Source organism: Homo sapiens, chromosome 11, assembly GCF_000001405.40.
Source record: "Homo sapiens chromosome 11, GRCh38.p14 Primary Assembly".
In the NCBI taxonomy this organism is placed as follows: domain Eukaryota; kingdom Metazoa; phylum Chordata; class Mammalia; order Primates; family Hominidae; genus Homo; species Homo sapiens.
The window spans coordinates 100,603,055-101,179,770 of record NC_000011.10 but is presented as its reverse complement, the minus strand read 5'-3'; the positions used below and the strand labels follow the sequence as shown (position 1 = coordinate 101,179,770).

Here is a 576,716-nt window from a genome sequence, read left to right as displayed (position 1 = left end):
ACAGCAGAGTTAATATACTAACTTAATAAAATGTGGTGTTCTGAAGTTGAACCCTGCTATAGTTCAAATGTCTCTTCCCTCTAAACTAATGTTGAAATTTGGTTGCAGTTGTGGCAGTGTTTGGAGATGAGACCTTTGCGAGGTGATGGGGTGTGAGGGCTCCACCCTCGGGGCAGGATTTGTGCCATTATAAAGTGTGAGTTTGGCCCCCTCCTTGCTCTCTTGTCCTTGTACCTTGTGCCATAGAAGGACACAGCAAGAAGGCCCTCATCAGACCAATGCCAGTGATTTTCCAACTTCCAGAACTGTGAGCCAATACATTTCTGTTAATTATAAATTATCCAGTTTCAGATATTCTCTTATAGTGGCACAAAAGGACTAAGACAAACCCCAATTTTCCTGAAACCAAAAACTTATTTATCATTTGATTGCTTCCACAGAATTGAAATATAATTTATCCTACTGTGAAAGTTTAACATGTGTTCATGGGATTATTGCTGTAATTTTCAGTGAATAATCTGTATTTTAAAATAATCAATCACCTAGGTCTAATGCCAAATGTTAGATAATACCAATAAAAATAAAAATGGCTATGAAATAACTTTCATGCTATAACACTCTTTACAAACTACAAATAAGTACAGCTCACCATAATTTACATGTAATTTATGAACAATATGACTCTGCAACACTCTATTAAAAACCAGAAATTATGTCTCTGAGCTTGGCTTATCTGGCTTAATAGCAACACAAGTAAGCATTAATTAAACATATTTACCAAGACAAAACTTGGGAAATCAAACAATATTTGCGATTTGAATTTAAAAACTCCTCTTCTTTGCATTTAACATATATAGGAAGAAGTCTTAAATCACCTTTTTAAACCTTAATCCTTTCTTGTACTTATCATATCCCACACTTAACCCAATCCCTAGAAGATGCCCCACAGTTAGCCAATCCCTAGAAGATGCCCCACAATTTTTCTTTTCCTGTGTTTTGGGTCATCCTGTTCCCTTTGCCCTATTTTCTATCTCTATCCATCTTTGCCAGTTAAGCATTATCTTGCCCTATATCAAATAAGATTTCATTATTCTTTCAAAATCTAAGTCAAACCCTACCACTTCCATGAAGTCTTCCCTTGACCCCATCAATCAAATAACAAATACCATATATTTACTGCCTCCAATGTGACAAGTGTTTTATGTATTTTATATATAATCCTTAAGTCAACCACACAAGATTGGATTTATTCTTAATTGTGGGTATACAGGCCCAGAGTCACACAAACCAACCAAACTAGTTTGCCAGGAACTGAAGTGGGGACTTTCAATGGTAAAAATGTACTGAGATGCTTCTCATGTTGGGCTTTCAGTGCTAAAACTGAGACTGAGTCGTTTCTCAGGATGTAGAACTTTCAGTGTTAAAACCAGACTGACCTGGGCAATCCAGGATCATTGTTCATCCTATTGACAGCTGGTAAGATGAGAGCTGGGATGCAAATCCAGGTCTATTTAACTTCAAAGCCCATGTTCTTTCTTCTACCACATTGCCTCCTTTAGGAATCTTCTTTTTAATTCCTGTGGTATCTTTTGCAAATTCTTTCATGACAATTGTTATATTTACCATTGCATCATAACTATCAATATATTTGTTATGTTGCTCTTGATAGACTCCCTTAAGAATGGGGCTTTGTCTGACTCACCTTTGAATCTCAGACAGCACCTAGCCTAGGATCCTGACTTGACCCCAGTAACCTCTGTGATCTCATCACCTACTTCTTTATCTTCCATTTATGTTCTATTATCTTCTATATTTCTTCTCATATTTCTTCTATTATCTTCTATATTATTATCTTGTATATTTTATGTTCTATTTAAAGCTACAACTCACTTCCCCTCCCCAGACTCCCAACCCACTTAGGCTTCCCTAATTTTCCTTTTTTACATACCACTATCACATTCTAACATTCATGTTATATAATTATTTATTATTACTGATTTATTACCTGCTTCTTCCTGGTATGATGTAAACTCCACAAGGGCAAAATATTTCTCTCTTTCGTTACTGATGTATTCCAAGAAGCTAGAACAGTGCCAGTAACAACTGGAACATTCCCAATAAATATTTGGCAAATAAATCAATGAATGAATAAATGAGGTTATTTTATTATATGCATAAATGCATACATGCATACTGTAACAAGAATGCTAGTGGCCAAGAATGTAGTTGTCAGAGTTGTAAATAATGCAAGAGACATATACAGATATGTCAGGATGTGGATTTCCTCTTAGTTGAAATTCAGTGTATCAGAGATGAGCTTTTCTTCTCTGCCTGTGAAGGACAGATGCTCCCATCCATTTCTGGAACAACACTGTTCAGTACAGTAGCCACCACCTATGAGGCACTCTAAATGTGAATTACATTCCAGCAGTTCTACTCTGAATTGAGATGTGACAAAGTATAAAATACACACCAGATCTCAAAGTCTTGGCATGACAAAATATCTTATTAGTATTTTTACATTTGTTACATATTTAAATGGTATTTTTGTATATATTCAGTTAGATAAATAATATAAAATGAACAAAATATTGGATTAAATTACAATTAATGTCAGCTGCTTCATTGTATGTTTTAAAATGTGGCTAATACAAACTTTAAAATTTTATGGGTCCAAAGGCAGAATTGCTTTAAAGAGTTCCATAACTCAAGATGCAAAGGCCATGAGAAGGACAAGGATAGCAGAACCTGGGATTGGCTGGCAGCAGAACAGACCAGACTTGGTTAGGCTAGGATCCAATCAACACAAAGTCTCATGAGGGGAAACCAGGTAATTTGCAAAGCTATAACCCTAGACAATGATGTGATGCATAGGCAGGTAAGTACTCAATATCAGAGAGGTCTGAAGTGGCAATAGACACAGATCCCAGCAGGCAGATGAATTCTTTCAGGGTGGAGCCTGATAGTATAGAATCAGTAGAGATCCAGGAAAGGAAGCAATCAGAATCAAAAGTCACTCAGGGCAACAGAAAAGACCCAATCTTAGGAAGACTTCAGCTCTGGAATTGAGGAGAATGAACCGAGTTCTAGGTAAGAGTGGAGGGCAAGACCTTAGTCATACAGGACATTAGTAAAGAACACAGTAAGTGCTCAGTTATTACCACTGCGGTATATGTACAGTGTGCAAAGTCCTGACAGCTGAGTCACTGAGCTGCTGATGGGGCAACTTTCATATTTCCCTATCCCTATGAAGAATATTGGTCCCAAAGTCATGAGTGAGCCAATGGCAATGATCGAGGAGTTGTGGGGCAGAATGCCCAACAGATACATTGGCTCCTGTCAACTAACTAGATGAAGAAAACCCTAGTAGTAAGACTTCAGGCAATCCTGGTTCTCCCACACCCTCAAAATTATGAACCTAATAACCTCCTCCTCAGTCACTGCCATGAACTGAGCTCTGAGAAGGCACAAATGTCCTCAGACCTACTTTATTCAAATGACAAACTATTTTCTAGTAAATTTGAAAATAGTTTTTCACTATATTCATTCTATAAAGACTGTTAAAGGGGGCTTAGCTACTAGAAATAGAACAATAACAAAACTGACACTTTTTCAAAGTGTTATTTTAATAAATGTTATTGTAAATTAGTATAGCCATTTTGGAAAAAAGTATAAAGGCTCTGTAATGGGAGGAGTTTTCCCTTATCCCCCTCACAGGGCATGTGATAGGGGTGGCTCATTTCTTCAGTGCCCCACTGCTCAGTCCTCTAGGGGAAGCATGCAGATGGGCAAGTCATGGGGCTCCAACACCACGGCAGTGTCTAGGATTGTTTACAGATCCCGAAGTCCCAGTGGGCATGTGTTAAACTGTGCTCTTTCTGCTGAGCTGTCTGCAGGCAGCTTGTGTTAATTAGCTCAATTAGACCCTCTGCCTTATTGCAAGGACAGAGGGCCTTCTGTATCCTGGGGTACTTGCCCTAGTATACCGGAAAAATTGGATTACACGTGAGCTTGGAGAATGAGTGCAATGTTTCATTGAGTGGTGGAAGTAGCTCTCAGGAGATGGGTGGGGAGCCAGAAAGGGGATGGAGTGGGAAGATGGTCTTCCCCTGGAGTCTGGCCGCGTAGTAACCGGGCTCTCCTCCAACCACCATTGGCTGAATTTCCTTCGGCGTCCACGTCATTCTGCCATCGATGGCCTGCTGACCTCTGTCAGTGTGTTTTTCTGCCAGTGTGTTCCTCTCAACATCCAGCTGCTTGTGGTATGTGCCTGCTAGGGTCTCGGGGTTTTTACAGGCACAGGATGGGGGGGCATGGCAGGCCAGAGTGGTCTTGGAAAGTGCAACACTTGGGCGTGAAAACAGGAGTGCCTGTCCTCACTTAGGTCTGTGGGTACAGGCCCAAGGGTGGAGCCCTCGCCAGGGACCCCACACCCTTCACCACCTAGCATTTCCCTGCCCCACTCCCATATCAGTTCCTCAAAAAAAAAAAAAGAAAGTCTAAAAATAGAATCACCATGTCATCCAGCACTCAATATCCAAGAACTGAAATCAGTATGTTGAAGAGATATCCACACTCCCGTGTTCATTGTAGGATTATTAACAATAGTCAAGATATGGGGGAAAAAACTACTATTTTTAACTGAGGCACTACCCTATGCCAGATTCACAGAAAATTTTATTTAGTCCCTTCAAAAATGCTACAAGGGAGATACCATTAATAGCTCCATTTTACCTCTGAGGAAGCTGAGGTTCATCATGTTTATATAATACCCATGGTCAAATCAGCCAGCAAGTTCTGAGGCCAGGATTCAGACTCAATCTACTTTGACTCAAGAGTCTAAACTCTTTCCTACTGTGCTATAAAGCAGAATTATAGGAGTATCATGGAATACAATAAACAATGAGACAAATCCATTACTTGCTGGGAAGTTAGAACAAGACCTGACCATGGAGGATGTAAACTGAGGAGCAGAATTGTAAGCCCAACCTGGGGAAAAAACAATAGCTATAAATCACAACTTTAACCAATATAAAACAATACTATCTCTACTTCCTTATCTCCCATTTAGCCCCTCCACCCCCACCAATCCAATGCCTGCCTTCATTAAGGACATCAATGCACCAATGACCAGGTTTTTTAATTCAAGGCCCTTTTTCAGTTCTCATCTTACCTGGCACATGATAGACTGATAGATACGTGTTGAGAAAAATCCATACATCTCATTCTATCAGGCCTCAGTTCACATATTCTCTGCCTAGAATAAGTCTTTTTCCCTCTTCCCTCCCTGGTTATCTGCTGCTCATTCTTTTAACGTAGCTTTCAACTTTTGATTTTTAACTTTAAATTTCCACTCAAGCTTTCAACTTAAACATCTTCTTCAGGGAGGCATTTCCTGACTATTCAAATCAGGTTGAGTCCTTCTTTTATATATTCTAATAAAAGTCTTGTGCTTTTCTAACTACATTTACCACTATAGGAATTAATTTCTATTTGGGTAATCATTTATTGTTTATATCAATTTCAACTCCACCCCTAAGACTATGAACCCTATATGGGTTTAGGTTTTGTTGTTGTTCGTTGTTAAGTGTTTTAACCACAAGGCCTGGCACTCAGTAGAGGCTTGATATCTATCTGATGAATGAATAAATAATGAATAAATAATTACATAAATAATAAGATGGGTCATTATAGGGTTTTCCTTTTTTACCTGTAGCTAAAAAGTATTATAAAACATGTTTAGCATCATAAAATTAATAATTTTATCAAGTGGAATAAAACCCATTAAAATCCAATTGGAATAAAACCCAAAGAGTCATAAGTATCATATCACAGAATCATACTCTTTGATCCAGAAGGCACAACTGGTCTACCCCCTCCATTTTCTTCATACATTCATTAACCCACTCAGCAAACATTTTCAGAGTCTACAGTAGTATAGAAATTAGGAGAATGCGCACTGAAGTCAAACTGCCTGAGTTTAAATATTGACTGCCACTTGTTAGGTGTGTAACTCAGTCTGTGTGCCTCAGTGTCCCACCATAGATTAGATATGATAGTATCTACATTATAGAGTTGTGCATGTAAAATGCTTAAACATTATCTGGTACATAGGAGCATATAAGAAACACTACCTATAATCTTTACTGCTGCTATTCATCAAGGTCTAGAGAATTTTACCTACCAAAATCTTCTAATAAATACATCTCTTTCCTCATATATGGACAAAATAAGCTTTATTTATATTAATGAGTCATTAATGGTAACTGTAAAGTTTATCAATATGTCTGTATTGTACATAATTTACTTATAAAATATATTATTTTCTGGGTAGGCATGTCAAGTAGAAGCTATTAAGCACATTTTAAATTAAAATTACATAATGTTAGACATACCTTTTCCACAAGCATACTGTAACCTTACTTTTCATATTCAACTACTCCCAAGCTGTGTGTCGTTTTTAGAACATAAAAGGAAGACAGAATATATTTAACCAAATGCATTAAAGAACCAGGAGCAGTTTCTGGTCAAGGATGTACAACCTGAATCTAATCATGAAAAAAAATCAGACAAACCCCAAATGAGAAATGTTCACTGATACATCCCAAGTGCCTAGAACGGTATGTACCCATCATGTAGTATACATTCATTAAGCATCTGTTGAATGAATGAATGATTAAATTCAACAAAAAGAAAATGAGAATTATTTTAAGGGAAAAAAAAGAAGCATAAGAAAAAAGCATGACGTGACTGAAATTTGGAAAACACAACCTCTTCTTCCTGGGCACCTAACTAGACCACATTTCCCAGGCTGCCCTGCAGTTAGGTGTGGCCTTCTAAGTTCTAAACAATGGAATGTGAGCACAAATGATAAGCACTATTTACAAGCCTAGGCATTAAAACCCCAAGCAAAAATTCTCCATTTTGTTTTCTCATCTGAAGGCTAAATACAGAGGCCTCAGAGACCTAGAGGATGGTGATGAGTAACAAGTTATAAGGAGCCTCTGCACCTGAAAGACCATGATGAATGCTGTCCACATCAGAAACACCACTACTGCACTTTGAGTGAGTGAGAAATGAACTTCTACTGTGGAAAGCCACTGAGATGTGGTGGTTTGTTTATGCCAACAGGTAACATTTTCCTGACAGTCTGAAGGTCACATACACCAAGGAGATTCTTCTTTGGTGGAACCTTATATATAAATATACAACAGAGAAGAATAAGATCCTATAAGAAAAACAAAAGACACGGTAACCTGAAGATAACAATGAATCATGTCTAAGACAGTTTGTTTAAAATAGGCAAGGAGAGATTCTTTAAGTAAAATGAATCCATTGAAATTGATTTAAGGTGATTAAAGGTTTATAATAAAATACATTAAGCGGAGCTAATCATGGTCAATTTGGCAAAACTTGTTTTCAAAGGTATATTTTCCAAGGAAAAGGACTGAAAATGGGGAGTCTAATGAATGAATCCCTAAATAAATTGTACCAGTGAATAGCTATAGACATTTTATTTAATTGAGGCTAATGTACTTTAAAATGTATTACATAGTCAACATACTTATTGAACTTTTCTGTATTGTGCAGGATTCTCATAATGCTTGTCTATACTAATTTTTCATGTATATAAATATGCACATATTATTAATGTTGAGAAACAGAATGTACCCATATTAGCAGCAAATTATAAGATGAATACAAAATACAATATCAGATTGATCAATTAAAATTAATTGCAAAATCTTCCAACTTCATTGCCAAGCCAATTATTTACAAAGACGCTGTTTGTTTATTTTTTGTAATACTAGCTCATTTTTAAATATGGCAATATCTGAGTTTAGAAGAAGTCATTATCTTCTCACCTTATCAATTATTATGAAAGTTCAATTTAATCAATACAAATCTTTAAAAATAGGAAACATAATAGTATTCCTCATTCTAAACTGCTACCTACATATAACAATTTCTACAGGCAGAAATAAAAGTCACTGAAAAAGAAAGAGGTCCAAGTGATTTAGATTTATTACTATGAAGGAGTCCTTGAAAGCCTACTTCCTTCTCTTGTTCTCTTCCTTTCCCTTTCCCATTCACTGCTTTTCAATGTGGTCTCTGCATTTTTGTTTTTCCATATTAAAACAGGTTTTATACTCTAGTCTCTCAGGCAGGCTCCTCCAATTGACTATTTCACTTTGAGTCTTCACTTTGAGTTATCATTCTACCCAAATACTTGTTGTTCATTCCAAAGTCTTGCACTTCATTGGTAAAGACGAAAACTAGTTTAAGGAAGAAATGGAAGGAATGAAGGTATATGGGGAAAAACTTGATTAACAGGTACTGCAGTTATTAAAGAGGTCTATATATACCTACTGTATAACCACAACGTTTAAAAATAAACAAACCATTAAAAAATAAAAATAAAAAAGTCTGACATCAGGGTACCAAGGAAAAATAATTTCTGAGGTTAAAGTCTTTAATGAATTCTGAAATAGCTCTGAATATAGCTCAACTTTGACTGTCTTTTTTCTGTGTATATGAGATGGTGATCATTACAACTGTTCATAAAGATTATGTTTAATTTTGAAATTCAAATTTAAAATGAAAATGCATAAAAGCTTATCAAGTCCAGGCCAATTAATTAGTTGGGACATATGCTATAAAGACAGAATATACTATTTCTAAAACATGGTAAATTAACCCAAATCCTGGCATGTTATACAAAAGTAAAAGTGAGGAGAAGATTTAGTATAATCTTTCATATTTGCATTATTTGTCTTATAATGGTGCAAAACAAGGTATGTTGAGGGAGTGACAAAGGAACAACTATTTGTGAGAATAATCTTGAACTAGCTTCCCTGATTGCCCAGGAAGATTGTCCTTCCTCTCTCTGCCATCACAGAGATGATCTTCCTGGATAATAAAGGATTTCTCTTCAGCCTCAGTTATACTAATCATTGTCCTCCTTTCCTAAATATTAATTTCAGTAGTCTACATAGTCCATTCAGAGAGAAAGGGAAGCAGAGTACATAATGTTAGAATACCTTTAAAAATGTTTAAATAGTTGATTTTTTCCTAGGTGCTAAATATTTTTTTAAAAATTTTCCGAGTCATACAAATATCCTCCATTATTTTCATACATGATTTATAATACCCACAGGTGAAAAACATCTACCCACAAATGGAAAGTTTTCCATATAAGGTTAAGCAACACACATAATTTAGATGGTGTTATTTTAGACTAGTATAAAATAATTCTTTTTGCTTTGTTTTGGCAGTAATTCATTTTTACTTCAAAATTTGATAGGAGAGGAAAACAGATGTCTAGTGAGATTGTACTTTATAAGGGAAAAAATAATTTAATATATGATGCTTAGGAAGGTACCAGAAGTCAAGTTCAAAAGGAAAGGAATAGCTCTCCTTTGGTTCCCCTCCTACATTTATCCTTTGTTTCTAGTGATCCCTAGCATACAGTTTTCTGCTAACAAATATGATCTCCAGGGAAGCTGCCTGAGAATCATGATATCTAAAGCTAAAAAAGATCATGCAGATTTTCTAGTCCAATTGTTTAATGCTTTAAGAGGCCAGGCAGAAAACTGAAGTGGAGTGTGTGTACCATAGCAGAGAGCGAAGGTCCCTCTTCAAATGTGTTCAAAACAAACAGAACGTGCTTTAGCACAATGTGAGAGTCTAACAAAACAAGGATACAGAGTGGATATCCATTTATATTCTCTGATTACAATTTTTAAACTCAGTGCTATTAAGCTTATATTTGTTAGCCTTTTATACTTTCAAGATTGTCTTTCTTTTTCTCCTGAGGCACTAAGAAGCTGGAACTTAATTCTACCTTATAACATACTGCATAATTATTGAGAACAGTGTTTTGTACTTGTCTTAAATTACTATTCCCTTCTCCATCCCACCCCAGCATCCAACAAAGTCCTGAACACATATCATGTCCAGTAAATGCATGAATTGAGCTTTAAGAGATGACTTCCTTGCCTCCTTTCTTCGACCTTAGCAAGAGATTTCATTCTTGATCAAAGCCCATTTCTCCACCAATGGTTTCAACTCCATCTTCTCCTCATATCCTCCAGGATCTTAGTCCTTCTTCCTCATACATTCTCATTCTCTTCCATTTCTACAAGCTCCTTCTCCTCACCCTATACACATTTCAAGTTTCTCTCCTCTAAGAAAAATAAAATCCTTCCTTGACCTTGTAGTTAGTTACTGCCATATCTCCTTCTCAATTAAAATTCTTCAAAAACTCATCTGTTTATCCTTCCTTTCTTCAGGAGTAGATGTGTACAACATGTACCCCAAAACTCTTCTGGCTTCTGTTACCCAGTTCCAAAGCCACATCCATATTTCTAGGTAATTAATATAGCAGCAATCCATTTCTTCAGACCAATTTTCTGTCTTAGTCTGTTCAGGTTGCTACAACAAAATACCTTAGACTGGGAGCTTATAAACAACAGAAATATTTTTCTGACAGTTATGGAAGCTAGAAAGTCCAAGATCAAGGCACCGGCCGACTCAGTGCCTGGTAAGAGCCCATTTCCTGATCCTGATGGTACCTTCTCAAATGGTGAAAGGACAATGCAGATCTCTGGGGCCTCTTTCATAAAGGCACTAATCCCATTCTTGAGGGCTCTGCCTCCATGACCTAATTACTTCCCAAAGGCCTCACTTTCTAATATCATCACATTGGTAATTAGGTTTCTTTTTCTCTTTTTTTGGTAATTCGGTTTCAACACATGAATTTTGGGGGTATACAAACATTCAGACCATTAGCAAAGGGGAAACATCCTCTCTGATCAGATAGCTGTGTTCCAAAAATGGTAGAATAAACATCTACTTTTCAGTTTGGAGGTTTTGTTTGTTAGTTTAATTATTTGTCTTCCTGGTGCTAAGCTCCAGACATGGGCATGGTCAGCTAAAGTGTGCATGTGCAGCAGACCAGGTAATTAAAGTCTCAAGTCTTTGGCCAGAGGACCAGAACAAGGAAGGTCGGGACCTGAAAACTACTATACCAAGGAGATCACAGAGAGAGAATAACTCATGAAAAAGACCCCGTAGAGTTGTTTATGAACTCTGGAGCTTACCCCTAAGCTTATATTTATGAATCAGACACTAAACAACATATCAAAGGCTACAAGAAGAGACCTATGGATTGGCCACCTCCCTAATCTCAGACTGGCCTCCTATAGGACAGATCTAAACAACACTGCAAAAACTTTATATGTGGAACTGACAAGAACCAGACATGACAACAGAAAATAGGTCAGTCATGACTTGTGTCTAAAATGAACCAGGTGGATTATCTACTAAACTAAAAATATCAAGATTTATACGTAATATGATATATATGATTTATATCATAATATTCAAAATGTTTAGGATATAATTCATATTTACTCCATGTTCAAAAATATAGGAAAATATCAATTTCCATAGGAAAATATAATTAACATATGCCAAAACCAAGATAGTACAGATGTTGGAATTATCAAAGACTTCAAAGCAGGTATTATAAAAATGTTAAAAGAAGTAAAGCCACACACTTTTGAAATGAACAGATGGTATAAACTATCAGCAAAGAAATATAAGATCCAGATTAAAATTTTAGAACTACAGCATACAATAACTCATTTTGAATGTATATATAAATTTGAATGAACTCAAAAGTAAAATAAAGATGACACAAGATATCATTGAATTTGAAAATAGATCAAAATAAATTATCCAAATTGAACAACAACAAAAAATTTAAATAAATTAATAGAGCCTGGAGACTTGTGAGAAAATAACAAAAGGTCTAATATTTATGTCAATGGAATATCTAAAGAAGAGAATAAAGAGTATGAAGCAGAAAAAAAATTAGAGTAAATAATGCCTGAAACCCTCGAAATTTAGTGAAAAATATAAACTTACATATTTAAAAGTATCAGAGAACACTAAATAGAATAAACCCACCCATAGAAATCAAAATCAAGAGACATAATCAAACTGCTGAAGACTAAAGACAAGAAAAAAAAATTGAAAGCAAGAAGAGATAAACAATGCACTAGCTATGATTCAAATAATTGTGAATTTCTCATCAGAAGCCATGGAGGCCTGAAGGAAATAGAACAGGTTTAAAGTGTTGAAAGAAAAGAACCAACAACCTAGAATTTTATATTTAGTGAAAACATCTTCAGAAATAAAGACAAATGAAATAAAGACATTCTCTGCAGGAAAAAAATAAAATAAGAGAATTCACACAAGCAGATGTGGTCTAAAAGAATTGCTGAAGGAAGTTCTTCAGAGAGAAGGGAAATGATGTGAGCAGGAAACCTTGAATGTAGGGAATGAAAGAAGAACAGAAATGGTAAATATCTGGTTAAATCTCCTCAAGTTCTTTATCCTCAAGCTCTTTAAAATACATTTGATGGTTGAAAACAAAATTGTTACATTTTTCTGATGGGATTTTTAATGTATGGATATATAGTACACAAGGCAACTACAAATTAAGGAGAGATGGTAAAGGACCTATATACTGGTAAGGTTTCTACATCTCACTTGAAGTGGTAAGATATTGATTCTAAGTAAACTGTCAAAGTTAAGTGATTTCATTTTAATTCCTAGAGCATCCATTTACAATGTTAGATTAAGGGACATAATCAAAAACATGCTAGGTTAACAAAACTGGAATGCTGAGAAGGTTCGAATGAGTAAAAAGAAGGCAGAAAAGAGAAATGGAATAAAAAATAGTTAACAATCAAATCAAATAACAAAATGATTGATGGAAACTCAAATATAAGTATAAATTCTCTAAAAACACCAATACAGAAAATTTCAGAATAAAACCAAAACCAAAAAATAAAAGACCAAAATATATGTTTTTTTACAAGAAACTCAGTTCAAATATAATGACATATGTATGTTAAAAGCAAAAAGACGGTGGTTCCAAAATGGAAGCATAGAAGCAAACTAGCTTCACTCTCTGCAATCTCTGAAAACAAAAAAACAAATACACCACACCAAACTTTCCATCAGAAATATCCCAGAATTTAAATATGAAAATGAGACACTTCACAGAGCAAAAGAGAGGTGAAAAAACTCTCAGAAGACTGTAAGAGAATTAGATATCCACATCCATGATACCTCTCCCCAATTCTGCCCAGCACTAAGCATGTGGAAAATTTCCCCCAAATTCACTATTTCTACACTGGAAAAAGTGAGCTCATGGTGAAACCTAGTTTCCCCACCATTGTGGGTTCCCTGGCAGGAGACCTGTCCCTGCCTTAACCCATGTGAAGCATTGCGAATGTATGAAGGGAGGTATAACCCTGAAGACAGGCAGAAACAAAGCAGGGAGGTGGAACTACCATCCCCAGTCCTGGAAACTGCTCTGTAACTTGGCCAAAGAAGACACCAAATCAGAGTGACTGTTCAGTATCACCATGCTGTACGGGGTTCTTCTAATAGGTCCCTTGGGCATGAACCCCTAACCAACCTTCCCATACCACACATCCCTTTTAGGATCACCCCTGTTGGCTTAAGGCACCACCTAGAGCCAAAAAGGAGGCAGCAACCTAGCAGTAAAGAAACTCTATACAAATATATCCAATACAAACCAAAACAAACCAGACAGAGAAGACTGGAATAAATAATCCTTCAATGCAAAGACATAGACATCTACAAGAAATAACAGCAAACAGGGAACCAAACTATGATCTCCCCAAATAGACAAATCAGGAAACCAGGAATTGACCCTAATGAGACAGCAATATTTGAGCTCTCCGGCCAAGAATTCGAGATAGTAGTTTTAAAGAAACTCAGTGATCTCCAAGCTACCACAGAAAAGCAATTCACAAATTTATTGAAGAAACTTAACAAAGAGGTTGAAATAATAATTTTAAGAAATCAAACACAAATCTTGGAACTGAGAAATACATTTTCTTAACTGAAAAATTCATTAGAGGCTATCGACAATAGAATGGATGAAACAGAGGAAAGACATCAGTGAGCTTGAAGACAGGCTATTTCAAAATACACAGAGGAGAAAAATGAAGAAAAAAGGCATTGAAGATCACCTATAAGATAGAAAATTACCTCAAAAGATCAAATCTAAGAATTATTAATGCTCGAGAGAGAGAGAGATGACCAACAAGGGGAAGAAAGTTTATTCAAAGAAGAAACAATAGAAAACGCCCTACAACATGAGAAAGATATAAATTTATCCAGGTAGAGAAAGGTCAGAGAATCCCAAGCAGATTTGACCCAAGTAAGACTACCCCAGAGTCAGCTGTAGTGGCTGACGCCTGTAATCCCAGCACCTTGGAAGGCCAAGATGGGAGGATTTCTTGAGGCCAGGAAATCAAGACCAGCCTGGGCAACATAGTGAGACCCAAGCTCTACAAAAAATTAAAAAAATAAAAATAGCTGGCCATGGTGGTATACACCTGTAGTCCCAGTTACTCAGAAGGCTGAGGCAGGAGGATTGCTTGAGCCCAGGAGGTTGAAGTCACAGTGAGCCACGATCATGCCACTGCACTACAGCCTGCGTGACAGAGCAAAACCTGGTCAAAAAAAAAAAAAAAACAAACACAAAAAAACTATCTCGCAAAGGTCAAGGACAAAGAACAAAGAGAGAGAAAAGAAGCTAATAATGAACAAAGACACTCCAATTTATCTGTTAACAGACTTCATTCAATGGAAACCATACAGGCCCAGAGGAAGCAGAAGGATATTTTCAAAGTGCTGAAAGAAAACAAAAATCTACTGCCATCCAAGAATATAGCAGCCAGCAAAGTTATCTTTCTAATATGAAGGAGAAATAAAGTCTTTCCTAGACAAAGGCTGAGCAAATTTACCACTACCAGACCTGTCTTACAAGAAATGATAAAGGGAGTTATTCAAATCTGAAAGAAAAAAAGAAACAGTAATATGCAATAAAAAAAAGCCACCATCAATGAAAACAACAAACATTTGAAGATATAAAATCCACTGGTAAAACTACACAGAAAAACCCAAAATAATACTGTAATTATGGTATAGAGTATACCCATAACTCTAGTATGAAACCCAAAAGACAAATCTATCAAAAACAGTAATAGCTATAGCAACTTGTTAAGAGATAGGTAATATAATAATATGTAAATTAAGACAACTAAAAGTTAAAATGTAGCAGAGATAAAGTTAAAATGTAAGGAGCTTTTTGTTGTTTTTCCTTTGTTTCTATTCATTTATTTATGATCAAAGATAAGCTGCCATCTCTTTAAAATAACTTGTTATATCTATAAGATGTTTTTCATAAGCCTCATGGTAACCACAATACAAAAACTGATAATAGATTCACTAAAAATAAAAAGCAGCCAGGCACGGTGGCTCATGCCTGTAATCTCAGCACTTTGGGAGGCCAAGGTAGGCGGATCGCGAGGTCAGGAGTTTGAGACCAGGCTCATCAACATGGTGAAACCTCATCTCTACTAAAAATACAAAAATTGGCTGGGCATGATGGCATGTGCCTGTAATCCCAGCTACTTGGGAGGCTGAGGCAGGAGAATCACTTGAACCCAGGAGGAGGAAGTTGCAGTGAGCCAAGATTGTGCCACTGCACTCCAGCCTGAGTGACAGAGCAAGACTCCGTCTCAAAAAAAAAATAAAAATAAATAAATAAAATAAAAAGCAACAAATTAAAACATACTACCAGAGAAAAATCCCTTAATCACAAAGAAAGGCAATAAGAAAGAAAGAAAGGAGTTACAAAACAACCAGAAAACAAACAACAAATTGGCAGTAGTAAGTCCTTATTTATCAATAAGAACACTGAATGTAAATTGACTCAATTAAAAGGCATACAGTGGCTGAATAGATAAAGAATCAAGAATCGGCTGGGCGCGGTGGCTCACGCCTGTAATCCCAGCACTTTGGGAGGCCGAGGCGGGCGGATCACAAGGTCAGGAGATCGAGACCATCTTGGCTAACACGGTGAAACCCCGTCTCTACTAAAAATACAAAAAATTAGCCGGGCGCGGTGGTGGGCGCCTGTAGTCCCAGCTACTGGGGAGGCTGAGGCAGGAGAATGGCGTGAACCTGGGAGGCGGAGCTTACAGTGAGCCGAGATTGCGCCACTGCAATCCGGCCTGGGCTAAACAGCGGGACTCTGTCTCAAAAAAAAAAAAAAAAAAAAAAAAAAAAAAAAAAAAAAGAATCAAGAAGCAACTATATACTGCCAATAAGAAACCCATTTCACTTATAGACTGAAAGTAAAGGGGTTGAAAAAGATATTCCATGCAGCTAGAAACCAAAAAAGAACAGGAGTAGCTGTACTTATTTCAGATAAAATAGACTACAAATCGGCCAGGCCCCATGGCTCACGCCTGTAATCCTAGCACTTTGGGAGGCTGAGACAGGTGGATCACAAGGTCAGGAGTTGAAAACCAGCATGGCCAAGATGGTGAAACCTCGTCTCTACTAAAAATACAAAAAAAAATTAGCTGGGTGTGGTGGCGGGCACCTGTAATCCCAGCTACTCGAGAGGCTGAGGCAGAGAATTGCTTGAACCCAGAAGGTGGGGGTTTCAGTGAGCTGAGACTGCACCACTGCACTCCAGCCTGGGCGACAGAGCGAGATTCCACCTTGAAAAAAAAAACAGACTACAAATCAAAGACTGTAAAAAGAGACAAAGAAAGTAATTATATAATGATAAAGGGGCCAAGTCAACAAATGGAAATAAAAATTATAAATATCTATGTACCCAACACCAGAGATCCCAAGCATATAAACCAAACATTGATAGATTAGAAGGGAGAGATTGACTGCAGTACAGTACTTGTAAGGAACATTAACACTCCACTCTCAGTATGCACAGATCATCCAAACAAAAAAAAAAAATCAGAGTTAAACTACACACTAGACCTAGTAGGTCTAACTGACATTTATAGAACATTTCACCCAACTGTTGCAGAATACAAATTCCTTTCATTAGAACATGAACATTCTCCAGATTAGACCATATCTTAGACTACAAAACAAGTCTCAAAGAGTTCAGAGAAGTAGAAATCACCTCAAGTATCACTTGTGACCACAATGAAATAAAACTAGAAATCAATAACCAAGCGAATCTCAGAAGCTTCATAAACACATGGAAATTCAACAACATGCTCTTGAACATATTAAGTCAATAAAAAAATTATGAAGGAAATTTTAAAATTTCTTAAAATAAATTAATATGGAAATACAACATAGTAAAATCTATGGAATACAGCATAAGCAGTACTAAGAGGAACGTTTATAGCAATACATACCTATATCAAAAACGTAGAAAGATTTCAGATAACCTAATGGTGCACCTCAAGGAAATCGAAAAGTAAGAATAAACCAAATCCAAAATGAGTAAAGGAAAGAAATAAGAATGATCAAAGCAAAAATAAATTGAGACTAAAAAAGTACAGAAGATCAATAAAATGAAAAATTGTTTTTTAAAAGATAAACAAAATCAACAAACTAAAAGCTAGACTAAGAAAAGCAAGAGACCCAAATCAACAAACTAAAATCAACAAACTAAATCAACAAACTAAAAAACAAACTAAAAGCTAGACTAAGAAAAACAAAAGACCCAAATAAGTAACATCAGAAATGAAAAAGGAGACAAAACAACTGAGATCTCATAAATATAATGAATCATTAGAAACTATTATGAATAATCATATACCAACAAGTTGGAAAAGCTAGAAGAAATGAATGAATTCTCAGATACATATAACCTATCAAGATTGAACCAGGAATAAAAAACTTTACTAAACCAATAATGAGCAATGAGATTGAAGCTGTGGTAAAAAGTCTCCCACCAAAGAAAAGCCCAGGACCTGATGGCTTCACTGCTACATTCTACCAAACATTTAAAGAACTAATACCAATACTATTCTGACTCTTCAAACAAATTGAAGAGGGTATACATCTAAAGTCAACCTGTGAGTCCAGCATCACCCTGATACCAAAACAAGGACAATGAAAAAAGAAAAATACTGACCAATATCACTGATTAACATAGGCAAAAATCCTCAACAAAATACTAGCGAACAGAATTCAATATCACAATAAAAAAATCATATACCATGATCAAGTGAAATTTATCCCAGGGATTCAAGGATGGTTCAACATATAGAAATCAATAAATGTAACACATCATATTAGACTGTTGCGGGGTGGGGGGAGTGGGGAGGGATAGCATTGGGAGATATACCTAATGCTAGATGACCAGTTAGTGGGTGCAGCGCACCAGCATGGCACATGTATACATATGTAACTAACCTGCTCATTGTGCACATGTACCCTAAAACTTAAAGTATAATAATAATAAATAAATTAAAAAAATACATCATATTAATAGAACCAAGAACAAAAACTAAATAATTATTTCAATAGATGCAAAAAATGTATTTGGTAAAATTCAACATCCTTTATAAAAATTCTCATCAAACTTGATATAGAAGGAACATAACTCAAAATAATAAAGACCATATATGTCAAACCCACAGCTAACATCATACTGAATAGGGAAAAATAAAAGGCTTTTCCCCTAAGATCAGAAAGAAGACAAGGATACTCACTTTCACAACTTTTATTCAATATAGCACTGGAAGTCCTGGCCAGAGTAATTGGAAAGAGAAAGGAATGAAGGGCATGTAAGTTGAAAAGGAAAAAGTCAAATTAGCCTTGTTCACAGAAGATATAATCCTATGTTTACAAATACCTAAAGAACCCACACTGAAACTGCTAGAACTGATAAATGAATTCAGTAAAGTTATAGGACATAAAATCAACATTAAAAAATCAGTAGCACTTATATATTCCAAAAGCAAACAATCTGAAAAACAATAAAGTAAGCAATCTTATTTACAATAGCTACAAATAATTAAAATACCTTGGTATCAATTTAACCAAAAAAGTGAACGATAAATACAAGAAAAGCTATAAAACATTCATGGAATAAATTGTAAACACATGAAAACATGGAAAAATATTCCATGCTCATGGATTAAAATAATTAATATGGTTAAAATGTCACTACTACCCAAGGCAATTTACAGATTCAATGCAACCCCTATCAAAACACCAATGACATTATTCACAGAAATGGAAAAAATAATCCTAAAATTTATATGGAACCACAAAAGGCCCAGAATACTTGAAGCAATCCCAAAAAAGAACAAAGCTGGATGCACCACATTACCTGACTTCAAAATTTATTGCAAAGCTGTAGTAACCAAATCAGCATGGTACTGGCATAAAAACAGACACATAGACAAATGGAACAGAATAGACAACCCAGATATAAATCTATGCACTTACAGTCAATTCATCTTGGACAAAGCTACCAAGAACATACAATGGGGAAAGGACAGTCTCTAACATAAATGATACTAGAAAAACTGGATAGCTATATGAAGAAGAAGAAAGCTAGACCCCTACCTCTCACCATATACAAAAATCTGATCAAAATGGATTAAAGATTTAAATCTAAAACCTCAGACTATGAAACTATTAGAAGAAAACATTGGAAAAATACTCCAGGACATTGGTCTAGGCAAAGATTTTGTAAGACCTCAAAAGCACAGATAACCAAAGTAAGAATAGACAAATAAGATTACATCAAGCCAAAAACTCCTGCACAGCAAAGGAAACAATCAACAAGTGAAGAGACAACCCACAGAATGGGAGAAAATATTTGCAGACTATCTATCCAACAAAGGATTAACAATCAGATTATGTAAGGAGCTCAAACAACTCAATAGGAAAAAAATCTAATAAAGTGATTTTAAAACGGGCAAAAGATATGAATAGACATTTCCCAAAAGAAGACATACAAATGGCAAACAAGTATATAAAAAGATGCTCAACATCACTAATCATCAGAGAAATGCATATCAAAACTACAATGAAATATCAACTTATCCCAGTTAAAATGGCATTTATCAAAAAGGCAATAATGAATGCTGGCAAGGAAGTGGGGAAAGAGGAACTCTTGTACATTGTTAGTGGAAATGTAAATTAGTACAGTCATTATGGAGAACAGTATGAAGGTTCCTCAAAAAATGAAAAATAGAATTGTCATATGATCCAGTAATTCCACTACTGTATATATAGCCAAAAGAAAAGAAACCAATATATGGGAAAGACATCTGCACTCCCATGGTTACTGCAGCACTACTCTAAATAGCTAAAATACAGAAGCAACCTAAGTGCCATCAATGGACAAAAGGATAAAGAAAATGTTGTACATATACACCAAGAAGTATTATTCAGCCATAAAAAAGAAACATTGCATGATCTCAGTCATATGTGGAAGCTAAGAGTGAATCTCATGAAAATAGAGAATAAATTGGTGGTTATAGAGGCAAGGAAAGGTAAGGGGGAGGGAGGAATGAAGAGAAGTTGATGAATGGTGTATTAGTCCATTCTCATGCTGCTAACAAAGACATACCTGAGACTGGGTAATTTATAAAAGAAAGAGGTTTAATTGACTCACAGTTCAGCTTGGCTGGGGAGGCTGCAGGAAAATTACAATCACGGTGGAAGGGGAAGCAAACACATCTTTCTTCACATGGCGGCAGGACAGAGAGGAACTGAGCAAAAGGAATAAAAGTTCATTATAAAACCATCAGATATCATGAGAACTCACTATCATAAGAAGAGCATGAGGGTAATTGTCTCCATGATTCAATTACCTCCCACTGGGTCCCTCCCATGACCCATGGGGATTATGAGAACTACAATTCAAGATGAGATTTGGGTGGGGACACAGCCAAACTATATCATTCTGCCCCTGGCCCCTCCTAAATGTCATGATTTCACATTTGAAAACACAATCGTGCCCTTCCAACAGTCCCCAAAGTCTTAACTCATTCCAGCATTAACTCAAAAGTCCAAGTCCAAAGTCTCATCTGAGACAAGTCCCTTCCACCTATGAGCCTGTAAAATCAAAAGCAAGTTAGTTACTTCCTAGATACAATGGGACCATTAAGTAAACACACCCATTCCAAATTGGAGAAACTGACCAAAAGAAAGGAGCTACAGGCCCCATGCAAGTCTGAAGTCCAATAGGGCAGTCATTAAACCTTAAAGTTCCAAAATGATCTCCTTTGACTCTATGTCTCACATCCAGTTCATGCTGATGCAAGAGGTGGACTCCCACAGATTTGGCAGCTCTGTCCCAGTGGCTTTCCAGAGTACAGCCCCTCTCCTGGCTGCTTTCATGGCTGGCATTGAGTGTCTATAGCTTTTCCAGGTGCACTGTTGGTGGAGCTACCATTCTGGGGTCTGGAGGATGGTGGCTGTCTTCTCACAGCTCCACCAGGCTGTGCTCCAGTGGGGGCTCTGTGTGGGGAGCCCCACTGGACCGTTCACCCTTTTAGCTTCCCATATTTGCCTTCCACACTACCCTAGCAGAGGTTCTCCATGAGGGCTCCACCCCTACAGCAAACTTGTGCCTGGACATCCAGGCATTTCCATACATCCTCTCAAATCTAGGCAGAGGTTCCCAAACCTCAATTCTTGACTTCTGTGCACTTGCATGCCCAACACCACATGTAAGCCGCCAAGGCTAGGGGCTTGTACCCTCTGAAGCAAAGGCCTGAGATGTACACTGGCCCACTTTAGCCACAGCTGGAGCTGAAGCAGTTGGGATTCAGGGCACCATGTCCTGAGGTGGCATAGAGCAGGGGGGCCCTGGGCCCAGCTCAAGAAACCATTGTTCCCTCCTAGGCTTCCAGGCCTGTGATGGGAGGGGCTGCTGTGAGGGTCTCTGACATGCCCTGGAGACATTTTCCCCATTGTCCTGGTGATTAAAATTTGGTTCCTCATTACTCATGCAAATTTCTGCAGCCAGCTTGAATTTCTCCTTAGAAAATGGGTTTTTCTTTTGTATTGCATCCTCAGGCTGCAAATTTTCCAAATGTTAATGCTCTGCTTCCCTTTTAAACATAAGTTATAATTCCAAACCATATCTTTGTGACTACATAAAAATGAATGCTTTTAACAGCAAACAAGTCACTTCTTGAACACTTTGTTGCTTAGAAATTTCTTCTGCTAGATACCCTAAATCAACTCTCTCAAGTTCAAAGTTCCACAGATCTCTAGGGCAGGGTAATATACTGCCAGTTTCTTTGCATAGCAAGAGTGACCTTTACTCCAGTACCCAACAAGTTCCTAATCTCCATCTGAGACCACCTCAGCCTGGACTTCATTGTCCATATCACTATCAGCATTTTGGTCAAAGCCATTTAACAAGTCTCTAGGAAGTTCCAAGCTTTTCACATCTTCCTGTCTTCTGAGCCCGCCAATTCTCTAGGAAATTCCAATCTTTCCCACATTTTCCTATCTTCCTCTGAGCCCTCCAAACTGTTTCAACCTATGCCTGTTACCAAGTTCCAAAGTTGCTTCCACAATTTTGGGTATCTTTACAGCAGCACCCCACTACCTGGTACCAATTTACTATATTAGTCCATTCTCATGCTGCTAATAAAGACATATCCAAAACTGGGTAATCTATAAGGGGAAAGAGGTTGAATTGACTCACAGTTCCACATGTCTGGGGAGGCCGCAGGAAACTTAAAATCATGGCAGAAGGGAAAGCAAACACGTCCTTCTGCACATGGCAGCAGGTGAGAGGTACCAAGTAAAAGGGGGAAAAGCCCCTTATAAAGCCACCAGATCTCATGAGAACTCACTATCATGAGAACAGCATGAAGGTATCTGCCTCTCTGATTCAATTACTTCAGTTACATAACATGTGAAGATTATGGGAAATACATTCAAGATGAGATTTTGGTGGGGACACAGCCAAATCATATCAAATGAGTACAAATATATGGTTTGATAGAATAAATAAGACCTAGTGTTTGATGGGTCAGCAGGGTAACTATAGTTTACAATAAGGTATTGCACAAATTCTTGTCTTCTAGTTATTTGTCATCTAACAGTATTGTAAACTATAAAATGGTTTTAGCATAAAGAAAAGAAAAATATTTAAGGTGATACATATATCAAGTATACTGATTTGATCACTGTAAATTATATGAATGTATTAAATTATTACATGTACTCCAAAACTAGGTACATCTATTCAGTTAAAAATAGCAAAAGGACAAAAAAAGATATACTACGCACTCACTAATGAAAAGAACCTTGAAATGGATATATTGATATTGTTCAAAGTAGGCTTCACAGCAAAGAAAATTACCAGAATAAGAAGAAAATTACATAATAATATAAGGGGCATTTGATCAAGAAAATACAATAATTCTGAATGTATATGCATCAAACAGTGTTTGCAAATACATGAAGCCAAAACTAATAGAACTGAGGAAAAATAGACAAATTCACAATACAGTTGGAGCCTTCAGAACTTCTCCCTCAGTAATAAATAGAAGTAGACAGAAAAATAGCAAGGATATAGATGAAGTGAACATCACCATCAACCAACTGAAATGCTATAGAGCCTCACACCCCCAAACAGCACAATACACATTCTTTTAAACCACAGATGGAACATTCACCAGCACAGACCATATTCTGAATCAGAAAACTTAAATTTATAAGAATTGAAAGCATGCAAAGTATGATCTGACAATAATGAAATCGACATAGAGAAATGCTAGGTTCTGAGGATGTGAAAAGATACAGTCTATATTCCCAAGAAACGTGGAGTCTAACTGGAGACACATTTAACCATTAAATTCTGTACTACATGCCATATGCTGTACACAAAATACAACACAACATGGAAAGTGCTCTGATACAACAATAAATTTCTCTGATTGCACTGGTAGTGTCCAGGTAGGTTTCACAGAGGAAGTAATATCTAATCTAGACTTTCAGTAAAAAAAAAAAAAAAAAAAAAAAAAAAGATACTTTTATTTAAAATGAGATACCAAAGGAATTGTGAAGATGTTTTGATTTTTAAGTTGAAATTACATATAAACACAGAAAACACACACAGTAATTTCAAATATAGACTAACTTCCAAATCTCTTCAAAGATAGTTGTCATAAAAGAGAATAATAACTGAAAACAAGAGATGACTTTGAAAGTCCTGGTAAATATTTTTGGCAAAAAAGCAGCTTGGAAGGCAGGCCTCCCAGTGAGAAAGAAAGAACAATTTTATTCATTCAGTATCAAAATAATAAATTGTGTATTCCAAAAAAAAAAGAAAGATGAAGAAATGCAAGTAATAATAAAGGGAGCTACAGACATCTCATTGTTTTTGCATTTAATACTAGAAAGACATGTATCATAATTGGAGTTGACCTAAGTGAGGTGGCATAAACTGCTTAAATTTAGTACTAAAATCAAGCACAAAATGAAATTAATTGGGTATCTCTAATAATATGATTAATGGTTATTCTGCTTCATGGTAATTAGCCAGAAATATTAGCCATATGTATGAAGATTTATAACATTTCTTTTACCAAATAAAAGTATTTCTAAATCCAGTTAATAAAAGGAAAGGGGAGAGTAACAGAGCAGAAAGTTTATTTATATCCCTCCTAAAAACTCCGTTTTCAAAGCAGGTCTTTCAATTCCTTATCAGTAAGTATCCATAGGCCTGGACTTCTAGGATCATCATCACCATCACCACCAACTGTTATTATTAGCAGTTACAATCTAATGAACACTCTATTAGCCTGTGTGATGGTTAACACTGAGTGTCAACTTGATGGGATTGAGGGGTGCAAAGTATTGATCCTGGGTGTGTCTATGAGGGTGTTGCCAAAGGAGATTAACATTTGAGTCAGTGGGCTGGAAAAGGCAGATCCACCCTTAATCTGGGTGGGCACCATCTAATCAGTTGCCAGTGCAGCCAGGATATAAAGCAGGCAAAAAAAAACAGGAAAAGACCTCAGCCTACCTACATCTTTCTCCCATGCTGGAAGCTTCCTGCCCTTCGGACTCCAAGTTCTTCAGCTTTGGGACTCAGACTGGCTTCCTTGCTCCTTAGCTTGCAGGCAGACTATTGTGGGACCTTGTATCATGTGAGTTAATACTATTTGGTAAACTCCCCTTTATATATATACCCATCCTATTAGTTCTGTCCCTCTAGAGAACCCTGACTAATACAGTCTGCATGGGATGACATAATAAAATACCAAAGACTGGGTAGCTTAAATGACAAGATTTATTTTGTCACTGTTCTGCAGGCTGGAAGTCTGAGGTCAAGGTGCCAGAGTTGGTTTCTGGTGAGGCCTCTCTTCCTGGCTTGCAGATGGCTGCCTTCTTAGTGTGCCCTCCCAGTCCTTCCTCTGGGTTCACATGTATGTAGAGGGGGGAAGAGAGCAAAAGAGAGAGAGAGAGAGAGAGAGAGAGAGAGAGAGAGAGAGAGAAATCTATCTTTTCTCTTTTTATAACGACAGCAGTCATATCAGATTAGGCTCCATCCTTATAACCTCAATCAATCTTACTGCCTCCTTAAAGGCCCTACCTCCATATATAGTCAAATTGGGGGTTAATGCTTCAACATATGAATTGGGTGGGGTAGCACACAATTCAGTCCATAATAAACACCTACCACATGCCACATATTATACCAACTTTAGTATCTCAATGTGCTCCTGCATCAACCTTACTAGATACTAAGTAATCCACTTTGAAAATCAGTAAACAGCCATACAAAGAATTTAAATAACTAGTCATATGACAAGTAAAATAGAGAAAATATTGTAAAATATGTTTCAACTTCCAGGAAAAACTTGGTGGCAACTAAGTTATGAATTATTCCACTTCTCCAAAAAGCCATAGGGAAATAAGAATAATCAGAAAAAAAATGCACATTCAATGGTCGACAAAGGCAGAACACAGAATAAATACCTCCAAGCTACAAATTTTGTGTAAATGCTGCCTGTAGCAAAATTGTTACCGACATCTTGCAGAAAACTGAAATGAGATATGATAAAACTCAAGGTGAAGGAGGGGACAATGGGAGAATAGTGTGACAACTATCACCACATAAACATACCCAGGAGAGGACTATACTCTGAATGGGAACTGCTATGAGCAAGGCTGGGGAGCACACTTGGAGGCAGGGAAAGAGAGCTCAGAAGTGACCCAGGGCTAGTAGATAATAACATAATTTTAAAAATCGTCTATATGTAAGGGAGATTTTCCAGAAGGCATGATCTCTTCCTTGGTGATACAGGTAGATTAGAACCTGAAGAAGTTTAGGTATGGCAGTAGAATCTCCTCTGAGCCAAGATAGATTCAAAAAGTAGTAGAGAAAATGAAATAAAACCTAGCTCTGTCACTGTAACAGAGGTGACAGCCTTTGAGTTATAGAGGTGCCAGGTTACCCTGGTCTTTCCCCTTTCCCCAACGTGAGATTCTTGTAAACAGCTGGTTCATAAATATAAAATTAAATCAAGTGTGAGAAACAAAAAGAATAATCACTGCATCTACACAACAATTTTGTATTTTAAAAATGGGAAAAGAGTTTATCAGGGGAAAGCAAATCAAAACCATAATAAAATACCAACTCACTATAGTTAGAATGGTGATTATCAAAAAGACAACAGAAAACAAGTGTTGTGGAAGAATAGAGAAGAAGGAACACATAGACACCATTGATGGGATTATAAATTAGTAGAGCTGCTATGAAAAACAGTATAGGGGCTCCTGAAAAAATTAAAAACAGAACTCCCATATGATTCAGCAAACCCACTTATTGGTATATATCCAAAGGAAATGAAACCAGCATATTGAAGAGATATCCACACTCTTGTGTTTATTGCAGCACTATCTGTAATAACCAAGATTTGTAATCAACCCAAGTGTCCAATAACACATGAATCGATAAAGAAAATGTGGCATATATACAGAATGGAATACTATTCAGCCATAATAAAGAATGAAATCCTGTAATTTGTGACAACACGGATGGACCTGGAGGACATTATGTTAAGAGAAATAAGTTAGACACAGAAAGATAAATACCACATAATCTCACTCATATGCAGAATTTTAAAAATTCATTGATATCACAGAAGCAGATAGTAGAATGTTCACCAGAAACTGGAGAGAGGAGGGGAAAGGGGAGGATGGGAAGAGGATACTCAATGGGTACAAAGTTACAATTAGATAAGAGAAATAAATCCTGGTGTTCTACTTCATGTTCTCACTCCTGAGTGGGAGTTGAACAATGAAAACTCATGGACACAGGGAGGGAAACAATGCACACCAGGGCCTGTCAGCGGGTGGGAGTCAGGTGGGGGTAGGGAGAGCATAAGGATAAATAGCTAATGTATGCTGGGCTTAAAACCTAGGTGATGCGTTGATAGGTGCAGCAAACCACCATGGTACAAGATTACCTATGTAACAAGCCTGCATGTTCTGCACATAGTATCACAGAACTTAAAATAAGAATTTTAAAAAAATTCTGGTATTCTATTGCACAGTAGGGTAATTATGGTAATATTAAGGTATTGTATATTACAAAATAGCTAGAAGAGAGGCTTTTGAATGGCCTCACCGCAAAGAAATGATAAATGCGTGAAGCAATGGATACGCGAAATACCCTGATTCAATCATTATACAATATATATATAGTAAAACATAAAATTATACCCATAAATATATACAATTGCATGTCAATAAATAAATAAATAAATATTGGAAATAACAAAATAGTTTTATTTTAAAAATCAGCAATGTTGACACTGATCATATGAAAATTGTAAACCACTAAGCTTTGGACAAATATTGAAGAAAGAAAACCACAAAGCAGAAATACAAAAACTCAGGGAAGAGATGGCCAGAAAACAGTGGCTTATGATAGAACAATAAGTGTAGATGAATCAAGAACTTGAAAAACTCAAGGATTAAAAATAGAAAAAAGGCCAAAAAAAAAATTTCAGAAATCAAGACTAAATTTGATGAAAAATAAATATGAAAAAGCCTTTGACAAAATTCAAACTCATTCCCAATGAAAAATTCAAGACAGTAAAAAGCTATAAACACTTAGTAATACATGTGTATCTGTATATATATGTACATATGTACATATATTACATATATGTACATATATTACTGTGTGTATATATTTTATACTGTGTCTGTGTATGTTCCCATTCAGAGAACATTCAGAGACAATAAGAAGCTATGAATACTTAGTGTGTGGGCATATATATATATATATATATATACACACACACACACACACACACATACACACACATGCACACACACATATATACATATTACATATAACTTATCATCAGCATATAACATTGTTACATATGTGTATATATACATATACATATATATATCTCTCACAATCCTAAAGCAGCATTGGACCCAATGAGGAAACACCACAGGAACTCCAATTAAGTTCAGAAATAAGGCAAGGATGATTATCTCTACTACTTAGCATAATACTAGACACATAAGTCACTGCATTTAGAAAAGATAGAAGAGGCATAAAAATTACAGAAGATGAAATAAAATCATCTTTATATGCAGATAATATGGTGGTATACTTGGAAAATCCTACTAACTCAATAGAATTCATCAAAGTAGTAGGTTATGAAATTAACACTCAAATATCAGTAGAATTAGTATACACAAATAGCCATGAGGAGATAAAAATAAAAAGAAAATTACACTTACATAGCAACAGAAAACATAAAACACTTAGAATAAACTTCAAATGTTCAAAGCTATACAAAGAAAACTATAAAACACTGGTTAAAAACACATATGTAGTCTTAACTTATGGAACAACATGTTAACAAATGGAAAGATGACGGGGTTTTCTAGATATACAATCATGTCATCTGCAAACAGGGACAATTTGACTTCCAGACCAAAATATCCTTAAGCTGATAAGCAACTTCAGCAAAGTCTCAGGATACAAAATCAATATGCAAAAATCACAAGCACTCTTATACACCAATAATAGACAAACAGACAGCCAAATCGTGAGTGAACTCCCATTCATAATTGCTTCAAAGAGAATAAAATACCTAGGAATCCAACTTACAAGGGATGTGAAGGATCTCTTCAAGGAGAACTACAAACCACTGCTCAACGAAATAAAAGAGGATACAAACAAATGGAAGAACATTCCATGCTCATGGGTAGGAAGAATTAATATCGTGAAAATGGCCATACTGCCCAAGGTAATTTATAGATTCAATGCCATCCCCATCAAGTTACCAATGACTTTCTTCACAGAATTGGAAAAAAACTACTTTCAAGTTCATATGGAACCAAAAAAGAGCCTGCATCGCCAAGTCAATCCTAAGCCAAAAGAACAAAGCTGGAGGCATCACGCTACCTGACTTCAAACTATACTACAAGGCTACAGTAACCAAAACAGCATGGTACTGGTACCAAAACAGAGATATAGATCAATGGAACAGAACAGAGCCCTCAGAAATAATGCTGCATATCTACAACCATCTGATCTTTGACAAACCTGACAAAAACAAGAAATGGGGAAAGGATTCCCTATTTAATAAATGGTGCTGGGAAAACTGGCTAGCCATATGTAGAATGCTGAAACTGGATCCCTTCCTTACATCTTACACAAAAGTTAATTCAAGATGTACTAAAGACTTACATGTTAGACTGAAAACCATAAAAACCCTAGAAGAAAACCTAGGCAATACCATTCAGGAAACAGGCATGGGCAAGGACTTCATGTCTTTGCCCAAACACCAAAAGCAATGGCAACAAAAGCCAAAATTGACAAATGGGATCTAATTAAACTAAAGAGCTTCTGCACAGCAAAAGAAACTACCATCAGAGTGAACAGGCAACCTACAGAATGGGAGAAAATTTCTGCAATCTACTCATCTGACAAAGGGCTAATATCCAGAATCTACAATGAACTCAAACAAATTTACAAGAAAAAAACAAACAACCCCATCAAAAAGTGGGCAAAAGATATGAACAGACACTTCTCAAAAGAAGACATTTATGCAGCCAACAAACACATGAAAAAATGCTCATCATCACTGGCCATCAGAGAAATACAAATCAAAACCACAATGAGATACCATCTCACACCAGTTAGAATGGCAATCATTAAAAAGTCAGGAAACAACAGGTGCTAGAGAGGATGTGGAGAAATAGGAACACTTTTACACTGTTGGTGGGACTGTCAACTAGTTCAACCATTGTGGAAGTCAGTGTGGCGATTCCTCAGGATCTAGAACTAGAAATACCATTTGACCCAGCCATCCCATTACTGGGTATATACCCAAAGGATTATAAATCATGCCGCTATAAAGACACATGCACATGTATGTTTATTGTGGCACTATTCACAATAGCAAAGACTTGGAACCAAGCCAAATGTCCAACAATGATAGACTGGATTAAGAAAATGTGGCATATATATACCATGGAATACTATGCAGCCATAAAAAATGATGAGTTCATGTCCTTTGTAGGGACATGGATGAAGCTGGAAACCATTATTCTCAGAAAACTATCGCAAGGACAAAAAACCAAACACTGCATGTTCTCACTCATAGGTGGGAATTGAACAATGAGAACACATGGACACGGGAAGGGGAACATCACACACCAGGGCCTGTTGTGGGGTGGGGGGAGGGATAGCATTAGGAGATATACCTAATGTTAAATGACGAGTTAATGGGTGCAGCACACCAACATGGCACATGTATACATATGTAACCTGCACGTTGTGCACATGTACCCTAAAACTTAAAGTATAATTAAAAAAAAAAAAAAGGAAAAGAATGGGGCATATGGAGTAATAAACTAGTCTAGGTACTGGACTAATGTAGGAAAAAACATGAAATCGGGCCTACAAAAAGACTTTGTTTCTCATTAAATTTCGTAATATAAGAAAAAAAACAAAACAAATGGAAAGACATATTTTGTTCTTGGTTAGAACTTATCAATATCATCAAGATTTCATTTCTTGCTAACTTAATTTGCCATGTATTTATTTTCATATAAATTAATATATAATTTTATTTATGAAGTATTCAATTCCAATAAAAATACCAACAATTTTTTTTATAGAGCGAGGTAAGTTCATACTAAAGCTCACATAAAAAATAGACAAGAAGAGATAGTGAGCAAAACCTAAAATAGAATAGTTTTGAAGATGTTCTAGCCCCATAAGATATTAAAACATATTATAAAACCTTTGTAATTAAAACAATGCGGACTACTATACGAATAGAAAGACCAATGGAACAGAATAGAGAGTACAAAAGTAAACCATATGACTTATGGAAAATCTAATATATGACAAAGACAGTATCTCAAATCACTGGGGGCAGAAATGGACTTTATATTTAAGGGTGTTGGGACAACTGAAAAGTCATTTGGAAAAGATAAACTTAAATCCATTCCTCATGCCATAAATAAGAATAAGCTCCAAACGAATTAAAGGTCTAAATGGTTTTAAATTTTGTGAATACTAGATAAAAAAACAGGGGTAAATTCCTTTATAAAGTTAGGGTAGCAAAAGACTTTGCAATTATATCTTAAATTCCAGGCTGGGCATAGTGGTTTACACCTACAATCTCAGTGCTTTCGAACGTCAAGGCAGGAGGATAGCTTGAGGCCAGGAGTTTGGGACCAGCCTGGGCAATATCGTGAAACCCCCATCTCTGCAAAAAAAAAAAAAAAAAAAAAGTTAGTAACAATTAACCAGGCATAGTGGCACCTATGTATAGTCCTAGCTACTCAGGAGGCTGAGCAGGGGGATCCCTTGAGCCTAGGAGTTTGAGGTTACAGTGAGCTACGATTGTGCCATTGCACAGAGTGAGGCCCTGTCTCTTAAAAAAAAATTCCAGATGTAATTTTTTAAATTAACAAACTGAACTACACAAAATTTTTAAAAAGTATTTTTCATGGCAAGAAATGACAAGAAATTGGGAATATAAATAATTTGCCAGAAAAAAATTTACAACATATATGACAAATAAATATATAAAATATAAATATTCTAAATATAAAAAGATTTTAATAATTGAAAGAAAAACTCCAAAAAATCATAAAATGGGCAAAAGAATAGGAAATTCATAATGATATAAAGACCACTTAAAATATGAAAATATGAGCACATAAAAGGATATCATATCTCATCTATCAGACTGGCAAAATGTCAAAAGCTAAAATTCACTTTGTTGATGAAACTGCAGGGAAACAAGCACTCTCTTGCATTGCTGGTAGGAGTGTAAAACAGTACAACTTCTATGGAGGAGAATTTGGTACTTAACAAAACCACACATTCATTTATCTTTCATACCTAGCAATCCTACCTCTTGAATTTACCTTGAACGTACATTTCCAAGAATATGAAAATACATATGCACGAGATAGTTCTTTCTTGTAAAATATTAGAAACTACTTAAATGTTCAAACATAAGATATTGTTTGAATAAACTATTGTTTATATGCAGACAACAGAGTACTATGTGGCTGTAAATATTAATGAAGAAGATCTCTCTGGCCTGATATAAAATTATTTCTGGAATATAGTAAATAAAAAGAGCTACCTTTTGTGTGAGAAATAAAAAGAAATAAAAAAGCAAACACATCTGAATGTGTAAACAAAAAGAAAAGGGGCATTAACTAGAAAAAAATGAAATTGGGAGTAAGTGAAGGGGACAGGAGAGGGCATCATAATTTACTGAGGATAACTTTTTGTGTAGTTATGACTTTTGGAAGTATGTTAATGTTCTACATCTTCTATAAAAATAAATCACCAAGGAGTTGAGAAACAAACTATTAAAATATCTAATACTTAGAGCAAATTGAAACAAATGTACACAACTCTATTAGAAATGAATAACATAATCATCCTGGAGAGAAATTTTTTTAAAACACAATATTTAACTATAGCGCTTCAGTCTGTGGGTAGGGATGAAGGGGAGAAGAGCAAACTAAATTGGAATTTTGTGTAGGTATTTTTATAGTGGTATGCATAAAATAATTAGGAGATTATTTTATGTATAAGAGAGTAAATACTTTGATGTTGCTGGGAATCAATGTTATCTTTCCCTATGGAAGAAGTGAGATACAAACAGAATGGGGAAAGGCAAGAACACCTCTATGGCAATCAACTGAATTTGAGAGTATCAGTAAGAACTCATGATTTCTTTCTTTTTTTTTTCGCGGGGGGGTGAGGGGAAAATAGAGTCTCTCACTCTGTCACCCAGCTGGAGTGCAGTGGCGAGGTCTCGGCTCACTGAAACCTCTGCCTCCCAGGCAGAGGTATGTATGTAATGTCTTCAGAAGGACACAAAATCACTAATACAGTACTCCAACCAGAGAGCTTAACTTGAATGTAATCATAAAGAAACAACAGACTAAACAAAAATGAGGATTAGTCTATTGTTTTAAAAGAACCGGCATATTTCGAAATGTCAAAGTCATGAAAAACTAAGAAAAGCTAAGGAGCTATTTTAGATTAAAGGAGATTAAAAAGACATGACAACTAAATGTAACACATGATCCTGAACTGGAGGGAAAAAAAATGCTATAAGGAATTTTATTTGATCAATTGAAAAAATTAGAAAAATGAGAGATTAATGTATTGTTTCAGTGTCAAGTTTCCTGAGGGTGATAACCATACTATGTTAATATAAGAAAATGTCCTTGTTCACACTGAAGTAGTTACGAGTAAAGCAGTATGATTTGTGCAACTTACTCCCAAATGGTCCAGAAAAAAATGTATTTCAATCTGTATCTGTAAATGATGAATAGATATTATATAATAGATTAGACAGATTAGATTTGATAGAGCAAACAGTAAAGTAAATTGGATAAGATGTTGGAAAATCTGGATGAAGGATATATGGGAGCTTTTGTACCCTTCTTGAAATTTTTCAGTAAGTTTGAAATTATTTCCAAATAAAAACATTAACAATGAGTACACAAGGACATAAAGTTGGAGAAAAAAGACTCTGGGGACTCCAAAATGTAGTGCAAGAGGATTGAAAAACTATCTATTGGGTACAATGTTCAATATGTGGGTGATGGGTACACTAGAAGCCCAATCCTTACCGCTATGCAATATACCTATGTAATGAATAAACACATGTGCCTCCCTGAATCTAAAAAAAAAAAGTTTTAAAAAATTAAATGAGAACAAATAAAATAGACACCCTGTGTAGTGGGTTGAATTATGTCTCCCTAAAAGATATGTTCAAATCCTAAGCTTTCATACCTGTGAATTTGACCTTATAAGGTCTTTGCAAATGTAATTAGTCAAGGATCTTGAGATGAAATCATACTGGATTAGGCTGAGCCCTATATCTAATGACTGGTACCCATATAAGAGAAGAGGACACAGAGAGACACACAGAGAAAAAGGCCATGTAAAAATGAAGGTAGAAATGGGATATATGCAGATAAAAGTCAAAGAATGCCAAGGATTTCTGAGAATCACTAGAAGCTACGAAGAAGCAAAAATGGATTCGTCCCTAGAACCTTCAGATAGAGCATGACCTTGCCAACACTTTGATTTTGAACTTCTAGTCTCTAGCACTATCGGAGAATATATTTCTGTTGTTTTAAGCCATCAAACTTGTGGTAATTTGTTACGTAAATTGTGGGAAATTGACACATAAGTAATTATAGGAAATAAACAGCAAAAAGAAGAAAAAAGAAACAGAAATAAAGAAAACTTTAAAAATAGAAAGAAAATAGACATATAACACAGGCGGAAGAGACCTAATAATTTCATAAATGTAGTCTCCAAAAAAGAAAATAACAATGGAAAACGATGAATATTTTAAGCTATCATTTAAAAAGGAAATACTTTCCTATAATAAAACAATTTAATCTACATATTGAAACAGCACATCAAAATCATATCACAATCTGATTCAGAAGAGTCAACAATAATATTTATCTTAGAAAGTCTATTAAACTTCAGTGATGAAGAAAGGCTCCTTAAGAAACTTGTAATGGAAAGAAAAACACAATGGCATGAGTCTTCTCCACATTCAGGAAACAGAGGAGCAACACCTACAAGATACACAACAAAAGAAAGTCCCCAGATTTCATACACAGTCAAGCACTTCTGCAAGTATAAAGACAGAAGACCAAGAACTTTGAACATGTAAGAACTTAGTGAGGATTTTTCACCTTTTGAAAAATACTAAAGAAACCACATTTGGTGATGAAATCTACAGCAGTTGGCATTAGATATTTTAACCAAAGAAAACCTAAAATTAAAACCAACATTGGAATAAGAATCACTGCATAGAATATTATAAGTGGAAAGAGAATGGGAAGAAATGTGAAAAATAGAAAATGCTCTATGATTGACCTGTTTGTATAAGTAGGAAAGGAAGAATATTAAGATAAAGCTGAGAACAAATAAATGTAGAAGCATATTAAAAAATACAATGGGAAGCACTAGTAAAGGTAACATGATTAAATTGATTTAAGGAAGAAAGAGGAGGAAGAAAAACATACAACCATCTTTAAGTGATACATTATTTGAATACTAAAATTAAAATTAAGTCATCTTTTTTTTTTTTTTTTAAATGGAGTCTCGCTCTGTCACCCAGGCTAGAGTGTAATGGCGCGACCTTGGCTCATTGCAACCTCCACCTCCTGGGTTCAAGGCATTCTCCTGCCTCAGCTTCCCAAGTAGCTGGGACTACAGGCATGTGCCACCATGCCTGGCTAATTTTTGTATTTTTAGTAGAAACAGGGTTTCACCATGTTGGCCAGGCTGGTCTCGAACTCCTGACCTCAAGTGATCCGCCCGCCTCGGCCTCCCAAAGTGCTGGGATTACAGGAATGAGCCACCATGCCTGGCCAAGTCTTCTTAATAACTAGTTTTCATCACCATTTCTTCATGTACACTAAGGTTAAGGCCTAAAGAAAACATCTGCGGTTATTTCTGTGATTACAGGAGTTTTAATTCTTAAAATTTTTTTATTATCAAAAACTTATTTCAAAGCCTATACCATGTCAAACTTTGTTTTTGTAATTACAGTTTTTACCAATAAACTGTTTCTCTCATTCTTTCACAAATAATGATCAAGACTTTAGGAAGAGAGACATATGGTGTAGAATGAAAATTGGCAGTCAACTGAAGATAACCATCTAGGAAACTAGAGTTGAAGACCACCTTAATGTGGAATAGCAACAAAAATGCATGAACCAGATTGAGAATTAGCAACATAGAAAGAGAATGTCAGAGAAAAGAAAGGGAAGTAGATTCTCCTGTGGCAATAAAATATAAATCACTATGCGAGCTTCAGACCCTTCCTTCTCTTTTATTCCTGTTTACTGGAATTGTTCTATACAGGTAGCTATTTAAGATGAGAACTACTACCATGTTTTATATTTTCTAAATTTAACTATGCTGTTATATTGTGCTTTCACAATAACTGGTATTGTAAAAAGATAATGGCTTTTGCTAAGCCAAAATTTTCTAATTTTCAATGAATTGAGTAGTTTTTAGTTTAAGTCAGAATAATGAAAAAATGAAGGCTTTTTGTAAGGAATGAGTTTGGCTGACAACTGAAAAAGGCCTGCAGCTCCAGAAATGGTCTGGTGATAGGGGGATTTTTTTTTTTTTGCACTTAATCGTGCATCTTATATTTTCCTTAACGTATGATTTTCCATTTGTATGTATACACTCCTTTTCTTTTTATTGGGAATCCAATGTCCTTCTCAATAGTAATAGTTCTTATATGTAGTATAACTGTAAAAGTAAGAGAAAGCCTTTTTTGTCTCACGTTATAGTTTTAAACTTAAAATTATCATTTTATTTTAAACTCGACTATAAAATTACTATTGATCTTGTTAACCTCATGAGAAAGTATTATTTCTGGTGTTTAAGCTTGTAAAGATACCACTATTTTACATAGCATTTGTTCCTTTTTTATCAAAATTATCATAACAGTATTATATTCCTTTCCTTCCTCCTAGACAAATTAGGGAATGAAAGATTTTTGTCTGCCTTTTTGAATAAACTGTAGGAAAAAGACAGAAAAGAAAAAAGATTGTTGGAAAAGCTGTCTTCCCTCTATTAATGAGTAAAGGTTTTTCTCTTTTCAAAAATTTTAAGTTATGATTTTGACTAAATGAATGACTTACGGTAACCTGGAATTCTATTTTATAATATCAAGTGTCTTAAATCTTTGATATTTTACAAACTTTCCAAAATCAAATTATAAAGTATGTGATTTTCTGACCTAATTAATTTTTTAGGTATTAGGTCACCTAAACTCCAAAAGTGACATTTGGCTTATTTGGTATAAAAATCATACAGAAAGCATTGTCAAATATGAAACGGTGTTTGGCTTTCTTTGGGTTGTATTTGTAAAAATGTGTTAGTGGTATGTGTTCCAAAATTATGAGAAACTCCTATAATTCTCATATGACTTAGTATGTTATTAATAATTACAATTGTTATGTAAAACTGTTGTATGCCACAGAAGTAATCAAAATTCCCAGTCAATTGTGGCTTTAATAGTGGCTGTACTAAAACTTTTTATCATACACAGATAATTGTTGTCTTGTTTTAATCCTCTTTAAAAGGTGGTTTATAATCAACTACAGGACTCTAACAGGTGTTCTTGAATGCAGGTTTCTAATAACTTTGGAGACTGTGTGACATTAGGATAGAGAAAAAAAACTTTCAGGAGTCAGGGAGAGCTGAAATGTCCCTGACTACCAAGCAGGACAGGAGTTAACTGTATGGAATGAAGTAACAGAAGACTGAATTAATTTATGTGACATTTTGCTTAAAATGTTGTTGATCCTTTGCTTTGTTTTTCAGAGTCAAGGAAGCTTTTTTTAAAAGCTATTTACAACTTTTAACACTTGAGTAAAGTATATTCCTGTGAACAAAATTTGGACCATACTTGTTTCTCTCTACCTGATTTCTCCATAATTTAGAAACTATTTGTAAGTATTATTGACTTATGGCAATATAGTTATTTCCATAAGTACAATAAATCTGTTTTCATTTGTAACAGGACACAGTTGGAGACAATGGTTATTTTACCAAGGCTTTGACTTGAATGTTATGCTTTTCTTTGAGAAATAAAACTTGACTTACAGAGCCAATAAAAGCCCCTTGGGAAAACTGGCTTCATACCTTGTCTACCCTGTCCCTGTGCAAGGTTCCTGAACTGTGGTAAGTAAAGAATGTCACTTTCTGACAGACCCAGGAGCCCCAAGTTATCTTTGGACCTCAAGAGGAGAGGAATTTACCCAACTCATAGGTAGTGGAGGGTACAAACCCACGGCTGAGCTCAGCTTTAAGAAAAGGTCTTATCTGAAATTCCTTATGGAAGAGAGTTCCATCAAAGCCAATTTTACAAGCCTTGTGAAAAATAATTATTCTTGCTGCACTTTATACAAATAAAGCATAATAAAGCAAATTCGACTACCATCATTTGTCTTTAGTAAAAATGGAAGACGAGAGAGAGAAAAAAATTATGTTTCAAGAACTATGGTATACTTATTATTATATTCTAGTCTTATCAGTTGTTTTTTTTTTTTTCCTGCAATTTAGGCTGACCTTGCTTATTACCATGAACCAGCCAGTGATCTCTGACTGCAGCTCAGGAAAAACAAGAAGGATGGGTAATGTATAAATATGAATCAATATCCTAATTCTGGGCACACATTAGAATCAGCTATCAACCCCATATCAGCTTGGTTCCACCAGTTGCCCAGTTCATGGAAAGCCTTCTTATTTAGTTTACTTGGGATAATTTCACTTATTTTGTTTTACTGTTGTGAAATATATTGCTGTTGTACTCTTTGTGTAGGAATGCAGGATAAGCTTACTGAATGTTTTCTTAAATTAAACACTTATTCATCTTCCAAAAGTCACCTTTTGTCAGAACTCAGAGTTATGAATGGCCTCTCCTCTCTACACTGAAATTCAAAAGACCCTAATACTTAGGCAGGAATATCATCGCCCCTATTCAGCATGAAGAAGTTACAGAAAGTGGATCTTTATACTTCTGCAACCCTTAGGATTAAGGGTTCTCTTATAAAAGAGAGGGGGGATATGTCAGAGGCATTTGAACCAGAGTGACTCTATCTTGAATAGGGACTGGGTAAAATAAGGCTGAGATCTACTGGGCTACATTTCCAGGCAGTTAGTCATTGTAAGTCACAGAAAGAGACAGGAGGTCAGCACAGATATAGTTCACAAAGACCTTGCTGATAAAACAGTTTGCAGTAAAGAAACTGGCCAAAACCCACCTAAACCAAGATGGTGACAAGAGTGACCTGTGGTCATCCTCTCTGCTCATTATTCACTAATTATAATGCATTAGCATGTTAAAAGACACTCCCACCAGTGCCATGACAGTTTACAGATGCCATGGCAACATCCAGAAGTTACCCTATATGGTCTAAAAAGGGGAGGAACCCTCAGCTCCAGGAATTACCCACCCCTTTTCTAGAAAACTCATGAATAATCCACCCCTTGTTTAGCATATAATCAAGAAATAACCATAAAAACAGGCAACCAGCAGCCCTTGGGGGCTGATCTGCCTATGGAATAGCTATTCTTTTATTCCTTTACTCTCTTAACAAACTTGCTTCACCTTAAAAAATATATATATGTTAAGATAAACAGCTGGTATTTATGACTCCTGCTTCAAAAGATTTGATTGTGGAATGTAGTAGAGGAATTACCTTCCAGTTCTTGACCTTCATACTCCTGCCCAGTATCATGATACCTTTCCTCTAAATTGCACAAAATGTATCATTCATATTAACCATATAAACTACAGATTATGGCAGATTTTTATCTATAGTACTTACATTTGCCAATCTTTCCTTATCCTAAAATATTCTATGTAAACTTTTTTTTTTTTTTTTTTTGAGATGGAGTCTTGCTCTGTCGCCCAGGCTGGAGTGCAGTGGCACGATCTCGGCCCACTGCAAGCTCCGTTTCCTGGGTTCGCGCCGTTCTCCTGCCTCAGCCTCCCGAGTAGCTGGGACTACAGGTGCCCGCCACCACACCCGGCTAATTTTTTGTACATTTAGTAGAGACGGGGTTTCACCGTGTTAGCCAGGATAGTCTGGATCTCCTGACCTCGTGATCCGCCCGCCTTGGCCTCCCAAAGTGCTGGGATTGCAGGTGTGAGCCACCGTGCCCAGCCTATAAACTTTTAATGGTAATATAAAAAAAATCCCTAAAAGCTATATTACATTAAAGAGAAAAAACTAGACAACAAAATTAAAAATTAAAAGTATTTCCAAACTGCAATACAAGCCAGGTCTAGTTAAGTGTATATAGTCCCATGGACACAAAAGTGTAACAAATGAAACTATGCGTAAACTCTGAACAACTATATGCTAAACTGTAGAACCAAAGAAATGAGAGCCATAGCCATCAGCAATTAGTGCATAAGGTTGAAGACTAATTCAAGGCATCTAAAGGGATATTTGGAGTAGATAGTTATTGTGAAATATCATGTAAAATAGAATTGCCAATATATATGTACATATGCATGTATAAAAAATAATCAGGATAAATATATGAAAAGATTACATTTATAAAAATAAGTGGGCTATTAAATTCATTCATACATTAGTGTGAATTTCTTTCTCAGTTTAGATTAAGTATCACTTAGGACTCTGAGGGAAATAAGATCTTGGTATAATGTCAGACACTATTTGTTGAATTCCCAACAGCCATCTCCCTACTCTTACTTCTTTCTAACTAAACCCCAGTTGTGTTCACATATTGATAGCAAAGGACGCAGAGCAGTGGACACAGCTGCAGGAGATGAACCATGGTTAGTCTAATCAAATTCTTGTTTGAGTAACTTGTTTAGTGGTGGACAGATGACTCAGTTCTAGCCAATATGTTTTGATAGGATGTCTATGGAGTGGGCTTCTGGGTAAGAATTTTTCCCCCTGATTTGAAAAAATAATGCCAAGAGAAATTTTCCTTATTCCTAATTCTGTATGAGGTTATGTGAGGCTCTGATGCCTGCAGCTTTAGTAGCCATCTTTGGATGCTGAGGTTAGCTCACTGAAAAGGCAGGGAGTCTGGGACTGTGAGACTATTACTGAGCCAATGATTAACCAACCCTACAACTACTTTCCTCCAGACTTCTTGTTATGAGGGATAATAAACATCTATTATATAACTCACTTTTTGTTGAGTATCCTGTTACTTCAGGCAAAATATATACTATCTGACATGGGTATAAAAATCAGGTATACTTTGCAGGTTATTCAGTACATCTGTGGAAGGGCCTTAGTAACCCAGTGGTTGTACTGGGGCAGTGAATTCAGAAACCGAGGGAGCACCAGGAAGGTCAGAGAAGTGACCTTTGTATACTCCTTCTCTTGTAGTATCCATCAAGTCCCAAGTTACACCTGCAATTAGCCCTATGTAAATATAGAAGAAATGCCTCAAGCTAGAACCACAGATATCAAATCCTATTTCTCAAACTTGTATAGACAATAAAAATTTCCAACTAACCAAGTCATAGGTCTGGGTGGCCCAATATGCCCTACTGAATGTGTTTGTATTTCTGGGTCCTCAGAGCAACTAAATGTTTCTACATTATTTCAAGAACCTTGTCAACTATCCAACACTTGGTACTGTAAAAAATAAAGAAACACAATATTTAAAATAAAAATCACACTAGATTTGATATCAGAAGCCCTAGTAGTGAGTTCTGGCTCTCCTAACAACTATCTCTAAGACAGCAAGCTTCAATTTCCTCATCTGCAAAATGGAGATAATAATACATATGTCGTGAAGTTTTATGAACATTATATATGACAGTGCAGAAACTGCAGTACAACTTGGAAAATAACATACAAAGCAAGCTGTTTAATGACATAGTATAGGCAGGTGTTTGTAAAAATGAATTAATGATTCCTTAGTTCTCTATAAAAACTGAAAAGTAAACGTGACAAAACTGAATCATCTTTTCAAGTTTAAGGAAGCTTCAGGACTTTCTTTGCATGCTATGCTCACTGTCATAGTGGAGAGCCAACACCAAAAAGCAGCTTGTGCCAAAATACATTTATCTGTGAAAACTATACCTATCATTGTATTCTTTTATTTTATTCTATTAATATGAAAATATACCATGTAGGCTGGGCACAGTGGCTCATACCTGTAATCCCAGCACTTTGAGAGGTCAAGGTGGGCGGATCACCTGAGCCTGACGTCAGGAGTTCAAGACCAGCCTGGCCAACATGGTGAAACCCCGTCTCTACTAAGAAAAAAAAAAATTAGCTGGGTATGGTGGCATGCGCCTGTAGTCCCAGCTACTCGGAAGGCTGAGGCACAAGAATCATTTGAACCTAGGAGGCGGAGGTTGCAGTAGGCTGAGATTGCACCACTGCACTCCAGTCTGGGCAACAGAGTGAGATTCCATCTCAAAAAAAGAAAGAAAATATATTATGTATACAGTGGAATTCATGATACCAAAATCAGATAAAGTCATTACAAGAAACGAAACCAACAGGCCAGTGTTCCTAATGAGTAGAAATTTTAAACTTCTAAACAAGCTTTTAACAAATCAAAATGCAATATATGAAAGTAATACATTATGATGAAGTGGGATTTAGCCAAAGAATACAAGGTTCATTTAACATTCAAAGCTCAAGTACTGTCATTCACCATATTAACCAATTAAAAAAGAAAAACTGTATGATTATCTCAATGGATGCTGAAATAACATTCGGCAAAAACCTACATTTACCCTTAATAAAATTTTCAGCAAACTCAGAATAGAAGGGAATTTCTTCAACCTGAGAAGGGGTATCTATGAAAAACCTGCAGCAAACATCATGTTTAATGTTAAAAGACTGAATGGTTTCTTCCTAAAATCAAAAAACTGGCAAGGATTCCCAACCTCATTACTCCAGCTAAAGATCAATTGTGTAAACACTAAGAATGCACAATATAGAAATTCAGTATAATTATAAAATGGTCTCCAAAATTCCTGCCCCCCGTTGTACAGTATTTGTATAATTGCCTCTCCTTGAATGTGGACTTGACTATCAATATGATCGGTGTCACTTCTGTGGATAATGTTACATTTACAGCAAAAGGAAATGTGAAGATGTAATTAAGATCCCAAATCAGGTCAGGTGAGGTGGCTCATGCCTGCATATCCCCGCACTTTGGGAAGCTGAGTGGGGAGGATCACTTGAACCCAGGAGTCTGGGAGCTGCCAGGGCAACACAGCAAGACTGACCCTATCTCCATAAAAAAAAATAAGAAATAAAAATTTGCCAAGCACAGTGGTACATGCCTATAGTCCTAGCTACTTGGGAGACTGAAGCAGGAAGATTGCTTGAGCCCAGGAGTTTGAGGTTGCAATGAGCTGAGATCATGCCACTGCACTCCATCCTGGGCAACAGAATGAGACTCTGCAAAAAAAAAAAAAAAAAAAAAAAAAAATCCCAGATCAGTTTTGATAATATGGGTATGGACATCATCTGGGAGGGTCTGACTTAATCAGGCAGAAACCCTTAAAAAGCATGAGTAAAATTGTTTCCTGCTGACCTCAAAGAAGATGAAAGTCACATGAGTTCTACAGCTGCCAGGAACTGAACACTGCCTGCCAGTCACCTGAATAAGTCTAGATGGGCACCCTAAGCCATAGATGACAACGCAGTGTTGGCTAATCCACTGATTGCAGCCATGTGAGCCCTAAGCAATGGATCCATCCAACCGATGCCCAGACTCCTGACCCATGGAAACTGTAAGATAATAACTGAGTGCTCTTTCAAGCTAGTAAGTTTGTGGTACTTCCTGACTCAGCAATGGAAAGCTAATATATACATCATCCAAAATACCAGCAAAAATATGAAATAATTGGAGAGAAATCTGACAAAAGATGTGAAAGACCTGTACACCGAAAGCTTGAAAACATTGCTGAGAGAAGGAGAGATATATTACCTGTATGGGTTGGAAGACTTAATTTTAGTGAGAAGCCAGTTCTCTCCAAATTCATCTATAATTTCAGCTCAATCCTAATCAACATTGCAGAAGGGTTTTTTTTGCAGATATTAACAAACTGTTTCTAACATTTACATGAAAATGCAAATGACCTAGACAAAACAATTTTGAAAAAGAAGAATAAAGTTGGAGCACTAGTACATTAAGTATCCGTGGGGGGAAGGGGGGCTCCACCCAGGAGGGAAGATGGTCTAGCCTTTAACTCTGTCCTACTGGGAAGGGAGCTAGGTGGCTGAGGGCTCTTCCATTTTGGCATTTCCATTTCTGGGGAGGGGGTTCAAAGTCACCAACACGCTGAGAGCTGTAGTTCAGAAACAGAAGTGGGGGGCCACTGTTACCACTCTGCTTAGAAACTTTATGGGTTGCCTCTCATGCAATCTGTAGCTTCAGAGCACACCTTCGATCCTGTCTCTTCCCTCAAACAGCTGTGGGCTGCCCCTCCTCACCCCCAGGGCTGGAAGGTTAGAGGAAGAATGCTATCATTTATACAGAGGGATTTAAAAAATAACAGCTTAAAAAATTACAGCTACATCAATCAAGAAAATGTATTGACATAAAAACTGTCCAATAATACAGTTAAATGGAATGGAGGGTACAGAAACAGATCTCCACATATTTGAATAACTAATTCTCAACAAAGGTGCAAAGGCAATTAGTGAAGGGGTATTCTTTTCAGCAAATGGCGCTGAAACAACTGGATATCCACATGCAAAAAAGTGAATTTTGATCTAGACCTTATACCATATTAAAAAGTAACTTTAAAATGTATCACAGATATAAATGTAAAACCTAAAACTATAAAGCCAAAAGAAAACATGACAGAAAACATTTATGACCTTGGGTTTAGCAAGGAATATTCAGTTATGACACCAAAAGCATAATTCATAAAAATGTAAATAAAGAGGCTTTATCAATATTAAAAACATCTGCTCTTCAAAAGATCCTGTTAAGAGAACTTAAAGACAAGCCACAGGCTAGAAAAAACTACTTTCAAATCCCATATATGACAATGGACTTCTAACAGAATTCATAAAGAACTCTGAAAATTCAACAATAACAAAACAATTCAATTTTTTAAAAAAAAGCAAACAAAAGATTTGAACAGACACAGACACACAGAAGAGGAATATATAAATATCACAAATAAGCACATGAAAACATGATCAACATCATTAGTCATTAATGAAATGCACATTGAAACCATAATGAGATACCACTATCTACTTGTTAGAATTGGTAAAATTAAAAATGCTGACTATATCAGTTGTTGTCCAGCTTTTGGAAGAATTAGAACTCTAATATACTGGGTGGAAATGTAAAATGATACAATCACTTTGGAAAATTGTTTGACGGTTAAATGTACATGTATTGTCTTGGTCCATTTGGGCTGCTATAACAAAATACCATGAACTAGGTAGCTTATAAACAGCAGAAACTTATTTCTCACAGTTCAGGAGGCTGGGAGTCCACAATAAAGGTGACAGATTCAATGTCTGGTGAAGACCTGCTTTGTAGCTCCTAGATGGCAACTTCTTATTGTGTACTCACATGGTAGAAGGGGCAGGGCAGTGCTCCATGACCTAATCACTCCCCAACACCTCCTCCTACTAAGACTATCACATTGGTGATTGGGTTTTGACACACAGATTTGGGGAGAACACAAACACTCATATCACAGCACCTACTAATTTATCCAGCCATTTCACTGCTAGGTATTTACCCAGAAAAAATGAAAACACATGTTCATACAAAGACTTGTACAACATTTTCATAGTAGCTCTATTTATAATACCAAAAAAATTGGAAACAACTCAGATATTTATCCACAGTTAAATGGATAAACAAACTATAGTATATAAATAAAAAGAATAAAAAGAATTAACTATTGATACATACTATAATTTAGCTGAATCTCAAAATAATTATGCTGAGTGAGAGAAACCAAATGAAAAAAAGATACACTATATTATATACAATTCTAAGAAATAAAACCTAATTTATTTGGCACCCAGATCTTCATTTCTATACCAGTTTCAAATAAAAAGTCTCAAACTTCCTTGGATAAATGGCTGATTCTACGACTGGGGCAGGAAATATACAAGATGAGTCTGATGAGTCTGTAGCATCTTGTAATACCAGAAAGTAGGAAAGTCCACACATACACACACATACACACAATACAGAGAGTGGGTCAAGGAGCACAAGAGTCAACTGAAAAAGCCCCCAGTGCCAAAAACTGGAAAAATTTGAGCAACAAAGTATTCATGAATCCATACAAAGAAAAGACTGAATAAAGAAGTAAATGGGGGAGAAGAAGCAAATCTTCCTCACAGAATTCCAAATAAATTATGTAGATACTCCACTCCAAAGGAGGGCTAGCATAACTCCCTACTCCCCCACACTTCCTTAAGTGACTCATAATGATTTCCTTCCAAAGAGTACAGAGTATGCAAAGAGGGAAAAAAGAGTAACTATGCAATGGAGAAACCTGACAAACACTACTTCAGCCAGGTGATGGAGAACAACATTAACAGTCATAAGTCATGTTGACAATATGTACCCTTCATATGATGTAATAAATACAGTACATTACCTCTTTGATTTCCACCCCGCCAAAACCCAAAACCCTAGTCTACTCATGAGGATACATCAAATCCCAATAGAAGGGCATCTTGCAATATACCTCACCAGTACTCCTAAGGACTGTCAAGGTCATCAAATACAAGGAAAATCTGAGAAACTCTCACAGCCAAGAGGAGCACAAGACATCATAACAATTAAATGTGGTGTCCTGGATGGAATCCTGGAAAGGAAAAAGGACATTAAGTGAAAATGAAGAAAATCTAAATAAACTATGAATATTAGTTAATAACAATTTATCAGTATTAGTTCATTAATTGTAACAAATGTACCCTATTAATTTAAAATGCTAACAGAGAAAATTGTACAAATGATATATGAGCATTCTCTATATTATCTGCTCAATTTTTCTGTAAATCCAAAATCGTTTCCCAAAAGTAAAATCTATTAATAAAACATCTAAAGCAAACAGACCTAAAAGGCATATGCAAATGTATAATTTAATGTTTAATAAATCAGATATAAATATTTTTAAAAACCTAATATTTGGTGACAGAAAGCAGATTAGTGGCTTGCCAGAAAGTGGTGATTAGTACTAGGGGAAGGGGATGGGACAGAACAGTATGAAGGGATTTAAAAAATGGCATGAGGAAACTTTTGGAGGCAAAGGGTATGTTTATCATTTTAGTTTCACAGGTCTAACAACAAATTATACAATTTAAATATATGCAGCTTATTATATGACAACTATATCTTGATAAAGTGGTTTTTTTCCCCAAACTATAGAAAAAATACTTCCACATTTAAATCCTCTTCTCCAAAAACAGTCTTCAGGAATATTTGAAGTTAGCCCCATCACACCTGAATTTAATCAGTGAATTTTGTTCATTCAAAGATTCATACATTTGGGAAGTTCCTGTGCCAAAAATGCTAATCACCCAGCATCAAAATTTATGGAATAATGGTGATTTAGGACATGCTGGACATCTTTATTGTTGTTTTCCCACTTCAAGATTTTCAATCTTTTGGAAACAACCTCCCCAGACATTCTGACAAGGGAATTATTATAACCAACCAAAATCAAGCCAAATATAGTTTGTCAGATTTAAAATGAGGCCAAGTGCCAATTTTACAGCAGCGACCGGAAAATCAAATTATATGGCATCTGACATTTAAAATCACACTCCTAAGAAGGCTGTCATTTGATGTCTTGGGTTTGGGTTACAGTACTTAACTTTATAATACTGGGTAACCTTGTGCCTCAGTTTTCCCAACTATGAAATTGGGATAACAGTACCTATTTTGTGAGACTGTTGAAGGATTACAGTTAACACAGGTAAAAGGCTTACAAGACTACCTGGCAATGCTGTCCTGATTTTACAAATTCTATACACTGTGTGGCATTAGCCATCAGGAAAATATAAATAAATCAGTGAGATACCACTTCACACACTTGGGGGGCTATAACAAAAAAGACAGATAAAAAATGTTGTCAAAGATGTGAAGAAACTAGGACCCTTATTCACTGCTGGTGGAAATGTAAGAAGTACAATCATTTGAACCATAGTCTGGCAGTTACTCCAAAGACCACACCTAGAGTTGCCATATGAACCAGCAATTCCACTCCTATGCATATATCCAGGAGAAAGGAAAATATACGCTGCACAAAAACTTGTACATGAATGTTCATTAGCAGGATTTTTCATGGTAGCCAAAAGGTGTAAACAACCCAAATGTCCAACAACTGATAGAGATGGATAAATAAAATGTGGTTTATCCATACAATGAAATATTATTTGTCAATAAAAAGGAGTGAAGGAGTGAAGTACTGATTCATGTGGAACATGGATGAACCTTGATCCAAAATAGCCAAATCACAGGTACAAAAAGCATATTAGTGGCTGCTGGGAGATTTAGGCGGAAATGTGGAATAACTGCTAGTGGGTATTGAGATTTTAGAGTCATACTCATGTTACAAAATTAATAGTGCTGATGGTTGCACAACTCTGAGTACATGAAAAATCAATGAACTGATACTTTGAGTGAGCTGTATGATACTGGAATTACACCTCAATAAAGCATGGTAACTGTTTTAAGATAGGCTGGAAAGAGAAAGCCTGAAAACAACAATAATGATATTAATAAATTAGTTTACTTCTCTAGTCTCATATACTTCTGTGCCCACACTTGCTCCTGTTCTATTCATAATGGTCCCCTTGCAGTTGCCATATTATATCCTGCCATTTGATGCCCGGTGAACATTCTATACCTGCTTCCCAGAATTCTCTTTACCTTTCCTCTATCTGCCTAACTTCCACATATCTAAAATTAATCAGAGTAAACTATTTACTAGAACAACCAACTCCAAATCCTAGTAACCTAACATGATAAAGGTTTGTTTCTCACTCATATAGCCCCTCCCCAGATGATCGAGGGGTCCAGGCTCCTTACCTCTAGTGGCTCCCCCACCTTCTGGAGTCTTCTGCATTCTTTATACATGGTTGAGATAAACTATGAGTCATTAGCACAGCTAGACCTTGAGGTCCTACAAGAAAATTTGCAAATCATTCACTCTGTTTTGAACAAGGTATATTTAAGATGATGTTAAAATACCCAATGGTCTTGGGTCAAATACAGTTTATGACTGTGTATCTAAAATATATATTGCAATATTCTTCCCTTTTTCTACTGACTTCATGAATTTAGCGGGGATCCATTTTATAAGCTCAAAGATAATTACTTTTCAGACTAAGAATATTTAGGGTAAAAAGTACTGTTCAACATCTCTACTGAGGATGTTATGATGTAGCACACTGTATAAGCTGGAGCTAAAGGAAACTTTCCTTAAAGTGCTATTTACTAAAAATTGGAACACATTCCTTAAGACAAATCGAAGTGTGGCACACAACATCCAAACTTCCATCATAGATACAGAGGTGTTACCATCTCCCACTCCCAAATTTCTTTGTCACGCTGAGGATACTCAAGAGGAGCAGGACATGTTGGTCGCAGCAGGAGAAACTTGAAAGCATTCACTTTTATGGAACTCATAAGGGAGAGAATCTCTTATTTAGTATCGTCCTTGATACATTTATTATTTTAAAAGATAATGTAGCCAAATGTCTTCCTCTGTGTTAAATCTTTACAAAACTGAAATCTTAAAATGGTGACAAAAATTCTACTTCTGATAGAATCTATTCATTTTTCCAATTAGATAGGGCATAATTCTTAATTTGCAAAACAAAACGTAATATGCTTATGAGGTTCCATCCCAAAGAACCTGCTATTGAGAGTAGCATTCAGAATAACGGGTGGAAATGCCAACTCCAGAGTTTCAGATCCTACCGGTAATTGGGGTAGGGAGGGGCTTTGGGCGGGGCCTCCCTAGAGGAGGAGGCGTTGTTAGAAAGCTGTCTGGCCAGTCCACAGCTGTCACTAATCGGGGTAAGCCTTGTTGTATTTGTGCGTGTGGGTGGCATTCTCAATGAGAACTAGCTTCACTTGTCATTTGAGTGAAATCTACAACCCGAGGCGGCTAGTGCTCCCGCACTACTGGGATCTGAGATCTTCGGAGATGACTGTCGCCCGCAGTACGGAGCCAGCAGAAGTCCGACCCTTCCTGGGAATGGGCTGTACCGAGAGGTCCGACTAGCCCCAGGGTTTTAGTGAGGGGGCAGTGGAACTCAGCGAGGGACTGAGAGCTTCACAGCATGCACGAGTTTGATGCCAGAGAAAAAGTCGGGAGATAAAGGAGCCGCGTGTCACTAAATTGCCGTCGCAGCCGCAGCCACTCAAGTGCCGGACTTGTGAGTACTCTGCGTCTCCAGTCCTCGGACAGAAGTTGGAGAACTCTCTTGGAGAACTCCCCGAGTTAGGAGACGAGATCTCCTAACAATTACTACTTTTTCTTGCGCTCCCCACTTGCCGCTCGCTGGGACAAACGACAGCCACAGTTCCCCTGACGACAGGATGGAGGCCAAGGGCAGGAGCTGACCAGCGCCGCCCTCCCCCGCCCCCGACCCAGGAGGTGGAGATCCCTCCGGTCCAGCCACATTCAACACCCACTTTCTCCTCCCTCTGCCCCTATATTCCCGAAACCCCCTCCTCCTTCCCTTTTCCCTCCTCCTGGAGACGGGGGAGGAGAAAAGGGGAGTCCAGTCGTCATGACTGAGCTGAAGGCAAAGGGTCCCCGGGCTCCCCACGTGGCGGGCGGCCCGCCCTCCCCCGAGGTCGGATCCCCACTGCTGTGTCGCCCAGCCGCAGGTCCGTTCCCGGGGAGCCAGACCTCGGACACCTTGCCTGAAGTTTCGGCCATACCTATCTCCCTGGACGGGCTACTCTTCCCTCGGCCCTGCCAGGGACAGGACCCCTCCGACGAAAAGACGCAGGACCAGCAGTCGCTGTCGGACGTGGAGGGCGCATATTCCAGAGCTGAAGCTACAAGGGGTGCTGGAGGCAGCAGTTCTAGTCCCCCAGAAAAGGACAGCGGACTGCTGGACAGTGTCTTGGACACTCTGTTGGCGCCCTCAGGTCCCGGGCAGAGCCAACCCAGCCCTCCCGCCTGCGAGGTCACCAGCTCTTGGTGCCTGTTTGGCCCCGAACTTCCCGAAGATCCACCGGCTGCCCCCGCCACCCAGCGGGTGTTGTCCCCGCTCATGAGCCGGTCCGGGTGCAAGGTTGGAGACAGCTCCGGGACGGCAGCTGCCCATAAAGTGCTGCCCCGGGGCCTGTCACCAGCCCGGCAGCTGCTGCTCCCGGCCTCTGAGAGCCCTCACTGGTCCGGGGCCCCAGTGAAGCCGTCTCCGCAGGCCGCTGCGGTGGAGGTTGAGGAGGAGGATGGCTCTGAGTCCGAGGAGTCTGCGGGTCCGCTTCTGAAGGGCAAACCTCGGGCTCTGGGTGGCGCGGCGGCTGGAGGAGGAGCCGCGGCTGTCCCGCCGGGGGCGGCAGCAGGAGGCGTCGCCCTGGTCCCCAAGGAAGATTCCCGCTTCTCAGCGCCCAGGGTCGCCCTGGTGGAGCAGGACGCGCCGATGGCGCCCGGGCGCTCCCCGCTGGCCACCACGGTGATGGATTTCATCCACGTGCCTATCCTGCCTCTCAATCACGCCTTATTGGCAGCCCGCACTCGGCAGCTGCTGGAAGACGAAAGTTACGACGGCGGGGCCGGGGCTGCCAGCGCCTTTGCCCCGCCGCGGAGTTCACCCTGTGCCTCGTCCACCCCGGTCGCTGTAGGCGACTTCCCCGACTGCGCGTACCCGCCCGACGCCGAGCCCAAGGACGACGCGTACCCTCTCTATAGCGACTTCCAGCCGCCCGCTCTAAAGATAAAGGAGGAGGAGGAAGGCGCGGAGGCCTCCGCGCGCTCCCCGCGTTCCTACCTTGTGGCCGGTGCCAACCCCGCAGCCTTCCCGGATTTCCCGTTGGGGCCACCGCCCCCGCTGCCGCCGCGAGCGACCCCATCCAGACCCGGGGAAGCGGCGGTGACGGCCGCACCCGCCAGTGCCTCAGTCTCGTCTGCGTCCTCCTCGGGGTCGACCCTGGAGTGCATCCTGTACAAAGCGGAGGGCGCGCCGCCCCAGCAGGGCCCGTTCGCGCCGCCGCCCTGCAAGGCGCCGGGCGCGAGCGGCTGCCTGCTCCCGCGGGACGGCCTGCCCTCCACCTCCGCCTCTGCCGCCGCCGCCGGGGCGGCCCCCGCGCTCTACCCTGCACTCGGCCTCAACGGGCTCCCGCAGCTCGGCTACCAGGCCGCCGTGCTCAAGGAGGGCCTGCCGCAGGTCTACCCGCCCTATCTCAACTACCTGAGGTGAGGGCCCGGGACGGGGCACGCCCAGCGCGTCCGGGAGTAGCGGTTCCGTTGGCGGCGGCGGCCGCCAACCCTCAGCCCCAGCCCCAGCGCACCGCTGCGCTCCCCGGGGCGGCCGGAGAGGGTGGGCAGCGGGACACAGCACAGGGGCAGTTGCCTCCCTTCTTCTTCCCTCCTCTCCTCACTCTTGGGGACACGAAGGTGGGCGCAGAATATACTATTTTTGGGGCGTGCCTCCCTGAAAGCTGTTTTTTTGTTTGTTTTTTAACTTTCCGAATCTTCCAGATTCCGAAGCAGAACCAACCCCGATTTAAAACGTGCAGCGTCACACTAGGTCCGCTGTAGCCCAGTGGGGCAGAAAGTGCGCGGCGAGTTGGGGGCTTTATGAAATGCTTCTTTCTTAGAAGAAGGACGTTTACCAGGAGTGCTTGTCTTGGAGAGGAGTTAAGGCACCGTTCCCCCGGGAGGGGTGGGACTTGAGAGGTGGCCGGCCAGAACCGAAAGCAGCACCATCTTAGGGATTTGAACACTTCAGTGGCTCAGTTTTCTTAAGAATCTCAAGATTAAAATTAAGTTCACGTGGGAAATGTTTAAACTGTGGATTTAAACGCCTGTCACTGCATTGCACCGTTTTCTTATTATTGCTTGCTATTCACTACAATTTTTTTTATATACAGGTTTAAAAAACACTACTTTGCATACTGAAGTAATGGAATGTAAAAAAAGAATGCTCTGTTTGGAATCTTATGTTGTGAATAGGCAAAACAGTGTCAGTGTATTGGACAATACTTTAAAATGACAAACATATACTTGCTTAAGTAAGCAATGATTACAGGGTTGTGTTTTAAAAACTCAAAACCAAAACATTGCAAAGTACCATCGAACTTTTAAAGCCAAACCATATTTGTTTTGACCCAGCATACAGACAGGAAGGACATAACATTTCATTTGTCAAAGACTAAATTGTTTCTATATAAAGAGTTTTGTAGAAAGATTTCCTTTTAACCGACTTTAACTTTCTAGGACATAATATTATACACTAATTATTGTTCTTTTATATTGGTGCTACTGATGAATGGCTAATCATTTGCAAGTATGGTGAATCCAGTTACGGATAGTCTATTACCAAGTTTAGTTTGCATGTCTTTCAAGTGTATATATACAGTTCTGTTTTTAAAATCTCCTTTCACCCTGTTAATACTGGTTTAAGAAACCTTTAGTATTAGATAGTGGTGCACTTAAAAATAAATGGAGTACTTTGTTTTGCATTTCAAGGCCGGATTCAGAAGCCAGCCAGAGCCCACAATACAGCTTCGAGTCATTACCTCAGAAGATTTGTTTAATCTGTGGGGATGAAGCATCAGGCTGTCATTATGGTGTCCTTACCTGTGGGAGCTGTAAGGTCTTCTTTAAGAGGGCAATGGAAGGTAGGCTCCTTTCCCCTGATCCTTTATTATTGGTTTAATTGTAAATGGAGACCATCTAATATTGTATAGATTTCAATTATTCCTTGTTTCTTATAAGAAATGGTGATATTTCCATATAATTTAAAATATATGATGACATTTTAACAATATGTTTTTATTTATGATACTCAAAATGGAATGTGGTTGGGTACTATAATTGCATACTCTTTGACTAACACTTTCAGTATTAGACATAAGTCATAAAAATCTTGAGGACAGTGCTACTATTGTTCCTTAACTGCTTAGCTTTGAGGAAACAGCTTTGTTCTAATAGTACTTTTATATATCTATTATGTAGGTATATGTGTATGCAGTACTTTAAAATTTTGATTAAAAGAAAAATGGTAGTTGACACATATGTACATGTATGCGTATACATATTTGTACATACACGAACATATATCACAACATGTATATGATGCAGTTTTCTACATGATACTGTCTTTTGACTACATGAATATTTATGTAATATTTACAAAGAAGTAATTCTAAACAAATTTTTGAATTCTCTTTTTGTTCAGTATATTTTTGTAAGTGTATAAGAGGACAGGATTAAACAGTTTAAAATAAAAAACCTGGACATCACAGTAACATAATTTCTAAAGAAGTATTTTGCTTTAAGTAAAACTTTCATGTTTTTAAACTCATTGAACTTACATGCTTAATGATTTCAGATTTACTTGCATAGTGTTTCAGATTTTAACTTTCAAAGAAAATATTTTTGAATTTCTTTCTACCTAAAGTCTAAGCAGCCAAACATCTTTACATTTGAAGATAAAAATACATTGAAAGATTTCATATTTTAATACCAGCAATAAATGTATTCTATAACTATGTAAAATGAAGCTTAGGATTCCCTCTGGAGTGCTGAGATCACACCTAGACAAGGAACCAAGGATCTGAATGTTGGCTTTTTGTTTCCTGTTCTGAGGATTTTTGTTTGTTTGTTTGTTTCAACAGCCCTCTCCTTACAAGCAGAAAAGCAGGTAGTAGGAAATTTCACTTTAAGGGAGCTTTCAAAGGAGTTCTTCATAACAAATATTTGCTTTGTATATTTTTAGAACATGATTTTTTCTCACAAAAGATGAATGTATTTTACTGATGTTGAACATATTCAGCTTTAGGGGGTTTGATTGCATTTTAAACTAATTGAGGCAGTGTTAAAAGTGGTACTTGAGAAAATAGGGCAACTGATAGTGGCTCTTACCCATTGACATTATTTATTTACAGTTACAGTTGGAAGTTCTTTGTGTGGAAAAGTCAGTTTTCCAATGGGTAATTGGAGTTACCATTTTTATCTGACTTTGGTTCTGGTTTCTTAAACATTGCCTTCTGCATTAATATGATTTCCTCTCTTCTTAAAGTCTCCTAAGGATAGTATAATTTTATAAGTGAATGACTCCCTTAGAATCCTCTTAAGCCCAATTTGTCCTACCCCAGCTCCTTCTTTTGAAAGATAAGCAAATCTCAAAGACATAAATATGAGTTTCCAAAGGTCACAAAACTAGTTAGTAGCTGATTGTTAGTAAACATAGGTTAAATATTTTTACATTGCAGCGCTTGTAAATCAGAGATGATATGCAAAAGTAGATATATAAACTGTTTGATTCACAGAAGTTATTTCATAAAGTGCATATATAGAACAAAGAGCACCCTAACTAAAATACAAATGCTTTCTCGTCATTTTGTTAGAATAGCATCCAAAACTGTAGACGAAGTCTTTCCAAATGTACTCTTAGAAAGCATTTGTTGGACTCCGGCTGTTGGCATGGTCCTATAGTCTTGAGTACTAGAAGTGAAGCACCTTTATTTAGCAGTAATTACAAAGAGTTACTTAAGATTGATGCAGATAAATCATTCATGAAACTAGAACAAGATTATGAACTACATTAGTAAGTTCCTTCATTCAGCAATTTATGCCAAAGATACACTTTCCCTGACTTCACTTTTCTCTGCCTTGAGATAAAATGAGGATAACAGTGGCTATTTCTTAGGGTTGCTATAAAGATTAAATGAGCTGATACTTGTAAAGTATGTAAAAGAAGGCCTGACATATTATCAGTTTCCATTGACATTTCTACTTTCAAGGAACTTGTAATATAGTTAGGGAGGTAACATATGCACATAAAACATCTAAATAAAGATTCTCAGTAAATGCCCAAGTAAGCAATTCTGTAATGTATATGAGATCTGTGTGGTTTGTGAGTTTTTGTATTTGGACAGAGCGAGGTGGTTATGGGTTGAAATATGTATATTCTTGAATGATGAAGAAGTCTACATGGAAGATATGAACATTTGATTAGTAAAGGACAAATAAGCTTTCTAGGCATTGAGGAGAGCTTTAAGTGTATACAGTCAAAGAAGAGTGAAGAAATTAAGATTACACTGACTAAGCATTGAATGTTCACATTAGGAAATTGAGAGAGTTAAAGTTTGAGAAACTAGATTGCTAGTGTTTGGGTGAATTTGGAGAATCGGTAATTTAAGGCAAGAGAATATAGAGAATGTTCTAGGAGTTTTCAGGAATGAGAAAGATAAGTAGAAGGACTTATATCAGGTTCAAAATCTTCAATAAAGCAATGCTGCGTGATGAGCTGGTTCAAGGTGGCGCTGTGTGTGGATGCCAATATGGCCAGAAGTTTAAAGTAAACAGGCAACAATATGGATACTAATGTTGCCAAGGATGAGAATGAAAATGATGGCATTATAAAATGCTTTCTCTGTGCCAGTGACTATTTCAGTGCTTTGCAGGTCTTAACTTATTTAGTTGTTATAATGTTGGTATTATTATTATTACTCCCACTTTACAAATGAGGAAACTAAGACCTGTAGATGTTAAGCTGTCTTAATACGCTTAGGAAATGGTAAAGTCAGGATTCAAATCCAGGTGGTATGAATCCAGAATCCCGGCCCTTGACCACTGTGCTTCCTTTCTCATAATAGGAAATGCAGTCAAAGAAAAACAATAGAGGGTTAGAAGAAAAGATGTGAGCCAAGTGATGAAACATCTAGGAAGGTAAAAGTGAATCCTAAAGGAGAATGCAAGAGCAGGGGTAATGAGAAGTGTGTGATATAAAAGGATGGATCATATTAACTTCACATTTAGGGCAGCAATAAGAAGACATAAGCAGGAGCCAACAGCCAGTTTCTTCACCTCCCTCCCATGTTAGGAGAGGGAGGTGATAAAGCCTATAAAGTCATTCTGGATGACTGGGTTTCCCTGGATATGAGACAGAAGAGAGAAGAGATAAAGAAATAAGATACCACTCAGGAAATGGGAGAAAGGAGTTGGGAAAAATGATTTCTTTTAAGCTAATTGAACTGTTTAGGATATAGTATTGGCCAAAAACCAGTTGGTTGGATAGCCCATTGCATTCCTTTACCAAGACTTGTAGGTTTGGAGTGAACCATGAAAGGACCAGGAATTGACTTAATGCCTTCCAAAGAGAGGAAGTAATCATGACCTGCCAGTCCTACAAATGCAGACTACTAACCTGGTATGATGAAGGAAAGGACTATTTCTCAATGGCTTATCTTTGCCAGTACACAGTAACCAGCCCAGTGCTAGGAATATACTAGGCATCCAGTAGATAACTGCTACATGATCCAGTCATCATAACTGATAACGCCACACTTTTATTTTTTGGATGCTTTACTCAGTGACAGCATTTGTTGTGAATACATTTGGTGTAATATCATTAAACACATGTTATAATACAATTGAAATGTATTACTTAGAAGACACTAAGCTAAGTAGGTATTGAAGGATTTTCAATTGTATTGCATATTATGCTCACTTTTTTTTTTTTTTTTTTGAGACGGAGTCTCGCTGTTGCCCATGCTGGAGTGCAGTGGTGTGATCTCGGCTCACTGCAAGCTCCGCCTCCCGGGTTCATGCCATTCTCCTGCCTTAGCCTCCCGAGTAGCTGGGACTACGGGTGCCCCCCACCACGCCTGGCTAATTTTTTGTATTTTTTAGTAGAGATGGGGTTTCACCATGGTCTCAATCTCCTAACCTCATGATCCGCCTGCCTCGGCCTCCCAAAGTGCTGGGATTACAGGCGTGAGCCACCACACCTGGCCTGTCCTCATTCTTTTATTCATATATTAATTGTTCATGAAGTAATTACCTTAATTACATTAGTTCATGTATTTATTGAGTACCTGCCATGCGCCAGGCACTATGTTAGGTACTGGTGAAACCACAGTAAAACGAGAGACCTTGCTGGCTGTTGACTAAAGTTTATAGTGTGGTGGTGGAGAGAGACATTTTACCTATTTGTGTACACATGACTAATTGCACATGTGGTAAGTGATTCGTTTATGCAATGTTTGGACAACTAGAGAATTGACCCCTCTGTCAGATAATGGGGAAAGTTTTTCAGACCTAGACATCACAATAAATAGACTGCAGAGGAAACTAGACAGAAATGAAATACTTTTATGAATAAAGTGTTTCTTTCAAAAGTTGGGTATACTTGGTGTCATAGGCTAGTAATGAAAACTGGTTTGGTAGCATAGTTCTCCTTGATACAGCATCAGAAAGAGAAAGATTGAACATCCAATTTTTCATCAGCAACTTCTGTGATTTATTTGTTCTATATTTAGAGCTCTGTAATGCTTTCTCCATCTTTTGTAGTGCACAGATCATCCAGCAATCTCTTCTACTATAATCTATTTGAATTTGAATAATATTTGGGCTCTGAGAAGATATTTTGCCAATAATCTTATTTATATTCATTTAATCTCCAATAGAGTCTGCTCTATAGCAGCTTTCACATTACCCTAAAAATAAATATGTAGTAATTCACTAGATTTTATTTCAAAACTCTATATCCAATTTCTTTTCAAGCTGAGGTCTCTCAGTTTACTATTTAGCATGGATAATGATAGACTGGTTTTAAGCACCACTTTACATTAGGGTTCATTGAAATCTCTACTGTACTGAAAAAGAAATGGTTAAAAAGATAGCATTTGGTGTCATCTGTTCATATTTGGTTATTTAGAGCTCCCAGATTTTTAATACTCTTTCAGAACATGTACTTTAATACCACTACAAGAGCCAGAGGAGAAGCAGTGGTATTAGCCATGCGTGCTAGTGCTAATAACTGCTCCTGTTCTGGCCACTGAATCATTGTACTTTAATTACTCAAGTAACACAAAAATCCATCTCCTTTAAAAAATGAAAATGTTATCAATAAGGCTTAAGTCCTCTTGATCAATACCTCTAATCTGTTCCCTTGCCTACCATCTTTCTATACCTCTACCTCAGTTTTTCCCATGTGTATGTGTGTGTGGAATATGTTCTCTGGGGTATGTTAATATATAAATGGTATTATATATCATAATTTATGCATCATGTTATTTTGATACAAAAATGACTTGAAGCTCTATTGTTCATATATGTAGTTCCAACTTGTTTTTTTAACCACTGCTTAATATTTCATAATATGAAAAATCATTATATTTAGGAATTACTAATTACACTATTACTTGAGTAAACCCTTTTTGTACATTTCTCCTTTGGTACATGTCTTGCTTCTCTTTCCAGAATATATTGAAGTATTTTGATACAGTTCTAAATGAACTAGATGATTAGCTTTCTACCTGCTGCTAAGATGATTTGATTCACTAATTTATTCACTTCAGATACATGTATTGATCCTACATTTAAAAGTTGCTTGTGCTGGGACTGAAGATGAAAATGTATGCAGACCCTGTCTTTGACATGCACAAAACCAAGAAGAAGAAAACAAAACAGAACAAACCTGTGGTACAACTAGTGAACATGAGAATACCTTGATACAAGTTATGCCAGAGCCGTGGCCAACACACCGTAGTATTCAGTTAGACACATGGAGAAGAATGGCAGTTTATTCTGCTAACATATCTTGATGTTGTGCAAGAGGCTTATTCATTTAATAGTCACTTAAGTCGCCTTCACTATAACCCAGGCACTGTTTTAACTGCTTCACTGGATTAGCTCAATTAATCCTTGTAAGAGTCCTTTGAGGTGGAGGTTCTGTTAGTATCTATATTTTACAGATGGGTGTAAAGAGAGGTTTCTACTATTCAGGAGGTCTGACTCTAACTTCTGTATCTTAAATTCCTGCTTCTGTGCTGTTTTCCTAGACTGTTTTGTATTTGAGCAAATATTAATTACTTTATACTTTTTCAGATAAATACATGGTCTCTTATAGGAGACTGGTTTTCAAATTGTGCTCCTTAACTCAGTCAAGTTCCTTCTTCTATTCAGAACAGCTCTGTATTTCTTTATTTGGTTTATATTTCCACTTGAGATTTTTATTGGGACAAAGGATTCTCAGCCAACCTTTTTTTAAAAAGCACTCCTTTATAACAGGAAACCCTTAGATCTCAATCAAGTATTTATTCGAGTGACTCCTAAGAAGTTTTTTGGCTCTATTTGCTGGTATCTTTTTGGCATTTGTGCAAAGACGAGATGACCATTTGTGATCAAGATTTAAAGTCCAACTGCTCACTCTTCTAACAGCATGGCCACATTATTAGCCGAAAATCACATCTGAGTTATAGAGCTTTTGCTTTTGTCAGAAAAAAAACAAAGTAACTCCAGGGAATCTTTTATCAGTCACTTCTTTAAAGGATTGATTGAAATAATTGACACTTAAGACAGACACTCAAAAATAGGCACACTAATCATTTACACAAGGGATTTCCAACCCCTAGGATGTGGACTGGTACCACAGCCAGTCCATGGTCCGGTGCGGGCCCATGGCCTGTTAGGAAGTGGGCCACAAAGCAGGAGGTGAGCAGTGGCCAAGCGAGAATTACAGACTGAGCTCCGCCTCCCTGTCACATCAGCAGCAGCCTTAGATTCTCATAAGAGTGAGAACCCTATTGTGAATTCTGCATGCAAGGGATCTAGGTTGCGCACTTCTTATGAGAATCTAATACCTGATGATCTGTGGTAGAACAATTTCATCCAGAAACCATCCCACACCATCCATGGAAAAATTGTATTCCACAAAACTGGTCCCTGATACCAAAAAGGTTGAGGACTGCTGGTTTACATCTTGGTTTTTAAACTCCATTGTCATTTAAGAACATCAGAAAGTCACATACTCTGTATATCTTCCCTATCTACCTAATTTGAGGAGAGGCCGATGAACACAATATCCTTCTTGTGGCTAGATGGCCCTCATATAATTAACTATATAATGCATACTTCATATAATCTATCATCAAGACATTTTTTTCTCCTCTGATGAGATATTATGCTTTTTAATAAGTGATATGTAAATAGCCTATTGGGTTTTCCTTTTTATTTTAACTCCTGCAAAACAAGTACATTTTAATGCTCAATTTTAAAAAATTAACAGGTTTTGAGCTTTATTTTTAACTGCTACTACAGCGTCTTGTGTTGTGTACTTTATATGACATTTTAAGGAATCATAACTTTTTTCTTAAAGCATAGTATTTACTAGTAATCATTATTTCTTTAGGAAAAAAATGCAAATACTTTTCATGCTATTTACTCTTCTATAACCAAGTGATTTATTTATGAGATAGAATACACATGTAGTGAGTATGGACCGTGAGCTCAAAACAGTGCTGTAGCATTTGTACGAAATATAAAAATTAAAGGGTAAAAATAATGGTTATCATTTATTGAGTGTTTACTAAATTCAGGTACTCTTCTAATGTCTCTTTGTTTACTAACTCATTTAACTCTTGCAACAAACCTATGAGACAGGTTCTATTTTTCTCATTTTACAGATAAGATTTGTTCAGTTAGTCAACAGTAGAGCAGAACTCCACTCCTGGAGTCAATGCCCTTAACTTCCACTGGATATTCCTTTGCAGGAAAAGATACAGTCTTTGATTTCAAGGAGCCTGCAGTGTGTGTGTGGAAGTGAGTGATTAACAGACAACACTGCAAATTTAGTGTTTGATTAAATTGTGTGTTGCAGACTTAGGGTGCTATAAGTGAACTAGAGAGGAAAGTACCAAGAGTTGTCATTACTGATTGCCTATATATAATAGAAACCATGCTAAATGCTTTATATTTAATATTTCTATTCTTCACAACAATCCTAAAAAGTAGAATTTACCATTTCCACTTCATATGTAAGCAAAGACTCAGAAGTTAGTTAACTTACCCCAATTAATAGTAGTACTGGCAGAGATGTGTCTGCAGTAGTTAGAAAAGGTAGTTTATTGAGCTAGTAAGATTTATTCAAAGCCTTTAAAAACAGAGACAGTAATTAAGAAACGTTTATTTTTGATAGTTTTTTTAATATAATAATATTGTGACTCCTGGCGTATTATACACAAGAAAAATTTCAGGTGGGTCAACAACTTAATTTTTTTTTTATTTGAAGAAAAGAAACCTAAAAGTATGGAAAGATGATGGAGGTATGTATTTATAGTCTTGGGATGGAAAACTTTCTAAATTTGATATAAAATCCAGAATTCAAAAACAAATTTGCTCCATTTGCTATGTAATCTCAAATTTCTTATATAAGGCAAAAAATTCATAAAGTCAAAGACAACAACAAATTAGGAAACTGTAACATATATGTAAATCAAAAGGAAATTATTACCCATATACAAAATATTCTTACAAATCAAGAAAAAGACAAACAGGAAGAAAAATGAACAAAAAATATTAAGACAGTTCACAAAGTACAGCCCACAGAAGTATGAAGAAGGCTCAACTCACTAATAAGCATTACTGATTAAAATAATAATGGGAATTTCAGCAATTTGAGTACTGGAATAATAATGAATAACAAATAATGACCATTGGAGAATCTGAAGATAGTTTGGTATTGTCAATTAAAATATGCGTTACTTTGGCCCAACAATTCTACTTCTAGAAACTCATCCTTACAGAACTCTAGAATACCTGTAGGTGGATGTTTATTGCAGTATTACATTATTTATAATACTGAGAAACTGAATACAGCCCAAATGTCTGTTAAAAAGAGATTAGCAAATTGTGGTATACCCTTGCAATGAAAAGAGTGAGTTAGCTGTCTATACTACAGATGTCAAGAAGTCTCTAAAATATTTGATTTTATGAAAAAGCAAGGAACAATATCATTCTGGGTAAAAAATTGTACCCATTTGATCTTGCTAGGTATAGAGAGCTATCTAAAAGAAAATAACTAAGTGCTTACTGTCAGGATGAGAGACTTCCAATTTCTGATGACATGTTTTGGTCTTTTTTTTTTTTTTTTTTTTTTTGAGGTGGAATCTAGCTCTGTCACCCAGCCTGGAGTGCAGTGGTTTGACCTCAGCTCACTGCAACCTGTGCCTCCCTGGTTCAAGTGATTCTCCTGCCTCAGCCTCCCGAATAGCTGGGATTACAGGTGCCCACCACCATGCCCAGCTAATTTTTTTATTTTTAGTAGAGACAGGGTTTCACCGTGTTGACCAGATTGGTCTCGAACTCCTGACCTCAGGTGATCCTCCCGCCTTGGCCTCCCAAAGTGTTGGGATTACAGGCATGAGCCACTGCACCCAGCTTCATTCTTTAAGCAAGTATTTACTGAAGGGGCTGCAATTACACACCAACTTGGTGCCTGACTTTCCTCCACACTGGCCCCGCCTAGTCTCAGCTAGCCTCTGCTGCCCTAATGGTGTCCAGTGACCATATGTGCCACTTTTCACCTTCAGGTACCCTAGAATGTTGAAAGAGACTAACAAAGAATGAAACTTGAAGAATATTGAAGCAAAAGCTTGAGGTTACTCTGTATCATGAATTAAGGAATCCTTCCTGACTAGATGGAGCCAAGAATGGACACAGGCCCACAATTCCTCACACACAATCTCAATATTCAAAAAGCACTGCAAACAAAAATTTTGTTGTAGTCACTTGTCAACAATACCTAACCTGACGTGAATTTGTTTGGCAGCAAAATCTGATCTGAAATCACATGAGGAAATCTTGTAGTCTATGTAAATATTCGTACATTTTGCTGCATAAATATAATGTTTTATTAAGTGTTGCTCTATTTTATCTTTCTAAAATACAAACAATTTTGAATTTTGAAACACAATTGGCCCAATACATTTCAGCTAAGAGATTTTGGACATGTACTCAGAAATGATTTATAGACTATGTTGAGAGTGGTGCCTGCTGGCTTTTTGCAATGTAGCAGCCCTGAAAATTTTTATAAACAATTCTTATCATTTATTCTTATCTTTTTTTTTTGAGAGGGAGTCCCCGCTCTGTAGCCCAGGCTGAAGTGCAGTGGCACAATCTCAGCTCACTGCACTCTGCCTCCTGGGTTCAAGCGATTCTCCTGCCTCAGCCTCCCGAGTAGCTGGGATTACAGGCATGTACCACCACACACACTAATTTTTGTAGTTTTAGTAGAGATGGGGTTTCACCATGTTGGCCAGGTTGCTCTTGAACTCCTGACCTGAAGTGATCCTCCCACCTTGGCATCCCAAAGTGCTGGGATTACAGGCGTGAGCAACAGCGCCCAGCCTATTCTTATCATTTTTAATAAATTCTTAGTACCATGCTGGGTTCTACAGGGAGCTATAAAAGATAAATAAGCCATATTACCTAACTTCATATAGTTTTCGTTCAATCATGGAGTTTATCCCATATTCAAGTATAATATAGGTAATATATAAATCAAATGTGTTTTTGATTTCAAGGGGAAAAAGATCATATTTAGCTAGGGAGACCAAAATGTGTTTTTATGGAAAGGATAGCATGCTAGATGGGCTGCTGAGAATGCATGAAATTTTTGATAGCAAGAATTGTAATGGCTTTTGTAAACAAAAACTACAGACTGAGCAGAAGGACAATTTGGCTAAAGCATGGAACATGGTCAGAATCCCTTACGATTATATATAAATTATTTGTGTTTTTTCTAGGATAATTCTTTTCATGAGGTTTTGAAAGAGATCAGTGACCCCTTATTCCCACCCCCAAAAAAGTTAGCTTACCACTGCTTTAAAGGAATGGTGAGGATTATTATAAAACAGAAGGTCAAGAAAATGTGGAATGCACAATGGGGTGTTTACAATTAATTGAGTAAAGAGTGAGAAGCCCCTAAATATTTTTTGGGCAGTGTAGTGGCATATTTTAATATTTAAGAAAATTAGTATATCAGCAGTATATTGGAAAGATTAATGTCAGAAAGGTAAGGGACAAGGAAAACAGTCTGGGGATGGTGCACTAAGGACCTGAGCCAGGGTTGTGGAGAGAGGAATGGGTTCAATGGGTAGATTGGAACCAATTGAGAAGGGTGATGAAAGCGACACAGAGAATTGTGGGGGTGGGGGACGTCACCTTCAGAAATAGGAAGTACATGATCATTTTACTCAGTAAAGGAGTGATGTTGAAAGTAGTATTTAGGAAGGATTATCCTAAAAGCACCATGCAGAATATATTTGTACAGAGATTAGATAGCTTGAAGTCAGAGAGAACAGCTAGGAAACTGGTAACACAGATTCTGAGAAGTAGTTTAATTTCAAATTGTTTGTATTATATTCTACATAATGTCCTCAGCAGGATATTGAAATAATATAATTTTTGTGCACAAAATAACTTATGAGAATTGAGATGTTCTGGTTTGTCACTTCATTTAGTCGTCTGCTTATTTATTAATTTATACCAAAAATAATGCCGTTTTGTGCCTGGATTTGTGTTAAATATTGAGACTCAAAAATGGATGAGCCAAGTTCATAACTTAGGAGAAAGGCACATAAACACGTTGCAGAAATGCAGTCTGGTAATATCTATGAGAGGTGTGAGCTGAGAATTGTGGAAGTATAGGACAGGAAGATCTAACCCTGGTGTTTAAATGCGGGGTATGGAAGGAGAAAGTCTGAATCCTGACTAAGTATTAGACTAAAAATATTAAATCTTAAAAATTATTGTAATTTCAAAGTTTGTGGCAACTTTTTTGTAATTAACAGTGGAGACCACAATGGTTTATCTTCTTTAAGCAGAGCACTTCAGTGAGTGTTTCTTTGTGCAAAGGCCCATCCAGAGGCCACTTTGGATGGGGGGGCGGATGAAAGTATGAAGAACTGAACCTCTCTATGTACTATTTTAATAGAAATTAGGGAATTGTAGGCTAGCAGCTGGGGCAAGGAGTAGGAAATAGAAAGGGCCTAACAACTGAGTAGGAAGCAAGGGCTCAAGGAGAGTAGATGCCTGTGAGAATTTCCCTATTGCAGGCAACAATCCATAAATCCCTAGGCTGGTAGTGCCTGATAGCAAACTTGGAATTGTTTACTATCTCATGTTTTAATTACCTCCAGCTACCTCCCAACCCTTAAGTAAATTTTTGCTGTTTACATTTTCCTTTATAAAAGGATATGCATTTCAGATTGCTGACCTTTCCTATGATGACAAGTGTCTCAGTAGTATGATACTTAGAAGATATATAGGCCGGGTGCAATGGCTCACGCCTGTAATCCCAGCACTCTGGAAGGCCGAGGTGGGCAGATCACGAGGTCAGGAGATCGTGACCATCCTGGCTAACACGGTGAAAGAAACCCCGTCTCTACTAAAAATACAAAAAAAAAAAATAGCCAGGCATGGTGGTGGGTGCCTGTAGTCCCAGCTACTCAGGAGGCTGAGGCAGGAGAATGGCATGAACCTAGGAGGTGGAGCTTACAGTGAGTGGAGATCACACCACTGCACTCCAGCCTGGGTGACAGAGCAAGACTCTGGGAAAAAAAAAAAGAAGATATTTAGCAGAAGGTACAGTTAATCTGCCCCTTCAAGTTAAAGATAATGTTCATGATAGAAAAAAGGAGGTAACTTCTGTTTGAAAGACACTGTTGTTTTGTAGATAGCATTTTGAAAACAAGTCTTTGGGGATGATTCCACTGTTATTTGATTTTGTTGTGAAGGTATTATAAGAGATCAAAATTTTATAGTTTCATACATAAACATTTTGAAATAAGATTTTCTAACTTGCTAAAAAATCTTCCAAAAAAATTCAGTTAGGTTCTGAACACATTTCATAATAGTGGCATTTATTGAACACATATGTCAGGAACTTGGCTAAATGTGTTATATTAAACACAAAGATTTTAAATCACTTGCACAGATAAATAGTAAATAAAATGGTAGAGCTGAGATTGGAACCCACAGAACCTTCTCTCTTATTTGTTAATATTACCTCTTATTCATTATCTAGTGTCTCTTTGTCCTAAGTATTTGTAATGAAAATTGATTGACATCAGGGAGAGTAGATACTTGCTAGCTGAATTTCTGGGGTAAAAGAAGCTTTTCATAACTGGTATGTGGAATTGAAAGTGAATATTATGACTAGATAATCTGCCCTGCAGACAGTCCCCTCATTCTCCATGGCTTCTGGGATGGCTGTCTTCCACCTTCTCTTCTCAGCCTGCCAGCACTCCCCTGTCCTCACTTTCAGCTAACAGCCTTGCTTCCTAATTTTCGGAAAAAAACTTTCTGAAATTGCTACCACCATCTGTATGGACAGAAGTGGCCTCTGAACTATAATCCCATTTTTCTGGGGTTACCAGAGCTCTGCAGTTCTCAAGTCCAGCCCTCTCTCCTTGACCACTAGATCCAGATTACTCCTGCTGACTCAAGGACAGGCTCTACCAATCCTCCCGCAACATTTAAATCATTTTTCCCCTTCTCTACTGGATAATTCCTGTCAGCCTACAACATGCTCTTCCTTTTCTCATCTTAAAATATAAACAAACTACTTTTGTTGATTTCACTTACTCTTCAGCCACCAATCATTTTTCTTCTTTTACAGCAAAACTCTTCTAACACATTTTCTTCTCCCATTCACTCTTAAACCTAACCCAATCAGTTGTTGACCTCTGTCACTCCACCAAAACTTCTCTTGTCAAGGTTACCATGTTACTAAATCTTATGGGCAATTGTCAGTCCCATGTTACTTGACTCATTGGTAGCATTTGACAATTGATCACTCCACCTTCCTGCAAATACTTTATTCGCTTGGTTTTCAAGACACGACCCTCTCTTGATTTTCCTCACTAGCTCCCCTTCAAACTGTTCTTCTCCTTTAGCTTTTAATATGAGAGGGTCCAGTGCTGAGTATTCTGAGTATTTGGTCCTCTTCCCTTCTGTTTATATACTTACTTCCTTGGTTATCTAATCCAGTCTCCAAACTGTGGATAAACCACCCAAAATCCAATCACTTCCAAATTTCTATCTCCAGCCCAGACCTTTCCCCTGAACTCCAGACTGAATATCTCAAACCAACACATCCCAAAGTTGGCTCCTGATCTACTTAGGGTTTTCTCTGGTAAGCCAGTGTTCTTTTGGTCCTCAAGCTATCTGCCTCAGAATCACCTGGGTACTGGTTTGAGATGATTTCTGCACCTCGCCCCAGGTAAGCCAAGTCAAAATATCTAAGAAAGGGACCCAGAAATGGCATTTCAGCTAGCTGTTTGGTTGTTTCTTAAAGTTCTGCTTGGCTCAGAGGGGAGCCAGATACAAAGCTGAGAGGTGAAATGGTTGGCTTTGTTTTTGAGAACATTAACTCTAGAAGCAATGGGGAATAGAGGCAGAAGGTCATGCCAGGGAGATCAGACCTAAGATTATTTAAAATACTCTTTGATCGAGATCTGGGGGCCTTCAGTCTTATGCTGAGAAAACACTACTTTTCATTCCCTAAAGCAGTGAACCTGAAATATAGAAGGCAGGCAGGCTGTGGCCCCTACCAAGAATGCTCCTTTCTCTAGGAAGAATTCTAAAAAATGTGAGAGGCTAGGGAGGGAGGTTGGAGACTTCCACTTTTTGTGTCCTTACTATATACCAGGCACTATAGTAGACACATTATATGTATTTGTTATAGGCATACCTTAGAGATATCGCAGGTTCTGTTCTAGACAACTACAATAAAGCAAATATTGCAATAAAGCAAGTCACACAAATTTTTTGCTTTCTGGTATCTAAAAAAGTTATGTTTACACTATACTGCAGTCTGTTAAGTGTGCAGTAGCTTTATGTCTAAATAAACAATGTACATACCCTGATTGAAAATACTTTATTGCTAAAATTGCTAATGATCACATGAGCCTTAAGGGAGTTGTAATGTTTTTGCTGGTAGAGGGTCTTGCCTTGATGTGAATGGTCATTGACTTATCGAGGTAGTGATTGCTGGAGGTTGGGGTGTCTGTGGCAATTTCTTTAAATAAGACAACAGTGAAGTTTACCATATCCATAGACTGTTCCTTTCACAAAAGATTACTCTGTAGTATGCAATGCTGTGTTTTACCCACAGTAGAGCTTCTTTGAAAATTGGAGTCACTTTTCTCAAAACCTGCTGCTGCACTATCACCTAAGTTTATATAATATCCTAAATCCTAAATCTTTTGTTGTCATTTCAACAATGCTCACAGCGTCTTCACCAGGAGCAGATTGAATCTCAAGAAACCGCTTTCTTTGCTCATCCATGAGACAAGACCCCTCATGTGTTCAAATTTTATGAGATTTTAGCAATTCAGTCACATCTTTGAACTCCACTTCTAATTCCAGTTCTTTTGCTATTCCTACCACATATGCAGTTACTTCCTCCATGAAGTCTTGAATCCCTCAAAGTCATCTATAAGGGTTTGAATCAACTTCTTCCAAACTGCTGTTAATGCTGATGCTTTGACTTTCTCCGATTAACCACAAATGTTCTTAATGACATCTAAAATGATGAACGCTTTCTAAAAGATTTTCAATGTACTTTGCCCAGATTCATCAGAGGAATTACAATCTATGGCAGCTGTAGCCTAATAAAATGAGTTTCTTAAGTCATAAGGCTTGAAAGTCAGAATTACTCAGTGATCCATGGGCTGCAGAATAGATGTTGTGTTAGCAGGCATGAATACATTAACCTTCTTGTACATTTCCATCAGAGCTCATGGGAATTTTTTTTTCTAAGCAGTAGGTCTCAACAGTGGGCTTAAAGTAGTTAGTGGACCATGCTGTAAATAGATGTGCTGTCACTCAGGCTTTGTTGTTCCATTTCTAGAACACAAGCAGAGTAGATTTAGCATAATTCTTAAGGGCCTTAGGAACTTCAGAATGATAAATGAGGATTGGCTTTAACTTCAAATGCCCAGCTTCATTAGCCCCTAACAAGAGAGTCAGCCTTTCCTTTGAAGCTTTGAAGCCAGGCATTGACTTCTCCTATCTAGCTCTGAAAGTTCTAAATGGCATCTTTTTCCAAGAGAAGACTGTTTTATCTACATTGAAAATCTGTTGTTTAGTGTAGCTACCTTCATCCATGGGCTTAGCTAGATCTTTTGGATAACTTGCTGCAGCTTCTACATCAGCACTTGCTGCTTCACCTTGTACTTTTGTGTTATGGGAATGGCTTCTTTCCTTTAACCTCATAATCCAGCTTCTGTTTTCAAACTTTTCTTTTACAGCTTTCATCCCTCTCTCACCCTTGATAGAATTGAAGAGAATTATGGCCTTGCTCTGGATTAGGTTTGGCTGAAGGGAATGTTGTGGCTGGCGTGATCCTCTATCCAGACCATTAAGCGTTTCTCCATATCAGCTATAAGGCTTTTTTTGTTTTGTTTTTTTGCTTTCTTATCATTCATGTGTTCACTGGAGTAGCACTTTTTAACTTCCTTCAAGAACATTTCCTTTGCATTTACAACTTGGCTAACTGGTGCAAGAGGCCTAGCTTTTGGCCTGTCTTGGCTTTTGACATTCCTCCCTCACGAAGCTTAATCTTTCTAGCTTTTAATTTAAGGTGACACATATGCAACCCTTCCTTTCACTTGAACATTTAGAGGCCATTGTAGGGTTGTTAATTGGCCTGATTTCAATATTGTTGTGACACAGGGAATAGGAAATCATGAAGAAAGAGACAAGGACAGAATGCCAATTGGTGGAGCAGTCTGAACACACACATTTATCAGTTAAGTTTATTGTCTTACATGGGCAAGGTTTGTGGCACCCAAAAACAATTACAGTAATAACATCAAAGATCTCTGATCATAGATCACCATAGCAGAGATGATAATGAAAAAGTTTGAAATATTTTGAGAATTACTAAAACGTGACAGAGACAGGAGGTGAACATGTGCTGTTGGAAAAATGATGCCCATAGTCTTGCTGGATGCAGGGCTGCCACAAACCCTGAATTTGTAAAACATACAATATTTGTGAAGTACAATTAAGCAAAGCGCAATAAGATACGATATGCTTGTATCTCCCTTAATTTTCAGCTAAGAGCTGTTTGAGAAGTTACTGCCATCTCCTTTTTTCAGATATAAGAATTAAAACAAGGAAGGAAGTTAACTTTCCTAAAGATACCTAGCCAGTTAGTAATGGAGCTGGTAACCAAACCCAGTTCTGGCAGACTCCAAAAATTAAACCGCTTTCACTAAAGCACACCACTGGGCACTGTGTTTGAAGCACGAGATGATATTAGCAACTGATTGAAGATTTATTGAAAAGACTTAAAACTCTTATTGTAGTCAAGTCGTTTAAAAATATTTTTTACTTTTAAAATTTATTATTATTTAGAGACAGGCTGGAGTGCAGTGGCATGATCATAGCTCACTGCAGCCTTGAACTCCTGGGCTGAAGTGATACTCCCACCTCAACCTCCAGATATTTTTTTAATAGACAAGGCTTTGCTTTGTTGCAGGCTGGTCTGGAACTCCTGGCCTCAAGCAATCCTCCCAAAGTGCTGGAGTTTCAGGCATAAACCACCTTGCCTAGGCTCATTTTTTTTTTTTTTTTTTTAGACGGAGTCTCATTCTGTCTCCCAGGAGTGTAATGGCACAATCTCTGCTCACTGCAACCTCTGCCTCCCAGGTTCAAGTGACTCTCCTGCCTCAGCCTCCAGAGTAGCTGGGATTACAGGTGCCCACCACCAAGCCCACCTAATTTTTTTATTTTTAGTAGAGACAGGGTTTCACTGTGTTGGCTAGGCTGGTCTCAAACTCCTGACCTTAAGTGATCTGCCTGCCTCAGCCTCCCAAAGTGCTGGGATTACAGGCGTGAGCCACTGCACCTGGCCAGTTCAAATCTTATATATTTTGGTGCCTAGACTTAAATAACATTTAGGAAAATGTTAATTAATTATCCATATAGTTCTACCTTTTTCTTTCTTTTTTTTTTTTTTTACAAAGCCAGTTTCAAGTAAGACTGGGGAGATTCTAGAAAGTTATAACAGAATCTTAAGTCACTTGATATGCCTAAACAGAATTTGAAGAAATAATGAAGTTGAACACATTGATAAACTTAGGATTTCTGTAATCAGGAAGAAAAAACTAAACTTCATAGATATGAGGGAAGGAATTAACCATTTGCATGTATGTAACTGTTATAATCCTACATCAGAGTAGCACAAGGACATGAACAACTTTGTTGACAAATAGTTTTGTAATTTTTTAATGTTTTTTATGTAGCTGTCTTAAACTCCTTTCTCAATAGTATGTGAGGTCAAATGATTGTGGTTTCTTTTTAAAATTTTGCATGTAATGTGTAGTTCCTTACATTCTCTAAATGCTTACTGTTTAGCTAACTATGTTATTATGGATGTCAATTATAACTAAGTACTTCATACAATTTCACGTTTTATAAGTTAGAAGATATGTGAATAATTAGGGCATTTGGAAGAGTTCCAGAGAGATTTTTTTATTTAGAAAGAGAGGAGCAGAACAGCTTCAGGAAAGATAGATGAAAAGCTGATTCATTCAATTTAAGATAGTTGAAGGGAAGAAAAAAGAACACATTATTTAGAATGATGACATGAAGAACTTAATTTCCTTTTTTTACTTATACTTTAAGTTCTGGGGTACATGTGCAGAACGTGCAGTTTTGTTACATAGATATACACGTGCCATGGTGGTTTGCTGCACCCGTCAACCCGTCACCTACATTAGGTATTTCTCCTAATGCTATCTCTCCCCTAGCCCCCCATCCCCTGACAGGCCCAGGTATGTAATGTTCCCCTCCCTAAGTCCATGTGTTCTCATTGCTCAACTCCCACTTATCAGTGAGACAATGCGGTGTTTGGTTTTCTGTTCTTGTGTTAGCTTGCTGATGATGGTTTCCAGCTTCATCCATGTCCCTGCGAAGAACATGAACTCATTCTTTTTTATGGCTGCATAGTATTCCATGGTGTATACGTGCCACATTTGCTTAATCCAGTCTGTCATTGATGGACATTTGGCTTGGTTCCAAGTCTTTGCTATTGTGAATAGTGCTTCAGTAAACATATGTGTGCCTGTGTCTTTATAGTAGAATGATTTATAATCCTCTGGGTTTATACCCAGTAATGGGATTGCTGGGTCAAATGGTAATTCTAGTTCTAGATCCTTGAGGAATTGCTGCACTGTCTTCCACAATGGTTGAACTAATTTACACTCCCACCAACAGTGTAAAAGCTTTCCTATTTCTCCACATCCTCTCCAGCATCTGTTGTTTCCTGACTTTTTAATGGTTGCCATTCCAACTGCCATGAGATGGTATCTTATTGTGATTTTGATTTGCATTTCTCTAATGACTAGTGATGATGAGCATTTTTTCATGTCTGTCGGCTGCATAAATGTCTTTTTTTGAGAAGTGTCTGCTCATATCCTTTGCCCAATTTATGAGGTTGTTTTTTCCTTGTAAATTTAAGTTCCTTCTAGATTCTGGATATTAGTCCTTTGTCAGATGGATAGATTGCAAAAATTTTCTTCCATTCTGTAGGTTGCCTGTTCCCTCTGATGATAGTTTCTTTTGCTGTGCAGAAGTTCTTTAGTTTAATTAGATCCCATTTGTCAATTTTGGCTTTTGTTGCCATTGCTTTTGGTGTTTTAGACATGAAGTCTCTGCCTACACCTATCTCCTGAATAGTGTTGCCTAGGTTTTCTTCTAGGATTTTTATGGTTTGCAGTCTTACATTTAAGTCTTTAATCCATCTTGAGTTAATTTTTGTATAAGGTGTTAGGAAGGGGTCCAGTTTCAGTTTTCTGCTTATGGCTAGCCAGTTTTCCCAACACCATTTATTAAACAGGGAATCCTTTCCCCATTGCTTGTTTGAGTCAAGTTTGTCAAAGATCAGATGGTTGTATATGTGTGGTGTTATTTCTGAGGTCTCTTTTCTGTCCATTGGTCTATATATCCGTTTTGGTACCAGTGCCATGCTGTTTTGGTTACTGCAGCCTTGTAGTATAGTTTGAAGTCAGGTAGTGTGATGCCTCCAGCTTTGTTCTTTTTGCTTAGGATTGTCTTGGCTATGTGGGCTCTTTTTTGGTTCCATATGAAGTTTAAAGTAGCTTTTTCCAATTCTGTGAAGAAAGTCAGTGGTAGCTTGATGGGGATAACATTGAATGTATAAATTACTTTGGGCAGTATGGCCATTTTCACTACATTGATTCTTCCTACCCATGAGCATGGAATGTTTTTCCATTTGTTTGTGTCCTCTCTGATTTTCTTGAGCAGTGGTTTGTAGTTCTCCTTGAAAAGGTCCCTAAAACTTCATTTCTAAAAAAAAAAAAAAAAAAGGAATATGCTACCAAATAGGATTCTTTAAATCAATTGTCTCCTCCTTCAGAAAACATCCAGAACCTGACCTCTTATCACCACCTCCACTGACCACTTTGGTTTAAGCCACTCTTATTCCCCTTCGGATGTATTGCAGTGGTCTCCTGACAGTCTCATTTCTATCCTTACCTTCCTAGATTCCAGAGGTTGAGAGTCTGCCCTCGACTTAGAAGCCATTGTGATACTGTTAAAATATAAGTCAGATCATGTTAGCCGTCTGCTCCAGTGTCTCCAGTGGTACCATATCTTTTAGAGAAAAATCAAATTTCTTACAGTGGCCTTCAAGGCCCTACAGCATCTGCACTCTGCTGCACTCTGATTGTACTATCTACTACTCTTCTCCCTGGCTTAGCCAGCTCTAGCCTTACTCACATCCTCAAACAATCCCTGTCATCTCTTAGCATCTTAGCAATTTCTTCTTTCCTCTCTAATTCCTTTCCCCAACACTCCCCACTTCTCCAACCCATTCCAGCTTCCAGCTTCCAGCTTCCATGAGTATCCTGAAACATAACAAACTTTGGTTACTGCCAGTGTCTCACTTAACACATTCCCCCACTACAGTGTTGTCAAGTTGTTTCATTTAACACCAGTAACATTTAATATCAGTAATAGCCAGATTCTATCTTAGGAAAAATATGCCTAAAATTTATTTGCTGAAAAAAAAAGAAAAGAAAAATTTGGATAATAATCTGCTTTGAGTTATTACAAACACAGCAGTATCTGAGAAGCAAGACTGAGTGTCATAAGGAAACAACCAGATTAAATAAAAGCATAGCTGGATGAGATAAGAAAATACTGCAGTGTGATCCAAAATGCAGTAACAGAGTTAAAATCCATATTGGTCGTCATAAAGAGCAGGAAATAACACCAATTATGTAGAGTTCACATTTAAGGAGTTACTTCGGAATGAAGAGAAATTGGTAAACTGGTGAAAATTACACACTATGATTTATTGTTTTTATTATGTACCAGTCATTGTGGTAACATTTCATCTAATTTAGCTCACTTAATCCATATAACAGCCTTATAAAATGTTTATCTCTATATTATATGTGGGAAAAACTAAGATTTTGATTAAACAATTTTATCATGCTGCAGAAAGTGACAGAACTGAATTTGAATGAAAGTCTATTTGACTCTAAAGCATATGGCCTTATCACTATGCTGTTGGACAACAGATACGATGAATAGAGAGCACATATGCAACCCATAAATATCCAGTGATTCTGAAGAAGAAACTAAAAAACAAGGCAGCAAAAGTATTAATTGATTATAGAAAATGACTCTTCCTTATGTATCTTTTTTACGAGATCATTTCTACATTGTGTCACCAGCACCTAGAACAATGTTGGCACATAGTAGATATTCAAGAAATATTTGTTTATTGAACTGTCATAATTACTGTTAAGCATTTATTCTGTGTCTGTTATGGTGCTATAGATTTTATATACATTATTTTACCCTCAAAGCAACTTTTAAACTGTTATTTTATAGATGAGGATAATGTAGTGCCAAGAAGTTAAATGATCTGCTCAAGGTTATATAGCTAATAATAGGTGGTAGAACACGTATAACAGAAGTAAGTTTAGCAGTTAAATAAAAATTTTACTTTTTAGATCAAAAGGACTCACTGCATCCCAGGTAAATGTAATTTTAAAAAGCTAAAACTTTGCAATATTGGTAATTTTTTAAAATTTTTCATGAGAAGGAAAAACACCCTATATGCATTTAAGTAGGATTAATAAAACTGGTTAACTACTAAGACATAAAAATTGGGTTGACATTAGATTTCCTCTTTGAGTACTAAATGCTGAGATTGGCAAAAATTCCATCAGGTTGAGTTGCTATTCTTGGGTGAAGATAACATATATTCTTATATATGTGAGAGGTCAGGAATATGCCCAGTCTTTACCGAAGTACTTGTTTGTCTGATGGTTGGACTAATTTGGGATTCCTGTAGTGTCCTGTAGTTCAGGGTGAAGTTTAGTAACATGCGGGGGTAAGAGACAGGAGGTGCTATTCTCTGCCCTGCTGCTCACCAGTGTGCTGTATCCCTCCTCAGGATCACCCTTAAGGTCTCAGATGCTCACACCTGGTGTTCAGTGCCCAGTGGTCTGTTCTCTAGCCAGTATATTCTGTGTCGTCTTAGATTCCAGTCCAAAGACTATTTAGATCTGCTCCATCCTTGGGAATTTCCACGCACTTTATTATTTCTTCTAGGGCAGGGGTCCCCAACCTAGAACAAGCCTACGATTTGTGGGTCATACCATACTGACTTTCACCATTTCACTCCTTGAACTATTGAACATACATTATCATTTCTCCTGCCATTTTACTCACCTGCTGCTCACCTCCTGCTGTGAATCAGGCCACACAGCAGGAGGTGAGCAGCAGGTGAGTGAGCATTACTGCCTGAGCTGCACCTCCCATCAGACCAGTGGTGGCATTAGATTCTCATAGCAGCGCAAACCCTATTGCAAACTGCGCGTGCCAGGGATCTAGGTTGTGCTCCTTATGAGAATCTAACTAATGCCTGATAATCTGAAGTGGAACAATTTCATCCTGAAATCACCGCTTCCCCCAACCCCCCCCACCCCTCACTGCCCCCAGTCCGTGGAAAATTCGTCTTTCATGAAACCTGTCCCTGGTGCAAAAAAGATTAGGGACTGCTGTTCTAGAGAAATTAAATGTTTTTATGTCTACTTTGTTACAAGGTTACATGAAATAAACCAGTTAAATGCTTAGTATATTGGTCTCTAATATACTCAATAAGATTTTCCTTCTCTCCTTCACCCCACACCTTTTTCCTTCACTTTTATCAAAAATCCTTGGATCTTCATGAAGATATTTTAAAACCTACTGATTTGTTATTGTCCAGCTGTCTTTCACACTCTGCTAGATAGTCACTCTTCATTCCACTTTACATGACCATCCCCTGACTTACTAACGTGAAAAACTGGTCTGAACCTTTGTCTCATTCTGCATGCATCTTCAGAATATGCTGGATTCCAGAAAACATACAAAAAACTTTAAGGAATAGTACAGCGAATATCTGTAATCAACAATTTGAAGGTAAGTTGCAGACATCATGACATTTCACCTCTTAAGGCTCCAAAATTCATGTCCTAAGGACAAGAACATCTTCCATTACAACCACAATATTATCACCCCAAAATTTTAACATTGATAAAACAATTCTAATATTCAGCTAGTATTAAAATTTCTTCAGTTTTTCCCAAAATGTTTTGTATAGAATGTTTTTTTATTCAGGATCCAGTCAGGAATTGTGTATTTTACTTGGTTAGCAACTCTGTTTAGTTTTCTTTAATCTAAAAAGATCTCCCACCTTTTTTTGTCTTTCAGGACATTGGCATTTTTTTGGGAGTCTAGGCCAGCCGTTTTGTAGAAAGTTCCATAATCTGGCTTTGTCTGATTTTTCCCCCACATAATTATATGCCAGTTAAACGTTTTGACAAGAATCCTACACAGGCCAACGGTTCTCAGACACTGATCTCATGACCCCCTTATGTGCTTAAAAATTGCTACAAGCCCAAAGAGCTTCTGTATACGTGAATTCTCTCTCTCAGTATTTACTGTGTTAGAAATTAAAACTCATAATGTTTTAAAACTTTTTATTAGCTCATTTAAAAAACAGCAAACCCATTAGATACTAATTTTTCAAACCAAAAAATTTAATGACAAGAATGACATTGTTTTACATTTTTATAAGTCATTTTAATGTCTATCTTAATAGAAGACAGCTGGATTCTCATATCTGGATCTACAGTCAATCTGTTCCAATATGTTGTTTTGGTGGAAGCATGGGAAGGAAATGTGGCCTCACACAGATATGTAGTTGGAAAATGGAGGAGTATTTTAATTGTCTTTTCAGACTTGACAAGTGGTGGCCATTTCATTAGGAATTGCAAAAGGATGATTCTCTATTTCTATTATCCCTTCTGATTTTATCAGCTATAAATATTTTTAATAGTTCTCTCTCTCTTCCAAGAGGCAATCTGGTAATCTTAAAATACACTTAATAATGGAAAGCCTAACAGATACTTATTATTTACTTTTAATTTTCAGTTTTCAAAGTTGTTAAGTTTGTGCCCTAGTAATCTCCAGTGGTTTCCAGTGAGTTCCTCTTGTTTCTTTCATTCTTTCTCTTCTTACATATCATTATGTACTCATGTTTTTTAAAATATATATTCAATGTGTTTTAATTACTTGAACCAGTTCTTTTTGATGTTCAAGTGGTTTTAATTTTGGTTGGTGTGAATTATCAGTGGTCAATGAAACACAATTTTATTAGCCCTCAGTAAAAGCAAATCATCTGTCACAGCAAAGCATCCCAGGCTCAACTTGCACATTTCCTGCCCTAGTCCTGGATCAGTCATTTCCCCAAGGAGCTCTGGTTCGTTTTAGATGAAAATTATATTACATGTGAAAATCTGAATTCCTGCTGGAGTTGTCTTTACTTTTGGGCATTTTCAGTGAAGAGACCTAGAAAATACCTCTTTTTGAAAAAGTAAGGGGATCATGAGTTTATACCATGATTTCTCAACCTCACACTATTGACCTATTGGGCCACATAATTGTTGCAGGGGGGGATGTCCTGTGCATTATGGGATGTTATTAGCCTTTTTGGCCTCTCTGCAATAATACCTACCCTCTAGTTGCATAAACCAAAATTGTCTCCAGATATTGTGAAATGTCCTGGTGAGGAAGGGAGCAAAATTGCCTCTAGTTGAGAATTACTGGTTTATGTTTGTATTTCTAGCAAAATCAAAATAATTACTAGTTGTTTTATCTGTATGTATTGTGTGTGTGTGTGTGTGTGTGTGTGTGTGGATTCAAAATACTAGTATCAGCATTATTACCTCTAACAACAAAACCTGCTTTGTAGACTAGTTCTTCCATCTCCTGCATAAAATCTTAGGCCAGTCCCAAAGATTTTAATCAGAAGAACAATCTCATTCCACTAACCGTATTAGTCTGTTCTCATGCTGCTGTGAAGAAATACCTAAGACTGGGTAATTTATAAAAGAAAGAGGTTTAATTGACTCACAGTTCCACATGGCTGGGAAGGCCTCAGGAAACTTACAATCATGGCCCAAGGGGAAGTAAACATGTCCTTCTTTACAAGGCAGCAGGAGAGAGAATGAGTGCCAGTAGGGGAAATGCTAGACTCTTATAAAACCATCAGATCTCATGAGAATTCACTGATTGATCACACTGCTCATGATGATCACGAGAAGAGCATGGGGGGAAACCACCCCCATGATTCAATTACCTCCCACTGAGTTCCTCCCACAACATGGGGGGATTATGGGATTACAATTCAAGATGAGGTTTGGGTGGTGACACAAAGCCAAACCATATCAGTAATCAAAATGCCCAGGGAAGCATTATGCCAAATTTACAAATCCTCTTCTAAGTTTAGATTTCTTCTTTGCCCCAATTCAGCACTCACTGCTTTGAGCTTGAAGCCTAAAGGGAAGAACAAATAAGATCTGCTTCTTCTCTGTTTATGCTGCCTACACTCACCCAATGACAGCTGATTTTGACCCTTCCAGGGCCAACGTGTGGGAAGAGAAGTTAGAGAGCACAGTTTTACACAACAAGTAGGAATTTTAGTGTCACTGGGGTTATCTGTGTTTGGTGGGTGATTACAGGCTGCTCTTCCTCTAGTGGGATACTTTGGTGAGATTCATGGAGATACTTTACTGAGAGCCTCTAACTGTAATCCTGTAATGCTGTAATGCAGTAGACACCTCTCTTCTCTCTGGACATGACCGTGACCCTCTGCTTCTGGACTTCCGCTGACTGACCCTACACAGATTCTGTTGGATCACAATACTCTCTAGGTTGTCCTCTTAGCTGGAGCCAGTTTTTAAAAGAAAGAAACTTTTATTGATAAATATTTTCAGAAAAGCACTCAAAGATGTAGAGCTTATCAGTAGGTAAATGAAACGATGTTATTATCACCCAGACCAAAAAATTTAAAGATCATTAGGTTCCCAGAAGCTCCATTTTGCCCCTTCCAATCATTCCCCAAAAGTAACCGCCATCCCAATTTCTAACATGATAGATTGGTTTGAACTATTTTAGAACTTTATATTAATGGAATCAGATAGTATTTTTCTATGTCTGCTTATTTTACACAACATTATACTTATGTAGTTCATCCACATTTTGCATGGAGCTAGACATTTATTCTCATTGCTGTATAATAATGCATTGAATAAATAAAACCATTTGTTTACACATTATGCTGTAGGTGATCATTTGGGTTGTTTTCAGATTGAGGCTATTATGAACACTGCTGCTATAAATATTCTTGTACAAATCTTTTATTTTTTGCATGTGGACACACCTGTCCCTACAGATAAGCTTTTCATTTGCCTCTCCAAGGACCCTGGCAATTTCACTGGTCCTGTACCAGTCTTTGTTCCTTGGCCCAGGTTCCTATACCATGTGATAGTGAAAATTCACCTCCCATTAAAGGCCAATATTTTATTTTGTTTATGTTGTTTTTGGCATAAATGATTTTTGTCCTCACCCTGAATTTTGGACAGATTCCTGGCTGCCTGGCATTTTCTGTGTAGTGTTTTCTAGCCCTGTTTTCATTGCTAAGGCAGTCTTTTAAGGTTCTACATTTTTATGCATATAGTTCAGCCCTGCCACTCTCTTCCATTGGGACTGAAGTAATATATCCCATCCTCTCATGGGCTTTAAACCCCATTTCTTATCTTTTAGGCATTTCTTATATCTGTATCTGAAACTTTTTTGGATCACTGCAGAGTCCAGTTAAGTTTGTTCCTCCAGCTTTCATTTCTTTTTTCTTTTCTGGCTTATAGAGATTTACCTACCTTTTTTTCCAGACTGAAATTAAGCAACATGCTTCTATTATATTTTATCCAGTATTTCTGTGTTTGTGGTAGAAAGATTGCCCTCATATGGACCAGCTCATGTTGCTTCAAGCCCGTGACTTGTGGGTCATACCATACTGACTTTCACTATTTCATTCCTTAAACTACTGAACATATATTATTTCCTGCCATTTGACTATGTATTTTCCCCTTCTTTTCAAAAATGCCATGAAAAATTGTGAACTCTCTCAGACCTAAGTGAACTATGTTCACTTGTGCTCATATTGAGAAGCAACACAAACAATATAGGTCTCTTATTTTACAGGTAAGTCCCTTTCTTGTTTCTAATAAAGATATTTTATTTCCTAATAAAGATATTTTATTTCCTTTAAAGTGGAATTTTGTCATCTAAAATTTTTGTAAGTCACTAGGCAAATAAAATGATCTAATCACATTTTGATAGTGCTTTTATTTTCACAGAGTATTTTTTATTAAGAGTAACACTTGGGGCTGGGCACGGTGGCTCACGCCTGTAATCTCAGCACTTCAGGAGGCCGAGGCAGGAGGATCACAAGGTCAGGAGATCGAGACCATCCTGGCTAACACGGTGAAACCCCATCTCTACTAAAAATACAAAAAATTAGCCAGACGTGGTGGTGGGCGCCTGTAGTTCCAGCTACTCGGGAGGCTGAGGCAGGGGAATGGCATGAATCCAAGAGGCAGAGCTTGCAGTGAGCTGAGATGGCTCCACCGCACTCCAGCCTGAGCGACGGAGCGAGACTCCGCTCAAAAAAAAAAAAAAAAAGAGTAACACTTGGAAATAATCTTGTTAGACTTCACATTTAATTATGGTCTATTACTATAAAAAGGTGAGAAATTACTGAATAAAAAGCATTCTGTAAGAAAAAAAGTTAAAAGGTGGTAAAAAATCAGAAGCAAGTGACTATTTACTATATATGACAATAAGTGACATATGTCTTATACTGTTGAGTATAACTATATTTACAAATATAAGCGAAACAATAGGTATAATTGTATATACACCTATCTAAAAAATATTTATCAAGCTGTATTTTACACAAGAGTTAAAAGTATCAAACTGAGTAGTTCCTACTCTTATAGAACCTAGTAGCTATAGACACAAAGTATACAATAGGAATACATTGAATGTGCAGTTGGTACACAGAAGAAATGTCTAAAGCCTTTATGAGAGCAGTCAGGTAAGACCAGATGAGGGGAGCAGTTAAGCCAAGGCTTGAAAGACGAGTGAGATTTTGTTAAGTTGATAAATTGGAAGGAAGGGAGGAAAGTCATAGAGGCATGAGAGAGTTTGGGGGTAATCCAAGGATGTTAGTACTCTGGAGCATAAAGAACATGGGAAAGAGTATGTGATTAGAAAGAAAAGACATAACAGTTTGAACTCACCCCCTGCTTTCCCCACCCTAAAATAGATCAGTTTTGCAAGGAGAAAGAAGCATAGTGCTCTATTAAGCTCCCCAGGTTTCAACAGGGGCAGATGATGCATATATTAAGGGAGAGAGCTAGATAGTGGCTCCTAGTGGGGTGAACTCCCCTATTTATCATTATGCCATGTAACCTGTTTGTGGTGGCTTATAGCTTATAAGTGTTCCTAAATGTCTTATAACTCCTGGTGGTGATAATGTAGGTAAACAGCAAAGATGGCAGCAAATGGAATGCTCTGAGTGGTTTAATATAGTGACGTGTTTTACACTTGTTGTAGAATCACAATGTTATGTTGGACTGAGGAGAAGAAATAATACGCAATTTGAGCCATCAACCTACGGTTTATGAGTGAGTGAGTGGATCTAGACAGGGATGTGTTTCTCAAAACCAGAATATAAACTGTGGGCTGTTGTCTGAAGAAAATGGTAGCAACTGATGTTATGTTAGATTTTCATCTTTTTCTAGATTTCCAGGAAAATGTTGTGACAGGGCTAATGCACTTGTGCCTGACCTTTCTTCACCTGCATATACAGCCAGGTACCTGAAGTAGCGAGTGGCTCCCACTGCATTCATTGCATTCTTGGTGGCTCTGAGTCCTGGCCATGCATTATGGTTCAGAGGCAATGCCTGGGCCCCATGCCAAATTCCCTTAGTCGGCTCTAGTTGGAACTGGCTGGCTACAACATTTCTTTAAGCCAAAACATTGCTTGAGAAGATAAACCTTTAACTGTACTCCCCATATTTTGTTTGCATGATAATGCATCTACTTTGCAGTTTTGATGGCTCATCACTTAATGTTAAAGATGATGAAAAGTTAGAGTGAATTGAGCTTCCAGATTTCTTTAAGCCATTCCAGCCTGTCACAGGCAGTCTACAATGATATGAGTCGTGCCAACCCCTCAAGGTCGTGACTTCATGCCAGTGCCCTTAATTATTAAAAATTATCCTTCCAACTCAAACTTTAAATATTGGACATCTAAGTCATTTTTTCTTCCAAACTTATAAGAATTGCATTCTGTTTGGTAACTATAATTTCCTTATTTATACTCATGTTTAAATTTATACTTATGTTTAAATTTATTTGGTACTTATCATCAGTCTCTTCATACCAGACTTCCTACCTCATACATTGTCTGCTATAACGTATCTGTTGTTGACTGGATTACATCTTTTGGAAGAGCATACTGGGGTCTTATTTCCCAATTTCATGCAAGTTTGAGAATATCTTTAAGTTGCCTTTAAAACTGAATAACTTGACTAGATATAGACTTCTTGGACCACATCTAGAAAAAATCTAACTATATTTGAGATTTAGATGTGTGATAATCATAATTATAATAGACATTTGTTAAGTACTTGCTATGTGCCAGACTATTCTAAGCTCTTACATGAGCTTGTGTATTCCTTAGATCCAATCCAAGGTACTAATGTTATCTTCATTTTAATTGCCAAATGTCATCTAGCTACTAAGTGATGAGATTGACATTCACACTTAAACAGTAACTTTCTATACTACCTCTCAAGATAATTAACCTAAAATGTTTTAACTGTGTGACCTTGAGCATGTTATTTAACTTCTAGATGCCTCAGTTAACTCTGTATAAAATGAGAATATTAATACCTCCAAAGGTTGCTTTGATGATGAAATGAGTTAATATATGTCAATAGCTCATAACAATGCCTGGCACATAGTAAGTGCTTAATAATTGTCTGTTGTTCTTTTATTATTTTTATTTGTGGATAGTAAGTTGCAGATCTGAGCTTTGAACAAGCAGTCTGGCCTCTGTAACTTTGCTCTTCGGTACTACAATGTAGTGTCAGCAATTAAGATGGCATTTTAATTTAGTGGGGGAAAACATGGATTAGTCAGTAAATAGTGTTGGGATATAGTAGATACTCAATACTTGTTGAATGAATGAGAGTTTTATAAAAGTATAAATACATTAACTTAAATATTAACAAATAGATATTAAATACCATTTAGATTTGTATAGACAGTTTGGAAATACTTTAGTCTGTTCCACTGCAATAAAAAAATACCTTAGACTGGGTAGTTTATAAATACAGAAATATTTTCTGATGGTTCTAAAGGCTGAGAAGTCCAAGATCAAGGTGGCACAGATTCCATGTCTGGTAAAAGCTTGCTGTCTTCTTCCAAGATGGCGCCCCTTGCTGCATCCTCACATGGCAGAAAGGATAAAAAGGACCAAATTCACTCCCTCAAGCCCTTTTAAAAGGGTACTGATTCCATCCATGGAGGCAGAGACCCCACCTCTTAATATTGTCACATTGGGGATTAAGTTTCAATATGAATTTTGAAGGGGACACAAACATTCAAACCATAGCAAGAAGGAAGCAAAAATGAGAATAGATGCATGATTATCAAATTGTAGGTTATTTTCTGTTTTGAATTTCCTTACGTTCTTATATAATTTCTCTAATAATACAATTCATGATATAATTTGTACAGATAACCACTTAGTTGTATTTTGTATATATTGAGTTTGAGGTACCTAGAAATATGACTGGAAGGTCAGAGCTCATATTGAGATTTTGGGACCATCAGAAGATAATGAGACAGACTACCCACAAAGTGTGTGCAGTGGCACACCACATATAAGGAATAAGCAAAGTAAGAGGAGTTGACAAAGGGAATTTAAAAGGAAGTGCTGGAAAGACAGGTCAAGAGTCAGAAAAGAGAGGCCCCAAAATATGAATCAATGGGACAGGTGGGGAAAGAAATTACCTGAAGCAAATGATTCAGGTCAGGAAAGCATTCACAGCATTTAGGAATGAAAAAATATTTGATGATGTTAAGCCATTTTATAAGAATAGTGAATATACAAGTCAAATTACCACATAGGAATAAAGGAAGTTAGGTAGAAACAGCAAATGTAGATGATGTTTTCGACAACTTTGAGGACCAAAAAAAGGGGAATGTATTCAGGGAGAATCTAGAGTGAGCTAGGGTTCCTTTTTTTGGTGCTGGAACTTTTTTGGATGGAAAAATAATGAGAGAGCAGGACATCACTGGACTGGAGAGACTAAAGACTTTAGGAGAGAAAGGAGGAAATTGATGGAGCAAGACTTGAAAGCAGATAGGAAGGAATTGTTTGAAGGACAAAAGCAAAAACCATTGGTAAGGAGGACTCTTTGAGACACTGAATAAGGAGATGATATCGTAGGCCATTTTAGAAATGTAAGTGAGACAGATCAGCAGCATGCCAGCTTCTGGTGTTTAGATCAGACCTTTTTCCTGCGTATTTATGACCAAGGAGCAGACAGTAGGACAGCCTCTCTTCAAACAATTACATCTGCGTGCTCTATTTCTCGAAGTCTGTTTTCTGTATAGAGAAAACCTTGGTGGGCGTGGTGGCTCATGCCTGTAATCCCAGCACTTTGGGAGGCCAAGGCGGGCAGATCACCTGAGGTTGGGAGTTCGAGACCAGCCTGACCAACATGCAGAAACCCTGTCTCTACTAAAAATACAAAATTACCCAGGCGTGGTGGTGCATGCCTGTAATTCCAGCTACTCAGAGGCTGAGGCAGGAAAGTTCCTTGAACCCAGGAGGTGGACGTTGTGGTGAGCCGAGACTGTGCCTTTGCTTTCCAGGCTGGGCAACAAGAGCGAAACTCCGTCTGAAAGAAAAAGAATAGAAAATCTTGCTATTTTCTGTTCTCTCTTCTTGTGAGATATCAGTATAGGGTAGAAATAGATGATCAACTGATAGACTGACTTACACACACCTTGCTCTCACAGTCACTCCTATAGCCTAAATATATAACTTGTGGTAAAAAAAAAAAAAATTAGAGTCAAATCAGAAAGTAGTATGCAGTACACTCTGCTAACCTCCTGTAGGACTGGCACTATGTGCACAAAAGTCAGCAAAGATATGAGGCTTCACAGTTACCCTTTATTAGGTGAAGGCTTAATTCCTGGGACTCTAAACAAGAGATGAACACTATGTGAGTGTACATGAACATAAGTTTATAGAGGCATGCATCTTTAAGAAAATATTTGTGCTTTTCCAGAAATGCATGAGGTCAGGAACCTTCTTGATATCAGCTGTCACATATATAGGCCTTTTGGCATTTTTGCCCTTTGCCGTTTAGGCTAATCCTTTCCCCTGCTTGATTAAGTACATGTTTTAGGTACCTCTGAGTTCCTTTACTACCAACTTTGGCCAGAAGACTCTGATTTTAATCTTAACTAATGTAAAATACTACAGGAAAATCCCATGATCTTTTAAAATTATGTGTCATGCTTCAGCAGTATAAGTAGGCTGAAGTAGGCTGATGATATTAAAAGACTCACAGTCTGTTTTAAAGAAATTTATTGGGAAAAAAAGAGAGTGTCAAAAATAGTAAATTAACGTTTACATGTTTAAGCTGAATTTTTTTATTTTTGTTAAATCTAAATAAATTAGATTGTTCCGTGCCTTATTAACATATTTGTGGTTTAAAAATCATTATTGAATATTAAATTCATGTGCCAGACCTTTTTAAAGGCATCCATAGTTTCCTCTACACAAAGTGACCCCAGGGTGATGTGCGATGTGTATTGTCTATACTTCTATAAAGTTTCTCCTCTTTATTGAGTACTTCTATCTGTTTTAAGTTCTTCCTTTATCATTATTTCTGTTCAAGGTATTTTCTAATGTGTAGTCAAAATAAGGCAGGTATTAAATTCAGTACAATAAGTGATCTTTTTTACATGCTCTTCCATTGATTCCTTAAAGAGAGAACCAGCTCTGGGATTTTTCCAATAGAACTAAGCATTTAGATTTTTTTTTAAAAGGTCTTTTCCAGAGGCCTCTTCAATTCTTTAGTCTGTATCTGTTTTCTTGAAGGCATCAATGTCAGAAAGAAAGGTTTTACTAGAGTTTGACCACCTGGTACAACTAATGCTTATCAGAAACGTGTAGCTAATCTTGAAATGACATCTAAAGGCAATCTGATACTGACACCATTAAGAAGATAAACAGAAATCTCTTGCAAAAGATTTTTAAAGGAGCCCTAGGATTGATTCTTCAGCTATGCTCACCTAATTTAGGCTCCTAAAGGCACAGGTAAAGTACTGAGCAGTTTTATAGCTTCACCAACATTCAGCTGTGCCAGGCAGGAAGCTGGCTGAGTCATGCACTTGCTGATGTGTATCTAGTCTCTATTTCAGTTGTCACTGCATAGAATTTCCAGTGAATCTTAGATATTGTAAATAATTTTGACTCATTTTGTTTTTTTAGGGCAGCACAACTACTTATGTGCTGGAAGAAATGACTGCATCGTTGATAAAATCCGCAGAAAAAACTGCCCAGCATGTCGCCTTAGAAAGTGCTGTCAGGCTGGCATGGTCCTTGGAGGTAATTCTGATGTTTTCATCAATAATATACTGTGTAATCTTTATACTATAAAACTGTGTGTCAGAAAATTGCAATTTCTTATTCATCTTTGTTTTTGTTTTTTCTGTCTTGATTATTGGCAGTGACTCTGCACATGTGAGTGTCTGAATGAAGCAACCAATACCATTCCATTAACTTTACAGTTTTCTAGCACATTGAGGTCTGTTAAGAGAAGAAAACTCAATTCATCTATATTGCCTATAAGTAGAGGTAATGGGCAATGTACTGACCTGTCATTAAGTAACATGTGTGGGAGTCTAGGCTTTGCTGCCCATCTCCTGTGTGACCACAGCTCTTCCTGGGCATCAGTCTACTTATCTGTAAAACGAGAGCATTAACATTCCTTTCAGCTCAAAAAATTGACTCTGCAAATTGGTCAGGTACATTGCTTACTAGCTTCTCCAAGTGATTGATTAAAGCAAGATTACTGTAACTGGGGTAGGAATCCATTTGATGAAGAGTTATATTAATAATTCCCTTTTCCCATATTTTTATTAGAATCTCTAAAACTTTCAGTAATATAGCACACATTTAAAAAATTAATGTCAGATAGTGACAGATAGTTTGAATGAAAACATAGCAGAGTGAGGGAGATCAAGCGAGCCACAGTTATGCAAGACACCCGTACTCCCTTGAATTTTTTCACTTAGCCACATCCTGCACAACACTGTCTGGGAATCGTAGCTTTTACATCTAGATATAACTTTTTAAAAACATAATAAAAATATTACATAATTGTTAAAGCTAAAAATGTTTTTTCAGTGCACTAACTATAAACAGCTTGTGTTCCATGGACGTTGTGTGTATTTTCCTTTGGGAAATGCTATATTTAGACCAATGCTTGTCAAGTTTAAAGCGTATACAACTGTCACCTCATTTGTTTTTGCAAATGTGCTGGACCAAAATTAATCACCCAGGTAACATACTGGGCACTTTACAGTAATTCATGTAATTAGATCACTTATAGAATTTTATAATTTCTTGATTAAAGATTTGTTTTCCTAAGTTAAGGGCAGTGATTAGGTTGACAGTAGTGCCTGGCTTAAGGAGGTGCTCAGTAACTTTCTATTAAATGAATAAAACCACAACCTCAGCAGATTAAAATTGTTTTTGAGTCCCACACCTCAATTACCACCTCTTTGTATTTCTGTTTCAACTCAGAAGTCTTAAGGAACCTCCTAAATTTTAGAAAATACAACTTTTTCACAAAATCACACATCTAGTCAATGTCGGAGCCAGAAGAAAGACCTGAAGGTATTCTGACCCTGGCGCAGCCATTGTTTTCTCCTTGGCATGCTTGCCTTAGAAAGTAGCAGAGCATCTAATGCTGACACTTAGATTCCATTAAGATCTTTAATCTTGAGTGTTTTCCCAATGACTTTAAAAGACTCTTCAATTTTATCAAAGAATGAAAATGGCGGAGTTCTGGATAGAACCTTCAGAATACTCCTGGGGATCAGCAATATAACCTAGAGAAATTTATGTTATCTTTTAATATTCTAGGGCTTTATTTATTTATTTTTGAGACAGAGTCTCACTCTGTCGCCCAGGCTGGAGTGCAATGGTGCAATCTTGGCTCACTGCAACCTCTGCCTCCCAGGTTCCAGCGATTCTCCTGCCACAACCTCCCAAGTAGCTGGTATCATAGGCACCCGCCATTACGCCCAGCTAATTTTTGTATTTTAGTAGAGATGGGGTTTCACCATGTTGGCCAGGCTGGTTTTGAACTCCTGACCTCAGGTGATCTGCCCACCTCGGCCTTCTAAAGTGCTGGGATTACAGGCGTGAGCCACTGCACCCGGCCTTTAGCATATTATTCAAGCATCTGTAATCCTTTATCTTCTCTAACCAAACTGCTTGTTACTTTAGCCTGTTATTCCTATGCTTCCCAAGCCATATTCTACGGGCTTCACAGCTATTGCTGCATTTTCATACCTTTTATATTACTTATTTGTTTAACTCTACTCCCTCCATCTCTCCCTCCTTTCCGTCCCTCCCTCCCTCCCTTCCTTCTTCTTTCCTTCCTCCCTCTTCTCCCTCAATCGCTTTCTAATTTGCACCCCATCCCTTTCTTTCAGTAACTGTATATCGAGCCCTTTCTAGTTACCAGATACTATTCTAAGTTCTGCGCATATAGCAGCAAAGAAAATGGACAAAATTCCTGCCCTCATAGATCTTACACTGTGGGAGGACGAGCAACAAATGTACATGTCAAATAATGATAAGTGCTGTGGAAAGATATTAAGCAGAGTTAGTGGGGATTATCAGGAAGCAGACTCACTACTAAACTCATTAGTCTAATATTTTTGTTTTGCTTAGCCTCTTCCTAAGCAATAATATCTCTGAAATAATGGATTTGATATGCCAGTTATAATTTTTCTAAAAGACATTAATATACATTCTTAACTATTTAAATATATATTCGATGTACCACCTAAAAACTGCTTGTATACCATAAATGATTATGTGTTAAACTCTGGGAAAGAGTGTATTAGACCATTTTTTTCCAGCTATCGCAGCTCTATTTATTTTTTCAGCTTTTATTTTAGCTTCAGTGGGTACATGTGCAGGTTTGTTACCTGGGTATATTGTGTGACACTAATGTTTGAGGTACAAATGATCCCATCACCTAGGTACTGAGGTACTGAGCATAGTACTCAATAGTTTTTCAACCCTTTCTTCTTCTTCCTTCCTCCTCTAGTAGTCCTCAGTTTCCATTGTTATGCTCATGAATACCCAATGTCTAGCTCCCACTTATAAGTGAGAACATGCAGTATTTGGTTTTTTGTTCCTGTGTTAATTTGCTTAGGGTCTTGGCCTACAGCTACATCCATGCTGCTGCAAAGGATGTGACTTCGTTCTTTTCATGGCTGCATAATATTCCATGGTGTATATATGCCACATTTTCTTTGTCCAATCCACTATTAATGGGTGCCTCAGTTAATTCCATGTCTTTGCTTTTGTGAGTAGTGCTGTGATGAACATGTGAGTGCATGTGTCTTTCTAGTAGAACAATTTATTTTCTTTTGGCTATATATCCAGTAATGGGATTGCTGGTCTAATGGTAGTTCTGTTTTAAGTTCTTTGAGGGCCGGGAGCGGTGGCTCATGCCTGTAATCCCAGCACTTTGGGAGGCCAACGCAGGTGGATCATGAGTTCAGGAGATGGAGACCATCCTGGCTAACACAGTGAAACCCCGTCTCTACTAAAAACACAAAAAAATTAGCCAGGCATGGTGGCAGGCGCCTGTAGTCCCACCTACTTGGGAGGCTGAGGCAGGAGAATGGCATGAACCTGGGAGGCGGAGCTTGCAGTGAGCTGAGTTCGCGCCACTGCACTCCAGCCTGGGCGACAGAGCGAGACTGTCTCAAAAGAAAAAAAAATGTCTTTTGAGAAGTGTTCAAACCAATTTCTACCGTGGCAGAACTAATTTACATTCCCACCAACAGTATATAAGTATTCCCTTTTTTCCACAGCCTCACCAGCATCTATTAGGTTTTGAGTTTTTTGAGTTTTCTTTTTTGAGACAGAGTCTCACTCTGTCACCCAGACTGGAGTGCTGTGGCACAATTATGGCTCACTGCAGCCTCAATCTCCTGGGCTCAAGTGATCTTCCTACCTCAGCATCCTGAGTAGCTGAGACTACAGGCACGCACCACCACACCTGGCAAACTTTTTATTTATTTTTTTTTTGTAACGATAAGGTCTCACTTTGTTACCCAGTCAGGTCTCAAACTTCTGGGCTCAAGTGATCCTCCCAAAGTGCTGGAATTACAGGTGTGAGCCACCATGCCTGGCATGAGTTTTTAATAATAGTCATTCTGATTGGTGTAAGATGGTATGTCATTGTCGCTTTGATTTGCATATCTTAATGATTAGTGATATGGAGCATTTTAAATGTTTGTTGGCTGCTTGTATGTCTCCTTTTGAGAAATGTCTGTTCAAGTCTTTTGCCCATTTTTTTGGTGAGATTTTTTTTTTTTGCTTGTTCAACTGTTTAAGTTCCTTATAGATTCTGGATATTAGACATTTGTTGGAGGCATAGTTTGTGAACATGTTCTCCTATTCTGTTGGTTGTCTGTTAACTCCATTGGTAGTTTATTTTGCTGTGCAGAAACTCTTTAGTTGAATTAGGTCTCACTTGTTAATTTTTGTTTTTGTTTCAATTGCTTTTGAGAACTTAGTTAGAAATTATTTCCCAAGGCTGATATCCAGAATCATATTTCCTAGATTTTCTTTTAGGATTCCTATGGTTTGAGGTGTTATATTTAAATCTTTAATCTACCTTGAGGTAATTTTTGTATATGGTGAAATGTAGGGGTCCAATTTCATTATTCTGCATGTGACTAGGTAGGTATCCCAGCACCATTTATTGAATAAGGAATCCTTTCTGCATTGCTTATTTTTGTCAACATTGTCAAAGATCAGATGGCTGTAGGTGTGCACCTTTATTTCTGGGTTCTATATTCTGTTCCATTGGTCTATGTGTCTGCTCTCGTGCCAGTATCATGCTGTTTTGGTTACTGTAGCCTTACAGTATAGTTTGGAATTGGGTAATGTGATGCCTCTGACTTTTCTTTTTGTTTAGGACTGCTGTAGTTATTTGGGCTCTTTTGATTTTATATAAATTTTAGAATAGCTTTTTCTAGTTCTGGAAAAAATGTCGTTGGTAGTTTGATAGGAATAACATTGAATCTGTAAATTGCTTTGGACAGTATGGCCATTTTAACAATACTGATTCTTCTAATCCATGAACATGGAATGTTTTTACATGTGTTAGTGTCATCTGTGATTTCTTTTAGCAATGTTATGTAGTTATCCATGTAGAAATCTTTCATCTGCTTAGTTATATGTATACCTAGGTATTTTGTGTGTGTGTGTGGCTATTTTAAATGGGATTACTTTCTTGATTTGGCTCTCACCTTGAATGCTATAGTTGTATAGAAATGGTACTAATTTTTACATGTTCATTTTGTGTCCTGAAACTTTACTGAAGTCATTTATCAGTTTTAGGAGCCTTTTGGTGGAGTCTTTAGGGTTTTCTAGTTATAAAATCATGTAATATGCAAGAGAGATAGTTTGACTTCTTTTTTTCATGTTTGAATGCCTTTTATTTCCTTCTCTTGCCTGACTGCTCTGGCTAGCACTTCCAGTGTTAACAGGAGTGGTGAGAGTGAGCATCCTTAACTTTTTCCAGATCTCAAGGAAAATTCTTCCAGCTTTTGCCCATTCAGTCTGATATTGGTTGTGAGTTTGTCATTTTGGTCTCTTATTGTTTTTAGGTATATTTCTTTGTTGCCTAGTTTCTTGAGGGTTTTTATCATGAAGTGGTATTGCATTTTATCGAAAGCTGTTTCTGTGTCTATTGAGATGATCATATGGTTTTATTTTTAATTCTTCTCATGTGGTAAATCATATTTATTGATTTGCATATATTGAGCTAACCTTCCATACCAGGAGTGAAGCCAACTTGATCGTGGTAAATTAACTTTGATGTTTGATTTGGTTTGCTAGTGTTTTGTTGAGAATTTTTGTGTCTGTGTTTATCAGAGATATTGTCCTATAGTTTTCCTTTCTCATGGTATCTCTTACAGGTTTTGGTATCAGGGTGATACTGGCTTCAGAAAACGAGTTAGGGAGGAGTCTTTCCTTCTCGATTTTTTGAAATAGTTTCAGTAGAATTGGTACCAGCTCTACTTTGTGCATCTGGTAGAATTTAGCTGTGAATCTCTCTGGCCAGGGCTTTCTTTTTGGTTGGTAAGTTTTTTATTACTAATTCCATTTGGAACCCAATATTGGTCTGTTCAGTGCTTTAGTTTTTTCCTGATTTAAACTTGGGACATTGTGTGTTTTCAGGAATTTATTCATTTCCTCTAGATATTGTAGTTTGTGTGTGTAGAGGTGTTCACAATAGTTATCTAAGGATCTTTCATATTTCTGTGGGATCAGTTGTGATGTCACCTTTGTCATTTCTGTTTGTGTTTATTTGGATCTTCTCTCTTTTTTTCTTTGTTAATGTAGCTAGCAGTCTATCAATCTTATTTATCCTTTAAAAAAATAACTTTTGGTTTTGTTGATTCTTTGTATAGATTTTTGGGTCTCAATTTCATTTGGTTCTGCTCTTTAGTTCGTCCTTTTCTTCTGCTAGCTTTAGGGATAGTTTGTTCTTGTTTTTTTTTTTTTTTTTTTTTTTTTAGTTCCTCTAGGTGTGATGTTAGGTCATTAATTTGAGATCTTTCTAACTTTTTGAGGTAGGCATTTAGAGCTGTAAACTCTCCTCTTAATATTGTTTTTGCTACATTCCAGAGATTTTGGTATGTTGTGTCTGTTTTCATTTATTTTAATTTTTTTTTATTTCTGCCTTGATTTTATTGTTTACTCAAAGTTATCCAGAGCAAACTTTTTAATTTCCATGTAATTGTGTGGTTTGTACAGATCTTCTTGATGTTGGTTTCTCTTTGTATTCCACTGTGACCTGACAGTATGACTGGCATGATTTTGACTTTTTAAAATGTACTGAGTCTTGGTTTATGGCCAAGGATGTGGTGAATCTTGGAGTATATGTTCTGTGTACAGATGAGAAGAATTTACGTTCTGTGGTTGATGGGTGGATTATTCTGTAGATGTTTATTAGATCCAATTGGACAAGCATTGAGTTTAAGTCCAGAATTTCTTTGTTAGTCTTCTGCCTTGATGATCTAATGCTATCAGTCCCCCACTATTGTTGTGTGGCTTTCTAGGTCCTTAGAAGTCCTTGTTTTATGAATCTGGGTGTGCCAGTGTTGAGGGCGTATGTATTTAGGATAGTTAAATCTTCTTATTGAACTCTTTATCGTTATGCCCTTATTTTTCCTTTTTTACTGTTGTTAAAGTCTGTTTTATCTAATCTAAGAATAGCAACCCCTGCTCTTTTTTGTTTTCTGTTTGCATGCTACATCTTTCTCCAACCCTTTACTTTGAGCCTATGGTTGTCATTACATGTGAGATGGGTTTCTTGAATACAGAAGATGGATGAGTCTGGTTTTCCTAGCTGGTTTGCCACTCTGTGACTTTTTTTTTTTTTTAGATGGAGTCTTACTCTGATGCCCAGGCTGGAGTGCAGTGGCGCAATCTCAGCTCACTGCAACCTCCACCTCCCAGGTTCAAGCAATTCTCCTGTCTCAGCCTCCGGAGTAGCTGGGATTATATGCACCTGCCACCACGGCTGGCTAATTTTTGTATTTTTAGTAGAGATGGGGTTTTACCTTGTTGGTCAGGCTGGTCTTGAACTCCTGGTCTCAGGTGATCCACCCGCCTCAGCCTCCCAAAGTTCTGGGATTACAGGTGTGAGCCACTGTGCCTGGACCCACTCTGTGACTTTTAAATGGGACATTGTATTAGTCCATTCTTGTGCTGCTATAAAGTACTACCTGAGACTGGGTAATTTATGAAGAAATGACATTTAAATGACTCATAGTTCTACAAGCTTAACAGGAAGCATAGCTAGGCAACGTCAGGAAACTTACAATCAAGGCAGAAGGTGAAGGGGAAGCAAGAATATCTTACCATGGCAGAGTAGGAGAGGTGGGTCAGGGGAGTGCCACACACTTTTAAATCATTATATCTTGGGAGAACCCACTCACTATCATGACAACAGCATGGGGGAAATTTGCCTCCATGATCCAATAACCTCCTACCAGGTTCCTCCCTCAACATTGGGAATTACAATTCAACGTGAGATTTGGATGGGGATACAGAGCCAAACCATATCATTCTGCCCCTGGCCCCTCCCAAAGCTTATGTCCTTCTCAGTTTTCAAAACACAATCATGCCTTCCCAACAGTCCCCCAAAGTCTTAACTCATTCCAGCATTAACCCAAAAGTCCAAGACCAAAGTCTCGTCTGAGACAAGGCAAGTCCCTTCCACCTATGATCTTGTAATATCAAAAACAAGTTAGTTACTTCCAAGATACAATAGGGGTATGGGCATTGGGTAAATACTCCCATTTTAAATGGGAGTAACTGGCCAAAACAAAGGAGATACAGGCCCCAAGCAAGTTCAAAACCCAGCAGGGCAGTCATTAAATATTAAAGCTCCAAAATAATCTCTTTTGTCTCCATGCCTCACATCCAGAGCATACTGATGCAAGGGATGGGCTCCCAAGGCCTTCAGCAGCTCCACCCTGTGGCTCTACAGGATACAGCCCCCACAGCTGCTTTTACAGGCTGGCATTGAATGCCTGCAGGTATTCCAGGCACACAATGCAAGCTGTTGATGGATCTACGATTCTGAGGTCTGGTTGATGGTGGTCCTCTTCTCACAGCTCCACTAGGCAGTGCCCCAGTGGGAACTCTGTGCAGGGGCTCCAACCCCACATTTCCCTTTCACACTGTCCTAGTAGAGGTTCTCCATGAGGTCTCTGCGCTTGAAGCAGACTTCTGCCTGGACATCCAGGCATTTCCATACATCCTCTGAAATCTAGGTGGAGGTTTCCAAACCTCAACTCTTGCCTTCTTCATACCCGCAGGCCCAATACCATGTGGAAGCCACCAGGGCTTTGGGTTTGCATCCTCTGAAGCCCTGGCCCAAGCTGTACCTTGGCCCCTTTTAGCAACAGCTGGAGCTGGAGCAGCTGGAATGCAGGGCACCATGTCCCAAGGCTGCACAGAGTAGCTAGGCCCTGGGCCTGGCCCTCAAAACCATTAATCCCTCTTAGGCTTCTGTGCCTGTGATGGGAGGGGCTGCTGTGAAGGTCTCTGAAATGCCCTGGAGACATTTTCCCCATTGTCTTGACTGTTAACATTTGACTCCTCTTTACTAATGCAAATTTCTGCAGCAGGCTTGAATTGCTCCCCAGGAAATGTTTTTTTGTCTCTCTCTTTTCTACCACATGGCCAGGCTACAAATATTCCAATATATTTTTTGCTTTGCTTCACTTTTAAATGTAAGTTCCAGGTTCAGATAATCTCTTTTTTCATGCATATGAGCATACATGTTTAGAAACAGCCAGGTCACATACATCTGGAATGCTTTGTTGCTTAGAAATTTTTTCCACCAGATACCCCAAATCATCTCTCTCAAGTTCAAAGCTTCACAGATCTCTAGGACAGGGGCAAAATGCCACCAGTCTTTTTGCTAAAGCATAGCAAGAGTGACCTTTACTCCAGTTCCCAATAAGTTCCTCACTCCATCTGAGACCACCTAAGCCTAGACTCATTGTCCATGTCACTATCAGCATTTTGGTCACAACCATTCAACAAGTCTCCAGGAAGTTCCAAACATTCCCATATCTTTCTGTCTTCTGAGCCCTGCAAACTGTTCCAACCTCTGCCCATTACTCAGTTCCAAAGTCACTCCCACATTTTCAGGTATCTTCTTAACTGTGCTCCACTCTCCCAGTACCAATTTTCTGTATTAGCTCATTCTCATACTGTTATAAAGAACTACCTGAGACTGGGTAATTTATGAAGAAAAGAACTTTAACTGACTCACAGTTCTGCAGGCTTAACAGGAAGCATAGCTAGGAGGTCTCAGGAAACTTACAATCATGGTGGAAGGCAAATGGGAAGCAAGCACGTCTTACCAGGGCAGAGCAGCAGAGAGAGAGAGAGAGAGTGAGAGGGGAAGTGCCACCACTTTTAAACCATCATATCTCCTGAGAGCTCACTCATTATCACAACAACAGTATGGGGGAAATGTGCCCCCATGATCCAATCACCTCCCATCAGGTCCCTCCCCAAACATTAAGAATTAAAATTCAACGTGAGATTTGGGTGAGGACACAGAACCAAACCATATCAGGCATTTAGACCATTTACGTTCAAGGTTAATTTTTATATGTGAGGTTTTGATCCCTTGTTTAGTTGTTAGCTGTTTGCTTTGTTGTTTCTATTGTGTTTTTGCTTTGTAGGGTGTGCAGGCTATGTGCTTAAGTGTGTTTATGTGGAAGCAGGTATGGTTCTTTTGCTTCCATGTTTAGAACTCCCATGTAAGGATCTCTTGTAAGGATGGTCTAGTGGTAACAAATTCCTTTAGCACTTGATTGCCTGGAAAAGATTTTATTTGTCCTGCACTTATGAAGCATAGTTTGGCAGGATGTGAAATTCTTGGTTGAAATTTCTTTTAAGAACGCTGAAAACAGGCCCCCAATCTCTCCTAGCTTGCAAACCTCTGCTGAGAAATCTGTTATTATCCTGATAGAGTTCCCTTTTTATGTGATCTGCACTTTTCTCTGGCTGCCTTTAAGATTTTTTCTGTAATATTGCCTTTGAACATTCTGGTGACTATATACCTTGGTGATTTTTTTTTTTTTGAGATGGAGCCTTACTGTGTCACACAGGCTGGAGTGCAGTGGTGAGATCTTGGCTCACTGCAACCTCCGCCCTCCAAGTTCCATGGATTCTCCTGCCTCAACCTCCCGAGTAGCTGGGATTACAGGTGCCTGCCACCGTGTCTGGCTAATTTTTTGTATTTTTAGTAGAGTCAGGGTTTCACCGTCTTGGCCAGGCTGGTCTTGAACTCCTCACCTCATGATCCACCTGCCTCAGCCTCCCAAAGTGCTGGGATTACAGACATGAGTCACCACGCCCAGCCAGTGATGTTCATGTTTGTGGTGTCTCACAGATGTTCTCTGGATTTCTAGCTCTCTAGCAAGATTAGGAAAGTTTTCTTGAATTATTCCCTCAACTATATTTTCCAGTTTGTTTTCTTTTTCTCCTACTTTCTGAGGAATGCCAATAATTCATAGGGTTTTTTTGCTTTATATAATCTTATATTTCTCAAAAACAGCTCATTTAAAATAATTTTTTTCTTTATTTTTATCAGATTGGGTTAGTTCACAAGACCAGCCTTCAAGCTTTAAAATTTTTTCTTCTGCTTGATCCAGTCTATTGATAACGAATTTCAAAATATAATTGAAGGCTTTAAGTGAGTTTTTCAATTCCAGAAGCTACTATTGATTTTTTTTAAGATGTTCATGTCTTTCTTAATTTCCTAGATTGCTTTAGAAGTTTATGTTGGTTTTCAACCTTGTCTTTGATTACAATGAACTTCCTTGCAATCCATGCTTTGAATTATTTATGTGTCATTTCTGAGTTTCCATCTTGGTTAGGGACCATTGCTGGAAAGCTAGTGCAATCCCTTAGTGATGTCACTGCAATCAGATTTTTCATTATGCCAGAATTCTTGCACTGGTTTCTTCTCATCTGGAGACATTGGCACTTCAAATTTTTGTACTTATTTTCATGTGGGTAGTAGTTTTTCTTTTTTTTTTCTTTCCCTATAATGGTATTATTATTATTATTTTAATAATTTTTTTTGTTTCCCTTTTACCCCTTTTCTAGGGCTTGTGCCTCTAAAGAATGCTGGGTAGGATCTTTTCACTTTGATTCTACAGCCCTATGTGCTTCTTTCAGCAGGTTTTATACTGGGCTCTGCAGGTCATCCCACAGGCCCATAGGCGGCACGTATAGGTAAGAGCTGGCTGTGACCAATGTGGCTGGATATATACTTGATCCTTGTTTCCGAGCAAAAGCTCTCCATTGTCTTAGGCAATAGGCTGATTCTGATTCATAGAATGCACAGTAGTTGGAACTCCCTGCTCAGCCCCAAGGAGAAGGGAACCACAAAGGGCAAGTTTGGACCGAGCAGGTCCACCTGCGTCCCCTGATGGCAAGCACAAGCACCAGTGCCAAGGAAGAATCCAGTGGGTGGCCACCAAGCACCCAGAGTTGTACACAGACCTGAAGCTTGGAAACCTCCTCAGCTGCAAATTCTCTGCATGGGAGGCATCCTAAGCTCCTGATTCAGGAGAGTGGGTGCTCCAGATGCCTGGAGATCTGCTTTGGCATGGAATAGAGAGGGGCCCCCTGCACCAAGATCTCTACACAGGAGGGGTAAATGACAATTATATATAGTGCTGCAGGAAACATGTGAATGCAGATAATATCTTCAATATACCAGTTTTCTTTCTTTTGGCTATATGCCCAACAGTAGGATTGCTGCATCACGTGGTAGTTCTGTTTTTAGTTTTAGGAACCTCCATACTGTTTTCCATAGTTACAGTACTAATTTAGATTACTACCAACAGTGTACGAGAATTTCTCTTTCTCCATATCCTCACCAGCATTTATTTTTTGTCTTTTTAGTAACAGCCATTTTAACTGGAGTGAGATAATATCTTATTGTGGTTTTATTTGCATTTCCCTGATGATTAGTGATGTTGAGCATTTTTTCATATATCTGTTGGCATTTGTATGTCTTCTTTCAAGAAATTTCTGTTCATTTTGCCTATTTTTAAATGGGATTACTTTTTTTTTTTGCTATTGAGCTGAGTTCCTTATATATTCTGATAATTAACTCCTTGTCAGATGAATAGTTTTCAAATATTTTCTCTCATTCTTTGTCTCTTCACATTGTTAACTATTTCCTTTGCTGTGCGGAAGCTTTTTAGCTTGATGAAATTCCATTTGTCAATTTTTGCCTTGATTGCCTATGCCTTGAGGTCTTACTACAAAAATATTTACCCAAAAGTCTTAAAGCAGTTCCCCAAAGTTTTCTTGTAGTAGTTTTGTAGTTTCAGATCTTACACTTAAGTCTTTAATCGATTTTGATTTTATTTTCGTATGTGGTGAGTGATAGTGATCTAGTTCTGTTTTCTGCATATAGGTAGCCAGTTTTCCCAGCAGCATTTATTGAAGAGATTGCCCTTTCCCCAATGTATATCCATGGCACCTTTGTCAAAAATGAGTTGACTGTTAATGCATGGCTTTATTTCTGGGTTCTCTATTCTGTTCCATTGGTCTTTGTGTCTGTTTTTATACCAATATCATGCTGTTATGGTTAAGAATTCTCATTTCTGACATAGAGACCATTTAAATAACAAAAGATAAAACATGAGAGAATATTAGAAAGCTTTTAAAAGATTTAATAAAATCTTACAGTAGAATAATAGAGGTAATAAATATGTTTTGACATGTCATGACATAGATTTTGTTAGGAGCAGTTTGTTCTTATCTGCTTCCGTGGCTATGTTTTGATTATAAAAATTATGTTTTGAGTTATTTGATTTCTTCGTTGCATATGATTCTTGTCTTTAATGAATCACTTCCCTACCTTGAACAGGTCACAGTGAACTTTTGCTTTAGTTCACTGCTGTACAGCACTGAGTGGGAAGATAGTTACACCCTTAAGGATGATAATATATCTTCTACTTTAGGTGTTCTGCTTCCATCTTCTTTCTTCTAGAAAACATTTTTGTTTAATGACTCACAAAAAAATATCTGAAATGAATACAGCTTTATATTTTGCAGTTGTAAAAATGCTAAACTAGTATAAGGTAATTAGCTCTTTCAAAAATAAGTCGCTTTCTACATAAAAGAATGATTAAATGAATAGTTATCTTCTTTGAAATTTTTTAAATCCACAGTTACAGGTTTTATGGGTTTTTCTTTTTTTCTATTATTTTCTTTTTTGGTAGCAAGCCTTATCTTCACATTTTAAAAGGTTGTGTTAGAAAGCCAGTTTCTCTCCTTCTCCCCCTACCTCCTCCTCCACCTAGATTCAACCACTTCTTATGGCAAAGAGAATAACTTTCTGGGCTAGAGAGTATGGGTTGTGTAGTAAAGATTTTTGTTGTTTTTTTGTTTTCTCCTCCTACACTTGACAGCCAACAAGGCTACAAGTCTTCTTTGGAAGAACTGCAAAATTCTTGAATTTAGGACACAGTGGTATCTTTTCTAGAAGTACAGAGTCCTGCTCTGTGCCTTTAATACCCTAAGAACAAAAATCATTTTTCCTCTTTAAGGCAAGATCTACTGTGGGTGATGGCTACCACCTACCTCTCTAGACCTCACAGAATCTTCTTCTTAATGGGCATCTCTTTTTCCACCCAAATCCTGGCCTTTGAATCAGCATCTCTCAGAGACAGCACCTCTCACATTGCTCCCCAAGTTCACTGCATTGGAGCCTGCAGCCAACTGATGTCCTTCTCATCAGTCTGGTTGTTTACCCTAAACACCATCTCACACATGCTAGCTGGGGATGGTCCTCAGACTATTCATTCTCATTTCTTTGCTTAAAATTTTTCTGTGTTTGTATGGGATGTCTTTTATGGTTTGCCAACTAGAACTTTTCAGTAGTATCTACAAGCATTTATTATTTTCTAGACTCAGTAAAAAGTTAGAATTGAGGGGTTCAAATATCTCCTCCATTGTAGTTGACTTTATTTGAATGATTAAGACATATACATTTAAAAAAATCAATTCTAGTATAGTTTTGGTTTTTGGAAAATACCTGATTTCACTTTATATTTCCTGTTGTCTAGCATCTTTGTTTTCTTTGAAGTATATACAAAGGCACACTGTGTTTTGATCTGGAAATTGGAGGTGAATCCTGAAAAATGGAAGGCAAGCACTATCAGTGCTATAAAGGATTGTTAAAGTGTAGTGCCAGTGGACTGATCCCAGCACTGCGCAGTGGTCATTATCATTTTGGTAATCTGAAGTAGAAGCATGCCTCTAGACATCCTTCCATAATTTTATATAGGTAGTGTAAGGATGACTGTCTATAAATTCACCTGAACTACAGAGAGACTTCTGATATAATAAAAGAAAAATACAGAGATTGTTCAGGATGGGAATACAAACACTAGGAAACTGGAAAAGCAAATTAAAACTTCTGAATTAATAGAAAAAGTTAAATAGGAAAGAGAAAATAAAGGGAAACTTGACCAAGGTAGCAAAGAAAGAAAATGGAAAAGAGGTAATTATGAGGCAGTATAAAACAAACTCTGTCGCAAAAAAAAAAAAAAAAAAAAAAAAAATTCCATTTGTAGTTTTAAAAAAATAGTAAAGATATAGAAAAATTAGTAGAAAATACAAAAATCTGTATTCTTCTTTTATCAGAATTAAATAATTATGCCTGCCCTATTTTACCAAATTATTTTATTAAAACATGCTAAAGAAGTTTATAAGCTTTTCTTCTCCCTGCTCCCATTCTCTATAGGATTTTTGCTGAGATATTTCAAAATTTTTATTTTTAGGTTATATTTAAGCTTTCACTTCTAATCTCTCTCAAAAACCTTTCATATCACTTGTCATAAAAATTTCTTCTCATAGTATCATCATCCAGATTCAGTCACATATACATCAAGAATAATTGTGCAATACTGTTTCCTAGACTCTTCATCTTATCTTTTCAATGCATGATATTTAAATAAGCCATACTTTTTAATGTTTTCAATTTTTTAATTTATATTTATTTATTTCAAATTTTTTATTATATTTTAAGTTCTGGGATACACGTGCAGAACGTGAAGGTTTGTTACATAGGTATACACGTGCCATGATGTTTTGCTGCACCCATCAACCCATCATCTACATTAGGTATTTCTTCTAATGTTATCCCTCCCTTAGCCCCCCACCCCCCGACAGATCCCTGTGTGTGACATTCCCCTCCCTGTGTCCATGTGTTCTCATTGTTCACCTCCCACTTATGAGAGAACATGCAGTGTTTGGTTTTCTGTTCTTGTGTTAGTTTGCTCTGAATGATGGTTTCCAGCTTCATCCATGTCCCTGCAAAGGACATGAACTCATCCCTTTTGATAGCTCAATGTTATTGCATGGTGTATATGTGCCACATTTTCTTTATCCAGTCTATCATTGATGGGCATTTGGGTTGGCTCCAAATCTTTACTATTGTGAATAGTGCTGCAGTAAACATACGTGTGCATGTGTCTTTATGGTACAATGATTTATAATCCTTTGGGTACATACCCAGTAACGGGATTGCTGGGTCAAATGGTATTTCTGGTTCTAGATCCTTGAGGAATCACCACACTGTCTTCTACAATGGTTGAACTAATTTACACTGCCACCAACAGCGTAAAAGCTTTCCTATTTCTCCACATCTTTTCCGGCATCTATTGTTTCCTGAGTTTTTAATGGTCATCATTCTAACTGGCATGAAATGGCATCTCATTGTGGTATTGATTTGCATTTCGACCAGTGATGATGAGCTTTTTTTTCATGTTTATTGCCCACATAAATGTCTTCTTTTGAGAAGTGTCTGTTCATATCCTTTGCCCACTTTTTGATGGGGTTGTTTTTTGTTTTTTTTTTTGTAAATTTGTTTAAATTCTTTGTAGCTTCTTGATAGTAGTCCTTTGTTAGATGGATAAATTGCAGAAATTTTCTCCCATTCTGTAGGTTGCCTGTTCACTCTGATGATAGTTTCTTTTGCTGTGCAGAAGGTCTTTAGTTTAATTAGATCCCATTTGTCAATTTTGTCTTTTGTTGCCATTGCTTTTGGTGTTTTAGTCATGAAGTCTTTGCCCATGCCTATGTCCTGAATGATATTGCCCAGGTTTTCCTCTAGGGTTTTTATGGTTTTCAGTCTTACATTTAAGTCTTTGATCTATCTTGAGTTAATTTTTGTATAAGGTGTAAGGAAGGGGTCCACTTTCAATTTTCTGTATATGGCTAGCCAGTTTCCCCAACACCATTTATTAAATAGGGAATCCTTTCCCCATTGCTTTTTTGGTCAGATTTGTCAAAGATCAGATGGTAGATGTGTGGCATTATTTCTGAGGCCTCTGTTCTGCTTCATTGGTCTATATATCTGTTTTGGTACCAGTACCATGCTGTTTTGGCTACTGTAGCCTTGTAGTATAGTTTGAAGTCAGCTAGCCTGATGCCTCCAGCTTTGTTCTTTTTGCTTAGGATTGTCTTGGTTATATGGGCTCTTTTTTGGTTCCATAGGAAATTTAAAGTAGTTTTTTCTAATTCTATGAAGAAAGTCAATGTTAGCTTGTTGGGGATAGCATTGAATCTATAAATTACTTTGGTCAGTATGGCCATTTTCATGATATTGATTCTTCTGATCCATGAGCATAGAGTGTTTTTCCATTTGTGTCCTCTCTGATTTCCTTGAGCGTTGATTTGTAGTTCTCCTTGAAGGGGTCCTTCACATTTCTCGTGACTTGTATTCCTAGCTATTTTACTCCTTTTGTAGCAATTGTGAATGGGAGTTCAGTCATGTTTGGGCTCTCTGTTTGTCTATTATTGGTGTATAGGAATGCCTGTGATTTTTGCACATTTATTTTGTATCCTGAGACTTCACTGAAGTTGCTTATCAGCTTAAGGAGATTTTGGGCTGAGATGATGGAGTTTTCTAAATATACAATCATGTCCTCTACAAAAAGACACAGTTTGACTTCCTCTCTTCCTATTTGAATACGCTTTATTTCTTTCTCTTGCCTGATTGCCCTGGCCAGAACTTCCACTACTATGTTTAATAGCAGTGGTGGGAAAGGACATCCCTGTCTTGTGCTGGTTTTCAAAGGGAATGCTTTCAGCTTTTGCCTATTCATTATGATATTCGCTGTGGGTTTGCCATAAATAGCTCTTATTATTTTGAGATACGGTCCATCAATACCTAGCTTATTGAGAGTTTTTAGCATGAAGGGGTGTTGAATTTTGTTAAAGGCCTTTTCTGCATCTATTGAGATAATCATGTGGTTTTTGTCATTGGTTCTGTTTATGTGATGGATTACGTTTATTAATGTGCGTATGTTGATCCAGGCTTTCATCTCAGGGATGAAACTGACCTGATCATGGTGGATAAGCTTTTTGATGTGCTGCTGGATTTGGATTGCCAGTATTTTATTGAGGATTTTTGCATCAATATTCATCAGGGATATTGGCCTGAAATTTTCTTTTTTGTTGTTTCTCTGCCGGGTTTTGGTGTCAGGATGATACCAAATAAAATGAGTTAGGGAGGATTCCCTCTTTTTCTATTGTTTGGAATAGTTTTAGAAAGAATGGTGCCAGCTCCTCCTTGTATCTCTGGTAGAATTCAGCTATGAATCTGTCTGGTCCTGGGGTTTTTTTGGTTGGTAGGCTATTAATTACTGCCTCAATTTCAGAACTTGTTATTGGTCTATTCAGGAATTCAACTTCTTCCTGGTTTCATCTTGGGAGGGTGTATGTGTCCAGGAATGTATGCATTTCTTCTAGATTTTCTAGTTTATTTTCATAGAGGTGTTTATAGTATTCTCTGATGGTAGTTTGTATTTCTGTGGGATCACTGGTGATATCCCCTTTATCATTTTTTATTGTGTCTACTTGATTCTTCTCTCCCTTCTTTATTAGTCTGGCTAGTGGTCTATCTACTTTGTTAATCTTTTCAAAAAACCAGCTCCTGGATTCATTGATTTTTTTTTTTTAAGGGTTTTTCATGTCTCTATCTCCTTCGGTTCTGCTCTGGTCTTAGTTATTTCTTGTCCTCTGCTAGCTTTTGAATTTGTTTGCTCTTGCTTCGCTAGTTCTTTTAATTGTGATATTAGCGTGTCAATTTTAGATCATTCCCACTTTCTCCTGTGGACATTTAGTGCTATAAATTTCCCTCTAAACAAACACTGCTTTAGCTGTGTCCCAGAGATTCTGGTATGTTGTGTCTTTGTTCTCATTGGTTTCAAATAACTTATTTATTTCTGCCTTAATTTCATTATTTATGCAGTAATCATTCAGGAGCAGGTTGTTCAGTTTCCATGTAGTTGTGCAGTTTTGAGTGAGTTTCTTAATCCTGAGTTCTAATTTGATTGCACTGTGGTCTGAGAAACTGTTTGTTATTATTTCCATTCTTTCACATTTGCTGAGGAGTGTTTTACTTCCAATTATGTGGTCAATTTTAGAATAAGTGCAATGTGGTGCTGAGAAGAAGGTATATTCTGTTGATTTGGGGTAGAGAGTTCTGTAGATGTCTCTTAGGTCCACTTGGTCCAGAGCCTGAGTTCAAGTCCTGGATATCCTTATTAATTTTCTGTCTTGTTGATCTGTCTAATATTGACAGTAGGGTGTTAAAAGTCTCCCCCATTAATGTGTGGGTGTCTAAGTCTCTTCATAGGCCTCTAAGAACTTGCTTTATGAATCTGAATGCTCCTGTATTGAGTACGTATTTTTAGGATAGTCAGCTCTTCTTGTTGCATTGATCCCTTTACCATTATGTAATGGCCTTCTTTGTCTTTTGATCTTTGTTGGTTTAAAGTCTGTTTTATCAGAGACTAGGATTGCAACCCCTGCCTTTTTTAGCTTTCCATTTGCTTGGTAAATATTCCTCCATCCCTTTATTTTGAGCATATTGTGTCTCTGCCTGTGAGATGGGTCTCCTGAATATAGCACACCAATGGGTCTTGACTCTTTATCCAGTTTGCTGGTCTGTGTCTTTTAATTGGGGCATTTAGCCCATTTACATTTAAGGGTAATAGTATTATGTGTGAATTTGATCCTGTCATTATGATGCTAGCTGGTTATTTTGCCCATTAGTTGATGCAGTTTCTTCCTAGCATCGATGGTCTTTACAATTTGGCATGTTTTTGCAGTGGCTGGTACCGGTTGTTCCTTTCCATGTTTAGTGCTTCCTTCAGGAGCTCTTGTAAGGCAGGCCTCGTGGTGACAAAATCTCTCAGCTTTTGCTTGTCTGTAAAGGAGTTTATTTCTCCTTTGCTTATGAAGCTTAGTTTGGCTGGATATGAAATTCTGGGTTGAAAATTCTTTTCTTTAGAAATGTTGAATATTGGCCTCCACTCTCTTCTGGCATGTAGGGTTTCAGCAGAGAGATCTGCTGTTAGTCTGATGGGCTTCCCTTTGTGGGTAACCCGACTTTCTCTTTGGCTGCCCTTAACGTTTTTTCCTTCATTTCAATCTTGGTGAATCTGACAGTTATGTGTCTTGGGGTTGCTCTTCTCGAGGAGTATCTTTGTGGTGTTCTCTGTATTTCCTGAATTTGAATGTTGGCCTGTCTTGCTAGGTTGGGGAAGTTCTCCTGGATACTATCCCGAAGAGTGTTTTCCAACTTGGTTCCATTCTCCCCGTCACTTTCAGGTACACCAATCAAACGTAAGTTTGGTCTTTTCACATAGTCCCATATTTCTTGGAGGCTTTGTTTGTTCCTTTTCATTCTTTATTCTCTAATCTTGTATTCATGCTTTATTTCATTCAGTTGATCTTCAATCTCTGATATCCTTTCTTCTGCTTGATAAATTTGGCTGCTGATATTTGTGTATGCTTCACACAGTTCTTGTGCTGTGTTTTTCAGCTCCATCAGGTCATTTATGTTCTTCTCTAAAATGGTTATTCTAGGTAGCAATTCCTCTAACCTTTTTTCAAGGTTCTTAGCTTCCTTGCATTGGGTTAGAACATGCTCCATTAACTCAGAGGAGTTTGTCATTACCCGCCTCCTGAAGCCTACTTCTGTCAATTTGTCAAACTCATTCTCCGTCCAGTTTTATTCCCTTGCTGGTGAGGAGTTGTGATCTTTTGGAGGAGAAGAGGCATTCTGATTTTTGGAATTTTCAGCCTTTTTGCACTGGTTTTTCCTCATCTTCATGGATTTATCTACCTTTGGTCTTTGATGTTGGTGACCTTCAGATGGGGTTTTTGTGTGGACATCCTTTTTGTTGATGTTGATGCTATTCCTTTCTGTTTGTTAGTTTTCCTTCTAACAGTCAGGCCCCTCTGCTGCAGGTCTGCTGGAGTTTGCTGGAGGTCCACTCCAGACCCTGTTTGCCTGGGTATCACTAGCGGACTCTGCAGTACAGCAAAGATTGCTGCCTGTTCCTTCCTCTGGAATCTTCATCCCAGCAGGGCACCCACCAGATTGCCAGCCAGAGCTCTCCTGTGTGAGGTGTCTGTCGACCCCTGCTGGGAGGTATCTCCCAGTCAGGAGGCACAGGGGTCAGGGACCCACTTGAGGAGGCAGTTTGTCCTTTAGCAGAGCTTGAGCACTGCGCTGGGAGATCCGCTGGTCTCTTCAGAGCCAGCAGGCAGGAACGTTTAAGTCTGCTGAAGCTGCGCCCACAGCCACCCCTTCCCCCAGGTTCTCTGTCCCAGGGAGATGGGAGTTTTATGTATAAGCCCCTGACTGGGGCTGCTGCCTTTCTTTCAGAGATGCCCTGCCCAGAGAGGAGTCTAGAGAGGCAGTCTGGCTACAGCAGCTTTGCCATGCTGCAGTGGGCTCTGCCCAGTTTGAAGTTCCAGGTGGTTTTGCTTACACTGTGAGGGGAAAACTGCCTACTCAAGCCTCAGTAATGGTGGACGCCCCTCCCACCACCATGCTCCAGCGTCCCAGGTCGACTTCACACTGCTGTGCTGGCAGCGAGAATTTCAAGCCAGTGAATCTCAACTTACTGGGCTCTGTGGGGATGGTATCTGCTGAGCTAGATCACTTGGCTCCCTGGCTTCAGCCCCCCTTCCAGGGGAGTGAATGGTTCTGTCTCACTGGCATTCCAGGTGCCACTGGGGTATGAAAAAAAACTCCTGCAGCTAGTTCATTGTCTGCCCAAATGGCTGCCCAGTTTTGTGCTTGAAACCCAGGGCCCTGGTGATTTAGGCACCCAAGGGAATCTCCTGGTCTGTGGGTTGCAAAGACCATGGGGAAAGCATAGTATCTGGGCCGGAACACATTGTTCCTTACAGCACAGTCACTCACGGCTTCCCTTGGCTAAGGGAGGGAGTTTCCCCACTCTTTGTACTTCCCGGGTAAGGCAATGCCCCACCCTGCTTCAGCTCGCTCTCCATGGGCTGTAGCTACTGTCTAGCCAGTCCCAATGAGATGAGGTGGGTACCTCAGTTGAAAATGCAGAAATCACCCACCTTCTGTGTTGATCGCGTTGGGAGCTACAGACCGGAGCTATTCCTATTCAGCCATCTTGCCAGCCAGCAACCACTCTACTTTTTTTTTTTTTAATTTAAGTTCTGGGATACATGTACAGAATATGCAGGTTTGTTACATAGATATACATGTGCCATGGTGGTTTGCTGCACCCAACAATCCATCATCTACATTAGATGTTTCTACTAGTGCTATCCCTCCCCTAGCTCCCCACCCCTCAACAGGCCCTGGTGTGTGATGTTCCTCTCCCTGTGTCCATGTGTTCTCATTGTTCACCTCCCACTTATGAGAGAATATGCAGTGTTTGGTTTTCTGTTCTTGTGTTAATTTACTAAGAATGGTTTCCAGCTTCATCCATGTCCCTGCAAAAGACATGAACTCATCCCTTTTGATGGCTGCATAGTATTCCATGGTGTATATGTGCCACATTTTCTTTATCCAGTCTCTCACTGATGAGGATTTGGGTTGGCTCCAAGTCTTTGCTATTGTGAATACTGCTGCAGTAAACATACATGTGCATGTGTCTTATGGTACAATGATTTATAATCCTTTGGGTATATACCCAGTAATGGGATTACTGGGTCAAATGGCATTTCTGGTTCTAGATCTTTGAGGAATCATCACACTGTCTTCTACAGTGGTTGAACTAATTTACACTCCCACCAACAGTGTAAAAGCTTTCCTATTTCTCCACATCCTCTCCAGCATCTGTTGTTTCCTGACTTTTTAATGATCGCCATTCTAACTGGTGTGAGATGGTATCTCATTGTGGTTTTGATTTGCATTTCTCTCATGACCAGTGAAGATGAGCTTTTTTCCATGTTTTTTGGCCACATAAATGTCTTCTTTTGAGAAGTGTCTATTCATACCCTTCACCCACTTTTTGATGTTTTTTTTTTCTTGTAAATTTGTTTAAGTTCCCTGTAGACTCTGGATATTAGCCCTTTGTCAGATGGATAAATTGCAGAGATTTTCTCCCATTCTATAGGTTGCCTGTTCACTCCGATGATAGTTTCTTTTGCTGTGCAGAAGGTCTTTAGTTTAATTAGATCCCATTTGTCAATTTTGTCTTTTGTTGCCATTGCTTTTGGTGTTTTAGTCATGAAGTCTTTGCCCATGCCTATGTCCTGAATGGTATTGCCTAGGTTTTCTTCCAAGGTTTTTATGGTTTTAGGTCTTATGTTTAAGTCTTTAGTCCATCTTGAGTTAATTTTTGTATTAGGTGTAGGGAAGGGGTCCACTTTCAGTTTTCTGCATATGGCTAGCCAGTTTCCCCAACACCATTTATTAAATAGGGAATCCTTTCCCCATTGTTTTTTTTGGTCAGGTTTGTCAAAGATCAGATGGTTGTAGATTTGTGACGTTACTTCTGAGGCCTCTGTTCTGTTCTATTGTTCTATATATCTGTTTGGGTACCAGTACCATGCTGTTTTAGTTACTGTAGAGTTGAAGTATAGTTTGAAGTCAGGTAGCATGATACCTCCAGCTTTGTTCTTTTGACTTAGGATGTCTTGGCTATACAGGCTCTTTTTTGGTTCCATATGAAATTTAAAGTAATTTTTTTCTAATTTTGTGAAGAAAGTCAATGTTAGCTTGATGGAGCTATTATTGGATCTATAAATTACTTTGGTCACTATGGCCATTTTCAAAATATACATTCTTCCTATCTATGAATATGGAATGTTTTTCCATTTGTTTGTGCCCTGATTTCCTTGAGCAGTGTTTTGTAGTTCTCCTTGAAGAGGCCCTTCACATCCCTTGTAAGTTGTATTCCTGGGCATTTAATTCTCTTTGTAGCAATTGTGAATGGGAGTTCACTCATGATTTGGCTCTCTGTTTGTCTATTATTGGTGTATAGGAATGACTGTGATTTTTGCACATTGATTTTGTATCCTAAGAATAAGCCATACTTTTTAATATATTTTATTCATAAAAAAATGCACATAAAGCAAATGACATATAGAAACAATATGATTAACATCCACCTCTGGACTCAGTTGGCTTAAGAAAATATGAATATTATCACTACACTTGAAATTGATTGCATATTTCTTCCTTATCACATTCCTCTTTATCTTTCTCCAGAAACCTCTATATCTTTAATTTGGAGTTGGTCATTTTCTTATATTATTCTGTAGGATTTTTTAATATCTATGTATTTCTCACTAATAGATTTTTTAGTTTTGAGATGTTTTTTTCTACTCCATAGAAATGCTATGTATATTTATGCAATTTGATCTTACTGCCTAATATTATATTTGTGTTTTTTATTTTGATTTGTATTATTCTGGTTTGTTTTTTCCTACACTGTATGATTTCATTGTATGAGTATCTCCCATTTATTTATTCTCATGTATTGACATGTACTTCCACTTGATATTTGCTGTGCTTTACCTACAGTTCAATTGTGAACATTATTTTACATGTATTCTGGTGGTTCATGTGTGAGAGTTTCTGTAGGTAACCTGCACACCTGGGCATGAAATTTCTGACTGTAATACATGCTCATGCTGGGCTTTACTAGATAATGCTAGATTGTTTTTAAAGTAGTAGTAGTTTACACTCCATGGCAGCTCTTCATTGTTTTGTGTGTTCCTGTATTCTGTGTCCTTGCCGTTTTAGGTAGATGATGTCTCATGTGGTCTTACTTTGCATTTCTCTGGTTAATAATGAGGTCAGTCATATTGTTGTATTTTGTCATCTATATATTTCTTCCTCTGTGAAATATCTGTTCATGCCTTTTCTTTCTGATTTATAGGAATTCTTTGTGTATTTTGGGTATATATGTTATAAATATCTATAGGATAGATAAAAACAAGCTATCTGATAAGGCGATATGCAGAAATATAAATTAGGTGAGGAAGCAAGCCATGCAAATATCCAAGGAAAAAATCATTTCATGCAGAGGAACTTGTCAGTGTAAGACCCCAAGGCAGAAACACACTTCAAGGGCAAGATGGGCATCAATATGGGTGGAGCATGAGGGAGAATAGAAGAGAGACCATCTATGCAAGGGTAAGTTGGGCCTTGTAGAGCTTGATATGAATTTTAACTTCATTCTAAGTAGGATCAGGAGTCACTGAAAATATCAAGCAAGAATGACATAGTCTGATTAAGTCTTTAAAGTTGTATAGAAAATAGTCTACAAAAAGTGAAAGCTGGGAAACCAGCCAGCATATGTTACAATAGTCCAACTGTGATTGTGGGGACATAAATTATGGTGCAAGCAGTGGAAACAGGTATTTGGATTTGGGTTATATTTTCATGGTTATCCACTAGGATTTGCTGATGTATTAGATATGAGGTGAGAAAATAAGTGAGGTATCAGTAATGACTCTAGAGTTTGGGGCTAGAGCAGCAGGTGTGTAAATGAAGTTACAAACCTAGAAGATGCATGTTTGGACCAATGCATCAAAGTTCTGCTCTAAACATATTAATTTGAGGGGTCTGTTAGAAATACAAGTGGAGATGCTGAGAATACAGTTGCATAGTTGAGTCTAGAGTTTCTTGGAAAAGCTGGGTCTAGGACTGTAAATTTGGTAATCATTAATGTCTAGATGATATTAGAGACATAGAACTAGATGCAGACACCTAGAAAGAGCATAGATATCTAAGAGAAGTCTGAGGACTGAGCTTGGTGTACTCAAAGATTTAGAAGTTGAGAAGATGAAAAAGAGCTAGACAGAGAGACTGAAAGAGTGACTACAAGAATGAAATATGTGGAAGCCAAATGAATAAGAGCGTTAAAAGAAGAAGGAAACGATCAATGTGTTAAGTACTTACCCGGGTTAAGACCAGGACTGAGAATTGGCCATTGTTTTTTGACATTTAGAAATCTTTGAAGGCCTTGCCAAGAATAATTTGGTTGGGATAAGGAGAGGAATGACCTGACTGGAGAAGGTTCAAGGGAGAATTGGAGGAGAGGAAATGAAGAGAGTGATATTTCTCCACGGAATACATTATGTGTGAGAGGGACTATTAGAGGATGCAGACAAGAGGGCAAATGATTTCAGAGAAAAGTCCCTGAGTGGGTGAGAAGGACTAAGATTTGGTATTGAAATGTCAGGAGTATGAATTGTAACAGGAGGGAAGGCAGAGTACAGGGGTAGCCATACTGTAGATTGGCCACAAAGAAAATATTCTCCAAATGGAGCTTCTTTCCCCCTAAGCCTCCCCCAAATCATTACCTCTGCTTCTGATTCAATCCCTCAAAACCTCATCCATCAGCTTGAATGAGAGACAACTATTCAGCCACCATGTCCATCCGCTTTCTTATCCCCCCTTGCTCACCCCCAGCGTCTCAGCCCAAATCTTCCCTCCTTCCAGCCAACAAAGCTCCCATGCCTGTCATCTCCTGATGTCAATGCAGCGGGCAGGGGAGTGGGGGACCACTGACCCCACATGCCTATTCTCTGCTTAGATTACCCAAAATACCAGGTGTCGTTATTTTTCAGAGGTGCAAAAATATAATACAAAGTCATTCTAAACTGTCACTGAATTCAGAGTACTTTTTGCCATTGTCTAGTCACTGAATTCAGAGTACTTTTTGCCATTGTCTTATTTTCTCAATCAACAAATGCTAAGAGTACAATTATATGAAGTTCTACAGATTTATTTGTTACTTGCATTACTTAGTAATGGTTCTTATGCATAAAGGTTAGGAATAACTTCTTTGAACAAATATCCTATATAAAAAAACAACAAAGTGGTTTTTAAAAATCACATTGCTGTTCACATTCCCTTTTTAGTACTCTCTTCTCATATTCTTTTTTAAGCTATGTTAGGTCAAAACAACTACTTTAATAACTTAGCAAATATCTATCAGGAGTCCACTGTGTAGTTAGCAGTTTATAAAGCTTCAGATCTACATTAGTGAGTGAAATGGACCTAGCCCCTATCCTTACAGGGCAGCAAGCCTGGTGGAGGAAGCTATGTTCTCTGAAGGCAACAAAAACAGTCATGCGTCATTTAAGAGTAGGGATACATTTTGAGAAATGTGTCATGAAGTAGTCAATTTCATCATTGAACATCATAGAATGCATTTACGCAGACTTAGATGGTATAGCCTACTACACACCTAGGCTGTTTGGTGTAGCCCATTGCTCCTGGGCTACAAACCGATACAGCATGTTACTCTGTTGAATTTTGTAGGCAACTGTAATGCAATGGTAAGTATTTGTGTACCTAAACATATCTAAAGATAGAGACAGTACAGTAAAAAATACTATCTTATGAAAACACTGTTGTATATGTGGTCTGTCATTGACTGAAACAATATTATGTAGTGCAAACCATACAGCAACAGATAATAAAGACAAGATATTCAGAGTGGGAGATGGAAAAGACAATAATGTATTCCTTCATTCATTTAGCAGACATGTATTGCCAAAAGACACTGGAAAAAATAAATAAAGGTGACAAACAGGTGGTGCCTTTGTTGAAGATTATAGTCATGGACAGGGAAACTTTAGCCCTCTTCTTAACATTATCTTCCCTTAGACACAAACACACACACACACAATTCCTGGCATATGCTATATACTCCATAACTGTTCCTTCCCTTCCCTTTGTGACTCATTCCTTCCCCCAGAAAGCTCATTTGATCTCTGCAAATAATTTTGAATCCCCTTTGTTTTTTAACCATGGCAATTGTTTTGTTTTCCCATCTCCTACAAGTTTTAGCTCAACTCGTTGGGGCTGTTTTTTTTTTTTTTTTTTTTTTTTTTTTTTTTTTTTTTTTGAGGTGGAGTTTCTCCCTTGTCACCTGGGCTGGAGTGCAATGGCATGATCTTGACTCACTGCAACCTCTGCCTCCTGGGTTCAAGTGATTTTCCTGCCTCAGCCTCTGGAGTAACTGGGATTACAGGTGCCCACCACCACACCCAGCTAATTTTTGTATTTTTAGTAGAGACGGGGTTTCACCATGTTGGCCAGGCTGGTCTCGAACTTCTGACCTCAGGTAATCTGCCCACCTCGGCCTCTCAAAGTGCTAGAACTACAGGCATGAGCTCACCATGCCTGGCCATTCCTTGGGGCTTTATAGAACAAGTATAATCCTTTTTCTTTATGACAATACCCTGAGTTCAGAAATCTCAGAGACAAATGTTTACAGAGACCAGGTAAATAAGTAGCTAGAGTGACAAGACTTAAGAAAAGAGACCATTGGCGTACCACCAGTTTGTGGAGGGAACTGGAAAAACTGGAATACACATGCCCCATCCAAAAGCAACCATTGCAACTAAACTTTAACAGATTGTTGCCACCTAAGTAATTCACGGATGGTCTCATAATTCTGGTCAGCATTGTCTGAGCCAAACAAAATGTATCTATGGGCATGATCAGATACTAGAGCCAGCAGATTGCAACCTCTGCTTAGATAATTGCAGGTATCAGCCTTCCCTTGGCTAAACAGCTACTTCATACTGATAAGTAGCCCTTGCCTGGCACAAAGCAGGTGGGGCTGAATCCAGCCTGATATCACATCACCACAACTTTCTCTAATTCTCCTCAAGGCGTCTGTGAACTACCAGCAGCCCAAATAAGCATCCTTTTCTCCTTCAATCATTTCTCATAAAGCAGATTCTACTCATCTCACCATCCATCTTTTTCCCCTAACATATCAGAATTCATCAAAGTAGAAACTCCAGAAATCATCCAGAAATACAAATGTGATCTGACCAGCACGGGTATAAACTTTCTCTTTCCTTAATTTAGAAAAAGGATTATTAATTTTGAGTCTTAGATCTCATAAAAGTAGAGCTGGATTGATTTTAAGGGATCAATGAACCTACTGAAATTGTATAAAAAGATTTTGTGGGGCTGGCAAACAAATGCTTTTCTTTTAACATATTCTTAAAAGAACAAAACCTCAAAGAAGATTTAACAACCACTATAGACTAAGTTTCAATTAATGTAGTCTGTAGCATTAGATTTTGGAAGGCTGTTCTATCAGAATATGGACCAATACTGAGCGTAGTCGCTACTAAAACTCTTTGTCTTTTTATTCATATCTTCTCCTAAAAAGCTCCATGACCCCTGCAGAATACTGGTATAATTACCCACACCTCACCCACCCAGTGATTGTTGATGTAACTAATTATTTAATCCAAGTCTGAGGCCTAAATTTTTTTTAATCAAGAGTTAGTTACATGTTTTAATTTATTTTTTGTAATTTTAATATCTAACACTTTTATTCTATTTCATTCGATTGATGCTAAAATGCATAATGCTATGATTCTAAGACTTAGGAAAAATAATACTATACTGGGATATGGAGTTTATATATATTTACATGAATTTCTTTTTTTTCTTCTCTGTAGGTCGAAAATTTAAAAAGTTCAATAAAGTCAGAGTTGTGAGAGCACTGGATGCTGTTGCTCTCCCACAGCCAGTGGGCGTTCCAAATGAAAGCCAAGCCCTAAGCCAGAGATTCACTTTTTCACCAGGTCAAGACATACAGTTGATTCCACCACTGATCAACCTGTTAATGAGCATTGAACCAGATGTGATCTATGCAGGACATGACAACACAAAACCTGACACCTCCAGTTCTTTGCTGACAAGTCTTAATCAACTAGGCGAGAGGCAACTTCTTTCAGTAGTCAAGTGGTCTAAATCATTGCCAGGTAATAATAATTTTTATATACAGCATGTAATAAAAAATATACTATGTTTGTTGTATTAGTACATTGTTAAATAAAACACTCTATGCAGTAAATTAACTACAATATAAAACAGTATGTGATAGTATGTGTTTGAGCAGTTCAAAATATTTGTCTAGGACCCTAATATGTGTTACAGAAATATAAAAAATTAGAGAACACACTGAGTCTTACTGATGAGTCAGAAATTGCATACATTAAACTTATGCTAATAAGAAATAGCTTAGGTTTATGTGTTCAACCACAGATATTAGAGTAGCTCAGAAATGATAAATGGACCATTTTTTATAAATGCCCTATTTATTCTAACCCTTAATTCAACCAACCTCATTTGGTTGAAAATAAAACTGAATGTATAAAGTCATATAACAAATCAAAGTAGTATTCAGAGTACAGTAAGGTGTCAAAAGTAAATTAAGAAAACAAAATTCCCTAACGTAAATTACTTTAAAAAATAATAGCACACAGAGAAAAGAATCTCTAGTCACTATTCCTCTAATTTATACCCAAAGAGAGTATATCGCCCAGCAACAGAGAGAACTTGGATTATATCATCACAGAAGAATTTCAGTCACTTTACTTATCAGCTATTTTTGCTCCCTCAGCACAGCTCTGTAGGAGCCAAGTACTTGAAAGAATAACAAGGATGAAATTCTCACTTGGTTAAATCTTAGACTGCAGAGCCAGGAGAATACATGTATAGCAATTGTTTGTGAAGGCATTACTCCTATAATTAGAAATAGAACTTTTTAAAAAACTACATTCTCTTCACATCAGTAATACCCTTATACTGCTATAGACAAATTATTTTTCTAATATCTGATCAAGAATTAAACATATTATGTCCTTTTAGTCCCCAAGTAAATTCAATGGCACTTTTAGAAAAAGAATTTCTTCCCAATTCTCCTTAATATAATTCTCAGTTATTATTCTACCTAAAAGGTTTGAAATACAATAGATGAATTGTTACTGAAAATTCAATTACATGAAACAGAAAGAAAAATAGATACCTGTTTGTTGAATCTTTCAAAAAATACATATTAAGAAAAGTTAATAGAATTCAGTATTCTAGTGGAGATGAAGTAATTTTATAGAAAAATCAAAATGCCCAGATTCTTACTGGCTTCAGTCTCACCAAAAGGCCTTAAACAGACAATAATTTTTTGAACATTCTAAATGTTTAAGATTTATCACATAGTGGTTATCAAACTTGACAGAGCTTTAATAAATAAAAATAACCCAATAGCATTGATGAACTTTTTCTGTTTAAAAATGAGTGTTTAAACATGTGTTTAATTTTTCTCCATTGTTCTATTATTTGGAAAATATGATTTCTTTGGTTTTTGTTGATATAGTTTATATTCCTTTTGTTTGCAATTTTGGAGGTTCTTTACTATTTAAAAAGATTCTAGCATCAGCTGGTAACGTTAGAAAATAACCAGTTATACTTGAAAAGATGACTTATTCACTTTGGATAAAAGCTAAGTGACCTTTTTAACCGGAAACCGTTATCTATCAGGACTTTTTGACCCCCACACAACCACAAAAAGGAATGAGAGAAAACTCTTACATTGAATTTGGTGGCAACTTTTTTAATGCTGCAAAATGTAATTTTTGTGTAGTAAATCAGAATAATGGCAACACTAGTATTACCCATACTGTTTCCATTAATTGCAAACAGGGAAACATTGAGATTATCAAAGTCTCTTGTGGCCTGTGGACTTTTAAAGCCATATTTTCATGGTCTGCATTTTGGGAATAGCACTATTGAATGAATTATGAAAATGGTCAGTGAGCTAGAGTGACTATTTGACCTCTGAGAAAGGACTTGGATGGACACATGTATAGAAAGTACTTTAGTATTATTAGCTACTTAAAACTGATTTCAATTGACTTGAAATAAGCTTACAGTTTTTATTCACTTATTCACTCAATAAATGTCTATTATGTACCTGCTGTGTTCAATATCTAATAATTATACAGTGGTTTAGAAAGAAAAGCCACAAGGCTGGGCTCATGGTGTGGATGCATTTTGGTACAGCACATGCTAGCATCTGGTCATCAGTTTTGCATGTAAAAGAAATTTATTTCGTTCATTCACTCATGTGTAATAAAACTAATAAGTCTGTGGAAGACAGACTTTTGTTAAGTGATCCTCACTAATTAGCCAGAATGTCAACTAACTTGCTTATTTACAGTGAGACACACACACACACACGCACACACACACAATATAAATATACATAATACTTATGTTGCTAGGAGAATATATTAACAGATCAGATCATTCTTTCACAATAGGAAACTGTATTTGGAAAGTCACATTAAGATCTGATGCAGAATGACCATCATAACAAAGGTGACAGCGTTTATGAAGACACCTAGGCATATATTTGCAGGTGCCCTAAGAATTCTTATTGCCTGGTAGGGCTTTCTCATTTCTTCTTTGTCTACACTCTTCCATTATCTTGGATCTGTTATAATAATGGTAGTTTATATTTCTTCAAAAATATTTCAGATATATCCTTTTGTTTCTTTTCTTTTTTTTCTTTTTTTTTTTTTTTTTTTGAGAGAGGGTCTCACTCTATTGCCCAGGCTGGACCACAGTGGCATGATCTTGGCTCATTGCAGCCTGGACCTCTTGGTCTCAAGTTATCCTACCACCTCAGCCTCCTGATGAGCTGGTAGCTGGGACTACAGGCATGCGCCACCTTGCTTGGCTAAATTTTTTTTATTTTTAGTTGAAATTGGGTTTAACTGTTTTACCCAGGCTGGTCTTGAACTCCTGGACTCAAGTGATCTGCCTGCCTCAGCCTCCCAAAGTGCTGGAATTACAAACATGACTCACCGCACCCCACCCCTTTTACTTTAATAGAGACTTGCAAGATGCTCTAGCCTTATGTCAGCACGTTTATAAACCATCTCTTAGGATACATTGCAAATGAGTGATTTTGCATGGGCTTTTATCTGTAGCCTTAGTGGGCAATATTTTCTTATTTGAAATGTAGAGCAACACGATATTTGAATTTTTTTAATGAACAAGACATATTCCCTCTATTAAGGAACTCTCAATCCAGTAGCAGAGAGAAGATACCCAAACAACTATAGTGTTATGTGAAAGTGATATAAGATACAGATATAATGAAAGTGGGGACAGAAGAACATTTTTGGCTTCAAGGACTAAAGAAGCCTTCAGAGACAAAAATGTCAGTTAAACTGCATCTTACAGGAGAAACAAGACTTTGATAAATCATGATAAGAGAAAGCATTCTAGATAGAAGGAACAGTATGGCTGAAATAAGAAAAGCATGAGATAGGTTTGCTGAATAATGCATTAAACCAGCATATTAATGGTTCTCAACCTTTTCAAGTGTGGGGGGTCCCTTAGTAACATCAAAAATTTTATAGTCTCCCCATAGGGTAGTAATTAAAGCTTTTAGTAGCTATGGATTGAGAAAACACATTTGTACATACAGTCCCTCGGACACTGCTACAGTAAGTACTGGCCTTCGGGAGATTTAATCACCCAAATGGTAAGAAACCATTGAAAAGAAATTTATTTTGAACTGAATAATGGAAAGTAAACTTAGAGGTGTAAGTTATAGGCTGATCAAGGAGGGTCTTAAAAATTACTGTAGATGTTAGAGTTTAAATTAAAAGTACTAATTCACAATTCGGTGTCACCTTTAAATTGTCCTCATCCTGTACATCAATACGTTGCAGTGAAATTGATGTGACAGAGGGGGTATGAGGGAAACACTTCCGTTGCATAAATTTTGTCTTGATATTTCAGTTAACTTAGTGAAAACTCCATTTAGGTCAATGCTTTGAATTTTTAAACCTTGCATTTTTTAGGACATACTTTATTCTTTGTGTCATTTCACCAGACTACTTGCAATTATCAGTATCAGAATATTAGAACAGTATTTTGCCTCATTTTTCTGCTTTTGAAGCGTGCCAAAACAACTTTTGAGTCAGTGAGTCATTGCATCTTGACAGAGGATTTTTTCTCTTCCTTCCCGAATCAGAAGACTAAATTAAATTATTGCTCTCCAGAAAAAAATGATGAGAGAGAAATGAGAGTAGCATACTGAGAGTAAAGGCCTTAATAAATGTGTTGATAAAGACTAAACCATGGTTTTTCTCACACCCTATTCCACTGAAATTATGATTGCCAGTGGCAACAAAAATTTTTACTTGTCAAATTAGATGAATATTTCCAGCCCTTAATGTGTTTCACCTACCTCTGGGACTATTGGCAAAGTAACTATTTCTTGCTAAGACTCTTGCTTAGGTATTTGTCACTTCCCTTCCAGGTAGATATGTTTCTCTCCCTATGTACATTTCCCGACTCCTGTGTGGATTTGTTCTTCCACCCACACTATAAATTTGTTTGTGTTCTGGGTTCTATCTTTTCCAGTCATTTCTCACTCTACACAGTCTGCATAAGCTCATTCATAGTCTTGTCTTCAACTACCACTATATTTCGATGACTCCTAAATACATAATATTAGCCAGACCCTCTACAAAACTACTGAACTTTCAACTGCTTATTACACAGCTCCACCCAGATGACTTCTAAGTCAGCATGACCCCCTAAACCTAAGGCCTTTTCCAGTATCTTGAAATGGCACCTCAGCAAGAATTTTTGGTATCATCCTTGGCTCAGTTTCTCCTTCACCCCTTACCCAATAAATTGTCAAATTCTATCAACTCCACTTATTAAATATATGATTCATTATACATGCTACTTCTGTTGCTACTTCCCTGACTTAGTTTGGTGCTGGTCTTTTTTTACTTGGATTCATGTTGCAGCCTCCTGACTGATTCTATTACCATCAATTTCACGTGGTGCCCAAATGATCCTCTATTCTACCCCCAGAATCATTTTTCTAAAACAATTTTAATCAATCATATTTTCCATTTCTTTTTCCAAATAGCATCCAAACTCCATGGCCTCAATATCCAAGGGCTTTCTGTGATCTGGCTCCTGAATTTGCAGTGTTAATCTCTCATCATTCCTCTTCACACGACTCTAAGATCTAGTTCCCTAAATGCTGTTTGCTCAAATTCTAGCCTTCTTCTCTTGCCCATATTATTTTTCCTACCTGGCAGCCCATCTCTTTTCCCACGTCTTCCTTTGACTGACCTGTAACTATCTTTCAGGATTCGCATTACTTGTCACTTGCTCTGGGAAGATTTCTCTGAGCCTTCCTAGACTGGGTGAGGAAACCCTGTACCCTCCCTTGTCTCCTTTGTGCTTGTCAACCATAACACTATGACTCTGAGTTACAATTGTGTTCTACTTTTCTATCTGTCTCACAAGCCTATAGTGTTAAAGGCAGAAACAGCATCTTTCTAACCTTGATCCTAATTGCAAGTATAATGCTTCCTCCCAAATAGATGGTTAAAGAATATTTATAGAAATTTAAATTACAGAATTGATTTGCAAAGAACTGTACTACCTTAGATTATTAGACATTAACTTCTTATTCAGCATAAATCATCAAACATACGTTGGTGATTATACTTAATCATATTGAAGCTTCTTTGTGCTTCTCAACATTGATACTTGTGTATGAAAGTTGTTGCTTTGTGTCAGAAGGTGCTGAGATATTTAATGCTCTGCCATTGTTGTAGATTATCTGTTTCAATTACATGACATTTTTTACAGAACCAAAACCTACATATTTTATCAAAACTCTGGGAGTAAGATTGGGGAACTTAGTAGTACTGTCATACAGGCCATCTTTTTTTTTTTTTTTTTTCTTGAGATAGGCTCTCACTCTGTCACCCAGGCTGGAGTGCAGTGGCATGATTGTAGCTCACGGCAGCTTAGAACTCCTGGGCTCAAGCCATCGTCCTGCTTCAGCCTCCCCAGTAACTTCAGCCTCCCCAGCACTACAGGTGTGCACCACCACACCTGGACAAGCTTTTTAAATTGGTTTGTAGAGACTGGGTCTTGGCTGGTCTCAAATTCCTGGCCTCAAGTGACTCTCCTGCCTCGCCTCCCAAAGCACTGGGACTACGGGCATGAGCCACCACACCCAGCCCCAGGCCATCTCTTCACTATATACTTTCTGTTAATTCTTTAAGCTAAATTTGGACAGCTGTAACAGGGCTTTTGTCAGAAATTATCAGGTCAAGTCACTTAAAAGGAAAAGTGTTTTTTTTTTTAACATTTGTTAAACACAATTAGTGATAATCCATCACTTCTCCATGTGAAGGTTTTTCATTTTGGTCATCTCAAATGTACTAAGTTTACCTGATCATTATCATCACTGGGAATTTAATCTCTGTGTTCCCATCTTTGTTTCAGCATAAAGTAATGAATGATATTACAGTTAATAAGGAAAAAAATAGCATTTCTATACTAGGCATGTTCAAGTCAATTTAACATTGTACATTTATCACAGATAAGCACTGTAAAAGGTGGAGTAAATAAAGGTTATTTTCTGAGTTCTATTCCATTCTGTCAAACAAACAGAAATATAGTTTCTGCTATAAATATTGGTAATTTTATAAATTTAAAGTTATTGTAATAAGATTTGCCTTTAATGTTGTCATAAAATAAAAGTAAGCCTGGATTTCTAGTCCCAGAATGCAAAAACAAAGAAAAAAGCAAAAAGACGAAAACAAAAACTAAGAGTAGGATAAAGTGAATGTAAACATGTAAATGTAGACAGGATCTGTTTTTGGATAAAGAACAATTTAATTCTTACATAATTTTGTAAAATGTTTAAATGTTTAAAACTACTCAAAGGTTAACATAAAACAAATGCCTGAAGTGAAAAATTACAGCATAGTTAAGTCAAATATTTAAATATTATAAAATACTTTTTTTAGAAAGTTATAAAGTTCACCAAGAAAGATATAGAGAATAATAAATGTATTTGTGGAGATTATTGTGAACACTTGGTTAATGTTTTAATACATCTGATTAATGAAAACGAACTTTCTATGAGCCTTTTTTTTTTTTTTTTTTTTTTTTTTTTTGAGATGGAGTCTCGCTGTGTCACCAGGCTGGAGTGCAGTGGCACGTTCTTGGCTCACTGCAACCTCAGCCTCCTGGGTTCAAACCATTCTCCTGCCTCATCCTCCCAAGTAGCTGATGAGACTACAGGCATACACCACCACACCTAGCTAATTTTTGTATTTTTAGTAGAGACAGGGTTTTACCATGCTGGCCAAGATGGTCTCAATCTCTTGACCTTGTGATCCACCCACCTCGGCCTCCCAAAGTGCTGGGATTACAGGCGTGAGCCACTGCGCCCAGCCCATTTTTTTGTATTATATGAAATATATAATTTGTTATATATAACAACACACATAAAATATATATTCTGGAAAATATATATTCCAGAACAAACACATAATTTATCTTTAAAATTTTTTCACCATTATTTTTTATACTTCAGTTCTATCTTATATGTTCTATAATATATAAAATGCCTCCTAACACTTTTTTTTATGGCATTGTGTTTTAGTATTAGAGACTTCCCATTAAACTGACTGGTGGATTTCATACTAGTATTACTCCAATGAGCAATTCTGTTGCATTGATAGACCAATAATAAATATCTCCATAGTGTTCTACAGTGTGCATAATTATCCCATTTGTCTCATAGCAACTCACTGAGTTAGTTATCATTGTGAATTGTGATTTTTACTTATGAAGAAATTTAGATTCAATGATAATAAGTGATGTTTCCAAAGTGGCTGTTAGTAAGTGGTAGAGCCAGGACTGGAACTTGGGTCTTCTGTCCTGAATGCCTTCCAATTTGTTGAGACAGATCAGCAATAGGGAGGTTTATATGTGCCTCCCTTTAGAAAGGCTTCCTTTTCAAAAATTAAGACAATTCATTGATCTCTTGTCAAATGATTCTAAATTTTATCACAAAATTACCCATTTTTATAGTCTCTTAAATATTTGACTTACAAGCAGCATTTATGTATTAGATTTATTGTATTGAGCTTTATAATTTTCTTAAAAAGTTATTATGTAGACCTATACTTGAAGACACGTTCAAGTCATATGCAAATTAAAAAATGATAAAACTTGCATACCAAAAATTTTTTTGGCTGCTTAGTTAGAGAGTCTTTCTGCACCTGAGTAAACCAGGATTCTTGGATGCCAGTATTAAAAATAAACTATGTTAATTATAAAACACACAAGCAACAACAAAAAACCCTGACTTTTAAAAACAAAAGAAAAAGAAAAAAAATAATTTACTGAGAGGACAACAGGGGTTCACTGAATAGAAGCTAGAGGACAAGCTTAGAATATGGGCAGAAGCCAAGGCACATCTGAAGGGCTAAAAAGCAAGCATCACAAATCCTCCCATTGGTTCTCATTATCTGGACACCACCAACATCAAGAATAAATAGTCATATCTTTCTCTTTGCTTTAGTATTTTCTGATTCAAATTCCTGTTAGTATATGTTCCATGGGCCAAACCTATGCCCCAAGCCCAAAGAAGGAGGAGGTTTACCCAGCTTTCTCCGTGGGAAAGTAGGAAGGTAAGGCATTTGCTCTCGCAAAAACTACAACCAATGGGGAACTCTGCCCACACAGAGAAAGGAAGGAGGGGAGGAAGGAAGGAGGGAAGGAAAGAAGGAAAGCAGGAAGGTATTAGGGAGCAGTGAGGGAGGAGGAGGAAAAAGAGGAAAGGAAGAAAGAGAGGGAAGGAAGAAAGGAGGGAGGGAGGAAGGGAGTGAGAGAAGAAAGGAGGGAGAAGGGGAAGAAAGAAAGGAGGGAAAAGGGGAGGGAAGAAAGGAGGAAGAAGGGGAGGGAAGAAAGGAGGGAGAAGGGGAGGGAAGAAAGGGAGAAGGGGAGGGAAGAAAGGGAGAAGGGGAGGGAAGAAAGGGAGAAGGGGAGGGAAGAAAGGAGGGAGAAGGGGAGGGAGGAAAGGTGGGAAGGAGAAAAGGTTAGACATTGAAGAGCATCCCTTCTCAGTAAAAGGTAAATGCTCACTATGGCATCTCTAATTATGAATATGCATTTGAGTTTTTGGTCTTATTGAGGCTAAGGAGTTCTAAGAAGAGAGTAGCAATTTTTCTACTATTCACATGAAGATGGGACGATCTGAAGTGTATGAAGAGAAGAGCCTTCTTTTTTGCTACCTACCTTGACATGATTAACATTGTCAGGAAATAACTTTCTTTTGCTCTTGATAGCTAATGAATTAAGTTTTGCTTTGGTTTTACTTTTGAAACAGATTATTTGTAAGAACATCAGTGGATTTTTAGAGAAAATAGATGTTTTTAAAACAGCTTTATAGAAAGTGGTTGATGTTCTCAGCAAAACATTGTCTCCATACCTTTAATTTTAAAAATTCTCCATTTTCATCATTTCAGTTATACTCAGATACAAATAACTTTCAAATTTATATTAATATTTTTAGCCCATATATCTCCCCATACTTCTAATTCATATGTGCAGCTGATACCAGGATGTTGACCCCTGAATCCTATCCAAAACTATTTTCTCCCTAGCAAGTTTCTTCTCCTTTATTTTATCTCAGCAATGCTGTTATCATCATCTACCCTTCAAGACAAATACTGAAAGATGTATTTGATTCCTTCTTCTTCCCATCTACCGGCAATCAGTTGACAAATGTCTTTTATTTTTCCCTTTAAATATTTTTCTGATGCACTCTCTCCTCTTAATTCCAATGTGTTGACTTGACTTACTTCAGGCTTTTATCATCTCTCACCTGGGCTTTGACAGTATCTCCCAACTGTCCTCCCTAACTCCAGACTTATTCCCTTGAATCCACCTACCACATAGCTAAGAATGATCCATCTACAATGCAAGGCTATGTCACTCCCATTGCTCCTTAATAGACTTGCAAGACCTTGGATGATCTGACCCAGCCTACATCTCTAAACACATCTTTGCTTCTCCCACCTTTAAGTTACTCATTGTTGAACTGGTGATCTTCCCTTGAGAATTGGGAAGACATGGAGAGACTTGTGATGATTAAGTCAAGATTCATTTGCCCTTTCCCTGCCATCCTTCTGCCACCAACACCATGGAACAGCCTAAAAGAGGATGAAAGACCAAAGCATTCACACCATACCCCCCAATACACACACACACACACACACACACACACACACACACACACACACACACACAGATTCTAAATCTCTTAAGCCACACGGAAGTTTAAAACAAGACTGGATTAAGTTTCAGAGAACGAAAGTGACCTGATGACTGTGGAATCTACCCGACATAGTTAAGGGTTGTTAAAAGAAAATTAGATATAACACAACTGAAAGCAGTGGTTTTACAAAGTAAGACCAGTTTATGTTTAAATCCCAAAGAACTGAGATTTAACGAACTGATTATATTCCATTCAGGCATTATCTCTCTTTTTTTCTAGAAAGTTTTTCCTGACCTCCCTCCCGATTGACTGATACACTCCCTTTTAACCTTCTCTACCCCAGCACTCATGTGCTTGTTTCTCCTGTTGAGTTGTGAGCTGCTTTTGAGGCTAGGATTGACTCTTACTCATCTTCATTTTTATACAGTGCCTGGCACCCAAATGGTTCTTATTAAATGGGTGTTGCATGAATGAGTGATGGATGATGGATTCACTTAGCAAAATCCCAGAAATGCTAAATCACAGTGACTAATTTCAAGTGACTTCCAAAGTTGCTGATATTTTAGGCTGTATTATTTATTAATGTTTTCTGATTTTCAGTGTAAAATATGTTGGGATTGAAAACATTTTATTACCCTACGCATACCTATTTTCAGATTTATATGTATTTTCAACATTTTTGAGATAATTCAGTCATTTTTATGGTCACTGTATTTTTAAATTTGTTTTGTAGGTTTTCGAAACTTACATATTGATGACCAGATAACTCTCATTCAGTATTCTTGGATGAGCTTAATGGTGTTTGGTCTAGGATGGAGATCCTACAAACACGTCAGTGGGCAGATGCTGTATTTTGCACCTGATCTAATACTAAATGAGTAAGTAGTAACTTTTGTTGTTTTTGTTATTTTAAGTGTACATGTAGGATAATTTTGAAAGTTATATTTCAATAGATGATCACATATTTAGTGTTCTTGATATGATGACATTACTGTCATTTTACGGTAATTTTATATTTGGAGCTTTTTCCTCTTGTTTCAAAATATAGTTATATCAAATCCAATTTTCTTACACATCAAGAATGTATCAAGAAATATATTTAAAGATAAACTTAAATGTTTCATTAATCAATTTAAAATTTCATAGCTTGGTACTAATGACAATAATAAATGAGAAATATTTTTGTTACTGACTTACATTCAAAAAGTAAAAACATCTTTCTTCATACATGACAAATTAGACTGCTAATTTATTTAAAAAATTGAAAGATAAATATTTCAATTTGCTTTATATTTAAATAATTTTAATTAATTTTCTACCTACAACCTTTAACTGAATAAGAATCTTTTCATGGTAATATTTATATTGTTCTAGTGGTAAATGCTGACTTAGAAGTATATAACTCACACTTATATAAGTCTTTACAGTTTTTAGATAATTTTCATGTTTCATTACATTTTATCCAACAATTCCTTGAGATAAGTAAGGAATCAGCATTCTTCATTGTACAGTTTAGAAAACTGAGTCTCAGGAGAATTATATAATCTGCCAAATAATTTGAATGACAGTGAGATTCCTTATCTCTTTTTAGCCAAAATCTAGTTTTCATTATTCTTGTTAGCTTCATTTGACTAATGTGGACATTATAAAACAACACAAGGTTGGGAAAATGCCTTAATTAAATTTTCTCAGCCTTCAGCACTTGTGTTTAACTTTGTCAATTAATTAATGCTTGCCAATGTCCTCTTTTACTCTTTTCTGTATCATTGTATATTTCCCTAGAAAAGTTTAAAATATGGTAAGCTTTGTGAACTGACTTCTCCTATTTAATTGCACACAAAATTATATAATTTTTCATAGAAAATAAATTGTAAGTAAATAAAACATTTCTGAGCATTCTTCAGCTTCACATTCTCAACTCCTACACCTCTGCTGTGTTTTCTTGGTTTAGGTATTTAAAGTGTGATAATAAAAGTGAGAAACAATGTTAATCTTGGTCACTGTGTATTTAATATAATTTTCTAGTTTTAAGATTTCTTAACCTCAAAAATTCAGTATTGTGAAAAGTTTAGAAGATGTTTAAAATTCCAAATATTGGGTTTGTTTATTAAAAGTAGTAGTCATTTTCAATAATATGTAAGGTAATTACCAAAACCATATTCCCTGATAAATTACCTAAACTGGCTGAGACACTATTTTTTTTCCTGTTGCTTTTTCTTTTGTGTATTGTGTGTGATGCAAGACAGCGGATGAAAGAATCATCATTCTATTCATTATGCCTTACCATGTGGCAGATCCCACAGGAGTTTGTCAAGCTTCAAGTTAGCCAAGAAGAGTTCCTCTGTATGAAAGTATTGTTACTTCTTAATACAAGTGAGTGAGTTCAAGTAACTTAATGCAAGATATCTAGTTTCTTAATTCATTAGAAAAGTTGCAAACAATATGATTATATAGTTATGTATGAGGTAGACGTCTTGGATTATAAGTATAAAGAAGAAATACCCAATATATTGTTATAGACATTAATAAAATTACTGGATTTTTTCATCTTTTACCTACCATATAATACTAAAATAGCCTCATCAATTTCTTTTTATTTTAGATAAAATGATTTAATTACTCTTTCATATTCACCTAATTCAGTAATATAAACTACAGTCATGTGCCACATAATAATATTTTGGTCAACAACAGACCACATATACAATGGTTCCCTAAGATGATAGTGGAGCTGAAAAATTATCATCGCCTAGTCCTGTTATAGCCACCATAACATCATAGCACAATGCACTAATCACATGTTCGTGGTGATACTAATGTAAACAAACCTACTGTGCTGCCAGTCATATAAAGTATAGCACATACAATTATGTACAGTACATAGTACTTGGTAAAGATAATAAAAAACTCTTACTGGTTTATGTATTTACTGTAGTATACTTTTCTATTGAGAGTCACTACTTCTACTTTTTTTAAGTTAACCGCAAAACAGCCTCAGGCAGGTCTGTCAGAGGGATTCCAGAAAAGGGCATACGTCACCCTGGGAGATGACAACTCCGTGTGTGTTACTGCCCCCTGAAGACCTTCCAGTGAGATAAGATGTTGGGGTGGATGACAGTGATATTGATGATTCTGACTCTGTGTAGGTCTAGGCTAATGTGTGTTTTGGGTATTAGTTTTTTTAAAAAAAGTTTAAGCAAAAAAGAAAATATTTAAAAATAGATAAAGTTTATAGAATAAAGATATAGAGAAAGAAAGCCAGGCACGGTGGCATGTGCCTGTAGTCCCCACTACTTGGGAGGCTGAGGTGAGAGGATCACTTGAGCCCAGGAGTTTTAAGTCCAGCCTAAGCAACATGTGAGAACTTGTCTCTAAAAAAAGAAAGAAAGAGAACTGTACCTTGTGTTTTTGTTTTTAACTAAATGTTATTACAAAAGAGTCAAAAAGTTAAAAAACTAGAGTTTATAAAGTAAAAAAGTTACGGTAAGGTAAAGCTAATTTATTATAAAAGAAATAAAAATATTTTTATAAATGTAGTGTAGCCTAAGTGTACAGTGTTTATAAAGGCTATCGTAGTGTATAGTAATGTCCTAGGCCTTCACATTCTGTCACCACTCACTCGCTGACTCACGCAGAGCAACTTCCAGTCCTGCAAGTTCCATTCATGTTAAGTCCCCTATGCAAGTGTCCCATTCGTATCTTTTATATTGGATTTTTACTATGCCTCTTCTGTGTTTAGATACAAAACACTTACCATTGTGTTACAGCTGCCTACAGTATTCAGTAATCACATGCTGTACAGGTTCATAGCCTAGGAATAAGGCCTAGGTGTATAGTAGTCTATACCATCTAGGTTTGTGTGAGTACACTCTGTGATAATCACACAGTGATGAAATCACATAAGGACACATTTCTCAGAATATATCCCCATCATTAAGTGATACACGACTGCAATTAATATTGGATAAGCACAAACCATACTCTCCTCTACCACCACTCTCACCCCATCCCCAAAGTATTTACTATATAAAATACATAATTTTGTTTAGAATTATTTTTATCAAGATAAATTGTTAAAACATGTAACTATAAAGATTAGCATCTTAATATAATAGTGGTTTCTTTATCACTGACACAGTCCAGTGAGTTAGCAAGAAACACCCAGGCTCCTTCTAGCCAGTGGCTTCACCCCTTCCTAGTGGCTTGCAAACCTCTATTGGACATGACTAGAAATGAGCACTGAGTGAGAGAGATTTTGAAGGCTAGATCTGAAACTATCATACATCACTTTCACCCACATTCCAAGGCACTTAAGCTGCAGGAAAAGCTGGGAAATACAGTCTAGCTATAGGCCCAGAAGAAAGAGGAAATTATGTTTTATAAAGCATTGCATTGATCACCAGAAGGACAGGCAAATATCCGTTCCACTTTTTCTTATATCCAAGGAACATACTTACCTCTGCCTCAGTGGATCCCCAAGGGTCTGGGTGGGCAAAGTTTTAAAAAAAAGAAAAAGCAGCTGCTTTGACCCTTGCATAGGCAGGATCAGCCCTCAAATGTACAAACTGATGCTTTTGTGATTCATTGTGATTTCTATGACAACCACAGGGAGCTAAGACCTCAGGCCGAGGGTGAGCCTAAGGTCTTTCTTGGCAACATCTTTACAGGGACTTCTTTCTAAGGTCCCAAATCTCAAATGGCTAGGGGGTGCAGATCAGGAGGGAAGGGCAGGAGAGATAAACCCTGAAATGGAAGGCTTCCTCATAGAATTTATGCAAAGACAGGGATGAATACATAACCATCTTGGGAACCCTATTTGGACAAGGAATTTCAAGGCTAATTTGGTGACAGAGCATCAATTGAACAAAGGATATTTACGTGGAACCGGCCCAGAGAGTCAACTGGAATACATTTAATAATACAGTAATTAGCTCCTGCCCTTCTTTGCATGAAGGAATGAATCCTATAGCACTTATGTCACAGATAGTCCTAGATCTTCCAAACTGGCTTATATCCTTAACATAATTCTCTATTTATGGATAGGCAACATTATGCTGGGGAATTAAACAACAATGGAATTAATCAACAGGGAGGCTTTGCTCATTGTTGTCACTTAGAAACTTAGGCGATCACTAGAGCAGTGGTAAGAAAAGGAAGTGAGATTCATACAACTTCCACTCACATACCATAGAGAGTAAGATTTTTAGCCATTTGCCACTTCACAAAAAGGAAGAAAAAGAAACTATTTAATGAATAGTACTTACGCTTTCCACAAATTCTAATCAAGATTCTAATGAGATTTGGGGAGAAGAGGGTGAACTTGACAAACCTACTGAAAATCCATCTTTAAAACTAGAAGAATAAATAGATAAGCATTATAAAAATATGCAGGGAATTAGAAAGCTGCTGTTAATTAATACAGCATGGGAGAAGAGATATACTGAACTTTTGGGCAAATCAGACAAGTATATATTAGAATATAAATAGTATAGTGGAAACCACAAATCAATGAGTCTGAAACAAATAAATGTTAAGAAAAATAGTTTTATATTTGGAAAAAAACTGTTTGGATATGTAGCTCAAATTATATCCTTGAATAACAGATAATTGAGTTAAATGTAAACACTCAAATAATTAAAAAACAAGCTAGAAGAAATAGAAATAATCTTCAATCTCAAATACCTTTTATAAAATAAATGCAAGGAGAAGATTGGCAAAGTAAAACTTTGATAATTTGGTAGTTATGAACTTAAACCTCTCATTTGCCATTAAATATGAAAATATAAATCTCCAGGAATAGACAGTAGGTTGAACAAACATTTTTACATTGTTCTCTCCAAAATTACACTAAAGGCCAGATGTAGTCGGTCACATTTCTAATCACACTTTGGGAGGGCAAGCTGGGCAGATGGCTTGAACCCAGGAGTTTGAGACCAGCCTAGGCAACTTGGAAAACCCCGTCTCTAAAAAAAAAAAAAAAAAAAAAAAAAAAAAAAAAAAAAAAAAAAATTAGCCAGGCGTAGTGGCAAGTGCCTGTAGTCCCAGGTAGCCGGGAAACTGAGGTGGGAGGATCACCTCAACCTAGGAAGTCGAGGCTGCAGTGAGCCATGATTGTGCCACTGTACTCCTGCCTGGGTGATTGAGTGAGACCATGTCTCAAAATAAAAATAAATAAATAAATAAATAAAAATAAATAAATTACACTAAAATCTTAGTAAAGGGATTTACTATGAAAAATTAAGAAAAAATGATTTTACATTCATGTTTACAGCTGAGGGAAATATAGGGATTGGTTGGTAACCTTAAAGAGAGCTGTGAAAGTTTGAAATGACTGCTATTTGAAGTAGTCCAGAAAATTAGTACAGCCTCTATGGAACACCATATGGAGATTTCTCAAAAAACTATAAATATAACTACCATTCTATCTAGCAATCCCACCACTGGATATCTACCCAAAGGAAAAGAAATCATTATGTCAAAAAGACACCTGCACTCTTGTTTATTACAGCAGTATTCACTATAGCAAAGATAGGAAATCAATCCAAGTGTGTATCAACAGATAATAGGATAAAGAAAATGTGATGTACTCACACATATACATACATACACACACACACACACACACACACACACACAAAATGGAATAGTATTCAGCAATCAAAAAGAATGAAAGTGTGTCTTTTGCAGCAACATGGATGGAACAGGAAGTCATTATCTTAAGTGAAACAATTCAGAGACAAAGTCAGATACCACATGTTCTCGCTTATAAGTGGGAGCTAAATAATGCATGTACATGGGCATAGAGTATAGAATAATTGACAGTGGTGCCTTAGAAGGCTGGAAAGGTAGGAGGGGGGTGAGACATTACCTAATGGATACAATGTGCATTATTGGGTGATGGTTATACCAAAAGCTCAGATTTCACCACTATGCAATATATTCATGTAACAAAACTGCACAGATGGTCATTAAATTTATACAAATTTAATAAAAAGAGGTTCTAGATATACATATAGATGTACATACTAGAGTTAAGTTTTCAATTGACAAAAATTTGCATAGATATACTGAATTGCCAGAATTACTCTTCAGAGTCTCCTTTATATACAAGATCTTGAAAACTCAAAACCAAAGAATTAACTTATTTGTTTTTCATAAGTTTGTATCTCTGGCCTTCTTTTCTAGGGGAAATGGAAACCAAGTTTTGATTGGGGTGCAGGGGATAAATACAGGCTTAAGAAATAGTAATTTTCCTCCCTGTTCCCTGAGATACAACAATATTGGAATTAGGCCAAGGCTGGGCATGGTGGCTCAAGCCCGTAATTCCAGCACTTTGGGAAGCTGAGGTGGGCGAATCACTTGAGGTGAGGAGTTCAAGACCAGCCTGGCCAATATAGTGAAACCCCATCTCTACCAAAAAGACAAAAATTAGTCGGACATGATGGCACACACTTGTAATCCTAGCTACTCAGGAGGCTGAGGCGGGAGAATTGCTTGAACATGGGAGGCGGAGGTTGCAGTGACCTGAGATTGTGCCACTGAACTCCAGCCTGGGCGACAGAGCAAGACCCTGTGTCAAAAAAAAAAAAAAAAAAAAAAAAGCAATTAGGCCAACTAACAATCTTGGAATGGCCTCTCAGTGTTCCAGTAAAAGAAAGAGTTGCAAGTCTGAGGTAGAAATGATTAAGCTTAATTAGGAAGGCATGTCAAAAGTTGATATAGGTTGAAAACTAGGTCTCCTGAGCCAAGCAACTAGCCAAGTTTCAAATACAAAGTAAGAGTTCTTGAAGGACTTTAAAAGTGCCATTCCAGTGAACACATGAATGATAAGCAAAACCGCCTTATTGCTGATATGGAGAAAGTTTTAGTGGTCTGAATAGAAGATCAAACCAGCCACAATATTCCCTTAAGCCTAAGCCTCATCCAGAGGAAGGCCCTGATTCTCCTCAATACTAGGAAGGCAAAGAGATGTAAGGAAGGAGCAGAAAAAAGTTTGAAGCTAGCAGAAGTTGGTTCATGAGATTTAAGAAGCCATTTCCATAACAAAGTATAAGGTGAAGCAGCAAGTGCTGATGCAGAAGCTGCAGCAAGTTACCCAGAAGATCTAGGTAAGATTATCGCTACTTATGAAAGTAGCTGTGCTAAAAAACAGGTTTTCAGGGTAGATAAAACAGCTTTCCACTGGAAGAAGATGTCATCTAGGACTTTCATAGCTACAGAGAACAAGTCAATGTCTGTCTTCAAAGCTTCAAATGACAGGTTGACTCTCTTGTTAGGGGCTAATGAAGCTGGTGACTTGAAGCTGAAGCTGGTGACTTGAAGCTGAAGCTAATGCTCATTTATCATTCTGAAGATCCTAAGGCCTTTAAGAATTACGCTCAATCTGTTCTGCCTGTGGTTTATGAATGGAACAACAAAGCTGGATGACAGCACATCTATTTATGGCATGGTTTACTGAATATTTTGACCCACTATTGAGACTTACTGCTCAGAAAAGAATACTACTTTCAAATATTATTGCTCATTGACAATGCACCTAGTCAGCCAAGAGCTCTTATGGATATATACAAGGAGATTAATGTTTTCATTTCTGCTAACACAACATTCATTCTGTAGTTCATAGATCAAAGAGTAATTTTCCACTTTCATGTCTTATTATTTAAGAAATATATTTTGTAAAGCTGTGGCTGCCATAGATAGTGTTTCCTCTGATGGATCTGGGTAAAGTAAATTGAAAACCTTCTAGAAAGGATTCACCTTTCTAGATGCCATTAAGAACATTCGTGATTCATGGGAGAAGGTGAAAATAGCAACATTAACAAGAGTTTGGAAGAAGTTTATTTCATCCCTCTTGCATGACTTTGAGGGTGTTCAAAACTTCAGTGGAGGAAATAACTACAGATATGTGAAAAGAGCAAGAGAACTAAAATTAGAAGTAAAGCCTGAAGACATGACTGAATTGAAGAGGTTTCGTGGTAAAACTTGAAAGATGAGGAGTTGTTTCTTATGGATGAGCAAAGAAAGTGGTTTCTTGAGTTGGAATCTACTTCTAGTGAAGATGCTATGAAGATTATTGAAGTGACAACAAAGGATTTCGGAGATTACATAAACTTAGTTGATAATGCAGCAGCAGGACTTAAGAGGATTGACTCCAATTATGAAAGAAGTTCTATTGTGGGTAAATTGCCATCAAACTGCTAGCATTGCATGCTACAGAAAAATTATTCACAAAAGAGTCAACTGATGCAGCAAACTTCATTGTTGCCTTATTTTGAGAAACTGTCATAGCCACCCCAACCTTCAGCAACCACCACCCTGGCCAATCAGCAGCCATCAACATTTAGACAACACCCTCCAACAGCAAAAAGATTTTGACTCAGGGAAGACTCAGATGATTGTTACCATTTTCTAGCAATAAAGTGTTTTTTAGTTAAGGTGTGTTCACTTTTTAAATAATGCTGTTGCACACTTAATACATTCTAGTATAGTGTAAATATAACTTCTACGTGGACTGGGAAACAAAAAGATGCATGTGATTCACTTTGTTGCAATATTTCCTTCATTGCCGTGGTCTGGAACCAAACCGGCTATATCTCCAAGATATGCCTGTGTAACAAAGTGGCTGGATATAAGATAAATATTTAAATATTAATACCTTTCTCCCATATCAGCAGGAAGGCATTAGAAAACTTAATGAAGCAATTTTTAAAATTACAACAAAAAGATAAATCATCTAGGAATAATCTTAATGGCAAATACTTGAGATTTATATAAAGAAGACAAAAGTTTACTAAGAGATCCAAGTATTCATTAAAAAGAAGGGAAAAAAAAGATCCAGATTACATGCAGCTGTAAACTAAGTCAAACCAAGTATTTAAGAAGCATGTAGAATAAGGCCAGGTTCTCTTTTGAGCAAATGCTAAGTTAAATGCACAATCCATTGATACAGGTCTAAAATAGGTCAGCTGAAGTGTTCTTTAATATACCTATTAATTCTTATGTTCTTCCAGTGAACTAGAAGTTTATATGTCCTGATATTGATAGTGATATCAATAACACTATCTCTTTCCTATATAAGGTGTTTTTTTTCTAGAGTCATGTATCAGAAGAAATCATTATATAGCTCAGAAATATATGTTATAAATTGTTAATGTCATCTTTTTATACACAACTGCCACTTTTAATTGTCTTCTTAACAGTTCCTTTGGAAGGGCTACGAAGTCAAACCCAGTTTGAGGAGATGAGGTCAAGCTACATTAGAGAGCTCATCAAGGCAATTGGTTTGAGGCAAAAAGGAGTTGTGTCGAGCTCACAGCGTTTCTATCAACTTACAAAACTTCTTGATAACTTGCATGATGTAAGTATTTGGTTGATTCCAGAATATCAATGATTATTCTCTGAATTTCTATAACTTTTTAAATGTTACATGTAAATTTTACTTTGTATGATTTTCTCAGATTAATACTTGTATGTTAAAAGTGTTTGGATCATGCTGCTCAGACTTTTTATTGTGTTTTTTTTTCATTTTCAATATAGACCACTCAAATATTCTTTTACAAGTATTTGTATAATGTGAGGGTAATTTAATAGCTGATAGAAATTATGGTACATTTCCTGAATATGTTCTAAAATATTTGTGCCTAAAATTATAAAAGATTTTATATATACAGTAAAAACAAAGGTATGTATGTGAAAAATAAGACTCATGCCATTTTCAGTGGAATTATAAATAACATTGCTGATGGGTGGGCAATCAGGCAATACATAGCAAAAGTTAAAATTTGCATGCTTTTCAAGTTTCTATTTTTTAGGATTTATCTTAAAGAAATAATTAGACAAATGTAATATACATGCAAGGATGTTCACCATAGCAGAGGGGGAAAAAAGAAAAGCAAACAAGAAATGCCCAACACCAGAGGTGGATTACTAAGACAAGATATCTGTGGTTTGTCAAGATATATGAAATACAAGCTTTTATTGCTACTATGTTCAGATCACATTAAAATGACAGTGAAGGCATAAAAAAGCTATCCACTCTCCAGGTCAACTTTTGAGGTCTTACTCCTGAATACGAACAGACAGCCAAGATTATGAGCTATTTGAGTAAAGCCTCTAAAATGAAAGGCAGAAAGCAAAATAAAAAGAAACTTGAAGGAAATAAACACCAGTGCAGAGAACAGAAGAAAACTTCTAACATCCTCAGAGAAATAAGAATGATACGGTATCCATGACATGAGAACAGAAAACATTTTTAAAACAGACATTTAGCAAGAAAATACTTTTGGATAATTAAATGAAGAAAGGCAGAAATTGAAAATTCAATGAAAGGGCTGAAATGGAAAGGAAAATCTGAGGAAAAATAAAAGATCAAAACATGGAAAATTAGAAAGAAGAGTTATAGTAAATTTAGTATTCAGGAGATTCTAGCCTCCAATTAATAGGAATGTCCAGAAGAAAAAATAGAGAAAATCAAGGAGAGAAATTTGTGTAAGAAATCGCAAAAGTTGCTGGAACTGAAACATACAAGTTTTCTAACAAAAAGGGTCCGGTGTAGAGGCACTGCACAATTGAACTAAGGTACATTATTGTAAAATTGTACCAGGCCAGAAATGAAGAGAATATTTTAAAGTATACCAGTGATGAAAGAAACAGGTCACATAGACGTTATCAGGATTCAGAATGATGTTGGACTTCTCTGCAGCAACACTGGAAGCCAGAAGACAGTGGAGCAGTGCCTTCAGAATTTGATGGAAAAGAAAATCTTCAAAGAATTTCATACCTAGCCAAACCATCAAACAAGTACAATGGCAGCATGAAAGTATTTTCCAACTTGCAAGGTCTCCTAGAGTTTACCTCAGATACAACTTTCTCAAGAACTGCTACAGGATGTCTTATAACAAAACATGGGATTAAGCCAAAGATCCACCCCAACAGAGATGCAAAGTGATGTCCCAGAACAATAACTGTGCAGAGCAGTAGTTAGTCTAGATGGGAGCAGTAATACAAAGGGTTCTAGGATACCAGCTCCAGGAAAAATAAATGGAACTGAGAGATTACCACTAAGTATGACTGTAATTGAGGTGATTTTTACAATTCTGTTGCAGAATTTGACTATGGCTTTGAGACAAATATAGAGAAAACAAAGCAAACAAGAACACGAGGTGATTCACTTTTGCAAAATAAAAATAAGTCGTAAGAATGGAGATGCAATCCAGCAGAAAACCATAAAAAAATCTTTATGATATAAATGCTGGATATTGACTTTAGCTAAAAATTGAGCCAAAAGCTCTCTCTGGGGAGAAGAGAACATGTATGTAGTTGAGGAAGAGAGTGTCTAGTATAAGAGAGCTTCATTTTCTTCATTTCCTATAGTAGAAACTAAAACTAACTTTAGTGGAAATATAGAAATATCAAAAGACACAGGCTACAAAAAGTTGAAGGTAGTTGTGTCTAGGGAGCTGGAATAGGGATGGGAAGAAGTCTATCAGGAAACTGCTAGGCTCTATTGATGCTGCTGCTGCTGCTGTTTTTGTTTTTATAATCATGTGGTACTACTTGACTTTCAACATTATACACATGAATTACTTTGATAAAAATTAAACGATGTTGGATTATTGGCATAGGAAGAACCAATATGTTGTTATATAAAACAGCTAGATTAGCAAATAGAATTTATGAAACATGTGTAATATTGTGTGTATGCTTGGGTATGTCTGTATACATGTATAAAAAGAAAAAAAAACTTGAGTAATACACCAAAATGTTCACACAGCTTATCCTGTAGAATTGTGAATAACTTTCATTTCTTTAAATAAATCTTTCCATAATATCAGAATGTTCTATCATGAGTATATAACATTTTACATATTATTCTAGAAAATGGTGGGAGTTATTTTCACTATGGTAAGAAAAAAACACCTTGAGAAGTATTTATATTATAAATAGTTAGAAAAATAAATTGCCATGTTTGAATAGCATATGAATTTATTATTTTTATTACATGTTTTCTACTCATTTGTTAAACCAACAGCTTGTCAAACAACTTCATCTGTACTGCTTGAATACATTTATCCAGTCCCGGGCACTGAGTGTTGAATTTCCAGAAATGATGTCTGAAGTTATTGCTGCACAATTACCCAAGATATTGGCAGGGATGGTGAAACCCCTTCTCTTTCATAAAAAGTGAATGTCATCTTTTTCTTTTAAAGAATTAAATTTTGTGGTATGTCTTTTTGTTTTGGTCAGGATTATGAGGTCTTGAGTTTTTATAATGTTCTTCTGAAAGCCTTACATTTATAACATCATAGTGTGTAAATTTAAAAGAAAAATTGTGAGGTTCTAATTATTTTCTTTTATAAAGTATAATTAGAATGTTTAACTGTTTTGTTTACCCATATTTTCTTGAAGAATTTACAAGATTGAAAAAGTACTAAAATTGTTAAAGTAAACTATCTTATCCATATTATTTCATACCATGTAGGTGAGGATTTTTAACTTTTGCATCTAACAAATCATCGACTTAAGAGAAAAAATCTTACATGTAATAACACAAAGCTATTATATGTTATTTCTAGGTAACTCCCTTTGTGTCAATTATATTTCCAAAAATGAACCTTTAAAATGGTATGCAAAATTTTGTCTATATATATTTGTGTGAGGAGGAAATTCATAACTTTCCTCAGATTTTCAAAAGTATTTTTAATGCAAAAAATGTAGAAAGAGTTTAAAACCACTAAAATAGATTGATGTTCTTCAAACTAGGCAAAACAACTCATATGTTAAGACCATTTTCCAGATTGGAAACACAAATCTCTTAGGAAGTTAATAAGTAGATTCATATCATTATGCAAATAGTATTGTGGGTTTTGTAGGTTTTTAAAATAACCTTTTTTGGGGAGAGAATTGTCCTCTAATGAGGTATTGCGAGTGGACATAAGAAATCAGAAGATTATGGCCTAACTGTACTCCTTACCAACTGTGGCATGCTGAAAGTTAGTCACTCTTACTGATTCTCAATTCTCTCACCTTTGAAAGTAGTAAAATATCTTTCCTGCCAATTGCTCCTTTGGGTCAGAGCTTATTAACATCTTTTCAAATCAAAGGAAAGAAGAAAGGGAGAGGAGGAGGAGGGAGGTATCAATTCACATACCTTTCTCCTCTTTATCCTCCACTATCATGAATTCATATTATGTTTCAGCCATGCAAATCTTTTTACCATGAAATTTCTTCCAGAATTTTCCCCCTTTGACACAAATTCCATGCATGTTTCAACCTTCGAGACTCAGCCAAATGTCATTTCTGTAAAATCTTCCCTGAGTCTTCCAAGCAGTAATTTGCCTTCTCCTAGAGTTTACCTGCCATTTTGTGCACATTTGAGTTACAGTAGCATGTTATTTTACAATTGTGACTCTCCTGGGAGTCTGGGAGCCATATAAAGTGGTCAATAGTGTTTGCTGACTGAGAGTTGAATGACATTTTCTCTCTGTCTTGGTATTACTGTAGATTTCGATCATTCTTTGGTTACATTTCTGCATATTTCTGTACCCATGACTTTATCACTTTCTTCTCCCATGCTTTATCTCCATCAATTATCTTCATTACTTTTAAATTTTCCACCTTTGCTTCCTACTTTGTGAGATCTCTCCCTTTACTGACTATAACATAGAAGAATAGAAGTGTATTTTATGTGTCTTAAGGACAATACTTTAGATTCCTTGTTCTAAGTTTTTAAACTGAATGAATGGAATATTATTTCTCTCCCTAAGCAAAATTCCACAAAACAATTATTTCTTATGTTTATGTAGCCTTAAATTGTTTTGTACTGTAAACCTCAGCATAAAAACTTTCTTCATTTCTAATTTCATTCAACAAATATTGATTGAATACCTGGTATTAGCACAAGAAAAATGTGCTAATAAGCCTTATGAGAATTTGGAGCTGAAGAAAGACATATAACTCAGGAAAGTTACAGTCCAGTAGTAGGTATAAATTACAGTGCCTGATAAATAGGCATTTTAATATTTGTACACTCAACGTATACTAGGTAGGTGCAAAACATTTACATATAATTTTACTGATACCCATGCAGCACAAAGGTACTAACTTTAAATATTAAATAACACCTTTATGTGTCAGTAATTCATTTGCATTAAATCTTATTGAAAAGGCTTTCAATATATTTTCCCCACAAATGTCATCCCAAGAAAAAAGTATTTTTAACATCTCCCAAATATAATAGTTACAGGAAATCTACCTCTGTGAGAGTGACACCTCTCAGAATGAACTGTGTGACACAAGAAAATGAATGTAGGTCTATCCAAAAAAAACCCCAAGAAACAAAAACAATATTATTAGCCCTTTATGCTTAAGTGATGGACTCAGGGAACAGTTGATGTTGTGATCATTTTATTATCTGATTCTTGTTACTTTGAATTAAACCAATATTTTGATGATATAAATCATTTCCACCAGCATATATTTAATTTCCATAATAACTTTAAAATTTTCTAATTTCACTCAACTATGAGGGAATAGAATGTGGTGGCCACAGGTTTGGCTTTTGTTAAAATGTTTGATATCTTCGATGTTGATCTCTGTCTGCAATGTAGATGTCTAAACACTAGGATTTAATATTTAAGGCTAAGCTTTAAAAATAAAGTACCTTTTTAAAAAGAATATGGCTTCACCAAATGGAAAATACCTAATTTCTAAATCTTTTTCTCTACAAAGTCCTATCTACTAATGTCTCCATTACTATTTAGTCATCATAACCATTATCTTCATTTTACATGTCGTGTTCTTTCTGGTAGCTCTAAAATGACACTAAATCATAAGAAGACAGGTTACATATCAGGAAATACTTGAAGGTTACTGAAATAGATTCTTGAGTTAATGAAAATATTTTCTGTAAAAAGGTTTGAAAAGCCATTTGAGTCTAAAGCATTATACCTCCATTATCAGTAGTTATGTGACAATTGTGTGTGTGTTTAATGTTTAAAGATGTGGCACTTTTTAATAAGGCAATGCTATGCTATTTTTTCCCATTTAACATTAAGATAATTTATTGCTATACAGATGATATGGAAATATGATGAACAATATTTTTTTTGCCAAAACTATGCCTTGTAAGTAGCCATGGAATGTCAACCTGTAACTTAAATTATCCACAGATAGTCATGTGTTTGATGATGGGCACTGTGGAGATAACTGACATAGGACTGTGCCCCCCTTCTCTGCCACTTACTAGCTGGATGAGATTAAGCAAGTCATTTAACTGCTCTGATTAAACCTGCCTTTCCCAAGTGCTTTGTAATGAATAGAAATGGAAACCAAAAAAAACGTATACAGGCCTTCAGAAATAGTAATTGCTACTATTTTGTTTTCATTAAGCCATAGTTCTGGCTATAATTTTATCAAACTCACCAGCTATATTCTACAGTGAAAGCAGGATTCTAGAAAGTCTCACTGTTTTATTTATGTCACCATGTGCTATGATATATTTGGTTGAATTCATTTGAAATTAGGGCTGGAAGTATTCAAGTAATTTCTTCTGCTGAAAAAATACAGTGTTTTGAGTTTAGGGCCTGTTTTATCAAAGTTCTAAAGAGCCTATCACTCTTCCATTGTAGACATTTTAAAATAATGACACTGATTTTAACATTTTTAAGTGTCTTTTTAGAACAGAGAGCCTGACTAGAACACAGCCCCTCCAAAAACCCATGCTCAAATTATTTTTACTATGGCAGCAATTCCACAAAAGGGAACAATGGGTTTAGAAATTACAATGAAGTCATCAACCCAAAAAACATCCCTATCCCTAAGAAGGTTATGATATAAAATGCCCACAAGAAATCTATGTCTGCTTTAATCTGTCTTTTATTGCTTTGGAAGGATGGCTATTACATTTTTAGTTTTTGCTGTGAATACCTGAGCAGTTTCTCTCATCCATACTTATCCTTCACACATCAGAAGTCAGGATAGAATATGAATCATTTTAAAAACTTTTACAACTCCAGAGCCATGTGCATAAGAAGCATTCAAAACTTGCCAAAACATACATTTTTTTTCAAATTTAAAGATACTCTATTTTTGTATTCAATAGCTCAACAACTGTGGTCCCCACTGATAAAGTGAAGTGGACAAGGAGACAAGTAATGGCATAAGTTTGTTTTTCCCAAAGTATGCCTGTTCAATAGCCATTGGATGTGGGAAATTTCTACATCTCTTAAAATTTTACAGAAAATACATAGCCAGATAGTCTAGCAAAAGTTCACCAAGTCCTAAATTGCTTATCCTTACTTCACTAAGTCATGAAATCATTTTAATGAAAAGAACATCACCTAGGTTTTGTGGTTTCTTTTTTTCTTATTCATGGCTGAGTGAAAACAACAATCTCTGTTTCTCCCTAGCATCTGTGGACTATTTAATGTACCATTATTCCACACTCTATGGTCCTTACTAAATACAAAATTGAACAAAAAGCAGTAAAACAACTGACTCTTCACCCATATTATAAAATATAATCCAAGCCAGATTAGTCAACATCCATAAGATGAATCCAAGCTGAACTGGGCCTAGATTATTGAGTTCAGGTTGGATCACATCCCTATTTATTAATAAACTTAGGAAAGAAGGCCTTACAGACCATCAGTTAGCTGGAGCTAATAGAACCTACACTTCTAAAGTTCGGCCTAGAATCAATGTGGCCTTAAAAGCTGAAAAGAAGCAGGAAAGAACAGTTTTCTTCAATAATTTGTCCACCCTGTCACTGGAGAAAATTTAAGAATTTGGGGGTGTTGGTAGTAAGTTAAACACAGCAGCTGTTCATGGCAGAAATTATTCAATACATACCTTCTCTGAATATCCTATAACCAAAGCAAAGAAAAACACCAAGGGGTTTGTTCTCCTCCTTGGAGTTGACCTCATTCCAAGGCAGAGCTCAGGTCACAGGCACAGGGGCTGCGCCCAAGCTTGTCCGCAGCCTTATGCAGCTGTGGAGTCTGGAAGACTGTTGCAGGACTGCTGGCCTAGTCCCAGAATGTCAGCCTCATTTTCGATTTACTGGCTCTTGTTGCTGTATGTCATGCTGACCTTATTGTTAAACACAGGTTTGTTTGCTTTTTTTCCACTCATGGAGACATGGGAGAGGCATTATTTTTAAGCTGGTTGAAAGCTTTAACCGATAAAGCATTTTTAGAGAAATGTGAATCAGGCAGCTAAGAAAGCATACTCTGTCCATTACGGTAAAGAAAATGCACAGATTATTAACTCTGCAGTGTGGCATTAGTGTCCTGGTCAATATTCGGATAGATATGAATAAAATATTTAAATGGTATTGTAAATAGTTTTCAGGACATATGCTATAGCTTATTTTTATTATCTTTTGAAATTGCTCTTAATACATCAAATCCTGATGTATTCAATTTATCAGATATAAATTATTCTAAATGAAGCCCAGTTAAATGTTTTTGTCTTGTCAGTTATATGTTAAGTTTCTGATCTCTTTGTCTATGACGTTTACTAATCTGCATTTTTACTGTTATGAATTATTTTAGACAGCAGTGGTTTCAAGCTTTTTGCCACTAAAAATACCTTTTATTTTCTCCTCCCCCAGAAAAGTCTATACCTTGAAGTATCTATCCACCAAACTGTACTTCTATTAAGAAATAGTTATTGTGTTTTCTTAATGTTTTGTTATTCAAAGACATATCAATGAAAGCTGCTGAGCAGCATGAATAACAATTATATCCACACAGATTTGATATATTTTGTGCAGCCTTAACTTGATAGTATAAAATGTCATTGCTTTTTAAATAATAGTTAGTCAATGGACTTCTATCATAGCTTTCCTAAACTAGGTTAAGATCCAGAGCTTTGGGGTCATAATATATTACATACAATTAAGTTATCTTTTTCTAAGGGCTTTAAAATTCATGAGAATAACCAAAAAAGGTATGTGGAGAGTTAATACAAACATACCATATTCTTGTTGAAACAGAGATGTGGCTCTGCTTGTTCTCCATAAGGTAGAAATACTTTCCAGAATTTGCCTAAACTAGTAAGCCCTGAATTTGCTATGATTAGGGATAGGAAGAGATTTTCACATGGCAGACTTTAGAATTCTTCACTTTAGCCAGTAAAGTATCTCCTTTTGATCTTAGTATTCTGTGTATTTTAACTTTTCTGAGTTGTGCATGTTTATAAGAAAAATCAGCACAAAGGGTTTAAGTTAAAGCCTTTTTACTGAAATTTGAAAGAAACAGAAGAAAATATCAAAGTTCTTTGTATTTTGAGAGGATTAAATATGATTTACAAAAGTTACATGGAGGGCTCTCTAAAACATTAAATTAATTATTTTTTGTTGAAAAGTCTTACTTTAGGCATCATTTTATTCCTCAGCAACTAGCTGTGAAGCCTTTACTGTGCTGTATGCCAGTCACTCTGCTAGATTGTGGAGATTACCAGTGTTCCCGTCTTCTCCGAGCTTAGAGTTGGATGGGGAATAAAGACAGGTAAACAGATAGCTACAATATTGTACTGTGAATGCTTATGCTGGAGGAAGTACAGGGAACTATTGGAGCACCTAAGAGGAGCACCTACCTTGAATTTAGGGGTTAGCAGAGGCATCCTGAAAAAAGTCAAAGCTAAGCCACAATCTATAAGCAGTTTAGGAATTAGCAGAACGTGCGTGGTGAGGAGATGCCAAAGGCAAGAAGAGAAGAGTATTCCAAACAGGAGGGATTCCAAAGAGAGAAGAGTATCCCAAACAACATTTGCACAAACCTGATGGGGAGAGAGAATGTGGGGTGGGGATGGATGATGAGACTGAAGAAGAAAGCCAGGTCTAGATAATCAGTGGCCTTGTACACCATGTTAAAGAGTGTAGACTTGATTCTGTTGTAAACAGGAAAGCAGCACAATTCATATGAATATTTTAGAAGACTCCCACTGGAATATGGAGAATAAAGTTGGAGATGACTAATCCTGGAAGCAGGGAGAACATTTTTGAGGAAGTTGCACTATTTTGGTGAAAATGATGATCATAAACATGAAGAATTGTAGGTGATCATGACCTCCTCTCTAATTTTCCAGAAGGGTTTTGGAAGATATAACATAGGAACATTGACAGGACTGACGAAAGGAGATGAAATACACCATATAAATTGTCAAACACAAGGCCAGATGTCTAATTATTTTGCTTATGTGTTGAAATTACAAATTTTTCATCAGGAAACCAAAAACTACAAAACTTAGTTTTCCCAAGTCCCAGAATTCTATCTGTCCAAACAATCTGTACCACTCCACCTATATCCCTACCTTTGCATGTCTGTCCAACCTCAAAGTCCAGGTCTATACACACGGGTAAGACTAGAGCAGTTCAAGTTTCAGAAAATGAGAAAGAGGAACTGAGTTGTGCTGAACCCATACAAAATAAACACATTCTTTGTATAGATTCTTGGAACCTCGAGAGGAATTCACCTAACTCATAGGTATTTGATGGTATGAATCCATGGCTGGGCTCGGCTTTTAAAAAGCCTTATCTGGGATTCCTTCTATGGAACCAAGTTCCATCAAAGCCCATTTAAAAGCCTACATTAAAAACAAAATTCTTGCTGCATTGTATACAAATAATGATGTCATGATCAAATAATCAGATGCCATTATCAAGTGGAATTACAAAATGGTATACCCACTCCAAAAAAAAAAAAAAAGCTAAATTCTCAGTAGAACATTGTGACTTCATGAGCCCTCCACAGCCTTGGAGCTGAGGAGGGAGCACTGGTGAGCAGTAGGTTGAAGAGAAAACTTGGCGCTTAATAATCTATCCATGTTTTTTCATCTAAAAGAGCCTTCTTTTTGGATTACCTTATTCAATTTCCATCAAGGAAATTGTTAGTTCCACTAACCAGACAGCAGCTGGGAAGGCAGAAGCTTACTGTATGTACATGGTAGCTGTGGGAAGGAGGTTTCTTTCTCCAGGTCCTCACTGGCCATACACCAGTCCCTTGTTAGTTATGCCTGGTCATAGACCCCCGTTGCTATCATCTCATATTTAAGTCTTTGGCTTGTGAATTTATCTATTCTTTCAGCTTCAGCACTGCAGAGTGCTGGGACTTTGCTAACTTCCATTTCTTGCTGGCTTAGCACATTCCTCATAGGCCCAGCTCTTTTCTCATCTGGCCCTGCTGTGGAGTCACCTTGCCCCTTCAGGAGAGCCATGGCTTACCACTGCCTGCTAAGCCTCCACTCAGCTGCCACCACACTAAATCCAAGCTTCTCTAAGATGTTGCAGACTTTACAGGCAAGCATAAAAGGCTTGATCTTCCTGGACTTCCCTTTACTTGTCTGAATCTCACCTCCTTCAACTTTCAGTCTCAGAATGTAGGCATTTGTCCTCTTTGCCCTACATCTTCCTTCTTCTGAATCATGAAAGCCTCTCACTTCCTCTTGCTATGTGCTGGAGGCTTCTGTCAGGTTTTAGAATGAGTTCTCATCTAGTCCTAGTAGCTTTTGATGCTTAAGTCCACCTTTTAAGGATACCTTTGAGATTTAGACCATGTTTTTCGCTTGAGAAAGCCCTAATCTCCAGACTTGCCTTTCTGTGGATTTCAAAGACCAACTGAGGAAGTCAAAAGCTGAATGTTGACTTTCTTTGAACATTTCCGCTATAACAATTCCAATTCTCCTCAGAGCAATATGCCTGCCTCCAACTGACCAGGAGAAAGGTCCAGTGCCAAAGAGAAAAACACAAAGATTAATTATTTCAGTTGAGCACATACTTTCAAAGTGGTTTGGGTATTCATATGAGGTTTTCTGTCAAGAGGGTGAGACTCTTCATCTATCCATGTGTGCCTGACAGTTCTCCTGGCACTGGCTGGTAACAGATGCAAAACTGTAAAAATTAAGTGATCATGTATTTTAACGATATCATCACATACTTATTTTCTATGTAATGTTTTAAATTTCCCCTAACATACTTTGACTGTTTTGCACATGGTAGATATTCACATTTTTTTGTGTTGAAGTTGATGCAATCTTCAAAGTTATCTACCCCGTTGCTTATTAGTAAAACTAGTGTTAATACTTGGCAAGAGATGCAGGGAATCTTTCTCATGACTCACGCCCTATTTAGTTATTAATGCTACTACCCTATTTTGAGTAAGTAGTAGGTCCCTAAGTACATTGTCCAGAGTTATACTTTTAAAGATATTTAGCCCCATATACTTCTTGAATCTAAAGTCATACACCTTGCTCCTCATTTCTGAGTGGGAAAGACATTTGAGAGTATGTTGACAATTGTTCTGAAGGTTTTTGCCAAGAAGGTGAAACTGTCCTTTCATCTGTGTATGCCTGGGGCTGGGTCCCTGGCAGTGATGGGGTGACAATGCAAAGCTGTAAAAACTAGGTGCTAGTGGGCACCTAATATCATCATCATATACTTATTTTCAAGCTAATATGCAAAATCCCATCTCTGTTTTTAAACTAAGTGTAGATTTCAGAGAAAATATTTTGTGGTTCACATAAGAAAACAGTCTACTCAGCTTGACAAGTGTTTTATGTTAAATTGGCTGGTGGTTTGAAATGAATCATCTTCACATAATGTTTTCTTTAAAAATATTGTGAATTTAACTCTAATTCTTGTTATTCTGTGTGATAATAAAGAATAAACTAATTTCTATATCTCTCTTTATTAATGAATTATAGCATCTAAAACCTCAATACAATTACATACAAGACACACACTAATCATCAGTAGTACATTCTTTACCAGTCATTTAAAATTTATAACCAACATTTCAATTTGTACAATACTGTATGTGGCATAAGGTGAGATATTTATATGGAAGATTTGGCATTATAGAGAAAATATCCTTGACTGGGTATGCATTTTAGCAAAGCAAAGAGTGATTCTCAGGCAATCAAGTTGAAACCAACTACACAGTGTTTCAATCAGAAAGACAAAATACAATCAACTGACATCTAGTGAGATTCAATAATATACTGTTTTGGCTATTCACATTGATTAAAAAGTTTGGTATTATACAAGAATTTTCATATGAAATTTAATGCATTTCACATTAAGGTGAATGATATTCTACTTGTAATAACAAAGTATTTCAGACTACATTGGTTTCATTACTAGGAATATAATTTAGTATAGCTCTAGAAATATACAAATATGCTCCTTTAGTAAATAAAATAAATGCCTAAATTCTATAAGGAACTGATGCAGGCAAACCCTAAAATGGGGGCTCAGCTTGGGAGGATTTTTGGCTTAATTCAGAAAAGAATTCAAGAGGGAACCCACAGTGAAAGAAGCCAAGTTTATTGGAGCAACAGCATCCAGCAAAATGGCTACTCCACAGGCAGAGTAGCCCTCGTGGGTTGCTGGCTAGCTATATGTATACCAACTCTTAATTATATGCTAAATATGAGGTCTGTTATTCACAGATTTTCTGGAAAAGCTGCAGGGAGTTCTTGGAACTATATAACTTAATTTCTGGGTGTTCCCATGGCATTTGTAAAGTGTCATGGTGCTGGTGCAGTGTCTCATAGCCTGCAGATGCATTATAATTTCTAGTCCTAGCTGATTTGGGCCAGTTTCTTAGCTACATCCTGTTTTTGATCAGCAGGGTCATGAAAACAAGTCCTGGTGATCTTTTACCTCAGAACCATGTTAGGTCTTGGAGACACAAAGATAAATGAGTGGAACAGGATTCTTGCTGTAAGTTTGAGTTGATACAATGCCACATATTATTGTTTGAAATGTCAAAATACTTGTTTCTTATTGAATCAACTAGATTTGGAATAGACTGGAAAATCTGGAAAGCTTTATTGGATCATTTTTCCTATCACTTAAACACTATTTTTTCCTGGTTAATACCATGTTTTCGGTTTTTAAAACATGCCACCATATTCAGATTTACAAATGTAAATACGGTTGAGAAACTTCGTATTTACCTATGAAACAACATGCTGTTTTTTATAAATACTTGATTCTGATGGTTGGTGGAGTTTTTCCAATCAAAGTTAACTAATGAATAAAGAGAAAATGTGGCAAGTGGCTGTGAATGTCAACGCACATGAGACTTTTCCCTTGTGTCACTATATGTCACTGTATGGAGTCACTATAACAAACTAAGAGTATAGCTCTCTCTACACTAATCATGAATAAATACTTAATATCAAAGATCAAGTTTTTTAAAGCTATATTTTAATGGCAGGAGGTTGTATTTACCTAATCAGATGAAGTTTAATCCCATCTTATAAATGATTGAATCCAAACAAGTAGAATAACTATAATATGCAGAGATCCATGACCAGTTATTTGTGAGCAATTTGGAATTCATAAAGCTTAAACAACTTAGGTACTCTATGAAAAAGCAAAGTATTTTTATGTCTGAATTATGTCAGCTACCCGTAATTATGCTGTGATATAAGAAAGCAGTATAGTAAGAATATATGCTCTGGAGCTACACCTTCTCAATCTCATTTCAGGCTGTACCACTTGCTAACTATGTGACCTTGCAACATACTTTCACTCTCTGCCTTAGTTTTCTTATCTGTAAAATGGATATAACAATAGTACTTGTTTCATAGGGTTGTTATAAGGATGAAATCAGTATAAGAAAAATAAACTTAGAGCAGTGTGTGACATAGCAAGCACTATTTTGGTGTTTCATCCAAATTAAGTGGCTTTTTCCTTAATACATAAATGATTAAAGGTACAAAAGATATTAAACTTTTTTTTTTTTTTTTTGAGATGGAGTCTTGCTCTGTCACCCAGGCTGGAGTGCAGTGGCACGATTTCGGCTCACTGCAACCTCCACTTCCCGGGCTCAAGCGATTCTCTTGCCTCAGCCTCCCAAGTAGCTGGGACTACAGGTGTACACCACCAGGCCCAGCTAATTTTTGTATTTTTAGTAGAGACAGGGTTTCACCATGTTGGCCAGGATGGTCTCAATCTCCTGACCTTGTGATCTGCCTGCCTTGGCCTCCCAAAGTTCTGGGATTACAGGTGTGAACCACTGCACCTGGCCTAAACTTTTATATTATATAAACTAGTAAAAATAATTTTTAATATTTTAGGTCATGGGAAATTCAGCAGCATAGTAATTATCAAAGTAGTAAATTTTTTCAGCAAAGGAGGTCAAGGATAGACTGTTACAAGTGAAAAAAATAGGATATTAATCAACAAAATTCTCAATCTGAATAGCCACAATTTTTCAGTTTCTGTACCTGAAATAGTTTCTGCATGGGACAGATTGGACTAACCAAATTTATCTCATTTTTATGACTCTAGCCTAACTACCCTCCCCATTAAATAATGTTTTTAAGTATATACAAAGGGAAAAAAACAACTTTTTGAATTATGAGATATACTGAATAAAACAATAATGAAAAAGCTATTTATAAAATAGTTAAGATTAGATTATAAATCTAAAGTTGTATTTTCTTGGCCCTAAAGGACTCCAATATTGTTTACATCTCAAATTATTGGCCGGGTGCGGTGGCTCACGCGTGTAATCCCAGCACTTTGGGAGGCCGAGGCGGGCAGATCACCTGAGGTCAGGAGTTCGAGACCAGCCTAGCCAACATGGTGAAACCCCATCTCTACTAAAAACACAAAAATCAGCTGGGAGTGGTGGTGGGTGCCTGTAGTCCCAGCTACTTGGGAGGCTGAGGCTGGAGAATCACCTGAATGCAGGAAGCAGAGGTTGTAGTGACCAGAGATCGCACCGCTGCACTCCAGCCTGGGTGACAAGTCAAAAAATAATAATAATATGAGAAGCACAAAGTAAGATCTTTACTTTGAGAAATATTGTTTTATGTAGTCCTTGTTTTGACACATGATGAACAGCTTGGAAATCTAAAATAATTCATTTTTTTTCAAATAAAATTTGACTCATGTGAATGAAATATGTTTTAAAAAGAATAAAATAAAATCCAACATTAATCACTTTTAACCTGTGTATATCATAATGTGGGTAGAATATTTATTGTTTTACATAGTGTATTTTATTTTTCTTTCCATGGCAGAAAACATTTGTCATTTTTTTTCATTGATATTTTCAAATTTTATAACATCTAAAACCAGGATGTATCCTGTAATACATGTTATCATACAATGCTATGTCCCAAGTAGGTCATATACAGTTATGTAAAAACTTTTCCTTAATACCTTGTGATAAGATTAGAAGACATCACTAGCATCAAAGTGTCTTACATTCAATTAAATACTATGTATGTATTCCTTCTTCATTAATAGAATTTCATTTTTCCTACTTCTTTTACCCTATGCTAATATCAATTCCTAATTATTAGAAACCAACAATCAATTTGAAATCAGTGTTGCTGGTTTTTTAGCTGTCACTGATTTGAGTACCTACTATGCACTAAGTCTTGTATTAGAGAACTTTACATACATTTTCCCTACCCATACAGCAATCTATACAAGCTAAACCTGAGTCACATTGTACAGAAGTTTAAGTAGAGGTTCAGAGCAGTCCACTAAACCTGAAAAATGCCAGGTGCAGTGGCTCATGCCTGTAATCCCAGCACTTTGGGAGGCCTAGGCAGAAGGATCACTTCAGGTTAGGAGTTCGAGACCAGCCTGGCCATCATGGCGAAACTCCATCTCTACTAAAAATACAAAAATTAGCCAGGCTTGGTGACGCACGCCTGTAATCGCAGCTACTTGGGAGGCTGAGGCACAAGAATCACTTGAACCTGGGAAGCAGAAGCTGCAGTGAGCTGACATCAGGCCACTGCACTACACTACAGCCTGGTCAACAGAGCAAAACTCCATCTCCCCCACAAAATTTTTTAAATTAAATAAACGAACCTGAAAAACATCGTTTGCACCATTTCTTTTTCCAAAACAAAAGAAGTTTCTGTCACAGAAAACTGGGGAGAGGGGAGTCAATGTTCTGGGAAAATCAACTATAAACAGCACTAATTTCCCAACAGCACAGCCTGTGCTAAGGAATTCATCAGAGATCAAAAGAAACTCAACTCCTCTCCTACTAAATTTGGGATTAAAAATTGCATTTAGATTTAAGTACTGGAAATATATTCTGAGACAACATTTTCTTGCAAGTAATTGACACGGTCTGTGCAGTTGGGGAAACTGTCTAGTGACAGAAGATAGCACTCTGGATTAAAGAGTTGACTGATAGCTCCTAGATCTACAGAAATTACTATAATACAGTGGTTTTTTTAAAAAAATACATACACATCTTAAAGAAAATATATCTTAAAATTTTATTCAGTGATATTAGGGAATGCTATATAAATTATGATAAATATATCATTCTTGAAAATCAAAAGTTCCTCCGATTTAACCTTTAACACTGAATCATTTGGAAAGGAATTTTTTTAAACACTTCTTTTTTTTAAATTATACTTCAAGTTCTGGGGTACACGTGCAGAACATGCAGGTTTGTTACATAGGTATACATGTTCCATGGTGGTTTGCTGCACCCATCAACCCGTCATCTACATTAGGTATTTCTCCTAATGCTATCCCTCCCCTAGCCCTCCGCCCTGGAATGTTTTTTTAATAGTTGGAACTCTGGGGATAAAATCATATTCTCAGTATTTTCATTATATTAAATAGTTCTGATATAATTGATGACTTAATGTTCTATTTCAAAGCTTCCTTATTTTATCTGAATGTTTTCATGTTTATGTAGCAGAAGGTTAAGATAAGTAACCATATAATACTTATATAAAGGTAATACAGATTTAGACACTAAGCATTTCTGTTGAAAATATTTAAAGTTGGGCCACATTTTAGACAAAGAGAAAACATGCAGGATATATCACATTTAAATTTTGAAGTTACGTCACATATATATATACATATATCATTTAATTTTTTTTTTTTTTTTTTGAGATGGAGTCTTGCTTGTTGCCCAGGCTGGAGTGCAGTGGCGCGATCTCGGCTCACTGCAAGCTCCGCCTCCCGGGTTCACGCCATTCTCCTGCCTCAGCCTCCCGAGTAGCTGGGACTACAGGCGCCCGCCACCACGCCCCCTGGCCAACTTTTTGTATTTTTAGTAGAGATGGGGTTTCACCGTGTTAGCCAGGATGGTCTCGATCTCCTGACCTCGTGATCCGCCCGCCTCGGCCTTCCAAAGTGCTGGGATTACAGGCGTGAGCCACCGCGCCCGGCCTCATTTAAATTTTAAATTCCTTAATTTGTTAAATCCATTTTAGCAGAATTGTACGGTAGAATTAGTTGTTTTTTTAAAATAAGATTTAAATTACACCAACTTGGATGATATAGAACAAGAGAAATATTTTTACTTGTCATATTTATTTTGATTTTTATAAATCTATACACATTTCCTAATGATCACAATGTTTGTAAGATGCAGTGTTCTTATTGAAACATTACTAAGTAATGAAAAATTAATCAAAGGAAAGAATAATTTTAAGATGGATCAATGTCAAGAAATAGTTTTTTGAAAAGTTTTAAGATTCACAAACCATTATTATGAATCTATTCAAGTTCTTAAATGATGTTATTAAAAAGTATGGATAGTAAGAAACATATCAACTAACTCCTCACTAAACTTGAGAAAATATAAAATAACTAAGGTAAAAATCCATAAATTACGCAACAAAATTGAAATTGAGGGGGGAAACTGCTATGCAATATTTATATTCATTTAACCAAATAATATATACATTTAGCTTTGACAAATTTTCAAGTTCTGGTACAAGTGTTTGTTTTGTTGATTTAAGAAAGGATAATTATCACTAAGAATTTCTAAAAAAAAAATAGAAAACAATAAAAACCTGGTTGATAACAGGTTATAGTATACTGGTAAAAATGGAGGTAATCAGTGAACAAGAACACAGATACCTGTGAACCTAAACAGAGATGGCCTATGTGCCAATTTCAGATACTTGTTAACAGCATGCAAATAAATACCTACAGTAAAACAAACTGCAGAACTTCACCCAGAGTTTTAAAAGATAGGTTTGTCACTGTTTTGAAAAGTAATCCACTGTGATTTTAGTAATCTATCTTTAATTCTGAGCCTCTGCATCATTATCTAACAAGCAGAGATAAATATTTTAATAAAGAGCTTTGCATTTAAATGCAATAGTGCCTATAAAATTCCTTCACAGACAAGAAAACCTTATACAAATATGACTTTTACTAAGAAATAGGTAAATACATTGCTAAACACCCTTAACAGATACAACACAACATTCTACAACATAGGTAGATGAAATTTATGAGTTTATAAATGAATAAATCTTGGGTCACCAAATATATGATTTTTCATAACCAAAATATACTAAGCTTACCAATATAGATACTTATTAGTTGAAAAGCCCAACAAACCTATATTCAAAAAAATTAGAATGCTGATCTGGTAAAGAAGTCATGGCACATGGGAGAAGGCGCTTTGTGTGGGAGTGCCTCTGGAGAATGGCATTTCAGGCCCACATGGACCTTCAACCTGTGTAGCTGAAGAGGTGGCTGTCAATGTAGACCCATGCCCCACAATGGGAGATAGATGAGGAGCTGCTTCTTAGAAAACATGTCAAAAAATGATTGTTTGCACATACCCTGAATTTTTATAATTTCCAACCTTCAAATAGAGAATGATATTCATAACTATTATGTAAGAGGTCTTCAGTTTTAAACTAATTTTGTGAAGAGAAAAATATTTTATATTCAAAGGTCATGCAAAATTTAAGAAAATCATCTTTACTGGTAGCTCAGTTAATAGAATGTTTTCTGAACAATAAATAAGCATATGTCATGAGGAAACTGACTTAAGTAGAGGTGATCCAGGGACAGGAAGGGATTATTGTTTGTTCCCAAGTTATCTGAATTGGCTATCTAAACTGGGCTGAATTCACTTTTGCTGTGTAACTACAAAGTGTGTTTCATTCAAGAAATCAAAAAATGCTGAACTTATATTCCAAGGCTATTCACACTTCACATCATTTTTATATTTTTAAAAACTTTCTTCATAATACTAAATTACATATATCATGTGGAGCTAATTTATTTAACAAGTTGTTATCCTAAGTTATTTCTACTTAAGTAGGACTTACAGTGAAATTATTCAGGGATAATAAATGGCTCTTCTTAACTCTGCATGTGTATATGCATGAGTGAAAGCAACCTAGAGAAAGATACAGTCAGGTCCCTTTTACAAAAGACAGAAAACATTACCTACCATGAAGGCTAAAATATAGGGAAAAGAGTTTGGAAGCTTGAAATGAAAAAATTTGTGTTCTAAGCTGTGTTCTGACACTTCCTATTGAGTTGGCATGAGTTACCTATAACCGTTCTGAACTTCATTTTACCTATCTGAAAAAATGGGGGTGTATGACATACATGTAATCTCAAAATTCAACATTTTTGGAAATTATAGTATTATTTACTTCATTTTCGATTATTTAACTATGCCTTATTCTTATACTGAAATCTGGGTAACGGTTTAACAGATTTTTATTTAATTTCGTTTTATAAATTCTTAGTAGTTATTGTATTTGTTTAACTTTATGCAATTTGAACCTGAATGTTTCCATTTAATTACTGGAAAATGCAAGAAACAAATAGTTCCTTTTTATTTTCTACACATCTATCAATAATCTGAAGAAATTTATGGTACTTAAAAAATTCCCCCAAATAATTTTATTCTAGTTTTGTCCATTTAATTATGAAATTGGATAGCCATAGTATATAGCACTAGTTTGATTTGTAATACTTTCAAACCTTATGCAGTTTTCCCTGAACTAAAACTTTTCATTTTTTCTATATTCTATTATCACTAAATTTTAACTACATTTTAAAAAGTAATTTTTGTTTTATCTGCAAAAACAATTTTCCTTTTGTCTATTTCCTCTCTATCCATTCCCTTTAATAAAATCTTGGTTCTGAAAAACAAGTCATGTTTTCCACTATATTTTTCTAAAATTTAATTTGACATTACTGTTCAAAATGTTAATTTGCTTTTTCTCAGCTATTTTCAGAAAAGCTCATTTTTTAAATGACTTAAAATAATAAGCAAATAGGCCAGTCACAGTGGCTCTTATCTGTAATCCAAGCACTTTGGAAAGCTGAGGAGGGTGGACCATTTGAGTCCAGAAGTTGGACACCAGTCTGGGCAATATATGGAGATCTCATCTCTATAAAAAAAATATGAAATTATTCAGGTGTGGTAGTCCCAGATTTTCAGGAGGATGAGGTGGGAGGATTACTTGATCCCGGGAGGTCAAGGCTGCAGCGAGCCATGGTCGCACAATTGCACTTCAATGCCGGTGACAGAGCAAGGTCCTGCCTCATCATCATCATCATAGTAATAACAATAATAAGCTTCACACCACACCCTAAGGATAAACTAAGTCAAACAGAAATATTTAAGTTTGTTTTATTGGTTAAAGCAGAATAGTAAAATCATTTTAATGATTTTAACATGTCAAGTTTAACAAAGTGCATGATAAATATAAAAATTAGTTGTTTAAAAATCATCTTCAAAATATGTATTTCAAATCAATAAGGTCCTCTATATTAATTTGAAAGTCACTATGTTTTGATCTGTTTTTAAATATTTTTCTGTATGGAACTTTTGAATGACATGTGAAGAACATGTACTGCTAAAGGATGTATAAATTAATTCATCTTGTAATAAACAGCAATCTTATTATTTAAAACATTAATGTTAAAATGCATTGCTAGCTCTGATATATTTATTTCCACATATCAAATTCATTATTTTTACCTATCCAAATACCACATTCTAGTATCTAAATTGGTAACTCTTATACCCAGATATGTGTTGCACTTAAAATATCTTATTGCTTATAAATATGTTTCTTCCTTTGCCTGGGTTTTTTTTGTTTGTTTGTTTGTTTGTGTTTTTTTTTTTTTGGATTCTCAATATACCGTTTAAGCTTAATTAAAACAAAAATATGGTCAAAGAGTCATAGGATGTTAGAGTTGCACAAGCCTCTAAAAATCATCTGGTCCATGGGTTCTTTATCCGTGGGGCAACAACTGGTTTTGAGGCAGTTTGAATCCCAACCCAGTCTATGCAGAATTTTAGTGTCTGTGTATGTACACATGCTTTCCATTGCTCTCATCAGCTTCTCAGAGGGGTCAGCAATGAAACACATGTTATGAAAGAAATCAATTCCATCACTTCATTTTACAAATAGAGAACTTGAGACTCAAGAGAATCTGTGACTCATCCAAGCTCACAGTGAGGTCCAGATGGGTCCAAGCACAGGAGCCTCTGCCCTGTGGAGTTAGGGTGCACCACACTCCCAGCATGTGGTTGTGTTCAACAATCTAGAAGCTCCCTGAGCCCCATACTTTAGGATGTGAGTGTGAGAGTTGGAGCAAGGTGCTGGTTCGTAGATTAAGGGGAAAAATCAGTTTTTCTTTCTGAACTTACGCCATTGTCAATACTTCACATCTGACACCAGATTCATGGAGTTTTTTCCCACAATTCTCCAATTCTCTGCAGACAACTGGGTGTCCTACGATGCAATCAATTCCAGTACTGTCTGGAGTTAGCACAGACCTCACTTGTTAAGGGCCCTGTCCCATAAGACTGCTCCCACTCCAGATGCCAATCGAAAGGGGGTGGGTTCCCAGCTTTTCCACAATTTCTATCTGACTTGGCTACAAATCAAAGGTTCCCACAACCCCACCCAGGTTCATTCCTTTGTAGAACAGCTCACAGAATTCGGAGTAACACTCATGTTTACTAGTTTAAGGTAAAGATATGATAAAGGATACAGATGAAGAGGTACATAGGGTGAGGTCCAGAAGGGTAGAAGTTCACGAGCTTCTGCCCTGTGGAGTTGGGGTGCACCACCCTCCCAGCTAGGGATGTGCTCAACAGTCCAGAAGCTTTGTGAACCCCATACATTAGGGATTTTTTTTTAAGGAGGCTTCATCACATAAACGTAATCCAATTATTAACTCCAGCTCCTCTCCCCTTTCCAGAGAATGAAATCTGAGACTCAAAGTTCCAAGTTTCTAATCACAGTTTGGTCATTCTGGTAACCAGCCCACATCTGGGGGTCCACCAAGAGTCACCTCATTAGAACAAAAAATGATCTTATTACCCAGGAAATTCTGAGGGATTTTGGAGCTCTGTGCCAAGAACCAGGCCAAACACCAAATATTAGAACAAAAGATGCTCCTAGAACCTCTATTAGGAAATCCCAAGAGTTTTAGGAGTTTAGGAGTTTTAGACTTAGGAACTGAAGGCAGAGACCAATATGTATATTTCCTATCATTTCACAAGATTGACCTCAGAATGTTATTGATCTGTAGAGCTCCCAACATAAGTGGGTTTTCAGCTAACACCCACTTGTGGCTTCCCCATAATTTGGTCTTCATAAAGTTAAAAGTGAATTTAATCTCCCATTTCAGTCAGCATCACAGTATTATTACACCATAACTATAATGTAATTAGAATTTATTATTCATATTTTATCCCTTAAAATATATATTTATGGAAAAATTGAAATGCATTTCTCATAATTCTGCAGATAAATCGAGTTATTTCAGAGCACAATAAATTTCTGACCATCCTTTTTTCTCAGTCAAAAGAAATGATAGAAGTTGTCATTTCTGCTCCACTGATCATGGTGCTTGACCTATTCACTAGTAAATATTGTGTAACCTTTTACTTTCTTATTATCTGGAGTTAGAGGTGATATAAAATAAATACAAAAGTCAGAATAAAGTTTAATAAAGATTTATCAATTTCCTAACATTATATCTCATCTATGTCTGTCATTCATTTTTGTCATTCACTATTTTTGAAAAAAACTTAGTACAAAAAATATAGAATGAATAGAAATATAATATAAAATGAATAGACAAATGATTTCTATAAGATACATTCTGCTTCGAAATGCTCCAAAACATAGTTAGTAGGATTGGAAACAGAATTAAACAACTTTGTCTTCTAAAAGTGACCATTATTTTTTAAAAATCCAATCATCAAAATAGAAACATATTTTAAAGAATGATGACCTAAATTGGCTTTAAATGATTAGAGAGAATGGAATAGAAAATATTTCTTCTGAGCAAACAAGGACCGGAAATAACGACAGAAAGAAATGTCCCTCAGTGTTCCCTAAAGAGTAACCAATATATATTGAGCTCCTATTATGTGCCATTCAGGAACTTGTAGGATTATCTAAGTAAAAAACTGAAAAACAGAGCTCATACTCAATTAAATCATGGACTTGTTAGAGATGAAGAATATTACACATATGAGCAGAATTCAGGGAAATTTAAGCCATAATATAAATACATCTTAAATCATAGGCTTCAATTCTAGTGTTAGAGTTCAGAGAAGGGAGAAGGTGGTATAGACCAAAGGAATGAAGTCTGGAGCTGATAGAGGTTTGGGTTGGATAGTTTGACCAAATATAAAATAGCAAGTCAAAGTTACAGCATGAAACTCCTCAGAGTTGCAAATTTTCTTCAAAGTCTTTGGAGAACAAGGGCAATGAAAAAGCCAACTAAAAATAGAAAAAGTGCCTACATGTGTAGTTGAGAAATTTATATTATAAAAACCACAGCAAATTGGATTGAGCAAAAAAAAGAAGAGACATAGACATTTATCTTAAGTAGGACAACTACCATGTTTTGGCAGTGTCATTAAAAAGATATTATGTAAATAATAAAAATGGGAAAGAGTATTGAATAAGGTAATCTTAAAACTTGAAAAAATAAACATGTAATATCATATTAAAATGCCACAGTAAATAAAGCTTGTCTCTGGCATCATCATATAGAAATTATTTCATTTCTAATTCTTTCTCAAAACACTATTGCTGCTATTATGACTTATTTTGATGTTTCTTTTCCAAATAAAAACCTCAGCAGCCAAGGAACTCAAAATAAAGTAAAGCAACACACTTCATGAGGGCAGCCTACCCAAAGAGAAAGAAAGTGGGGGTTGGTGGGGGGTAGAGAGAGAAAAAGGTTTCAGTCTCTTAGCAGATTATGGTCCTTTTTAAGGTCATATTTAATTCAGTGCCAGGAACAGCAATTGTAAGAAAAATGTTGCAAATAAACTTCTCAGTTATATTAACAAGGATTACAGCTTCTTTTAAAACTCCTCTGTTTTCTAGCTCTGAAGGTCAATGAACATTCCCATGAATCTTTGTATGTTTGTACCAAAAGTGCGCTGTGAACTTAGGCAAAGGAGGTAACTCTGGCTTAGCTGGGCTTTTTAGGTTGATACTACAAATACAATTGAAACCTAGCCAGTTTCACACTATTGCAAAGCATTAAAAAAATACATTTGTAAGTGGCATCCAAAGACTCAGGAGTGATTCCAGAGAGAGTTGTGAAAGTGGACATTTATCTTTTGCAACGCTAACTGCTCTTAGTTCTCTGCCATCCTTCCTTAGGACATCTTCACATCTGTAGAGTCCCAATGAACTCAGTCTGCACCAGGCTGTACTAGCCTCCCCCAGCTCAGGCTACCTACTACACACTTGTGCCTTTCCACACTCACTCCCTGCAAACACACTCTCAGCGAACTGCCTCATTAGAAAGTAGCTGATCAATCAATACTCCAAAGAGTAAATAGAGTATGCCTCCCTGTGACATTTACCTGTTAAAGGAAAATATGTCTCATTCAAAGTGAATGTTGCTATTGCTGTTATCAGGCACACGTCTCTTAGGGAGAAGTTTTGGGGCAGTGTCGTCTTAAAATTTAGATTAATAGAAGTGCTTTTTTTGAAAGGATTGTATTTTTGTAGGTGATGATGACTACAGCTAGAAATTGAGAGCAATGAAAGTCTAATGTCTCTCCAATTACAGCTATGAGAGAAGATGTAAATATTTTCTAATGAAACTCAGTATTCACATATCAACGCATTTAGATTTACAAGTGGGCCCTGATAATACTTCCACATAAATCTGCATTTATTCCTTAGAGGTCTCTTTGAGATCTGGAGAAATAAATGATGCAGTAAATATGTTAGCCAGTCCACAATTTGTGTTTACTGTTAGAAGTCTCCAAACATCTTACAAATAACAGTCTTTAGGGTGGGAAAGAGCTAGAGACCATTCCTCTGCCCTTTGATTAAAGAACTTAAAACATATGCCCTTAGTACATTTCAAAGGGGACCTAAGGTGAACCTTTTCTTTTACCCTTGAGAGGTTTGTGGGTGTAATAAGTTGGGTTTTGAAGAGCCCACATGTAGTTCAGAGTGAATCAGTACACAGCTCAGAATTCCATGACGCTGGCCAAAATCCACCATCTATACTATCCCTGGAGATTTTTATGAGCTCTTTTTTTTTTCTTCTTCTTAAAGATCAGAAAGAGGTGCCTCAATTAGAAAGATGCTTCTACAAAAGTACCTGAATTCAGGTAACCCTTACATTCTGCTACATAAAAGTTTTAGCATATGTTAATTGCTCATGTGACCAGCCAATTTACAAATAAGACATACTAAACTGGTTATAATTTCTAAGTTTAAGACAGGTAAAGAGAAATAAGAACAATGTAATCAATGATAAAAATCTCCCGTGTTTCTCAGGATACTTAACCCATCTACACTTTACCTTTGGTACTTAATGTACCCTTCTTTGTTTTTCTATTTACTTTTTAAGTCTATTTCATTCTTCAAGGTGTGAATCAAGTTTCTCCTTGCCCATAATAATTTTCCTAATCTTCTTAATAAGAATTTATCTCACTTTCCTAGGAAGACTCTTTTTACCATGGCAACCACAGAAAGTTGACACAAAAGTTGAAGGAGCACTAGTGGCATTGCCGAGAGCTACAGGGGCCAACACTCCTTAGTTGGTTCTGTTTCTCCTGAACGACATATACTATGTTAAAATAGCTCATGAACTATCTGTAAACTTAAGCTCTAGGAAAAGTTGTAGTAATAAGATTCTTAGTTTTGTTACCGGGAAGGAGTCCCAATCTAGACCCCAAGAAAGGTTTCTTAGATCTCACGTAAGAAATAATTCAGGGTGAGTTCAGAGTAAAGTGAAAGCAAGTTTATTAAAAAAGCAAAGGAATAAAGAATGGCTACTCCATAGGCAGAGCAGCCCTGCAGGCTGCTTGTTGCCCATTTTTATGGCTATTTCTTGATTATATGCTAAACAAGGGGTGTGTTATTCATGAGTTTTCTGGGAAAAGGGTGGGTAATTCCCAGAACTAAGGATTCCTCCCCTTTTTGACCATATAGGGTAACTTCCTGACATTGCCATGGCATCTGTAAACTGTCATAGACCTGGTGGGAGTGTCTTTTAGCATGAATGTATTATAATTAGTGTATAATGAGCAGTAAGGACAACCAGAGGTCACTTTCCTGGCCATCTTGGTTTTGGTGATTTTTGGTCTGCTTCTTTACTGCAACCTGTTTTATCAGCAAGGTATTTGTGACCTCTATCTTGTGCCCACCTCCTACCTCATCCTGTGGCTTAGAATGCCTAATTTCCTGGGAATGCAGCCCAATAGGTCTCAGCCTTATTTTACCCAGCCCCTATTCAAGATGGAGTCACTCTGGTTCAAATGGCTCTAACAGTTTGAGTAAGAATTTAAGGAAATTGTAATCCAATATTTTCAGATGTTTCTTCCCACCTCATACTTATCAGTTAATGTTATATTTCCTATAGGATTACTGTTACATGTATAACAAGGCTCAGATACTTTTGAGGCTTTATACATCAGAAATAAAAACAAAATAGGTATTAAGTCTTACAATGAAATAGAAAGTGTAATCCAGCTTAGGTCCCTAAATCATGTCTATGGACTCTTACACTATTAACTTAGAATGCCTTTTTCACTTTTTTCAAACTACAGCTGAACTATTAATAATTCCTTGTAAACTTAAATTTACAAGAAAAAAACAATCCCATCAAAAAAGTGGGTGAAGGATATGAACAGACACTTCTCAAAAGAAGACATTTAGGCAGCAAACAAACATATGAAAAAAAAAGCTCATCATCACTGGTCATTAGAGAAATGCAAATCAAAACCACAATGAGATACATTCTCATGCCAGTCAGAATGGCGATTATTAAAAAGTTAGAAAACAACAGATGCTGGTGAGGCTGTGGAGAAATAGGAACGCTTTTACACTGTTGGTTGGAGTGTAAATTAGTTCAACCATTGTGGAAAACAGTGTGGCGGTTCCTCAAGGATCTAGAACCAGAAACACCATTTGACCCAGCAATGCCATTACTGGGTATATACCCAAAAGATTGTAAATCATGCTACTATAAAGACACATGCACACATATGTTTATTTCTGCACTATTTACAATAGCAAAGACTTGGAACCAACCCAAATGTCCATCAATGAGAGACTGGATAAAGAAAATGTGGTACATATACACCATGGAATACTATGCAGCCATAAAAAAGGATGAGTTCATGTCCTTTGCAGGGACATGGATGAAACTGGAAGCCATCATTCTCAGCAAACTAACACAGGAACAGAAAACCAAACACCACATGTTCTCACTCATAAGTGGGAGTTGAACAATGAGAACACATGGACACAGTGAGGGTGACATCACACACCAGGGCCTGTTGGGAGTGGAAGCAAGAGGAGGGAGAACATTAGGACAAACACCTAATGCATAAGGGGCTTAAGACCTAGATGACAGGTTGATAGGTGCAGCATACCACCATGGCACATGTATACCAATGTCACAAACCTGCATGTTCTGCACATGTATCCCAGAAGTTAAAGTAAAATACAAAATAATAATAATTCCATGTATTTGTAATGATCTCCAGCATTTGAAAATATTCTACATAGACCATTTCATATGCATTATCTCATCTGGAAAAGCATCCCTGATAGAAAATAGGCATTTATTACCACTGCATTTTTGAGGAGGAGAAAATGAAGCTCAGAGGTATTACATTCGTCAAAGGGTAACTGGCTGAGCTAGGGAAGGAAACGTGGTCTCAGCCACTCCCCTGGCCCATTTCCCCCCCTCTCTTTAGCCCTACATTTGCTTGTTGGATTAGTCTTGACTCTTCCTCTTTAGGTCAGTTTGGAAAACAATAATTATCTGAACTGTTCTGGAGACACTGGCTGCCAGTTAGGCTGCCTATTACAGAACGTTAATGGCTATTGTTTCATATAATTTTTAAAAATACATAAAAACCTTTGAAGAAGTATATCTAATAGTGTTTTCTTTGCCCATTAAAGTTTTGAAATCTGATATTTGAAGCCATTTATTCATCATTGCTATTCTATGCAGCACTGCTACCAATATCTCATTTAGTGGTTTTTAATCCTGCACCTGAGAATGTACAGCTATTGAGCTTATATTTTTTAGCCAAATCACTTGATACAACCAAGAGACTTAGCATACTATTCATGTAGTTCCAGTATCATAATGAACATGAAAATTATCAAGTCTTGGTACAAACTCTATCCCTTACCTAGGGCTAAAAGAAGAAGCAACGAGAAGCTATAACTTCCCAATAGAGTTTTACTAGTTCTGAAAAATAAATAAAGGGCTTTTAAGAATTTGTACTTTTTCGTTATTGCAGTTCCTTACATTGTTTCTACACCTGTAACATTTGGACAACATCTATTTTTCAGGGGTCAGATAGGGAACAAATAATACTATCAGCTGCTATTGACTCAGGACTATTTCATGTAATACTAATTATCTATGAGATATCATATTATATCCGCATGTTACAGATTAGAAAACTGACATTTAAAACAATCCAGATTTTAATCCAGAAAGCACAATTCTGAGTTTAACCACTACTCTATATGCCCCTGTAAAATAATCTAATGCCATATGGCAAAACTCTCAATTCAGGGTGACTCTTAGAAAATGAAAAATATTCAAGCAGGAGAAGTCCATGGAAAGGTAAAGCCATAAAGTTCTTTATAGATACAGAAAATATAATAAAGGTTTTTTCTGTTATTTCTATTCTTTTCTTTTTTAGTTGCAGCCTTTCTCCTATTGTTGTTGTATGAGGAAAAAGACAAGCGGCTTATACACAGACCTTCTTGAGTCAAAAGGCTCCCAGAAATCTACCACCTGAAATGAAATTACCAAAGGAGAACAACTGGCATAGGGTCTAGGACAGTCAGAACCTAATAGGGCTGATTCCTCCTCTTTGCGGTAGCTGCTTTCTAGCCCATAACTGCTCTAATCCTACTCCAAAACAAGCAGTTCCGGACCATGACGAATTTGGACTCAGAGGTTGATGCTAATAGATTTAGTTGATGTTTCAAGAAGCATTTGCCAAGTTCCACCTCAGCATAAGGATGTGGCCTCTCTGCTACAACAAAGCAGCAGCGGAGAAAACTCTCACGGCCCATGGATGATGCTCCAAAACTAAAAACAGAGATTACAGTCAAAGGGTTCTGTTAATAAGATTTAGATGAAGTGAATTTCACATTGATACCAGCAGATCCTAAATCTGAGGATCTCAGACTAAGCACTCGATAAAAAATTCAAGTTTTGTTTCTAATGCCCAAATGAGTCTATTTTAGAAGACCTCTTTTAAATATTCAGGTTCTTGGCCATTTCCCGGTCACATCCATTCTTCCCTTCTCCACACATGAAGCCAATATTTCCCCTGCTCACTCATTGTTCCAACAAAATAATGCAACTTCCTCTCAACACCTTTAAATTCTGCTGAGCGCTCCTGGTTGTTTAGCAGCTGTCTGTGTTCAAGACTCTGCCAGGAAGAAAGTTTGTGGATTTGTATGATTTTTTTTAATGGATTCTGTTTACTTCTGTGGTAAATGAGGCAGATATATTGATGACAAGGGCCTCAGATATTTGTAACAGTTTCCTCATTCAAGAGGACCCATTCCTCAGCCAAACGAAACAAAAAGGAAAACACAAAAAAAGAAAAATTAATCACTATCACCACTCCCCATAAAATTCACTGGAACCCAAAGATCATAAACTGGTAGTCCACTGGCTACATCCAGAATCATGTTGGATCCAACAAGTCTTTTAACATTCTGAAATATTTGCTGACATTTTTAAAGCAAGGGAGACACATGAACACCCAGATTTCTATCATCTCTTTAAAAATGGGAAAATCTAAGCCTAGATTTTTGTATGACAACAATCAGTTGGAGCTTAATAGGTCTGTGCCTTTTCAGGTCTAGCACTGCACAACTCATCACGGCTTCACTTGGCCCTCTTCACACATTTGTATTACCTGACTAACCCAGTAGGCATTCCAAGTGTGGGACCCCTGCTGACTCACGTTGCCTTGGCTACAACGCTGTCTGATGCTTCTATCTTTCAACTCATCAATTTTGCTGGGAAGTAAAGTTGTGGGAAAATAAGTGCATTGTTTTATAAAAAGCTTTATAACAAACAGATAGATATTTATCTCTATTTTCTGACGGGGAAACCGAGGCTTGCAGGTGTGAGACCTGGTTAGGTCTGTGGCTAAAAACTGTTAGATATTTATCTCTATTTTCTGATGGGGAGACTGAGGCTTGCAGCCTTGAGACCTAGTTAGCTCTATGGCTTAACCAGGATTCCAATCCAAGTCAGGTTTCCTGACTCTTAAGACCAGCCCTGTTTGCATTAAACTCTAATTCCTATTGACCAGTGAAGCAATAAGAACAAAATGTCCACAGGAATAAGCACCTATCCTGGAATACAATTCATATTCAGAAATTCATAAATTGAAATGTTATATAAAGATAATGAGAAATGTATGCCTTCCCTGATAAGAAATGAATCCAGGCTTTACACAACTGCAGAGAGCAACAGTGGACTGGGAGCTGGGAGGAAGGATTCCAGACCCAACTGTGACATTCACTGGTGTTGTGACTTGAAAAGGTCTCTTGTTCATTTGGAGCCTCCATGTGTGTTTGACATTTTATAACAGTCTCTGGCTCCGTGGCTGCATCTCCTGTTTAGGGGCCTCCTGCAGGGCCCTTCATCTCTGTCACTGTTTCCCCTAAGTGTTCTCTTTCTTCTTCCTCGTTCTTACTGTCCCCCAAGTCTACTTTTTCTTAATTCAGTGTTTTCCTTTGACTTTCCACCCACAGTCCCATCTTGTCCATCTGAAGCAGACTAGCCTTCTGCAAAGTATTTGTAGATAGGTACAGAGAAAGCATTTATTACATAGAATGCACTGTATCTAGATGAACTGTGTTGCTATAGGCCATTTGCTATAATGAATAGCTTTTTAAACAGATATATTCTCATGGAATTATGAACAAAACTATCACACAACATATTAAGATTAAACATTTTTTAAATCTGTGATTTCAAACAGTGAACATATAAATGGGGTGCAACACGACCCAGTGGAGGTCTAAAATGTGTACATTTATAAATCATATACTAATGAGTCACATCTCACAAACATAGTTTTATATCAGAGTTCTGGTTCCTTGAAAGACAGGTGAAATTAGCAGTACTCAGTCACCACATATGTTAAGTGTGGCATTTCTCTGATGATTGATATTTTTTGGTTCTGCAAACGGTTTGGTTTAATAAAGTGAGGAGGAAGCAAGGTATTTCATTTGGCTAACTATAAAAGAAACACTATTACAGAACTTAACCAAACAAGGGTTCTTCCTCACAAAACAAGCAATTTGGAGTTAGCCAGTCCAGATTCTGTGATGATATCAATGTTCCAAGATCCTTCTTGCTTTCATTTTGTGGCCACAGAATGGTACCTCTACCCTCAGCTTTTCATCCCTTTTACAGGCAGGAATAATAAAAGGGAAGTCACAAAAAATGGGTGGGGTAGCACTTATTACAAGAAAACAAAACTTTCCCAGTAACTTCCCTTTTAGGACTTTCACTTACATCTCACTAGCAGGAACTGTATCAGATTGGCCCCATATTGCAAAGGAGGCTATCTGAGAAATAAAGGGCAAATAGTTGCCCTAAACAAAATCTAAGTTTCCTTTAAGGAAGGAGGGAGGATGAGATTTTGAGTAGGCAATTTATATAGAGCTCCTGCCCTGGATAGAGCTCCTTCCCTGGGCCCATAGTATGTGGCTGTGTGGAACTCACAGTCTAGTAGAACACAAATAGATCATGAATAGATGCAAACCAGGTATTCTACACTTCAGTGGAATGACAGTGCAGGGGGCTATGCAGACTCTTGAAGGGGAGAAGATTCAGGGTCCAGTTCCTGAATTTAACACCCACTGAAGTCATGTATACTCACCAAAAGGACACAGTTCCTCCTTACCTGTGAGATTATACTTGCTAGCAACTAACTCCCCCAGGCTAAGCCACCAATCACACCTACTTCCAAGCAATCCCCTTGACAGCTATCTTGGCTTTATGTAAAGCTCTCAGGAAAGCCCCTCGGTTTATGGCCCTTGCATCCCTTTTTGTAGACATCCCTGCTTCCAAGAGCATGATTTACGTAAATCAAATGTACTACAGAAAACAGGGATTGTAAATATAATAGAAGTTTCTTTTTCATATAACAAGCAGATGGTCTAGAAGTATGGCAGTTCTGCTCCATGAAATCATTCAGGGAACCAGACTTCTAGTTTGTTGCTTTAGCAAATCTACAGAATGCACCTGTCTTTGTGGTATGAAATCATTCATCTTCCAAGCAGCAGGATGGAGCATACTTGTATTCTATCTCCAACAACCAAAAAGGAAGTTTGTACATGTTTATTCTCTTAACTCATTTGTTGGAACTTATTCACATGGCCCCATTTAACACCAAAGGAGACTAAGAAATGTAACCATTATTCTGAGCTGCTATGTCTCCAGCTAAAAATCAAAGTTTCTATTACTGAGAGAGAAAAAGAAAACATTGAGAACACCATCAAATAACCAATTCTCTACCACACCCAGCTACAGAGCAGAAGAGCTTAGGAACTTCCAATGCTGTGGCCCCCCACAATTACTGTTTCAGTTATTTGTTGCTATGTAACAAACCATGCTAAAATTTGGTGGCTTAAAACAACTTATTTATTTTTTATTTGAGACGGAGTTTTGTTCTTGTTGCCCAGGCTCGAGCGCAATGGCGCTATCTCAGCTCACTGCAACCTCCACCTCCCAGGTTCAAATGATTCTCCTGCCTCAGCCTCACGAGTAGCTGGGATTACAGGTGCACGCCACCATGCCCAGCTAATTTTTTCTTTGTATTTTTAGTAGAGACGGTTTTTCACCATGTTGGCCATAATTTTATGTGTTAGGAATTTGAGAAGGCTCAGCTAAGCAGTTCTGTCCCATGTGAGTTGTATGGAGTCATGCCTTCAGCTGACTTCTGGGCTGGATTGGAAGATTCAAGATGGTGTCATTCACATGTCTGACACTTTGGTGCTCTACCATGTGGCCTCTCTCCTTCCCTTGCATGGCTTCTCATTATTGATTAGACCAGTCTAAGCATCTTTACAGCATGCAGAATGGCTTCTCCAAACTTCAAAACTCTTAAAGACTAGGACAAGAGCTAACGCATTTTCACTACATTCTGTTAGTCAAGAATGACTAAGGCAAGTCATAATGCCAACCTGGATTCAGGAGGAGGGTTAATTGCTCCAATTCTTCATGGGTGGAGAGGCATACACATACAGGGAGAAAAGGAATTGATAGTGAATACTGTCTGCCACTTCTTGAAGACTGCCTACCACACTTACCAGGCTTAATCTAGAATTTTTATTCTTTCTGCCTCTCCTACTCCTACCCACAATTGTAACAGGCAAAGTAGAGGCAAGTTGATCTGCAGGCATTCTCCACTATGTTCATTATTCAAGTTTCATAATTACTAAGAAAATTCAACTCAAAGCTTCCATTTTAAGAGGCATTTTGTTAAGGTAATATTGCTCTCTTAAACAGACTTCATAGTTATGTATTTATTTTTAACATACATTAGGAAAAAATAGCCAGCATATCAAAACCATATTTTATAAATATTGCTATGACAAAACTAAAAATGAGTAGCAGTCCTAGATTTTAGTTGACTGTTTTAAGCAAATAGTATAAAGGTTGTATCTGGACATAGCAAAAATTGTATAGGTGATACATAACACCTGAAATTGCGAAACATTGGTTTAGTGAAAAGAGTATGGAAGTTGCCTTAAAATTACCTGAGTGCAAAATCCCAGCTCTACCACATACTAGCCATGTGACCTTAGGTAATCATTAAACAGCTACAAGTCTTCATGGCCATACCTTAATGAGATGATTATATTTCCTATCTTGCAAGACTTGGAGAAAGACTTTAAAAGTGAACATATATGAATTTTAACTTGTAAAATTAAAACACTACATAAATTTAGGGGTTTCTACATAAAATAAAAAATATTTACCTACTGTGTCTTAGTCTTGGGCAGGAAGAAAATGGAACTACCTACTTGGAGAAATAAGCACATCAAACTTCCGCAAGGTATCACATCCCCTGGGGACATGATGTATCTCTCAGCAGCCAGAGGCTAGTGTGGTCTGCTTGTCTGTCCTAACCCATTCAGGAAAGCCACAATTGCTGCAGCAATAAAAATAAGGGAGGAGGTGTTCAAAACCAGTTGGAGAAGAAAGAGTTATCTTGACCAGCTGGGATAATCTTTGTTTCAATTTTACCATCAGTTTGGTACTATCATTGTTTAATCAATGGGATTTGCCTCTCGTTTCCTCAAAAAACACATACACACAAACACACACACACACTCATTCATCTTCTCTTTGCTGATCCTAGTTCTATCTCTTCCTTCAAGACTCAGCTAAAATCCCACCACTTGAGAATAAAAAACAGGTAATTATATTGAATATATTTTTTAAATGTTTAATTGGACTGAATTTATTGAAAGCATCTAAATCAAATTGTCTTTGAGAAAGCAAGACAGAGACTTAAGGTTTGAACTTAAACATAGCTCTGGAAATTAAGAATACTGCATCTTTTGTATACTTGTTGCTTATAAACTGTTTAAACTATAAAATACTGGCTGGGCAGAGGGGCTCATCCCCATAAGCCCAGCACTGTGGGAGGCTGAGGTGGGAAAATTGCTTGAGCCCAAGAGTTCAAGACCATCCCAGGCAACATTGTGAGATCCCATGTCTACTAAAAGTTTAAATGGTGGTGTGCGCCTGTAGTCCCAGCTACTCAGAAGGCTGAAGTGAGTGGATAGCTTGAGCCAAGGAGGTTGAGGTGGTAGTGAGCCATGATTGTACCCCTGAACTCCAACCTGGGCAACAAAGTGAGACCTTATTTCAAAACCAAAACAAAACAAACAAAAAATATATATATATGTTGCATATATATATGTAAAAATACATATATGTGTTACACATTTTTGAATTTATGTCTTTATACTAGTGCTTATATTTTTGTAATACACGTTCCCCAAAATTGGATTAATGCGGTCCAGTATTCCAATTATGAGCATTTTTAATTTATTAAATTTTGTTAAATATTTTAGATCAAAATGTTGAAGTAATTTACACATAATTCACATTTCCCTGCCACCTCCACAGAACTAGATGTCATCACTATAGTCCTGGTAATCATCCAGGTGAAAAATGGTATTGTCATTTTAATTTGCATTTTCATTAGTGAACCTAAAATCTGTTTGAATGTTATGTATATTTCCTGTCCTTTAAATGGATCCTCGGTGTCTCTTGGCTTTATTTTCATTATGTTATTTTTCCTGTTAATTTAAAAGAGTGTTTTGTATATTAAGGATATCATCTCGGTCTCTTATAAGTGTTAACAAATACTTTTTTCCATTCTAAAACATATCTCTCCTTTATGACATAATTTTTTATATTAACTTTACAATTTTTATGTCATTGTCTTTTTTAATTTTTAGTTTCTTGCTTAAGACTCTCTCCTTTATACAAATGAACTCTTAATACTTCTTCTAATTCTGTTATTTTAATAGTAAAGATTTTTTAAATTCTATTTTTGCATAATGGGGTCTAATTTTGTGTTCATGTTTATTGCCAATTATTAAATTAACTAAAGTTTATTAAAATTAAATTAAATGTATTATTTATTAAATAAAATTTAATTAAATGTGGTATTAAAATCTAATTACATAAACTAAATGTATTTATTAAAAAGTAATTTAATAAACTTTGGTTAATAATTGGCAATAAATGTAAAAGAACACAAAATTAGACCCCGTTCATACTTTATGCAAAAACAATTTAATTTTGAATTATTAAATTTCATTGTTACATTTTTTCTGCATATAGTTGAATATGCTTTCTTTTCTAACTAAATTTTTGTTTAATGCCAATACTGTACTGTTTTAATTTCTGTAATTTTAAATTATATTAATAATCATACAGTACAAGTATTGCCATTACTCTTCTTCCTCAAAAATGGTCTTGATCCATTTCCAACACGTTCGTCTTTCTTTTTTTTTTTTTAAAACGAAGTCTTGCTCTGTTACCCAAACTGGAGTGTGGTGGCGCAATCTCAGCTCACTGCAACCTCCGCCTCCTGGGTTGAAGCGATTCTCCTGCCTTAGCCACTGGAGTAGCTGGGATTACAGGCGCCCACCACTACGCCCGGCTAATTTTTTTGTATTTTTAGAAGAGGCAGGGTTTCACCATGTTGGCCAGGCTGATTGTGAATTCCTGACCTCAAGTGATCCGCCTGCCTCGGTCTCCCAAAGTGCTGGGATTACAGGTGTAAGCCTGGCCTGTTGATACGTTCTTATTAACTAAAGTCCATACTTTCTTTGAATGTTTTTAGTTTTTATCAAATGTCCTTTTTCTGCATCCGGATCCCATCTAGAATACCACATTACATTTAGTTGTCACGTCTCCTTAGGCTCCTCTTGGCTGTTCTTTTTGAGGAGTGCTGGTTAGGTACTTTATATAGAATGTCCCTCAGTTGGGATTTGTCTGATATTTTTCTCATAATTAGACTGGGGTTTTATCTTGGGAGGAAGTAAAGTATCATTTTCACCAGAACATATGAAGGGTATATCGTATCATTATGACTTTCTTGATATTGACGTTGATCACCTGGCTGAGGTGGTATATGTCAGATTTCTCCATGGTGGTACTCTTTCTACCTCCAATTCCATCTTTTCACGTTTCCATGTTTTACACAATTCCATTTTTTAAAATGTTTATTTTAAAATTATATTGATAATTTCCTTATTTTAAGTTTTTGAGGTTTGTTGAGGAAGAAGTGGGTCATAATTCTACTTTGCTGTTTCTGCTGAACAGTAGCATGGTGTTATGCAGATAAAAAGAAGTATATAAAAATTTTTAAAATTTTACCTATACACCCTACTAAATTTTCTTATCAATTCCAGTAGGCTGTTTTGTTTGTTTTCAGTAGACTGTGTTGGCTTCCTAGGTACATAATCATACCTTCTTAAAATAAAGATAATTTTATCTATTTTTAGGGAAGACACATACCAATTATTTCATTTTCTTATCTTACCACATTTGTAAAAACTTTCTAGTCTTGATTAATAGCGAAGATAGCTAGTAATCTTGTCTGATTTCTAATTTAACAGAAAAAGGCTCTGATATTTTGATGATTTGAAATAACAGTCTTTGCATGTGTGTCATTTACCAATTTATTGCCTTCAGTTCCAAAGACATCCTTTTTTGTCCACTTCATGACACTGGAGCTGGACCCTGAAAACATTTCTCCTTTGCCAGCTGGTGTGACATTACACATTTTGGTCGATAGAGGGTAGAGAAGGGACGAGATCAGATATACTTGGCCCAGTGGCACTCACCTAAGCAGTCCTGGCAAACCAGCTGTCACCCTGTAATTTTCCCGACACAAATGGTCAGCCCCAACTCATACCCTCTAGGAAGTTTTAGGCAACCAGTATGCTGTGTATCTTGTGGTAGTTGTGCCCTCTCCAATAAGGTGTGTATGTCGGCCCTCAAGGGGTTCATTAAGTTACTAGTCCCCTGGTCCTTTCCCTTTGCCCTAGGATAGCATCTGCTTTCTGCATTGCTATTTCTGTGTTCCTTAGAATTCTCTGTTAAGGGCTGAGCACAGCGGCTCACACCTGTAATCCCAACACTTCAGGAGGCTGAGGTGGGCAGATCACCTGAGGTCAGGGATTCAAGGCCAGCCCGGCCAACATGGTGAAGCCCTGTCTCTACTGAAAATACAAAAATTAGCCGGGTGTGGTGGCATGCACCTGTAGTCACAGCTATTTGGGAGGCTGAGGCAGGAGAACTGCTTGAACCCGGGAGGCAGAGGTTGCAGTGAGCCGAGATCATGCTACTGCAACTCTGCCTGGGCAACAGACTGAGACTCTGTCTCAAAAAATATATACATATATATATGTGTGTGTATATATGTAAATATATGTATATAAATTCTGTTAAGCTCTTTAGTAGTTGATCACCTTTTACTAGTTAATAAACCTTTATATTAATTTTAACCTGTTCTAATTACTGGTGTGATTTCTGTCTTCCAGCTGGACAGTGACTGATGCACCATGTTTAAGTATTTAAGGATGACCTCCTTACTCCTATTTTACTTAGAGTTATTTTAGCACTGGCCACCAATCAAACAAAAGCCCGAGAAGCAGGTACAATAGACAGAATAATGGCCTCCTAAAGATGTTCACCACCTAATCCCTGGAGTCTGTGACTATATTACCTTACATGGCAAAAGGTATAAAGCAGATAGGATTAAAGATCCTGAGATGGAAAGATTATATTTGACCATCCAAATGAACCCTATATAATCACAAGGGGTCTTTATAAGAGCCAGAAAGGTGTATGAGAGTAGGAGGTGTGATGACAAAGCAGAGGGTAGAGTGATTCAAGAAAGGCCATGAGCCAAGGAACGCAGGTGGCCCCCAGAAGCAGGGACAAGGCAAGGAAACACATTCACTCCTTAGAGCTTCCAGAAGGAAGGCAACCCCACCCGCACTTTGATTTTAAGACTTTGATCTCCAGAACTTTAAGTTCATAAATCCGTATTGTTTTAAGCTATTACGTTTATAGCAACTTGTTACACCAGCATCAGGAATTAATACAGATTTTCGGTACCTGGAAGTGAAGTTCTGCTGCGACAAATACCTAAAAGTGTGAATGTTGCTTTGGAATTGGACAGTGGGCACAGAGTGGAAAAATTTTAAGGAACACAAGAAAAAGGCTTATATAAACTTGATCAGCCTGTTAATCGAAATATGGATGTTAAAGGTTCTGCTGCCAAGGGTTCTGAAAGAGGTGGGGGGCACGTTAGAGAAAATGTATGTTGTTGTAGAGAATACCTCAATCTTCATTAACATAATGTTAGTAGAATTATAAACATTAAAGTGCTGCTGGTGAGGGCTCAGGAGGAAATGAGGAACTTGCTCCTGGAAACTAGAGGAAAGGGAATTCTCATTATATAGTGGCAGAAAACTTGGCAGAATTGTGTCACGCCGTTAATTGGACAGCAGAACTTGTAAGCAATGAGCTTGAATATTTGTCTGAGATTTCCTAGCAAAGTGTTCAAAGTGCACCCTCATTTCTTTTGGCTACTTATAGTAAAATGCGAAAGAAAGGAATAGATGGAGAGAAGCAGATAAAGTGACAGAGGCAGGGGTCATGATCAGACGGAGGTCTGAAGATGCTATGCTGCTGGCTTGGCGATGGAGGAAGCGGCGGTCGTCACAGAACATGGGCAGCCTCTAGAAGCTGAAAAAGGCAAAGAAACAGATACTCTTCCAGAATCTTGAAAAGAATACAGCCCTCAGATATCTGTGAGGTACTGAGGAAAGATCAGCAACGCAGGCACTGGGGAAGTATCGAAGCTGAAAGCAGCAGCTGAGAGTAAGTGGTGTAAGTGAGTGGCTGGAATCGGTTGGTAAACTTGGTGATGTGGACTGACCCGGCCTGAGCCATTCCTCTTTCTGGTAGCTCTGCAGAGCACTAGCAGCGATGCTTAGAGATTCATTGCTTAATTCCTCCCATAGAATCAAGGGTTTTTTACCTGGGTTCTGAGGATGGACTTTAGGCGAGGGGTCTGTAAAATGCAAAAAGAAATAAGCATCTTGATTTTAGTCCCATGAAACTAATTTCAAGCTTCTGGACTCCGCAACTGTAAGATACCAAACCTGTGTTGTTTGCAGCTACTGTTTGTGGTGATTTTTTACAGCAGTAATAGAAAACTAATACACTTGGCAAATACCATCTCATGGAATTCCCGTAATAACCTTCTGAGGAAGGTACCATGTTTATATTCAATTTACACAAGGGGAATTAGGCACAGAGGTTAAGTAACTTGCCCAAGGTCACATGGCTAGTAAGTGGCAGAGCTGGGATATGAACCCAGAGCCTCTAATTCTAGAGCTTGCATCCTTAAATGAGGCACTTTAGAAACCTACCCAGGAGGGGGGTCTGCAGCAGGTAAGACTTACCTCGAGTAGCAGGAAAGGCTGGGCAAAGCTTGGCAGCTTAACTTACTCTACAATCCCATAGCTTTGTGTCGTGCAATACCCAACATTCCTTGGCTAGAGCGAAGACAGGCCTGCCCCTGAAGTCCTTGAAAGGCCCAGGATGGAGGAGAGGATGATGGGGCCCTCTTGATGTGCAATAGCCAGAAAAAATCCTTTCTGGCAGATGGATTTCTTGGGTTCACAAAGCAGAAGAAAAACAATCTGCTCGGCCTCTAGGCCACAACCCCGACCCAGAGAGTGGTCTGAGAAGTAGGGTATAAATACTCTGCAATCCCACGGGCTCTCCCAGCACAAATTTCCACATGATAAGTATTGTGGTCTCATTGGGTACTCCCTCATCACAAGAATAGGCACCATCTGTAGGCTAGCCTGAACTTCTAAGCTGAGTCCGCCGAGCCTCATTGCTTTCTCAGCCAGATATTGGAAGGATTAAGTTGTCCCCAAGTTAAACTCCACTCCCACTTTCCACAGAGTGGATACTTGCTTCTGAAAGACATTCCGGCCACAGCCTCTAGCCACTCTGTATGCAGCAGCCATTTAGTACTTCTTAGTGTGGCGAGCAGGTGGGTCAAACGTGGAGTTGCTTTTTGAGAACTGATCAAAACTGTGGAACCTTCTCTGGAAAGAAATATGCATATAGAGACTCAAAGCACCTAGTATTTAATGCAGGGAATTCACAGACCTCCCTAAAGTCCGTCTTTGGAACCCAAGTTAAAACCCCTGATTTTATGAAAGGAATTAAGCAATTAATCTCTAAGCATTGCTGCCTGTGCTCTCCAGAGCTACTAAAAAGAGGAATAGCTCTGGCCAGGTCAGCCCACATCACCAAACTTACTAATTCTAACCACTCACTGTGCCCCCTTCCTTTTCTTCAGCTGCCTTTCTCAGCTGTGATAACTTCTTCACTGCATGCATTACTGATCCTTCCTTAGCACACTTATAGACATCTGAGCCACATTTGAATCCCCTAAATTAACCATTCAGAACAGTGGCCATGTCATGTCACCTTGACCTTTGAAATGAGTCATTTTCTTGTACTGGCTTTGTTCATTTCTTGGGTCAGTGCAACATTGCCTCCTCAGCCTTCCTACAGTGCCCAAAACACACTCACCCTCACACCCATCCCCCATCCAGTGTTCTTAAAGGTAAATCTGATGGCATCATTCTCCCCTCTAAACTCTCCCCGCCTTCTCAGACTGGCCCTCATGCTACCAGTGTGCTCATTTTTACCTCATCCTACCTGCCACACTCACAGGCCAACATGCTTGAGCAAGCAGCCAAACCCCTGGCCACTCAGAATTAATTTAATCCATCAGAAACTCTGTTGAAGTCTCTGGGCCTTTGCTGCCTTCGTTTTCTGTTGGTGTTCTGTCCTTCAGGGTCTAGTTAGGATGGTTCCTTTTGTGTGTGAAGCCTTCTCTAATCCTCTCTTTCTTTCCTCTCTAAACTTGGGTTACTGTGTGCCCCTTTTATACTTTGTGCCTCTATCATACTTACCTCATTTGTACTGTGAGTTTAAAAAAAATTACTGATACATAGATGTACATATTTTCAGGGTACATGTGATATTTTGACATATTCATATAATGTGTAATGATCAAATCAGGGGAAACATTTATTAATATTTTTTATGCTGGGAAGAGTCTCTTCTAGCTGGGATGATTCTCTTCTAGCTATTTGAAAAATAAAATAGGTTATTGTTAACTGTAGTCATCCTAAAAGAGGTTAATAGGTACAAAAATACATGTACTGTGGTCTTTAACTTACATATCTGTCTCCCTCATTGAGCTATGGACTTTTCAGGAAGAAAAACCATGTCTAATTCTTTTAAGTTATTAACAACCAGAACAGTGTTTGGCACTATGTTGGTTGAAAGAGTAAATGCAGCTCATCCCAACTCTTCCTTCACCCACTCTATCGCCTCCCTCTCCCCAACCCCTCTAGTAGCCTCTTCCCTTGTGTAATGTGGAATCCCACCTGTCTTGGGGTGGGATTGCTCCTTTTGGCTTTGGGGTCTTACTCCTTTTGGCCTTTCACTTCTGCCAAAATTTGGTTGGCTGATAACACCATCCACCCAGGTAAAATCATCCACACTTCTTTCTTTGTATCCTCTTATCTTTTCCATCATTTCTGCTATTTCCCAGGTTCAGAATAGTGCCCTATCTCAGGCTCTTAAACACCCAATGCTTAATCTTTTTAGCATTTTATAGTATTATATTTTATTGATCTGTACGTTACCCCAATAAACCATGGATCTCTTGAAAAGAGGAAATATATCTAAGTTTCTCAGGATCTCCAATGACTTGAATAGGTCCTGCACAATAATTTTCATGCGTTCAGATGCCTACTGAATTTTTCTACTCTGTGAAATTTTGACAAGCGGTCATCTAGACCCACTCAAACACTGCCTGTGATTGAAAGCTGTTTCCTGAGTTCCGTTTGTGGAAGACTTGGCAATATAATTATGTTTTTGAACCTAAATCTCAATTGTTGTGACTTCTCCCAGTGATCTTTGGCTTTTGGAGTAGTTGGACATATCTTGCCCTCAAACATCTCAAAATTGCCCTCAGGTAGCCCCAAAGAACTCGTTCATAGTTCTGCTAAACCTGTGCTTCTTAAACCTCATCGTTTATAGATATCATCTGGGGAGCTTGTTAACATGCAGATTCTGATTCAGAAGTTCTGAGATTCTGCAACTAAACAGCTTTTAAGAGGTCGAAAGGTCACTCGTTGAGTAATGACGCTCAGGTCTAACACTTATTCACACGATAAGGCGCTCACCATCTTCATCTTTCTTCTGGAGAAGGTCGAGTTTGCCAAATACCTCTTTCAAGTCTGGTAGCCAAAGCTTACCATACTCCACTTGGTGTAGTAAAGAGGTGGTTCAATGAAAAGAGTACTGGGTTTCAAGCCAGAATATCTGGGTTTGAGTCTAACCTCTACCATATACCAATGATATGATAATGAATAAGCCAGATAAATTCACCTGTCAGAGCCTTAGTTTTCTTTCCTGGAAAAATAAAAAGAGCAGAGGAGACATCCAGTGACGGTATCTGGTAGTTGGGAGGACTGGAGTTTGCTGTGACACAGTGCATGGGAAACACTTGATTAATGGCTATGTATCATATACACTGGAGCCATTATTTAATTTCTTTCAACGAAGCTTAAAAATTTCACTTGTTCTGTTAGCATTTGCATCAGAAAGCTGCACACTCAAACCCCTAAGTCTTTAAAAATAATTGTTATCCAGTAACACCTACTAGTTGCAAGGCACCGGGCTAGACCTTTCATACCTGTTTTCTGAAATTTTTATATATCTCCTCCTCGCAAAAAAGTTCTTCATTATAACAGCCAAGGTGAGCTGGGTCTTACTTAACCTTTTGCCTTCCTGTTCTGTGTGTACCCTCCAGGAAAGTTATCCTTTCTCGAAGGATATCCTTTCCAGATAAACTTTTCAAAGATCAAACCCTATGAGAAGCTGCCCTCCCCACACATCCACAAATTGGTAGCAGATTACAGAGGAGATAAGAGCTCACCATTCTGCTGAAACTATGTTAATGTGGTCTTCAGCTTCCTAATTAGCACAATGAGAGGCTTGGACTGAATTATTTGGTAACCTTGCTCTGAAAAGCTCTAAGCGTTCCATGGAGATGCCAGAAGCTGTGGACCTGGCCGGGCACGGTGGCTCACGCCTGTAATCCCAGCACTTTGGGAGGCTGAGGTGGGCGGATCACTTAAGGTCAGGAATTCAAGACCAGCCTGGCCAACATGATGAAACCCCATCTCTACTAAAAATACAAAAATTAGCTGGGTGTGGTGGTGCACACCTGTAAGGGGGTGCTGAGGCATGAGAATCGCTTGAAGCCAGGAGGGGGAGGTTGTAGTGAGCCGAGACTGTGCCACTGCACTCCAGCCTGGGTGACAGAGCGAGACTGTCTCAGAAAAAAAAAAAAAAAAGAAAAAGAAAAAAAAAGCAGCTGTGGACCTGCATGGGTGAAGTGCAGGCCATTCTTCAGCACACATGTAGGCACTGAGGCTAGCAGCTTGACTCATATTTTTAACTGGTTCCAAGTAAGATTTATTCGAAGAAAATGATTCTGTTCCAGTTGCTCCAAAAATACTTTTGAAAGCTATTTGAATTGGGTAATTGCACCCATTCTTTGAAAAAAAAAAAAAAAAGGTCTGTAAATAGGTGATGTGATGAATATAAACATCTATGAGGGTTAGAAATACGTATTTTTGTTTTCCTCCCTCTAGCACAGGCTGATCCAGAGAATGCTTTTCAGCAGACTGGCTCCTGGCATTTGGAAAGGTAGAATATTCCAGATAACTTATTTCTGTCAACAAATGGAGTCTAGCTAAATGCTATGCTTGGCTCATTTGCCCCAAATACCCAGAAACAGCATTTGCAAGCATGTCAACCAGTATTTTGGGGATTTGCATTCCCCAGGGTATCTTATTCGAAAAACTTTCTAATGTTCTTATCTATAACTCATGTTCTTATCTATAGCTCCCCCCCTTTTTCCCCTAATAGCAAGAACTGTCATGTTGGAAACTTGAAAAGAATTTTGTCTTCTCAGTTTTGGGCTATACACAATTTCAAAGTTAACAACACAACTTATTTGGCTCAAAAACTTCAACTGCAAGTTTAATATAGCTTAATTTTCCAAATTTGGAATATTTTTAATGGTTTAGAAAATTGAATTCTTCAACATCACCCCCAAATTATACAGCTCAATCAAGTGTTGCTAGGTCTGGTAATGACAGAAGAAAATCTGTTTAACCTCTGCCCTTAAGACCTGTTCATGTGTGTAAAGGTTTGTTTACACCATTAACATATAAATGGCTCCAGAGTAGATTCATATATTCATGGATGTTGAAGAATGATTTCACTGTTCCTGGGAGAATTGACAGACATAAAAACACAAGCCCACAACCGTATTCTTTAAATTATTAAAGGGTTTACAATGTTTGTTCCTTTGCTAATGAATTTGTTCATTTAATGAAAGGGGCTTACTCTACTGTATTCATGTATGCCCAACTCTGTTCTAAAGCCTGAGATTGACTGATGAATAGGAGATGTATCTTGCACACACAGATCAAAATTTAATGGGGAACAAGTGAAAATGTTTAATTCTTGAAAAAGTCACTTAAATTCCCAAAATGATATAAGTATCCCCAGCTCATGTACTATTTTTTGAGTAGTTTTTGTTACCTTGTTTTTTAAACTATTAACTAAAGTTTAGACCTTATTTGGACACCACCAGCTTATCTTTTATTTATTTATTTATTTATTTATTTATTCATTTATTTATTTTGAGATGGAATTTCACTCGTTTTTGCCCAGGCTGGAGTGCAATGGCACAATCTCGGCTCACTGCAACCTCTGCCTCCATGGTTCAAGAGATTCTCCTGCCTCAGCCTCCTGAGTAACTGGGTTACAGGCATGCACCACCACGCCCGGCTAATTTTGTATTTTTAGTAGAGACGGGGTTTCACCATGTTGGCCAGGCTGGTCTTGAACTCCTGACCTCAGGTGATCCACCCGCCTCGGCCTCCCAAAGTGCTGGGATTACAGGCGCGAGGCACCACGCCCGCTATTATTTTCTCCTTTCTGTTCCAGGATCCAGTCCAGGGTTCCACATTACATTTAGTTGCCCTGTCTCCTAAGTCTCCTCTGATCTGTGACATTTGCTCAGTATTTACCTATTTTTCATGAGCTCAACAGTCTTGAGGAGTACTGGGCTGAGATCTTTTCTGTAGAATGTCCTCAGTCTGGGCTTGTCTGATGTTTTTCTAATGGTTACACTGGAATTATGGGTTTGGGGAAAGAATACCACAGAGGTGAATTGCTCTTCACATCACATATTATGGGGTGTAAGTCAACCACATGATATCACTGATATTAAGTTTTACCACTTGGTTAAGACAGTGGCTACTAGGTTTCTTTTCTATAAAGTTATGACGGTTTTCTATACTCTAAATTTTGGAAATGAGTTACTAAGTCTAGCTCACCTTTAAGCAGGAGAGGATTAAATTCTACCTGCTAGAGGGAAGGGTAACTATAACTCCAATTATGATTTGGAATATTTTTGTAAAGATTTGTCTCTTCTCCCTCATTTTTTTACACAAGTGAAATTTATTGTCATTGATATCCATGTGGATTCATGGATATTCATTTTATACTTTGTTTTATAAGCCAATCATTCAATACTGCATTATTTTGTTGCTCAAATCATTCCGGCTTTGGCCACTGGAAGTTAATTCATTTTTAATTCTAAAATATCAGTTATAGGGGATTCCAGGCCAACAGTCTTAACCAACATTCTTAAACAGTAGCTCATCTAGAATAATCTGTAATATCTAACCTAATAGTCCTTTCCTGCTTAACTATACTGGAGTTAACATTAATCCTTATATCTGAACAGGTGTTGTGTCATGAATTTATCTCTTTTCCTCTGATATCGATGAAAACTACAACCTATGTGAGCAAGCCAGGTTGTCCAATGGTCAACCTGTGAGGCTTAGCTTTGGCAAGGTGATTTGCTGCACTCTAATAATCTATGGAGCAATGCAAAAGAAATACACGATTATCTTTTTTTTTGATGCAGCGAAGCAAAGTTTTACCTAGAAGTCAAGTCATGACCAAGAGGTTCATAAGACTAATAAAAATGGACAGGAGGTATTTGTACGCTGATATTTCTTCCATAGTACACTTGGAAACTTTTATAAACATATATATTTTCAGGTAAGCCTGTATGCTTGTTATATTTAGTATTTTGCATATGGCCCATTTCCCTCTCCCCTCGGTGGATACCTGCATTATTAATAGGTTATCAACATTAACATTTTCCAAAGCTTGCAGAATACCAATTTGTGAGGAGAAGGTCACCAAATTCTGCTATGATTTAGCCATACCAAAGTGATCACTCACAGTACCAGAAACTTTGTTTTTTCTCTACATGAAGCCAAGACAATTGCCCTCCAACACAGTGGGTCTTCAAGTACAAAGACTAAATTAAAATCTGCTTACAAAGTTTATTTTTAAAGTAATTTAAAACACAGTGTAACCATACATTAAAAATATTGTGGCAATTTAGATTAGGAATAAACATGAGGTTATTTACATGTTGGCATATGTATGTGTGTATATATACACAAAGTGCAGATAAATACAGAACACTACAAAATAAACAAAAAATTCAATGATAATTTATGGACAATCACTTTTATATTTATTACTTAATTTGTCATGTTAATGACTGCAAAGAAGCTCCTAGTACTGAAATATAATATCTTAACATCCGACTTTTATATAAACTACAGTACCTCAAATTTTAACAGTATATAAATAGGGTTCTGAATTAAAAACCCAGGTGTCTTCCCTGCCAAATTCCCTATTTGTTAAGGTTTCAGCTCAGAAATCAAGAAGGACTCTGAAAATCCCAACCTTTGATATGTGGTGGTATATTGGATTTTAAGCATCAATCATGTGCAGACAGTGTTCTTAGACCAGTTCCTGTGGGGATCGTTCTCTGCAAAAAGGAGGCAGTTGAGGGTACACGGGCAGATATAAAGCCTCAAAAATGCTGCCATATAGAGATTAAAAGTGTGCATTTTATATATATATATGTATATGCTGCCATATAGAGATTAAAGGTGTGCATTTTTATATAAAATGCATCTTTATATAAAATGCACATTTTTAATTTATAAGACTGAGTAAATTCAAGGCAAAATTGAGTTGTTGTCAACTCTGGATGCAAAAACACCATGGGAAACACTCATGAAAGATGGCAGATGGTCCAAAGGGGAGAAAGGGGTTATCCTACTGAGGAGGTTTTGACACCTTCAGCCCCTGCCTCCTCCAACACTTAAGTTTCCCAAATAGCCGTGTACACAGGCATCTTGAATGGTGGAGAATATTTATGATGGCAGTAAATGAAAATGGTCTCTGGTTTTTGGGACTCTTCAGTAAGCACACAGACTCCATTTCTCCATAGAGCACCAAGAAAAATCCACACTGAACTTGGCATCTCTCTCATGAGTGCCAAGGGGAAAAGGAATGATGGGCTGGGCCCCCTAAACCACAGACACCTTGTAATCATTGGTCTAGGACATGCAGATCAATTTTCTGCCAATGGCTTACTGTGAATGTTGTCAACATTCTTATGTAAGATTCTTTATTTAAAACAGTGAGGGCAGCTGCCCTCAAAAAATAAAAAATCCAATTTATTGATTTGATCCTCTAAAAGTCCACATCATTCATAAACCTGCATTTTCCCAACGTTATTACCAAGTGGAACTGGCACATTTTGAAGCAGGGGGATAACGGTGACAATGAGGGATACAGTGAATGTGTTCAGGAAATTGAGACCAGTTGATGAATACTCGATATTACATCTGCGAATCAACAGGAGACAGGCAGGACACAGAATGTTCAGAAAACTATCTTTGTTTCTTAAAAGTGTCTTGATTTTGGAAGGTAACAAAAAAGGGTAGGAGGCAAAGTTAAATAGCAATGTGTACCCTAAGGGGAAACCTTTAGTCAAGGGGAAAGTAACTTCTGGACAATAGTCAAGCCTGTGTTCTTTTTCGTGACCTGACCAGGAGATGTGATTTCCGGGTCCTACGCAGTGATGTGAGGTCATGCTAACAGCTGTGAGTTACAAATGTATCATAAAAGCAAAGAACAAAATCTGTTCCCTAAATTGGTCTGCCTCTGACTTTAGTCAAAGTATAAGTCTAGTTGGGGTTCTAAATGCTAAAGAAGGCATCCTGAATACATGATTTAAGGTATCACTACAATTTGAAATTGCTTGAGGCAAAGCTCTGAGGGACTCTTCTAAACTGAAACCACATGAATGATACCCTTTTCAACACAGACCAGAAGAACGGTGCTAGGAGTGAGAAGGTGAGCAGGGTACACTGGATGATAGTGAGAAATCTGTTTGCCTCACAACATAGTGAATTTTTATGAAGGATGCCACATTATATAAAGCTAATTATCATCGAATAATAATAAAAGTCATATGTATCTTTATTTTTCCTACTTGGAAACCTAGATAATTTGGGGTTTTAATACATTTTTTTTCCTTCACTATCTCTGAAAAGAGTCAGCAGACAAATCATTGTTGAGAAACCTGGTTGTGTTCATGCAAGTTACAAAGCACAGGGAACCCATGCAACAAGCAAAACCACTCACATCAAACAAGGAGAAACCCACTTCCTCATACTTCGTGAATGTTACAGGAATACACAGATGATTTTACTGTTCAGACATTTACACATAACACAACAGAAAAATCCTTCAGTTGACTAGTTTCCATAAACTTGGTAGCATTACGGCAAAACAAGAGAGTCATCTGTGAAACACACAAATGTTTTGTACTGAGGGATATTTTCACATAACTCAGGAGATAAGGAACTTAAATTTAGACCCCCTCAATCTCATCATCATACTGATTATACCGTAAGCAGTTATTAGGGTGCAGAGGTTGCGTGTTTTGAAGATATGGATGTGGCAATTCTAATGTATCTTCACATTGTTCCTGAAAAGCTAAGGTTTTGTTATTGAACTACTATTAAAAGTTGAATGTGATCCTCTTTCAATGTCTGGCATTGCCTTCCTGTGGAATTAACATTCTGTGTGATTTAGAGTACATGTCCTGACTTTCTCAGTGCTCATAAATACCTTATCTGTAGGAAACTTACTTTAAGGGAAAAGCAGCTTTAGCCCGTCTCCAGTATATGGCCATGACTTGCTTACATTGTAATCCATTATGAAGGAAAAAGAGCCATCCTCACAAATCTAGAAGATTAAAAGTTCAAGCACAAGCACAACTTGAATCAGTGCTTCTGTAGCTTGTTTCAGCAAAGGGACCATAGCCAGTACTGTGGCTGCAACATATGCCTTGCCATCAGATACAATAGTTAGGCTTCCTATCCACATCCTATGCAGTAAAAAAGCTTTAAATCTGAATGGAACATCTGCAGAATTAGCTTACAGACAACTCAGAAGCAGGAACACTTTGGTCCGTGTTCAAATAAAATGAAGGTTGAGATTCTTTATGCAGCAGCAGGAGAAGTAGGATTCTGAATCTCTCTTTGGAGTCAAGTTGGTCTTTGAAAGAAAACCAATTTGCTTTTAAGAGATTCTAGTCTAGCAGGATACCAGATGATGGCAAGTGTGCTTAAACCAAGGGTGCTGTATAGACTAAGGGACTGGTACACTGGAAAACTACCTTCTGTTCCAGCAGAGGGCAATTAGGGTGTCAGCAATGCTGTTATTACTACTAAGGTCACCAAGGACCTCGACCAAGAAGATCCAGCAACACACCTTATTACAGTGCACAGAGGTCAACAGTAAGAGATAAAAGAAAAAGATACTCTTTTATCAAACGTTTACATTACATTGCTAATTTTTATTACATAATATTTTTCATTCTTTTGATTCACTGATATTTATTCCTGATTCTGACTCTGCCTACCGTTATTCTCTCTACTTGTTAATTCTAATCTTATTCTTTTTATTTGTAAAAGCCTAACTTTTCTGAGGCATAGTTGTGTGTGTGTATGTGTATTTAACCTATTAATTCTAGAAACATTAATTTAAAGTAGAAGAGATAGAGATTACAGATAATAATGGCATGTAAAGAGTTTTTTACAGTTAATACCTGAGAGTCTGCACAGTGGGGAACTCTGAAGTAATATGCAAGATGTCAAGAACAAGCAGTTCAGGACTGTGGCACTCAAAGGGCAGGTAACCAGCTTTTCAGGATCTTGAGAAGAAAGGCTCTTTGCCACATACAGATATTACATTTATAGAAATAATATATTAGAATTATTGAAATAGAAATATAGAATTAATGGTTCGTGCATGACCAGATGCTGATATATATAAGTGGACAGTAAATACCTATTACTATGCTCTACAAATTCACTGAAATTGCTAATAAAGACTGTAAACTAAAAGGCATAAAAGAAAATCATGTACAGATTTTATTTCTGCTGAAGATCACAAAACAATTTCAACCTCTGTGGTTCAAAATAATTTAAGGATCTTGTACCTTTGTGTTTATTTTCTGTTTCAACTAAGGATAGACTTCAGAAGGCATAGCTTCCCTTGTAACGTTTTTAAACATCTTTTTCATTTGTAGAAGAACATTTCAAAAGCCCAAATTAAATTATCATTAAAATACTTTGACACTTTACAATCTTCCAAGTGGAATTTAAGTTGTATGCCTTGATACTGTAGTTTTACAGTTTCCCCATCATTGGTAAATATTCTTCTATGATGCCACTATAATGCTACTGGTAGAAAATATGTGCATATAATTTATCAGTATATTTTCATGTAAAATTTTATAAAAATCTCAAAGTTATGAAGATAGTTTTACACACCCTCTAAACTAGGTGTCAGCAAACTATAACCCATAAGCCAAATTCAACCCACCACAAAAATATTTGCTATCAGGCCTTTACAGAAAAAGTTTGCTGAAGGTGTCTGGAATTCTGGACAGATTGTTTACAGTGGAATCAGTGTATGACTTAATTTTGCTTCCTTTATAGATATCATATACATTATTGCTTTTGAATATTATCATCTACTTGGAAAACAAATAAAGTTATATTAAAACAAAGACTTACATCCTTGAAATGTTTAGGACCAGCAAAACAATCATATATAAAAGCAGTATATTTCTAAGAAAAAAAAAACAATAAATGAACAATTTAAATTACATTTTTAAGTAACAATTTCAGAGATCCTCAGAGAATGCCAGGCAGTAAAGGACAGATCTCAAAATCCATATAGCAGATTTCTGGTTTCCAAATTTCTGGGATACAGTATTTAACACAGTATTTGAAACTCTACAATTGCTACGGAAGCGACATTGTGGAGAGTTACATATTATCCAAAAACACATTTTTCACAAGTAAGATATTTTAAAATAAGAAACCAACCAAAAAAGAATGGCCAACAATTTAAATCTTTTTTTCCATTAATAAGGAGCTACATAGTCTGCTGGTGAAGAACTTGATAGAAATTGACTGTTTTCACTTAGTGGGCTGATCCCCGTGTATCTGTGTCAGATAAAATCATAGCATTTATTCGTTACCATGGATACCATGAAGATACTGCCATCCACTAAATAGTATTAGAGGAAGACAACATAATTTTCTGGAACTAGTCCTGTTTTGCCTTCATAAGTTGCCTTTAACCATCCTGGTTCCACTGATGGGTACACTGGCAAAATAAATAAATAAATAGCACTCAGTCAACATTAGTGTCAAATAATTATATAAACAGATGGGTTAAACACCCACATCGGATTGTCAGTCCTCAGTATCTGTGGGGGATTAGTTCCAGGACCCCTTGTGGATACCAGAAACTGTGCATGCTCATGTCCCTGATATAAAATGATGTAATATTTGCATATACCCTAGGGACATCCCCCTGTATGCTTTAAATCATTTCTAGATTATTTGTAATTCCTTTTACAATGTAAATACTATGTAAATAGTTGTTATACTATATATTTTTAAAATTTGTATTATTATTTATCTATTTATTTTCCAACCTTTTTGATCCATGGTTGGTTAAAGTGTGCATGCAAAAATTCTGGAATGTAGAGGGTCCAACTATACACTCAACTCAAACGTCCAAACAAAACAATGTCACAGCCCTCTAAAGTTGGAATGTCCTTTGCATTCACATAGTCAAATAAAACAATCTCTCTGTCTCACACACATGTACAAACAGGTACATACACACAAATGCCTGCAGGAGAGGAATGAATCCAGAGGGAATTTTAAAATGTTTTATTTATTTATAGACAGAGTCTTGCTGTGTTGCCAGGCTGGAGTGCAGTGGTGCCATCTCAGCTCACTGCAACCTCCGCCTCCCTGGTTCAAGCCATTCTCCTGCCTCAGCCTCCAGAGTAGCTAGGACTACAGGTGCACACCACCATGCCCGGGTAATTTTTGTATTTTTAGTAGAGACAGGGTTTCACCATGTTGGCCAAGATGGTCTCAATCTCTTGACCTCATGATCCGCCCGCCTTGGCCTCCCAAAGTGCTGGGATTACAGGCATGAGTCACCGCGCCTGGCCTATTTATTTATTTATTTATTTATTTATTTATTTATTTATTTTGTGGGTTGGGCTGGGCTTACCCTCCTAAGCAGCTGGGACTACAGATGCATGCCACCCAGAGGGATTTGATGTGTTCATGCATGCCCGTTATGAGAGGCAGGACATGGGATAAAATCTGAGGCTTCTGGCTTCTACTTTAGACTCATACCACCATACTATTCCTTCATCCTCCCCATGATGACAAACTTAGGCAGAGGGAATTGACATACTTACCATTAGAAAATATTGCTCCTTGTGGGAAGGAAAGCTCATGACTGTGCTCTGCTTTACAGGAGTACATGGCTTTGGCTTGGCTGAAAGAGCAAGACAACTTGTCAAAACCTCAACACTCAACCTAAGGACATCTATATTTAAAACTCTTCTTCAAGAATGCTATTAATTTTTACTTGTAATTGGAACATAATGTACATAAAGTGCATATATGAGTGTACATCGGTGCTTTTTGCACTGAACACAATCATATTACCAGATCAAGAAATCAAGGATTACTAGCACACTAGAAACCTTTCTTGTGTTTCTAGGCAATGCTCTCCAGGGTAATCCCTGGCTTATAACAATATAGGTTGGTTTTAGAGACTGCTATTATTTAACTGTTTAATAAGTTGCTAAATAGGCTGTTTTTACAGCTATGTAGGAACGAAGGTTCCTAGGTACCCCAAAGCTTTTTTTTCCCCCACTTTCATGTTCAGACTATCTGAGGTGAGATCCAAAAATTGAAAGGCTTAAAGAATATGCTAAGTAAGTTGATTGGGCGTGATATAGGAAAAATAATAGGATAAGTTGATGATAAATGGCAACCAACTATAGCTTCACCATCAAGAAGATGATGGGGACAGGTGGAGGCTTTGCAAACCAGGGTACACCCATCCTTAACAAGAGAAGCCAACCACTCAGCTCCCAACCTCTGTCACTATATGCAAATTCATGCTCAGCATACCAGATACTCTTTTTTTTTTTCAAGTGAAGTCAGAATTTAGGAGTTACATATGAGATATGATCCAAAAATATTTGAGCCAACACTAAAAAGGCAAAATCTGAGGCTGCTAATCAAGGCACCAGGCAGGTCTCCTTTAATCTGCAACATTCAATAACCTGGGTAAGACTTGCAACTGATCCCAACTCCAAGTACTTATCATCTCTTCCACAACCAGAGTCCAAGACAATAGCATTTCCAACCTGGTTGGCTAAATGGCTTCCTGGCTTCCTAGAACCTCTATTCCCTTACAATCCATTATCTATAGAGCAGCCAGAGGGCAGCTTTAAAATGCCCATCAGATCACATTACTTCCCTGACAACCCTTCAACTGGCTTCCTACTCTGGCCCACAAACTATATGCAGTCAGGTGCCGGGTGGTCTCCCCTGCCTCTTTGTGTCCCTGCCTCTGCTCTCCTACTCTACTCCAGTCACAATGGCCCTCTTTCTTTCCTTCAAACATGCCAAATTCATTCCCACCTCAGGCCAGCTATGTCCATGTCCTGAGATGTTTTCCTCTTGATCTTCACATGGCCATGTACTTCAGGTTCATCTTAAATTTCAAGAACTTTGCTGAAGGTCAGGCCTTCTCTGAAATAGCTGCCCAGGGAACTATCATATCTTCCTGCTTCAAGTCTGCATGGTGTTAGTATCTGGTATTTTGTTATTATTGCTGATATTTTTATCTTCTCCCCTAGACACAATAAAATCTCCACGAACGATGTCTGATGCTTAGTAGTATAACTCAGGAAATGTTAGCTAAATGAATGAGTGAGAAAAAGGAAAGATGTTCTGGGTTCATTTTCTACATGATGAGTCTTTTTAAAGATTCAGGGCACCTTATCTATCCTCCTTGGGGTCCCAGCACTATACCTGCAAAGCAGCGTCAGCAGCATTTGCATCCACAGCTCTCCCAAAGCAGCAGCATTACATTATAATTTCATTTCCCTGTTGGAGCTCAACCCTGGATCTTAACCCTACACTTCCAGAATGAGGTCCAGCCATTTAAACTGGGGTTCCCAAAGACTATCTGAAGATTGGAAGGTGTAGAGAGGAAAATTCTGGACCTGCCTCCAGTCTTTTCATCAGAGGTGAGCCTCAGGCTGTACTTTCAGAAAGCTTGCTAGCGGGGCAGATTTGGGAATGACCCTCAGCCCACACAGCACAACGTCCCAGTGAAACATGGTCTAAGGAAGAACTGAGGAAGTAGAGGCACTCAGAGAAGGACAGGACTTTAAAGAACTGTGTGTGTGCACATGAACACATGCACGTGGGTATGTTGGTTGCATAGAGGTTGGAAGTGAGAACATTATCAGGTTCTGAAGACTTCTAAGAATCAGACTATGGTAGTCTCAAATAGAATATAAACTTTTTCCCTATAAATCTTCTAGCCAACTATAACCATTTGATTTGATCAGGATATTACTGAGGACTTCAGAACCATTTTCCTAAAAAAAAGGAAATATTTTTCCAAAAAATCACATTTTCTAATAGCAACAGCTTCCTCCAGTAAACAATAAGTCATATTTCTTTGAACCATTAAGACAAATTATAAAGAGATCGATAAGGAAACAATCTCCGAAGTTGTAGAAGTGATTACAATATTCTTTACAATGACCTAATTTTCAAAACTACACTTTAAAATGTACCCCAAATCTTGTAATTAATATTTTAGACATATATGTTCTCCTTACTTGTATTTATAGTATTTTATGGGACTGGTTGAGGGAGGGGAAAAGCATACAGAATAATTATATCGCTAAATAAATAAAGACATACATATTGTTAAATGTGTCAAAATCACACAGCACAAAATACTACCTGTCATGACTTTTCAATTATCTGTGCACTGACTAGACGGAATTTTCTTCTGCCGAGATCTGTAACTGCAGGTGTTAACTCTGCAGAGAGCTTTGATGATTTAATGTAGACTCTGTAACAGTGAAGTTTCCTCAGGTGCTAACGCTTCCTCTTTTACTGTCTTGGTGTATTGAAGAGGATGTGAAAATAACACTGTCACCTATTGTATCTCTCTTCAGAAGATTCTAATCTCTCTTTGAAAAAGATTTTGAAAATCCTGCCTCTTACTGCTTGGGAGAGTGAGGTAATGGCACAGTTCTGAAAGCCATTTCTTCCCTTATCATTGGAAAAATAATCTGCCCACCAGCCTCATTCCTCATTCTAAATGCCGTCTAATGCATTTAATGAGGAAACTTAACAAAAGTTTGATTGGGTCAGTGTGCAAAATTTGCCAGTGCTTATCTTAAACATAAGAGAAATTTTAAAAATTCATCAAAATTGATACAATGTCTTCAGGAGGCCTTTTGAACAATGAGAAATACACACATTTTGTATGCTATTGACGGTTTCACTTCTGAAGGGAATAGGAGTGCACGGAGGTAGAAAGATACTAAAGCAATACTATATATAAAAGTGGAAATTTTTAAAAATCACAACAATCTTAAGTATTCATCAGTAGAGAACTTAAAAATAAATTAGAGCACACCAATCTAATGAAGTATTAGGCAGCAACTATAGATAATGCTATTGAAGAACTCATGTAATGAAACAATGTTAATGCGTAAGACAAAAAGTTTACAAATTTGTTCTTGGCAAGAACCCTAAATTGCCCATGACAGTTTACCAATAAGCACTGCATTTGTTCCTTTGGCACTAATTGGAGATTTTTTTTTCTTTCTTTTGCTTTTTTTTTTTTTAGACAGGGTCTCACTGGGTTGCTCAGGCTGGAATGCAATAGTGCAATCATGGCTCACTGCAGTCTCGACTTCCGGAGCTCAGGTGATCTTCCCATCTTAGCTTCCCAGGTAGCTGGGACTATTAGGTGCACACCACCGTGCCAATTAATGTTTTATATTTTTTGCAGACACAGGGTTTCAAATTCCTGGGCTCAGGCGGTCCACTCGCCTTGGCCTCCCAAAGTGCTGGGATTACAGGAGTGTGCCACCATGCCCAGCCTAGTTGCAGATTTCTTAAAATTAATTACATGTTCTTTTCAAAGATTTTTTTCCAACAAACACTGGCTGTTTCCAGCTTGAATATCTAAGTAATACTGAATGCCTCAATGCTAAAAACTTCCACCTGAGCCTGTAGAGTTAAAGCTGCTTGTGTCAAAGACATATATATTGCAATTCCATTGAAAAAGAAGTGAAAAAGTGAGTAACAAAGTATTTTTTAGGTTAAAAATGTGCATTTTATTTACTCATTCAACAATTTTATTGAGCATCTATTGTGTGTTGGGCACTATGATAGCAACAATACAGTGAACTCCCCTACCATCCCCGCATCCCTGCCCATGTGTCCTTTTCTGTGTGTTTATCACAGAGGAGTAGTTTTCAAAAGGTGGTCAAGGGAACCTGTGGAGGGGAGATAGAGGGGCAGGCAGAAGCCTAAGATATCATTGCTCTGAAGCTAATGGAATGTATATGACAATTCATTTATTTTGTATTATGTTGGGTATTAAAGATATCTGAAAAAATGTAAAACAGTTCAACTCTTTAGGAAAATATCATTTTTCATTAACATTATGTTATTTGTGCTAATATGTAATAGGCTTATTCTTATTTTCAATAAATACATATTTTAAAATGTTATGTTTGAATTTCCAATACAGTAAATATCAATAAATATAATCCATAAAAACAGAAGCCCTTTGGGGATCCTTAAAGATCTTTTAAGTTTATAAAGGTGTTGTGAGATCAAGAAGTTTGAGAAACCACTGCCACGGATGAGATTAGAAGGCTGTGCACCAAATTTTAACAGTTTTCTTCAGGTGATGAAATTATAAGTGGTTTTAACTTACTTCTTCATTAATTTTCACATTTTCTAAAGGAAAATCATTAAATTATTATTTTAAACATCACAAATTTTTTTGCTTATGGGTGTTATGGTGATTTCTGCATCTTATGTGTGTCTTACATATGTAACTGTGTTCTAAACCAGTGATTTATAGCCTTTTAAAAACTCAAACTCACTGGGCAAGGTAACTTTGTTGAGCTTTTTGTCCTTTGTAATTCTAAGCAAAATATTTGTCTTTTAAAATTTGATAATAGAAACATTTGATTGTTTACAATGAACCAGACACTCAATTCTCAATTTATGCTCTTAATTCTCAATTCAGCCTTCAAAACATATTTGTATAGCTTGCCTGTTTATACTACTTTAAAGTGGATCTCTGCTCTGAGTATAACTGAGACCCAGGTGAAGGTTTTAAGGATACTATTTTCCACATGCCTTTATAATGGTAAGACACAGCCTAGCTACATTTGGCTTTTAAAGGGATTTTATAGGTTAAGGAAAACAATTGTAAATAACCAATGTCTGCTTAGGGCTGTGCCGGGCACTATGACATTTTTCTCTATTCCAAAGGTTCTCAAACTTTCATGTACATAAGAATCACTTGGGGAGGGTGACAAAAATGCAGCTTCCCGAGGCCTCAGTCTTGGACATTGTGGTTTATAAGGTCTATGGCAAAACCCTGGAATCTTCATTTTAACAAGTCTTGCAGCATGGTCCCTCCCATTCCAGTGAACTTGCTTTCTTACAGATCTCCAATGATGTCTTAGGAGTTAAAACCAGTGTCCTCTCCTGATCTCCTAAACCATTTTTTGCAGCTTCTACCACTGTTGGTCATGCCTTCTCATCCTGTCCATTCTTCTCTGTCTGAACGTTAAATAAAACCATTCCCCAAAGACCAATGCTTGGCCATTTGTTCTTTTTCATTTAGTAAGCCTCCTTGCTAGGTACCTTCACCTTCACCTATACAGAGTAATTGCTATGTAGAAGTTTCTTAAATGGCATCAAACTCCATGCTGTCTCCTGGTTCCAGCTGCACCTTTCTAACTGCCTCTCATTGGCCCTCACAGCCTCCTCAAACCCTATGGCCAAAATTTTCCCTTCCTCCTACATATGCACAAGCTAAGATCAGAAGCTAAACCACCATTCTTTCCAACACTGTCTCAGAGACTTGGAAACTTCTTTTCCTGTCTCTGATTCCCAATATCAAAACAGCTGCCCAATCCTGATCCTATTCATAAAAATCTCCTTATAGCTTTTCATCCCTTTGCTACTCTCCTGATTAAGGCCTTTTAAATCTCACCAGTTCCATCCTAAATGGTTGACTGTTCTCTCCCCTTCACAACCTGCTGGAAAATGATCTGTTCTGGTGCATCATAGATTAGATCACCCCTGTGTTCAATGACCTGCAGTGCCTGCAGCAATGCTGGGGGGGTTACTTTTCCGTGGCTCAAGGCCATCCACTAAAATCTCCCAACTGGTCTCTTTCCAAAATATGGCTAGTCTTCCTACTGCCTCTACTGGTTCTATCTCTTTCAAGGTCTAATTCAAGGGTAACCTTGAGCTCCTTAGGAAAAAAACAAAAATGAGACAGGCATTGTAGAAGGTCAGGGAAATTCCCTCAACTTCTATGAGTCATTCAGTTTTATTTAAGAGTACAAAAGAATATCAGGTAACTGTTAAGAGTTAGTGTTTAAATACCACTAATATATTAATCAGAGGCTTGAGTGTCTTAGGCAAGCAGTTTCAACAATAATTATGATAATAGTTATTAATGTAGAAACCATCTACAGAGCACCTGTCATGTTCAAACACAGTATTGTGTACATTCCCAACAATGTGGCAAGCTGAGAATTATGATCTTCATTGTATGGATAAAGAAAACAGATTCCCCAACATTGGTAACTCTGAGGTTACACGAACTAGAAAGTGGTGACCTAAAAATTTGAACTAGGGTCTGTCTGACCTAAAGTTCATTCATGTTCCCCTGTGCCTCAGTGAAAAGTTGTCACACAAATCACAAGTGTTGTGAACTGACAGACTGTAACTCTGAAGGTAGAGCTGAGTGAGCTCTAAGTTTATGCTGATCCCCACTAAAAGTTGATTTAGAGTATTCAGAATGCAAAAACATATTAAAGAAGTATGAGTTGGCTGGGTGCAGTGGCTCATGCCTGTAATCCCAGCACTTTGGGAGGCTGAGGCGGGTGGATCACCTGAGGTCAGGAGTTCAAGACCAGCCTGGCCAACCTGGTGAAACCCTGTCTCTACTAAAATTACAAAAATTAGCTGCACATGGTGGCACACACCTGTAATCCCAGCTACTCGGGAGGCTGAGGCAGGAGAATCACTTGAACCTGGGAGGCAGAGGCTGCAGTGAGCCAAGATCGCACCACTGCACTCCAGCCTGGTGACAGAGCGAGGCTCTTTCTCAAAAAAAAAAAAAAAAAAAAAAAAAAAAAAGAAGAAGAAAAAGAAGTATGATTTGACTGTTGAACATCTGAGTGTATTTTTATTATATGATAGCTTTCTGATTTACTTCATCCATAGCTTGTTTTCTTAAAGCTCTACGGGGATTACCTCTTTGATTATGATTACCTGAGTTTTTACTTAACAGGCTGACTTTTTAGAGCTTCCTAATAAAAGGGCTCCATCTAGTGAGCAATTCAACTACGTAGCATGGCAGAAGAAGTAGCAAGGTTAAATCCCTTACACTAAAGCCTAAAAATCAAGACAATCTCAGAGAAATGATGTTTGCTGTGACATGCATGGGGCTTAGTTTTCACCATGCTTCGGTCAAAAGGAAGATAAAGACACTGCTGACAGAGGTAAGGTTCACATGCTCTTGGCTCAGCTATTTAAATGCTAGGCACTGACCATTATTCTAGGAAGATACCAAAGTGGCTCTACTCTCTGCAGTTAAAAAAACCTAATACATGAGGGCCCTTACTGGGCTTTGAACAAAACCAAAGAGAGTTTGAAGGTTATTGTTATTGTTATTCTTAATAACTATCACATGCCCAGTACTGTCTAGGTACTTTATAAATGTTTGCTGAAAAAGTCCATATACTTTTACAGGTTGATAAAAATTATTTGGTTAAATAACTTTTAGAGGAACTATACAACAACTATACAACAGTATCTGTGATTCCTTTCCTTCACAGCCTCAATTAGCCAGACATTGGATGCTCAAAAATGTGTTCGTACATCTAAAGGAAAAATCAAGGTTTGTTATTCAAGTTCTCACATTTATATGCTCTTTCAACAATAGGCATTGAGTGTCTCCTACCTGTACTAGCAGCTGATAGTAAAAAAAAAAAATAATGAAAAGCCTCTGACTTTATGAAATTCCATTATTCAAATTAAAAACCGAAGCCCACTGTAGATCAAGAATAAATTTGAAAGCAAGAAGAGTAAAGTAGGAACTTTAGAAGCAAGCACATTAGTAGAAGCAAGATGTAACAACTCATATCCTTTTAATAATGGAATGGAATGTAAAATCTGAGAACCCCTAATGAAATTATGTACTCTAAAAACAGAGTCGCTTTGGGCAATTAACTCTACAACATCTCTGAGATCCTTAAGGATAACCATATTTTTCCATGGATATTCATGATGATTCCTCCAGAAAAAGTTATATAACTTTTAAAAATCAAGAACATGCTTTTGAAAAGTGGTCCCAAAATGACTGTCATCAAAGATGTATAAAGGATTATAGCAATTTTTATCTTCTAGGAAATGTGTTTGTTTAGAGCCCTTCTACTGTGAAGATTTCAGCAAATGAGACATCACTATAACAATGTGAGATGATATATGCTGTTTACAGACATGACTTCCTGTGAAGGGCCAGTGGACTTAAATTTGACCATCTGCATAATGGAGAGGCGGAGCTGTCACAGAGAGTGTCATGTCAATACAAAGCAACAATGTCACCACTTTTTTTTAGATGCATTTAAGGGTTTGGAGAACTTACCGCCCAGAAGAAACTGGTTTAGGTGAACCAACATTTTCAAACAGTTGAGCTTTTGCTGCCACTCTGAAAAATGATTTAAAATGCAAGTTTCATGAAGTCAATCACATTCAGTTCTGCTCAAAGTGAAATTCATGATTGCCAGTTAAACAAGACAAAAAATGGTTGAGAACCATTGCCAAAATTAGAAGGGAATTTTAATTGTTTTAACCTTTAATGTCAATGAGATTTTTAGATCTAACCTCCAGCTTACAGAGTACCAGGCTGTAATTAACCAATAGCTACTTCCTCTGGGGATCTTACTATCCTCATCCTTTTTATCTCAGAAAACCATGGGAGCAGTAAAAGGAACATTTTCTCTCTACTCTGCTCCCAGCAGCACGGCTATTGACTCCTGTGGAGCCACGAGTGAAGATGCAAAGAATCAAATCAACATGACAAAAGAACTGTTGTTCATTCTTTTAGCTAAGAAAACACTAATTATAATACTATTGATGTATTTTTTTAATATGTGAACATATGTCTGTAAAGTGAAAAGGGCAAACTCTGAAAATATGGCCAATAAACAAATCTGTAGATTTACATCTTGTTTCAAATCATGGAGGGCAAGGCAGAGAGGATATGTTCTAATTGAACAGGTAAGACTATCAGGTATGACTAAAAAGAATTGAAAGAGTTTCTATATTTACTGGAAGACTCTATAAAATTCCTTGATGTTCTAAGCTAGATTTTTAAAAAATCTATCTTATTTCTTTAATTGACAAACTCTTCTCCCAGAGCCAAGCCATTTGATTATCTCAAAGATCATTTTACACCTAATATAGAACACACACTTTAATCATTTGAATTTCTACTTTATGGGTACAATCACAAAAGAGAAACTCTTCTCTTTCCTCCACCAAGAATGGAGTTTATATTCTCTCATCTTCCCTAATACATTGGCTTAACATTTCTTTCCCTTAATGGGCAGAACTACACACAGTGGGGAGTAGACACACTGACAAATATATTTGCCTATACCACTGTAACTGGATTTCTAACCAAAAGAGATAAGGTACATTGAACATGCTCTGCAACCAAAAGGTTCCTGTCAGAGAAAAGGATGAACTAATGAATTTATGACACAGTTCCTATAGAAACAGGCTTAGTAAAATGTCTTACTGGACTTTTAATGAATAATTAAAATGTCAGGAAGAATGCCATCATATTAAAAATGGAGAAGGTAAAACAGAAGGAGCACAGAATTGTAGTCAGAGAACCCTAGGTTGGAAACGGTAGAAAAGCATCAGTTCTCGTCATCTCTAAAATGTGGTTTATACTACCCATTTCCAAAGGACACTGCAGACCTTAAAAGAGATAACTCATGTAAAGACATCCAGTAATGGCTCAGAGAGCATTAGGAAATTCTCAGCAAATGTCAGGAAAACAAAATGAAAGGGAGAGAAACTTTTTATCTCTCTTTTTTGCTTACTTGTTTAGCCAGGTTTCCATTGTTCTTCTTCACCCACTTTCTACTCATGTCTATGTACCCTTCTCCTACCAGCCTTTACAGTTCTGCATCATTTCCTTTGATGAGAAGTACCCACTTTTGCCTTGCATATTCCTCATTCTCTACTAGCTTGTTTAAATCAGTGAGGACTCAGGTATGCGGGCGTAGGATGGAAGTGAGAAAGAAGCTGCTTTAAAACAGTGAGGAGAGCAGGGACCTGGCTTATAGTCAATGCGTGGCAGTCTCTTCAGCGGAGAGATGGATGTTTAGCTTTTAATGGGAACACTTTTAGTTCCAAAGCTTATAACTACTGTATTATACATCAGTTTTCATTTCCTCAAATTAAGTCATAGCTCTGCTTCAAAGGAAAGTGCTTGAAGTGCTGCCCTGTGAGAGAGATTCTGTCCATATCCGAAGACTTCCACATCACTCATAGAAAAGAATAGAGTCTTACAGAAGTGGACTGTACCCACTCTACAGATAAAGTATTCCCAATGTATTCAACTTGTGGGATTCCCAAGAGTTCTTCTGAAACACTCAACTCCTCTCTGTATCCCTGGGAGACACAGCAAATATACAAACGCTCACTTACACTGAGCCAGGCCGCTGATAGCCATTGCTTGAGGCAGTGTCTAGTCTTAATCTCCTGCACATTTTCGGAGGCAGGTCTGGGTTTGGTGAAGCTTTGGGTGTCTCCTTGGAACCTACAGAAGTTAAGCTTTGAATAGATCCACTGTAGCTCTTGTTTCCTAAAAAGAAAGCCCAAGAAAATAGGCAAGGTGCTATTAGACAACATAATAGCAATAACACGTACATGTGCATAACAAAAGGAAGCATTTTTCTCTGAGCCCAAATGGGAAGGTACAGAATGTTCTTTGAGTACAGCAACCCATCACTTGGGGAGATCAAAATCTACAATAATTACAAAGACATCACTTCACAGACATGGAAAGATTCAGGAAAAATGTCACAGTGCCTAGGTTGTAAAATCCAAGCACAGGAAAAAAGTAGATAAGCATCATTAGTTTCTCCACCATTAACTTTATCCCTGCTTAACCATGCTGAATAATCCAGCACAAGTGACACTGAGACAATGACATCTTGCACAAGTTCCACTCTGCCTTACCTTCAGCTGCAGAGATGGATCTGAGAGAAGAAGCAGAAGCTCTTTTCAGTCCTGAAAGCCCATAAGGCTCTTTCTTGACTAGGTCTATGGGTGGGGAAACGTCTCCTGGGCTAGTGACTGAAGCAACACTCTGGCAGTCTGATTCTGCATCTGTCTTGGTTGCATCTTCTCTGGAACTTGATTCAGGACTAGTTGTCCACAGACCAAGGCTTTTCTGTCCATTGGAAGATGATGGGGTTGCAATCCAAGGAATCCCTCCAGATTTCTCCCTGGGCTGGCAGGAAGCTGACTTTGTAGTGCTATTTTGTTCAGAGGAATGAGAAGAGAGTGACTCAATGCTCCCCATAGGTGTGCTGTCTGGGCTGCTGCTATAGGAGTCACCTAAGGAGTAGGAGGGAGAGAGATGAAAGCAACTGTAACTATCTATTGATAACAGCATCACCAAAACCCTTCTGTTCTCCAACTTACCATGTGTTCTGCGGCCACCTGACCCCATTAAAGTGGTAGGCCCCTACCTAGTACGGAGAACTGTCCTCAGTACTGGAGAAAGGCTTTAAAATATGCATTTGAACTTGCCAAACGTATTTTTCAATGCTATTTTAGGAAGTTTATGTATGTACCTATGAACTACCTGCCTTTAGATAATAACTTTACTTCTTGAAGCATAAGTGGGTTGACTTGAATTCCCACAAAATTTGTTTATGAAACAGGATTCAGAAGTAAGAGAAATAAGATTCCTTCATGATATTACAAGGAATCAATGAAAGGGGGTATAGTAAAAACATATTTCTGCTTTCTTTTACTTTTCTGATCATAGGTGATTGATTCCAAGTTACAAAGTACTCAGCCTTCTTTCATTCAAAGGCACCATTAAATGTCAGTAGTAAATTACAAGTACCTCAATTTTCAAAGGCTTTTTTCCTTTCCTGCTAAGAATATAGAAATGTAAGAAACTGGCTATTTTGCTGGTTTTATTTCCTAATGTTCCTAAAAGCAAGTTATAAGAAAAATCAGATAAAGCATAATAATGCATTCACATATATCTAAATTAAAAATTAGTAAACTATTTTTTTAAATTTTTCTGGGTACATAATAGGTATGCATATTTGTGGAGAACATAGGATATTTTGATACAGGTGTGCAACTTGAAATAAGCACATCATGGTAATGGAGTATCCGTCTCCTCAGGCAGTTGTCCTTTGAGTTACAAACAATCCAATTACATTCTTTTAGTTATTTTAAAATATATAATTGACTATTTTCTATTAAATATTGACTGTGAGCAAAAAATTGGGGTGGGGGGTATAAAATAAAATGAGAACAGCCACAGTTTAATGTGTGCCATGGTGTCAAGATGCCACCCACATCACCTTAGGGCTTGGCTCAGAATTGTAAGTTGATGATAATGTGTGTTGTTTCTTTTTATCTTTTCTCTTTCAGACACTGATACCCAAGAGATAATGCTTTAAGAACATAATGTGAAAGGAAGGAAGAAAATGACAGCTTCAGTCAGACTTTGTCTTGCTTTCTTCTTTACCACTTTGACAATAGGACAGAACCTGCTACAAAGGAGCACCCAATGTACTTAATCACAGTTGCAGAAAAAAGGGCCTTGAGCCCTTTTTTCTTTTTTTCCTTTTTGTATCAATAATGAATTTGCTTACCCAAGCAACTGTACAACTATTGACAGAGAATATACAAATGATAAAAGAGGAGGTGTTGGGGAAAGAGCATCAGTGAGAACATCTTCTATTTCTACCTAATTACCAATACAGTGAAATACATCTGAACCAAAGAATGAAGAAAGCATCTCCCTAAGGCCGGGTGCACTTACTATCAGGTTCGGCCAGGCATGGAGTATACCTCCCTCTGGGCTTCCTAGACCCTGTAGAGAGGCAGATTGCTCGTGTCCTTCGGGATCCAGATCGAGACTGAGGCTGAGGAAGAGGAATGCTTGGGTCTGGAGCAGTATGAAAAATCTACGTATAAGAAAAATGGACCAAGGTCAATAAAAGGGTGATATTGCCACTTTCATTATAAAATAAGCTTTGAACCATATGCTACTTAATCAGCTGCAAAATATAAGTATCCTAGAGCAATTGTAACTTTTCCATTTATCTGGAGTATTCTTTCACGGGGTTTTCTTTTTTATTCTCTCCCATTTCCCAAAAGTAAAATCTAGAAGATCTTTCAATAACTTTAAGAAACCTTCCAAATATGAACAAGACATATTGATGGTTTTTATTGTAATACTCTCTTTCCACCTTCATACTCTGAAAAAACATAACCTGAGAAGAGCTGAGGCTCACTCTATATCATTTCTCCCACTGAATGGCTCCTTGCTTCTCAGGAGAAGATGCTGCCATGCTGTTGGCTCTGAGCTGCCAAGGAGTGTGGCTAGCTGCAGGTTAAGGTATGTGCAGAGCTACAGGACACAGCCATGTGCTCTTGCATTGTGAGAGAGCTTGTGCCCTTAGATAGACACTAAGGGCATGCTTCTGTGGGTGCTGGGAAGGGACCCAGGGGAGGAGAAGGCCTTAATCATTCTCTCACAAGGACCAGATCAGAGATAAAAGGATTACAAATTGTTAGACCTTAAATGGTTCAATTTGCTTAATACTCCAACTAATTCAGCTTTCAAAATTTCCCATTTTCATAGTTATTCTAAGATCTCACTTTTTTCAAGAAATCCTTCTTAGGGACTAGATATAGAGAAGACTTCAAGACTGTTGCCTATATTTTTTTCTTTTGTTTAGTTAGAACATTACCTCTATATAATTAAGAGTTTGATTTCAAAGGGATACAAAGAGAAGGTTAAAATAGAACCAACCACAAAGTGATTTTAAAATGTTCTCTGCACAGGAGCAATAAACTTACCATACAATGTAAAGAAGAAAACCTTTTGAAGTCTATTATGTAGAAGGAAAGAAAACCACCTAACTGAAGGATTTTGAGAAGCACTTAAAAACAACAAGGAAAGAAAACTGAAGTCCCCATTAAGAAGTAATTTATACAAAACTCATGAGCTCACAGATCAAATGCAAAATTCCTTTATAAAACCAAGATATAAAACTTGACACTTCCACATGAAAATTCCGCCTACCTTTTCATAGTGCTCTATCAGAATTTCTACCACAATATTCTGAAATTTAATATTCATCATAGCAGCCACAGTTTCTTCCTGTGCTCTCATTAGAGTTGGGCCAAATATGACACCAAGATTTGAGACAGTCATGAGATTTTGTTGGCTGTGTAGTGATACTCTGCAAATAAAAAGCAACAAAAATATCTTAAGTTATATGTTTCAAAATTATGAAATAGTCTCTTCTATCAAATTTGTGGTGCAAAAAATGTAAAATATGCCATTATAGGGAAATTGTCCTACTTTTAGCCACTTCCAATTGGCATTTGGAGTATGGCCTAAAAAGATGTAAACAGATAACATTAACTCACGTAAAACATAATTACAGGCAAAACAAAATCTATTAAAGAAAAAAACCCCTAATTTCCTAAATCAAGTACAATTACCCTAGAAAGATGATCAGCTGTTTGGTATTTTCAATGCTACTATATTTCTTTTGGAACAAACAGTTAAGAATAGACTGGTGGCAATTATATTCAGAGTCACCAAACATATTATTGAGAATCTATTGCCAGGAATTTTCCTACATATTATTGTATTTAGTCTTCCCAGTAAGTCAGATATTCCTATCGTACAAATTTTAAAAACCTCAGAGGCTCCTAAAGAAACGTGTATTTTGAGGTCACAACAAATTCAGGACAGAGGTGGCTGTTTCAATTCAGGTCTCCTGACTGCAAGTCAGTGGGTTCCTTGAGCTCCTGGGATAGATCATTGGCCAACATGTTTCTTTTCTTTCTCTTTCCTCTTTCCATCCATCCATCCATCCATCCATCCATCCAAAACTTCCCTGAGTACCTCCCTAGTATTGGGTGCTGTGCTAGGCAAACAGTGAGACAAGGAGATGTGGTAGCATCATTGCTGGCTTGACAATCAAATCAAAAACCTCTGATATCACTGACCTGAGTGAAGTAATCCTAGCAACTCTCAAGAACGACTTTGACTAGTTCACTAATCTATTCTGGAAATTAGATACATTCTTTAGAGGATACCTCATTTGTTTGACTTATCTTTTAGTTTAACCACTCACTTTTCTATCTTACTCCAAGTCAGGTTATTAGTATAACACAAGATTATGTTTATGTCGGACTGACCATGCGTCACAAACTGCATTCTACAACCAAAAGTAAGATTTTATGGGAAATCCAGGATTTTAGACTATCCATGCAACTCCTGTCACAAAACAGGAAGAGAAAGCTGCCACGCTGACTGACGTTTTCCTTATGCCGTAGAGAGCACTAGCTAAGAAAGCATTTACTTCAAGTAAGAAGAGTTTCATTCCAAGTTTCCTTTTAATATAATCAAATACTATATATTAATTGCTTAATATGTATTAGAAAATCTACTCAGGAAAGTAGTATGTAAATGTAGTAAGCCTATCTAGATTCAGAGCTTGGATCCATCTCTTGGAAGTTGGGTAAGCTCATTTATGTTATTTAATATCTCTAGGTTTCGGTTTCCTTATCTGTAAATTATATATATAACAACCCATGTTAGGTTGTTGTGAGAACTAAATAAAATAATAAATTGTATATGATCTCAAGATAATATTATCCCTGAAATTAAATTAGCTTTAGGCACTCTTGCTAAAATGTCATGGTTCCCATAATGTAAATAAAGTGGAATATAGTTAATATTAAGCTCATTAGGAGTAAACTTGGGAATCTCAAAAACTTGGTTTTGAAAGGTGGGTTAATGACTACATTGCACAGAAGATGGATTATTTTAATGACTGATTTTCTTTTTATTGAATTTTCTTTCTGCTGGGCTACTCAATAGATACAGACTCCCACCACTCACCATTTCAGCAGGTTCTACTACTTATTTCCCCAATTCATGTAGGGAGCTGATACTCAACTGCTGTCTCCTGGAACATCTCTCTTTCTTTTATTAAAAGAGGAAATGTATATCAGGATCTGTCAACTTGTATTGTTTCAAATCTAGGAGTTTACAAATAAAGAAACCAACATTATATACTTAAGAGTTCTACTTATGGAAATGGTAGAACATAAGGAGCCCCATGGATCCAATAAACAGAGAAAAAATCATAAAGGATAAAAATTATTATTTAAAACCATAACCAAAAACAGTTAAAGTCTCTATAAAAAAAACTTAAAGAATAAAGAAATATTTGTTCAAGCAAATCTACTAATTATCAGTAAGAAAAGCCGAGAGTCTGTGGCTTTTGAGGTACAACTGGCTCCCTCTTTCTTCCACCCTCAGCTCAATATGACTAAAACTTCACTCTGGGCAAATGTGGCCAAGAAGACAGGGCTCCCTCTCTTCTCAGCCCCAAGTCAAGTGATGCAGTATCTCATGGGGTTGGCAGGCTGTGAGCATATCTCAGGCCCTCTATCTCTGGGTTGCAGAGGCTGAATTCCCAGCGAATGCAACTCAAAAGGCACTCACTGGGAATTCAGCCTCTGAAACCCAGAGAATTCTTTGCCTCCAACTAGCCAGACATCTAGGGTGGATGGCTTTACCTGAGGTGCAGCAGGCCAAGAATATTGGTGCCAAAATCTCCCTCGTTTCAGGACTACCTCCCTCAGCCAGTGCCAAGAGCAATGGGTCAAAGATTTTACCCAGAGGGGGTAGAGTCCATAAGAACAGAAAACTCTGACTCTCTCGCTAAATCATAAGAAATAACTAGGGAAAGAGACAGAAAGAGCCTTTTTAGCATCATAACAAATCTCAAAGACTGTTTGTTTTTTTTTTAAGTGACCTGGCAAGGAGCTGGAATTTAACTGGATATGCTCCAGGGTGTTGTCAAAAACAACAGAGCAATCTACTAGCAGTTAGTGAAAACTAACAAGCTGGATGTGATACCAAATGAAGCAGACATATTTATAGATCACCTAAGGAAATAAACAGAACTCTCCTGAAACTATTGTTATCCCTGGGTGACTGTGGTCATGTCCCAGGCTGCATTCTCTGAAGAGATAATAGAAGAGGCTTCACACAGAGGGGGAAATAGACTTCATTAAAATAGTTCACTAAAGATACTGAATTAGTCTGGGCACGGTGACCCAAACCTGTAATCCCACCACTTTTGGAGGCCAAGGCGGGTGGATCACCTGAGGATCAGGAGTTCAAGACCAGCCCAACCAACATGGTGAAACTTCATCCCTACCGAAAATACAAAATTAGCCGGGTGTGGTGGTGAGTGCCTGTAATTCCAGCTACCTGGGAGGCTGAGGCAGGAGAATCACTTGAACCCGAGAGGCAGAGGTTGCAGTGAGCCGAGATTGTACCACTGCACTCCAGCCTGGGTGACAGAGTGAGACTCTGTCTCAACAAAAAAAAAAGACACTAAACAAACAAGCAAACAACAATAAAAGCTAGAGAGAATCAGTACTAGTATCAGTATTCGTTGCTACAAAACAGTAGCTAAAATGCCATGTCTTCAACCAAAAAGTATGACAATGCAAAGAAACAGCAAAGTGTGACTCATACACCAGGCAAAAAGTAGATAATAAAAACTGCCTGTGAGCAGACCCAAACATCAGATTTAAACAGAAAAAGACTTCAAAGAAGTCACAAATATATCCAAAGTCCTCAAGAAAACCATGTCTAAAGATAAAGGAAAGTACAGAGGTGTGGTGGCAATGTTTCATCAAATAGAGAATGTGAATAATGAGAGAGAGGTTATTTTAAAAATAAGAACCAAATGTAAATTGAAGTTGAAAAGCACAATAGCTGAAATGAAAAGTATCAATAGAGACTATGCAATCTGAGGAATGGAGAGAAAGAAAAAAATAAAGAAAGATAGATCATCAGAAAAAAATCTGTGACATTAAGCACACTCATAAATGCATAATGGGAGTACCAGTAGCAGATGAAAGAGAGAAGTAGAAAAAAATACTCAAAGATATAGTGGCTGAAAATTTTCCAAATTTAATTTAAAACATTAATCTATATATCCAAGAAGCTCAACAAACTCCAAGTAGAATAATTGCAAAGATATCCACAGCAAGACACATCACAGTAAAAGTGCTGAAGCCAAAGACAAAAAGAAAATTCTGAAAGCATCAAGAGAAAAAGTCTTACTGGGGTCTACAAGGAACCCCAATAAGCTTATTTCTCAATAGAAACAATAAAGGCTAGAAGGCAGAGGGATGGCATATTCAAAATGCTTAAAGAAAAAAAAAGTCTGCCAACTAAGAATCTTCTATCCAGCAAAACTAACCTGCAAAAAGGAAGGTGAAATAAAGGCATTTTCAGGAAAACAAAAATTGAGAGAACTTATTGCTAGCAGATCTGCATCACAATAAATACTAAAAGATGTTCTTCAGGCTGAAGGCAAGTGACCTTAGACTGTAATTCAAATGCACATGTAAAAACAAACAAACACACACAAAAAAACAAAAAAACACCCAGTGTAGGTAATTATGTAATTAAAAGAGTAGAAATATATATTTCTTCTCCTTCCTTTTCTTGATTTTAAAATGCAATTTTAATAATATGTATGTATTAATAATTATATTGTTGGGCCTATAACATTTAAAAATGTGATATATTTGACAGTAACAGCCCAAATGAAAAGCATAAAGCAAAGCTGTACTGGAGTAAGAAAATAATACCAGATGGTAACTCAAATTCACAGGAACAAATGAAAAGGTTAAAAAATGGTAAGTAAGAAGGTTAATAAATGTATCAAACTCTATAAATGTACTTACTCCTTTTCCCTCAACTTCATTAAGAAGCATTAAATTACATAAATAATTATAACAATGGATTGTTGGGATATAACATATATAGATATAACATGTTTATTAATGATAGCACAAAAAGGAGAAAGAGGAAACAGAATTATGTAAAAATAATGTTTCTATGCTCACATGAATTAAGTTAAGTACATTCTGATAAGATGTATATGATAAGCCCTAGAAAATCTATTAGGACAAGAAAGCAGTAAAATTGGAACTGAATAGCAAAGACAACATGAAACATATAGAAAACAAAAAGAAAAATGGTAGATATAGGTCCAACCACATCAATAATAACATTAAATGTGAATGGATTAAACAATATAATCAAGTCAGAGATTATCAAAGTGAATTAAAAAACAGTAAGATCCAACTATATGCTTTCTACAGTAGATATACATTAGACTCAGAAATACAAACAGGTTGAAAGTAAAAGGATAGAAGATGTATCATGCAAACAGTAACCAAATGAAAGCCAGAAGAACTGTACCAATATCATACAAAATAGATTTTAAAACAAAGAAATGCTATTAGAGATAAAGATAAAATATAATGACAAAAGGATCAATCTGGCCAGGTGTGGTGGCTCATGCCTGTAATCCCAGTACTTTGGGATGTTGAGGCGGGTGCATCACGAGGTCAAGAGAGCGAGACCATCCTGGCCAACGTGGTGAAACCCCGTCTCTACTAAAAATGCAAAATTTAGCTAAAATTAGCTGGGCGTGGTGTCACATGCCTCTAGTACCAGCTACTCAGGAGGCTGAGGCAGGAGAATCACTTGAACCCAGGAGATGGAGGTTGCAGTAGGCCCAGATCGCGCCACTGCACTCCAGCCTGGCGACAGAGCGAGACTCTGTCTCAAAAAAAAGAAAAGGGTCAGTCTAACAGGAATATATAACAATTATAAACATATATATATAGCTAATAACAGAGTACCCAAATACATGAAGCAAAGTCATGTGCTCCTAAGTGGGCTTTCCAAACAGAGAACCAAGAGTTTTGTTTAGTTTCACATTTGTACTGAGTAAGGATTATTGGTCACCTGAATATTATTGAATTAAAAACATCGATTGGCAAATTTAATACCACTAGCAAATATCCATGTGTAAAATCAAAAGGTTTTCGTTTAGGAGAAATCAACTTTCACTTTTTCCTTTATATTCAAAAGAAATTCCATAATAATTTTCTAAAATGTTATATCTCCTAATGAATACATAAGTCCACCCACAATATATATTTTTTGTAATTTAATAACACTTTTAAATATTTAAATTTAGTTGAGAATCAAAGAAAACACCACAGATAGCAAACAAAAGGACTCTTAGGAAGAAAGCAATGATTTATACTGTTACTCAGAGTTAATTAATGGAAATTTGGAATCAGTCTTTAGTCTTTGGAATCCCAATCTAGGTAGACTGTCCTAATTTTTTTTCAGCCATGAAAGGTTGCCAGGGATCAAGAGTGTTATTAGCTGTTTGCTGTTTTTATAAGTAAATTTGTGGTGATCTGAATGCACATTCGGTGAGCAGGGCTTGACCTTTTGTAAGTTCAGAAAGAAGCCAGGAATGCTGGGGAAGGATGAGCAAAGTAAGTTATATTTCAAATGTATATGGCTCAAATAAGCATAAATTGGGTTATTACTAATTATGAACAATGAAGGATTAATCATTTTATTGTAAACCATGGTACTCATTAAAATGGGAAATATCCCTATTAAATACTAAATAATGCTACAGGAAATTCTTAAGTAAGTTTAAAACTGGATTTAGACATTTGTTTCCAGCACCATAGCAAACTCACTTCGGGCTTAAATATGTGTTTGTCTCTCTCTCTGTAGCTTTCAAATTATAGAAAGATAGATAGTAGATAGATATAATATTTATAATGATTAATTTTACATGTCAACTTGGCTAGGCTATGATACCCAGATATTTGGTTGAAGATTATCCTAGATGTTTCTATTAAGGTATTTTGTTCAGATGACATCATCATTTAAATGAGTAGTCTTTAAGTAGAGTAGATTACCCTCCAAAATGTAGGTGGGCCTCATCCAATCAGTTGAAGATCTTAAAAGAAAAAAAACTGAGTTCCCAGAGTAAGAAGGAATTCTGTCTCAAGATTGCCTTTGGATTCAAGCTTCAACATCAACTCTTCCCTGCCAGCCTGCCCTGCAGATTTCAGACTTATTAGCTTCCATAATCAAGTGAACCAATTCCTTAAAATCAACCAATCTCTATCTCTTTATATATATATTAAATATATGTACACACACACTATTGCTTTTGTTTCTGCAGATAGCTCTGGCTAATACAGTATTTATCTACAAAGAGAGATGGTAAATATATGAATAAACTAGCAGCAAAGTTAGAAAAATCTCCAGAGATCAAGTGAAATCATGAATACATGGAGGGAATCTAACAGTTAAGTGTTAGTTTGACCTAGGGGAACCTGTTGACTTTAGTAGTATAGAGCACTGGTCTTCAAACTCATTGCTTATAATGCACCTAAAAGAATTGGGAGGAAAAAAAACTATATACTCCTTCATTTTTAAGTTGACACATCTAATTGTTTCATCATTAGTTTAACAATTGCAAAGGATATAATTATTTGCATAATTATATGCAAATAAACATATACAGGTACACACACTTACATAGAAATATCTTAAAAACAAACTGCCATACTATTTTTTAAGCAAATTCAATGGACTCTAATTATAATACCAATGTTATAACATCATCACACACTTTAAAAAGACATGAACAAACTTAACAATGAACAATAAGTTAAATGAACAATGTAAGTTAGAGAATTACTTGACCAGATGCTTTATTAAGATGTCCAGCATCTCTCTGTTTTTCTCCGGCAATTTGTGCACCAATGCATGTACAGCCTCCACCCTGTAGTTTTGATCATCAGATTCTGTTACATAAAAAAGATTGCAAATGCTCAAGTTTTAATTCCATTCAATTGGGTATGTAAACATTAGTAATCTAATCACAATTACCACTCCTACCCCTCATGCCTCATAGGCATTGCTTCATGTAGTACTGTCATTATCATTCCCTATGGCTTGCAGAAGTTGAGTAACTTGCCCATGGTCATGAAGTTAGGAAGTAGAGAAGCCAAAGAAGCCCAGTTCTACTGATTCCACACAGATGCTCTTAGCCACTGAACTGTATACTTTGATACAGCCAAAACTCATCACCTGCTTGGGTTTTACTACCTGAAGACAGAATCAAACCTTTAGAAATGTGAATGATCACAGCAATTGCTATAGACTGCCTAATGTGCCAGTCATTAGAGTACGTATTAGCCCATTGATATGGTTTGGCTGTGTCCCCACCCAAATCTCATCTTGAATTGTAGTTCCCATAATCCCCAAGTGTTGTGGGAGGGACCCAGTGGGAGGTGAGGTAATGGAATCATTGGGCGGTTACCCTATGCTGTTCTCTTGATAGTGAGTGAGTTCTCACAAGATCTGATGGTTTTATACGGGGCTTTTCCCCCTTTCCTCAGCACTTCTCTCTCCTGCTGCCATGTGAGGAGGCACCTTCCACCATGATTGTAAGTTTCCCGAGTCCTTCCCAGCCCTGCGGAACTGTGAGTCAATTAAACCTCTTTTTCTTATAAATTACTGAGTCTTGGATATTTCTTCATAGCAGTGTGGCAATACACCCACAGAGAGCTCCTAGAGATTCAACCCAGTGTGACCAGATGAAGCCCCAGATTCCTCTCCTTATCTTACAAATATAAAGACAATACAGAAGGGCTGTTCTGAAATGTTAGCATTATTACATAAACACAAGCCCAACAGATTTTTAGCCCATAATGACAACGGTAAATGTAAAATGTAAGAACTCATTTATGGCAAGTGTCGTCTGCCAAGTCAAAGCTAAGATGTTGACATGTCTGCTGGAGAAATGTCTAACATTTCAGAACAAGAAAGCTTCACTTAACATTCTCTTACTGCAGCAAATAAATTCTGGGATGATTGCCCACTATACCAAATTCTTTCTCCAGAAAGTACCTTGACTCATAGGATTCACATTATGGGACTACCATTTCATCTGGGCGCAGTTATTTAGACATGGAGTGAGGAAAGAGCCTGGCTCAGGCTAAACATGAGGTCTAACCTAGCAATTGGAATGGAGACATCAAAAATCTGATCTTTCCGCATATGTGAAAAGGCAGATAATGTAAAATCAGGGCTGAAGTGACCAAATCTACTCCAAGAAAATCTGACTGGGAAGGAAAGTGAGAATGATAGAAATACAGTAGAGAACAAAGATGAGAGATCCTCCAGAAAGAGTGAGTAGAGAAATGTCAAATCCCAACTTGGCAGTTCCTGGTTGCAGGCTCATGGAAACCCTGACCTCTGTTCTGCCAAGGAATTCACTGAAATATCTCTTAGGATCTGAATAACTTCCCCTTTATACTGAGCTGGACTTTTGCTGCTTGAAACCAAATAACCTAATTTTCTTAACTTCACATCTAGTAAATATGGCTATGTTAGGTCCAGACAAAAGATGAGTTCTTATATATAAGATATATAAGATATTTTAAATATCATAGTCATGAATATTATTATAATAATATAATCATCATTTGCCACAGAAGCAAATGGAGAAAAAACTTGTGACCAAAAGCTTGACTAAAACAATAAGCTCATTGAGCCATTTTAGCCAAGTAGCTCAAATTTCTTTTGTTATAAAGCAAAATTTCTGTAAGAAAGGGTTCTGGGTTAAGAGTAAAAAGAACAAAAAACAGGCTTGCAGCCCTGATTTTGCCATGAATTTATTAGGGTCATTGTACATGTTACTTGCCCACTTTGTGTCCTGATTTCCTAGTTCATAGAATGAGAGGTCAGATTATATATTTTTTCTGGTCCTGTATGTCTTACAAAGATTTCTATGAAGAGGAGGTAGAGTGGAGAGCTTCAAGAGAAAACTAAATAGTGTAGATTTATATGAGATCATGTGGTTAGTCATAAATGCTGGATTGAAAACCGAGGTCATTCAACTTTATCTGACACTTTTATCAGCACACATTTCCTGTGACATTACAATGTGTGCAAATAAACTAAAGCAACTAATTTATTTCTTGGATTGTGAAAAATAATCTGGTTGTAGTCACACCTCATACATCTTAACAATGAAATGCCAGCTCTTAATTGTTACAGGTTGTTGTGATGGGCTCAGATGGTACCTGGCACTTCAGTCTCAATGGTTTACAAATACACGTTACTAACTTCTCAGATAACATATGTCAACTCTTCCTGCTAATATTTTAAATTGATCTATCTATTCATATCATATGACGGCAATCACAGATCTAAACAAATGACATAAATGTGATCATTGCAAATAAAATATGAGGGAGAGGGGATTGATGGAAGCACCTGCTGTCTGCCAAAAATATTTGACTCATCTCCAGATTGAGGAATACAGCACATGAGCATGTGCAGGGACATAATCGTCTGTACGTATTTAGAGTCCTGCTTAGTTGCTCTTAAAAGAAACTGGTATTTGTCATTCAAATAAAATGAAATTAGAATAATAATTCCTCATGGTTCTTTATAATCACCACACTTACCCAATGAGGTCTCACTAAGTGTCAAAATATTTCAGTTAATTCTGCAATTTCTTATTGGCTTCTAAAACACATTATAAATTACTAAATATCAGATTAACAACTTTTTTCTTTTTTTTAATTTGAGATGGAGTTTCGCTCTTGTTGCCCAGGCTGGAGTGCAATGGCGCGATCTCGACTCACCATAACCTCCGCCTCCTGGGTTCAAGTGATCCTCCTGCCTCAGCTTCCCGAGCAGCTGGGATTACAGGCATGTGCCACCATGCCCAGCTAATTTTGTATTTTTAGTAGAGACAGGGTTTCTCCATGTTGGTCAGGCTGGTCTCGAACTCCCGACCTCAGGTGATCCGCCAGCCTTGGCCTCCCAAAGTGCTGGAATTACAGGTTTGAGCCACCGCACCCGGCCCAGATTAACAACTTTTTAAGCAATACTTGAAAAAAATCTTCACTAGCTGATACTAGTAATATATGCCTAAGTATGGCAGCATAAAACTACATCAATTATAATGTGTATATGATGCAAGTATACTTACTAACAGCAATGATAAAATCTTTGTGCAACTTGTAAGTCATCAGTGGTTCTGCAAGGCACCTACAACAGAGAAAGGAAACACATGTTAGAATAGTAGAATCTTTTATTCTCCCCTAAACGTTAAGTGTTTCTTTAAGAATTAGGTGACTGTTATTCATCAATTAAAAATAAAATAACACATAAATAAGTAAATAAAAGAATTGGGTGATTTGGCAGTATGATAAAGTTCCAGTAGTGGGGCCACAGAGAGACCTGAAACGCAGACCTCGAAGACACCAATGTACTTCTTTCCATGACTGTATTAAGAGGGGAGACTGGGAGTCTCCCAATATCAGAATTACCTTACCAGAGGAACAAATATGGGAACAATAGTTAAAAAACAAAACAAAAACAACACAACTTTCCATTCCAATTTGTTATTTAAAAAAGTACATAAAAATCCCATATACATATGGGACAACAAATACTAATTCAGTACTCAAAATATTATATAGCCTTTTAAATTATTATTGAAAAAATCAAGTACAAGTTCCAGAACACTAAATGTAAATGTTACCATGTCATGCTATTTCACCTTATGTAAGGGAACTGAGCTACTGAGTGAAGCTTCTGGACACAGGCTCCAAGAAATCACGTGGTTACTACTCAAGGGGTGAGTCAGAGATTACATCCAGAGTACCAGGAGTTAAACCCTCCTCACCTGAGGTAGTTTTTCAGCCCACTTGTTATCGTCTTATTGTCCCACAGTTCAATATCAATATCAATATCAGGAGGGGATTTAGGAGCTGGAAAGAATAAAACAAGGTGTTTAAATTGTGCAGTTCAAAATATTTCTTATGCAATTATGAAAAATGGGCACAAACGTAAGTAGGTCAAAAGAGAGAGGTATTCATTTCTTAGAATGCCAAGAGTTAACATTAGTACTGTTGTTTGCGTGAATTGATAAAAAGCTGACACTAAACCTCAAAGATATATCTTATGAAATAAGTCTCCCAAATGAAATTATTGCTAATTGTTAACATGACAGAGCACTTACCATGTGCCTAGCATGCTTCTAAGTGCTTTACGGAGATTAACATAGTCAATCCTCACAACTCTTAAGAGGCAGGTACCATTATTATCCCTATTTTTATAAATGAGGAGGCTGAGACACAAAGACGTTAAGCAAATTACTCAAGGTCACAAAACCTGTAAGTGGCTGAGCTAGGATTCCAAATGACTCCAGCTAGCATCCATGCATCTTATTGTATCTCTAGCTTACCAAAGGACACTTGGGGAAAAAAAATACAGTATTATAAAAATGCCCCCTCAAATTCTCATCGTTCATCTATTATAAATGAACATTAAAAACTGAATACATATATGAACTTTAAATATTATTTGAAAATATTCAAAGACAAGCACTAGTCAAAGAAGTCCATACTTTAGATTACCTATAAGAACACAAAAATTATGTAAGTTGCTTCATCCAAAACTTACAAAATGTGGTATTCATGAGTTTTTGAACTTTGGAGTTCACTCCTCCTATTCGGTAGAGTCCTAAAATGGTGATACCTAATAGGAAGGAAAATCACAAGAAAACGGCTTGAGATACAGCTTGGCAAGTACAGAATGTTAAAAACTCAGACATATGCCTAACAAAATTTGAAAGCTACTTATCCAATTTCACAGTCTAACTTTAGCAAAGCTATCCTGGAAATACCCATCAGACTTCTATTTCTCAGAGCAGACACTGAACAGTGATTTGAAAGTCTTTGAAGATCTTCAAAGTAGCAAAGTGTAGCTGCCTATTCACCATTATTTGAATATAAAAAAGCAATGGAGATGGGAAGGGATGATCGATATTACTCATATTCTATTTCTTCAGAGTCATGGAGTCCTCCTGCATGTTGAAAAGTCCTATGGCATTTATATCTTCATTTTAGAGATGAGGAAACAGATTCAGAGAATTCAAGGAAACTACTTCTCAGAATGTTGAAGTGGCAGCACTTAAAATTTAAATATAAGTTTATGGAACTCCAAAACCCAATATGAATTTTGCTTTAGCCAAATTTTCCTAGAAGTGAGTTTAAAGTTTAACTGGAGTGGACTTCAAGACAGAGGTCATGATTAAAACGAAGAAAGGTACCAAAACTGTGGCAGTGACAAATCAGTAAAAGAAAGACTATAAGGAAGGAAGGGAGTGAAGACAAGCTCCTTAAGAATCTTACCTCCTTAATGCTTGGAAAAAAAAAAATCAAAGAGGTGCTTGCAGTAATAAATAATGCAGGGCTTCTCAATAAGAAGTATAGTGAGGCTGTATTAGAAAAAAATCTAAAAAAGAAGTATGCCTAAAGCATGATTTTTAGTAAACTGAAGCTCAAGGTATAGCTATTTGTATACCGATACATACATTTATATTACTCTTAAAATTAATCCATGTTAATGACCAAATACATCTTCAATGATTTATCTACTCTGAGAGTTTTCCATGTAAGAATGAGACACATGACAGGGATGCTGTACCAATCAGGCAACACTGACCTCTTGTTTCCACAGCTTGAATGCATTTTCTCACAAAGTTGAACCCTGCTTCATTCAAATACACTGAAAATAAGAGAGAAATCGCATTAGGTGTTTACGCTGAACTCACATTCCCCCTTCAGTTGGCTCTGTTCACTGGGCCTTTATGACTCAACAGTAGAGAGGTTTTTTCTGAGTCTTCCAAATATTTTGGTTAGAGGCTGACTTTTTATTTTGGGGTAGAAGTAGAGGAGGGAACTTCACCCTCACAGCTATTGTATCAACCTGCTAAGATCCTTCACAGAAAGTATATTACAATGATCTCATCCACTTTTCCTAAAAATAGCATTACTCCTTTACTACGTGTTTTCTTTCAGATGATAGGAGCAAATGCAGTAAGAATAAATCCTTATTATGTATTGAAACTTGTATTATAAAGCCTTTCACATATCCTTTCCCGCGATTCTCAAAACATTATGAGGTAAAGAAAAGGCTCTGCAGTCTTAAGATGATTCCCTGGGTTGCTGAAAACCTCCACTGCTCTCAGTTTTAAGCTCTAGAGTCAGGATTCAAACTCGGGTCTGATTCTACGCTCCATGTTCTATTTTTCATTTTGCTACCATATTTAAAATAATTCAAAACATGCATTGTCAGTCACTAAACATCCCCAAAAGGTCCTAGGATTATGAAATTGCAATTTATTTTCATTGTTTTTTGGCTAGATTTTCTTTGGATCAATTCTAATTTTTTTAAAGGGTTTTGGGGCGAGGTCAAATTAAATTACTTATTTAAAGAGAAAGCATTTATTTAAAAAATACCAACTAACACCCAGAGGAGAAACTGAAAATTTTTTGAACTATGATACAAATTTTCATCACGTGGTAGTGACATGATTTTTAAAATATTCTCAAATAATAAATGAGGAGAATTCAAACCAATACAAATTTAAAACTAACTTCCATTTAAAGACAGTAGATTAAACACATTCTTGTAACTCAAAATAGATCCCCAGACAAAAAAATATATATCAAAAAAATTATGATAAAAATCAAGAAAGGGTAACAGCAACAAACTAAAAACTGAAAAAAATTCTAGGCACAGCAAGCCAATGGAACTGAATTGATTGACAGAAAGGCGTGAAAAATCTGTGCCTAACAATGGAACTAGAGGTACTACTATGAAGAGGTATTTATTATGTGTTGTTAGGTGACAAAAGTAATCGACAGGACAATAAGGCCTATTTTCTCAAAATGTAAAAATTTGAGGGTATGTATGACTGTTTCTATTTTCCTAAGAAAAAACTCCACAAATATATATGCAAACTACTGGTAAGGAGAAAGAGGGCAAAAGTTAGAAATTGTCATTTTTAATTCACTAGGCATTTTGGGATTATTTGACATTTTGAAAAATATATATATATGTGTGTATATATATGTGTGTGTGTGTATGTGTTTAGTACTCTAAAAAGAACTTCAAAACTCTAGAAATAAAAATGTCAAAACTAAAATAAGTATTGCCATCAATGGGAAGTGGCTCATTTATTTCTTTGTCCCCAGTGTCCTAGGTCAAAAGAACAGAACTCAGTGAATACTTTCAGTGAACTCAACACACAAAAATGAATGGCCATGGCATCTCATCAGAGTGCAGCTAATGACCTACCTACATGAGAGTGAAGCTTTTCTTGGACACCAAAGAGAGATTGCTTGCTTCCAATAACCCCAAAATGCCCAGCATAACACTAAGCATTCAGACATTTTAAAATACTTTTTGAATATAGGAGACAGGTAAGATGGAAAAGTGAGGAATCATTTAATTTTCAGTTTTAAGGACAACAACAAAAACTGAGACAAAAAAAAGTAACCCTAGGTAAAAGCAAGACACTAGCATTTTTATATCAACTAAAACTGCAAGTTCCTGACATTTAAAATGTTTGGTACTAGAGGTCACATTGTTCTATTTTTCACTAAAAAGATATATTAAGAGAAAAAGACAACCATTTAAAAAAATTTCAATAGAACTTCCTTTCAACAAAAAGGAATGAAGATAGTAGTGACATAAAACAGAATTTCTCTCTTAAGTATTCATTTTGAGAAAAATAAGTAATAACCAGGCTGTACCTCAAAGTATACTGGGATATTTGGCAGCAATATTCCAGTCTTTTCTAATAAACTGATATCACAAGCTCATCATGTAGAATGACATCTTACTGAGAGTCAGTCTAACTGCAGCGTTACTCTACGGATGCTGCCGTTCTGACATATTCCATGGATCCTGTACTTAGCTCCCGTCATGTGAGTAAATACAACATTATCAACCAATTCAGAGATGTGGAAGAATATACTGTGTTGGCAAAAATAACCATGAATTTTTGTTTCCTTTGACCATCCTTTGCTTTGACTGAAAGAGTAGTTTCATGGTGCAGAGTTAGTGCACAGCTTTGTTTAAAGCCAGGAAAACCTAAGGCCAATTCTCAGCTCTAGTATCACTGCTGTATGTCTGAGGTAGGGGAAATGTGCCTATTATTTTATAAACAAGTTCCTTCATTTATAAAATGAGGGAAGTAACAATACCTAAGTTAAACAGTTGTAGTAAGATGAAGACAAACGGAAGAGTGCCTAACAATGGAACAAGACGAATTCAATGCTAGGTTTTTTTTTCCTATCTGCTCCTGTCTACACATCACTGCTATATGAAGGAAAACATAAGAAGAAATTATAAAAGAAGCCAGTCATTAGTTCTAATTAGATGAGAGGGGCAGTAGTTACTCTTCCACTTATTAGCTCTGTTACTAGGCATGGTTTTGATCTCTGTGCCTCAGTTTCCTCTCCTACAAAATAAAGATAATAGTATCTTCTTCATAGCACTGTTTAAAGATGAAGTAAGTTAACATTTGCAAAGCTCCTAGAATAGTGTATGCTTAGAATATAGTAAGTGCTTTAGAGTATTGGCTCTTATCATTATCATTATTATTGACTAGAGAAGAATGCAAATCTCTACATATGTAAATTTCATGAATAAGGCATCCTTCCTGCAGGGCTAAAATCACTGGGGCTTGAGGGACTGTCAGCCACAAGTGTTGTTTTTTGAACAGGCATATATCACTTTGTCACTTATTTTTAAAATATTCATGGATAGAGCAATGATCTGTTTCTTCAAACAGACATAGATCAGGCATAAACCAGGCAGGCCCTGTGAACCTAGTCACTGAAAAAATAGTAAGTTGGATATTAAGAAATGTCCCTATGTGCTCATTATACTCCAATAAATACAATGAAAAAACATATCCTCTCACTAGAGCTAAACAGACTATAGCAGACTGAAATTACTGTTTACCCATTATCTGTTGTCCCTCCCTGCAAGAAGATTATATTTCTCAGCACCCTTGAAGCCAGGCTTGGTCATGTGATACACATTAACAATGAAATATGAACAGAAGTGACATGTGTCTTTACCCAGCAGCCACTAAGAGCCAGTATGTGGCTTGCAATTTTCTTTTTCCTTTGTCACAGGATCAGCAATGATACAAAGGGAGGCTTCTCTATCAACTCAAGTTCCAGAGTGAAAACAATGTTGAGAGTCACTGCTGACCTATATGGACATGTACTATAAAGAAGAAATGAACCTATATTGTCATCAGCCTCTGAGACTTGAGGATCATCTATTACTAAGCATAACCTGGCCAGTTCTGATTTAGTTGTGTATAACTTAATTCACTGTGGCAAAACTCACTGAAATAAAGGCAATCCCACACAATGAACTTTTCCTCCCTTAACTGGAATATGATGTCCCTTTTGACTACTGACTTATCAATTCACATAACAAAGGCAGCAAAGAGCAGCAGTGGCAGTGCCTGTTGATGGTTGCTTTGCAAACAACCATCAACTATAGACAGCGCCTTCACTTGAGCACCCAGCAATTTCTTCTGAGGTCTGAGAAGAGGACAAGATGGCTAAAATAGTTTGTCTTCCAATGACTGTGGATGAAGTAGTCACAAGGATTGTCATTTCTGAGGGAAGTCAGTGGCAAACACATTCTGTAATGGAAAATGACCAGTTTTCCAAAGCCAAGTAGGGGTTACTATACTTAATGCATCAGTGCTCATGAGAATTCAACTAAAACGTGTCCTCTTAACATCCAAAAACAAAACAAAAAACAAAAAATCAAAAACACCCGGGAACTCTTTCATGTTCAAATGTCGATGGAAAGGGTTATTACTAAATCAAATTGCACCATTAAAAAGGCTGATAATTAATGATAATTCTCCTTCAGTGGAGGACAAGGTACTTCTGGGGCAACAGCAAGGAGAGGAGGATAAGTATCCTACACAGGAGAAATAACGATTGCTGATTTGGGCTCAATGCTTGGCCCAGAGCAGGCAGCCAATACATGCTTATTGATTGATGGCTTGCTAGTTACTGGTTTGTACCAGGATTGCTCAAGTACCTTCTCTGATGGTTTCTATTAGGGTTAGAGTTGATTAGCTTACATAAGCTACATTTGTGAACACTTTCCCAGTCCCAAGCCCTACCCCAGCCCTGTATCTCCTCCATTGTAGAGAGAAGCAGAGGGATACCCAGAATACAACTACTACCAAATTCTGTAATATGAGAATTAGAATTCTATAACATTAATGATACTTGGCCTTCATGGGTGAGGGTAGAAGCAGAAGACAGACTAACTTAATCAACTTAATATATTCAATCAAAAGTTAAGCCTAAACCTTTTTTTTTCCCCCTCTGTAAACTGTTCAGGGATAAAGCTTTTATTAAAACCTTAAAAAAATTTCCATAAGGCAGTTTAGCAGCACAAAAGCTATTAATCTCAACAGAATTCAAACAGCCATGAGGAAAGGAAAAAGAATAGTCTTCCACAGAGCTAACAAAGCAAAAGTCCTTACACCTTCAATTTCCTAGCAATTCAAAACCTAGTATGTCCTTACAGATGTAATCTACTTGACCTTACAGTACATTCTCAGGGTTGACAAAACAAAGCAACATTTGTCTTTAATTTTTAATTCACTTTGCTGATCTCCTGTTTCAGATTAAAAGGTCCCTTATCACAGATAACTAATATCATGCTGTATGTTAACTGAAATAAATAAAAAATAAATTAGTACATTTATCAGTGTTCATGATACCTACTGGACCTTTTCTCTGCTCCTTAAGGATGGGCAGTTAACTCTCCATAGCCCTGGCCCAAATTCTTCTTTCATTCTGCTCTGCCCATGAAGAGCACTTGAGCTATGACATCTTCTTGGGCCTCTGTGATAAAAACAAAACTGTAACTGATCAAAGATCAGGGGATTATATGGCAAAGAAGGAGGATGATAACCTAGGGACATCTGAGAACTTCCAGAACCAAACTATCTAAACCACAATATGAAGCTCAAGAACACTCATAACAGATGGTAACTGCATAGAATGAGAAGAAGAAAAAGCTTATTGCTGTGGAGAATAGATACACGGGTACACTTGAGGAAAGCCACTTAAACACACAAGCAGAAATTTAGAGCTGTTGGGAAATTTCAAGACTATCTTCTGTTCCAATCCCTTCAATTTTGTATAAGGACTGAATGTTAGGTGACTTTGTCATTACACACATAAATATTGACTTTTATTAGCGGAAAGTCAATGGAAAAGAACTTCCTTTTTCTTACTCGCAGTACCTGGAGTAGAGTAGGTGCACAATGGAATATTTTTGAACTGACTGCATGAGAGAATGAGATCTAAGTGCCTTTTCTTTCACAGTGCTCACCTTCTCCAGACCCAGGGTTGAAGGACCAGCTCAGAAGCCATCACACAAAACTCATATTTGAATGGGGACAAGGCTCAGGGCACCAATTGAGAATGTCAGAGAAAGAAAGCCTAGAAGAAATGTTAACTGCTTTTGCCTCTGTAAATGACTGTTCCAAGATGGAGGTCTTGGGGCAGGAAAGGTATGTCATAAAATGTAATTTGTTCCTTTGAAAGATGTATTCAAATGGCAGAACTACAGAAAACATATGGGTGAGCTACTTTTTACCAAATGTCCCCAGTGTCATGGCTTGAGGACTAGTTTAGTGCTAATCTTAATTGAATGGCATCTGTTTAATACTGATGATAGATATTACTACTACAAAAATAAATTCATTCCCAAAGTCTTACAATTTCATGGATATTGCAGCATATTTTACAACCAGAAAAGTATTTGTAAATTCAATACCCTGTCATTGACCAATATTTTATTTTCTTATTTGATGTTTTTTCATAAAGGTGATTCAAGCTTTCCTTTTCAAGTCTCATTTATGGCATCCATACTTTGAAAATGGTAAATTAAGAGTAACTATTAATACAAGGTAGGAAGACTTTTGCATGTTAGTCTCACAAAGAGTAGCATGAAACTACAGTCACAGCATAGTTTTATTCTTCATTCTATGGCATTTGTTCTCTGTAAATTCATACTATGGCCCTATTTTAGAACATTAGATATTTCTCACACTGTTGCTTGTAGGATTTTCAGTGAAGGCACAGATGTTATGATTGCTTCTAAATGGCTGGCATTCAAACAAACGTTTACCTAAGTTATATATTTTACCATCCTAAACTTCATTGTCTTCAGCAGTTCAAAAACACAAATACATATTATGCAAAACTGAGTTTCCAAAGGACAACAAGAGTATTTTAGAATAAGTGGAAGCCATCTGAATTATGGAGGATATAAATGAGTACTCTTCGAAGTGGCCGGTGAGTTAGGGCTGGTACTGGTTTCCAATACCAGTTACAGGAGAAGTTACATACTGAAATTGATGCAATGCTACCTTTAGGGGAGTCAAATATCAACTAAAAAGAAATACAAGATCTCAAGAACAGGATGATGTACAAAAAAATGGTTAGAGCGCCTGACAAAAAGAAAGATATAAACTGATTTAAGCACTTAACACAATGAGCTCACATGACTTATTCAAGACCTAACAGGTATAAGAATTTCACAATCACTGAAACACAAATTTACCCGAGGAGTTCGACAGGAGTTTGATACCAACATGGCCAACATGGTGAGGCCCCATCTCTACTAAAAACACAAAAATCAGCTGGGCACTGGGCGTGGTGGCATGTGCCTGTAATCCCAGCTACTTGGGAGGCTGAGGTAGGAGAATTGCTTGAACCCAGGAGGCGGAGGTTACAGTGAGCTGAGATCTTGCCACTGCACTTGAGCCTGGGCAACAGTGTGAGACTCCATCTCAAAAAAAAAAAGCCTGACTTAGGTGAATTAGTAATACCACAATGTCCACCCCAGAGGTGCTGGCAGCTAAATTCTGGAAAGTGAGTCCAATCCTGTGCCTTTGAGCCAGGGTTTCTTTCATTGGTAGCACCTGCCATAGTCTTGACTTTTCAACAGGGTAGTGATTCTGTTTGGGTGAGCAAATTTGAATCCCCATGTGTGTGACAGCTAAAAATAAGTGTATTTTTCAATAAGTTTAGTTTATGCAAAAGTAGTAAGACCTTTTGAAATCACTATGCAATTGAGTGTATTTATTTAGAAGGTTTACAATACTTAATTTCAACATAATACTTAATCTGCATTTATAAAGTGATTTATTAGATTAAAAAAGTTGCTAGGTGTTGAAAAGATTATATTTGTCAGGATCACAAATCAGTCTAATTAGGGTGACTTTGAGAGAATAAAATTCACTATTTTGTCATCAGTTGATATGTCTTAAGGAAACTTTACTAATTAAATGTACAAATGGGAGAATTCTGTCAGATTTATGAAAACAAAATAAAGTGAAAACGACTTAGTTTTAAAAGTTAGTGCAATTACAAATAAGATCTGTATACTGATTAAAAACAGGCTTCAAGTAAAAATATGGCTTAAAATAAATCAAATATTAAAAATAAAACTTAAAAATAAAGCTTAAGATTCATAACTTTAAGCACTAAAGTAGAAGCTTGTAATATTTCTTCTGTAACCAAAAATCTTCCCTTGGGTAATAAAAGCCTACTGGTACTAATGAGAAAAATAAGAGCACATCTGTGCTCAGCACATGTCTCAGGAAAGGCCTGTATTGACTACTATGGAGAAGAGACGGGTTCTGTCACAAGGAGCTCAGAGTACTGGGTAGGAAACTAATATACCATACAAAAAGCCAGAGTGTGAGACATGATATAAACACACACACTCTAGCACTGCTATTTTTCTGAAACGCACACCATTTTATAATTATAATTGAAGGCACAGTGATGTTTCTGGTGGCTGACACTGCAGGATACCTATTTCCAGAAGAATGATTCTGTACTGCATGAAGATGCAGACTCCCTCTCCATCATAAGTACATTAGTTTTGGTGGTACATTTAATTAAGCATCAGTATATTCTGATCAACTTGACTATGCCACCATTCAGAAGCCCTACTCAACACTGTATATAGGTGCAATTGTCTTCCATGAAGGATTTGTCCTTGGGTAATTTGAATTTGAAAGGACTAACCTTATAGTGCATATCAACAATCAAACTAATGTTAGAAAACACATTTCACACTCTTCTCAAATGCAATTTATACAAAAGATTATTTTTTAGGTAATTATTTAGAATGAACATTCAGTACATACAAAACTCTCACCATTTGGTTAATGTATCTGTGATTAGATAAAAGTTGGCAATAAAGGATTTTATACTAATCACTTTCCTTGATTCCAATAAGGAAGTAAATGTGAGAATAAAAACTGGAAATAGTTTTTTAAAATATTATTTAAAAATAATTTTTAAATTATGTTATTTAATTATTGAAACATCTTTTATATCATGCATTTTCTTTTGATAATTTCTGAAGTTAATCACTAGAAAGCATTTAATTCAGATAAAATAATAGGTTTTTAATACATTCAATATTTATAACTTTCAAATGAGTGCTTTCCTAGTTTATATTTATTCCATTCTAACTCATATTTCCACAGCAATCTAAATGTCAGGGTTGGCCAGGCACAGTGGCTCATGCCTGTAATCCCAGCACTTTGGGAGACCAAGGTGGGAAGGTTAATTGAGGCCAATAGTTAGAGACCAGGCTGGACAACAAAATGAGACCTCATCTCTATTAAAAAATAAAAATAAAATAAATAAGAAAAGTAAATGTCAGGGTTATTGAGTTTGTTTGAAAAATAAATTTAGAAGCCATAAGACAAAATCCATTGCATTACATAAAACTTGGAATTGCTTTCAAAGTTATATACATAACCCTAGAAACAAATACACAAATTAATTTTAAATATCAAGTAAAATGACTATGTAAAGCACTTATGAAAATACCCTAAACTAACCACAGATAAAAGATAGCAAGAAGTTGGCAGGTAATTAAAGAGGATTCAGAACATGATGAAAAACATATAAACTGTGTTTATAAAGAATGGCTACAAACTAATGATTTACTAATAATACAGTAAAAACATCTTTTCCAACATATACCATGTGTAATGACAAGGTCCTTATATTTTACATTCTTAGCCACTATCCACTAAAACCAGCAAGAAGTGTTTATGTCTGCAGTCTTATACCTGTAAGAAAACTGGAGCAGAGAAAATAAGACAAAGAAGCTCTCCACTGTGTTATATATTTATATTGATATAGATAAATAAATACAGTATTTATATATAATTATATATGATTTAGCTTGATTATAATTATATATTTATTAATATATAATATATTTAATATATAATAAAAATATAATATAATTATATATTATATATTTTATATAAATAATTGAGCTAAATATCAACTTTCTCAAATCTCTATCAGAGATAAACCAAGGCATGTAAATAAGTAAACACCAAAGAAATAAAAATTAACTTTTGTTACTGTAACATCAGAAGTTTGTGGTTTTAACATGAGAAACATTTTAAATAAAAATTTCAAAGTTGCTGTACCATGAGATCAATGGTGTTATACTATTTCCCCAGAATACTTACAATCACCTAATGCTTTTGTGTTAAAAATAACTTCATGATAAAATTTTAAATAACTATTAAAATGACTTACTTTCTTCTTTCTTGCTTATAATGGCAGGCAGAGTATAAATCTAAAAAACAAAGGATGTCCATTAGTTACTTCCAGTTAATGACCCAGCACAAAAGATTAGCAAGGTGATATCTGTACACTAATAGATGAAAAGAGTGTCTTGATTTCAAGGTCCTACAACTGCTGTGTCCACAGCACCACCTGTGTACCATCAACCAACTTCCTTCCTGTGGTTCACCCACCCTCACTTCCCACTCCTTTTCCATCCGTGGCTGTGCTGCCCTGGACAAGGTTCTACCTCCATCTCATTTAAGCATCTTATTCTCTGCCCCAGTATGATGCATAATGAGCCTTTCTCAGGAAGTATCTCATAATGGATTTCCGGAATTGCTCCTTCTTCCAATTTCCTGCTTAGCCTGTTCTCAATGTACACAATCCTAACTTGTACATTGTTGGGCTAACAAACTATTCCCTAAATTTGCTCTAAGTCAGGGCTTCTCAACTATTTCTGGTAAAGAGTGAATTTTCTTTTAAATCTATTATTCACATTTGTGTAAAATATAATAAAATTGAAATAGAAAATAACAAAAAAATCAATGCAGAGTTCCAATTTTTAAATTAAATTTAACAGGCTTAAAATAACCCAAGTGGCTACAGGATTTTCTAAAGGCTGAATCACAATTTCTGTACTGATCTTACTGTGGACTGGTAACACAGTTTGAGGGAGGGTCTCAAAGTCTGAGGACCACACTTTGTTTGGCACTATTGCTGTACAGGTTCTTTGCCATCTAAAGAATGGTTCTCAAGTAACAGGATGGCGACTCTTATTTCCTCTGTGTGTTCACCCTCTACTGATCTAGTAACAGTGTTCTTTAAGAAAACAGACAGTGATGAATGATTCAGCCTCCTTTTTACGTAAGCCTTCCTATTTTTTGTAAGTAGACTATCATACAATTTCAAAATAACTATTAAAAATGGGGATATGTATGGAAGTGAAAATGTCAAGCCACAGGCAGTTTTATTAAGTTATACTTTTTAAAAATGGTCTTGATTAGAGAATCAGTTCTTACCCTGAACCTTGTTCATCACTCTAATCACATGCCTAGCACAGGCCTTGCAAAGACTGGGCATGCGATCATTATTAACTGAATAAGCTAACCTAATGGGTGGAGCCAAGGTGATGAGTGTAAGTAATTTTTTAAGAAGTAATTTTAGGGTTTTAAATTAGTCCCAAAAGTCCCCTTATAAAATAAGTCAGAAAGGTAGAGTTATGGGCCATGAGTGAGACTAGGAAACCATAAAAGTCTCTACTCCCCTGATTTCCTTTTTTAATATTTTCAATTATACTACAGGCAAAACATTGTATACTATGAAAAGAATTTCCATACATTATAATTATTAGGACAATAAAACCTAAATTATAGAATGTGTCATAGTCTTACCGGTTCCTTCCCATCCATGGCTTCAAGCCAGAGTTTCCTATTAGCTTCTGAGAAGGCCTGTAACGTGATGATCCCATGCCTATTTAAAAACAAATATTTTCTATATTTACACATTTACTACTTTTTAAATTCTCAGTTAACTAAAAAGATAAAATTTGAAGAAAAAAAGTTAAGAGAAAAGAGAAATGAAGACAGAGGAGAAAAACATAGGAATTTTTCTAAAAAAGAAAAAGACTGAAGTATAATACTTTCAGAAAAATCACTAGGCATGCAAAAAATGTTTTTAATTCTAATGATCACAGGTGATAAAATCATTAAGTGTTTTTGGTACAGGACAGTCTGAAGGAGACTAGTTTCAAACTATTTCCCTTGAAATGATCAAAAAGGATGAAAAAGTTACATTCTTCAAAGCCATCTATGAATTCCACAATATGAGAACTTGACCCTGATGTGGTACAGTCTAGTCACTAAAAACAATTACAATTAATATGGAACAATGTGGAAAGCCTCATATCATAACTAGGTAACAGGTAAAAAGACACTAAAACCAAAGCATTTCTCTGTACCATGATGACAATATTGAAATGAATTCATTTAAAAATAATTCTCTCCCATGCAGTCATTCTGAAATAGTTACTTGAGGATATACTTCAAGAAAGAAACAAAGACTAGGGAGAGGAAGGGAGAAAACTAGCATATGGAGGAAAAGATATAAAATATTAGAAACAAAGGAATTAACTTAGTTAAACAGAAAATTGAGGGATCTGTGAAGAACATTCAGATGGAAATTTTATTATAAATATTTTATAATTAAAAACCTGGAATGACAAATAATAACATACATCTCTTCTGCAAACAAGAACACAGATCATGAGAATCTTGAATATATATCAAGATAATCTGATGTTGGAGAATTTAAGCCAGTGTAGTAATACCAAAAATAAAATATTGAAAATCAGTATTTGTTGGATATTTACTATGTGACAGGCACTGTGTTATGTTTCCTTAATTCTCTCATTTAATCCTGAAAACAATTCTTTGAGGTGGGTACTTATTATCCTTAATTTAAAGATGAAAAAACCTAAGTACAGAGTTTAATAAAGTGCTCCAAGGTTATATAACCGGAATGTGTTAAGACAAAGCATTAACATGTTGGTATTTGTCTACATAGAAAATCCAGAAATATCTACACAAAACTATTAAAACTAATAAATAGTTCAGCAAATAGGTCAGATAAGAGAATTATATATAAATAAACTAACAGCCTCTTTATGCAGTAGTCTTAACCATTTAGGAAAACAAAATTCAACTCATAAAGAAGAATCCTATTCAAAACAACAATAAAAAGAAGGTACTCAAAAGTAAATTTGAAAAAAGATATGTAAAATATTCAAAAAGAGGTTAATTCCACACCCATTGAAGACTTTACTGCAACTTCAGTCAAAATCCCAAAAGATATTTTGAGAAACAAGGAGAAACTTAGTAAGTGGATCTTAAAAATCATAAGAACACAGAGCAAAAGAGTCAACACAGTTTACAGCAGCCTAGGAATACAGTCATTGCCCTACTAGATACAGGCAAACCTTGATGTATTTCTCTTTGCTTGATTGAGCTTTGCAGATACTGCATTTTTAACAAATTGATGGTTTGTTTGTGTCAACCCTGTGTTCTGCATGTCTATCAGCACCATTTTTCCAAGAGCGTTTGCTCACATCGTGTCTCTGTATCACATTTTGGTGATTCTTGCAATATTTGGAATTTTTCATTGTTATTATATCTATCATGTGATGTATGAACAGTGATCTTTGATATTACTATTGTCATTATTTTGGGGTGCCATTAACCATGTCCACATAAGATGGCAAACAGTCAATAAAAGTTGTGTGTGCCACTGCTCCACTGACTGGCCATTTCCCCATCTCTTTCCCTCCCCTTAGCTTCCCTATTCCCTGAGATACAACAATATTAAAATTAGTCCAATCAATAATCTCACAATGACCTCTAAGTGTTCAAGGGAAAGGAAGATTCACATGTCTCTCATGTTAAATCAAAAGCTATAAATGACCAAACTTAGTGAGAAAGACATGTTGAAACCCAAGATAGCCTAAAAACTAGGTCTCTTGTGCCAATCAGTTAGCCAAGCTGTGAATGCAAAGGAAAAATTATTAAAGGAAATTAAAAGTGCCACTCCAGTGAATACACAAACGCTAGGAATCAAAACAACCTTACTACTGACATGGGGAAAGTTCTAGTGGTGTGTATAGAAGATCAAACCAGCCATAACATTCTCTTAAGCCAATGCCTTTTCCACAGCAAGGCCCTGACTGTCTTCAATTTTATGAAGGCTGAGAGAGGTGAGTAAGCTGCAGAAAAAAAGTATGAACCTAGCAGAAGTTGGTTCATGATGTTTGAGGAAAGAAGCCATTTGCATAATATAAAAGTATAAGATGAAGCAGTAAGAGTTGATGTAGAAGCTGCAGCAAGTTATACAGAAGATCTAGCTACAATCATGGATGAAGGTGGCTACAGTAAACAACAGATTTTCAATGTAGATGAAATAGCCTTCTGTTGGAAGATGCCCTCATTTAAGACTTCCACAAATAGAAAGAAGTCACTATCTGGCCTCAAAGCTTCAAATAGGCTGACTCTTGTTAGAGGTTAATGTAACTGGTGACTTAAAGTCAGAGCCAATGTTCATATATCATTCTGCAAATCCTAGGGTTCTTAAAAATTATGCTAAATCTACTCTACCTGTGCTCTACAAATGGAACAATAAAGGCTGAATGACAGCACATCTGTTTACAGTAAGGTTTACTGAATATTTTAAGCCACTGTTGAGACCTTCTGATTAAAGAGGTTTATTTCTAAATATTACTGCCCATTGACAATGCAACTAGTCACCCAAGAGTTCTGATAGAGATTTAAATGGAGAATAATATATTCATGCCTGCTGACACAACATATATTATGTAGCACATGGATCAAGGAATAAGAGGAATAAGTTAGACTTCTGAGTCTTATTATTTAAGAAACACATTTCATTAGGCTTTCACGGCCATAAGTAGTGATTCCTCTAATGGATCTGGGTAAAGTACACTGAAAACCTTCTAGAAAGGATTCATCACTTTAGATGTCATTAAGAACATTTGTCCCTCGTGGGAGGAAGCCAAAATATCCACATTAACAGCAGTTTGAAAGAATTGATTCCAACTCTCAGGGATGAGTTGGAGGGGTTCAAGACTTCAGTGGAGGAAGTTACTGCAGATGTAGTGAAAATAGCAAAAAAGCTAGAATTAGAAGTGGAGCCTTCTAGAAAATGTGACTTTATTGCTGCAATCTCATAATAAAACTTGAAAGGACTAGTTGCTTCTTATGGATGGGCAAAGAAAGTGGTTTACTGAGATGGAATCTTCTCCGGGTGAAGATGCTATAAACGTTTTTGAATGACAACAACGGATTTAGAATATCATATAAACTTAGCTGACAGTGCAGTAGGGCAGGGTTTGAAAGGACTGACTCCAATTTTGAAAGACGCCCTACTGAGTAAAATGCTATCAAACAGCATTGCATGGTACAGAGAAATCTTTGTTGAAATGAAGATTCAATTGATGTGGCAAACTTTATTGCTGTCTCATTTTAAGAAAATGGCCACAGCCACCCCATCCTTCAGTAACCACCATGCTGATCAGTTAGCAGCTACCAACATCGAGGCAAGATCCTTCACCAGCAAAAAAATTACTACTCACTAAAGACTCAGATGACCATTCACATTACTTAAAATATTTTAAGGGATGTATATTTTTTACACATAATGCTATTGCACACTTAATGGACTGCAGTGTAGCATAAACATAACTTTTATATGCACCGAGAAACTCAGAAATTTCTGTGACTCAGTTTATTATGATATTCGCTTTATTACAGTGGTTTGGAACCTAACCTGCAATATCTCTGAGGTATGCCTGTAGCTATAGGCTGTAGTTTATGAGCATATATAGAAAGTCATCATATACAAAGGGTATACATGGATACACACAATAAGCTAGTGTATTTAGAATATTGTGGCACTAATGCAGGAGAAGAAAGATAGATCATGGATTACAGAGCAGAGAGCAAGAAGCATACCCATTCTTATTGTAAACTTAAATTATACACTTAGATTCACGACATTTATATCTCTTCCAATACTTTGGGCTAAGAATACCCGGAACAGTGCTTTGCACACAGGAGGCATCCTGGAGGCATTAAACTTAGTTGGCTGAAAGAAGCTTATAGTATTCCCACCTGCATCTTATTCCTTAGAAGCAAGGCCACCAAGCTTCCAAAGCCCACCAAAAGGCTGATCCTGGAGCCATGAAATATGCCATTGGATTCCTTCATGATGATGGGGACCATGAGGCCACTACATGCACTTTCTCCTAATACAGTCATTTATATTGATTTTTCAGATTCTGCTTTGAGTGATGCTACTGTTTTCTAGCATCATGGATCTGATTTGCTTTTTCGAAAGCATCATGTAATAACAACATGAAAGAAAGAGATAAACATGTATACTGTTTTTTAAAAGACTAAAAAACACTTGAATGCTGTTTCATGTTTATATTTAAATACAGAAAGAGACACCGTTTAGCTTATGAAAAAAATAAAGTGAAAAGAACAGCTCAAACCTTTCAACTACTTCTATGTCAAAGCAGAATCGTTTGTCAATTGAATCTGTCTTTCGTCGGATACAAGATTTTAATTTAAACATTTCCGGTGAGCTAGTAACAAGGCCATTCTGAAACAAGAAGAGTACCACAGTATTAACATGCTGACAAGTGAATTGAAATATATTAAATATGTGAGCTCAAGTTGCCACATTAAAATGTTTAACAGTATAGGTTATGTATAAAGGTCACAATCATACCCTGTCTTTTTTTATTCCTGATGTTAGCTGTCCGATCATAATACATAAAACCATTTAATTAATGGCATATGCATGTTTTATTTAAAAGAATTATGTAACATGCCTGTCCAGTAACCTTCAACATATTTACTTACAATGTTAAATTATACTATAATGTACAATCCCTCAATTCTTAGATTTAGAAAACGTATGAAGTTACACAGTCACTTAACATCACAATTGGATATACAGAGTGCTTGTTAGGATACATTTGGTGCTCTTAATCAAAACTCCCTGGATTGCAAAGAGATTAGTATCATATGTGTGTCTTTGTATTAGAGCCTTAAATGATAACTAGCTCAGGTTTACAAGAGAGCTACGGAAATAATATAGTTCCAGTATATACATGATATAATAGTATTGCTACCATGTATATCAGGTTGGTGCAAAAGTAATTATGGTTTTCCCATTAAAAGTAATGGGAAAAAAAGCAATTACTTTTGCACCAACCTAATACAATGTGATTGTTTTGCTGGTAACCCACTGCTACACCGCTACTAAAACTGACTCTCTGGACAAGATCCAACATAGGCCACATTCATAGGAATTCTCTTTTGTCACTGAGATGCCAGTCTATGTTAAGGGGAACATTTACAGAATGTATGGTTAATTCTATCTTTGGCTACAAATGTCATCAATTGATTAATAGAACTTTGGCTTGGTCTACTTACATTATTAACTCACTGTCACATAAGTTGGATTTACAGTAGTAACTATTAGAGTAGAAACTAGGTGTGTTATGGCACTTAGTAACTTCCCAGGATGGTAGCAACTAAGGTTTCTTTTTCTCTGGTTATGTTCTCCTTTATTTTATGTCTTTCAGTTTGAATTATTAGACTCTGATGAATGCCCAAGTACAATAAGTTTCAACTGACATATTTGAGTATGTGTCTAAGTTAGATCAACATTTACCTCTGCCATGATCTATGCCACTAATTGGGCGAGGCACTTACTTTATACTAACTTTATTTCCTAATCTGTTAAAATAAGGCTGGACTAATTATCTCTAGTGTAACTCCCAGCTTCAGCGTGCTCAGATTGTGACCTAATTAATTCAAAAGTTCAATCATTTGCCATATTCATACTTTAACTCACAAGAAGATTATATGCCACAGACAATAAAGCTCTCTGCAGCATTTCCTCAAACAAAGTACATTGTATTCTATACTGTTCACTAGCCATGTGAGACCTTCAGTGACCAATTTACTTTTCGGGTAAATGAGCATCTATTGGGTTCTTCTGAGAAAGCTTGTTAGCCAGCATTTTGGTTAACAGTATGCAGTGCAGAAGGGGACAAGGCATGCAGGGGCAAATGTAGCCTCCCTCAGAGGCCACTCAGGGGAAAGATACAGAATCCTTGAGCCTGTTCCAGCCACTGACAGTCCCTTCCTGGGCTGCTAGCCAACCAACAGCATAGACAAATAACTCTGCTGCCGGAAATGTGAGATGACACCTCTGTAATCTACTGAAGGATCCCTACATTTAACTCGACTGCTTATAAATATGCCATGGCCAAGTTAAAGGAAGACCCTGGCTACTCTTTTCAAGTCATTCACGTCACAAAAATGAGAGAAAACCTTTGACCTTCTATTTTTTTGTAAATGTGTACATGTTAACTAGAGAAACAAATGTGATTTTTTTGTTTTAATTCCATTACTTAAATAATGAACAGTTTAAAAAACAAACAGAAAACAAAACTAACTCACCATTTTCCCACTGGATTTCATTTCTGAAACACTCATTGTAAATGTTTTACTTCCCTTATCATATGTACAATAATGTTTAATCCATGTAAAACCAAGCGGTCCTAATGTAAGGAAACAAAAAAATTTCAGATTTTGTTAATAAATGATTTGTATCAAAGTTTGCACATTCTCCAGTGCTATGATATACAACCGATTATCTCTCCTATACCATGCTAGTTTGTAACATTTACTGTGCATGAGAAAGAACAGAGGGACAGCGGTATAGGGTAGAGTGTCTTAGAATCAGACAACGTGGCTCTGCTTGCAGCTCTGACACCGACTTTGTAAAACTTGTGAGTTACTTTGGATCTGAACTTCAGTTATCCCACCTGAAAAAGTGGTATACTTGTACTCCATAGAGGTAGGAAGAATGAGGAATGAGTCCGAGTTGTTTAAAATGGTGTCCTTACTTCTACCTGTATACTTTACTCTCATAACTGTCAGAAATATAGTGTTAAAAATTTAGCCAGGCCATTTCACTCCTTTGTTCAGAACCCTCTAGTGCCTTCCCATCTTACCCCCGATAAAAATCAAAGAGCCTATTATCCACAAGGTTCCAAGTGAGTGGCCTCCCACATTCTTTTCTCCATCTCACATCCCACTGCTTTCTGCCTTGTGCACTCAGCTCCAGCTACACTGCCCGCCTTGCTGGTCTTTGAACACAATGGAGGCATTCCTACCCAAGGGCATTTGTAGTTGCTGTTTCCCAGGCCTGGACTACTTTTCCTTTAGATACCTGCATGACTTGCACTGTTACCTCCCTTCAGGCCTTTTCCTAAATGTCACTTTCATAATATGGCCTTTCCTGGAGAGATACCTAAGATCTAAACACCCTCACCTTAATACTTATCTCTCTTTCTTGCTTTCATTTCTTCTTAGCGGTTATCACTGTCTGAAATATGATTTGTTTTACTAATTTAAGCCATTTATTGTGTGTCTCTGCCACAAGATTTTATGAATCTATGTGAGCAGGAACATGTGATGTTCAACTGACTAGAATATGAGTTCTTAATCCTTACAACAGAGCCAGACAGATAGTTGTCAGTCAATATTGACAAATGAATAATGAATAAAGGAATGAATCACGCATCTAAGACTTCACTAAGTTCTAAGACTCTACTGACCTTAGAGTTATTTCCTCTTACTCCTAATCTGGAAAAAACAAGTTCAAATTACTCTTTAAAATGAAAATAATTTCCACTATTTATATGAGAAGAAACTTGTATGTGTAATGTTCACTTTCTTTTCCCCCAAAAATACCATGTAACCCTTTCCCATAGCACCCATGTTATTGTCCAGTATTCTCCTTAGGGAATTTATCAGGGCGTAGAATGCATTGGTAGTTCAATGTTTCCATGACCAAGGTGGAAGACCTTCAGTTTTCCCATAGGGAAGCCAAGTATCCTGCACCCAAACACCATAGTGGACTGAGTGGATCGAAAATGGAGCTTGTTTTCTACATATGAATAGCATCTCCATCCAGGGACCCATCTTGCTTAACATCTGAATTTTTCTAGCAGCTACTATGCACATGTTTTTGCTGGCTTCATTTCAGAACCATGTTTAAAAGAAAGAAATTGAAATTTAAAAAAGTACCTCTTGAGAAAAGTGTTTCATGAGCCATTTAATTTTTTTCTTTAATAATAATGCCCTCGGTATCGAGTTTAATACTTAAGCCACTCCAGATTTTAAAATTACAGGGTGCAGTCATATACTTTATAATCACAAAAGATTATTACAATTAACTGCAATTCCATTTGGGGACCATTTCACACTATAATACTTAATAATACTTGTTGATAATTCTGTTACATGTGATGTAAAATACCTAAAGACTTACGAGCTAATTAGTGGAAAGTGACTGGATAGAAATTCTCGTATGTAGTGACTTCATTATGTAGGTAGCAATATATGAAGCAATATTAGCTATAATTTTAAAATATAGCTGCTGCAATGCTCTGACATTTTAAACCAAAGACCCTTTTTCCCGCCTCCATCTGAAGTTCAGGACCTCCTGCATTTAATCCTCGAGTTTGCTGCAAACACATGCTGCTTTCTTTAAAGTTGACTGGCACTAGGCCAGGGCAGATGTTCTTAGACAAGCAATTCTACAGTTCCCAAAAATGTCTGGGAAAATAAAAATAGATTACAGCTCTAAAGTTGCAAAATAAAAGATGTTTAATTATTTTACCCAGTAATCATTTAAGGTTGCTGAGATGAATATTTGCAGTGCGGAAGGGGAATTAACATTCATCGAATACCTACTAAGTGCCCATATTTTATCTAAGAACCTTTTATATCAGACATTATAAAGAACATTTTAAGAAAACTGAGCCTGTGACCTACAGATGGCAATACTTTCATCAATAGGGCATGTGACTGAAGTTGTTCTTTTTAGAGAAATGATATTTTCAAGCTATTTTAGAATTAAATGAGATAAATATAAATTACAAAGAATAGTAAGAACCCAATAGTAAGCATAGTATTATTCTTATTGACACTACCGAGAATAGAGACATTTTACATATGACATCTCTAATTCTTGCAATATCATTATGACATGGGTTTAAATCCCTCTCTTTTATAAATAAGGCAAGACTGAGCTCAGAAAACTATTGGCACAAGTCACAGGTCAGCACAGGCATGGAATCCCAATATAGCTCTAACTCTGGAACCCCTGGCTCTTCCGGTTACACTGAAGTCTAGCAGAATGTGATTTAATGCATGCCTCGAGGTGGGTAACATAAACACCACATGCTCAGGTAGAGTGGAACTCTGTGTCCAAACAATGAGCTAAGCCTACCCCATCACATCCATCTCCATTTATCACACAATTTATGGCTTTGATATTTATTTATTTGATATTGATCACTGGCTGCTAATTGTATAAGTGTGTCTTACATTTTCAACTACAGAATAAAAATCTTGAAGCCAAATATTTATCTCATTTTTGTCCCCCACAGAACTTATCCACCCAGTGATAGCAAGTGCACAATCGATACATCTTAGTAAACTGGTTAGATTGTTTTAATTGTAAACGCTTTCAAAGATCCCAAGTTAGAAGGGGCTTTGGATATTTGCTCCTCATATAAAATAATTCCAAAAGCATATAAATATATTCCTTTTTCTTTATATCCCTTGGCAAAGGGAATAGGAGAAGATGATAGGTGGGAACAGACAGGAGGAAGGGATTATAATGAGGCAAGAAAGAACTTCTGAAGGTGATAAATATGTTCATTATGTTGTAGTGTGGTGATGGCTTCACAGGTGAATGAATGTGGCAAAATTTATCAAACTGTATGTTTTAAGCAGGTGCAATTAATTTATGCCAATTAGACCCAATAAAGCTATAAAAATAATGCAGCAGATGCAGATCAAATCAAGATGGAAATTGTCTTGGGGGAGGAAAAATATCAACAAAGAGAGTGCTAATAAGGAGAAATGAACTGTGAGACCCTCCAATTCAGACACTGCTAAGGGTCCATCAAAACAAGGACACAACCAAAGAAGCATTTTAGAAGGATCTGCGGGAAGCACTGTAGAAGACGCATTAGATGATGGGCAAGCCTGGAGGTAAAGGGTGAACAGTTAGGAGGTCACTGCAAGGGTCTCACCTGGGCGAAGGCAGTTGAGATGGAGAGAAGGTATGGAATCAAAGGATATCAAGAAGACAGAATAGACAGGTTTGTCCCAAGGCTACAGAGAAACACTGGTACTAAGGATGGATTGCCTTGACTTATGTAGCCTAGGAGAGTGAGGGGTGCCATTAAGAGAGATTAAAAAAAAAAAAATCAGAGAAGAGGTCAGTACCACAAAGGGCTTTATCATCAGTCTAGAATGACCCAGAGAAGTTAAGCATCTTAGAACAAAAGATACCATCATCAGGTAAGCGCATAAAACACTGCGCTTAGTCCATCCATGTAACCCCCAAATTATTGAAGGGCCTATGCTTATAGACTGACCCAAATGTCCAACAGCTTGACAATAGGTAGGCAAACCATGGTTCCAACCAGTGGGTGCACTCACTACCAAGTAGGACCGAATATGATATATTTGAAGATTATGTACAAAATAATATTGCAAGCTAATCTAAATCTTTCCTGTTTAGAATAAAATATTGTGTGCCCACAAAGATTTCAGCAAGTGTGTAACACCTAGAAAAGTATTCAAGAAATAAAACATAATCAGACCATAATGAATAAAAAATCCAAGGATGGTACCTCCTCTACCACTTTCACGTTTACTGCCCTCACTGGCAACAAATTCTTCCAGTTGGACAAATATTTTATTGGTAGAAAATGTGAGCTCCTCTCAATGTACTGTCACATGAAGGCTCTCAAACCTGTACAAAATCATTTAAATACTCAAAAATTTCCTTAGAGTCCTTTCCAGGCTTGTGTAAAAAACATAACAATAAAAAAAAAATAAAAATTTCCTTAGAGTCCTAAGTGAAATCTATATACCCTACTGACAAGCCAAGGGATTGGTAATTTTTCATGAACTGGGGGGAGGGTAAAAGCTACTTATTATGCGCTAACTATAGAGTACCCAGGCAGATCACTAGTTTTATCATGTTTAGATATGAAAACAGTAGACTGGCCAAGGTAGGTAGTTATGAGAGAGAAACATTCTAAAACCCAGATCTCTTGAGCCAGTGTTCCTCTATCATCAAGTCCATGCAGTAATAAATGTTTGCAGAGTCTGCTGGATCAAATCAAATTTGTGTGTGTCCTGCTCTCCAACAAATGAGCATCACTTAATCATGTTGCACATACAGTATATCAAAAGCCTTTCACATTGGTCCACGATGGGCTGGAAACTCACACACAACTGTTTCTTCACCAAAAACAGCACGAGAATGATGCCTTAGGGCATATCCGGTTTGAAAGCGTGAATGTAGTCAAAATAGTCCAACTAATTCCACTTAATGACAAGTAACATGCACAAAAAACTCCAGTTATACAAGTCCGAATGGCTTTTTAATATTTTTGTGAGAAAAATGTCCTTAGTGTGAGGCAATTATAATAGTGCTCTATTGGCTTTGGTACTTATTTCCGAACCTCAGGAAGTAAAGAGCGCCAATTTGACATTACCATGATTACCAATTATATGCCTGAAAACTGACAGGGCACAAAATTAAATAAAATAATGCTGCCAGAGGGTAAAACTATTATCACAGTCACCAGGATGATTCATGTCAGTAAAGGCTTTGGCTTGCAATTTTCCATGAAACTTTAAGTTGAGATTAAGTATCACAATTAAATGCTAAAACTGAACGCATGTTATGGTATGAGTGAAGACTGTAAGTCCCAAGTTCAACAATATGCCAACTTAGATATCCTGATGGCAAAATGCGGAAAAACGTCCTCACTTTGGTTGTGGTGGGGGGAAAGTAGATATAAAGCTATAAGAAATTTCAGTCCTCCTACTTGAAGGAAATACTACTAACCAAGTCACATCTCATGATCGTGGCTAAGTCATAAGAGACGTGAAATTATGTCTTTGTGACTCACGTTTCTCCTGGACATACAGATAGCCTTCCATCGTCCACTGGCTGGGTGGTCTGTAGTCCTGGTTAGCAGATTTCATCCTTTGCATCAACCGCTCTACCTCTTGTCGAGTACTTTCAAAATTATTCCTTGTCTTAAGTAAACAGAAACAATAATTTCAGTCATTATTTTCTACCAAGTTTCAGCAACATCCAGACTAATATTTTGTTTTGCTTTTATTTATTTTTGAGACAGAGTATCACTCTGTCAACCAGGTGCAATTATGGCTCACTGCAGCCTTGACCTCCAGGGCACAAGTGATCCTCCTGCCTCAGTCCCCACAAGCAGCTGGGACTGTAGGCACACACCACCACACTGGCTAATTTTTTGTAGAGATGGGGTCTTACATGTTTCCCAGGCTGGTCTCAAATTCCCGGGCTCAAGCAATTTGTTCACCTCCCAAAGTGCTGGGATTACAGGTGTGAGCCACCTGACCGGCCCAGAAAAATGTTTCAAAACTGCAAATTGCACAAAGATGACCTTGATTCTTCTGGCAGTATTCACCACATCTATGTCTTTGTGATGTTGGGTCCCAAGGTCTGAGTTGAACTGATTTAGTGAAAACTTGTCTGAATGACCTTCTGCATGTTTCTCTTTGAATCTCTCTCTCTCTCTCTCTGTGTGTGTGTGTGTGTGTGTGACCTTCTTCCTATTTTCACACTCTAACATTATTACTTAGGGGGTAAACTATGGCAATTAAAAAAATATAGGATGCACTACATAAAATTTGAATTCCCTAAATACCTAAGGTAAAAAACAGATACATAGGGACTTAGTTTCTTTTGAGGGAAAAAAACAAAATAAATTCATATACTTTTGATACATGTGGCATAGAACAAGTCAAGAAAAGAAGTTTGTTACCACAGTTCCAAAGGCTATTTTTGAAGAAACATCACGTAGCTTGGTTTACTAGCAAAGGTATTATTAAGAGGTGAGTGTATAAATTAACTCATAAAAATCAATAGGTTTCCAAGTTCTAACTTCTTCTGTTGCAAGAAATAGATTACTCACTTTAAATCAAGTTTATTTAAGCTATAGGAAGAATCAGACTTTTCTCTATGAATACCTCTTTTGCATTACCTCACAAATATGTTTCTGAAGATACAATAATCACTACCACCTAAATCTAAGGAGTTTATTCCCCATTTTAAAAAAAAAAAAATCTCAAAATTAGGAAAATTTTCTTGTCACTTTCACTATTTTTGTCTTTCAAACATAAGGGTCTAATTTTTTTTTCTCCAATTCCTTACTTCTCTCCTGTTCCTGAATCCTAGGAATCTTAATGTAATTTTATTTAATGTGGAAGTAAATCATAAAAATACGTCAGCTTTTATAATTTTCGCTTTTAATAGTAACTGTAAAAGCCTAAATACATTCCATATGGAAAAACAATAGAATGAATTAAAGGTGAAATTGATTCTGCTAGAAAATCTAAGTCAAATAAAAGCTAAAACTCAAAACACAAGGGAATAAATCCCCTTACATATTTCTTATGGGACATTCTAACTCTGTAGTTTTATTTACTGGACATTTCCACAACAGCAAGAACCAGATAAGCAGAAAAACATACACTTTGTAGAAAATTAAGTGAAGGTTTTCCAAATGATTTGGGCTATATAGTACTTGGCAGTCAGGGTTTCAGTTATAGTAAAACCTCAACAATTAAGACATCATTATTTGTCAGGTTTGATAATGTGAAATAGGTTGGCTCAACTTTTGGGTGTGTTTTTATTTCAATGCAAGTGTTGCTCAGCATTTGAACATCAGAATTTGTATAGCTATGCAATCAGAGACTAAAAGGATTCATTAGACAACTTTACAAAATAAATTCTGATAGAAATAGGTGGCCTGTATGGAAATAATTCTCACTTTTAAAAAATTTTTTATTTTGTATTTATTTTTTCTTATTTTTTTTTCAGGTTAGACGGGTAATATGCTGAGATTGTAACAAGGTTCAGAGGGTGGCATGTCTCACACACATGCGTGAACACCCAAACATCATGCCCATGAACTACAAAAGGATCTCTCACTTATGTTTTAAAGCAGTTATTTTGAATGCCTCGAAACCACATTCAAACCTGTTATTTGAAAATAATAAACAGCACATATTTTATATTCAATTTCAGAGAAAGATGAGATCTTTGTTATTAAAGTACAATCCTTCATTTCACAAATAAAGAAATTTTGCTGTCTTAAAAAAGAGACTTCTCAGGCTAGGCACGGTGGGTCACACCTGTAATCCCAGCACTTGGGAGGCCGTGGCGGGTGGATCACCTGAGGTCGGGAGTTCGAGACCAGCCTGACCAACATGGTGAAACCCCGTCTCTACTAAAAATACAAAATTAGCCAGGTGTAGTGGTGCATGCCTGTAATCCCAGCTATTTGGGAAGCTGAGGCAGGAGAATTGCTTGAACCCAGGAGGTGGAGGTTGCGGTGAGCCGAGATCATGCCATTGCACTCCAGCCTGGGTGACGAGCGAAGCTCCATCTTTAAAAAAAAAAAGACTTCTCTAAGGTCTTATTTCCTTATTTCCAGTATTTTCTTTTCTAGTTTTCTTGAGGTATAATTGACAAATAAAAATTGTATAGTTAACATGTACAATGTTATGTTTTAATACATGTATACATTATGAAATTACCACAATCAAGTTAATTAATATATCAATCACCACAGTTACCATCTGTGTATGCTGAGAACATTTAAGACCTAAACTCTCAATAAATTTCAAGTATTCAATACAGTGTTATTACCTAGAGCCACCATACTGCAAATTAGCTCTCCAAACTTACTCATCCTGCATCACCCAGTAAATTAACAAGAACACTGGATGAAGGCAAAAGTTAATAAACTTTCAGGTGTCTCCAACTGGGTAATATTTATTTTTATAAAATTTGCTAGTATAAATTTTTCTAACTAAGATTAGGGTTTTGTGGGTTGTATTTTCCACTAGCAGCTAGAAAAAAATTGTAATTAGTTGCCCTGTGAAATCAGATTTGCAGATTTGCTGAGAGACAGTAAGAACAGGTATACTCTTACATTCTGCAAGTTGAACTGCAGCTGTTGCTTATACGGTGCAAATTCCTGGGCAAGTTCATATCCCTCATGGTAAAAAGTAAATAAGCCCTGAAGAAATGACAAAAGCTGCAAAGATAAAGAGATAAAGAAACCATGAAAATGTGTTTTAATGATCATTTAATGATATAAAATAGGGAGAAAATTATATTTCATTATAATTCCTCAAACTAATACATTTTCAATGGCTTTGGCAAGGCAGGCAATAGATTTACGATTATAAAACAGAAACCACAAAAGGATTTTTATTTCCTTTTTGGTAGACAGTAATTTAACTTTTGAGGCTGATCAAGGACATTTGTCATGTTAACTATTCTGCTATTCAAATGCATTGAAGAAATATCCAGAAGAGACCACTAAGATAACGACTAAAGTATAATAGCATAGATCCCACCCTGGAAGAACTTCTAATCAAAACAAGGGGATAAAAGATGTGCAACGTAAGGAAGACCAAACCAGTAAATCACAGATAAGAAGTACCCAAGGGAAGGAATGAGAATTTGGCCAGATGAAATTAAGAAAAAGTATCACAAGGTGGCAGTACTGATTTGAGTATTGAATAGACAACATTTTAGCAAAGGAATGGAAAGAACATAAAACAGGGAAGTGGTGAGCAAAATCATTGAACTAGATAACACAGGTTTTTCATTTCAGAGAAAGTGAAATCTTTACAAAGTCATAATTTCTATGATCTTAACCTTCTAATCTCAAATTCATATGTGTATTTATGTTTTTATCCATAAATTAAGACAGGCTCTCCATGGAATTACAGGACACAGGTTATATGGAACGTTATATTGGAAAAAAAATTTAAGCATTTTCATTTCATTCACAGGGATTTTATTTCACAGACTTGTCTCCTAACCTAATCTTTCCCACAACCTCTTCCTGCAATAAAGTTAGAAAACATTTTTGAAAAGTCACTCATAATGTATCTGTAACTTATTATTTTAAATTAAGGAAGAAACACAATTTGAAACCATTTTCTCATGTAAATAACACGCAGCCACCTTCTCTGTCTGGGTAGGTAGGGAGGATTCAGCTAAGCATCAACTGGTTACATGTGCTATGATTTCCAACAGATAAACACTGGTTCTATCTGAAAACAATGACCTCATGCTTTTCTTCCTACAAACAAGTCAAGTTAATACAAAGTCATATTCATTTCAGAAAACATTTTCAAACCATTTTTGTTGTTATATTTTAAGGACCTTTCTTCTCTTGTTCAAACAGTCCTGATATTATACCAAAATGTAGCATTTGCCCTTTTATAATTATTTTACACTGTCAGTTTTACATCAACTAATACTTATTATCAAACCTAAATATTCAAGATTATCTTAAAATGATGCTATATTTGTCAAATTATCCAATAAAATATATAGTCTACCTGAATGCATATACTATGGCACAAACAAAACTGCAGCTTAAATTGGATCAAAAATACCTTTAATAAAGGTTTGCATGTTTAGATTTAGAGCCTTTCAGAGAGAAAAGAAAACATTTTTGAAATATATAAAACAGTAGTCTTCTGAACATCCAACTAACAGATTATGAAGTTGCTAAGGAAGTATTGTTTCATGTTTTACCATTTATAATTAATCCACAATTAAACTGTCTCATTACAAACTGGATGCTATACAAAGCAGGTGCTACTTTGAAATCATCATCAGTATAAAAGTTAATTAAACTTGTAAAGAAGATTTTAAGAATATCTGTGATAAATCTTTCTATAAAACAACGAATCCCCTGAGATCCAACTTTTCTAATATTCTTGGTTTCTAGAACATGGAAAAAAGACAAAACACACTGATATTTTCAGAAGCATGAAGTAAACCATTCAGAACTACACCTAGAACATTGCTAAAACTTCTAACAAATGGTCAATTATGATTCTTCAGCCACATAAGTTTCCAGTACATTCAAATTGCTATGCCATGGCTTGATGCTCCAGTCCTAAAGTACTAATACTAATCTGAAAACATGAAATCCAAAGCACTCCAAAATGCAAAATTTTTAGAGCACTGTCACGATACCACAAGTGAAAAAATTCCGCACCTGATACTTTTGCTTTCTGGTGGTTCAATATATACAAACTGTGCTTCATGCACAAAATTATTAAGAATATTGTATAAAATAAAATTATCTTCAAGCTATGTGTATGAGGTGTATAGGAAACATAATGACTTTCATGTTTAGACTTGGATCCAATTCCCAAGGTATCTCATTATGTCTACGCAAATATCCCAAAATATGAAAAAAATCGGAAACACTTCTAGTCCTAAGCATTTTGGATAAGGAATGTCAATGTGTATTCTATTTCAAAAGATTAGACATCTGGAGAAGATGCTGGGTGCGCTTCATGGAACTACCTGTGAGACACTCCCTCATGTGAAGGGCCACTTCATGCTTGCAGATTCACTGAACCACATGTGGGTCGTCCTAACCAAAACTCTTACGGACGTATTTTGACACAGATTTTGGTAAACCAATATTTCCCACTAAACTCTGCTTTTAAATTCTTAATCATGTTCTAAAAAATAAGATCCTGGTACCTTCATCTTATTCATATTATTCTATATCCTCAGCATTTTATATGCAGCCAACTTCAGTCAAGAGGAAAATAAACCCATTGGCAGCTTCTAGCAGAATTCAGATTCACTTAGTAGCAGACAAATACCTTTTAATCTCACAACGCATGCTGAGCACCCACTAGGAAATGTACAATCCTATGGAAGGCACATAAGAATTATATACAAAAAAATCATACACCTTTTCCTTTTTATTCCACATCTTTGGAAGCAGCATTTGGGTTTATTGAAGATTGCATTATGAAATACCTGCCTCTAGATGGCAGCAAAGTTAAACGTTTTTATCGGTTTGAACATATACTTGTTCATTTCATCCTCTACAAAATTCCAAGATGTGAAATGAAAGGAACTGAACAGGACAGCCTGAAAAGCTTTAAGAATTGCACTTCCCACATATCATTTTCTTTGGTGAATCTGCCTGAATGGCTGGGATGTGAGGGAAAAACTATGGTTTCAGTTTACCCTAAAGTAAATTTGACCTTTAAAATAATAACAGTAACCGTAATAACAACTACAAACTTCTAGATAGACGGAATAGGTTTGAATACTAAGAAAGTTCCTTTTATCACTGACGAAATCTCATATAGCACTTTATTATTCCCAAGGGTATAGAACCAAATTACTTGTCGCTCCAATAACCCAACCAGTTGGAAAAACTGATACCATACTTAACAGATAAATAATCTTTTAAAATAACCCCATTACAAGACAGAAAAGGAACAAATATTCAAAATTAAAAACTCGTGCTTCATGTACACTGTCATGAAAATTGAAAGAAAACTCACAGAATGGGAGAATATATTTACAAAAATCATTTATCCCATAAGGGGCTTGTATGCAGAATATATAAACAACTCATAATTAAATAATAAAAAGACAAATAACCTAGTTTAAAAATAGGCAAAGAAATTGAATAGGCATTTCTTGAAAGAAAATATATGAATGGTCAAAAAGCATTTGAAAGATTCTTATTAGTCATCAGAGAAATCGAAATCAAAACCACAGTGAAATCTAAGTTCAGCTCTCTAGGATAGCTAGACTCAAAAAGTGAGATAATAGCAAGTGTGTGTGAGGGACATGGAGAAACTGTATCCCTCATATATCACTGGTGGGAGTGTCAAGGGGTGCAGATATTTTGGTAGTTCGTCAGATGGTGAAACATACAGTTACCACATGACTCAGTAATTCCTCAAGAGAGAGAAAAACATGTATCTACACAAAAATTTGTACATGAACGTTTATAATAGGGGTCCCCAATCCCTGGGCTGCAGGCCAGTAAAGGTCATTTGTGGCCGGTTAGGAACCCAACTGCATGGCAGGAGGTGAGACCTGGGTGAGCTCTGCCTCCTATCAGATCAGTGCTGGCATTAGATTCTCATAGGAGAGTGAGGCCTATTGTGAACTGTGCCTGCGAGGGATCTAGGTTGCCTGCTCCTTATGAGAATCTAACTAATGCCTGATGATCTGAAGTGGAACAGGTTCATCCTGAAACCCTTCCCTCCTCACCAATTTTTTCATGGAAAAATAGTCTTCCATAAAACTGGTCTCTGGTGCCAAAAAGGTTGGGGACCGCTGGTTTATAACATTATTCATAATAGTGAAAAGGTACCTATCAACTAATATTTGGATAAGCAAAATGTGGTCTATCCATACAATAAAATGTTATTTGGCCCTAAAGGGAAATGAAGTATTGATGCATGCTTTCAGATGGATGAACCTCGAAAACCGCATCTGAGTAAAAGAAGTCAATCACCAAAGGGGCCACGTATTACACAATTTCATTTGTATGAAAGGCCCAGAGTAGGCAAATTAATAGAGACAGAAAATAATTAGTGGTGTTTCAGTATTAATGGTTGTGGGGTATACTGGGAATGATACCTAAAGGATGTGATGTTTATTTTTAAGGTGATGAAAATGCTTTAAATTTTTTTGTGGTGATCGTTGCACAGATCTGTGAATATACTAAAGTTCCATTGAATTGTATAGTTTAAATGAGTTGTCTGTATGGTATGTGAATTGTATCTTTATGACTTTTTTTTTTCTTTTTTGAGACAAGGTCTCACCCTTTCACCCAGGCTGGAGGATAGTGGCATGATTAGAGTTCACTGCAGTTTTGACTTCCCAGGCTCAAGTGATCCTCCCACCTCAGCCCCCAAGTAGCTAAGACTACAGGCGCATGACACCATGCCCAACTAATTTTTGTAGAGGTGGGGTTTTGCCATGTTGCAAAGACTGGTTTTGAACTCCTGGGCTCAAACAATCCTCCCGCCTCGGCCTCTCAACTTGCTGGGATTACAGGTGTGAGCAACCATGCCTGGCCTGAAGTTGTTTTTAAAAAATAAAAATAAATACTTCCCAAACACAAAGCACCATAAGGCACTATAAGAAATCAAAATGTTATATAGTTCCATCCTTCATATTTGGCCATCTAAACTTCTAAGAAGATTAGAAAAGTAGGGCAAAGTCAAGGCATCAATTTTCACACTGTAAAAGTGTCAGGCCTGTGAGTTAAATCTGTAGTCTTTGCAATTCCCTGCCTGGAGGAAACTTAGAGATAAACATCTTAAAGGATACCTTCAAAATGACTACAGATTGCTTTAAGTCTAATGCATAGATGTGCAAAGGAGTTCATGGCATGAAAACGAAAGCATATATAAATCGAATCAAATAAATAATGAGAAACTTGAAGATAAAAAGAGAGCCAAGAATGGAAAGTGGCCAGTCAATGCTGGCCTGGAAAAGACTACTTTTAAAATGGGAGGACAGAAGCACAAATGAATGAATGGACAATTACGTGCACTGATTAATAAAACAAAGCCGTGGCCATGCATCGCCTCAGCACTGAAAAGCGTCATTGGAATTCCTGAAAAGATGGATTTGTAAGCATTCAAGAGGATGGAATTCAGATGAAGAGGCCTGAGGTACACTTTCCTGGTAAAGGAACAGAGGCATTGACAATAGCCAGCTTATCTTTACAGCTCAATTGTAATAGAGAAAGTACTGTCACCAGCAAGCTGATAAAGCCCAGCAGAAGCTACATGATTGATTTCTACCAAACACATAGGATGCAGTTTTCTTACTTTTACAAAATTCTGTTCACTAAGTTCTATCACAAATTTCTAATTTTCAATAACAATACCCTGAACTTTAGATTTATCCAAGGACCATTACAGATTTTATTTTTACTTAAAAGTTTTGTTGTTAAATTTTTAAAGAATGAATGCCCTTAGATTTTAAACAGGATAGAAATTTAACCTTTAGTCCTACAGAGTTTCGAAAAACAATGATGCTAACCTTATTTTTTTCACTTTTACTAAATTAAAGCTAACTGATTACGTTGAAAAAGAAAAACACATCAAAATGTTAAACTTTCAAAAGCTGCTCATCTATATACTAGCTGATGGACTTTTAAAAAAGACTTAGCCAGTAGCATTTCAATCTCAAAATTATTTAAGCTTTTTAAATTTAGAGACTCTGAAAAGTATTTTATAGTATACGTCTTGATAATAACAAGCTATAACATGTTAGCAAATTAGGCAAATTTTCTTCAGCGAAAAAATTTAAATTGAATTTAGCAGTCCAAGGGAAGAGCATCAAAAGCACTATATTTTAGCTTATATATGATGATTTATTTTCATTTTCTGCATTAACTTTAAACATTAATACAGAAAGACTATAATGGACTCTAAAAGGAATACTGTAACATGAAAATGCTATTACAAAACTTACTCTAGGTGTATATTTAGAAGGCTAAAATTAAAATGTGTTTTTAAAAAAGCCACACAGGGCTTTAAAGCCACAACTAACAAAGGGATTCATAAATGTTGTTTTCATATCTAGCAATCATAGTACAGGTGAGGTACACACTGGCTGGTGCCTTATTGACGCTAATGAAGTACCAGGTACAAGAGCTTTGTGCATTACCTGTGTTGGTTGATCCTCACCGTGATCCTGGGAACTACACATTATTTTTGTCTTCAACATACAGATAAAAACCTGAGGCAGAGCATTTGTAAAGTGTGCCATATTTGCACAGCTGTAAGATGTGGAGCCAAATTCCATCTTATTCCAACTCGTTAAGCTATTATACTTTCTGTCTCTGCTTACCAAAGGTAAACCTCTTATTTTCTTCTAATTTTAAGGAATTAATATAACTACACTATATAATTTTCTAATCGTCCATTTTATTTGGCCAGAGCAAATATTATCAGGAAGGATTAATCTCTGTAGTTAAGTGTCCACTGAGGAAGTGGTACTATGCCATGACTTCAGATTTGGGTTCTGAGTTCCTATCTGCCACTTTAGGTTTGTGGCCTTAGGCAACCAACAATCTTTCTGTAACTTAGCTTCTTCATCTAACAACTACTTCATAATAATGCTGTTATGGATTTACGTGAGCTAACACAGAGAAAACACATAGCACATAGTAGTTGCTCACAAAACATCAGTCCAACTAAGTAGGCTCAAAGGACATAAATCAACACACACACAAGTTTACAGCTGAATGAATCATAAGGCAGATGAGTCATAACAAGATTCCGTTTTCTAAGCCACAAACCTTTATGTACCATGAAATTCTTCTGAGACCCCTGGGCTCCTCCACAACTCTTATTTAAGCTGTTTGTGTTCAGAGTACTTCTAGAACTGCTTCTTCTAATCCATAAACATTCTCATAACTTCGGGCAGCTCTGAGCAGTAGGTGAATATTATAACCAAGAGTCAGGAGATGTTTCTCCCTCCCTGATCTCTTTCCCCCATCATAGACCTACACTTGCGTACCTTGTTGACACATCTGAAAGGATGAGCCCACTGTTCAAGAGACACATAATATGAGCCACAAATGCAAGCCAATGTGTAATTTACTAGTAAATATATTTAATTTTTATTTATTTTTTTGAGACAGAGTCTCACTCTGCCACCTAGGCCGGAGAGCAGTGCCATGATTTTGTATCACTGCAACCTCTGCCTCCAGGGTTCAAGTGATTCTCGTGCCTCAGCCTCCCCAGTAGCTGGGATTACAGGCACCCACCACCACGCCTGGCTAATTTTTGTATTTTTAGTAGAGATGAGGTTTCACCATGTTGGCCAAGCTGGTCTTGAACTCCTGGTCTCAAGTGATTTGCCTGCCTCAGCCTCCCAAAGTGCTGGGATTACAGGCGTGAGCTACTGTGCCCGGCTAGTAAACATATTTTAAATACTTTAAAAAAACAGTGAAATAAATTTGAATAATTTATTTTAATACAATATATCCAAAATAGCATTTCAACCTGTAATCAGAGGTATTAATGAGCTATTGCCCATTTTTTCATACTAAGATTCTGCAGGCTGCTGTTGATTTTATATTTACAGCACATCCTAACTTAGACTAGCTGTGGGTAATTGCTACCATACAGAATGGTGGGTCTAGAAATCAACAGTGAGCTATAATCCCTTTCTATATAAAATATAATAAACTGGAAAAAAGATGGCTTATAGAGAACTGAGTTTAAAAAGCTGATTTCAGGCCAGGTGTGGTGGCTCACGCCTGTAATCCCAGCACTTTGAGAGGCCAAAACAGGTGGATCACCTGAGGTCAGGAGTTCGAGAACAGCCTGGCCAACATGGTGAAACCCTGTCTCTACTAAAAATATAAAAATTAGCCAGGTGTGGTGGTGCACACCTGTAATTTCAGCTACTCGCTCAGGAGGCTGAGGCAGGAGAATCACTTAAACCTGGCAGGTGGAGGTTGCAGTGAGCTGAGATTATGCCACTGCACTCCAGCCTGGGCAACAGGGCGACACTCCATCTCAAAAACACCAAACACAAACAAAAAAATTGATTTCAGGTATGCTTTTAAAACAATAACACGTAGCTTATTTATAAATAATACATGAATGTCCCCTTTTAGTTCATGTGTCAGACCTAGTTTTTCTTTAGAATAATGACAGTGTAGGATTATTTATTTATTTATTTCCTTATTTATTTATTGAGACAGAGTGTTACTCTGTTGCCCAGGCTGGAGTCCAGCGGCGCGATTTCGGATCACTGCAACCTCCATCTCCCAGGTTCAAACAATTCTCGTGCCTCAGCTTCCCGAGTAGCTTAGATGACAGGCACACACCCCCATGCCCAGCTAATTTTTGTATTTTTAGTAGAGACGGGGTTTCACCATATAGGTCAGGCTGGTCTCGAACTCCTGACCTCAAGCGATCCACCCGCCTCGGCCTCCCAAAGTGCTGGGATTACAGGCATGAGCCACTGTGCCCAGCCAGAATATTTATTCTTAATAGCACATGAATACTGTATAGAAGTTTTATGACAAGCAGTAAGATCTTGATATTGATTAAAACAATGTAAAATAATCTAAAAAATACCATCATAAGGTAAGAATATTATTTCATGAATCACTATCCCCTGTTCATATTTTCTTTTGGATATCTTACAATCTGTAGAAGATAGATCCCATCCCCAGGCCATTTGCTTTACTCTAATGCTTATTTGTTAAAATAATCTGGGCTAAAACTAGAATAGACTACTAGATTTCTGCAACATGCAACAGCAATGCAAACAAGAATTGGATTTCTAAAGAATAAAACCGGCAAAAACATTAAAGTGTTTTCATGTCTTTTTATGTTTATAGCTCCTGGGAGCTTTGGTTTACTACTTTTCTCCTCCAAATTAATTTGTAAATGCATAACCTAAAGATTGACATACATACTCATGCTTCATTGATCCCATTTCTATTCTCATTGTTCAAATGGATATTAAGTACAACTCCATGGATGAGACTCTGAGGCTAGAAATGAGGATGAGACCAAACTGACAGTACTATTTGGTTTGGCCAGATGCTCTACTAGGAAAAACACAGCAGCTGGGAAAATATTTTGGAAGAAGAACAAATATAACATCAATTTTGACTGTGGTGTCATAAGAAAGGCATGCATGACAGAAGACTTAACAGGACATCATAGCTTCGGATAAGGTAAAAGGAAGAAAACACATTTCAATTGAAAGGTGGCTTCTACTTCTCTACTGTATTTTTACAGGAATTCATAAATTCTTGTCATTCCTTCTGCCACCTGTGAACGAACATTTTTTTACAATCTCCTCTGTATACATCTGATGTCATCTTACAGAATGTTCTAGTTCACTATTCCCAGATAGGATGGGCTATAAAAGAGACTTAGGGAAACAAGTGACTCCCATATCATCTTCCAAGAGGAATAAAGGGATACAGATGTGAAAGGATTATTCCAGGTGTGAGAAGAAACAACAGCACAGCAGATCAGCACAGTGTCTGAAGGAAATGGGAAGATACAAGGAAGGAATATGCAGAAAAACTGTCAGAATTAATGGAGTCTCAGATGGTTTGGTGTCAAGAAGAGCTGAAATTCAAAAATCCCAAGGTGCAGGCCCTAGGGAAGTAGTTTGCTAGCAAGAAGCGAGGCTTCAAAAACCATGGTGGGATTCTGGGGTGGGACTTAGTCAATGGGAAGGTGAACAGGAACCATAAGTAGTGGTCATCTTCCTAGAATAGGAAATGTTAGGCTGGCTAGTTGTCCATGAGCCCCAGATGAGCTTCAGAACATTCTCTAGGTCATATAAAGTTTAATCAGATCCTTAAAGGGTCCACTATATAAGAGGATAATGCTAGGGGATTTAAGGATTAAGCTGTTTGGTAAACAGAACTTGAACTTCAGTTTGTTATTCTAAATAAAACGTAAAAGTTAAATCCCTGAGCCTGAGTGGTGGTCTTCAGTTCCTTAATCTTTCTAGCTGGAAGCTGGTCTTGCAAATGTGCCTACTGCCTAGTTTACAGGAGAGAGTCAGTAGGCTCCAAATAAAGGAAGAGGTCCTGGAAGCCAGGTTGGGCCTGATAACAGTCCCCAACCTCTGCTCTGTCTCAGTTTTCCATTATCTTTAGGGGATAGCTGGTGGATTTCCATTAGAAAATGATTTATGTGAAATGTATTTTATAATGTTGCCTTCCTTTCCCTCTCCTTATCATATCCACTAATATAGAAACAGAGTATTTTATTTTTTATTATGAATGGATTTTTTAAAGGACTTACATAGGAAGAAAAGAATGGCTTAGATTAGATATTTGATTACTTACACATTTATTAACCCTATCCTCTGATCTCATGGGAATTGAAGAATGCAGACAACAGATCACCTGACTCTAGAGCAAACCTTTATTCATCATACATGTCACTTTGTCAAGATGCCTATTTAGGCAATATTGGAACACATTAGGGTATCACTTGAAAAAAATGCTAAAAAATGAAATAAGCTTATAAAGACCAGCCACCTGTTCTTTTCTGTAACGCGGTTTACATTAGGAAATCCATTACATTTTACACTGACTTAGGAAAATAAATGACTTCATAGGAAAGTCAAGCAGATCCGAGCCCTGTGAGGAAGGGGAGCACAGAACAAAGGGGAAAACAGAGCCGTTGGTTTTCCCTCTCCGTCTAAACATTTGCTAAATGGGTCACTGTACTGGTGAAGTGTATTCATTCATCTATAGATAATGCACATCCTCTTTTTAAAAAATTTCTTTAATTAATACACTTTATTTTTGGAGCAGTTTTAGGTTTGCCAAAAAATGAGTGGAAAGAATGAAGTTCCCTTATGCCCTCTCAGCTCACCTGTCCCCCACCACCTCTGCACCCCCCTCCCGCCAACAGCTTCCTCTCTTATTAGCATCTTGCATTTCTGTGGTACATTTGTTATAGTCGATGAAACAATGCTAATACATTAATATTAACTGAATCCATAGTATACATTAGGGCTCAGTTTTTGTGCTACACATTCTATGGGTTTTGACAAACATATAACGGTATTCTCACCCATCACTACTCTATTGTACAAAAGAATTTCACTGTCCTACAAGTTCCCTGTGCTCCACTTTTTCATCCCTTCCCACTCCCCTTTTATTTTTATCAATCATAATTTTCAAGAAAAATTATATATTATAGAAAAAACAGTGTACTTTTTTTCCATAGATTGTTTTGAGCCCACCATTTATACAAAAATCTGAAACTTACCGGTTCAACAAATTCAAACTTCTTTTTTTCTTGGACCTCTTGAATTTTAAAGACATATTCTAATGATGCTTCATAGAAGTTCTGATGTTCTCGGTCAATTTGTGTATCTGCCTAAAGAGAAAAACCAGAGGGTGATTACTGATGGTTCTACATAGAGAGGGACTCAATTCCTGCTCTGGTATCTTTATTAAAAAGTAACTCCTACAAAAAGTTTAACACAGCACTTATTATAGTCCTTGCCTACAGGAGCTTATAGTGTATGGGGCAGGAGCTACACTCACACACACAGACACATACACACACGGAGTAAGTACACAATACCCATTGCAGTAAAAAAAAAAAAAAAAAAAAAAAAAAAATATATATATATATATATATATATATATATATGTATATATATATTACAAGAGGGGTATATAAATGTAAATGAAAAATCACTGGATCATAGAAAGATGGATAAAATTCAAAATTATGGGACAAAATGGTGGTATTTGAGTTGAATCTTAAGACAAACAACTGACTGCATTGCCAAAAATATAAAAAAAGCAGGGGCCGTTTTCCTGAAAAAGTAGAGGCACGAAGGAGACAGATTTGACTGCAGTATGAACACACGGAGAAGAAGAGGGAGAAGTGAGGATAGCATCATACTATAAAGTATCTTGGATGCTGCATAACAAATTAGGATTTTAATGGTGGGAGAAGCATCTAAGAATATTAAGCAGGAGAGCCACCTCATTAGGTAAGATCTTAGGTAATACTGGTAGCAGAGTCAAACAAATAAACAGACAAATAAAAATTCAATGGCTCTAAACTGATGAATCATGCTTTGTCAATGCCATGCACTTTTATTATATCTGATTGCAGTAAGGTTCTATTGACAAAGTATGAGAGAGTATTACTGAGGTGATTTAATTTTCTTTTAGACAATGCCTCTCTCTTCCCTCTTCTCTGCCTATTGCCCTCAGATGCACTCTTTAAAAAGTGACTTTAGCTTAGCAGAGAGACATGACTTACTTTTCTTGCCCACCTCTACCTTCCTTGTCGCCAGTTGGGTATTACAAAAGCAGATGGAAAGAAGGGGCTTTCTGGAGTACTAAGTATCCGTTGACACCAATTTGGGGATAGAAAACTTGAAGCCATTTATAATGGTGGTTTCACAAACAAAATTTTTGAAAAAAAAAGATTTTATTGGTAAGACTTCCAGTTAACAGACTCTATTAGTAATTAAGTTTTGGAAGAGTAAAAAATTATACATGTACTTTCAACTATGCAGGGAGTAGGTGCACCTAACCCCCATGTTGTTCAAGAATCAGCTGTAATTATCTATACTTATCATGCATTTAATTAGGTAATTACAAATAATCCAATATTACCAGCAACTCACTAGAGACGTTTAAAGTTGAGTATTCTAAATTTTTAAGCTAATAAATGTGAAGAAAGTATAAATCAGGTAGGAGATTTGAACCCAAAACTTTTCAGCTCCCAGACATCATTTATGAAAGATAGAGGTGCAAAAAAGAACATCAGTATTCCACACAAATCATGTTTCTTTTCTTCTTACCATCGCTTATTGGAACACACTATATACATAAGAATTAATTAATTTAGTAATGAGGGATAGGTGTTAATAAATGTTTAACAACTGGCTGTCTTGGGAGAAAAGCCTGATTTGCAGTATTTGTGGTTTCTGTGGTACAAATATCACCAAAATGGGCAGTTTCAAAACACAAACTCAACATCACAGAATGTGGAAGCTGGAAAGAGACGCAGGAAAAGGGCTCTCTGGAGTGAGTCTTAGCACACTACTGGGTGAAAGGGCTGCAAGAATATTTTCAGTTTTAGGGACACTATTCTATTCCACAAGTTATTTTGAAAATTTTATTTACTTTAAAAGATAATGTCAGGCTGGATATGGTGGCTCACATCTGTAATCCCAGCACTTTGAGAGGCCAACGTGGGAGGACTGCTTGAGCTCAGGAGTTCAAGACCAGCCTGGGCAATCTAGTGAGATGCTGTCTCCATTTTTTTTAAAAAAGAAAAAATACATAACATCACTGATTGTGTTGCCTAGCACATGGGAACAAACTAGAATGTTGAGCCCTTTAGAGTCTAAAATGTTTTTTTTTCTAGTCAATGGAACTATGCAGAAAAGATTTAGCACAGCAGGCCTGACTGCTGTGTTTTGAAAGGTTTGCTTACAAGGTTGGCCCTTGGCTGGTGTCTGGGAATGTTAGTTTAGGGAGGGTTCACATCACTCTAACTGCTAAGAGGTGGCTTACTGCACCTAAACTGTTTGTACAAACAATACGGTTTATGCAAATATCTCCTTTCCCTCTGGGAGTTTGGAATTTGGGTACGTGCCAGGAAGCGAGTGCTATGTGACCAGCCTCCAATAAGTCTCTAGACAACAAGTCTCTAATGAACTTCCTTGGTGGACAACATTTCACATGCCACAGCTCCTTGCAGGGGGGAATTGAGCATGCTCTGAGTGTCTCCACTGGGAGAGCACTCTTAGAAGGTTGCACCTGGTTTCCCCCAGAATTTGTCCCCTGTACCCTTTTTTATTTCCTTTTACTGTAATAAATCATAGCCACGAGTATGACTATATGCTGAGTCCTGTGAGTTCTCCAAGCAAATTACCAAAGCTGGGGGTGGTCTTGGGTACCCCAACACAAAAGTATTAAGTCATTTCTTCAGAAATGTATTTGCCATGCACAGTCTCATCCCACTTGCCCCCCTCCAAAAAGGGGAATGAGAAGCAAAGAAAGGATGAAAGAGAAATGACTCTTGCTGCTTGCCACTTATAGGTGTTTTCATAGCCTCCAATGCGGACTACTGAAATTTGATACACCAAAGCTGCTGTGAAACGTCATCCAGAGCATACAGTATTAAGGAATATGACAGTTTAATTTCTTTACAGTACAAGATATAGAAAGACATTCTTTTAGTTAAAATAGATCTCTTTAGTATTTAAGCTCACCATATGACTCACTAGCAAACACTTGCTTATAAATCCACTAGCAACTGGTACTATATATTTTGTACTGGATAAGTAGAGTAACACTAGGATTCATCAATCGAAATGAGATAATTTTAAAACTGAAAGAGAGCACTAGTAATAATTAGGCCAGAACAACAGGTGTAAACTTGTTTACCTGGCAAAAAGGGACCTAAAGAAACCAGATTAATTTAATAAGAAAACCATATGGTTCTGCAGATAGCTTATTGTAATGCTATCTCAATTCAAAAGACAGGGAAAGGCATCAGGTGATATTTGTTGGATATTTTCCCAAGGAGAAAAGATTTAAGCTTGATTTTGAAGAATGAGGAACAGATAAAATGAGAAGAGTTTGAGTGATGTGATAGAGTCAGGAAAAGAGAAGCTATGCTTAGGTAGGACAAAAGGTTTGTGACTAAAGGTTTTGTTTGGAGGAGACAGAAATGAGAGTTAAGGCAGAAAAAAATAAAATGAGTGTAGATTTCATCATATAGGCAGTGCAAAAACTTAAGAAGGAGGCTGACAAGAAACAAGCAACATTCAAGATTAACATGAAGACAGTGCAGCATATAGTAATTAAGTGGTAGCCTAAGTACATGTGAATATAAAAAGATCTCTTATCTGATAATGGTGAAGGTGTCTGGTGCACCCCAGCAAGAAAGAGAAGCTGAATGATGTGGGTGTGAGAAGCAAGGAAAAAGCCAAAGATAAATTTGATACAAAAAAATACTACTACTAGGCTGGGCGGAGCTCATGCCTATAATCCCAGCAATTTGGGAGGCCAAGATGGGAGGATCACTTGAGGTCAGGAGTTCAAGACCAGCCTGGCCAACATAGTGAAACCCTGTCTCCACTAAAAATACAAAAATTTGCTGGGCATGGTAATGCACACCTGTAGTCCCAGCTACTCGGGAGGCTGAGGCACAAGAATTGCTTGGACCCAAGAGGTGGAGGTTGCAGTGAGCCAAGATCATGCCTCCACATTCCAGCCTGGGCAACAGAGTGAGACTTGGTCTCAAAAAACAAATAAATAAATCATAATCATAATCATAATACTAGCATTAACAGATAATTTAAAAATGAGAGGTAGGAGCAAATTTGGGAAAAGAGGGTGAGGTGCAAGATTTCACATATCACTAGGAATTGGTCAATCTAAAGTCTTAGCAACCAGACAGAGGACATTGCAAAGACAGTCCGGCACAACAAAATCATCCCTTGAGAGATGTTCATCCAGATGTTATAAACAATGTGAAAGTAGAAGAGGTTTCAGGGACAGAAACTGAAGGATAAGAATAGAGATATTAAGAACTATGCCTAAGGACTTTACTTCATTTAGGAAGTGCCTCAAGAGGAACCTACTGAAAGAATAGTTAGTGATAGGTGGAAAACCAACACCTGGGTGTCTAAAGGGAATCTATTTTCCCCTTTACTTTTTTCTTAATTATAAATGTAAAAATATTCATTATTGTAAGCTTATTTATTATTTGTTACTATGACAGAGAAATGTGAAGATAGTAAGAATTGCAATCCCACTGTTTAATATTTTGATGTGTAACACACACACACACACACACACACACACACACACACAAACTTATTTTAAAACAAACCTGTATAATACTGTATATTCTGGTTTACAATCTGCTTTTTTCCTGCTTATTTGTATGAATATTTCTCAATGTCTTTAAATAATTCTCCAAATAAAACTTTTAACATATCACACTCCATTTTTGATCAAACTACATTTGTGTATTTACCCCAATTATTCTTTGTGACATTTCAGATGTTTCTAAATTTCTGCACTTATGAATCTTGGATCAATATTTAAACTATATTTACACAATTTTTGTGCTCATCTCTGATAATTTCTTTGGGGTAAATTCTTACCAAGAGAAATCGTCTCAACTACCTAGCATGTTTCAGGTTTGTTGAAATACAATGTCAAATTTACCTTAAGAATGATTAAATCTTATGCTCCCACCAGGAGAACAAAAGTGTGCCCAATTTCCTATACCTTCACTAACAATAGATATTATCTTGATCAAATTGAAAATGACATGTTGTTATTTGCGTTTTCAAATACATGTGACACTGAAACTAACCACTTTTATTATAGTTTATATTTCCTCCTTAGTCAATGCCTGTTTGCCTTCTTAGCCCATTTTTTCCATTGAAGTGTTTACCTTTCTGACACTGATTTTCCAATGCTTCTTGTATATAAGAGATGATAGCCCCATGTCATATGTTGTTTAAATTCCCTAATGGTTTGACATTTAATTTGGTTTAATGTCTTTCAAAACAGATTACTTATTTTTATGCATTCAGGTCTTTCTACATTTCCTTTATGCTTAGAAAAGAATTATTTATTCACATAACAAATATTACTCCTTTCTATCCACTATAAAGCCTATAATCTTGACAAGTTTGCTTCTGATTCTCCAACTGTTTACTCCAATGGCCTAGTTGACGGCCTTGGGATTTTGTTAATAAAAGATGACCCTTCAATTCAGTCCTGGAAATGGGCAGCCACTTATTTTTCATGAACAAAATGAATAAGGAGTCAGCTGTGCAGGTAGGAAGGCACAGAGGAGCCTTTTTGAGAACAAGTTAATAAGCTTGGTGCTGACAGAAGGACCAGAGCTGTTCTAGAAAGGAGCAGATGACTTTTAATGCCATGTCACAGAATTAAATATGTTTATGACAGCATCTCCCTACAACAGGTCTGATTCCTAGAGGGGCGAAGGGAGGGGGGAACCCAAGCTACATTTTGCCTTGTCTACATTATATACCCTGGGAAGCTACTTTAACAAAATTTGTTAGTTGTGTTGTGTTCTAAGATGTATCTCCTGGAAAAGAAGTGTGTGTGTACTTGTGGAGTGAGGTGGGGGAGAGGATGTTACTATGCTATTATCTTCTCCAGCCTCCACTTAAACATGGAACCAGAATGAATATTCTATTATACCATAGCCTAAGCTACTAGCGAGGCAAGTAATGAATATTGAGCTAAGTTGTCAGGAAAAATTGAGGTATATTCTCTAGAGCTCTTTAAAATTAGGATAATGTTATCATTTCCTTAAGGTGGTTTAAGCAATATCCTTTCAAAGGATGACTTCCGATATTTATTGGAGCCTGAAGTTCTTTAGGGCCTCTAAGACCACCCATAATTTTCCTGTAGTCAATTTGTAAAAAGGCACCTGGCCATAGCCCTGGGCATGGTAGATGATGATGTACTGGTGATAATTAGATGAGTGTCTCTCTACATAACTACATCCACATCCATACCATAACTCCATTCACTCTTAGGTTTATTCTAGTGCAATGTATTAAGACATTTGGTCTTAATATCACTTAAGACATTTTGGTACATGTAAACATAGTATTAAATTACAACAAGCAGTACCAAATACAGTAAGGTTAAATATGTCCAAGAAATTTCAAATAGAAATCTAGTTTTTCTTAATGGCAGATTGTCTTCCATCAGTTTAGCATCAAAATCTTTCCATAAGCACATAATTATATATTAAATTATACTATTTTTAATAGCATGTGTTAATAACAGAAAGCACACTGATGAAGCCATATATAAATATTAAGCACAACAAAACTTCCCAATGTTAAACATCTTTAAATAAAGAAATTTGATACTGTCGATGAGAACATATGCCTGTTGGAAAAAAAAGGCATCAGATGCCAAAATTACACTCCTATTTCTTTTTGAGGCTGTAGGAACTTTGTAACACTCTGAGTTGTCAAGCATGCCTTCTGGTTGAACTCAGAGGTAGGAGAAATAAGAAAAGGAATAAAGAGAGCTGAGGACCAGGATGAATTTGAAAAGCAGTTCAGGAAGGGAGGAGGTTTTCCTAGCAGAAGGATCAGGAGAGAGGCTCTGGACTACAACAACTATAAGTGAAGAGAGAGGAGGAGGAGACTAAAGGAGACCTCACGGTTCCCGATCACTTTTTAGACAGCAGTGTTGAGCTGCGGGTGAGCTACCCAGCAACTCCCTACTAATGGTGTTCACTTCAGAGTACACCAGGAGGCGGAGGAGAGATGAGCGCTGCTTCACATTTGTTGTTGTTGTTGTTGTTGTTGTTGTTCTCAAGGTGACAATGGCAAGGGAGTCTGTTTGTTTATTTATTTATTTTTTTTGGACACACTTTGTCACTGAAATTGGAACTACATTATTCCTTAGTAAAAGAAGTGGCTTTGATTTTATGAATTATAGTTAAAACACTACCAATGGGAAGAATAAAATATATTTCAGACAGATGGAAGAAACAAACTGCTTAGATGTGTAGATGTGAGCAAAATATTTATTCATTTGTTCTTAAAGAATTTCATATAAAATAATTGAGATTTTAAAACATGTAGCGGTGGGGCACAGTGGTTCATGCCTGTGATCCCAGCACTTTGAGAGGCTAAGGCAGGCAGATCGCTTAAGGTGAAGAGTTCAAGACCAGCCTGACTAACATGGTGAAACCCCGTCTCCATTAAAAATACAAAAATTAGCTGGGCTTGGTGGCACATGCCTGTAATCTCAGCTACTCAGAAGGCTGCAGCACAAGAATTGCTTGAACCCAGGAGGCAGAGGTTGCAGTGAGCTGAGAGTGCACCACTGCACTCCAGCCTGGGCGACACAGCCAAACTCCATCTCAAAAATAAAATAAAATAAAATAAAATGTGTAGCTGTGTATCTATCTTTCCCACAACGCTGAAGCAAGGCCTTAAAATCAATGTCAGAGATATTTTAACTTTAAGCTGAAGGCCATAACATGAATTTAATAGGTCCTGTCCCTTTAAAAATGCTCAAAAAGAATAAAAGTGAAAGATCTTGTTTCAACCTTTCTCATTGTTGAAAGAAATATTGATCCTTCACTTGGAACAGTTATAATGTGTTTAAAGTATCGCCCATAGTAAGTGCTCAATTAATTTAGCCATTGCTATCATAATTATTTTATTAAATAGTAGCAGATTTTGAGATAGTTTTACCTTTGGAAATTTTGACTTTATATGACTTAATGCCTTTTCCATTATTTCAGTTGGAAAAGCTTACCTCTTGTAAATGAGACTCCTTTTTCTTTGCGGACAAATTTAAATGCTTTTCAAGGATAGAGTAATATTTTTCACTCTCTTTGTCAAACTTCTTCTTTCCATCCTAAAGGAGAGCAATAACAACAAAAAATATTTAACTCAGAGCACCCAGAAAACCCCGACTTTCACCATTCCCATCAAAGTCCCATGTAATTATTTAATAAAGACAGTGAGTCCCAACTATGTGTAAAACCTTAATTTAGTAAAAATAGGAAGATGTAAGTGAAACAAGCCATTTCAGTATGTACTCTGCTCTCAAAAAAGCTTTCCATCTTGCGGTGAGAAATCCATGTATAAACAAACAGGGCAAGTCACATCTCCTTTGGAGTAAATGGAACTGTAGTATGGGTAGGGGCCAGGCTGGCTACAGTAGAGTCCCACCAAGAGCTCTATAATTGACTCTTAACAATAGATTCTGATCCAGTGGGTCTGAGATGTGACCAAGAGAAAAATGTCTTTTTTAGGCTTTTTGTTGATTCAGATGAGTCAATATATAATGTCTAAAGAACCCACTCACATGGAATCTTTTCACAGAATCATATTATTTCTTAGCCACAAAAGACACCTGAAATATCAAACAACTCATTCTTGACATGGAGGAGAAGATTTTTAAATGCTGGTAGCTTCAAATAATTAAATAAGAAAATTTGAAGTCGAATAAATTGAAAGGATTAACAACCTCTGTACCATAAACTCTGAACATAACTCTTAATAGCCGACCTTTGTTCCTGATATGTTGGAGTTTTGGGGAACAACTGGGAGGGGGAATAGCTGAGAAGGGAGTAACTTTACCTTTTATCTTATGGCATGCCTCCATAGAAATGCAAATGGAATGAAATATTGAAGGGAAGAGGACATTCCTGGGCATATAATCTTCTACTACTATAAATGTTGTATCCACCAGATATGTCTTTTCCATTTATAAGTCCATATGAAACAAATACTAAGTAACTACAATCATAAATTTCATTGGCCAAAGAAGTACTACTCCTTCCTTTTATTTCAGTGTCTCTGAAACTGCAACCTCTGGATCACCTGAACTAGGTGTTTATAAGCATGTTCAGACTGCAGATTCCTATTTTTCTCCTTCCAGAGATTCTGGAACTGATTTTTTTTAACAAGTTCATTATGTGTTTATAACACATAATGCTTTGCTTCATTACTTGCATAAATACCTAGAAAAGGTTACTTAAAAATAATCAATGAATAGATGCACAGACGGATGGGTGGTGGAAGGGAAAGAAGGAGAGAGGGAAGTATTAGATTAGTGCAGAAGTAATTGCAGTTTTTGAACCTAATTGAAGAGAAGGAAAATCTTCTAGCTTAAGGGATTTTTCCTGCTATTCTGAGGTTGTCAAATCCAGGTTTATCTATCTAGGAAATGTAATTTTGATCCATTGGCACTCTTAAGTTTCTTCTCAGTTATACTTCCAAGAATCTATCATAATCTTTTTCCATGTGTGGAATTTTAGGAAGTGAGCTGGTAAAATTGAGCTGAAAAGGGAGAGTAAGTCAGGTTCTGCTTTAAGAGTTCACATCACTTTTAGACCATGTAAGAAGTACTGAGATGCTTGTACATTAAAATATTACCATCTATAAATGGGGGGAAGGGAATAAATCAAACTATTCAAATAATTCTTATTACCTAAGGAGAAAATGTGGTCCTACCAAGATAAACACAACTGGAAAATGAGTAGGATTCCACCACAAAAGGTGTGTTAAGAAACTCACATTACAAAACATGAAATAGCTGACCCAAAGGAAAAGAGAGGCCCAAGGTTCAGGATAGAGAGGCTAGTCCTCTCCACTCACTGTTGGAGTAGATACCCAGGTGAATTTCTCATCTTTTGCTTGGTGGATGTTACTCTTTAATCTGGCACTTTATGTCCACAACTTACCTGCAACATACCTTTCTAAAGGTCTCTCTCACTACCTCTTTTTCAGCTCCCTATCCATGATCCTTTTTTCTTTTCTCTCTCTAGGTCATTCCCTCTGACATAAATGCTCATTTCTTCCAATTTCCACACATTCAAATTATATCTACTTTTAGCATCCAGCTCAAATAAATGCCATTCATAATTCCCTTCTTTCAACTCTCTCCTTTTTGAATGCTCATATAGTTATATATATGGGTCTCTACTAGGGTTCATGTTCTACTTACAGCAGAGATTTTATGTATACACCCCCATCTACCTTAAAATGGAATACCTAATGAATACTCAATAAATATTTAATAAGTAAATTCTTCTTCTTATAATAGTGGCCACCACAGACCCTCACAGACATTCTATTTGTTCAACAAACTGTTATCCATGGTACAAGGGACAAATCTGTACAAACAGTCCTAACTCAAATCCACTAAGTGAGCAACCAGCCGGGTTACAGTATAGTACAGAAAACTGACTCCCTTTCATCTTAAAATAGATGCTTAAAATTTCTCACTTTTCATAGAAGAGGAAGAAACTGGTTTCAGGAGGAGAGTGCACAGCTGTGGTGACAACACTTGTATCTTTGTTTTCAGTTTGTGTAGGGTGACATTTTTGGAAATGTTAATTTGGAGCCAATACATCAGCATTTCTGGCAATACAAAAATCATTCTGAGAACCACTTCCTGGACTCTTATTCAAACCAGGCCCCTTCACACCACCAGGCCAGAAAAAAAGATCTCAAGGGTTCCAATGATGTAGGTAACAAAAGCACACTCAGTTTAAGCATAAAATTAAAGAGCTGAGATAAAAGACTAGGCCACATGAGGGACAACTATAATCTAGGGAAGCATGCTCTAGAAAACAAAAAGCACTTTTCCTTGCAACTCACATCTCCTCCAAAAGCCATGATTTACTGCTCATGTAAGCCAAGTCTTATTTGGACTTAGTAATGTAACCCCATATAGCTACCTCTTGTCTCTTGTGTTACTTGTTGTGGACATGAAACTAAGAATTTTCTCTGAAATAAGCGCTGCTTAAGGAAGGGGAAAATAACCCATGAATTGTTCCTAAATGCTGTTCATGATCACTGTTTTCTTATTGATATGGCATTATTTTAAAAAAATAGAGACTTCATACTGTAATGGGATGTTTTCTGTCAGTCCACAGTATGTGCATTTCAATTAAGTAATCATTTAAAATAAAATCACAATAAAATAATAATCTCGATGGAAAAAAGATGAGAAGTGAGGTAGAAGGGGATGTCCTAGAAGATAAATGACCCTATATAAAGCATAGTACTGTTTTTAGTATCATAGTTGCTGCCGTTACTTACTATATGTCTATGCAGATAAAGATGGAGAGACAGAGAGAGGAGACACAGAGACAGAAGGCAACTACTGTCTAAATAAATAAAATATATCCTCAAAAACGGTGAATTAGTTCTCAGACCCAATTCTAGCTGGTGAAAAGTAAGCTACATTTGGGTCTGCAATCAGTTGGCTTTCTAATCTACACTGCATTTATTCTGGGTATAGTGCTCACGTTATTACTTACCAACAATAACCATGGTCATGCCACATGTCCATTTTATACACTCAAATGAGGAATGGAAGGAAACTACTGTAACACAAACTCCAAGCGTCAACTTTGCTCTTAAAATTATGGTTTGTATTAATTTTAAAAGTGTCAAATATTTATAAGACTGTAGGCATATCACAAAGATAAAAATATATTAAAATACACACTCTTACAACCAACTGATCTTTGAAAAAGTTGACAAAAATATATAATAGGGAAAGGACACCCTATTCAATAAATGATGCTGGAAAATTGGACAGCCATATGCAGAAGCATGAAACTGGACCCCAATCTTTTCTCTCACCATATACAAAAATTAACTCAAGATGGGTTAAAGACTTCAAGGTAAGATCTGAAACTATAAAAATCCTAGAAGGCTGGATGCCGGTGGCTCATGCCTGTAATCCCAGCACTTTGGGAGATGGATCGTCCGAGGTCAGGAGTTCGAGACCAGCATGGCCAACATGATGAAACCCTGCCTTTAATAAAAACACAAAAATTAGCTGGGCATGGCGACGGGCATTTGTAATCCAGCTATTCGGGAGGCTGAGGCAGGAGAATCGCTTGAACCCTGGAGCAGAGGTTGCAGTGAGCCAAGATCGCGCCACTGCACTCCAGCCTGGGCAACAAGAGTGAAACTCTGTCTCAAAAAGAAAAAAAAAAAAAAACAAGAAAAGTCCTAGAGAAAAACCTAGGAAAAACTCTGGCCTATGGAAAGAATGTACGACTAAAACCTCAAAAGCAAATGCAACACAAACAAAAAATAGAACTTAATTAAACTAAAAAGCTTCTGAACAGCAAAAGAAATAATCAACAAGTAAAAAGACTACCTACAGAATGGGAGAAAGTATTTGCAAACAATCCATCCAACAAAGGGCTAATATCCATAACCTACAAGGAATTCAATCAACCTCACAATAAAAAGACAAATAACCCTATTAAAAAGTAGGCAGAGGATATGAATAGATACTTCTCAAGAGAAGACACACAAGCAGCTAACAAACATACAAAAAAATGCTCAATGTCTCTAATCATCAGAGAAATGCAAATTAAAACCACAATGAGATACCATCTCACATCAGTCAGAATGGCTGGTCAGAAAACCACAGATGCTGGCGAGACTGCAGAGAAAAGGGAATGATTATACCCTGCTGGTGGAAATATAAATTATTTCTATGGAAAACAGTATGAAGGTTTTGCAAAGAACTAAGAATAGAGCTACCGTTTTACCTAGCAATCCCAGTACAAGATGGGATTACCCAAAGGGAAAGAAATCATTAGATCAAAAAGTTACCTGCACTCATATGTTTATCACAGCAGCATTCACAATAGCAAACTCATGGAATCAACCTAAGTGTCCATCAATGGATAACTGGATTTTATAAATGTGATATATATACACCATGGAATACTTACTACTCAGCCATAAAGAAGAATGAAATCATGTCTCTTACAGCAACATAGATGGAACTGGGGGCCATTATCCTAAGAAAAATGACTCAGAAACAGCCAAAAACTGTATGTTCTAACTTATAAGTCAGAGCTAAAAAATGGGTACACATGAATATACAGAGTGGAGTAATAGACACTGGAGACTCCAAACAGTGGGAGGCAGGTGAAGGATGAAACATTACCTGTTGGGTACAATGAACACTATTCAGGTGATGGGTACACTAAAACCCCGGAATACACACTATTGTTTTAAAAGAGGCCAACTCAATGTCTTCCACTGATGACAAGCAAGTACCAAAGATGAAGAACAAACTTTACCACACTTAATCATAAATAGAAATAAATTATGGAAATGTTATCTAACCCCATTTTTCTACAAAAGACTACTAGAAAGCTTTGTTTAAATACTTAAATTAGAAATCTTCATTTTAATATTACTAGAAGTTTTTAAAAATAAGTGAATATTTCTACATTTCTTTGTAGTAAAAGAACCTATCATTAATATTGATTCATGATATTTTCAACAGTCTCAGTATTATTAATTGCCACATAGGATATTGTGAAATTTCCCAAGCAACTATTTTTGTTATCATGTTAGCATAGCCATTACCTAAATAAGCACTACTTTGAGAAATCCTTCAACTTAAGTAATAGTAAAAACCAATAGCTAAGTTTCTATTCCAAAAACATGAGGAATTCTTATAAATTATCATGGTGCTAGGCTCTGAAAATACATAAGAGGATTAGAGATAGCCCCAACTACCACCCCTAATTAGACTTCTTCTTCCTCTGATGGTGGGATGTACTCCTTGCCTAGAGTGGCAGCCCACAGCAGCATCACCACCTCTGATTCCCAGAAGGGCCAGTTGCTAGCACAGTCCATCCCACGTTGTTTAGGCATTACCTGGAGCCCAAGGGATCTTGGCATCCAGAAGCTCAATTTGGTGAAAATATTGGTGTGGCTTGCACAGCAGTGTCTCTCCTGTGGGTGATTCCACCCAACAACTCCTAATCTCTCCAACCCATTCTCCACCAACTCCCCCATCTGCAAGCAGCTGAAATCCAGACATCCCAAAATGGCTTCTTTCTGGAGGGTTGTACCATTATAATTCACCATATCTCTTGCTTTCCCAATTACATCATTGCCACCACCACCAGGTAATCAAACTCACAGGAACCAAAGGATTCACATTCGCATTTACAAGGAACTCCTACAAACTGGACAGAAAGAAGCAAACAGATAACGCATGTCAAGGATATGAAGGGATAATACACAAAAGAGGAAACCCGAAGTGTAACATGCATATGAAGAGTTGTTCAAACTCATTCATTATTGGAGACAAACAAATTAAATCCATGAGATATTACATTATATCAGTTGGATGCTCTAAGAGTTAGAAAGTTGAATGATGCCATGTGCTAAGAGCATGTGGAGACACAGGAACCCTTAGGTACTACTGATGGGATTGTAGAGGGGTGAAGTCTTTTTAGAGGGAAACATTGCACTACTAAGGGACATATATGTGTGTCCTAAGAACCAACTTCTGGGTGTATCTCTCAATGAGATGCTAACAGAAATGTCCACAGCAAACATGAATGAGCATATTCATTAAGTTGTTACCTGTGGAAACAGAAAAGGAGATGGGGTATTTGTTAGAGGGTACATAAAATGTATTAGATGTGTACTATGGAGTGCTACACGGAATTTAGAGAGAAATAATAAGTGTTGATGGATCTCAAAACACAGTTCTGGGTAGAAAAATTTAAAACAAATAGATACATAAAACAACATAATTTACAGAAATTAAATGTAAATAAGGAAGAGGGCTATTAAAAACAGAAAACAGAGTTTTAAAACATAAAGAAGGATATCAGAAGCCCATCTGACTAATAGAACTGCTGAATGAGAGATAATAAAATCAAGAGAATTGCCAAAAAAAAAATTTCAGGAATATTTCCAGAATGAATTTTTTTTTAAAGTTTCCACATTAAAATGGCCCAATATGTACACTGTACAATGAATGAGAAAATAAACAAAAGGCATGTCATCATAAAATGTTTAAAAAACATGGATAAAATGAAAACCTAAAAGCAACCCATAAGAAAATGGAGCTTACATAAAAATCATCAGAAATCAGAACAATAATGGATCTTCAACAGCGTAAAAGAAGCAATAAACCAAAATCCATAGCCTTCAAATTTCTGAGGACTAATTCATTCAAACCTAGCTTTCTATTTCTAGTTAAATTATCAATCCAGGTTGAGGGTAAAATAAAAATATTTACAAATGTGTAAGGCCTCAAAAATTCTACTGCTTCTGTACCATTTCTCAGGAGAATACTGAGGGGTGTGCTCTGCTCACATAAGGGAATAAATCAAGGAAGTTAGGCAAAAGATCTGAAAAAACAGGAATTTTTTCAGTTTTAAGAGTCACAGGGAACTCCCAAAATCATGGTAATATGATCTTCCAGAAAATTAGATGGACAAGTAAGCCTTTGAACTTTAAAGCAACCAGCTAAGATGAGAGTTACAGGAGAAATGTCTCTAAACAAATGGAATGGAGAAGGTATTATCTGGTATGTTTAAACATATTAAGACTATCGCCCTGGCCAGAGTGCCATGGCAACATCTTGGCTCACTGCAGCTTCCGCCTCCGAAGTCAAACGATTCCCGTGCCTCGGCCTCCCGAGTAGCTGGAAACACAGTCATGCGCCACCATTCCTGGCTAATTTTGGTTATCTTTAGTAGAGACGGGGTTTTGCTACGTTGGCCAGGCTGGTCTCAAATTCCTGGCCTCAAGTGAACCACCCGCCTCGACCTCCCAAAGTGGTAGGATTACAGGTGTGAGCCACTGTGTCCGGTCCAAGATTTGTTTTGTAATTATATCCTTGTACTTGGAAACAGAATATTAAGCAAAATTTGAAAGTAAGGCAATTACTGATGCCAAGAAACAAAAAATTAGGCAAAAAAAGTAATCATAGAATCTGATATGGTTCACCTATGAACCATAATTATATTGTTATGTGGACAATGAGCGTTGATCTTTTAAAAAATGTAATCAAATGATATATATTTGGAAGGTAGCAGGAAGGGAAATATGTTTGAAGTAGTAGTGGTTGTGCTACTGTAAGGATGCTAAATATTCATTTTCCATAGGTGGAAGTTAATTATTAAAGACATACATAGTTTTCAATAATCTAATCATATGTGAAGGCATATAAATTAAGCCAGCTCCTTGCTCCATCTCTGTTCCAAAGTTCTGATCCCTGAAGGCAAATACTTGTAAATTTTTAAGCTATTGATTCCCATTTGTCTCCACTTTTCTAAATAATATATTCACTTTCCTTTTTCAATCTTAGGCATTGTTAAATTCTTCAATAATTGATTTCTGTTTTAAAAGTGAGAAGGAGAAAAATGGAGATGGGATAGCAAGAGAGGAGGAGAAACACAAAAGTTGAAAAATTGGTAAGAATGAACAAAAATTAGAATGGAGAGAAGAGAAAGTTTCCTAAGGGTATGCTGACACCTGGCTCACAAGTAGATTTTTATTAATTCATTCATTAACTTGAGCTTTTAGTAAATACCCATTTTGTGACTGGTACTGATGCTCAGTGCTGACCAAGACTGGGAGAACAATTAACAGTGGTTGTAAAGTAGTTTGCATACCAGAACTCCACATAAAATTCTACAAGGTAAGAATAATAAATCCTCATTTTATGAGCATGAAAACATTATCAGAGAAGAGAGAAGTAATCTGACCAAGGTCACAGAGCTTATGACAGGCACAGCAGATAATTAAAATTAAATCTATCTGGTTCCCAGTTCCATGTTCCTTGCAAAGTAAAATGCAACCTAAGGAAGCAAAAGATTAAAACCATAGCACTTCACTTCCTCCAAAAAAAAGGTGGGGAGGTCAGGTGGGAGTTGAAGGAGAAAAAGGACAAAAGAAAGGAGAGGGAAGAAAGAAAGAAAAGTGAACAAAGAAAGAGATTAAGGAAAGAGGGGATGAGAGTCCGGGCATGGTGGCTCATGCCTATAATCCCAGCACTTTGGGAGGCCGAGGCGGGTGGATCATCTGAGGTCAGGAGTTCGAGACCAGCCTGGTCAACATGGCAAAACCCCGTCTCTACTAAAAATACAAAAATTAGCTGGGCGTGGTAGCATGCGCCTGTAATCCCAGCTACTTGGGATGCTGAGACAGGAGAATCGCTTGAATCTGAGAGGCAGAGGAGGTTGCAGTGAGCAGAGATCACACCACTGTACTTCAGCCTGGGCGACAGAGCAAGACTCCATCTCAAAAAAAAAAAAAAGAGAGAGGAAAAATAGGAAGTAGAGGGGGTGTTCGATATTTGTAATGCCACTTTAAACCTTGTGAGAGAAAGCAAATGATGTTGAAAGCATATGACAGCATCTGAGATGGTTAATACTGAGAGTCAACTTGATTAGATTGAAGGATACAAAGTATTAATCCTGGGTCTGTCTGTGTGGGTATTGCCAAAAGAGATGAACATTTGAGTCAGTGGGCTGGGGAAGGCAGATCCACCCTTAAACTGGTGGGCACAGTCTAATCAGCTCCCAGTGAATATAAAGCAGGCAGAAAAATGTGAAAAGGAGAGACAGGCCTAGTCTCCCAGCCTACATCTTTCTCCCATGCTGGATGCTTCCTGCCCTCGAACATCGGATTCCAAGTTCTTCAGTTTCGGGACTCAGGCTGGCTCTCCTTGCTCCTCAGCTTACAGACAGCCTATTGTGGGACCTTGTGATCGTGTAAGTTAAAACTTAATAAACTTTCCTTTACATACATATATATATATATATATATATATATATATATATATATATATATATTTTGAGGGACATGTATATATATACATTCTGTCCCTCTAAGAGAACCCTGACTAATACAGCATCCAAGTGTCAATCTCCCCTTGGAGCTGTGGGAAGACAAGGAATACTGGCATTAGGAGGCAGACAGTGTGTGGAGTGGCTAGAAGCTGATGGCTCTGACATCAAGTTAGGGACAAAACTAGGGTTACATAATTCTGCATACCAGACAGGATATTTGGAAAATCACCCTGGGTGAATTTGAAGATTTCCTAATTAAAGTTACTGAAGCTTTTTTCCATGCCAAGCATTTGGATTTCTCTGCTCTTCCGGGATGACAAAGAACCTGGATGAACAAATATGAACTGATAAAATACTAGGCATAACATAGACTACTTAGACAACTTATAACAAGTACTGGATCTGACTAAAAATAACAGATGTATTTTTTTTCTTATTCCTAAGGTAAAAGCAATAGCAGTAGAAATTAAATTTTTATATTATATTACATATAATACTGCTTTAGTTCAAATTTTCAGGAAAACTGCCTGAGGCAAAGCTTGCCTGCTAAAGCTTGGTGTGTGTGTGTGTGTGTGTGTGTGTGTGTGTGTGTGTGCGCATCTTGGACAGCAAGATTGAGGAATAAAGAGATGTGAGACAAGGAAGGAAGGTAAATACAAGTGGCCTCAGCTGACCTGGCCACAGCAGCGTGAGGAGCCAGCCAGCTGCTCTACCTCTATGGCACATCTCCATTCATGCTGTCCAAAACCAACACACCTCGGGGCCGTTCATTGGGTAAGCAAGCAAGAAGCAAGATTTATCTTCCACGTCATTCCCATAATTGATCAAAATTCACCCCATGGAACAAGAACTCTCCTGTCTTTCAGTGTCACCTGGTCCCTCTGGCAGTCATGGGAGAGGACAGAGCCCAGAGGTGACAGTGCAGTACTCCATCCATTGTCTAGACGTGATGGAAGGAGCCAATGTGCCCTGAAGCCTCTGCACCATACATCCTGCGGTTCCCACTGCAGCAGGAGTCTGCACTGGAACCAGGCCTTGAGCACATGAAAGGGACAAGGGGTGATACTCCCAGATCTGAGTATCAGGATACTCAGATACTCCTGAGCAAGACCAAAGAGCCCTGAAGGACATAACCTGGGCTCACTACCAATATACATAGTCCTAAGATGTATATAAAAGTTAACATCTTTATTGAGTATGTTATCTCTGTGATTTTATGATAAGAAAAACAAAACATTTTCAAGGGCTTTGCAGACTCATTCACAATCTTATTCTCTTGATCTAATTTTGTATATTTTCCTATCAATAAGGATTTCTGGAAGATTAGGCTTACAGATAGGAAAAAAAATCAACATATTACCATGACTCCCATCTTAAAGAATGGAAAAATGAGGTTCATGGGAATTAATTATAGGCCACTCAGTTAGCAAGAGGATGGAGTCTAGACTAAAACACAACACCTTTCTCAAAATCAGCATTAAACAGCACAACTGCTTAGTTTTAACATTTAAAGGAAAAATGACTGCCCCATTCTTCAACGGGTTAAAGTGTTTTGGTCATTGTTATAGAATAAGCCACATGAGCCAATTCCAGGAACTGCCTTTGACTGAATATCTGCTTATGGAATCCCCTTTTCTGCTAGTTTTATTAAAAAAGAAAAAAGAGGGTCTGTTCCAAGATGGCCAAATAGGAATAGCTCTGGTCTGCAGCTCCCACAGGGATGGACGCAGAAGATGGGTGATTTCTGCACTGAGGTACCTGGTTCATCTCATTGGGACTGATTGGATGGTGGGTGCCGCCCACAGAGGGCGAGCCAAAGCAGGGCAGGGCATTGCCTCACCTGGGAAGCTCAAGGGGCCAGGGGATTTCCCTTTCCTAGCCAAGGAAAGCTGTGACAGACTGTACCTGGAAAAACGGGACACTTCCACCCAAATACTGTGTTTTTCCCAAGGTCTTAGCAACCAGCAGACAAGGAGATTCTCTCCCGTGCCTGGCTCAGGGGGTCCCATGCCCACGGAGCCTTGCTCACTGCTGGCACAGCACTCTGAGATCAAACAGTGAGGTGGCAGCCTGGCTGGGGGAGGGGCATCCACCATTGCTGAGGCTTGAATAGGTAAACAAAGTGGCCGGCAAGCTCGAACAGGGCAGAGCCCACTGCAGATCACCAAGGTCTACTGCCTCCATAGACTCCACATCTATGGGCAGGGCATAGCTGAACAAAAGGTAGCAGACAACTTCTGCAGACTTCAGTGTCCCTATCTGACAATGGTGAAGAGAGCAGTGGTTCTCCCAGCACAGCGTTTGAGCTCTGAGAACAGACAGACTGCCTCCTCAAGTGGGTCTCTGACCCCCATGTAGCCTAATTGGGAGACACCTTCCAGGAGGGGCTGACAGTCACCTCATATAGGCATGTGCCCCTCTGGAACGAAGCTTGCAGAGGAAGGATCAGGCAGCAATATTTGCTGTTGTGCGATATTTGCTGTTCTGCTGCCTCCGCTGGTGATACCCAGGCAAACAGGGTCTGGAGTGGACCTCCAGCAAACTCCAACAGACTTGCAGCTGAGGGACTTGACTGTTAGAAGGAAAACTAACAAATAGAAAGGAATAGCATCAACATCAACAAAAAGGATGTCCACACCAAAAACCCATCTGTAGGTCACCAACATCAAAGACCAAAGGCAGATAAAACCACAGAGATGGGGAAAAATCAGAGCAGAAAAGCTGAAAATTCTAAAAACCAGACCACCTCTTCTCTTCCAAAAGATCGCAGCTCCTCGTCAGCAATGGAACAAAGCTGGACAGAGAATGATTTTGACGAGTTGACAGAAGTAGGTTTCAGAAGGTCGGTAATAACGAACTTCTCTGAGCTAAAGGAACATGTTCAAACCCTTGAAAAAGGGTTAGACAAATGGCTAACTAGAATAAACAGTGTAGAGAAGACCTTAAATGACCTGATGGAGCTGAAAACCATGGCAAGAGAACTTCATGATGCATACACAAGTTTCAACAGCCGATTCGACCAAGTGGAAGAAAGGGTATCAGCAACTGAAGATCAAATTAATGAAATAAAGTGAGAAGGCAAGTTTAGGGAAAAAAGAATGAAAAGAAATGAACAAAGCCTCCAAGAAATATGGGACCATGTGAAAAGACCAAATCTATGTTTGATTGGTATACCTTAAAGTGATGGGGAGAATGGAACCAAGCTGGAAAACACTCTTCAGGATATTATCCCAGAAGAACTTCCCCAACCTAGCAAGGCAGGGCCACATTCAAATTCAGGAAATACAGAGAACACCACAAAGATACTCCTCAAGAAGAGCAACCCCAAAACACATAATTGTCAGATTCACCAAGGTTGAAATGAAGGAAAAAATGTTAAGCACAGCCAGAGAGAAAGGTCAGGTTACCCACTAAGGGAAGCCCATCAGATTAGCAGGAGAACTCTTGGCAGAAACTCTACAAGCTAGAAGAGAGTGGGGGCCAATACTCAACATTCTTAAAGAAAAGAATTTTCAACCCAGAATTTCATATCCAGCCAAACTAAATTTCATAAGTGAAGGAGAAAGAAAATCCTTTACAAACAAGCAAATGCCAAGAGATTTTGTCACCACCAGGCCTGCCTTACAAGAGGTCCTGAAGGTAGCACTAAACATGGAAAGAAACGACCAGTACGAGCCACTCCAAAAACATGCCAAATTGAAAAGACCATCGATGCTATGAAGAAACTACATCAATCAATGGGCAAAATAACCAGCTAACATCATAATGACAGGATCAAATTCACATATAACAATATTAACATTGAATGTGAATGGGCTAAAGGCCCCAATTAAAGACACAGACTGGCAAATTGGATAAAGAGTCAAGACCTATCAGTGTGCTGTATTCAGGAGACCCATCCCACATGTAAAGACATACACTGGCTCAAAACAAAGGGATGGAGGAAGATCTACAAAGCAAATAGAGAGCAAAAAAAAACAAAAAAAAAAACAAAACACAAAACAAAACAAAAAAAACAAAACAAACAAACAAACAAACAAAAAGCAGGGACTACAATCCTAGTCTCTGATAAAACAGACTTTAAACCAACAAGATCAAAAGAGACAAAGAAGTCCATTACATAATGGTAAAGGGATCAATTCAACAAGAAGAGTTAACTATCCTAAATATATATCCACCCAACACAGGAGCACCCAGATTCATAAAGCAAGTCCTTAAAGACCTACAAAGAGACTTAGACTCCCACACAAAAATAATGGGAGATTTTAACACCCCACTGTCAATATTAGACAGAACAAGGAGACAGAAGGTTAACAAAGACATCCAGGAATTGAACTCAGCTCTGCACCAAGCAGACCCAATAGACATCTCCAGAACTCTCCACCCCAAATCAACAGAATATTCGTTCTTCTCAGCACCAGATTGCACTTATTCTAAAATTGACCACATAGTTGGAAGTAAAGCACTCCTCAGCAAATGTAAAAGAACAGAAATCACAACAAACTGTCTCTCAGACCACAGTGCAATTGAATTAGAACTCAGGATTAAGAAACTCACTCAAAACTGCACAACTACGTGGAAACAGAACAACCTGCTCCTGAATGACTACTGGGTAAATAACGAAATGAAGGCAGAAATAAAGATGTTCTTTGAAACCAATGAGAACAAAGACACAATGTACCAGAATCCTTGGGACACATTTAAAGCAGTGTGTAGAGGGAAATTTATAGCACTAAATGCCCACAAGACAAAGCAGGAAAGATCAAAAATCGACACCCTAACATCACAATTAAAAGAACTAGAGAAGGAAGAGCAAACACATTCAAAAGCTAGCAGAACCAAGAAATAACTAAGATCAGAGCAGAAATGAAGGAGATGGAGACATGAAAAACCCTTCAAAAAAATCAGTGAATCCAGGAGCTGGTTTTTTGAAAAGATCAACAAAATTGATAGACCACTAGCAAGACTAATAAAGAAGAAAGGAGAGAAGAATCAAATAGATGCAATAAAAAATGATAAAGAGGATATCACCACCGACCTCACAGAAATACAAACTACCACCAGAGAATACTATAAACACCTCTACACAAATAAACTAGAAAATCAAAAAGAAATGGATAAATTCCTCAACACATGCACCCTCCCAAGAATAAACCAGGAAGAAGATGAATCTCTGAATAGACCAATAACAGGCTCTGAAATTGAAGCAATAATTAATAGCCTACCAACCAAAAACAGTCCAGGACCAGATAGATTCATAGCCGAATTCTAACAGAGGTACAAAGGGGAGCTGGTACCATTCTTTCTGAAATTATTCCAATCAATAGAAAAAGAGGGAATCTTCCCCAATTCATTTTATGAGGCCACCATCATCCTGATACCAAAGCCTGGCAGAGACACAACAAAAAAAGAGAATTTTAGACCAATGTCCCTGATGAACATCGACGTAAAAATCCTCAATAAAATACTGGCAAACTGAATCCAGCAGCACATCAAAAAGCTTATCCACCACGATCAAGTTGGCTTCATCCCTGGGATGCAAGGCTGGTTCAACATACAAAAACCAGTAAACGTAATCCATCACATAAACAGAACCAAACACAAAAACCCCATGATTATCTCCATAGATGCAGAAAAGGCCTTTGACAAAATTCAGCAGCCCTTCATACTGAAAACTCTCAATAAACTAGGTATTGATGGGATGTATCTCAAAATAATAAGTGCTATTTATGACAAACCCACAGCCAATATCATACTGAATGGGCAAAAACTGGAAACATTCCCTTTGAAAACCAGCACAGGACAAGGATGCCCTCTCTCACCACTCCTATTCAACATAGTGTTGGAAGTTCTGGCCGGGGCAATCAGGCAAGAGAAAGAAATAAAGAGTATTCAATCAGGAAAAGAGGAAGTCAAATTGTCCCTGTTTGCAGATGACATGACTGTATACTTAGAAAACCCCATCGTCTCAGCCTCAAATCTCCTTAAGCTGATAAGCAACTTCAGCAAAGTCTCAGGATACATAATCAATGTGCAAAAATCACAAGCATTCCTATACACCAATTACAGACAAACAGAGAGCCAAATCATGAGTGAACTCCCATTCACAATTGCTTCAAAGAGAATAAAATACCTAGGAATCCAACTTACAAGGGATGTGAAGGACCTCTTCAAGGAGAACTACAAACCACTGCTCAAGGAAATAAAAGAGGACACAAACAAATGGAAGAACATTCCATGCTCATGGATAGGAAGAATCAATATCGTGAAAATGGCCATACTGCCCAAGGTAATTTATAGATTCAATGCCATCCCCATCAAGCTACCAATGACTTCCTTCACAGAATTGGAAAAAACTACTTTAAAGTTCATATGGAACCAAGAAAGAGACAGCATTGCCAAGTCAATCCTAAGCAAAAAGAACAAAGCTGGAGGCATCATGCTACCTGACTTCCAACTATACTACAACGTTATAGTAACCAAAATAGCATGGTACTGGTACCAGTACAGATATACAGACCAATGGAACAGAACAGAGACCTCAGAAATAACACCACACATCTACAACCATCTGATCTTTGACAAACCTGACAAAAACAAGAAATGGGGAAAGGATTCCCTATTTAACAAATGGTGCTGGGAAAACTGGCTAGATATATGTAGAAAGCTGAAACTGGATCCTTTCCTTACACCTTATACAAAAATTAATTCAAGATGGATTAAAGACTTAAATGTTAGACCTAAAACCATAAAATCCCTAGAAGAAAACCTAGGCAATACCATTCAGGACATAGGCATGGGCAAGGACTTCATGACTAAAACACCAAAAGCAATGGCAACAAAAGCCAAAATAGACAAATGGCATCTAATTAAACTAAAGAGCTTCTGCACAGCAAAAGAAACTACCATCAGAGTGAACAGGCAACCTACAGAATGAAAGAAAATTTTTGCAATCTACCCATCTGACAAAGGACTAATATCTAGAATCTGCAAATAATTCAATTAAATTTACAAGAAAAAAACAAAGAACCTCATCAAAAAGTGGGCAAAGGATATGAACAGACACTTCTCAAAAGAAGACATTTATGCAGCCAACAGACACATGAAAAAATGCTCATCATCACTAGTCATCAGAGAAATGCAAATCAAAAGCACAATGAGATATCACCTCATACCAGTTAGAATGGCAATCATTTAAAGTCAGGAAACAACAGATCCTGGACAGGATGTGGAGAAATAGGAAAGCTTTTACACTGTTGGTGGGAAGCATTAGTTCAACCATTGTGGAAGACAGTGTGACGATTCCTCAAGGATCTAGAACTAGAAATACCATTTGACCCAGCCATCCCATTACTGGGTATATACCCAAAGGATTATAAATCATGCTACTATAAAGACACATGCACATGTATATTTATTGTGGCACTATTCACAATAGAAAAGACTTGGAACCAACCCAAATGTCCATCAATGATAGACTGGATTAAGAAAATGTGGCACACATACACCATGGAATACTATGCAGCCATAAAAAAGGATGAGTTCATGTCCTTTGCAGGAACATGGATGAAGCTGGAAACCATCATTCTGAGCAAACTATCACAAGGACAGAAAACCAAACACCGCATGTTCTCACTCATAGGTGGGAACTGAACAATGAGAACACTTGGACACAGGGCAGGGTACATCACACACCAGGGCCTTTCAGGGAGTGTGGGGGCCTGGTGGAAGGATAGCATTAGGGGAAATACCTAATGTAAATGACGAGTTGATGGGTGCAGCAAACCAACATGGCACATGTATACCTATGTAACAATCCTACACGTTGTGCACATGTACCCTAGAACTTGAAGTATAATAAAAAATAAAATAAAAGAAAAAAGAACACCCATTTGACAGAGCTCCATCCTTTTTCACTGTAATAGAACCCTGTAATAGGCACACGGCTGCTAAGAATAGAGAATAAAATTCCCTGTCTCCTAGCAATGAGATGTGTGCATGTGACTAAGTTTCCATCAGAAAATCTGGGCAGAAACATTTAGGGGAAGTTCCCAGATGCCTTCCTCAAATACACCTGGCACTCCTTCTCCTTCAGCATTTCTTCCCTCCAGCTGGAAGAACATGGTCTGAACTTGTACTGCAGAATGACCTCAGCTGGCTTCCTCTGACCCTCCTCCCTTGATCTTTGATCTTAGGATTAAAAAAAAAAAAAAAAAAAAGTTGCTCTTTTATAAGAATAGTTCTGGGAAAAAAATTATTATTGCAGATATTTCTTTTCTAAGGCCCAATTTCCATAATCAGATTGTAGGACTCCCCAGGATAAAGACATGGGAGAGAGAGAAATACAGACAGAGACAATGATTTTGACTGGTTTACCAGTCCAAAATGTTAATAGTGCTGAGGTTGGGAAATCTTAGACTAAGCTGTGAGCTAACACGTTTTACTTCCCACACAAAAAGGACTGGTGAATGAATGAATGAATGAATGAATGATGTTTAGCCAATTCTGTAAACACTGTCAACAGTCCTAACTGTCCTCTCCGTTTTACCACTGGTTATATTACACTGCACACTTCACCACTCTAGGGCCTTGGCCTCCTCTCTATCATGTAAGAAAGCACGATGAAATGATTTCAGCTTAAACATTCTGGAATTGAGTGGAGTATAGGTAAGAATTTGGTTACTTAAAGCACAAACAGTTATTTTTATGGTGGTCCTGTATATAAACTGTTCCTAGGCACATCTCCCATGAGGAACACTTCACAGGGATGGCCACAGGTGTTGCGGCCCTGTGTGTTGGCAAATGACCCCAGATGCATATAAGGTCATCGACCGGTAGGAATATCAACAGTTAGAAAGGTGGGAATTGTAGAAAATATCTACTACTGCCCTTTCAACAGCTATCTTAGCACTGCTTTGTCCTTTTTAGTTTGGGGTTGTAGATTTCAACAGTAAAATTCCATTATCAAAATTTCACATTAAGTGAGGAGAGCAATGAAAGGCTATAAGGAAGGAAAGAAGAAGCAAATGGTGCTGGCATTGAAAGCTGTCTGCTTGTGAAGCAAACATGATAACCAGCATTATGGAAATCATCATAAAAATTGTCAGCTTGGTAGTTAAAAGAGAAGGCTGGGTGGTAGTGCTGCCACTTAGCTACTTTCAAGTCACATGGCTTAGTCCACAAACTTAATGAATCTCAATTTTCAGTCACAAAAATATACCTTTTCTTTTCATTTTACTTTACTGCACAGTTTCAGCACTCTGTGAATGCTGACATTTTGTTATCCTTCAGTATTGCTTTATAATCAAGAAGTCCCTCTGTCACATCACATAAACGTGACCAGAACACTTGCAAAAATGCAGAAAAATGCAGTCTGTAAGTCAAGTCACTATCTTGTCTCTTGTGAAATTACCCAGGTCACCACTCACACAGCTCATGAAAGTCTAGACTATGTTTACAACTATGCCAAGTCCGTGAGTGAGGGCTGGGCATACCTTACACCATTAAACTCAAATATCCCAAAGAACTATTTGGCAGAATACATTCTGATATTTCTTTAAAATGTAGAAGTATAGCTGACTGAAAATTTTCCATTACTTTATTTTCACTGGAATACAACCTGTCTAAAATTCAAAATCCTCACTCTTAAACAATGCTTCATCTTTTCTTATATTTGCAAAGGATTGCAAAGAAAAAATAAAATAGCCATTGGTGGGTAAAATGTGAGATTGATTCTCAGGCATGGGGTGATTCATTATTTCTCAAGAATTACTTAATTAATGTTTTTAATAATGAACTCATTGCAGTTTTGAGACTTAAAAGCTAAATTGTGAAAATAACTGATAAACTAGAGAAAACCTAAAATAAATATTTCTATCAATTCTGTTTACTGCTTGACTTGAGAAATAGGGTTCTTCTTTATGAAGGAATTTATCAATTAGAATTAGGAAAATTCCTAAAAGCTTAGTTCTGTGGTTACCAAAAATTCAAAATTAATTATTACTAATAATTTATCATTCTTTCTTCCAACTCTTAATACACCGATTGATACATATTAAGTTTTAGGTATTATAATTTATATAGATTTTTAAAAATCTTCAAATGCAATTCAGTTTTATGTTGAAGAAATTTTCCTTTCAGTTGAACTGAATAAGGTGACAATCTGTCCCGTTTGCCAATTATTTGTGATTTTAAGTTTCGCCTCACCTTCAGTCTTATTTATGGCTTTTCAGCTATTCATTGTTGCCAAAATAAATACAAAGAAAAATTTTATCCTAACTTAATCAATTTTATTACTAACAATACTTGAAAAATAATTAGAAAGTTCATTTTAATGCAAAGGCTAAGAAGAAGCATTATCTATTTGTTCTTTCCTATACTTCAAATATTTTCTCTCCATATCATGAGGTCCAACATCAACCTACAACAAACTGGAAACATTTAATGAAATTAACTTACAATAACATAATGCTGAAATTTAAAACACTGAGACTCAAAAAAGCCCAAATTCAATTTCAAAAAGAAACACACACACACACACACACACACACACACCCCTAAATGTTTCTCTGAGTAAGGATGCTGTCATTTCTCATAAAATGATCCCTCAACTCTCCATGGAAATGACAGTATTCAAATACTTCTGACATTCTGATGAATACATGATGAGCACTGAAAGGGAAATCCAAGGTGAAGGAAATAACTTACAAGTTCTTTTAGTTGTTATAAAATCGAAGTGTGTCACATGGTGACCACCTGTTCTCCATCTCCAGTGAGGATACAACAGAAGAAAATGGACTGAAGCTGAGATATTTAGGTTAATCAGAGAGAAGAATTTTTCAACTCTTTAGTATATCGGGTTATACTTGTAGTCATGAGGTAATAACAATTAATGAATGTGACCAAGTGAGCCAAGGGTCTTCTTCCTGAGAGCTCAGTCATGCTGTACATGGAAAACCAGAAAGAAAATGTGCTTTTATTTTAAGGGCAGGCAGCACTCAATAGCTAATGTATTTGGAAATTATGGTTACTGACTAGAAACCTGATATTTTCTTTAAGAGTTTTCTAGAAGCATCTATAATGTCATCTTCACGAATGCCACTATCTTCATTTGGCTCTAGACAGATATCATATGTAATCAGTTCCATTTGTATTTATAAGAATGGTTTCTTTATACCAAACTCTCTAAACACAGACCTAACCCACCAGATTTTACAGCATGAATTAAAGATAAGACCAGAGTGTCACTTTTTAGAAACTGACTTAGTCTAACACAATGGATTTTTTAGTAAATACAATATTCAAGAAGAAGACTGCTATTGATTATAATTTGATCCCATCAAGAGCTACCAAAGCATCTGGACTTCAGAACAACAGACTTCTCTATATTTCAAAATGACTGCAATAATTTAGGGCTTTAAAATAGCTAAACTATTTTAATTAACACCCACCTGATCTTCCTCAAGGTCTTGTTCCTTCTCCCTATTCATTATCCATATTTTAGTTAGAATAATTAATTTAAAATACAGTTTTTACTATTACATTTCTTAGTATAAACAGTTTCCAAAGCCACAGAATGAAATTCAAACCTCTTGGCAAGGCAAGCAAGGCTTTCCGTAAATGTAGCAGTTCCATGTCTTTTTCGTCTCATCTCCAACACTTGGAACTTCATATTTTATGCTCTACTAATACCAATGTGCTTGAAGTTCTTCTCACATACCATTACAATCTTTTGCCTACTATGCCTATGCTCTTTGCTTAGACAGCCCTCCTTTCCCCTGCTAGCTCTCACTCATCTAGCAATACCTGCCTCAAGTATCATCTTTCCAGAGACTGGACTTCCACATTAGATCAAGTGCCCTTTATGTCCACAAGGCACTTCATACCTACGTGTACCTCTAACTCGGCATTTACTATGGCACAGACATAAACTATCTGTCTCTATTGCACCCTTCAATAGTTGATGCTTTTGGCTGGGCGTGGTGGCTCACACCTGTAATCCCAGCACTTAGGGAGGCCAAGGTGGGTGGATCACCTGAGGTCAGGAGTTTGAGGCCAGTTTGGCTAACATGGTGAAACCCTATCTCTACTAAAAATACAAAAATTAGCTGGGTGTGGTGGTGTGCACCTGTAATCCCAGCTACTCAGGAGGCTGAGGCAGGAGAATTGCTTGAACCCAGGAGGCAGAGGTTGCAGCAAGCCAAGATTGCACCATTGCACTCCAGCCTGGGTGGCAAAAGCAAGACTCCATCTCAAAAAAAAAAAAAAAAAAAAGTCGATGCTTTTAAGTTATTTCCTATGACTTACTCATCTCTGAACCTATAAGGATATTAAAAAAAAATGTCTACCTGGCATGCAGACGGGTAATAAATGTTTTTAGACTGAACACTTTGAAGACTATATGAAAACAGGAGCAACCGAAGAGGGAGGAGGGACAAGGACAGAAAGACATTAGGAGCTTGCTACGGGCCACACAAACTTTTGTTCCTGTGAACAAAACAAGAGTCTTCTGACTCTTCTGTGAATAAAAACCCTATGAAACATATGTTTGAAACCCAGACAAAGCCATGTTTTTGGCAATGCTTCCCTTTTTCAAGGTTGCGTCTGTCTCACATGCCTCAGAAAAACCATCTACTCAGTTGGTCCAGAAAATAAACAAAAAGCCAGGAATTACATGTGGATAAGGAAAGGCATCTCTGACTCATCTGCCTCAAGATGCTGAGTGCAACTCATTATGAAAACCAACAGCCCCCTTGGAGAGAACCTCACAGGCGTGAAATGCCTGTGAAACAGGGGCAGCTTCCCAAGACTTGGAGTTCTCTCAAAACACACAGAACCCTCCCCCATGGCACTCTAAACACGATACTATTTTAGCTAGTATCCTTGATAATAACAGAATAGCCCATTCTTCAGCCATAAGGACTATGTGAGAATAAAACCTACCTAAAATTAATTAACTATTAGTCCCTGCCACAGGCACAGACTACAGGTTACTTCAAGCAGCATTTTAACCAATCTTTTATTTTGAAAACATTAATCTGCCTTATAATTTAAGAAAATAAATACTGTTGGAAATAGTAAGTTATATCTATTCGATATAATGTGACAGATTATGAGTACAGCCTTTAATGACAGTCAAGCAGTCTGATTCCAAATCCTGATTTCACCACTTACTATCTTTGGGGTCCTTAAGAGGTTATTTCTCAGATTTCCTCATATGTACAATACGAATATGAATGGTACTTAATGAAGCGCTTAACAGGATGGAATGAGGTAACTTCTTGTAAATTACTTAGTACATTTCTTAAAACATAAATACTCAATCCTCATGGAACTTGTAGGATAATACAGAAAGCCATCAAAAAAACAATGAAACCATGAAAGGAAACAAATGCAACAGAACTTTTGAAAGATCACTGCAGCCTGGAACAGTTTGAGGGAGTCAAACTTCAACCATCAGGAGCTGGCTGAGAGAGCTGAATACGTTTTAGACCATGGAGGGACATCTCGAGAGGCAGAAACGTGGACCTTCAAAAGATGTGGCTGCCTAAGGAAAACCTGCCCACAGATTCCTCAAAATGGCTGTCATCTGGATGCCTGCTCTGTTCCTTAGTTCCTCTAAGCCTCAGCTAGTGATCTTCCCTTAGATTTTGTGCCTTATTTTTGTGTATTTGTTCTTTAATATTCCATTCCTTTCCTGACTTCACTTCCGACAGAGAACACCAACCCTGCCTATTGCCTACTGTGGCAAAGTCCAAAAGACTGGCCTTGGTTACCTGATAACATGACCCAGATCCAAGAAGCTGAACTCTAAAGAATGGTCCAGCTTGGGACCCACCTTGGGAAGGTGAACAAGGTGGGTCAAGAGTTAAGTTAAGGATATAAGAAAACCAGCACGAGCCCATGAGTGAACAAGGAGCACTGCCAAAAGTAGAAAGAGACTGAAGATAACACAGAAACTCTGTCAGTTATTAGTCTGCCTCTCATCTTCCAGAGAAAAAGAGTTTCCTGTCTTTAAATACCTATAGGTTAATAGAAACAAAGGACTAGGTTAAATCAGAAAACCAGGGTGTCCAACAGATCACTTATTAAATGTGCTAAGATGGGAAAACTCATTTAACCTCGTTGTCTTAGTCTGTTTGTGTGGCTATAACAGAGTACCACAGATTAGGTAATTTATAAAGAACAGAAGTTTATTTATTACAGTTCTGGGAAGTGAGAAGTCCAAGATGAAGGCAGTAGGAGGTTTGGTATCCTGGGAGGACTGCTTCAAGGTGGCACCTTGATGCTGCCTCCTCACTCCTCCTCTGTGTCCTCATATGACGGAAGGTATAAAAGGGCAAAAAGAAAGGACTCTCTCAATTAAGCCCTTTCATTATGGCATTAATCCATTCATGAGGATGGTGCCCTCATAACCCAGATGCCTCTCAAAAGGCCCCACCTGTCAACATTACTGCATTGGAGATTGAGAATTTGGGGAGACACATTCAGACCATAGCACTCTTTAATCTTCATTTATTTCTGTTGTAAGAGCAAGATTATAATCATCTTGTCCAGCACAATCACTTTAGTGATTCACTAAATATTTACTGAACACTTATTTTGTCGACACGCTGAGTGTGCTACTTAAAACATGACTTATGTTCCAAGGATGTTAAGTTTAAGTAGAGGAGAGGATATAACACATAAATATCTACAATGTGAAGTACAGAGTACAATAGTTAATGCCACAAGAATTTCAACAAGATGCTTTGGAACTCCGAGGAGAGAAAAGCTTCTACTGTAGTGATATTGAAACTGCACTAGGAAACAAATGAGAAAATACACAAAGAAGCATTACACCCAACAGATTCTAACACAATATGACAAGGTGACAATGGAACCACATCAGTGCCACTGTGCCCATCACCACCATTACTTTACCAGGGCCCTTCCACCTGTCCTGGAGAAGTTGCTCTTGTTCCTTCTACAGCATTACATGTTCTTCAAGAACCATATTAAATCCCTCTTCCTCTAAAAAGAGTATTAGAATCAATTATTTTATTATCTTAAAAGGTAAATTATCTGGAACAAGTTATTATTTTAAGCCTTTTTTAATAATAAAAATGGGAAATTGGTTTCCTTTGAATAACAACATCGTTTGACACGTCATAAAATGAATGGCAATTTACTTTTTTCCATATGTACTTAGAAAATTTTAGTTAACTGGCCAAAGAATATTAGGAATATACACATAAACATATATAACCCCCAGCCCACATACACATCCCCATATCCCCCACTTTGTTTTAGGTCAACTAATCCATTCTTCCCCATGCAACACTTTACAAATCCCATTTTTCTCCAAAATGAAACTCTGAATTCTCATTTTGGCACTTTACAAGAAATGAAACTATCACTCATTGACAAGTAGTGGAAGTTTTTACAGGGCCTGGGGATACACGTCAAGCTAAATTATGGAAAAGCTTTTTTTTTTTAAAAGGAAAGGCTGTTTTTCATAATAGTCAAAGACATTAAGCTGTCATTGATGTTTGGGGCGTTCTGCTCCACAATCAACTGTACCTTCTTATGTGAAATACTTACATATCTGCCTGTATGTAGCCTTCCACCATGAAGAAGTTTCTGCTACTCTGAAAACAGCCTTTTAAATAATGAAACAATTTTTAAATAAAGTACAGGGCTTGAGCAGGTAACAAAGAGCATTCTTAGAAACCTCCTTGCTGCCAGATGGGTTCTCCAGAAGCGGGATTGGATAGAGGTAGAGATGGGACTGTGATGCAGGGAGGAAAAGCCCAGGCTCACTCAGTGGGGATCTCTGGAGCTAGCACTGCCTGTGAGAATTGCCTCCTAGTGAGCTTAAATGGCTGGGCCTTTCTGCTCCTGCCCCTATCAACCACTAGATTTGGGCTGCCTGAATTATGGCCTGCCTCAGGAGGGATGTGCCCTTGGGAAGGCAGCTTTCTGCAACTGAGGAGCCCAGGAGGAGCTGACAGCTGCAGACTGTCTGTATCCATCCTTGTGAGTGGCAGGAGTTAAAAGGTCATCCTGAAGGGAAACTTGGGTCAGACATCTCTGTGTCCATCATTTAACGTCACACAGTTACACTGCATGATAGCTCACATCTTGGTCAGATGAATGCTTCAAATGAAATAGTTACGATTACCATGTAAGTACTTCAAGGATTTTTAACCTAGAAAGACTCAGAGAAATTACTTAACTTCACTTCAAAAAGTAGAAATAAAGATGAAAGTATTTGATTCAAGTAGTTTAGATAAGGGTTATGAGAGGGATCTGCAAATCTCAGAGGAGAGATCATGGAGAATGGCATTAGACCTCATTGGTTAGTTGTACATGAACCAGCCACAGGAGGGGAAGCTATAGAGAACCAGGGCTCAATTTCCACTGACCCCGGACTGAACAGTTCAAGAGCAAGGATGATCTCACTCATCAATGCCATCTCCAGTACTCAGCACGGTACTGGGTCCATAGTAGAGATGACAGAATGCTCAGTAAAGAACTTAATGCTTAGTATTTTCTGAGTACTGGAAATGCATTGAACATAAAGTCCAAACCTAATTTAATGTTCCTCCTATTATATTTTATTTCTTCTCAAAGAAGTTAAAGGACTATTGGAATCTTACCAATATTTACTGTACCATCCTGAGTACTGACATGCATTGATAAGTGAGATTATTGCATGTCAGTACTCAGCACAGTATCATGTCCATGGTAGGGATGACAAAATGCTTACAAACACAGCTTTGTATTAGTTCTTCATAATTTCTAGTGTTTTTCTTTTAAACTATCCAATTTAGTGAAGCACAGAAAGAGACCTCCTTCATTTTAAATCAAGGAGGGTCAACATAAAGTCTAAACCTAATTCAGTGTTCTTCCCACTATATTTGATTTCTTCTCAAAGAAGTTAAATGGCTATTGGAATCTTGCAAACATTTACAGTCTTATTGTTAATTTGGCCTTAATTGGGTCAGCTAGTAGAGAGATGCACTGATGAACAGTCATTTCTTAAGATTAACTTGCACATGCAATACATCAATTATTGCAATAATATGTAACCTCCAAACAGGAATGGGGCATCGCTGTGCTAAGTAAAATTAGTCCAGATACAAAAGCTAATTCTTTGTGATGATTATACAAATTAGAAGTAATAAAGAGCTATTTCTAAATCTTGTGATAATTTCAAACAAAGAGATAGCAAAAGGGAAGATCTTTCTAAATAACTAATAATTTACAAAATTAAGCAATCAGAGAACCCTACAGTTTGAAGAAAACTAAGAGGAGGTCATTTAGTCCAACTCTATAAAGAAATGTATTGTTTCCCACAGATGGTTAATTAGCCCCTTCAGGAATTTTTTTTCATACACTTATTCAAGGAAGTCTGTTCCCTGTATGACAGCTACACGTTTAGATTCAAACAAATCGATGAAATGCTTGTTTTTAAAAATGCAAGCTGTGAGATAATAACTAACAATTAGATAATACTTCAGATTTCACAAAACATTTTACAGTAGAAATTTCATTTGAATCCTTTGAAATCTAAAGAGATAGCTATGAACTGCATCCTCTGATGTTGACTTGCCCAAGGTTATCCAATCATAAAGTCCTAAAGACTTAAAATAAAAAATGTAGACCATAGGCTTCTCAGGGTCTGAGCACATCCAAGAGATAGCACCCATTGAAAAGAGGTAAATAAAGCTCAACTTGCCTTCTTGGCTGCAAACCTACCTCATCAAGAATTGCTTAGGACACAATGCAATTACGGGGAAACAGTACACCTCTTTTCCCACAGCACTTAGTTCTTTTTGTGAAAATCTGAAGAGGATTTACATTATGTAATTCAACCTCTGTCTACCTTAACTTATAATTTCATTTTGGTCATCTTATTTTGAAATATTTTATTATTAATTCTTGCAGTTGCATTCATATATATGCAATAAAATTATAAAAATTTGGTCTGAAGTTAACTTGGGAGTTATAGCTTCCAGACAATGATCCATTTCTTTTGTTTCTTACAATTAGCCAACATATGTATAGTATTTGATAAATCAATGACAAACATGATAAATAAATTTTCAAAAATATAATTTTGCAAAATCTCTTTATGAATTAGACTTTAGAATCCATTTCAAATTTATACAGACACATAGTCAAAAGCAAATAATTGGTTTTTAAAGTGAAAGAAATTATAAAAGGCATCCGATACCCCAGTGGAAAAAAATGGGATTTAAACTGATTCCATGATAAATGGAATTTGACTCTTTGCTTTGCACAATTTTTAAGGCAGTAAGGGAAGTGCTATATAAATAACCTAAAGAAATTGTTGACAGGGAAGATTCTTTAAGATTCAACAGAAGAAAATCAACTCAGTATAACCTAACCAATACACTTAGTTCCCTAAACTTTCTGGCTCTAATTGAGATACCCAATCGAAGCGGCCCAATATTTTAACTGTTTAACTCAATTTGTCCCACACCCTGTCAGGCATAAAGGGAAAGTGGCTGCTAAACTGTTTACTTTCCTCAAACTAGTGCCACAGGGAACAGCAGAGGAGTAAGGGCTTTGGGGTCAGATCGGAATATACATGCCAACTCCGCTAAATACTATCTCCCCAATCTGTGACCAAATTAGGCCATTTTTGGATGTTGCCAGTTCTAATCTGGCAACTGGGTATATGCCACATGCTCACTGGGGAAGAAAAGGTGTTCTGAGGTTAGTCTCCCCCTGCAGCCACATCTCAGGCATACGGTCAGGAGGGAGCAGGCAGGGAGAATGGGCTGGATTTAAATCTGCAAGGACCCTCACCCAAATGATTCTCAATTCAAATGTTTCCTATTTTCACTGCCATTGACCACCCAGGCTCTCTATCTACTTCTGCAGATACCCTGGAGGAGAATACCTAAGAAGAATGTGAAAATATTCTGAAATACGAATGATAAATTTCATTACGGTAAAATCATAAAGAAATAAAAGAATTGACAAGGGAGTAGACAGCAGGGTAGTGGGACGGGGTTGGGGGGACACGGAGGCAGGAGACAGCAGCTGAACTAAATATCAGGAAATGTGCCACGAAGCTCTGCTTTGCGTCAACAATGATATTTTCATGTTGGTGACTTCATCATTACATGATTTGATTTTGACTCTTATTTATCATTTTGTACCAATTTGCTAGCTAGTGAATGAGTCCTTTTGATGTCTTTTGAGTTTACTAGATTTACAGTATTGTTTATTAAAATAAATTCCTAGTTACTAAGTGTTCGCCCCCAGTTAATAAATACAACAGAGTAAAAGAAAGAATGCTACACCAAGACCTCAGATTGAATTTTGGAACAGTTAAGAATTGAAAGACTGACGTGGCTTATTCTAAACCAACAGCAAGAACAACAACAACAACAAAAATACTTTATTGCTTTTAAAATAGTTTTATTTTTAAATTGCTGTGGTTGCTACCCATTTTGCTGAAACAGTAACTTGAGCAACTCAGTGACTAGAAAAAAATCAGCTGACAGCAATCCCAGACTGATAGTTTTTTTGTTATGAAACTACACAGAGAAATAATGAGGATCCAATGGGAAGACCACATACATTGCCATAATCACATAGTACAAATGAAAAGAATGAGTGGGGGAAAATCCACTGTGTGCGGTCTTATTCTAATTATGCCTAAGGTAGCATGACTCATAAAATGAATTTTAAGGATGAACACCATGCACAGACTGTTGTCCTAATTATTAAATTCTAGCATTGAATTGCTCAGCATTGTCCAGACATGATAAACTGTCCTGGATACCAACTTCTAAAAATACACTACAGTCTGAGAACCACATTCACCTCTGGAGCTATTCTAGCATCCAACAAAGAACCAGGGAACCCCTCTACTTTCCTTCTTGTGGACCCAAAGCACTAAATCTGTCCCTATTTCTGGTATATTTCATTTGCAGTCTTCTCTATAAAGTTCTCCAAAAAAGGCTTCTAAACCCTTTAGTTTTCAGAATTTTACAATTAATAAGACAACAGATATTTTATATAACAATATCAACATTTTTACTGTGTTAAGGTCAGGGATGGTGGCTCACACCTGTAATCCCAGCAATTTGGGAGGCCAAGGCAGGTGGATCACTGGAGGTCAAGAGATCACGATCAGCCTGGCCAAAATGGTGAAGCCCCATCTCTACTAAAAATACAAAAATTAGCCGGGCATGGTGGCGGGCACCTGTAATCCCAGCTACTTGGGAGGCTGAGGCAGGAGAATTGCTTGAACTCAGGAGGCAGAGAATGCAGTGAGCCAAGATCACACACCACTGCACTCCAGCCTGGGCAACAAGAGCAAGACTCTGTCTCAAAAAATAAAAAACAAAACAAACAGAAACAAAACCACATTTATACTGTGTTGCTGTGTGCCAGGCACTAGGGATATCAAAAATGAATAAATAATCTGTCCTTCAATAGCTCAGTTGAAAGATGAACACTGGCATGTACAAAGATAAATTACAACCCAGCTTGAGGCTGTGTGTTGAAAGAGATGAGGGTTCAATGACTGTAAAAGTCCACAGAGAAAGAATCCAGGATAAGCAGCAGTCTGGTGATTCCAATCCAAAAGATCATTTTGAAATTGAAACAAAAAACAATACAAAAGATAAATGAAACCAAAAGCTGATTCTTTGAAAAGATAAATAAAATTGATAGAACATTAGCAAGATTAAGACGAGAGAAAATCCAAATAAGGTCAATTAGAAATGAAATGGGAGCTATTTTGACAGACATGACAGAAATACAAAAGATCATTCAAGGCTACTATGAACACCTTCACATGTATAAACTAGAAAACCTAGAGGAGATGGATAAATTCCTGGAAAGATACAACTCTCCTAGCTTAAATCAGGAAGAACTAGATACCCTAAACAGACAGATACCCTGAAGAGAACAAGCAGCAAGATTGAAATGGTAATTATTACCAACAAAAAAAAGTCCAGGACCAGACAGATTCACAGTTGAATTCGATCAGGCATTCAAAGAAGGATTGGTACCAATCCTATTGACACTATTCCACAAGAGAGAGAAAGAGGGAATCCTTAAATCATTCTATGAGGCCAGTACCACCCTAATACCAAAACCAGGAAAGGAAAAAACCAAAAGAGAAAACTACAGACCAATATCCCTGAAGAATATAGATACGAAAATTGTTAAAAAAAAAAAAAATACTGGCTAACCGAATCCAACAACATATCAAAAAGCTAACCCACCATGATGATGTGGGTTTCATACCAGTGATACAGGGATGGTTTAACATTCACAAGTCAATAAATGTGATACACCACATAAAAAGAATTAAAAACAAAAATTACATGATTATCTAAATAGACACAGAAAAACCATTCAACAAAATCCAGCACCCCTTTATGATTAAAACTCTCAGCAAAATTGGCATACAAGGGACATAGCTCAACGTAATAAAAGCCATCTATGACAAACCCACAGCCACCATAATACTGAACAGGAGAAAAGTTGAAAGCATTCCTTCTGAGAACTGGAGCAAGACAAGGATGCCCACTGTCACCACTCCTCTTCAACATAGTGCCGGAAGTCCTAGCCAGAGCAATCAGACAAGAGAAAGAAGTAAAGGGCATCCAAATTAGTAAAGAGGAGGTCAAACAGTCACTGCTTGCTGATGATATGACTGTATACCTAGAAAATCAGACTCCTCCAAAAAGCTCCTGGAGCTGATAAAAGAATTCAGCAAATTAATGTACACAAATCAGTAGCTCTCCTACATACCAACAGCGACCAAGCTGAAAATCAAATCAAGAACTCAACTCCTTTTACAATAGCTGGAAGGAAAAACAAACAAACAAACAAACAAACAAACAAAAACTAACAAAACAACTTAGGAATACACCTAACCAAGATGGTAAAACACCTTTACAAGGAAAACTACAACACTGCTGAAAGAAATCATAGACAACACAAACAAATAGAAACACATTCCATGCTCACGGATGGGTAGAATCAATATTGTGAAAGTGACCATAGTGCCAAAAGCAATCCACAAATTCAATGCAATTCCCATCAAAATGACACCATCATTCTTCACATAACTAGAAAAAACAATCCAAAAATTCATATGGAACCAAAAAAGAGCCCACATAGCCAAACCAAGACTAAGCAAAAAGAACAAATCTGGAGGCATCAATTAACTGATTTCAAACTATACTGTAAGGCCATAGTCACCAAAACAGCACGGTACTGGTATAAAAATAGGCACATAGACCAATGGAAAAGAATAGGGAACCCAGAAATAAACCCAAATACTTGCAGCCAACTCATCTTTGATAAAGTAAACAAAAACATAAAGCAGGGAAAGGATGTCCTATTCAAGAAATGATGCTGGGGTAATTAGCAAGCCACATGTAAGAGAATGAAACTGGATCTCACCTTATGTAAAGATCAACTCAAGATGGAAGAAGGACTTAAATCTAGGACCTGAATCTATAAAAATTCTAGAAGATAACATCAGAAAAACTCTTCTAGAGATTGGCTTAGGCAAGGATTTCATGACCAAGAACCCAAAAGCAAATACAAAGAAACAAAGATAAATAGCTGGGACTTAATTAAACTAAAGAGCTTTTCCATGGCAAAAGGAACAGTTAGCACAGTAAACAGACAACCCACAGGGTGGCAGAAAATCTTCACAATCTATACAAAGGACTAATGCCCAGAATCTACAATGAAGTCAAACAAATTAGCAAGAAAAAAAAAATCCTATCAAAAAGTGGGCTAAGGACATGAATAAAAAATTCTCAAAAGAAGGTATACAAATGGCCAACAAACATATGAAAAAATGCTCTACATCACTAATGATCCAGGAAATGCAAATCAAAACCACAGTGTGATATCACTTTGCTCCTGCAAGAATGGACACAATCAAAAAATCAAAAAATAATAGATGTTGGCATGGATGCAGTGAAAAGGGATCACTTCTACACTGCTGGTGGGATGTAAACTAGTGCAACCACTATGGAAAACAGTATGGAGATTCCTTAAACAACTAAAAGAAGAACTACCATTTGATCCAGCAATCCCACTACTGGGTATCTAGCCAGAGGAAAATAAGTCACTATATGAAAAAGATACTTACACACACGTTTGTAGTAGCACAAATTGCAATTGCAAAAAGGCGGAACCAACCCAAATGCCCATCAATCAGTGAGTAGATAAAGAAACGGTGGTATATATATACAATGGAATACTACTCAGCCATAAAAAGGAATGAATAGCATTCGCAGCAACCTGAATGAGACTGGAGACTATTATTCTAAGTGAAGTAACTCAGGAATGGAAAATCAAACACTGTATATTCTCACTTATAATTGGGAGCTAAGCTATGAGGATGCAAAGGCGTAAGAATGACACAGTGGACTTTGGGGACTTAGGGGGAAAGGGTGGGAATGGGGTGAGGGATAAAAGACTACAAATTGGATACAGTGTATACTGCTTGGGTGATGGATGCACCAAAATCTCACCAATCACCACTAAAGAACTTACTCATGTAACCAAACACCACCTGTTCACTAATAACCTATGGAAATAAAAAAATTAAAAGAAAAACATTTATACTGTGTTGCTCTGTGCCAGGCACTAGGGATATCAAAAATGAATAAATAATCTGTCCTTCAGTAGCTCAGTTGCAAGATGAACATTGGCATATGAATAGCAAAATTATAAACCAGCTTGAGGCTGTGTGTTGAAAGGGATGAGGGTTCAATGACTTTAAAAACCCACAAAGAATCCAGGATAAGCAGCAGTCTGGTGATCTGAACCCAAAAGATTTTCATTTTTAACTTTACTCCTTTTGCCAAACGACCCTCTCACCTGAAAACCATAATGAAGACAGAGAAGAAATGATCAAAGAGGAAAACTACAAGAGACCCAAGGGAAATATACAGCGGAGAAGCTGAAGAGAGGAGGCAGTGGTGATTAGGGACAGTGAAGAAAGGTAAGAACAGGGTAGATGAGGCAGGGAGGTCGCAGCTCACAGGGTATAGGCATGGCAGGCAAAGTCTATGTTGTAAATAATGGATGTGGGTGTCGGAAGAGGAACCAGAAAAAAAGAAATGACAACATCCAATTTTGCCACCTTCTGTCCCAAGAGAAACCCACAGTGACACTGATGAGTACTATCTTTAGCCAACAGACAACAAACAAACAAAACCCACCAAATAAAGAATGAATGTCCTTCCCTGAAGGGTTTTACAGTTAGAATCTAGCTAGAGAAGATGGGTGGTACAGGTGGAGAAGTTCATATGTGCAAGGAACTGATTGACAGTTAAGCACAGACGGGGTGACAGATTATTTAACCATTCTGTTATCTTTCTAGTCACTCAGTACTTCAAAAACCAAGGATAACCCCCCAAATAGAGAGGACCACATTACTCTCATCAGAGATGTGGATACCAAAAAAGTGATACAGAGCAGTGCTTCTAAAACTTGTATTATGCATTTGAATCAACTAGGAGTCTTGTTAAAATGCAGATACTGATTTGACAAGCTTGAAGTGGGACCAAAGATTCTGCATTTCTAATAAGATCCTAGTTGATGCTGCTGGCCCCAGACCATATTTTTTTGAGGCATTATTAATTTTTTTATTAAAATATTATCTACCTCAAACTAAACCACACTAAATATTTGTTCATGTCTTCTTTCCTTGAAAAAAAAAAAATTGTTCATGTCTCCTTTCCTTGCCTAAGCTAATCTCTAGAAGAGTTTTTCTGATGTTATCTTCTAGAATTTTTATATACTATATACATATATATATATGTAACTCCCCAAAGAATAAGCTTGTTTCCTTGTGTTTTAAGCAAGTCCATGGAGGCATCTTTCATTAGATGCCAGGAAGCAGTGTTGTAATGGGTGCAGATAGGATTTCAAGCAGAACATGTGCAAGATAAAATGAAAACATAATATAATTTGGCGGGGAGAGGATGCTCTTGCCACTGACTTACTCATTTCTCCTCCTCTTCCCTTTGCTCATTTTCTAATCTCCGCATGTCCCCTGGGATGAGAGCTACTTTTATGACCTCAAATGAGAGAATGTGGTATTTTAGTTTAAGTTAGAAAGAAAGCACTTACTTTAGGAAACCACTTTCCTTTCCCTCACCCACAAACAAATGAAATTAGATTTTTAAAGCAGGTCCCTGGGAGAAAACAATTGCTGAGGAATCTTTCTAAGCATTAGTAATTGGACCACAGTTTGATTGGTAAGGGTACAGAGGACCTATTCCCTCCTACTACCGCATGGAGAATGGGTGACTCGGCAGAGAGGACCAGCCAAATCGTATCAATATAACCCAAAAGGAAACAGTTGAAAGTGAGGCCTAGGAAAAGCTGGAAATAGAAATAGAAGGAATAGGCCGGGCATGGTGGCTCACACCTGTAATCCCAGCTACTCGGGAGGCTGAGGCAGGAGAATCACTTGAAACAGGGAGGCGGAGGTTGCGGTGAGCTGAGATTGTGCCATTGCACTCCAGCCTGGGCAACAAAAGTGAAACTCCATCTCAAAAAAAGAAAAAAAGAAATAGAAGGAATAGGAAATTGGCATTTATTACCATTTTTGTGCCAGGCATTCCCATATTCATATGTTAAATCTCACAACACTTGAGGATAGGTAACACCTCTTTTTTTTTTTTTTTTTTTTTCTGGGACAGAGTCTCGCTGCGTCACCCAGGCTGGAGTGCAGTGGTATGATCTCGGCTCACTGCAATCTCCGCCTCCCGAGTTCAAGTGATTCTCCTGCTTCAGCCTCTCGAGTAGCTGGGATTACAGGCATGTGCCACCACGTCTGGCTAATTTTTGTATTTTTACTGGAGACGGGGTTTCACTGCATTGGCCAGATTGGTCTCGAACTCCTGACCTCGTGATCTGCCTGCCTCAGCCTCCCAAAGTGCTGGGATTACAGGCGTGAGCCACCGCGCCCACCCTGGTAACACCTCTTAACTGTCACAACAGTTAAGGAGCTGTCCTGAAGTCATCAAGTTCACACACAGCAGAGCCAGGATTCAAACCAAGTTCTCCTTGACTTAAACCCTGTGTTTTTTCCTCTGAAACAACTGAATCTCTGGAAAGCCAGACTCAAGATACAGACAAATCTGAGGTAGGAATTTTACAGAAGACATGAGAAACCATAGTCTTTCATTTACAAGCATGAAATGCTACTGGTCATTAAAGAAAATGCAATTAACAGAATCTATCCTGAAAGTGTAATATACAGAGTAAACTTACATGAGCAAAGAAGTATAGTAAAGCACACATGGCCACATAAATTTGCTTCCCGTAGGAGTCTTGTATTTCAAGGCATAAATTAAACTCCAAATTCCCCAGAGGCTAAGTAAGGTAAGCAACATAAGAGACAAGAAAAGATATACTGGGAATATTTTAAGTGTCACTGCATCTGAGCTTTAGTTTTCAAAATGGAACTCTATTGTTTCTGATTTGATTTACTTCCTAGAACATCAAGAAAAACTGAACAAATACTATTTAATACTCCAATTCTAACAGATTTTTAAAAATACAAGAATTTGGCTTTAAGAGACAATACATCTCACAATGAGCTCACCAGTATTACCAGCTGGGACCAGTTAACCACATTTACCAAATAAGGCAAGTTTTTTCAATGCCTGAAATCTTTCTACAGTGAGCTCACTTCACTTCTCACTGGGTTTCTACAGTAATTGTAGAGGTCATCTCTCCAACTCAGAGTCTGTAAATCACCAGGCTCTTGATGCAAACGTGGGTTGCATGGTCTCTGGAGAGCATTAAATTTGGCTTCAGATTATTACTGGCTGTATATAGAAGAGAAAGACGTAAAATCAACTCTAAATACAGAACAGTAAGAAGCTGTATTAAGTGAAACCTATTAATAAAGTCAGTGAGCTGTTTACTATGATGAATATAAATGGTAGAGCTTACCAGATTTCTCTCAATATATGTGTTCAGTTGCAAATATATTGCTTGCTCTAGGGCTGAGTCTACACAAACATACCCACAGATTTCAATAATGTTGGCTAACAAATGAGTTCACTTATCTGCACAATCCCAAGGAAACAAAATAATTTTTTCTTTTTAATTGGCTGATTTTGTATAAAGTAAAAGCAGTGCATACAGACAAATCCGTGATGAGATTCACCACATTCTTACTTAAAATAACAAATGTTGTTGGGAGGATGGTTGTCCACCATATTTAGCAGTTCTGAAAACTAAATAAAAGCATCTGATTGTAAAGTGTTTTTACCTGACCTTCTCTTAAATATTTAAATACGTCCAACTACAGAAGCAAAAAGGATTCTTTATTTTTCTCTTCTATATTGCTTGTGTGCTAAGCTATAGCCCTAAACTAAGAACGTATATATTTTCTTCAAAGGTAAAAGGTTTCCATGAAAATAAAAATACTTGAAATAAAAATTTGTGGTGTCTGTGTTAAGAATATTATTTTCAGCCACAAATTTGTTCAAGGTCAAATTCAAGTTCATCTTGCTGTAAATTCTGTGGTTTTCCAACATAGGAAGCCAAATTATCAAACACATGTTATTAAGTTTGTGCTACCAGAGAAGGTATTTTGCAAAGGTAAGGACTGAAATTTGTTTCAGGTCTTAGTCCAGTGAGTGGTGAGCAAATTTTTTTTATAAGGAATCAAAGAGTTAAGCATTTTATATTTTGTGGGCCACATGCTCTCCTACACAACCACCCAACTGTGCTCTTGTAACAAGATAACAACCACAGAGAACACATAAACAGGTAAGAGACACTATATTCCAATAAAACTTTATTTATGGACACTGAAATCTGAATTCTACAGTTTCCGCTTGTCAAAAAATGTTACTCTTTATTTACCCTCTTTATGCTACTCTTTAATTACCCTCAGCTGGCCCTGTCCAGTCACCCCCCGCCACCCTGGACGTGGCCATGTCCCTCTGCCACACCCCAGGCCCTGTGACGGGCCACTGAGAAGAGCCCACTGTGGGATGGGGTTGACCTCTGTTGCCTGCCTGGGTATCTGGGCCTGGCCACCAACCGTGTTCTTCATGTGTTGATTTTATTTGACCCCTGGAATGGTGGGTCTCATCCTTCCCGTCTCGGCCGAGAGTGGCTGAGGGCTGCCTCACTGCAAACCCTCCCCCCAGTGTCAGTGATGGTCATCCTTGTCTCAGAATGACCAGGGTCCAGCCAATGTCTGACCAAGGTCAAGGGGCAGGTGCAGGAGTGGCAGGGATGGCTCCGAAGCCAGAAATGCCTTAAATTGCAACGTCCTTTCCCCATCCCCACCCCTAGCCCCAGCCCTAGCCCAATCCTCCTAGGAACAGGACCTGATAAAGCGGATGGTGGGAGGCTGGGCACCGGGTTACTAACTCCAGTACGTTCCTGTGTTGATCACTGTGAAATAAAGTCTGAAAACTTTAAAAGCAAAAAATAAATAAAAAATAAAATAAATAAAAAATCAAAGTGTAACAAAAAATAAAAAATAAAAATGTAACAACCATTCATAGTTCATGAGCCACACACACACACACACACACACACACACACACACACACACACACAGAGAGAGAGAGAGAGAGAGAGAGAGAGAGAGAGACAGTGGATTAGATTTAGTCAGCAGTTTGCCAACCCTTGCCTTAAAACATAGAAATTAACATTTGCAAATCAGGATGGAAACAAAAATCACCCTTAACTGCAGGGTAGAAAACTCATCCTGAGGTAAAAGAGAACAGAGTCATCTGAGTCCTGAGATACGTGCTTTGAGCTGGTAAGTAAGAACTGTTAAAGACAGCACAGAAGACACTGGATTCACTTTCTCCTGTGCCACACTTCTTTTGGGGACTGGATAATAACAGTGGAATTCACAGATGGGGCAATAAGCCTATCCTACCCAAAGGGAAGGAAAGGAATACATTTTAAAAAGGAAAGATACGGTAGACTGGAGAACTAATCTGGCACAAAAATAAACACATTACAATTCCAGAAGCTGCAGAATCAAGGCAGAGAATGAAAAAGGCAAAAGGTGGTGCCCCAAGGAAACAGGAGGACCAACAAAGAGGCTCATCTGTGAACTCCATGGAAAATACGGGGGCTCCAGAAGTCTGCCCTTCACTTGATGGTATTCAGTGGGAGCTTACAGTCAAAGACCTTTGCGATCTGACACAGGCCCGAGGTGTCCACACCTGCTCTCCTGCTGGTATTGTGTTGTAGTTTCCAAGCCTTGAATGTCTGGCAGGTAACAGACATTGACAGTAAACAAAATTTATCACTGCTATGGTCTGGATGTAGTTCGTTACCACCAAAACTCATGCTGAGGTTTAATTACCAGTGTAGCAGTCCTGGGAATCAGGGCCTAGTGGGAGGTGTTTGGGTATCTCAAGAATAGATTAGTGCTGTCTATTGGGACTAGGTGAGCTCTCACTGTCATGGGAATAGATTACTTCCCACAATAGCAGGTTGTTATAAGGTAAGACTCCTTCTCCTGTTTGGTCCCTTTTTTGCACAGACGTCCAGCTCTGAACATCCGTATGTATGACACAGCACAAAAGCCCTTGGGAGAAGCCAGTGCCATGCACCTGAACATCCAAACCTGCAGGACCATGAACCTCTTTTCTTTGTAAATTACTCCAACTCAGGTATTCTGCAACACAAGACAAAGACAACTATGAACATTCTAATGTAAATAATTATTAATTATTGGCTGGTGGGTGGTTTCTCAGCACCAGCCTTTCACATTGCTCATAAGCTGTCTTCTTGAAATGCAGAGTCAAGACTGGACTGCCCTCATGAATATAGTATGTGGTTGAGGGGCATGTGCCTTAGAGTTAAACTGCCTGCGTTCAATCCCTGCTCTGGTAGTTACTATCTGTCTAATCTTAGGCAAATTACATTGCCCTTTCTGTGGCTCAGTTTACTCATTAGTAAAAAGAGGCTGAAAATAATAGGCCCTACCTCATGGATTTGTTGTAAAGATTAAATAAGTAAATATATGTGAGTCATCTAGAAGACTGCCTGACAGATGTTATTAATACCAATTATATATATCCTGATCTTCATTATTATTAAACAAAAAACTGGATGTGACACAAAACTCTCCATTATTCTACCCCAGCTGGCTATTTCATGCCTCATTTCTCACTAATTCTGCCTTCATCCTCCATTTACATACACATGCTAAACACTGGCCTGGTATTTACTCATACCGTGGGTTATATAACACACTGGTAGGTTATACAATGAGTTTCATGGGTTAGAATCAGCATTTTTTTAAATGAACTAAATTAGAGTAAAATGCAATAGAAAATACCACAATACATCCCTTGTAGAAACAGAAGTATGTTAGCACATATACTTGCTAAATTGTGATGTAAAATGTATTTCTTAATGCGGTTCATTCTCCAAAAAGAAAGAAAAAAAGGCTAAATGTAGCAGCTGCAATCATACCCGTATATATCAAGCTTCTAAGCCACATCACAAATTTCAAATTTTTATACCACTATGTCACTTCCTTTCCCTGTCTTCTCTTTTGCCAGGGATGCCATTTTCCCCTGTGCTGACTGGAGAATTTCCACCAGTCTTTATATTGCACCTGCTGGATGGTAGAACTATACAGGGATCTTTGTCAGCCTCCCCTGGTTAGCCAGAGTGAGTTGTTCCTCCCACTGTGCTTGAAAAATATGATGGGCATACTTCAGGTACATCAGTGATGCCTTTCAATTATAATTATTTATTTCTCTGGAGTTTCTTCTGCTACAATGTGTGGTCTGTGAGGGCAAGCATCATATATTAGTTTTGCATCCCCCAATGCTGAGGAATGTGCTTGTTACGAAACAGATCAACACCATTGAATCGAATGTTTTTGTATCAGTGACAACATGAGACAGATGATGGCATGCTAATCAACTTTCTCCTGACTCAAGACTGGGAAAGGAGAATGAGGTAGAAGGGCAGATCCTGTCCATATATTAAAATCATCAAATCTACATGCTAAAAAAAATCTCATTAATCTCAGCACTTTGGGAGGCTGAGGCGGACAAATCACCTGACGTCAGGAGTTCCAGACCAGCCTGGCCAACATGGTGAAACCCCGTCTCTACTAAAAACACAAAAACCAGCCAGGCTTGGTGCAGACCTATAATACCAGCTACTTGGGAAGCTGAGGCAGGAGGATTGCTTGAACCTGGGAGGCAGAGGTTGCAGTGAACTGAGATAGCACCACTGCACTCCAGCCTAGGTGACAGAGCGAGATTCTATCTCAAAACAAACAACAACAACAACAACAAAAACTCATTAATTTGGAAGAAAAAAAACTAAAACATAGTAAAAAGTCTCACCAAAAAGTCTACTAGGCAAGGAAAGGATCAAAAAGCTGTTCCTTAAGGGGCTGCTGAGATTTTATTTTCATCTGAATAAATAATATGACATGAACAATAAGAAGATAAATAATTTTACTGATCAATATAAATACACTATTTTTAAAAATGCTATAGTATCCAGATACTCTTTGGGGGCTTCATATTCAATTTTGATTGCTAAATTACAACAAGAACACTGAAAAATAGGAGCCGTCTATAGAGAACAAGAGTTAGGTAAATAGGAACAATGTTATATTAAGAATAAATGAACCAGGCTGGGTGCAGTGGCTCACGCCTGTTATCCCAGCACTTGGGGAGGCTGAGGTGGGCGGATCACCCGAGGTCAGGAGTTCGAGACCAGCCTGACCAACATGGAGAAACCTCATCTCTACTAAAAATACAAAATTAGCTGGGTGTGATGGCACATGCCTGTAATCCCAGCTACTCAGGCGGCTGAAGCAGGAGAGTTGCTTGAACCTGGTAGGCAGAGGTTGCGGTGAGCCAAGATCGTGCCATTGCACTCCAGCCTGGGCAACAAGAGTGAAACTCCATCTAAAAAAAAGAACAAATGAACCTAACAGTGATGTTCAGCAAATGCTGACACTTCCTGGTAGATTCTAATCCTGGCAGCTTTGACAAACGTGTGCTCAATACATTTTGTTCATAGAATAAACATGAAAATTGTATGTATTTCTGATGTAACAAAAAGTTTTAGTTAATTTTTATACTGGAAACAGGCTTTTTTTCTTTTTTCTTTTTTTTTTTTTTTTAAGAAACAGTCTCCCTCCGTCACCCAGGCTGGAGTGCAGTGGCGCAATCTCGGCTCACTGCAACCTCCACCTCCTAGGTTCAAGAGATTCTCCTACCTCAGTCTCCTGAGTAGCTGGGATTATAGGCATGCCCCACGATGCCTGGCTAATTTTTGTATTTTTAGTAGAGATGGGGGTTTCACCAGTTGGCCAGGCTGGTCTCGAACTCCTGACCTCAAGTGATCCACCCGCCTGTGCCTCCCAAAGGGTTAGGATTATAGGTACGAGCCACTGTGCCTGGCTGGTTTTAGTTAATTTTTATACTGGAAACAGGCTGAGGTTTATAATTTAATTTTTAAATCTATAGACAGTTCTAAATGTTTGCCTCACTGATTCATAGTCTTTAGAGGGTTTCCAATTACTTCCATGTATATTATAAAGTTTTAATACTAATTTAATACATATAGAATGTTGGTGACAGCAGTAGGAACAACCCAATAAAACACTTAAAATTCAAATGCTGGTACAATTTATTTACAACAGTACCAAAGAATAGATTATAAGGTGTACAAAAGTATTCTATTACAATTCTTTGGAAAATCCTTTTTTTTTTTTTTTTAAACCTTCTTTCTTGGATCACTCTGATAATAAACTCTGATATCTGTGTTTTCTCAACAACCAATCAACAATTACAGAATAAAATTAAACATAGAATGGCTTAACTCACTGACAGTTGCCATTTTATCAAAGTTTTGTGGTTAACATCAAATGATGAGCACTACAAATCTACCGATTCCAAATGCTTGAAACATACTCCTGTTTGTATCTGTAACTTTGAACTCTAAAACATAAGTGTGAAATACAGTGTTTCCAATTTTATTGAGTACTTGTTTGTGTTTTCCAAGGAAGTCAATATCACGTTTCCTAAGTACTTTAGAATATTTCTCACCATTTAAGTTTGAAAAGCAGAAATAACATATAGCTTCTAAACCATTTCAAGGACTACTGGAAACCCAATGACCCTGAACAAAGAACCTATAAGTAAAAATAGTAATGCGTATAGCAATGTCAGGGCCAAACTAGGTATCATGAAATACATTTAGAATAAATTCTCTGTAGCAAATTCTTCTGCAGCAGGGCAGCCAGGGAAATGCGGTAGAGGAAAGAATGTATCTACAGATAAAAGCACGAACTCTTAAACCAAGAACACCACCTTGTTATGCAGAGAAGATACAAAGTTCACAGGGAAATTGTGTCCTATGGAGACGTTTCAAGCAGAGCTTAACTCCTCACTATTGGCCCTACTGAAAGCAAGAGACCTAGAAAACTTTCTTCAGTCAATTGAGATTTCTCCCTCCTCCAGATTTACTAAAAGTAACTGGATCTATTACAGAGAAGACTTCATTGCTAGAAAACAGGCTGGACTCTCATTCAAGAGGGTTGATCACTGAAAAATGAAAATAATCTTATTGTATAGCAAGATTTCAGTCTCAAGATCTTTCACATAGATGTCAAGAATGACATAAATGAGGCTCCACTGTATTGCACAGTCAATAACTATTTATGTATGGCACTTGTAAATAGTATTAACTTAAAAAAAATGCATACTTGACCTAAAAATGTAGTAAGAAGATCTTTTGGAAAAATACAATTTTGAGGGAAGCTTCAAACATTTCTTAAGTATTGGTCTTTAGGCATCAAAATAAGGAATCATTAGGAGGGTAAAATAGTGAAATCTTATCTACAATGTAAGTACCATCAAATTATAAGAGATTATTTTCCTATCTAAGCACATAGGAACCACTTAAAGCTATGATCATCTATACATGGATGGAGGTATGCATACATTTAATATATAGTGATATACATGTATTGATTTGAATTAAAAAACTTTCCAATAGAATGGCTTCTTGATTATGTTCCTATCTACAATTCTAACTCTATGGGATTCTCCTGCCTCAGTCTCCTGAGTAGCTGCTCAGCATTTGCATTGACTGGCATGGAAACATGGAATGCAGAGATAACTACTGACTAACAGTTTCTAGGAAATGTCATTTGGTTTGTTTCTCCATTGGTGTTAATGGAGTCAGGGCTGATACCTCACAAGGACGTTGTAAAGATAGAGAAAACACACTATGAACTACAAAGAAAAAAAAAAAAAGAGGAAAGATTTACATTCCTTTAAAGGATGCAGGGATAGTATAGTGCCCAGATTATTGAATTAAGTATTAAAAGACTTGGATTCAAATTTCACCTACAGTATATATTCACCTCTTGGTGGCTGGCAATGCCCCTTCATCTTTCTGTCTGAAAAATGATGATACCTTCTACTTTATAAGAGTGCTATATCTAATAGTGTTCCATAAGTTGTATAGTGTTATTAGTTATAAGTAATGTTCATCTAGATGCCTTCTTGCTAGGTACCCCTGTGAACCCCACTTTATCAATATTCAAAAACCAACACAGATTTGTTGTTGTTGTCTCCGTGCTGATTTTTGAATATTGATAAAGTGTGACCATGAAACAAAATAAGGCAAACTAATCTACATGCATGATTACTTCATCATTTTTACAATGATACTTTAGTTACACTGACAGAAAGTATATAATAGCAATAATTATGAATAATTATAAAATAAAAACAATTAACATTTTAGTACTTACTATGTGGAAGAAACTATGCTAAACAAATTATGTGAAATGTCTAAGCTATTTCAATCCTATGAAGGTAGTTTTATTATTTTCTCCATTTTTCATATGGGGAAATTAAAGCTTAGATAAGGCAACTAGAATGCCCAAGTTTATACTTGCAGTAAGTGCCAGGGTTTGATTTCAAGTTAAGATAACAATATAGAACTTGCTGCTAATATTATAAGACACTATCTCACTGTCCAAATGAGCTCATCAGTATTCCTTAAGAAGCATTTTTAAGAAGAAGAGGAATATCTTCTGTGCACCAAATGTGCTATTAAAGAACTGTATGTTTTATCTCATTTCTGTTTAAAATCTGACTCTACTCCTTACTAGTTAGATTACCTTGGTCCATTTGATTAACTTCTTTGCACTTCAGTTTCTTTACCTATAAAATGAGTTTAACGGTTATTTAATAGGCTGGTTGTGAGGATTAAGTAAGTTTACAAGTAAAGTGCTTAAGGCAACATCTGGTTAACTAAAATAAAGGATCAAGTACTATTATTGTTAAAAAAGATGATCAAATAAAGTGAATAATTCTGCAACCTTATATACATCAGTGCCACTAACAGAAGTTATAACAAAGGGAACTACAAGTAAAGTCATGCCTCATTTATTACTCTGTTTTACTGTACATTAGATATTGCATTTTTTTACAAATTGAAGGTTTGAGGCACCCACGTGTCTGGAAAGGTTATTAGTGCCATTTTTTTAAACAATGCTCACTTTATGTCTCTGTGTCACAACTTTCTAACTCTCATAATATTTCAAAGTTTCTGATTATTATTATATTTGTCATGGTGATCTGCAATCAGTGATCTTTGACACCACTATTGTGATTGTTCTGGGGCTCCATGGTCTCACACCTATATAAAACAGTGAATTTAATTGATAAATACTGCATGTGTTCTGCCTGCTTTGCTAACTGGCCATTCTCTGTCTTTCTCTCTCTCTCTCTTCCAGCTTCCCTCTTCCCCGACACACAATTAGGCCAATTAGTAACCGTACAATGGCTTCCAAGTATTCAACTGAAAGGAAAAGTCATATGTCTACCATTTCAAATCAAAAGCTAGAAATCATTAAGCTTAGTGAGGAAGGTATGTTGAAAGCTGACAGAGGCTAAGAGCTAATCCTCTTGTGCCAGTCAACCAAGCTGTGAATACAAAAGTTCTTGAGGGAAATCAAAAGTGCTACTCCAGTGAACACACAAATGGTAAGAAATCAAAACAGACTTTATTGCAAATATGAAGAAAGTTTTAGGGGTCTAGATAGAAGATCAACCACAATATTCCCTTAAGCCAAAGCCTTATCCAGAGCACGGTCCTAACTCGCTTCAATTCCATGAAGGCTGAGAGAAATAAGGAAATTGCAGAAGAAATGTTTGAAGCTAGCAGAGGTTGGTTCATGGGGAAGAAAAGTAGCCACATCCTAACATATACGTCTCAGGTGAAGCAGCAAATGCTGATGTAGAGGCTGCTGCAAGTTATCCAGAAGATATAGCTAAAATCATAGATGAAGGTGGCTACACCAAACAACAGATTGTCAATGTAGACAAAACAGCCTTCTCTTAGAAGAAGATGCCATCCAGGACTTTCATAGCTAGAGAAGAGAAGTCAATGTTTGGCTTCAAAGCGTCAAAGGACAGGTTGAGTCTCTTGTTAGGGGCTAATGCAGCTGGTGACTTTAAGTTGAAGCCAATGCTAATTTACCATTCCAGAAATCTTAGACCCCTTAAGATGTATGTGGAATCTACTCTGCCTGTGCTCTAGAAAGGTTACAACAAAGCCTGAATGATAGCACATCTTTTTACATTGTAGTTTACTGAATATTTTAAGTGCCCTCTTGAGATCTTTTGCTAAGGAAAAAAGGTTCCTTAAAATATAGTACTACTCATTGCCAATTTACCTGATCACCCTGATGGATATGTACAAGTAGATTAATGTTCTCTCATGCCTGCTAACATAAAATCTGTTCTGCAGCCCAGGGATCAAGAAGTAATTTTGACTTTCAAGTCTTATGATTAAAAAAAGGCATTTCATAACTGATATGGTTTGGCTCTGTGTTCCCACCCAAATCTCATGTCAAACTGTAATTCCCACTGTTGGAGGAGGGGCCTGCTGGAAGGTGACTGGATCATGGGGGCAGATTTCCCCCTTGCTAGTCTCATGAGAGTGAGCTCTCATGGGATCTGGTTGTTTGAAAGTGTGCAGCACTTCCCCTTTTGTTCTCTCTCTTCCTCCTGCTCTGCAATGTGAAGAAGGTGATAGCTTCCCCTTCCCCCATGATTGTAAGTTTCCTGAGGCCTCCACAACCATGTTTCCTGTACATGGCTGTGAGTCAATTAAACCTCTTTTCTTCATAAATTACCCAGTCTCAGGTAGTTACTCATAGCAGTGGGAGAATAGACTAATACAATAAGGCTATCATTGTCATAGACAGTGATTTCTCTGATAGATCTAGGCAAGGTAAATTGAAAACCTTCTGGAAAGGATTCAACATTCTAGAAGCCATTGACAACGTTTATGATTCATGGAAGAAGCTGATTCTAAGCCTTATGGATTACTTGGTGGGGTTTGAAGACGTCAGTGGAGGAACTTCCTGCAAATGTGGTGGAAACAGGAAGAGAGCTAGAATTAGAAGTGGAGCCTGAAGACAAGACTGAATTGCTGCAATCTCATGTCAAACTTAAAGGATGAGGAGTTGCTTCTTACGGATGAGCAAAGAAACTAGTTTCTTGAGATAGAATCTATTCCTTGTGAATACTGTTGAAATGACAACAAAGGATTTGGAATATTCCATATACTTACGTGATAAGGCAGAAGCAGTGTTTGAGGGAATTGACTACAATTTTAAAAGATGTTTTCTTATAGGTAAAATGCTATCAAAAAGCAATATCGCACACTCCAGAAAATACTTTCATGAAAGAAAGAGTCAACCTATGAGGCAAACTTCACTGTAGTCTTCTTTTCAGAAACCGCCACAGCCACCCCAGCCTTCAGCAACCACCACCCTTATCAGTCAGCTGCTATCAACATCGAGGCAAGATCCTTCACCAGAAAAATGAATGCAACTCACTAAAGGCTCAGATAATTGTTAGCCTATTTTAGTAATAAAATATTTTTAATAAGGTATGTACATTGATTTGTTGACATAACACTATTATTGCACACTTAAGAGGCTACTGTATAGTATGAATATAACTTTTACATGCTCTAAGAAATAAAAAATATGTGTGACTCATTGGGATATTTGTTTTAGGCCAGTGGTCTGGAACTGAACCTACAAAATCTATCTCCAAGGAAGCTACGTATATACAGATCTTTTACCTCCTTGGTTAACTTTGCTCCTAATTTTATTATTGCTATTATAAAGGGGATTGTTTTCTCAATTTTCATTTTGGATAATTTATTATTAGTATTATACTGGAAAGCTGCTTGTTTTCATTGATTTTGTATCCTGCAGCTTTGCTCAAGTTGACTGAGGCATTTGTAATACTTCTTAAATTCTCTAAGCCATTTTTATTTTGAGACAAGTTAGACTGCAGTCACTTTTCACATGACAGAAATCTAAGACTGAAACAGGAATTGTGACAACTATATATAGATTTTTTTGGATATTACATGCTTAATTAACTGCATGTATAAGGAATGTTTAAAAATAATAAACGAATGTTCAGAGACAGAAGCAAACTCTACTATGGACAGAACAAAGGGACCAGAATTATCAGTTTCCATTACAGTCTTCAACATGAAAACAATATAAAGAAATCAAGCTCTATTATAAAATGACTAGCAATATATTGTTGATTTCTATATACATACCACAGAAGAATGTTCATATGATTTTTATTAACGTCTTATTAAAAATAAAAACCAATGTCTCACAAAACATTTCTCATAGAAATAAAAATTTAACTTTTATGGGCAGTATTTCCCAAGTCTGTTATCTCTAATGAAACAAGTTACCATTAAGTGCCTACTGTGTACTGGGGACCCTGGACATCAAGGGGTATTTCAAAAATAAGGGAAACGTATTAACTATGCTTGGTTCAAGGGGTAAGTTTGGGCATATTTGAAACATTTTGATAACGAAGATATTTCACACTAAACCATTTATTTGTTAAAGGTAAAGAAAATGAAGTATTTCACAACAGAGTTGCTCTAGGGAGTAGAAAGGCTTCTGGTCTGAGGAACTGAGTTCTGATCTTCACTGGGCCACGTCTCTTCCCAGTTTGTTTCTGTATAATACACATCTATATGTGGAAGATGAGCCTTTGGCCTCCTTAGCGCAAGTTCCATCACTAAACATATGCAATGCTCTGGTGTGTATGTATGTTTATAAACATACATTTGTTTATCCACAGTGTATTATCTTTGATTAGAAACTCAGACATAGGCCAGGTGCGGTGGCTCACGACTGTAATCCCAGCACTTTGGGAGGCTGAGGCGGGCGGATCACTTGAGGTCAGGAGCTTGAGACCAGCCTGGCCAGTGTGAAATCTTTTCTCTACGAAAAATACAAAAATTAGCCAGGCATGGTGGCGGGCGCCTGTAGTCCCAGCTACTTGGGAGGCTGAAGCAGGAGAATCACATGAAGCCGGGAGGTGGAGGTTGCAGTGAGCCGAGATTGCGCTACTGCACTCCAGCCTGGGTGACAGAGTGAGACTCCGTCTCAAAAAAAAAAAAAAATCCTCAGACATAGAGCTCTATCTATACTTCAGAGTCAGCCGGTCTATGTAGCAACAGGCATATAAAGTGCAGAGAGGACTTAAAATTGATTCTCTCTGAGAACAAGGAGGTTTCCAACACGGTCATGGAAATGGAAATAGAGCTGTCAATTTATTCAAAAAGCATCCAAAAAAACAATTGTGATTCATCTCACTCTATATTATTTGGTTGATGCAAAAGTAATTGCAGTTTTTGCCATTACTTTTGCATAATGCTAATACGACGATTACAGATATATTCCTATAGTGGAAATTCATAGAGTTGACATCAAGTGTTCTGAATACCTGCTTTCCACTAGTATTCTAGAATTTAAACCAGCAGTGTGTCAGGAGAAACCAAACATTCAGTCTAAGCCTCTGACACATGTAATATGTCTGGCCTGTAACACAATTTCATTCTGAATATACCATCTTACTAAGAAACTTTAAATAAATACTTCCTTGACAACTGTTTATAGATAATTCTTCTAATCTCCAAGTATCTGAAACAGCAGAACCCATTTCCTTCTGTCCTTCAGTTCAACAACCCCATTACTAATCTTTTCTAATGCCTCTCACAGATGAACAATGCTTCTTTCCCACAACTGTAACTTACCAAGAGCCTCACTTTCACAGCAAAGTATCAGGTGTCTCAAAGTGCCATAGAATACACTACAAAGGAAATGTTTGTGGTCCATGGATCTTATCCACTGCAGTTAAGTAGTATCATCTGGTTGTTAGGCAAGGGCCACTTTGACTCAGCATTTTCCACTCTGCTTTGCCTGTGTGGACCAAGCTGAAGAGGTCGCTGACTGCAGTGGAAGATTCTACCTTTAATCAACGGCCCTCCCTTCCAGCTGGCTAATCAGCCCAAACATGCTTGTGGGAAATCTCCAAGGCAAAGGCTGAAAAGCAGCAGAGTGTCACTTGTAGAATTAACTTTATGCACCACATGAGAAAATACCTAAGTAAACAGGAAGTAAAGTAATAGAAAAAAAATAAGTACTTTCAAGTATGTTTATTTCACAATGCCAAAAGAAAATTGATCTATACATATATTTCAGAAGAACATGCCTTTTTTTTGTTGTTGTGTGTGTGTGTGTGTGTGTGTTTTGTGTTTTTTTTTTTTTTTTGAGACGGAGTTTCGCTCTTGTTACCCAGGCTGCAGTGAAATGGCGTGATCCTGGCTCACTGCAACCTCTGCCTCCTAGGTTCAAGCAATTCTCCTGCCTCAGCCTCCCGAGTAGCTGGGATTACAGGCATGCACCACCCCGCCTGGCTAATTTTGTATTTTTTTTAGTAGAGGATGCGGTTTCTCCATGTTGGTCAGAAGGCTGGTCTCGAACTCCCGAACTCAGGTGATCCACCTGCCTCAGCCTCCGAAAGTGCTAGGATTACCGGCATGAGCCACCACACCCAGCCGAACATGCTTGTTTTTAATTCACTATTCACTTTACTAAGCAAGAACTACTTGGCAGCTTAGAAACAATTTAGTACTAAATGCATCAGACAGATAAAATACACAGAATCACCACCACCAAAAAACTAAATGCAATAATATTAATGCTCAAGACCGGCTTCATTTCATCACAAATTTAACCTTCCAGTGAGCAGGCAAAGGCATAGTATACTGTCGGGTGTTCTCAGTTGATCTGTTCTGCAATTGAGATGTTTACAAAACAAAATAAAATGTTATTAAGACTCCTGCCACTGCAACTGTAAGATAACTTGAACCTCCAAATAAGAAAAAGATTTCCCAAACAGATGAAACTTACTCTTTTTGGGGGCTAGAAAACTTGGAATATGTGTACTAGGGAAAGAATTTTTCACAATGCTCTAATTCAATTTTTTATAAAAACACCATTGATGAAGTGAAAGCTTGTTAAGTCAAGGCTCTGAAATAAAATGGCTTCATCTGGGGAACATGTTGACTCTTTCAGATCAGCTCTGTGATTTGGTGCAAGTCACCCCATCATTTTCCTCATTTGTAAGCAGGTATAACACTAGTACCCACACCTCACAGTTTGCTGTGACTATTTAATTAGGTCACAGATTTTCACTGAAAGTCCCCGCCAATAAAAATTAGCTATTATTAATTTTGAAAAGACTCTCCTTGTGCTAGGATACCATGTTCTTGTCATTTCTTCTTTCTTTTGTTCCTTCCTTCTCAGCCTCCTTTCCTAACTTTCTTTCCCCAAACATCAAGTGTTGAGAGAGTTCTTTGGTTATAAACATCCTGGGTCCTCTTCCCGTCTCACTCTATTCTTTCTCAAAGGGATCTAATCTACTCCCATGATTTTAATAAGCACCTAGAAGATAGAATTCCCAAATGTTTGTTTCTAATTCAGATCCGAATACACACCTGCTAACTCAACATCACATGGATGTCTCAGAGGAGCCTAAATTTCACTCATCATGACTAAAAACTCAACTTACCATCATTGTCATCCAACATAAATGTGGCCTATATCAGTAGGTGGTTCAACAACCACCCAGTTATGCAACCTGAAATCCAGAGGGACATTCCCGAAACCTTCTCCTACTAACTTTCCAGTATGTAACCCACTTCTTACTGTTGTCATTTCACCTCTAAAATAGCTTTCATACATCTCCTTGTCCCCAGTTACTTTCACCCTCCTTATCTAAAGCCACTAACTGCCAGCCCCAAAACTGGTTTGCCCAGGTAGTCTGGCCTCCTATCCATGCATGATATGCATCTAGAATGACATTTAAAATACAAATATGATATCACTCTCCCACTTACGTTTCTATTGCTTATCACTGCCCTTAGGCTAGGGAGTAAAATACTGTGAGTCATTTATAAAGCTGCACACGTGGCCTCTACCTCCAGGGTCCACTGTGCTCCAAACATACTGGACTTTCTTCCACTAAAATGCCAGGCTCTTCCCTCCCCGACCAAGAAAACCTTCATTCATTCCCATATTCCATTCCCTTTTCTGGAATATTTGTAAGTTTTTTTCCCTTCCCACCATTGTGTCCCCTTTTTCTTCCTCATGACGTAGGTCTCTACCTAACACTTCTTGCAGAAGACATTTGTTGATTTCCTGGACAAGTTCAGATCCATTAATGATGCCCTTGTGAAGCACTTTTGCATCGCAATCCCCAATACACTTGTAATTACTTCTATGTCTGTTTTTCATGAAAGATAATAGGGACATACACACAGGAATCATCTCTGACTTGTTTACAGCTACATCCGTTCATCTTATCAAACACCATGCATGTCACGTGTGAGCCAACCATGAGACTGATAAATATTTGCTGAATTAATTAACATAAAAATGGTTCTGATTTTAGTCCTTCACTCGAAAATTGCTCACAATTGGTGGAGAAATGCACATAAAATTCTAATCAAGGCAAACTGTGTTAACTTCTTATGGGGAATATGTGTAAAGGCTATTCAATCCTAAGAAAAGGAAACCAAATAGGTTCTGGAAGGGGAACATCTGCATGAGAAAGGCCTATATAAGGAAGGGTTGTTTCTGGTGCTGGGATATGAAGTCTGGCAAGACTTCAAAAAGTAAAGGGTAAGAAGTATTCCAGAGAGAGGGAAAAGTTTGGGCAAAGACATGATTAGTGTCAGGTATATACAGAGCCGGGTGAACAGAAAACTGTGCCTGCTGGTGGGTAGCAAAGTTCAAAATTCCAAGTTGTGGAAAGCTTTCATTATCAAAATTAAACTGTCAAGCAGAACCACAGAAGGTTTCATCATTGGAAGAATGACATAATTGGAGATGGTGAAAATTTGTTAATATGTTAGAAGGAGGGTGTGGAGATCAATTAGTAGGCTATTTCAAATATTTCAGACAGACGTAAAGAGGAAAGGAGTAGAAATAATTCTGCATTAGAATGGACAGCACTGCTCAAATGGGGAAGGGATACGACATTGACTAAAAGGAAAACTCAAACAGGGTAAGAATGAGGGAAGGATGGGAGATGATTAGTTCTATTTTAGAAACCTTAAGTTTTATATGCTCCCATGATGTTGCACAAGTGGTTAAAATATGGCTCTAAGAATGAGGATACAGGCAAATTTCAGATGATGAGAATCAGAAAAAATTTAATTGGTCCATAGTCAATTAAACATTAACAAAAAGGGTTTGTGACAAACATTTCTAAATTTTTTCAGAAACACATATTTTTATTTATAAAAAATACAAAGAATATTAAAAGTTCTCATATAATCACTGCTTGAATTTTCAATGTGCCCTGTGCCTAATTTTTATTTTATTTAGGAACAGAGCTCCTCATAATTTCACCGTGTCTTCAAAATCATTAATTTCCTATAATTTTTGGGAAAGGAAGAACTCATTTATAACATGCTTCTTATCTACTCAGTAGAATAATAACATCTTTTATGTCTAAAAGAAGTCCAGTCTTTGTTAAGTCTCTATGCAAAAAGTTTTAAATGATGTACAAAATCTTTTAAAAGGTCATTCTAATTTCAAAAATGTTAACATCTGAAATTATGTCATCTTTAATTATCAGGAGAATAACTGAAGAATAATAAAATGTAACACTTACTTTTGCTGCACCTATCTGTTCTTTTCGAAATTTCTCAAGTGGTGCAATTAATACATCGTTAGCGTTTTGGATCTGAAATAAAAAATGCACATATATTAAATCTTGCATAATTTCATGCCAACAACATTGAAAAAATGGCTACTTTATCCAATGTATCAAATAGACTGTTTTTGTTTTTGTTTGCATCTATAAAAACAACTTACATGTTATATACAGTTCTTCTACTATATAATTAAGCTGTTTTCGCATATTATTTCCCTTGATCCTAACAACAATGTGAAAAATACGAAAATAAGTACTTGTTGTGGTGAAATCTTAGTTTGAATACTTAAATTTCTTCTTCTAAGACTTAACTAAGAAATAGCACATTGGGTATTAAATTTACAAATACCTATAATTACACTGGTTTAATGTAGCCAGTTCAAGCATCATTTTAAAATTAAACTATATAAAAGCTCTTCCATTTTTCCATTAGAATGGTAGAATTCTACAGCTGCAAAATTAGGCTTATTTTTCCCCCTATTTAGTTAGATTCCTCAAAATGAGGAATTGAGGTTTGCCTGAACATTCTCATAATGTTTCCAACCTGACTAAAATAGTATTTGATTCCATTTCAATAAAAACATATTTTAGCCCCAAATTCCACATTGAGATTTACTTAAACTTTAAAACAAATAAATCTTTTAATATTGATCTGTAAGACTACTACAATGGGAGTGCAAGATATGAAGACAAGCAACTGAATGAAGCAGACAGAAATTTCTAAGGATACCATTATTCTGGAGGGGAATGTTGATTTAAAAAACAGCCTTTAGAAAGCATTAAAATAAAGAGGAGGCCCAGTTTACAAAATTTGTAATTTGTTCTACCACTATGACAACTGAACATAATCTATTACATGAATAGCAAATGCCAGGATAAAGAGAGAAAAACTCTTATTTTTAAAATATATTATCCTACTTTAAAATAGGTTAAAAGGTATACAAGTGTTCCATGTACTATTTTTCTAACCTTTTTGTAAGTTTGAAATTATATCAAAATATGTGCATTTCAATAAAAGTGTCACTTTCCTTATTTTCATCAAACTGGTTTATCTCTAGTCAAGTTTAATTTCTTAAAGTCCATAATACACAAATGCACACAGATAATATACAAAAATAAAAACTAGAGTGTTGACACCACCATCCATGATCCTGTTAATCCTCGATTTGCAGAAAAATGAGAATGACAGATCTTGAAAAGAAGACCAAAATCCTATGCTGTGAAAGCATAGAAAGTGGACTAATACTCAAAAAATCTTGTCTCAGACAATGAGGGCCAACTGGAGATACCACTGGCATCCATCACCTAATCCCCATTTCTGAGCTCAGACAGACATACCTCCAGATAGACTGTGCAGGCGTCCTACTGCGCAGAGATTATTGGAAATAGTAGTAAAATAGCTCACTTTTAATTCTCTCTCTAAAACCTCTATGCCCTCATTAAAACCCTAATTACATAAACACACACACACACACACACACACACACACACACACACCCCTATCCAGATTGTACAGATGCGACACATAGCTGACTTCACCTTTAAAGTTAAGTTTGCATAAGGGGAAAGACAGTATCATAAGTACTTTAGTGTAACTTGGAGTAATAGCAACAATAAAGCCTACTATTTATTGAATGTTTACTTTATGCTGGAAATTGCAATAAGTCCTTCACAAGCATGAGCTAATGTATTTAAAGCCAGCTAAATGGCTGGGAGAGAAATTCAAATCTGAAGTGATAAGGAACGAGGACGGGTTTCTGTAGTATTGACAGATGCATAGCAGGAATTCCAGAGACAGTTCTATGGAAGACACAAAGGGACTCAATGACAAATTGCGTAGAGGGAGAAAGAGAGAGGAATCAATGGAAAAACTAAGGTTTTGGCCTCAGCCACTGGAACTTTAGTAACGTATCAGAATTGGGGCAAATGAGGTAGGGAGTATGCATGGTAGAAAAAGAACAAAGGCAATGATTAATTTCACTTTGGTCCAGTTACATCTGATGTCATGGAAAGACTCAAAGAAATATTATGTCAGAAATCCCATCTCACATTGGCAGAACTAATAAATATGAATGGATGTTTTTTATTGGGAAGGAAAGGATTGTGAAAGGGAGTAGATGGGCTGATGTCATATCCTAAGACCTTGGCACTCACATTCACATCCAATGGTTTACATCTACCCCTTCTCTCACTGTTACATACATATGACCTCAGAATAAAGCAAAAGCCAGATGATATAACAAAACAGAATAATTAACAGCCACCCTGTGGCCTAAGTATAATTTCCTATCTCTATTTCTTCCACATTTCTTGGGTTATTTTTCCTTTGTTTTGGGATTTGCTTTAATTTTTTTTTCTTCTTCTCCCGTTCTATTAATGTTAAACCGAAGGAAGAAATAAATAAGTGGCAAAGGTATTAAACAGAAAAAAAAGAAGGGTGTGAAAACATCCAACACTGTGATAAAGAAGAACAGAAATGATTTCTTGAGTGTTTCTAATGCGTCAAATACTACATTAAGGTCTTCACAATATAGAGATCAAAGTCAATATTTTATGGGTAATGAAGTCAAACATATAAAAAATGATCTGGAATGTATTAAAAACATGAATGTTGAAGACAGATTCAGCTTCATTTGAATCTAAGTGCCAAAACTGACAACACACAGTGTTTCATCCCTGTACTTCTTAAGGTTTTTATAAAAAATTAAAAGCAAAATAAATTATTTTGAAAAAAATCACTAGCATAGATTTGGCACATGGAAGGCTCTCAAAAAATGTTAACTTCCTCAAAGAATTAATTGAATGTCTACTCTGTATTCATAACTGTCCTAAGCAGTCTTATAGTTTCCCCCAAATGATTTAAAATGTAGTTATTCAAAGCTAGAAATTGAAATCCAGATTAATAACAGAACTTATCCAGAGGCCTAGCAGTAGTAGATAACCCTACATTTTTCCATAAACCATTATAACAAATGCCTGGCTCTACCTCTGAAAAATGTTATCACTTTTGTGTGCAGTCAGTGGCTGCTGTTCACAATATGTAAATTTAAATTCAAGAGATCAAAATGGAAAATGCCAGCACTCAAAGGGCACTAAGTGGATTTACAAACCAATTTGGCTGCTTGTGAGCCTCATCTTTATACATTCCCCCTGGGAATACATGACTTTTATCCCTACACAGTGGTCACTCATATGGATTAAACTCTCCAATTCTAAAGCAATCCAAGTGTGAAGTCAAGAAGGTGTTAAAATTTTGGTAGGATTAAAAGAGTTACTGTTGCTACTGCATAAGAAAGGAAAATGTCATATAAAGGGTAGGAAACCCTTATTTAAAATGTGAATTAGAGTACAACGATGGTGACAAACCTTGCAAAGTTAAAAAATAAATGTAGAGAAATGCAATTTTTGCTCATATGGAACTCTTTCATCCGGATTCACAAAACAGGCTTGATGAAATTCCTTCCAAAAGGGTAATACTTGGGGGAAAAATCAAGTCAGAGTTCAGGAGATTCAGGATCCCACAGTATCTGTGGAATGTGCAACTTTGCATGACTTTACTAAGATGCTTTAGAAAAAATACAAAATCAATTTTAAGACTCTCCCTAAATATTGATAAGATAAATTATTGAAGATACCTTATTATGGTAATTAAGAAACAATTAACTTATAATTACTAGCCATTACCTAAACCTTGGCTTTGAACAACTTATTTTTATAGATATTGGTTTACATTTAAAGTAAAAAACAATTACTGGTGATTTCACTTATTTTCAGTAGAAGAAAAGCAAATCTGATATTTGGTAATACTTTACAATATAGCATTTACCATGCATTTTACTGTGGGTAGGTTATTTAAGTCAGGCAATTAAGTTTCCTGTCACTTTCTTTTGCTATTTCAAGTGGTTCTAATAAATAGCCACAAGGGGGTGCACATAAATCATTCAAAAGTAATGGCTAGAAACGCTTTTATGTGGTTTGAAGAATGATTCTCCAAATATGTTTGGATTTCCTTTTTTTCCCCCACATAATCATGAATTATAATTTTCTATGGATCATGCATTTTCAAGTGCTATCTGATAGGAATTTTCAGTGCTTGCTTTTCACTGCTGATAATCTTGCCACACTTATTCATTAAAAAAAGTAGCAATGGAATAAAATAAATCTGAAAGGTATGTCTCTTAACAATTTTATTTTTACACTACTTCCCTTTCCAGGTTTTGATTAAAATCCAGTGATGTTGGTGCCAGTCACAGCTCATCACTAATTAATGACTATATGTCCCATTATCTTGCAACTCATTAGCTAACACATCCGAATGTCAGAAAAATTACAATTCCTTACCTCTCATTTTCAAAGCAATAAAACACTCAGTTTTGATGCAAAGATTTAGTTATATATTCTCAAGTACTATTTAAAGCAATACTTCTGATATTCTAAAGTACTATTTAAAGCAATTGCTTAAGGCTATAATACGCTACACTATTTACAACAAAAAACATAAATGGTACAGTTCATTGCAAAAATAATTTCCTGTTGAGATGTCAATATAAACAATCAATACAAAGTGGAAAGACCACAAAGGTAGGTAATAATAAGTGAAATGATCATAATCGATGCAGAAGCTATCTACACCGTCTTCGACGTAAAAGAATGGGTTATTTTCCCATTCATATTTGCAACTGAATCACATCACAGCTGAAAATCACATCACAGTTCTAATTTGTGATTGATTACAAGCAAGCATCTCTTCTCTGCCTTGTCCCAAACTGTATCTAGTTCTTCCTTCCTCAATAGCTTCTTAGAAAGAAGTTCTGGCAAGGGGTGGGGAACTGGGGTGCTAGCCTGGGGTTCACTCCCTGGTACTGGCCAATTTAACTCTCTATAGCTACATAATATAGACATTCTTCTCTAGGTCAGCAAATCCACAGCACCACTAAACTAGATCTCAATGGCCAAAACTCACACGAGGTATAGAGGATGGATACACGAGCACGTCTTGCATTAATAAGTAATCAGAAGTCAAGGACTGAATACATTTTACTTCATACACTTTAATGTGAGCAAACGACTGAAAAAAACATATTGTCATCTAAAAACAAATGCTATGTAAGGCTATCTGGATACTAGTCATTCAATTAATTCTGACTTGAACATCACTTGCTGCTTCAGCATTTGAATGTTTTGGATCTACTTAGTGACAGAGTTCCACTATGAATCCCACCCCATTGGACCTCATCAGTTAGATCTAACTCTTACTTGAATTTAATATAACTTTCATCTTTCTCCATTTTTACCAGCAATAATACTTTTCCTATGGAAATATATTGGGAAAATTAATTTAAGTTTCTGGAGAATTGTGCTATATGAATAGCCTCTTCTTTTTCAGAAGATAAGCAGAAGCAATACACTCTCAGGAGAATACTCCCATTTATTTTTAATTAATTGGCCTAACCATGACAACTATGCAATCTTGATCGAGTTACTCAAACTAAGTTTTCTTTTCTATATAATAAAGATGATAATATGTCCTTATCTCATGACCTGCTTATAAAGCTTAAATTTTTTACTTTATGTCTAATGATCATAAAAACTTATTAATAAAGCATTAATTGCCCATTAAATTCTTTCTTTTGAGTAGGCCAATTGCAGTGCTCTAGATTTTTTTTTTTCAATGAATTAGGAAGCTGCTATTGGAGTTTTAGTATAAGAGTGAAATCTCACTAGCACATACTTGATGTCAAAGCTTATTAACTGTAGAAGAGCAGTTAATAGGGGTAAAATGGCAAGCAATCCTCTCTACTTCTAGAGTTTATAACTACTGCTGAATGTATAAATCAAATTAAAGTTTGCTATTTTTTAAATAAAACCATCTATACTCATAAGGTGGAGGAATGGAAAACCATTCAACCAAGAAGGAATTGACCATTTTCACAGAATCTAGCAGAGGAAGTGGGAGAGGAGAGTAGATTGTAAAATTTCATATAATCCACTGTGATGTAATTAACATCATAACTCTAGGTGGTAACAAATGAAACTATTTGTGTACTAAGTTATTTGAACCACAAAGGTAGGTTATTTATTGTATCCTTCTTCTTGTTCTGAAACTACTTTTGTTTTATTCCTTTCTACCCAGCAATCTCTAATGGGGGATTAAAGTAAGAACACTTTTTAAACATTTAAGCATTGTGGAAACATTTTCAAATACCAGACTTAACCATAGCATATTGCCTCCCCACTTATCTACTTATCACCAGCCTGATTACTGCTTTTTCATTTATAACCCTTTAATATTGGAGGCTAAAAACAGTCAGAAAACAAAGTCAAACTTCTTTTCAACTATAAATATCAAGATATGTGAAAGGTCAAATTAGGATTGACATCTTAAAAGCTGCTTAAAATAATTACTCCAAATGACCTGCATATACATTCACTTTTAAAAAAATACTTTTTTGATTTTGACCAAAATGTATGCATTTAAGAAAGCAATTTTATAGAATTTTTTAAAAGACTATATTAACTCAAAGGTCACACAGGGAAGATATTTAAATTATGTCATTCAGAACCTGTATTCTCAGAGAGAGATTTAAGAAATGTTGCACCCTGAAGTTGTTTCATTCCAACAGGTTAAATACTCGCTCCTGCATTTGACTAGGTAAAAATGTTCTTCGGGGATACTGGTAAGGTTACTTCAGCCAGTCCTCTACCTTTGCACATTCTAAGGAAACACCAGGGTCTGCTGAACTTTGTACCTCTGGTGGCACAATTAGACCACTCCAGTGATGTTCCTATGTTTGTTAGTACTATAGAAGATGGCCAAAAATATTCCTGTAACACAGTTGCCCCATTTATGTCAATATCCTCATGTTCATGAAAATACACCTCCTCCCATTCTCCCACCTCAAAAATCAGAGACACTGTACATCCCAAGCTGAGCTAATTAGGGCCTCAAAAATATTTCTTTTTACATGTTCTAACCCCTAACTTAGAGTGGGGGAAAGTGGCTTTGTGTATGGGAGCAAGGGGAGGGAGCTTCAGCAAAGTGATAATTTATATCACTCCCTTCCTCCCGCTTAATGCTATTTCTTCTGGCTAATTTTGCTCTATTCTTCTTGGTATTCCCTACTAAGTATCTTTGGGTTGAAAAAATAAAATCATTCATCTGTTATAAATTATTCATTCGTGAATTTAAGCAAACTTCTGATAGCCTTTGCAAGTTTAAAAGCAAATAAAATGCATTAAATAAATTCCCAGTCATATTTTATAGCAATTGCATTTTAGTAGCTGAACGTTAATATAATTTAATCATAATTGTTCAGTATTTAGATAATAGCAGATTGCTAAAAGTTTAAGAAAAATGGAAGATATCCCAATATATATGCAATTTCTTAAATTACTTATTGTAGTTGTGCATTAATGGGGGAGAATGGGAATAAAGAGGAGGACAGGAGAGAAGAGGGAAAGAAGGAAGGAACTATGCAGGATACAGATGTACATAAATAAAGCAGAGAATGATCTAACTAATACAGGGAGAAATTAAGGAAAATTAGGTCTGGGGCCAGCAGTGTGTTAAAGCAGGCTCATAGTGGCTCACAGAACCTTTGTGCTCATCTCTTCCCAACCTGCACTGGGTAAGTGACCTTGTGTTGAAATCAGCCAAGGTGGGAGGATTTACTCAGTGAAGATCAGCAAGCACTACCAATCAGATTTCTCACACATACATAGGCACATGTATGCATGCATGTGCATACAACATGCACCTGAGTGCCAGTGGTTAACTTTTTACCAACATACCACTGCCTGGAGCCAAATACGTAATTACGCATTGCTTAACAATGGGCATGTGTTCTGAGAAATGGATCGTTAGGCGATTTTGTCATCGTGCAAACATTGTATACATGGAATGCCTTCTGAAGAACATGCCTGAGACTGTTTTATGGTTAACTTCATTATAAGTAGAAGTATACACTCTAAAATAATGATCAAAAGTATAGTAATACATAAACCAATAACAAAGGTGTTCATTATCATGATCAAGTGCTACGTATTACACACAATTCTATGTGCCATACTTCCACAGATGGGCAGCACAGATTTGTTTGCACTGGCATCACCAGAAACACGTAATGTATTGCACTATGATGTTAAGGCAGCTATGATGTCATTAGGCGATAGGAATTGTTTAGCTCCATTATAATCTTATGGGATCAATATCATGTATGTGACTCATTGCTGACTGAAATGTTATGAATACATGACTAAATATAAATGGCATGCACCATGAATGCTGTTGCTCTTGTTAGCAAATAATGTTTATAGCTAACATTTTGTGATCATTCATTCAGTGTTCAGGTTCATCCCTAGAATCTTTCACAGTCTAGCACCATAGAAAGCTACTATCTCCTGGCCAGGCGCAGTGGCTCACACCTGTAATCCCAGCACTTTCGGAGGCCGAGGTGGGTGGATCACCTGAGGTCAGGAGTTTAAGACCAGCCTGGCCAACATGGTAAAACCCCGTCTCTACTAACAATATGAAAATTAGCCAGGCATGGTGGCACACGTCTGTAATCCAAGCTACTTGGGAGACTGAGGCATAAGAATCATTTGAACCTGGGTGGCGGAGGTTGCTGTGAGCTGAGATCCTGCCACTGCACTCAAGCCTGAGTGACAGAGCGAGACTCCATCTCAAAAAAAAAAAAAAAAAAAAAAAAAAGAAAGCTACTATCTCCCAGATAGACTTGTGAAGCTAAAACTGTCACCAGTGCTAGAGTAGAAGTTTGTGCCAATGTTGTTAGGGAAACTCAGAAACCAGAAAGCCTTACATGTGTAAAATTAAGTTTAAGTATAAAGAAGTACAAATGAATTTAATCTTTTCAATATTGGAAAAGACATATTTAATTGGAAATGTTATAGGTTAACAGATACATGTTTAAAAGACATGCTTTAATAACTAGATAAAAGAGATCTTGTATAGTTAGCACTCTTTACCACTATTTGTTGTTTAATATAGGTGTTTTTTGAATAAATACATAACACATAACAGCCACATTATGACCACAACACGGTATATATGGTCAACAAGACTGCATATACTACAGAGGTCCCATAAGATTATAATGGAGCTGAAGAATTCCTGTCACCTAGTGATGTCATAGCTGTTGTGACATTGCAGTACAACACATTACCTTTTCTGTGTTTAATATGTTTAGATACACAGATGCTTACCATTGTGTTACAATCACCTACAGTATTCAGTACAGTGATATCCTGTATAGATCTGTAGCCTAGGAGCCTTAAGTTACAGTGGAACCACGTAGCCTACGTATTATTTTCATATTTTCTAATTTCTATATCTTCAAAAGTAGTTATTTTCCCTATTAAAATCTTTTTTGAAAAGTGATACGCACTGTCTATTGCATCCCCAAACACGGTTTCAGTATTGTGCTGATGCCATGTTTATGTGTGTGATAAAAAGTCAACTTCAGTAGAATAATGATGATTGTTCTTGGCTTATGAAATGCTTACTTGAAATAATATAATGATGAGGTAAGGATCAGCACGGCTACAGTAAGGTTAAGAAGAGATCATTAAAGGAGGAGCATTTCTCATACATAATTCTACCCAATTAAAGTTTGAGAAATGAGAAAAAAGGAATATTCCTTCAGAAACGTAAGCATCATAATATTACCTTTTCCTAGTTCACTTTCCCTGGAACAACACTTACTTGGGATGTTTATGTCACATGCTATCTCGATATAAATAAACACAGGAAACATGGTAATTGGAACTTGTACAGCTAAGAAAAAACAGCACCAGAAGCTAATACACACACACAGTATATCTTTACTATAAACTAGCCCCTTAGTGTCTGTTTGGATGTGAACATTTTAAGGATCTCTGAGAATTAGGGGGAAGAGAAAATAATCTTTTTAAATAAATAATTCCTTGATTGAATAAGCCAGCAAATTTAATCACAGTGTTGTTAAAAATAAAACCAAAAAAAAAATTAACTGAAAGAGAAAACTTTAGAGCTTTAACACAGAATACAAAGTCCATGAATACCCAAAAGTTATCTACGTCCTACAATTTAGCAAACAAGAGATATGATTTATTTTGCAAAGATTTTCTTTCAAACTTTCCCAGGCGTTTGAGCACAGGCTCTTAGTCATAGCTAAGAATTACTTCCCAAATAAGTTCCATATGTTATAACTCTCGGCCCTGGTCTTTTCCAAATCCAGATCTGGTCATAAACTATGGGCCAGTTTTCCACACTGTACAGCTGTCAAAAGCCTTTCTTACCCAAGGAAGTAAAGAGCCTCTTTCAGCCCTTAATGTGAGGTCTTACATCATGTGAAGAATGAGTGATATGTCAATACTAGACAAATTCTCTTTAAAACATATGACAAACAACATTAAAAAAATTACACTTTTCCTTATCTGTGAAAAGCATGTTCCAACAGAAAATACAATCATTTAATAAATCATTAACATCTGACCTCTTTTGGTCTTACCCTTAGGCCATGGCTTGAATTACTTTCAGTTCATAGAATTGGCTATGAGGCTGTTTAAGATTCTTCTCCAGAAAATGAAGCTTAAAAACTACTTTTCTTCCAGACAGCTTGAGACATTTGAGACATTCACACTCTCCTGCACTTATCACGATGCGTACAATCAGATAATAAGGTAAAGCAGAAAGGCTATGCCATGTGCCACCTGAATCATCCTATATAATTATGAAAAACTGCTCGCTTCTCTTTCTTTTGCCTCCTAAAAAATTAAGAGATATCTACTATATTTAGTGGGAAAGAAAAGTTACATTTTGGGAGGCCAAGGTGGGCAGATCACTTGAGGCCAGGAGTTCAAGATCAGCCTGGCCATCATGGTAAAACCCTGTCTCTACTAAAAATAAAAATAAAATAGCCAGGTGTGGTGGTGCACACCTGTAATCCCAGCTACTCGGGAGCCTGAGGCAGGAGAATCACTTGAACCTGGGAGACGGAGGTTGCAGTGAGCCGAGATTGTGCCACTGCACTCCAGCCTGGGTGACAGTACAAGACTCCACCTCAGGAAAAAAAAAAAAGAAAGAAAGAAAAAGAAAAGTTAGCTCCTTAGATGTCCAGTTTACATGAGCAGGAAGATGGTTGCTGGTTGTAAAACTCTCCTTATCTCCATGTTAACCCGGTCCCCAAACACAGAATCCTAACAACAAAACATAATGTCGATAATCACATCCGGTTTGTAACTTTCTGCTTTCAGTAGTGTCCTAACACATTCAAGTATATTAATAGTTAAGGAATATTTTAATTAATCTAAATTACTAATCTGAAAATGTTGGAGGGAAAAATGCACGTTCTCGGATAATTCAGGAATACAGTAAAATTGGAATGTATGTTACAACCATCAAAATTAAAATAGCTTTGCATACTAACATAAAGATACAAAGCTAATGACATAGTGTACCTTACCCCAAAGCTTCCCAATTCCCACTTCATATGTCATCATGAGAGCACCTAGGTGTTATCTTAACAGCCTTTTGACTCAGGTGACCTTTCAAGAATTCTTTTGCAGAGTAAAAGGAGCAAAGACAGACTCAACCAACTTAATCTTACATTTCAAGATAAGAAAACACTCTACACTCCATCCATGGGTCGACTAATGCATTTTCAAGCTTCAAATATCAGGTGAAGTGAACGCTTAATAATGCTTTCTCCAACCCAGATGTTTCTGCCAAGCTTCTTATCTATAAACTGTCCCACTCCCACGGACACCTCAAAAACACACCCTCAATGCAGGTCCCAGGCTTCTCTACTCCACTGATTTATCTCCTCTCAGTGAATGGCACTATATTCAGCCAACTGTCCAGTCACCCTAGACCAAGGCCTCTCCTTCATCTTCTGTGCCCAGTCCAGGGTCTCCCCGCCGCCTTAGCTTGTCTCCAGTCACATCTCTCCAGGTTAAATTAGCAATTACACAGCTCTCAGCCCTGTGTTTCACGACCCACCTATATTTAACGTTCCACACAGCTGCCAGAATGTTCTCTTTAAATGGACAGTATTTCACTCCCCAGCGTTTATCATCTCTCCACAACCTTCAATAGAGAAGGACTTCCTTTAGCCCAGTATCCAAGGGTCCTTAAAGAAAAGGCATCTCCTTACCTCCTAAAAACCTTTTTTGCTGCCATTCCCACGTGAGAAAGCCTTGATTTCTACCATGCGCATGGCAGATGCATTTGACAGTCCTAACTTAAGCACACCTTGAGAATGAGCCTGTATGGCAGATACCCTGAATGTGTGTTCAGAGTTCCAAACTAAGGAATTGAGAGTGGCCAACTGGAGATTCATTACTTATCTATGTGGAACATCTGAACCCTCAGCCCATCCAGTGGAACACAGGCCATTCAGGGGATCGAGGCCTTTGCCTTGGGTTAAATAAAAATTGCCAGGTGGAGGTTGTTAGTGGGAGGGTGTTAAGTGAAAATACTATGTAACCTGCATGCTTTTTACAAGTGGGTTGGTGGTTCTTCTGTTCCATCCCACTGTCACTGGACCACTCCGTATGTAAGTTTCCCACTAATAAAGCCCTGTGTTTTGTGTGCTGGCTCTGGGTCTCTTCTTCAGCTGCTTGAACCTGGTGCCATCCTATTGAAGTTAACAGGGGTCTGGCATGCCACCATGTAACACGACTTATAAATTCTAGCTCCCCCTGGACCTCTTCAATCCTTCTCTCTGTTCCACTTGTTCCCTATCTGAACACCTCTTACTCATTTTTTAAACCTCAGCCAAGTTTTACCTCCTTGCTGAGCCTTCCCTAATATTCCTAGGCTAAGTCTCGAGGCCCTTCTTCAAACTCCCACAGGATATTGATCATATGACTATCACAGCAGATACCAGTACTCTGCAGACCACAGTGTGCACAGTGTGTCTTCCCATCCAGATTATGAGTATTTTTGAGAAAATGCTTACGTCTCCAGCTTTTATTTTTGTATCCCCCAAAGATGAGAGCAGTATCTGAGGCATATAGTTACTAGCCAACAAATATTTATTGATATAAGCTTATTGGTTGGAAGTGGGGGTAGGGTAGGAGGTGGAGAAAGAATATGGAAGACAGGAAGTTAGAGAGTGGAAAATGCCAAAATCAAACTTAAATGATAAAGATGGACAATGTCAGACTTTACATTCCTACAAACTAAACATCATTTTCCTATTCATATATCAGTTTCAGTCTCAAACAATGCTCTATCCATGCATACACTAGCTGAGTGTGAGGTGTTCTGACGAACCATTGAGGAAGAAAAATCAGAAATGCATGGATTCAGTATGAAGATACCCTTTGTCTCTTTTGGAGAAAGAGAAGATTTTAATAGATAGCAAATGAAGACCACCTTCTACTTAAGCATGCCAAGTTTCAGGTCTTTATCACATACAAAAACAAAAGGTTAATTACCTCATTAACTTTTTACTTCTACTTCTAAAAGGTGAATGGATGAGATTAACTTCTGGAACTTTGTTTCTTTGTAAACTCTAGTTACCATTTTGGAAATGAATCTTGAAGAAGCACTGGGGATACAGCAGGGAGAATAGGCATGCTAAATGCTATTTGGCAAAATAACCTATCCCTAGCCATTTATTAGAAATAAATAAGCAATGGCCTGCTGTCTTATCACTGGATGAGGCCTTGTTAGCCTCCGCCAAAAACTCAATTAGGCTGATAAACAATCTTGGAAGAATGAAGGGTCAAAAACACAGCTTCTTGTCATCTTTGAGCTTACTAACCAGGGAACATATTATCTACATTACTAAGGTACAAAATTACATTACTGAATTACAATGAGGACAACTGGGCAAAAAGGTGAAAACGAGGGCAAGACTATGTAATGCTGTGAAGTGGATAAAATCTGTTTTCAAAAGCTTCTATCTCTTCAGCTACCCCTAGGTAGGTTTTCTTCAGCCTTTATTCAAGTGTGTTTATTTTATCTCTGAGTAGGCTTTGTCTGGCCTTTATTCTAGTTTGTTTACCATCACCGCCTCCTCTCACTAAGGACTATGCTTCCAGGAAACCTAAGTTTTATTTTTTAGTTTTTTTTTATTTTCATAGGTTATTGGAAAACAGGTGGCATTTGGTTACATTAGTAAGTTCTTTAGTGGTGACTGGTGAGATTTTGGTGCATCCATCACCCAAGCAGTATACACTGTATCCAGTTTGTAGTCTTTTACCCCTCACCCCCTTCCCACCCTTTCCCTCTGAGTCCCCAAAGTCCATTGTATCATTCTCATGCCTTCGCATCCTCATAGCTTAGCTCCCAATTATGAGTGAGATTATATGATGTTTGATTTTCCATTCCTGGGTTACTTCACTTAGAATAATAGTCTCCAATCTCATCCAGATTGCTGCCAATGCCATTCACTTCTTTTTATGGCTGAGTAGTATTCCACTGTATGTATATGTGTGTGTATACATATATATACATATGATATGTATACATGTGTGTGTGTGTATATATATATATATATCACAGTTTCTTTATCCACTTGTTGATTGATAGGAATTTGGGTTGTATCCACGTTTTTGCAATTGCTAATTGTGCTGCTATGAACATGTGTGTGCAAGTATCTTTTTCATATAATGACTTCATTTCCTCTGAGTAGATACCCAGTAGTGGGATTGCTGGATCAAATGATAGTTCTATTTTAGTTCTTTAAGGAATATCCACTCTGTTTTCCACAGTGGTTATACTAGTTTACATCCCCACCAGCAGTGTAGAAGTGTTCCCTGTTCACTGCATCCAAATCAACATCTACTATTTTTTGAATTTTTGATTATGGCCATTCTTGCAGAAGGTGATATCGTACTGTGGTTTTGATTTGCATTTCCCTGATCATTAGTGATGTTGAGATTTTTTCATATGTTTCTTAGCCACTTGTCTATCTCCTTTTAGAATTGTCTATTCCTGTCCTTATCCCACTTTTTGATAGGATTTTTTTTTTCTTGTTGATTTGTTTGAGTTCATTGTACCTTCTGGGTATTAGTCCTTTGTCAGATGTATAGATTGTAAAGATTTTCCTCCCATCCTGTGGGTTGTCTGTTCACTCTGTTGACTGTTCCTTTTGTTGTGCAAAAGCTTTTTAGTTTAATTAAGTCCCAGCTATTTATCTTTGTTTCTATTGTATTTGCTTTTGGGCTCTTGGTCATGAAATCCTTGCCTAAGACAATCTCTAAAAGGATTCTTACAATATTCTAGAATTTTTATTATAGATTCAGGTCTTAGATTTAAGTCCTAGATACATCTTGAGTTGATTTTTGCATAAGGTGAGAGATGAGGATCCAGTTTCATTCTCCTAGATGTGGCTTGCCAATTATCCCAGCACCATTTGTTCAATGGGGTGTCCTTTCCCCACTTTTTGTTTTTGTTTGCTTTGTCAAAGATCAGTTGGCTGTAAGTATTTGGCTCTATTTCTGGGTTCTCTTTTCTGTTCCATTGGTCTATGTGCCAATTTTTATACCAGTACCATGCTATTTTGGTGACTATGGCCTTATTGTATAGTTTGAAATCAGGTAATGCAATGCCTCCAGATTTGTTATTTTTGCTTAGTCTTGCTTTGGCTATGCAGGCTATTTTTTTGGTTCCATATGAATTTTAGGATTTTTTTTATAGTTCTGTGAAGAATGATGGTGATATTTTGATGGGAATTGCACTGAATTTGTAGATTGCTTTTGGCAGTATGGTCTTTTTCACAACATTGATTCTATCCATCCATGAGCATGGGACGTGTTTCCATTTGTTTGTGTTGTCTATGACTTCTTTCAGCAGTTTTTGCAGTTTTCCTTGTAAAGGTGTTTCACCTCCTTGGTTAGATATATTCCTAAGCATTTTTTTTTCCTGCTATTGTAAAAGGGATTGAGTTCTTGATTTGATGCTCAGCTTGGTCACTGTTGGAATACAGGAGAGCTACTGATTTGTGTACATTAATCTTTTATCTGGAAACTTTGCTGAATTCTTTTATCAGTTCTAGGAGTTTTTTGGAGGAGTCTTTAGGGTTTTCTAGGTATACAATCATATCATCAGCAAACAGTGGCAGTTTGATTTCTTCTTTACCTATTTGGATGCCCTTCATTTCTTTCTCTTGAATGATTGCTCTGGCTAGGACTTCCAGTACTATACTGAAGAGAAGTGGTAAGAGTGAGCATCCTTGTCTTGGTAGAATGACTGGTAGAAATAAGCAAGAATCCATCTGTTCCTGGACTTTTTTTTTGTTGGTAATTTTTTTATTACCATTTCAACCTCACTCCTTGTTATTGGTCTGTTTAGGGTATCTAACTTTTCCTGATTTAAGCTAGGAGTGTTGTATCTTTCCAGGTATTTATCCATTTCCTCTAGTTTTCTAGTTTATGCATGTAAAGGTGTTCATAGTAGCCCTGGATGATCTTTTTGTATTTCCGTGGTGTCAGTTGTAATATCTCCCATTTTGTTTCTATTTGAGCTTCTTTGGATTTTCTCTCTTCTTTTCTTGGTTAATCTTGCTAATGGTCTATCCATTTTATTTAACTTTTCAAAGAACCAGCTTTTTGTTTCATTTATCTTTTGTATTTCTTTTTGTTTCAATTTCATTTAGTTCTGCTCTGATCTTGGTTATTTTCTTCTGCTGGGTTTGGGTTTGGTTTTTTTCTTGTTTCTCTAGTTCCTTGAGGTGTGATCTTAGATTGTCTGTTTGTGGTCTTTCAGACATTTTGATGCAGGCATTTAGGGCTATAAACTTTCCTCTTAGCGCCGTCTTTGCTGTATCCAAGAGGTTTTAATAGGTTGTGTCACTATTGTTGTTCAGTTCAAACAATTTTTTAATTTCTATTTTGATTTCATTGTTGACCCAATGGTTATTTAGGAGCAGGCTATTTAATTTCCATTTATTTGCATGGTTTTGAAGGGTTTCCAGGGAACCTAAGTTTTAAATATTTCCATTCATTACCACACTGTTTGGCCTACCAAGAAAACCTTATGATTTCTACGCCTTCTTTCATGAAGACTTTGCTCCATGCTTCCTAACAACTAGTAATTCTGATAATTTACACTGATTTACTGACAGGTGCTAATATGCTTCTTGGGCCCTGGAAGCTAATTGTCCGAGAAAATGTAAGACAGAATAATAATCCAATATTGGGACTTTCAGTGTCATGGATGGTTTAATGAGAGAAGTAATTGGACTGGTGAAAAAATAGTTGCTGCTATATCTATTTGCATTGCAAAACTTGAATAGGTTCTCATTTGAACTAATGACAACTTTATTGTAGGTCAAGTTCATATCTAGATAACATGGTAATAATGCTTCCCTTCTCAGTTTATGCATGTAGACGATGGTGAATGTAGGAGCTATATTTAAGTGTATGCTCAGTGAAGGTAACTGTCCAACCAGAAGCAAGACACAGACTATTTTTTGTCATAACCTTTCGGGTGAGAACTTAAAATTGTTCACAAATGAAGTTCTTGTAAACTGAAGCTGGATGTTTTTGGCTTAGTTTGCAATACTTCAATCTTTAGCCACTAGGCCATAATTCATTAATGCCTGTAACTCAATCATTTTCAAGCAAATACTTACAGTGTAATACAAATCTCTCCTGGAGCTTGTTTACATAGTTCAGGAAGACAGACAAGTAAGCCAAAAATAAACAAGATAATATCAGATAATGACAGGAGCCACAAAGAAAACAAAACAAGATGATGTGGCAAAAAATGACGGCAGTAGGGGGCACTGAATTAAACTGGATAGGCAAAGCCTCAGTGAGGAGATACCTTGGAACTCCAGCATTACTTACAAGAACTCCTCAACCGCCTCCAACCCCTACTCAAAGATCTGGAAGAAGGCTTTCAGGCAGAGAGAAGAGCAAGTGCCAATGCCGTAAGACATATTGATGAAATGAAAAGAAGGCTAGCATGATGAAAGCCTAGTGAAGGCAATGGAAAATAGAGATGAAGACTGGGTACAGAGCACCGAAGGTCTTGAGAACCATGGTATGAAATTTAGATTTAATTCTCTGCTGACTACCACAGAAATGCAGAATGTGATTATAACAATAAAGGATGAAAATTATATTCTAACTCAACTGATTCCACATTTTGTACTACATGCCATTGCTATTCATAAAAGTGTTATACTTCTGAGGTTTTTAAAGCCACTGTCACTGCAAAGAAGAGTGAAATCCACTGAGAGTTGAGGGGAAGTTCTGCCCCTAAATTGAACTCAACTCCTGAACAAACCAAAAAGTAACAGCAAAAAAAAAAATCTGGAAAAACCCCTTTGGTATTAACTGTCAATAACTCAACAAGTAAATCCAAATATTTGCAGCTTTTATCTATGATTCTACACTGACAAGAGCTAACAAGGTTAAAGCAACTTCTTTCCAGGGTGAAAGAAAGGATTTTTGTACTTGAATTAACCTGAGTTGTGCCTCACATTTATCACATTTCATGTCATCTAATTATAAAGTAAATGCCTCGTTACACAAAAGTGTACGTATCAAGAGACCGTATTTCATGGCACACCTATCAAATGAATCTGTTCTTCACATGTCAAAGTTATACTACACTGAAAATAATCTAGAACTAAGGGGGAGCATTGAGAATTATCATAGCTAATATCCTTTCTAGGAGTAAGGAGACTGAAGCCCAAAGAAGATAAAATTTACAATTGTTTAATAGCAGACTCAGCACTAACATAGTGTCTTTTACCTAGCTGACCTGAAGTAAAATGATGTTTTTCTTCACTCGATGATAACCTATCAACAATTTAATACAAATTTGGGAACAACTTTAGACACTTCTATATATTATTAAGAAACAATTAGGCGCTTCATCAGAAATGGATAGCATTACATGAATTATACCATAAAAATATTGGAATGCTAAAAGCAGAAGGCTTCAATTACCTTGCTTTAAAATAAATCCATCTCCTTTTTTCTTTTAACCCTTCTAAGTGTCAGCATCTGTGATTTTGCTGTGCTGGGGGATCTTGGTCATATGTACCCTTTTTGATATGCTCTAAGATCAAATTACATGGTCAAAAAACGTAAAGGAAATTAACATTAAATACTAAGTGTTCATATTATTCACATTCTAAAGTTAGATAATTCAGATTTACATATTTTACTCATTGAATATCAAGCCCCTTATATCCTTAACACTCAAAAGTGATAGATCTTGAACAATCTGTTGAGTCACCTCTGAGAGGAAATGCTGAAGGGACAGAGGAACATTTCCAAACTTAATCTCCTCTTTGGAAATCCCTGCAATAGAAAATCACCATTACTGACAAAAGTGTCGCAGCGACCTTGGGTGTCCCAAGGCAAAGAACTAAGGGAGAGCTGCTTTGTGACGTTACTTTGTAGGGGACGCATCATTTGCAGGAAATGTAGAAACATTTAGCTGTTTTAAAAGAATATGGAGGGCATGTTTGATACAAATATTCAATACATTCTTTCAAGAGTTCTTTCCTTTTTCAAGCATTACACTACTTTCTTTATAAGCCCTAGATATGATTTAATTTGAAGACTAGTTCATATTTTTACTTTTGATCCAATTCTAGTCTCATAAAATAAAAATTCAGGTCTCTCTGGGTCACACCACACATCTAAAAGTTGACAGTATGGTCTGGCACTACAGTCTCCTTCTAGGAGAAGTTTGGGAAATCATTCTAACCCCTAGTTAGCTCCATGTATCTTAAGAATCACCAATTATTTGAAAGCTTGGAGGTTCTAGGAGGGGAGTGCAGCTACTCATATACCCTTGACCGAGACTGGTCCTCCTTTATCGGGGATGGTCGTCCTCTTCGACTGAGAATGCAGCTTTGGGAGGGACGTGCATGGAGCAGTGAGGATGGAACGGGACACCAGCCTAGCCAGCCAGATCAGCCAAATCAACCCTGGTAATCAATGGGGTGACAGATGTCACAGCCAGATCATCCTCACATCTAACAACCACCAATTATTTGACATAAAACTTAACACACTGCCTAATCAGTCACTCTTTACTGCAGTGGTATCCAACTCTGCCCTTGGGCAATGGTGCTTTTACTCTACTCCATCTCCGGACTTATTCCACATATCCTCATGTTACTCCTTTCCATTTTCTTCATAGCAGATCCTGTCAAGAGCGTTTCCATTTAGCTGGTGTGTGGAAGTTATAGTATGTTTTAACTAGAGAATGTTAACTCCAACACTACCATGGTGATAGCCATTCACACTCACCTTTATTGGCTACAGAGAAAGTTCAGGTCATTATTTTTTATTTAAAAAAATAAAGGACATTGTCTTCCATTAATCACTGATCTAAAAGATCATAAAATCTTCATGAGACAGATTTAGGATTTGCAGATACTGCTATATCTTAGGAACACAAATATCATTAAGAATGGCTGGCCAAGAGTTGTCAAGTCACTCTCCATTTAATTCAGTAAGAACTAAGTAAGCCTTAATATCTAGAAAGGTGGTAAGCAGGAAGGGATGCGAGGCTGCCATGTTATAGCTGTGTTCTGTAGATGATATGCAGTATATATACTAGAGCACATAATACATAGAAGTAGTATATAATACACGGATGGCCCTTGTCCTAAAAAAAAAAAGTTATAATTTCATTGGGACACTAGGAAAACTAAGAGAAATAGTTTCAATGGTGGAAGTTAGTGCAAGGCTAAATAATAGAAAAAGGTTGGGAAATGAAGTGCCTTCCTAAGAATTAAGCTAGGCTATCAACTAACACAACTATATTTTTGCCCCTGTCAATGACTGACGACTCAACAACTGATCCTCAACGAAGCATTATATGCCCTATAAACAGATTAAATGTAGATTTTTTTAAACACTATGATTTTTTTTTTCTTGGTGTTTTTGTTTTATTTTGTTTTGTTTTTGAGATACGGTCTTGCTCTGTTACCCAGGCCAAAGTATCGTAGCACAATCATGGCTCACTGTAACCTTGACCTCCTGGGCTCAAGTGATCCTCCCATGTGGCTGGGACCACAGGCACACACCACCATGCCTGGCTAATTTTTTTGATTTTTTGTAGAGGCAAGGTCTCACCATTACCCAGGCTAGTTTTGAATTACTGGGCTCATCCGATTCTCCTGCCTCAGCCTCCCAAAGTGCTGGTATTACAAGCATGAGCCACCAAGCCCAGCCTACACTATCATATTATAATTAAGATATCTTTAGCTTGATGAGCATAAGTTTGAAAAAAGGAATGTCTATATACATTGTCTTTACTCACAAAGGACTTACTAATTTCAAAGAGAGAAAAGGTAAGGCCATAGTGGGAAAACTTGGCAGACACCGCTTTAATCAAGTGATCAAAGTTTACACCAACAGTAATGAGAAAAAGCAACACCAGGTGCCTTAATTCCTGCGCAAAATGCAGGAATTTACTCAGAAGGAAGCATCACACAAACCCAAATTGAGGAAATTTCTACAAAATAACTAGCCCAAACTTTTCAAACACGTCAATGCAATGGGAAACAAACAAACAAAAACAAACAGACAGACAGACTCAGGAACTGAGGCAGGCAGTTAGCGAGGGAATGGGGCTCAATTATTTTTAGGCAGCTAAGAACAACACAAACAGAGCCAAACAGGTTAGCACAGGACCTGTCTCCTAGTAAAATAAAATAAAATAAAATAAAAACCTGTTAGACTGCACCAATGAAAACAAATTGCAGACATCCCGCTAGGTGAATATAAAAATATAACAAAAACAGCCACAACTAATTAAATCCAAGATGGCCAAAAACTTAACTGACTGCTGACCCTTGGCTGCATTATGCCCCTATTATCATAAAATTTCCATGGAAAAAACCTCCCATTCTCATCGTGCACCTGATACAATGACAGTTCCAAATTAAGCATATTTACTAAAAAAAAAAAAAAAAAAAAAAAAAAAAAAAGGATGACACCTAGATTCTGGGAACTGCCTGTGAATTTCCGGGAAAACCTCTCCCCTTGTTATAAAATATTCCATGCCTTCATTATGCTTATCCATATAGTATGCAAGCCCTGACCACCTTGCAGGCAGCCCATTCTTTTGAGCATGCCTGCACTCATTCCTTGTGTATTTGCTTTCACTCCACAATAAAACTTTTATACTTACACTGTGATCTCATTTCCAAATTCTTTTGTGTGACAAAGACAAAACCTAAACTAGCCTTACGGACAACAAAACCATTCCAGATTTTGATGTCCAAAGCCAAGAAAAAAATATGTATATATAAAGGACAAAATTGTGACAATTAGCAAAACTTGAAAAAAAGATTCTGTGGTAACAGTAGTCTACCTGTGTTAAACTTCCTAATTTGGATAACTGCACTGTAGGTATATAAGTGAATATCTGTGTCTTAGAAAATACACACTTAAACATTTAGGGTTGAAAAAAAGCATGGTGGTTGAAACAGTCTCAAGACAAAGAGTCGTAAAGCAAATTTGGCAAAATGGTGAAGAATATAGGAAAGTTCTTTCTATTCTTGAAATTTTTCTATAAATGAAAATTATTTCAAAAGAAAATGTAAATATTTTAGCAACTACTAATGAAAATATGAGAAATTTACAATCTTGAACCTGATACAATGAAGTCGACATAAGAATTATTTCTATGCTTCCAAAACCAAAAATATTTTGCTGGAACTAGTCAGTTATTCATGACATGATTTACCTCCAGAGACTAGAAAGCAGAAAGTAATCAATAACATTCAAAATTGGTTGTAAAAAAAGGACAGGTTGAAAATAATAATGAGGTGTTCAAGTCCCAGACATTATATATGCTTACTGTTTTTTTAATGCATGTATATTTTGAGGTCTTTCATTTAGTTAACCAAAAAAAAAAAAAAGAAAACAACAACAAAAAAAAAACAAAAAACCTTACACATCTCAAATTAGGTTTTACATTTAAAAGAGAAACCTAACCACTCTTCAGCAAACAACAAAAGCTTGGATACATGAACAATTTTACAGTCATCATTTTATAACAGAATTTATCTAATTTTGAATTATTAGGAAAAGCAGAGGGAACAATGAAACATAGATTCCTACTGATTCAAACTTGGTATTTTCCAACTACACTTCATATTTCTCCTATAACTCAGAGTTCTTCCAATGCCATAAATATTGCATGGTCAATTTCAGACCTAGAAATTGACATTTCATCTAGCAAAAGGGCTGATTGTTCATGATGGAAAATTTTGTGTTCCACCTTTAAAAGCTCTGCATAACATAAAATTCTAATCTTCCTTCAGGAACCAGTAACAGTTTAAACCACCCCTTTACACTACCTTGGTTAACAGAAAATTCCATTCACATAGAAGACTAAGAACTGATCTGTGAACATTTTAGGAAAAGGTTTTTCATTATGAAATCAGAAGATTAAACTCTACTAATAACTAACTGCATAATCTTGGCCAAGTCAATAAAACTGTCTGAGGCTCAGTTTCTTCATCTGTAAGAGGATGAGATTTGACTGACTTCTCATGAGTCATTTCCAAAGCTCTAATGACTTGAAACTCTTTATTAAGTGTGAACTTACCTGCTATTTTTGTCTTGATTTTGAAAAATGACCCAAAAATCTCAAGAGATTTCCTTGTTCGGCTGGCTTCATTATCACATTAACTAGATAATTACAGGAGTAGAGTGAGTTGGAATTCCATGGTTAATCATGTGATAAGAAATATTCAAACACACTGGTGAAATTCAAAGTCAGATTTATTCCTGGCAAATACTGGCTTAAACCAGGGAAGAAGATAATTTCTGGAAAGAACAATTACCAATTGTATAAGGGGGGATCCAATGGAATATATATATACATATATACCATATTACTTATAACCAAATGAAGACTAAATAATTAGGATGAAAAAAAGTGTATGGCAATAGGAATATCATTAAGATGAAAATGATCTAAAGTGTACCCCTTCTGGAATATTGCCTCTTAAGATATAAATAATATAGTTACGATGTGATAACCACTGCTACCCTGAGTTTCCCAACAAACACCTTTGGTGTGTCTGAGAATCTAAGTTAATCAGTTCAAAACTTCTATGAAATGAGCTTGGCCACAAAGAAACAGTGATGTTTAGAAAAGTTACAATGCTAGGCAGTATTTAAGAATGAGTACCACCAAACAACACGACAAAACTCATATATAAATATGTTAAGGTACAAAGTCAAGGACACCTTAGGACTTTAAGTTTTATAGTCAGAAACCTTTAGGGTTAAATTAGGAGATTACGACGTGCATGTATAACTGTAAAGATAATGTATATACAGAATATAAAATGCTGGAAAATCATTTAAATTCCTTTGGAACTCAATGATTAATGTAATGCTGGAGGTCTCTTGAAAGACAGCAACCTTGAGTAACATACCACAGAAGAGGAGGAACCTCGTAAGTTAAGTTCCATCCCTTTTATATCCAAAGGCCTTGAGGATGGGGCTTTCCAGCAAAACAGTATAAAATATGTAGATAGAAAGATGAACCTCGACACTATTTGACACATTTCAGAGTTTATAGGAAAATGTGCAATCTAATGTAAAACATTATTTCACTCAGATGAAGTGTTTTACTTATGAAACAGGGTGAATAAAATCATCAACATACATTTATAAATTTTTAGAAAATTAAAAATTCAATGTTTTTAGACAGGAAGACCCACTCCAGAATCAAAAATAAGCACTTCTGTATATGGATCCAACATTAAAAAAACAAAGAAAAAAAAAAAAAAAGGACTCAGAAGTTCCCTGTCCAAAGCAGAAGGGGGCCCCATAATGGATTATGGCCTCATTCCTCAAGTCATCCTCCTCCATCCCTCTGTTCATACCTTGGTCATAGCATTTATAGCCTCTATTCTTTTTTTGGCTACAGTTCGTCTGGATTCCTGCCCACTTCTTTAAGCTACTACTAGTGCCCCCAATACTAATGGGTGTCTATTCATGCTATGAGCTCAAACTTCTGATGCCCACTATTACCTTTGCCTTTAGGATTTAAGTCCTACTATGTCTCTCGAATTCTGCTGTCTGCATTAATTGGCTTGACTTGAGTACCCAATGAGAACTTGTGTCCTCCCAGGTATGATGTCTGTAGCTGTCTCACTGTACAAACTAAAGCTACACCCTAGCCCAGACACCAGGAACTTGCCCTGCACTTGACCTCTATAAGTCTAATTTACACTGCATGGATCAAAAGGACATAGGTAGACTAAGTTTTGATCCATATAAAGGAAAATATTCTACTAATCAGAAATGACCCATAAAAGAAATGCTATGAGTATAGAAGCATAATACAGTAGCTATATGAATTGACTCTGGAATTGATAGCCCTGGGTTCAAACACAAATCCACTATCATATATCTGACTGAGCTTGTAATTTAACCTCTCTAAGTGTAAATCTTGTCAGCCACAGAATGGGGATACTAATCATCTTAAGAATGTATTTCATATAACTGTAATGACTGGACAGCTGTAAATAGGTTTACATATGTGAAGTGCTAACAACAGTGCCTACCATATAGAAATCAATATGGTCACTAATCTGGTCAACCATTAGAAATTGGATGACATTTTATTTTCCAAACCTAAGATTTTAGTATGATCCCTTGAAACAGTCATATGCAAGAAACTATCACAACCTCCTAATGATATTTAAAAATTTTTATTTTTTAAAAGTATCTACCTACCTAGTTTTAAAACATGTCTGCAAACTCATTAACACTTCTCTCATCAAGAGGTACAGCCCAATTTCCCTCCTGTTGAATATGGGCCAGCCAGAGTGAGTCACTTCTAACATATATGAAACAATGGTAGTGTACTATGTGGGTGCAGGGGCTAGGTCAAAGAAAGCAATACGAGGCGATAAGTCAGGCTCTTCCTAACTCTCTTTCACTTGGGACAGAAGTTTTGGAAGTCATATTACATGTAAGAAATCTGGCTACCCTGAAGGACCATGCTGGAGAGATCACATGCAGTAAGAAATGCTCAAAGAACCATATATCATCCTTCTATTGTTTGAGTCTTTCCAGCATTAATTGGGAGACATGTGGATGAGCCTTGAGATGACTGCAACCCAGCCTTCAAGCCACTCCAGCTGACACACACTGAAACAATGACAAGCTGTCCCATCTGAGCCCTGCCCAAACTGCAGATTCATGAGTAAATACATGGTGTCATTTCAAGCCACTAATATTTGGATTGGTTTGTTATACAGCATTGGAAAACCAGAATACTATCTTATGTATTTCTTCTTAAAATACTGGATAGCACATTTAAAAGATACTTAGTAGAATGAACAAAGTAGCATTCTCTAATAAAGTATCAAAACTCCTTAAAGCTGAGAAACTTTTAGGCAACAAATTGGTCCTATTTATTTCAACCAAAATGTACAAACCTCAATTTCCATTCTGGAGAATAACTTTACTTTCAATGCTGAATTTCAGAGAAGAGCCAAGACATCAGGAGTCAAAATGACCTTTGGTAAAAATGGCAGATATTCAGATAACTTGGGATGTGGCAATATGAAAAAATGCAGAGTTAGACTTCTGTCAGAAGCCTGTATTTACAGGATACAAAACCCACATTCTAGTCGCCTGTGATGCCAAGCAGCATAGTTCCCTTCTGGTCTCTTTGCCACTGAAAAAGGAATCCAGCTTGCTGTTCAGCATACCCATTCAAAATCCTTCCATGTCACATTTCAGAGCCAATTACTTGGATTCAGGTTCAGCCTTTTTGTAGTAAAAGGAATTTATTTTCCAATAAATTGGCTTCCTTCCAATTCATATCCTGTACTATGCAGTGCCCAAGAGGGTGCCACATCTGGTCAAGCAAAGTGTGTCAAGATAGCAGTAACTTAGGAGGGAGAGGGAACTTAACTAATAATATAATCAATATCCTGTGAAAAATAATAAACTGAAGAGTTTAGCTTCAATGTTCTGTAAGTTTGTCTGACATTTTGGTAAACACACTCTTAACTGAGCTTTCCAGTCAAAAAAGAATTCCTGACCTTCATATGTGACAAAATCCTGAAATACTTTGTTCATACATCGTGTTAGGAAGACTTTTAGATTTGTGTATAAGTTAGGAAGCTTTTGATCTCAAGGAGTAGAAAATCCTATTTGAATTGTTTTAAATAAAACAAATACATCAGTTTATATAACTGGAGAAACAAGGGTAAGAGAAGCTTCAGGTCTGGCTAATCCAGAAACTTAGAGAGATCATCAGAGATCCAGATTCTTTGCATGTCTCTGCTCTGCTGCCTAGAATATCAGCTACATCCCGTGGCTTGCTGTAGGACAGCAGTCAGGAAACTATGCCCATCCTCGTTCAGTTCTGCAGAGTAAAGAAAAAGCCTATCCCCACACAATAAGCCTGAATCCTTGTCATCTGCCCAATATGTCAGCTAAAGTCATGTGCCTAACTGGGATGCCATTGCTCAACAGCCTGGCGTGGGCTCACAAAGCCATCTCTGGCAAGAGAGGCCAGATTATCTGATAGACATAGAGCCACTGAGCCAATCATCCAGCACACACGTGCTGCACAAGGGGAAACAGACCCAGTGGATTCAAGAGACCAACCTGCCAGTCCACAAAAATTCGTTATTTACTAAAGTCCTATTTGATCAATTAGAAAAAAATGAATTCCTCCATTTCCAAGTGGATTTTGTTCTGAAGTTCCTGTCCCTCACCTTGCCCCGTTAGCTTTTATCTTGAAGTATGAATAGGGCATAGGAGGCATAGAATGCATTTTCCCAGTGAAGAAATATATTTGCCATGTGCCCAAATTAACTCTTGGTATATTTAAACCATTTATAGTGGAAGTATTTAAGCTGGGAATGCACTTTTCCCTCCTTTCCCAGTAAACCAGAAAAAGTAGAAACCTATCTACAGACCACCATGCCCTGGCAGAGGCAAGGAATTCCCCACAAGCAACCCCCAGCAAGAGCAGCAAAAATACTAAGAATAAAATCTTCTACAGTAGCAGTAGCTTGGATGGCAGGAATGTGAGCTTCCCTATACAAAGGCCATCTGTGCTTACAGAACACTGGTGAGTCACTAACATAAACGTGTTTCATCGGATATTTTCTTGACTCCTCTCAAAAAAGAACACCCTATTAACTAATTTTTTTAGTACAATGTTATAATATCCTAACGATGTGGATGACTCCTTTTAAGTCAGTTCCGTGTTTTTCTTAGTAAAATTTTACTTTTATTCATTCTCTTGAACAGTTTTGTTCCCTTCAGGAACTCAGAAATACCCAGTATAATGAAAACCTTGTTTAATAACCTAATGATGATGTTTATGAGGATACTGATGACAGTAAACTGAGCTACCCTTTACAAGGTCCACTCCTCTGTATAATCATCACAACAGCTGGCTGGAGTAGGTGTTACTGGCCCCCGTTCACACACATGGAAATTCAGGCTCCAGGCACTTTGGTAATATGCCCAAGCTCACGTGATTAGAACATAGTGGAAACAGGATTCCAGCACAGCAGATATGAATCCAAAAATCCAAGCACAGAAAATTTCAACTAATATAACTTGCAAATACTTGATTAAATTGAGTCAAATTATCTTACTTTTTTTTCAACTTTGACCCCTTCCCATCTTTCCCTCACCCCGTACATTACTCACGGTATTTTAAGAAGGGAAGAAAAATTATATCCCAAGAAAAATGTTGCCCTCTGCCTTCTTCTCTCTGGCTCTGAAATAGTAACCGTGGTGCCCACCAAGGTTTCTCAAAGCAGGCTATTGACCTTGCCCGAGCTGACAAATTGTTCACCTGTACTCCATCTCCCAACAATGCCAGATGACGGCTCACTCTATGATATTATTATTATAGTTGGCACTAAACCAAATAGATAATTGATTCATTCTCTGTTCACCAAAAGCTGAAATCCTACCCCAGCAACAATCTGACAAGAATATTGGCATCACAGATGAGTTGAGACGTTATTTTCTAGATCAGGGCTTCTCAGACTTTAATGCACACAAGAAACACCTGAGGATCTTGTGACACTGCAGCTTCTTGTTCAGTAGGTCCGCAGCAAGCCTGACATCATGCATATCTAACAAGCACTCAGGCGAGGCTGACGCTGCGGCTCCACAGTCTACACTCAGAAGCAATCATTCTGTTCTCAGCAGAACTCACTAAGAACAAGAAGGAAAGCGCGTGCTCTCCATATTACAGCAGCCACCAAACCACTCAAATTACAGTCACAGGTTGCCAATATGAATCTTAAGTAGCATGGTATCCTTTTCCAAACTGCTACTATGAAATTGGTATTTTTACTTACTGAGGCAATTTGTTGCTGCCTCACAGATAGTGTCTTCCAAAGAGCATTCAGTATAAGTCTCGTCAAGCTTGGGAAATATATTCCTCCTGGTGAGACACACGCATGTGTAATATTGAAAATTGAGATATATTCTAGTATAAAAATAAAAGTTACTAAACCAAGGAGTTTTCAAAGTAATCTGACCATGGAAGAAGATTTTAACTTCTGAGCCCTTACTAACATCCTATTAATATTGCTTTTATTGTTATTCTACTGTCCTACAGAACACATATTTGAAAGATACAAACACACCTTTGGAGAATCCAAAGTATGTAGCTTTGATCAGAATTTTGTCCTTGCTAATGCTGCAAAAGTATGAACTCTAGGACTTAGTCTTATCATCACAAAGTAATTGTAAACATCTTAAATGAATGGATGAATTTTGTTAAAAATAAACTTCAGAGTAAAGAACTAGCCGATTTTGCTCATGTGATTTATAATCAAGGAATACCTGGGTAATTAGAAGATTTTAGAAACAATTTATAATAATCACCAATCAGACAACAAGGGGGAAAATAACATACAACCGTAAACAGATAAAGGAATCATTAACCATTGGAAAATGCCAAAATTGAAGTTTATTATATGCATGCACAATATGAAAAAGGGTAATTTCTATCACTGAACAATATGGCAGTCACTGGCCACCCTAGGGGGCAGAGGAGGAGTCACTGAGGAGGAGCTGTCTGTATCATAGTAAAGTGGGTAATGCCTTTGAAGCTAAGAAGATTCTTTGCATGCCCTGGTCAGCACTACTAGAGCTGCCAGTGTGTCCAGTTAAAATACATCTCCAACCCAGTTTGTAACTATGACTGGTCCTGTGATAGCAGAATTAACCTGGTGAGGTTCTTGAAAGTCTTGAAAGTCTTTTTTTTTTTTTTGAAGACAGGGTCTTGCTCTCTCACCCAGGCTGGAGTGCAGTGGCATGATCCTAGCTCGCTGCAGCCTCAAACACCTGTGCTCAAGTGATCCTCCCGCCTTGGCCTCCCAAAGTGCTGTGATTACAGGCGGAAGCCACCATGCTTTTTTTCCCCAAGCCACCATTCTTCCTGCCTGAAACATGAACCTGATGCCAGAAAGTGCCAACTGCCACAAAGCTATGCTTGTGGTGTGACAAGCATGAGGATAAGGGCCACAGACTAAGGATGGCAGGAAAGGAGAGCAAAGGAGCCTGCACTCCTGGAGGCATCACCTTGGCTGCCTATTTCCAGATTCCTCTTTGCATAAGGCCCATAAACTCATTAATGATTTAAGCCACTATTGTGTTTTGTATTACTTGCAGCCAAACGTGCAAAATTACTTTGCTTGCTGTAATATTCACTAGTTGTGCATCCTGGGCATGTGGCAACTGTTGGGCCTCACTTTACACATCTACAAAATGGTAAGGTAGGCCGAGCATGGTGGCTTCCGCCTGTAATCACAGCACTTTGGGAGGCCAAGGCGGGAGGATCACTTGAGCACAGGTGTTTGAGGCTGCAGCGAGCTAGGATCATGCCACTGCACTCCAGCCTGGGTGAGAGAGCAAGACCCTGTCTCCAAAAAAAAAAAAAAGACAAACAGAAAAGCAGTATCTTTCAACAATTAATAGTAGGTAGGCCCTTTCCCCCTTAAAGTCATGTATGTTGAATCTGAGAGTTCTGCAGGTCTGTCTAGGCAGCTCTGATACCCTGATGCATGCCTATTTATAATGGTTCCTCATACCTTGCTCAGGTTGAAACCACCACCAGGGGTCCACACATATTTGAGCATATCTGGTGAACTGCATTACTATTTCACAGAAGCCTAGTCAGAGACAATGAGGTAGTTTCCTTGAACAAACAAGCTCAGTCATCAGAGAACAGGGGTGAGCACAGCATGTATAGCAGCAATTTGTCAAATCTGTCCCTGGATCAGCTCTGAGGGCTTGAAATAAAGAAAGCTCTAAGCAAAACCACAAGAGTTCTTCCCCTGAACTTTGCAAAACACTAAGGATTTTTTTTTTTAAACTGGGGAAAATCCTTCTAAAGGGTGTAACACAAAAGGAAGAAAAGTATTACCCTCATGCTTTGCCACTGACTACAAATCAGCACTTAGCGGCAAGTGAGACCACTTGGAGGACTGATAGTGTCAAACAAAGCAAGGCATTCTCAACAGCAGGACCCCTGGAATGTTAAGAGCCATGACTTTTACTTCCCATTTTTCACCTGCTCAGTGATAGGCAGCAGTCCTTCACCTGCTCTCAGGGATGAGACTGTGGGCAGACCCTGTGGCTTTTCTGAACACTTAGGAAATAAAAAGCCTCTAAATCTCTTACCCCCACTCCCATGTGGTGAAGGAGAGAACCTATGTTTTGTAAAGGGTAGATTCTAGTTGACTTTTTCTCTTCCACACATCTCCTTTTCTATTACTAACCACTTCCAAGATCACTGTGGGGCATAGTGAAGGAAAGTTCTTGCTTGATACTTAAAGATTCCTTTTCTCTGGCCAAGGAGATGGGCTAGAGCCAGCTCTCTCTTGTGAATATTATTTTCACAGGTTATTTGAGACTTACTTCCTTAGTAGGCCTCCACAACTATGACTTTGCCAATGTGGGCAGTGCCTCTCCTGTGGCCAGCCACACCTTACCCCTCAGCTTCTATACCCCATGGTATTCCCCACAGCCTCATACTGATGAGGTTTCCCATCCTACTGGCATTACCCTTGTAGAAAATGACCCCAGGTAAACATTTCCACTGTGGGTTCACCAACAGGCCCTTGGGATCCATGCACCTTTGGGTTAGGAATGCAGCCACCTGCTGCAAGTTGTGCTGTCTTTTCCACATGCCACAGGCCACATCAGCTTCACAAAGTATGAGTTGCATACCAGACTACCATGACCCCACAACTAGGGGAAAATCACATGGTGTTTTCCAAGTGATTCCATTGAAGGTCCCATCACTCTATGTAAAGATGTAAGGCTTGGCCGGACGTTGTGGCTCATGCCTGTAATCCCAGCATTTTGAGAGGCTAAGATGGGTGAATCACTTGAGGTCAGGAGTTTGAGACCAGCCTGGCCAACATTGTGAAACCCCATCTCTACTAAAAATACAAAAATTAGTTGGGCGTGGTGGCAGCCCATGTAATCCCAGCTACTCGGGAGGCCGAGGCAGAAGAATCACTTGATTCTAGGAGGCGGAAGTTGCAGTGAGCTGCGGTAACGCCACTGCAGTCTAGCCTGGGCAATGAGACTCAGTCTCAAAAAAAAAAAAAAAAAAAAAAAAGGATGTAAGGCTCACAACAAAATTCACCCAAAAAACCCTTCTCACAAAATTCTTTCCCCGTTGCCACCCTCCTCTTTTTTTAAAATCCATGTTAAAGAATTGTGTAATTAACTTTTGCAAATATCCTTTGAAAATCTCTAGCTTGATCTGGTAACTCCCTTCTGTATAGAAAACCAACGGCAAAATATTTTTCCCAGCTGAGCAGCAGAAAGAATTACATACCCCAGAGAGACAGGGGTGACATGAGCAGGAAGGATTTCTTAGGGAGGGTGAGACAGTCCCTGAGGAGTCCCCAAATTTACAAGGTGGGAACAGGAAATTTGGGGGTTTAGAGATCTTGTAATCTTAAAATTGGTGAAGTAAGCAAGTAAAACTTCAACTATTACTGTTAATATAACTACATTGATACTCAGGAGCTGGTAAGGTCTAGATAAATTCACTTTACCTAAATGTAATGATAATAAATTCTAAATTATGGTACATGAGAGAAGAACACAAATTACCCAAAGTTACATCTGTATAGTCTTGAAATGTATTAAATGATTCAGTGTAATTATCAAGTAACTTTATAATGATATTGTCCCTAAGATAATATTAAGGCTACTTTGGATATCCATAGTATAAACCTCTGAAAACATGTAGAAGCATCCTGAGTTGCAGGGATAGTCAGTCTAGGATTTAAAAATCAAACTACAGAAAGTCCACAAAATGGATAACATATACGTTCAATAGCCATCTCATTCATGTGTTTCCCCAAAAGGAAATTATAGGACGTATTCCACACCAAGCCACAGAAATATTTTCTTAAAATTCTTTGTCCAGAAATTATTAAAACCCTGGAATAAGGGTTAGGTGGAATCCTTCAATATAACACTTTCAAGGAGAAGTGAGGGGAGGTGTGGGGAAAGGAAGGAAAGAGAGAGAGAGAGAAAAAAAACAGCATTTTACCAGCTAGAATAAATAATAACTCGTCTACCCACTTGGACTCAGGAACCCTGGACATAAGCTTCTGAGGAACCGATCAAAAACTCTACTGAAGTACAACATCTGACAGCCACGGGAACTCAGCCACTGCATGGTTTTCCTCATCCCATTATGTACAGAGCTTTCTAGCAATGCTGAGCATTTCCAAGCAAATAAATAAACACAAAAGACTACATTTCAAAAACAGCTGCCTAAATTGGAGTCATAAAACACATGCACACTGAATGTGGGTACATGCCCACACAAGCTGGACTTGTAAAGACTGCAGCAAAAGAATGAAAAACAGAAGAAGAAACCTGGGAGTGACACTTTGAAGCAGATTTAAGGAGCATGCTGCGTAAAATATACACTACAGAGTCATCTCATCCATGCAGAAAACTGCACATACAGCCAACACGGTACTGGAGGAAGCTCCCATTCATGTTTTCTTTACTCCAAGACAACACAAGCCAGATGCCAATATCCAAATATTCTTCACGTACAAATTAAGCATTAAATGAATGGTAAAAGTGCTTATTCTGGTATAATAAAAATCGTGTTGTTTTTATTTGAATGGCTGATATAAACAAAACACTTTATTTAATGCCATTAAAGGTTTCAGAGCTAACATTTTCCTAAAACTAAATGCAGCATTTTCAATTGTCCTATGAAGTTATGTTGAACTGTTTATATTATTAAATCGGTATGCCCTCTTCTCATAAAAAATGTTACAGAAGTAACACCCAACTGAATCAGGAACAAGGCATAGTATGAGAAATAAACATAGAACATAATATAAGGACAATATAATAATTTGAAGCCTGAAAGCATCTACATTACTTAATTATTAAACAAGAATGGGTAGTCTATGCCAGTTGATTAAGTAAAGGTATTTCTAATTTCTAGGAGCTACTCATTGTTAATTTTATCAATGAAAATGATGCTGTAAAATTTTTCTAACAAGCACTTCCATTGCCATTACTATTTCAGAGTTACAATGTTATTCCTTGTGATGAATGCACCATACTCCCAATGTTGTTAACCATCCTCCTTTGTCTATTAATTTGTTTATAAAAACATTCACTCATAACAATTATTCAGCCCAGCTGTGCTATGTGCTAAGGCTTCTGAGACAAGTAACACAGCTTCAAGGAGCCTACAGCTTAGAATGGGAAAGAAACCAGTAAGGAATGATTATAAAATCAGGCAAAATGTGTGGTAATAGAGGTAAGGTTATTCAAAACTTGGATGTCAAACTGCTTTCACAGACATAAGTTTATACACAAATCATGGAGTAGGGAGGGAAATGATTATAACCCCAAAATTCAGAGCATGGACTCCAAGATTAAATCTGTCATCTATGATGATATATAGTTGATTAGGAGAAGAGTCTCCGCTAGAGCCCTACATTTTTCACTACACTATGCTGAATTTCCCAGCTCATGAAGATTTTGACAAAAAGTCATCATCATATATCATATATACAACTAGTTATTGAATTCATGTGCTTCCTAGATCCGTATTCGGGACTCCAGTGTAGAAGCTAGTGCAATAACCTGTATGTACTGATCCTGTGAAATTTTAATGACTTTCTGTTCTTTCTTTCTCATTTCTCAACTCTCTCTCTTAACCTTTCCTGTCATCCCTTTCTAGTTGAAAGGACTTCAGTCATTAGTAGTCTATGACTGAAAAACAGTGAGGGCAGCCTTAAAGCAAGCATCATTAAACTTTAACTTAAAAACAAGGCCAAGAGCAGACCACACAATCTATGTAAGCATGTGCAGAAAAGATGTGGCCACCAAGCTATTGAATACTAACTCTATGCTACCCTGGGAACCTTCTCACAAACATTCCTACAGTTTCACTTCCAGAGGCTACTACCCACATGCTGCCGGTGGGTGGGGGATATGCAAGTGCATTCAGATATACTTAATCTGCAAAAGCACAAACACTGTCTTAATTATAATCTAATAATTCTAATAAACTCATGGTTAAATTCATGGCCAAATAATGCCCTTACTTTTTTCAGCAATGCTCTACTTGATTGAAAATCTTTGTTTTAGAATTTTACTTTTGAAATCTGTCAGAATAGCACATTCTTTTCAAATATCCTCAATAATGACATAACCTTTAAATATAGGTGTGGTTTTGGGGGTAAAAATGATTTTTATTAGAGGCAATGCCTTGTTTTCACTGATGATATCATCATAAGAGCTTCTCAGAGGAGGTCATTATTTATAAGGACAAATAAATAATTGTTTATATTTGATAACCTAATATTCTCTGACAGTCTTGATAATTCCACGAGTTTAGAGTTAACAAAACAGAGGCTTTTTCCAGTTAGAAAACTATCTCAGATTTTGCTGGTTGTTGCTTAGTTCAAGGGCCTGCAGGGAACTCCAAAGAAAATATTCCCTCTAGTAATACTTGGATTAAATTGGTGATTTGGATGTTTTGGCCAATTAAGACACTAGGGAATTACCAGCCTCAACCAGACACAGCCTCTGTAATATAAAACTGAACCATATGTGGTCTTAGTTTCTCAATCACATAAATTTGATGGAGGGAAGCCAACTAAAGAAGAAAATCTATGTCACATGATTTCTACCCTAACTCTAGTTGCTGAAAAAGCTCTGAAATAACCCTTTCCAGAGGCAGTGCTGGAGCAAGAGGTGATCCACCATCCTGAGGAAAAGAAGGTGGATTAAAACAGGCAATCCTGCAAGTTGTCTTCCAGGGCACGATCTTTCACAAAGCAGACCAAATTAAATGAAGCAAATGGTGCTCCTAGACCTAAAAGGAATATGTTGATTCCCAGTTCTTTCTTCTTCAAAAAGATTTCAGTGCGAACCTACCAATTGTCTGGGCTTCTCAAGTTTCATTTCTAAATTTAATTTGACCTAGTAATGTTTGCTGGGAAGAAAAATAGAACTTTGAGACAGCAGAATACAGGGTGGAGATCAGCCAGACTGAAAAAGTGGGAAAATTGGAGATTCTAGTCATGGCTGTTACTCCCACCAGCTGTGTGCCTGTCACCTGTCTGGGTGGCAGGCTCCTCTGTCACATGAGAGTACCAGCAAACACTCCACTTCTGAAATCATCCTTAACCTTCTCACTTTTGGCTAACAAAGCAAATTCCCAGTATCTGCATTATGGGCTGCTATATATGGATAAATATGTTCATTCTTGGGGGTTAGTTCCTGTTGCCACTAAATTATCTAAAGATGTCTCCCACCCTTTGGTCATAAGTAATTACCTTTGTGAACTGCAAAACTTTCCACTCTGTGGGAAAAAAGGGTAACAATCAAACTGCATACACTGTAGAACAGGACCACACAGTCCACACAGGCATGGAGCAAAGCATTCTATAATGATAGAATATCACTGCTCTCAAAGCATCTGGAAGTCTTTCAGATTAAATCACTGTAGTCTACAAACAGTGTAGAAATAATTCAATCATCCCCACCATGGCTGAGGAAATTGAAGGATGAACAGTTTTCAGAAGGAAATTTGAAAGCAAGATCCAATTTACCAATATTTTCTACAAGAAAAGCAATAGAGTTGTAGAAAATAACAGTGAAACAAACAGTAATCCATTTTATGTATTATTATTATAGAAAGAGACCAGAACTTGATATACCCACCTGCCACCCACTACCCACCCCTATAATCCACCACTGATTCAATAGAAACTCATTTGGACACTAATGATAGAAAAATTTTTTTTTAACGTTGAAAAATAGTCATCCATGAGAAATTCTTAAGTTAGTCTAAAGATACACTCTAAAATTTGTAAATGAATTTACAACAAATTAAGGTTATGCTTTGAGAAAATTCCAAATTTTATTCTGGAACGAAAATATTAAAAATATTTGTATTTTAGACAAGTACTGAAATGTCTACCCTTAATACAAAAGGTGTCAAATGCCACCCTATAGAGATCTTGACCCTACCTAGGTCTTATGGAAGGATTCCCTTAGAGTCACATGGTGAAATGTCACAATATTTTACCCGTACATTTATCTGGACCACAGGATGGTCATTGGATATTCACCATCAGCAGCAGTATTCTACCTAGATGAAGAAATCGAAAGAAACGTACAATTCTTGCTCTGGAAATGATTTAAATCTCCAGTCATTAGCAACAAGCCCATCATTTGCCACTGAAGAAATGTGGTTCGGATTAATGTAAAATAAGAATGAATACACAAACACATTGCTTAAGGTGTTTCAGTTGTCATAATAAAGTATAGCTTCAAACTGCATTGGAAGGAAAAGAAATATAAACACAGTATACGACAAAGCAGAAAAGATAGTGAAGAGAATAACTAAATCAAGTTAAAAGGTGGCAATAAGAGGAAGGAAAGATGTCTGCTGCTTTCTTGGTTTTCTTTTTCTTTTACTTTTTCCTTTTCCTTTTTTTTTTTTTGTGGTGGGAGTAGGGTAGGCTAAGGGGAGGAAAGGAGGAAGATAGCTTGCCCAGGCATACAAGGGATGTTTCACAGCCACATTTTACTCCTACTGATAGAACAATGGGATGATTCTTTCGTCATTTTGAATAGGCTGCCAATATCAGGCTCCTCAGGCTGCCCCCAATAGCATACTTAAAACTCGATGATCTGGAAACTCAACTCACTTCCTTCTAAAGAAGGCAGAGGGCATTTCCAAACTATATAACAAAGAAGCCTCACTCTAGCCACACTTTCCTATTTCCTCAGCTCTGACCCACCTCAAGTCTTTGGCTGAGAATGCTCCTCCCACCTGAAAGGGCCCTAGAATTTACTTGCTTTTTCCAAACCAGAATTCTATCCAGTCCTGGTAACAAAGGTTTGAGGTAACAAAGGCTTGTTACTTCAGTCCATACTCATCTCTCTCCATCTCCTTTTATACTTACAGGGAGCTCATCACAATTCAACCAGGCCATGTTTTTGAAATGCTTCAGGTTTATAATAGGCTTTTCTATTTAACTAGATTGTAAGCCTTCCTCCAAGGCTAAGTCAGATACCTTTTCTTACATCTCCCCAGACAGCCGGACAGCTGGAAAGGGAAGCACTAAAAAAGAAAACAAAAACAAACAAACAAACAAACAAAAAAAGATGACCCACAGTTAATTTAAAAAAAAAAAAGTTTTATCTTAAAACATTTCCGGTCGTTGCATTTGTCACAATGTTATTACTAGAAATCATAAAATGAACCTTATTTTTCCATTGTTTTGAACAGCTGCATTCATATTTAAAGACTGAAAGTGTAACTAACAATACATTAGACAAAACAAACTAAGCCTCTATAGTTACTGAAAAAAGTCAAACTGTGGTCCAAATCCCAAGTATCTGTTTATATAGAGAGGTATAAATACACAGACAAACAGGGTCCCAGTATACTATTATAGAGCATGGAGCGATTAAAATAATATGAAATTACTACTCTGCAATATCATAAATTTGACTTAGCATAAACTGATCTATTAGCTATAATAAGCCTCACTTAACCATGTTCTCCATCTTTTTAAAGCATGACTGGAGTTAAAGTTTCTTTAATCTTTTTAAAGTCTCTTTAAGTCTGTCCAGGGAAATCTGAAGAGATGCCTTCTTTTTCTCTCAGTAGCTTTCCAAATGGTAGCAAAGAACATTCAGGAGTCCCTCTACTGATGAGAACAATGTTCTGCAACTGACATCATTTGGCAAATAGGCAAATATGGCCATGGTAGCCTCCAAAAACCCTAAGAACATTATATGGTGACTTCAGACTTCATTGACTTCTGGCTTACTGGTAACTACCCCCACTTCAGAACTACCCAATAATCTCAATGGTAGTCTTCAAACAGAAGTACAAGTGGTGTCATGAAACAGAGAAAAAGAGACAGCTATGAAACTAGAGAAAGGAAGATACAATCACACTCCATTAGTAATTAGCAGGAGTTGCCTGGGAACCACCGAAATAATATGAAACCCAAGCCTTTATTATGCTTTACCTTTTCATATTTACTGCCTCCGAGCCCTGTGGCATACTAACAGGCTGAGATCCTGCACCAAAAATTATCAAATGAAAATTTGAGAAATCATAGAAATTTCCAAAAATTAATATGCAAAATGAAATGGGAAATGCCAATGATGAAAAAGAAATACTGTGCCACTAAACTCAAAATGAATATTCTTAAATCAAGAATTCCTAAATATCAGGGAGGAAAAACAAGTGCCTCACAAGCCATTCATGTTCTAATCTTGAGCCCTTTCATTATTCTATATTTGGATACAGATTTGGAAAGCTCCCTAATAATTTGATTTTATTTAACATATAATTATGTGGCTCTTATCTGGCAGGCAGTGTTCTAAGAGCTTTAAAAATATTAGCTTAGTTAAGCATCATACTAACCTTAAATCGGTGCTATTATTATCCTCCTATCACTAATGGGGAAACAAATGAAATGTTAAGTGATCAAACAGTTCATGAGAGGCAGATGCAAGATGCACAAATTTCATATTCTGTGCTCTTAATCACTATGGTACCTCTCCTAAAACATTGCAAGCTAAACTCAGCAAATTTCCTACTATCTGCAATCCATCATTCCCTTCACATGCACTGGCATTCACTTGGTAACCTATAAACCTCATCCTCCTCTCCCATCTCCTCAGCCCTGTACCCCAAACCATAAGTTATTATCCCTGCCATTTCTATTTTCACTCACTACTCTCACCACTTGTTTACATCTCCTTCTCTCCATCTCCACTAGAGGAGTTATCATTTAGGACCCATGAGTTCTTCTCAGCATTAATACAATAGCCTTCTGACTAACCTCACTTGCCTGTGGACTCCTCCGATGAGCCGTTCTAAATACTAACAATAAAACTGATCCGTTCTGTATACCTTTATTCATCCAGGTCCACTGCTATGTTTGGTGAATGCAAAAATGAATCAAAGTCCTGCTGTTTAGGGAGTGACAATCCAGTCTCCCTAGCTCTGATCATGTAACCCCAAAAATACTCATTAAAGTTCTGATGCTTGCTGAATTATGTCCAGCTCCTTAGCCTGGTTTCTAAGGTCTTTATTATATGAAATTTTTTCTTCTGCTCCTCTACATAACCCATTTTTTCCCTACTAAAGCCATCCATGTTTTTGCATCTCCCTACATTTGCTTATGTCTTCTTTCCTATGAGAATGCCATCTCTACCTCTACATAATCTGGCTGAAATCTTACCCAACTGTCAAGGCTAAGTTTTCTCAGATATCACCAGATGACAGCTTCCCATAGACAAAACAAACAAACAAACAAACAAACAAACAAAAACAGAGAAAAAATACACCGTACCACTTCGAATCAGATAGAAGGTACCAGTATGCCTTTCACTGCCCTGTTTACAAACAAGCTCTGATTGATATAAAAAGATGTAAGCTGTCCTTTTGGATAAATATATTCTCCAATATTCACTCCAGGAACAGTCAGCTCAGCTGAACAGTCCTTTCTCCCTGGCATTTCCTTCTCTCCTCTCCTTTTCCCCTCTATCTGCTGTCATTGGCATATATCATTTCAGAGCTGATAGCAGAGGCTATATCCTCCACTAAGTCTTTCCAAATTCCTCCAGCTAGAAGTAACTCCTCCCTCCTCTGAACTTGGGTAACAGTCTGCCTGTGTGCCTCTTCTAGCACCCATCACATCCTACATCACTGACGTTATGTACATGCATCTCCGTCAATAACTCAGCATCTGAAGAATGGACCCTTGTCTTACACATTTGTCAATCGTATCTATCATGGCACAGAGGCTACCAGATGGTAAGGATAATGGGTGAATAATGGGTCAGTGGATGATTGCATTTATACATGCTGGTCCAGGCAAAGAAGCTAACAAAATTAAAAAAGGTGAACAAGATAACTTTGGAGGAAGCAGGATGGAAGGACCAGGGGGACACACAATAATGGGTAGATCAGCAGGCATTGCTAGCCTCTTTCAGGCAACATAATTCCTTTCCCTTGCTTTACCATGCTAGATCTGGCCTCAGACTATTGGAGCCAATATGAATGGTTTGCAATTTACAAAACTACTGTTTCACAAAAGCAATCAGTGGAAATAAAAGTCCTTGACTTGCCAAGCTAAAACTCTGATAACATTGTGACAGACTGTTACCATCTTGGTTTGTGTAACTATCAGTATCATCACCAACACTTCACGCAATGCCCTGTGGATTTTTGGGGTATGGAGATAGCTGAGTAATCTTCTGTGAGGTTAAAAGTTGCACTTCTGAATGCCTGTTAGACTTTCAGTTCTGCCACCTATAGGCATTAATGGGTAGGCCTCAATTCTTTCATCTATAAAATTGGAATAATAACAGTCATCTTGTGCAGTGGCTCTGAGGATTAAATGAGAGCATTCATGTAAGAAGCTTAGAGTAATGTCTGGCTTATACGGAGATGTTAAGCAACATTAATTATTATACAAATGTGTAAAATGTATTTGAGTTTACGAAACTTATACTCAAATTGGAGAAGATTATACTTGCACAAATACTTCATCTGAATTCAATTCAACATTTCCTGAGCTTCAACTTACACATAAAGAGACAAGGTTGGGCACAAAAAAGAATAAAGATAAGAAGCTCCCCTATCTTTAGAGATCTTCAGTCTAATAGATAAGACTAATAAGTACCCCCAACTAATTATAAGTCAGATAATGTTAAGGGATACCTATTAGATACACTAGAAAGGCACCCCAGTAAATACACCACTCCAGTGGTTCTCAAATGGAGATATCTGGCAATGTCTGCAGACGTGTTGGGTTGTCACAACTAGGGAGAAGGCAACATTATTGGTCTGCTACTGGCATTTAGTGGGTAGAGTACAGGGATGCCGCTAAATATCCTACAACACATGAAATAGTCCTGTGGAATAGGAAAGCACCCTGCTCAAAATGTCAACAGTGCTGGGTGGAGAAACCCCCTGTCCTCTGACTGGAAATGAATTGTATTCCGGAGTGTCAGTCTTCAGGTCCCCACCTACAGCCTGATTCACTTCTGGTGAGACAGGCTTCCTGAGACTTTAGCTGTCTGGAACTCTGCCAGTGGCTTCTAATGGTTATTTCTCTTATAGGCTTATCCTCCTTTTGATCCAAGTCTATCTTTCCACTTGTCACCACATTGCTAATCAGGCCATGAGCAGACCCCACAAAGCTGCCTAGATTCCTAGCTTTACCATTCTCCAATGTGGCTTGTCTCATCCTCATCCAAGCTCCAGTTACAACAACACCAAGAAGTTTGCCATGGAAATGTCAGGCTATTCTCATTTTTATCGCCTGCTTTTTGGGGGCTGGCAGCAAAACCTCTTAAAACATTGCCTGAAAAGAATAAAAGGCAAAGGAAATTATTGTTAACTAACTGTTGCCAATTAAAATAATGAAACTTTGAATGACTAAATTATCCAATGTATAAACATACTTTATATTAGTCTGTTTACACAATGATCATCATTCTTAATCATTTAGCATCTTAAAATGCACAGTAAAAAATGTTTGATGTTTTGACAATATCTGCCCTATCACAAAGCATGCTCTTGCATCAGTGTCTTGAAATAGTTGATGCTTCCTATTACTTTAAAATATTCACTCTCTGTTAACCGTGTGAATTCATGGATATAGAGCACATATCTCCACCCACCCCAACCATGTCTAAGAGCAAAATTAAACCCCAAAGTTGTCATACCCATTAGGATGGCTACTATCAAAAAAAAACAAAAAAACAAGTGTTAGTGAGGATGCAGAGAAACTGGAATACTTGTGCTCTGTTAGTGGGATTGTAAAACAGTGCAGCCATTATAGAAAACAGGATGGCAGTCCCTCAAAAAATTAAAAATAGAATTACCATATGATCCAACAATACTACTTTCTGGACTGTATCCAAAAGAATTGAAACCAGGGTCTCAAAGACATATTTGTATGTCCATACTCAAAGCAGCATTATTCACAATAGTTAAAAGGTGGAAGCAATCCAAGTGTCCCTCCATGGATAAATAGATGAACAAAATATAATGTATACATACAATGGAATATTATTCAGCCTTGAAAAGGAAGGAAATTCTGACGCATGCTACAACATGAATGAATCTTGAGGACATTATGTGAACTGAAAAAAGCTAGTCACAAAAAGACAAATACTATATAATTCCACTTGCACATAGTATCTAGAATAGTCAAACTCCTAGGAACAGAAAGTAGAAGGGTGATTGCCAGGGGCTGTGGGGAGGGGGAGATAGGGAACTGTTGTGTAATGGTATAGAGTTTCAATTTTGCAAGATGACAAGTTCTAGAGATTGGTAGCATAATAACGTGAATATACTTAATACTACTCCACTGTTCACTTAAAACTGGTTAAGATGGTACATTATATGGAATGTGTATTTTACTACAACTACAGAAAAACAAAGTTGTTAATATTTAATGTCACTTCTAGGTATTCTCTAATTGGACTCATTAACTCAAAATTCTTTGCACATCTAAGAAGAAACATATCTGCACATCTATCTGGGAACTAGGCTCAGAGCAACAAACATAGCTTAGATTTAGTGCATTTTTCAAGGGAAAATAAATGTTGTAAGTTATACAGAATAGAGCATCAGTGATTAACATGGCCAAAATTCCATGCATGTAGACTCTATTTCTCTTTCACACAATTTGCCTTAAAAAGGGTGATTTTTGAAGGCAATCCAGCCTACATAAATGACTATCAACATGGAAATGATTGGGTAAATTATGATACACGCACATAATGAAAGAGTAGATGTATAACAGTGCAAGGATGTCTATGAAACAAAGGCTAATGGAAAAGGAACCTGCAATATAATACCCTTCATACATCCCATGTTGCTGTTCTAAGCACTTGGTACCAGCAGTGTTAAATAATTTTGGGTCCTGCTGAAAGAGGTTATACAATTTAATGGAGACAAACTAAAACACAAACATGTATATGGTCACAGATAGTAAGTTCCATAAAGAAAAAGTACTGGACACCATAAGAGGGAGCACTTGTTTTAGAGGGCCCAAGGGAAGTGTCCACCATGAGGCCAACTCACATCTTATGTAAACTGAGGCCTGAAGAATGAACAAGATTAAGTCAAGTGACGAATGGAAGAAGAAACACCGTATGTGAAGGCTCCTACATATCTGTACATACTAAGTGATATGGTTTGGATCTGTGTCCCCACCCAAATCTTATGTTCAACTGTAATCCCCAGTGTTGGAAGTGAGGCCTAGTGAGAAGGGACTGGATCATGAAGGTGGATCCTTCAAGAATAGCTTAGCACTATCTCTTTGGTGCTGTTCTTGTGGTAGAGTTCTCATGAGATATGATTGTTTTAAAAAGTTTGTAGCCCCTCCCCTATCTCTCTCTCCCTCCAGTTTGTGCCATGTAAGATGTTCCTACTTCCACTTCCGCCATGACTGTAAGTTTCCTGAGGACTCCCCAGAAGCAGAAGTTGCTATGCTTCCTGTACAGCCTGCAGAACTGTGAGCCAATTAAACCTCTTATCTTTATAAATTACCCAGTCTCATGTATTTCTTTATACCAATGTGAGAACGGCCTAATATTAGAAATGGATATAATCATTATTATGCCCAAAGAGTTAGATTTCAAAGCCTGTTAGTGAGAGCCCTTTGTTCTGCTATTTTCTTTTCTTTTCTTTTTTTTTTTTTTTTTGAGACGGAGTCTTGCTCTGTCGCCAGGTTGGAGTGCAGTGGTGTGATCTCGATCTTGGCTCACTGCAACCTCTGCCTCCCAGATTCAAGTGATTCTCCTGCCTCAGCCTCCCAAGTAGCTGGGACTACAGGTGCACGCCACCATACCCAGCTAATATTTTTTTTTTTAAGAGACGGAGTCTCGCACTGATGCCCAGGCTGGAGTGCAGTGGTGCGACCTCTGCTCACTGTAACCTCTGCCTCCCTGGTTCAAGCAATTCTCCTGCCTCAGCCTCCTGAGTAGCTGGGATTACAGGCATCTGCCACCATGCCCAGCTAATTTTTTTGTATTTTTAGTACAGACAGGATTTCACTATGTTGGCCAGTATGGTCTTGATCTCGATCTCATGCTCCACCTGCTTCGCCCTCCCAAAGTGCTGGGATTACAGGTGTTAGCCACTGCACCCGGCCTGTTCTGCTATTTTCATTCCTCCTACCTATCAAAAGACAAAGTGACTTACATGTTGCCGCCAGTCTTATTAAAAAGGGTTGGTGAAAAAGTATTTGTATTTTAGTTTTTTCTCTCAAGAATAGAAAATATAGCAATATATACCTATTAGAGGGATTCAGAGAAAGCAAGTGGATTGTTTGAGTTAACACACTGTGGAAGTCTTATTAAGTCTACTTACAAGAGCAAAAAATTTCTGAGACTGGCCAGATATAACTATTGTTAACCACATGGCGGACCCTGGAGAGTCAAAGGAGCTCATCACCTAATTCACTCTCACTCTCTGCATAATCTCATTCAATGACAAAAGTGAATTTAAATACCATCTATACATTGGTGATTTCCAAATTTCTTTTTCCAGCTCTGATCTCTCCCCTGGTTTCCACTCAACACTGCATTTGGCTAATATTTAACATGTCCAAAAGAAAATGCTTGATAACACTCACCACACCTGTTACCCCCTACAGTCCCTCCATCTCAGAATCTCATCAGGCTTAAAACCTTAAATGAGTAGTTTTCAACTGGTTGACTTTGACCCCTGAGGGACAAAATGTCTGGAGACACTGGTTGTCACAATTTAAGGGGAAGTAGAGTACCTCAAGAGCATAGAGGTGTGGGATATTGCTAAACATCCTACAATGCACAGGACAGACCCCCATAACAAAAACATATCTGTTCCAAAATATCAACAGTGCTGAGGTGGAGAAATCCTACCAATGACACATCATTGCCGCCTCCCTTTCTCTTGCAATCTACATTTGATCAATGAGCAAATCCTCTTAGTATCACCTGCAAAATAAACCTAGCATCTGAACACTTCTACCACTTCCACTACTTTCATCCTGGTGCAAATTATCATTGTCTTTTAAGTAATGAAATAACGAAAACAGCCTCCTAAGGGGAGCTCAGCACACAGTCTTGTCCTCTACAGTCTGCATAACAATTAGGGTAGTCCTTTAAATTCCTAAATCAGTTCATGTCACACTTCTGCTGAAAGACCCTTCTACAGAGCAAAAGTCTAATTCCTTACAAGGCCTAAAGAGTCCTACATATTCTTCATAATCCCCCCGCCCAATCAACCACACTTTATCTCTTCCCACTTTCCCATTTGTTCCTGTGCTTTAGCCATATTTGCCTATGCTCCTCCTCAAACAGTCCGAGCACTTTCCAGCCTCAGGACCTTTGTACTTGCTGCTGTAAAGCTGTCTGGGCAACCTGAAAAGCATTTTCCCAAGAGAGTTGTAAGACTGACTTCTTTCTTTGTCAGGTCTCTGCTTAAATGACATTTACTCACTGAGGCCTTCCTTGATTTCCTGACATTAAAAACTCACCTACAGCCCCCTCTGCTACCTATCCTAGTTTATCTCCCTTTTTCCAGAGTATATATCACCATCTGATAATACATTTTGACTTTCTTCTTTGTTATGTCTGTTTCTGCCAACTGGAAGGCAGAAGCTCTTTTTGACCAGAGTTGTATTCTCAGCTCTGGAGCAATATCCAGCCCAGAGAAAGAGATTAATAAATATTTGTTGAAAATAAATTATTGCTATCCTTTCCAACTACTTCTGGGTATAAAATCCCATAAATTTCGTCTGTTTTGTAAATAAAAATGAAACTATGCTATGGTCCACCATCCGCTTTGCTATAAAGTTTTCCAAATCCTACAGTTTACAGCTTGTGTCTTTAAGCAAAAGATATAAGCAGAACCTGGCTGAACCTATTATTAATGTGTTCACTATATGAAGGCTCATTCATTCATAAGAAACTGAAGAGAGGGACAGGCACGGTGGCTCATATCTGTAATCCTAGCACTTTGGGAGGCCTAGGTGGGAGGATTATTTGAGCCCAGGAGTTTAACACCAGCCTGGGCAACATGGGGAGAGACCCCATCTCTATGAAAAGCAATAAAAATATAACATTAAAAAATTGTTTTAAAAAAGAAATTGAAAAGAAATCAGTTTTTGGCAGCAGTTTTTAAGTGTAAGCTCCATAAATGAGGTAGTGAACTCAGGGCTAATCATTGACACTGTTCAGCAAAGTATACAGTCACAGAAGACAATCAAATCAAGACATCCGGGCTGGGCTCAGTGGCTCATGCCTATAATCCCAGCACTTTGGGAGGCCGAGGCAGGCGGATCACTTGAGGTCAGGAGTTTGAAACTAGCCTGGCTAACATGATGAAACCCCATCTCTATTAAAAATATGGAACTTAACCAGGCGTGGTGGTGCACTCCTATAATCCTAGCTACTCAGGAGGCTAAGGCAGAAGAATCACTTGAGCCCGGGGGAGTTGAAGTGAGCCGAGATCACACCACTGCACTCCAGTCTGGGTAACAGAGCAAGACTCCATCTCCAAAGAAAAAAAAAAAAAAGAAAGTCAAGACATTCGAGGCAGAAGCAACATAGATCACCTACTCCATGAATTCCCAAACTCTAGTCATTCACATTCTACTTCCGTGATTTTGGCCATGGCCATGTCCTACATTTTTCCTTATAAATGGATTTACTTCTTTTACTAAGCATCCTACAAAGCAACAATTTTCATTAAATCCAGAGTTGTTCTGTATCCAATACACATTGAAATAAATATGGAACTACTAACATTTAAAATGTTTATTCTGGCCAGGCATGGTAGCTCGCGCCTATCATCCTAGCACTTTGGGAGGCTGAGGTGGGCGGATCACCTGAGGTCAGGACTTTGAGACCAGCCTGGCCAACATGGTCAAACCCCATCTCTACTTAAAATACAAAAATTAGCTGGGCGTGGTGGCGCATGCCTGTAATGCCAGCTACTGAAGAGGCTGAGGCAGGAGAATCACTTGAACCCAGGAGGCGGAAGTTGCGGTGAGCCAAGGTTGCACCACTGCACTCCAGCCGGGGTAACACAGTGAGACTCTGTCCCTCCCCACCAAAATAAATAAAATAAATAAATAAATAAAATGTTCATTTTATTGCTGGTGGTTTTCATTTTACACTTTGGGAAATGCTGAACACTCCTCATTTATAAAAAAAGAAAACAAAGTCTCAAGGAGCTTAAAACTTTACTAGATGTCAATAATTAATTAGGACCTAGACTTTCCCAGTTTGTGTTCTGGTTTCCTGCTGATCCTGAAAACACATGTTATTTTATTTGCATCACTTACATAGTATTCTGTTACCTGTGGTAATAGAAATAATTCTGTAGGTAAAATGTAAAGTGAATAGAATTAAAAGTCTCAGATGGGAGGGGATATTTTATTTTCCCTCAATAGAAATAAAGCAACTACTACGTAGCACAGTTTTTTTTCCACCAAGGCAGTTAGATATGGTTATGCAAATGAAGAGTACATCATTTTTCATTTTTCAAATAGCAGTGTATCTGCTGTTGAAAATATGTGAAAGATACAAAGGTTTGGCAGAAGTTTGGAATGTAAAAAAGGTAAGGTTTTCATACGGTGGCCACATTTTCCAAATGAAAAAAGGAAATACACTAGCTTCAGGACCAGCCGGTGGTTAACCACTACACTAGTAAAAACAAGTTAACCAAATTGCTATCAGTTGAATTATTACAGTAAATTATCTTGTCTAGTATAGTCAGGGGAAAAAAGAATGTTGGTTAAAACCATTCTTTTGAACTGACTCATTGATTGGTTTTCTGTTTATTTAGTTCCCCTTTACTATCTTTATATTTTTTTTTAATTTTACACATGTAAGTCCTGCACATCCTTTGTTTAGTTATCCTTGAGTCTCTTATTTTTTTGCCACTTTTTAAAGGTTCTGTTCAGAAATATAATTAATTTACATCTATTAACCTAGCTAACCTCTCTTATTTATCTCTAATAATTTATAGATTATTTGCAATTTTCTATGTGGAAAATCATATCATAATATGACAATTTTGTTTCTTTCATTTTAAGTCTTAGATTTTTATGCCTCTGGCTTCTCTTTTTTTTTTGGAGACAGAGTCTTGCTCTGTCACCCAGGCTCGAGTGCAGTGGCACAATTTTGGCTCACTGCAACTTCCGCCTCCTGGGCTCAAGTGATCTTCCCACCTCAGCCTCCCAAGTAGCTGTGATACCATGCCCAGCTAATTTTTGTATTTTTTGCAGAAACAGGGTTTCACTATGTTGCTCAGGCTGGTCTCAAACTTCTGGGCTCATGCGATCCACCCACCTTGGCCTCCCAAAATGCTGGGATTACAGGAGTAACACAGCACACCCAGCCTGCCTCTGGTTTCATATTACTGAACAGACTAGAGGCCCTCCAAAACAATTTTGAATTTAAACAGTAATAGTGTACATCTTTGTGTGACTCCTAATTTTTAAGTAAATGTTTCTAATGTTTGAGTGAATTAACATGTTTCTAAGTCTTGTAAAATTTCATACACAACTATCATAGTATTCTGTTCAAATGACAATGTTAACCGGAAATTTCTCAAGGTCATTGCCATATTACAATAGACAAGAGTTGGAGTGATTGCCTAACTCATAATAATTCCTTTGTTTCTGAAAATAGCTCTATATTCAAAGGAAAGTCTATGCAACATATTCTGTCCCTTTAACCTTGGGTAATTGGTCAAGCGTCTTTAAGTGACCTTAGCTGGGCCAATCAGAGCCTCTCCTACCTTTCTTTTTTTCTTTTTCTTTCTTCTTCATCTTGTCTTAAAATGAAAAACTAGACAATCCTATCTAGAAACAATTTCTGTGAGTTTTAGTACAATGCTTATGACTCACCATGTGGAAGAAGCCAGCTAACAGAATGAGGCCGATAAGCAAATGAGAGGCAAAGATAAAAAACCTCTTAGAGGCCTTAGAGTTTGTGATTCTGGCTGTTTCTTAATCCCACAAGCAATGTGGGCCCTCTCACAGATAAATGAGATGCCCCAATGTCTTTCCAACCAATTTCCTGTTTGACTTGCAAATGAGTATCCTGGGTGACACACAGATAAATCACAGGATGAAGTAACATAGCATCTTGATAAGAACCCCTAAGAGTTAGGCTTTTCAAATTATGAATCCTGATTCCAGGAAAAAGGGAACATTTATGAATAATTTGTTATTTTTAATTACTATTATAACAAGTAAAATGTAATGAACTATTTACTATAATTTTATGAGGTATTACATTGGGAGAAATTGTCAGTAAAGAATACACCCGATTTCTAGTTATTTTTTATAGTTAAGAGTGAATTTGGCCGGGCGCGGTGGCTCACGCCTGTAATCCCAGCACTTTGGGAGGCCGAGGCGGGTGGATCATGAGGTCAGGAGATCGAGACCATCCTGGCTAACAAGGTGAAACCCCGTCTCTACTAAAAATACAAAAAATTAGCCGGGCGCGGTGGCGGGCGCCTGTAGTCCCAGCTACTCGGGAGGCTGAGGCAGGAGAATGGCGTGAACCCGGGAAGCGGAGCTTGCAGTGAGCCGAGATTGCGCCACTGCAGTCCGCAGTCCGGCCTGGGCGACAGAGCGAGACTCCGTCTCAAAAAAAAAAAAAAAAAAAAAGAGTGAATTTATAATTATCCCAAAAAAAGTTTAATTTTAAAAAGCTTTTGTTGCCCTTTCTCTTGAAATTACATGTATCAAATTATCAAGTTAAATTTGCATTTTCTTCTGTAGTGCATAAATATACTCTATGGTTTAATCAGAAGCAAAGACAAAAAGCATTGTGCTAACCAAAAAATGTTCCCTTATTTCTGAATATCTGGTTGGTCTGTCAGCTGATATTTCCCATTCATCCATAGCTTTGTTACCATTATTTAAAATTTCCCTTCAGGATATCTTTTATAGGTATTTTGCTAGTCTACCTCATGCCTATTTAGGTTTATTTTTCTGTCCTTTAAAATTGAGTGCCTCACCCAGATGTTAAACTTTTAAGGGACAGTTACACACTAACTTTATATACATTTACCTTTTATATTATCAAAGTATCTTTGTGCTTCCCAAGTATCAAAGAAGAACATCAAAACATGGTTTATGAATGGAATAAAGACTAGCACTTCCCCAACTGTACCAATGGAAAGTGATGGCCAACAGCAGAGAGTAAATGTATTTCCAAAAGTGCAAAGATAAAAATGGAAAGATTTCAATATGATGTGCAATTACAAGACTCCAAAGTAAAACGTATAAAACTAGGATAAATGCCAAAGGCAGGAAAATGAAAGAACTAGAGATGCGAGGAAAGAGATCAGAAGTGCAGGTGTTGTGTGGCAGCTCATATCCCATGTCTTCCCAGAGAAGACATGGGATAGAACAGAACAATGAGCTGCAAGCCCCAACTCCTGGAACTGGGTCCTATATGTAAAGTGTGGTCACTTACTGGAGGTCGACATCACACTGAGTAACTCATTTACAGGCTGTGCTGTTTCAGATTGTTGTAAGGATCAAATAACATGTATATAAAAAGGCCGGACCCGGTGGCTCACGCCTGTAATCCTAGCACTTTGGGAGACCGAGGCGGGTGGATTTCCTGAGGTCAGGAGTTCGAGACCAACCTTGCCAACGTGGTGAAAGCCTATCTCTACTAAAAATACAAAAATTGGCCAGACATGTTGATGCATGCCTGTAATCTCAGCTACTCAGGAGGCTGAGGCAGGAGAATCTCTTGAACCTGGGGGGCGGAAGTTGCAGTGAGCCGAGATCGTGCCATTGCACTCCAGCCTGGGCAACAAGAGCAAAAGTCTGTCTCAAAAGAAAAAAAAAAAAGAAAATGTATATAAAAGCTCTTTGCACAATTAAAAAATACAAATGAGGGGCCAGGAATGGTGCCTCATGCCTGTAATCCCCAGACTTTGAGAGGCCAAGGCAGGTCAATCACCTGAGGTCAGGAGTTCGAGACCAGCCTGGCCAACACGGTGAAACCCCGTCTCTATTAAAAATACAAAAATTAGCCAGGCGTGGTGGCGGGCAGCTATAATGGCAGCTACTTGGGAGGTCAAGGCACAAGAATCACTTGAGCTCGGAAGGCAGAGGTTGCAGTGAGCCAAGACGGTGCCAACGCACTCCAGCCTGGGCAACAAAGTGAGACTTGTCCCAAAAATAAATAAATAAATAAATAAATAAACAAACAAACAAACAAATAAAAAATTTAAAAATGAATTTTATGATTATTAGCACTAAAATATAAAAGCCACTATTATTGCAGTTATGATAAACTGTATATGATCTACCACCTCTCACTCTTACCTTAATATTTCACCAGAAAACTGGAAATCAGGAGATGGAAAGCATCCACAATTCAGTAAATGTGAAAATCAGAACTTTATGCATGTAGGACACTGAGATGATTTATTATTATTTTTTTTAATTTCAGGTGAAATCACTGTAGAAGAATGTTGCTATGGAGGCCAACATACCTAAAATTTGTTTCTAATTAAAGTTAACCTAAGACATACCAGAAACATAATCCGTTTTCATACATGTGGAATTTTGGCATACTGTGCCTCATTTATCTGAGACAATAAAAGAAACTGTATTACTTCACAGATAATCGCACTTAAGCATATAACAGCACCAAAGCCAGAAACTTAAGATTAATCAGTATCACCTATCGAGGGCATATCCGCAAAGCAAAGATGTACGGCAAAAATAATAAATAAAGGGAAATCTTTCATCAAGAGAAATGGGGATACGTAATTCTTTCGATATTTAAAATATTCTACTACTTCATAAATTCTGGGTTCAAGAATGGGGGAAAGACTTAAATAGGTTTATCAGATTCACTGAACATTTTTAGATCTTACATGTCAAAAATTTAATGTGGGAACTGTCAAAGGATTGATGGATAAAGTTTTCATAGAAATATATGACTAAGTATTATCAGAGGCATTTGAACCACAGCAAGTCCATCTTGAATAGGGGTGGAGTAAAATAAGGCTGAGACTTAACTGGGCTACTTTCCCAGGAGGTTGGGGATTCTTAGTCACAGGATGAGGAGTGAAGGTTGGCACAAGATGCTGGTCATAAAGACCTTGCTGATAAAACAGGATGCAGTAAAGAAACCAGCCAAAACCCACCAATACCAAGATGGCATCAAAAGGGACCTCTGGTCATCCTCATTGTTCATTATACATTAATTATAATGCATTAGCATGCTAAAAGGCACTCCCACCAGCACCATGACAGTTTATAAATGCTATGGCAATGTCAGGAAGTTACCCTACATGGTCTAAAAAGGGAAGGGACCTTCAGTTCCAGGAACTGTCCACCCCTTTCCCAGAAAACTCCTGAATACTCCACCCCTTGTTTAGCATATAATCAAGAAGTAACTATAAGTATAGTCAGTTGAACAGCCCATGCCACTGCTCTGCCTATGAAGTAGCCATTCTTTTGTTTCTTTACACCTATAATAACTTTCATTTTACAGACTCGCCCCAAATTCTGTCTTGCACAAGGTCCAAGAACCCTCTCTTGGGATTTGGATCGGGATCCCTTTTCAGTAACAATATGATGAACTTATTGAAAATTAAGATAATTTCAAAACTTATGACTATCTTCTTCCCTTCTTCCCTAATTTTTGTAAGATATTGAAGTAATACATCTAAAGTACTTATTAGCACATCTTACATATGATATCAACAATATATGTTAGTTATTGTTATTAATGGAATCTGTAATTGAAATAGAGTCTTAATTTGTGACACTGTGATTTATATGAAGGCTCCAGATCCCCACAGCATGGGTTCAAACCCTTGCGGTACCACGTATTAGTTATGTGCCTTTGAGTTTCCTCTTCTTTGAAATGGCTATATTAATAGCATACACTTTGAAATGGGTATATTAATAGCATACACTTCTGAAGACTGCTGTTCATATTAAATTAGTTGAAACACATGAAGCAACTGCAGCAGTGCCTTGCACCTTGGAATGCTCAGTGTCAGTTGCTATCATCATCTAAAGCAGTGCTGCCCCATAGAAATATAATGCAAGGCACATAACAACAAACACATTTCAGGTGTTCAACAGACACATATTCCTGATGTCTAATGTACTGACCACCACTAATAGATTCTTCACATCTTTTGAGGCTCACACGAAAGCTCAAAATCAAATGACGTTACCGACACACTTTTTTCTTTCTTAAATATCTAGGCCAGGTACGGTGGCTCACGCCTGTAATCCCAGCACTTTTGGAGGCCAAGGCGGGTGGATCACGAGGTCAGGAGTTTGAGACCAGCCTGGCCAACATAGTGAAACCCCATCTCTAATAAAAATACAAAAAATTAGCTGGGCATGGTGACAGGCGCCTGTAATCCCAGCTACTCGGGAGGCTGAGGTTGCATTGAGCCTAGATCCTGCCATTGCACTCCAGCCCAGGTGGCAGTGCGAGACTCTGACTAAAAAAAAAAAAAAAATTTAAAAATTAAAAAATATACATCTAAAACTATTCTGATTTTACTCCCATTAATCTTTATTAACTTTATGTTTTAAAACAAAAGTGAAAGAAAAACAGAGGCCTTAATAGTCTTATAAAGAAAATATTATTTAAATTTTAATGAAGGTTATAAATTTTTCTTCTAAGTCCTCCTATAATTTTTTTTTGTCCCAAAATAATACCCAGACAGCTAGTTCATTTCAGGGAAGTACTTTTATTACTCAAGGATAAAAAGACAGGCTGGGCACAGTGGCTCATGCCTGCAATCCTAGTACTTTGAGAGGCCGAGGTGAAATCATTACTTGAGGTCAGGTGTTCAATACCAGCCTATGCAATATGGTGAGACCCACAATCTCTGAAAAATAAAAATAAAAAGATAAAAACTTGAGAATTAGCTGCCCATGGTGGCATGTGCCTATAGTCCTAGCTACCCAGGAGGCTGAGGCAGGAGGATCACTTGAGCCTAAGAATCCAAGGCTACAGTGACGAGCCCAGGTGACAGAGTGAGATTCTGTCTCTAAAAAAATATACAGTTCTGGAAAACCTAAAGCAAAATTTGTAACTTACACAGGTCAAAGGCAAATGTGAAATGTTGTGGGCAATGATAGTTCTCATGTTCATCAAAATGAAAAATAAAAGAAATAAGTTCACTGGTATAAATTCTTTAAGATAAACCCTAGATAAAATATTTTGAAGTTGAAGCTTCCCCCACTGGTGACAAAGATATAGCCAAGAAAAAAAATCTACATTGCTAAACACATAAGAAATCATTTGTCAAGGTCAGGGACTATACTAGAAAGTGAGGGGCCCAGGGGTCAGACAATGATTGGAGGGTAAAGGAGGAGCATAAAGTGGACCAGATAATTTGGACCTTCTGTCCTAAGGAATGCTGCAGCCACTGGGTCCACCACCTATGTCTGTTATGGTCCCACATCTCTACTACATGCAAGTGAAGAAACGGGGCTTTGACCAAGCCATCCAAAAAGCTTCCTCTCAGTTCTCCTATTGATCTAATGTCTCCCTAGGAGGACATTAGACTCTACCTTGATTCTACCACATCTGATCAAACTGTGGACTCGATGAACCTCAGAGCTCTATCCTCCCACCCTTTCTCTTCTGTCTCATACTCTTAGCCTGGGTGATCTCACCCATTCCTATAGCTTTAAATGCCTCACACATGTTGACAACTCCTAAATTTATATCTCCAGCCCCAGCTCCTCCCCTGAATGCTAGACCCATATATCTAGTTACTCCCCAAACAAGCCTACTTAGATATACAGTACGCATCTAAATCTATCCAATTTTTTTTTTTTTAGTAGAGATTGGATCTCACTATGTTGCCCATGCTGGTCTCTAACTCCTGGCCTCAAAGCCATCCTCCTGCCTTGGCCTCCCAAAGTGCTGAGATTACAGGCATCTTCATAAACAGCAACATCCCCCACCAGCTCCATTATTTTTCTTTTTAGCATTTATCACCACCAGACATAATTTGTTTAATGTTTGTTTCTTCCCCTTAGAATGCAAGCTTCATGAGCGCAGGTATTTCTGTTATAATGTTAGAACTCAAGGGGACTAAACTAAGGCTATATGGAAAGGGCAGGAGGCCAGGGGAGATATGTGGGATGAAGCCTGTGTGACAAGAGGGAGCCAATCATGACAGGATATGGATGAGGATGTTCAAGGCAGAGGAAAGGACAAAGCTGTAAGTTCAAAAGAAGCCTGTAGTGACACACAAAGAGGAATAGAAAGAAACCCATAGGGCTGGAGAACAGGCAAGAGGGAGTGTATTAAGAAGGGCCAGGCCAGGCTCAGTGGCTCACGCCTGTAATCCCGGCACTTTGGGAGACCGAGGCGGGTGGATCACTTGAGGCCAAGAGTTTGAGACTCGCCAACAGGGTGAAACCTCATCTCTACTAAAAAAACAAAAATACAAAAATTAGCCAGGTGTAGTGGCGTGCGCCTGTAGTCCTAGCTACTCAGGAGGCTGAGGCACGAAAATCACTTTAACCTGGGAGGTGGAGGCTGCAGTGAGTCAAGATCGCACCACTGCACTCCAGCCTGGGAGACAGAGTGAGACTCTGCCTCAAAAAAAAAAAAAAAAAAGAAAGAAAGGAGAAATGGAGGTGGATGAAGTTCCAGGGATTTAAGGGGAGGCACTATCACCTCCAGTGGCATGGAGGCGAGAGTCAACTTCACTATTTCAATACAAACAACAAAGAAGAGGTTACCTAGATCTCTTCTAGAAGGCCAAAACTTAGCATTTCATCCTTTTCCAGGGAGTTCTCTTGTTATGTTAACATTGGTTCAAATTAATTTTGAACAGCCTAAGACGAAATGGTGGCATTTAAAGCCAAGTTAGCTGTGATCTAAAGAAAAAGACTGGTTTCTATGGTGGTACAGAAACTGAGAAGACGTTACCACAAAGTTTACATGGTTTAGAAGCCCCTCTCTGTATTAGAGGTAGTCTGAGTCTGACCACAAAGACACCTAATCAATGACACCTTCTAACCCAAATCATTTAAGTGCTGCATTTTATGTGGAAAAATTCTAGCATTTCCAATAAAGACGCACTTTTTAAAAAGCATATATCAATAATCGATACCAGATCCTCACCTTTTAAGTAATAAACATTTTATTAAGGTCAGTACAAAGAGCTTTTAGATTATTTCTTATATTTGTGCCATTAAAATGCTGATCTCTGCCTAGCCACATGATGGCAGGTGTCAATCCACACTGTGGAAAATCCTGCATTATGGAAGGTGTGTGAGATGTATGAGACAGAATAAACTATACCCTCCTCAAAAGGTTCTGAAACATACTTTCCATTATTTTCTCAGGTGCTTTTTTGTTGCATTAAAACTATGCATTTTAGTTGGCTTTAGCAGAAATGTAAAAAAACAAACAAACAAAAACAACAAAACAAAACAAAAAAAATCCTCAATATTTAAAGTTAGAAGGAGACAAGAGGAAGTTCCATTTCTAAAACCCATGTTTCTTTGGGCTCTTTTCTGCAAATAGTCATTAAACTACCAAGATGACATATTCATCTTCCTAAATATGGTAAATCTTCCTCATGCTGAGATTACAGGTATGAGCAACTGCATCCAGTCGATATTTTTGTTTACTCACTGTTTCAACATACTGAAGACTTTGGTCAAACCTAACAAATATATATATAATACTCATGATTTATCAATAAAAAAATCTGAACTAGTGGTTTTATAATTAATTATATAGTCCCTTTACAATTTCCTGGTACACTAAAAATATTCTTCTCCCCAAATAAAGCACTAATTTTTTAAATACAAGTTCTTTGACACATCTTTGTACAAAATCTCTCACCATCTATACATACAGGTTGAGCATCCCAAATCTGAAAATCTAAAATCCGGAATGTCCCAAAATCCAAAACTTTTTGAGTACAGACATAATGTTCAAAGGAAATGCTCTCTGGAGCACTTCCAATATGAAATTTTCAAATTTGGGATGCTTAGCCAGTAAGTATAATGCAAATATTCCAAATTTTTTAAAATCTGAAATCTAAAACATTTTTGGTCCCAAGCATTTTGGATAAGGGATATTAAACCTATACTATCATTGTTTTAATAACATCATATGACTGAAGTGTTAACTTATGTGACTGAAGTGTTAACTTATCACTGCAATGTTTAGATTTGTGTGATCAGCGCTTATTTTGTATATAATCTGTGGAAATGCATTCCATTAGACTTGTATCTATAGTTTTTTTCATTACATTGCACATTCTTTATTTCAGACCCTTTCTGAAACAACAGGTAAAGCAATCAAAACCCACAGTATGATTTCACGAAAGCAGAATTTCTTCCCTGCCCCAAAAACAGAAACATGGCCAAAAGAAGAAATGAAATGAAGATCTTTGAAACACTAAGAAATGGGTGGTCGGATCTTCCTTCATCTCCATGGCTTATAAGATACTCTAACACATTCTTGAGCCATTTCCTCTCCTTGGTCGCTGTCCTTGACTCTGTCATCATATTGGATGATGTCAAGATCCTGTCCATAAAACATCCAAATCTCTGAGCTCAGCTTTCTGGATTCCTAAGGCCTGTCTCCCAGCTCAGCTACATCCTAATCTCATCACTATCCAGACCAGCTCCAAAACCAAGCTCAGCACATTTCACAACTTCCCTGTCTTCCAACTCCCCTCTGTTCCCAGTGAACCTTCAACATCACTAAGTAGTTATGCTTGCCATCTCTGCTTTCTAAGGCTATCAATAACCTCCTGCCTCGATTATTGCTACACTTAACCAATACCCATTTTCATATTATACAAATCCATGTCTCCTTAATCCAGCACCATTGTCTTCTGAGCCAACCATCAACTTGAATCTGATCCCCCAACTGTGCTTACTGTTTACAGTTCAGTATTGGGTATTCCTAGAAAAATCCACAAAAACATAGTAACTAGTCTATCCTTAACAGACTTATGATGGCTAACTTCAATTTCTCTTCATTGCTGACCATAGTCCCCTTACTTCTCTTTTGAATAACTTACCCCCTTGGCTGTTCTAAACCATTTCTACAAACTCCTGGGCACATTAAATAACCACTCCTTCATAACACTATTCTCCACTTGTCCAATCAACCATTTTACCATTTCACATTTCTACTACGTTTTTATCAACCCTCTTTCTTTTCTTCCACCTTAAAGGAAGAGCTTTTCCTCTGATGCCTACAAAGTCTCTTCAGTGCTATGAGAACATTCCTTTGGATCTCTTTCCTCCCAAAAACTACAACACATTTTCTTCTATTCTTTAAACCGTCATATTTTCTAGAATTATAACTATGGTACTTAGTTTATTGCTTTCCTGAACTATTTACACAAGATCTGAATCACAGCCTCGCCAACCCAGAACTATTTCTCTTGGCTCCATTACTCTTCTAATTCTTAATTTTCACATCTCTCTAACCTCTCTTTCCCATTTCTGTCATCAGAGGCTCTTGTTGAACACAAGTGCACATACTACCCAATTCTCCCTGTGGAAGTTAGACTTCTTTGATACAGTTCACATAGGTAGAGTAAGGATCACATATAAAGCACGTAAAACAGCATACTATTTAGGCTTCAAAACTCAGATCAAAGTCACCTTCACAGAAAACCTTTCTTTGCCCCACCAGAAAACGTCAGTCTCCCATAAAAGTATACACATTTCTAGTAGTACAGGTCACACTGCATGGCTGTCTCTCTGGCACTGGGACTAGACCCATGTAGGCTAATGTTTCCTAAATGAATGTGGTCATCCCACCACCAGCCAGAACATTTCTTCCCCACCTCATCTCTTTCTCACATGGCTACCAAAGTAATATCACCTGAATCGTACTTTAATTCTCTCATTCTTCTCTCCAAAAACTTCTGGGAATTCTCCCATTGCCTATAACAAACACAAAAACTTCTAGGTGTAGCCCTGTAACCCTGCATATGACCACAACTATTAATTAACCTTCTACTAATCCCTTCTAAGAACTATCTGCCTTATTCCACAACTTATACAGAACTGTCTCCCACTTTGGGGCCTCTGTCCAAGTTCATTTCTACAACTGCCACGACCTACTTGTGTGATCCTTCCCCAGCTCAGGAAATGTACCCTCTGAGTCAAGGGCACCTTAATAACACCCACCTTCCTCAAATGGCTTTCTCTTATCAGTTCAGAAAAATAATACCATACTGTGTCACAGTCCCAGAGGATTCAGTCCACACCTGAGTATTATATCAACCAGGCATACCTCAGAGATATTGTGGGTTCAGTTCCAAGTTACTGCAATAAAGTGAATATCACATTAAATATAAATAAAATATATAAAGTACATAAGTTCAATATATGAATATGTGTAAATATAAATAAAGCAAGTCACATGAATTTTTGATGCCAGTGCAAATAAGTTATATTTATGTAATATTGTAGTCTACTGAGTGTGCAATAGTGTTTTGTCTAAAAAAATGGTGTACATACCTTAATTTAAAAGTATTTCCTGCCTGAAAAATGCTAACAATCGTCTGAGCCTTCAGCAAGTCATAATCTTTTTGATGGTGGAGGCTCCTGTCTTGATGCTGATGACTGTTAACTGATCAGGGTGGTGGTTGCTGAAGGCCGGAGTGGCTGTGGTAATTTCTTAAGACAACAATGAAGTCTGTAGCATTGATTGAATCTTCCTTTCACAGAAAATTTCTCTGTAGCATGAATTACAGTTTGATAGCATTTTACCCATGGTAGAACTTCTTTCAAAATTGAAGTCTATCTTGTCAACCCTGCTACTGCATTCTCAACTAAGTTTATGTAGTCTTCTAAATCCTTTGTTGTTATTTCAACAATATTCACAGTATCTTCACCAAGAGTAGATCTGATCTCAAGAAACCATGTATTTTGCTTATCCATAGGAAGCAATTCCTTATCTATTTAAGTCTCATCATGAGATTGCAGCAATTCAGTCACATCTTCAGGCTCCACTTCTAATTCTAGTTCTCTTAAATCTTCCATCACATCTATAGTTATTTACTCCACTGAGTCTTGAACCTCTCCAAGTCATCCATGAGGGCTGGAATCAACTTCTTCCAAACTTCAGTTGATATTTTAACCTCTTTGTGAGCAGGAATCACTAGAATCAACTTCTAGTGATAAATCCTTTCCAGAAAGTTTTCAATTGACTTTGATGAGCTCCATCAGAGGAATCAAAATCTATGGCAGCTATAGCCTTGAAAAAATGTATTTCTTAAATCATAAGACTTGAAAGTCAAAATTACTCCTTGATCCATGGGCTGCAGAATGAATGTTGTGTTAACAGACATGAAAACACTAATTTCCTTGCACATCTCCATCATAGCTCTTGGGTGACCAGGTATATTGTCAATGAGCAGTAATATTTTTAATGCTATCTTTTTTTTTTTTTCCTGAACATTAGGTCTCAACAGTGGACTTAAAATACTCAGTAAACCATGCTGTAAACTGATGTGCTCTCATCCAGGCTCCATGTTCTATAACTAGAGCCCAGACAGGGTAGATTTAGCATAATTCTTAAGGGCCCTAGGATTTCTGGAATGGTAAATGAGCACTGGCTTCAACTTAAAATCACCAGCTACATTAGTACCTAACATGAGAGTCAGCCCATCCTTTGAAGCCAGACACTGACTACTTTTCTTTTATTGCTGTGAAAGTCCTAGATGGCAACTTCTTCCAAGGGAAGGCTGTTTTGTCTACATTGAAATTCTGTTGTTTAGTATAGCCACCTTCATCTACGATCTCAGCCAGATCTTTTGGATAACTTGCTGCAGCTTCTATATCAGCACTTGGCTGCTTCATCTTGCATTTTTATGTTATAGTGATGGCTTCTTTCCTTAAACCTTATGAACCAACCACTACTAGCTCCAAACTCTTCTTCTGCAGCTTTCCTCACCTCTTTCAGCATTCATAGAATTGAAAAGAGTTGGGCTGGATGCAGTGGCTCACGCCTGTAATCCCAGCATTTTGGGAGGCCAAGGCAGGCTGATCACGAGGTCAGGAGTTCAAGACCAGCCTGACCAACATGGTGAAATCCCATCTCTACTAAAAATACAATAATTAGCCAGGTGGGTGGGGTGCACCTACAATCCCAGCTACTCAGGAGGCTGAGGCAGGAGAATCGCTTGAACCCAGGAGGCAGAGGTTGCAGTGAGCAAAGATCGCGCCACTGCACTCCAGCCTGGACGACAGAGTGAGACTCTGTCTGAAAAAAAAAAAAAAAAAAAGAATTAAAAAGAGTTAGGGACTTGTTCTCAATGGGCTTGGCTTAAGGAAATGTGGCTAGTTTGATCTTCTATCCAGACCACTAAAATTTTCTCCATATTAGTAATAGTGCTGTTTTGTTTTCTTATCATTTGTGGGTTTAATAGACTAGTACTTTTAATTTCCTCCAAGAACTTTCCTTTGCACTCACCACTTTGCTAACTATTTGTTTCAAGAGGCCTAGCTTTAAGCCTGCATCAGGTTTTGACATGCCTTCTTCACTAAACTTAAATCAGTTCTACCTTTTGGCTTAAAAAAGTGAGAGACACATGACACTTCCTTTCACTTGAACACTTAGAGGCCACTGTAAGGTTTTTAGTTGGCCTAATTTCAATATATTCATGTTTCAGGCAATAGAGAGATCTGAGGACAGGAAGAGAGATGGGTGAATGGCTGGCTGGTACAGCAGTCAGAACACACTCACCATTTATTATGTTCACAGTCTTATTTGGGTAGGGTCTGTGGAGTCCCAAAAAAGTCCTAATAGTAACCCTAACATTCACGCATCACAGGTCACCACAACAGATATAACACTAATGAAAAAATTTGAAACATTGAGAGAATTACCAAAACGTGACACAGAGACAGAAAGTACACACATGCTGTTAGAAAAATGGTGCCAACAGACTTGCTCAATGCAGGTTACCAAAACCCTTAATTTGAAAACAAAAACAAAACAAACGAAAAACAAAAACCACACATTATCTGCAAAATGTGGTATAGTAAAGCACAAAGAAATGAAGTATGGCTGTATATGTGTATATAATCCCCCAAGTGGACAGTGAGGTCAGTTAAATCAGAGATAATGTCTTAGATAAGTCTGTAACCCTCACTGTAACTGACTATCAGCATCGTTATCACCATCAAAATGTATTTACTATGTGCCAGGTGCTGCTACAGATGCTTTCCAACAATCCTGTGGGATATATACTACTATTTTTCCCATATTACAGATGAGGACATTGCATCATAAACAGAGAACATCACAGATATTTGAAAACATTGGGCATAAAATCATATTTTTGAATGGATAAGTGTTTCACCAATAACTATGCTCTAATACCTTTGCATATATTCATCCATCAATCTAGAATGTTTTCCCTGTCCTTCCCAGCCTAGCAAAATTCTCCCAACCTTCAGGGTTCAACTCAAGCGTTACCTTTTAACACTACCCTGGCAAGTTCCTCCTTCCATGAATTGTCTCAAACATTTGAAACATGTTTGTATTATAACACTGAGGTTGTTATAACCTCTAAATGTTTGCTGAATTAGAATGGGTTTCTTAATGGCAGTCTGATCAATATTTTTAATCCTTAGAACAGTAAATGGCAAGCAAAATAAAGCTAACCTACATATGCCAAGCATATAATTAGAAAAAAATGGTATATCTTATCAGCAATATATGATAATTATAGTCACAAATCTTTTCAAAAATACATGTAAAAATTAGTAGACGTGTCAAATCATAAGGCCTTGTATAAAGTTCTCTAGTTCAGGAAGTCCATTCTTTCTCTTTAATATGTTGAAACAAAGCAATATTCTTAAGAAATACAGAACAGACTTACCAGTCTTCGCCTTTCTTCTTCTACTGCAATGAGTAGTCTTGCAAATTCTTTTAGTGACTGAGCTGTTTGGAAAGATAAAAAAATGCAAAGAATTAATATTTTCATAGCTAATATCTAATTACTCAAGAAGAAACATTACAAGAAAGCTGGTTATTAATTTGTATATAGTATATTCTGTATACTATTAATTTGAATATACTATATTCTGTGATTTTATGTTTGTATAACCATAAAACAATATACAATAGGATCCTAATCACTAACAGCTATGGATCAGAGAGGTATGTACAAATTAAAGCTTAGCAAGTACCAACAATATCTTTTCTTCAAAGACATTGGAAGAAATATAGCTTATATATTTAATATGTAAAATGTACACATATATTGATAAACATAGCATTGAAATCATTTGTAAGCAGTGACCTACAAATAACCAAACATTTTTAAGTCTGTAAGGAGCAACAAATCTACTATTTCGTGTACTTAGTAGCAGCCAGTAATGCAAAATTTTCCACTGACTTCTAGAAGCTGAAGGGTCACAGATAATTGAAAACAGCTTCCATATACTGAAGGGATCAACTTTACTTCTACATCCAAGGTATGTTAGATCTTTGCTGTTCAATTCAGCGTTAACATCAGCATCTTGGGAGTTTGTTAGAAATGCAGACTCTCAGGCCCCACCCCAGAATCTGCATTTTAACAAGATCCTCTGGTAATCTGTTTCTGTATTAAAGTTGAGAGGCCTGCTTTAGAAAACTATCTGTACCTATATTGCTTTACTTTTAGTAGGAATTGAACAAGAAGAACAATTTAAATTGAAATGGGAAAGATCAAGTACTCAGAAACATTGTGGGAGCAAATAAAAACTAAGCAAATAAATTAAAGGGATGTTATAGTAGCATATTCTTTAAAAATGCATAGGTCCAAATGGCAATTATGGAAGAGTAATTCACCCATATCAATTTTTCAAACCTAATGCTTAAAATGAATAATTAACCAAAGTTAGAATGTTTGGGTCACAAAAATGGTAACACAAATAAACCTCTTCTATGTCTTTTTTTTTTTTTTTTTTTTTTTTTTTTTTTTTTTTTGAGACAGGGTCTAGCTCTGTTGTTCGGATTGGAGAGCAGTGGTGAAATCACTGCAGCCTCGATCTCCCAGGCTCAAGCAATCTTCCCACCTCAGCCTCCCAAGTACCTAAGACTACAGGCGTGTACCACACCTGGCTAATTTTGTTTATTTATTTACTTATTTATTTTGTAGAGACAGGGTCTCACTATGTTGCCCAGATGGTCTCAAACTCTTGGACTCAAGTGATCCTCCTGCCTCAGCCTCCCAAAGTGCTGGGATTACAGGCATGAGCCATTGCACCGGGCCATACAGCCTTATTTGTTAGATTCCTACTCACTTCCTTTCCCCATCTTAATACCGGAAACATCCTGTGAGACCAGAAGTTTAGTAATTCTGGCATAAAGCCAACAACAAAGACAAGTAAGTGAGAAAAACAAATCAAAAGAACTCATCAAAAGAACTCATTAAGGAAGATAAAAAATATTTTCCATTTAAGAATTAAAAATTCCAACTTAAAATATTTTCTCTTTTCAGAATTACTAGGCTTATACTAGCCAAACTGGTGTGAAATATTAAACCCTATGATTATTTCATATTGGATTTTATTCAGAGTTACCAAAACAGAAATCAATGGATTACCTGGGAGACTCAGGATAATCTAATAAACACATTAATGGTCTTTTCTTTAAAGTTTGGATAAAAGAGATCTCTTCAGAAATATTGGTATTAATGTTATAATACATTCCCATTTTGACAACAGTTAGTTGAACAAAAAATTATTATATAAATAGAAAGAATATTTTAACTGGAGTGTATAACAGCATATTATATTTTTGTGCTTTCTTTTGGTTAAAGTATTCCATCATTCTGGTAGGTATCTACTGCCACTGAAGCTGTTGGTTGGTGAGTTTGAAGAAGTCAACAAAACTCTGGATGCTGGAAGGCAATGATAACAGGTCTACAGAGAAAGAAGTCAAGAGGTAGGTCAGTTTGGGTTGCCTGAGTGTAACAATAAGTATGTTTTTTAAAAAAAGAAAATTCTGGCTGGGCGCGGTGGCTCACGCCTGTAATCCCAGCACTTTGGGAGGCTGAGGAGTGCAGGTCACGAGGTCAGGAGATGGAGACCATCCTGGCTAACACGATGAAACCCCACCTCTACTAAAAATACAAAAAAAATTAGCAGGGCGTGGTGGCGGGCACCTGTAGTCCCAGCTACTCAGGAGGCTGAGGCAGGAGAACGGCGTGAACCCGGAAGGCAGAGCTTGCAGTAAGCCGAGATCGTGCCACTGCACTCCAGCCTAGGTGACAGAGAGAGACTCGGTCTCAAAAAAAAAAAAAAAAAAGAAAATTCCAAGTCAATTGTTAATTCCTGGGAAAACAACATTATACAAATAACACAATCACAATAAACTAAGTAGCTGACTTGTAACTAATATGTACAAAGTCACTACAATATAACATGAAAAACTTATTTTGCCAAAGTTGTTTTAACTATCGAGAGAACAGGAGAAAGGCATGTGTAAAACAGTATGAAGTAAAGACATGTATGAAAACAGTATGAAGCCAAATGATAAATATCTAAAACTGAAAAACAAATTCTAAAAATAGCAGGACAATCACGGTCTTGAAAAAATTACAAGAAATGACTAAAAGTTCAACATAGTCTTTCTGAGAAATTAAAGTAAGTAGTGGGGACTGGCAAGATAGGAGATTGCTAGTTTTCATTAATCCTAACAAAATCTATAACTTTTTCAACATATAATGAAGAATAAAACATGCTACAAATGCTTTATTTTCATACTAGTCTAAATGCTAGGAGGACATAGATCCTTTATTTATTAAATTTCCCAAAGGGCTAAATAAATACCTAGTACATAGAAGCCTGTCAACAGCTATTTTGGAATAAATGAAAATATAACAATATTAGATTGGCAGGAGCACACTAGAACTTCCCATTTGGTCAAGCCAGGAAATGATCACTGGCTCATACAGCCTCAGGGTGTATTTCACTGGCTCCTGGGTATTGCCTCTGAGAACAGCTGAAGTCCACAGGCTTCCCCTAAGGTACCTCCTACCTCAAGAGCAAATCGTGAAGTTGTCTTAAATCAGATTTTGGTTACAAGTAAGAAAACAAGCTCTCATTTTGCTATTCTACTTTTTTGTTTAAAAATTTATGATACTGTTTTCTATTTTACTTGAATGGTTTTCTGGTCTGTTTCCCATATGAACACTATTTATAGATTTAGTAAGATAATAGTTGATTATAATGGCAATGTCTGAGAAGAAAAATTTTAACATGCAAAAGCAATTGCATGTCTGGTTCTCCACAACAAAAACTCCTCTCCCTCCAGGAGTTTTCTGAGACTGGCCCCAATCTGACAACAAATTTTCTTCCCTCTTTTTTTTTTTGTTGATTTTTCAGGGAAAGGACTTCAAAAAATTACGACTGGGTGTCTTTAAATTTTGTAGTCTCAGTTCCAGAAAAGGACATATTTCTTGGTACAATGAAGACACTCATGTTTGTCATTTGTTCTATTAAAAAAAAAAGTTGAGGACATTAAATATTCATTTTATGAGTTAGTAACAGTGGCCTAACTTTTTAAGCCCATATCTGAAATTTTCCTCTAAATCCTTTCATTTATAATAATATCAAAGTATTGTGTTAATAGTTTTCTAGGCTTAACATAACACAGATCTTTCTGTGCTTTCTTAAACAGGAATTTACAATACCATAGAGCAGGTACAAGAATGTAAGGTATTATCATGTAAATTGCATTTTAAGAGAACAGGCTGATGGGGATCTCCAGTCACTTCCCTGCCTGGCCCATCCACAAAGTCTAACAGAAACCTCTGACACAAGCCAGGCAGATCCAAACTGCCTAGTGTGCCCCAGCAGCTCCCTAGACATGAGAGGCCAGGGTTAGAACTTCTGGTACACAGGACCCAAAAATGCCCTAAGAGACCATGAAAACTGTGGAGTCTATTCTACACCAGACTTTGGACAAAAAGCATACACAAAATAACTACCCCCAGCACCCATCACTGTGCTTTATACAGAATAGTTATTGAGTTTGTGTGAATGTTTGAGCCACTTATTCTCAGACTTTCCTTAAGCAAAATCTGGAAGTTACATGCACATTTCTAATACTCAATTATCAGCAATAATTTGTAATACCTCGTATTTTATTTATCAATATTATTATTTACATGAATAACAACTACTTTATTATCTGGTTTTGGGGATCCAGACTAACATGTAACACAACAGCTGGTCCTAAAATTACAGATTTTAACCATAACAATATTTTTTATGACAAGAACTTGGTTTAGTCAGAGATATATTCCAAAACCAATACTTAATACACAGTAGACTGAAAATAGATGACCATTGAATGCATTTGGGAGTTTAACAATACATTTCCACAATCTATTTGCTCTACAAGGAGAAACATACCAACTCTTATTCTAGGATTCATGAAATATTATGAAAAGATAGGCCGGACACTTTGGGAAATTATGTTAGCTATCTAAATTCCTGCCACCTGCATGAAACTTTCCTGACTATATTCAGTAGTAATCTCTCTCCCTTCCTGTCCAACTGGAGCATGAGATTACTAAAGAACAATCAAAATATAGTTTCATATATAAATTTTAACTTTCTAACAAATTATTGAGTTTAAGAACATTACCATTGGTTTCCTTTTATCTCTACAACATAATATTGGAAAAACACTTTCAGAACAAAAAAAAAAACTATTACTGAAGTCTATTTATGACAGGTGCTGAGAGTATAAACGTTCACAAACATAATAGTTGAATCATACCTAGACAGTGAGGAAGTATGATGACAGCTTCTATATTTGCCAATATCATAAATTCTGAAACATTCCTAAACTGTCTAAAATACCTATTTTGTAGATTAATCTTTTTAGCACGCTTAAATTCACACTACTATTTTTGCCTGGAAGACCTGTTTAATGTCTAAAAGTAGAATGAGAGAAAATGTTAAAAATTGCTGTGTTCATTGTTGACATAACTCCACTATCTTAAATACTAGGTAATATACCATCAAATGTTTCAACAATTGATCAGTTTGGGCTTTACATATTTTAAAACTACGATGAGAATTGGGAAAGCATGTCTCTCTTGCATCCAATTAACATTTATATCATAATCAGACAATGCTGTGTTAAAAATTTCTTCCAGAAGTCTTTCCTTAAACTTAAATAACGTAAAACACACACCCCAAAAAAAGTACAGATCATAAATTCAGTGACATATACAATAATGTCAACAGCATGCTATATCACTTTATTAGACTGCCCAAATCCCTTATGACCTTCTGTAAGGGAGATGGCTGCACTTTAGTCAGGAATAGGCCAAGGCGGCCTTCCAGTGCAGCATGACTCAGCAGATTTGGAGCACAGGCACACAACTCTGTACGTTATGTAACCATGCAAGACGCATTAGGTGATCACTCACGTGAGCACATGCTTGGTTTGGAGCCACTACTGTCTGTAAAAGGTATAATTACCCTGCTAATGCTCACGCCAAGACTCATGCCCATGGCTTGACTGCACCCATGGCTTGCTTGCACCCACAGCTCACTCATGCCCAGAGAGAGAGTAAAGCCATATCAAAACTGTCTACGATCTTGCAAGCATTTTTTCCAGCTACCTGCCACTCATCCACCCACTCCCCTCGGTCCTCAGCTTAGGCTGGAACCTGACACTTGGCATAACACCCTCAGATATGCTACAATGGAGAACTGCGTCAGCAGTAAGAATTTAGATGTTGTTATATCTCTAGGAAAACTTAAAAATCTATAGAAGTCTATAAAAGCCAGATTGAACCAATGCAATTACATTTTATAAGTCCAGATGATGCCCCAACAATAACCTTACTTTTCCATTTGGATGACAGTGTAGGCTCTGTAAAGCCCTTTCTTAGTATCCTTCTTAACTGACATTTCATACAGAGTAGGAAACAAGTAGTAAAACATTACCACTTAAATCGGATATAAGCCAGAGCAGATGACTTGGTCATATGCTTCTAGACCTGGCCACACCAAGAAAAATAAGAGCAGGATAAACATACATAGCCAAGTGATACCCAGCATTATACTACAAAAGCATGCAATAATCTAAGGACCATCACATCAGTAGTTTATGCTTGGAACTTCCACTGAGAGAGTCTTAATTTTTTGAACACTTAAAAAATCAAAGGTAGCATACTGACTGCTGTATCCAATGGTAAATTTTAAGAACAATTTAATCCATAACCAAAATAAGAAGCACAATCAGTTTGTGGTATACCTAAACAATAAATACCATGTCAGCAAAACAGGGTGAGTTTTATTAAAAGTGACACCAACTCTCCCACCAGATACTTGGTGTCTTTGGTAGCAATTAATACCCTCACTGATAGGCCATCCACTCTGCAATATTGGTTTTATCTGCAACCACAAATTCTAGTTATTATTTTCTAGGAGCCACAACATCAAATAAGATTTTTCCACTCCATTTCTGGCTTCAAGCTCCACGGATGCTCACTTGCAAAGTCAATAAATTGCTTCCTATTAAATAAATCAACAGAAAAAAAAGTCACAGCCCTACTGACGAATACTGGCATGTCACTGTAAATACGACCTAGTACTTGGAGGCATACATCCTTCTGATACTTCACAGCCCCTTGTAATCTAAAGGCTCACATGAAAAACACATGGAAATTTAGTTATCATTGAGGTATCTAAGTCTGGTTCTCCACAATGTCCTCCTTGTGGTCAGATTTTGCTTTTTAATTGCCAAACACAAATCAAAAACAGAGTCATCTTGAGAACACGCTCTGAAATCTTGCATTTAAATTATTTAATTATATCCTATCGCCAAGGAATCCCAATGAAGCCATGCAATCAGATGAGTTAAGTTTAGGCAAATATGAGACATACCAAGTTGGAGGAGCTTACTAGACATTATTTGAGTAATTACAAAGTTGTTTAATATCATAGCATAGTTCCTAATTAAGTATTAGGAAATAAGAAATGCACAGTCCACAAAAGAAAATGATAATAAAACTAGACTTTTATCAAGTTGAGAAGATACTCTGCATAGGGTTAGGGGCATCTCTGCCTCAGCACTTATCTATCTTGTCTATATTACAAGCACCTATGATGAATTTGGTCCTTCCAGCAATCAAACACCAATCCAGACTCTTCACAAGGCACATGTAAAGAATTCCTACTTTGGAATCCATTGGCTTACCATTGAGGGATTTCTTTATGCTTTCCCTTGTTCCTGTTTATCCTTTAACCATACTACCCAGACTCTTGGCAGGGGTTATGACCCATAGTCTAGCCTCCTTTTAAATTCTCACTCAGCCCCTGTTCCCAGTGCCTCCCTCCACGCCTGGGTTCTTGATATTGCACAGGTACCCAGGCACCAATCTGTGCTATACTTTAATCTTGTCTATCAATGTGGATCCCAACATTGCCTGCCAAACCACATTTGGGCTGAGATTCAGAACTTGTGACCAAGTCTTTAATCTTTCGCTCTCTTCTGGTCTCACTGAATACTCTCATTTCTCTTATCCTCACCAGCATAACAACTTATGTTAGTCTGTTTTCACACTGCTATAAAGAACTACATGAGACTGGGTAATTTATAAACAAAAGAGGTTTAACTGATTCACACTCCTACATGGCTGGGGAGGACTCAGGAAACTTACAATCGTGGCGAAAGATAAATGGGAAGTAGGCATGTCTTACATGGTGGCAGGAGATAGAGTGCACATAGGGGAAACTGCCACTTTTTTTTTTTTTTGAGACGGAGTCTCACTCTGTTCCCCAGGCTGGAGTACAGTGGTGCGATCTCGGCTCACTGCAAGCTCTGCCTCCCAGGTTCATGCCATTCTCTTGCCTCAGCCTCCTGAGTAGCTGGGACTACAGGCGCCCACCACCATGCCCGCCTAATTTTTTTGTATTTTTAGTAGAGACAGGGTTTCACGGTGTTAGTCAGGATGGTCTCGATCTCCTGACCTCGTGATCCACCCGCCTCGGCCTCCCAAAATGCTGGGATTACGGGTGTGAGCCACCACACCCAGCGAAACTGCCACTTTTAAACCAACAGACTTCATGAGAACTCCCTCACCAACACAAGAACAGCATGAGGAAAACTGCCCCCATGATCCAATCACCTTTCTTGACACAGGGGAATTATAATTCCAGATGAGATTTGGGTGAGGACACAGAGCCAAACCATATCACAGCTAGACTCAAAACAAAGAAACCTTCTGTAAGCCAGGGACTTGCCCCATAAGAGAAAGTGGCTGCTACTACTGCTCCAGATTGTTAGCATTAACTATGAAAATTAGTCATAATTATGATGACTCCAGGGTGAAAGTCACAGTAGATTACGGAAATAATTCTAAACTATATATCTAATAGTTTTTCCTTAGGATACTCTCCCAGAACTAGCTTAAAACAACTTAGTAATACCTACTCTGCAGCTGCCAAACTATAAGGTAGTTTGAGAGTTCAGGTATATATACTCATATATGTATACTAGGCTTATATATATATGGTAAGTGTATATATTTCACAAAAGGCCAAATTTTGGCAAATAGATACATGCAAATGCAAAAAGGACAACATTTCATTTTCACACAATTTCAAAACTTAATTTCTGCTGCCTTTTCCCTAGACTTCTTCCCACTATCTTATTACTTCAAATGAATTTTATCTGAATTCTTCAGAAAACTTTACTGAGATTTTTGTCAATGCAATAAGTGTTGTGCCTAATGAAGTCATCAAGTCACATATTTTGTTTTCTTTGCAAGCACATTTAGTGTGCTCATGAAAATGAGGACCTGTGCAATTCTGATGTTCCCTTGTTTTGTTTTGTTTTAATGTTTATTCTGTTTCCCAAAGTCAAAACCACCCCCAATTCAGAAACCATTTTCCCAAATTTGAGTATTCTCACATTTGGGAGCTCCTCTACCAAGAGGCAGTGACATTACATATACTATCTCATTTAATGTCCACATCATAATATGAGGTGCTGAAGTAGGTGTTATCCTGATTTCACAGAGGGAAAAAAGGACAATCCATCAGCTAGAACTTGCCCTACAATCCCAGAGCTAGTAGGTAGAGAAGCAGGTATTTGATTTTGATTGTTTGATTCCAAAGTCTGTTCTCTCCCAACAAACCATTATTGTCAAAGGGAAAAAATTAAAAAGTAGTGCCAGCCTGTATCCTGCTACATTACAGGAGGAAAAGAACAGGCTTATCATCTTTAAAGGCAAACAGTTCCAGAGCTGTTTATGCTCAAAGAGTAATCGAGTGCCAAGTATCCTGACTGAAGGGGAATAATCAGTAATTTGCTGCTGACAAGCAACCACTTACACCTCGCACTGCCCCCATGTTTCCTGCCATCAGGAACTGACCTCCCAGCACTCCTTCACATTCCACAGGCTGAAGCATCCCATTCATGCTCTTCTGCACCCAAGCTCCTGCCACCACCCACCCTAGTGAAGCCTCAACATCCACTTCCTTGCCCAGTGCTCTTTTCCACAACCTCTTAACCTCCAGTGACCTCTTCTCTGTAATTCACACACCCACAAGGACACTAAAAGTTCAAGCTATCTAACCCCTTTGCTTTTGCTTTTTGGCAATCCTTTTATTCAACTCTAGTTCACTCCTAATCTTATTTCCCACAGTGGTTATCTAAAAAGAATTCTCGTCTTTCTACCAAGAACCCAGCCCCAGGCTTCCCCTCACTCTTACCAGATGGCCCGGCCTCCTGATTCTGTGAGAGAAGTTCAAGACTCTCTGATCAGCACTGTCTTTATTCATTCTCTTCAACTTGTCTCCTGTCTCAGAAAAGGGGCCCTCGTCCTCTCAAAAGCTAACAACTCCACAGTAAGCCTCTAATCTCATTTCTCTCTCTTCTCCCTCTCTCTCTTTCCCTCTCTGTTATTTTCATCATCACTCCTCCCTCTTCACAATGCTGTTTTCTCCTTCCTCTTGGTCTGCAAACTAGCTCCAAGCAAGGGCCCTACTATCCTAATGAGGTCCAAGGAACAGAAAAACATGGGCTGTGGAAAGGAGGAGGAGATTTACCTGATACGGTGCTAGCACTGTGCAAAGCTCTTCAATGCTCACAACATCCCATCAGAAAGTCACATGTAAAATCCTCAAATCTACTGCCATTCTCTGCATTTTTCAGATAGGAAAACTGAAGTATACAGATTAAATAACATGCAAGGTCATAGAACTAATGACTTGTAGCACTAAATTTTGAATCCAAATTAGCTGATCTGAAATTTATACACTTTTTCACTACTGTAGGTATAACCCCACAGCACCATCCATTCATCCTAAATTTAACACATCAAATTACCTACAGGAAATTTAATACTAAGGATTTTTTTTTTTTGAATCTCAAGTTTAACACATGTCAAAACTAAGTTCATAATTCTCTTCCATCCCAGATGCCCTGGCACATAAGAATACATAAATGTGCTGGTAACACCATTCTCCTAGTAGCATGAGTGAGGAATAATCTTCAGTCCTTCCTTCCATATATCCAATCACCAAATGCTGCTGATTCCTCTCCTCTACCCTTCTTACATACCCATATAAGGATCTTACTTCATCTCTGCTGTCATATTACATTAGTTTCCCAGCTTCTGTGGCTCTAACTCATTTTATGTAGGGACACTAGAATAAAACTCCTAGAGGGCACCTTTGATCATGTCATTATCCAATTCAAAATCCTTAAATGGATTTTTAAAAGGGTCCAAACTCCAAACTGCAAATAATTTGAGGCCCCCATGATGTGGCCATAAGGTACGTGCCTATGTAACTTAGTCCAAGATGCTACTATTTCTAATCTCAAACTTTGCACTTAGAAACTACTATACATTCCTGTAGTTTTCCCATTTCTGTGTTTTTCTTTTACCTATATTTTCTGTCTGCATCATACCTAACCATTAGGACCCAGTTCAAATAACCTCCTCTATTTAGGCATCTTCTGATGTCCCCAGCTGGAAATCCCTTCTCTGGCTCTGATACTCTCACAGCATTTTGTCCTTACTGTACCTAAAGCACTGGGCACATTCTCCTTAGCATTATACTGATTAGATCATAAGTTATTTTTTGACCCCCCTTCTATTTTGTAAGTATAACAAGAATACAAGATGATTTGATTCATGTTTGCATGAACCAGGAGGTTCTTTGCACTCAGAAGACACTCATTATTGGTAGAGAAGTTTAGGGAATCCAAAGTCCACATCAGCATGAACTAAGTAAGTCACACCTTGTATATCATTTTGATTTGAAAGCTGTTTTCTTTTTCATCCCTGGGAAATTTGCACAGCATTGGCACTGGCTCATGAAAATCATCTCTTATTCTAAAGACAGACACTTAAAACAAAATTTATTATCAGGCTGTGAAGGACAAAGTGGCAAGAAATGACCAGGTTTCCCTACAAACAAGTGGCCCTTACAGCTTTCGTGGCTGTACTGGCATGACACTGGGAATCAGGGATCTGGCCATTCAAAAGGCACACTGCAGGAATAGACTAAAACAGTACCACCCTCCCACTGTGCCTTCTTCTGCATATACCACAAGTCTACTGTTGATTTTTTGTTTTGTTTTGTTTTGAGACAGAGTCTCACTCTGTTGCCCAGGCTAGAGTGCAGTGGTGTGATCTCAGCTCACTGCAGCCTCCGCCTTCTGGGCTAAGGTGATCCTCCCACCTCAGCCTCTCAAGTAGCTGGGACTACAGGTGCACACCAACATGCCCAAATAATTTTTGTATTTTTAGTAGAGATGGAGTTTCCCCATATTCCCCAGGCTGGTCTCGAACTCCTGGGCTCAAGCAATCCACCCGCCTCAGCCTCCCAAAGGGCTGGGATTACAGGCGTGAGCCACCATGACCAGCCAAGACTAGTGTTCAAAGCAGTGATTTTCCACAGGCTGCATGAGACACCAAGGATCTCCATAAAATTAAAGGATCTTACGGTCATCACCCTGGGGAGTTTGCCTTAGTTCAGGCCTATGGTAGAGCCCAGAAATCAAATTTCTAAGGCTCCCCACAGTTGATTGTGATGCTAGGCAGTCTGGCAGCTCCTGATTTTGGGAAATAAAATGCATGCTTTGTGTGAGGAATTAAAGATTTAAACTATTTAAGTAGGAAAGTGTATATTTCAATTAGATCTGTAAGGATCATCTTTACTTCCTTACTTGAAGTTCATGTGTATTTCAATGGCAGAAATAGTACCCTCAGCACTGAGATGTTATTTCCGAGTCCCAAAAATCAAGCATGACACCAAAGCTCTTCTCTCCACTGCCCCCTGAATCACGACTCACCAACTATCCTGAATTCTATCCTTGACAAAGAAATTACTCCAAATTCACCTCTTTTTTTTTAAGCCTCCTATTCCTAGATAACTATCCAAGGCAAACATTTCTTTTACGTCTTAGGCCTGTGATTCAACTCTATTCTTGTTTTCAAATTTCTCTCTCTATATACTCTGCTTCCTTTTCATCCCCAAATGTCTTCTTCCTTGCTCATATGTTTGTCCTTACTTTTTTGCCAATTAGTTCCATTAATTTCTGATTGTCTATATTCTGCCTCCTAACTCACTTCTAACAGATACAATTTCCAAGGCTATTGCCTTTCTGGTCCAAACATTTTATGTCAAAATTGAAATTATATTTTTATTATTTCATTCACATTTTAAAAAGTGTTCTCTTGATGCATAAAGGATTTTGTGATGCATGTAATCTCTGACTCACTGTGAACTAGCAAAGACTTCCATGTTATAATGAATCACATATATGGATGCTAGAAGAAACCTCCTAAAGCGCAACTGCAATTAAAGGCCTTGAGTGTTTTTTGAGAACCTGCAAGTTAAACTCCAGACTACATAGCAAAGTCTTCTATAATATTCTCTGGTTCTCAATCCTCACACTCCAGCTAAGAGGATATCACATCCTGGTTTTCTTCAATATCACATATATCAAGGTAATGAAAACTCAAGTGTACAATCAGACTAAGTATGCCTAAGCAGGAAAAGAAGTCCAATGATCCAGGGTGGGAGGACAAATAGAGAATTGGGAAAATTGTCCAATGCTCTAAATGCACAAAAAAAAAAAAAAATCTCGTGGTGGTGCAGCCAGTGTGCCTCAGAGGTCAGTTACTCCTTTTGCACCAAATGGTTTCAAATCCAGAATTAGGTCAATATCTGTGGGATCATATAAATTTGATTAATGGAAAATAAACCAAGCTTCACTTCACAGGCAGTTTGTTGTAACATCAACATCTTAAAATTACAGATATCTGTATATTAAAACTATTACAGAAAAAAATCTGAATAATTGTGACTCTTTGTAGCACTTCTCATAGTTTAATATATAGTGAACTTAACTGTTTTATCATTTAATTCCTCTGACAAGAATACAAACCCCCTTGGGGTGAGGATTTATTTCTGTTTTGCACAATGATGTATCTTCAGCACCTAACATGGTACCTGACAAATTCTCGGTGCTTGGTAAGTATTTATTGAGTGAATGAACAAGTAACCTCAAAGTCAAAGTTGACAACCTAAGAGCCAGTTATCAAGGTTCTAGTACCCATGTGACTTCAGAAAATCATTTCACCTCTGGGTCTGAAGGAAAACATCAGCATTATCTCCCATGCTCACCAAAGTCTCCTTCTACTCCACTATACTAAAGTTGTGATTTGGGAAACCAAGCCAACATTTCTAAGTCAGAAGTAGCATTTTCCGATCATTCAGAAAAAAAAAAACAGTTCATGTTGTTCCTCCCCACCCTCACATGTACATAAAGAAAGTAAGAGAAAGATCCTAGAACTATAGAAATGCAGCTCCCAGAGAGAAAGAGGTAAACTACTCCACACCAAGAAAACACCTATTGTACAATACCATCCTCAAAGGCTATTTTAAAGCTGATTAATTTATATTACAGTATATTTAACATAAGTTAGAGAAACTCCACAAAGAAAACTAGGAAAACACCAAAAAAACAGGGCCAGTGGGCTGAACTTTGAGAAATGATCTATTACTATTGAACTCTTTCCAATTAACAAAAGTGCAAGCTGTGCCCATAACACCCACAAGGGCCATCACTTATTTTTCTAGGCTCTGATGTTAACCAATAGGCACCCAACAATGCCTAGTCTATCTTGACTATGTTCTCTTAGCATAATTAGCTTTGTTTTTACACGATTCAAAACAATTGTGACTTCACGTCTTTGGTTGTTTAATGTTGGTGTCCTCCAAAAAAAATTTAAACTACTTATGCCACCCATTGTGGCTTAGATCTGGTTGATACTTAAGTATTTACTGAATAAATGAGTTGTATAACCAGGAAATGCAGGCACAGACAAGTTCAAAAGAGAGGCAAGAGAAAGCTACAAAGCCGGTTTCTGACTCTAATCCCCATCGGCCTTCGGCTTTAACAATGTCGCTCTTACAGAAGAGCAAAAAACCTATCGTATTATTAGTCTTCAATAACGCTCCACCATGCTTCATAGAGTGGATCCTGGGTGGGTCAGGTGGACCAACTTCATCACTGTTCTGCCCATATCCACAAATGCACCAGCAATATTGCTTTTGGGGTTACCAATACATTTTAGAATATGTTAATTCACAAATATAAAACTTGCAAATAATTAGGATCAAGTATATATTTCTGCATCCCAAATTAGCATAGGTCATAGCATTTATTACACTAATTATTTTGTTGAGATTATTTTTTACTAACCATAGATAAAAGTTCTCCTTGACTCTCTATCCACCTCCCTGAAATAAGCCTTTTTTAAAGTCATGTTATTTTAAAAAAGGGGTTTACCACCTTATCCTTTAGTTTGTACACTCCATGAGAGCAAAATTTGGACCACCTTTTTCACAAGCACAGTTCTTGTCACATAACAGGTAGTCAATAAATATTGAATAAATGCAAAAAGAGAATAAATTTTTAACTCTGGTTTAAAATTTATTTTAATATTTATAAATATTTTTAAAACTTGTTTTTTTTTTTAGTTTTTGAGATGGAGTCTCACTCTGTCCCCCAGGCTAGAGTGCAGTGGCGCAATCTTGGATCACTGCAACCTCTGACTCCCAGGTTCAAGCAATTCTCCCGCCTCAGCCTCCCGAGTAGCTGAGACAACAGGCACGCGCCACCATGCCTGGCCAAATTTTCTATTTTTAGTAGAGACAGGGTTTCACCATGTTGGCCAGGCAGGTCTCGAACTCCTGACTTCAGGTAATACACCTGCCTCAGCCTCCCAAAGTGCTGGGATTACAGATGTGAGTCACCGCACCCAGCCAAAAACTTGTTCTAAATGATTCTAAAGTACATGTAAAAATTACATATGTGTGTGCATGTGTGTTAATTTATGACCTATTACCCTCTGAAAATTTAGATTAGCATACTGAAAAGAACCATAGTAGATATATTCAAGTAAGTACATATATATACACGTATATATGTATATATACGTATATATACGTATGTATATGTATATATATACGTATATATACGCATGTATACGTATATATATACGTGTATATATGTGTGTGTGTGTATATATATATATATATATTTTTTTTTTTTTTTTTTTTTTTGAGACGCAGTCTCGCTCTTGTTGCCCAGGCTAGAGTGCAACGGTGCAATCTTGGCTCACCGCAAAGTCTGCCTCCCAGGTTCAAGCAATTCTCCTCCCTCAGCCTCTCGAGTAGCTGGGATTACAGGCATGTGCCACAAGCCCAGCTAATTTTGTATTTTTAGTAGAGATGGGGTTTCTCCATGTTGGTCAGGCTGGTCTCGAACTCCTGACCTCAGGTGATCCACCCACCTTGGCCTCCCAAAGTGCTGGGATTACAGGCGTGAGCCACTGCACCCAGCCAGTATATATATTATTGTTAATATAAGGCTCTAAAATTCTATTTACCCTAAAGTGATTCATTTCTGTAAAAGTTTAATAGCTTTTACAGCTGTGGTTGTTCACTCTACAAATATTAAATCTTTGCTACAAATAAAGCTCTAAAGTACTACGAAGGAATAGGAATATGAGTAAAACTTTCAGACCTCAAAGAGCATATAATTTGCTACAAGTGATAAGCAAGTGAGCCCTCTGTACAAAAGACTGGGCTATTTTTTGTTGGGCAGAACAAAGTCACAAAAAAAGAATGAGGTTTTAGGGGATTAATGTCTATCCATCAGTTAAAAAATAAATTTCTTTCCAGGCTTGTGACATGACAAGTTTTCAGGTTGTTTTTTAACTCGAAGCCTGAAATATGAAACACCTAAGCTTTTGAATTTCAAATTAAGTCAAATAAAGTGCTTCAAAATACACAGCTAATATGATAAAAGCATCTCTCTCAAGCAGCGTGTTTTTTTTAAGAGAGGAACACCACCTGAAATGTGCAACTTTCCCAGCTGCTTCCATCATTAATTGTGGGTGGTTTCTGTGTGGGTACAAAAATAAGGGTGGTTTAAAAAAAAAACAGGAAAACAATAATTCAATTGTCCAACTGAGAGCTATTAAAAAGTAAAATATGCTTCCTCTGCAGAGTTAAAAAGAAAATGTTATTTGTATAAACAATTTAGGCATTTAGAAATGTTCCACTTTAATACACGACTTCCTGATTTATATAACCACATTTAAGTGGTTGTAATGAGGGTCTGTAAAGAATGATGGATATTTTTTTTTTGATTCAGCAAATGAGAAGGTAGTTTACTTCCTCAAATTTAATAAAATATCACAGGTCTCTTTTAGAAGAGTTCAGCTGTGGTTGATAATGGCATTGCCTTTGGTTTAGAAATTTTTCCTAAAAATGCCCAAGAAGAATCTCATGGCTACAAACAACTTCACCGTTTCTTTTTTTTTTTTCTTAAGAGACAGGGTCTCAACATGTTACCCAGGCTGCAGTACAGTGGTGTGATCATAGTTTAATGTAACCTCAGCTTCTGGGCTCAAGGGATCCTGCAGCCTCAGCCTCCTGAGTAGCTAGGTCTATAGGTGCATGCCACCATGCCTGGCTAAATTTTTACTTTTTATAGAACTGGGGCCTCATCCAGGATGGTCTGGGACTCCTGGTCTCAAGCATTCCTCCCGCCATGGCTTCTGCAAGCACTAGGATTATAGGTGTGAACTATCACACCCCGCCCAGTTCTACCTTTTGTATCACAATACCACTAGACAAATATTGAGTAAACTGTAAAAATGCATATTTGTACTCATGACCAAATTCTGAAGAAAATTTTCACAGAAGCATTTTCAATAATTTAATCATTGAATTTGTTTAAGTCAAAAAAGAAAATAGGTCTTTTTTTTAAGAAAAATTATTAATGATCTTTTGAATGCATTTTCTGCATTTATTATGGCAGTTATGATTTTTAACCTGAAACAAAAGCTATTATCTCTCAAAGTGTTTCTACACTATAGAGGAATCCTTTCCAAATACAAAAAGTAAATTGTTTCCCATACTTTCCACCCTAGACTATATTCCTATTTCTCATTTGGGAAACAGAATCAAATATTACCTTTCCATTTGACCTAACAGACGCATCTTCAAAGTAAGTAAAAATTTTATGCCTTTTTACACAGTCACTCTTCTAACAAAGAAACTGAATGAGATTTTCCAACCACTCCCTTGAAAAAATTCTTCTTGACACCCTCAGATCAGGTATCCAAGATCACTCTCAGGCTTCTATCTACAGATCAATGTGAGTCACCTCACCACAGTAACCCACTGATGCACACCCAGCCTCAGAGAGGTAATCAAACAATAAATATTTGCACCTTGGCAAAGCACTGCCAGCACAGGAAGACATAGTAAAGCCCCTGTGACTTGAATTGCCACTATTTTAACCTGCTATACCTTCACCTTTCAACACATTCTCCTAAAGACAGAACAAGAAGTAAAAATGTCAGGGCACCTCAGCCAATGCTGTACACAAAACTTGGTTCATGTTCGAGCTCTCATCCATCAATCAGTACATGTACGATTCGTACAAGCATTTCCATAAAACAGCTTCTTTTTTAAAATGCGACATGCTCTTCGTGTTTTTTTTTTTTTTTTTTTTGAGACAGTGTTCACTTTGTTGCCCAGGCTGGAGTGCAGTGGTGCAATCTGAGTTCACTGCAACCTCCACCTCCCGGGTTCAAGTGGTTCTCCTGCCTCAGCTTCCCGAGTAGCTGGGATTACAGGCACGTGCCATCATGCCCAGCTCATTTTTGTATTTTTAGAAGAGATGGGGTTTCACCATGTTGACCAGGCTGGTCTTGAACTCCTGACCTGAGGTGATCTGCCTGCCTAGGCCTCCTAAAGTGCTAGTGCTGGGATTACAGGAGTGAGCCACTGTGCCCGGCCGATGCTAACTATTAGGCACTATCCTTGTTGCTATGTCTGCATATCTGCATTTAAAATGGAGTAAACAAGGGACCAGCAATACACTAGTTATGTCAGAAATAGCTGGGGGATTGTTAAAAAATATAGTTTGATCCAAACTACCTAACTGACTGACTCATTTCTCCACTCCTAATTTGGAGCTATTACCTTAGTTGACAAATGGTAGTGTATTGCCTGTCACTACCACAGGAATTTTCTGTTTAGGTGTGTCTAAAGGAATGAAGTCTCCACCAAAAATATTTACTAGCAAAGTGACTCTCCTTCTTGGTAAATGTTTAATCTCTTGAGTCCAAAGCTCATACTGTTCAAGACTTTCCTGAGAGTCTAGGTCATCACACAACATCACTAACCAAGCTGTTTACGCACAATCGCAACTGGACTTTCCAATGGTTTCCAAGATTACATAGAATGAATAAACTTTGCCTCATATTAATGACTAACATTTTTATTGGCACTAGTTCAGTTTGACTAACAATATCTAACTTTTTTTTTTTTTGAAATGGAGTTTTGCTCTTGTTGCCCAGGCTGGAGTGCAATGGCACGATCTCAGCTCACCGCAACAACCCCCTCCCAGGTTCAAGCTATTCTCCTGCCTCAGATTCCCAAGTAGCTGGGATTACAGGCATTCACCACCACTCCTGGCTAATTTTGTATTTTGAGTAGAGATGGGGTTTCACCATGTTGGTCAGGCTGGTCTCGAACTCCCAACCTCAGGTGATCCGCCCGCCTCAGCCTCCCAAAGTGCTGGGATTACAAGCGTGAGCCACCGTACCCGGCCACAATATCTAAATTTTTTTAAAACCTAGAGGTCTTCTCATTTTTAATCTTTGATTTAAAATGATTTCAAATTATAAGTACTTAATACAAAAACAAAATAGAGTAACTTGCATACTCCAGCTTTGGTGTGGTTAAAAATTCTCAAGTGATGTGCTCAGACTTAAAGTCTTTTATTATCCTATACACTAATGTGCTAAATCAATGCAGCTAAACAACCCGTCTCATAGGCAGATTCACAGTAGTATCTTTGGACATCCAGCCGTTTGAACTAACCCACCATAAACAGTGTTTTCAAAAGAATATGATTTTAGTTTCTGCACAAATAACCTTTTATTTCCTATCAGTAAGGTTTTAAGGCTGGGCAAATAACTCATGTTGGAACGTTATCAATTCCCATGCAAGAGTGTGCTCCAGGACTGATGCAATGGGTATTGTTTTTGTATTTACATACATATTACTTGTGTAATTATAGTTAAATGATGGTACCTTTTTGTATTTGGTCTACCCCTATAAATATATATGAGAGGAAGCTTGAATCTATCTTATACCGGTTTATAGTCACTCTTCTCCCCTCCATCACCAATTTCTGAGCCCCGCGTGTCTAGCACTGTACTCCTAACTCAATGTCTTCCTTACTCAGTTCAAAACACCAAAGCCAAATAAAAAGTGGGCAGTTAGTGCAGCTGTGGGAAGTTATGTGGATGGACTCAATAGGCCACTTCCCACTCACCCAGCACTGCAGTGAGCAGATGAAAGGGAACAGGCCAAAGCTCACCTGCAGCTCATTTATCCTTAGAGAAGGGAGGGCAATGGCCTCTTGATGCTCTTCAATGAAAAGGGAGGTGCTAAAAAAAAAAAGTGCAGGACACTGCCCTGCTTGGAACTTCAGTCCTGACCTGCTCTCTGAGCCACAGGAATTCCCCACTGGGTCTCGAACAACGAATCCCATTTTGCCTCCTTCCAAGCCAGCAGTGTGTCACTGGCGCAAAACAAAACAAAACAAAAAACCCAGCAAGCACAGGCCAAAAGGGTGGAGGCAGAGGGAACCAGTGAAGCGTTGGGACAGATGTACAGGCCAGACATGGGCCTACACATCAAACACCCTCCCAGAACAACTTTCATAATTAGGCAATTATACTGATAGAATAACACCACCTTCTCTTCCTTACTTTGCCCAAAACCTTTTTTTATCCTCTTCCACTGTAAGCGCAATGAAAGCAGACATCTTTATTCATCTTCCTCTTCCCTTCCTACCCATTCCCACCACCAACTTACACACAGAAAGCCTGCCGATGTCTTACTTTTCAAGTCATTTTGCACTGACATGACCCACATACAAAAGATGAGCTTCTTTGTAAGTCACAGTATTTTGTGGCTATGTCATCAGTAGGTCTCAAGCCTACTCCAGCTGAGAGTGTTGTGGGGCTATTGCTCGCTGCTCAGAGTCACAGCTGTCCCTACCTCATTCCTCTTTCATTAAATCAGAGCAATAAAGAAGTCGTTGGAACTCAGGCTTCAACAAGGTAAAGACAGTGAAAACGCTGTACCGTCCCACGTAGAACTGAAGCCAATGAAGGTGGACAAGCGTGATCCTTATGCTCCACCCACTCCAGACACACACGTTAGTCCCAGGGATACATTTTCCAGTTTATTGTCCTTTGTAGAACAGCTTGGTGTAATCTCATAATCTTCCAGGTCAGCAATGATTCTTCAGAGCCTCCTCCTACTACTTCTTTATTATCTACATAATTTATTTTTAACTGTTTAGAGTATATGTGGGAGCTCAGGTAAAGGGTAAAAAGTGTTGAATAGGATATTGAAACATATCTATATTTTTACAGGAGTTGTTCCAGAAATATTTTATACTTGTAAGTCATTTTGCTCTAAGTTTTCCTAATAGCATTGCTATTTAAATCAGATTCCGAGTGCAAAGGGTTTAAATAAGTCTCCTGATTTAAAATTAGCAAGCAACATTACATCTGCTTGTGTAGATTCTTCATCTCCTGATCTCCAACCTGAGATTTAACTTCACAAAGCCCACATAGCATTAAAATTTAATGTAATAATCATTGCTTGTAAGCCTTCACCTACTGATCAATTCACACCTCTCGAATCTAATCTGCAACAGCTGCACAACAATGTTCAATTAGCCAAAGTGGAAAGAGTCAAACAAACCACTGTTGAGATATCAAGTTCACTACAACTTGGGGAAATTACCTAACATCTGCCTAGAAGGCTGCGTAGCATAGTGATTAAAAACCCTACGTCTGCAGTTACTACATGTATGTGTGACTTCAAGATGTCTTTTAAGTAAGAAGCTTAATGGAAATGGAAACATACAGAAAGATGTTTTCTGTACTCTTAACAATAACAGGTAAAGGGTCAACCAGAAGTAACCTGAACATACTATAGGGACTATTTCATAAATTCATGTATATGAACCTGATGAAATAAACTCATGAAGCCATTAAAATTATATCATCTGTGGAAACCCAGGAGTATTTGCTATAATCCTCTTTCCAAAGAAAAAAATACCAAATTATATATATCATTGTATTAGAAAAATATGTACATAAGTGAAAAATATTAAAGTTTATAAGGAAAATTATGTCATTTAGTGAACAATTTATCTGAGGGTCTACTATTAGGATCTGGGTCAAGCGCTAAGGCTAAAAGGGTTGAAAAAGAAAAAAATCTGGCTTCTGCCTTCATGGAATTTATAGCTTAATATAACTAAGTGAAGGCTGGGCATGGTGATTCACACCTGTAATCCCAGCACTTTGGGAGGCTGAGGCAGGTGGATCACCTGAGGTCAGGAGTTTGAGACCAACTTGGCCAACATGGGGAAACCCCATCTCTACTAAAAATACAAAAATTAGCTGGGCATGGTGGCATACGCCTATAATCCCAGTTACTCAGGAGGCTGAGGCATGAGAATCACTCAAACCCAGGAGGCGGAGGTTGCAGTGAGCCGAGATCATGCCACTGCACTCCAGCCTAGGTGACAGAGCAAGACTCTGTCTCAAAATAAATAAACAACTAAGTGAAAATAACTGTTACGTAAATATGTGGGTATAGCTTTTCTAAGTAATAATGCTAATATATTTGTATTTTAGTAATATAATCTAGGCTTTTACCTGGCTAAGTGTATACTACAAAGCCTATGTTGAGGACCAGACGTTTATATCACCAATGTCAAGAAATGACAAGCAAAATGACCACTATTGTTCCAAATGTTGGCAGTGCATGATCCCTAATGCTGCCCTTCCCCAGCTCTGCTGTGAGGAGGAAGAAGTCATGCATGTGGGAGGGCTCTCCCTTATTCCTGGAGGCACTTTAACTATACCTCAGGCAAGTGACAGGCATGGCTGGACCATCTTTGATCACAAAACTGAGGGCCAAAGAAGACCAGCCACTACACCCTCCCCTCAAATTAACTAACACTTCTAAAAAGGCAAGCAAAGAGAGTGACCACTTGGCATATATCTGCTCAGAAAGACTGCGAATATGATCACAATGATGTATGCATCATGTAAATTCCACATGCAGAGAAAGCTTGTATAAGGACTCTGTACCCTGCCCAGAGATTTCTCCAAAAGGAGCTCTTGTGAATGCAGGCAAGCTAAAGCCACACAATGAAGCTGAAATTCATTCAGCTTAGCTTCTCCTGAGAGCCTTCTTTTTGTGGGGGTAACATTGCCCTTTTGTTTCACAGCGAGGTCTGTGCTAAGACTTGCTACTTAGGGAGTCAAAGCTAATAAAACATACCGTCTAGAAATACAGACATAACTGGTAGAACTATACAAGAAAAAGAAAGGGCAGAGGAAGAAGAGGAATGTGATTGTGGAGAGGTATGAAGGGGATTACAAATCCCTGCTTCTCAGAGCGTGGTCCATGGACTAGCAGTGTGGACATTACTTTCAAATCTATTAGAAATGTGAATCTTACACGCAACCCAAGACCTGCAATTAAGATTTCCAGCCGGGCGCAGTGGCTCACGTCTGTAATCCTAGCACTTTGGGAGGCCAAGGCGGGTGGATCACAAGGTCAGGAGTTCAAGACCACCTGGCCAACATAGTGAAACCCCGTCTCTACTAAAAGTACAAAAAAAAATTAGCCAGGCATGGTGGCGGGTGCCTGTAGTCCCATCTACTTGGGAGGCTGAGGCAGGAGAATTGCTTGAACATGGGAAGCGGAGGGTGCAGTGAGCCGAGATCGTGCCACTGCACTCCAGCCTGGGCGACAGAGCAAGACTCTGTCTCAAAAAAAAAAAAATTCCAGATGTTTCCTACAGACATTAAAGTTGGGCAATCACTGGTCACTGTTCTTAAGTGTTTGTAGTATTGTATTTTTACACCCAGAAGTAGGGTACACTTAGTAATATCCTCTAAAATATACATAAATATTTTATATACTCTTTTCATTATATGACATATCTCTAATCCAGCCTACAAAGGGACCACACATCTATAAGCTGGAAAATGTAGAGGTCTTTAAAAGGTGGGGGTGGAGGGAGTTATAAGAATCAGACCTTCAAACAATAAAAAGTCAGATATAGATAAAACTTCAGAGTTCATATAACACGACCTCTTCATTTTATGGGAGATGAATCCTTCTGTTTCAGAAAGGAGCATGGTTTCCCCAGGGACACATTGCCAAATTACTGAGGCAACGTCAGATTAGGGTTCAAGTCTCCTGATCCGCAGTAATGTTCTGCATCTGCAACAACACTGGTTTAGGGAATCATAGCTGATTTGTTTTCTTTAAAAACAAATATTCACATTAAAAAAGAAACCAGTATTAAGAAAAAAAAGGAAGATAATTTTTTAAACCAGTGCCTGGTATATTTAATAGTAGATACCTAATATATATTTGTTTGAACGAATAATTCAAAGCTCGGCTGACCTGAGTTATAGAATGATTAAGTCATTTCCTTATGGAAACAACAAACAAACAAACACAGAGCTTCGATTTAAAAACAATTTATAATATTTTCTTTAGGCCAAGCGCAGTGGCTCACGCCAGTAATCCCAACACTTTGGGAGGTCGAGGCGGGTGGATCACCTGAGGTCAAGAGTTCGAGACCAGGCTGACCAAAATGGTGAAATCCTGTGTCTACTAAAAATACAAAAAATTAGCTGGGCATGGTGGCAGATGCCTGTAATCCCAGCTACTCAGGAGGCTGAGACAGGAGAACCACTTGAACCCGGGAGGCAGAGGTTGCAGTGAGTCAAGATTACGCCACTGCACTCCAGCCTGGGTGACAGAGAGAGACTCTGTCTCCAAAAAGAAAAAATTTCTTCCATAGAAACCTAAAATCACTCTTATAGTATTGTCAAAGTCAGAAAATATTTTACATGTTTATTATTTAGGTGTGTGTCTATTTGATTTCAGTAAAATAAATATTAGTAATAGAACTTTCTAAAACAGTAGTACTTACCAATACTAATTTCATCATCTGTTTCAGCATCACCAATACATTCAAACTGGAAATCTTGCAATGACTGGGAAAATTTCTGCACTGCCATAGACAGATCTGCAAGTAAAAGTTAAGCAAAAAATCCATAAGGTGAGGTTCCACTGAATCCGAATGAGTTTCCAAATGTAAAATTATATAACTTTGATTTTGTATTATATGAACCAGAATCCTTTAATACCAGTTTGACTAATTTAACCAGAATCCTTTAAAATACCAGTTTGACTAATTTAACCAAAATTTAAAGACACTATAAATACTGAAAATGGATCTGGTCTGATCTACACAGTGGAGATTTACTGCTTTAAGAGAGTTTTGGTGGCAGATGTGTATTATCTGGAAGTCAGTTTACCAAAGCCTTTATCAAGGAACTACCACTCACTCACCATAAATGGAGCATTTTTATTTTATTTTATTTCAAGTTCCAGGATACACAGCCAGGATGTGCAGTTTTGTTACATAGGTAAACGTGTGTTATAGTGGTTTGCTGCACCTATCAACCCATCACCTAGGTATTAACCTCAGCATGCATTGAGCTATTTTTCCCGATGCTCTCCATCCCCCTACACCTCCCCCTGGCCAAACAGGCCCCAGTGTATGTTGTTCCCCTCCCTGTGGCCATATGTTCTCATTGTTCAGCTACTGGAGCATTTTTTCTTAAAAAAAAAAAAAAAAAAAAAAAAAAAAAAAGAAGGAATGCTACTGAGCTTGCTGGTGACGGGAAAAAAGCCAACAGTTGATTAGAAAAAGTCACCAATAATATTCTGCATAAACTGTGGAAAAAGTAGAAAATGTGTTTTTACCAATAAACTACTGATTTTCTTCAAGAAGGTAAAAGATGACCTGAAAGGCTGTTTACAAATAACTTTGAGACTCAAGTTAAACATACTCTGCAATCCTGACTTCAGTCTGAACAAGGCCCAGAGTCTGACTAAACCCAGAAAAAGAATTCTTTATTTATGGGCTGAAAAAGAAAAGCCCAGAATAATAAGAAGTAAATCCCTGGGAGTCAACAGCCCAGGATGCAACCTAACCGAGTGATTAAGAATGCAGACTCTGGAGCCAGGCTGCCTGGGTGGAAATCCAAGCCCCACCACTTACTTGCTATGTGACCTTGGACAAATTATTTAACTCCTCTGGGCCTTTGTTTCCTCACACAGTCAAGCACCACATAAAAACATACACCACAGTAGTTACATTAGACTATACTGTAGCTGCCCTACACAGGTGCATCTTTTTAAAAATCTTTTATACTGTATCTTTACTGTACCTCTTCTATGTGTGTATATATTTAGATATACATACTTACCACTGTGTTACAACTGCCTACAGTACTCAGTACAGTAACATGCTGTAAAGGTTTGTAGCCTAGGTGGGATAGCCTACTTGACCATACAGACAAGGTGTGTAGTAGGCTATACCATCTAGGCTTGTGTAAGTATACTCTATTATGTTTGTACAATGACAAAACAGCCTAAGGACGTTTTTCTCAAAATGTGTTCTTGTTGTTAAACAATGCATAATTATATATAAAATGGGAAGATGGTATAACCACCTTATAGAATTGTTTTGAGGATTATATGAGTTAATATTTGCAAAGGGTTTAGAACTGTGCCTGGCACTTAATAAACCCTATTTAAGTCTAATAAATAAAAGTAAATCAACTCCACAGTGCAGCATCAGGAAAATTTTAAAGATCCCATCTCTCAGAGCTACTCTGATCATTTATGTCAACCCAGCCACAGATGTCTACATCAATAAGAAAATAGAATTTTCTGGAATTCACTCTACACTTCATTTAACAGTCTCTTGCATGGGTTCAAGTCTAATAGCTGAGTCCTTACATTTAATCAAGCAATAGGAACTGATAAATTCTCCCTCCTTGGCCAAATTTTAGTCAGGCTCCTTTAAGCCCTCTTCTTGACTAGGCCTCCACCTTGTCCCTGACCCTTGCTGGGCCTGCAGAGCCTAGTTTTAGCAAGGATTCTACTAAGTCAGTCTAGAAAGAATCCCCTACCCTCAATATCTGTTCAAATTCCTCATCCCCCACCTTTCTTCAGCAAGAATCCTACTACCGTCGATGTCTCCTTAGTCATTTTCCATCCACCCAATGCCCCACATCCTGCTCCTTGGCAATAAATTCCCACTTGTTATTGTTGTATTTAGAGTTGAGCCAGATCTCTCTCATCTACTGACATAGTCTTTACACCTGTTGTGATAGTCCTGAATAAAGTCTTCCTTACCTTTTTTACAAATGTCAAAATATTTTTTATTTAACAGAATAATTGTGGTCCTATGCCTAGACATAACGCCAGGACTTACTGTGGCAGCCCCGACATTCATGAAACCCCAAGTCCAAGTACCTATCAACGTGGGCACTCAAGATTGAATAGGTCTCCAAACACGAAGGTCACATTTTGTACCACTGTCAGCCAAGGACCTACCAACACACTCACCAAGGACAATTCTGTAGACCACTGACTTCAAATTTCAGACAGGCTTTTCTTTTTAAACATATATTAGACAGTTTCGTTTTTAATTCTGGGTGCTCTCCCTGAGACTTAGGAAAACCATTCCATTGAACACCCCTTTATTTGTATATGTAGTGTAAAATAAAGGCCTTATGTTCTGCTGGATTTGAAGCCCTAAATGTAATTCCTACAGCAGAGTTGAGACTGGGGATACAAGGGCAGATCAAGATGCTTGGGAACCCTTCGATGGATATCCTTCTTTCTCTCCCCTCCTCGCCACCACCAAGCGTTCTTCTGAACTTCCCTCAAACCTAGATGAGCCTATTTGGAAGCTCTGTCCTAGGGAACTCATGACACAACCTCCCATTTCTTCCCAGACCGTTCTTGACTTCCTATGGCCTCGTACCCTGACTGAAAAAGGTAATCTGTTTTGTCCCTGCACAGAGATCACTGTGAATGCATGACAGTAATCCCCATCCCCAAACAAGAACACAGTGGCCCACTTATAAGCTACTCTGTCAAGTTACTGAGTATGAGTGCTGAAGGCAGATTAACTGGGTTAGAATTCTGCTTCTACCAATAATTAAGTGTCATGACTGTGGGTAAGTTTCATAGCCTCTCTGTACCTCAGTATCCCGTCTGTCAAGTGGAACCACTTCTCAGGGTTATAGTAAGGAGAAAATGAGTTAATATAGATAAAGAACTTAGAACAGCATCAAACACATAGAAAGCACTCAGAACATGTTGACGATGTCCATGTTCAATATCTAAGAAAGGAAAAAGAAAAATTTCAGTTTCAGTTATGAAGATGGCAACTCTTGGAGCTTACATAACCTTGGAAAGTGCTCAGGACAATCTGTTGATAGCAGTTTCAACTTTTCTTGCTACACTGCAAAGCCATCAAGCCGTGACAGTATTATTGTTCAGCATTTCTGGGTAAGAGATGGGTGTCTATTTCAACTCTTGATGGAATTAAGAATGCATGAATGATCCTTTCACAGTCCTTCTGGAAGCATAATGAGAGACAGGATTATACAAGAAAATATGGCTCTCAACTAGTTCAAATGATAATTCCAAGAATGAAGGGGATGTCTGAAATATGACACATTTTCAACTTCAAGTGTGTTCGGGTTCTTGATCTTCTTCCTATTTATTCTCATTTTCCTAATGCCGAAGTAATGATGAGGTCAAAAAAACCATCAAGGTAAAGAAGTTATGATATTTTCTGGCAGTAATAATGATCAACCTCTAAAATGAGGAATCCAGCTCATGCTTTTAATCTTGGCTCCATCTCCTACTGACTGTGCAATTCTGAATTAGAAAGCCCAATATCTTCCATTAATTTAAAATCACATGAAACAATATTTTTCTAATTGTCTAACTAAAGTTTCTAAACCATGACCCAGCACAAAAAACAGAAGAGCTGTTTCTAAAACCTTTTAAATAAAGTTCATCCATATCATAATAGAAAGGCCTTGATTTTAAAACCTAATAAATTTTAAAATTTGTTGTTGAGTGTTAAAATATCATACTAAAGAGTCAACTTTTTCTCTTAAATATAAAATGAAAGATCCCATGCCATCTAAGAATCTAGTTTAGACAGGGGTGTCTCTCCCTATTACTACCCAATATTCACTTATTGGTGAGCAAGTTGTGCAAGGTAAAGATACTTCACATGCCCCCCACACCACACACACACACACACACACCCCACATCCTTCCCATTTGCCTAACTTGAAAGTTAAGCATCAAGTGTCTTCACATGCATTCACATCATAACTCAAAAGAAGTTACACTGGGCTTTAATTAGTCAACAGTGTTTTCATATGGAAGAGTTAACCTCCAGCTTCCATGATTAGATGATGCTAATGAAACACTAAAACTTCATTTCATTAGAGGAATACAAAATACCTATAATTAAATAAATATTTACTTAAAACTTTTCTTGCACATAGACTTAAGAACTGAGGTCTCCCTTTTATTTTGGAAGTGTTAATGGAATTGCTTTTACAATGTTAGTTATGGAAGTGGGCTATATATATTTATGTCAGAACAAGTACAACCAGTCAGTCCATTAGTTTAAGTTAGTTCTTCCTAAAATCCAGCTTCTCTAGGATTGGATCTAAGGAAGACTCACAGGAGCAATCTGTCTCGATATATGTGTTGCAGAATTATCATCTTTTCACAACCATGCAGAAGGCAGACATAATAAAGCAATGAGAATACAAAGGTTAAAATAGAATGTATCCTTCCCTCCTGAAGGGCACAGTCCAGTAGGGGTGTGAGGCATGTAATTAATCATAACAGAGGGCAATCGATAAATTCTCTGACAGAGATTAATAACAACAATACCTACTACCTGATACTTCTGTAAGCATTTAATATAAATTAACCCATTAGTCCTCACAATAGCCGCAAGAACTAGATGCCATCACACCCATTTTACAGATTAAGAAACTGAGGCACAGATAAGTTAAGTGACTTCCCCAAGGTCACACAAGCTAGGAAAAGCAGAACCAAAATTCCAACCCAGGGCGCCAGCTCCAGAATCCCCAGTTCACCACATTGCCACACTGCTTTGCCCATAGACCTTAAATAAAGGTGGCAAATAAAAAGGCACATCAGTTTGGATTGAGTGTGTAGGGGTAGAGTTGTTAGAAGACTCCCTAAGAACAGGGACTTGAAAGATGTAACAATGCATCAGCAAGGCTAAAACAATATGTCTAGAATCTTCCAAAGGGTAGCTTCCACGTACATACTCAACCATATCTATAAAAACTCCTACCAAGCTAAGGTACTGGTTATTGTCTGAAACAAGCCTGCTATTCTTTTGTATCTATGTTTTTATTGTTACTCTACCTACTTAGAACATACTTTTCTCTCATTCTCCGTTGCCAAAAAAAAGGCCTTTTTTCAAGATTTCTCTCAAGTCCTCCTCAAGTCCTCATTTTTTCCAAAAAGCTCTTTCTGACCCCTTTCAACATGACACTATCTCTGCCTTTAACTGCCCATTATGTTGGGATTCTCTGGTGATGCTTTCACCTTTATCTCACTGATTTGTAAACCTAACCTACCCACTTTATATTAAGTAGTATATTAACGGTAGGAAACTTTACCATCTATGAACACTAACCAAGTATCCAAGACCCTACCTTGTAAACAACAGCTCTTTTGTTGAAACCATCAATTTCTGCAAATTGGGTAAATACTCCAAGCCCCTGGATGTCTTTTACCCTCCCTTCTTTCCTTTCACATTCTTACAAGCCCCTAATGTGGCTTTTACAGTCACTTGTAAAACATAAGTTATTCACTTTCAGAAATAATGATGATGACAACAATGTTTTACTACTTACAAGCAGCTTTAATGTACACTTTCAATAACAACAGCAATAGTCTTGGCAAGATGTCTTACTTTTTCAAAGTTCTTACATACTTAAATCTTACACAAAGCTATGAGGGCCAGTGCTCTGAAAAGTTAAGTAATAACTTGCCTGGAGTCTAAGAGCTGGACTCCAACTGGAATAGGTTTTCTGCTTCCCAAACTGGATGCTCTTTCATGGCATATCATAGTTAATCCCCAAAGAATGATGGGCATTAAAACTGGGAGGGGCTAGGCATATTGGCTCATGCCTGTAATCTCAACGCTTTGGGAGGCTGAGGCAGGAGGATCACTTGGAGCCAAGAGTTGAAATTGAACCTGGGCAACATAGCAAGGCCTTAACTTTACAAAAAATGATTTAAAATCAGCTGGGTGCAGTGGCTTGTGCCAGTGGTCTTAGCTACTCAGGAGGCTAAGGTGGGAAGATCACTGAGCAAAGGAGTTCAAGGTTGCAGTGTGCTGTGATCATACCATTATACTGTAGCCTGGGTAACAGAGTGAGACTTGTCTCAAAAAAAAAAAAAAAAGAAGAAGAAGAAGAAGAAGAGGGGGAGGAGGAGGAGAAGGAAGAGGAAGAAGAACTGGGAAGGCTATGAGCCTTACAACATTTAACGAATCCTTTACCTGCTATATAAATTTTAAAATAGCAAGACTTCATGTGTTGGACTCTATGAGAGCTAGCTAGCTATGCTGAACATGGAATAATCTACCAGCAAATGCACATAAAATGGTCATTATAAAACACCATGTTAAAAGACAAAGGAGCCGGGCACGGTGGCTCACGCCTGTAATCCCAGCACTTTGGGAGGCTGAGGCAGGTGGATCACCTGAAATCAGAAGTTCGAGACCAGCCTGGCCAACATGGGGAAACCCCATCTCTACTGAAAATACAAAAATTAGCTGGGTGCAGTAGTGCATGCACCTGTAATCCCAGCTACTTGGGAGGCTGAGGCAGGAGAATTGCTTGAACCCGGGGGGCGGAGGTTGCAGCCAGTCAAGATCATGCCACTGCACTCCAGCCTAGGAGACACAGCAAGACTCTGTCTCAAATAAATAAATTTTTAAAAAGACAAAGGAAATGTATGCTCATTCCTCTACTTTCTAATGCCACACTGAATAACATCTTAGGTTTTAGGCTTCTTGAAGGTAGGTATATATTCATCTGTTTTTGCCCTTAGTGCCTAATAGAAAGCAGATACCTGAAAAAGAGTGAAAGAAAGAAATGTAAACTAACTGGCAAAACATTCTTAACATTAAGAATTCACTATAAACAGCTGGGCATAGTGGCTCACGTCCATAATCCCAGCACTTTGGGAGGCCGAGGTGGTTGGATCACCTGAGGTCGGAAATTCAAGACCAGCCTGACCAACATGGTGAAACCTCATCTCTACTAAAAATACAAAAAAATTAGCTGGGCATGGTAGCGCATGCCTGTATCCCAGATACTCGGGAGGCTGAGGCATGAGAATTGCTTGAACCTGGGAGGAGGAGGTTGTGGTGAGCCGAGATCATGCCATTGCACTCTAGCCTGGGCAACAACAGCAAAACTCCATCTCAAAAAAAAAAAAAAAAAAAAAAAAAATCACTATAAACTACTGAAAAGCTCGTGGTACTAAAAATGCACACAAATATCACAGAAAGCCTTAATAAAAAACACATACATTACACAGCAGAGTAATGTACTGAGTAATGTACGTAGCAGAATATGTCAAGGAAACATCAACTACGCCTTGCTTTTTTAATAACTACAGTTACGTTTTTAGTGTGCTCTCAGGGAACTATGAGGGCCAGATTGTTAAATGGAGAAAAGTCAGAAGAGAAGAATACTGGGTGTGGCAAAGTATAAGAAAAACACAATGAAAATTTGCCAGTAAAAAACATTCCTAACATTTACTTGAACAAAGTTTTAAAACACAATCTTTGCTATTTTCTGTTTTATATACATGCCTAAAAAATAGCAGTCATCTGATATTAAAAATCGGTCTTCATTAAGAGGGCCCAGAACAAAGTTTGGCATGTAGTAGTCACTCAATAAACGAGAGTTGAGCTGAAGGAAGTTTGAGTAACTAACAGAAATGGAAATCAAGTAATTCTCTTTCCTTGAAGGCCTTGAGAAACACTGCCATGAAGCAAGGGGCATGTCCACGGGAGATCACTGAAGACAGAATTACCAGAGAACAGTGGAGCCCTGATGCTGTTCTTCATTCCCCTGAAAATGCAAAAAAAAGCACAGGCTACCCTGCGTCACTACAGTAATGTGCTGTATTCCAAGCTAGAACAACATGGTTGTTTGGGCACTTTAAAGTTGGTAAATCAAGTTAGCCTAGCTTTAGGCAGTCTCATTCATTTTTACAGCAGAAGTATATTCAGAGTCTGCATCCCGCTTTGCAGTGGATACATCCACCCTTCTGGCAGGCATATTAAGTTAAGCATCTGTTTTCGATGTCTTATGTGATGAAGGTGCTCAGATCCGGAAAGAAGTCCTTTGATTAGAAACAATCATTCTTTTATGTCACAGACTACGTCTGCACAAGCGTCAGAGAGACATGGATGCCAATCCAGGGATCACCACTTACTGCCATGTGTTTCAGAGCAAGTACTTAGCCCCTCTGAATCGTAAGCTCCTCATGTGCAAAAGGAAGATATTAATCCTCTGCAAGACTGTCATGAATATTACATAAAACTGGCTTAGCACAGTGTCTGGTATAGAACAGAAACTTGAAATACTGATTCTCAACAAATGTTAACTATTAAACCATTATTTATTATGATGGCAAATACAGAATATGAAATATTTTCATTGTAAGCATAACATATTTAATCTGGGTATTAAATTACTATCTTCAAGAGAGCTTCAGTGAAAATAAATAGTGGCACTGGCCTCTAATGAAGACCAAACAGTTTGTAATCCCATAAATGATATGTGTCTGGCAAGCAGTTCCAGAAGATTTCAGCCTAAAAATAACAAATAGGAACCAACACTTGGCCAGATTTTATCCGGATTCTATAAACCTACAAATTCCATAAAAATTAAAAATGAAAAACCACAAAGACTTCACTTTGCTACAACCCAAGTTAAAAACAGAAAGTTCAAAGGATAAAATGAACCACCCATCTTCCTACCCTGGGGAAAAAACTTGAAAAGAGTGGGTAAAGAACAGTGGCACAATGTCGTTCTCTAGAGTCTCCTTCTGCCTCAACAACAATTCCTCTGCCACCTCTCTTGAGATTTCTCTTCCTCAGACTCTTGACTTCAGAGGACTTTCTCTTTAGCCACCATGTTTTACCTCAATACTGTTTCTCTTTGTAAAGTACTGTCTGTGTTATCTCTACGCAAACCACTCCTAAGTGGTCATTTAAGTTTAGATGCTGGCAGCCCAAGCAACATTTTCTGAAGTATCTCCTTTACCTTTTTTTTTTCTTTAACTACAAATACTAAGTTACCCAATATAGAGGAGTTTCATTTTCCTAAGCTTCCCAGTAACTCAGGGGTGGCCTGGCCTGCTTTGCCTGGGCTTCCTGGTCTGCCTACCCACCCATACCACTGCCCCAGTACAACCACTCACTTCCCACTGTTTGCCAAGCATTTACAACTTACTCTCTTATCAACAGTAAGGGAAAGCCTCAGTATGTTAGCCTCAGTTACAGCCCATTTCTCCTTTTATTACCTAACATATCCATCCACCCAAGATAATGACTTTGGAAGGACATTTGGTGTTACCTTATCTTTCATGTCACATATCATCCTATTGCCAGCTCTTACAACTTCCTTTCTCCATCCTGTCCTTCTTGGTGTCATATACATTTGTGGTTAGATCATTACTAGTTTAATTTCCTTTTTTTTTTCTTTTTGAGACAGAGTCTTGCTCTGTCACCTGGGCTGGGGTGCAGTGGCGCAATCTCGGCTCACTGCAACCTCCGCCTCCTGGGTTCACACGATTCTCTTGCCTCAGTCTCCCAAGTAGCTGGGATTACAGGAGCCCGCCACCACACCCGGCTAATTTTTTTGTATTTTTAGTAGAGATGGGGTTTCACCATGTTGGCTAGGCTAGTCTCAAACTCCTGACCTCAAGTGATCCTCCCACCTTGGCCTCCCAAAGTGCTGGGATTACAAGTGTAAGCCACTGCACCTAGCCTTTAATTTCATTTTAAAGGACATACTAAGCTATTACCTTCTAGGCTAGTGAAAGATGTCATCTTTCCTCTATGTTTTTTGACTAATCCTTTCTCTCAAACTATTCTTTGCATACTCAAAATGCCAGCCAAACAAACCGATCTAAACTTAACTCTCTCAACATCCACAAAGTCATTGTGCACGTCAGAAACAGCCCTTTGTCTCTGCTGTGACCTTCAAACGTCTTCAAATAGAGAGGTATGCACAGCTGCAGGACTGCAAATCTGCATCATACCATCCAGGGGCTACAATAACATTAAGATACCAAGATCTGGTCTGCAAGAGCTTCCTGGCTATACTTAATTAAGGATGGTGCATGTGGTTAATTTCAGTCCTATTAACGTACCTTTAAAACTTGCCAGTTTCTAGATTAAGTAATCCTAAAATTACCCTGGGTAATCCAATCAGTGCAATGTATCTGCTGATTTACAGATACCATATGTTGGGTGCCTTATGGTATGCAGTCAGAGGTTCAGAAAGCTATGGACCCTCTTATTGTGTCTTCCTGGGGCTACAGCTTTTATTTGAAAATTGGGGAGAAGGAAGCCAAGTAATTTTACACAGTTTTGCATTTTTTAAATGCATATATTGAGGTAAAGCCTATTTCATATGAATTAGCTTGTACCTGATATTTCCTCTGAGGCAGCCAGTTTGGGCTATGTCCCCAGACTACCGAGAGGGTACTTTTCCCCTCCTCTCGTATTAGATGTACTTCAGGAGAAATCTTTGAGAAATATTGCATTATTGTACTCTACCTCCTTTTTTGTATGTCTACTGAAATACCCTAGACAATGATCCCTTTTATTATTATACTTCTTTGTGTCTAAATCTTATAACTCTCCCTGAACAGCAAGGTGTGGAGGGCAGAGAACCCCTCCAGCCTTTACTGCACCCAACACAGGACCTTGAAAATAGGAAGCTGTCAATAAACAGAACTGAATGTGGGAATTCAGAGTATTTAGGAGAGGTAAATTAAGGCCTTTTTAAGATTGGCAGAGAGCAATTAGAGATAAGAAGCCAGGTGCCTAGACACAGGCTTGCCCCTAGCTATAAAAGGTGCTATGAGGAAGAGAGGAAAACCAGAGCCCCAGCAAACACACAGACTTAAGATATGGACATCAAATCAAGCCGATGAGATGTGAGGAGCCAGAGAGAATGGCCAGAAGGTTCTTTCATTTAAGATCTGTTAGCAAGCTGCAGGGTGATGGGGGTGAGTGGGGGACACCTGGCTGCTGACAAAAGCAGTCCGGACATTTTTACCTGCTAACCTACAATCTCAACATTGCCTTATAAAACATCCACTATAAAAATGATCCTGGTGGTCTATTCAAGCTTGATGGAGTGAGCATTCAGTTAAAAAACAAACAAACAAACAAAAAAACACTAAAATTTTTCACAAATATAAATCATTAAAGAAAAGGCTGTCATGGGCTTCTATTTCTTTGCATAACCTTCTAACACAAATAGATCTAATTAAAAAAATATTAAGAGTGAGGATATTGGTGTCAGACTCACTACTAGTTAAATTCTGTTTTGCTAGGTGGCCAAGTTAGGTTACTTAAGCTCTGCAAGTTTCAATTTACCTATCTATAAAATGGGAATAATATTAATATACTTATTTCATAAGATCATTGTGCTGAGCAAATGAAATCATGCATGTAGAGTTCATCACAGCACATAGTAAGAGCTTGATAAACTATCATAATTATAATTACTATTAATTTTTAAAGAGGTAAACAATGACTGGAAAGACATGTTACTTATTTGCTCTCAGTTACTAAACCTACATATCAGCCTATTTCTCTGGACCTAAAAAGATAACTCATCATTTTATGATGCAGCCACAGTGCCTGCCAGTCAAGGAAAAAACTACAGTGACAACAAAAATCATCACAGTCAAACTGTCCGTATTCCAAAAGGTAAATTGATCATTTACTTAAGTGCATTTTCATCTCAGCTGTTTAGCATCATGCATCATTAATAACAGTTATGCAATACATATATTGCCTCCAAAGACTAGGTTTATTACTACAACTTCAAAAAAGTATCATCTCAGTAGTTAATAGATATCTGCATTCCAGCATGCCTTAACAAAAACATTCCCGGATCCAATAATAAAATCTGTTTACCCAAGCAAAGAAACAAGTTAACACATTCACACAAACCTCCAAAAATTTTCCCAAGTACAATTTAAATGGAGTGACAAACTTAGAATGTGATTATAGCTTAAGTGGCTATGTTTAAGTTGCTACATTTATTGTTACAGCATATTTGGGTCTTCACTATTATATTTTTATTGATTTTTCTTTGATCAAATGAAAGTGTTTAATATTAGATAATATCATGGCTATACATGAACAGTATGGTTATGTCAAAAAGAATCTTTTCACATAGCAATATGACTAAGGTTCTCTTAAAGATTGGAAATATTTTATAACGGATGGTAACTGAAAGAATACATAAACCACTCTCTTGGATAAGATGTGGATGAATGCTGGCATCATGCCTCATCCTTCCAAAAAGAAACAAAAAAGCACACTGTCAAACAGGGTTGAGCCTGGGCTGCCAGGGAAGTAAAGGCACAAAGATCATTATTCTCCATTTACACAGTGTTTTTTTGTGAGTCAATTTCAAGAAACTCATTATCCTACATGTTTACAGACTTCATTTTTCTGCTATCCTACCCCATTTTGACATACTAAAGCAATTTTTGAAACTATTTTGGCAAAAATGGCATTTTTAAATTGCAGATTTCATTATGTACCCTTAGAGCCACCCCATTTTTAAGGTATCACAATAGAGATGATGATTTTTGGTGAACTATACTATTTTATGAATTTTTCTGTTCTAATTTAACTTCCAAGTGTTCCACTTTTAATAGATTGACTTACTACAGCCATCTCACCACCTTACATGCACATGATGGGATTTTTCAAATCATATTAATATTTATAGCCCTTATCTCATTGGAACCCTACTGAGGAAAGAAGCTGTGTAGGTAATTATCTCCATTTTACAGATGAGGAAACTAAGGCTCAAGGTTAAGTGACTTACCCAAACAACAGAATCAGGACAGGAATCTCAATCTGCCATGTCAAAATCAACCCTCTTTCTATACCACCTTAAATAACTATGGATGTTCCTTTTAAGCCTATAATTCTACCATACTGGATTTAGCTAAGTAGCAAATACAAATTTCATTTTCATATCATTTATAATTTTCATGTCTTATTTACCATTTTCTCACTTTAAAAAGTCTCATTCTTATTGATCTTCCTATATTCTCACCACGTAACTATTTTAACTGCCAATGTATTATATATTTACATGGAATGATTATTATAAAAATCCATAAATGTCTTTAAAGAAGATATGCATCTTATGTTTAAAGTATTATTTTTATTATTACGGGGTGATTCATGATACTGATCAGAAAGCATAAAAATAAATCTCAATCTTTTATTCTAAAAACTAAGCACAAAGTAAAACTCATTCACCTAAAATGCTATGCTGTTTATTTGAGCCATTAACATGTATGCACTTCAATGATCTGTACACAGAGAGCAACTGCCTGCTGTGATTCTGAATAGTGAAGATTTTTATTTAGCAACCAGAACTGAGGAATTCCAACTGTGTCAACTTGTGCAACTACGTCTGGCTGTAGAGCTTTCCAAACTTTGGAAGACATGTTATCTCTAATTATCATCTTACTGCAAATAAAAGAGACTTTCATACAAATGATACACACAATTTATGCCAGGCTTTAATCAGCATGTAATCGGCCTATGATTGGGTCACCATTCAATAAAAAACTTAACAAATGTATATGCCGTTTTCAACTCTCTAAGCATTTTTGGCTTACTTCAAAACTTCTTATCATCGGTTCCACAAATACTACAAATTTTAGGTGCTGTCATTTTTATTTACTACAGTTCATATATTCTAAGATGATAAATTGTATTTAAAAATATATTTATTTTTGAGACAGGGTCTTGCTCTGTTGCCCAGGCTAGAGTGCAGTGGCATGATCATTGCTCACTGCAGCTTCAACTGCCTGGGCTCAAGCTATCCCCCTGCCTCAGCCTACAGAGTAGCTAGGACTAAAGATATATGACACCATGCCCAGCTACTTTTTTTTTTTTTTTTTTTTTTTTTTGTAGAGACAAGGTCTCACTGTATTGACCAGGCTAGTCTCGAGCTCCTGGCCTCAAGCCATCCTCCTGTCTTAGCCTCCCAAAGTGCTGAGATTACAGGCATGACCCACCATGCCTGGCCAAAGACGATATATTGTAAGACCTCTATCCAATTTTAGAAATGCTAAAATATTAAAACTGTGAAACTTAGATTCAGTGAGTCATAGTGTACCTTTATATTTTATATTTCCATCAGTCATATTAAATAATGACATTATATAGAGCATGACATTGTCAATTAAGGAAAAGCATTATCCCTAACCTCAAATAGTTAATAACCTAATGAGACAAACAGCATATACTGCACTGCCTCAACTTCCTTTTCCTATCTTTGAACACCACAAAACCTTAACACCATGAAAAACCTATCTTGTAAATAGATCTCTGTTGTCCCTGTTATGACAGGGGGGAAATAAGAAATAAGTTCTCTCTTAGTTTTTCATTCATGCACATCTAGGGCCTGATACCTTCAACCTGATATCTTCAACTTACTACTATTCCCTTGGGTTTGTTTTTGGCAGATGGTCTAAGCCTAAAACAAGACAATGAGACTCAAAGAAGACAATGAGCTGACAATGGCTACCAGCAGCTGCTTATTTATATAAGTCATCTGAGAACCCTAGAAATGCTCAATCAGTGGAACTGTGTGCAATATTTTGGCAAGGACTCTCCAGATAATGAACAAGATAGTACTAATATCTCTCTGTATTTTCAGGACGAAAACTCATGAGAAGAGATGTACATCTGAGAAATGAAATTGTGTATACTGTTACTGCTTTTTCCATATGCTCATAACTTTTTAAGTATGGAAAATTATCTATAATCTAAGACTCACATTCACATTCAGATGTTGTGTAGTGCAGGGACCCAGCCCATTGTGATTCAAGGTCAATGACTTTTATGATAAATAAAGTTTGGGAACCAGTTGCTACGAGGTCTGTGGTGGGGATGGGGCAGGAGCAAGCATTGTCTTCAGCCTCCACATATGTGCGTGCATGCACATGTGTGCACACACACTCTTACACCCTAGCATTTATCACTAACCCGTAGCATATTTAACTCACTAATCTGCCACCCACACCCCCTGCCATTAGAATCTAAATTCTATGAAAGCATAAATGTCAGCCTATTTTGTTCACTGTTCAACAAACAGATTTGGGCCTAGTATTTAAAGGCACTTAGCTAGTTTTCCATAAACAGATGAATGAGACCAAAAGCATCCAGAGTAAAGTCCTCCAATAGTGGTCTTCTTAAGATATGTATATCCTATAGTGGAATAAAGCTGGATAAGCACAGCACTTTTTTATTATTACTTTCATGTGAAAACAAATACAAATAAATTACAGAATAAAGTAAAAAATATACTTTAATGAAATTTTGGCTCGTCATTAACAGAATAAAGCTACGTAGTGATTACTCTTATTGGGCAAGAGGGGTAGGAGTTTAGAATGGGGTATGGGTTGCCTCTGTTCTCCCTTGAGGAGTGATTTTAAAGGAATGTGTAGAAAGCATTATACTGGAACTAAAGCATCACAAACAAAAACAGCATTCTTTTTAAAAATACATCTATAAAGAAATTAATGTTTTCTACTTATACATTTCAATATTAAACAATGTTCCTTAAAGCTAACCTGAATCATGTAATCAAAGACTAAAATTAAGTTTTCCCAGAAGTTTATTTTCTACAAGTATGGAATAGAACTCAGCAAGGAGAAAGAAGATAATTAGGAGTGGCCTGAACGCAAGGTTCCTTAAAGTACCAGTTGGTTTCTGAGAATCATAAAGTAAGCACCTGACATAAAAGATCTTCATTTCCCTACTAAATATTTCAAGTATGTCTGATTTCTAGGTCATTGCTCAGGGCCTTAATTCCAAATTGAGAAAGATTTCTTTAATGTTCCTCCACAATCTAGCAGTGTTCATGTTTACAATGAATGGTAAAAACTGTATTCATCCATACAGATAAAACCACTATAGTTAAGGGGAATCTTACCAATTCGGTGAGAAAGATTTTTTTTTAACATCTCCCATATTAACCAGTCTAAATTTAATTTAAACCCATTTTATCATGTAGTTATAAGTAGCACTAATGGGAATTAAAGTTAAAGATTTACAATTTAAATAATCTTCTGGGGCCATGTGGCCAAAATAGCAGATTAGAGGCAGCCTCTGCCACTTGGAAAGACAAAATATTGAGTTGAAATTCACACTGTTCACTTTTTTCCATGGAGCAATGCAGGAACTTAACAGGAAAATGGGAAGAAACCAAAGACTCTTTGAAAGAAGCTGCAGGCTGCAGCCTACACTGAGAGCCAGGTGGAAAAACTGTAAGTCTCCAGAGTGTGAGAGAGGAAGAGACTGCCTCCAGGATACACATTACCACCGGGAAAGCTGGCAATCCAGCCTACAGAGGGAGGCCTTAATCCTATCCAGTGTGGGAACTGATATAGCAAGCGGTGGGGCATGTAAAAGTAGGAACAGCAGCAAGAAGAGCCTTGCACGCACTTCCAGTCTCCAGCACAGGCGGAGGGAAACCATTCCTGATTCTAACTGACAGGGGACCTCACAGAAATCTGCCAACTAACTCAGGCAGTGGCAGCAGGTTGAAAGAAGCTCTCAAATGAAATTCATAATATAATCTCAAGTGGGGACAAACTCCCTTGGCCAGAACCAGGGGTTGAGTGGGAAGCACTTTCCTTGAAATTGCTCCAGCCACAGGCACAGGAGATGGGCACCCCAGCTTTGTGGGCAGATGAGGAGTGGCATTGCCTGAAAGCCAGTTCCTGTCTCCAAGGAAAAGAATGACGGCCTGGGGCAGTATTGAGCAAAGACGGCCTGGAATTCAGCTAGCTGCTGCTAGTGAACACTGCAGGTGAGAGACCTGCCTTATCAAGTGCATGGGAGCTGGGTGAGGCTTCCTGCTGCCTGTTACTCCCCACTCCCTGAGCGAACTCTTCTGTGCAGCAGAAGCTACACTCCTTCCTGGAACATCACCCCAGCGGCCAGAGAACCAGTCCCCTCACCCCCACAGGGGCCTCTGCTTGCCCTGTACACAGAGAACCAGAGCAAGGGCCTGCCTGACCCAGCTCCCACCTGGCTTTGCCCCTCAACCTGCCCTGGTAACTTAACACAAGGGACAGAACTTCTGGGAGCCCTACGGCCCCAATCATCATCTGGAAACCAGAGTACATCCCCTGGGTAACATAAAGCAAGCACAAATCCCATCACTATTGTGGCAGCTGGCATTCTCTTGCGAGCATCACCTTCTGGCTGGAAGCCAACCAACACAGACCATTACAGCATCCACAGGTACAATAACACTGCACCCAGGAAGGAGAAAACTTGTGCATGAGCTATCACTATAGCCTGCACCACCCTGGCTAACCAGAAGGTCCTAAGTCTGTCCACAGGACAAGTTCATTACTATTACAACCAGAATTTGAGAAAGCCAACAAACTAAGACTACTTATAACCAAGAAATCTCAGAGTGTATGTCACGCCCCCATCAGAATGGGTGCTGGCTGGTACCCACTGCTGAGAGGGTTGAGGACAGGTTACATCACTGGATTCCTTGCAGACATTACCCAGCACCAGCCTGAATTACGGCAGACTCACTGGGTGGCTAGACCAAGAGGAACAACAGTAGTCACAGTAGTCTGGCTCTCAGGGACTCCTACCCCTAGGGAAGAGGGAGTGCCCCACATTAAGGGAACAGCCAGTAGTACAAAAGAATCCAGATGGCAAGCCTTGAGTCCCAGATCTTACCACTGGTGAGAAGTTTCAGCAGTGGCACAGTTGCAGCGCTGGGCTCAGCTAGGATAGTCTGCAACAATACCCCAACAGGCAGGCAGCCCTGGTGCTCATGAAGGGCCTTGGAAAAGGGAACTTCTTTTACCCCTCATCCATGACTGTGAAATAACTGGGGCTTCTCTCACTGGAGCTTGGTGTGGGTGCACCTATAGATAACCTTTCTGGATCACTGCAGGTTGACTACATCCCCAGAGGTGGAGCACCCTCCAGGTTCAGGCTTGCACGAGAGGCACAGTCACAATTCCTCTCTGGTTGGAACATCAACATTTCTGCAGATGAAAAAAAGGTACCTGTTGGGCTGGGTGCAGTGGCTCCTGCCTGTAATCCCAGCACTTTGGGAGGCCAAGGTGGGTGGATCATCTGAGGCCAGGAGTTCCAGACCAGCCTGGCCAACCTGGTGAAACCCCATCTCTATTAAAAATACCAAAATTAGCTGGGCATGGTGGCAGGCACCTGTAATCCCAGCTACTCGGGAGGGTGAGGCAGGAGAATTGCTTGAACCTGGGAGGCAGAGGTTGCAGTGAGCCAAGATCGCACCATTGCACTCCAGCCTGGGCGACAAAGGGAGATTCCGTCAAAAAAAAAAAAAAAAAAAAAAAAAAGGTGCCTGTCTGATCTGAATAACCAGAACACTGGGATAGGAGTGTGTCTGTGAGGTGGATCACTTCCCTGCTGGCCTGGTAGGAGAGCTGAGGTGGCTCCCCCTTGCCTGTGTTAAGACCTCAGTGTGTTTCAGTGAGGGCTTTCCCAGCTGCTACCTCTGTCAAGGCTGGGACCTCCATCCACCACTGGGTATTGCATTTACCCATCTACTTTATCTACAACAGGTTTCTACCCAGGAACACCTCTCCTGCTGGTCTGAAGACTGAACTAATCAACCCAGCAAATAAAATACTGCAGAAAAAAAAAAATAAAAAAGTATAAATTAGCTGGGTATGGTAGTGCATGCCTGTAAGTCTCAGCTACTCAGAAGGCTGGCGCAGGAGAATCGCTTGAACCCAGGAGGTGGAGGCTGCACAGTGAGCTGAGATTGTGCCACTGCATTCCAGCCTGGAAACAGAGCAAGGCTCCCTTTCAAAAAAAAAAAAAAAAAAAACACACACACACACTATATATATAACACACATACACATACATCAGCCAGGCACATGGCTAACACCTATAATCCCAGCTCTTTGGGAGGCGAAGGCAGGAGAATCACCTGAGGTCAGGAGTTCAAGACTAGCCTGGCCAACATGGTAAAACCCCATCTCTACTAAAAATACAAAAATTAGCCAGGCGTGGTGGCAGGCCCCTGTAATCCCAGCTACTTAGGAGGCTGAGGCAGGAGAATCACTTGAAACTGGGAGGTAGAAGTTGCAGTGAGCCAAGATCATGCCATTGCACTCCAGCCTGGGTGACAAGAGCAAAACTCCATCTCAAAAAAAAAAAAAAAAAAAGTATACATCAAGGAAGAATGAAGAAAGCTTCAAGAGACCTCTGCAGTTCAAGACCTGTAGGAGGTGGTTGTTAGATTTGAGTTCTAAATTTCTCTTCAAAGAATCAATATGTCAGTATGTTCAGTACTTTGCCTTCTACTTTTAAACTTAACTTCCTTATAAAGCAACCATATTCGATAACCTGCTCCACCCTGACTCATTCCGACTACCTGCTCCGCCCTGACTCATTCTCCACCCTGACTCATTCCGATTTCCTGCTCTGCCATAACCATTTTTCCCGCCAAACCACTCACCCCATCACTCTCTTTAAATTAGCCAATCGTAATTAGTTTAGCCTGTGCGGTCTAACCCTAGCCAATAGGGGAAGGACACAGCAGCAGGGGCCACGTGCATCAGGAATAAGAACCCCTTCCCCTCCCTTGTCCAGGTGCTCCACCCTGACTCATTCTGACTATCTGCTCTGCCCTGACTCATTCTCCACCTGACTCATTCCGATTTCCTGCTCTGCCATAACCATTTTTACCGCCAAACCACTCACCCCGTCACTCTCTTTAAATTAGCCAATCGTAATTAGTTTAGCCTGTGTGGTCTAACCCTAGCCAATAGGGGAAAGACACAGCAGCAGGGGCCACGTGCATCAGGAATAAGAACCCCTTCCCCTCCCTTGTCCAGGTATGCACTCACCATTGCTCCATCTGTAAGGGCACACCCTTCTATAGAAGTACGTTGCCTTGCAGAGAATTAAAAATAAAATTTTATATTCCAGTGCTATTTCTGTTGCAGCACCAAAACTTTATTTATAACAATTTGGGGGCTCATCCAGGATTACATTCCCCTCTGGGGGGCAGTCTCTGGTTTTCTCTCATGAGAAGGGGCATCCCACCCCCTTGTGGCAGCCTCAGGGGTGAGAAATCAGGAGAAATAAGGAGAAATCAGGACCCAGTGTGAGGAATAACCTGAGCTCTCAGCAACGCGGAAAGAAACTGGCCAGCAACCTAGCTTAAAGGATCCTCACATACTATGGCGACAACTCTGTGCACAGACCAAATAAGGAGAAGCTGCGGGAGCCGGTAAAGTACCTCCTTGGTGGTCAAATTCTAGAGGGCTAAATGTGTGTGGGGGTGAATGATCACAAACGACCCTACTTGCAGTGTTGTTCCAGTGGATGGTGATAAGTCCTACTGCTGGACGGAGCGAGTGGGTCCTCTCTGTGGTTCTGTAGCTACCTCATATGGCTTAAGGCAGATCCTGCGGTGGAAGTTATATCGGTACGCCTATCGGAAACACTAAAAGGGGCCTAATTCTCCCTTGGGGGAGCAGCCAGAGAGGACAACACGAGTGGGAAGTGTGCAAGGGACCTTCAGAGGGGGAAAGGGAGGAAACAGGTCAACCTTCCAGGGCAGGCAAGGCGAGACATCCCTGGTTTGAGGGGTTGAGCCTTCCGGGGCAGGCCAGGCGAGACATGCCTGGTTTGAGGGGTTAGCCTTCCGGGACAGGCCAGGTGAGACATCCCTGGTTTGAGGGTTTAGTCTTCCGGGACAGGCCAGGTGAGACATCCCTGGTTTGAGGGGTTGAGGCTTCTGGGACAGGCAAGGCGAGACATCCCTGGTTTGAGGGGTTGAGGCTTCTGGGGCAGGCAAGGCAAGACATCCCTTGTTTGAGAGGTTGAGCCTTCCAGGACAGGCAAGGCAAGATACCCCTGGTTTGAGGGGTTGAGCCTTCCACAAATTTCAGGGGGTTGAACCTCACATAAGCCTTCGGTAGTAAGAAAAGTATTCAGAACTCCCCTTTCCTTTCTTCTCTGGGGAAGAAAGAGTAGCTCCACTCCCACCGGTCCCTCCCCTAGGGAAGGGGAAGGAGAGGGGAGAACAGCAGCATAAGCCGCTGGGAGAGGCAGAGAAAGAGACAGAGAGTCAAAGAGAAAGAGGGAGAAAGAGAGAGGCAGAGAGAGAGAAAGAGACAGAGAGACAAAGAGGGAGTCAGAGAGAAAGAGACAGAGTCAGAGAGAGAGAAAGAGAGAGAGAGCAGTAGTAAAAACAGTGTACCCTATTCTTTTAAAAGCCAGGGTAAATTTAAAACCTATAATTAATAATTGAAGGTCTTCTCCGTGACCCTGTAACACTCCAATACCACCTTGCTGTCACTGTAAACAAGGGCGTAGCCCAAAAGCACTGAGGCCACTGACAACCCGTAGCCTTCCTAATCAAAAATCCTTAACCCAGTAACCCATAGATGGCCCAAATGCATTCAATCTATTAGCAGCAACTGCTTTGCTAACAGAAGAAAGTAGAAAAATAAATTTTAGAGGAAACCTCATTGTGAGCACACCTCATCAGGTCAGCACTATCCTAAGTCAAAAAAAACAAAAACAAAAAAGCAAAAAGATAGCTTACTGACTCAAGAACCTTAAAGTATAAGGCTATTCTGTTAGAAAAAGATGATTTAACATTAACCACTGAAAATTCCCTTACCCAGCAGGTTTCCTAACAGGGGATCTAAATCTTCATTACCATACAAAGGTCCAACCAGACCTACGAGGAACTCCCTTCAGGACAGTCGGGTGATTGAGGGAAAAAGACACAATGGGTATTCAGAGAGTGATATGGAAACTCTAGTAGAAGCTCTGTTAGGAAAATTGCCTAATAATTGGCCTGCTCAAACCTGCGAGCTGTTTGCACTCAGCTAAGCCTTAAAGTACTTATAGAATCAGGAAGGAGCCATCTGTACCAATCCTAAATTAATATGGACTGAACGAGGTCTTATTAATAGCAAAGAATAATTGAAATCCCAAACTTACAAGGTTTTCAACAAAAGTAAAGTTTGCTAAAAGTTAACAGTGTAACATGTATTATCCTAACTTCTAATCCTGTGGCCTTAGACAGTTTAGTACACAGACATGACAGAAGTTTGCTTTGGAAAAGAATGGTTATCATCTTTGAGAAAAAAAAAGGGGGGTGGGGGGTAGAATTTATGTAAAAAGGAATGTTATATGGTAAATTCTTGTCCTAAAATAAATTAAATGGTTGTTTAGAGAAAGGGATGTTTGCAACAAGTCAGAAAGTTGAGGTATGCTGAAGAATTCTCTGTGAAAGTCGTGAAAAAAAAGTTATAAAAGGGAATTTATGCAAGAAATGTTGTATAATTTAAAAGTAATTAGGCCTCCTGAATGTAAAACTATTGAAGAAACAGTTTATGTGCAAGGTGTGTAAGGAAAGTAAAATACACTTTTGGTAAACGGGATTATAAGGAGGAAAAAGAATGTGGATTTTTACCTACATTAAAAGGTTAAAAAAAATTTTTGTTTTAAAGGTTTAAGCAAGTTTTGAAACATAATTATAAAGGTGATTCTGTGTGTAAACACATTGGGTAAAGTTAAAGGGGTATCATCCAGTTTTTCTGTGAATTGGACATTAAAATAAAAGCACAACAGGATTTTCTTAAAGCACTAATCCGCTCTTTAACAAAAATTATAAAAGGTTAAAAAGCGTCTATAAAAATCTTACCTTATGGTCAGACATTAAAAATTGGATAAATATGTCTACAAGGTTTTATTAAAATTAACACACTAATATAAAGGTGAAATTTAGCTTATCTGGTATAAAAATCATACAGGAAGCACTGTTAAATATAAAATGGTGTTTGGCTTTCTTTGGTCTAAAAACTAATAAAGATAGGTGCTAAAGAAAATTTCTCAACAAGAAGGCACCAAGGACTATAAAGTCCACTCTTGATGTCCCCACATTTAAAACAAAGGATCAATTTCTTAGAAATTATATACTTAGTTTATCCTCCACCTTCTCCTCCCTTAAAACAAGAGGTCTTTTAGCACAGGCACCACCTTTGGAGTTTCCAATACATCAGCATGGCCCTGGGGATCCCATTCTCATCAAAGGGTAGAAAGAAGGGAAACTCAAGCCAGCCTGGGAAGGACCCTACCTTGTGCTGCTAACCACTGAGACTGCTACTAGTATGGCGGAAAGGGATGGACACATCACACCCAAGTCAAGCAAGCACCATTACCCTCAGAATCATGGGCCATTTTTCCTGGATCGATCCCTACCAAATTAGAGCTAAGGAAAGCTTAGTCTACCTCTCTTTTCCTTTCCTTTCCTTACCCAGTGCTTATATCCATTACTATTCCTACCACTAGCAACTCTAACACCACTTTAGAGCGCTTCTATGGTTTAGGAGCAGAGGTCACTGGAAAGGATCCTATAGGTTTCTTTAAGGTGCACTTTGTTCTGCCTCCTCCACCTCCTACGGCTGCCCCCTTCCCAAACCTATGAAATCAAACTATGACTCACCTCATGCCAAATGACAACAGCAAGTTCTCAGTAGTAGAAATAGGAGACCTAAGGCAAACCACAGCCATTGAAACAGGGTGTAAAGATGTAAATGCTTGGTTAAAATGGATTAATATTCCGTCCACACGTTAAACAAAGGCAATTGTTATGCTTGTGTGCACGGTGGGCCGGAGGCCCAGATTGTCCCCTTTCCACTAGGGTGGTCCTCCAGTCAACTGGGCGTGGGCTGCATGGTAGCTCTTTTCCAGGATTCTACAGCCTGGGGTAACAAATCGTGCCAATGTCTCTCTCTGCTATATCCCAAAGTTCCACACCCTGCAGGTCAGACCCCGAGGGCCATCCAGCTTCCATTTCCCAACACTAAGCTCACTTCATGTCTCCCATGACAAGAAGGAAACTTAGCGTTCCTTGGAGACCTGAAGGGATGCAATGAGCTTAAGAATTTGCAAGAGCTTATCAATCAGTCAGCCCTTATTCATCCCTGAGCAGATGTGTAATGGTATTATGGTGGACCTTTACTGGACACTGTGCCAAGTAACTGAAGTGGCACTTATGCTTTAGTCCAACTGGCTATCCCTTTCACCCTGGCATTTAATCAACCAGAGAAAGGAAAAATAAGACATCATAAAGCAAAAGAAGCCCCTTATGGGTCTTTCCATTCCCACATCTACTTAGACACAATTAGAGTCCCATGGGGAATACCATATCAATTTAAAGCCCGAAATCAAATAGCTGAAGGATTTGAGTCAATATTTTGGTGGGTGACAATTAATAAAATGTAAATTGGATAAACTACATCTATTACAACCAAAAGCGATCTATTAACTACACTAGAGATGCTATTAAAGGAATAGCTGAGCAATTAGGGGCCACTAGCCAGATGGCTTGGGAAAAATAGGATAGCCTTAGACACGATATTAGCAGAAAAAGAAGGAGTTTGTGTCATAATTAAAACTCAATGTTGTACCTTCATCCCAAACAACACTGCCCCTGATGGAAGTATAACAAAGGCATTTCAAGGTCTGACTGCTCTCTGTCCAATGAGTTAGCCAACAACTCAGGGGTAAATGACCCCTTTACAGGATGGCTAGAAAAGTGGTTCAGTAAATGGAAAAGAATAACAGCCTCAATTCTTACTTCCCTCACAGCCGTAATAGGTGTACTTATTCTTGTCAGGTGCTGTGCCACACCATGCACGTGTGGGTTGCTGCAGAGGCTCATAAAAACGGCACTTACTAAAACCTCCCTTAACTATCCTCCACTTTATCCAGTGAAGCTTCTTCTTTTGGGAAATCAAGCAGAACAACTAAGCCAAGACATGTTAAAGAAGTTTGAAGAGAAAGAGCTGTAAGGAAATGCAAGAGGAGGGATTGTTAGATATGAGTTCTAAATTTCTCTTCAAAGAATCAATATGTGAGTATGTTCAATTCTTTGCCTTCTACTTTTAAACTTAACTTCCTCGTAAAGCAACCTTTTTCAATTACCTTCTCCACCCTGACTTATTCCCATTACCTGCTCCACCCTGACTCATTCTCCACCCTGACTCATTCCGATTTCTTGCTCTGCCATAACCATTTATTCCACCAAACCACTCATCCCATCACTCTCTTTAAATTAGCCAATCGTAATTAGTTTAGCCTGTGCAGTCTAACCTTAGCCAATAGGGGAACGACACAGCAGCGGGGGCCACGTGCGCCAGGAATAAGAACTCCCCTGTCCCTTGTCCAGGTGTGAGCTCACCACTGCTCCATCTGTAAGGGCGCATCCCAAGTACATTGCCTTGCAGAGAATTAAAAAGAAAATTTTATATTCAAGTGCTATTTCTTTTGCGGCACCGAAACTTTATTTATAACAATGGTGAACTTGCTCACACACTGAGCACATTGCTACTACAACCAGTATCTGAGAAAGCCATCATACAAAGACTCTCTATAACCAAGAAACTCATACAGAGTCTTCACTGCTGAAAGCACCAAAAGCAAGAGCCAAATTAGGCTACAATAAACTGTAAACATTAAAGTAACATCCTTAAGGAGCAAAAAAGAAACTAAACACACACACAAGCACGCACACACACACACACACACACACACAGAGTAAAATATAAAACAAATTCAAGAATAATTAGAAGTAATACTCTACCCAAATGAGAAGGAACCAGAAAAATAACTGGTAATATGACAAAACAGGGTTCTATAATGATCACACTAGATTTCCAGCAATGGATCCAGAACAACACAAAATCTTTAAAATACCAGATAAAGAATTCAAAAGGTTGATTACTAAGCTACTCAAGGAGATATCAGAGAAAGGTAAGAACCAACATGAAGAAATCAGAAATTCAGGATATAAATAAAGAATTTTCACTGGGCATGGTGGCTCACGCCTGTAATCCCATCACTTTGGGAGGCTGAGGCGGGTGGATCACGAGGTCAGGAGTTCGAGACCAGACTGGCCAACATGGTGAAACCCTGTCTCTACTAAAAATAGAAAAATTAGCCGGGCGTGGAGGCAGGCGCCTGTAGTCCCAGCTACTTGGGAGGCTGAGGCAGGAGAATCACTTGAACATGGGAAGAAGAGGTTGCAGTAAGCCAAGATCATGCCATTGCACTCCAGCCTGGGCAGCAGAGCGAGACTCCAACTCAACAAATAAATAATTTTCTCAAGAGATAGCTATTTCAGATACTTGAAAGAAAAACCAATCAGAACTTCTGGAAATGAAAGACACATTTGGGAAATTACAAAATGCAATAAGAAGTTTTAACAACAGACTAGAACAAGTAGATGAAAGAATTTCATCTTCTCCTGAAAGAGCTCGAAGAGAAGACTTTCAAATTAACCCACTCAAATAAAAATTTAAAAGAATCAAAAGAAATGAACAAAGCATTCAAGAAATATGAGATTATGAAAAATGGCCAAACCTAAGAAAAACTGGTGTTCCTGAGGGAGAAGAGAAAGCAAAACGTTTGGAAAATTTATTTAAAGGAATAATTGAGGAAAACTTCCCTAGCCTTGTCTGAGATCTAGGCATCCAAATCCAAGAAACTCATAGAACTCATGGGTGATTCATCACAAAAAGGACTTCACCAAGGCATATAGTCATTGGGCTACATATAAAGTCAATGTGAAGGAAAGCATTCTGAGAGTGGTGAGATAAAAGCACCCGGTAACCTATAAAGAAAAACCTATCAGACTAAAAGCAAGCTTCTCACTAGAAATCTTAAAAACCAGAAGATTGGGGTCCTATCTTTAGCCTCCTTAAACAGAATAACTGTCACCAAGAATTTTGTATCCTGAAAAACTAATTTTCATAAATGAAGGAGAAATAAAGTAATTTTCAGACAAACAAATGTGGGGAGAATTTGTCATTACCAGCCCAGCCATACAAGAAATGCTAAAAGGAGTTCTAAATCCTGAAACAAAAGGTCAATATGCACCAGAATAGAACCTCTTGAAAGCATAAAACTCACAGGGCCTATAAAACAGTAACACAATGAAGAAAACAAAGTAAGTAACACTTAACATGATAATTGGAAAGCACCTCCAAGTCCCAATATTTATATTGAATATAAATGGCCTAAATGCTCCACTTAAAAGATATAGATTAGCAGAATGAATATAAATCACACACCAAAAATATCTGCTGTCTTCAAGAGACTCACCTAACATGTAAGGATTCATATAAATCCAAGGTAAAGGGATGGAAAAAGACATTCCACACAAATGAAAACAGAAAGTGAGCAGGAGTAGCTATTCTTATATCAAATAAAACAGACTTTAAAGGAACAACAGTAGAAAAAGACAAAGGTAGTCATAATATAATGATAAAAGGATCAATACAACACAGAGATATTACAATCCAATTTATATGCACCTAACACTGGACCTCCCAGATTCGTAAAATATTTACTACTAGTCCCAGTTCTGCTGGCATTAATGTACTATGTGACCTTATATGACAACTTACTAGATGATGACTTCCTGGACCTAAGGAGATCAGAATACAGATGATATCTATGGACCTTTGAAAAGGGCTGTCATCAGCAGAATGCCTGGCACGTAGCAAGAGTTCAGTAATTTAACTGAGAACGCTTTATAATTAATAAGATCTGTTACTTCAAATTATAAAACACTGTAATTCCACAGGAACCTCAAAGCACTTCAAATATATGACCACCACCACCCAGAGGTCACATATCTGAACCTTGAAAAGTAGAAACCTCAGAACTTCACACACACTACTCCTGCACTGTGTTCCTCAAGGAAAATCAATTAGTCACTGAATAAGACAGACGTTAAGACCACTTCAACCCCAGCATCATCTCCCTATTTCAAACTTTCCAAGGAAATGAAGGAAGACACTGATGCCAGTTTGACAATCAGTTAACATTACAACACAAGGGTATGTATAAATTACACACAAAAATAAGACCCCCTCTCTCATCCAGGAGTTAGCCTGGTGAGGAATTAACAGATTACTTTCAGCAATAGGATCAGAATGATGGCAGTATTTGATCCACAGTGAGCAAAAAGCAGAAGGAGATGTTTTGAAACATGAGTAGAAACTAGTTTGGGGAAACGGAAGGGGAGAAGACTATTTAGATCAGCTGCCTTTGGCTTTTTATTGCCCAAAGAGATCACTAAGGTTTCCTCTAGGTTTTTTTTATTGAAAAAGCCGAAAAACTAAATTTGGAGTCTCAGGTTAAAGCAGACAACCTTATGGATTTCCCTCTAAACCTGGGCATGCCAGAACTGCACATTGCAGTCCCTAGTACAATGCAAAGTACTGCTTGCTTTAAACATTAGTTAAGGGCAAAATAACAATTTTCAGATTAAAATAAATACTTCTCAAACTAAGTTATTTGATTTCACCAAAATTCATTTCTGCTTTCACAATGGGACACTGTGGGGCAGAAGTCTCCCACACAGAGAAATCTGCTTTATAGGCAGTATCTAAGTAACGCATGTCCTCTACCTGGCACTTTGCTTTAGGCTTAAAGCAGTCAGCTGGTATGCCAATAATTTAGATCCTTAGTAACTACAGTAACTATACAGGGTGAGGAAGCTAGGTCTTCAGGGTTCTTCAATCTGGACTAGAGGCTGCAGAGGCAAGGCAGGGAATGTGCAAGGGTCGGTAACACAGCAGACAGGTACTAACAGGAAACAGCCCACAAATGAGTTTCCTTTTTCTCACCCTCTCTCTATTCACACACACTTTACCGTCATGCCTTTACAGACTGAGATGTGTCTTGTGGCTTCAGGAGGCATCACATTTCACTAACTATAAGAATAAGATTTCTTCGGCCAGGGGCGGTGGCTCACGCCTGTAATCCCAGCACTTTGGGAAGCCGAGGTGGGTGGATCACTTGAGGTCAGGAGTTTGAGACCAGCCTCGCCGATATGGTGAAACCCCGTCTGTACTAAAAATACAAAAATTAGCCAGGCGTGGTGGCAGGTGCCTGTAATCCCCACTACTCAGGAGGCTGAGGCAGGAGAATCGCTTGAACCCAGGAGATGGAGGCTGAAGTGAGCTGAGATCTTGCCACTGCACTCCAGCCTTGGAGACAGCGTGAGATTTCATCTCAAAAAAAGAAATAAATAAATAAAATTTCTTATTTTCTCTCTTTATGTAATCTGCAAAGGAGCCTTACAGTCAGTCAAATAAATCTGTCTGCTTTCCCCCTCAAGCCCATGGGACTAGAATAAGGCCACATGTCCCCTCTCCAGGAATAACTAATTAAAGTATAACCACAGATACCCTCTTTATTCTTCTCTTGATAGACATATTTTTTTTAAATAATCCAGTAAGTAACGTTCCAAAGCTTCATCAACCCTGTGCCAAACTTTAACAGTGGTTGAATCTTCCCTGGAGCAGCAAAATCTGACACTCAACAACAGGAGAGGCAGAAGGAGCAGCTGCCAGGAGCAATGTACCTACCCCATCGCTTTATCTTGCAACTGCTGGCACCATCCCCTTCACTTTCAGGAACCATTCTACATCAAACTCTGCTTTCCAAGAACTTTTCCTCTACACATTCCATTCTCCTCCCCCTATACCATAAAGCTTCTGGCTAATGTTCATGGCATGAATGATACTGCCTTCAAATGGCAAAGAATAGCACTTTAGTATCAGACAGACAGGTTCAAATCTTAGTTCCATGACTGACTAGCTTTTGTTCCTGGAGCAAATTAGTTAACCTGTTTTGCACTCTCAATTTTCTACATATAAAAGAACGCTAGTGCTCACTTCACAGTTTTTAGAAGATGGGAGAAATAAATTCAGTGCCCAAGTGTTTACTCAGCAAATACGTTTTTCTTCCCTTGTGCACCAAAGGAAAAAAAACTGAGGGTATCATATAAAATTTGGGAGAAGGGAGAGGCCATAGCATGACCAGGTCTTTTTTAAAAGTTTTATGTTCATAATAAAAGTCATGAAACAAGAGAATCTAAAGGTCTTAGCATTTTAGACTTCACTGTCAACAGGAAAACTTCCAGAAATCATACAAAAAGGATGAACATACACAGGCAAGCTTTAGTGAGTTGAAAATTAAAAAAAAAAAAAAAAATTGTACTAATAACCCTTTAACTTGCAGGCTGACACCAAGTAACTTTCTTTAAAAAATAATATTTCAACACGCAAAAAACAAATCACACACAAAATTTTTTCACAGATAGTCACCGTTCTAGGTAAAAGCCTTTGCCACTAGTATTTTTAAAAGCTGCAGCTGGACTGTGGGTCAGATGGCACTCAGCAGTTGTGTGTGTTGGGGGTGGGGTATGTCAGGAATGAATGCGGTTATCAAGGCATTTCTAAGTAAGGAACCCTTGGAACAACATTAGACTGAGGGTCATGGGAAAAGAAGTTATGCTCACCCTACTTCCTGGCAGCATTTTCAGTACACAAGCCATAAGCAACTCATGTTTACAAAAGGAACAAGAAAAGAGGGGCTTATTAGATGCAGAGGGGAGGGAGAAACAAAGTATAGATACACAGAATTATACCTTCGTACATTACATTTTAAAATTCTTTCTTTAAAAACTCTAGAAATAGTTTTAAAGATTTAGCACACTTCACTATGCAAAATATTTCATCCTGACTGCTTCAGTAAATCAAATTAGAGTATTTTTATCTAAGTTAATCACATAAATGAAACTCAATTAAGGAAAAGAAAACAAGCATGGTATATCTACTTTATCCTCTTTAGAACAAATTGCAATCTGAAGTTATTTTTGAGAGTCATAGAAAAAATGTTTCTCAGGATTTCAAAGTTTCAAATCAAGAGTTCTTCAGGTTAAAACAAGATTGTTTAAGAACCAAGTGAATGGTCCTGAACTTTAACTAAAAAAAAAAAATCCAAGAGTATTTTAATTACCAAAAGTCAATAGTTCCTTATTTTTTGATCACTTTGGTAAAACTCAGACAAAAGATAACCAGTTAATGAATCTCAAAACTGCTTCATTTAAAACAAAAACAAAAACAAAAAAAAAGACTCTAAGATAACTTGAACAGAAGAAAAAAGCCACTGTCAAATCTACATATTTCTGTTGTGCATTTCCTTGAGTTAATCCTAGAATTCTGGAAAATTATAAGCACTTTTCAAAAAGATCTCAAACTAGGTCTGGGCTTAACAAACAGCTTTTTTCCTAAGTTCTGAAATACATGCTTTCTTTATAAGCATGGATTTACCAATAGGAGTGGCCTCCTGATTGCTTCTGTGCTTGAATGCTATTAAATTAAACAGTCAGACAAAATATGGAGCATTGACCTTGGCAAGGAATGCAACGGGCACAGTTTGTTTTGCCCTGCTTCTTCTTAAAAAGAAAACAAAATATTCAAACTTGAAACGTAATAATAAACAGATTTCTACATGTTCACTTTATTTGTATTATAATAAAACACTTTGACTTCTTAACTACCTTTAGTAGTCAGCAGCAATAGTACTTCTCTAGCAACATAGTTTTTTACTTTATTTAGAGGAATAAATTGTTTGCAAGTTTTACATATATTACCCTCACTGATGAAAATCATGATACCTCTCATTATTCAAAAACAGGTAAATGGCCAAGAGCAATACTGCTTTGATGGAATTGCAAAATGAGAAAAAATATACATCTGATGGAATTAGTGAGTTACCTCTCTTTTGTCTGTAATGTCAGATCCTTTAGATGATACTCTTTTAAATCTAAAACAAAGCTGGCACTTCTTTGTTAGACTGCGGTACTGTGAGGTTCCAAACAGACTGCAGCTCTGAAATATCAGCATCCAATTTCTCCTGGTTATTTCAATGAATTGCAGCCCTTTCCACATATGAACTCTCAATCCACATTTAAAAAATGACTTTCTCCCAGCTTCCCGCTTCCACGTTACTATATTAAAGATGAAGAGAGAAAACATATGTAAATAATTGCCTCTGAAGCATTGTAATAATTTTAACCAAGTCAGTATTTGACAGCTATAAATTAAAGGCTATCACAGTATTTCTACGATATTTTCTTGACTCACAGAAAAAAATCATTTCTTACACTGAATATTCTCCCAGCTCTCCCAGTTCCCATCAAAATATCTAAAAATATTTTGGGTACAGAAATAAAGTCTTCTTTTGACATTTAGCAACTGCCTACTATGTGCAAAACGTAAGGATTCTAATACAATTTCTTCCTCACTGTATAAAGACTTTGCAATCTTGATGAAAAAAAGAAATGACCACGTGCCTACTTTCTGAGGAAGAGGAATGAGAGGGGATTGATCATGAGCAATAGGCAAGCAACTAAAAACACTAATGTGAGATGTAGGCCCCTTTTAAGTCCTCTCCCAGCAGCTTATCAATATAAATCTGTTAGCATTTACTGCCAATAAGAAGCTGCAATAAAGTTCCTTTTTTCTGCTTTAAGTTTAACAGGGAGAGTTCATTCATTCAACAAATAAGTCAGCATCTATTCAAGGGCAATTGCTGGGCCTGACACAGGACCTTGTGGTAAGAGTAAGTGGTGAGCAAGGCCAAGATGAACCAAGACACCTCTATCTCATGGAGCAGGCCATCTGGAATACCTGCGAACGTTGAAAGGTGGGACACCAGTATGATCACCAATAGGAAAAGAAATGGAAACACATGAAAGTTTTAAAGGATAGCTAGAGTTAGAATTAATATGATACATGAACCTCATATAGTGATAATGATAGCCAAAAACAACAACAACAACAACGAAACATAAAAATCACTCACAGGATTCTACGCTAGCATTGTCTCATTCTACCTCCACGTCAACCCTACAAAACCTTCCAAAATAAGCATCTTCTTTGTAGCTGCAAATACTAATCCTAAGTGAGATTAAGGGACTTGCTTCATTTGTATTCATGTGGGAATGGAAGCAGAGATGCTTATATAACCATAAGGTTATTATCATTTATAACAAAATTAATAGTAATTCCTTAATACTATCAAAAGCTAGTTCACATTCACATTTCCCCAATTATTTTTAAATCTGTTTTCCACTTGTTCACAAATAAGAATCCTAACAATGTCTACTCATTATATTTCCTTATGTCTCTGAGATCCCTTAATCCCTTTTAACATAGAATAGTTATCTCTTCCTTTTTTCCTTCTTTTCACAGGCCACTGACTCATTAACTAAACTGGTTCCACTGTCCTATAGGATGCCCCAAATTCTAGATTTAGCATAGTGCTTGCTCAAAGTGTTGCTGACCTTGTTCTTCTATCCCTGGTGTTTCCTGGAGTCAGGAAGTTATATGTAAAGCCTTGATCAAAGGTAAGGAAAAATCCAGAATAATGTGCTTCTCCTGTCCTTTTTTTCTTTCTTAACAGAAGACACTATCGTTTATGTAAGCCAAACAAACATATTTTTAATTTAAAAAAAAGACAAACTGCTTAGCTTATTATAACAGTAACACGTCAAGATCCTTTCGGAGAAATTACTCTTTACCCTCCAGGTCTAAATCCTTTAAATCTGCTGCAAGTGGCAGATGCCTGTAGCACAAAAGGTGCTACCAGAGTATTGTTTGAAAATCCATTAAAAGAAAGAGAGAAAGACAGTGTTTGGGAAGGAAAAAAACACAGAGACACCCTGCAGGGATGTGACACTGTCTCTCCATTACATTCCAGTTCCCATTAATCACGTTTGATAAGATGGTGGTAGCAGTCCCATGATTTGTCCACCAGGCATTTTCTGTGTGCCCAGAGCCCCAAGATTTCTCAACCCAGGTTTATTCCAGGAAGGCAGCTCAGGGGGATTTCCACCAAGTTCTCTGTCTCACCAGAGCCATCCTCAAGTGATCATCGGGAAGCCCCCGGCATGCATCCATATAAAGAAAATCCTGAGGCTACTGTGGAAAACGGAGATGTAAAAGAATGAAAAAGCTCACAAAGCTTCACAAAATGATGAGAATTCTCTATCTCTATTCCTTGTTGCTCAAGCCCACTGAGGCTTCAGGTTTCAAAACAAACTAACTAAAACCACCTAAACAACCTTGGGCTAACCACATTATCATCTCCCATTGCCCTACTCTAGGTGTCCCCAGTAGAAACAGCTGGGCCATGATTTTTTTGAAAAATATATCTCAGCTCTGAAAACTATCCTTTCCTTTCTATTGCTTCCTTTTACTCTCTTGATTTCTGAACACAGTACATATGACTACATTACCTAGGTAAACAAAGATAGCCGCTCAAATAGGATATGAAACACTTAAAAAGTACAAGTCTGCTGGGCGCGGTAGCTCACGCCTGTAATCCCAACACTTTGGGAGGCTGAGGCGGGTGGATGGCCTGAGATCTGGAGTTCCAGACCAGCCTGGCCATAGTTTCAACAGTGAAATCCCATCTCTACTAAAAATGCAAAAAATTAGCTGGGCGTGGTGGCGGGCGCCTGTAATCCCAGCTACTAGGGAGTCTGAGGCAGGAGACTCGCTTGAACCCAGGAGGCTGAGGTTGCAGTGAGCCTAGATCACGCCATTGCACTCCAGCCTGGGCAACAAGAGCAAAACTCCATCTCAAAAAAAAAAAAAAAAAAAAAAAGTACAAGTAAAATATTGTCAAATCACCAACCTTTCCCCAGTTTTTTCATATTTCTTATTCCTTTTTAAAAAGCCCTGTAAAACTAGAAATCATGCAAAGAAAGAAGATGACTTAAAGTGATTTCCTATTCCTATTTCCTATTCTTTTTTAAAGCCCCTGTAAAACTAGAAATCATGTAAAGAAACAGAAAATGACTTAAAGTGACATTATTGGAGTCACTTTTGGCATTTCCTCTTCCATCACAAAGCAAGCCTCTTAAATAGTTCAGAAACATAAGGGGGATTCCACTCACAAAGAGAAACTAAACTAGGAAAGGAGGCAGAATTTATCTGATGGCATTGGCTCACTATTAAACTCCACATGCTTAAAATAAAAGCAATCATAAAAGAATATGTACTAGAGAAAACTGGAAAAAATCAGAGCAAGATGGGAAATGAGAAATGGTTTTGTCAAGTCCAACTCTTCACCACACAGTGAGGATATGGATCCTGAAGGGGTCTGGTGGGAACTTTCACATCCAGTTGGTAACTAAGCTGAGTAGACCCAGGCTCCTGCAAACCCCAAACACAGGGTTTTGTTGTTGTTGTTGTTGTTGTTGTTTTGTTGTTGTAGTTGTTTTCAGATTGTCCTTACTGTGCATTTCAGTTTCACTTCTGCATCTGTTATCAGTGTAAACCAACTACATCTGTATACTGACGAACTTAACACATTAAATGAAAGGTGTTCCATCTTTGGAATCATAGCACACATGTGTGTCCCACTCTCAGAAACCTGAAAAGATTAAAAAACTGACAGCTTCAGCTTGTTCTGCCACCACATCTGTTTCTGTGAGTTAAGTAGAGTATGAGAAGAAAGTCACATTGGTTCAACTGGGATTGTTCTTCCAACAGGTTGACATTTTGAAGCCACTAGGGACAAACCTTTTCACAATTAAAAAATTGTCTTAGCTATACATGAAAACTTTAAGAAAAATGCCAAAAATCCTGCAGAAGAGCTCTCCTTTAGCATAACAAGTGGACTCTGGTTGGGCGTGGTGTCTGACGCCCGTAATCCCAGCACTTTGGGAGGCCAAGTAGGGCGGATCACCTGAGGTCTGGAGTTCGAGACCAGCCTGACCAACATGGAGAAACCCCATCTCTACTAAAAATACGAAAAATTAGCTGGGCATGGTGGCGCATGCCTGTAATCCCAGCTACTCAGGAGGCTGAGGTAGAAGAATCGCTTGAACCCGGGAGGCAGAGGTTGTGGTGAGCCAAGATTGTGCCATTGCACTCAAGCCTGGGCAACAAGAGTAAAACTCTATTTAAAAAAATAAAAATTTTAAAAAAGGGGTGGATTTCACGGATAACAATCATAAAAGCTTTGCTTTGGGCCAGGCGCGGTGGCTCACGCTTGTAATCCCAGCACTTTGGGAGGCCGAGGTGGGCGGATCATGAGGTCAGGAGTTCGAGACTAGCCTGGCCAACACAGTGAAACCCCATCTCTACTAAAAATACAAAAATTAGCTGGGCATGCTGGTGGGTGCCTGTAATCCCAGCTACTCGGGAGGCTGAGGCAGGAGAATCGCTTGAACCCAGGTGGCAGTGGTTGCAGTGAGCCGAGATTGTGCCACTGCACTCCAGCCTGGGCGACAGAGCTAGACTCCATTTAAAAAAAAAAAAAAAAAAAAAAACAACTTTGCTTTGGAAGGAAGTTTCTTTACCAAAAGATTTTCTAGAAGCAACTGTATCTAATTTGTATAAATGGAGTGCTTTTTTTTTTTTTTTTTTTTTTTTTTCCAGACAGAATCTTGCTCTGTTGCCCAGGCTGGAGTGTAGTGGCACAGTCTCCACTCACTGCAACCTCTGCTTCCTGGGTTTAGGAAATTCTCATGCCTCAGCCTCCCAAGAGGCTGGGATCACAGGCATGTGCCACCACACTCAGCAAATTTTTCTATTTTTAGTAGAGATGGGGGTTTCACCATGTTGGCCAGGCTTGTCTCAAACTCCTGACCTCAGGTGATCTGCCCGCCTCGGCCGCCCAGAGTGCTGGGATTACAGGCATGAGCCACAGCATGCAGCCCTCTGGAGTGCATTTTAAATATACAAAGAGAGCTACATCTCTTAAGGAACTTTGTTCTACATCTAATTTATGGGATCTCACTAGCAATCAATTTATAATTCAAGTGTATATGTAGAATTAGTGTTTGCAAACCTTTCTCATTTCTTAGCCCTACTGTAGACACTCAAAAAATCTTTGTCATGTGAATAATTCCTTTAAGCTAACATTTATTAAGCACTTACTATGTGCTAAGCATTTTGCCAAGGGCCTTTAAGTAATCTTATATAATCCTCATGACAATCCCATGAGTTAGGTCTTTTTATCCCTATTTCATAGATAAGGAAACTAAGGTTTGGCTATATTGATTAACTTGTCATGAGTCAACCAGCTCATTGGAATCTGCACCTAGATTTGAATCTAGCAGCTGAACTACAGAATCAAAGTTCTTAACCACTGTTTTTATATTTGCTTTGCATAAAGTGAAAGTATGCTAAATCCCAGGCTTTACATGCCCAAGTGTTACACTGGATTTGTGGTGATTTACTTTGAAATATTAATTATGAGTAATATGAAGTGTGTTAACAAGTTAATCTGACTCAATATTTTGGAGCTGGCTAATTAACATGTGTCCTTATTAAATCAACATATTGATGTTGAATAATTAGTAGAATAATTAGTATAAAAAGTATCTCAAGATTTTAAGGCAGGCTGAGTAGCATAGAAAGAATCAGAGATAATTTTTCTATTGGTAAAATTGCTGCTTAAGGTTAAGTGTTTGATGGAAGAGGAGTAACAGCTACTAGCCCTTAAATGAATAAGACATAAGCCAGTCACTCACTATGCCATAGACACAGCTCTCTACATCTACAGCCTCTTGGCCTGTGTCCACCTCAGAGGGTCTAGCTGCCTAGGCTGAGCACAGGACCTATCAATCTTGTCCAGGACTTTCCTGTGTTGTGCTTTAGAATAAGGCTCCACCCGAGAAGTCAGTTGATATGCTTGAAGATCTAGAGAAGAAAATCTTCCAAGCCAGACATGAACGGCTGTTTGTACCTACTTGCAATCGAAGGCCCATATAAATATATGGCTAATTTTGGTCTGAGACGATGTACATTCTTGTTTAAGTTTGCAGCGGTAGAGACATATAGACTGTTTCCACAAGCTTCTGACTATCAAAAACTATTCAATCATCATCCATTCAAAACTTATTGAGCACTGTCCTAGCTACTGAGGATTCAGCAGCAAACAAAAGAGATAAAATCCCTGCCTTCATGGAGCTCACATTCTGGTTGAAAAAGACAGTTAAGGCCAGGCACGGCGGCTCACACCTGTAATCCCAGCACTTTGGGAGGCTGATGCGGGAGGATCACCTGAGGTCGGGAGTTCGAGACCAGCCTGACCAGCATGGAGAAACCCCATCTCTACTAAAAATACAAAATTAGCCGGGCATGTGGTGTATGCCTGTAATCCCAGCTACTTGGGAGGCTGAGGCAGGAGAATTTCTTGAACCCAGGAGACAGAGGTTGAGCTCAGTGAGCTGAGATCACGTCATTGCACTCCAGCCTGGGCAACAAGAGCGAAACTCCATCTCAAAAAAAAAAGAAAAAGAAAAAAAAAAGAGTTAAATATAGAATGTGTTAGAGAGTGATAAGTGCTATGTAGAAAAACATGGAAAAGGCAACAAGGAAACTGTTCAACTTTCTTTGAGATGGTGAGGGAAGGGCTCTGTGTGAAAGCTACTTTTGAACAAAGATCTGATGGAAATACAATAGTCATTAACTGGAAGCAGGGATTGCATAGCTGCTAATTGGGGTGGGCAGATGGTCACACTAAGATTCTCTTCTTATCAGTCATATATTTAGGGACTAAACAATAGCTTACCCAGTGCACTCAGCAGCTCAGATAACACTCAACCTTCCCTGCTCCCAGGGCCCCAGAGCGTCCCATTAAAGCAAGTCTTATCTATTTAAAGAACCCAATTCCCAGACACAGCCCTTTCTATTGACAATATCTGGGTAAGCAGCAAAATGAAAAGATCTGCCCACAGTTCTTTAGAACATTAGGATGAAGTTATTTACTGTGTTGACTTCAAACCTTTAAAAGAATATAATGATGGCCGGGCACAGTGGCTCACGCCTGTAATCCCTGCACTCTAGGAGTCTGAGGCGGATGGATCAAGAGATCGAGACCACCCTGGCCAACATGGTGAAACCCCGTCTCTACTAAAAATATAAAAATTAGCCGGGCATGGTGGCAGGTGCCTGTAGTCCCAGCTACTCGGGAGGCTGAGGCAGGAGAATCCCTTGAACCCGGGAGGCAGAGGTTGCAGTGAGCCAAGATGGCATCACTGCACTCCAGCCTGGCAACAGAGCAAGACTGCATCTCAAAAAAAAAAAGAAGAATATAATGATATAAATCTAAGTTATACTGTGAGGCACCAAAGCATCATTCCTTATTTTAAGGATTATTTTTCTAAAGTCATTTCATTGAAAGGTAAAAACAAAACAAAACTAAAAAAAACCTGAATGACTGCCATCATATAGCAAAAGCCAAAAGAAAAAAAAAGCAAAACCTTTGTCAACAATAGGCTGCATATAGGATAGTGGTCCCATTAAGATCATAATATTGTATTTTTACTGTACTCTTTCTATATTTAGATACACAAATTTTTACCATTGTGTTACAGCCATCTACCATATTCAGTACAATCATATGCTGTACAGGTTTGTAGCCTAGGAACAATGGGCTTTATCATATAGCCTAGGTGTGCAGTAAATTATACCAACTAGGTTTTTGTAAATACATTCTATGATGTTCACACAATGACAAAATCACCTAAGAACACATTTTTCAGAATATAATCTTGTCATTAAGCAATATATGACTTACTATTTAAGCAACCCACTTTAAGGAAAAAATGCAATTAAAATTTTGCAATTTCTTAGACATGGCTTGTATCAGCATTTGCATGAGGCTTAATCAAAGACATATGCCAATTCTGATAGCCCTTGCGAAAGAAGGAATTTAAGCTCTAACGTGCATATTCAGTGTTTCTTAAAATCTGATTGTGAGAAAGCAACATTGGCTTTTCAGCTGTAATTGAATTTCAGCCTAAAGAGGTCATTCTTGGTCAGAGGATTTCTCCATATTCACCCACACACCCAGAGCATTCATACATAAGGCTTAATAGCCATGCATACCTCTGCGGTCAAATACAAAACTGCTGATTTTCTCCTAAAGAGAATTCAGATGCTGATGCTTAGCAGAGAGTAGAAAGATAAAAAACCATGATGCAGTTTGAACTTTTCTTCCTGCTTTGTACTTGATTAAAAAAAAAAAATCATGATGTCCTTGAGGAAAATGAAGCTACACAATCCACAGTACATCAAACTTTCCTTAAATAGAAAACTACCACCTTGTGTATTTCGTCAAATTAGTCTTATTTGAAATTTAGGCCAGGCACAGTGGCTCATGCCTATAAATCCCAGCACTTTGGGAGGCCGAGGCAGGTGGATCACAAAGTCAGGAGTTTGACACCAGCCTGGCCAACATGATGAAACCTCGTCTCTACTAAAAATACAAAAATTAGCCAGGTGTGGTGGTGGGTGCCTGTAATCCCAGCAACTCGGGAGGCTGAGGCAGGAGAATCGCTTAAACTTAGGAGGCAGAGGTTGCAATGAGCCGAGATCACACCATTGCACTCCAACCTGGCAACAAGAGCAAAACTCTGTCTCAAAAAAAAAAAAAAAAAGAAAGAAATTTAGATTACAAATTTACAGAGCAGGGGAAACAGTGTTACATGATATTCATACTAGTCATCCGGAAAAGAGATTCTATTATATTCAGTAGACTCTGCTGTAGTATAACATGGATGCAAATAATACGTTTAGAAATGTTTTAAAAATTACTATTTTTTTAAAGTTAGCTTTAATTTATCTATGCAAATTAGGTACATGGACAGTTTGCCGCCTATCAGTGATTAATAAACTAACTAGCAAGTCTAGATGGTTATGACAAAGCATTGCAGAATATCTTCTTAGACTAGAAATATAAATTTCAATCTAATCTCAAGTCTAACTACATAAGCAATTGACATATGCTCCAAAACTGGGCCAAATTCACAACAGAAGCATAATCTCCTCAGCTGGTAGCATTCACAGTTTTCTTATGCTTTAATTTTCAACTTTGTGATCTACAGGTTTCCTTTTGCCACACAAAATTTAGATATATTAATTAATATAAATTAATAATTACTAAATTGTATAATTTCTTAAAATCAGGATTCAGGGTTTATATCTACTCAGTATGTTTATCATACCACTTTAAAAAAAAGTGACATCCTTTGGCCATCATACTAATTAAATAAACAAATACATATCTGTATATTTTGTTAAGAGTAGCCTAAAAGTAAATGGTTTGGCTAATCAAGAGAAAGCCCACCACTTTATTTTCTGACTTTGTTACTGAAAGTTAAGAGAGAGAGAGAGAGACAGAGGCTGCGTGCAGTGGCTCACACCTGTAATCACAGCACTTTGGAAGGCCGAGGTGGGCAGATAACCTGAGGCCAGGATTTCAGGACCAGCCTGGCCAACATGGCAAAACCCCATCTCTACTGAAAATACAAAAGTGAGCCAGGCATAGTGGCCCATGCCTGTGATCCCAGCTACCCAGGAAGCTGAGACAGAAGAACCGCTTGAAGCTGGGAGGTGGAGGTTGTAGTGAACCGAGATCACGCCACTGCATTCCAGCCTGGGAGACAGAGTGAGACTCCATCTCAAAAAAAAAATTAAAAAAGAAAAGTGTGCATATATATATATATATATATATATATATATATATATATATATACGCAAAGTCATTCATATAATTTCACTTACTCAACACTTATTTAGATCCATCGTGAACCTAACACACTGCTTCATGTTAAAGATAGTTTTCTACTCCTAAGGAGCTTATAATGAGGAAAAGAGGAAAGTAAACAATTGCAATTGCATGGTGTAAGTGCTACAATTATTCCTCAAATAGAGGGGAAAGAGCCAGCCAGCAACCATATCTGAGAGGATGAACCAGAAGGCTCCAGAAGTCCCCAACTTGAAATAGCAACTCTACAGTCTTCAGTGTTACCGTCTCTTGCCCAAGGCATCTTTCTCTCTCTCAGGGGAAGACTTTCTAGTCAGTAAGCCCCTGGCTAAACTGGAAAGAACTGGAATTTTTATTCCTAAGACTCAGCTTATAGGTGCCCAATCATCATACAATGTAGGCTGCTTCAATCCCACCCCTTTTGCAGGTGGGAGCACAGGTGTGGCCTTTTCGATAGCCAACTGCTTGATTAAGGAGATTCCATCCTAGCAGGCTTGCTGTTGAGAGGTTTCAGTAAAATCTATGTCTTTCTTCTTAGGAGGGAACAAAATTCACCAACCAAGCTGAATATAGGAAAAACCAACTGTGTTTCTCTTCTATACTCCCACACTCAGCACTTCAGTGAGCAGAGGTGTCAAGTTTTTTCCTTTCACCAACCAATTCTCCAACACCAGCTGGGTGTCCTACAATTCAATTGAATTCCGATACCAACCAGGTTTAGCACAGACCCCACAGTTTAGGGGCTCACTCCCACAAGACTGCCCTGCACTTCAGATGCCAATCACAAGTAGTAGGGCCTTAGGTTATCCACACTTCTGTCCGACTTGGCTACAAATCAGAGGTTCCCACAAACCATCCTCAGGTTCAATAATTTGCTGGAGTGTATCACAGAACCCAGGAAAGCAATGTATGTACTACTGTCGATTTATTACAAAAGGTATTTTAAAGGACACAAATAACCAGATGGAGAGGTACATAGGGTGAGCTCCAGAAGAGTCCCAAGCTTCTGTCCCTGTGGAGTTACAGGGCTCCACCCTCCCAGCACGTGGATGTGCTCAGCAACCCGGAAGCTCCCGGAACCTCATAGTTCATGGAATTGTATAGAGGCTTCATCACGTAGTCATGTTCTATTATTAACTCGATCTCCAGCCCTCTCCCCTTCCCAGAGGGTGGGGGTGGAGCTGAAAGTTCAAGGCTTCTAATTGTGGCGGACTCTTTCCGGTGACCAGCCCTTATCCAGAAGGGCACCAAGAGTTATCATAGGAGAACAAACGATGCTCCTATCACCCAGAAAATTCCCAGGAATTCACCACTATGTCAGAAACAAGAGTCAAAACCAAATATTAGAACAGAAGATGTACCCAGCACCCTTACTGCCCATGAAATTACAAGGGTTTTAGGAGCTCTGCCTCTGGCAGAGGCCATATATATATTTAAATTATATCACATATGCAAATTTCATATTTTAGCATTTATTTGCACATATCAAAGTGCAAGTGCATTAAATGATGGTTTTCCAAGTTTGCTGCACAAAATCACTTCAAATCAAACTATTAGAAAAAGAAAAACTTCAGAATGAACAATAATAATTTCTTCATAGCCTTCATTTCTTTCATCTATGGCTCTTCAAACACATGACAGCAGGTGATTTTCACGGATCCCCAGGAGGAACAGAGGAATTGTAACCAGCAAGAACTTAAATCATTCCCCTCAATCTAAAAAACAATTCTGCAGCATTCCTCAACTTTCAGGACTTCCCCTAGGATCACCTCACTTCCCTGTTGGAATCATGACTTCAAATTGAGCAAGGTTAGATGAATGCCAAATGAAGCCCCACTGCTATGGATGTAATTGCAAAAAGAAAGCACCACAGAGAAGTTCACCCAACTGAGTGCAGCCACTTAAGAGAAAGTAATTCCAATCACCTCCACAACTCAGATGGCAACAGCTCAGTCATCCACTCAAGGAGCTGAAATTATACAAGGCTTCCCTAGTGGGATTCTATAATGACTTTTTGGTAGTGCTCCATGTAAATTACAGATATGAAAATACAGCTCCCCAAATAACATGACTTTCTTTTGCAAACAGACTAGATTTTTCTTAAGAGTAAAATAAGTTTTCGTCCTTTGAAATTTGCATTACATAGTTCTAAACAAAATGGTAACTGTCATTGCATTTATTTGCTTACACATAAAAATGTACCCAGGAATATACCTTTAATTCAAAACAATTATATGCCACATAGCTGAATTTGGGTTCTATTACCATTATTGAACAATAGCAACCATTTAATGGGTACTTACTATGTGACAGACGCTGAGTTAATTACTTTACTTCCATTATCTCAATTATCCTAACCCATCAGCACCACCAGTATCTCCACATGTAATACAAAATAGAGCCAGGATTCAAATTTACATCAGCTGTATTCCAACTCCCTTGCTTTAGACTTGGGGATTACTTTCTGAAAAGGGCAGAATCCGAAAGCTTGCTCGTTACATCTCTTCTTTTGTCCAGAGTACATCACTTTAATGTAATATAACATTACAACCTTTTATTTTCATTTCTTAACTCTGCCTGCAGTTAATTCTCTGTTCTAGTAACTTTTTTTTTTTTTTTTTTAGAGAGACAAGGTCTTTCTCCCAGGTGCAATCACAGCTCACTGCAACCTTGAACTTCAAGGCTGAAGTGCTCCTCCCAGCTCAGCCTTCCAAGTAGCTGGGACTACAGGTACGCACCACCATGCCTGGCTTTTTTTTTTTTTTTTTGAGACGGAGTCTCACTCTGTCCCCCAGGCTGGAGATCAGTGGCGCGATCTCGGCTCATTGCAAGCTCCGCCTCCCGGGTTCGCGCCATTCTCCTGCCACAGCCTCCTGAGTAGCTGGGACTACAGGCGCCCGCCACCATGCCCGGCTAATTTTTTGGTATTTTTACAGAGGGGGTTTCACTGTGTTAGCCAGGATGGTCTCGATCTCCTGACTTCGTGATCCGCCCACATCGGCCTCCCAAAGTGCTGCGATTCCAGGCGTGAGCCACTGCGCCCGGGCCACCTGGCTTTTTTTTATTATTATTTTTGTTTTTTTAAATTTTTGGTAGATACAGTTGCCCGCTCAAACTCTTGGCCTCAAATGATCCTCCTGCCTCAGCTCCGAAAAGTGCTGGAATTACAGGCGTGATTCTCCATGCCTAGCCGTAATTCTTAAGTCATGAATAATTCACCAAGATTTTGGTCACGGCTGGGCGCGGTGGCTCACGCCTGTAATCCCAGCACTTTGGAAGGCCGAGGTGGGCAGATCACAAGGTCAGGAGTTCAAGACCAGCCTGACCAACATGGTGAAACCCCATCTCTACTAAAAATACAAAAATTAGCTGGGCGTGGTGGTGTGCGCCTGTAATCCCAGCTACTCGGGAGGCTGAGGCAGGAGAATTGCTTGAACCTAGGAGGCAGAGGTTGCAGTGAGCTTAGATCACACCGCTGCATTCCGGCCTGGCTACAGAGCAAGACTCTGTCTCCAAAAAAAAAAAAAGGAAAAATATTTAAAAGCAATAAAATGGGCGCATAAGGGAGCAAATAGAATTATATAAAATCCAAAAACACCAGGAGATTAAATAACTTACTTCAAAAGGACATACAGGTCGTAGAAATCTCCAAAGAAATTTAAAAATATTTTGAGCTAAATAAAAATAAAACTTATAAAAATTTTGGGGTGTAACAAAAGCAGTGTTTAGAGGGAACTATTTAGCAATAAATGCATATAGTAGAAAAGCAGAAAGGTCTAAAAGCATTAATTAAGCTTCTGCCTTAAGAAACTAGAGAAAGAAGAGCAATATAATGCTAAAGCAAGCAGCAAAAAAATAAAAAAAAAGAAATAAAAAGTAGGGCACAAACCAATAAAATTGAAAATGGAAAATTAACAGAGGAAAAAAAAATCAATGAAACCAAAAGCTGGTTCCTTGAAAAGATTGATAAAATTAATAAACCTCTAGCTAGGCTAACCAAGAAAAAAAAAATAGTAAAGACCCAAATATCGGAAATGAAATCAGGGTTATCACTACTAATCCCCCTGGGTACTGAAATGATAATAAAGAAATACTATAAACAACTCTATGCCTACAATATGAAAACTTAGATGAAACTGAACCAATACCTTGAAAGATACAAACTTTCAAAATTCACCCAAGTAGATAATCTGAATACATCTTTATCTTTAAAAATAATAATAATAACTAAAAACCTCCCGAAAAAGAAAGCACTAGGTGCATACAGTCTCACTGGGAATTCTACCAAACATTTAAAGAAAAAATTAAACCAATTCTCCACGAGTTCTTACAGAAATAGAAGTAAAAATAATGCTTGCTAACTCATTCTATGAGAACAGTATTACCCTAACAACGAAACCAGATAAAGACATGACAAAAAAGGAAAACTACAGACCAATATCTCCCACGAACATAGAAATAAAACTCCTCAACAAAATACTAGCAAATCGAATCTAAGAACTGTTTAAAAAATTACCCCCCACCAAGTGAGATTTATTATAGGTATGCAAGGCTGACAGAACATTCTAAAATCAATTAATGTAGCCCATAATATCAACAAGCTAAAGAAGAAAAATCTTAAGATCATATCAATAAATGCAGAAAGAGCATTTGAGATAAATATATACAAGTTTCATTGTCAATTAAAATTAAAAAGTTAAAAGAGTTTGAAAAACATTTAACAAAATCCAACACCAATTCATAATAAAAACTCTCAGCAAATTAGGAAGATTGACAGGAAGTTCCTCAATTTGATAAAGATGATCTACCAAAAACCTACAGCTAATGTCATATTGAATAGTGAGAAACTAGATGCTTTCTCCATAAGATTGGGAACAAGACAATGATATCCCTCTCACCACTCAAATCCAGCATCATACTAAAAATCCTAGCTAATATAAACAAGAAAAGGATATAAAGAAATACAAATTGTGAAGAAAAAAAAAGTTTTTGTTTACAGATGACAAGACTGTACATGTTGAAGATCCTAAAGAATCAACAAAAATATTCCTGGAACTAACAGCAAGGTTTCAGGATACAAAGCTAATATATAAAAGTCAATGTCTTTCCTATATCAGAAATGAAAAGGTGGAATTTGAAATTTAAAACTCAACATCATTTACATTTCACCATAAAGAAAAAAAAAGAAATACTTAGGTTTAAATCTAACAAAATATATCTAAGATCTATATGAGGAAACCTCTGATGAAAGAAAATTTTTAAAGATTTAAATAAATGGAGAGATATTCTATGTTTCTAGATAGGAAGACTTAATGTTGTCAAGGTGTCAGTTCTTCCCAACTTGATCTATAGATTGAATGCAATCCCAATCAAAATCCCAGCAAGCAGTTTTATAAATATCAACAAAGCTGATTCTGGAGTTTACTGAAAGGCGAAGGATGCAGAGTAAGCAACAGTATTGAAGAAGAATAAAGTCAGAGGACGGGCATCACCTGACTTCAAGACTCACCATAAATCTAAAGTACTCAAGATTGTGTGATATTGGTAAAAGAATAGAAAAATAGACCAACAGAATAAAATAGCCCAGAAATAGACCCATAACTGATCTTCGACAAAGGAGCAAATAAAATATAATAATGCAAAGACAGTCTTTTAAACAAATGATGCTGGAACAACACGACATCCACAAGCAAAATAATAAATCTAGATATAGACTTCACACCCTTTACAAAAGTGAACTCGAAATGGATCACCGATCTAAATGTAAACACAAAACCATAATACTCCTAACAAGATAACCTAGTATTATTATAAAATCTAGAAAACTTTGGTTTGGCAAACCCAAAGTTAGATATAACACCAAAAGTATGATCCAAAGAAAAAACTGGTAAGTTGCACTTCATTAACATTGAAAATGTCTGTTCTGTGAAAGAAACTGTTGGGAGAATAAAAAGCTGTAGACTGGAAGTAAAGCTTTGCAAAACATATGACGTAAACGTTAAATACACACAATAAAATTTGCGCGGTGGCTTGCGCCTGTAATCCCAGCATTTTAGGAGGCCAAGGCGGGCGCATCACCTGAGTTCAGGAGTTCGAGACTAGCCTGGCCAACATGGTGAAACCCGTCTCTACTAAAAATACAAAATTACCCAGGCATGGTGGTGCATGCCTGTAATCCCAGCTACTCGGGAGGCTGAGGCAGGAGAATCACTTGAACCTGGGAGGTGCAGGTTGTAGTGAGCCAATCGTGCCACTGCACTCCAGCCTGGGCAACAGAGCGAGACTCTGTCTCAAAAAAAAAAAAAAAAAGTAATAAATTTTTTTTAAAACTTTGCAAAACACATATCTGATGAAGGACTTATATCCAAAATATACAAAGGACTAGTAACATTCAAGAATAAGAAAAACAACAACCCAGATATAAAAAAGGCAAAAGATCTGAACAGACAACTCACCAAAGAATACATAAGGATGGCAAAACAGCGAATGTAAAGATGCTCAATGTTATATGTCATTAGGAAGGTGCAAATAAAACAACTATGAAATACTACTATTTACCCATTAGAAGCACTAAAATCCAAAACACTGACAGCACCATATACTGGCAAGGATATACAGCAACAGGAACTCTTACTCATTGCTTATGGAAATGCAAAATGGTACAGCCACTTTGGAAAAGTTTGGCAGTTTCTTACAAAGCTAAACATACTCTTATAATATGATCCAGCAACCATACTCCTCAGTACTAACCAAAATGAGTTGAAAACATTATGTCCAAACAAAATCTGCTCACAAATTTTTATAACAGCTTTATTCAATATTGCCAAAACTTGGAAGCAACCAAAATGACCTTCAATAAGTGAATGGATAAGCAAACTGGTGTACATCCATATAACATCATATCATTCAGCAATAAAAATGAATAAGCTGGCCAGGCATGGTGGCTCATGCCTGTAATTCCAGCACTTTGAGGGGCCAAGGTGGGCAGATCACCTGAGGTCAGGAGCTCGAGACCACCCTGACCTACATGGTGAAACCTTGTCCCTACTAAAAATACAAAAAATTAGCTGGGCGTGGCGGCGGGTGCCTGTAATCCCAGCTACTCAAGAGGCTGAGGCAGAAGAATTGCTTGAACCCGGGAGGCAGAGGTTGCAGTGAGCCAAGATCACGACACTGCACTCCAGGCTGGGTGACAGAACAAGACTCCGCCTCCAAAAAAAAAAGAAAAGAAAAGAAATAAGCTATCAAGTCATGGAATATGCATTTAAGATGGAAGAATCTTAAATGCATATTGCTAAGTGAAAGAAGTCAGTATGAAAGGGCTATACATTGCATGATTCCAACTGTATGACATTCTGGGAAAGGCAAAACGATAGAAGCAGTTTAAAACAAAACAAAATATCAGTGGTTGCCCTGGGTTAGGTGAGAAAAGCACGGGAGAGTTGTTAGGAGAAGAACAAGGGAATTGAAGGGTTATAAAACTATTCTACATGGGACTGCAAAGGTAGATACATGACATTGTGCATTTGCCAAAACCCATCCAGTTGTAGAACACAGAGTGAACCTCAGTGTAATCTCTTGACTTTAGTTAAGAATAATGTATCAATATTGGTTCATTTATTTTAACAAATGTACCACACTAATGCGAGATGTTAATAGGGGAAACTTGACTTCATATGTGTATGGGGGCAGGGAAGAGGTGGGTAATATTGTAATTCTGTATTATCTGCTCAGTTAAAAAAAAAAACTTAAAAAAATTCTGTATAACTATAGAATCTAAATAAGTAAATGGAAGTTCACCATATTATTCTATTTTTAAACCTCAGTGAGAAGTATATGGTAGTTCTTTTTAATATTCATTTTTGAGTACGTTTGAAAATGTTCATGGTAAAAACAGTTAAATTTTTTAAGAAAATAAAAGCCTAATAAGGACCATGTATATATGTATATTTTAAACTTTTAAAAGCAATATGTGTTCAATGAATATTACATGTCAATGTTAGGCTCTCAAAAAAAAAAGGTTATCTCAACCAATACAGTCATATACAATTAACGTTAAATATCCTCATTTTAAGTTCTTGGGGTTTTTTGTTGTGGTGTTTTCGTTTTCAAAATACTCTTGAAGACACTGAATCTAGCCATATTTTCACTTTTATATGACTGGACTTTTTTATCTTGGGCCTTTTTCCCCCATGAGAACAAAACCAGTTGTTATTATTAAATATTATTATTGTATAAACAGTACTGAAACATTAGAGAAAGTTTGGAAAATAGGACAGAAATAATTATATTCCCACCATCAGGGCAGTCATTTGTATGAATTCTTTTCCCATTTTTTTCCAACATTATCAACAATCATTCATAGGAACAACTTACATATGGAATCCCACCTTAAACTTTTTGCTTTAGGTTTTAAACAAAATAATCCATTTAATTCTGCCAGATCATCCAGTTTCTGGGCAATCAGTAAAAGGCTGCTGAATTGAATTAAGGAGTGACTTACTGGATTTTCCCATCTCACATACACCAGGCCATCTACGTGAATAACCACCACGGTGTGCCTTCTGGGGCAAGTTTCAGCACCAGCAGATTCTCTATTTAGGAAAACCTAATTATCTAGCCTATAATCTAACCTAGTGATCTAGCTCCAAAGCAACAATGGTAAAAGCTACAAATGTTGACTACGGTGCCAGATCAACTAGGACATGATGACTCAGCCAATAGCAGGAATTTGGCACCAGCCACATTCAGCAGGGGAGGCAAGGTTGGGGGTGAAACTACAGCCTGGAAAACTGCCTAGGATACAGAAGTAGTAAATAGCCTTGCTGCTAAGCACTCTCTGCTGCTTCTTCTCTCTTTTCAAGCACACTTCTCTATGAATGTGTGAAGGGGCTTCATTTTTCTTCCATGTAAAACAACAGGCTCAGGATGTGCAATATCTGAAAGACAGGAAGAGCCGGTATAGCCAAGAGTATCCTTTTGCTGCTCATTTTACCACCTGTCATTTTGAACCTGCACACACAACACACACACACACAATAAAAGAAAAAAAGGAAAGAGAGAGGCAGAGATATGGGTGAGGTCACCTGTGAGTTAGTGAGTAGATACCAGAACCTGGATGCAAATGTGTTTGCATCACAAATCTGACCTCCAGCTTGCTGCCAAGTGCAGGCAGACAACAAGCTAAGGAAAATGCTAATAAGTAGCCCACAGAAGGCCAGCTGCTGGCTCCTACCGGACTTGATCACTTAAGGTCCTCTGAATCCATCTGTTTGTTTGCCTAGAGCTTTTCCCCTTGCTGCCATGGAGACTGATGTTAAATAATTATCATGGCCAAAACTTCCAACAGAGCTCAAAGTAGATACATCCTCCTGTTACAGTCTTAATCTGCAGTAAAATCCTCACCTAACTTGAAAGTTATCAATTAATATTCAGTTGTTTTCTCCTATTATTTGACTGGCCAATATTTCAGCAAAAAGAAAAAGACAGTATCTAGTGGTGAATGAAGAATTAGGAAGCAAGAAATGTGAATTCGTTTAGCTGTGCCTGACATTTTTAAATTTATCTACCACTAAATGCTCTTATTCTAAGTTTTTCAATTAGTCCAATGTTCTTTCCAATATTTTCCCAGTAATCTATTTTCTTTGAAGGATGATTGGTTCTTCCAATCTATTAAGGAATTGTATTCAATAAGGTACATAAATCATGAGGTATAGTGAAGCATCACAACCTTCTCTTCCTTTCTCCATCACAAATACCATTCATTAGAGAATACTTTAAAGCTTGAATAAAATAATATGAAATCTATCAAATGCAATACATATTTAAATAAGTCACGTTAAATAAAGTACTGAACCATTACATAAACAAGAAACTAATTTACATGATAATTTACTCAATATAGGATTCACTTTTTTAGTAATCTGTGCATTTAATATACATGAAGGGAGAAATTACTATGTGAGAAATTAGTCTAAGTGAGAATTTACTCTGTGAGAATTAGTAAAAAATTACTATGCACCACATGGTAGATGATTCCAGTTTAATTAAATTCTTGTTCAGAAATACACTTTTATTTTACCATTTGAAATCCATTTCCCTACCTATATGTAACTTTAATTTTTCTATTCGTGGTGTGTTTGAGTCCTTGTCCAATTTATTTATCTTCAAACTTTGCAGGTTGGCATTTTGCTGTTTCAAATTTGTTTATCTGAGTAAATCTTCCTTTTTTCTGACAACCAAGCTATACTCCTCCAAAAGTCTGAAATATTCTTAATAGAACAAAATTAAAAGACATGGTTTATGTCAAAGGCATGCATTTGCACAGAAAATATCTGCTTTCATGAACTAAATAAATTCTTTCTTGACCTTAGTATCAGATGCTAGATCCAGTGGCTATGACCACCTTCAAGAGCTATTCACAATGGGGCTGGCCAAGTTCTACCTTGAAGGGCCTCATAAGACCTATAAAATGTGTCTCATGCCACAAACACTGTGACCTCCAAACCATCTCTCTTCTCCAAGTGATCTGTCCCACATACCTTTGGAATAAAAAGTGAATCAGGCTTCACTATATACATGCTAGAGACACACACCTGAACTCATAAGATAATGTACCTCAATTTTTTATTTTGACCATGACTCGCAGTAATAACTACATTTTCAAATCTGATATTGTATCCTCATGCATGTGTACTTATAAAACAGAAACAAGTTTCATTAAACAGCATTTGCCTTTAATACACTGAATACACTACGGTGTCTTTTTTTTTTTTTTTTAAGGCAGAGTCTCGCTCTGTTGCCCAGGCTGGAGGCAACAGTCCACTGCAGCTCACTGCAACCTCCGCCTCCTGGGTTCAAGCCATTCTCCTGCCTCAGCCTCCCGAGTAGCTGGGATGACAGGTGTGTGCCACCACGTCCTGTTAATTTTTGTATTTACAGTACAGGCAGGGTTTCACCATGTTGGCCAGGCTGGTCTCGAACTCCTGACCTCTATTGATCTGCCAACCTCAGCCTCCCAAAGTGCTGGAATTATATATGGAATCTTTTTTTTTTTTTTTTTTTTTGAGACGGAGTCTCGCTCTGTCGCCCAGGCTAGAGTGCAGTGGCACAATCTCGGCTCACTACCAGCTCCACCTCCCGGGTTCATGCCATTCTCCTGCCTCAGCCTCCTGAGTAGCTGGGATTACAGGCGCCCGCCACCACGTCCAGCTAATTTTTTGTATTTTTAGTAGAGACGGGGTTTCACTGTGTTAGCCAGGATGATCTTAATCTCCTGACCTTGTGATCCGCCCGCCTCGGCCTCCCAAAGTGCTGGGATTACAGGCATGAGCCACCGCGCCCGGCCTATATATGGTATCTTTTTTACTCAATTTTTTTTCTAATAGTAGTTCAACTTACTACATTGATTTCACCAACCCTCTAGGGTCACAAACCACTGTTTGAAAACCACTGGAACATTTGAATATATAATATCCTACGTGAGAGAACCTGAGTGCCAGGACAGAATACTCAGGCCAGTTCATGCAGAGTAAATACTAAATCCACATCAAGTTTGAATTATCACTCCTTCCCTTCTTGCATGAAACAAAACCAAGACTGCTTCTCCGTGGTTTCCTTTTTTGAATTTATCCTCTACGTAACCAGAGCCATCCTCAGATGATAAATGTTTAGTGATGTGTGTTATTCAACAGATGTCTAAGCTGTTGAAATCCCCTATGAATACTTAATTCTGTAGCTTTAAGTATCTCAAGAGCTCATCCTGGAATTTTCCTCTCTGGCCCTCCTTCAGTCAAGGGGCTCTGAATTGATACCCAAGGTCTTTGCTTATTTATTATTTATTTTTGCTCCACCCAATGCATTCATTCTCCAAATAACCTAAAGATAGTTTTTAATTTAAAGGGGGTCAGAGGTTCCTATCCTTCCTAAAATCTCTCACAAGACTTATCCTACAAAAAAATATTTTTAATTAATTTCTTTTTTGCAGACTTGCCTACCAACAAAATAAAACTACTGAAATTTATATTTTTAGCATATTTTTACGGTGAAATTCAAGTCATTTTCTAATAATACTGTCGTCCTCCTAAGAAACATGCTTTTACCCTATACGATATAAAACCACAAAAATACAGTTGTATTTCACACAATAAACATACAAGTGAGTCCAGAGAAAGAACTGATGCTTCAGAAATTGACAATCAGTAAATTTACTAACTAGAAAACTATTGGTTCGTTTTCTGAAGTACTCAATTTCATTATCTTCATTAATTACCAACAGCATTTGTTTGACACGGAATCCACTGGTTGTTTTGTTTTTTGGTTTTAACTTATAATTAAATTCTCGTGTTTCAATTATCTAAGCTTAAAAACGTCCTTCACAGTGAACCACAAGCAGGTCTTAAAATGTGCAGTGGTATGTGCTGCATTGCTGTCATGGCCTGTACTCAACACATGATGATTCTGCACCCCCAAGGACCCAGCACAATTCAAGGGGCAGAAACCACAGTGAATCAAATATAGGATAGGCAAAAGTCCCCATGAAGCTTACGGGATAGTTTAGGCTAACTTTCAAAACTAACAGTACGTGTTTCCCAGGTCTCCCCTCGTTTCTCATTTGTTAACTGCTATCATTTTAAAAATATACCAATTTGTCAGCCCTGTTATGAAGATTATTCATTTCTGCTTCAGTGCTGTCCCTGCTGCCCTGTACTGCCAGACTGTCTTCCTACACCAATCCCATCAGTAGATATCTCCCTCGAAGACACGCTGACTGCAGTTCCTCCAATGACTTCTCAACCATCTGAAACCATCCACGTTAGTTCTTTTCACATATCTGTATTATGTTTCGTTGTAAGCTTCCTAAGAATATAAATCATTGCTTCCTCACTCTTTTATAAGGCCCCTAATGTGAAGTAGAATACAGTGCACCAGTATCAATCCCTGAGAGGGGATTACCACACACCAATATCAATCTCAGAGGAGGATTCTAAATACCTCGCCAATACTATGCACCAGTATCACTCTCAGAGGAGGACTCTAAAGCCCTCATGAATGTCTACTAAAGTCTATCACTGACAGGAGGTTTTTACACAAGCTCAGTTTTGCACATACGCCAAGGATGAGTCTTGTGAGACAGAACACTGTCACATCAAGTTAAGCAAAGCAACTTTATTACTCACAGACAGGCAACAAGAAGCAAGAGAAGCCTAAAATCCATGGCAAGCCAGTCCCCAAGTGTCAGGAAAGCTGCCTGGGAGAAATGAAGTCTTTTCTGTGCATGCCCCACATCAAACTGCAGCTGAAACTATTCCACTCTAGGTTTTATACTCCAGGGGATACTAGATTCACTGGGTTAAACCATTGCAGGACATCCTGTTCTACAAAGGACAAGGACAAAGTCTGGGCTGTTCTGGATAGTTCCTAAGAAGTTAACTAGAACAGGAAATGAATGCGTAGGGAGATCTCCCTCAAAGGCAGAATACTTCTTCCACCAAGTTTTAAGTTTTCTCCCAGCCCTACATATTTAAGGACAGAAAGTTACCCTTATTCCCCAACTGCAGACAAAAGCTAAAAAACTACACAAGGGTATAATTAATTTGAGATACAAAGTAAACCTGGTTTAAATAAACTTTTTTTTTTTTTTTTTTTTTTTTTTGAGATAGGGTTTCACTGCATCGCCCAGCCTGCGGTGAAGTGGTGCAATCACAGCTCACTGCAGCCTTGACTTTCTCAGGCTCAGGTGATCCTCCCACCTCAGGCTCCTGAGTAGTTGTGTCTACAGGTGTGCACCACTATGCCCAGCTAATTTTTGTATTGTTTTTGTAGAGAGAGGGTTTCGCCATGCTGCCCAGGCTGGTCTTGAACTCCTCGGCTCTCGAACTCCTAGGCTGAAATGATCTACTCACTTCAGCCTCCAAAAGTGCTGGGATTATAGGCGTTACCACTGTGCCTGGCTAAATAAGAATTCTTTAGGTCTATCTGTTGTAGTTTAACCTGATGAAAGAGAATTGGAAAAGCCTGACCAAAAAGAATCTGAAAAGCCTAGCCAGATATCTCTACGCTAACTGATGTCTACTACCTCTCCATCAGGTCCAAGAACTAAAAACTATCCCGAGATGTTAGAGGGCTGGCTGTCACATGTGCTCAACAAAATTCTTTTCACACTGGAATTTCGGAAGTCCTTTCCCATTGGTTGTAGAAGAAAGATGAGGCATCCCATCAGCTCTGGAAGTTAGGGTTAGTGGGAATGGCTGCTTCCAACAGCACTGAAGTATCTCAAATACACACACACACACACACACACACACACACACAAATTTTTATGTTTTACATGTAAGTGAACCTAAAATTCAATTCCCTGTTAGCCCTTTGAAATGTTTTTATAAAGTTTAGTAGAATTAGGAATATGAAATGTCATTAACAATAACCTTTTCACATTGCAACATTTAAGAATTGACTTGACAGGTAAATACATTTTAGTCCTCTTTAAACAAATCATTTCATAGTCTTTAGATCATATAAAAGCTCTGCTAAAAAGATTTTCACAAAAACAGGATTTCAGAAATTTTTGCATCATTCTGCCCATTACGGTTTACTCATGATTTAAATAACAGAAACTGCAGGATACTGATACCATATTACAAAACCATACCTATTCAGAGTGGCCAGACAGAGCCCAGTGGCCAAAATTCTTGCCTTAAATTATTTTTTTTCTTTTTAATTCAGCAAAAGAACAGAAGAGATGATTGTGGCATAACAATTTTGTAAGAAAGGATGACTGATAAATACAGTAAAATTCAATCCACATTAGAAATACAAACATATGGATCACCAAAGTAAACAAAATGCAACGAATTTGCTCAAATATAAGCTTGATCCGAGAAGGCAATGAATACAGCAGGCCACATAAGAGTAATAATTCCAAAAAAACAAATTTCTGCAGATCCCCTAAAGAAATCTCTAAAGGATAGCCAATAACAATGTTTTATTATACCAAATTCCTTTTGGGTAAATACCTTAAAATTTCCATGTATTTTTTAGCAGAAATTAAAGAGAAACCAAATTATTTTTTTTACTCGGTCATTTATTTTAGCTTAAGTATGTCCCTCCCTAGCATGATGCTTAATCCACATTAGGTGACTAATAATTAGCTGAAAAATGAATTAATTTAATTATCACAATAAACCTGTGTGGCAAAGATAGTTATCCCATATTTAAAATAGAGGAAACAGCCTCAGAGAGCGCTAAGAACTTGCCCAAGGTTGTAGGTTGTACAGAGGATCAGAGGATCCATTCCCAGGTTGGTCTAATCAATGGCAGATCTTACAAGACTGTAGCAGTTTGTTTCATGATTTCCAAGTCTCAAATTTTCTCCTTTCAACTTTGACCCATCTGCCTCAATATCTGTGACTTCAAAGACAATAAGGACATATTTTCCTATGAGGGACTGTCACAGGAATGAGATTTGTTTCTAATAGTATATAAAACATTACAAAAGATATTAAACTCACTATAGGTTCTCTACTTAAACCTGTGCCAGAAATGTATTCTCAATAATCTTAAAACCTAAATCTGTTTTCCAGGAGAACACTTATGGTTGTTAATACTAGTTATGTCTTAATGGGAACACCTGGTATAATTAATTTGTCCACAAAAACCACGTGCTTACCACAACCAAGTAAGACAACCCAGACTTGGATATGTATATTTTATGATATTTTCGATATGTCATTTCTAAAGGAATGAAAAGAGGCACTGCTCAAAGATAATTGGATAAAAGGAGAGAAAGCAAATTAAATAGCCAGACATTGGAGGTAGGAAGGCAGGTAGAGAAAGGTTGTGAAGACTAAAAACTAAGGAAGTTGCTAGCAAATTATTTACAGAGTACTGTTCATGGATTGAAAAAAAATGTAGTTAAAGAGTAAAGACTTTAAAAAGACTGTATCTATTCCAGCTTCTACCTGATCAATTCTCAGTAACTGGCGGGAGCTTCAGAACTCATTAACTCCTTCCCTCACCCTCACACAAACACACGCACATGCATACTGAAAACCCACGTGCACTCTGGAGAATTACACCTGCAAAGCTCAGATAGAAGGACAACCAGGAGGTCCCTCCCTCCCACCACCTGCCACTCAGTTCTCATTAACTTCCCTTATCCCACTTCTGGGGGGAGAAGGGGGGAGGAAGAAAAATATCTTTAATATCACCACCCTGATACATTTTGCACACCGCATTTCTTTCTGCTATATTTTACTAATTTTTTTCACAGGCAATTTTTTTCATATAATAACAGTAGCATGTAACAATTCTGTACTTCGCTTTTCTCTTAGATTTATATCAGAAGAGTTATATTTAATTGTCTAGATAACTAATTTGGTAAACTTTATTAGCAATCACTTAAGTCATTTCTAATTATTTTCTATTATAAGTAAATTCTAATTATTTATACAGGTTAAAAGCACAGTTCCCAAACTGCATGCAATACTGCAGCGAACTCAAAGGGGTGCTGTGTGACTCAACTAATTAGTACTTACCCCCAACCTGGGTAGAGGTGTGTTCCCGAAAAAACTCAAGGTTCCTTTAGAAAGGAAGAAAAGGCAAGGGAGCTGGGTAGGCAATCAATATTACCTGCTGTAGAAAGAGTATCATAATTGAGATCACGAAATCAGTGGGTACAAACCCTTTAATGTTCTTGAAACATATTACTAATTTACAATGCCATAGGGAGCATAATGAAAGTTAGAGTCTCAGTACACCTTTAATTAGCCAAAGATATTATTTTTACATCTTTTAGCTAATTAATTAGATTTAAACAATTTACCTTACTCTCATATTCATTTGCATTTCTTTGACTCCTGGTAAAGGTGATTATCTTCTCATAGGCTAACAGCTGTTTTCATCTTTTAACTAATCAACTGTCCTGTGTGTAGTGCCCAGTTACCTATTGGCTTCCTGACCTTTCTTTCCCCTTGTTTATTGCATAGATAATAACCATTTGGTTGTGGATAAATATTCATCACCAATTTAAGTTTACTGAGAAAAGGGGCTGGGCACAGTGGCTCACGCCTGTAATCCCAACAATTTGGGAGGCTGAGGCAAGAGGATCACTTGACCTCAGGAGTTCAAGACCTGCCTGGGCAACATAGTGAGACATCATGTCTAAAGAAAGTAGACAAAAAATTATCTGGGCATGGTAGTGTGCACCTGTAGTCCCAGCTACTTGGGAGGCTGAGGCAAGAGGATCACTTGAGCCTAGGAGGGCAAGGCTGCAGTGAGCCAAGATCTCACCACTGCACTCCAGCATGGGCGACAGAGACCTTGTCTCAAAAAACAAACAGAGAAGATTCTCATTGGACAATATAAACACATTCAAGTAGAAGGAAGAAGTAAAGGACCTATAAGAGACTAAGAAGAAAAAGTTGGAAACGCTGATGAAAAGATTGATAAGAGAATATGGCTCCCAAGAAGCCAAGGGAAAAGAAGCTTCAGTTAGCAAGGTCAAGCTTCAGCCAACAGAGTCAAATATACAACAGTCCCATAAAATAATGACCAAAGTGTTATTTCAATTTGGCAACTGATCACCAGTCCTAAGCTCTGGAATATCACAGTGTTAAATCTTCACAAACTCAACATAACCATTTATTCAATAGTTACCTAAAACAAATGTGTACATGGCAAAGTACTAAATATAAAGGGACAGAGACCATAGCTTTGAAAACTCTAGGATGTTAATGCACACATGCATGTGCACACAAGTATGATCTGAGGGGGTGTGGCACCACAGGGTTGAACAGAACAAGTGGCCATAAAGAGCCTGAAGCCAAAAGGCACCCTACGAGATTTTCTTCTAATAAGAAACTCCTGGTTGCACACAGTGGCTCAAGCCTGTAATCCCTGCACTTTGGGAGACCGAGGCGGGCAGATCACAAGATCAGGAGATCAAGACCATCCTGGCCAACATGGTGAAACCCTGTCTTTACTAAAAATACAAAAATTAGCTGGGTGTGGTGGCATGTGCCTGTGGTCCCAGCTACTTCGGGAGGCTGAGGCAGGAGAATCACTTGAACCCGGGAGGCAGAGGTTGCAGTGAGCCGAGATCGTGCCATTTGCACCCCAGCCTGGGGACAGAGCGAGACTCTGTCTCAAAAAAAAAAAAAAAAAAACTGCTGGCCGGGCGCAGTGGCTCATGCCTGTAATCCAGCACTTTGGGAGGCCGAGGTGGGCAGATCACAAGGTCAGGAGTTCAAGACCAGCCTGACCAACATGGTGAAACCCCATCTCTACTAAAAATACAAAAAAAAAAAAAAATTAGCCAGGCATGGTGGCATGCACCTGTAATCCCAGCTTCTCAGGAGGCTGACGCAGGAGAATCGTTTCAACCGGGAGGTGGAGATTACAGTGAGCCGAGATCATACCACTGCACTCCAGTCTGGGAGATGGAGTGAGACTCTGTCTAAAAAAATAAAAAAGAAATTCATTGAAAAAATACAATGTTATAATATATAAAAGATAACATGATTTGTAACTCAAAAATAAACTTAATAATTTAGAACCCCAAAAGAAATATGCAAGAGCTGACTTAAGCTGTCCACATTAAGAAAAAGGAGTAATCTCAAAGTGTGAGCCTGAATGTGCTTTGAAAATAGTTGTTCCTGATTTCCAGTTAAGTTCAGCAGATGCCCCCCCGACCCCGCTGAATTCCCAAGTGCAATAGAAGAATATTCTGGGGCTTCCCAAACTCCATGTCACAGTGTGTATATCACAGGCTTCATTTCAGGATAACAGATGGATGCAGATTTTAGGCAGGAAAAATTCTTTAAAAGATGAAAGTCTTATTCAATCGCATAGCTGATACATGATCCAATTTCCTTCTGGTGGACTGCAGCAAACTGCAGATGTTTCTTTACTCAAAATGTAACCCATTCTGGTTTCACTTACATTTTGTATGTCAACTGCTTTAAATTACTCACACATAAGTATCACCTTCAATCTGAGGACTTTAAGCCATAAATATGCTAGTAATAAAAAATATGCAGAAGCGAGAAAAATATTCCATATAGTGGTATAAATGCTATATATAGTAGGCCTGCCTCATCCAGTTTTGCTTTCCACCATTTCAGTTACTCACAGTCAACTGAGGTCTGAAATATTAAATGGAAAATTCCAGAAAGAAACAACCAGTTTTAAATTACATGCCATTCTGAGTATCACAATGAAATATTGACTGTCTCAAGCAGTCATGAGTCATGAATCACCCCACTGTCCAGCTTCTCCATGCTGTATATCCTACCTACCCATCTGTCACTTAAGAGCTGTCTCAGATATCAGATTGACAGATCACAATAAGAAAGCTGAGTATAGTACAGGGTATTTGAGAGACAGACAGACAAACAACATTCACTGGGAGGCCAAGGCGGGCAGATCATTTGAGGTCAAGAGTTCAAGACCAGCCTGGCCAACATGGTGAAACGCCGTCTCTACTAAAAATACAAAAATTAGCTGGGCGTAGTGACATGTGCCTGTAGTCCCAGCTACTCAGGAGGCTGAGGCAGGAGAATCGCTTGAAACCAGGAGGCAGGGGTTGCAGTGAGCCAAGATCATGCCACTGCACTCCACCCTGGGTGACAGGGTGAGACTCCATCTCAAAAAAACAAAAAGAGCTGTCTCAGGTAGCAGATTGACAGATCACAAAAAGAAAGGTGAGTATAGTACAAGGTATTTGAGAGACAGACAGACAAATCATATTCATGTAACTTTAATTACAGTACATTGTTATAACTGTTCTATTTTATGATTATTGTTGTTAATCTCTCACTATGCCTAATTTATAAATTAAACTTTATTATAGCAATATATGGATATGAAAAACAGTACACATAGGGTTTGTTACTATCCTCAGTTTCTGACTGAGGGTCTTCAAACTTATCTCTGTGGATAAGGAAGGACTACTGTGATACAATTATAATATTTATATTTTTTTAAGTGTGTGCATGTGAACATGGGAGGTTAAATTAAAAATATAATAAAGTTTATCATCATAGAAAGCCAGAGAAACATTTCTCTTTTGGAATATTTTTAATAGTGATGTTACTTTGCCTTTTCTATTTAAAAACTAGTGTCATTATAATATCCACTATTTGCTGATTTCTTGGGGGATTTTTTGTTTGTTTTTTGTTTTGTTTTGTTTTTGAGACAGGTCTCACTCTGTCACTCAAGCTAGAGTGTGCAAGGCTTCATCATGGCTCACTGCAGCCTTGACCTCCTGGGCTCAGGTGATCCTCCTGCTTCAGCCTCCCAAGTAGCTGGGACTAAAGGCGTGTGCCACCACGCACAACTAATTTATTATATTTTTTGTAGAGATGGGGTCTCGCTATGTTGCCTAGGCTGGTCTCCAACCCCTGGGTTCAAACAATCCTCCTACCTAGACCTTTCAAAGTGCTGGTGTTGCAGGTGTGAGCCACCACGCCCAGACCAATTATTGATTTCTATGTACCAGGTACTATGCTAGGTACAGCTCACAAAAGGGACTTAATCTTCATTTTAAAAAGGAGGCATTACCATTATTATTATCCACACTGCAAAAATGAGGAAGGCAGGGCTCAAGAAGGAATGACTTACTAGGGCTACTCAGTGTACATACATATACAATCTCCATATCTACAACAGTGCCTGAAGTGTAGTAGGTGGTCAATAAGTATTTCCTGAATAGATCTGATTGGATGAAGAACAGATATCATATTCTCATATAAGATTCCTATGCTGTATGCCTACTATCAAGAAAGTATGTACAAATCAGTCTATGGAACACACAAAAGAAGGCAGCTATCTGGAGGAAATAAAGGCTACACATGGCACCTACTAACTCTCAACACCAAGCAATAACAACATGTATACCATATTTGCAGCAGGTCCACAGTCATGTAAACCCAGGAAAACAGGACCTCTGTCTGGCCTATATTCCCAAGGCCTAGAGCAGTACCTGACACACAGCAAGTGCTAAATACATCTGTTGAATGAATATGCGAGTAAATGTCTCATTTTCTTTCTCCTTCACCTCTTTCGTCCTTGCTCAACACTGTTCTTTGCATCTTCTTGTCTTCTCCTCCCATTCCTCTTACCACCCTTTGCACTTATGTAAACATTGCTTTTGTCTCGCATTTACTGATGATGAGAGTTTAAAATAGTTATCCATCTATAATTAATAGAATGCAGAAATGATACTTCTTTAAATACCTTCTAAGTCATTCTGTTGTCACCAGCATATAAAGGCCCTGTCTGAATTTGTTACGAAAAATAATTAATTTAAATATATACTTGGCTCTTGAAATGCTTTCTATCATAAAGAATGCAATTTAAATGCTTATAAACTTAAGTTTCTCTTTGTAAAAATGAGTTGTAATACAGAGTTACTATATGACCCAGCAATTCCACTCCTAGGTATATACCCAAGAGAATGAAAATATATGTTCACACAGAAAAAGGTACATGAATGTTCACAGCAACATTATTCTTAACAGCCAAAAAAATTAGAAGAAACAACTAAAATGTTCAACTGACAAATTGATAACAAAATTTGGTGCATTCATATATCTGAAAAACATTTGTCAATAAAAAGGAGTGAAATACTGGTCTATGTTTAAATATGGATGAACCTTGAAATATGCTAAGTAAGCACAGCACTTCACAAGAAGCTACATATTATATGGTTCAATTTATATGAAAAATCCAGAACAGGCAATTATGTAGAAACAGAAAGTATATTGGTAACAGTTTCCAGGGGCTAGGGAAGATGGGGAATGAGGAGTGACAGCTAATGGGGATAGAGTTTCTTTGGGGGTGATAGAAATATTCTAAGATTAGATAGCAGTAATGGTTGTACAACTCTGAATATATTAAAAACCAGTGGATTCTTAAAAGGGTAAATTTTATGGCAGTGAATTATATCTTAAGAAAGCTGTTAAAAAATATAAATGGCATCTTTAAAGAAGGCATTCCCATAAAATTAAAATCAACCCTTTGAAATGACATCTTGAAAATGCAAAGCTTTGTTACAAACAGGAAATATAAATCATTTGTACATTTTAGCAATATCCCTTGAATCTGAGTTACTATATATAATTGTCATTGCTGAAGAGAAAATTAATTATTTAATACAAATATCAATTCCCTGAATAAGCCTACTCTAATCAACCTCTTTCTGGTAAGTCTACATAACATTCTAAAAGAGTTGTCACAATGATATTTGTCTTCACATACAAAGTTTCAGAAGTGGTTCCAATATGAAGTGGTTAATGACCACCTGTAGACTTCAGCCTCTCCAAACACTAGTCTGACACAACTTCCTGTAAGCTCAGTCATGTAATGAGCACTTACTAAAAATATATCATGTGTCCATCTCCTGAGTCCCAAAGATTTGGTGCCTACTCTTATGGAGCTAACTTGCTAGGGAGAGAAACAGGGAAGTAATCAAATCATCCAGACAAGATACAATGAAAACCATTTTATTTACAAAATCACAAAATCTCAGATAAGGAAAGGTCCTTAAAAAGTCAGCTAACTCTGGGCGTGGTGGCACGCGCCTGTAGTCCCAGCTACGTGGGAGGCTGAGGCAGGAGAATTGCCTGAACCCGGGATGCAGAGGTTGCAGTGAGCCGAGATCGCACCACTACACTCCAGCATGGTGACAGAGCAAGACTCCATCTCAAAAAAAAAAAAAAAAAAAAAGTTACTTAACTATTCCACAGAAGTACAGGTGCACTCCCACTGCAAGGCACATTCAGGAAACTAAGCAATGATACATGGTCTACAGCTCTCACATCAATATGAAACATTAAACATATGCCAGGCACAGTGACGCCTATAATCCCAGCACTCTGGGAGGCCAAGGCGGGAGGATCATTTGAGACCAGGGGTTTGAGACCAGCCTGGGCAACACAGTGAGACCCTGACTCTAAAAAATAAAATAAAAAATAATTAAATATAATGCATGTGTCCAGGTAAGGTAAAGATATTGCTTAGAAAAACCATCTCACATCCTCTTTTGAATGAAACATGGTGGTGGTTATTTATAACTCTGGTCTAATTTCTCTCTAGTCTTAACATTAGCTACAGATGAACAAGGTGAGAAAACTAACATTTAATACCGAGTACCATAAATTGTACTAGATACTTTACATGTGTTATCTCAATGAATCCCAAAAATATGCAGATAAAGTAAATATTGCTCCCATATTAAGGACAAAGAAAAAAACTCACAAAAGAAGCCAGGTGATGTGCTCACAATCAAGCTGCTAACTAGCCGCAGACCTAGAATTGAAAAGCATTTCTCTGACTCCAAAGCTCACTCTCTTTCTACTATTCTAGGCTGACTACTGTTAAGGCTAAATCTTCAATGATCCTACTTAACATTAAAATGTTCTAATGATTAAAGATGAAATGTTATTAACACTGCACATGTGTGAGTGATAACACTAAGCTGTTAGCTACAGAGCACCCCTCTGTTTCTTTTAGCCAGATTTAATGTTCAGATTATTTGGTTAAATTGGGATTAGTTTGTGCCAATATATATCCTGACAGAAGTACAAAGCACAATCTCAAAGATACAAATCCAAGCCATAACCTAAGGACTTAAAGTAGGAACAGTGTCTTTCTTTTTCTTTTCTTCTCTCTTTTTTTTTTTTTTTTTTTTGTTGTTGTTGTTGTTGGGGTTTGGCTCACCCAGGCTCACTCAGGCTCACCCAGGCTCACCCAGGCTGTGGTGCAGTGGCTTGAACATAGCTCACTCCAACCTCAAGCTCCTGGGCTCAAGCGATCCTCCTGCCTCAGCCTCCTTGGGTAGCTAGGACTATAGGTGCATGCCACCACACCTGGTTTAATTTTTTATTTTTGTAGAGACAAGGAGTGGGCGGCGGGGGCGGGGATTCTTGCTTTGCCCAGGCTGGTCTCCAACTCCTAGCTTCAAGAGATCCTCCCTCCTTGGTCTCCCAAAGTGCTGGGATTACAGGCATGAACCACCGAGCCACCATACCTGACCTGAGAGTTATCTTTCAATTGACATCTTGCTTCTGCATCCTTGTTTCATCCTCTCATCCCCTCTTACCGGTGGATATCACAAAACATCACACTCAGCCAGCCATGAATACTCACAGATTTCTAATTTCCATTAGAGCAGTCTGAGGAATGAAGGCAATACTGGGAAGAAAAGGCTGTGCACCCAAGAGAGTTTAAACTTGACAAACCTGGATGCCATCACTCTCACGCACTTTCCCTGTTCAGGATTATTCAGGATCTGCATTCTCTTTCTTTAACCTCCGAGGCTGGCCTTTTCCGGCCTGTGCTTCACTTTCTAAGCTGTCCCAAAAGCTAAGACTTCCTGTCCCTTGTTCCCTAATTCCCTCAACCCCGGGCCTGAGCTCCTTTTTAACTCACAGATCCAATAAGAAATATCTTTCCTTCTTTTTTCTTTTAAATATTGTTTTGTTTTTAGGGCACCATCCACATATCTGCTCCTGGTGATTCTGACACAAAGTTAACTGTACCACCTTTCCTGGATCAACTAGCTAAAAGGCTCAATTCAATGTTCTCACTGAGCCAGCTGAATCTTCCCCTTCAATTCTTAACTGAATGTCTCTTTTGTCTCTAATTAACACACTCAGCCCCTCCAGCAATGTCCTATCAATTTCATCATTTTCTTTTCTCACCAATAACTGCCTGGATGATCTCACCTTCAGCATAATTACATTTACAAAACATCTGTGTATCATAAGAGACACCTAGGAAAGCACTTTTCTAAGCCATTGTCTGTCTTCGGTGCAGAAACTAACATGGGAAAGAGTTCTGTCATCTGCAGTTTGGCCTGTTAATTTTGTAAAATTGCTGAATTATTGATTTCACTTCTGAGAAGTGCAAATTGTGATCATCATTTTAAATAATTTGTATACACCACTGACCTGAGCCAGCAGAACTAAAGCACCAGTAGATATGTCTATAAAGTCTCAAAATCTATACTGTCTGTTCATTAAGCCCTAAATGGCAACCTAATTCTTGGTTCTCAAATCAAGATAGATAATTATTTTTTAAAAGGCAAATCAAAACTATATCATATCTTATAATCATTTCCTATTAAGCAGATCTAATTTGAGTGGGACAAGCCCATGCTTTAACATCTAATAGAAGCATTACCATTTCAATAATTTCTCATTTTTAGGGAATATGATAATAACATTGACAAGAAACTGTTAAAGTTAAATCTTGTAAAAAGCTGAAATAATTCCAATTACAATGATCCTGCCAAGAGCAAGTGAAAAAAAAATGCTACATCTTCATAATATGTTATTATGCATTCTTTCCATTGGCCCACACAAAAATCCTGCAAGAAATATAAGGCAAATGCTATTTTCATTTTTGATGAAAATAGAGTATGGGGCCAATGGCTTGGACCCATAATACTGGTTAGTGGCAATGCCAACACTGGAACAAAGCTCTAACTCCTGATGATGTTCCCCCAGATTATCTAGTCTGAGAAGTTAGCCCAGAGAAGCCAGCGCAGTTGCACGTAAAACCTGCTGAAAGTAATACGAAACAGTATATTCATAGTCCCCATTCTCTGGCTCATTTACTATACAGATATTCAAAATACTCTTCCATCTCATGCTCTTAGTAAAATGCAAACTGGTTGATATTCAGTAGTTACTGAGCATCCACTATATGGTAAGAGCTAATTAGAACACAAATATCCAGGCAGGGATTACAGTGGCTCATGCCTGTAATCCCCGCACTTTGGGAGGCCGAGGTGGGCGGATCACCTGAGGTCAGGAGTTCGAGACCAGCCTGGCCAACCCCGTCTTTACTAAAAATATAAAAATTAGCCATGCATGGTGACACGTGCCTGTAATCCCAGCTACTCGGGAGGCTGAGGCAGGAGAATCGCTTGAACCTGGGAGGCAGAGCTTGCAGTGAGCCGAGGTCGTGCCATTGCACTTCAGCCTGGGCAACAAGAGCAAAACTCCGTGTCAAAAAAAAAAAAAAAAAGAACACAAATATCCTAGGCACCTGGATGTTTCTATTAAAATTGAAAGACTAATTGAAATACAGGCAAACCTCATTTTATTGTACTTTGCAGTTTTTTTTTTTTTTACAAATCGAAGGTTTTTTACAACACTGCATCGGGCAAGTCTATTGATACCACTTTTCCAAAAGCATGTGCTCATTTCCTGTCTCTGTCACATTTTGGTGATTCTCACAATATTACAATTTCTTCATTATTGCTACATCTTTATGATGACCTGTGACCAATGCTCTTTGACGTTACCACTGTAATTGTTTTGGGATGCCATGAACAGTGTCTATAAAAGCCAGTGAACCTAGTCAATAAATGTTGTGTGTGTTTTAACTGCTCCACCAACCAGGCATTCCTCCATCTCTGTTTTTCTTTTTCTGCCTCCCTATTCTCTGAGACACAACAATATTAAAATTAGGCCAACTAATAACCCTACAATGGCCTCCAAGTGTTCAAATGAAAGGAAGATTTGCATGTCTCTCACTTTATTTTTATTTTTATTCATTATATTATTATTTTTTTTTTGAGACAGGGTCTTGCTATGTTGACCAGGCTGGTCTCAATCTCCTGAGCTCAAGCAATCTGCCCACCTTGGCCTCCCAAAGTGCTGGGATTACAGGTGTAATATACCATGCCCAGCCATCCCTCACTTTAAAGATAAAATGATCAAACTTCATGAGGGAGGCACAAGAAAAGCCAAGACAGTCCGAAAACTAGGCCTCTGTTGTCAGTCAAATTATGAATGCAAAGGAAAAGTTCTTGAAGGAAATTAAAAGTGCTACTCCATTTCTCCTAGTTCCATGAGGTAGAAAAAAAAAATGCTACTTCAGTGAACACACAAATGATAAGAAAGCAAAACAGCCTTATTGCTGATATGCAGAAAGTCTGAGTGGTCTGTAGAGAAGATGAAACCAGCCACAATATTGCATTAAGCCAAAGCCTCATCCAGACCAAGGTCCTAACTTTCTTCAATTCTATGATTTCTATAAGAGAGGTGAAGAAGCTGCAGAAGAAAAGTTTGAAGTGAGCGGAGGTTGGTTCAAGAGGTGTAAGAAAAGAAGCCATCCCTACAATATAAATGAGCAAGGTGAAACAGCAAGTGCTAATGTAGACGCTGCAGCAAGCTCTCTAGAAGATCTAGCTAAGAGTATGGATGAAGGTGGCTACAATAAACAAGAGACTTTCAATGTGGATGAAGCAGACTTCTATTGGAAGAAGATGCCATGTAGGACTTTCATAGCTACAGAGGAGAAGTCAATGTTTGGCTTCAAAGCTTCAGGCTGACTCTCTTGTTAGGAGCCAAAGCAGCTGGTGACACTAAGTTGAAGCCAATGCTCCTTTACCATTCTGAAAATCCTAGACTCCTTAAGAAGCATGCTAAATCCACTCTTCCTGTGCACTAGAAATGGAACAAAGCCTGAATGACAGTACACTGTTTACTGAATATTTTAATCCGCTGTGTGGTTAGAGGCCTATTGCTCAGAAAAAAAAAAAAAAAAAGTTCATTTTACAATATTACTGCTCATTGACAATGTACCTGGTTACCCAAGAGCTATGATGGCGATGTATAAAAAGATTAATATTGTTTTCATGCCAACTAACACAACATCCATTCTGTAGCCCATGGATCAAGAAGTAATTTCAACTTTCTAATCTTATGATTTAAGAGATACATTTTGTAAGGCTATAGCTGCCATAGACAGCAATTCCTCTGATGGATCTCAGCAAAGTACATTGAAAACCTTCGGGAAAGGATTCACCATTCTAAATATCATTGAGAACATTGGTAATTCATGACAGGAGGTCAAAATATCATTAATAGAAGTCTGGAAAAAGTTGATTTTTAACCCTTATATATGACTTGAAGGGGTTCAAGACTTCAGTGGAGGAAGTAAGTGCAGATGTGATGGCAATAGCAAGAGAAGTGGCATTAGCAGTAGAGCCTAAAGATGTGACTGAATTGCTGCAATCTCATGATCAATCTTGAACGAATGAAGAGTTGCTTCTTACAGATGAGCAAAGAAATCAGTTTCTCCATGTGCAATTGACTCCTGGTGAAGATGCGGTGAACACTGCTAAAATGACAGCAAGCGATTTAGAATATTACATAAACTTACTTAATAAAAATCAGCATCAGGGTTTGAGAGGACTGACTGCAACTTTGAAAGAAGTTCTACTATGGGTGAATGCTATCAAACAGCATTTCATGGTATAGAGAAATCTTTTGTGCAAGAAGAGTCAATCAATGGGACAAAACCTGCTATCATTTTAAGAAATTGTCACAGGAACTCCAGCCTTCACCAGCCACCACCCTGATCAGTCAGTAGCCATGAACATCAAGGAAAGACCCTTAACTAACAAAAAAGATTATAACTCGCTGATGGCTCAGATGATTGTTAGCATTTTTCAGCAAAGAAGTGTCCTGTAATTAAGGTCTGCACATTTTTTAAACACAATGCTATTGCACATTTAATAGACTATGTATAGTGTAAACATAAGCTTTACATGCACTGGGAAACCAAAAAATTTACATGACTCACTGTATTGTGATATTCACTTTATTGCGGTGGTCTGCAACCAAACCTGCAATATCTCTGACATCTGCCGGTATAATAAACAGAGACACATAGGGAGAATGACATGTGACAGCAGAGGCAGAGATTGGAGTGATACATCTACAAGCCAAGAATACCCTGGATGGCTGGCAACCACGAGAAGCTAGAAAGGGCAAGGAAGGGTCCTCCCATAGAGAACTCAGACAGAGCATGGCACTGCTGGCACTTTTATTTCCAATTTCTAACCTCAAGAATTATAAGAGAATCACCAAGCGTGGTGGCTCATGCCTGTAATCCCAGCACTTTGGGAGTCCGAGGCGGGTGGATCACCTCAGGTCCGGAGTTAGAGACCAGCCTGGCCAACATGGTGAAACCCCATATGTACTAAAAATACAAAAATTTGCTGGGCGTGGTGGCGCACCTCTGTAATCCCAGCTGCTTGGGAGGCTGAGGCAGGAGAATCGCTTGAACCCAGGAGGCAGAGGTTGCAGTGAGCCGAGATCACGCCATTGCCCTCCAGCCTGGGTGACAAGAGTGAAACTCCATCTCAAAAAAAAAAAAAAAAAAAAAAAAAAAAAAAAATATATATATATATATATATATATATACATGAATAAATTTGTTGTTTTAAGCTAAGAAAAAAATCATTAATCTCTCTATATATAAAAATATATTAATGCAGACAGAGAAAATCAAATTTAAGATATTTTAGATATAGAATTGCAGGGCTAACAAAATGGATGGGGTGAAAAATGGGAAGAGTTAGAAGGATTCAGTGTTTCCCAATAAGATTTACCAGATGCATGAGGTTATAACTGAACAAAAAGGAATACAAAGAGAACAAGCTGGAGGAAAAGAAAAACTTATTTTTTGACAGATTGAGTCTGATGTTGCCTAAAGCACATCAGCATCAGGGTAGTTATATCCCCTGGGCTGGTAAAAATCGGGCCCAAAGTTTAGGAAAATGAGGTCAGGGTTGGAACCCTGGGAGGTGACGTTATCATACAAGGAAAGCAAACAGTGAAAGGGCTGAGAAGGTACCACCAACATTTAAGAGAAAGAAAGAAGAAATAAAATGAAAATGGAAGAGGAGCTCTGCAACATCACATACTGAGAAACAGGTACAGTGATGGAGCTGGAACTAGAAAAAAGTAATAGCCTTAGCAAAAGTCACCCCTAAGGAAAACCAGAATTGTTTTTAAAAACTCCCTCTTAGCTCATATGTCAACATCATTATTTCATGGTACACAGCTTTCCCAAATCTCCCGCAAACAGTGTGCCTCTAAAAAAGGCACCTCGATTATCTCTAAAGTTGACAATTTTTAAAGAGAATGTTCTTCCTTAAGTTTTCCATAACCAATTATAAAAAAATGAAAAATAAATTTTTTAAAAATGACCCTTTTTTTTAAACGGAGTTCCACTCTTGAGTACATTGTCTAGAGTACAATGGCACGATCTGGGCTCACCGCAACTTCCGCCTCCCAGGTTCAAGTGATTCTCCCGTCTCAGCCTTCCCTTCCCCAGTAGCTGGAATTACAGGCATGCGCCACCATGCCCGGCTAATTTTGTATTTTTAGTAGAAACGGGGGTTCTCCATGTTGGAAAATGACCTTTTTTTAAGACAGGGTCTCGCTCTGTGGCCCAGGCTGGAGTACAGTGGCGTGATCATGGCTCACTGCAGCGCGGACCTCCTGGGCTCAAGTGATCCTCTTGCCTCAGCCTTCCGAGTAGCTGGGACTACAGGTGCACACCACCACACCCAGCTAATTTTCTTTTTTTCTATAGGGACAGGTCTCACTGTGTTGTCCAGACCAGTCTTCAACTCCTGGCCTCAAATGATGCTCCCACCTCAGCCGCCCAAAGTGATGGGATTACAACCAACTTTTAAAACAGTTGAAGGCTGAGTGTGGTGGTTCATGCCTGTAATCTCAACACTTTGGGAGGCTGAGGTGGGAGGATGGCTTGAGGCTAGAAGTTGGAGACAAGCCAAGGAAGCATAGCAAGATCCTATCTCTACAAATAATTAATTTTTAATTTAAAAATGTTTTAAAATAAATAATAAAACAGTTGGAAGGCTAGTCTCAGAGTCTTTTGATTCTCTAGTATTACAGAGTAACTTTTTCATAGAAGGAAGAGAAAGTCTAATACAAGTTCCAAAACCATAATATGTAAATTGTTGTCACAACTGACTTTAATTTGCTTCCCCTTGCTCTCCACTCCCACCGTTTGGCCCCTATCTTTCATTCAGACATTTTAAGGAATAAGGAAATTAAATAAATGAAGAAGAGAAAATTCTCACAACAGCGAACTAAAACCAATTTACATAGCTCTCATTTGGAAAGGGATAATACACTAGACAGAATACTTATTTCTATTAGTGCCTTATCACTCCAGTCCACACACAGACACAGACCAGTTTTCCAAATTAAATCATCACTTTTCCTGTATACGAAAGAGAAAAACTGAACCTGGGTCTTTCATTTGGATAAGCTCCAGTATATATTTACACACAAGGGAACACTATTTGGCACGTCTTTCATAGAGCAGCAAGCAATATGGCTTTTTAGATTTGCATGAGGAAATATCATAGAAATTCCACTACTGATTGGCCGGGCGCGGTGGCTCACGCCTGTAATCCCAGCACTTTGGGAGGCCGAGGCGGGCGGATCACGAGGTCAGGAGATGGAGACCATCCTGGCTAACACGGTGAAACCCCGTCTCTACTAAAAATACAAAAAATCAGCCGGGCGTGGTGCCGGGCGCCCGTAGTCCCAGCTACTGGGGAGGCTGAGGCAGGAGAATGGCTTGAACCTGGGAGGCGGAGCTTGCAGTGAGCCGAGATGGCGCCACTGCACTCCAGCCTGGGCGACAGAGCGAGACTTCGTCTCAAAAAAACAAAAAAAAAAACCAAAACAACAAAAAAAGAAATTCCACCACTGATGACCATGCCTAACTTCCAAATAAAGGGATGTCATTCCGTTTCCACCTACTTTTTTCCAGAGTAAAGCCAAGATTCAGGGATAGTATTATTATTAATCTAGCAAGTTATATACAGGCAGCAGTTTTCCAATTTTTTTTTTACATGTTACCTGACATTGACAACCCTCCTAGAGATGGTTCCCCATTCTTAACAAAATAGAAGACACTCTCCAGTATACCCAGAGATGATCACCAAATCAGATAAACCAACATTTTAGAATGTCATATTTGGCATTTTAAAAATACCTTTAAAAATTAAGACTTTTTGAGGTAAGTGCAGTGGCATGTTCCTATAGTTTCAGCTCCACAGGAGGTAGAGGTGGGAGAACTGACTGAGGCCAGGAGTTTGAGGCGGTAGTGCACTATGATCTTGCCTCTGAATAGCCACTGCACTCCAGCCTGGGAAACAGAGCAAGACCCTGTCTCTAAAAATAAAATAAAATAAAAAATTAGGGGGCCGGGCACAGTGGTTCACGCCTGTAATCCCAGCACTTTGGGAGGCTGAGGCGGGTGGATCATATGAGGTCAGGAGTTCGAGACCAGCTTGACCAACATGGTGAAACCCCATCTCTACTAAAAAGACAAAAAATTATCTGGGCGTGGTGGTGCACACCTATAATCCCAGCTACTCAGGAGGCTAAGACAGGAGGATTGCTTGAACCCGGGAGGCGGAAGTTGCAGTCAGCCAAGATCACGCCATTGCACTCCAGCCTGGGCAGCAAGAGTGAAAGTCTGCTTCAAAAAAAATAAATAGATAAAATAAAAAATAAAAAAAATAGACATTTTACCATAGAATCTAAAAATTGGAACTGAAAATCTGTCATAATTGATTTTACATAAAATAATCTACAAAGTGTTACCAGTTTTTTTGTTTGTTTGTTTTTTGACACAGGGTCTTGCTCTGTTGTGCAGGCTGAAGTGGAGTGGCATGATCATGGTTCACTGCATCCTCAACCTCCAGATCTTCAATCGCTCTTCCCACCTCACCCTCCCAAGGAGCTGGGACTACAGGCACGCATCACTACACCAGCTAATTTTTTGTATACTTTGTAGAGATGGGGTTTCGTCATGTTGCCCAGGCTGGTCTCCAACTCGAACTCAAATGATCCATTTGCCTCAGCCTCCCAAAGCACTGGGATTACAGCTGTAAGCCATCACGCCCAGCCACTATTAGTCTTATCCTAGCTTTTTCCCACTATATTCCATGTAAAAATTAAATTAGAGGAATTATCCTCAAAATCCTAGAAAATTCAGGCTTATTTTTCCTCTCTTATGTGTTCCCATGTCTGCAAAAAGGAAAAAGGTTGGGACAACTGACAGATTATTAGCTACTATTACTATTATTCCACAATTCACATTCCTTACACACACTGTTCTATTTGTGTTCCACCAAAACACTTTCTTTAGTATTATAACTGGATTTTTGATAAAAGAATCAGAATACTGCAGATAAAAAGAATGGAGTATTCTGATTAACCAAATATTCTGGTTAAATGAATCCTAGAGGCCGGGTGCGGTGGCTCAAGCCTGTAATCACAGCACTTTGGGAGGCCGAGGAGGGTAGATTGCCTGAGGTCAGGAGTTTGAGACCAGCCTGACCAACATGGTGAAACCCCATCTCTACTAAAAATACAAAAAATTAGCTGGGCGTGATGATGGCCGCCTATAATCCCAGCTCCTTGGGAGGCTGAGGCAGGAGAATAGCTTGAATCCGGGAGGTGGAGGTTGCGGTGAGCTGAGATCGTGCGATTGCATTCCAACCTGGGCATCAAGAGCAAATGAATCCTAGAGAGAAGAATCTACCCTACCAGAAATATCCAGGCTGATGTTTGAATTCACCTAGCCAAAGACAAAATAATTAAAATAATTACATTTCCATTGACTGCCCTGTTATCATCCTGCCTCTTTTCCTTTGCTTCAAGGGCCATTAAGGTGAACAAATGTTATGTAAGTTGCTACGCTTATACAAAAGCCAGCCATTATAACTCAGAATATGGCAGCTGTAAAAGATGGAGCACAGGTCCTGTGCCTTCCAGATCCAGGTGCTCAGCAAGTGTTTTTATTATTTTCTACTTCTTTTTGAGACAGTCTCACTCTGTCAACCAGGCTGGAGCGCAATGGCGCGATCTCAGCTCACTGCAACCTCTGCCTCCTGGGTTCAAGCTATTCTCCTGCCTCAGCCTCCTGAGTAGCTGTGATTACAAGCATGCACAACCATGCCTGGCTAACTTTTTTGTATTTTTAGTAGAGACGGAGTTTCACCATGTTGGCCAGGCTGGTCTCGAATTCCTGACCTCAAGTGATCCACCCACCTCAGCCTCCCAAAGTGCTAGGATTACAGCCGTGAGCCACCACGCCTGGCCTCAGCATGTGATTTTAATTTTCAGGATGAAAGTCAGCAAGAAGCAGCCTGTGGTTGATGAGGCCTGAACCACTGGAGCTATACTATAAGGATTATCAGATGCTGGGCAGAGGTTCAGCAGGCTAGAGGAAAAGGAAGACTGGCAGAGCTGCAAGGTGAAATTGGTGGGTGGCAGGTGGAGCTGCAGGGAGGCTGGCACCGGCCTAGAAGGCTGAAATGAGCAGAAATTACCATTCATACAGCAGGGATGGCTGGGCCAGAAAAGGTGGCAATCACAGCTCTCGCAAGAAATCAGCATTCATGAAAGTGACTTTAGACTAAATAACCCCCCTTTCCTTCAACCTTTCTTATCTATCTAAAATAAACATTTCAGTGTTGCATATCATTTACTTAATGCAGCTTAATATCCTAATTTTAAAATATTAGGATATTATTTGTTTATGAATCTAGAGAAAAGATTTGCCACTCTCCATATATACATTAATAAAAACTGCACTTGACACCAAAGCAATCCTGGCCAGGTGCTATGGATCATGCCTGTAATCCCAGCACTCTGGGAAGCTGAGGTGGGTGGATCACTTGAGGTCAGGAGTTTGCGACCAGCCTGGCCAACATGGTGAAACCCTATCTCTACTAAAAATACAAAAAATTGGCCAGGGGTGGTGGCACACGCCTGTAATCCCAGTTACTTGGGAGGCTGAGACATGAGAATTGCTTGAACCGGGGAGGCAGAGGTTGCAGCAAGCCAAGATCATGCCACTGCACTCCAGCCTGGCAACAGAGCGAGACTCCATCAAAAAAAAAAAAGAAAGAAAAGAAAGCAATCCTAATGTAAGCTTTATCATTTTCACCTTATATAATCTGAATAATTCTTAAACACCATCATTAACACAATCAGCACTGTACTCCAAGAAATGTTAATAAATGAATGGACAGTTGCTAAATCAGCTCTTCAGTGACTTAAAGTGTAGTGGTTACCTGTGTTTCCTGGACTCTGAAAGTACCTTGATCATAACTGTAACAGGCAGTGCAAAAGGTAGTTATTGCTAAGCCAGTCTCCACTAGACAGGAACTGTTTTTTGTTCTGACAGCAACCCATTCTCTGACCGAACCCAGGAGAGGCCTTTAATTACAATGGGCTGAAAAAAGAAATCTAGGAGAAATAAAGATACTGTTAAAGGGCACCTATTAAGCTCATGGAGATCATGAGAAGAGAGGTAGATGGAAGTAAATAGCCAGCCCAATTTCATTTCACTCTAATGAGTGCCAAGGCTCACATTTAAATTAACACAAGTATAACTGCTTTTACTTGCAACAGGTCTCTGGAAACAGAACCTTAAAGCACCACATTCCTAATCTACTAGTTCCTAAAATTAATTACAGCTCATCTGAAAGATGCAATTACTTCTGCTCATTTAACTTAAATTCTAATGATTATAAGAAGTAAATGAATGGTTGAAGTAATTACACCTCCACACCTCTGATTAGGCTGCCCAACTACACAAGCAAACAACCTTAGTGGAATAAGGAACTCTCACAAAACAAACAGGAATCTGCGATGAGTTCCACTTCAAAAAAAAAAAAAAACCTACGTGCAAATTTATATAACCAAAAATATCCTAAAACAATGGCAGTTCTTACAAGAAGCTAAAGGATGACCAAGTAAATAGGGCAGTAACTATGGGAAGTCTCAAATTTTGTAAACTTGCCTTTTTCCCCCTTTTAATTCTTTCCTTGTGCTACCAAAAATTCTAGTAGCTAAGTGGGCCCTGAACACACACACAAAGTCAAAGCTGGCTTAAAAAGTAAAACACTGAGTGAAAAAAGGCTAAGTTGCATTAGTGAAACACAGAAAATGAAAGGCAGAGGTGCCTCATCTTGTCTAAGGTGTTTCCACCTGTTATTTGCACTTAGGGTTTTCCTTCACTATAAACACCCACTTAATTCTCAAATCAAAAATGTATCATAGCAGCGTATCTCAAACTGAGGTCTGTGGACACTCAGGGTAGACACCTTTAAGAAACTGTGCTCTCCTCTGGCTAATGCCTTAACTGACTGCATTGTCCACATCATCAACATAATCGGTGCCATCTTCATTTGGGTCATGGATCACTAGTGCCAGGAACAACTGCTACCAGAACAAAGGCAACATGACCGAGTAATAAACAAATAAAGCTTCTGATGGAAGGAAGGCCTTCATCAGGGCAAGAAGATTCTCAAGAACTGCAGGTTGCAACTGGGAAAAGTGTGAGAAAATGAATCATCAACAACACACTAGATATTATCAGCAATCTCTGAGAAGAAAATGAGCTTCAGCACAATAACATCATCCATTAGATTAACTAAATGTTGCTGACAAGTTTTGTACTGGTTTCACAATATTGTTTTTATTTACTTTGTAAACTGATTTGCTTTTAAGATTGCATGAATGTTATAAGCATAGAATTATAGTTCCATGCTTGTGTATATTTAATTATCACAATAAATAATTAAATGTATACAAGAGTCCATTATCTTTTTTTTCCTTTGATCAATACTAAACATACAAGTTTAGAAACATTTTCCAAAAAGCAAACCAAACAGCAGTCCATTTGCAGCTTAAGGGAACTAGAAGACTGAAATAAGGAAGAAAGGATAGCCAAGATGCTGCAGGCTAGGGTGGAGAAGGAATGCTGATAATGCTGTCCCCACCCAAACAATTCAATTCAGTGAGTATAACTCTTGCTATTTATTTCTTTTTTTATTTTTTATTGACAAATAAAAGTTGTATGTATTTATGGTGTATAATATAATGTTTTGATAGACATAACATGATGTTATATATATTTGATACATTGTGGAATGGCTAAATCATGCTAATATGATCATTACCCCATAAACTTATCACTTTTGTGTGTGTGGTTAGAACACTTAAAATCTTGTGGCACTGGATATGGTGGCTCACACCTGTAATCTCAGCACTTTGGGAGGTGGAGGCAGGCAGATCGCTTGAACCCAGGGGTTTGATGAGACCAGCCTGGACAACCTCAAGGTGAAAACCTCGACTCTACAAAAAATATCAAAAATTAGCCTGGCCTGGTGGTGCATTCCTATGGTCCCAGCTACTGGGGAGGCTGAGGTGGGAGGATCACCTGAGCCTGGGAGGTAGAGGCTGCAGTGAGCCGTGTCTGTATCACTGCACTCCATGACAGAGTGACCCTGTCTCAAAATAAATAAATAAATAAAAATCTCCTTGCTTATCAAGTTTCTATTCTGTTTATTTCTGTCTATTCTCTTTTTGTCTCTTTTTTGGGGTCTGTGTATTATTACAAGGAGAAAGCTCATTTTACTTAAAGATGACTCTTTGAATTCAAAAGTATAAAGACAAGAAAAAGTAAAAGGCAAATTATATAAAAAATCAATTTTGAAATGTTTCTTTGAATATAATTCCTAAAAGGAAAAAAAAATTAATAAGCAAAAGTAACCTACTTTTTCACAGCTCAAATTTTAAGACTGAGACCTGTTAAAAGGATACAGTTCAAAGAATTATATTTGATGAAAAGGGTAGAGATGTTCAGTCATACACCATTAACTAAAACTATTCACCAGTAAGAATATTTTCAAACATCACTCACAAAATATCTATGTGGCATATAACAAAATGAGCAAACAATCCTAATGGTAAGATTTGTATAGATTTTCCTCACTTCACATGAAAGTTAGGACTAAGAGAGGTTAACTTACTTGCCAACTATCACACTGTACTTGATAACACCAAAAGTCAAATCCAAGTCTAGGTCGATACACTTAATTAACCATTATCCTTTTTCTCCAAGTGGACATGAATCTGAAACGTAATAATGGATGTTGGCCGGGCGCGGTGGCTCACACCTGTAATACCAGCACTTTGGGAGGCTGAGGCGGGCAGATCACGAGGTCAGGAGATCGAGATCATCCTGGCTAACACGGTGAAACCCCATCTCTACTAAAAAAAAATACAAAATATTAGCCAGGTGTGGTGGCGGGCACCTGTAGTCCCAGCTACTTGGGAGGCTGAGGCAGGAGAATGGTGTGAACCTGGGAGGCGGAGCTTGCAGTGAGCCGAGATCGCACCACTGCACTCCAGCCTGGGCGACAGAGCGAGACTCTGTCACAAAAGAAAAATAAATAAATAAAATAAAAATATTGGATATTTAAACACGTGTTAAGTATGTTATATGTATTATTTAAAATTGAAATTATCTAGTTCAATTGAAATCTTCTAGTTCAATTTAAAGGAGCCTTCCAAATAGTCTACTGAAGAAATTACAACTTGAACCACAGAGCAAGGAGCATGTGTGACTCTTATTGGAATAGTCAGGCGTGTATTACCTAAGAGAGTGCAAGTCAAAACTCTCACGGGAAAAGTTAACAACAGGGATAAAAATAATATAATATGCTTAGAAATACACTGATAATTGCTTAATAAGGTTACATTAAGAATGCATTAATTATTAATAAAAATAACAGTGCCGTGCTAAAAAAACTGAAACGGGTAATGGATACATCTATTGAAATAGTCTATATAAAGTTAGGGAAGGTGAAGTCCTCCCCAGGCAGGAAAGAAAAACAGAAAAGACAGACTGGGGGAAGAAGGACTCCCTTAGTGGAGTGGGCAGACTTATGGTACAGGGACGCTCCCACAGTGGAATGGTCAGCCCCATGGTACAAGCACTGCCAGCTATGCCAGGGGACATGTCTGGGCTAGTGGTCAGGGCAGGGGCAGCCAGTGATAGAACCAAGCAGGCTTCAAATCCTTTCTGACACACTCCTCCTATCCAAGCAGCTGCAGCCCAGCCTCAGAGCATCCTTCCTAAGGGACAAAAGGTGGCTTGGTACGAAAAAAATCAGTGCTACAGTGTGACTTCAAGGGTTCCTTTGCTCCAAAATCCCTCCCATTTGGCAGCTGCTGTTAGGAATCCTTTTACCAAGGAATAAAATCTTTTCCTTTTCACAATGAAAGAAGTAATAATCAAACGTTAGTTAAAGTAATACACTCTCACCACAAACTTAAGAATCCTAGAAAGATAGCAGGTTGTATAATTAAGTGCATAAGCCAAATTAATGATGCAGGGCCTATATCTTCAAAGAGCCTACGCTCCCAAGATTTCTTCACTTATGAATGGAAGAACAAAACTATAATGATGGGAATCACCTGACTTTTACAAAGCTAGATTCAACCATCATAATAAAGTATGTAATGTCACTCGTAATATAATGTACATGTCAGAGCATTTATCACAGGTATGTAAGTATTTTGACCTTCTGAAACACTAAAGTTTATCTCAAGCAGAGCGGGGAGAAAAATGTAGAATATCTGGCACCTCCAACAAGAACTGGCTTGGCATTTGACACTCTGAGATGCAGCTCTTTTTGAAGAGGCATCATGCTCTCTTAGATGCAAAGAGGTTAGTCCCGCGAGACTTTAACCAGGATTTGCAAGCCAGAGGAAGGACAGTTCACATTAGTGTTTATGTAGGGTGGCAAGAATTGCAGACAAACTATATTTTTCACAAATCACAGTAAATACCATTATTAGTAGTAGCCTCAAATTCAGAAATTAAGTGAATATGGGCATAAAATATATTATCTTTACCTTGGTTAAGTAACACAAGTGGTTAAGTAAATGTTTTAACATTTGGGATGATTAAAAGATATTTTGGAGCACATTAATTTCAAGACATCTTGCTAAGCTCTCTCCTTACTGTTAATACATGTTTCAAAATATAGATCCGATACTAGTATTGTCTCAGTTTTAGGCGCACACATCCCTATCATGTTGTTATACAAAGATGATGCCCCCATATATGTCCTGGGGGTAACTAGATCACCCAAAGGTCTCTCTACCTTTTGAAAGTACCTCACTCACCCAGCTTTAAGTGACCAGAGATTCCACGGCTTCATTTCAGTAGCTAAAACATCCAGAAGCCTCTATTAAGATGCAAATACTTTTCACAGGCTCCTTTGAAGATGGAAAATAAATAAATACATAAATAAATAAAAATAAATTTTTTAAAAGATGCAAATACCTCCTGGGAAAGGTAACAAGCCATATCATGTAATTGTGCTCAATTCTCTGTAAGAGAAACTCTTCAGTTTCAGATACTCTTAGGTCTTAGGAATTGAAAGCTAAGATCCAGAGGATAAAAGGAGGAAGGAAAATTTGATCAAGAGGTGTATGGGAAAGGAGGTGGAAGAAGCCCTATATTATAGACTATAACAGTCTTTATATTCTACAGATCATCAAAAGTTCTGATTGGCCTTTAACCCCTTAACTTTCATCCCAATGACACACCCAACACCCACACAATGCAAACCAAAACTAAGACGCACAGAAAACTTGCAGAGTTAAAATGCACTGGTGCCTTGCTGTCTTCCATTATCTTACAAAATGGCAAAACTGCAAATGTATGCTTTTTAAAAAGCCAACTCAATGACTGTGTCCAATGAAGAGCCACTGACGTATGAGAGACATTAATAATTTTCTTTCAATATCACTAAACTAGCCTAATTTTATCTTTAAGACAAACTCTTGATTCCCCCCTTAAGGGCTTTTTTAGTTCAAACTATTAATAGACACAATAAATTAAAAAAAAAAAATTAAAGTCCCCAACATCTTCCTAGGAGCATTACACAACGAGATGACTTTGAACGACTTTCCTCAGGATATATTCCAGTGCCCTGTAGAGAACTTTCCCCATCCCTGTAGACATGTGAGTAAGTAAAGAACACCTCAAGAACAAACTTTGTTGGCCACCAGCAGGGGAGCTCTTCAGCTTTTGTCCCCAAATCCATTCAAACAAAAGAAGCTCCGACTCCTCCAACCCACCCTTCGGACCCGCACCCCGCGGGGACTCTCCAGATGCGGGTGTCCACTCCCCCGCCAGCCCTACTTACTCCTCAACGCCCCAATGAGCAGAGAGCCGTCCTTAATGAGCTCCTTGATGAACTTGTTGGTTCGCTCCAGCTCAATCTCGTGACACTGCAAGCGCTCCCTGAAATCTGGGCTGTCCAAGTAGGAATCGCTGAACTCCAGAGTGGGCAGCCCCATGGCACAGGCGCTGCCAGCGGCGGCCGCGGACACGTCCGGGCCGGAGGTCAGGGCGGGGGCAGCCGGCGGCCGCGGCGGGCGCTGGGGTCGCGCGATCGCGGGGAAGGCGCCGGGACGCGAGGGGACTGATTGCGCGGAGGAAACGGGCCCCGAGCGCCGCGCCGCCTGCGCCGGGCTCAGTCTTCCTCCCCCGAGGCTAGGCGAGCGCAGGCGCGGGCGGCGGGCCGAGGCGCGAGTCCCCTCAGGTTGTTGTCATCTGGACGCATCGTCGTTCGGAACGCGGGGGCGGCGAGGCTCCGGGCCGCGGCCGGAGCAGGAAAGTTTCTCTCACGGCGCGCAGACACTTCCGGCAGTTCCACTCCCCAACTCTCTTGACAGTCGTCGGCGTTGTGAGCCAGAAGCAGCGCACAGCCGCAACTCCGGCCGGGCTGGGGAAACCCTCCCCCTCGGCGGACGCAGGCTCAGAGCGCTTGCAAATCGCACCCGGGCTCCCAGACCCTCCTCCCCGCCGCCGCGCTCCCACCCAGCGCCACCCCGCCCCTTCGCCCCTTTGCCCTCCTGCCCCACCCGTCCGCCCGCACTGGGCTCCAGGGCTCCCCGCGCTGCAGCCCCGCGCTTGCGCTCCGGCCTTGGCTGGGGTGTTAGCCCTGTCCCCTCTTGGGCCCCTGGTTTCGGCTAGCCCTTGGTGACACTTCGGGGTCCCTCGCTCCACAAAAGGATCTGACTCCCAATATACCTCCCCTAACAGTGTCCCCTCCACCCACTCCCTACAATTCTCTGGGAGAAAAACCAACGTTAAGTTTCCCTAAAGTCTGAGTATTTTGAAGCGTAGATGGAAGATACTACTGTCTAGCGTTCGTTTAGATTTTACTTCACACTTCCCCACCGAATGCATTTGAATTCCACGTTGAAAAATTGTCCCGTCGCTCTCCCACCCCTCAGCTTCAATGATCCAGCCTGGAGGTGTTTCTTCCCCCTGCCCCCACTCCATAGCTGGGAAGGTGGGACGATTTTTCAAGTCATCCTCACTCTGCTTACGTGCTCCTACTTCTAGTAGAATACCTATTTGCATCACAATAGTAGTATCTCCTATTGGCACCTGGATGGAATTGTCCTAGGAGCGGGAAAATTTTCAAATTGTTGAAGTGGACTGGAGTTTGAAATAAATAGTTAACTCCTACCCACAGGCTTTATCCTTCCTCCGGTGGAGGTTCACCTAATAAATTTCTGTTCTCTTAAAACCTTGACAGCAAAAGAAACGACTGCTTTACATCTCGTCCTGACATCATCTATAGGATTTCTGAGAACTCGGATATTGTTCTTAAGGATCTGCTTTTAATTTCTGCATTTTCATTGCTTTGTCCATATGAACCATCTGTTTAAAAACTATTCTACAGATCATGGGAAAAATTCCACTAAAGTGCTTTACATTTTTCCCAATTAAGTTTCAGAGCCAGTCAAGATTCTTGGTTTCAATTTTTTAAATGTACAGGAACATTAAAAATAACATGTAAACCTAAAACAGATAAGATAATGTAAACAGTATGGGCCAGGCGCAGTGACTTAACGCCTGTAATACCAGCATTCTGGGAGGCTGATGCAGGAGAATCACTTGAGGTCAGGAGTTGGAGACCATACTGGCCAACACGGTGAAACCCAGTTTCTACTAAAAAATACAAAAATTAGCTGGGCCTGGTGGCGCACGCCTGTAGTCCCAGCTACTTGGGAGGCTGAGGCAGGAGAGTCACTGGAATCCGGGAGGCGGCGATTGCCATGAGCCGAGATTACGAGATTACTCCACCGCACTCCAGCCTGAGTGACAGAACGACTCCATCTCAAAACACCTTCCATCCATATTCACATCTTTGGCCCCATATTGGCAAAATGACCAGTCACTATTAGAGCCATTTTAACTCCAAGTGTTAAATTTGTTTTTGTTAACTAAATACTCTTCAATTTTTTTTTTCTTTTGCAGGTTTGGGGAAGGGAGAGGCAGTAATTCTGTTTGTCAGTTAATGAAATGACATGACATAAACACCAGTGGACTGTGTCTCACCAGAGGTGATTTTGTATTTACTCATTACTCTGCCTGAAAGACAAAAAATCACCCAGGCCAAACAGTTTCCTTTCAACTTTTGCCATGTTGCTGTTCCTATCAACTGAATCCAGTGCCAAACTGCTGAGATACGAAACGATAAAATATAACATTCTCTTCTTGTTTTTCATTAAATCATCGTACTGTGATTAAGTCTTTAAAAATGCATCATTGGTGTTTCATAAGTTGCATTTAATATGTTGGATGTCAATGTTTAGTTTTCTTTAAAAGTGTTACATGCCAGGGCAGATGTATTGTACATTCTATGATACAGGTTATCATTTGCCCATTCATGTATGTAATGATATGTTTTATGTCTACTGTCTACATTACTAAGGTCTGGGTGGGGAAGTGATTTCTATAAAAAGACAGAAGCATTATCCGTGACCTCAAGCAGTTCTCAGAAAAAGGAAATGTGGAAAATAAGTACCCATAAAGCATAAGGCAGAATATGCTGTGTTCCACAGCCTCACACAGATGCTGTACTAATAATACATTGATGCTATTGTTTATCAATATGTTTCCACTCAGGCCCATCATTGCATTTACATGGAATTAGGATTTTTTCTCCTACCCTTCACTCATGATTCCCTAAAGTTTATCATGTTATAATGGGCTTATTTCTTGTAGGTGTTTTCATAGTTACTCATGCTTATTCCTATGATTCATACTTTAATTATACCTGCTAGTCAGGCTTTCTCTTATGCCACATTAACACAGCTACTTGAGAAAAACCAGAAATGCTTTTGCTTTGAGGTGGGTTTACTGTCGGTTTTGAACTGTTGTTTCCATGCATGATTCTCTCCATCATAATTAACTGAACCAGATTCTTTCCTAGAGAATAGACTTTCTATATAAAAGATCAGCAATACCTGCAAGCCTGTTTTCATAAACAAATGTAATGGATTGAAATATAGCCTGTCCAGAAATTTCCACTTCATAACACATGACACCGTAAGCTGCGTGGTAAGCTTCGCAAATATTATTGGCTGACAGGCTCTTTGGCACAGAGAAATGTCTCTTTGTTTTCCTGATTCTGGAATGGGATATGTGGGCTTTGTTTACTTGCTTTTGAGAGCAAATAGATAGTAGAGGATAGTAAACTAATATGGCATTTGTAAATCTGCCTAAAACTGTTTCTTGACGTAGATCATGTCTGACACTTAAGCCTGGCACTTCGTATGTACTCAGTAAGTGTTATTGTCAAGCTATTATTACTTTTCAATTAATTATGTAGATTTAGACCACCCAGACTCAGCTGATCTGAGGTTAAGTTCAAGCCTGGTAAGAGATGACTAAACAGAAACCAAGTGTTTCTTCTTGGTTTCCCCTCCTCCCAGCTCCTGGTAACCATTGTACTTTCTGTCTCTATGAATTTGACAATGTAGGTATCTCATATAAATGAAATTATACAATATTTGCACAATGTGTCTGTCTTATTTCACTTAGATGATTCAGTCATCAAAAAGAGAAGCAAAGAAGAAATAAGAATTAGATATACATTTAAAACCCATATGAGGAGCCAGGCCTGGTAGCTCAGCCTGTAATCTCAGCACTTTAGGAGGCCCAGGTGGGCATTTCACCTGGAGTTCGAGACCAGCCTGGCCAACATGATTAAACCCCATCTCTACTAAAAATAGAAAAATTAGCTGGGTGTGGTGGTGTGCACCTGTAATCCCAGCAGGTACTAGGGAGGCTGAGGCACGAGAATTGTTTGAAGCCAGGAGGCAGAGGTTGCAGTGAGCCAAGGTTGTGCCACTGCACTCCAGCCTGGGCAATGGAACGAGACTCTGTCATCTTAAACAGATAAAAATTTTAAAAAACCCAAAACAAATAAACAAAAAGAAACAAGCATTTGAACCTACTTAATTTTTGACTTAATTTTCTAAAATACTCTTCTGACAGCCAAAAAATGAAGTTCAGATTAAGCCCTTAGAGGGCGAGATCTTTTTATTCTGCCTTATTAGAAGTATTATTATTGTCACACACAATGCTCTTAACATCACTATTTCTCAAAAAATTAGTTGGTGTATGACACTGCATTTCTGATGGGCAAATGTACACATCATTAGTGACAGGAGCCTATGTGACTTAGTAACATTGTCTTTTCCAGTTTAAAAAAAATGCTCTCACAAATTGTAGAGCCCCTCTCAAATGCATACAGCTCTCCCTGCTTCCTCTCCATGGTTGTCATGAAGCACAGACAAATGCTAAATGTAGTCCGGGTTGAAAAAGAAACTTCGCTTTGTCTGGGGGTAGGAAATGGGAGTCTCTCACAGGAAGAGTACAGAACATAGCCCACATTGTATGAGTCTATGGATTCCAAGAGCTCATTATCCAATAGATGGACTAAAGAGCAATGGTTGGAAGACCAAAAAGTCAAATGACTGAGAGATGAGAAAAGAGAATTTAGACGGGGTAAGTACACATGAGATTGGGCAACAGATGGGCAGTAAGCAGATTAAATAAAGGAAGGAAATATAGTGTGATTTTTGTGGATGAGGTAGAATCCAACATAACTCTGAGATTTAAGCCTATACAACTCAGAAGTGTTATTTTTTTTAGAAGAAATATACATTTTAGGTTGAGTCTCCTATGCTGAGTTTGAGGTAAAGTTAGAATAATTAAGAGGCACTTTCTCAGAAAGAAAAGTGCAGCACAAACACTCAGGGCTGTTGTGTTAGCTTAACGGAGGGGGACACAGAAGCAGAAGTCAAGGTCAACTAGAGGGGAAGAATAGCTGCAGAGAGTGGAATTTGTTCTATGTGACAATATGACTCCTTTTTTCTAAGAGATGGTGTCTGGCTATGTTGCCCAGGCTGGTCTTGAACTCCTAAACTCAAGCAATCCTCCCACCTCAGCCTCCCAAAGTGCTAGGATTACAGGTGTGAGCCACTGCACAATATAACTTCTAAAGTCCCTGCCAAATCTAGATTTTATTATGATGACAGATTTCGGATGAATGGGTTGAAGGAAAAGAACAGAAGTCTAAGCAAGAAATACTCAACAACTAACTACATTTATGAGGGGTGGGGAGAAGGAAAAAGGAGAGGGAGAGAGGTAATCACTTAATTTAGGAAAAGACATTTTTTAGCACAGATTTTGATTTCAATTTAGTATTGCCCTCTTGTGGCAAATCATGATGTTTGCTAACTCTGACAGAAAACTTCATAAAGAGCACAGGAAAAGGAGACAAAATGAAAAGAAGCAGCCTCCACCAATACTGGGCATGATAGTTTTTGCATGTATTGCCCCATCTAAGCTTATCCACAAGCATGTGAAATAGGTATTAAATCTGATTAGCCCCACTTTTAAAGTTTTATTTATTTCTTTATTTTGAGATGGAGTTTCGCTCTTGTACCATAGGCCGGAGTGCAATGGCGCCATCTCGGTTCACTGCAACCTCCGCCTCCCAGGTTCAAATGATTCTTCTGCCTCAGCCTCCCGAGTAGCTGGGATTACAGGCACGTGCCACCATGCCTGGCTAATTTTTGTATTTTTAGTAGAGATGGGGTTTCACCGTGTTGGCCAGGCTGGTCTCGAACTCCTGACCTCAGGTGATCTGCCCGCTTCGGCCTCCCAAAGTGCTGGGATTACAGGCATGTGCCACCGTGCCCAGCCTGATTAGCTTCATTTTTAACAAGTGGGAAAGTTATAACTGAAAAGTGATTAACTTTCCTAAATTTATGTATAATATCTGGAAGGTACTGGAGTTGGGATTTCAATCCAGGTCTACCTTGGTAAAAAGGCCATGCTAAACACACACACACACACACACACACACACACACACACACACACACACACATTCAACAAATATTCATAAGTATCTGTTATATTTCTGTGCTGCTGTAGATGCTGGAAATACAACAGTAATTTTGAGTAAATTTACCTCAATCCAGCCCTAATCAAATTTTCAATCTAATAAATTATAGCAGCAATATTAATCAAATGGCCAGCCAAAGGCCATTTATGAGCTGTGTGACTTAGGATAATTTAACTTTTAGGCTTTACACCTTTCCCAAGTATAAAATTAAGGATGATAGTGATAACGATAATGACTATCATTTATTAAACCCTTACCATGTGCCGGACACTGTCCTATGCTAATAATGAAATAACATCTATTGTTTCACTTGGGTTATTTTAAGCTCTAGACACGAGACATTTTTATACCTCTATGACTCAAAGTTAGAACAAGAAATCTCCTCCGACCAATAATGACAATCAATTACAGCTAGAGTGCTGTTGACACTCCACCCATGTGTGCTCAGAGGCTTGCAGCTGCATTAGAAGAGGAAGTGCTGTTCCTCTCTTACCTCTCACTGAAACCCTCATGGGCGTGGCCTCCGCTGGATTTCAAAGCAGCCACTGACCACACAGAAAGGAAGCAAATGTTTACTGAGCAACCACGCTGTCCATGTCCCACGAGGCCTACAAATCCTCACACTAACCCTGGAGGTAGGAATTTTATAATGAGGATGAGATTGTTGAAGCCCCAAAATGCGAAAACAAAAACCAAGAACCACAAAAAGCCAACAAAAACACCCAGACAACTTGCCCCAGGATGAACAGCAAAGTCTCTAACTCCAAGACCACACCACAGTGAATACGTTGGGACACATCATACGCATTATATATATATATGTATATATATATATATTTTTTGAGACGGAGTCTCACACTGTCGCCTTGGCTGGAGTGCTATGGCACGATCTCTGCTTACTGCAGCCTCCGCCTCCCGGGATCAAGCGATTTTCCTGCCTCCGCCTCCCGAGTAGCTGAGATTACGGGCACCCGCCACCACACCTGACTAATTTTTTGTATTTTTAGTAGAGATGGGGTTTCACTATGTTGGCCAGGCTAGTCTCCAACTCCTGACCTCGTGATCCATCCACCTCGGCCTCCCAAAGTGCTGGGATTACAGGCGTGAGCCACCACATCCAGCCTACTTTTATATAGCTCTTTTTCCACATTTACATTTTTTGCGTTTAGACCCTAAGCTTTTAGATTAAATCTTATTTCTTTGTATCTCTTGCACTTTGCATGCTATCAGCCCACAGATGATACCTAACAAATGTTTTTAATACTTGAGTGCCTTATAATCTTCTAAAAATCATTCTTCAGCTTCTGCGGTAGAGGTGTCTGCACAGATTTGTAGAGAAAGGCTTCTCCCATTTGGCACGGAGGTCTCTACGTGTTGCTTGAGCTCTGCTGAGCATGAAAGGAGTGGAGCTCATTATCCGTGCTTCCAGGCGATGAGTACATCTGCGCTAGAACTGCTGCCATCCAGCACACTGTAACAGGCCCTGGCAAAGGCAGTGAAAGCGTGATGAGGAAAATAACTAGCCCAGAAGGAGCTTAAGGAAACTAACTCAAATAAATGGCTCCACACCCAACAAAGAGAAGTCATAACTCAATCACAGTGAAGCATACTAATGAAAGTGATAAGAAGGATCATTGAAAAAGAACAGACCCACAGTCTCTACTGTTTGAACATTTCAGATGGAAAAAAAAAAGGAAAAAGAACAAATCTGAAACAATCTGTAACCCGTAGTCACAGCGGCAACTTCCTTTACAAGGAATAAAGATACATAGTATTATCCTTTAAAAGGTATATTATCTTACATTCTGTCAATGTGAATTTTAATGCTAATGGAATTAGAAAATTTTACAAAATTTGTCAGTTTTACAAAACTAGGTATAAGAACAATTTTTTTTCAGAACAGTAAAGTTCTTATTTTTATACTTGTTAGTAATTTTTTTCCTAGCTGCCAGTTTGTTGAAATTTTATTGTGAGACAAAAGTGGATTATTGAGATTAAACTTTAGTTTACTAGATAAATAAAAGTAGAACTAGTCCCAGTTCCATTTAATGTTGCAGTGTATTTTACCCTTATGATTTTTTTGTGATCTTTCAAAGAATGCTTCAAAGATTTGTGGAGCTCTTTGAACTCTATTACATTATGTGGTCAAGTAGAACAACATTTACCATATGGTGAAAATCTTGTTGGTACTGAAAATGAATATTTAATGAATCATTATAAATCTTCTAAACCTGCTTTTCCCTCAATTTTGTATTATGAAAATTTTCAAACTTACAGCAAAGTTGGAAAAAATAACGCAATGGATAGCTACATGCTTTCTACTTGGATTCAACAAACATCAACATTTTGTCATATTTGTTTTCTCACTCCTCATTTTGTTTATATATATATATATATATATATATATACACACACACATGCATATCGATATAGAAAAGTTTTTGGTGTTTTTGTTTGTTTGTTTGTTTTAAGACAAAGTTGTTTGTTTTTTTAAGACAAACCCAGGCTGAAGTCGTGCAGTGGGGCAATTTCAGCTCACCGCAATGCTCTGCCTCCCAGGTTCAAGCGATTCTCCAGCCGCAGCCTCCCAAGTCGCTGGGACTATAGGCGCGCAGGCCACCGTGCTCGGCTAATTTTTTGTATTTTTAATAGAGACAGGGTTTTGCCACGTTGCCCAGGCTGGTCTCGAACTTCTGAGCTCAGGCAATCCGCCCGCCTTGGCCTCCCGAAGTGCCGGGATTACAGGCATGAGCCACCGCGCCCGGCCTATATGAAACATTTAAAGTAAATTTTAGCCGGGCTCGGTAATCCCAGCACTTCGGGAGGCTGAGGTGGGCGGATCGCAAGGTCACAAGTTTGAGACCAGCCTGGCCAACATAGTGAAACCCGGTCTCTACCAAAAATACGAAAATTAGCCCGGTGTGGTGGCGGGCCCCTGTAATCCCAGCTTCTTGGGAGGCTGAAGCAAGAGAATCGCTTGAAACCGGAAGTCGGAGGTTGCAGTGAGCCCGAGATCTCAGCAATGCACTCCAGCCTGGGTGGAAGAGCGAAACTCCGTCTCAAAAATAAATAAATAAATAAAGTAAATTTTAGATATTTTTGACACATAATCTCTAAATATTTTAACATGAATCACCAAAGAATAAGGAAATTCTCCAACATAACTAAAACTTAAAGAAAATTAGTACATGATAAAATATTAATATCATCAAATGGCAAATTGTTCCAAAAATGACTTTTATAGCTTAAAAAAAAAAAAAGCAAAACAAGATCTAACCAAGATCTTTACTGAGTCTTAGCCAATGGCCTATGTAACTCCAAATTCCTATTTTGGAGGGCAAGAAAAAAATAGCTCATTAATCATTCCATTCACTAATTAAGATTTTTGGAATAATTGAGCCTAGATTAGTATGAGCCTTCCTTTACTACTGTCCTGAATAAAACGTTTGCTAATCAAACCATTGGAGGAAGAACTGTTTTAAGTAGAACCATTCCTAAATCCTTAAATACTTGAATTTGTCATTGGTGGCTTCTAGGAAAAGATTGCTCTAGAGAAAGAGAATGCTATGCTATGCAAAATGGATGTCTGGCATATAGTGTGTGGTCAGTAAATATTTTTTGACTAAATTAATGAATAAAATACTGGGGACCTAAAGATAAACAACATCAGCATCATCTGGAAAGTGGTTAAAACTGCAAAATCTTGGGCTCCACCTTCCACCTACAGAATTAGAAACTCGCAGGTGGGTCCCAGCAACTGTGTTTTAACAAATCCTCTAGGTAATCCTCCTGCTGGCTAAAGTTTGAGAACAGCTGACCCAGAACATTTCTTAGTAGACATCAAGATTGAAGAGCAGTCTTAGAAAAGGAAATTGAGAATACAGCTTTGAGATTAGGCAAGGGGAAAAATGGTAGGTAGAATGGCCAACAGAGGCTTAGCTAGATGCCAGTGTCAGGGGGAGCCAGCCTGTAAGCAGGGCCTCTGCTAGGGAACTGACAATAGGAACACCACCCTTCAATTACATCATTACATATCTAATGTTCTTGCTTTTACTCTCACTGTTGAGGTGCACTTGAGGATAGCCTTTATCTTCAGAAAATACTATCAGAATGTCTTATTTGGACAGGCGCGGTGGCTCATGTCTATAATCCCAGCACTTTGGGAAGCCAAGGTGGGCAGATCACAAGGTCAGGAGTTTGAGAGCAGGCTGGCCAACAGGGTGAAACCCCGTCTCTACTCAAAAAAAGTACAAAAATTACCTGGGCATGGTGGCAGGTGCCTGTAATCCCAGCTACTCGTGAGGCTGAGGCAGGAGAATTGCTTGAATCCGGGAGGTGGAGGTTGCAGTGAGCCAAGATTGCACCACTGCACTCCAGCCTGGGCGACACAGCATGACTCTGTCTCAAAAAATAAAAAAAAAAAGAAGAATGTCTTATTTAAATTTAATAACTGACAGTACTGAAACAATAATTTTTTTTTTTTTTACAAGCCTAGTTTTATCCTAGGCCTCTGGGTTCAACTCACACAGAGAAGATGGGACTGGGACTGGGCGGGAGTGATAGGTGTAGGTGGGTTGTCACCTGACACAGTCTCTTCCCTTGGGAGGGAACTTTTGTTATGACAATGACTCCCTGGTGTTAGCTTCCAAGGCCAGTTGCGCCATGAAATAGGTATGCTGGGATCTTGTCTGATAGGTTGCCTCAGTCAGAAGGCTTAAGAATGACTCAGGACCTGAAATGATTTGACTTTTCCTTTCATGCGGGAGATAGAGACAGTTGAAGAGGGAAGGAAACAATAATAAAAATAGCGAATGAGGTTGTTTGACAGGGAGGAGCAGAAAGACTAGAGATTTCCAGGTTATCCCTCCATCTCTAGTGAACTCCATGTGAGAGATGACTCAATGGGAAACATGAAAAACTGTCTTTTTCCAGTTTTGAAAACAATTCACCTGCCTAATGATCTATTAGTGAGATTTTCTTTCTAATAATGATTGATTTCTGCCGTTCCAGACAATAAGAAATGACTATGGAGTTATGTGTAAAAAGGAGACTGCTACTCTCTAGCCTTCTCTAGACAGAAAAAAAGGGTTACCTAACCATAAATATTTTCTTCTCAAATAAGAAGAATAAAAATCATAGTTCTCTTCCAAGGTTTTTCAGGGCATCTTCAAAAATTAGAAATAATGACTAGCTAAATTATTTCTAAAACAATGTGATTAGGCCGGGCGCAGTGGCTCACGCCTGTAATCCCAGCACTTTGGGAGGCCGAGGCGGGTGGATCACGAGGTCAGGAGTTCAAGACCAGCCTGGCCAAGACGGTGAAACCCCGTCTCTACTAAAACTACAAAAATTAGCCAGGCGCAGTGGCAGGCGCCTGTAATCCCAGCTACTCGGGAGGCTGAGGCAGGAGAGTTGCTTGAACCCGGGCGGCAGAGGTTGCAGTGAGCCAAGATCGCGCAATTGCACTCCAGCCTGGGTGACAGAGTGAGACTCTGTCTCAAAATAAATAAATAAATAAATAAAACAATGTGATTAATCCTGTTAACATAGTAGGACCCTTAACTGTGACAATATATGAGTATAAAATTTTGGTCAAAAGTACACATTTCATAAACACCAGGAACCCCATTTAACTGTGTAGATTATTTAGCAAGGTAAGGCGATCATTTTGAATTCCACATTTTCTCCATGAGTTACTCTGATGAGGATTTTTTTTTTTTGAGATGAAGTCTCGCTCTTGTACCCCAGGCTGGAGTGCAGTGGCGCGATCTCAGCTCACTGCAACCTCTGCCTCCCGGGTTCAAGCGATTCTCCTGCCTCAGCCTCCCGAGTAGCTGGGATTACAGGCATCTGCCACCATGCCTGGCTAATTTCTGTATTTTTAGTAGAGACAGGGTTTCCCCATGTTGGCTAAGCTGGTCTTGAACTCTTGACCTCAGGTGATCCGCCGGCCTCGGCCTCCCAAAGTGCTGGGATTACAGGCATAAGACACCTCGCCTGACCTCTCTGATGATTCTTGTTGCAATCTCTTTCACTGCTCCGATATCTGTATCTCCAGGCAGGCCCTTGTAGCAGCTGCCCACTGGACATCTCCGCGATGGATATTTCAAAGGTACCACAAGCTCAGCATGTACATATTGGTACACTTATCCTTTTTCCTAAACCTGCTCTTCAAATTGCATTCTCTACCTAAGTTGGATATCTAGGAAACTTGACATGCAATCAGTCACCAAACTACCTCTTTGCTATCTCCTCTGTAGCCTCAGCTTCAGCACTAGGTCAGTCCTCACTGCCCAGGCAATTAAAATAAGTCCTTAGCTTGCCTCCCTGGCTCCAGTCAGCAGTTCTCTAATCCATGATTACAGCCAGAATAATCTTTCTAAAAAAAGCAAATCTCATTATTCTCTCTAGGGCTTCAAGTCCTTCAGTGGCTCCTCATTGATTAACGGATAGGGTCCAAACTCTTTCGTGTGCCAAACCAGTCTCTGTTATCTCTCCAACATTATTGATTGCCTTATCTTTTGCCTCTGAAATTATGCTTCAGTCCAGCTGAATTTCTTTAAATTCCCCTAATGGGTTAGCGAGAGGGGTCATCAGAAGTTTAAGAAGCATCTATGAGCAATTTTACGTTTTAATTTTGATTGAAAATTTTAAAATGATTTAAGCCTACTTTGAATCATCGACATCAGTGCTTTTCAAACTTCCGTGTGCATAGGAATCACCTGGAGATTTTGTTAAGGCACTGAGTCCGAGTCAGTAAGTCCTGTATGGCCCAAGATATTTCTAACAAGCTCCAGGTGATGCCAGTGCTGCTACTCCCTGGAACACTTTTTGAGTAATAAGGGTCTAGGATGATGACCACTTCGTATTTTATTTTTGAGATGGGGTATTCCTCTGTTGCCCAGGCTGGAACGCAGTGGTGCGATCTTGGCTCACTGCAACCTCTGCCTCCCGGGCTCAAGAGATCCTACCACCTCAGCCTCCTGAGTAGCTAGGAACATAGGCACATGCCACCATGACCAGCTAATTTATATATATATAATATATATTAATATTATATATAATATATATTAAATTACATATATTAAATTATATATAATATATATTAAATTATATATATTATATATATTAAATTAATATATATTATATATATATATATATATATATATATATTTTTTTTTTTTTTTGTAGAGACGGGGTTTCGCCATTTGCCCAGGCTGGTCTGGAACTCCTGAACTCAAGCGATCCACCTGCCTCAGCCTCTCAAAGTGCTGGGATTGCAGGCACAAGCCATTGCCCCCTGCAGCGATGACCACTTTCTTACTAATACCACAAACTTGCGTTATCATCATGGACTAATGAGTAAAGAGAGGAGACAATATTTCAAATGTTAGTTTATTTTACAAATGAAGACCAAGTGATGTCACGGCTTGCTGTACAAAGATTTGGCAATGGTTCTAGTTTAAAAAAAAAAAGCTGAAATAATTGAATCATCACTTAGGACAAAGTAGTATAGGCGTATCAATTTCAAAAGATTCATAGCAATCAAGACAATATTGTTTTAGCAAAAATTATCAGTCATACCATTAAACTAATATTATTTACATGATACTAGTTTTATATTTTTCTTTATAATTAATTTGTTTATCTGTTTGGTTTCATAATTATGTAACAGCTATAAGCATTAGGGTTTATACTTAGTGTTATGTTTCTACGCGTATAATCCAAATTGACTCCAGGATACATGAGAAATATATTCCTTTATAAGAGATCTAAATACTACACAAGTCTGAGAAATACTGGACTAAGCCTACTTATGTGTCTTTGCCTTTGCTCCTGTTGTGACTGCTGGAGTACCCTTCCCTAATCCCTTGTCAACCTCACCATTCTGCCATGTCTCAGCAGTACCTGGCAAACATGTACTGTTCCCTATGATGATGGCTCATTTTCTGAGACCCATAGTCAACTTCATACAACAACTGCTTCCTGTCCTAATTTCTTTCATCATGTCTGTAATGCTGTGCTGCACACTTAAACACACATGTTTACTTACTTTATTCATTATCTCTTCTGTCCAAGGACAAAGGCCCTGTCCTGCTTATTTGTAATTATTTGACACACCATAGCTGCTCAATAAATGTTTTCCGGAAAACTAAATGAAGGCAAAACTTGGTTTGCTCCTTTCTAACACAGACAAAAAAAGAGTGTGCTGACCTAGCACGTGTTCACATTTGTGAGTGGAAAAAAATTAAAACTATAAAATAATTGTAATATGCTTCTACATGTAATTTGATTCTAATAAGGTAATTCAAAATCCTATTTTCTCCTAGAGAATCTGCTGAAAAGTTCATATTTTCCCTAATTTTCCAGAGGTCTGATTGTTTAGGTTAAGCTTAGAGAGCTTTCAAATACTGCAACAAGAACATTATGATTACATTTTGGTTGATGCATCATGAGAACTAAAAATAGAATGGAAAGGCTGAAAACCTTTACTTGAACCTTCAGCCAAAGTATGGTTAAACATTATGGATGAGAAGGAATTGTGGCTTTTAACTTGCAATTACACAGGATAAATTCCACAGCGTGTAGATTGTCCTGGCTCAATTTCCCAGCATTTTGGCTCTGCCTTTCAATTATGGTTACACCTTCACTGGGGCTGGAAGAGAGAGTGAAACTCAGTTTACCTTGAAGGACAAGACAAACCTGAAATACAATATTTGGCTTTATTTGAGAAGACTGATTTTTTGGCCTATGTACAGAAAGTAGTCTACTTTCTAATGTGGAATACCCTCTCTTAATTAACCAGGATGATAGACAGTGTGGGGTTGGGATTGGGATAAAGAACTGGAGACCAGAAATGGGTTCCGTCCAATTCTGTCCCCGATGTGTAAATATGACTGTAGCACTGTGCGGATACTGTTTGAGAGAATGGCTTTGATGGAACAAAGCCAAGATGGCAAAGTACAGATAGATTTTTATGTTATGTTAATAGCTGCTTCCACTTCATTATGAGAACAAGATCCCCTTAGCCCTAGAAGCCACAGAAACTTGTACAGTTCAGTGGTTTTGAAGAATAATTAATTCATTTATGGCTTCAACCAAGCATTTCCCTGCTTAAAATAGAACAAATAATCTAGGAAGGGGATTTCTCTTCCAACTCCTCAGGGTTACTTATTTTACTCTCTAGGTATGTTAAACTCTCCTCCAAGTTCATCATGATTTTCTTACCTCTGGACCACTCTTTCTCATCCTCATCCAAGGAAAAATCATTTTTTCAATATCTTACACAGATTACTTCCATCAGGAAGCTTCCCAGCCATGCTCAGTGAGAGTTACCCACTATTTCCTTTGAGCTAGGCTTATTTCTCCTACAGGATTCATGGAGTACGTAATACACATTCTATTTGTTGACCTGATGTAAACAGGGTGGGAATGGATAAACATAGACATGTGGAATCTTCAACCTGTGATACAGTGGATGGAACACCTGATCAGGAGTCAAAATGTGTGGTTTCAAACCCTCCTTCTCCATATGGCCAAGTAGAGAAATTTCTGTCTTGCACATTTTGTAGATTGGGCTTTTATATTTTACTTTTCTACTTGAGATTCAGTATTAACCAGTTCGTATGCCCACTCTTTTGCTCAGTCTCTGTCACCCAATGTGTGCTCAAATAGTCATTATATTGAGCTAAATTAAATGTGGCATTCTTGTTTTGCACTAATATGGCCTTCTGTGTTTCACAAACAGGATCTTGGTGCAAGATTGCAGGATTTTTTTTCCATTTGGTAAAGAGGAAAACACACAGACTAAAAACAGATTTGCCCTATGTATTTTCTGATGTGTTAGAAAATTGTCTGCCCACGTCACAGAGTTAGATTAACATTATTGTGTATTTTACTGTCTAACATTGTGCTTATAAAGGAATTGAGCTAGTCCTCGAGATTTTATTTATCTTCGATGTCTTTGCTCTACCTGTACACTGTGTTAATTTCTAAATGGACTCCTATCCTGGGAATCCCATTTTTCAGACAGATATCTAAACCACAATCTGCATTCTGAATGTCTTAAATGCCTACGCACTAACCGCAGCTGTTTGTTTATTCCCTGTTTCAACAGGGACAAATATAGTCACTAATTTTTGCCTTTTAAGGTAACAACCCAATTTAGTACTGAAGGTGGGGGGTGGTAGAAGACAGAGGAGAAATCATCGTAGTCACAGAAGACACAAAACTACAAAATATCACAACAGTCTCTGTTCTTTGAACATTCACGTAGAAGACATAAACAAAGTGTGTACAATGTAATTTAAAAGAATAGGTGCAATTCTGTGGTATTTTGACAGTATATCTAAATGATTTGTGCTTTTAGGCAACTTTTTGAAACTTTATCATGTAGTGTGGCTCATCAGAGCTCAGTTTGTACTGTCTTATCCATATCTTGTTCTGTAGAAATTCAGGGTATGCTGGGCGTAGCTCACTCTTGTAATCCCAGCACTTTGGGAGGCTGAGGTGGGCAGATCACCTGAGGTCAGGAGTTCAAGACCAACCAGCCTGGCCAACATGGTGAAACCCCGTCTCTACTAAAAATATAAAAATTAGCCAGGTGTGGTTGCACATGCCTGTAATCCCAGCTACTTGGAAGGCTGAGGCAGGAGAATCACCTGAATCCAGGAGACAGAGGTTGCAATAAGCCGAGGTCACGCCACTGTACTCCAGCCTGGGCGACAGGTGAGACTCCATCTCAAAAAAAAAAAAAAAAGAGAGAGAGAGAGAAATTCAGGTATACTTCAGGAGGAAAGTGGCCCCTAAATTTTTGTTATGGATTGTATGGGACATAATTGGAGGTCATGTCATTAGTACACTATAGTCATATTTGTCAAGTGATTCCACACCATATAGTCCTGACTCTATTTCTCTGATACCAATTTTTATTCATAATAAATTTAGGGGTGTGGCATGGCATTCCCTGAGAGTGATAGTTACACCTTATGTTTGTACATATCTTTATACTTCACGTACTTTGTCTCGTTTAACCCTCTCTATTACTCAGAGTCCTTTCAGTTGCAAGAAGCACAAACCAACTTGAACTAGTGTAAGCATTGAAGGGGAGGGAATCCTTCGGGGGTGTGTGTGTGGGGGGGGTGTTAAAGGCTTAATTTAAAACTTCAGGGGCATCTCTAACTCTGTCCCAAACTCTCACCTCAGATTTTCTCTCTGATAATTGGCCTGAGAATAAAATCCAAAGCCATCTGGCTTTGGCTTCACATATTTCTCAGTGCTTGCTGTCCTAGAGGACAGATTCTGTGTGTTCATATAGCAAAACTCAAAGAGGGACTTCAATTGGCCCTTTGTGGGTCATGTGCCCATATCTGGGACCAATTATAATACAAAGAGAGGGTTGCAGTATTCTGATTGGCTATGTCGGTGTCACTTGCTAAACCCTGTGGGCAGGAGATTGGTGGGGCTCTCAGAAATAACCATTGTATCAGAACTACAGGAGGTAGGAAGGCGCTGCTCCCAGAGGGAAAAAGAATGCTGGGAATTTGACAGCAATAGATGGTGACTGTGTTTCAAAACACTAGGAGTGGTATTGCTTTTCCTATTTTAGAGACTTAGAGAGATTGATTTGCCAAAATTCACATTGCTAGCAAATAGCTAAACTAAATCTGCTAATGTAGTTTATTCCTTTTGCTGATCTTCAGATAGAACACGTTAACCACTTACAAAAATTCTTCCTTCTTGGCTGCGTGGGTGGCTCACGCCTGTAATCCCAGCACTTTGGGAGGCTGAGGTGGGTGGATCACCTGAGATCAGGAGTTTGATACGATCCTAGACAACATAGTGAAACCCCATCTCTACTAAAAATACAAAAATTAGCCGGGCATGTTGGCACGCGCCTGTAATCCCAGCTACTAGAGAGGCTGAGGCAGGATAGCTTGAACCCAGGAGAAGGAAGTTGCAGTGAGCCCAGATTGTACTGCTGCACTCCAGCCCAGGTGACAGAGCAAGACTCCGTCTAAAAAAATAAAAATAAAATATAATGAAGAATTCTTCCTTCTCTATGGAAGGGGCATGTAGATAGGCCCATAAAGTTACCATTTCAAAGTAATAGTAATTTGATGCACTTTACGACCTGGGAAGAAATCAGGAATATTTTGCAAGTGGTTACAAACAACAAGAAGTTATTTTAAATATAGTACAGCACTGCGAGAAAGAAGCATCAATATTACTATTGAGCTTGGCACAGTGCTCATGCCCCTATTTCCAGGTACTTGGGAGGCTGAGGCAGGAGGATCAATTGAGCCCAATAGTTCAAGAGTAGCCTGGGCAAAATAGTAAGACTCCGACTTATGAAAATAAAATACCAAACTGTGATGATCTAACTTTCCCTTAAGTATTCCTCCGAGATGCTGCAGTGGGGTGGCAGAGAAAATTTGGTTAAAATGACACAGGGGTAGAATTAGGTAAACTAAGAAGCTTTTTTGTTAAAAAGTGGTTTCAAAGCAGGCTGCTGTCAGAGGCAACTGGAGTCTAAGAGAACTAAGGCAGTAATAGAGGTCAGAGAGTGTCTGGGCAAAAAAGTACATGTGCATACCTAATTTGTATTGTCTGCTCCTAGGGACAAGAAGGAATCCGATGGATAGTTCTTCCCCAACTCCTGGAATCCCCAAAGCCTATTTATCAACAAATATTTAGCTATTCAAATTTAACGCACTGACTATTGCATAATTTTATCATTAACTTTTCTTCCTATATTTCCCAATAAACTTCAGATGCATCAAGGTATCATCTCAAGACATTTAGTAGAAAGTTAAAAATAAAAACAGAAGTCATTGACAGAAGTTTTGTGAAGAAAATGACAGACAAGAACACCAGTTTTAGATTAGACTGAAAAAAAATGCAATCTCTGGAGTGGGCTTACAATGCTGATTGTAAAGAAAAATGAGTTAGATTTTATGGAAAACTTTATTAAATAAACAAACCAAGAGAAAATGTAAGCACATAGTTTTAGGGAAATAAATTTATATATCATGTATCTTGAAGTCTGATTGGGCGGGGAGCGAGGAAAGACCATAACTTAGAACTACTCTGTAAGCAATAAAAGCATTTTAACCACATAATTAAGAAGCTTTTCAGAAAGATAGCCTAGTACTTAAAATAGTCTTGTGACTTTTTATTGTGAAGATGGGACAATATTTCTGGTGTTAAGGAAGATGGAGATGTGAGAATTAAAAATGCCATAGATGTTTAAAACAAATAAACACTATTTTCAAAATTGGTTGGAAAATATACACTGACCCTATGTTGTCTATAGAGATTTGACTATGGCTATAACTTCATGTTTGACAATAAATAGTAGATGTGTTGATTTAAATGCCTTCAAATGTTTTTCAACTTTCCATGAATATAACTTAATTTTATTATTATTATTTATTTATTTCTTTATTTATTTATTTTGAGATGGAGTCTCACTCTGTCGCCCAGGTTGGAGTGCAATGCTGCAATCTTGGCTCACTGCAACCTCTGCCTCCCGGGTTCAAACAATTCTCCCGCCTCAGCCTTCTGAGTAGCTGGGATTACAGGTGTGCACCATCACGCCTGGCTAATTTTTGTATTTTTAGTAGAGACAGTTTCACCGTGTTGGCCAGGCTGGTTTCAAGCTCCTGACCTCAAGTGATCCACCTGCCTTGGCCTCCCAAGGTGCTGGAATTACACGTGTGAGCCACCGTGCCTGGCCAAATATAACTTTACTTTAAATAAGGAGTGGACATTTTATACTAATCTTGATTAATTTATCCTTTGTTCATCAGTCTTTCTAAAGTATTTCTGAAATATCTTACTGTTTAGTAGCTTATGGTACTCTAAACAAAATCTTCTTGTAGAAGTCAGATCAATTTTTGTTTTCAAGGTCAGAAGGGAGAAAAACGAACAGTGGCAGAGTTAAAAAAAAAAAGTTTATCAACTCACGCTTGCATTCTGCTATGGCTAAAGAGTTATTTGCTGTCTAAAGCCATGCTATTTAGTCAGGCACCCAGGTCCTGTGTGACAAATACAAAAGAACCGTGCTCCTGGAAAAGGCCAAAGGGAAAAGCATTGCCAGAAAGATCCTAACAAATACGCTCACCTGTTGCTCAATGCCTCACCTCTATTTATAAATTTTCGACACACTGATTTTCATAGTTATGCAAGGAAGATCCCTGACCTCTACTCATTTATACTCACTTGTCCAAATGACTAGAAAAAACACTCTACAGCCTTCTTGGTGTTTCACTCGTCTGAAAATAAAGGAACTTCTCTATTTTCCCAGGGGTACAGGAAGAAGAACTTACTGAAGAAGAAAGTTGAAGAACTGGTAAGTTGTGTGGCAGCCATACCATCCCTATTCACTCTATAAACTAACTTAAAGCTACACTAAGAAGATTACATTTAATTTTATAAAATTGAAACATCTTTCAAGCTTATAGCTTGTAATTGAACATATTGATGTTGGCACTGATTTCCAGCATAGACGGAAACTTAGGTGAAAACTCGCGGTGACTCTGACTCCTTGATCAATAGAAGCAGTTATTTTATTTTATTTTTTTAATTTTTATTTAGTTTTGATTTCATAATCATAAACTTAACTCTCCAATCCAGCTAGGCATGGAAGGGAACAAGGAAAACATGGAACCCAAAGGGAACTGCAGCGAGAGCACAAAGATGATAGGATACTGTGAGCAAACGGGGTGGAGGAGTGCTCTCCTGAGATACAGAAGAAATGGTCTGGTGGTTAAGATAAAACACAAGTCAAACTTATTAGAGTTGTCCACAGTCAGCAATGCTGATGATCTTCTTGCTGGTCTTGCCATTCCTGGACCCAAAGTGCTCCATGGCCTCCACAATATTCACGCCTTCTTTCACCTTGCCAAAGACCACATGCTTGCCATCCAACCACTCAGTCTTGGCAGTGCAGATGAAAAACTGGGAACCATTTGTGTTGGGTCCAGCATTTGCCATGGGCAAGACGCCAGGACCTGTATGCTTTAGGATGAAGTTCTCATCTTCAAATTTCTCCCCGTAGATGGACTTGCCACCAGTGCCATTATGGCGTGTGAAGTCACTACCCTGACACATAAACCCTGGAATATTTCTGTGAAAGCAGGAAGCCTTATAACCAAATCTTTTCTCTCCAGTGCTCGGAGCATGAAAGTTTTCTTCTGTCTTTGGAAACTTGTCTGCAAACAGCTTGAAGGAGATGCACCCCAAGGGCTAGCCGTCAAAGGCGATGTCGAAGAACACAGTGGGGTTGACCATGACTGATAGTACAGGGCTCCCAGCAGCGGCATCTGCAAAGCCAAAGCAGTTATTTTAAAAACAAAGACCTGCTAGTTTTTGCAAAGCAAGTTTATGCTGATTGCTATCAACTAGAGCTTACAACTTGTTTCTTTATTGTTTTGTTTGGTAAGTGGGTCTTGCCTCAATTATGATTCTGTATCTTTGTGCCAGGTTGGGATCAAGGAAAACCATGCTTTGTTTCTAGCTGTGTGTGCTCTTTATCTCTTTGTACTTCTGTTTCCTCATCCATAAAAACATTTCAACTTTTCATGGCGGTTAACCAATTTCAAACATCTCTCAGGGCTCAGACTAAAGGAATGATACACACTTTAAATTATTTGTATGGGCTTTGCCATTCGGCACTCTTTAATTTTAGCAATTTTCATGAGCACTTAAATGTAATAATGCATTTCATGTAATAATAACACTTAATTATTATTATCTATTGTTTATCCAATGATCTCATGGTAGCTTATAAACACTAATTAATTGAAGATTTACAAAACGCTGTGAGGTTCAAGTACAATGGCCATGTTACATTTACCCACTTATTTCTCTAAATGCTGCTTTGAAGTCTTTAAATATTTAATTAGTGATTATAACTCAAGCTGCTATTTGGGAAACCTAAAGTAGACACATTTTGAATCTTTTTGTGTGTGTGTGGTTTTCAAATAAAGTTAGTAATGATTTCTGGATACAAAAAAACCCAGAAATTTTACTAAGTAATTTTGACTTAGGGTTGAAACTACATTCTTAGAAATATTGAGATGAGAGAGAAAGCTATGCTGACAGTCTGCTGAAAACGATAATAGTGAAATAGCTCATTATTCCACTACAGCATTCTCCACAGCGGTCGGGGATGCACTGACTTCATAAAGATTTTATTATGAGCCTATTACCTATTTTTCACACTTTTCTCTGATTATCTTTTTTGACTTTTACCTCAAATTTTAAGAATAGACTGTTTTATAATGGGAAAAATCTATGGGCTGGTAATCCTGAGGTCTAGGCTCTTCTACATCTGTGATTTAAACCATTTATTTCACTTTGTTAATATGAAGTTTTTTTCTATAAAATTGAGGCAAAATAATACATACTCTACTATCTCAACATTGTAGCCATTATAAAGTGAGATAATATGTATAGTTCTTTCTCTGGGTCCCTACTTGGTTCATATTCAATCAACAAATATTTATTTAATGCTTATTATGTGCCAGTCTCTGTTCAAAGGGCTTGAAATATAGCAGTAAATACATAAATAAATGAAAGAAGGAATGAATGAATAACTTGTTCTCATGAAGCTTATAATCCAGTGGGTAGAGGGAGATAAATAAGTAAAAATACATAATGTATTAGATGGTGCTGTGGTTTGAATGTTTGTCCCTTCCAAAACTCATGTTGAAATTTAACTGCCATTGTAACAGTATTAAGAGGTGACCCCTTTAAGAGGTTGATTAGGCCATGAGGACTCTGCCCTCATGGGTGGGATTTATGACTTTATAAAAGGGTAAATTGGGCCCCCTTTTGTCTCTTCATTCTGCCTTCTGCCATGTGAAGACAAAGTGTTCCTCCCCTCCAGAGGAGGCATCATTTAAGGCACCATCTTGGAATCAGAATTGCCAAACCTGCTGGCACCTTGATATTAGAGTTCCCAGCCTCCAGAACTGTGAGCCAATAAATTTATGTTCATTATACATTACCCAGTCTGTGGCATTTTGTTATAATAGCACAAATGAACTAAGAAATAAGGTGATAAATATTATGGAAAATTCTGATTCAATAGAGGTTCTACCACTTATGAGCTATGTAGCCTTAAAAATACCTATACCTCAGTTTTCTAAGCTGTGATATGGGAAAAATTATACTACTAACATGTCAGAGTTTGTATCTATCTAATCACAAATAGTCCAGTTTGCTATTCTAGTAAGATTTAGTGAATTGCAATCAATGTATAGTCACTATGATAACAAGAAAGTAAAGGGAATTGCTATGACGTGCTGGTCTTCTCAGAAATAAGATTTCAACCCAGGCAGCCCGATTTATGGTTTCTGCACTTAACTACTGGCCTACATTACTTCCCACCAATAATTACAGTTAGAGCTTCACATGCATAATCTCATTTAATCTACATAAGAACCTTATAAAATAAGAAACATTAATGTCCCCACTTCACAGGCTCCTCCTTTGAGCTGCCGAGGCACCGTCACCATCCTTCTTCAGAGATCGTCCCAGCTCTGGAGGGCCTCTCCAAGTTTCAGGTGCTACTCTAACCTTTTATCTTTGTGGTTCTTTTATCACTGAGGTGGTAGGGCTTCACGCAGGTGCAAGCTATGTGTTATTTTAGTATCCTCTTCCCATTTTTCAAGATATTCTGTTCAATGGGCTTAGACAAAGCTATGTGTTACTTCAGTGTCCTCATTTTTCAATTTGCCAATACTATTTGATCAGTTCCTTTTAATAAAATTTGTCTGTTGAAATACCTACTGTGGTTTTTGTTTTCCTGCTTCAACCCAAAATGATTCTCTACTTAGTACTAAAAGTGATCCCTTGCTAAAAATACACCACAATGATGAACTATTGGGATTGGTTTAGTCATGTCCTTGGCCTTGAATGAAGCACTAAATGTATGCTGATTAGAAGGGGAGTACTAGTAATCCACAGCATGCAGTGCCAAGATGCATCACAATTGAGTTAAGCCCTGTAGTTGATTGTGATCAAGTGCTAACTCAAGCAAACAGCTCACACTTTCTAATGTAATAGTACTCTGTATAGATGGCTAATGATTTATTTAATCGGTCCTCTATGGATGGAGTAATTCTCAATTTTTCATTATGATAATGCCATTGTAAACATATATAATATATATATAACTAACTATTGCTTTAGGATAGTATTTAAAAAGTAATGTTTAATAATGTTGTGAGAAGTTATTTCCGGCAACTGAATTGTGGGTGATCTTTAGTTTCTTCTTTATAATATTCTGCATTTCTAATTTCTTTTCCAATAAGAATTTTTTACTTTTATGATAAGAAAAAATGAAGTTATCTCCTCTCCTCCAATTAATGACTATTCATTTTACCACTATGTCAACATAAGTGTACTTTGCTGTGATTTAATGAGATTTACAGCAACTGTGAACTCTGCAATAATGAGGATAAGTCACTAAGTCAGTTTAACTGATTGCTATAGCTCATGTTTGATCAATTCTTTTTCCTCAGGGTGAAAATAATTTTCAGTTAATCTGAAAATAATTCATGAAATCATAGAATCTCTAGGTTGAAAGACACTACAAATATCCTAAAGAAGACCATGAAAAATTGTCTCACTAAGTAAACTTTTAAGAGATAGACATAGACATTTAGAGATGGCTGGAAGAAACTTCAGGAGCCAGGTAGCTTATGACCTCTTCATCTGAGAACCAGAGAGGCTGACTGATCTTTAGTAACCAGGATAGTGGCTGAGACAAGACTAGAACTGAGGTACCAAATCCTGACTCCTGGCTCAATGTTCTTTCCATTTAACTATAAGCTCTACTCCCTCGTCCATATTGTTTAGTTTTCTACCATACTTTGGAAGTTACACATAGCACTGTTATTATAGTAGACCCTCTTATCCATGGTTTCACTTTCCACAGTTTCAGTTACTCATGGTCAACTATGGTCTGAAAACATTAAGATATTTTGAGAGAGAGAAAGACAGAGAGACCGCATTCACAACGTTAATTACAGTATATTGTTCTAATTGTTCTATTTTATTATTAGTTATTTTCGTTAATCTCATACTGTGCCTAACTTAGAAATTAAACTTTATCGAATGTAAGTATAGGTAAAAGCTTAGTGTAGATAAAATTTGGTTCTATCTGTGGTTTCAGGCATCCACTGGGGATCTTGGAACATAATGCCCGTGGATAAGGAGGGACTACGGTATCTTTGTTTTTAATTTTTCATTGCAATTATAATATAAAAATATATACAATGCCTATAATTTAATAAGTGAATATTTTACCTGTTAAATACTGGGAGATCCTCATGTCTCTCTAGTCTTCTCACTACAATTTTTCCTAGACAAATTCATACAAAACAAAAGCTTGAATTATCAACTATAAAGCCGGCACTACTCAAAATTTTATCTGCAGCCCATAATTCTCTGATTCCCCAGATAGGTGTTTGAAAAATCAAGAATAAAGGTATGAATTAGAGAGAGCAGGGCAAAGGTTTTATGTAATAGAACTGGACAAAGATTAGAGACCAAAAATACCACTTGAAGTTCAAGCCCCTGTAGAAGTAGAAGAGGATGCCTAGGTTGAGAGTAGAGCAGAGGTAGGGAACAGAGTGTGATTTCAGATGTGGTCAGGGCAATAGATCTAATTTAATATACATAATGATTGGGTGTGTGGTGGAGTATCAGATGAAGCGTTCTAGATAAGGACATTGCCTAACACATTGGTGAACAGCAACAGTAAGCCACTGGGAAGCCAAATCAAAGCACAGAAGCCAGTCAAATCCTGTGGACCAGCATCTACATTTAAGTAAGTCCTATGTATTTGTCAGGAGAAATCACATTGGCTGTTTCTTCTTCCCACTTTATAGAAGTCCAGGGTCCTCAAACACATGAAACCAGTAGTGAATATTGAAATGGAAAGCCCCAGCACCAGAACTTGAGGGGCAGGGATAGAGTGGGAAACCCTTCTCAGAATATTCCTCACTTCAGTAATTAAAATCTGGTTGGACAAGCCAAAAAATTAATAATCACCTTTTTAATTTTTAACTTTTGAAATAATTTCAGGCTAACAGAAAATTTGTAAGAATACTACAGGCCGGGTGCGGTGGCTCATGCCTGTAATCCCAGCACTTTAGGAGGCCGAGGTGGGCAGATCACCTTAGGTCAGGAGTTTGAGACCAGCCTGACCATCATGGTGAAATCCTATCTCTACTTAAAATACAAAATCAGTCGGGCATGGTGGCGCATGCCTGTAATCCCAACTGCTTGGGAGGCTGAGGCAGGATAATCACTTAAAGCCAGGAGGTGGAGGTTGCAGTGAACCGAGATGGCGCCATTGCACTCCAGCCTAGGCAACAAGAGTGAAACTCTTGTCTCAAAAAAAAAAAAAAAAGGCCAGGCGCAGTGGCACACGCCTGTCATCCCAGCACTTTGGGAGGCCAAAGCAGGTGGATCACTGGTCAGGAGTTCAAGACCAGCTTGGCCAATATGGAGAAACCCTGTCTCTACTGAAAATGCAAAAATTAGCCGGGTGTGGTGGCTGGCACCTGTAGTCCCTGCTACTCAGGAGGCTGAGGCAGGAGAATTGCTTGAACCTGGGAGGTGGAGGTTGCAGTGAGCCGAGATCACACCACTACACTCCAGCCTGGGCAACAGAGCGAGACTCCGTCTCAAAAAAAAAAAAAAAGAAAGAAAAAAAAAAGGCCAGGGGCAGTGGCTCATGCCTATAATCCCACCACTTTGGGAGGCCAGGGTGGGCAGATCACCTGAGGTCAAGAGTTCGAGACCAGCTTGACCAACACAGAGAAACCTCATCTCTACTAAAAAAAAAAAAGTACAAAACTAGCTGGGCATGGTGGCACATGCCTGTAATTCCAGCTACTTGGGAGGCTGAGGCAGGAGAATCACTTGAACCCGGGAGTTGGAGGTTGTGGTGAGCAGAGACAGTGCCATTGCACTCCAGCCTGGGCTACAAGAGTGATACTCGGTCTCAAAGAAAAAAAAAAAAAGAAAGAAAGAAAAGAAAAAAATACTACAAAAAACTTTCTGGATACCCATTACTCATATTCCCCAAATGTTAACAATTTATTTGCTCTATCTCTTTCCCTGTACACACACACACACACACACACACACACGAGTTTTGTGTGTGCGTGTATAATCTTTAAGGGTAAGTTGTAAATTGGATGCCTGTTTACTCCTAAATACTTTAGTCATTTTTTCCTAAAATTACAGAAATTCTTTCACATAAAAGTAGTATATTATCAAAATCAGGAAATCACCATTGATACAATATGCTTATCTAATCTACATGCCTTATTCAAATTTCCTCTAAGGCCTTAACAAAGTCCTTTGTAAAAAGAAAATCCAATATCATGCATTGTATTCAGTCGTCATTTCTCTTTAGTCTCCTTTATTCTGGAATACTTCTTGAGTCTTTCTTAGGATTTCATGACACTGAATTATTTATTTATGTATTTATTTACTTCTCATCACACTGAACTTTATTTATTTAAATTTTTAATTTTTAAAATTTCAATAGGTTCTTGGGGAATAAGTGGTGTTTTGTTGTATAGATAAGTACTTTTGGTGTAATTTCTGAGATTTTGGTGCACCCATCACCTGAGCAGTGTACACTGTACCCAGTGTGTAGTCTTTTATCCTTCACACCCCTCCCAACCTTCCCCTCAAGGCCCCAAAGTGCATTGTATCATTCTTATGCCTTTGCATCCTCATAGCTTAGGTCCCACTTATAAGTGAGAACATATGATGTTTGGTTTTCCATTCCTGAATTACTTCACTTAGAATAATGGTCTCCAACTCCATCCAGGTTGCTGTGAATGCCATTATTTTGTTCCTTTTTATGGCTGAGTAGTATTTCATGGTATATATACATACCACATTTTCTTTATCCGCTTGTTGATTGATGGGCATTTGGGCTGATTCCATATTTTTGCAATTGTGAATTGTGCTGCTATAAACATGCATGTGCAAGTGTCCTTTTCATATAATAATTTCTTGTCCTCTGGGTAGATATTCTGTTGTGGGATTGCTGGATTAAATGATAGTTCTACTTTTTGTTCTTTAAGGACTCTCTACACTGTTTTCCATAGTGGGTATACTAGTTTACATTCTCACTAGCAGTATAATAGTGTCCCCTTTTCACCATATCCATACCAACATCTACTGGTTTTTGATTTTTAAATTACAGTCATTCTTACAGGAGTAAAGTGTTATTATTGTATTGAGGTTTTGATTTGCATTTCCCTGATAATTAGTGATGTTGAGCATTTTTTCATATGTGTGTTGGCCATTTGTATATCTTCTTTTGAGAATTTGCTATTCATGTCATTTGCCCACTTTTTGATGGGATTATTTGTTTTTTTCTTGCTGGTTTGTTTGAGTTCCTTGCAGATTCTGGATATTACTCCTTTGTTGGATGTATGGTTTGCAAAGATTTTCTCCCTCTCTGTGGTTGTCTGTTTACTCTGCTGATTATTTCTTTCACTCTGCAGAAGCTTTTTAGTTTAATTAAGTCTCATCTATTCATCTTTGTTCTTGTTGCATTTTCTTTTGGGCTCTTGGTCATGAACTCTTTGCCTAAGCCAATTTCTAGGAGGGTTTTTCTGATGTTACCTTCTAGAATTTTTATAGTTTCAGGTCTTAGATTAAGTCTTTGATCCATCTTGAGTTGATTTTTGTATAAGGTGAGAGATGAGGATCCAGTTTCATTCTTCTACATGTGGCTTGCCATTTATCCCAGCACCATTTGTTGAACAGCATGTCCTTTCTTCACTATAGGTTTTTGTTTAATTTTTTGAAGATCACTTGACTGTAAGTATTTGGCTTTATTTCTGGGTTCTCTATTCTGTTCCATTAGTCTGTCTATTTATATACCGGTACCATGCAGTTTTGGTGACTATAGCCTTATATTAATAGTCTAGTTTGAAGTTGGGTAGTGTGATGCCTCCAGGTTTGTACTTTTTGCTTAATCTCGTTATGGTTTTTTTGGTTCCATGTAAATTTTACTATTTTTTTTTCTAGTTCTGTGAAGAATGATGGTGGTATTTTGATAGGAATTGCAATGAATTTGTAGATTGCTTTTGGCAGTATGATCATTTTCACAATATTGATTCTACCTATCCATGAGCATGGGATATGCTTTCTTTTTATTTATTTATTTATTTATTTATTTATTTATTATTATTATTATACTTTAAGTTTTAGGGTACATGTGCACAATGTGCAGGTTAGTTACATATGTATACATGTGCCATGCTGGTGCACTGCACCCACTAACTCGTCATCTAGCATTAGGTATATCTCCCAATGCTATCCCTCCCCCCTCCCCCCACCCCACAACAGTCCCCAGAGTGTGACGTTCCCCTTCCTGTGTCCATGTGTTCTCATTGTTCAATTCCCACCTATGAGTGAGAATATGTGGTGTTTGGTTTTTTGTTCTTGCGATAGTTTACTGAGAATGATGATTTCCAGTTTCATCCATGTCCCTACAAAGGACGTGAACTCATCATTTTTTATGGCTGCATAGTACTCCATGGTGTATATGTGCCACATTTTCTTAATCCAGTCTATCATTGTTGGACATTTGGGTTGGTTCCAAGTCTTTGCTATTGTGAATAATGCTGCAATAAACATACGTGTGCATGTGTCTTTATAGCAGCATGATTTATAGTCCTTTGGGTATATAGCCAGTAATGGGATGGCTGGGTCAAATGGTATTTCTAGTTCTAGATCCCTGAGGAATCGCCACACTGACTTCCACAATGGTTGAACTAGTTTACAGTCCCACCAACAGTGTAAAAGTGTTCCTATTTCTCCACATGCTCTCCAGCACCTCTTGTTTCCTGACTTTTTAATGATTGCCATTCTAACTGGTGTGAGATGGTATCTCGTTGTGGTTTTGATTTGCATTTCTCTGATGGCCAGTGATGGTGAGCATTTTTTCATGTGTTTTTTGGCTGCATAAATGTCTTCTTTTGAGAAGTGTCTGTTCATGTCCTTCGCCCACTTTTTGATGGGGTTGTTTGTTTTTTTCTTGTGAATTTGTTTGAGTTCATTGTAGATTCTGGATATTAGCCCTTTGTCAGATGAGTAGGTTGCAAAAATTTTCTCCCATTTTGTAGGTTGCCTGTTCACTCTGATGGTAGTTTCTTTTGCTGTGCAGAATCTCTTTAGTTTAATTAGATCCCATTTGTCAATTTTGGCTTTTGTTGCCATTGCTTCTGGTGTTTGGGCAAAGACATGAAGTCCTTGCCCATGCCTGTTTCCTGAATGGTAATGCCTAGGTATTCTTCTAGGGTTTTTATGGTTTTAGGTCTAAAGTTTAAGTCTTTAATCCATCTTGAATTGATTTTTGTATAAGGTGTAAGGAAGGGATCCAGTTTCAGCTTTCTACATATGGCTAGCCAGTTTTCCCAGCACCATTTATTAAATAGGGAATCCTTTCCCCATTGCTTGTTTTTGTCAGGTTTGTCAAAGATCAGATAGTTGTAGATATGCGGCATTATTTCTGAGGGCTCTGTTCTGTTCCATTGATCTATATCTCTGTTTTGGTACCAGTACCATGCTGTTTTGGTTACTGTAGCCTTGTAGTATAGTTTGAAGTCAGGTAGTGTGATGCCTCCAGCTTTGTTCTTTTGGCTTAGGATTGACTTGGCGATGTGGGCTCTTTTTTGGTTCCATATGAACTTTAAAGTACTATTTTCCAATTCTGTGAAGGAAGTGATTGGTAGCTTGATGGGCATGGCATTGAATCTGTAAATTACCTTGGGCAGTATGGCCATTTTCATGATATTGATTCTTCCTACCCATGAGCATGGAATGTTCTTCCATTTGTTTGTATCCTCTTTTATTTCCTTGAGCAGTGGTTTGCAGTTCTCCTTGAAGAGATCCTTCACATCCCTTGTAAGTTGGATTCCTAGGTATTTTATTCTCTTTGAAGCAATTGTGAATGGGAGTTTACTCATGATTTGGCTCTCTGTTTGTCTGTTTTTGGTGTATAAGAATGCTTGTGATTTTTGTACATTGATTTTGTATCCTGAGACTTTGCTGAAGTTGCTTATCAGCTTAAGGAGATTTTGGGCTGAGACAATGGGATTTTCTAGATATACGATCATGTCATCTGCAAACAGGGACAATTTGACTTCCTCTTTTCCTAATTGAATACCCTTTATTTCTTTCTCCTGCCTAATTTCCCTGGCCAGAACTTCCAACACTATGTTGAATAGGAGTGGTGAGAGAGGGCATCCCTGTCTTGTGCCAGTTTTCAAAGGGAATGCTTCCAGTTTTTGCCCATTCAGTATGATATTGGCTGTGGGTTTGTCATAGATAGCTTTTATTATTTTGAAATACGTTCCATCAATACCTAATTTATTGAGAGTTTTTAGCATGAAGCATTGTTGAATTTTGTCAAAGGACTTTTCTGCATCTATTGAGATAATCCTGTGGTTTTTGTCTTTGGTTCTGTTTATATGCTGGATTACATTTATTGTTTTGCGTATATTGAACCAGCCTTGCATCCCAGGGATGAAGCCCACTTGATCATGGTGGATAAGCTTTTTGATGTGCTGCTGGATTTGGTTTGTCAGTATTTTATTGAGGATTTTTGCAACAATGTTCATCAAGGATATTGGTCTAAAATTCTCTTTTTTGTTGTGTCTCTGCCCGGCTTTGGTATCAGGATGATGCTGGCCTCATAAAATGAGTTAGGGAGGATTCCCTCTTTTTCTATTGATTGGAATAGTTTCAGAAGGAATGGTACCAGTTCCTCCTTGTACCTCTGGTAGAATTTGGCTGTGAATCCATCTGGTCCTGGACTCTTTTTGGTCGGTAAGCTATTGATTATTGCCACAATTTCAGAGTCTGTTATTGGTCTATTCAGAGATTCAACTTCTTCCTGGTTTAGTCTTGGGAGGGTGTATGTGTCGAGGAATTTATCCATTTCTTCTAGATTTTCTAGTTTATTTGCATAGAGGTTTTTGTAGTATTCTCTGATGGTAGTTTGTATTTCTATGGGATTGGTGGTGATATCCCCTTTGTCATTTTTTATTGCGTCTATTTGATTCTTCTCTCTTTTTTTCTTTATTAGTCTTGCCAGCAGTCTATCAATTTTGTTGATCCTTCCAAAAACCAGCTCCTGGATTCATTAATTTTTTGAAGGGTTTTTTGTGTCTCTATTTCCTTCAGTTCTGCTCTGATTTTAGTTATTTCTTGCCTTCTGCTAGCTTTTGAATGTGTTTGCTCTTGCTTCTCTAGTTCTTTTAATTGTGATGTTAGGGTGTCAATTTTGGATCTTTCCTGCTTTCTCTTGTGGGCATTTAGTGCTATAAATTTCCCTCTACACACTGCTTTGAATGTGTCCCAGAGATTCTGGTATGTTGTGTCTTTGTTCTCGTTGGTTTCAAAGAACATCTTTATTTCTGCCTTCATATCGTTATGTACCCAGTAGTCATTCAGGATCAGGTTGTTCAGTTTCCATGTAGTTGAGCGGTTTTGAGTGAGATTCTTAATCTTGAGTTCTAGTTTGATTGCACTGTGGTCTGAGAGACAGTTTGTTGTAATTTCTGTTCTTTTACATTTGCTGAGGAGAGCTTTACTTCCAACTATGTGGTCAATTTTGGAATAGGTGTGGTGTGGTGCTGAAAAAAATGTATATTCTGTTGATTTGGGGTGGAGAGTTCTGTAGATGTCTATTAGGTCCACTTGGTGCAGAGCTGAGTTCAATTCCTGGGTATCTTTGTTGACTTTCTGTCTCGTTGATCTGTCTAATGTTGACAGTGGGTGTTAAAGTCTCCCATTATTAATGTGTGGGAGTCTAAGTCTCTTTGTAGGTCACTCAGGACTTGCTTTATGAATCTGGGTGCTCCTGTATTGGGTGCATATATATTTAGGATAGTTAGCTCTTCTTGTTGAATTGATCCCTTTACCATTATGTAATGGCCTTCTTTGTCTCTTTTGATCTTTGTTGGTTTAAAGTCTGTTTTATCAGAGACTAGGATTGCAACCCCTGCCTTTTTTTGTTTTCCATTTGCTTGGTAGATCTTCTTCCATCCTTTTATTTTGAGCCTATGTGTGTCTCTGCCCGTGAGATGGGTTTCCTGAATACAGCACACTGATGGGTCTTGACTCTTTATCCAATTTGCCAGTCTGTGTCTTTTAATTGGAGCATTTAGTCCATTTACATTTAAAGTTAATATTGTTATGTGTGAATTTGATCCTGTCATTATGATGTTAGCTGGTTATTTTGCTCTTTAGTTGATGCAGTTTCTTCCTAGTCTCGATGGTCTTTACATTTTGGCATGATTTTGCAGCGGCTGGTACCGGTTGTTCCTTTCCATGTTTAGCACTTCCTTCAGGAACTCTTTTAGAGCAGGCCTGGTGGTAACAAAATCTCTCAGCATTTGCTTGTCTGTAAAGTATTTTATTTCTCCTTCACTTATGAAGCTTAGTTTGGCTGGATATGAAATTCTGGGTTGAAAATTCTTTTCTTTAAGAATGTTGAATATTGGCCCCCACTCTCTTCTGGCTTGTAGGGTTTCTGCCGAGAGATCTGCTGTTAATCTGATGGGCTTCCCTTTGAGGGTAATCCGACCTTTCTCTCTGGCTGCCCTTAACATTTTTTCCTTCCTTTCAACTTTGGTGAATCTGACAATTATGTGTCTTGGAGTTGCTCTTCTCAAGGAGTATCTTTATGGCGTTCTCTGTATTTCCTGAATCTGAATGTTGGCCTGCCCTGCTAGATTGGGGAAGTTCTCCTGGATAATATCCTGCAGAGTGTTTTCGAACTTGGTTCCGTTCTCCCCGTCACTTTCAGGTACACAAATCAGACGTAGATTTGGTCTTTTCACATAGTCCCATATTTCTTGGAGGCTTTGCTCCTTTCTTTTTATTCTTTTTTCTCTAAACTTCCCTTCTCGCTTCATTTCATTCATTTCATCTTCCATCGCTGATACCCTTTCTTCCAGTTGATCGCATCGGCTCCTGAGGCTTCTGCATTCTTCACGTAGTTCTCGAGCCTTGGTTTTCAGCTCCATCAGCTCCTTTAAGCACTTCTCTGTATTGGTTATTCTAGTTATACATTCCTCTAAATTTTTTTCAAAGTTTTCAACTTCTTTGCCTTTGGTTTGAATGTCCTCCCATAGCTCGGAGTAATTTGATCGTCTGAAGCCTTCTTCTCTCAGCTCGTCAAAGTCATTCTCGGTCCAGCTTTGTTCCGCTGCTGGTGAGGAACTGTATTCCTTTGGAGGAGGAGAGGTGCTCTGCTTTTTAGAGTTTCCAGTTTTTCTGTTCTGTTTTTTCCCCATCTTTGTGGTTTTATCTACTTTTGGTCTTTGATGATGGTGATGTACAGATGGGTTTTTGGTGTGGATGTCCTTTCTGTTTGTTAGTTTTCCTTCTAACAGACAGGACCCTCACCTGCGGTTCTGTTGGAGTACCCGGCCGTGTGAGGTGTCAGTCTGCCCCTGCTGGGGGGTGCCTCCCAGTTAGGCTGCTCGGGGGTCAGGGGTCAGGGACCCACTTGAGGAGGCAGTCTGCCCGTTCTCAGATCTCCAGCTGCGTGCTGGGAGAACCACTGCTCTCTTCAAAGCTCAGATGGAAATGCAGAAATCACCCGTCTTCTGCGTCGCTCACGCTGGGAGGTGTAGACCGGAGCTGTTCCTATTCGGCCATCTTGGATCCTCTGTTATGCTTTCATTTGTTTGTGTCTTCTATGATTTATTTCAGCAGTGTTTTGTAGTTTTCCTTGCAGAGGTCTTTAACATCCTTGGTTAGGTATATTTCTAAGTTTTTGTTTGTTTGTTTGTTTTTTGGTGGCTATTGTAAAATGGGTTGCATTCTTAATTTGGTTCTCAGCTTGGTTGCTGTTGGTGTATGGCAGTGCTACTGATTTGTGTACATTTATTTTGTATCCTGAAATTTACTGAATTTATTTATCAAATCTAGGAGTCTTTGAGATGCATCTTTTGTGTTTTCCAGGTATGTGATCATCTCATCAGTGAATAGCGACAGTTTGACTTCCTCTTTACCTATTTGGATGCACTTGATTTCTCTCTCTTGTCTGACTGTTCTGGCTAGGACTTTAGTACTATTTTTAATAGAAGTGGTGAAAAGTGGGCATCCTTGTTTTGTTCCCGTTATCAGGGGGAATGCCTTCAACTTTTTCCTGTCCTGCATAATGTTGGTGGTGGGTATGTCCTAGATGGCTTTTATGACCACAAGGTGTGTCCCTTCAATGCCAATTGTTTTGAGGGTTTTAGTCATACAGGCATGCTGGATTTTGTCAAATGATTTTTCTGCATCTGTTGATATGATTATGTGAACTGTGTTTTTAGTTCTGTTTATGCAGTATATCACATGTATTGACTTGCATATGTTAAACCATCCCTGCATCCCTAATATAAAACCCACTTGATTATAGTGGATTATCTTTTTGATATGCTGTTGGATTCTGTTAGCTAGTATTTTGTTAAGAATTTTTGCATCTACTTTCATCAGGGATATCGGTCTGTAGTTTTATTTTTTGGTTATGTCCTTTCCTTGTTCTGGTATTAGGGTGATACTGGCTTCACAGAATAATTTAGGGAGGATTCCGTCTTTCTCTATCTTTTAGAATAGTGTCAAGAAGATTGGTATGAATTCTTCTTCGAATGTCTGATAGAATTCAGCTGTGAATCTAGCTGGTCCTAGACTTTTTTTGTTGTTGTTAGCAATCTTTTTATTGCCATTTCAATCTCACTGCTTCTTATTGGTCTATTCAGTGATTCTATTTCTTCCTGTTTTAATCTATGAGAGTTGTATATTTCCAGGAATTTATCCATCTCCTCTAGGTTTTCTAGTTTGTGTGTGTAAAGGTTTTCACAGTAGCCTTGAGTGTTCTTTTGTATTTCTGTGGAATTGGTTGTAATATCTCCCATTTCATTTCTAATTGAGATTATTTGGATCTTCTCTCTTCTTTTCTTGATTTATCTTGCTAATGGTCTATGAATTTTGCTTAGCTTTTTAAGGAACCAACTTTTTGTTTCATTTATCTTTTGTATTTTTTTTTGCTATTGTTGTTGTTTCAATTTCATTCAGTTCTGCTCTGATTTTTGTTATTTCTTTTCTTCTGCTGAATTTGGGTTTGGTTCTTTCCTGTTTCTCTGATTCCTTGAGATGTGACCTTAGATTGTCTGTTTGTGCTCTTTCAGACTTTTTGATATAGGCATTTAATGCTATGAACTTTCCTCTTAGTACTGCTTTCACTGCATTCCAGAAGTTTTGATAGGTTGTGTCACTATTATTGTTCAGCTCAAAGAATTTTTAAATTTCCATCTTGATTTCACTGTTGACTCCACAATCATTCAGGAGCAGATTATTTAATTTCCATGTATTTGCATCGTTTTGAGGCTTCCTTTTTGAGCTGATTTCCAATTTTCTTCCACTGTGATCTGAGATAGTACTTGATATAATAATTTTGATTTTCTTAAATTTACTGAGTCTTGTTTTGTTGCCTATCATATGGTTTATCTTGGAGAATGTTCCATGTGCTGATGAATGGAATATATACTCTGCAGTTGCTGGGTAGAATGTTCTATAAATAGCTTTCAAGTTAATTTATTCTAGGGTATAGTTTAAGTCCATTGTTTCTTTGTTGACTATCTGTCTTGATGACCTGTCTAGTGTTGTCAGTGGGGTATTGATGTCCCCCACTATTATTGTGTTGCCATCTGTCTCATTTCTTAGGCCTAGTAGTAATTGCTTTATAAATTTGGGAGCACCAGGGTTAGGTGCATATATATTTAGGACTGTGATAATTTCCTGTTGGACTAGTCCTTTTTCATTATATAATGTCCCTCTTTGTCTTTTTTAACAGTTGTTGCTTTAAAGTCTGTTTTGTCTAATATAAGAATAATTACTCCTGCTTTTGTTTATTTATTTAGAGATGGAGTCTGACTCTGTCACCCAGGCTAGAGTGCAGTGGCATGATCTCGGTTCACTGCAACATCTGCCTCCAGGGTTCAAGCAATTCTCATGTCTCAGCCTCCCAAGTAGGTGGGATTACAGATGCATGCCACCACACCCAGCTAATTTTTGTATTATTAGTAGAGATGGGGTTTCACCATATTGGCCAGGCTGGTCTTGAACTCCTGACATCAGGTGATCTGCCCTCCTCAGCCTCCCAAAGTGCCATGATTACAGGATGGACCATCATGCTCAGCCATCCTGCTTGCTTTTCGTTTCCATTTGCATGGAATATCTTTTCCCACTCCTTTACCTTAAGTTTACATGAGTCCTTATATGTTAGGTGAGTCTCTTGAAGACAGCAGATACTTGATTGGTGAATTCTTATCCATCCTGCCACTGTATAAGTGGAGCATTTAGGCTATTTACGTTCAATGTTAGTGTTGACATGTGAGGTACTATTCTATTCATTGTGCTAGTTGTTGCCTGAATATCTTGGTTTTTTTTTTTAATTGTGTTATTGTTTCATAGGCCCTGTGAGATTTATGCTTTAAGAAGGTTCTATTTTGGTGTATTTTGAGGTTTTCTTTCAAGGTTTAGAATTCCTTTTAGCATTTACTATAGTGATGGCTTGGTAGTGGTGAATTCTCTCAGCCTTTGTTTGTCTGTAAAAGACTACCTTCCCTTCATTTATGAGGCTTAGCTTCACTGGATAGAAAGTTCTTGGCTGATAATTGTTTTGCTTAAGGAGTCTAAAGGTAGAACCCCAGTCTCTTCTAGCTTGTGGGATTTCCGCTGACAAATCTGCTGTTAATCTGATAGATTTTCCTTTTTAGGTTACATGATGCTTTTGCCTCAGAGCTCTTAAGATTCTTTCCTTCATCTTGACTTTAGATAACCTGATGACTATGTGCCTAGATGATTATCTTTTTGTGATGAATTTCCAGGGTGTATTAGTCTGTTCTCATGCTGCTAATAAAGACATACCCGAGACTGGGTAATTTATAAATTTATAAAAAAGGTTTAATGGACTCAGTTTCACATGGCTGGGGAGGCCTAACAATCATGTCAGAAGATGAAGGAGGAGCAAAGGCACATCTTACATGGTGGAAGGCAAAGGAGCATGTGCAGGGGAACTTTATAAATCCACCAGATCTCTTGAGATTTATTCTCTATCACGAGAAGAGCACGGGAAAAACCCACCTGCATGATTCAATTACCCCTCACTGCGTCCCTCCCGTGACACATGGGGATTATGGAAGCTACAATTCAAGACGAGATTTTGGTAGGGACACAGCCAAAGCATATCACCAGGTGATCTTTGAGCTTCTTGTGTTTGGATGTCTAGATTTCTAGCAAAACTGGGAAAGTTTTCCTCAATTATTCCCTCAAATAAGTTTTCCAAACTTTTTTAGATTTCTCTTCTTCCTCTGGAACACCAATTATTCTTAGGTTTGGTTGATTAACATAATCCCAAGCTCCTTAGAGGATTTATTCACTTTTTAAAATTCTTTTTTCTTTGCTTTGTCTAATTGGGTTAAGCTGGAAGTCTTGTCTTCAAGTTCTGAAATTCTTTCTTCTACTTGCTCAATTCTATTGTGGAAACTTTCCAGTATATTTTGCATTTCTCTAAGTGTGTCTTTCATTTCCAGAAGTTGTGATTATTTTTTATTTGTGATTTTTTTTCTCTGGAGATCTTTTCATCCATATCCTGTATTATTTTTTGTTTCTTTACATTGGTTTTCACCTTTCCCTGGTGCCTCCTTGAGTAGCTTAATAATCGACCTTCTGAATTCTTTTTCTGGCAATTCAGAGATTTCTTCTTGGTTTGGATTCATTGCTGATGAGTTAGTGTGATCTTTTGGGGGTGACAGAGAACCTTTTTTTGTCATATTATCAGAATTGTTTTTCTGGTAATTTCTCATTCGGGTAGACGGTGTCAGAGGAAAGATTTGGGACTTGCTGTTCAGATTCTTTTGTCCCATGGGTTGCTCCCTTGATATGGTGTGCTCCCTCTTCCCCTAAAGATAGAGCTTCTTGAGAGCTGGACTGCAGTGATTGTTATTGTTCTTCTGGGTCTAGCCACCCAGCAGATCTACTGGGCTCCAGGCTGGTACTGGAGAGTACCTGCAGAGTCCTGTGATGTGATCCAACTTCAGGTCTCTCAATTGTGGATACGAGCATCTGCTCCAGTGGAATTAGCAGGGGAGTGAAGTGGACTCTGTGAGGGTCCTTGGTTGTAGTTTTAGTTAGTGTGCTGGCTTTCTCAAATACTGGTTGTGCTAGCAGTGAAGTTGTCAAGCGGACTGACTCAGGACCTCTGATTATCCAGAATGTTGCAGGTGTTGAAATTAGCTGTTGTTTTCTCCTTTTTTGGAGCAGGATTTTTCTTTTATGAATTGCTGTAATGGCTTGAGTTGTTTGGCCATCAATGAAGACTGCACTTTCAAGAGAGCATCAGCTGCAGTAGTATACCGGTGGCTACAAGCTTGCCCTAAGGTCATTTGGATAAGTATTTGGGTTTCCTAGGCAGTGAGTGGGGCCATAGAGCTCCCAGGGGATTATATCTTTTGGGCAGTTAGAGAAAGACCATGGGGTGGGGGGCAGGGTTGGGCGTGTCTGAACTCAGACTCTTCTTGGGCGGGGCTTGCTGCAGCCCCTGTGGGGGATGGGGGTGCGGTTCTCAGGCCAATGGACTTCTGTTCTCAGGAGGATTATGGCTGCCTCTGCTGTGTTATACAGGTCTCCAGGGAAGTGGGGGAAAGCCAGCAGTGACAGGCTTCACTCAGCTCCCACACAGCTAGCAAAGGCAGTCTCGCTCCTACCATGCCCCACCAACAACACCAAATTTATATCAAGGCAGCCAGTAAGCAGGGCTGAGATCTTGCCCCAGGCAACAAGCCTTGTGATTGTGAAAGCAAACAGGGGTTTCAGGCTTTGTCCCTCCTCACTTTGTGTAGCTTCTGTGCTGGTATCTGCAATTCCTATTTGTCCCTACCACCAGATTCTGCCCTGGATAATTTGCACTTGATCAAAATTATTACAAAGTTTGGCTGGAAGTTTCCTTCTCCCTGTAATCTTTCCCCCATTTTACTGGCAGCCCTCCCCAGGACCCCTGTGAAATAAAGTTAGAAATAGCTTCCCTGGGGTCTGGCAGTGCCTACAGGGCTCTTCCCCTTGGTTCTTCTACCTTTATATTTTGCTTGGTTCTCTAAATTCACTTCAGCTCTTGGTAAGGTTAAATCCTTATCCCATGATTTGGATTTCAGGTTCTGTAGTGAGGATGTGTGTTCAGGGTGGACTTTACCCCTCTCACACTTTGGGCACTCACAGTTTTTCACCTGTTTCATTGAGTTTGCAATGGCAAACCACTTCTTTCAAAGGGTCTGTGAATTCTTTTGGTTTCCCTGTTACGTTCCTGTGGTAGTTCTTGGAGCAAAAGTTCATGATGCCAGTCTCCACACGCTGTTCTGTCCATCCAAGTGGGAGCTACAAGTTAGTTCAAGTCGACATTAATATTTTGGAAGACTGTTGATCAACTATTTTTTTTTTTTTTTTGAAATAGAGTCTTGCTCTGTTGCCCAGGCTGGCGTGCAGTGGCACGATCTCGGCTCACTGCAAGCTCCGCCTCCCGGGTTCGCACCATTCTCCTGCCTCAGCCTCCCAAGTAGCTGGGACTACAGGTGCCCACCACTGCGCCCAGCTAATTTTTTGTATTTTTAGTAGAGACAGGGTTTCACCATGTTAGTCAGGATGGTCTCGATCTCCTGACCTCGTGATCTGCCCACCTCAGCCCCTCAAAGTGCTGGGATTACAGGCGTGTGCCACAGTGCCTGGCCAGATCAGCTATTTTTTAAATTTTTGTAAAAATCTCATAATATAAAATTTACCATTTAAAAGTGTACAGTTCAGTAGTGTTAAGAATATTCACATTATAATGCAACTCATCTCTAGAAATTTTTCATCTTGTAAACAGACTCTGTATACCCATAAACCACTAATTTCCCCTCTCTCTAGCTCCTGGAAACCACTGTTTTACTTTCTGTTTCTATGATTTTGATTATAGTAGGTACTTTATATGCATGGAATCATATAGTGTTTGTCTTTTTGTGAGTGGCTTATCTCGCTTCCTATAATGTCCTCAAGGTTTATCCATGTTGTATAGTATGTGATAGGATTTCTTTCTTTTTCAAGGAGGCATAATTTTCCATTATAGGTATACCCCAAATTTTCTTTCTTTTCCTTCCTCCCTCCCTCCCTTCTTTCCTTCCTTCCTACCTTCCTTCCTTCCTTCTTTCCTTCCTTCTTTCCTTCCTTCTTTCCTTCCTTCCTTCCTTCCTTCCTTCCTTCCTTCCTTCCTTCCCTCCTTCCTTCCTTTTCTTTCTTTTTCTTTCTTTGTGATAGGGATACAGGCTGGAATGCAGTAGCAAGAACACAGCTCACGGTAGCCTCGACCTTCTGGCCTTAAGTGATCCTCCTACTTCAGTGTCCTGAGTAGCTGGGACCACAGGCATGTGCCACTATGCTCGGCTAATTTGTATTTTTTCTTTTGTAGAGACAAGGTCTCACTGTGTTGCCCAGGCTGGTCTCAGACCCTTGGGCTCAAGTGATCTTCTTGCCTCAGCCTACTAAAGTGTGGAATTACAGATGTGAGCCACCATGTCCAGCCATACCACATTTTCTTTATCCATTCATTTATTATCAATGGACATTTGACTGCTTCTATCTCTTGCCTATTGTGAACAATGCTGCAATGAACATGGGTGTGCAAATATTTCTTTGAGATCCTGCTTTGAATTCTTTTGGCAATATATCTAGAAATGGAGTTCCTGGATTATATAGTAGTTCTATTTTTAATTGTTTCAAGAACCTCCATACTGTTTTCCAGAATGGCCACACTAATCAACATTCCCACCAACAGTGCACAAGCATTCCCTTTTCTCCATATCCTCCTTAACACTTGTTATTTTTTGTTCTTTTGATAGCGGGCATCCTAATGAAGGTGAGGTGATATCTTATTGTGGCATTGACTTGCATTTCTCTTATGATTTATATGATATTGAGCATATTTTCATATGCTTGTTGGCAATTTGTATATCTTTGCAAAATTGCCTATTCAAAATAAAGTCGTATGCCCATTTTTTAATCGGGTTGTTTTCTGTTGTCATGTTGTTTTCTGTTGTCAAGTTGTAGAAATTCCATATATATTGTGGATATTAACCTCTTATCAGCAATATAATTTGCAGATATCTTCTGACATTCTGCATGTTGAATTTTCACTCTTTTGATTGTTTCTTTTGATGTACAAAAATTTTCAAGTTTGATGTAGTCTCATATTTCTGTTTTTGAATTTTTGCTTGTGCTTTTGGTATCATATCCAAGAAATCATTGCCAAATCAAATGTCCTGAAGTTTTTCTCTATGTTTTCTTCTAGAAGTTTTATAGTTTCAGTCTTTAATCCATTTGGAGTTGATTTTTTGCATATGGTCTAAGGTAATGGTCCAAATCCATTCTTTTGCATATGAATATCAAGTTTTCTCAACACCATTTGTTGAAAAGACTGCTGTTTCCTCATTGTGTAGCCTTGGCATCCTTGTCAAAGATTATTTGACCAAAAACATAGCATTTACTTCTGGCCTCTCTCTTCTGTTCCATTGTTCTATACATGGATCATTTTGCCAGAACTACACCATCTTAATTACTGTTGCTTTGCAGTATGCTTTGAAATCAGTAAGTGTGTGGTTTCCCATTTTACTCCTTTTCAAGATCGTTTTGACTATTCAGTAGATATGGATTTTGTAGGCTGTCCTTCTGTTCAGGATTGTTTGATATCTTCTCATGATTAGATTCTAGTTATGCACTTTCAGGAGAAATGACAGAGAAGTGATGTTGGCTTCTTGTCAGTGCATCACATGCTGTCAGTTAGTTCATTTCTGATGGTGTTAAGTTTGATCATTTGATTAAGGCAGTGTCTGCCAGGTTTTAGGAGTCATCATTTCTCAATATATTTTCTTTTTCCATTCTTATCCAATCATGACTTCTTCTTGTGGATTTTATTAGCTAAATATTTCTCAAATCCATCTGCTTTTCTTCTGTGTCTTTGATCTAGTCTTGCTGACCTTTCACTGCCCCAAACATGCTGTTCTCTTGTTGGGAACACTTTCTCACCCTCTTGGTTTTCTGACTCTTACTCTTTTTTCCAATCTCAGCTCAAACATCACCTCCTCCAGGAGGCCTCCTCTGACCTTTTAGAAAAACCCAAGTCCCTTGTTTCACCTTCTCGCAGCACTGCGTATCTTTCATTCCTGGGACTAACTACTGTGGTAAATTTGGATTTTTTTGTGTGATTTTTGGATCAACATCTACCACCTCAGTAAAGGGCAAGCTGTATGGGAGCAAAAATTATTGTCTGCATTTGTGCTAACCCAAAGTTTTCAGCTCAAAGCATTCATAAATAATTGTCTAAAAATAGTACTAATAATAACAGCATGAATTATGAGTGCTTACTATTTGCTGGTAACTCTCCTAAGTTCTTATTATCTTTGTATTACCTCAGAAAAGCAAGTATGAATGAAATATAGTTTATGAAAACAATTTTTTTTATGTCATTGAATTTTCCATTTGTGCAATCTTTTGCAAATTATTTAATTGCATATTTGCTTTTGGTAATTTATTGCCTAAAATATATTATTAACTGCAATAAGGAATCTACTATAAAAAATAGATGTATCTTTACAAAGAAGACCTTATAAGTAGTAGCCAATAACTCTTTTAAAAAATCTTTGTGTCAAGACACATTCTTTCTGCATTTGTAAGCTTACTAAACTCAAATTGCATGAATAACTCATTTTACAGAGTGATCTGGCACTGTTAGAAAAAAAGTACACAAACAGAATTGTATAAATTCACAATTAAAGCACACCAGGCTCCATAGCTTTAAATGAATGGAGTTGGAGAAAGAAAAAACCATTACCATTTGACACCATGGTTCAAATGTCATTTTTTTCTTTCAAAAATGACCTACCGGTAGTTATTGGCCAAACCCTCTTTTGAAGTCTTTGACTCCCATCACCAGTAGCAGACATACTCTGGTTTTAACTGTTTTGACTATGGTTTTGTCTTCTAAAGGTCAATAGGAGAATTTTTGCTTTGGACAAGCTTTAAAAAGATCAGCAGACTAGATTTGCTTCATCTGCCTTTTAATTACTAATTGTATACATATAAGTTTGAGATCTTCAAGAGCATCCACAGTGGCTCCCAGAAGAAGGGCATGTCGTTTTCCTACTTTAGAATTTGTTTGCAGTAGTTGTCACTAAACTGCAATTTAATTAATGGTGTGTTTTGCCTGGGTTGAGGGAGTAAGGAGTTAATTTTTTAGTATAAGTTGTGATATGAGGATGAACAGTTAAAATTTGCTCAAATACCTATAACTCACATATCTATCTGTATCATATCATGTATCAATGAATCAATCAATCAATTAAGAGGTATTGTAAAGTTCAAATGTCTAAACATCAGGGTATTTATAAGATCCTGTTGATAGAATTTTTTCATTACTAGAAAAAAAGAAGGCAATCCACTTTTTAGAGACACAGAGTATAGTTTGGCTGTCTACATAAACTAAGAGCTGCCTGAATTTGGATAGTCTCAAAATAAGGCATGATTTTGGAATTTGATTTAACCTCCTCATCCTCCTTAAAAAAAAGGATGAGAAGACCTTGGAAATACTAGGCACAGCCCCAAGCTCTGGGAACCAAACTTTCCTTTAGGATGTGTGTATAAACTAGCTTATGACATGAAGGGGAAAATATTCTTTTATTTATAAACCCCACTGCATAAAATTGTATAATTAGCCAGACCATGAAGGAGAATGCTGAAGTGCAGTTATTTGGTTCAAAATAGAAGTAGTGCTGTAGCTCAGTTCCTGAGAGTAGTAAACTATCTAAGAAGATTCTCTATAGTATACAAAAGATAACTTTAAAAAAAAGAAGCATAGTGTGCTATATGTTTGAATTACAGAGTTAAGAAAAAGTTGAAACCTTATTTTTTTCTCATCATAAAAGTAGAGTGGTAAATATGTTACACAAAATACAGAGAAGAAAAAACCCACATACGTATCTGTCATATATTTTTCCAGTTCTTTTACATACCACACACTCATACCCCTTCTTTTAATAAACAAAGTGAGATCCAACTGCATGCTTGAAATTGCTTTAGTTATTTAACATTATGTCACTAATTTCTTTCCACAATTTAAGTATTCAGCTACAAGATTTGTCTTAAAACTAATTTTTAAAAGCAGTATAAACCTCTTACCCATTATGTAGTCAGATTTTGCATCATATTTTGAAAAATGCATAAGTGTTCTGATTCTATTGTGGCAGCACTATAGCTCCACGGCACTCATGCAAGTTCCTACAGCACATTCCCCACATCATTTCAAATGGCTGCAGATCCTACAATATTCCAACATCACAATTTATCTAACAGCTGGTGTGGGAGTCCACACCTGTAATCCCAGGTACTCAGGAGGCTGAAGCAGGAGGATCACCTGAGTCCAGAAGTTCTAGGCTGTGGTGCACTATACCAATCAGGTGTCCGCACTAAAATTGACATCAACATGGCATCCTCCCAGGAGCAGGGGACCACAGGATTGCCTAAAGAAGGGTGAACCAGCCCAGGTCAACAATGGAGCACATCGAAACTCTTGTGCTGGTCAGTATTGGGATTGCTCCTGTGAAAATCCACCGCACTCCATCTTGAGCAACATAGTGAGACCACCGTCTCTGGAAAAAAAAAATTACTTACCATATCCACTGTTGTTGAGAATCATGTTGTGTGAATATTTTCTTATCATGTACAGCACTGCAAATAATATCTTTGCAGGCCAATTTGAGAACACATCTATGATTGCTTCTTTGGGGTAATTTCCTGAAAGTGAATTCTTGGATGAAACGTTATATATTTTTAAAAAGTTTTAAATATGAATTGCCAAATTGTCCCCCAGAATGGACTTACTAAAAATCATTATACTGTCCCAAACATAATGTTGGAGAGCTCAGTTTTGCCAGAACATTGTCAAAACTTCACTAGAGCTACAAAAAGGAATGAGGTGCTGATACATGGTACAACACGGACAAACATCGAAAACACCAGGCTTGGTGAAAGAAGTTAGTCACAAAAGACCATCTGTTGTATGATTTCATTTATATGAAATGTCCAAAATAGTTAAATTTATAGAGACAGTAGATTAGTGGTTACCAGGGGCAGTGTGGCGGGTGGCGGGGGGGAATGGAAAGTGACTGCTAATGGAAATGGGGTTTCTTTTGGGGAATACAAACATATTTTAAAATTAGATAGTGGTGAGGGTTGCACAATAACAGATATTTAATATATCTGTTAATATATTAAACCACTTTTATATCAACAAAGCTGTTACAAAAGCACTTTATTGGAAAACTTGACCACTGAAAGGAAAATTAGTAGCTATAGTAATTTGCCTTTAATTAATAGTGATACTGCACTTTTCTTGTTCCATATGTATTGGTCATTTCTGTTTCCTTAATGAGGTATACTTGTCTTTCTCTCACTCTTTTGAAGAATATTCATCCATTTCTTAATGATTTGTATATTTCCTTATCAAAGGATAATGATACCTCTTAATATGTGTCTTTCTACACACAAAGGCAAAAAAAAATCTTTAAAAACTACTTCCAATATTTTAATTCAATATTCTAGGCAACATAAGAACTTTTTATGCCAGTAAGAAGCTAGAACAGAATCTTAATACCTTAATTTAATTGTAGAATACCAATAATTATGATAATTCTCTGGAGAATAAGAAGCAGAGGATACTGACTCTAGCTAAATTAGTTGCAATGTTACAGGCAGTCGTAGCCTGCAGCTGCTGGCATTTGTTCAACCCCTAGATTAAATAACATGTTAAGTGTAGCTCTGAAAGGAATTCAACCTGGCAAGTGCCCTAACAATATATGTTAGTTTATAGCACACTTTTAAAAATTAGAAAATGCAGAACACAATTGGTGACACTGAACAAATGATGTGCCACTGGTTATTTTATGATGTATTGACATGTAATTCAAGAGTTTAGGGTAAATTAATCAAGGACTAAGATTCATGATTGTTTCTGTTACTGGGTAAAACATTCACTGGATAGAGTGAAAAACAAAAAAAGTAGCATTTTTTCAAAATACTATTTTGACATACAGAAATCCAAATTTTATATCAATTTGTTGATGCTACAACCCCATTGATTGCAGGAAACACCACTAATGCTTGAGGAAAAAAGTCAGCACTTCCACATTAAATGTATGCATCAATTATAAAATTTATCACAATTTTAGAATGCTAAACAGTGAAAAGTATGTCTTAGTATTGTGGTTATATGGTAATTTGATATCGTTTAATTTCAAGGGAACTGTGAGCATCCAACTACTGGGAGACTTCGGTTCCCTAAACAAACTTTAGATTCTTTCATCTCTTAGTGTATAAAAGTTTATTTTTAGTAGTGGAGCCCAGAAAATGGTTCATCACATAAAAATATTGGTTATAACTGAGGAAAGAGCCCAACCATAAGGATCAGATTATAATCTATATTGTGACATTAATTGGGAACTTCATTATCTGGCCAAACCAATGACTCCAAATTCAATCCAAGAGCTAATTAAACATAAGTTACTGCTTGCAAATCACTGGGGGAAGGGTTTCTGAGATGTAAAGCTGAACAATATCTTATTCATTGTTTCGCCCCAGAGGAGCTTGATGAAATTGTTTTTTCTTTTAGTTTGCGAGGCTGGGGCCAGCTGGGGAGATTAGAGAAGAATGGGAGAGACTAGGGGGACTTAATTTCCACTCATTTTGACAGGTGAGAAGAGAGGTAATCTCTTGATAGCATAATTAAAATTAGAGATTTAGTGTACAACATGACAACGATAATTATAACATTATATTGTACACTGGAAACCTTCTAAGAGAGTAGTAGATTTTGGGTGCTCTTTCCACACTCACAAAAAGAGTAACTATGCGAGATGATGGTCATATAAATTTGCTTCACTGTAGTAACAATTTCACTACGTATATAGAAAAATCATGTTGTATACCTTAAATATATACAATAAAAAATAAAGGTGAATCAAGCAGAGAGACAAACAGTAGGGAGGTTTGGGACTAAAGAAAGAGTACAGGGGAGGAAGGAGGCAAGACAGGAAGTCAAAGAAAACAGAAGAGCAAATGCTGCAGTTAGGAGAAGCTGGGGAGGGGGCCGTGTGCGGACCTCTAGGTCAGAGCAGTCCAGCGATCTCTGATTCACATGAGAGCAGAGCCGCCTTGGCAGTGGGAAAATGGATGATGCACTGCAGCATAAACAAACAAGCTTCTCAAAGAATGGGTCACATGTCAAGAGAACTGAAAAACAAGAGCGGGCAGGCTCTGAAGCAAGTCCTGTGAAGAATTTTCTAATGAAGAGAGAGGCTACTTCCTGGAAAGCCGTCAGGGTTGTATAGAAAGTTTGTAAGTAAACAAATTTTTCAGGCTCAGCTGAAAACGTGTTTATGTAACACCTCTCATCTAAGGTCCGAGGAATGTTTCACTGACGTTTACATTTCTAGCTTGCTCTTTTTCCATGAGACAGGAATAAAATAGAAATGTGTTTGTGATCTGTTCCTTGTCCTGCAACTCCTATGAATTTATTTCCCTGAAGAGAGAGGTAATCTGGACTCAAGGGTTATGTTAACAATAGAGAGAATGGAATTTTAGATTCTTTGTAATCCCCAGTTCCAGAAGATGTTAGGCCATGACCAGGTTGGATGACTTTTAGCTAGTAGCACATCTAAGATGGGGAGAACAACCCTGTGTATGGGGACTCCATGAGGTTAAGGTTATGCTGAAGGTTAGTGACATCGTGCCCTACACTGCACTTTGCATTTCTCAAATGTGGTTTAGAGTGTTCTTGCACAATTACTGCATAGTTTTAGTTTCTTACAGAACTAAAATAAATATGAAATAAAATGAGGCATGTATTTCTAAGATCAAAATTTGATCCATTCTTTCTGGACACAATTTATCCAAGATTTCTCACATTTCCTCTACCTGTTGGTTTGCTTTTTATTTTTCACTCTTCTTGTTACTTCTCAGAAACAAATCTTACAATTAATAAGGGAGTTTTAACAAATTTCTTAGCAATTGGGATGTGAAAATAAACAATAAATAGTTAATAATATGTATGAGTCTGGGAAAATATACACAAAGTTTTTTTTTTTCTGCTTATGTACAACTCTTAACTGTGACTGTTTACTTCTAATATCATAAACACCATAAAGAGGAAGTACTGAGATTATCAGAATACTACCTTGATGGAAGAATACATTTGCAACTTTTTTTCTTTTTTGAGACGGAGTCTCTCTCTGTCGCCAGGCTGGAGTGCAGTGGTGCGATCTCAGCTCACTGCAACCTCCACCTCCTGGGTTCAAGCGATTCTCCTGCCTCAGCCTCCCGAGTTGCTGGGACTATAGGTGCCCACCACCATGCCCAGCTAATTTTTGTATTTTTAGTAGGGACGGGGTTTCACCATGTAGGCCGTGATGGTCTCCATCTCCTGACCTCATAATCTGCCTGTCTCGGCCTCCCAAAGTGCTGGGATTACGGGCGTGAACCACTGTGCCCGGCCATTTGTGACTTTTTTTTATTAGCAAAACATCCTTCCTATGGAGGGCTTAATCTCATATAGGAGAAACTTCCCATGTTAAAACACATTCTTGAGCTATCAGGACATCTGAAAACAACAGATGGTGCCAGAACAGTGGGAGCGAACAGATGGGATAAAGCAGAGGGAGAGGAGGAGTAGGAAAGCACAAACATGAGAAACTCAGCTGGCAGCCGGCGAGCAGAGAGGTCCAAGTGCATGCCCGCAGGAGGCAATGAGGACGTGGAACCTGATGGGATTTCAGAGACAATTCCGTTCAAACCCTGACTTTTTTTTGTGAGGAAACTGCAGGCCAAAGAGTTAAGAGATTTGACCAAATCACGGAGCAGAGCTTGCTCTGTGTTTCAGCGTTCAGTCTTCTAATTCCCAGTCCTGCAATTGTTCTCATGCATCATGTGGGTCTCTGCTGATCTAAACTTGTAACAGGACCCCTTCCCTATTCTAGCATTAAATAACAATCCTGAACTACACTCTTTTCTTTTTCTGAAACAATTGAGAAGGAACACATGTCTAGAAAACCTATAAATGACAAAATCCCAAATATGGAAGATGGGTATCCTATACAGCTTCATCTCCCTTCTTTATTTCTCTTGTGCCTGATGCTTCAGCCCTTAGCTCATTGTTTATCTCATTTTGTTTCTTCATTAGAAGGAAGCATTGCACTGTGATTCAGTGTGTGGACTTTCATTACCTGGGTTTGAATCCTGGACCCTAGAAATTACATATGTGACCTTGAGTGTGTTACTTAATACCTTTGTGTCTCAATTTCTCCATCTGCAAAACTAAAATAGTACTGACCTCCTGTTCTAGTCAGTCAGTTTCTATAAGAGTACCACAGACAGGGTGGCTTATAAGCAACAGAATTTTATTCCTCACAGTTTGGGAGGCTGGAAGTCTGAGATCAGGGTGCCAGTGTGGAGGGCCCTTTCTGGTTTGCAGACTGCCATCTACAGAAAGAACAAAAGAGCACTCTGGAGTCTCTTTTATAAGGGCACTAATCCCATTCATGAAGGCACCACCCTTATGATTTAATTACCTCCCAAAGGCCCCATCTCCTAATACAATTATACTGGGGGTCAGTATTTCAATGTACAAATTTCAGAGGGACATAAACATTCAGTACATTGCATTTCTCCTGGTGGCTGAGAGGATTAAAAGGTTTTAACTCAAGGAAAATGCTTACAGCAGGGCTGATATTCGGAATGCTCAAAATGTAGTCATGGTTATTATTCTTATGTGAACCCAAACCCTTGAAATACTCTTGCCTCTGCCACAAAAGGCCAATTCACCATTCATATCCTAGCTCCTCTGGAAGTTTTTCCAGACCCCAACGGGACGACTTGAATAACTTCTTTATGCTCCCTTGAACATACACTTTTGTCCATAAGAGCTGTTATACATAGTAGTATAATAGAAAAAATACAAGAAACTTATTATTTAAAACCTAAAATGTTTTAGAGCCACTTCTGCTTAAGGACTTTTTTTTTTTTTTTTTTTTTGGTGGAGTTTTGCTCTTGTTGCCCAGGCTGGAGTGCAATGGTACGATCTCGCCTCACCACAACCTCCGCCTCCTGGGTTTAAGCGATTCTCCTGCCTCAGCCTCCCGAGTAGCTGGGATTACAGGCATGCGCCACCATGCCCGGCTAATTTTGTACTTTTAGTAGAGACAAGGTTTCTCCACGTTGGTCAGGCTGGTCTCGAACTCCCAACCTCAGGTGACCCACCCGTCTCAGCCTCCCAAAGTTCCGGGATTACAGGCATGAGCTACCATGCCCGGCCTGCTTAAGGACTTTTACTAAGTTTACTAGATCAAATGAGTAAATAAATATCCATGCTATTTTTCTCTTGTAAAGAAGCTTAGGACAAAAATGTTAAGACCTTCAGCAGATTTTCTGGACTGTTAAAGGGCAGAGGTCCATAGTTCAGCAGGGCTCTTAATTACAGGGTCCCTGGATTTGCAAAGGTAGACCCTGAGACAGGAGATAGTGGTTGTGGTGGCAGGGAGGGGTTAGAGAGTCACATTGCTTTGCTTTTGGTGGCCAAATTGAGTATGAGGGGAGGAGCCTGTCTGCAAGAGTCCAGGATAAGGGAGAAATCAACGACTTTTAAGATGAGTGGGATCTGAGCAGTATTATGACATAAAATACAAACCTAGTGATGTCAGCTATAGATATAAACACCATGTATTAATGATGTGTGCTTGTGAATGAAGGAAAAGGTCTCAGTTCTATGGCTGGATTGGTGCTGTTGAATGCTGGGTCCCCACATATCACTAACACAACCTTTTAATAAGACATGATGTATCACTTACCTCGGTGAGGGAGCCCACCACCTCAATAGAACTTTGGTACTATCTTGGAGTGGGGAAAGCCAGATCAGAATTAATTGAGAGTTGAAAGTTTGGTTCAGTGTGAGGTATGCACAGGACAATGAAAATATCTATAAATTGAACTAATTCAACCTAAGTGGGACCTCAGGGCTAGAAGTTACTAGGAAACACGTAAGCCACCCTCAGAACTCTGGAAGGACTGGAAGAAACATAGGGTTGAGCATATGGTATGGAATTTAAGTCATTTAATCTTCAGCCGTCAGCAATAAGTCTTTCACTTTGCCACTGGCAAAGGTCAACAATGACTCGGCAATTTTTACCCCCACTGGGCTCTTTTCAGGGGTCCTCTGATTGCTACCCTTATTGCTGTTGCTCTGGCAGTCTTAGGAGACCCTCCACTCTCACCTGAATTCCTGATGCAGTTGTTACTTGGTGACCCTTGGCCCTTACTTTTCTCTCCAGCCTCCTCAGTTGGTGAGCTCTGTTCCTTGACATTGTGTTTCAGCTGCAAAGAACACCTCCAGACCCTCTGCTTGGAAAGTGCCCTTCTAGACCTTCCTCATGCCTGGCTGATGACACTGAGCAGTCAGCACTCTGCTTGGGTGTTCCTTCTCTGACACCTTTCCTGACACATGCAAGTGAAATCAGGGTGATACTGAAAATAGTAAATACAACAACTAGTACAGCATAGGCATTAGCCGATCAGAACACACACGAGGATGAAGCAACCTGATGTTCAATGTAACACGTTAGTTCTGAGTAGATTTGACCATCCTTGAGTGATGTGGCCACTGGTGCCAGCACACAATTTCTTGCACTTGCCTGTACCCAAGACCATCTTTCTCTGAGAGTGTAAGCCTCATGAGAGCATGGACCATATTTATTCATCTCTTTATCTCTAAAATGTAGACATAATATAGGCATACCGTTTCTTAACACTTATTAATATTAAATGTAAGAAATCTCAGAAAGAGCTGTTAGCAGGCTTGGCAGAAATAAAAATAGAGGAGGATATTTAAACATTTTACCAGCTAAGGAAACTGAGTATGACAGAGGTTAAGTAATTTGCCTATATTCCCACAGCTAGTATGTAGATTCAGAACCCAGAGTGCTTATCTCACTTTTGGGTCTTGGAGTCTCCATCCACTCTTGCATTGGGTGGAGTTAAGGGAGTGTGGCTGGGAGGAGTATGGGTTGCCACTGTCTCCTGTCCCCAACACACCGTGGCATTTTGACTAAATAATCTGGATCCTTCACTTACAGGTTCAGCCCACTCATTTCATCCTTTGTTCATTGTTCTTTCATTCCTTTGTCCATTGTTCTTTCATTCCTTCATCCCTCCTATCTTTTCTTTTTTCAATTCTTAACTGTTGTTTGAAACAAATTTACATAAAATAATGCTTGGAGATATGTTAAAGAAAAAAGTGAATGTAGGAATTCAAACAAATACTTAGGCACCAGTGTTCATAGCATTATTCACAGTAGCTAAAAGCTGGAAATAACCCAAATGTGTATCAACAGATGAATAAACAAAATGTATACATTCAATGGAATGTTATTCAGCCATAAAAGGCATGAAATTCTGATGTATACTACAATATGGATGATCCCCGAAAACATTATGCTAAGAGAAAGAAACCAAACACAAAGGGACAAATACTGTATAATTCCACTTACATGAGGTGCCTAGAATAGGCAAATTCACAGAGACAGAAGTAAATAGACGTTACCAAGAACTGGGGAAAGGCAGGTGTGGAGAGTTATTTAATGGGTGCAGTATAGAGCTTCTGTTTAGTTTGATGAAAAAGTTCTGGAAACAGATAGTGGTGATGATTGCATAGGAATATGAATGTATTTCACACCACTGAATCGTACTTAAAATGGTAAATTCTATGTTGTGTATATTTGGCCACAATTAAAATATAGTACTATAAGGCATATAATAAAACTAGCAGCCTCCCTGCAAACATCTTCTAGTTTCACTCTCTAGAGGTAACTAATTTTTGTTCTGTTTCCTTCTGGTATTCATCTTTGTATTTCTAAGTATTTTTATTTCGAATTCTTGATCACTCTTTGACAATATCTAATTATTTTCTGTTACTAAAAACAAGCACTTGGCTCCTCCTCTCCCCATTTCTGAGCCCCGTCCTCTCAATATTGTTTCTCTGTGTTTCTTTTTTCCGGTGTGATTTGGCCATTCTTCTTATGTTGGAACTTAAATTCTGCTGTTCAAGGACCAGTGTCACATGTTCTTGAGGTGACAGTCAGCCCCAGGTGCCCACTAAGTGGATGTGGCCCAGGCTACTTTGTTTTCTACTGGGTACATTTGTCCCTGGTTGGAATGCAACACTGCCCTAAATATCAACACACTTATCCGGGGCCCTGGCAGAATGCCAAGCTCAGAGAAATTCTCCGTCTTTCATAGCTAGACTCTAATGTGTGTATTTCCAACTGCTGGTTCTGGCTGGAGTCCTGCTTCCAACAGACTGATCTCTGAAACTCTCATGCTGCAGCCATGTGACTTCAATTGGTCTCACTACCTCGCCTGCTGCTGCAGTCTCCTCCCTGGAATGAGTCCTCACGGATATGGACAGTAGATAGAATCAAGGACAAGTTCACCATGTCTCTTTGTACTCTGTAATTAGGTTTATTGCTTTTCCAGCCTTCACTTCCCTAGTGCTTTCTGCCTTTCCTTTGGACTATGACACTGAAGTTCCAAAATAGCTCATCGCCAAGCCTTCCAATGTTTATGACAGAGAAACCTTTGGAACCAAGCCAAAATAAAGCAAAACAAAACAAAACAAAACTCCATCTTTTTCCAGAGATCCAAAGGGCAAAACTGAGAACTTGGATGAGGCTTGGGAGAGAAAATCATACATTCTCAAGAAAACACCGTGCCCTGAAGGTTAGGCTCTTGGAGGAAGTAGTTGACCAGAGCAGGACAAAATTATGTGCTAGCTAGAAGAAAAAGTGGGCAAAAATTCTGGATTTGAATCCTTGTCCTAAACTCTTTGGACTTCAGTTTTTTCCTCTGTAAAATAGTGATAATAATAACGTCCACTATACTTTTCTCACAGGGTTACTATAAAGAGCAAATGAAATAATATATGTGAAAGTATAGTAGCAGATGTGAATCTCAGTCCCAAATGTCAGGGGGCAAAGAAATACAACTTCATTTATTCATTGCAAGCTCCATTCTCTCCAATAGCAAAAACTTAATCTTAGTCACTTTAGAGTTCTTCTTCCTCCATTCCTTTGGTTGTACCTGAGTTCTTTGGAACTTATGTAATGAAATGCTTTCGGTATCTGGCTTGTTTGGTTCACTTCACAAATATCTGAAGACCTATTATGTGCAAGGCACTTAAACAAAAGATTTGCTCTTTTTCACAAGGAAGTATAGAATCCAGAGCTTTGCTCCTCTTTTTTGACTATACCTTAAATCCTTTAAGGCTCATCAAGACATCCAATTTCCTCTTGTAGAAAATTTCCCATGTTTTATCTTGCAGGCTATGCACTTCATAAGTATTTACTTCATACATAAAATGGGATGTGAATGGGGATTCAGACTTGTTCACTTCCTACTTTTATCGCTCATATGTGGTCAATCTGTTTGAGACCCATTTTATTTTTTAATGATCATTATGCCCCTTATGCATCTCAACAGAGGTGCAATCTTTTGGTATATATGGGAGAATTTCACAAATATATTTGTGATTTGTTAAGGCTGCCGTTATAAAGAAAGGAATATACATTAACAAATAAAGTTATACAGAAGCACGATTTCCAGGCAGTGCTCAAATTTTAGCAGTTTCCTATGGCTAGCAAGGGGCTTGTGTTCTGGGGTGACATTAAATATTCAATAAATGTACATTGAATGCAAGAATGAATAAAAGAAAAAGATAAAAAAGGAGGTGAGGTGAAATTCATATCAGCTAACTTGGCTATTTGCTAGTTTGATGGCAAGTGCCACTTTTAAATGATCCATCTTATGCCTGCCATCTTCCTACTCACCCCTCATGAAAAGTTGGCTCTCTTCAGAGTATCTGCTGAGTTCATTGTCTGAGACATAGTACTATTTTCTCCCTCTTCTGATCTGTTTTCCAGCCTGGACCACCTGCCTAGAACACCTTCCTGTCTTCTGCTCCACAGACAGCCTGCCCCATTCCTCAGCGAGCTCTTGGAATTGCACTGCACTAGAGGGGTGAAAACGCCTGCAGTGGCATTTCAGAAAGGGGAGGGTCCTGGAGTCCTAGGGGACAGCAAGGAGACCTTAATTTCATGCCTAAGATGAGTAGAGAGAGGAGCACTGGGGATTTGAGGGGAAGAGAGAGTGTGGCGGGCAAGTTACTGAATGTCCTTAAGCAGATCAAGAGGCTTTATCATTTAATCCACAGGTGACTGGGAATTTCCTGTAAGTTCCTCATGGAAACAGTCTAGTTGTGTGGGTTATTGTCTGCTTTATCTCTCACATGAGAAACAGAAGCCTGGCTACAGCTGCTCTCTCTTTTTCTCTTGTTGTTTATTATCCCACTGACCTTCTCATTTGTACATGTCACTGTCTGGATCAAAACATCTGTAGTAGCCCTCCATTCCCTAAATGCTATGTGTGTTGCGCATTCATGGCTCTGCTGAACCTGGACATTCCTAACCAGTGTGTCTTTAACTACCTACAGAACATGTGGGTGCTGCCAACTGACACAGTGAACCTTTGGCCTACCAGGCAGAACCTTGCCTCTGCGCCCTGATTCCTGCTATTTAAACTACTGAACACTTTCTCTTCTCAGTTTTCCACTTGCTAAGTTTTCCCTTCCCTTAAAAATTTCTCTCAAATTTGCCTATTCCCCAAATCTTGGTGATTTGTTTTCTGGGCTGGGTCATCTGCTTGGAACACCTTCAAACCAAATATCCCTGCACCTACCCTATTTAATTACCTGAGTCCTGATACCTATTGTAATGGCTTCCAAATTTTTTGAGTAAAACATTTTTTCCTTATTATAATAGTATCATATGCTTATTTTAGAAAAATTAGAAAATGAAGACAAGTGAAAAGAAGAAAATTGTAACACCTTTAATTTCATTATTTTATAACCTTCCTTCTCATGTCAGAACATTTCATGGATTCTCCAGAAAACAGTTGCACTTTTAGCATTTTGATTTAAAAATTGCATAATAAACACAAAGATACTGTGGTATCAGTAATTCTTTTAAATGAATTTATACTTTATTGTCATGATAATATCACCCTACTTTTGAAAAATATTATAGGAATTCATATATGACAAGGTAGATTGTCTAGATTGCATTTGAGTTTGGTAACACCCATTGCCAGGGCTCTCTTTGTGTTCTGAGTAGACAAGCTTCCTTCTTTTTTAATGGAACATTGTCATTCAGCTAGAAATCTGTAAATTCAAAAAGAAATAGATATTTAAATATACACATCTGTATAACATTTGCATAGCCATGCTTATATTTATAAACTTTTTATGGCTTATAATGTATATTATATATGCCATACTTATGTTATCTGTGTACAAGCCATGAGATCATCTGTTAACTTTTTTACATGCCCAGCCATAGAGTAGCAGAAGATGGTTAAAAAAAATTTAATATTTTTGCAAGGAATGTCTTGCATACTAAAAAGTGTTTATTCTGTTTTCCCTTGTCTCTGGCAGGCTGTGAAGCACTGTTCAAAATGCTCTTTTTTGGTGAAGTTGGGCCTATAGTCAGCTTATTCTCTCCATGGCAACCCACTGGGGACAGGCTGGGTCAGAGGTAGGCACCCAGACGTCATGTCCATCTGAGTCATCCAAGGGAGCTGAGAGGCAAAGAAGACAGAGCTATGGCTCTGGTGCTTTACCTTGGAGTGAAGGGGACACCCAGTGGAATAGCAAAGATGTGGCTCCAGTGAAAATTCAATCCAAACTTTGACTTTGGGGACATCATGACCACACTACCAAAAGTCAATCTGTGTTGCCTCAGGTTCTTCATGTTTGACCACTTTTTGGAGTTGTGTAGATTAATTTGAATGTCAGTAGGATAATAGAATAGTTACAGATATTAAAATAAAAATCTGTTATAATAGCAACCGAATGTCTCTCCATCTAGTGCCTATTGGGTTGTGGATAACAGTAAGAAAAAGCAAGTGAGAAAGTAAGAGAAGATGAATGTTAAACAGTGCTCTTAGCTCTGGGAAGGTAATCTGTAAAGCAGATAATAGAGAGTCTAATCCCTTACAGAGCTGCCTTCTTTCAGGTTTTCCCATTGCACGAATCGCTCAACAGGATTAAACTAATCACTTTTACAGTTCTATTAACATATTCAATCTGTGAAGTTACTATTGAAGCCCTAAGGAATAGCCTACTCAATCATTAAGTGCTCATGGCAGAAAAATCAATAATGAAGTTACCAAAAGCCCTTAACATTGTCATAAATAGCACATGATTATGTTCAGATGATCTGTTTAATTAATGCCAGTTTACCTTCTCTAACAGAAATAATTTTGGGTTTTTGAGACACATGGAGACCACCAAGAACAAGCTATTCTTTTCATTGGAAAAATTCTTCTCCCTTCTCTCTCCGGTCACAATATTATTTTGGTTCTCTTGAGTAACTCAGTGTCTTCAAAAGAAATTTATTCCATAGAAAATTAATTCCACAAGGTGATCCTTGAAAAATATTTTCTTTATCAAATGAATTTGGGAAATGCTGCATACTATATCCCTGTCTTAGAAATTTACAATGTATATGAATCTTAAATTTTTTCTAAGTTGAAGAAATCTGTTTAACTTTGTTCAGTAGCTCATTTCCAAAACTTACGTAATGAGATCATATTAAAAATATTTTACAGATTTTCCTACACCTGACCTGTAAATATGGTTGCCCCAGGGTTCCCACCTTTTTGTTTCTTTATTTTTTTATTTTATTTTATTTTATTTTTTTTTGAGATGGAATCTCTCTGTCACCCAGGCTGGAGTGCAGTGGCACAATCTTGGCTCACTGCAACCTCCACCTTCCAGGTTCAAGCAATTCTCCTGCCTCAGCCTCCCAAGTATCTGGGATTACAGGCACCCACCACCACACACAGCTGATTTTTGTATTTTTAGTACAGATGGGGTTTCACCATGTTGGCCAGGCTGGTCTCGAACTCCTGACCTCATGATCCGCCTGCCTCAGCCTCCCAAAGTGCTGAGATTACAAGCATGAGCTACCACACCCGGCCAGGGTTCCCACCTTTTGAAGCAATGAGTTTTGGTGCGTTAAGGGAAGGGTGGTGCAAATTAGAATGATAAAGACATTACTCTGTTTTGACTGTTAAATAATATTTTATTTTGGCCCCTAGGAAGGCAATAGTCTTGAGCAGCAGGCTTTGTTGAAAGTTAAGATTACTATAGGCCATAGTAGAGATATCTAAAGAGATGGTGGAACGTAGTCTTTGCCTTATGAAGGAAAGCCTGACCCTTCTGGATGGAGGAGTGGGAAGAAGATAGTTAAAGGGAAGAGGACAGATGGCCAGATATGTGTGGAATGGCTTCACTTTTAGGCTTAGAGCTTGTGGCGAAGGATTAGTAGATCGATAGGATGTGAGGAAAAGCCAAAGGAGAGGGTCTTTTGCCTCATTTTCTGGTCAGAACTCTGCGAGACCACCAATATGCTACAGTACCGACTAGAGGAGGGGTGGCATCAGAGTGAAAATCACAGTGTGGAGTGTTGGGGCAGACAGAGACTAAGTTAGTAGTTTTGAACCTCTTTTAGTTTCCAAATGGCATAGACAAGTCCTAGGAATTTTTATAAGACCTATGGGAGAGGAGGGAAATAGAAGAATAGATAGCCAGCAGGCCTCCTGCTGAAGATGAGTGAAGCAGGTCACTGCAGAAGGCAGAGGCAGGAGACTCTCCAGCCAGAGGTCCTAGTGAGGACATTGTAGGGGGGTCTCAGAGTTATCTTTACTACTGATGAGAGTAAGGTGAGGCTGAGTCAGCAAGAAAAGACCCCTGGGCTCTGCCTAAGCCAAGAGACTGGGTCTTGCACTGACCAGCTGCAGACATTCTCAGTGGCTGTTAGCAAGCTGACCAGTGCCCAGGCAGATGACGGACATATCTGAGATCAGAGAACCTAAAGGATAGTAAGAGAATCTCATGTTGCTCACTGCCATTAGGCATATAAAGTGTGGTGTCCTGCTAAATGTGTAGCCAGCTCTCTTTCTCTCTTTCTTTCTCTCCTCCTCTCGCAAAACAAAGTTCTGACTTACAGCATATGATAATTGCTGTGGAGTCAATACTGACACCATGCTTGATTTCCGGTTATCAGCATGTTAGTGAACACAGAGTTGGGAAGAGATGTGCATAAATGTCTCAGACTTCATGTAAACCCCAGTTTTTCACAAAACTTTTACCTGGCTGTCAAATTAAGAAGGGATGAGGGAGGAAGAAAAAGCCCAAAAGACTCAGATACATACTAGTTAATGTTACTCTTTCTGTCCCTACTCCTCCCAATGTAGTTAGTTTAATGGAAGCTTACAAAAAAGTTATATTGGAAAAACAAGTCTACATTAACTTTGCATATCTCTATGTAAAATTTTTTAACCCACTCCATTATTTAAGTACAGAACTGTTTTCCCCTCTGGGTTATCAATTTATGAATTATGACTTTAATAACTCTTTATCCTTCATTGATTTCTCTTCTGCTTACAAATTTGGGAACTCTTCAAGGCTCTGATTTTCTTTCTTTTTTTTCTGTTTTCCTTGGGTCTCTGTTATTGGTCTTCAACTATATGTTTTATTTTTTCTAAATTTGTGAGCCTATATCTCCAGTCTGACATCACCTTAAACGCTCAAATTCTCTCTTGTATATTTCTGTACAATTCTCTGTCTTATACATTTCTTATACAATTCTCTGTCATCCAATTAAACCAATATGTTCAGAATCAAATCTAGTTACTACTCTCAAATCAGTTCCCACTTTCCTAACTTAACCTTTTCACTATTCTTGGAATCATCCTTGTTCCCTCCTTTCACACTCACTTCTAAGCAATGTGTCTCTCACATTTTACCCTTATTTTCCATTTTCATTGCCTCAGCTGCAGTTTAAACATTCATGACCCCATTTCTAAATAACCATCCTAGACTCTGTGTATAATAATTTTTATTTTATTTATGTCTGCCGGGCGCAGTGGCTCATGCCTGTAATCCCAGCACTTTGGGAGGCCGAGGCAGGCGGATCACCTGAGGTTGGGAGTTCGAGCCCAGCCTGACCAACATGGATAAACCCTGTCTCTACTAAAAATACAAAATTAGCTGGCCATGGTGGCACATGCCTGTAATCCCAGCTACTCTGGAGGCGGAGGCAGGAGAGTCGCTCGAACTGGGGAGGCGGAGGTCGCAGTGAGTTGAGATCGTGCCACTGCACACCAGCCCTGGTGACAGAGCAAGACTCCATCTCAAAAATAAATAGATAAATAAAAATAAAAGGATATCTATCTTTTGTAAATAATAAAAATAGTTTATTACAAAAAATAGAAAATAGAGTTAGGACAAAGCCAAAAGCAACCAAACAAAAAAGCCAAAAATAAACAGAAATCCCACTGCCCACACATAACACTACTGTTAACCTCTTAGTCAATCTTAGTCCAGATATTCTGAGTGTGTGTGTGTGTGTGTGTGTGTATATGTGTGTGAGAGAGAGAGAGAAGAAGGGAGAGAGAGAAGGAGAGAGTGTATAAGAGTATATATTAATCACTTATAAAATATAATCCACATAGCACAACCATGGGATTATATTGCACATACTACAGTTAACCAGCTTTTACATTTAACAGGATAATGTGTCTGTTTTTCATGTTAAATATGCATTTAACAAACATGGGAACATATTATGCATATTATATTTAACCTTTTAAATTTAATAATATGTGAATATTTTTCATATCAAATTTACATTTAAGATTTTAACATCATATTCCACTAAATGGCCATACCATATACCATATTACATTTACTAATCCTTCATTAATGAATACTTAGCTGTTTTCAGTTTTGCACTGTGAGAAACATACATGCATATATATACACATCTTTTTGGGTGATGGAATTTTATACATACATAAACATATATACATACATTACATATATACATATATTACATATATACATACATTACATATATACACATATTACATATATACACATATTACATATATACACATATTACATATATACATATATTACATATATACACATATTACATATATACACATATTACATATATACACATATTACATATATACACATATTACATATATACATATATTACATATATACACACACATCTTTTTCGGTGATGGAATTTTTTATGCTTAGGTAAAATTTTCAATATTGAACACACATATACAAAGTCCCACATAGTGTGGGATGTAGTCAAGGGTGGGGTGAAAAGACAGTGAGGGCAAGCCCTGAGCTGCAGATCTGAGTGTGGGAGCTCGGTGTCAGGTTTCATGCGGCTGCGTTCCAGCACAGACCACAGAGGGGAATGAGAATTTGAAATTACAACTTTGCCTTTTAGGTCCCCAGAAGGTTATATTTTAAAAGGTTAAAAAGAAGAAGAAGGAGGAGGAGAAAGAAAACAACACCAGCCTAGAGGTTGCCTAATCTGTTCTTGAACACTTGGAATAGCAAGGAGTTCACAATTTTTCCAAAATTTTCCATTCTGTTTGTGCCTGTCCTTAACATTTGCAGGGCCCAGGTCAAGAGGCCCACATACCCACATACTATGTGCCTAAATATTTACAATACATTCTTCAAGCTAAAAATAAAGTTATGCTTTCTTTCAACTCTTGGCTCCATCCCATACTAGAAATTACCTTGAACATATGTGTGTGGCTATCTTGGCCCATAAGTCTGGGCTTTGTATATTCCTCTGTTGGGGACCCCCAGGCCTGGATGCCCATGTGTATTAGAAAGGATACTTGGAGACATGATTTGGGGGTTCGTACAAGGATAAAACTGTTTCTAACTGGTGGGATAGTTTCATGAAAGAAGGGCATTTAAAGTAATGACTCCCACAGGTGATAATGGGGAAGAAGGGAGAAAGTTTGTGTGAGGTGTGGGCAGAAGCAAAGAAACAAATACGTTCTGGTATGAATGAGAGCATTGTGAGAGTGATGAGAAAGCTGGTAGGAATTTTATGAGACAAGGATCATGTATTAGTCCATTTTCACACTGCTCTAAAGAACTGAGACTGGGTAATTTATAAAGTAAAGAGGTTTGACTCACAGTTCTGTATGGCTGGGGAGGCCTCAGGAAACTTACAATTATGGCAGAAAGGGAAGTAAGCACCTTCTTCACAAGGCAACAGGAGAGAGAGAGAGAAGCCATTAGATCTCATGAAAACTCAGTCACTATCAAGAGAACAGCATGGACTGGGGAATTGCCCCCATGATCCAATCACCTCCCACCAGGTCCCTCCCTCAAGACCTGGGGATTACAATTCTAGATGAGATTTGGGTTGGGATATAGAGCCAAACCATATCAGACCATAAGGACCATGATTGGCCAGGAGGATCTAAAATGATGTGTAAGGAGGTGGAAAATTATTCTTCAAGTAATGGTGAGTAATTGAAAGTTTTTGAGCATAAAAAAAATGATTGATTACATCTATGTTTTAGGCAGCTAAATATGGTAGCAAAATTAAAGGCGAATTGTAGGTGGTTGTGGACTGGTGAAGAAACAGAATAGTCCTTCAAATTTCCTGCTGCCAAGACCAGCTTGGTTGGGGAGACCCTAACCCAATGGTGCTAGAGGAATTAAAGACACACACACAGAAATATAGAGGTGTGAAGTGGGAAATCAGGGGTCTCACAGCCTTCGGAGCCAACAGCCCCCAACACAGATTTACCCACATATTTATTAACAGCAAACCAGTCATTAGCATTGTTTCTATAGATATTAAATTAACTAAAAGTATCTCTTAAGGGAAACGAAGGGATGGGCTGAATTATTTGCAGCAGGAACACGCCCTTAAGACACAGATCACTCATGCTTTTGTTTGTGGCTTAAGAATGTCTTCAAGTGGTTTTCCACCCTGGGCGGGCCAGGTGTTCCTTTCCCTCATTCCTGTAAAGCCACAACCTTCCAGCTTGGATGTAGGGTCATTATGGACATATCACAGTGCTGCAGAGATTTTGTTTATGGCCAGTTTTGGGGCCAGTTTATGGCCAGTCTTTGTGGGGCTTGCTCCCAACATCCTGCCTCTAAACTTTTCCTTACAATGTTCTCTCACAGTGCTGGGATGGAAGCTATTAGTTCCCAGGCACTCTGTAATGCACTGTGGGAAGACAGTGCATTATAGATGAGTTCAATGTTGGCTCCTAGATCTACCATCTTATAGCACATGTAGCAGAGAATTAGCAGTGAAATCACCAAAGACACTTGAAAGATGTCCAGTGTTTGTTAGCGTAGAACTCAAACAATATCTTAAACAATTTTCAGTTTTAAGTAATCTTGGCAATAGACTTGTTAGCAAATGTTTATGTATGTGTGTATGTGTGTGTGACATTGAGTACACAGATTTTGAAAATCTGAACTCTGTTTGCTATTTACCATATTTGCAGGGGGCAAGGAACACTTTTTTATTTTTCTGGGTCCTGTAGGAGCTGATTGAAAGCAGAAAGAGAGATTGCCTTTGGGATCTGATGTAGTTTGGGTATGTGTTGAAATGTTGAAATGAAATCCCCAATGTTGGAGGTGGGGCCTGGTAGGATCATGAGGGTGGATCCCTCATAGCTGGGTGCTGTCTTTGTGATAGTGACTGCGTCCTTGTGAGATCTTGTTGTTTAGAGTGTGTGGCATCTCCCCCTACACTCTCTCTCTCTTGCTCCCACTCCCATCATCTGAGACACCTGCTCTCCCTTTGCCTTCCACCATGGTTGTAGGCTTCCTGATGCCTCCCTAGAAGCTGAGAAGATGCCGGTGCTCTGTTTCCTATACAAGCTGCAGAACTGTGAGCCAATTAAACATCTTTTTTTATATAAATTACCCAGTCTCAGGTATTCCTTTATAGCAATGCAAGAATGACCTAATACAGAAAATTGGTACCAGGAGTGGGGTATTGCTATAAAGATACCTGAAAATGTGAAAGCAACTTTGGAACTGGGTAACTGGTAGAAGTTGGAAGAGTTTGGAGGGCTCAGAAGAAGATGGGAAGATGAGACAAAGGCTGGAACTTCTTAGAGAGTAATTGAATGGTTGTGACCAAAATGCTAATAGTAATATGGACAGTGAAGTTCAGGGTGATGAGATGTTAGATGCAAATGTGGAAATTATTGGGAACTGGAGCAAAGGTCACACAAGTTATCATGCATGTTATGCCTTAGCAAAGAGCTTGGCTGCATTCAGTTCGTGCCTTAGGGATCTGTGGAAGTTTGAACTTCAGATGATTTAGGGTGTCTGGTGGAAAAAATGTCTAAGCAACAAAGCATTCATTAAGTGGCATGGCTGCTTCTGGCAATCTTCCCTCACTTGTAGGAGCAAAGCAATGACTTAAAGTTGGAAGTTATATTTAAAAGAGAAGCAGATTTTAAAGTTTGGAAAATTTGCAGCCTGGCCATGTGGCAGAAAAGAAAAACCCCTGTTTTCAGGGAAAGAATCCAAGCAGGCTTTGGTGCAACTACTTGCTAGAGAAATTTGCATAACTAAAAGACCCAAGTGCTGATAGCCAAAACTATGAGAAAAAGTCCTCCAAGGCATTTCAGAGAGCTTCCAGGAAGTTCCTCCTATCAAAGACTCAGAGGCCCAGGAGGACTGAATGGTTTCCAGTGCAAAGCCCAGGGTGCCACTGCCCTGCACCACCCCAAGAGGCTGCTCCTCACATGCAGGTTGTTCTGGCTCCACCTTTAGCTCAAAAAAGCCCAGGTACAGCTTTGGCAGCCACTTCAAAAGGTGCACACCATAAGCCACCATGTGGTGGCTTCTACATGGTATTAAGCCTGCACCGCAGGCACACGGAATGCAAGAATGAGGGAAGCTTGGCAGCCTCCACATTGATTTCAGAGGATGTAGAGAAAAGCCTGGGTGCCCAGGCAGAAGCTTGCTGCAGGGAAAGAGCTCCTACAGAGAACCTCAACTACAATGTGCAGAAGTGAAATTGTGGGTTGGAGGCCTCACACAAAGTTCCCAACTGGGGTACAGTCTAGTGGAGCTGTAGGAAGGCAACCACTGCCCCCCAGAACCCAGAATATTAGATCCTCTGGAGGCTTGCAACCTGTGCCTGGAAATGCTGCAGACACTCAACTCCAACCACTTGAGAGCAACCACAGGGGCTGTACCCTTCAGAGACACAGGAATAGAGCTGCCCAAGGCCTTGGGAACCCACCCCTTGCAACAGGGTATCCTGGATGTGGGACATGGAATCAAAGGAGATTATATTGGAGCTTTAAGATTTAATGACTGCCCTGCTGGGCTTTGAACTTGCATGGGGCCTGTAGCTTCTTTCTTTTGGCCAATTTCTCCCTTTTAGAATGAGAATGTTTACCCAAGGCTTGTACCCCCATTGTATCTTGGAAGAAATAACTTGTTTTGGTTTTACAGGCTCATAGGGGGAAGGAACTCTTTTCCGGATGAGACTTGGAACTCTGGACTTTTGAGTGATGCTGAAACAAGTTGAGGCTTTTGGGGGACTATTGAGAAGGGATGATTGCATTTTGAAATGTGAGAAGAACAGGAGATTTGAGGAGCCAGGGAGGAATGATGTAGTTTGCATATTTGTCCCCTCTAAATCTCTTATTGAAATGTAATCCCCAATGTTAAAGGTGGAGCCTGGTGGGAGGTGATTGGATCATAAGGACAGACCCCTCATGATTTGGTGCTGTCCTTGTGATAGTGAGTGAGTTCTTGTGAGATGTGGTTATTTAAAGTGTGTGGCACCTTCCCTCTACTATCTCTCTTTCACTCCCACTCCTGACATGTGAGGTTTCTGCTCCCTTTCACCTTCTGCCATGATTGTAAGCTTCCTGAGGCCTCCCCATAAACTGATGCCAGAGATACACTTCCTGTACAGCTTGTAGAATGGAGCCAATGAAACCTCTTTAAAAAAAATTGGCTGGGCGCAGTGGCTCATGCCTGTAATCCCAGCACTTTGGGAGGCTGAGGCGGGTGGATCACGAGGTCAGGAGATCGAAACAATCCTGGTTAACACAGTGAAACCCTGTTTCTACTAAAAATGCAAAAAAAAAAAAAAAAAAAAAAATTAGCTGGGCGTGGTGGTAGGTGCCTGTAGTCCCAGTTACTCGGGAGGCTGAGGCAGGAGAATGGTGTGAACCTGGGAGGTGGAGCTTGCAGCGAGCCAAGATCGCGCCACTGCACTCAGCCTGGGCAACAGAGCGAGACTCTGTCTCAAAAAAAAAAAAATAAATAAAAAATAAATTACCTGGTCTTAGGTATTCCTTTATAGCAGTGAAAGAATGGCCCAATACTGGATCTAATTTGGGAATCAGATGAACTTTGCAAAACAAAGCCTCTATACACATGGGGAAAGTAAAACAAAATATCTAGCGATTATATTGTGTTACTGTAGGCATAATAGTGAACTTCAAAATGTATATATCATTTATAATGAACACTATAATATTTCCATGAAATACATTATTTCCTGGGCTACCTCTAATAGTCCCTTTGAGGTCATATGTGAAATCTCAAATTATTGATCTAATTTTGGTCTATTGGTCACAGAACAAAGCTAAGGATCAGTAGCAGTTATCGCTGGTTGTCAGATATGCACTGCCACATGCCATGAAGAAATAAATATCTAGGCATTTTTAGGGTGAAGTTTACATATTGCATATAAAGCTTTTTAAATTTAAAAAAAGGCATATTATTTGGATTTTTTTTTTTCCTATTTACTTTGTGAAATTGTGTGCAGAGCTGTTGGAAATTTGATATTGCCCTCCCTGAAATTCTATTCTTATACTTGACCTAAGTGACACCATTTCCTTTCTTCTCGTTCTAACTCTCTGGCCCTTAACTCTGTCTCAGCATTTCCTGCTGAGCTGTCCCGCATACCTCTCTGTTCTCCATCATTTGTCATGCTTCCTGCCTGCTCTCAGAGGAAGAACAAGAAAGCAGAAGGTTGAGAGTCCAGAGATTTGGGTTTTCACATCTCCTGCTTTGTCACTAACTAGCTGCATAACTTTGAGAAAGCCTTTTTCACCTTTCTTGGCCTCAGTTTTCTTCATCAGTGGAGTAGGTAATAGATGACCTCCAAGGTACTCTTCAACACTAACATTTGTGACTCTAACAAATGAGCAATATAATTATTATAACAGTAGTGAGAGATATAATTAAAGGAAAGCTGCCCCAAAATATGGTAATGCTACAGTGATGTCATGAATGCTGAATACAATCCATGTGAATGGTTTCTTACATTTTTTAGGAGGCTCTTTTCGCTCCATCTCTCCTAAAGCTGTTGTCAATGGAGTGATTTAATCTTTTTTTCTTCTTTAATCACCATGCACTGCTATATTTAGAGTTCAGTCTGCTCTGGCCACAAGCAATATGTGTTAACACTTCTTGTGAAGGGATATTCTGCGATCTAGTTGGTATTGCAGTTACTAAATCCCCATGAATGGGATCCAAGACAAATTTGCTTTATACCAGACTCTGTTCTGTGTCAAATAATAGAAGAATCAGGAGGAGTTATCTTAAAATCAAATATTTAGCAGGACATAGCTTACTGCAAAGATACTGGGATTTTGAACAAGAGACCTATATTTCAGTCCTGGATCCAACAATTAATAGTTCATACCCAATTCCAATGAACTTGTGACCCAGAATCTTAGCATTGTATTTATTACCTTCCCCCAAAAAATTCTTAAAGAAAAGCGTGATGTAATTTCTAGCTGAGAAATAGAGTAATAGTAATATTCATGAAAAGCAAAAAGTATTTTAGAAAAATGTTGAAGCAAAAATATAAAGGACAAATTGGATTTGTAGTCAGGGAGTTATATTTGACAAAGACAACTCCTAGTTAATGAGGCTTAGGCCTGAACGATTGGTACAGAAATAAAAAAGTCAGAAGTCATTTGCAGGCGGTAAAAGGAATAATGGGCATCGTATTAGAATACATACTGACTTTGAAGTAGTAGCCAAAAAATTGGTGGACATGCCTAATAGTCAACTGAAAATAAGGCCTGGAGGTACAGGCTTAGGGATCATTTGTGAAGAAACTGTAACTGAAGCCTCATTAGTTTATCTCTGAGAGAGGGCATGGAGTACAGATTTTTAGACTTTAGTGTGAAAGGGAGTATCTTGCAGTGGCTGGCTCTGACCTTAGAGACTCTAATGAAATGAGTTTAGGATGGGGCCCAAGAATTTGTATATTCCACCAGCACTCCAGTGATTTTGATGCAGGTGGTCTGTGCTTCATACGTTAGAACAGTAATTCTCAGTACTCAACATGCATTACAATCACCTGGAGGACTGGTTAAAACACAGATGGCTGGGCCCCACACCCAGGGTTTTTGGTGCTGTAGGTCTGATGTTGGGCCAGATCATTTTTTTTCTAATAAGGCAAGTACTAATGCTGCTTGTCTGGGGACCACACTTTGAAAAGCCCTGCCTTGGGACACATTGACTTCACAGACACAAAGACACTAGGAAAGATTCAAGGACAGATGCCTAGAGGAAAATCACATTCAGAAGAGCAGAAAAAAGAAGAACCAGTGACAGCCACAAAGAAGCAATTACAAGGGTAAAAGAAGAATCAGTATGGTGATATGATTGAAGGGAATTAAATATGTTTAAAGAGAAATTTTTCTTTTTATAAAAGGCAGAATGAAAAAAGTCACCTCTTATCTCACCACTACTGGGATGAAATAAAAATAATAATACTATTCTTATAGGATTGTCAAGGAATTAACTGAGATACAGTGTCTAAACTGCTTATTGAAGTTTGTAGTAAGTGCCCAATACATATCACTAATATTATTTTAGTGACAAAAGTCACAAAAGTAGTAAGTAGCAGAGATAAGGCTCCTCCATATTAAGCTCCTAAGGGAGAGAGGATTTAGAGGAGAAAGAGATAGCAACAATACCGAGGGTCGGTCCACCTCCCAATTCAAAGTAAGGCAAAAATAGAAAAGAAGTCCTTGGGTTTGATGATCATGTAGGATAATTAGGGCAGAATCAGATTGTAAAAGGATCTCACGCTCAGGTGGAGAAAACAGGTGTTGCAGATTCATTTGAGAAACCTGACAATAAAGGAAAGGTGTGGAATAAGATGGTGGATAGAGAAGGCAACAAGGTAAATGCTTTTTGTTTTCACTGGGATGGCGAAAAGCTGCACACATTTATAAACCCAGAGAAATGCACCATAAGAGCTGGCTGGCTGAAATATGCAAAAGAGTGAAAGGGTAACAAAGTGTGGTCTGTGCAGTGGTATGGAGCAGGCTCAAAGGATGAGGCTAAGTCACAGGATGGGTGAGCCTTTGAAACGAAAACATATCTACTTAGCAGAATGTCAAAAAAGAGGGTAAATCTGGGTAAGAGGTTTGTTAAAAAGACAAGGGAGAAAACTTCAGCTACTCATTTAATTGCTAACTCCTTGCTTTCTTAACTTTTTCTGTTGCATTAGCCGTGCAAAATCCTATTGCATGTTTGCTTAGTTTCTATACATGGCTGTTTAGTGCAGCAAATTAACTTAAATATTATCAGAATAAATATACTAAACACCATATGTAGTCCTTCTACTTTTCCATGCTGAGCTCTCTCTCACGTTGCTCATGTTCTCCAAAACCCATTTTCAACTTGTCCAGTTTCCTTGGGCCTTCTCTTCCACCACATCTCCTACATACTCTCAGCAGATAACTTGACTCCCTCTTTTGATGTTTAAAATCTCAGTTCTTTCCTTTTACCAGTGTACAGAATAATTATTTTCCTGTGATTCTCCAAAAGTGAGCACTGAAGTTGTATTTAGTATGATTATGAACTCATCGATTTAAAAATATTTGATTATGTTTTAATCCATTAAAATTATTTTTGATGTTCAAATTTTCCCATTTCAGCCAGTAGAAAATGCTTCAAGTGGAACTCTTATACTGCTGCTATAACCCTAGTTATCACTAATAGCGTGTTTTGTTTTGTTTTTTTTCCGACACAGAGTCTCACTCTGTCACTCAGGCTGGAGTGCAGTGGTGCATTATTGGCTTACTGCTACCTCCACCTCCCGGGTTCAAGCGATTCTCCTGCCTCAGCCTCCTGAGTAGCTGAGACTACAGGTCCGCACCACCACGTCTGGGTAATTTTTTTATTTTTAGTAGAGACAGGGTTTCACCATGTTGGCCAGGCTGGTCTTGAACTCCTGACCTCAGGTGATCTGCCCACTTCGGCCTCCCAAAGTGCTAGAAACTGATAGCTTTCTTGGTTTCCAATGAAACAAAACATTCCAGGTCCATACCGTACATTCCTTGTCTGAGATCTGCATTTAGGCATTTGTCCAAGAAGACTTTACTAATTTTTATTTTTACATTTTTTTTAGAGGTTGCAGTCCTGGGATTACAGGATGTACAGAATTAGAGGGCGCTTTTCTATTCTGTTCTTGAAGTACTCTCCTTTGGTTTCTAATACATGAACTTCTTTTGAATTTTTTTTTTTTTTTCTAATTTCTCTGGATGTTTCTTCTCAGTCTTTATAAATGCTGATTTCCCCTACAATCTCAATTTTTACACTTTCTCTGGGTGAACATATCCATTTCCCTGGGATTAACTACATCCATATGCCAATGTCTCCCAATCTAAGTTACCAGCAGAGGTTGTTCCTATAAGCTCTATAATCCTGATCATGCCTCTTATTTCTCTTATATTTATTTATTTAAATAGTTTTGGGGAACAGGTGGTTTTTGGTTACATGGATAAGTTCTTTAACGGTAATTACTAAGATTTTGGTGCACCCATCACCCGAGAGTGTACGCTACTGAATTTGTAGTCTTTTATCCCTCACACTCCTTTCTTCTGACTTCCCAGAGTCAATTATATCATTCTTATGCCTTCACGTCCTCATAGCTTAGCTCCCACTTATAAGTGAGGACATAGGATATTTGGTTTTCCATTTCTGAGTTACTTCCCTTAGAATAATGGTCTTCAACTCCATCCAGGTTGCTGTGAATGGCATTATTTCATTTCTTTTCATGGCTGAGTAGTATTCCATGGTGTATATACACCAACTTTTCTTTATTCACTCATTGGTCAATGGGCATTTAGGCTGCTTCCATATTTTTGTAATTGCTAATTGTGCTACTATCAATATGCATGTGCAAGTATTTCTAATAGCTGTCTTAGCAGTTTTTCCCATTCATATGGAATTTATTGCAAATGTTTTCTAAATGAGGGAATGAATAGTAGATAAAGCTGAATAAATTAATTTGCTTATTCCTCAACTTGTTGATACAGGAATGAAGGTAATAACCAGGAGTAAATGGAGGGGAAAGACAATGGGAGGACTTGAAGGTTGAGAATGCTTAGCATAATTACCATAGTTTGAGTGCTAGGAAATGCAGGGAAGATTATCTAGAAAAGACCTGGCATGCTCTCTGTCAGTCTTACACAAATATCAAACTTCATTTGTTGATTTATATTTATTTATGCATTATTATTTTTTCTTTAGGGATAGGGTCTCCATCTGTTCCCCAGGCAGGAGTGCAATGGTGCAATCACAGCTCACTGTAACCCTAAACTCCTGGGCTCAACTAGTCCTCCTGTCTCAGCCTCTGAATTAGTTGGGACTACAGGCATGCCTCACCATGGCCAGCTAATTTTGTAAAACATTTTTTGTACAGATGGGGGAGTGGGTCTCACTATGTTGCCCAGGCTGGTCTTGAACTCCTGGCCTCTAGGGATCCTCCTGCCTCAGCCTCCCAAAGTACTGGGATTACAAGTGTGAGCCACCACATCTGGTGATATTAAACTTTAAATTGTTGGCAATAATAGGAACATATGTATTTGGAAGCTGTAGCTCAGGCAGTTTTGAATGATGTGGAGAAATGCTACAAAAATGCCTATGCTCCTAAAAGTGTGTCAGATTTTCACTTGTATATTTCTGTGATGTGAGATCTGAAAATTTATGAAAAGAAATATTAGAAATACCATGTCATTTATATGGGTGATACTGTGTTGATAACATAAATAATCGATTTTTCTTGGCTAACATCACGACAGTGTTTTCAGTTATTTTTCCAGCACTGAAAGATTTTGTTTTATTGTCTTTGGGTCTCCATTGTCTCTGATGAGAAATTAATAGATATTCAAATTCTTGTCCCCAAAATGTAATTTCTAGATGTGTTCATGATATTCTCTTTATTGTTTATTTTAATGTTTTTTTTTTTATCAGTTTGACTATGATGTGCCTGAGCATTTGGTTTTCTTTGCATTTATTCTACTTGATAGCTTTCTTGGTTTCCAATGAAACAAAACATTCCAGGTCCATACCGTACATTCCTTGTCTGAGATCTGCATTTAGGCATTTGTCCAAGAAGACTTTACTAATTTTTTTTTTACATATATTTTTTAGAGGTTACATTCTTCCTGAATCTATAAATGTATATCATTATCATTTACCAAATTTATTTATTTATTTTTTGAGACAGAGTCTCACTCTGTCTCCCAGACTGGAGTGCACTTATGTGATCTTGGCTCACTGCAACCTCTGCCTCCTGGTTTCAAGAAATTCTTGTGCCTCAGGCTCCTGAAAAGCTGGGACTACAGGTGTGTGCCATCATGCCCAGCTAATTTTTATATGTTTAGTAGAGACATTGTTTTGTCATGTTGGCCAGGCTGGTCTCTAACTCCTGGCCTCAAGTGATCTGCCTGCCTCAGCCTCCCAAAGTACCGGGATTACGGGCAGTACTGGGATTACAGGCTGAAAATTTTTTAGTCATTTGTTCCTCTCCTCTTCTTTTGGGGCTTCAGTTACTTGTATGTTAGACCCTTTGCTATTTTCCCACATATTCCTGTTCATTTCATTTCAATCTCATTTCTGTCTCTTATTCAGATTGGATAATTTCCATTTATCTATCTTCAAGTTCATTGACTCTTTCCTCTATATTTCCATTTTGCTTTTATCTCACCTAGTATTTTTTTCAGATATTGCATTCTTTCTTTATTTATTTATAGATATTGCATTTTTCAGATATTGCATTTTCTCTGCTGAGATTTTTTGTTTTCTTATTCATCACGAGCATATTTTCTTTTATGTCATTGAGCAGAGTTATAACAGTGGCTATAAAATCTTTGTCTACTAATTCCAACACCTAGATTATCTTGGGGTTGGTCTCTGTTGATTGTCTTTTCTGTTGAGAAAGAGTCCTATTTTCCTGGTTCCTTGTATATGGAGTATATTTGTATTATATTCTGGACATTTTGAACATTATGTTGTGAAAATTCTGGATTCTGTTATATTCTTCTACACTTGATATTAGCCAAAAGGTTATGAAGTGATTAGATTCTGTTACATTCTTCTGAAGAATATTAGTTATTTTGTTTAAGCCAACACTTAACTTGTTTGAACTAACACTAAAAATTTTTCTCAGGTGCAAGTTCAAATCTCAATTCTGTTCTCTGATCCCTTGCTGCAGTTTTTTTGGTTGCATGGTTCTGGAGTCAGCCAGAGATTTGGGCATAGTTTATACACAAAAGCCGAAGTTCTTCTCTAGTACTTCTCTTTTCTGGAATTCCCCCTCACTTTGCAGTTGCTATAGTTTCTCAAACTTCCTCTTCTTCAGTTTAGAAGGACCATATATAGGCTTTCTATAAAAAGTTTTAGCAATTCCACTAGGCATTGCCTGCCTGCAGCCTCAGGCTAAAAGCCATAAAAACAGAAAACATGTTCCTGAAGTTTCCTTTTCCTTTATCCAAATGTTGACTTCCCTCTTTCTTTTCGTTACTCTCTAGTAACTTGAGGGAACTTTTTGTCTTTTTTGTTTTGTTTTGTATTTTGTGCAGAGTTTAAAGTTGGTATCTGCAGGAGACTCAATGTAATAGAGACTTATCTAGCTATACTGGAAGGTGAATTACAAGGAATATTCTTTTGGGAATAAAGTTTAAATAAAATTGAAGTTTTCTTGCTATGTAAGTACTAAAAATATTTTGATAACAGAAAATAAATAATGTTTATTGTTATCCAGAATCAAAGTTTTTTAATCCTTTAACACTTTGCTTGGATGTTTTAAAAATTAAAGATTATAGGATAGCTTCATAGTTTATTCTTTTCTGCAACTTATTAAATACACTGTTCATTAAACTGGTTTATTAAAGTATTATTCAGTGACTCCTATATATAGGTATACTTTTGCCTCTGGAGATACACTGATGGGTAAACTGGAATATGTGCCCTTAAAAAGTTCTGTCTTACAGAGGAGACAGACACATAAATAAGTATTGTATCACAGATACGGTCCGTTTTGGTGCGTGTTACAATGGGTGCTTGAAAAGAACGTGTTTGCTTTTGTTGGGTGCAGCAACAACACATTAGATCCTGTTAGCTGATGGCATTGTTGAGTATTTCTATATCCTTGTTGATTCTGTCTAGTTTTTCTATAAGTTGTTGAGTGAGGGGTGTTGAAGTCCCTAACTATAATTGTGATTTTTCTATTTCTTTCAGTTGTATCAGTGTTTGCTTTACATATTTTACCACTGTGCCATTTGGTGCATACACATTCAGGATTGCTATGTCTTCTTGATGTATTGACTCTTTTATCATTAGGCAATATCTCTGTTTTTGGTAATTTCCTTTGCTTTGAAATATACTTTATCTGATATTAGTATAGCCACTCCTGATTTTTTTTGGTTAATGTTGGCATAGTATATCATTTTCCATTCTTAACTTTCAACCCATATATATATATATATATATATATATATATATATATATATATATATATATAATTATATGAAGTAACTTTTGTAGACAGTTTGTAATTGTGTCATGTTATTCTTATCCACTTTCCCAATTTCTTTTAATTGGCCTATTTAGACTATTTATGTTTAATGTAGTTATTGATATGTTCAATGCAGATCTCCCATTTTATTTTTATTTTCCGTTTGTTCTTTCCAGTTTTTGTTCCTCTGTTTACTTTTGTTTCCATCTTCCTGTGGGCTACTTGAACATTGTTTTTAGAATTCCATTTTGATTGACCTATGGTGTTTAGAATGTATCTTATTGTATATCATTTTAGTTCTTTCTCTGGGTATTATGTTATACAAACATAACTTAGCCAAGTCTACCAGTGTTGGCATTTTACCAATTTTAAAGTATAGAAATCATACTTTTATTCTTATTCCCTCAATCCTTTAATATAATAGTCTTAAATATTTTGGTAGTAACTGTTATATTTTTTGTTTCAAATATCACACATAATGTCAAAAACTCCCGAAGATAATGAGAGTATATTGAATTTACCCATATTTTTGCTTTTTGTGTGTTCTTTTTCCTTTCTTGATATTCTAAGATTCTTACTTTTATACCTTTGTTTCTGTTTAGAGAACTTCCTTAGGATGTTCATTTAGGATAGTTCTGCTGGTGACAAAGAGAGTTTTCTTTCATCTGAGAATGCCCTGATTTTTCTTTCATTTTTAAGAGATAGTTGAATTAGATATAGAATTCTAGGTTGCCAGTCCTTTTCTTTCAGCACTTAAAAAACTGCTGTGACATAGCTTTCAGGGACCCATGGTTACTAGTGAAAACATTCACTAGAATGTTTTCCCCGTATCCCCTTATGTTATGATGCATTGTTTCTCTTTTTCTGCTTTCAAAGTTTTTATTTATTCATTTATTTATTTATTTGATTTTAGTTTTCAGAAGATTGACTTTGATGTATTTTGGAATGGATTTACTTAGGTTTGATTCTATATGAGATTTGTTCAGCCTCTTGAATCTGTAGGTTTATGTCTCTTGCCAAATTTGGAAAAATTTTTGTCATTATTTCTTTGAATACTTTTTTAGCACTACTTTCTTTCTCTTCTTTTTCTTGAACTTGATGACATAAATGTTAAATCTTTTCTTATAGTCCCACACATTTCTGAGGTTCTTATTATTTATTTTTCAGCTCATTTTCTTTCTGTTTTTTTTTTTTTTACATTGGACAATTTCTGTTGTTTTATCTTTAATTTCACTGATTTTCATTTCCTCTCCATTATGCTGTTGAGCTCATCTATTGTGTGTGTGATTTTTTAACTGTATTACGGTATTTGTTACCTTTACAATTTCCATTTTGTTCTTTTAAAATGTATTTTATTTCTTTTCCAGCACTTTCTATGTTTAAACTCATTTTTTTCCTTTGTTTCAAGCATGCTTATGACTGCTCCTAAAGCATATTTATGATGTCTGCTTTAAAATGCTTACCAGATAATTCTAACATTACCATCATCATGGTGTTGGTGTCTTTTGGTCGTTTTTTCCAATTCACTTTGTGATCTTCCTGGTTTTTGGTGTGATGAGTAATTTTCAATTGACATATGTATATTTGAGGTGTTATGTTTTACATCTCAGTATCTTATTTTATTTTTTATTTCCTACTTTTATTTTAAGTTCAGAGGTACATGTGCAGAATGTGCAGAGTTCTTGCATAGGTAAATGTGTGCCATGGTGATTTGCTACACAGATCATTCCATCACCTAGGTATCAAGCCCATCATCCAATAACTATTCTTCTTGATCCCCTCTCTCCTCCTACCCCTTCCCTCCAACAGGCCCCAGTGGGTGTTGTTCCCCCCAATGTGCCCGTGTGTTCTTATCATTTAGCACCCACTTATAAGTGAGAACATGCAATATTTGATTTTCTATTTCTGCATTAGTTTGCTAAGGACAATGGCCTCCAACTCCCACCATGTTTGTGCAAAGGACATGATCTTATTGCTGTTTATGGCTGCGTAGTTTTCCATGGTTTAGATGTACCACATTTTCTTTATCCAGTCTATCATTGATGGGCATTCAGGTTGATTCCATATCTTTACTATTGTGAATAGTGCTGCAAATGAACATATGCATGCATGTGTCTTTATAGCAGAACAATTTATATTCCTTTCAGTACATACCCAGTAATGGAATTGCTGGGTCGAATGGTATTTCTGCCTCTAGCTCTTTGAGGAATTGCCACACTGTCTTCCACATGGTTGAACTAATCTATCCTCCCACCAACAGTGTAAAAGTGTTCCTTGTTCTCTACAACCTCACCAGCATCTGTTGTTTTTTGACTTTTTAATAGTAGCCATTCTGACTGGTGTGAGATGGTATCTGATTGTAGTTTTGATTTGCATTTCTCCCATGATCAGTGATGTTGAGTTCTTTTTCATATGTTTGTTGGCCTCATGTATATGTTCATGTTCTTTGCCCACTTTTTAATGAGGTTGTTTGTCTATTTTCTTGTAAATTTGCTTAAGTTCCTTATAAATGCTGGATATTAGATCTTTGTCAGATGCATAGATTGTGAAATTTTCTCTGGTTGTCTGTTTACTCTGTTGATAGTTTCTTTTGCCATGCAGAAGTTGTTGAGTTTAATTAGATCCCATTTGTCAATTTTTGCTTTTGTTGCAATTGCTTCTGGTGTCTTCATCATGATATTTTTGCCTGTGCCTATGTCCTGAATAGTATTGCCTAAGTTTTCTTCTAGGGTTTTTATAGTTTTGGGTTTCACATTTAAGTCTTAAACCATTCTGAGTTGATTTTTGGGTGTGGGGTAAGCAAGGGATCCAGTTTCGATTTTCTGCATGTGGCTAGCCAGTTCTCCCACTGCCATTTATTAAATAGGGATTTTTTCCCCATTGCTTGTTTTTGTCAGGTTTGTTGAAGATCAGACAGTTGTAGGTGTGTGGTCTTATTTCTGGGTTCTCTATTCTGTTCCATTGGTCTATGTGTCTGTTCTTATACCAGTACCAAGCTATTTGGTTACTGTAGCCCTGCATTATAGTTTGAAGTCAGGTAGCATGATGCCTCCAGCTTTGTTCCTTTTCCTTAGGATAGCCTTAGCTATTCAGACTTGTTTTTGGTGCTATATAAATTTTGAAATAGTTTTTTCTAATTCTATTCAACAATGTCAGTAGTAGTTTAATGGGAATAGCATTGAATTTATAAACTGCTTTGGGTAGTATGGCCATTTTCATGATATTGATTCTTTTTATCCACGAGCATGGAATGTTTTTCCATTTGTATGTGTCACCTCTGATTTCTTTGAGCAGTGGTTTGTACTTCTCTTTGAAGAGTTCCTTCCCTTCCCTTGTTAGCTGTATTCCTAAGTATTTTATTCTTTTTCTGGTAATCATGAATGGGAGTTCATTTGAGATTTGGCTCTCGGCTTACCTGTTGTTGATTTATGGGAATGCTAGCAATTTTTGCACATTGCTTTTGTGTCGTGGGACTTTGCTGAAGTTGCTTATCAGCTTAAGAAGCTTGTGGGCTTAGACTAGGGGGTTTTCTGGATACAGGATCATGTCATCTGCAAACAAAGGCAGTTTGACTTCCTCTCTTCCTATACAGATGCCCTTTACTTCTTTCTCTTGCCTGATTGCCCTGACCAGAACTTCCAATACTATGTTGAATAGGAGTGGTAATAGAGGGCATCCTTGTCTTGTGCTGATTTTCAAGGAGAATGCTTCCAGCTATTGCCCATTCAGTATAATACTGACTGTGGGTTTGCTATATATGGCTCTTATTATTTTGAGATATGTTACTTCAATAGCTAGTTTATTGAGAGTTTTTAGCTTGAAGGGATGTTGAATTTTATCAAAGGCCTTTTCTGTATCTATGGAGATAATCATGTGGGTTTTGTCTTCAGTTCTGTTTATGTGATGAATCCCATTTATTGATTTGCAGATGATGAACCAACCTTGCATCCCAGGAATGAAGCCAACTTGATTGTGGTGGATAAGCTTTTTGATGTGCTGCTGGATTCAGTTTGCCAGTATTTTGTTGAGAATTTTTACATCAATGGTCATCAAGGATATTGGCCTGAAGTTTTCATTTTTGGTTGTATCTCTGCCAGTTTTGGGTATCAGGATAATGCTGGCCTTATAGAATGAGTTAGAGAGGAGTCCCCCTTTTTAATTTTTTTTGGAATAGTTTCAGTATTAATGGTAACAGCTCTTCTTTGTATGTCTGGCAGAATTCAGCTGTGATTCCATCTGGTCCTGGGCTTTTTTTGGTTGGCAGGCTATTATTGCCTCAATTTCAGAACTCATTATTGGTCTATTCAGGGATTCTATTTCTTCCTGGTTCAATCTTAGAAGAGTGTATGTGTCCAGTAATTTATCTATTTCTTCTAGATTTTCTAGTTTATGTGTATAGAAGTGTTGATAATATTCTCTGATGCTTGTTTGCATTTCTGTGGGGTCAATGGTCATATCCCCTTTAACATTTCTGCTTGTGGTTTGTTGTTGTTGTTGTTGCTGCTGTTGTTTTTTGAGACAGAGTCTTGCTCTGTCACCCAGGCTGGAGTTCAGTGTCCCAATCTCTGCTCATTTCAACCTCTGCCTCCTGAGTTCAAACAATTCTTCCACCTCAGCCTCCCAAGTAGCTGGGATTATAGGCGCGTACCACCACACCAAGCTAATTTTTGTATTTTTAGTAGAGATGGGGTTTCACCATGTTGGCCAGGCTGGTCTCAAACTCCTGACCTCAGGTGACCCAGCCACCTCAGCCTCCCAAAGTGCTGGGATTACAGGCGTAAGCCACCACACCCAGCCTTAATTTCATTATTTACCCCAAAGTCACTCAGGAGCAGGTCATTGAATTTCCATGTAATTGCATGGTTTTCAGTGAATTTCTTAATCTTGAGTTCTAATTTGATTGCACTGTGGTCTGAGAGACTGTTAAGATTTCAGTTTTTTTGCATTTGTTGAAGAGTGTTTACTTCTGATTATGCGATCAAGTTTAGAGTAAGTGCCATGTGGTGATAAGAAAAATGTATATTCTATTGTTCTGGAGTGGGGACTTCTGTAGATATCTATCAGGTTCATTTGATCCAGAGCTGAGTTCAGGTCCTGAATATCTTTGTTAATTCTCTGTCTTGATGATCTGTCTAATATTGTCAATGGGGTGTTAAAGTCTCCCACTATTATTGTTTGGGAGTCTAAGTCTCTTTGATGGTCTCTAAGAGCTTGCTGTATGAATCTGGGTGCTCTTGTATTGGCTGCATGTATATTTAGGATAGTTATCTGTTCTTGTTGAATTGAACCCTTTACCATTATGTAATGCCCTTCTTTGTCTATTTTGATCTTTGTTGGTTTAAAGTCTTTTTTTTTGGTCAGAAACTAGGATCAAAACGCCTGCTGTTTTCTGTTTTCCATTTTCTTGGTATATTTTCCTCCATCCCTTTATTTAGAGTATGTGTGTCTTTGCATGTGAGATGGGTCTCTTGAAGACAACGTACCAATGGATTTTGGGTTTTTATCCAACTTGCCATTCTGTGTTTTTTTAATTGGGACATTTAGCTCATTTACGTTTAGGGTTAGCACTGTTATGTGTGGATATGATCCTGTCATCATGATGCTAGCTGGTCATCATGATGCTAGCTGGTTATTTTGCAGACTTGCTCATGTGGTTACTTCGTAGTTTCACTGGTCTGTGTACTTCAGTGTGTTTTTGTAGTGGATGGTAATGGTTTTTCCTTTTTTTTCCGAGACTGAGTCTTGCTCTGTTGCCCAGGCTGGAGTGCAGTGGTGTGATCTCGGCTCACTGTAAGCTCCACCTCTCGGGATTAAGCCATTCTCCTGCCTCAACCTCTCGAGTAGCTTGTACTATAGGTGCCTGCCACCGTGCCCGCCTAATTTTTTGTATTTTTAGTAGAGACGGGGTTTCACTGTGTTAGCCAGGATGGTTTCGATCTGCTGACCTCATGATCTGCCCGCCTTGGCCTCCCAATGTGCTGGGATTACAGGCGTGAGCCACTGCGCCCAGCCGGTTTTTCCTTTCTGTATTTAGTGCTTCTTTCAGGATCTCTTGTAAGGTAGGTCTGGTGGTAACAAATTCCCTCAGCATTTGCTTGTCTGAAATGGATCTTATTTCTCCTATGCTTATGAAGCTTAGTTTGGCTGGATACAAAATTCTGACTTGGAATTTTTTTTTTCTTAAGAACGTTGAATATTGGCCCTCAATCTCTTCTGGCTTGTAGGGTTTCCACGAGAAGTCCACTGTTAACCTGACGGGCTTCACTTTGTAGGCAAACTGGCCTTTCTCTTGGACTGCCCTTATTTTTTCTTTCTTTTTGACCTTGAAGAATCTGATGATTATGTGTCTTGGATATGACCTTCTTGTGGAGTATCTCACTGGGTTCTCTGGATTTCCTGAATTTGAATGTTGGCCTGTCTAGCTAGGTTGGGGAAGTTTTCCTGCATAATACCCTGAAATATATTTTCTAAATTAGTTCCATTCTCCCTGTCTCTTTCTGGTACCCCAATCAGTCGTAGCTTCGGTATCTTTACATAATCCCATATTTCTTGTAGGTTTTCTTTTTCATTTTTTTTTCTATATTCTTGTCTGCCTGTCTTATTTCAGAAAGACAGTCTTTAAGCTCTGAGATTCTTTCCTCTGCTTGGTCTATTCTGCTATTAATAGTAGTGATTGCACTGTGAAGATCTCGTAGTGTGTTTTTTAGCTCTATCAGGTTGGTTATGTTCCTGTCTATACTGGCTATTTTGGCTGTCAGCTCCTGTATTGTTTTATCACGATTCTTAGCTCCCTTGCCTGAGGTAACAATGTGCTCTTTTAGCTCAGCAAAGTTCATTTTTATCCACGTTCTGAAGACTACCTCTGTCATCGCAGCCATCTCAGCTTCAGCACAGTTCTATGTCCTTGCTGGAGAGGTGTTGCGGTCATTTGGAGGAAAGGGGGCATGCTAGCGTTTTGAGTTTTCAGTGTTTTTGTGCGATTATTTCTCATATTTCTGGGCTAATCTACCTTCAGTCTTTGAGGTTGCTTACCTTTGGATGGGGTTCTTGTGTTTTTGTTGTTGTTTGTTTGTTTTTTCTTTTGATACTCTGGCCACTCTTTAGTATGGCTGCTGCAGTTTGCTGGGTGTCCGCTGCAGACCCTAGTCACCTCAGTTTTTCTAATACCTGTAGGAATCAGCAGTGTAGCCTACAAAACAGCAAAGATGGCAGCCTGCCTCTTCCTCTAGAAGGTCTGTCTCAGGGGATGCTGACCTGTTGTTGGCCCTAAGGCACCTGTAGGAGGAGGCTGGAGACCCCAATTGGGAGATCTCACCCATCAGAAAGAACTGGATCACAGACCTCTTTAAAGAAGCATTCTGGCTGCATTTTGGTAGAGCAGCTGTCCGGTATTGGGGATCCCTTCAGCCCCTGATCGGTTTGGGCACTCCAAGGCTCGCAGGCTAGACTGGCTGAGATGCCCAAACAGCAAAGGTGGTGGCACTCTGTCCCAGGGAGAAATTAAAACTCTGATGGCCCTAAGATACAGGCAGGGGTGGCCAGGTGCCTCAGGTGGGAGGACCCGCCCAGTGAGAAGAAATGGATCAGGGTCCCACTTAAAGAAGCAGCCTGGCCACAACTTGACAAAAGAGCTGTGCCATATTGGGGAACCACCTCTGCCTGGGTTGGCTTGGACTCCCCAGATCCTGCAGGCTAGAGCAGCTGAGTGAGTTATCTAAACAACAAAGGTGGCAGCTTGCCCCTCCCACTAGGCACTTCATCCCAGGGAGAAATCAGAACTCTGTTCGTAGAATACAGGTAGGGGTGGCTGGAGGCCCCAGCCAGGAGGACCTGCTCTAAGCGGAGGACTGGATCAGGGTCCCATTTAAAGAGGCAGTCTGGCCACACCTCGATAAAAAAAAAATCACGCTGTACTGGGAAACTGCCTCTGTCCCTGTTGGCTTGGACTGTCCAAAGCCTGCAGGCTGCAACAGCTGAGTTGTCCAGACAAGAAAGCTGGTGGCCAGTCCCTGGAACCCAGCACTCTGTCCCAAGGCAAGATCAGAGCTCTGGTGGGTGGGGGCACCTGGAGGCCCCAGCTGGGAGGTCCTGCCCAGTTAGGAGGAATGGATAGGGGTCCTGCTTAAAGAAGCAGTCTGGCCACTTTCTGGCAAAGTAGCTGGGGAGACCCATCTTTGTCTGGACCATTTGGACTCTCCAAAGCCTGGAGGCTGGAACGCCTGATTTGACCAAACAGCAAAGACGGTGGCCCACCCTTTCCCCCAGGGGCTTTGTCCCTTCTCAGGCAGGCTCCACCCTGTTGCTGGTGGCTTGCTGGAATTCCAAGCCAGTGGGTCTTGCCTTGTGAGCTGCTGTGGAGGTGGGACCTGCAGACAGATGCTGCTTGGCTCTCTGGATTCAACCCCCTTCCTAGGGGTATGTGCAGACCTCCTGCCCTGCCTGAGTTGCAGTTACTTTTGTTAGGAATCCTGGGACTGGAGTACGTAAAGCTCTTGGGTCTCTATTGTGCGCCAGTAGCTGCTCTTTGGGAGAGCTGTGTGGAGTCACCCAAGGCCCAGGTGCAGTGGGCTCATGAGGGCATCTCCTGACCCAAAGGTTGCAAAGATCCATGGGAGAAGCATGGTTTTCCCAGGGTTGCACATTGACTCACTGCTTACCTTGGCTGGGGGTGGGGGTTCTCTTGGCTCTGTGTGGCTCCTGGGGAGTCATTGCCCACCCTGCATTTCTTGGTTCTCTGTGAGTCAG

General features: G+C 38.0%; 2 protein-coding genes, 3 long non-coding RNA genes, 2 other non-coding genes and 3 pseudogenes across 19 annotated transcripts, besides 34 other annotated features; 4 read left to right on the top strand and 6 right to left on the bottom strand.

Annotated features, from left to right (window-relative positions):
• Positions 1-20,500: 20,500 nt before the first annotated feature.
• On the bottom strand, positions 20,501-50,694 carry PGR-AS1 (PGR antisense RNA 1). The gene is made up of 5 exons (NR_073144.1): positions 49,883-50,694; positions 48,989-49,082; positions 46,646-46,760; positions 31,539-31,628; positions 20,501-20,612 (listed from the first exon to the last, which is right to left on the bottom strand).
• Positions 38,066-38,266: a silencer, noted in NCBI's record as "peak1438 fragment used in MPRA reporter construct". NCBI's record gives its function as "represses an SCP1 promoter by STARR-seq MPRAs in K562 erythroleukemia cells {active_cell/tissue: K562}" and the evidence as "EXISTENCE:reporter gene assay evidence [ECO:0000049][PMID:32103011]".
• PGR (progesterone receptor) lies at positions 49,958-150,147 on the top strand. Of its 9 annotated transcripts, none has more exons than NM_001271162.2 (8): positions 49,958-50,343; positions 53,613-53,764; positions 87,895-88,011; positions 117,019-117,324; positions 128,203-128,347; positions 129,712-129,842; positions 137,669-137,826; positions 140,500-150,147. In NM_001271162.2, exons 2-8 carry the CDS (start codon positions 53,758-53,760, stop codon positions 140,653-140,655), a joined length of 1,020 nt encoding a protein of 339 aa, NP_001258091.1. In that variant the 5' UTR covers positions 49,958-50,343; positions 53,613-53,757; the 3' UTR covers positions 140,656-150,147. The 9 variants fall into 9 exon arrangements, 6 of the variants coding, with proteins under 6 accessions (NP_001258091.1, NP_000917.3, XP_006718921.1 ...); NM_000926.4 differs by having other exon boundaries at positions 49,958-52,337; NR_073141.3 differs by lacking the exon at positions 49,958-50,343 and adding an exon at positions 50,694-52,337 and having other exon boundaries at positions 129,764-129,842.
• Positions 96,537-97,101: an enhancer, noted in NCBI's record as "OCT4-NANOG-H3K27ac hESC enhancer chr11:100953401-100953965 (GRCh37/hg19 assembly coordinates)". NCBI's record gives its function as "activates a minimal SCP1, AML or CMV promoter by ChIP-STARR-seq in primed H9 embryonic stem cells {active_cell/tissue: H9 hESC(primed)}" and the evidence as "EXISTENCE:reporter gene assay evidence [ECO:0000049][PMID:30033119]".
• On the bottom strand, positions 185,830-492,483 carry ARHGAP42 (Rho GTPase activating protein 42). Of its 5 annotated transcripts, NM_001367945.1 has the most exons (26): positions 491,939-492,483; positions 409,333-409,428; positions 384,605-384,666; positions 362,915-363,056; positions 358,626-358,783; positions 320,146-320,217; positions 266,218-266,319; positions 258,167-258,277; positions 246,511-246,615; positions 243,439-243,568; positions 237,887-237,987; positions 235,903-236,012; positions 231,236-231,314; positions 229,815-229,854; positions 219,826-219,888; positions 218,782-218,856; positions 218,003-218,087; positions 217,304-217,362; positions 213,995-214,100; positions 206,437-206,596; positions 205,168-205,312; positions 203,334-203,714; positions 202,800-202,956; positions 200,722-200,784; positions 192,179-192,258; positions 185,830-191,058 (listed from the first exon to the last, which is right to left on the bottom strand). In NM_001367945.1, the coding sequence occupies exons 5-26, from the start codon at positions 358,653-358,655 to the stop codon at positions 190,970-190,972; spliced, it is 2,343 nt and encodes a 780-aa protein (NP_001354874.1). In that variant the 5' UTR covers positions 358,656-358,783; positions 362,915-363,056; positions 384,605-384,666; positions 409,333-409,428; positions 491,939-492,483; the 3' UTR covers positions 185,830-190,969. The 5 variants fall into 5 exon arrangements, with proteins under 5 accessions (NP_001354874.1, NP_689645.2, XP_011540918.1 ...); NM_152432.4 differs by lacking the exons at positions 358,626-358,783; positions 362,915-363,056; XM_011542616.3 differs by lacking the exons at positions 358,626-358,783; positions 362,915-363,056; positions 491,939-492,483 and adding an exon at positions 464,247-464,363.
• Positions 200,467-201,033: an enhancer, noted in NCBI's record as "OCT4-NANOG hESC enhancer chr11:100849469-100850035 (GRCh37/hg19 assembly coordinates)". NCBI's record gives its function as "activates a minimal SCP1, AML or CMV promoter by ChIP-STARR-seq in naive and primed H9 embryonic stem cells {active_cell/tissue: H9 hESC(naive and primed)}" and the evidence as "EXISTENCE:reporter gene assay evidence [ECO:0000049][PMID:30033119]".
• Positions 201,034-201,602: an enhancer, noted in NCBI's record as "OCT4-NANOG hESC enhancer chr11:100848900-100849468 (GRCh37/hg19 assembly coordinates)". NCBI's record gives its function as "activates a minimal SCP1, AML or CMV promoter by ChIP-STARR-seq in naive and primed H9 embryonic stem cells {active_cell/tissue: H9 hESC(naive and primed)}" and the evidence as "EXISTENCE:reporter gene assay evidence [ECO:0000049][PMID:30033119]".
• Positions 227,977-228,146: an enhancer, noted in NCBI's record as "experimental_18498 CRE fragment used in MPRA reporter constructs". NCBI's record gives its function as "activates a minimal promoter by MPRAs in K562 erythroleukemia cells, with activity observed for both the introgressed and non-introgressed 11:100822441 variant alleles {active_cell/tissue: K562}" and the evidence as "EXISTENCE:reporter gene assay evidence [ECO:0000049][PMID:34662402]".
• SNORD13I (small nucleolar RNA, C/D box 13I) lies at positions 245,393-245,497 on the bottom strand. Its single transcript, NR_145747.1, has one exon. It is a non-coding gene; the product is annotated as a small nucleolar RNA, C/D box 13I (small nucleolar RNA).
• Positions 253,753-253,812: an enhancer, noted in NCBI's record as "active region_5432". NCBI's record gives its function as "activates an Ori minimal core promoter by ATAC-STARR-seq in GM12878 lymphoblastoid cells {active_cell/tissue: GM12878}" and the evidence as "EXISTENCE:reporter gene assay evidence [ECO:0000049][PMID:35858748]".
• Positions 256,839-257,133: a silencer, noted in NCBI's record as "tiled region #5256; HepG2 Repressive non-DNase unmatched - State 24:Quies". NCBI's record gives its function as "represses a minimal TATA promoter and a strong SV40 promoter by Sharpr-MPRA in HepG2 cells {active_cell/tissue: HepG2}" and the evidence as "EXISTENCE:reporter gene assay evidence [ECO:0000049][PMID:27701403]".
• Positions 259,408-259,577: an enhancer, noted in NCBI's record as "experimental_18463 CRE fragment used in MPRA reporter constructs". NCBI's record gives its function as "activates a minimal promoter by MPRAs in K562 erythroleukemia cells, with activity observed for the introgressed 11:100791010 variant allele {active_cell/tissue: K562}" and the evidence as "EXISTENCE:reporter gene assay evidence [ECO:0000049][PMID:34662402]".
• Positions 268,590-268,729: an enhancer, noted in NCBI's record as "active region_5431". NCBI's record gives its function as "activates an Ori minimal core promoter by ATAC-STARR-seq in GM12878 lymphoblastoid cells {active_cell/tissue: GM12878}" and the evidence as "EXISTENCE:reporter gene assay evidence [ECO:0000049][PMID:35858748]".
• Positions 270,880-270,929: an enhancer, noted in NCBI's record as "active region_5430". NCBI's record gives its function as "activates an Ori minimal core promoter by ATAC-STARR-seq in GM12878 lymphoblastoid cells {active_cell/tissue: GM12878}" and the evidence as "EXISTENCE:reporter gene assay evidence [ECO:0000049][PMID:35858748]".
• Positions 313,681-314,026, top strand: LOC105369457 (uncharacterized). Its single transcript, XR_947949.3, has 2 exons — positions 313,681-313,765; positions 313,867-314,026. It is a non-coding gene; the product is annotated as an uncharacterized LOC105369457 (long non-coding RNA).
• Positions 331,799-332,093: a silencer, noted in NCBI's record as "tiled region #13718; HepG2 Repressive non-DNase unmatched - State 24:Quies". NCBI's record gives its function as "represses a minimal TATA promoter and a strong SV40 promoter by Sharpr-MPRA in HepG2 cells {active_cell/tissue: HepG2}" and the evidence as "EXISTENCE:reporter gene assay evidence [ECO:0000049][PMID:27701403]".
• On the bottom strand, positions 339,825-340,141 carry RN7SKP115 (RN7SK pseudogene 115; annotated as a pseudogene).
• Positions 350,004-350,727: an enhancer, noted in NCBI's record as "H3K27ac hESC enhancer chr11:100699775-100700498 (GRCh37/hg19 assembly coordinates)". NCBI's record gives its function as "activates a minimal SCP1, AML or CMV promoter by ChIP-STARR-seq in primed H9 embryonic stem cells {active_cell/tissue: H9 hESC(primed)}" and the evidence as "EXISTENCE:reporter gene assay evidence [ECO:0000049][PMID:30033119]".
• Positions 350,728-351,453: an enhancer, noted in NCBI's record as "OCT4-NANOG-H3K27ac hESC enhancer chr11:100699049-100699774 (GRCh37/hg19 assembly coordinates)". NCBI's record gives its function as "activates a minimal SCP1, AML or CMV promoter by ChIP-STARR-seq in primed H9 embryonic stem cells {active_cell/tissue: H9 hESC(primed)}" and the evidence as "EXISTENCE:reporter gene assay evidence [ECO:0000049][PMID:30033119]".
• Positions 351,454-352,179: an enhancer, noted in NCBI's record as "OCT4-NANOG-H3K27ac hESC enhancer chr11:100698323-100699048 (GRCh37/hg19 assembly coordinates)". NCBI's record gives its function as "activates a minimal SCP1, AML or CMV promoter by ChIP-STARR-seq in naive H9 embryonic stem cells {active_cell/tissue: H9 hESC(naive)}" and the evidence as "EXISTENCE:reporter gene assay evidence [ECO:0000049][PMID:30033119]".
• Positions 373,899-374,193: an enhancer, noted in NCBI's record as "tiled region #13184; K562 Activating DNase matched - State 9:DNaseU". NCBI's record gives its function as "activates a minimal TATA promoter and a strong SV40 promoter by Sharpr-MPRA in K562 cells {active_cell/tissue: K562}" and the evidence as "EXISTENCE:reporter gene assay evidence [ECO:0000049][PMID:27701403]".
• Positions 428,576-429,775: an enhancer, noted in NCBI's record as "P300/CBP strongly-dependent group 1 enhancer chr11:100620727-100621926 (GRCh37/hg19 assembly coordinates)". NCBI's record gives its function as "activates an origin of replication core promoter dependent on BRD2, BRD4, P300/CBP, MED14 and CDK7 cofactors, with strong dependence on P300/CBP, by STARR-seq in HCT116 cells {active_cell/tissue: HCT116}" and the evidence as "EXISTENCE:reporter gene assay evidence [ECO:0000049][PMID:35650434]".
• Positions 430,836-431,702: an enhancer, noted in NCBI's record as "OCT4-NANOG-H3K27ac hESC enhancer chr11:100618800-100619666 (GRCh37/hg19 assembly coordinates)". NCBI's record gives its function as "activates a minimal SCP1, AML or CMV promoter by ChIP-STARR-seq in primed H9 embryonic stem cells {active_cell/tissue: H9 hESC(primed)}" and the evidence as "EXISTENCE:reporter gene assay evidence [ECO:0000049][PMID:30033119]".
• Positions 444,397-444,586: an enhancer, noted in NCBI's record as "active region_5429". NCBI's record gives its function as "activates an Ori minimal core promoter by ATAC-STARR-seq in GM12878 lymphoblastoid cells {active_cell/tissue: GM12878}" and the evidence as "EXISTENCE:reporter gene assay evidence [ECO:0000049][PMID:35858748]".
• Positions 453,265-454,144: an enhancer, noted in NCBI's record as "NANOG-H3K27ac-H3K4me1 hESC enhancer chr11:100596358-100597237 (GRCh37/hg19 assembly coordinates)". NCBI's record gives its function as "activates a minimal SCP1, AML or CMV promoter by ChIP-STARR-seq in naive H9 embryonic stem cells {active_cell/tissue: H9 hESC(naive)}" and the evidence as "EXISTENCE:reporter gene assay evidence [ECO:0000049][PMID:30033119]".
• Positions 453,265-454,216: a biological region, named in NCBI's record as "NANOG-H3K27ac-H3K4me1 hESC enhancer GRCh37_chr11:100596358-100597237".
• Positions 454,047-454,216: an enhancer, noted in NCBI's record as "experimental_18414 CRE fragment used in MPRA reporter constructs". NCBI's record gives its function as "activates a minimal promoter by MPRAs in K562 erythroleukemia cells, with activity observed for both the introgressed and non-introgressed 11:100596371 variant alleles {active_cell/tissue: K562}" and the evidence as "EXISTENCE:reporter gene assay evidence [ECO:0000049][PMID:34662402]".
• Positions 480,787-481,287: an enhancer, noted in NCBI's record as "H3K27ac hESC enhancer chr11:100569215-100569715 (GRCh37/hg19 assembly coordinates)". NCBI's record gives its function as "activates a minimal SCP1, AML or CMV promoter by ChIP-STARR-seq in primed H9 embryonic stem cells {active_cell/tissue: H9 hESC(primed)}" and the evidence as "EXISTENCE:reporter gene assay evidence [ECO:0000049][PMID:30033119]".
• Positions 491,719-492,088: an enhancer, noted in NCBI's record as "active region_5428". NCBI's record gives its function as "activates an Ori minimal core promoter by ATAC-STARR-seq in GM12878 lymphoblastoid cells {active_cell/tissue: GM12878}" and the evidence as "EXISTENCE:reporter gene assay evidence [ECO:0000049][PMID:35858748]".
• On the top strand, positions 491,816-495,610 carry ARHGAP42-AS1 (ARHGAP42 antisense RNA 1). Its single transcript, NR_133571.1, has 2 exons — positions 491,816-492,138; positions 494,068-495,610. It is a non-coding gene; the product is annotated as an ARHGAP42 antisense RNA 1 (long non-coding RNA).
• Positions 492,109-492,278: a silencer, noted in NCBI's record as "silent region_3857". NCBI's record gives its function as "represses an Ori minimal core promoter by ATAC-STARR-seq in GM12878 lymphoblastoid cells {active_cell/tissue: GM12878}" and the evidence as "EXISTENCE:reporter gene assay evidence [ECO:0000049][PMID:35858748]".
• Positions 492,109-493,113: a biological region, named in NCBI's record as "Sharpr-MPRA regulatory region 11910".
• Positions 492,172-492,882: an enhancer, noted in NCBI's record as "H3K27ac hESC enhancer chr11:100557620-100558330 (GRCh37/hg19 assembly coordinates)". NCBI's record gives its function as "activates a minimal SCP1, AML or CMV promoter by ChIP-STARR-seq in primed H9 embryonic stem cells {active_cell/tissue: H9 hESC(primed)}" and the evidence as "EXISTENCE:reporter gene assay evidence [ECO:0000049][PMID:30033119]".
• Positions 492,409-492,458: an enhancer, noted in NCBI's record as "active region_5427". NCBI's record gives its function as "activates an Ori minimal core promoter by ATAC-STARR-seq in GM12878 lymphoblastoid cells {active_cell/tissue: GM12878}" and the evidence as "EXISTENCE:reporter gene assay evidence [ECO:0000049][PMID:35858748]".
• Positions 492,579-492,768: a silencer, noted in NCBI's record as "silent region_3856". NCBI's record gives its function as "represses an Ori minimal core promoter by ATAC-STARR-seq in GM12878 lymphoblastoid cells {active_cell/tissue: GM12878}" and the evidence as "EXISTENCE:reporter gene assay evidence [ECO:0000049][PMID:35858748]".
• Positions 492,819-493,113: a silencer, noted in NCBI's record as "tiled region #11910; K562 Repressive DNase matched - State 2:TssF". NCBI's record gives its function as "represses a minimal TATA promoter and a strong SV40 promoter by Sharpr-MPRA in K562 cells {active_cell/tissue: K562}" and the evidence as "EXISTENCE:reporter gene assay evidence [ECO:0000049][PMID:27701403]".
• Positions 495,611-497,860: 2,250 nt separating the features above from the next.
• On the bottom strand, positions 497,861-502,633 carry LOC124902736 (uncharacterized). The gene is made up of 3 exons (XR_007062860.1): positions 502,538-502,633; positions 502,273-502,410; positions 497,861-499,495 (listed from the first exon to the last, which is right to left on the bottom strand). It is a non-coding gene; the product is annotated as an uncharacterized LOC124902736 (long non-coding RNA).
• Positions 500,716-501,217: an enhancer, noted in NCBI's record as "H3K4me1 hESC enhancer chr11:100549285-100549786 (GRCh37/hg19 assembly coordinates)". NCBI's record gives its function as "activates a minimal SCP1, AML or CMV promoter by ChIP-STARR-seq in primed H9 embryonic stem cells {active_cell/tissue: H9 hESC(primed)}" and the evidence as "EXISTENCE:reporter gene assay evidence [ECO:0000049][PMID:30033119]".
• Positions 509,060-509,559: an enhancer, noted in NCBI's record as "H3K27ac hESC enhancer chr11:100540943-100541442 (GRCh37/hg19 assembly coordinates)". NCBI's record gives its function as "activates a minimal SCP1, AML or CMV promoter by ChIP-STARR-seq in naive H9 embryonic stem cells {active_cell/tissue: H9 hESC(naive)}" and the evidence as "EXISTENCE:reporter gene assay evidence [ECO:0000049][PMID:30033119]".
• Positions 509,560-510,061: an enhancer, noted in NCBI's record as "H3K27ac hESC enhancer chr11:100540441-100540942 (GRCh37/hg19 assembly coordinates)". NCBI's record gives its function as "activates a minimal SCP1, AML or CMV promoter by ChIP-STARR-seq in naive H9 embryonic stem cells {active_cell/tissue: H9 hESC(naive)}" and the evidence as "EXISTENCE:reporter gene assay evidence [ECO:0000049][PMID:30033119]".
• On the bottom strand, positions 512,612-513,345 carry PPIAP43 (peptidylprolyl isomerase A pseudogene 43; annotated as a pseudogene).
• Positions 515,489-516,418: an enhancer, noted in NCBI's record as "OCT4-NANOG hESC enhancer chr11:100534084-100535013 (GRCh37/hg19 assembly coordinates)". NCBI's record gives its function as "activates a minimal SCP1, AML or CMV promoter by ChIP-STARR-seq in naive and primed H9 embryonic stem cells {active_cell/tissue: H9 hESC(naive and primed)}" and the evidence as "EXISTENCE:reporter gene assay evidence [ECO:0000049][PMID:30033119]".
• On the top strand, positions 537,498-537,796 carry RN7SL222P (RNA, 7SL, cytoplasmic 222, pseudogene; annotated as a pseudogene).
• Positions 575,719-576,013: a silencer, noted in NCBI's record as "tiled region #9794; HepG2 Repressive non-DNase unmatched - State 24:Quies". NCBI's record gives its function as "represses a minimal TATA promoter and a strong SV40 promoter by Sharpr-MPRA in HepG2 cells {active_cell/tissue: HepG2}" and the evidence as "EXISTENCE:reporter gene assay evidence [ECO:0000049][PMID:27701403]".

Excerpts from the sequence above, each read along its gene's own strand:
- ARHGAP42 (NM_152432.4), bottom strand. The coding sequence starts at position 492,092 with ATGGGGCTGCCCACTCTGGAGTTCAGCGATTCCTACTTGGACAGCCCA. Across the intron at positions 203,715-205,167 it reads ATGCCTGGCCGAACCTGATA|GTGACTCCTATAGCAGCAGC; the intron begins GTAAGTGCACCC and ends CCTACTCCTTAG. Across the intron at positions 191,059-192,178 it reads AGGAGCAATATTTTCTAATG|TGTACCCATCAGTGGAACCA; the intron begins GTAAGTATGTCA and ends TTATTTTGCCAG.
- PGR (NM_000926.4), top strand. The coding sequence starts at position 50,701 with ATGACTGAGCTGAAGGCAAAGGGTCCCCGGGCTCCCCACGTGGCGGGC. Across the intron at positions 52,338-53,612 it reads CCCTATCTCAACTACCTGAG|GCCGGATTCAGAAGCCAGCC; the intron begins GTGAGGGCCCGG and ends TTGCATTTCAAG. Across the intron at positions 137,827-140,499 it reads TTCTTGATAACTTGCATGAT|CTTGTCAAACAACTTCATCT; the intron begins GTAAGTATTTGG and ends TTAAACCAACAG.